Genomic DNA, 535053 nt, shown 5'->3' on the forward strand with positions numbered 1-535053 from the left:
GGGATCATTTGAAGGTCTTTGAAAAGCATTTGAAACCTGTTTTTTAGACAAGTTTTATTTTGTCAACATCACAAATTTGCTCTTCGCGGAGGGGTCAGGGCCCTTGCTTTATCAGTCCGTAACGCCTTAATGCTATATTGTTTTTTTCTCCTATGAATTGGAACCATTGAGGTAAGGCTTGCAAGGTGCAGTACATCGAAAGATGAACAGCGACAAAGTCCCTCAGTTTTATTGTTATCCCCACTTAATCATTGAAACAGATAATGAAAGTGAACAAGTAAGCTCGTCACGCGCGATGCCCTTAAGCCAACCGTAAAGCCAAGTCCGAACGCAAAGCCCTAAACACGCACCCTGAAGTGAAACCCAAGCCTACGACGCTTTCCACTTACCATGCCCAGCCTAGCGCAGCCCAGCTCAGGACACGAGTACGTTACGTAATTTTGGTTTACTGTATCACGTTTAAGACCGGCCAAGTACATGTCAGTTCCCATTCACAAATTCATTTCGAGTCATAAAGTTCGAACGAATATGTTCTAAAATTGAAAATTTCCAAGATTGTTCTCAAGAGCTTTCTTCACTTTGTTTTCAAAAATACCCCTCCACCCTTGTTATGGTATATTCCTCTTGCAAGCTGTCATAAACGATGACCTTGTATGGGGATTGGCGCGCATGTGGCACATAATAAGTGAGGTGGCACATTTGCAAAGTGAATCGGTGTTTATCAACCCATAGATTCATACATTATCATTAATATGAGGACCCACCACATGTATTAGAGTCAGCTAGCTACCACGCACCTGCAACTTAAAATATCCCATAGTGGAGGTTGTTGCAGTACCAAGAAGAAGAAAAAGAAGAGAAGACGACCAGTGGACATTTCCGGATATCACCGCAGTGCACTTTTTAAAGGAGTTCAACCTTTAGGGGTTTTTAGAGTAAGTCTCTGCGGTCATTTTAGCACCAATTTTGCGAAGGTTAAACTTACTGTTCTTGCGCAGTATGCATTTTTCTGAGATGGTTTAGCCCAAAATGAATTATTGTTCCAATGTGGACGGTTGCTCAATGCAAGCACACTGGTACGCATGTAGTTTTGAACTTTACAACAAAACGTTACAACAAAATCATATTCAAACTAAATATTTAGGAATCTACATTTATGCCAAGCTTTAAGAAATCCAGTGAGGCACAGGCAAGTTCTTGGGAGGGGTGCAATCTGTGAGATGGGCCAAAATAACACGGCTTTTTAAAGTTTAGAAATAGCCTTGTTTTCTTAAGCGACATTTTATGCCCAGTTTTCAAAAGGTGCATTAAGTTCGAATGATCCAAACTGAACTCTCTCGATAATGATTCAAGAGGGCGATCCTTCCTGTGGAAAGGACGTTTAAATTACCCTTAATAAGGGTTAGCACACCACAACGGTTATCCCTTTTTATAGTCTGATTAAGGAAGGATGAACATGCATGTGTTCACGTATTCCGCTCTCATTATACCTGTATAGAAGAAAAATGCCAGAACAAACAATCGTCCGCACGGACAGCGACCATTTCGTGGCATGAAAACTTAGTGTCCTTTTTGCATCGAAAGATGGCGGTGAAAACAAGCCCATATGTGTAAGCCCCAAAATCCTGGTAATGCATACCCATGTATTAGACAGAACTCGGATCGGAGCACGTTGTGCTAGTACATGGGCCAAGAAAAAAAAAAGACCTAGCAAAACCAGATCAAACCAAATACATGTAGTGGTATACTTCCTTATTATGGTTGCTGACGAGTCATTATATCATGGAATAAATTCAGACTTAATTAAAACTTCTTTTGTTACTGAGCCGAATTTGTGGTGTTGGAATCGTCCCGGATTGCACGAATTAAAACGTCAAATTTCAATCAGGAGAAGTTTTGCCTCTAAATGACATGTAAGACCACTACTCAACGTATTCTGCATCGTTAAATTAATTGCAAGAAGTTCCATCTCCAATGTTGTTGGAAATTATTTTGTACACACAAGGCTTCTGAAGTCCTAGAGATTTAAGAAAAGGGGAGGTCACTTAACACAAATTTCCACTTTTGCTCCAGGCTTGTTGTTTATTATTATTATAGCTATTACTATTATTATTAATTTCTGGCCATATCAAGGGTCGTGAACAAGACCTCAAGGTTCTTCTAAAATCACTCACAGTATAAAATAATACAAGATTAAAGATAAAATAAGAAACGCTGTCCATATACTAAAATCTTTAAAAAATATGAAAACCAAATGAACTATGAAAAAAAAAAAATGTCGCACCCCGGGCAAAAGAGATAGCACAGTCAAATTTAAAACAAAAAAGGGAACTAAAATATAGAACAATGACATAAACAAAAACGTTAAAAACGGTAAATAACAACGAAAAAGGAATCAATTCACTGAAAAGGTTAGCAGAACAAATAAATAACAGATGTTAAAACATCTGAATGTGAGCATCAAACCAAGACAGTAAGAAAGCACATGAAATGCAAGCACTACAAAATTACAACAAATGAAATAAAAAGTTACACGATGAAAAGAGACTGGAGCGACTATTGACAAAAAATACTCAGAAACGGACTTTCAATGACGGTACGGGGCAGGTCATTCCATTCCCTAGCTGTCTGGACAAAATAAGAATATTTGAGACAGTCAATTTTGGACAAACGAATAGTTAATTTCAAGTTATGATCATTTCGGTTGATTGGTGAAGCCTGGAACAAACTTATTAATAGCATCATTAGTGATGTTATTTATAATTTTATGGCAAAGGACAAGGCGACAGAATTTTCTCCTTGTTTGAAGACTTGTTCAGCCAAGTCGAGAGATCAATTAAGCTTGAGTCCCCATCTCTGCACATCATATCTCACGTATTGATTTCTGATACGCTTGATGTCCTCCTAATGATCACGCCTATAAACAGGTCCCAAGTCGTGCAACACTAGTCTGCCCGGCTCCTTATCAAGGAAATTATACAATATATTAAAAATATTGCTAGAGCAGTTTGGCAGGGTTCTCTTGATAAGCCCCTTGATTTTGGTGCACTTCGTGTAAATTTCTCGACAGAGACCTTGCCAGTTTAGTTTATCGTTAATAATGACATCCATGTATTTTTTACTGCTTGCGTTCGGCAATTTATGCCGTGCCTATCCGTGCGTATGTTTGTGTTTTAGGAAATCTTCAAGAGTTAAGGTTTACCAGCTTTAAATATCTGACACTCGGATCAATCGCAAAGCGAATTTAAATCGGTCTGTCATATGTCACAATTGTTTTGTGTGGCAGCAAAGAATGCAGTTGTCCGCATAGAACTGTGTTGACTTAATGTTTAAAGAAATAACATTGATAAAACAAAGGAAAGTATTGGACCAAGAATGGTTCCTTGGGGTACGCTAGATGTTAAACTGCACCACGATGAACATTTTCTGCTGACAGTCAGTCTCTGCGTGCGGCCTGTTAGGAAACTCATTATCCAATTAACATTAGGCGTGCCAAGGCCATTATTTACAAGTTTTGATCGATCGAGCATGCCGGACTGGTTCAAACGCTTTGGAAAAAATTTAAATATATGATATCGACAGTGAGGCCTGCATCTAAATAACTGTTCCAATCATGGATAACATTAACTTACTGTGTTTCACAAGACTGCTTGGGCCGGAAACCATGCTGATTATCATCAAAATTGATCACTTGTAATCGAGATGAGCCATTACTGTCACAAACAATTTTCTCCATGATCCTACTTACAATAGACGTATAGTGAAATTGGCCTGTAATCGCTGGCTTCGTCAAATAACAGGACTACATTTGCACGCCTCCAATTATCAGGCACAACCTCCGTTCTAAGAAGCATTGGATAATTTAGCTTCCTCCTTCAGAATTCTCACAGGGATTTCATCAGGGCCTTGCGATTTACTGAGGTCGATGTCTTTAAGTAATCGGAACACCTCAGTTGAAGTACATTCGATTACGGGCATAGTTTCAATGTCAAGTTTAGAATCTAGCTGAGGCGTATCAGTACTGGACTAGTTCTTAAAAACAATCTTTTCTGGATCAGTCGTGCTTTCCCCGAGAGACTTAAAATTCACTGACATAATTCCAAAATTCCTCAGGGTTATTAATCAATGCTACTTGCAACGTTTCTAATGTAATCATTGTGGCTTTTCTTGATTTCTCGTTTAACTTCTTGTCTGAATTCTTTGTATTTTTCCCAGTGATGAGCCTGATTCGAACGCTTGCCAATTTTAAAGGATTTATCGCGTTTTCCGATCAAGAATTTAATCTCATATGTAATCTGAGGAGAGGGTTTATGGGTGTCACCTAACATCTTGTGTGGAATGCTAGAATAAGCAATATCGGGTAATAAGTGTTTACAAGATAACCAGGAGTTTTGTATACCATCCTCCCAGACTGCATCAATTATGTCAGCACCCGCATTTTCTAAGTCACTTGTAAATTTACTGAAATCAGGTTTGGAAAAAAAAACACAAACCGTTCTCTTTTCCCCGGGGAACTGTATTAACTGAACAGTTACATTTAAAAATAATGGCGTCGTGATCACTTTTGCCTGGAATAACATCAACATTAGAGACAATAGAAGGTTCGGTGGAAAATAGAAGATCTAAAGCATCGCTAGATGTGTAGCACCTTCTAGTAGGCTCATTATCCTGAAAAGTTGCGTTCGAAGAGTGAAACAGTGTTGAGCAGCAATCTGAGTTGTCCATGGGGTCTGGGTAACCGTCACCCCTATGCAAATTAGGTAAATTGAAATCGCCAGTGAGGATAATTTTCTTATGTTTAGTCCCGTTCTTATTTGGTGACCCAAAAGACTTGCTAAGCTCATCGATGCATGACCTCAACCCCACTGCTGCAGGCGGTCTGTAAAACTCCTGACAAATCGAACCTTTATTCTCACAGCTTACCTCACACCACAAAATCTGACAATCGGAGTCAAGATCTGGCCGATGTATATCAGGGAGACCATGTTTGAATGCAACAAGGATGCCTCCTCCTTGTCTGTTTCTGTCTTTCCTCAAAACAGTATAATTGTCTTGGAAATTTTATTCAATTTCAAACTGTATTCAATTCATCTATCTTATTACAGACACTACGAGCAGGGATACATTTCAAGGTTCTAACCCCATCTACTGTTGTCTTGCGTCCCTTGACGTCGTGACTTCGTAACTGAGGTAATGGAGCCAGTCTTGGTGCTGATGGCGATTCTTGGGATGTTGTCTGTGAGTCCAATTCCGTACAGGTCGAGGGAGGCCTCCACGAAAATCCCGCAGAGGGTTAGAGTGTGATGTATTTTGTAGATTTGAGGGCATCTGCATAGCTGATATAGGGAACATTTTCACTGGTGTGGTCTTTCTTAGGAGGTGGCTGGGGGGCGTGGATGATGGTGCCTCTAATATGACATAAAAGGTTCCTTGCAAGTGCCACTGTTCCTCGGTTTAATGAACACCATGACTGGTAATGTGTCCCTCCCTACTACATGTAATTGCATTGTTGATGTATCCTCCGCCATGACGATCTGCCAACTCATGTCATTTTCTGTCCGTGGAGTGTACTTCGTTTCTCTGCTTGGCTGTTTCCTTCCGATCGTGCATGATGGAGGATAAAGCAATGGATGTTGAAGATTTCTCAGTAATTGCTTGAGCTGCCTTTGTCAATTTAACAGTTAAACGTGTGTCAGCGCTGTTCTGTGTATTGTTTGTACCGACGTGGAGGATTATAATGGATGGGTGATGTTCTTGGACAACTCTACATTTTTGCATGATGTCGTCTGCTTCAATTCCGGGCTACGAAAAGTATGCTTGCAGTAAAATGTTAACCAAAAGGCACAACTCTTTCAAAGTATTAGCCCGTGAAGTACCAATAAGGCTGCTAAATGAAGCAGAATGACGAATAACCCCGAAAGACTTCAACAAATGGGACAAGTGGGCATAAAGCTCTACTTAAGGAAAGCCAGATCTTCACAAAATTGACCCTTACTGATGTAAACAATTGATTGACAGTTAAGTCAATTTATTCTTTCACCAGAAGACAAAACCCTACACAGTGTCTAAGAAATAAAAATATGATTAGTGTAACATTCGGTAAGTAAATCTTTACCACACAGAATAAATAATTAATATTGCAAGCCTATGACACTATAATATGATGTTCAAACTATGAAGGTGTGGAGGTAAACCCACTTCTTCCAGAACAGTAACTGTCGACAACAGCTCGCCAGTTGGCAGAGGTAACTTGCTAGTTGAATTTTAGAATCTCAAATCTGGGAGTAAGTAACGAGCATAATTACAATGCCATGATATAGGCCCCATGTAATTTCAAGTGTGATCTATGACCAACATGACAGTACGCCATGGAGTATGAAGCATAACTATTAACAACAAACGCTGGCCGGATTTTAACATGTACGATGCAGGGAATCGAACGGGGCTCGCTGAGCATGCATGGCACAGGCTGCTTGGCAAGAGTTAACGCGTTCGCTTACATGCATTCTTGTACATGTACAATACGTGGCCACACAACGCTAACAAACTCCACACATGTCAGACATGACCTTACCCCCCCCCACCACACAGAAATTGTGATATTTTTCTCAACCCGTGCTGGTTGGTAGGCACCCTTTTTATATTCTATGGTTCTCAAGTTTCTTTTTTAACCGAGGATCGGTCGGTTTACGGAAGCTTAAAGTGACCAGACACGATTCTGCGTTTCGGAGATACTTTATCTCAGAAAGACTGAATACTGATATAAAAAGTCGTCTTTCTGTGATAACGCTTCCGTGTAAGATGTTCTTCCCCGATATCGTATGTCAGAAAGACGTCTTTTCCAGATACGATATCAGGGAAAAACAAATTACACGGAAACGTTATCAAAGAAAGAAAACTTTTTATCTTTTTATTCTGTCCTTCCTAGATCACGTATCTCAGAAGGAGGGAGTCGCGGATGGTCACTTTAAGCTTCCGTACTGCCCTCTTCTGTAGCACGTGTTCACGTTTTTGCAGGTGGTACTTCGTGGCTAAAATCATCCTCCAAATGCCTTGGACACTTCAGAAGAACAGAAGAAAACACTTTTCCTCCAGGATAATGAAACCGGTTTATTGTGCAAAATTTCGTGTTTTCTTGTTATGGACGCCATTGAGCTGACCGTATGGTGCTTATTCAGCAGTCCATAATTTGGCAATTAAGATTTATTTTCTTAAATTTTGAATATAATGGTATGGAAATGAAGCACGAGCTAAAAGTAATAAACACAATACAACCTGTTTTTGTAATAGCTAATCTTTTTAATTGATGTCAGAATTGCTTCATATACATACAATGAGTTCTACCTCTGATGCAGTGTAGGCCTATTGACCGTGTTTCCCAAGTGGCCCACTCATAGAATAGTTACTAAACAGAATTTCTAGTTTTACCACAGGCCCGTGGTCACAGCGGGGCTGTTTAAATAGATATGCAGCTCAGGTCAAAGCAAATCGTATAAACAAATGCATGTTATGCATCAATCTAAGTACGGGGTTACTGTAATTGACCATCTCTCATGGGCGTCAGGAAGAAAGGGGATCTTTTCTCCTCGGAGAGAAACAAGAAATATGGGGACAGGGGTAGAAGGCACCAACTTGTACAACAATTCCTTGGAATTGAGCCGTGACCGGTAACGGTTTGTCACTTCGCTACTGATGTGAGTCCCCCCCCCGAAAAAATTCCTCGCAACAAGTGTGGGGGATGAATCGCCCGGCGGGGATACTATATGGCGATGACGATGGTCATGATACAGGTGTACATAATCTGTATTATATTCATGCAGAATCTTACGTCCAAACGTCAGATTAATGGTTTTTTAAAGTTGCTCTCCCTTTTGAGTGAAATTGATGACATTTGTGTCAATGGAAGTCCCAAAAGTCTTCACAATCCACTTCAAATTTTTCTTACCATGTAAAAGTGGGTGAATGATCCAATAGACCACCCCGGTTAAAAAGTGTGGGGGGCATATATAACCACACACCCACCCACGATAATTGGGGTAGTTAGGCGTGCATAAAAAACGTAAACGGCCACAAGTGGTTTCAATTCTACCATAAAGAAACGAGGAAGAATTATGGTATATCGTATACATTACGTCATCGTCACTTTAGGAGGTGAGCACACCGGGCAAGCTCATGAGTGACAAATAGCGCCGCTTCTTTGATATGCCCACTTCGTCAGGCTTTTTGTCCCGTCTAGTTCCTTTCGCACGTGACTTCTTAACCAGTGTACAAATTTGTCTGCAATGTGCACTCATTAAGCAATCGCGCAAATACTTGGTCAAGATTTTAAAAATTCAAGTTAAGTTATTCGAGTAGAGAAAACTATTAAATTCAGCACTTTCTCGTTATGTTAATGGGAGATATTACACTGCGGGTTGAAGCTACCCGCTTCTGGAAATTAATTTATTTTTACAACAATGGGAGATGTATGAGGGCCGCGTGGTGTTTAGAACAAAGCTATTTAATTGTTTTTTTTAATATTGATATCGAATGTTCAAGATAATTATAGTCTACTGCTTCTTTTATAGTTTCCCTAATGCATTATTAGGAGGTAGGCAACTGCTTTGCTGTAGTGTGAGGGCGATTGTTTTCTTGTAGGGGAGTCTGTTCTTTCTTGTGTATGAAATTTACTGAAACCTATTCATTTGTGCATAACTACAGAAAAAATGGTCTGGAAGACAGTGAAATGGGTTTGTGGACAATGAAATTTTGCTAAAAAGCCCGTGAAGTTCGCTTTCCTGGTTTCCTATATGAAACTGAAATTGACCGATTACTAAAAGCGAAGTGACTAAGCACCGGCTCTCGCACTAGACTTTCCGAGTCTGTATTTTGGAGGGACAGCGAAAACAGAAGGAAAGTAATCTTTTGTTTGGGTAAATTCTCCCATTGAAAAAAATGCACTGGAATCGAAGCCTGTCCGATTTCTTGAACCGGGCGTAAGGGAAAAACAGAAAAAAGAAACCTGGGAGAGTTTTGTTTTCTAATGTGATAGCAGGTGAATCGCTTAACTGTTCAGCAAAAAAGATCAAAACTCTCAGTGAAAAAGTGGTTGTGCAAATAACATTTTCTACGAAATAAGACATAATGAGACTTGTTCATATTTTAGGAGAGAATCAACGCAGTTGGCAATCTGTTTGCCCAACAGTTAGGCTGTCCATCTGGTACCAGTGTTGCGCAAAAAGTGCCATCGTTTTACAGTGTTGCGCACATTGCCCAAGACAGCTTTATAATCATGGACGTACACCCTGTTGGATGGGGTATTCCCCCCACTTTATAAGGTGCGGGATCGGCTTTCGAATCACCCCCCTGGACCTTTTTGTGGTGAGCCAAAATTAAAGCTGATTGTGACTAAAATGCATTCAATATCACTAAAAAAGGGAAAACTAATTTTTCGTTTGTTTTTATTTGACAAAACCCATACAGATTATAAATGATACACAAACAAATGAAGAAACTGGAACAAAACGAAAAGAACCCCATATAAATCGTAACTTTACTCATTAACGGCATGACTTTAGGTCTATAGCCTATGTAATATTTCTGTCTGTCCCTGCACGATATCCCACAGAACGGAATGTAAATAATAGATTATTTACAATGTTTGATTCCTTAATAGTTTTTAATAAGAGACGAACTGATTCAACATTACTTTGAGGGCGGGTATACCTATGATGAAATCTGCTGTATACTCCAAATTAGACATGACTTGAGGTAGGCTCACAGAAGTCTTTTAAACAGTAACGTTACTTTTTAGTCCCACAAATAATGCTGATGTGCTGGACAACCTGCTCTCATTGGTCTATCCACCATGGCATACACACCCACAAAAACCAACACGTCACATTTTCTGAACTTAAACCAAGTGGTAATTGCCCTGTAACAATACATTTAATAAACAGTTTGTTATCCACAGCACTGTCTAGTATTTCTGTATTTCAAGGTGAGATTGAGAAGACAAAATGGAATATCTGTATCGGTTGGCAGATTTCTTTTTAGAATTTGTTGAAAACAAGTCGGCACATTTTTACAGTACGCACATTAGAATTAGACTGTGGATAAGTTGGCCCAAATATTTTTGCTGAAAATGTTTTTCAAAAAAAAAACAAAAAAAAAAAAAAACAACACTTGGTTGAATTCTCAGAAAGGCGACATTTTCTTGTCAAGGGGCAGGGGTAGTCTAGCATTATTGGCATTAATTATGGAACTAGTATTACAGGTGGGATTTGTACTTGCCTTATTGGGAAAAGATCCTTAGAAGTGAACGGTATCATCATATTGCCATTTTCATCCCGGCTTTTGCAGGTCCTATGCAACCCATTTGATGGGCGATGCACGAGGGCGACGCACGACGGGCGACGGAAAATGGCATGTTTGGAACTGGTAAATGGCAGAATTGGGACACAACAAAAAGCAAAGGCGACGGACAACAGGCGACGGGCGACGGCAGATATGGAATTCCATACTTTTCAGACTTGGCGATTGGACATGTTGGGGGGTACCCCTTGGTCTCATTTCTTGCTGGACATGCATTCCAGGGATGATTTTCGCTAGCCAAAGTTTGTCCCGAATCACGAGGTATTGAAACAGTGTCTTTAGCCTTGGATTTCAGATTGTCATGTTTATTTGCAATCAGCAGAACTCGGTGTACCAGATTTTATTCAAATTAAACTTGCAAAGGTTTAGTAATAGTCATAGGACAACTGAATTCTAACGGCTGGGGTGAGAGCTACCTCGGCTTTGAGATGGCCCCCAGATTCTTTTAGGGTTTAACGTTCTCAGCCGAGTAAAAAGCGTCCGAAGGAAGTACGAATGAATTGATCCAGTATTCGTTTTTTTTGTTTTTCAATCGACGGATGACAGTCAGTCCACCTGTGAAGTATTTTGACAGGAAATCACACTGCAGTTTAACTAAGTTATAATCTGTATCATTTGAGGGCAAATGAATAATTGTAAATACATGTATTGTTTTATTTTTCTTTATTGAAATGTCGAAGTTCAACAAATGCATCATTTTCCCCAGTGATATACCTGAGGACTTCTCACAGCTATTTTAACGAGACAAGTTGACCTCGAACCTCAGGGGATCACAATTTCTTCTAATCCTCTGCCGTTGCACACACCCAGTGCAAGAAAGGAAAATGGCATATTCCCTGAAAGAACGTTTCTCCCATTTTTATTATGGAAACGAATATGTCTTTAGTCGCTTTAAGACCAGCTATGCCTCTTATGCTGACAATGATCTGAAACGAAGCATGTTTTGGTAGAATCAACCACATATCCAATGGTTTCCTACTCAATCCTGAGAGAGACGGGGTATGCAGAATCCGCCTTCCCACCTCATAGTTTGTTTAATATCGTCGCCGTGCATATTTCAGGAGATGAACTCAAGCTGGCCATGTTGACACCTATTTTGGAAAATCGAACTTACTGTTCTTGTGCAGTGTCCATTTTTCCGAGACAGGTTTAGTTAGTTATTTGCTAGGTTCAATGCCTGCCGGCGTGCATGCTTGTTGCTGTCGCTTTGAACTTCAAAAGACGGTAAAATTAAAACTACATGGGTGACTTAACACCAACTTCGCATTAGAATTTTCATGATAAGGAATGTATGTAGATGCATTCTAAGCCTTAAAAGAGCATGGCCCGTCTGAGTTCGGGGGAGACAAAATCCATCCCAACTGTAAGACGGGCCAAATATAACCCGGCTCTTTGAGCGTTGGACTGTGCAGTTTTCCCATTTTATGTATTTCTCCCAATCTATGATCAAAGTTGACAGTTGAAAACGACTAATTTCAACATTTGGAATGGAGCTAAGTCAGCCTTATGTGATATGAACAATGTTATTGACTCTTGCGCGTACTCACGCTTGACACCAACTTGTTCAGCTTGGTCAAAAAGTCAACATTTATTGCCATTTTAATTTGCCGTTCTTTTACTGCAATTCGTTTAAAATAGCTTTCAACAAATAATGCCCTCAGTCCAATTTTCTGGGTTCTGCAGAGCCCTCACACTTTCAGGTGAACATGAAGTTTCGCCTCTCTGATTAGACTAAACTCATTGCAACATTTGAGACATCACCCCAAGTGCCCAATTCAATCTAGCATGGAAGCCATGGATGTGTTCATGGATACTGTTGTTCAGGGGCTACTTGTTGTAAGTGGCTGTTGCTTTATCGACCGTTTAGAAGATTTGGAACCTGACGGGCTCTAAACCTATGGCGACAAGTAAACTGTCTTGTGTGTTGATAAATACAAATACACATAACATACGTAAAACGAACCGATCCCCCTCTAACTCTCTATTTTGCCAAGATTTTGCAATTTAAGTGTTTTTCTTTAACAAGATAATACCAGATTTTCCTTTTTTGTGTTTTCCTTCGCTCCTTTGTGCTCGTTGAAAACATTCAATGGGAAGTCACAGTGGCAGCCTGTGACAAGTGGAATTTAACTTATAATTATGATGTGGAATTTTTCGGATGATTATGTAATGCAAAAACACAATTGCTGTGCTCAAGAAAACAAAGGACTGGCGTTTATAGTTTTGATGATGGTAGGTCAACCTTTGTTTTTGGGGAGTGAAATTCGTTTAACATAATATTATTATTAAATATTAGATGAAAGAGGAAGAACCCGAGGGTCCCTATAACAGATATGTGTCTCCAAATCACCATGCTAACCAAAACCACATTAACATTAAACGGAAGATAACATTTACTGTTTTTACAACTATCCGAATCTCACCGTAAAACGCCCAGGTGCAGATATCCGAAAGGGAAGTGCTTGTAAACACATACACGTGTAGTTTCAAAATAGACGATACTCTTTTCAAACAATTCAACATTTATTGGCAAACGAGTCTTGAAAGTTATTTTGTTGCGTTTTAAATCCCTCATATCTGACCACGGACTTAATGTGCGACTGCTGTTTCATGTCTAAGGAAGACGGAAACCACTGAATGAGCTGTCAAAATATTCGCTACTGTGAGCCCTACCGCTCATTGTTAAATACAGCAAGTTTTTATTCTCTAGAGTTATGACAGCCATACCGGCCACTTGCTGATTGGCGTCTTTCTTCTGGGCAAGGCCAGAGACAATGGTTGCTTCTTCCAAGTTTTTCTTAAGATAAACCTTGAGTTTCTCGGTTGAACTAGCTTTGCTCACGGAAAAGGTGAACACGTACGTGCCTTGCAAATTACATGCAAACATGTGATAATCTAAGACGTAGGCGGTATCTTTCAGAAGCACCATGGGCACGTTGAAGGGCACAACGTCCTGCCCATAGTTCCTGACAGTGTTAGTGGGATTTTCCCTGGTGACAGTAAATGCTCTTCTTGAACTAGCCGCCACGCCTTTGAGTTGAGTGTCATCCAGATGAATGGCGATAAGGAGGATAGTCAGAGTGGAGATTTTCATCTATGTACAAGACGACAGAGACAGGCAAAGAAAAAGGATGGACAGATCAAAACAATAAGTACACCAAGTGCAGACACCACATGAATTCTGATATAAAAGTCAGTTTACCAGACCATATCCATGTGTTGAAACTATTCAAATCGGCCTCAGGGCGTCATCAAAGGAGGGGGTACTTTCCCCGAACAATTTCGATCATTATTCTTCGCATTGTTCCACAGGTATTACTCCAGTGTCAGGTTTTCCACAGGAGGCGAAGCGGCCTGTAGTTAGTGGACTAACAGGCCTCGTTCGTTAGTTGGCAACTTTAAATTGAAAGCCAGGTTGAACTTGTAAGTTTTACAGCTTGGAGCAAACAAAAATGATATTAAGTGAAATTTCGTGAACAATTGGCATATATCTGATATGGTAAATAATATTTGATAAAACTTGAACCTAATTTTGAAAAAAAAGAAAATTCAGTCTTCAAAAGCCATAGCATTTCCAGAAAGTCCGGTATCTGTATCAGAAGTTTATAACATTTTTAGCAGATTCAAGCCACGTGAATAAGGCCTAGAGCTATTTTGAAGCCCTTCTCTTCTCTTGCAGCTACTGTGGAAATAACATTTATTTCATTTCTCTGGTAAGGGCTTCCCTTGCGTTTTGAACAATTGCATGCGACAGCTTTACAACCAGACATACTTTACTAAAACAAATGCAGTTCCCACCAACCCAAGTTGCATTCACATCACCCGATCGCTGGTCACATTTACATGTCCATCAATTCAGAGCCCAATTACACGACACGTTGTACAGGCGCGGATCCGGTTAGGATTAGGGGGTAGAACCCCTTCCCTCCATAAAAAGGTAAATAAAAGAGGAAAAAAATAAAATAAGTGCACCAATACCATTGTAAGCAATGTACGTCATGTCACGCTTCACCATCATTCTGCTTGTCTGTAAAATATTAGACATTATCCCAAAAAATTCCAGCCAGACCTCCCCCTGGTCGATTCCTGGATACGCCCCTGACTATGCCCTACCGCCAATATGCATTGAGCAGAAACACCCCCGATTGGTTGAAAGAGCCATGGAGTGTTCGTTTAACTGGTAGCAACGCGTACGCAGCGCATGCATATTCATAGTCGTTTGTAAACCAACGAAGTTCAGTTTCCGGTAAAGGAGCCTCCGGGCGCATTGATATCAATGTCCTAGTTTTAGGTCTGGACTAATCGATGTTACACGTAGATAAACAGATACGCATGCGCTAAACGTGAATCATAACCAAACTTACCTTGACCTATCGCTCTTTGCGTTCACAAGTAGGAAAGAAACTTCGATGTCAAGAAATCAATGCAATCTGTGAAAAGCATCCATGCGAATGTCTCGATCAATTAATGGCATCTATAAGTTATTACATACAGCAATGGCATTCAAATTACGAAAGATTGGTTAAATCAAACGCATTGATCCGATGAGTTTTTCTGCCACACACAGCGTTTCCACTCTGCAATTGCACTCGGTGTTTCGATTTTGTTCCAACAATGATCCACAGAATCTGCAAATGGAAGAGTGACACGAACCGCTCTCTGAAGTTAGTGTAAACTATTCTATAAAGGGGTCGCACTGAGAGCACTAATGATAAGGAAAACTAAGCCGTAGCCTTGTAAACATGGTCATAAAGAACATTGACTTTGATTTACCGATTTTTATAACGTCATATGAATATTTTGGGATTTAATTCATCTTAAACTTGTTAATATCCAATCTTACCATTCAAGCTACCACCATCTTGAATTTTCGCTTAGCTGCAACCCAAGCAACCCGAGAACACTGATTACGAGTCTCTCGAGAACGCAATCCCGAATAAACCCTTAAAATAATAGCCTCTTTCGTTGCAACCTCTTGGTTTGCGCACTATATTTTTTAATCTTCCCTATTTCAAGAGCGTCTATGCAAAGGTTTTATTGAATCACAACTTACCGTACGGATCCAGCCTTCCAGTCAGTTCACTCGGGTTTCCGACGGGAGCAGGGGATGGTCGCTGTGAGAAATGATGCACCTGCCTGTGCTTTTTATCTTGCCGTCGATTTGCTGGGTAGTGAGTGGGCGGCTGATTTATGTTGGACTTCTGATTGGCCGCTTGAGGTTTGTAATCAAAACACATCACCGCAGGTGGGCGGGAGTTATATGTCAATACGCACAAAGTAACCCGTATACAATTACTTCCGCCTAACATTTATCCTTACATGTTGCGACTCCACATTAAGTGAAGCACGCTGCTTTCAACATACACTAATGGAAAGATGCCTTTCAGTATCACATTTCAGACGGAAACGCATTAACGCCACATACACAAACAATGCTTTCCGTACTTTTAAGTAACTGAGGACTCTTACAAAACATTTCTTCACAGAGATGATCTCACTTGCCAGGAGTGCCCCATCCCCATTTAGAAAATTGATGCAAACACTCATTGCAATATATTGAACGATTTGGAAGGACCCGTTTTGTCCAATACTTACAGAAATACAAGCTGGCAGTCCTGCTGGTCACTTCCATTCTTCTTGCTTACAAATCATCGAGTCCACGTGTCACGATATGCTGTATACAATAACAGGTAATTTAACTGTACTCAAAACATTATTTGGTCTGCAGAGGCAATTTTAGCTTGGCTACTTGCCTGTAAACTGGCCTTGTCCAAGACGGTTACAGCGCTTTTCCGTCGAGGGGAGATTTTTGGGCACGCGACCCACAGCAAACGAGCCACCCTTAAGGTGCGGTACAAATGCGGCAAAATCACATATCAAGTTACGCGGACAAACACAACGTATGGTAAATTTACAGAATAGTGTGGGTGTACTTGTTGAAGGTGCAGAGGGAGCTCGTCTATGTTTTAACGCAGCCACGAATCGAGGTCCGATTGTAAATCGAGGACGCCCTCAGTTCGCAATACATAGACATCTGAGGCAACAGTGAGCATTTCTGACGGTCAGCGAAATCTCAAGACGTTGGGAAGCCGTCCTCGATATCACACTGGGTGTTTAAAAACACCTGCTCTAAATTAACATTTTTACGCCATAGGTTGGTATGTTTACTGGAATATGCACTACGAAGTACTTGTATTGGGCATAAACAGTCTCAAATCCAAGCTAAATTACCTGCACACACAAGTGTTTTTCATGCGATATGCGCATATGTACAGTATATGATTACTTTATGAACTTGAAGGCTAAATTCTGTCTTACGTGATTCAACTTGAATGTTAAACATCAGAATCAGAAAAATGCATGCAAGACTATGTATAAACATATGGTGGGTGTTCATGTACATGTGCATGCACAAACGCACCTGTATGCATATTACAAACATGCATGCCACATGCTCCTCTGAGATCCTTGGTTTCAAAGAAGCGTACGCAACCATTGTGCTGTCATTGGCCGATGTTGTAGGTGAATGTAGATTCAAACTACTACTACTAATGCAATCACACATTTCCACTGATTTTAAGATGCGCGAAGTCAGATCAGAGATTTCGTCGAGGAACGACGTAACCCCGGAACGGTGCTATGACTGCAGCTATAGTTCCAGTGCATGGTGTGAGCAACTTGCACAATTACGGATGCAGTACGAATGGCACGAAAAAATTTACTGAAAAGTAAACTCACCTGTCATGGAAACCTCTTGATGCATTCATATGCGCCATTTAGAGCGGTTGGATAAAGTCCTTAACTTGCAATCCGTCAAGGAACCTCGATGTGAAAAATGATTTTCACATCAAAATTTGAGGAAATTTACGATTACTTTTTGGGAGAAACTTTGGAAATAGGGGTGTCTCAAATTCTGTTTTCTTATGACCTTCAGAAGAAATGAAAATATGAAGCTCTGTTCATAGAGAAGATGTGTGCATGGTATTAGTAAATATTCTATCTTCAGAATTCACAAAATGTGCTTAGGAAAAGTTCGTTAACAATTTTTAAATAAACCGCGCAAAACTTCGTTGCTATGTGTAACTAGGCGAATTCGGGCGCATGCGCACTAACGAAATGACCACCGTGAACATAGGCCTACTTGAAGTTTCATCGGAGCCGCCTGGCATGCCTGCAGTGAGACTGATAGTGGTATTACTTATGTACATGAGTTTGTGTATATTGTGGACCTATAACAAATAGGGGACAATAGGGTCAACGGTTGCCGAAGAGTCCACTGTTTGAAAACGTGTACAAAACATATGGGAGGTCCTCCGAAAAAGTTCTAGTATGAACAAAAGAGGAACAGTCCACGATTGAAGGCGTTAACACTTGTGTGTGTTGCCGACATGGCTGCATTTTACTGCTGTATTGCTAGTCGCTACATCCGCCGAAAACCAGGGATAGAATAAGTCATGGATGCTAGCGTGCAGCGTGAACCAGGATACCAAGCAAGTAATTCCAAAGGCACTGTGCCGATGATGACACGGTGTTGGCGATCGGCGGGGTCTGTTGACGCAAACTGCTGAGCCCCGCTGAAAACGAAGTCAACGTACCGCTGCTGGTTGCCCCGGAGTCGACAAAGTTGGCCGAATGAGGGCGCTCTCCAACGTGCCCGTGGTCGAACGGTAACGGCGAGGCAAGAAGGTTCTGGATTGCTCGAGACTCGGATCGTGTTCGACCACGTACCGACCGATCCTGCGTCTTCTGCTTCCTTCCTCTGTTTCCCATGATCAGGGGGATATGCCTGCGTCCCGAAACGGGCTGCGCGGATGTCGATTGTGGCTAAATCTTGAGAGATTTTTTTTAAGAAGGACGCAACCCCAGCAGAGGCAAGTGACCAAAAGAGGATGAGCCTAAGGCCCGATTGTACGCTCGACCTAATTGGTTGTTAGCCAGCCTTCTGGCCAGTCAGTGACATGATTAGTCAGCCTTGCGTTGTTAGATTAAACGCCCTCCCTCCCCGGGCCCCAAAGGGGGTTTTGGGTCGACCAGCATCCAAAAACGGTATTATAACTGAGCGGTTAATTCGATGTTATACCATTTTGACTTTTGGGTAGAGTCAGGTATGTATACGTAATTTTACTCGCGACTTAACTTCCGTAGGTTATCACTGTCAGGTACATAATTGTAGTGTAATAAAGCAACAGAAAGTACAGAAGAATTTGTGGACTTGATTTTACTTGCCTTACTGATTGAACACTATTAGAGGTAGGTGACTAGTTCTGACAGTTGTCAAGAGAGGCAGAACTGTTCCTGTGGTTTCTAAGCAGTGAGGCAGTAGCGTGGTTGAATGCTCTGGTCACCAAGAGACATGAAGCTGGAGTAGCCCAGGACAACAACTTCTTGTTCGCACAGCGTTGTTATGGCGGGAGAGGCCACATACGAGGGAGTGACTGTTTAGGGCATATGCAGATAAGGCTGGCCTTGACGATGCATCTAGTATCCGGTCCACCAAACTCTGTAAACATGCAGCAACTGCATCTCAAATTCTTGCATTAAAGGAACATCAGCTTGAAACTCTATCCAACTTCATGGGCTACGATCTGCTGGTACATCGCGAATACTACCAGCTGCCAGATACTGTACAGTGGGTCACCAAACTGTCCAGACTTTTCCTGATTTCAAAGAGGGTCACCCAGCAGGGGAAATCCTTGAAAGACATGCATGTAACTGGAGATAAGGACACCCTATACTCAAACCATGCGTCCCATGTCCATTCTACCCAACGCTTTACTTCAAACTACCTCAACAAAACCCAGACTCACACTTACAGGGCATCAGACCCTACCTGAAACATTATCTTTCTTCCAAATCTTCGCCGCAAAGGAAGAACAGATCAATACAAAGAAAAAGGTCACCCCAACTCACCCAATAAAAATATCGTGCCCAATAACTCCAAAAATCATGTTCCCCAACGCCAAGCGGAGACTACCAGATACCTGTACATGTAGGCCTATGTGTACTTTAACTGGTTGATTTCAATAGTTTTTGTTTACTTGCAGAAGGCTTCACCAGTGAAGAGGACAGCAGCGACAGTGGGGACAGCAGAGACAGCAATGAAGACTCCTGCGAGATGAATCCGTCGTAAACGGTAAGATTTATCAACTCTGCCTGTCGGTCTGTCTGTCTATCTCTGTCTGTCATACGGGCGGGCTGTCTGTTGAGCTGTCACCTACATTTCTAATGACCTTTTCTTGCCTTTACATTAATAGGACAGCTGCCTGGTCATGCTGCCTGGTCAGAAGACAGACGTCCAAGAAGGCCTGCGCAGATTCTTCCAGTTGAGGAAAGTTCCTTGCAACAACGACATCGAAGCAGCTCGCACTGTGGCACTGCAGACCGAAACTTGAAAGACCATCAAAGAGTTTTGTCGTAACACAATGAAGCTGTAGCCAAGTTAAGCTATGATATGCCACAAGCCGTTTTCTTAGACTCTCTGTCCTCAGTGTCTACATGTACAGTGTACGTGTCTGAGTAAACAATGTTTATATTCTGAGGTTTTTCAACTCTACAATTACACATTAACGTTATGGAAAAATGCAGTAAAACGGGAAACCGTCATGATGGGGAACATTATAATTAGTTGGGCCTTTTTATGATCATCGTGAGGTCCCAATGTGCAGTATGCATCACTGGCGTACAGGACATGTACATAGGCTCGTTGGGCTCAGCCACAACTTAGTTAGAAGACAAGAAAGAAGACACGGGAACAGTTATGACAAATTTTCTACATATTTTTCACGAAGTAATTGGTGTTGGTAAAAACAGGGGTTTCACTATAATTCGCCTCCAAGAGTTTGATGAGCGTTGACCAATTACAGTGCGCGAGATCTGTCGACCAAGTGTGCGTTTGGAAAGGGTCGAAAGATTTCTTGCCCTGTGATTGGTCAACGCGTGACAAATTTGGAGGCGCACCATTGTGAATCGCAGGTGAAATTGTACTTGAGACATTATTTTATTTTTTAAAAATTTAATTTGATTTCCCTTATATTTGGGTTAATCCTTAAGTATTTTGTAGTTTTACTCTATCACATTTGTGTCTTTATATATTTTTAATTTTGAGTCTTACTTTGTTTTCGTGTGCTTTCCACACTTATGATTTCTTTTGTAATTATGAGTGGAATTAGTAATTAGTATTTTGTTTTACGATCGTCTTACTTGTTTTACTTGTTCTTACTTTTACTGTATGTAGATGTACTTTCGTTTTAGTTGTGTTTCTTATACGTTGTAGCAGGGCCTGTAGAAGACCACTACAAGGCTTTATAACGCCCTATTATCGCGTTATAAAGCTCTATTACGACGCATTAACACAAGTGGCTCCACTTATGAGCATAGTATTTGCAGTTACTGTGGCCCTTATGCCCTAGCAGGGCATTATTACGCCATAAATTAGGGAGTTATAACGCTGTATTATGGCGACATAAAGTGTATTCCTGGCGGAGATCAGCCACCGTACCATACAGTGAGCCCCACCAACTACGCACGTCAGCTTAGCACGTCGTCTTCTCCAGTATGCCCTCCGCAGGTTTCATCCGAGCGCATCAAACGCGCGTACAAGAACGTCAATCGCGAGTGCAGGCATGTTGGACATAAATCACGGCTGTGATTGGTCAGAAAACAGTGGGTGGAGCTTACTGAATCTGTTAGGTCTTTCTCCATGACCTGACCTTTACTTTTGATGGTCTTTATCTCAAACACAAGGTGTTTTATATCCAACCAAATCTATGCTATACAGGTTTCCAGTGCCGTCCTGGCGTCGAGCTGTCGTGTGGCGACGTTTCTTAAGGCCGTCGCGGCTTGCTGTCAAGCTGTTGCATTGCCTTTCATTACATGATTTTATACAATATGGATTAGGCCGTCACGTTCTGCCGATGTGGTGTCGCGTTCTGATGTCGTGTCGTTGCGCTGTGTCATTGCATCGTCGTGTCACGCTGTCGCGTCGTGTCATCGCCGTCGTATCGTGTCATCATGCCTTAGTTTTTCTAAAAACAGCTGGTGATTATCACGACCAGTAGAGGACTTAGTAACAAGTCCTGGAAAAATACTGTGCCTGTATAGGGCCTACAAGATGTGACCACGTGAATTGTATCTCTTGGCATGGAACTTAGCTCCGTCTCTGGGGGCGCACTCTATTTCCACCAGTAACGAGGCGACGGCGAGAGCATGATCCAACGGGACGACAGGTCGGCATGACACTGTGGGTCGATGACACGACACGACACAATGGCACACCGAGACAGCTGAAGGGCATGACGCGACGGGTCGCTAGCGTTGCGTCGTTGCGTTTGGGCGACGGCACGAGGCGACACAATTTTGTCGTTGATAGAACCCCGTAGCATAATGGCTGCATCTTAGGGCAGATGAACCGTGCACTTAATACTGTTCCCGAGTGACCTCAGACGTACGTCAATTGACCAATTTTGTTTCTAAAACTTGTCCTTGTGGGGCTACAGTACAGTGTAAGACAAGCCTGTTTGTTGCATGAGGTTTGCTATGTGATAATTTCTCGTTGTCCCATACAAATAAAGTTTCTTGTTGAAGACAAAACTGTGCAGGATCTTTTGGGAAGTCAGTTACATGTATCCTCGGAAGTTAGTGTTAATATGATTGAACCCTGAATTGTTCTTCAGCAAATGCACACTGTAGATTGCATCTCACAATGTTTTAAAACATGTTCTTCGAAAACCGAGTCCACCTTTACAAAATGTCTACAATTTTGCAAATTTCCGGGACAAGTCACTGACAAAAGCTGCAAAGACTAGTTTGGATATATGCAAACAGTTTGAAAATATATTTACATTCTACTGAAATTTCGTGGATGAACTTGGATCTCCCAATCTAGCCTATAAAAATTCCTTAAGGGCTTAACACCAACAAGTCATTCACGGTATCTCATGGAAGATCCACACAACAAAAATTCGTTGCAATCTTCGGGTTCCCGGTCGTTAAACTTGTCTAGCTGCAGCAAACTTTCCTAGGTGACAGATGATGGAGATGAAAACGTGGATCCCAGTCTCCCCAAGTCTGGTTCCCGCGTTGTCGCGGTTACATCTCTCAGGGAAGCCCAGAGAAATCACACATTTACGCGAAACTGCCAAAAACCATGGGGACATCCTTGGCCAGCAGCACCTGGCTGAAATACCTTAGAGGGATTTCACATTAGCGCCGTCAGCGCATATCAGCATCGAAACCGAGACCCTATGTGTTGAACTGCACCCTGCGCCCGCGGGTCGACACAGTACATGGAGTCTCCGGTTCGTAAGTGTGACGCCACTTCAGTTTAAACCACGCCCACTGCACATGCAGATACACGACCATCGCAGGTATGTTAGTTCGCGGTAAATTGCCGTTATTTTTTCGTTAGGTGTGACAGGTGTAGTCACCCTGAAAGACTCTTCCACAAAAAATTGCCGCCTGAAAAGTCTGAATTTAACATATATACCTTTATGTATTTTGCATCTTGACCACTCACTTTCAATCGTCTGATCGTATTAAGAATTGAAGCTGACACATACAGCCTCTTTTTCAAACGCGGAAATGCGCAGAACGACGCTAAAGGCGTCGTATTGGGATCCCTCTATAGATGGGAGACTCAATTCCAACAATTTCACTGTGAGACCTCAGTCGGTAAGGCAATCAAATAAACTAATTTTTTTTGTTTTTTTACAATTTATTCCGAAATGTCCCAAGTTTAACACTTTCACATGCAATTAAATATGTCGTGTTAAATATATACTGGCAATTGATAAAAGTGCGAAAAGTAAAAAAAATCTGTTGATTCTCACCTAGAATATTTGATTAATTAGCTGTACAAATCCTATATTAAAATAATGCTCCGCTTCCGAAAGATAACCCTACTACGTATATTTGAATTGTTTCCCAAACAGGGATCGCACTTTCACAATTCTGGTCTCAAACCAGCTGCAAATATTCCACAACAATAATTCCTGAATTAACAACCTTGATTCCAGGTACTGCAAAGTACTCAGTTATTAACACACATATATATCTCAGACACGGCAACATTAATGTAATTAAGTATGGACAACCACACTAGTCTCAAATGAAATGATTCCTAAACCACATCAGCATCTTATATGGGTTATTACCAGTATCAGCACAACTCGCCCTAAGGTGACATATTAACAATCGCAGCTTGCCACCAAGGCAAAATATCCAACATGGTAAGTACAATAATCTATACATGTAATACAATAGCAGGGAACAAAATTTACAATCGATTCAGCAATATGTGGCACACAAATTTATGAAGTAAGCCACTAATTATTTTGGCAACTCTTTGCCTGAATCGTCTATCCTGAACGAACGGTGTCCACTATCCCTCATCAGGCTTGTGCACGCTCCCTGTCGTTCCCAAGTCTCGCTTCGTGGTCTCTCAGACCCGCCTCACGTGGTTCCTCCTTATTACACCAACCCCGTCAAGATTTGGCTTTCCCGGAGGAGGGTTCACTGCACCCCTTAGACAAACAAATCCAGGAAATTCCTGCCTTGGATTTCGGGCTTTCTGAAAGCAATACAATGAATCCAATTCAAAATTATGGTGCGATAAATAATACAGGAAAAAAATGCCCCCCAAAGAAAACAAAAAATCGATTACTCTCAATTCAATTACAAGATTCCCATCGAAACCATAGGTCTCGAATTAATGGTAACAATCGATTGAGAAATCATAGACCTACTTTTACAGAAGTTAAAACGAAGAAAAATTACAATTATATCACTCAATGTCTCATATTGGTCATTTTACAAAAGTTAAATAAAAAATACAGAAAATACTTACTGGTTTTGGCCCTTGTTGCTTGTAGTCACTGTCGCCGGCCCAAAGTTCAGCACTGTAGTTGGAAACTACTACATATACAAGATGGCCTCTCTCTATGAAGGCTTTACAATTTTGAATCTTGACTTCAAAACAACCACTGGAGCCAAACTGCTCCAAATGGCATGGAATTAGCCAAATGCAAGAGAGCTCTTGAACCCATGGCGACGCTACCATCACAAGAATAGCATAACAAGTGGCCCTGGATAAAAGATGGTGCACTCCTTTTATACACCACTGCATCCACCACTTGCACACACACCCAGCACAAGCATTCATTCAAACAAAAGACCTCCATGGCTTAAGAAATAACTTACCTTTGTTCCCCCTGGTACAACTCAAAGCCACGAAACCCAAAGCCCCAAATGCTAATTACTTGTAAAGGAAGTTAAGCAGAATGAAAAGAAATAGCCCTCTAACTTCAATTGGTATTCAAAACTGAGGATAAAAACATTTGCACATGAATACAAGACCTGAGTTGGCTGAGCTCTGACATTCACAATGAAGCTGGACCACAGTGTTCTTAGCCTGCTCCCAGAGGAAATATGGCGGCATTCACAGCACATCTATAAATAAAGGGCTTGGCCTCTTCCACAGTCGGTACCTGTATGTATCAGCAGTTGTATTCTGTCACAAGGTAAATGGCTGGCCAACTCCTTTCCAGAATTTCATGGTCCTCGAGCTCAGAGGAGGTTGTCGTAGACATATACACAACTCTGACTGCAGTCGTGCTGTCACCTTAGAAGTATTGGGAAAACTGCCACATAGCAGGCCCCATTGCTTTGACTGAGCTAGAGGCTTTCTTTTCTTGTTCGGCCTTTGTCTTGACTTTCTTTGGATTTTTTCCTCGGGTGTAGGAATTGCCAGTAGAAAACAAAAAGAGCTTATGGTTGGCATAAATAAGGGATAAACGAACGGGTTCAAAGGAAGCGACCAATCTATAATGAATGTAAGAATCAGATCTTAAGAAAGTGACCAGCAGGGCAATCCGGTGACATTGCATTTGTATAGAAACGTCGTTTCCAAACAATGTCAAGTTCGTTCCTTATCTGACTATTTGAAAATGCGGCTGCCCAGTGGGTACATTCTGCTTGTGTATACTGGCGGTTTCCCCCTTAAACCACACATCAGTTCCAATACATGCTTAAAAAGGTGCTGATGGCTTTAGGAGTGTCTTAGCGGCCATAAATTCCATGTTCAGTACTTTTAATGGCATTTTCCTCTCCGGTATAGTCATTAGATGGTTGGACACCGTCAGCAGCAAACTTGTATATTCGGCCTAATAAAGTTTAAACTTCCTCCATATTATGTATAAAATAATACACGCATATAAATTTGGTTTGTCCGTGAACCCATCTACTGGCACCCCGTATGTTACTGCCAAGGCCGTAGTTCCTGTCTTTTTCTATTCACTTGAGGTACAGGTGGTACGTGGGATATCAGAGGTCATACAGAACGCATAAAAAATGCTACAACATTTCTTTTGAAATTTTTTGGAAAATTGTGCATGTTTTACACCAAAATCATAACAGCACCTTAATTCTAAAGCTACAGGTTCCATACTTCCAATGTATTTTATTTATTCACACACGGCCATGGACGGGTGAACAATCATTCCTTTTGGACAATAACACAAAAAGGGCTTGGAGCCACGTTTCACATGAAAATGCCAGCATCAATCCTATTCAGTTCTCCTCTCCCTCTTTCCTATGAAATTTATTTGGCTAAAATCTGGTGTGGGCAAAAATGGTGTGTTCGTTCTGAACAAGTTTGATCATAAAATTTGTGGGAAACTTGGTAACGCACGTGCCGTTATCCATTCTCACAATGTGACTCAAACCCAACACTCATTGCATTGGTTATACGGTCTGTGCTTATCCACGTCTCGCAATGAATTTTCTTCGAAAATCTGCGCAATGGGCTTGCCAAAGTATTGAATCCAGATGCCCTCCTCTATCCTCCCACAAACTCTAAGCAGGTTGCCTTCATTACTTGCATCCCTTAACGGATCGTTCAGCTGTAGAAAATAGGGGGCAGGAGCAAGTTCATGCATAAGGAACTTATTTCAGTAGTCCCCCCAAAATAACGCCTCTCTCCGTGCCTTTTGACCTGTTTCAAGGGTCTACTTTAAATACATGTACTTGCATAGGTGGAGGTGGGGTAGGGCACATTCTTGTGAAATGCCCTCCGTTACTCCTTTCCAAATTCCACAGGTAGGGCCAGGGTTTGTGTCTCCTGCCAACCAGGAAATCTCCCAGGAGATCTAGTTAGGTTATCTTTGTATGAGTGTGATGGGTTGTGATTGCACACAGAGTGCCTTGTGTAATTTATCTTGTTAGCTGCTTGTATTGTTTGGACATAGCGGCTCGAATCACTATTCGCTAGACCTGTGGAGGTTTTTTTTTTTACATGTAATATGTTTCAGGGCTTAGTTCTTTGACCTTTGTTTTCCTCACGCGCATGCACTGCCAGGACTTAAAATATAAAAAAATTGCAGTCGGGTCAAGTTTTGAAAAAAAAATTGTTTTATGCATGGCATCATACGTATTATGACACTGTCTTGTAATTTAACCGTATATGGGTAGGATAAAGTACTTAGGAATTGGAAATAAAAGATTGTTGGTTTGGCCAACTGAGGGAACTGCTAATATGTCTCATGTGTATACTTCCTCCTGTAGAGCAAAAATTTCCATGTGGGGTCATTATTATGCGAGTAAAAACGGAAAACAATTGGGGCCCACATATAAAACCGGATTTTTAAAGACCCGGACTCAAGAGACTGATTGACCTCTTCAAGGATCCAGAGAACGTGATAGAAGCCGTGAAGGACACGCACCACTGATTTACACAGTGCTTAAAAACAAAAGAAGACATTCGTAAGGGCACGCACCACTGATTTACGCAGTGCTTGAAAACGAAAGACATTCGTGCGGAGATTGACGTTCCTCTCGTGGATAAAATTCGGTGTAATAAATGAGTCTTCCATGTGTTGTGTTTCTCATTCCGTTTTATTGAAAATGTTCTTGGTGAAATTTTTTCAATTATGTTGTCATAAATGCATGGACAACCAAACTCTATAACTTATTTTTTTTTTAAGGTAGTGATTCCCTGCGACGTGATACACGACCTCTTGAATGAAACAACGTTAATTGAGATCACGTACCTTCTATTTTATGTAATGTCAATCTTTGTGCTGGTACTTCGGCCATATTAATCCTTTCTTGAAGAACTGAATTTTATAAACGATGAATGGACTTGCAGTGAATTATTAGTCCGTATAGACCTTTCGAACTTGTCATATTAATTACTGGCAGATGTGTTAAGCGTCTCCGTTTGTTTGTTTGTTTGTGTTGATCAATCTACAGCTACAACTACGCCTGACAACTACGCCTGACTTTAAGTTGTTACCTGCCACAATCCTGACTTCAATATATTTGAGTCACCCGTGCTTTACATGTACCTTTGTCACCGCACTACCAGCAGCAGGCACTCAGTAGACCAGTTTACTAATCAATTCTAATTTGTGTGCGCATGCACATGAATGACAAGTGAGACAACGAGCTTGAGTGGCCCTTTGAAAATGCAAAATTTCAACGTTATTTCAGCGGCTGCAATATATATTGTTCACTTTGGTTTTCGCAAAACCCTCCAAAATTATTACAGCTATTATTTTCTGGTCTGAAAGGATTTTACATTGCATGAAGTTAAACAAACACTCGTCCGGAGCACAAGAGGTCCAAAGGAATTAGCCGGACTCCTTTCTGACAATGTCCAATTCAGTAGTTTTGCGCTTGTACATGGTACCTTGTGGGGTACCAGAACAATGGAAGGTACTCCACAAGGCCGGTTTTGATCATTGTGGGGTACTAAAGTGGTACCCCGCAAGAATTTCACTTAAAAAGATTCCTCCATTTTACTCAAATGGAGGAATTTTCAAGTGCCATTCATGTGTCGAAAATTGAAGTGTTTGATTTAAGGGAAATACGGTCGAAATTTCAACCCAGGAAACTGAATTTGGTTGAAATGGCAGTGATTTGAATTTTTTCCCGTCTTGTGTGGGAGTTTTGTACACGATAACAAAGGAAATACCCTACAAGTATACATAAGCCAGGGTGCGTGAGCTTCAGGAGGCCATGCACCATTGGTACCCTACTGAATCATGGGCTGAACGCAGGTGTATTGCGGACTTCTTTCAGACTGGTTTAGGCTTGTTTTGCCAGTCGCGTCGTCGACCGAGAAGGGTGGATGCTATCTTATCGTATCGCTCAATTTATTTTATAGCTCACAGAAAGAAGGGAATCTTTCGTCCTCATGCGCTTCGATCGAACGAAGTTTTTCATTTTGCTCTCCAAAATTTCTCTCACACCAAAAAGCAATAGCAATAATGTTTAAAGGGTTTTCCGAAGACAGAAATTTAAAAAGTGCATAAGCTAAGAGAAAATTGAAAGTAAAACACCTTGAAATTTGTGCCCCTGTACATTGTCAATAGGCCATAAATGTCAACCTCGTTGCCTCACTTGCAATTTATGTGCATATGCACGTAAATCAGAATTTAGGAGTGAACTAGTGATTGCCCAACCACTGAATTTCAAAGCACGGGGATGCTTTCTTGGAAGTGAATTATGTGGAAACAGAATGACGCACACTTGCGCAGTATCTGAATGGGACCAGCATTATTACATCCCCTACCCGAAGGGAATCGAAACAGGCTTGGCAATCAATCTGTTGACCTGACATTAATTATGATTTTACATGACGATTCATGTGCTCCTTAAATGATGATTCATGTTTGCTCCTTAGGTGAAGGTTACAGTGTCGAGCTTCAATTCTTGTTTTTTTAATTTTCTGTGGGTAGGAATTTTATTACCAGCTTCCCTACCAGCATAATTTACAAAACAAGAAGATAAATAGTGTAAGCCCATGCTTGACCTTATTTATTGAAATCTAGCAGTCTCCACGTTTATCAAATCTCTGTCAAAGTTTAGGCGTGCGCTGAAATTTAAGAGAAGTGGACGTGATATCAACCTCAGAATTTGACTCGGAAATCTCAGCCTGTGCACCTGCCGTTGAGGTGTGTCTCCAAAACGCAAGTATGATAGTAGATTTATAGTGAATCCAGTGTTCTTCTTTTGTCATTACAATGATCACCAGTAGACTGTGATACTTATGCGACCTCCTGTTGTACTATCATGTACGATATTCGAATTCCAAACAGGTAGCTAATGAATACGCACACCTGTAATACTTAAACACGCCCCCTCTAAAAAAAATTTAACAAAGGAATAAGTGTTTTTAATATCGAAGACGATTTTAAAGAAAAGCTCATTCTAACCGCCCTTAAAAACTGCAGTTGAACTGCAAAGTCTTTTCCCTCATTTTATTGGGGTAAACGATTGTTTGATTAAACTCTCCTCAAAAGTCACGTTTACATAAAGTGCTGCTGCAATCGTTTCCTTCATTTTGTACTCAAAATTTTAACGATAGTTTTTGCTTACACGTAATTTGTTATGTCGACGTTTTGTATGTTAATCTTTTATATGCGTTGTTATTTGTAAATTAGACTATAAGTTAGTTACTTTGAGTTTTGCACAAAAAGAAATGAGACCGAGTGGCACCCCCTACACGTCTAACCCCTTCCCATACTCAACATTATTGTCAACTAATACCACCCCCAGATGTCTAAACTGAATTCCTGAGACTCCAGTTAAACAATAACCAACAAAAAGCGGGGGGGGGGGTTCTCTCCGTCTCATATCTTGCTTCCAATGACTTCGAGAGTCTCTGAACAAACCACAGTTAAAATTACTGTAAAGTTTCTTGAATATCTGAAGGTGTTTTTTGTTACGAAAATTATCCGTTGCTTTTTTTCAGAAATGGTTGTGGTGACTGCTGTGCTCCATGTCTTTGCCTGTTTCGCCTTGTTCTTTTCTATTAGCAAGGGATTTATCGGTATGAAGTTGATTGGGCTGACTTTATTAACATTGGTTTGAGTCATGAAATTGTCATTCAAGGGCAGAGCGTTATAAACAAAACCTTTACCTGACGCTTTACCCTTGAGTAATTAATTCATAACTGAGACCAACTGTTTCACCTTTGCAAATGCGCCAATACACTTGACAACCAGCTTTTGTGTAGTGTTATGTCTGTAGCATGCGTTGTATATTACATAATTGTCTTATTGTATAGTTTACGGAGTAATGTTAAAAAGAATGGCCCTCTCCCGGTTCAGTTCTAATTATAACGTCAGAATATTCCCATCAAAAGACTATTTTTGGGTGGTACTTTCCAACTGCGGTTTACTGAAAGTCATTCTTTTATCAACATTATGTCGACAAAATGGCGTCCACAAGATGGCATCGTAGGCCTAATTAGAATATATTTCATACTTAGCTTGAAGAAACGGGTATGATTCTACTGCCCGTTTTCCATCAGTGGTGGGAAGATGAAAGTCAAAGCTTTCTTTTTTATCCAAGCATTGTGCATAAAAGTAACTCATTTTGCTTCAATTAATTCATTGCAGTTCCTTGTACAGAACCTGGGGCATTTGCTTGCGGGGACGGCTGGTGTCTCCATCCGGAAATGATCTGCGATGGTGTACCCGACTGTTCGAATGAAATTGATGAAAGGTTGTGCTGTAAGTGTGGTATGAAGGCGCAGTAGAGGCTTCAAACAATGCTGCACCATCATGACAGCTGTTGAATTTCTGCATTCATGTCTTGTTTCACAGGAATTATTGATTTAATTGAAATGAATCCGTAGATCCCCTTTCAGCCATTCCCATCTGCAGGACAATGCTTCTCAAGCAAAGTCAGCCACTGTGTTTATTTACTCCCTTTGACGAAAGTCTCCCAACTGTATCTCCTATTCCCTCATACTGCACGCGGATTAACACATAATCCTGAATTAATCATCTTGTTGGATTCTGTTTCCTTTTAGCCTCACCAAACTTCATCCCAGGCTCATTCAAATGCAGATATTCCTTGAACGAGCTTCGTATATCTTATGAAGCCAGGTGCTCTGATACTGTGGAATGCCCGGGGGCCTCTGACGAGCTTGGATGCGGTAATTGGTCTCGATGTAACTTCTGAAAATGGTTTTCAAGAATCCGTTGATATTTATATGTCAGGATTTTCCAACATCGATTGTAACATGCCTACAAAATATGAACTATTTCAATCGATATTTCCATTATTATTCTTACTCTTCAGATCATTGTATCCGTTTTTTTACCTGGAAATAACATCAGAAAGGAATGTAACAACATTAACAGTTTGATTACTTTATTTCACCCGTCACTTTTGACGTGTAGTTGACAATTGCCAACTATTTATATTTTACATGTATTTTATTTCAGGACCAGATTACGTCTGCAGAGCAGACGAGTTTTATTGCCGATGGGACAACTCATGCAGAGACTACACGGAGTTATGTGATGGTATACACAACTGCCCTGGATTTGATGAGTCTTTCTGTAGTAAGCCCTTGCCTCATTCTTGATAGCTTTCACTTTATTGGTTTTAGCCAGCTATTTCTTTCTTATCAGGTTCAACACAAGGGAACATCTCTTGGTGCGAAACAGTTAATTGGAACGTTCAGTGTAAAACGCCCCGTAATTGCAGAACGAGCGGCCGTTTTACTAACACGGTATTCCCATAAAGCTTGAACGTTGACACCTGATGGCGTGCTTTGCTGAACTCTTGAACGGAGTTACATTTTAAAAATACATATCGGGGAATTATCAGCAATAACAAAAAAGAAAACACTTTTGAAATCTTCAAGGTCTTCAAGATCTTCTTCATGAAGCGGCCATTCAGAACGGTAACGCTGTCACTCTATTGAAGTGCATGCAGTGGTATAACGCTAGGGTGTGTGGCACACCAACAGATGGATGGTTGAGGAAAACGAAAACACCCTATAGGTTAAAATTAGAAAACAAGGTAAATAAAAACCAAAAAGAATCCTTATAATAGAGGTAACACAACCAATAAAATATAGGAATTTATCAGTTTATGACATAAACAAGGAAAACGACGACGAATAGGTCAAAAATCAAAGGGAAATAGACAGTAAGAAAATAAAATATTTGACCGACAAACGTTTTCCATTTCAGGTTATTCATAGCTCTTAGGTTTGTTTTTGACATTTCTTAATCTTACTTCAATTTGAATCTGCATGTTTACGAAATGGATTGGCTTTCTGCGGAATCAAAAATAAGGAAATCAGCTAAATCTTTAACCGAACCAGCTTTTAAGGAGTGCAAACATTTATTCCCAAAATAGAGATATCTCTATTGCAAAAGTTTGCAAAGTTAACATGTATTCGTGAAAAAGATATTTACCGTATAATCCTGAAATATCTTACTTGAAAGAAAGTTGATGACATTCTCAACCAGTCTCTTAAACATTTTCACCCAGAATGATGTAGTTTTAAGAAAACAAAAAGTTTGTTCTCTGTTTTTACGATGGTCGGCCGACCGTCGTAATAGAGTTAATTTCACTTCGCATGTCACATTCTTTAACAGGGGTCAGTTTTCTTATGTTGTGTTTGAAGATGTTGTGGGAATTTTCCATTAATGAATTAATAAACCTAAAAGCAGCTAAAAATATACCGACATTCTTTCACCAAAAGCACTGTGAACTGAATAATAGAAACCCAAGTGTTAAACGTAAAGTTGAAAATAAATTAGATCAATGTCAAGTTGGATTTCATTCAATGAAAGCTTTTGCGAATTCAAGATCACTCCTAGATAATAATGGTATGATCGAATATGGTGGCTGTTTCCGAGCATGATGATTTTCGTCAACAAAAAGTACGATTCCACAAGTTAATCCTCCGTTGTTTTAAGACATATACTTACTTTTTAATTAATAACTAATTTTTAATAACCCAACTATGGAGTTTTACACATTCATTGACGCGTCTGAACTGACATGACAGTGCCATTATGCGCACGATCGGGCGCGCATGTGTATTATCATTATAGGCCTACTCGTTTCGATGTCACGGACGCGTTTCGACTGCCGTGTTCGCGTTTTAATTCCTGGGGGAAATTTCTCCACGAATCCACAATGCTACATTGTCAAGGAGTCGCATATTACTCTAAGTTAATTCACTGATTACTCCTAGCTGTTGAAAACTGCTCCTTTCTAAAGGGAACGAGAACCTGTCATGCTTGTTCCCCACCCTGACATAGCCCCACTAGTGTGGCACGGACTCTCACTCCCGATCCATCCTTAGCCACATACCCGTCTACGCAATTTTGTGTCGGCGTACTGAACATTTTCAGCGCACCCATTTATCATTATCTTTTGCACACAGACATGATCCCTAACCTTTCCGCTTTCTAAAAACCTTTTATTGAATGATTTCACTCAAGTTATTTAGGTATTTTCCAGTCTTGTTGCCTTTATCCATTCAATCTAACGGGCTCGCTCTCACAGTCGCCATCTTTAAAATAAGGTCGTTGAACATAACGTCACTTGACCCCTAATCTTCTCAATGGCTGTTCCATGTCAAGACATCTAATCTGCTGCCAAAGTTTTAGAAGCGCCCATTAGTACATGTAGTATCTTATCGCTCAGTCCGTGTATTACATATGTCTCGATCTTATTTTAAGGATGGCAACTGTGAGAGCAAGCCCGTTAGATTGAATGGATAAAGGCAAAAAGACTGGAAAATAGGTGAATAACTTGAGTGAAATCACGGGGGAAATAAATGGGTGCGCCGAATATGTTCAGTACGCCGACACGAAATTGCGTATTCGGATGTGTGGCTAAGGATGGATCGGGAGTGAGAGTCCGTGCCACTCTAGTGGGGCTAACCCTGACCCCGCGGACGATGTTCACTTGTACTGCGAACGCCCAATAAGCCATAGATTTTACGCAATATAAACTGCAAGACCTTCCAATTAAGCGTTGAAAATGCTGCGCTATTTTTCTCGATATTTCACAAAGCAGTTGACTCAAACATGAAACAAGTGAGTGTAATGTAAGTTGCAGTGAATATTTTACACTGTAATTAGCCAACCTTGTGAAATTACAACAAAAAACCAATAGTGTACACCACCTTTAATAGAGATACAAGTACCCCTCTCTTAGAGATACAAGTATCTCTATTGGTTATTCGAAAGAGACAAAAAAATCTAATAGAAATAGAGATATCTTTGTAGATATAAAGATATCTTTATTAACCATATAGATTAAATGTCGATTTTGCACGCCCTTGTCGTCGCTAAATTAAATGAATATTGTGTTCCACCAAAACAAATCCTAAATTTAACACACTGCTAAAGGAAACCGAATGGCTCAAAACTAAGTGGAAGCCTGACTTCGGAAGTTAAAACGCAGTAAAACTGGAGTGGAAAAATGGCTGTAGTTCGAATGCACAACAATTAAATTGGCTGCTCTTTTGCCGAAATTGATCGGGGAATACCTATACGAAATAAAGTTCGACCAAACATGCTTCACGTGTATCGTGTGTTACGTGCGCTGGGTTTATACAGGCATTACATATTACACGCGCCGTGAACGCTCGCTGAGTAGTGCAAAACCTGTCGACTGTTAGACAGACATGAATGCATCACGTACACTCTAAAACTTCCGGTTCAGATTGACCCAGAATTGGGTCCCATTCGGCGTGACCCTTTATGGGTCAAAATATGACCTGCTTTCGGGTCATAGGCCTATTTGACCCTCCTGTGTTATAATTTGACCTGGAAAACAGTCATGCCGAATGGGACCCAATTCTGGGTCAATCTGACCCGGACGTTTTTAGAGTGTACGTTAATTCTTTCAAAATGAAATATTCGAAAACATGTTTTGCGATTCTCACCGACGAAAAGTCAATTAGGTTGCCAAGGCCCAACTCCTCAACCAGTTAAAGACATGAAGATCCGCCGCCATTGCCCTGACATATAGGCAAGAGCTATAGCTTGTTTTATGGTATCTAGGTGCGCGTGCAGTAAACTATATCGCAACAAATGCTTATTTGCATGCTTATTATTCCTTTTAATTATTCTGTATTCTTTACCCTTAGTGCTGTATATATAAACTGAGATAAAATACTTCAACCTTACCAAATACTCCTTGGAATTGAATGGATGGAGCGAAAATATCGACCAAATTAATCGGGCAAAATTTACTCAATATCCTGTCAGAAACCATGGCCAACACTGGCCGTTTTATGGATTTACTCCGAATAAGAAAAATACACTATGGTTAAACCCACAGCGTAATCCATTCTCAAGCCCAGGTCTATCGCAGGTTCAGGATGTTGGCCACATGAGGCAAGATTTAGGACTTTACCCTATTATAAGTACACGGAGACGCTCAGAAAACAGATCTAGCCGAAACTCCGAAAGCTCGTTGCGGATAAATACATTAGAACGGTCTATGCACGAAGCAGGCATTTTCTATGGATGCGTGAACGTTCGCGTCAAAAGGTAGCGTTTTTAAATTTTTGTTTTCTTTTGAATTTGTAGATTCTGTATGCGGTGGGAACGAATATGTAATACGGCCTCAAGAGGAAACATTCTTTGAATTCACCTCCGCACATTTTCTACACCCCAGTGGATTTTACGTGTGTTCGTGGTCAATTGTGAGCGAGGTGAACGCCTACGTGTTTTTTGAAATCCTCACGTTGGATTTACAACCAAATTGGAAGTTTCGTGTGTCGGCTGGACTGGGCCGGGACCCAACAGTGGTCCAGAGTACGATTTTCATCACTGACTCTCCCTCTTATAATGAAAAAGTCTTCATTGGAAATCAAACATCGACTGCTTGGATAACAGTGAGCTCTAGCCAGTTCCTACCCTTCACATACGGCTCATTTGGTGCATATGGACCCTCTGAGCCTTATGTTGCAATGGATATCTACCAGCGGGATGAAAGTATGTAACTCCTACCCTAATTTCAAAGTAGGGTATAAATGCTAAGAGAATATCTGAGATTTTCTGAGAATTTTACTTCTGAAGCTATTGTGGTACAGTCTTGCAATTATTGATACCTTTTGTACATACATGTAGTTCATAAATCTTTTGTCCAATTTTCTAAACGTCAATTACATTCTATCATGGAAAGTTTAAATTCTATTGCTCATTACATATAGCTGCATTCCATTTTTACAAAACCATAGACCCGGAATCCACATAAAATTAATTGTTAGTAAGTTCGGGGATGTAATTTTGTAAATTTGATGTGCACAGTCCTCAAACTTTCGTATAGCCCCCTCCCCAAAACTAAGGAATCGCAATTTTGTATTCATTTTTTAAAGTTAATTTTAAATGACTAGTCTGTAATCATTTTGCATTATGCGCGATAGACACTAGCTTTTTTTAATTTCAAATTGAAAGAGCAATAGCAAAAGTTAAAAGGGGACGTCACGTGCAAAGGGTCTTGCCCTCAAAATAATGGACTCTAGAACCCCACCTGTGGTGGAATGGAATAGCTGAAAGTTCGGGTAATGAATGCCCACAATAATCAATATGTTCGTACTTTATCCCCCCTTTGCAGGAATTTGTCCCGATGAATTTATCACTTGTGGAAATAAGTTGGAGGTAACTGTTTGCATTACCAGTTATGCGTTGTGTGATGGCAAGTTTGACTGTCCAGACTACTGGGATGAAAGCCAGTGTAACTATATGGGTAAGGCTGATGCAAGAAACCCCGTGAAGACAATCTGTGTTAGAAAAGATGGCCCAGTAAAATTCATCTTAAATTACGCAAGTATTCTTCGTAAGATTAAATTTTCTTGCGTATCCTTCGTTACTGGAAGGCAGCATTTCGTTAAAACATATACAAAATCTATGTACAAATGACATACTTCATTAGCGTATACTTTTTACTTATATATCGCTTTTAGAAACTAAATATCGTTTTTTCAATTCAACATCGTCACAGATATATGCAGCTATCAGCAACATCAATCTTTGAATTCTGAGGAAAGGAGGGACTTTGAAGTCAGTGCTTCGCCGTTTGGTAAGAGCTGCTTGTTCTTTGTAGCTACACCACCTCAGTCTCGAGTTGAAATCAAGACGACAGGACGTCCTGCTGATGGCACAACCTTGATGTTTGGGACTGTGAGCGAAAATGACACTGTTGATCTGTCAGCGACGTTTCTGACGCTTACCAGTTCGAAATGGAATGTGCCTTCATCGTATTCACCAACTGCTGGAGTGTCACTATGGATCGTAGTGAGCATGGCTCCAGTTCCGTTCACAATACCAAGCATAATGTCCTTCACGCTGAGAACATTCATCGAGACAGGTAAGTTTCCCGCTCAGTTTTATTAGCATCATTTAGTTTAATCCAACTCCTATTCAAATTCGGTTTCAGTTAAATGCGTCTTTGTATTTGCATTCGACCATCAATTGAGAGTGCCATTCTAATTTGTTGTTTGAGCAGTCATTCGAATACTCCTTTCGTTTATACAAATTTGTCAGAGCTTTGGGAAGAGGTTGCTCAAGAAGTCCATTTAAAACAACCATAATTTCATCATACTTCCGTTAAAATTCGTTTCTTTGGAATATTATTCATGATTTTCTATTGTCCATGAAATTTCTTGAAAACAGAAGAAAATATGCATAACAATTAAGGGAGGAAGAACACACTTTATTTCCATGTTTCCAAACAGGGAAAGCCGTTGGTTATCTTTGGCATAATGTTTCCTGATTCGTATTTGTATGTCAAAGTGCATTTTCTATTTTTTGCCATCGTCACAGTCAAATAATTTAAAAAAACTCTTTTTATACACGATGGAACCTCCAAATTCGCTTGTCATGTTTTCGATTTAGAACTAAATTCATTCAATTAAAAAGTGCATAACCGTCAATAAATTTCGCACTGGGTGACTAGAAGGGGAAGTTTGGGCAGTCATGATCATTGTACTTTGAGCTTTAATACAGGAGATACATCGAGCCGGAGAGTACAGTTTACGCGTAAATTTGGCAAATTAAAAAAAAAAGAAAAGTTCATAAAGATAAGATGCACATGGGACTGAAATGGAAAATACCTAGAAAAATAATTAGATTGTACTGTTTCCTATACTCCAAATTTACAAATTACCGATCAAAAATACACAAAGGCAAATAGTGATTTACAATTTGGGGGCAATATCGCTAACCTTCAGATGGTAAAACAAATATCACTTGAGCGAACTTTGATTATACAGTAAATGTTAATACTGATTAAAAATATTGCAGCAGTGTATTTCCTTAAATCACATTTTGAAATTTTATGATAATGATCTTTTCTCTTATTGCTTTGTTTAATTTCTTATCTTGACTGTGGACGTTTCCATACTGTAGTATTTATGGGAAAGACATACTCAAACAATCTGTATATTTCATCTGAAGTTAAGTTAACCACCATTTGTTGAAATGTCTGTTGACTGTAAATGAAAACGACAGAACCACAAAGATTGACTATCTGAATGTAACCGATGTGTGTGAACCTGAATGCACCAGTTCGTAAAAGCCGTTACAAGTTTGACTTACGACTGGCGAATATGGACAACTTATTGCCTCTTAACGACTCAGAAATACACGGCATAATCAAAACTTTGCATTTACATACAGAATGTGGGCCAGATGAGTTTGCTTGCTATGGTTCTGAAGTGTGTCTCCCGCCGAATCAGCGATGTGACGGCATCCCACAATGCCCCTCTTTGAGTGACGAGAGAGGATGCAGTAAGTAATTACAGTCACGAGACTCCGTTTGGTCAATGGTTCTGGGGTGATTTTTCAGTGACGGGTTGTTTTGACAGATTATGATATGACGGCTGTAGCGTTAATGCACCGTACCACAGAGACCGCAGGGCCTACCACTTAAAATGACTGGTAATCAAATCTCATTAAGGAATTATTACCGTAAATTAGCTTTGTTAGCAGAGATGCCAGGTAACGTATAATGTTACTGTAGGTGTAATAATCAATTTTGAGGCAAGTTTGATGTAATCTGTATTAGTTCATCAAGTAGGCTTCTCTGATACCTATATTATTGCTGTTTTATAACAGGCATTTGGAAAAGAGGACGTTTCTTTCTGTTTTGAATCGAAATCTCGATGTCCTGAGGAGTTTTGTTGCTTCCTTTGTAAAACAGATGGGTGTGAAGACAGTGTCTTTACCTGTGATGGCAACAGATGCCTGGACGAAAGTCTGCTTTGCGATGGACTTGCGCAGTGCCAAGATATGATGGACGAATACCTTTGTGGTAGGAACACATTGATTTGGATGAGTGGGCGAAAAGCGCCGTATGGTTGAAGTGTAGATTGGTTGAACTCTTTAAATTAATATTAATGACATTAACTATCAATGGGGTTCCTTTCGACAAGTTGGCATATTACATTTAAAGAAAAGCTTACTTTATATTACCCAAAACTCAACAGGAAAACTACAAAAAGCAAAACTTCAGTACAAATAAATGTCATTTATGCTAGTTAATAATTTCAAATTGATGATTATATAATATAAATTATGTTTTAAAACCGATTTTCAAAACCAATGATGTGAACAAAGTCAATCAGTTTGATTACGTGCATTACTGCGTGTCAGGTGCCTTGAAAATTCTTGTTTTCTTAAGCAAAAACATTTTTGCTCAAGCAGAACTTAATGTAAAGCAAATATATCAAATATATATAAAATATCGATTATTCTACTAGGCCATTGTGTGGACACTCCAGGGATAGATCTCTCGGATGGAGAGCGACATGTTATATCTTACCAACTTTACAGCATCTTTCCTGAGTACAGCGGCCACGCGGGGGACTGTCTATTTCTCATCACTGCATTAGCAGATCACCGGGTAACCGTTTTACTGCGCCGTATCCCACAGAGCCATCTCGTGTATCCGAATTTGTACCTCGCTATGGGTGAAGGTCATGACATCTCGAACGAGTCTACGACGGTCATAAACGTCGACTTTTCCCGTTCAGACTTCATATCTTATAGAGAAGCTGTGACGTCAGTTGGAAGCTTGATGTGGATCAAGTATAAATTCGGAGCTCCTCCAAATGATCAGTTACAAGCCTTGGATTCCGAGATAATTCATTTGGAAATTGTACAGATAAGGAAAACAGGTATTTTAACTTTTGGAAAGATTTTATGATTATAGTTATTAAAGATTCATAACATCAGACAGCTTAAACGCGTATTAACATCTTTTCATAAATACCCCAGACAGTTTCCCTATTCAACACCGTGTAACTTGACCGCGTATTAACATTTGATGATGCATCCCGAGAAGTGATAATGCTTGCTGCGTAAAAAACCCGTTGCACCCAGATACGAGACTGTTTCGTCCATTCCTATTGGTCAAGAGGGATCGTACGACGTAGCCCGGAGAACACCCCGCGCTCGCCAAGTCAATGTATACATATTCTTCTATACAATTTGCAGAAGGAATATACCATAAAACGAACGAGGGTGCTCGGGAAAATGAAAGTCAATACATAGAACAAAATCGTTGGAAATGTATCATTAGAAAGACTTCTTTGGACTCTAACTAAAAGGATATCTACGAATGGGAATAAATATGTACTTGACCGGTCTTAAACTAACGTTTCAGAGCAGCTCAGGTGAACGAACGTGGAAAATGCCACCGCCTGCGGCTCGGGGCATTAGCCGCTTCCATTCTTGCGAGCTGGTCTTAAACGCATTTATTATCCTCTTCATATAGTGGGATGAACTCAAGTTTCTTCTATCTGATATACCTTGAAAAGCACCCACACATGGATTCAGAATTTGCTTTCCCGGTGGCCTGGTCTTTTGGGGGGTAATGGTCCATTTCTAGGTAATTTTGGCTAATAAAGACCATCTTTTAAACCTGGAAAGGGTAATTTCTGACCCTCAAAAGGTCTTAGATATAAATCAGTAGTGTGATTAGAAAAAAACCACTAATCTGCCCCTTCCATCAAAAACTCTTAAACTGAAAATTTTACTGTATGATTCCAGAATGTGAAGACACTGGACACGCATGCGCGTCAGGGGAATGTATAAGCCGATCTCACGTTTGTGATGGTTACATCGATTGTCCCGACTACAGCGACGAAATAGGATGCAGTAAGTATTTAACGTAAGGGTCCAGAATTGAACTGAGAAAGTACAAATTTTGAGCAAACAGGCCGTTAAAGGGCAAGACTGACATATCATCCGTGCGTATTTCTATTTGTCGCGTAGGTATTTGCTCCGGCGACGAATTCCTTTGTCTTTCTGAAAGTAGATGCGTTCATGAGACAAGCCTATGTGACACAGTGTCGGACTGCGCAGACGGATCAGACGAAGAAGTGTGCGGTAGGTATCCTTTTTTCTTTTACTGAATACTAATATGGTGAGCTATGGAATGATAGACGGAACCTTGCAAAATAGTATTCTAAGTAAAACTACTCCATTTCATGTCGTGGTTTGAATTTCACCTGCACAGTTGTTGGTGTGGGACAATCTGCTCTGTACAAGCAGAAAACAGGGCAGTTTTTTTCTTAATTTTTTAACTGTTATTTGGAGTCAGAGTTTCCGTAGGGGAATACTGTTTGGTACCTAAAAAGCTTGGGACCAACTTATGTTTGTACGGTCCTGGCGTATACGTCTGCCACATGCATACACCCGTTTTATAAACTCCCGCCCGATAGTCTGGTTCCCAGGTCTGAATATGAATTATTTTTTTTCCATTCAGGGTCTCATATGACCCAACGTCACGTGTGAACAGTAGAAATAGATGTGGCAAGGCCAATTAATCTTACTACATTTAAATTTATGCTCAATTCAAGCTACTGACTTTTTATCAAATTTAAACAGCCCGGTAAATGTATCCCAACGATAAATGTATCCCAGGAAAGATAAACTAATAGAGGATGGATCCAGAATCATTTTTTTTGGGGGGGGGTGGTCATGGTTATGTTTGGCAAGCAAATTTATGTAACCGTTCTGGCATTCTGGAGTGTTTTGCTACATTTTGGGGCAGTTTCCACACTGTCTGAAAGAAGAGAAATGGAAAAGATTAAAGCCCCTTTTTTCTTTCGATTTAAAAGGCTCTTAAGTTTTTTCGAGTGGCCGTACCCCGGCGCAGGTCCATCCTCGTATTAAATTAATAATTAATATATGTTTGTGCATAATAGTAAAGCAAGTGTATAATTGCTTTACTGTGACAAAGGAACTAACTCAATATACACATTCACCCTTTGTTCCCGTGTTTTGTCATCAGGTCCTTGTGGACGATACCTGATTGACCTTTCAAAGCAAACAGCTGAATCGGAACAGTTCTACAACCTGACTTCTCCATCCTACCCACTGCCGCCCTCTAGGAACGTCGAGTGCTCTTGGACGGTAATAGCACCAGAAGGAACGCAGGCCTTGGCGACAATAGAGACGTTGCAGCTTGGGTCGGCTGAACTGAATTTTGGCTGGGGTACTGACGCGACCAACATGGATTCCACAATCGGGCCTGATCTGAAGGACCAAGGCCTGCCCTTAGCTTTGGTGGCCTCAAGAGACAGACATCTGTGGATAAAATTTCGTTCAGGTGGTTTATCAACTGACAAAGGATTCTCCATTCGAATTGCATACACAGATTCAGGTACTTGATAGTTTTTGTTTTTTATATCATGCGCGATATGTGCGGTCAACAGTGAGGAAAGTAATGTCTTACACGTACGTCCACTGAGTGAGACGTGCCTTTAAATTTCATTTTCCAACCAGTGACTGCAATTAACAAAAAGTATAACTTTATAAAAACTGATGACAAAATTATGATCCTGCTGGTTAGCTCTCCTCCCTAGGTCCATACTTCATGTATTTTGGAAATTGTATGACCAGAGTTATTTGTTATGTGTTCTTTGATTTCAGCGATGTGCCAGGATGGTCAGACAAGGTGCGGGGCACCTGATACGATGTGTGTCATGGAAACTGCTAGTAGCTATGAGATATCGTACCTATGTGGACTTGGTAAGGGGGTAAAATTTTCATACTTACTCGGGTACCTGTTTCAGAATGCTATTTTCATTGATACAGAAGAGAAATCAATCGTATGAAGAATAGAAATAATCAATGCTGTCCTTCTTTATGTTGAAAAAATCGTACAATTGGCTGTATTTTTCGATGTTTTTACACTGAAAACCGTCGGTATCAGATGTCTGTGGTGAGAGGAATATCTACCTGGAGGAGGACCTTCCCTACACTCTCACATCTCCAAATTATCCTCAAGAATATCCCGACGATCTGTTGTGCCACTGGGAGTTTCAAACGTCTAGTCAATTCATTATCATCAGCATCTTGGATTTCGAGACTGAAAATTCGTATGACTACGTAATGATAGCAGGGCCAGGCTTGGAGCTCGGAGATATTGCACACGAATCGGGTATCAAATTGCGTCTTACCGGAACAACGAGTATTACAACGGTATTGTCAGTGCTTCCTGCAATCAATGTCACATTAAAAACGGATGCGTCCATTACGAAGAAGGGATTCCAAATGGAGGTCGTGGCATTTGAAAAGTGTAAGTACCTCGGGCATGTCAATATATTCTGTGTTCCGTCAAATTCATATCTTGGAGGCTTTAGAGCAAAATCCTCAAACCAAACCCCAAAATCTGATTTCAAATTTCCTGGTTGATTAAAGGATACGAATAGTCGAAACTTTATCATTGTGTCTTTTCATTTCCTCATTCTCCAACAACGATTTCTAAAATCTGAGAAGCATCCTTGGAATCCTTGGAATTTGTATGAATCTTGCAATAATGTTGAGAATGTACAATGGTCGATCTGGTGGGGGAGGGGCTAACGGGCGCCATGCCCCCGAAAGAAAGAGCAATAAAAACTAATAAATAACAAGGCCATAAAAGGTGAAACACTCTCAAATCCCCCAAATGGTTCTGGATCCGTTCCTCGCATGTTGCCCTTTCATTTCCTGGTCTTTACGACTAACCGAAACCACTTGATTATAAATGAAACAAAAATCAACATTTCAGACATATGTTTGGTTTATTCAGTATCGCTGAGTGAGTGTTCAGGTGAGCTCGACCTCCAGTGTGAGAATTCAACCTTATGTATTGCACCCGATGCCGTATGTAATGGTTTCAAGGACTGTCCCTACGGATTCGATGAACAACAATGTTGTAAGTATATCCAGGATGGATACAGTCAATGTTGCCGTGCAACCGCAGTGTGAGGTGAAAGACATTAGATATCCCTAATTTTGAATGTTTGAGCATTTCATAAAATGATATGGAATTTTGAACAATTCCATGCATTGAGAAAAGGTAAGCTAACACTGAAAACAAAGTATTCATTCTGTGATAAAAATGACTACTATAGGTATATCGGGTATAGACGACTTATTATACCAAGATAGGACTAATAATAGTCAACTGTGACTGAACTTGGTCAAATTTGACTAATATTTGACTTGTCTTTGACGAATAAAGGTTAGTCACTGGCCTGTCTGACTAATTTAAATTGGTCAGTTAAGACACAGATTTGGAATAACTTTTATTAGTCAAAATGACTAATTTTTGTTTACAGCCAACAGAGTTAATTTATATACTATATGAATCAAACGTCTCAAAGATGTTCAAACCAAATTTGCTGTTTCATGGTTTCCGAAAATAGCCAATCATTTCGTTTCTGTCAAATTATTTTACAAGACACAGTTAGCTGTCCTGAGTTTTTCCAGTGCAGTAGAAGCAGAGAGTGTATTTTGTGGGAGGAGGTTTGCGATGGCACTGCCCACTGCTTGCTAGGCGATGACGAGATCAACTGTGGTAAGTTTCATAACAGAGCCAGCTGCCCGTCATGTACTGTTAAAGTTTCGTTCAGTGTAAACAATATCCCAATCACAGAGGCGACTTAAATCTATAGACCTCGAATGAATTAGCACAAATGTTTGTTCCAAATGAACCCTGAAAATACCGCGAGTCTTGGGTGAAGCTGGAAATGGAGTCATGTTTCAGTTATCTGTTGCAGATTTGAACCGATGCCCAAGTGAGTGTAGATGCTATTACAAGGGTGACGCCCTCTATGTCAGTTGTCAGTCGGGATGGACAAGAGACACTCTTGATAATATGGCAGCTACTACCGATGTGTTGTAAGTACTATATAAAGTATGTCCAATTTCCTCCAGAAACAAGGCTCTGGGAAAAAATTCTACATCACAGGAAACAGGTGCATTAGACTTTGGTAAAAATAAATACACTTTCTCACTATCAAATAACAATATAAATAATATCCAGGAGAACATAACTTGAACCCACAAGTGTATCCTATTTCTAAAAGGAGGTTAAATTGCTGCCCACTCTTTATTGAATTAAGCTAAATCTAAAGTAAATTGAAATTTCTCAAACTAAAAGAAAATCACGAAATACCCGCAAATCATCAAACAGGAAGGGAATCAACTATTTTATGGGGCAGACTGAACTTTTTTGGCAAAGGGTAGAGAAAGTATTCATTGCTGAATCCACTGATAAGTGGCCTCTTTGTTCCCGGGCAAGGACTCTGTAGGATCCTTATTATTCTTCCACAAAATGGATATTTTCAAGATGTTGTTTTTCTTTGCGTTGGGGAGATGCTAACCCGTTATATAAAAGGATATTAGTTGGATGAAAGTGGAGCTCTATCAACGCTATTTTTAATGTCGAATACTTGGGTGAACCGCAAGATTTACACCAATATATGTTTTTCATATTTATCCAAGGGAGCTAACTAGAGGATCCGTCAGCATCCTGGAACCAGGCCATTTTAAACGGTTCTTTAAGCTTCAAGCATTGTAAGTTTGGAATTTTTTTTCTATTTCGTGATTGAAGGCACCTTAAAGAAACCTCAAAGAAGCAACGAAGAAATGAGTAATAAAATACACATATTTCCATCTTTGAGCCATAGAATATCATAATAAATTTTAATGGTGTAATGTAGTGAAATATGAAAAGTAACATTGTTTACACAAAAAGCACGTTATCATTGGTGTTATTTCACTGGTCTCATTCGTCAAGGTAACAACGGATGAAGAAATATGATGTAATGTGTTGTGACGATTAAGTCTTTTCATATTCCATTGTTAAGCTCATGTCATCGGATATTAATGTATTTTACATAAGACCCAGCAAATATCTGAGAGCACTACTTTTTGGTTTTCTTTGCTGTGCAAAATGAATAAGGATTGATTCTGTAACTTGTAACCGTGAAACAAAGTAAACAAAAAGCAACAAAATTATTCAATGACAATGGACGTCGTTACTGCTACTGCAACATGAGCAATGAAACAATGACAACAAAGCATCTAACAATACCCATGAGATCCACATACATAAAGCTGCTGCTTAAGTCGTATCAATTTTCGACAATTAATATTTCTTGTCATCACAGGTACCTCACGAACAATCAGATACAAAACATCCCACCGCTGTCATTTGATGGTTTAGAGAAACTTCTTTGGCTGTAAGTTTCAAGTGCAAAATGTTGATCACTTTTGTATCCCTGGTTAGATATTCTGCAAAATACACAATTATTATGTTTATCTGATGTTTAGAAAATCTTATCATTCAATGATAGAAACCAAATTACCTGTATCAAACTAGGCATCCGTAGAGTATTTATTGGATAACATTATTTAACAGGGAGCCTGTGAACATGTTTACGAATTTATTTGAAGCACGATTAAGTTAAATTACCGAATACAGTTTGTGATATATGTCAAAGCATTTCAATTTGTGTATTATTAGTTTCAGAGACATACTCAATTTGAAGCCTTTAATACGGTCTGACACTAGTTAATAACATACTGCGATATGTATGTGTGCATCAGTAGGATGTCATTTGCTGCCTGCTCGCCGTTTTTGACTGGACTTTGTTCTTCTAATTGTCAGGAATATTTCACAGAACAACTTCACTACATTACAAAAGGATGCCTTCAAAGAGCTGGAAATGTTGCAAGGACTGTAAGTGCTTGAGCATATCAATGACCACGTTTTCTTTCAACCTAGAGAAATTACAGATGTGTCCTTTGAAAACAGACGCTGTGTAACTGAACAATGGATAGGCAACGCCCCCAGAATGTTAATAAATCAAAGCAGAAAAAATTAACGTCCCAGATTTGTCCTTCGATTTTATTTAACTTTTGCCCCACTGCACTTTAAAGGTCACCTACATTTTGCATGTGATACATCGCATGAAATGAAATAAAATTGGGCTTTCCTTACTATTGCAGTGTCATATCCAATGTTCCGGTGACAAATATTGAAGAATCAGCATTCAGTGGACTAAAGGAGCTCCGTACATTGTGAGTACAACCTATTGTGAGTGTTCATACGACCGCCATTGTTTCTTTTGGTCTTTTACTGGATACAAATAGTACACTTGCTCCAACATCTCCTCCCATGCTTGTAATCCTTGGCAGGCATTTTATACTCTCATTTTAACTTATAGCACGTGTTAGTCGTGCATTTTGAGACACTGTGGCTACGTCCGTAATTAGCTTTATGGATATGTCAATCGAATTTTAAAATGATTTCCACATTTTCTTCGAAACATAAGAATGCGTTAAGCTCATTGTCATAGTATTGCAGTAAATAAGTGAGTTCGTCCCTGTTGCATCAGTTGCCGTTTGCATGTTTTCTTCTTAAATGAGATCTTCAATCAGTGCTCAAACCTACAGTGGTTGCAATGTCCGCATGAATACCTTCCTTTTTTCTAGGGTGTTGATTCGCGGAAGTTACTTAGATGAGCAGGATTTGCCGATTGACATTCACCCTCAAGCTGTCCAGGATCTTACTAAGCTTCACACATTGTAAGACTTGTGATACTTTTTGCATTGAATACTATGGAAATTCGATACTACTTACCACTTGTAACTTACTACTTTATACCACTTGTTTTTATTAATGGATCGTTTGTGTTCAATTTGTGCGTCTATACAGATATCTCGATGACTATCACATATGCTGCGAATTCAACAAACTGGAGTCGTTCGACCCAGCTAACTGTTTTACCACTGAACAGCAATCGCCTCTCTTTAACTGTGGAAGTCTAATGCAGAACACATTCCTTCGTGTCTCCATGTGGTTTCTTGGCCTGAGCGCCCTGGTCGGTAATTTGGGAGTAGTTGTTTGGCGGTGTTCGACATCGGTGAAGACAAACATCGGCCAGGGTACCAAGTATGTGCACAATTTTCTCATCCTGAACTTGGCCGTGTCTGACTTTCTCATGGGGGTCTACATGGTAATAATTGCCTCAGCAGATGTAACCTTCGGGGAATGGTATTATACAATTGCTTCAAATTGGAGGCCAAGTGTAGCGTGTAAGATTGCAGGCATCATTTCAGTCTTATCCAGCGAAGCAAGTGTGTTCTTCATAACACTCATCAGTGTAGATCGGTTCTTATGTATCGTTTTCCCTCATGGGGGCATTCGACTTGCCAAGCCAACTGCTCGAGTAGCTGCTGTAATAATTTGGCTTGGGGCGTTCATTCTCAGTAGCCTTCCTACCATCTTAGTTGGCTCAGACGTAAAGTCAGACGTTTATGGTCTGTCGGATGTCTGTATTGGTCTTCCTCTTATCACTAAACCTGCTAGCTACAAGCTGGAGGAAGGTGACGTCGGCAACCCTTTAGGTAGTCAAAGTTTCAGGATTCCTGTCGCGCAGGACCACAGGCCGGCTTGGGTCTACTCCATCGTTCTCTTTCTGGGAGTTAATTTGCTGTGTTTCCTCATCGTTGCCCTGTGCTATCTTGTCATCTTCATAAAGGTCAGGCAATCCTATCAACGAGTGAAGGGCATACGGATCCGAGGCTCGAATCTTCATCAATCCAATAGAGAAGAGATGAACATGGCGCTCCGAATGGCTGTCATCGTGGGGACTGATTTCTGTTGTTGGATGCCTGTTATCATCATGGGTCTTCTTTCACAGACTGGTGCCGTTACTATTCAGCCTCACATGTACGCCTGGACTGTTGTCTTCATCCTCCCCATCAACTCATCGATCAATCCATACCTGTATACACTCTTCAGCGTGATCTCGGCCCGTCACTCAACTAAAAGCAGCCAAAGTTCCGTAAACACTACTCGGCTCAGCGAACTAAGCTCGAGACCCAAGGATGACATGAGGACTTGCGCCTGCGCAAATCCCTGTCCCGAGAGTAACACACGTTTATGATTTCGTACCGATATGAAGATAATGGAAGAATCCTTTTCAACACTATCGCTGCGAGATTAAAATTATATATTGCTTAACGTCAGTACTTCCTCTAACAATAAAGGCCGACATCCCTGGTATGGTTCCCTGTTTTTATGACGGGATCCTGTTTTGCAGTAGTTCTGTACGCATCCCCCAACGCCTCATTAACAGAGACAAGTTTTTTTTTGTAGAGGCAGTGGACTGGTACCTTGTCACGATGTGGGTTTAAATTCAGTTAGATTGCAATGGTGTCAATACTTCGCAATACAACAGTCTAAGCGGATCAAATATAACGAATTTTGTTTGCTTCTCACAGCACTGTGACAAAGGGGATTTCCCCAAAGCTACCTGTAAAATTTTAATATTTCCAGCAGTAACGAAATTAATAAACGCAAGAGTTTTGCAAGTCTTTGGTATTGTTATACAATGTACCTTTTGATATACAACAGTTGAAAATGCAATCTTCCTCCACACAGGTTTATCCTGTGTTAGATTAACTAGGCCGTTTGGCCCAAGCACCGTACATATTTCTATTGTCCCTACTGAACGCCGAATGTATTGGAAGCATTTTGACCTTGGGCGTCTCAGACGTCGTTTACCATGCACCGGTGGGAAAATATAGTGCATGCCTTTGCTGGCTCTTCATCACGCAACTGGAGGCGAGGATGTGGCCAGCTGTCAGGATCTGACTCTTTGCATATGCACCCTGACGATTCTCTCCTTTGTTGAATTTAAAACACTCACCGGTGCAGTCGGGTAGTCTCAACTGATTCAGGTTTCATCTCATCTTGGTCTCGTTTGTTTGACACACGGTCCATTTTATGTCCTGGTTTACACGTGGAAGCTACTCGAACGCACCCAACAGTGGGTTGGTAGAGGAATTCTTTACTTTGGTGTGGGATAGGTTTACATCAGGACATAGGACTGAATGACTGGCAGGTGTGACATTCTTTTTTTTTTCTCCAGTCATACCGCTACAGGTCAGCAATTAGTGAAGCTTGATTGACGTTCTATCATTTTGTAACCAATGTTTATTGGGTATTTCAGTTTTACTGTATGTAATGTTACGCTGTGCTTAGTTTCTTGGAATTTTGGCAGCCGTTCCAGGCTGATACAGTTGAGTCAAACTTTAAATTTTCATATTGGGGCTTGGCCCTTGTTTTGGTTGCTACCACAATACTGTATTATTTGACAAAACTACTCAACGTTTAAAATTAATGCTAGTTGCTTTGATGTATCGATCTACTATACTGGTAATAGAACGAATGTAATGACCAGCAGATACAGGGTATTTAAAACATGTCATAAAATTGCGCCAATGTGTAGATTCATGTTACCAACACAAGGCAAAAAGTGTTGGAAAATTTTAACACTCTTAATGATGCTGAATACAACAGTGGTCAGTATCGTGAGAAAGAGGAGCAAACCTAAAAAAAAAAAAAAAAAAAAAAAAGAGAGATGTACACCCATTCCCCGGGGTTTAATATGCTCATGGTTAAGGCAGTGCTGTTTGAGAGTTTGGAGCTTGCTTGCGAATAATTCAAGTTAGGCTTCACTTTCTCTAGACACAAAGGGGGAGGGTGGTCTCCGTCCCATATCTTGCTTGATATGATGGGTAAGAAGGGCACAGAAGGAATAGTCCATTCCAGAGATGGTGGTCGCTATACAAAAGCTTGTCCCGAATCATGCATATGATGCGAGATATGGGGCGGAGAGATCCCCCGGCCCCGCATTTGTGTTGGTCATTATTTGATCGGAATCTCAGGAATTCTTTAAAGACTTGGGGGGGATGTGTTAGGTAACAATAATCTAGAGTGTGTATAGGAATTAGACGTGGGGGGTACCTATCGACCCCACATCGTGCACGGTATCGAATCACGAGAAACACATGATGCAAGATATGTGGGAAAGGAGGACCCCTACATTGTGTCTTCTTTTGTGTTGATGGAATCTTTGGAATTCCTTTCAGATTTCTGAGGGGGGTACAGTAAGTACAATAGCCTCAGGGTATACAGCTTGTGCATCACCTAAGGGGGTCCCTCTTTCCCCATATCATGCCAGGTATCAAGAGAAATAGCAATGACGTCGTTAGTTTGGGGAATTCAAAGTGTTACGTTTATGTGCAATCAGGTATCTCGGTGTACCAGATTTTACTCGAATTTAACTCGCAAATGGCTTATTATGGACGTAAAACGTAGGCGCTCTGTATTTTTGACAACGTGAACTACAACCTTTTTGATACATTTTAGTGCGTTTTGGAGCCTCTCAGGAAATACAAGTATGTAGGCTTTCTGTGATATCCCGCAGAATGATGAGACTCTGACCATCATACCTCATGCTCTGAGTCTGGCATGTCTAGGTGTGCTTGACCACTTCATTTTTGGCATTAACTGAAGTTGGCACTGGGTGAGTTAAGTGATGAAGAAAATGCAAAATCGTGATTATTTGTAGCGCTTTCTAAGCTGCACATGATACTTTTTTCATAAATATGCAAGAGTTGGTTGTTATGTAAATATGCAAGAGTTGGTTTGATTGCCTCTCTGTTGCATATCCAGGTTTCCTGTTTCCTCTTTTAATATATCAATGACACACGGTTGAGATATATAAATTAAAGTAGCATAAGTGGAGTGATAATGTCATATCATTGTTAAAGGAGTTCCCTGCAGAGGTACACCACCTCACACACCTTTGAGGACCTGCCGAGTACGACCTGTGATTCTGACGATACCCCGTCAATCAACCTCCATCTTTACACAAACATTCCCGAACTGAATATCGAAAGTTTCCTGTGTTGGTTTACAATACAACTGCGATATTTCTCATTACTACCTTTAAATGTTTTGCATTTAAAAAGGATTATTGTACGGTACAGTTGTTGTCGCTGAGTGTTCCTTTGGTTACTTTAAATCTGAACCAGCAGGTGCTGGTTGTCACACAACTCCAAATTGTCTAAATATAACTTATATCACCTGTTCTAGTTCGAATGTTGGTTATCGAGTACTATTTTTGTTGAAGTATCCTCTTTTGCCACTTCTATAAGGATTAATCCTTGTCATAAAGCTAAACTAGAAAACAATTATTGTAACTAGCGTTTATCAAGGTTTTTACAAAGAGGCAACCGTGTTTTAATTAAGCCTGTCCAGACAATATATTCATATTACATGAAAAAATTGATATTCCTGAGAAATTCAATTAATTTTGGAGTACACTGAACACTACAGAGGATAATTCGACTCAAGTTAATTATATACCAAGCGTTGGCAAAGCGACAGGGGCGCGCGTAGTATCTGGGGGATTCCGGTGCTGAGGTGTGGTGATCCACTAGCAGTTTACCAGTTGCTTTTCTGTCGGATGGACAGTTGCATGTTGGTGTGGATCGCTGGTTGCTTTAGCCAAGTGCTGATGTACTTCACCAGCGTGAAACCCTACAGCAACCGGTAGGTGAAATTATATAATTGCGGGACTGAAAATAATATAGTAGGAACTAATGGTGTTGCGATAGGGGAGTCCTGGGAATTGACCCCTTCCACACTTAATCGTTTTTCGGTTTCCCGCTCAGTGCTTTGACCCCCCAAATAATAAAAAAACTCTTTTGCTGAGGAGTTTGTGGTAATTTGATGAATTAGAGGATTACTTGCCACCTCAGAGCAGAGGCTGGGTTGCCATCTTCTAGCATGATCAGACTTGCCTTAACTGTTTTTTTTGCACTTGAAAGTTATCCCCCAGTCCAACTAACCCAAACTTGGGAGCCAGATGGCTACAATTGATCATTGAAAGTTATCTCCCCAGTCCAACTAACCCTAACTTAGGGTTAGTTTGTTGGTTAGATTGCTACAATTGATCAGTATCAATAGGTGTACGCTATAAAACGAAAGAAAACAAAACCTGGGCAAATAACACTGCAATTTTGGCTTTTTGTCCAATCGTGTAAATTTCGTGGTTGGTAAATCCACAAAATAACTAACATTGGCCACATTTTCGGACAGGTCGGTTTGGTAAACACTTCCCAATTAATTGTTTAGTTATTCTGCTTAATCCATCCACGAATTATAGGGTAAAAAGTGAAGTGACTTGTGGAACGAGCGTTAACGGCATGCAGGGTTTGATAATATAATGTAATTTAGGAATGATCAGCCCGTATCCACAGAGCAGTGGCAGTGGATCATCAAGTCCTATGGCTGTTGGAGCAGTGGGCCTTGGTGACCTAATCCATGATTTCACTGCTGGGAATAGTACATGTTTTGACTTTTACAATTTATGTTGAAAAGGCCACCATGACGCCCACACACGTCTGTCCACAAGACGGAAAAGGTTTTACTTTGTTTAATGAGCATTGGATTGGGTTAGTGAGCGTTGAATTTGGCTACAGCCTATGCCTGTTCACGGTGAAATTTTCTACGTAGGCCTTTTGGCTCACCCTGAGTGAACGCACGATACTGCAGCATGCTCCGTCTTGCGTTGTCCATGGCATAACCCAATATTGTGAGTGCCCAATTCCCTCGAGTCAAAGTATGGAATTTTGTAACTGGTTTAATAAAGAGGGTATTTGCTTTATGTGGAAGAGCCCATATTTTCATTGTTCTTCGTAACGAAGCGGGAAAGCAAACGTTTGCGGCCGTTAACTAGGTCATTATTGATTCGTGCCACTTGTTTGTGAATACAGTCTTTAAAATTTACATTTCACAAAAGATGTTTACCCAATCATTTAAAAGAAAACTATAGGAGTTCGCTAGGAGTGGTCATACATCTACCTCGATACAGAGTTGCCTATTTGTTGTAGAGAGAGGTACCGAGTAACAAGAAGCCGTTCCAGAATAATGCCAAACAAAACACTAAATCGTGTAAGTTTTACTGCCCTAACGTTGGGAAATTTTGATTTCTACGCAAACCAAATGGATGGGCAGTAGTGAATAGCCAACCTTTTAATAGCTCGTTTACCTTACCTTTGAGCAAAGACATTGTCTAAGGCCTATTGGGCAAAAAATACCCAGGAGCTGATGATGTTGGATATGTACTAACGTTAGGCAAAAATTGGGGTACAAGTTTTACCCAAGGTTCTCACAGCGTAACTGGATATCAGTCCTTGCTGGTCTTGGGACTTCAAATCAAAGGAATTAAAACATTTATGAAATTTTCGTCACGGCAATTTCAAATAGTGCGAAAATAGTGGTAGCAAACCGGTGAGCAAGAAATAAAATAGACTGGAGAACCATCTGTTGCCACGCCATGCTATCATTCGTTTATTCTTTGTGCCCATCCTATCTGGGGATATGGGATCACCCATCCCGACGCAAACCGCATACGGTTTGCTACCCAACGGTTAATGGCCCACCGGGCCCGCTTGACCTTGTTCTGCTGGAATGCGCGGGAATATTTTCTGACCCTTAGTAATATCACAGAGTAGCTCTATGGTAATATGGACGACCAGAACATTATAGTATGAGGTAGTAATGATCTAGTGACTGACAGGATAGATTTAATGGCTTCCAATATGGCCTTTTTCGGGAGGCGCCCAAGATCATTCGAACCAACATGCAAAATGCATGATAATGTCGGGGCTCGTGTGTTGTCATTCCCAGCAACGATGAAGAAAAATTGTTGAAATCGGTCAGGTGTAAGGTCCTCAGCGCTCGCCGGCGAATAGTCACTAATCGGTCAGCGTTGCCCCATCTTCAGACGTTACTGCCACTTGGGATGTTCAATTCATGAAGGAATCGCCAACTACCCAAACCAGAGGCTTCGCGGCCGGATGGGCCGAAGCTCATGATAGCGAAAACAAAGTAAAAAAAAACAGTGCAAGAGTATAAAAACGAAACAAACCATTCAGAAACAAAAACAATGGGCTGAATTGAAAGGCAACAATGAATTAGCAATGGGTGGGGAAATGCGAAAAGAACTTGATTGCCATGTCCCCATCATTTGTATTTCCTGCTCTTGGACGCCAGCCATAGCCACTGTGGGATAGGAAATGGATGTGATGCTGGGGGCTGAAAGCCGAAAGTGAAACTGCCGATCAGGATTTGTACGTCTTTCCTTGCTGGGTATGTGTTTAGAAAGGGGAGCATGCTAGATAATTTTTTTTTTTTACTGCGGTTGATAGTTGATGCGTTGGCTGCTCCTAGAGCGCTGCCAGTGCGTAGCCTGTGGAGTTACCACGGCAATGATTGGCTGAGTGGCCAGTGGACACGCACACAGAATTGCACCAGAAGAAACCCGTGCGACGGAAGGCCGCAGATCGGACAGTATCGGCATATTTCAGTAATTGTCGGGTGCAGTCATAATGGCGAGTCAAATAAATGGACGCAAAAAGCAAGAAAGCCGAAGTCCATTGCTCACTGGACTTTATGCGAACGAGCTAAGCTGGGAAGGCGAATTTGCAAGGTTGGTGATTCTGGCCAACCGATCATAAATATACAGTCGTGAGATTATTACCTATTCGACAAACTCCCCGTTCCAATTTTTTTCTTGAATGTTTTTACGGTACCCCCAGCCCCAGCTCGTCACAAACGCTGGTTAGTGCAGTGCAGTTTTGTACATCAGCCATTGAAGACGCGGCACTTACAGCCGGAAGCGAAATGGGGATGGAAGTCAAAGGCAATGCAGATGAACAAAAACTACTAGGAGTTTGATCACTAGTAGACATTAAATGAGGAATGGATTAATGATTCACAACAGGTAAGGGAAAAATATCGCAGTGAACATCTGACTCACCAAGCCCCGAGGTCACAGGTGGTGCAGCAGCAGCATTTTACGGGCCTCTGGGTGGGAAAGATCTATCTACAGCACCGGTAGGGATTGTAGGTGATGGTATGGCTACTTTTCTCCAGCCTAACCGAATGTGATGTTGCCTCAGCAGCATCTCCCTGCTTTGCGTAGGTCGAGCAGAGCGAGGCCTTCCGCTCGGTCTCCTACCCTCTGAAGGCAGCGCAGTTCCCGCCACTCGCTTCCCAGACTTCGGCATCTTGCAATGACCAGAGATCGTGTTTAACGAAAGACTGAAAACAGCATTGGCAGAGAAATACTAAAAAAAAACACTCAAAAACTTGTAAATGTGGAAAAATAGACAGATTGGCTTTATAAAATGATAAGACATGAATCTATTACAACAGTCAGACTAAACTGCTCGGACAAAAGTGACCAACCCAGCTCTGCGGATTTGCCTTTATAGGCAATAGGGCCTTTTATCAATTAACGCGAGACCACACAGGAATAACTAGGAAGACTTATTAAATTTATTAATATAATAGACATTGATCAAACTTTGCAACGCTCATTTCTTTCGGGTGACAAATGTAATCATTTGGGGGTATTTATCCCCGCATGCACACGACCAGAGAACTGAACTCAGGGACAGGTGGACACTTGCATTCTAACTTCTTGTCGATTGGCCTGAGCAGCCGTTTATAGAACTTGATACAGTTCAGGTTGTTCCTGCCCGAAGCTGGTGACGCGGAACTGTACAAAAAAATTACATTGCGCACAATCAAAGTATAGCTACTCAGCAATATATGGAAATAGTTCCCGCCTGAAGCCGGTGACGCGGAACTGCAAGTATATCTTACGTTGCGTTTCAGGCAAAGTGTAGCTATTCAGCAAAAATTACAGAGATTGTTCCCGCCCGAGCCTGGTGACGCGGAACAGCAACACATATTGATCAGCAAAAGTACCGGTACTCTGGCAATCAGCAATTGTCAGCGATTGTTCCCGTCCGAAGCTGGTGATCGGGAACAGCAACGCATATCAGCGAAAGTACCGGTACTATGGCAATCAGCAATTGTCAGCGATTGTCCCCGCCCGAGCCTGGCGACGCGGAAGAGCAACTCATATCAGCAAATACATAGAGCTATCCGCAAAAACGTATGAAAAGCAATTATCATATCAGCATTTGTTTCCGCCAAAAGCACATGGAGCGGTAAATTAATTTTGTAATGTACCTGCGCGGTACAAAGCCTTCGATATGCAAATTCAAACAGCAATTACATCTGGCAAAATGCAAAATTACCCAACTTTCATGAACAAATTAACAAGGATTTACTCCAGCAAAATAACTTTGGGCCAACCATCAAACGCTGGGATCGGACAGCAATTTCCACGAGGTGCGGCCCGACTTGGGCTTACACTACGTTGCTGGAATAACGGGCAACTAATGAACATTTTCAACAACCACTTACAGCTATTTATGTCAAACGACAGAAATTAGTGAGAACGAAATGGCTTTTCTTAATTTGGCCCTTAATAATCTAGTGCCTCCCCTGACAAAGGAAGGGGTCAGGCTTTTTTCCTTTTGGCACATTCCCATAAGTGTCGTAAATAAAAATACAGTGCCTTAAAACCGAGGTCAATTTGCGGTCCCTAAATGAAATTCACGCCAAACAACAACTTAAGTCAGTGACTTTGCCAATTCTAAGAAGGGCGAAACCCCCTAAAACCATTAAGGAACAAAAAGGGGAGGGGGGATTCCCTTCTGGCTCCGTAAAACTGGCAACCGAGTACAGGATTTACCGGATCGCTGTCAATTACTCTAGAATCGGCAAAGTGGACTACCGACGGAATGCCATCAACATTTGTTTTGCAAGGCAACAAAACAGGTATAAAAGTAAGCTACAGCTGACAGGTGGTGGCACTGAAAGGGGTGGAGGAGGGTTGCTTTTGCAAAACAGACAGATTTTCTCTTTTCCAACCAAACGCCACGGCTGCTCAAGCAAAAGTGACCGGGAGTAACTCTCTCCAGAGTTACTAACATTTTAACGTCACACCAGTAACTAGTTCGAGGCATTAAATCACCGTGCCAGCAACCGCAGTGAACACTTCTGACCCACTTAGTGACAAGGGCCTCCAATGTCCCGCGGTGATAAATTATTTGAAGCTGCAATTTACTTTGCCTCAAATTGACTAAAACCACATTTTTCATTACTTTTTGAGGCAGGGCACAGAATCAATGCTACGGAAAAATTAAACGACTAATGTAATTTGGATTCATCATGAAAAAATCATTATTTATATATGCTCCGTTTTCTGTGAAAGATGCAACTAAAGCACGCAAATCGGCCATAGGAGTTGCTTATCCTACGTACGAGTACTTTTGTAATGAGCGTGATGAACATACATGTTTGGGTGGGTTTTTATTCAACCGCATTATCACGCATGCCTGGAAAATGCACGACGCTGTCGTGTTCCATAAAGCAACGCTGTCTTCAGCATTATTCTGTTCAGTAGAGACTATCAGCCCGACCCTCCGTACCAGTGATGGAAATACAATCTGTACATATGTTTTTCTCAAATATGCTGAGCAACCATGCCCATCATTTGTCATTTCTGAGCATGCATGATTACATCAGGGTAAAGTGTAGGCCTACCCATTGTATTACATGAGACGAATATTCCTATAATGTCCTCATTTGCCCTGGTATTTTATTGCATCATTTAAACCTTTTTAACGCTTTGATATGAGAGTATAAAGATAAAAATATAACCTCCCTGTGCAACCTTTTTAAAAGGTGCACGACTAGCTTTTAGCTGCGGGCGCACTTGGCTCGATAAAGCACCAACAAATCGTGGTCCAAAATAGCAGTCAAGAGCATGTTATAACAGCGAGAAAGCTCATATAAACGTGTCATACGAGAGGATTGCTACCGCGTAATCATGGCAACGAGTATTTTTTCCCGTATGGTGGCATGACGACCCGTAAGAAGTAAAGGAATCAACAAGCAGGGTAGACCTACTAAAGTAACTGAGGCATACAGAATGAACATTATTCACTACTCGATGAAGCTGTAATATGTGTACGTATGTGTGATAATCAGCTTAAAACAGATCGTCAAAAAACGGCAATAGGCTGTATCTTTATTAAAGACGCAGGGAGGGTTTTCTGCACTGATCATCTGTACTGACGTATGGGGGTGGTGAAGACATATTTCCCTTTTCCGTTCAGAAACTATGGACGACCTTTCGGGGGGCAGGGTAACAAATGTGTTTTTTTTTAACTAATTAACAATTTCCGAGTTGGATAATTACTATTGGAAAACATTAAATTTTGGACAGGGCCTACATCAGTGCGTGTAAGGCTTGTTAAGAGATCAAGGTTTGGTATCCCTCCCCCTTAGCTCAATTTTATTAGTCAACAAATAGATTCCGCTATAGTTCCCAAATTTATTTTCAGATTGTAGGATAGGGTAGAACATTGTGTTTTTGAAACATAATGAGCAGGCCATTCATAAGAACGCCATTCAAAAAAGGTCAAGGGTCACTCACTTTCTAGGAAGCTGATATTTGCATTTCTGGCATTCATGTGCCATCTATAATAAATGATTAAAGAAGTTTTCTCCAGAAACTAAATAACACCCCATTTTACAACAGATAATCCAGATAACTGGCGCCTGGGGGGATTCTAAACACAAAACATCTCTCCTCAGTGGTACTAATTTTACACATGCTAAATGTCACGTTGCAATTCCAGTATAGTTCTCCAAGGAGAATTTACAGCATCCCGTTCACTTGTGGTATTCAGAATAGGGGCACAGTTGTTTTATTTGCTTTAGCTGAGAACAAAAAAGTCAAATATTTGTTAATTTTATTTATAAACAATACATTTATTTTCAACAAAAACAACCCAAGGGATTAGTTAATGAAAACAGGCCTCTAAGCATTTAAAATGGAGTGTTGTGTTTTCAGCTCTCTGAATACTGAGTGGGAAAGTGTGCATAAAATACATCCCCGTTTATAATGCCTTGAAAATCAGGGGCAACTGCATGATGGAACTATCAGTTAACAAAGGGCCATTCTGCCTTACAAATTATGGACCATGGTTAACTGTCTTTCCGAGTTAATTCAGTTGAGCATTTTATTAATATACATAAAATCTAGGAGCGGATCAGGATCGTGGGGTTTGCGAATGCTCTCTTGCTAAAGTCACTAAACGTGATCACAGAAGACATACATAACTGTTTACTTAGAAACTGGAGTGGGTTCAAATCCTTTCCACGTACATAGAAAAGTTTTATACACACTGGTTACAAACTTATGGTTATACAACTGTGGTTGAGTTTAAGGTACTATGTTTCCTCCTTGCAATACTACTCAAAAAAGACAAATGACGGTGCCTCACCTACAATAAAGTGTGTACACATTTTGATGTTCAATATTTCTTGCAGTTGAGTTGCATGTGTCTTTCCAAATACATGTACATGTTAAACAGTATGTGTAACAATGTGTGTCTTTATGAATGGAACAAAACACTGCACACACAGCTGGCCACACCTCCATCAGCAGTAGGCCTATACCTTTTCTTTGGCAGAAATCCAGTTGAGAGGAGAGCCCATCAAAGTTTTGCTTATGGAAGAGTCAGCTGAAAGAAAGCCAAACCAGGTTATCAGTAAATTGTATCGTTTTCTAGTACGGATGAATACAAAGTTGTTTTCTGGTTCGGGTAATTATAATGTTCCTGGCACTCTGAAAAATATCTGTGATAAAATACACTGATGTCAGTTTTTTCCAATTAATCAAACAAGTTTGGAAACACTTGGCAAAAAGCAAAGGGAACGGCCATATGTTGGTATGCTTAACACTGCATGAATTGGAATATGCGATACGTGTGTGTACTTTAAAGTGAATAAACACGGTCAAATTCAAAACACTAGCCTGCATAATAAAGTGTTTACATGTAATAAGTATATATTTGAATACCAGACGCGAAGACTACTTTCTGTCTTTCGTGATCCAAAGCAACTTGGCGGATTGCAAGAACGTACAAACACGTGAATGTACGTGCATAAATACACCAAACACGCGTGTCACATGCTGCCCCAGGTCTACGGTTTTATAGAAGTGTACGTGACCCTTGTACTGCCATTGGTCGATCGTGTAGGTGACAAAAATGTAGATCCCAGCAACTACTACTAATGCAATCACGAATTTCCGCAGAAATTGAAGGTTGTTTCGAAATTGAGATACCCAAAGTCAGATCAGAGATTTCGTCTAGGAACGGAACTGCACACACTGCTGAAACTAGGGTGTTACATTAAAAAACCCTGTGTTACCAGAAGACTTTACCAACACTTTTCATCATTTAAAAATGTTGGTGTTATTTTGTGTTACTTTTGGCAGACTTTTATTTAATGTTATTCATATCATGGTTGAATATAGAAGATGAATTAAATTTTACAATAGTTTGCTTTAGAATGTACAATGTCAAGCAAAAAGGTAAAACACACGTTAAAGAACAACATTTACTAGGTAAAGGGTGAAGCATAAATTTGCTTTTGTACCCTGACCTAGTGACAGACACACAATATGATAACATAGGACAATACAAAACATGAACATGTTTTTGGCAATTCTGCACACACGGACAAACACTGACAGGCAGGAGATAATACAATGCATCAAATTCCAATACTAGTCGGTACAGGTGATGTATTCAGAAAGAATTCTTCAACTTTAGAGCAAAGGGAGCGCCGCTTTTATATTTTCATTTAGGCTATTTCATTATTGGACACCGCATTGTACAAAACTGTTTTTATTTAATAAAGTTCTATTGGTATAAACATACAATTTTTTTGAGAGATACTTCTGGTATGACATGAGTGAACATTTGAGGTAAGTTTAAAGTATGATTTAAAGCACAGTGGCAGCTTATCATTCATACATTTATTCATAAATTTACCTCATTGATATTTATTCAGGTTAAATGCCTTTAGCACTTCATGTTTTGAGAACAATGGGACCATGTGCTCATAACATCCAGCATGAGAAATTTTTTCGGAGAGCACATTTTTGTAGGATGTACAATTCGTCATAATTAGATAATTGACCTCCTTATATCGAAATATAATAATTCAAATACGGTAGCACAAAAGACATATACAGAATTAACAGAATATTACATGGGAGAAAAGACTTCAAACGATTCATTATACCAATAAATTCTGATACTTTACTCGAGACTACACTTAAATGACTCTTCCAAGATAAGTGCTCATTTATATTTATACCCTAAAATGTTGTACTTGTTACTTTATTCAATGTTTTGCCATTTGATACCAAAGGGAAAGTTTGAATGTATTTTTGTTGTTTAGTACAAAATATAATATATATATATATATAATTAGATTAGGCTAGATTGATACACAGTTTGTTGGCTAATAGCCAAACGTTTATTTTTGTGAGTTCATTATTTTAAATTTTAACAGCTGTATTAACATTATCATGAATATAAATAAGGCTCGTGTCATCCGCAAATAGACAAAATGAGACGTTACTAGAGGTATTACTTATATCATTAATGTAAATATAAAATGAACACTAGAGGGCTTAACGCAGAGCACTGTGGTACACAAAAGGAAATCGTTTGACTGCTGGAATTAACGGAATTAAATTATACAATTTTTTTCTATTTGATATACAGCTTTTGAACCATTCCACTGCAATTCCACGTACACCGTAGTGCTCCAATTTATGAATCAAGATGTTATGATTAACTGTATCGAACGCCTTGAAAAGGTCCAAAAACACCCCAATAGGAAATTTCTTTTTTTCCTATTGCAGTTGCTAATTCGTTAACAACATAGGCAGTTGCCATATCTGTGGAGCGATTTTCTCTGAATCCAAATTGTGAATCAGAGAAAATGTCACATTTACTGACAAAAGATATTAGTCGCTTATAAACTAACTTTTCAAATACTTTGGAAAATGTAGGTAAAACTGTTATTGGTCTAAAATTGCCAGCATCGTGCTTACGGCAACCAACGTCGGTGAGTTTTGTTTCCATTGCATTCAGAGACTGTAGGATTTTGTCCAGCTCAGTGCTGAGTTGCGTAATCGTATTGTGTCAAGCTGCATCAGTGGCCGCCATCTTAGTAATCTTCACCAGTCGGCTGTGATGATATTGTTGTATCTCTGTTAGTTGTTCCTTTTCTGTTAGAACTGGTCGATTTCTTTTTCTCTGCCTATTGGCCCATTCAGCCATGTCCAAACTATTACTGGAAGTGAGTTAGGATATTGTTAAGACAACTGACAGCTGCTGAACAAAATTTTTGTCTGATTTTTGGCGCAGAGGTCTGACACACGTCCGAGTAAAACAAGTTCATCAACACCATCAGTGCACTGTAATACTTATAAGTTTTCAAATTAACACCATCGGTGTTAAGGTAACAACCTACGGTGTGGTCATCTGATAACATCACAGAGTATTGATTTTAGCACCACAATTTTTGTAGAAAATACACTATTCAAAGGAAAACTCACTTGTCATGGAAACCTCCATGCATTCGTATGCAGCATTTACAGCGGCAGTAGAAAGTCCTTAACTTTCAATTTGTCAAGGAATCTTGATTTTAAAAAACGATTTTTACATAAAATTTTGGAAATTTAGGATAACATTATTTGAGAAACTTAACAAACTCGTAAAAATAAGAATGTCTCAAATTCCCTTTTTTCAAGTCTTCTTCAGAAGAAATTCGACAGCAAAGCAAGGTTCTTCTTATAAAGAAGATGCCTGCACTAAATTGGTAACTATTCTATCTCCATATGTCATAAAATGTGCTGAGGAAAGGTTAGTAAACACTCTTGCAATAAATCAGGCAAAACTTCAGCCTTCTCGTTGCTGTAACTAGGTGTTCACAATCCGAGGAAGCTGTAAAAAGAACGGTATCTTGAAACATACAATGTTCACTACCCAAGGAAGCTGTATAATGCGCGGTATCTTGAAACATACAATGTTCACTACCCAAGGAAGCTGTATAATGCGCGGTATCTTGAAACATACAATGTTCACTACCCAAGGAAGCTGTAAAATGCGCGGTATCTTGAAACATACAATGTTCACTACCCAAGGAAGCTGTAAAATGCGCGGTATCTTGAAACATACAAAGTTCGCTACCCAAAGAAGCTGCAAAATGCGCGGTATCATACACAACGTTCACTACCCAAGGATCTGAAGAAATGTGCGGTATCTTGTCAGTTGCAATGTTCACTCTCCAAGGAAGCTGAAAATGCTCGGTACGATGTATCTTGATGTATGCAATGCTCACAACCAAAGGAAGCTGTAAAATGCACGGTATCTTGAAGTATACAATGTTAAAAGAGGAAGCTCACCCTTACTCTTCAACCCATCTTCAACAATGAGTGGATGTATAATTTCTTTATCGTGGAGATCGTAACAACAGGACTATGCTCTTTTACATTTAACTAATAAGAATTGTTGTTTATATTGAACAATTACTAAGGTGTTTATATGTGTGTGTCCTTTATGGGGTGTTCAGCTAAGCTATTTTCATCTCAATGTGGTAGTCACAAATTTCTAGCTTATTTCTTCAACTAACGATGCCGTTGTATTTTGACAGTGGATAAGCTTACAAACGACGCTTTGTTAAGAATTTATACCGATGTTCTTTCCAATGGTGAACTGTGCGTTAATAGTGTTTTCCCTAAGTAGTATCTAATACTCATTTACATGTACGATTATCATGCTGTAGACATCATATAAGAGACACTTCGTGCAAGTATATTACCGTCAAATTTGTAGCTGGTTTGGCACAATGTAAAACATTCATCGGAAAACTGAGCTTGTTGATGGCAAACCTCTTATTAGTTGTCATGCCAACACGTATTAATAAATACCCATGGGCATAGTCGGACACAACGTGAATCCTTTGATATGACACGTAATTATGATTGGCATCTGTACTCGTTTTCGTCAGGTTTTCGTCGTCGTATGGCAGTGAATTGCTATTGTGAACCACGAAATTTTGGGGTGCTTTGGGAAATCGATACGAGGTGCGATTGTAAAATATGCACATTGCATATGCTTCACTGAAATAGGCCCATTCTTCAAAATGTTATTCCTAACAAAAAAAACTTGTCTGACTTTATAAAGAAAAGGAATAAATAAAAAAACATGCTCACCACTGAAAGCAAATTGGATTACATTTCCCGTATAATTACGATGCCCTAAAATAAACGCGCAAACGTTATCATTCAGCTTTTTAAACGTTGTGTTCGATTTTTTGAAACGTCATAGTTTAAATTTCATTTTTTTTTCAAACTTTGTTCTTTAATATTTCTTAAGTCGTGATTAAACTTTGACAAGTGTTTCACATTCTCATGTGTACTCGTTGTCGTGTTAGGGACGGTCCAAATCAAATGGATGCATCTTAAAATTACACACGATTCTGTGGAAACATGCCGTGGTCTTTGCCATGGACCCATGCATACTATTATTCCGTTGCCAATAAATTTGGAAATGACCTTGCAGCAAGAGACGAGCATGTTTTGACCAGTTAACCACTGGACGTTGATGAATTTTGGTAAAAGATCAAAGGTGGAGTATGCTGTAACGTGTTCTCTTGCCACGCAAAATACAAAGTGTAAGTGAAACCATGACGTTTGGAAGTTGAAGTTCAGCGTTTGAATATTTGAAACGCTACGTTTCCAAAATTGAACCATGACAGTTCAAAGCTGAACCACGACATTTGAATGTTGTTCTAAGAACTGACATTCAAAGTCAAAAAGTCGGAAAGTTTGAAAATTGAACCACGACGTTTCAGATCACTATACCCTTAGATAAGATTAGAATCTTTATTCATCCCGGAAGGGAAAGTCTTTTTCTCGCACATAAAATTACATAAAATAGTTACATAATATACGATTCATGTATATCCAGCTCATTAAAATACCGAAATACAAATACATTAAAATACAATTCAAATTCGTCCAACTCATATACACTCCACAACAATACAGACAAAATACCCTCCAATCACATACATATTAAAACCATATCTAAAAATCCCCTCACAAAACTATAATCAATGTTTAAATTAGCATTATAACATTTAATTGCACGTGGAACAAATGAATCCCGATATTTACTAGTTCTCAGGATTGGAAGTCGTAGTCTGCCAGTTATACGTCTCCTAAACCGACCACAAAGCTGATCATAAAGGGGGTGACTCTGATCATTCTCAATAAACTCCATTTTGCTTTGCAGAATACCCTGGTTGACAATATCAACCGACATCTGAGATTCTCCAATCACCCGTTCAGCTCGCATTATCACCTTGTCAATTCTATCTCTTTCCATTTTACTTATATTTCTTCCCCCAACAAATCAAACAGTACCGCCAAACGTTACATAAAATTGCACCACAAAACATTATATTTTCTTTTCGAACATTTAAATTTGCCATTTTCCGTAAGCAATAACTCCGAGTATTGAGCTTCTTAATGAAAGTATCTACATGATTCTCCCACGTTAAATTATCATTCAGTGTTACTTCCAAATATTTATAGGTTCTCAGTTGTTCAACCTCAGAGCCCTTAATTGTTACGGACCTTATCACCTTCTGAGTCTTTCTGAAATCAATCACCATAATTTTTGTTTGTTATTTATAACCTGTTTGACCCTTCTATTAATCCATGACTTATTATCAGAGAAATTCCTTTCCATGGAATTAAAGTGTCCACACAAAAATTTTTGTAATCTGATACTGTTTCCAATTCATACAGACTATCACACACTGACACAAACATGTCCCAATCTGTGCAATCCAGTGAAGCCTGAAGTTGTTTCACAATATCCTCATTCCACCGTTGAAGCGTAACACATCTGGATTTTTCCCTTTGAACGAGAAGTCGATATTTAGGTAGTAGATGTATTGAGATATGATCAGCTCTTCCCAACTCAGGCAGTTGGAAAGCTGTATACGCGTCTTCTACATTAGAGTAACACAACTCCAATGTTGTCTGGCCACGGGTTGGGCACGTAACATGTCGGTAAGGATGCACGCTGCTTTTTTCCAACAAACATTGATTAAAGTCACCATTGATCAACATAAAGGCGTCTGGTGCAGCTTGCTGGAGGTCATGAATAACTTCAGATAATTCCCTTGCAGCCTCCTTTGCCACATTTCTATGAGGCACATATACAGTGCTCAAAACAACGTGTGAGAACTCCCGTGGTAGACTGTAGGGTTGGAGACTAACTGTTAATATTTCCATGTGTTCAGAACATAAATAACGCGACGCTTTATCGCCACATTATTAGTATGACACCGACTCTTGTTGACATAATCAATTTGAGGCAAAATAAATTGCAGCTTCAAATAATTTATCACCGCGGAACATTGGAGGCTCTTGTCACTAAGTGGGTCAGTAGTGTTTACTTGCGGTTGCTGGCAAGGTGATTTAATGCCTCGAACTAGTTACTGGCGTGACCTTAAAATGGTAGTAGCACTGGAGAGAGTTACTCCCGGTCACTTTTGCTTGAGCAGCCGTGGCGCTTGGTTGGAAAAGAGAAAATCTGTCTGTTTTGCAAAAGCCAATTTTGTTAGTTATGCCCCGCGCCAATTCCAAGCGGCGGGCTCCTTCTGGGCCGACGAGTGGAGCGAAGCGTGCTCGGGGGCGGCCTCGCAAGTCTTCCCGTCAAGATGCGTCGGTGGTTGCGGCCCTTGCAGGGTCTAGTGCACCGCAGCTTGCATCGTCCGGTCCGGATACCACTATTACACCGTTGGCTACGGTCGGAATGATTCCAGACAGTGTGAGTGTTGAGGCTACCCATGCAACGCCAGCGCCCGCTACCATCAGTCGGCCTGGAGGGAGCTCGGCGCAAACTTTGGAGCCGGGTAAGTCCCCTGTTGCTACTCCTTTTGAATTAGCCCCGCAACCTTCCATTTTCACGCCCGTGGTGTCGGGAACTTCGGCTCCAAGCACATTGTCAATTACCTCCTTTTCCGATTCGAATATGCCATTAACTAGCGTCTGTGACGATCTCGGGGCCGCGATTCCTCAACATCTAAAAGACAAAATTTGGAGGGGGGAGTACGTAGAATTTGGAACCTTGTTGAAGTCGTCGCGCGGCACCAGCTTGGATAATTCCTTTGACGAGACACTTTTTACAATCGGGTCCAATGAGTCCCCACTTTGGCAGATTCGTCCCCATAAGCAGGCTCCGCGTATAACGTCTATCGAGCAGTGGACGTCAGCGTTTCTAGTTTTTGCATCCGTGTATTTGTTGCGCCATCCTACCCACGCGCGTTCGTTACTGAAGTACGCAGACACTATTCGCTCGGCAGCATTTCGACATGTGGGGTATGGTTGGCGCGAGTACGACATCCAGTTCCGATTGCGCCAGGCGCGTGTGCCGTCGCGCTCTTGGGCAACTATTGATGCCGAACTTTGGCTGGTGCTGCTTGGTGCGCCCGTTTCGCACCAGCATAATTTTCGTCCGTACCAGCAACGCGAGCGTGCCCCCTCCACTGCCACCAACCCCTGGTCCGATTTCGGGCCTGGTCGGCGCCCAGTCGCCGGGTTTGGTCAACCTACATGTAACGACTTCAACCGCGGTCAGTGCAATCGCCCGTTGTGTCGCTTCGCGCATCGCTGCTCCACCTGCAGGGCATTTGGCCACCCCGCAACCCGTTGTCGGGGAAACTCACAGTCTCGCGTCTCAGCACGGGTGCCGGCAGCTGGCATCAACCCCAGTAAAACTAAGTAGTATGCTCCCTTTTTTACGGGCTTACCCTAATACTCAGGACTCCCACTTTTTGCAAGAAGGTTTTTTGCGCGGTTTCCGGGTAGGCTATTCGGGTCCCAGGGTTAGTACCTCTGCTCGTAATTCTGCATTTGCTCGCAAACATCCCAACATTCTGCAGTCAAAAATTGATCGTGAAGTTGCTTTGGGTCGCGTTGCTGGCCCGTTTTTGTCCCGGCCTCTTCCTCATTTCCGTTGTTCACCTATGGGCCTGGTGCCCAAACAGACTCCTGGTGAATTTCGGTTAATCCATAATTTGTCGTCCCCTATCGGCAAATTGGTGAATGATTTCATTGATCCCGCAGACACCACCGTTTCATACACGAGTTTTGATGAGGGTATAACTATGATCGCAGGTTTACCACGCAGTGCCCTGATGGCTAAGTCGGACATTAAATCGGCCTTTCGTTTACTTCCCGTCCATCCAAGTGATTTTGATTTGCTTGGTTTTTCCCATAACGGCCAATTTTATTTTGATAAATGCATGCCTATGGGCTGTGCTATATCCTGTGTTACGTTCGAGCGGTTCAGTACTTTCCTTGAGTACTGTACTCGTAAGGTGGCCGAATCTCCTCACATTGTGCATTATCTGGATGATTTCCTGTTCGTTGGGGCTAGTTATGCCGAGTGCGCACGTTCCCTCCAATCTTTCAGAGTAGTTTGTCAGCGATTTGGGGTTCCCATCGCGGAAGAAAAAACCGAAGGTCCAGCTACGAACCTCACTTTCCTGGGTTTAGCGATCGATACGGTTGCACGACAGATCCAAATCCCGACTGATAAGCAAGTTGCTTTACAAAATACGATTGTGAGTGTGCTCGATCAGAAGAAAATCACGCTGCGCAATCTTCAGTCCCTGCTAGGTCGTCTCAATTTTGTTTGTAAGGCGGTAAGACCTGGCAGGGCCTTTCTCCGTCGTTTGCATGATCTAGCTAGGGGTATCTCCAAACCTCATCACAAAATTCGCATCACTTCAGGTGCACGAGCAGACTTGCTGGCGTGGCAACAGTTTTTGTCACATTTCAGCGGAACGATAATGTTTCCGGATTCGGTATGGTACAATCGTGACCAATTGCACATGTACACTGATGCTTCTGCTGAAATTGGTTTTGGGGCTTACTTTGCTGCGCACTGGTGTCAAGGGAAGTGGCCCGAACATGTAAAAAGTCAGTCCCTTTCTATTGCCTGCTTGGAGTTATTCCCTATTGTGCTAGCGGTCCAGCAGTGGGCTGTCCCATTGCATAATAAACGTGTGATATTTTGGTGTGACAATCAGGCTGTAGTTAGTGTCATCAACAGACAAACGTCTAAATGTCACTTAATGATGCGTTTGGTACGCCGCCTCGTTGTGACATGTCTCACATACAATATCCAGTTTCGATCGCAGCACGTTCCAGGCCTGGATAATGGCATTGCTGATGCTCTTTCACGTTTTCAGATGACCAGATTTCGTCATCTCGCACCCGCTGCAGACTGCGATATGACCCCCTTGCCCGACAACCTGTGGAGTGTCTTCAGTTAGAGGTCCAGAGTCTTTTGCATGACGCGGTGGCCCCCCGCACGAACTTGTCTTATCAGAGGGCTTGGCATCTTTTTCAATGGTTTAGTCAAACCCATGGTTTCGACGCCGCGCACTCCCCCTCCCTGCTTCAGATAGTTCGATTTATTGCATTTTTGTCGGTATCTGGGTATGCCCCCACAACGATTACCTCTTACGTCTCGGGGGTTTCCTCCAATTTGCAGTTAATGAGTTATCCTGATTTAACTAAGCATTTTCTGGTCAAACGTTTACTGGAGGGCTGTCGTAGGCGTAGTAGTCGTCACGACCGACGGCGCCCTATCACTTATGATATTTTATGTCGTATGGTCCCAGCCTTGCAGGCTGTTTGCTCGAGTAATTTCGAGGCTCGGCTTTTCCGAGTGGCTTTCTTACTTGCGTTTTTTGGGTTCCTTCGCATTGGGGAATTTACTGCCCAATCCCACCAATCTTCTAGCCCGTTGTGTCGGTCTGATGTTACCGTCAAAGACTCCCCTTTAAGGGTCGAACTTATCCTACGTCACTCGAAAACAGATCAATATGGCCATGGTTATGTAGTTTCCATCCCAGCAGCGCATAGCCGGCAAAACATTATGTGCCCCGTCCGGGCGACTTTGTCCTATCTTGACTGCTCCACATCCCCCCGTGGCCCGTTTTTGTCACATTTCGATGGGCGTCCTGTCACGCGTTACCAGTTTGTCGCGGTACTCCGTCGTGCCCTTGAGTTTATAGGGCTTTATGACGCCAGATTTACCTCTCATTCTTTTCGCATAGGGGCAGCTACGTCTGCAGCTATGGCAGGTGTGTCTGAGGATGATGTTAAAATTTTAGGGCGTTGGAAGTCTGGGGCTTACCGACGTTACATTCGGATTCCCCCAGCTATTTTCCATTGAACGCTACACGTTGTATTAGCTTACGTACTTTGCTCGTGTTTTGTTCCGATTTTCTTTTCATTTTTCTTGCGAGAATTGGCCCCTGCCAAGCCAACTGTGTGGGTCATTGGGGACAGCTCTGTGTGCTGGTGTGCTCGGGTGGCGGGGTCATCGCCCTGGGGAGAGCGTCTTAATCGGCTGGCCTATATCCACTGGATGGGACGGCGAAGACTCCAGATGTTCCAGTTCTCTGATTTCCTGTTGGAAGCGTGGTCCGCAGTTCCGATCTTACCTGACGTCATCATCCTGCAGTTTGGCGCCAACGACCTGGGGCTTGTACACAAACATTTACTGAGTATTCTAGCACGGCAGTGCATCAATTTGACCGGAGAAGCACTGCCGCATACTGTCATTTTTTTATTCCGAGTTACTGCCCCGCCAAACTTACCCTCACGCCCTAAAGCAGAGTTCCCTCGAGCGTACGCGACGTTCGCTCAACGCGTACGTTCATTCATTATTTCGAAACTCTCATGGGGGTGTTATTTGGCACCCCCAGATCCAGTGGTCGTCCGCGGCGTTATTTCATGCGGACGAATTTCATTTGACTGATGATAGTTGTTCGCTCATTCTCCACAACTTCTACCAAGCCCTGGCGCCATATTTTGTTTCCTGTTGCATCTCCCCTTAATACCACCACCTGAGGTCTATTTGGCGGCGGTCATGTTGCCGACTTCATTCAGCAACAAGCCCGTTTGGCGTGAATTTCATTCAGGGACCGCAAATTGACCTCGGTTTAAAGGCACTGTATTCTTATTTACGACACTTATGGGAATGTGCCGAAAGGAAAGGCCTGATCCCTTCCTTTGTCGGGGGAGTCACTAGATTATTAAGGGCCAAATTAAGAAAAGCCATTTCGTACTCACTAATTTCTGCTGTTTGACATAAATAGCTGTAAGTGGTTGTTGAAAATGCTCATTAGTTGCCCATTATTCCAGCAACCCAGTGTAAGCCCAAGTCGGGCCGCACCTCGTGGAAATTGCTGTCCGATCCCAGCGTTTGATGGCTGGCCCAAAGTTATTGTATGCTGGAGTAAATCCTTGCTAATTTGTTCATGAAAGTTGGGTATTTTTGCATTCTGCCAGTTGTAATTGCTGTTTGAATTTGCATATCGAAGGCTTTGTACCGAGCTGGTACATCCCAGTATTAATTTACCGCTCCATGTGCTTTGGGCGGAAACAAATGCTGATATGATAATTGCTTTCATACATTTTTGCTGATGGCTCTATGTATTTGCTGATATGAGTTGCTGTTCCGCGTCACCAGGCTCGGGCGGGAACAATTGCTGACATTTGCTGATTGTCATAGTACCGGTACTTTTGCTGATATGTGCTGCTGTTCCGCGTCACCAGGCTCGGGCGGGAACAATCTCTGTAATTTTTGCTGAATAGCTACACTTTGCTTGAAACGCATTGTAAGATATACTTGCAGTTCCGCGTCACCAGGCTCGGGCGGGAACAATCTCTGTAATTTTTGCTGAATAGCTACACTTTGCTCGAAACGCAATGTAAGATATGCTTGCAGTTCCGCGTCACCAGCTCCGGGCGGGAACAACCTGAACTGTGTCAAGTTCAATAAACGGCTGCTCAGGCCAATCGACACAAAAGTTGGAATGCGAGTGTCCACCTGTCCCTGAGTTCAGTTCTCTGGTCCTGTGCATGCGGGGATAAACACATACACCTCCACCGGGAAATGTAATCAATTTTGCTTTCAGTGGTGAGCATGTTTTTTTTTATTTATTCCGTTTCTTTATAAAATCAGAAAAGTAATTTTTTTCTAGGAATAACATTTTGCAGAATGAGAAAATTTCAGTGAAGCATATGCATTGTGCATAATTTACAATTGCATCTCGAATCGATTTCCCAAAAAAGCACCCCAAAAGTTCGTGGTTCACAATAGCAATTCACTGCCATACGACGACGAAAACCTGACGAAAACGAGTACAGATGCCAATCATAATTACGTGTCATATCAAAGGATTCACGTTGTGTCCGACTATGCCCATGGGTATTTATTAATACGTGTTGGCATGACAACTAATAAGAGGTTTGCCATCAACAAGCTCAGTTTTCAGATGAAGGTTTTACATTGTGCCAAACCAGATACAAATTTGAAGGTAATATACTTGCATTAAGTGTCTCTTATATGATGTCTACAGCATGGTAATCGTACATGTAAATGAGTATTAGATACTACTTAGGGAAAACACTATTGACGCACAGTTCACCATTGGAAAGAACATCGGTATAAATTCTTAACAAAGCGTTGTTTGCAAAATTTGGTTAAGATTGGATAGGGAATAATGAATTATGGGACGGTAAAGTTTGAAAACTTTTGTGCACGTTCCTATGGGAATGTCTCCCAAGTGACCCATTTTCGGTAATTAGAATAATAATAAAATTAATAATAAAATTACCGATAATGGGTCATTAATGATAATAATAATTGAAATTTATAAAGGGCCCAATCCATTGAGCTACTCCCAGGCGCTGTACATCAAAATATAAATAAATAAATATAACTTAAATCTACCATAATTAATATCAGTACTAAGAAACTCAAAATGATTGTTTAAAAAGGTGCGTCTTCAGCCCGGTCTTAAAACTCTCCACATGACTAGACTCTCTAAGATGAACTTCAAGCTGGTTCCAGAGACGGGGTGTGGTGAGTAACCTTGCTGCAGCATTCTGAACTCTCTGCAAAGGAGCAAGGGCTGACGCCGATAGACCAATTAAAACAGAATTGAAATAGTCTATGCGAGACGTAAGTGCACGATTAACCTGCTCCGTGGCTAATTGACCCAAATAGCGTTTAATTTTGCTTATATGGTACAAGTAATACATTGCAGTGCGAGAGACATTCTTGATGTGGGATTGCACGCTCATTTTGTCGTCAAAAATCACACCCAGACCCTTGACTTGAGAGACTGCGGTAATTTTGTGACTACCAATATTCACAACAGTTCTAGGAATTCTGCGCATCAACACATGCGATCCAACGATAAGCCGATCTCTCTCGTCATCATTTCAAGAAATCAGCTGCCATCCAACATCTGATGTCATCACAGCATTTTTTTCTAAAACTGACACTTGTTGTTGTATGTTACTGACAGTGGGCAACAGCCTTCCCAAATTCCCTTTGTTACCAGCCTGCCACCCAATATAAAAAATGTTATCCTCCAACCAACAAGAAACACAACGAACGAACAAGTGAGCGAGCAAACGAACGGAAGGGCTAGCGACCTGGCAGTATCCTTTTGTAACTTCATGCATGGAGTTTTTGGTGCCTATTCGACCAACTTGACTTCGGGGTGCTCTCCATTTCCCTGAAAATTATAAGTTAAGTTGCTCTGTTTATGGTACTCCTTTGTGTATGATCTGATAAAGATAAAGCCCTAAAATACGGGGGGGGGTAGAATCGATACAATTTTAACAGTTCAAGGAAAGAAAATTTGATTGTACGTGTGCAATGATGTTCTTTAGCTGGGTATGCGCCCTCTCCAGCTAAAAAAAGAATAGGTCTACGGATTGCAAATGCGACAGAACGACGGAACGACGATGCGATGCGTAAAATGGCAGTAGTAGGATTCCATACATTTCCCTGGCTGTGATGGACCTCTTCAAATTATCTGTGACGGAGCTTCCGATACAAAGTTAAAGTTCCAATTTGGCCAAACGTGTAACCTTTGTATCGTTGTGAACTCATTAGGTCAAGGAGATGACGGTCAGCTTAGAAATAATGGATATGATTTGCTGTGATCATATCCGTGATAATATATGCCGTGAAAGATATCAGCTTATTAAGCAAAATTGAAAGATGTTGTGAATGATTTTACTGTCTAATCAATCTGATGCAGTTTAAGTGACAAGAGTTTTGTTAGCTGGTGGTTCGTGGTTAGGATACTGGGTTGCAGAGTTTATTCTGGGCCATTCCATCACAAATTTTTCCTGCCTTATGAAGTCGCAAGAATCTCTTTATAAATTGTAATATTGATTCCTATTACTTGTATGAAGTAAGTTGTTTTCCTTCACTGCTGTGTATCGAGGCTTTGGAGTATTTTTTAAAGGGGAAATGTGAAATTTAAATATACACAAAATTAAAATGAAAAACTTTTGTTCTCACAACATGAAAAGGCAGAAAAGCCCTATGTTCTCATACATGTAGGCATAAAGAACAGGCATACATGTAGAACCTCTAGTTTCTTACTCATGTCTGACTGAGACGCAAAAGTATTTGTTTTTTTGAGAGAACAATCAACAGAAACCATCATTAAACATTTTGAATCGAATAGTCTGTGGTTGGGGGCAGTATGGTACAGTTGACCTTTGATCTAGAAAAAGGAAAAGATTGTGAATATGCTAAGCATAATGATATGATAGTGATATAATAGGAATGAGCTGTAGCGTCAAAGTTATGGTAAAAGATAACCTTCTGTACGGGATGGGCAAAGCACAGGGTCAGAAAGTCTAGTGTGACCTTTGGTATGGGATGAACACTCATACGGAAGAAGGGTGGAGTTAAAATTCGGTACACATTGACCTTTTCTATGAAATTTTGGCACGGCAAAATAAAACAGGATGATCGAAAACAGACAATGAGTCATGTTGTATGATGTCATGAAGTAGACCCTGAGGTCCCGAAGTAGTCAAGGGGCAGGAAGCGATCATCTCTAGACAAAGAGCCATATACGCTGCCGGGTGATTTAAACGATTACTGCAAGAGTGCTTACCAGTGTGAAAACTATACATCAAAAGCACTACATGCACTTATTTCGTTTTCACTGTTATTGCTCATTTGCTCATCTTTTATTTCACTCATTTCATTATTGACATTTGCATTGCTCTTTGACTCATTTCGTTCCTTTTTGCTCTTTTCATTGTTCTTTTTATCGTTCATTTACAGTTAAACTCTATGTGATCGCGTTGTTTTAAAAGATTGAACGTGAGTTGACTGAACTGTAACTCTTATACTTCTGTAGTCAAATGAATTGCAAAAAAGATGATGATTTGGTCACAGAGTTGCAGCTCAGTAGTCCACCGACGCTGCCCATTTCCACCGCACAGAGCCCTTTGTCCTAAAGATAATCCCCCATTACCCCGTGCTGTGTACTGTCAAATTTTACTTGTATGTTTCCTTTTAGTAAATAGTTTGCTCATATTTTCTTCCCCTTGCAGTGAAAAAGTCTCTTGAACCCCCCCCCAATCAATAGTTCAGTCCTGATTTCTTAGTGTGTTTTTCGCAGTCCTGTGAAATCAACCATTTTAGGAAAGACAGGCGGAGTATGTGAGTTTGTTTCTGCATTCAATTGGGGACCTTGAACAATAGAGGACAATAAGGTCCCCGATTGACAGAGGGTCCCCGATTGACAACTGTGTACAAAACATATGGGTGGTCTTCTAAAAAAGTTAAAGTACAAACAAAAGAGGAACAATAGGGGGTCCCCAGTTGCAGGTAAATACACACTTGCGCGTGTGTGTGTGTGCAAATTGGATGCATCTTTTATTGAATGCCATGGTTAGTCTGGTTAGTCAAGTGTGAACATTCTTGCCAGTTTTTCTTGGGGTGCAGTTTATCCCACACAAACAGTTGTCCGAGGAAGTCACAAAAAGTGACTATGTGACACGTACTGTCCATTATTTGCCCTTTATTACCTAAGAACCTCAGGGCCAGTCACTATTTTCCATCACTTCACGCAACATGACTCATCGTCTATTTTTATCATCCTGTTTTATCCTGTCGTGCCATAATTTCATAGAAAAGGTCAACGTGTACCGAATTTTTACCCTACCATTCTTCCATATGAATGTTCATCCCATACCAAAGGTCACACTAGACGTCTGACCATACATTTTACGCTCCAGCTCATTTATATTTATATCAGTATCATATTATTATGCTTAGCACATTCACGACCTTTTCCTTTTTCTAGGTCAAAGGTCAAATCGTACCGGGCTGCCCCACTACTATTGTCTATTTCCATCATTTTACTCCAATGAAACTTGGCTTCAAAGTCTGCTGACAGAAGGACGAAAAATAGTGTTTCGGCCAGTGAGATATCTAGGGGTTTTGGGTTTACTTTGAAATCAAGATGATTTTGACCAGTTAGAAAACTTTCTACCAACAGATTTGTAAAAATTGTGTTTCGTCCTCGCTATAGGATAACAACTTTGACACTGTGTAGCAGGCAGGTGACAAACAGACTGTGGGAGGGCTGCTTTACATGGAGCAAGTTGTAAAGTTTGCTCTTGCAATGGGAGTCATACATGTACCAGTACAAAAGTCACGAGGTGATAACAACCCAAAAACTCTGTAGGGCAAACAATGGACCAGGGTTTGGTGGGATACTAGATTTTATTATGTTTCATTTAGCAACGACATAAATACAGGTCCAGAATCAGAAAAGTGTACCTTTCTTTCTGTATTATTGACTCAAAGTAGGGGATAAAACACTAAAGCAATTTTCCGTTTTGTGAAAAATGGCGACATTTAATGCAACACTGTCACAGCAGGATACAATTGCTCACGATTTTTCCACTAGATATGAGAAGACAAATGTTGGCTCTAATCACAACCAAAAAGACAATATTCTGAAACCCCTGACAAGTTGACGTTTTGAGAGGCAAAAGTAGGGTAAAAATGTCATATTTCAAGTTCTAAACATATTTCAGTGCAAGCTGTTCAAAGACCAAAAGAGTGACACTTAACCCCTCCTCAAGCGGAATTTATACATTGTTGATAAACATTTTTCTAATTACGTAATCAAAAAAAATCAGCCAAATGCAAAAACCTCCTCTTAATTTGTGCCTCTGTAGATGCTGAAAGGCCTAGTTTAGTCACCTTTTCGTGGGTACTTCCCCTTGGCTGAGAAATTCTCTACCAAAGCCAGCCTCCAGCCAAGTCCCATAGGGATTGTTATGTATTTATTTCAGCTACGTGCTGTTATGGGATTATTGACACAGATGGTGCCTGGGCAAGCGTGGGCCTGTGTTATATCAATGGTCGGTCTCTCTGATGTGTCTCTGAGCTGTCTGGACAGCTGTCTGAGTGCTTGCATTGTGTTGGGGTGTCGAATTTTTGTTGACTGTGGTGGGACCCCTTTGACTGGAAAAGGGGTACCGTGACTATATTCTTTTTGTGTTTTTTTTATTTGTAGGCACTTGGGAACACCCCCTGATATGTTTAAATTCCATTAGAAGGGATTGTGGATTGTAGAGGAGGGGTGATCTCGAAGTGATCATCTTGGTGCAACGAGCAGAAAAGTAGGCCCTTTGAGAGGAACACTGAACTCAATAACTTTTGTCTTAAGCAGAGGCGAGGATCATACCTTAAAGTAATACTTGTAGATCTGTGTTTTTTTTTCATTTTGGTTTAGTGGACTGAAATAAGCTAAAAGAGTCTTTCAGAGCCCTAATTTGGTTTTAAAAAGGCCAGAAACACAAAATGAGCTGTTTCCGTGGCAATGGGCTACATAATGGTTTAAACAGTCTAGTTTGTTCACTAGCAGCCAAAGTCCTTTCATCCTACAAAGTATGGAAATAATCGATATTTAGCCCACGTACGTATATTTCTGGTATGTATATGAAATGGCTCTTAAGTGGTTCAGTCATTGTTAAGTGTAAGATGTGGGTATCCTCTAGATTTTGTAGTTTTTTCGCTAATATCTATTTTAAATTTCTGAGATGAAAATCAAATATAATTTTTTTTATTTTGACCCAACATTTGTATCATCAGTTGTCCAAAAATGTTTCAGTGGACTTTAATTGTACTTAAAAGAGGCACAGCAAGTTCTCAATGCCAAAGAAACATGCCTTCTTCTTCGCTGACAATCATTTCTCTCAAAAAGAACTGATCATCACAATATGGTTTCTCCAAAAGGTTATGAACTCTGTAATCAGAAAATATTTTTTCTGTTTAAATTTTTTGTATTCACTTTCAACGGCCTGTCGGCTGTTATTTTCTGAAGGGCCAAATGAGTGTTCAGGTGTGCCTGCTTTCCAGTGTGAGAATTCGACGCTCTGTATTTCCAATACAGCCGTTTGTAATGGTTTCAAGAACTGTCCCTACGGATTTGATGAAAAACATTGCTGTGAGTAAACGTTGCAAAAGTGACCACAAAACGATGAAAGCAGGCTTTGAGCTGTTTCCAAAATTTGCCAAGCATGTTTTCCAAATCACAAAATCCAATTCCTGTTCCTGTTAGTGCACTGCTTCAACCATTTTCTATGACCCACCTTACCCAGTTTTAAGTTAAATTTACCATCATATTTGTAGTTTAAAGAGATCTGCTCTTTAAAATGAAGTTATTTCCGAAATTAAGAAGGAGTTAACACACACACAAAACTGCAAACCAACCCCTCACCCACACAGACAAGCCTCTCCCACCATCCCCAACACCTGGCGGCATCTGTTTAAGTCTTAATAGATACGAACCATAAGCCTATATCGTTGATTTCGGTGTCCCTTGATGCCCTTTATAAAAAAAAAATCTTTCGCCTAGATCAGCTAGGACTTCTGGTAGGAGGAAGACAACAACTGTTCTTTTCAAAAAGAGCGACTGAACAATGGGTTGCAGCCTGTAGATAGCAGCCGATAGCATGGCCCATCAAATCATTTAGGTATTTGTGAACTACGCCATTCGCTTGTTCAGCCAAACATTGTGGGAGTTCAAATCACAGTCCGCTCATCGCTTGTAAAACATTATTCTATAGGATGCTTCCTTTCAATCCTCACTAATGTCTGTAGATTTGGAAATGTATTACGTCACACACATAAAAAAATCTCTTTTGTGTAAGTACTTGAAAACTGTCACGTACGTACTCGATCCGTTTACGCACATACATGATGGTTTTAAAACAGTGTCACATTTTTACGCGAAAATTATTACGTAGGATTGACAAACTATTGCGTTCGAACCTGAGAGCACGTACAGACCTGATAGTTTTACGCATGTGTTATTCTTCACGTACTTGTTAGCTACACGTACGTATGTGAAACTGTGTCACGGACAATACCTGATTAAAATTAAAGCTTCTTATACATAATTTTAAAACCATTAAAAGAGGATATATTCTGAAGTTTTAGTTGTTAAGTTGGTCCATATAATAGCCCCAGAATAGTTGACAGATTGCTTAATACATACCAAGTTAGGCCTAAGGACTACAACATTAAGAGAAATAGCGTTTTTATTATTAAGTCTATGCCTATCAAAATACGTCTCAATATTATTACAAAGTCTGTCAGGGGTTAAACCATGAACACCGTACATTTATACTTATTACAACCTAAATAAAAGTACCTCCTTTGCTCAGAAGTCTGTCAAGAAAGGGCTCTTATGACATCACCACCGTGAGAATTAATGTAATCAAAGTTATCAGCAACATTTCTGGCTGCTCTTTTTGTAGCCTAAAAGAGTCCCTCTGTTTTTCATTGTGCAGTTACGCTGCACAAAACTGGCGTAGTACAGACATGGCTGAATGGGTGTTTTGTGTAAGGTATATTATCCCTAAATACTTTATCTGTCAACCTGTTCGTGTTGGGTATTCTTGAGTAAAATATTCAAGTTGCCAACGTTATTAACACGGCTGGATGTTAAAAGCATAATTTTTGTTTTGCCAGGATTAATAAAAAGACGATTACAATCGTACCAATGACTATGGTTATCAATTCAATTTTAGATTGGAAAACACGATTAAATTATTGATATCACTCCCATCGACAGATACATTACATGTGCACTTAAAATCAACACTTTGTTTGATGTCATTAATGTAGATTAAAAAGAGGTTTGGTCCCAGAACACTTCCCAGGGTACGCCAATAGAAATATAATTAGGACTAGAAGTTTCACCATTGCATCTGACCACTTGTTTTCAGAAGTTTTAAAACCATTTGGGTGTAGTGCTGGATACACCATACTGCTGTAACTTAGGACGTAACAATTCATGATTAATAGTATCAAAGCAATTAGACATGTTAAGAAAACAAGAGCCAATAACTTCACGTTTATTAAAAGCTTAATAAAAATCATCAATAACACGATGCAAACATGACAGAGTGGCGTGGAAAGCACCCGATCAACTGCATACATATTATGGGTGTTCGGGTCATCAAGAAGATGACCCTCAACGTCTTTTTCAATACCAACATGACAAGCAACAGAGATTTGTCCTTTTTACAACCCCTTCCCCTGTAAATAGGGATGGTACGGACAAATGTCCAATCAATTGGAATATATCCACTCTTAAGAACCTGACAGCAGGTACAGACCTAATAGGTTACGTATGCGTTATTTCTCACGTTCTTGTTAGCTACACATGCGCACGTGAAAGCTGTGTAACATACGTGCGCTACGATTTTTGCGTGCGTTCATGAAGCTAAAGGCGCCTTTCCATTTAACTCGAGGAAGCTTGTCAAACACACCAAGCATTTTTTCAGCAGCGTGCATTGTTACTGTTGCAACAAAGTTAACTAATGGCTATTGACCCGAGCAACCTCAGGCAATTAACTATACTCAGGCAGGCTAAAACTAATCGAGCGTTCAATGTCTAAGCCTAAGGAGGCCCGGGGTATTAGGTGTCGGGGACTTGGACGTCACCTGAAACATGGCAGATGTATTGTAAATGCTTTGCACACATACAACTCCCTAATCACAACGTATTCTTCCAGGCGGCTTCCAAGCAAATGCAGTTTATTTGAAAAGTACCGGTCATGCTGAGTTTTAAAACAAATTTTAGCACTCCAGGCACAAACCCCTCCCAACGGTTACACAATGCAATGTGATATAAAATACGTCTGTTAAACAGTATTATTAAATAGGCCTATTATTATTATATTCAACATAATTAGCTTGAAAGCTAATGTAGCCTGAGATTAAGACCCATTAAAGGCAAAATTTCAAACGAATTAGATTTTAAAGACACACCCCTTCTTAGACTTACGTCATACATGTGGTTATTATGTACATTCAAATAAGTTTTTTCCCCCACATCTGTGTTCATTAGATGAAAGCGACGGAAAAACAATCAACGTGCAGGAGAACATTCCCTACACCTTTACGTCTCCTAACTACCCCGACCGATATCCTAACTCCCTGAACTGCCAGTGGGAGTTTCGAGCCTCAAGAGGATTTATTGTCATCACCATCTTGGATTTTATGACTGAACGTCGGTATGACATCGTCACAGTAGAGGGACCTGGTTTGGAGCTCGGGGATTTAGCAACAGGCTCAGGAAACAAAATACGCTTGACTGGGACCACAGCTGTTACGAGGGTAACGTCAAGGTTTCCCGTCATCAATGTTTCAATGACAACCAACTGGTCTAGGCGGCGTAAAGGATTCGGAGTGCAAATTGAAGTGTTTAAAACTTGTAAGTTCACGTATTGTTTTCTATGGGAAACTCAAACCAGCGGCATAAATATGTGTTTGATATGGGGGAATGAGGAATGGGGGATGGGAAAGGGTGAGGGATGACTTGCCCGGCCATGGAAAGTGGAAAAAAAAGGGGGGAACATATACACTAGGGTGTAGTGATTTTCAAAACATTTGAATTTTAAGTTATGAATAGGTTAGAATGATCTTCTGGCAATAGTTAAAGCCTCTTGCTTAGAAAAATAAATTACCAAACCAAAAGGTGGATTGGAATGTGTCTGAAACAGTGCTGAGTCGTGGTGGATTGCACTTTATTGCATTTCGGTCGCATTGTACACTTGCCTCAATTTTTGGTGTATATTATAAGCAATCTTGTCTGTCATTTACTAACTGAGGTATACAATTTGCATAGATCTAGATCTTCAGGCCTGATTTCCAAAGAGCTGGGTCTATATTCATTTACATGTCTTTTTTGGATAGTTTTGTACATGATGATTCAGATGTGTTCCCTTGGAAGCACACATGGACGTGTACTGTCCCTACTTTGAATAAAAAACCCCAAAGAACCCTGCTAAGGTTGATTCAGATGTGTTGTCGTTAGTAGCCTGGGCATATGGCCTTTGGAATAATATTCCAGGCTACACAAGAGCATATCGGTACTTGCAATGGTTACATGTGCTCTTTAGAAACTAAATAGATTGCAAAGTAATTACTACTGGTTGTACTCCTCGTGACGGTTCTATTTGCGGAGAGAACCAGATCTACTACAAACTGTTATATTTTTGTAAACTAGAGTATTGAGTTCAAAGTAGACAAAACCTGAGCTTTGGTGAAGTTAAATATTCCCGCCAGATAAACTTTCGATGAGTAAGATTTGTTTTCAACTGGCAAATGAAAAGATTGCAGTTGGGCGGTGTGCTTCTTAAAAAAAATCCAATGCTGATGCAGTTGCAAAGAACATTAGGAATTGGTACAAACAGGGAGTAAAATTAAGCCGTATGTCTGATGCTGTCATGACCAACATTAAGAAATGCGAGGAGTATTCAAGGAGCCAGGAGTAAAAAAATCTAGATATCTGCACATGCACAAGTAAAGCTTTCCATCTCCCAGACTGCATAGACAACTGTATAACAATCCACCGTAGATAGCTGCAAAACAGACTGTCCATTTAAATAGGATTGTCGCAAAAGTAAGGTTCCGGAAAAAGACGTTCATTGTTTTATCGGAAAGAAACAAAGAGGAAAGAAAAGAGAGGAAGAGCATGTCTTTTACACATACTTCATATCAAACACGCTTTTCATCCTTACCTAGGAGTGAGATAATTGAGACAGAGAGCGGTAAGTATGCCGGTAATGTTTAATTTGAGTCCCACCATTGTGCAAAAATACAGTAGACAAACACAAAACTAGCTCGAGTTTGTGGTGGGTATGGAATCAGTAACAGAGCCTAAGCAGCTGCTGCAACTGCAACACTCACTGATTTCAACATTGTATCCAAATGTTCCATTGTATCCAAAAGATGGCAAAATGGGAATTAATCACCACAAGCTGGCAAGGGAAAGGAAACGTCTTTGATGGCGAATGTCTTATTTGAATGAGGAAATCATGAACTTTTACTTTGAAAGAAAAAGAGCGACTCTTTCTCAAAATAAGGTTGGTATCCAGGTCTACCAGATCAAGGTCAGTCATAAAACCACTGTGATTGCTGCATAGCATGGTGGACATCACTTGCAGCATGTTACCTTGAAGTAGGAAATGGAGTAAATATTAGCAAGGTAATGTACAAGTTTCTACTTTCAAATACATGCAACTTGATACAGTGTAAAATTATGGTTGGGGATGGCCTGAAAATTAATGTCAATTTGGATGGCGGGCAGGTGCTATCTATCACCTTGAAATATTCCTATAGAGACCACTGCAAAGTGAGTTATGCATGTTACACAGCAAAGAACTACCTATACAACTGATTGTCAAACAACAGGATCACAGTCATTCAGTGGAAAATTATCAGTGGGAAAACATTAAAGGAACAGCTTTGAGACTTCTCCGCAGACAGTGGGAGGTTTTAGAGCTGTATTTTAAAAACCAAAGAAAACTCCACAGAAAAAAAGAAACCAAAGCTTAAAACATATTGAAAAACACTAAGCTGGTTCATCATGACTCAAGACTTTATGGGAGAAATTTCAATCCATTTTTTAGGTTTGGCAATTTTTTTGGGAATTTTTCTTTCAATATGGTAAGTCTTAAATATTGCCAAAACACCATTTAAGCTGTTCAGAACTTAAAATTAAACTTTTAACTTCACTAAATTAAACATAAAATTCACTACACTCTAATATACACTATGCAGGGGGCGATGTTCATGTAACAAACTCGTGTAGAATCTTACATCAAAATGTGTTGTGTGTTTATGGCTTTTTAAAATTGCCTTAGACGCGACTTGCGATAAAGTTTTGGCAATGTACGCGTGTGATGGGAATTATCAGAGTAGAAGACTCAGTGTAAGCTCTATTGGCACAACAATGTGCGTTTCTGCCAGCTTTCAAGAATTTCTTTCAAGAACTCACAATAGCGATAGTTATTTTATCTTTGAAAGGTTGCAAAGCATTTATCTGCCCCAGAATGTTTTTTCTTCATTTTCACCCGTCCTTAATGGCTGTTCTTTTCTGCAGCGCCGAGTAAGTGTTCAGGTGTGCCTGACTTCCAGTGTGGGAATTCAACGCTCTGTATTTCATCTTGCGCTGTTTGCAATGGTTTGCAGGACTGTCCCTACGGATTCGATGAACAGCAATGTTGTGAGTCTATGTTGCGAAAGCGACCACCAAGTGATAAAAGCAGGCTATTGAATTGGTCTGTATGACGTAGAAACCCCTGTAGGTGGCATTACACGCCCAAACAAGTTTCTTTCAAAATATTATACTTAGACATTCTGGTCGTTATACTTCTTAATACACCCTTACGAAATGTTTTGGCAGTTGTGGACATTTCACTGTGCTAAACTGCTCCAGCGTCACCGTGCAGGTTGTTACCATCATGCCTTAGAGACACACTTCGAGAGAATTCATAATTTAAGAGAAATAACAAAATGCTCCGAGTTATTTGCAGCATTTTGAGAAGTTCTCCAAAGTGAGCGTGTTAATTTTCTTGAGGTGTTGTAAATATCACAAACCCATCCACAGCCATCTTGTGGCTGATGTGGTGCGGGGAGGTGCAGTATGCTTGAACTATGGTTAAGCCTTGGGCTCTGACCTTATTTTTGTTTTGTCGAGTGCTTATTGGATGGAGATCATTTTAAGATTTAGATCTTCGGCCAACACTTCCTCGTGCGCATTGCTCGTGTGTACTGAACGTATGGGGGGATTAGGGCACTAAGTAATTCAAAATGCTTGAGTGCTTCCAAAACTGTAAGGTATGCGTTGCACTTAAAAAAGTACTTAGTTTGTTCTCCGTTTTAAGTAGGCCTACTTTAAATTAGAAAGTAGGTTTGCGGTAGCACCATGGACATATCTCTTTTGTGAGTATTTGCGGTTCTGAAAAGAACCAGTGGTACTCGACGTTTCCAGCAGTATGCTCTGCTTGTCATCAGGAGAATGCCGGATACTACTGAGTGGAGCTTAAGTAGTCTGGTGGAGGATTCTGGAGACAGGGATTAGTCCGATGATGCGTGAAGGCGGAAAGTCTGGAGAAGGGATTAGGCTGGCTCGGTGATGCGTGGTGGAATTTTACTCAGGTGTGGCAGTACTGATGTGGGTGTGGATGGGTAAACATGGGAAGAACTGGGGCAGGGTGCCAAGGGTATAGATGACCCATGAGGCGGACTAAGATGGGTTAAGGATGGGGCGCCAGATGTCACTGATGGTGAAGCCTGTGTCTTGCGGAACTGTTCTGTTCTTGTGAATCTCAATTGCCTCACGAACACGGCGTGGATGCCATTGCTCTATGTTGGCGACTTGGTTGTCTTTAGTGCTGGAGTGTGCGATGATGGCAGATTTCTCGAGATCCCCCCGTCGTCCGTGGACTCGGTGTTCATTGAGTCTGGTAGTGAGATCTCTGCCAGTTTCGCCAATGTACACCTTGCCGCATTCGCAGGGGATCCTGTAGACCCCTGGCTTGGTCTTGGGGTCTTGTTTGTCCTTGTGAGACTGGAGAGTTGCTTGGATCTTGTTGGGGGCGGTATGGAAGACTTTGATGCCATGGTGTAGAAGGATGCGCTGGATCCGGTGGGAGGTATTGCCTATGTAGGGGAGGGGGACAGAACTAATGTGCCTAATGGGTTGACCTTGGGTATAGGAGACCCGCTGGTCTGGGGGGGGGTCTAGGGTCTTGATCTGTCTTGACTTGAACCCGTTCTGCTGTAGTGCTGTGGGTCTTCCTTCTATAAAACAACGACCATTTTTCATTATTCGTTTCTTCCGAAAATGCTGTTGCCAATCATCGTATTTTTCTTTTTTATCTCAGATAGAATTAGATGCCCTGGGTTTTTCCAATGCTTGAAAACCGGAGAGCGTATTTTTTGGGATCAAGTTTGTGATGGAACTAAGCACTGCTTAATCGGCGATGACGAAACGAATTGTGGTAGGTACAAAGTTTAAGTTTGAGAAAAACACAAATTGTTGGCTCTTCCTAAAACGTAGTCAATAGCGCCAGAATGGTGAAAATGTACACAATCTTTAAAGGGTTCATGAAGACCTCCATGGACAAACTGTTAATTAATCGCTTAAATATCTAAATACGATGGAGGTGTAAATATGGAAAAGAAAATCCTTTCTTGTGGTTAATTTTGCTTTTAATCCTAACAATTGATGGCGTTATGGACGCGATCAATGGAATATGGACATTAGACCATAACAATTTACGTGGCCGCAAAATGTTCTAACATAAAATGCACTATACACTCTCCACGTGTAAGACACCCCTGCGTACCGGAAAAGAAAAACATTTGCACGTGGTAGGCCAGCGTGTTGGCAATTGCATAACATGTTGGTGTCATGGCGTACATAAATGGGGCACCTGGACCCATACACACGACCATACAAAACGTTGTGGCTGGGAATGCGCACGGAATAGTTTAAAGCTCGCTGTAGTACTGACCATTCGGCTGTGGTGAGCCTTACGTTTGATGTCCAAGTTCGTCTAAAGGTTGTCTCGATTAGAGTGATGCAGGCTTACCCAGTCTGTATAGGTGGCAACAATTTGGTTGGCATGATATCTGAGGCACCCACAAATTAGACTGAGTATTCCGAACTCGACCCAAGGCATTCACATTCACAAATTCACAAATTTTCTATGTTACTGCGTTGAGTGTCCTCAGTCTTTTTGCCTTCTTGCTACTTATTTGATTGAAAAAAAAAACCGAACCTTTAGCAACCTCTCGTAATATCCTACCTCTGTTCGCGCTGAACGTCCTCATTTAATTACTGTAAACATAGGGGCTTCCCCTTAGGCAGAAAAAATATACTTTTGCAATTTTTGGTTAATTTTCCCTCCCAATTATTAATCAAAACTACAACTTCACATTCTGTATATCCTCTTTTACAGCCGCTTTAACTCTAAAGATCCAGGACGAAATCCGCACCCTTCTCGACTTTTTTTCGACATCGTCGCAGTGCAGATTTTCAGGAGCTGAGCAATGCAAGAGCCGTTGAAATAACTCTTTGTGATCAATTTGTTAAAATCGAGCACACCGTTCTTGCGCAGGACTCATTTTCCCGAAACAGTTCCGCCAAAAAAACTTCTTCACTGCGGTGCTCAATGCGCGCAAGCAGGCACACGTGTAGCCTCAGACGTAAAATGACCCAAACAATAAACCCATGTTTCATCGATTTCGAACCGTTGGGGGTCAAAATATCCGCCAGGCTACTGGGTAGCACACACGTGTTTTCAAGAGTGCACACATAAGCAAATGCTGGCCAAAGACATTTCTGATTCATTTCAGGGGCAGTAGCATCCGCGGAAACCCCTTCCCCTAAATTATGTTAGTGGGTAGGTTCTTTTTTTATATTCATCATCGCTAGATCTCTGTGGAGAGAATGAAATCCATCTGGAGGAGGATCTTCCCTACAATCTGACCTCTCCGAACTACCCCGACCGGTATCCCAACTACCTGAGCTGCCACTGGGAGTTTAGCGCTTCAAATGGATTCATTGTCATCAGCATCTTGGATTTCAAAACTGTGACATCGTCTGACTTCGTCACGGTAGTGGGGCCTGGCTTGGAGCTCGGGGATATTGCCGAAAGGCCACCAAACAGTTTGCGCTTGTTCGGAACAACAAGTGTTACGAGAGTAACTTCAATGCGTCCAAACATTCGTGTTATGTTTCAAACTGATGGGTCATTCAGGAGAAGGGGTTTCCGAATGAAGGTCGAGGTATTTGAAATTTGTGAGTACCACATTTCCCCCATTGCAAAGCACACACATTCAAAACTTGAGGACAACAAATTCATTAAATATCGCAGTATGTTTTATAGCCTATGATTTGGTGTGTGTCACGGATAGATGGATCCTCATGATTCTTTTCACTGTAAAGGTTTCCCTTGTTGCTTACCACTGTGAGATTTAGCATTTGTATCTTTATGTTTTCAAACAAAATGTTTTGTTGGCCTTCACATGTACTACAAGGAGTCACTGCTATTTCTCAATGTCACCCACGGCTGATTCCGAGTTTCACTGAAGATTGTGTTATTTTGTGCAACAGTTCAAACAGTTCATTTTCAGTGTGTTGGTTTTTAGGGCCGAATGAGTGTTCAGGTGAGCCTGATTTTCAATGTGAGAATTCAACTCTCTGTATCTCGTCCCAAGCTGTTTGTAATGGCTTTACGGACTGTCCCTACGGATTCGATGAACAGCAGTGCTGTGAGTATTTTTCGCACATTGTACGAGGTCTGTAATATGGTGTGGCCTGAACTGTTTTCTTCATAACTTTTCTTAAATTTGTTTGATTGTTTCTTTCCAAAAATGTATGAAACGTTCCGGAAAATTACAACCCGATTACTGCTACCAGCTGGAAGGAAGGGTTTCCCCCAGAACAGACATGAACAAATGTTTCATAATTTAATAATATTTATTATCTTTGTTTTCGTTAAATGTTTTCTTTCCAGACAATATTAGCTGTCCTGGGTTTTTCCAGTGCCGAGGAAGCAAACAATGTATTCTGCGGATGGAAGTCTGTGATGGCACCAAGCACTGCCTGCTCGGCGAAGATGAAAGGAATTGTGGTATGAAATTAAAGCTTGGAAATGTTCCGTGCTAGCTCTCCAGGTTTTGTTAATAAAAATGTCTATCACGCTCAGTTAGCATGTGCACACAGAAAAATAGAAGAGCCCGATCAATTACCTTAATAAAAAAATGTCTATCCCGCTCAGTTAGCACACAGAAAAATAGAAGCGCCCTATCAATTACTTTGAGATGTTGCACCGCAACCCTGTAGTTCTTCATTTTCAAATCATTTAATCCATGCAATGCTTAGACCCTATGTGTTGTGAAGGCTCTAACCAGAAATGTTGCAACATGTCAAGTTTCCTTTTTAATATATGACCAACCTTTTTGAGCAATGTCGAACACCTTTCCTGCTATCAGTCAAGAGCCTACATCGATTTGTATAATAATGCTGGAAAAAAACAAAATTCGTAAGTGCACCGAACACTCAAGCTAACTGAAGCTAATTAGCGCCTTGTCCATTTTAGATGTGAACCGTTGTCCAAGAGAGTGCATGTGCTACTATAAAAAGGACGCCCTCTATGTCAGATGTCAATCGGGATGGACAGCGGATACAATTGATAACATGGCAGCTATTACGAATGTGCTGTAAGTGCATCTGTGACATGATCGCAATACTACTGTTAGAATAGGCCAAAATTTGTTGCATGTGTAATGTAATCAATGTGACAAACAGCTCCCATTTGTCCTTCTAACCGGGAATATCATAATTAGTTGGCGCTCTCTTATCAGTGAGTATCGTGTCTTGTATTGTACGACGACATACCTTCGAGTTTAAAATTATACCTCTGACTGCAAGTTTTATTATTCGTTTCAGAGAACTTACTGGAGGCTCTGTCAAGAAGTTGGACCAAGGTCATATGAAACGACTCCTAAGGCTTCAGTCGCTGTACGTCGGAAGAGTTATTTGAACGTACACGGCTTGTTTGAGAGGCACAACTTCACTAAGCAGAAAGAACCAATGCTTGTTATGCTTGTGTGTTGCAAATATTGTTCCACATGTTGTAAGGGCTTATGCAAACAGAAGCAGATAAACTTTGGAAGGGACCAGGTTCTTGAAAACTCAAGACACGGTCTCACGGGTACGGTCTAGAACTGGCTCCCTAACTCTTGAAGTACGGTCTAGAACAGGATTTTGAACAGGCAGCACCAAATTCAGCGCAGCCGAGACATCCCCTCCACCCTTTTATCGATTCTTCTGTTCTGTGGATTGAGAGATACTTCTTAATTACTTTTCAAAAATTTCTTCTTTGGCCTTCTACTGATTATTCAATTACATTGAAGATTGTTTTAATACGCCAGACGCAGCCCATTCCCCTTGAAAACCGCAAAATGACCCCACCCCCCTTCGTAAACGCTGGATCTGCCAATGGTGTGTCACAATTTTATAAAAATGCAAAATTACCCCAGATCTGTATATGATTATTGGCATTCTCAGTAGCCTCCCCACCATCTTGGTTGGCTCAGACGTAGATTCAGACGTCTATGGTCTGTCAGATGTCTGTATTGGCCTACCACTCATCACACAACCTGCCAGCTACAAACTTGAAGAGGAGGGCATCAGCAGCCCATTTGGTCATGAGAATTTCAAGATTCCTGTAGCGCAGGACCACAGACCGGCTTGGGTCTATTCCATTGTTCTTTTTCTGTGTGTCAATTTGCTCTGTTTCGTCATTGTTGCCCTTTGTTATCTTGTCATCTTCATAACGGTCAGGCAATCTTATCAAAGGGTGAAGGGTTCACGGATCCGGGGATCTACTCTCCATTAGTCGAACATAGAAGAAATGAGCTTGGCGCTCCGGATGGCTGTCATCGTGGGGACTGATTTCTGTTGTTGGATGCCTGTTATCGTCATGGGTCTTCTCTCTCAGACCGGTGCCGTCATCATTCAGCCGCATATGTACGCTTGGACCGTGGTGTTTATTCTGCCCATCAACTCATCCCTTAATCCATACCTGTATACAATCTTCAGCGTGATCTCAGCCCGTTGTCCGGCTAGTCGTGGTTCTGCAAACGCGGCACAGCAAGGCGCACCAAAGTTGAGAGCAAATGATATTGCAGTATGCACTAGCCCTTACGCAAGTTCCTGTCCTACGAATGAAACACGTTTGTAATCTCACATGAAATAGTCGGGAATACTGCAAATTAGCTTTACTTTTGAAGGTGAACATCCCTTTAGTCAACAGTGCTTTAAGTAATTACGAAGACTCGCTTAGAATATTAGCATTGCGCGGGAAAAGACAAAAACATTGGCATAGTTCTCTTGAACCTGAATACAGACTACAAAAGACAAGAAAAATAAGAGGGAAAGATCTCTCTTGTTCAACTTACAATTATCTCAAATCAATAAATGTTGATCGCTTCAAACTGACAATTAAATAAGTTATACATATATAGCTATGTACACAAGAGGATGTTTTTAGTACGACATCGCAATACATGCATTTGATACACACTTATCTGCATAATTATTCATGTAATTTCATGAAATGTAACTTCGTGTAATTGAAGTTCAAGATGGTGTTGGACGCCTGTCTATGATTTATTTTTGCATTTCATTTTTAATGAAGAAATGTGCTTGCACAGTCTGTTAGCAGGAGAGTAGTACTGTGGCGAAATAGGGTAGCTGCGCAGATTTGTGTTTAGTCTGGGTCAGTAATAATTCAGACACGTCTAATTAATGCATTAAACTTGCGTGCGGCAACCAATCAGAGGCGTGCATTACCTTAGGTCTGGGCGCTGGCTGCGTGGGTTGCCGGGACTTCTCAAGATGACAGCGTGCTAACCAGAGCTCTGTGGAGTTGTGTTGTGTTCTGGGTTTCGAGTGTAAATGTGACTTACGACCGCTGGTGGTTGGGGATTTACCTCAAGTGTTCCTGGTGCGATCGGTTAGTGCGGTGCTTATTCTCAGTTGCCGGAGCTGCCGATTATATCAGATCTCTTTGAAGATTGGGGGATTGTTAGACAGTCTCGCTTATTTAAGAAGTGGTAGATTATAGGGTTAGGGAACCCTTATGAACCAGTTAACTGGGGAATTAGCGAAGCTTAGACTAGAAGGATTGTGTGCCGTTGTTCCATGCTTGCTGGCATAGCGACGGTTGATTGCCGTCCTGGTCTGGGACTTGCTTTCCTCGTTGAGGTTTACTGGGTGCAGGTTTCCGTTAGAATCTGGTGAGGACTATTATAATCGCCTTCTAAATCAACTTACCTGTGTTATTTCATAATAGCTTGAAGTGGGTGAGGGTTATTTAAGTTACCTTAAACCTTGTTGCAGTTTGGGAATTGGGTTGCTTTGTAAGGCAGTATAGATTATTGTTGTACTAGTCTACACCGTTGTGTTGTGTTGTACAGTTACGAAGATTGTATTTGCTTGTGTGGTTAAAGACTTATCAATTATAAGCCATCGGTAAATTATTTTTTCAGACTTGAGGGTTACCCTGATCACTGTGAGGGTTACCTGGCTATTGCGATGTTTACCCTGATCACCGTGAGGGTTATTCTGGTGTTGATTAATCACGTTGGTGGTGCAGTTGACCACGTAGGACTACTTCCCCGTGAGGATAATTTTGTATATAGTTAATTGCTGTTGTATACAAAGGATAACTGAGCACTGACATTGAATAAACCAATCATATAATCGCCTTGGAAATCACTGGTCACCGTGAGATTTAGTTCAGTCCTTTATCACTTATTGACATTTATTGTAATCTTTATTGGCATTGGGATCAATTACCTAATCACAGAGCGGTGGTAAACATCCACCAAACAAACCACCTAAGGCATAGTCCACCGTTCGTTAACTGATATCCCCCTTGCGTTTGGATGGCCGCTCATTCTTGCGTAAGGTTAAATAAATATATTTGTGGGGTTAGGCCAGGTCGATTCTATCTCCAATCAGGCCAGTCTGCTGGTCCGCCACAAAAAGGTGACAGTTGTCCCGCCACAGTACTATTACCTTAAGGAATTTTTACATATTGTAAATAATAAATAATTAGTCCTAGTATATGTGTTTTCTATGTTGTCATGTGAAACGTTAAATTAACCGTTAGAGAGGTCAATAAAAATATGTAGCTTTTGTTAAAGATCCATTAATCTCTCAAAATTCTCTCAAAACAATGAAGACTTAAAATTTCTCCAGAAAGTGCATTTCATTTCGCCTCCAGTAGAGCGTACAGATATTAAATCTTTCAACTTATATGTAAATATCTGCAATCCTTTGAGTGATTTACAAGTTTATGATTACCCACATATAGCAAATATTTAACCGTGTCAGGCTATGTAACACCGGAGTATACTACGTGCACAATAAGTATGTACTTGCCTGTAACATAAACATACATGGTGGCTTTATAAAGGGACCTGGGATTAATAAATCTGCTTTTTGAATATGCTTAATTATCTTTGTGAATGGTAAATACAATCTGTACCAGTATGCCGTCTTCTTTTGTATGACACAAAGAAATCCACAGTTCCGTCACACTGTGAATGAGAAAAAAGTGGTTAAATTGACCTATTCAGAAGTGCCTTACATGGGATGCACAGCGGGAAGCGATTATACTACCAAAATATTTGATTAAAAGACAACCACGATTAGAGGCTTATTTGTGAAACAGTCCAGCCTCAATTTTCTTCAATATGTCGCCCATTTCTTTCAACGCAAACTTCTGCCATTGCTCTCATCAATTTATGGAAAATATGAATTCAACACCAAAACAGCTGTTTGGCGTTTGGCGCAAAGCTATTTCCTACTGTGTCCATTAAACAACTTCGTGCTCCTTTCTCTGTGACAGAAATTTGGCTTTCTCGACGTCATGCGAAAGACATCGTGGTTACCATGGTTACCATTCACCAAAATAATATGCCACATTAAAGAACCATCGGTTTCCTATTCTTAAAAAACACTCCGTTGACAGTCATTGCTTATGACAAACCGTTTCAGCCTATTTGAAGTTTATGTATTTAAGTCTGTGTATAAGATATTATCATAAATGAAACGATGGATTTGTTATTGATAATTAATACTACGTAGATTCGGTAGGAAAGAGTGAAGATATCAAATCTGTAGCTTTTTTTGTTTTTGATGTAGTTTTGAATAATTAATGACTTTTATTTTATGAATAAGCTAATACTCAGTCAAAAAATTTTAATATTATACAAAATTATAATCATTTTTAACTAACGATAGATTAATTCGAGTTTTAGTGTATATAATATTCATTCAAACGCCTTTTTAAATGGAATTTACGGAATATTACATTTCTGTAAAAGTAAACCCTTTACATGAGTGCAGCAGGGACGTTAATAAGGATGAAATATGCACATTTCTGTATAATTTCTTTGAGATTTTCTTTAAAATGCCATGGAAAATGAAGATTAAATGGGACATTTAATCTAGTTTTATGAGACGCCCTGTCTGACAATTGCATGAGCGTCCCTTACACTGCTGCCACATGCCGGAACAATATAAACAGCCCATGGCACACTTTCATTGACTGTCAGAAATGTATCACGCGCGTCAGTGAAACCGATTGACCTAAAGTTCCATCCGTAACAATGAGTATATAACTTCGATCGAGTTACTCTTTGTAACTCGTGTGCCAGAATAGAAGTCCGGCAAACCTTTGTAGTCTTTGTGAAAACAACAGACGCTGATTTTCTAACTACTGCCCCTGCATCCGCTAGGCATTTGCTCCGGCTTGCTTGTTTTCTTGTGCTTCAGGATTTTCCTTACACTGGTGAGGGATAGCAGCCCTAAAAAACACGAGTTATAGTTGACCAATTGAATTTAGGCAATTATTAATCGGTTAACACGTTCAAGTAATTGAGGGTGTATAAAGATTAAGTCTTGATAGTGGAATTGCTGTAAACAAACAATATTGTCATGGAAACTATACAACTTCAAATGTCCATAAAACCGCCCTCGTTTATGCTGTAAGAAAATGAATAGATAAGAAATCTTCCAATATCCATGTAACAGCCGCAAGTTAAAGTTAGATGCCAACATAATTAAATAATGAATTTCTTCTAATGAATGAATGCGCTCGTAGTTATAGTGAATAGTTCATTTTACGGGAATTTTATTATTATATTAAATTACAACAATATTAAATCGTCATTAAGTATTCATTTCAGTTTATGTGTTTTAGCGTTATCAATTGATAAAGTCATTACAACAATAAATTCCCTCATGGAATTAATTTTGAAGAACTTAAAGCTCCAGAAGAGTTTGGCTTTTTTAAACATGCTATCGGAAGTGTACAATATTGAAATCTATAACATATTTGTTATAATTGTTCTGGACCTTCTCTTTAAAATTTGTTACTTTCAGCACGTAACCCACTAATTTTCTTCTAAATCCCGCTGTCTTTTGCGATTTCCAAAAAGTTTATCCTGCTTGACTAGTTTGATTCTGGACAGTGAGGCTGATTTCTAAAGACAAACGACCTGAAAGAAGTTACTTGCAGAGATCGTGGTTTACCCCAAGAGCTACGTGTGGTTCCTCTGCATCAGCCTATTCGTCTTAAATGAAGGATATTGTGTGCAGGTTCAAGAAGCATAGCAGATAGTGGAATTTTGCATTCAGCAAAAGCAAAATTCAGCAAGACTTGGACAGCAAGACTTGGACATCATTTAGGCTGTTTGTTTCGGGAAGATTGGATGCTTTTGTTTAATGCTGACGGTCATGCTGCACATTTTCTACTTCAGCTGTGATGACTTTCATTTTCTTCAAGGTCTTTATGGTATGTCCATTCGTAAGACAACATATATAAAACTCAAAAGTACAATTTTTTCATTGAAATCATGCTGTACTTATTTCCTCCTTCACAACAGGTTTGAGGAAGACAGCGTGTGGTGCCAAGTCTTCCAGCACTAATATGAAATTAATACCTGTAAACCGTAGGACGCATTTCTCATTCAGATAATTAAAAACAGAGTAGTGTTTAAAAACAGTCACTATCACATTGAAGTTAATGACGTGACACAACAAATGAAATAAAATCTTGTTACTTTGAGAAAACAAGTATTAAACAATGCACTTTTTAACTGAGACCTCATGCTCCACCAACATATCCACAATGGTAAAATTGCCTTTGCACAATTTTAGTGCTGAATACTCTTATCATGCCAAAATAACAATTATGACCATACAACTATGTATTTGCATGTCACGCACTGCATATAAATGTGCACGATCGATCAAGACAAATCGGTCATTAGTTTATTTTAAGGAATTCTTCTAAAGGGTATGGCATAACCAACAGGCAGGGGGGCAGTGAGAGTCACCCCCTCCTAAAAGAAGCAAAAACGTTTTGAGACAAAGCATGAGGGATATTCAGTGCTTTTGTTCCATTCTTATTTCCCTTCCTTCAACAAGCATGCAAAGACCTATCATGTTGCCTTACCCTTATAGGCCACACAAGGTTGAATCTCAAAAGTATGAACCCTTAAAATGACCTCCTGGAAATACTCAGTTCTGGATCTGTCCAAAGACATAGCACTACTATACTGTGGTGTTGTGTGCACATCTGTTTTGGGAAGAGCATTGGCGAGTCATTTCCTCAATCACTTCCTGTAGAGCTCACCAGTTAGATCATGGCACTGTATAGAATGGAATACAAACGGTTTATGGAGATGGGGGTCAATGTCATTGTATGTTACGTGGGCATACATAGATATGTCGCATCTTTGTAATCAAATCAGCACACCACGATTCCTTGAAACAATGACAAATAATGTAAGCACGTTGTTTAACCTCAAAGTAGGTGTCACATTAATCTGTCAAATCGTTCTGCGGGTCCATTTCTCCTTCCAAAATACATGTTGTAGCCGTGATATTACTTGGCTACAAGGACAAATAAAACAAGCTTAGGGCCTGTGGAAGCAGCTAGCAATTGGTTTAGTGCATTTCCCTTTGATGCATGTATTATGCACTGTCATAGCCTATAAAGAAAATAAGTCGATAGAAAATTTTTAGTCGTTAAAATTTATAAAAGATGACAAGTAAATGTTTTATTTTTCACAACGGTCACTGAATCACGCACGGATGGTCTTCCCCAAGATTTATTCACCAATCAGATGTCAACACCAAACAAGTCGGTAATCAAATGGTGTGGTCTGTGACTGATAGGTTTGCCTTGTGTCCATCAAGAAGAACCTGTTCTGTTGATGAATCACCGACATCTACCTTATACTCACCAATGAGACCAGGTCATTTCATAGTGTCCGTGATCAAAGTTTCAATTGTGCCTGTACCCCCGAAGTGTGTGCCAACATTGCATGCTAATAATCCATCAGTATGAGATGACACGGCGGTGTGTGTGAGTGACAGCGTGCAGGGGCCAATCACAGACGAGGCCGAGCTCACCACTCACTGCTAAGGAAATGGCTGGCCGGTTGAAAAGCACGAGCGGCCGCGTTGCTCCTCAGAACTGCAGCCGTTTATATTCAGTTCTGGATGGTTTACCGAGAAAGCAGATTTAATTAACCGAGGGAGTAGACCACTATCAATATTGCTAGGTAAGTGACCACTTAGAGCTACGCACGGACAGGTTGTTCGAATATACCCAATCTAGAAATAAGAAACTGAAATCATTCTACTATGTTCTGTTACTCTTACAAAAGAAACTAATCCTGGAGATGATTTGAGTCAAGAGTTTGAATCAGCGTGCAATGGAAAGTCTGTTGATTATTGTCGAAAAAAAAAATCGAAACAGTATTGTACGTTTGTCCTTTTGTAGTTCAGAAACATTCAGCTCGGTAACAACACTAGTATTTAAAAAAAATACTGTTGGAGTATATTACATTCTGAAGTGTAACGTCTAAGATGGTAATCTATAATTAGAACTGCGGTTGGCAAAATTCCTATTCTGAACTCAATGCGCCCAAAACATTCGTTTGCACTGTTTCTTTTTCTTTTTTTAATGTCTCCTACATTGTTTGTAGTTTGATTCACGTTGAGACAATTGGGTTGACAGTTGGTGTTATAATAAAAATAGTCTTGTTATCGTACTTTCTCGCTCCATTCCTATCATGAACATTCTCCAGGCTAATGTTCTAGCAAATCTGCTCATGCGCAGTCAAGCGCTCATGCACGCCAAATGGTAAGTATGGATCAAATATTCTATAGTGCTGCGAGTTTTACTGCAAAGGTTTTTTGACGACCAATTTACTTCGTTTTTGTGTTTGGCTGAAGTACAACCCAGTCTATAAGGACTGGCGGGTCATATTTATTTGGAAGGGGAGGCTACATTTCCAATCTGCTAAGACAAAACGTAATGGAACCACTGAGCAATTGGAAGATTTCTAGTCAATGATATGGTCTCATAACTGTGGGAAGTTTGATTTTTTCGGCGTCCATCTAATCCCTGAATTTTTAGTTTAACTTTTGTGAGAAACATGTTGTAGTAAAAATAGAACAGAAATCTGAAAAAAGTGAAAATTTCCCTTGTCAGACTGACTGGAGGTAGCTGGATCATTTAAAGACCGAAACCATACCTAACTTCTTTACAATCTTATTTTAATTTTAAAGATAATGTAGATATCGAAAGGATAATGGGAAAATTACGCCCTGACATTCTGTCACCGTTTTCACGAAGAGTCTATCCACAGAATAAAATCTAGTGTTACACCCGGGGCGAACCCGCTGAAAGTTACCCAGGGGTGTACATTAATCTATCTCCAGTATTCTGTAAAGAATGAAAGCAATTAGACACTGGTTGAGCTTGGTGTAGGGTCAATGTCCTTCACTCCTTGAAGTCTGGGGATAGAATCGTTATTTACATTTACAATCCTTTTGACACAATTACTGTTAGGAAACATCACATCTTAAACACTTAAGTAGACTTTAGAAAATTCCCTATGGGTTGTGCAAACAGTCTCCTAAAATCTTAACGAGCTGATTTGAGTCTTAAAGCCAAAGTTGAATACACCTCATCTGCATGGCTAAGCATCGTGAAATCAGGGAAGTCATTTTCAAAAAAGAGCAGTCGAGGCCTGACCACTATCAGAGGGAAAAAGGTACACACACCCCTGAATCTGCTCTCCTAGTGCACCTTACCAGTCTAATCCAAGTTTCTGTGCGATTCACTCTAATTTGTTATGCATGAGTGGTCCTGGTCATGCTTTCCCAAAATGGAGTGTCACTGCCCAGGCAGCATCTGCCCTCATGGCTCTAGACACATCTTTATACTATTTTACTTCTTTATCGTTACTTGCCAACTTACCAAAACAGATACTTCAATGAAGTTCAAACCAAAAGATTTGTGATCAACAGTAATATGCTAATTACATTATAGAACACAAGAAAATAATCTCCCCAAAGTGGTGACCATGTCGAAGATTTATACATCAGAAATATCAAAACCACTTTAAAGGGACTTAATCTTAATCGATCAGTTGTATGGAAAGATCGTCAAATATCACATCATCCAATGCAGAGAGGTAATTGCTAGGCTAATGATTCAAGAGTCACAGATTTCCTTCCAGGATGGCCTGACCCTGTTCCAGTCAGGAACAAAGAAACTTCAACTTTCTTTCAAGATTAAAACATTAGTACAGAGAGAAGTCAATTCTCAATCAAAACTAATCAATCAGGACTGAGATTCCTTACGTTTACATGTACCTTTCAATCTAGCAAGTATGGGTAACAGGAAAATTTGATGGAACATACCTGTAAAGAATGAAAGCAATCAGACACTGGTTGAGCTTGGTGTAGAGTCAATGTTCTGCACTCCTTGAAGTCTGGGGATAGAATGGCCCCAGAACAAAGGCTCCCACACCAACCTCCCGGTGTCTGACAGGAAGTTGCAACATCCTTTACTTGAAAGTCTGTGACTGTTTCCTGCTTAGAAAAAGCTTATACATACAACAGTGGTTAGTATGTGGCACCAAATAAGCAGTTGTGAGGGTACAAAAAATAAGGGGTGCCTGTAGAGCCTTGGGCCACAACAAAAAAAAGGAAAGGACCCTATATCTGTATCTTACATGGGTCCTCTTCACTAGATTACAAGAAAATTGCCTTTAAAGGTGGTCTGTTTTTCCAATGATCATTTCCCAAAAACATTACTTTCCTTTAACTAAGTAAAAAAAAAATCTTGAATGATCAGACCATAAATGGCACAAATCCATAAAAAAGTAATCATAGGAATCAATTAAAAGTGTTTATTTTGTAAACAAAGGCACTTACCTGTTTGTAAAAAAGCTGAATTTTGTGTGCCTTAGTCTCTTCGTCAAACAGACCGTATTGTCGAGTGCCAGGTGAAAATTGTTATTTTTTTTCAGTTCTTGAGTCACTTTTGCCTCTTCTTGAAAAAGATAGAATGGATTTTGTCCACAGTTTTGGCCTTTCATGGTAACGTTTTATCTACGGTGGAGTAATTTGTTTCTCTTTGAAAACGGTAAACACATTTTGCCCAAAAGAGGTCGTCGTGTTTTTGCTGATTTGAATAGATTTTGTAAAAATGACTACACCATGTTTTAGGCAGCAGGAAGCCTTGCTGATTTTGTAAAAAGAGAAAGAAAAAATGAAAAAATAAATACGATTGTATGCACTTTTGCCTCTTCATGAACAGTGACGACTCGCTTGGTCGTTCAAATTTTCCTTGCGGTTTTGATTTTTTTGAAGAGTCATTTTTGTTATATTACCTGCAGTTCCTCAGACGTGGTATTCCTGTTAATCAGTTCAGACCCCTTGATTTAATAATGCATTTGCCTCTCACTTATACTTTGATTTTCCAATCGATTTATTTATAGAATTAAAAAAATGCATATTAAATGGACAGCAGCTGGCAAATTGTCTTCCTTATAGTGCATTCGTTTGTATTTCATTCCAATACTCAGATACCTTTACGACCTCAAGACCATTTGTTTTATCTTTGTTTACATACAAGCTTTTATGTACACTTTTCTCATATCTGACTTCAAGACTGGTTTAAATATATAATTCATATATCAATTTCAGTGTATACAGTCTTCCACTTCGTTTTGACTTCAAGAGGTAACAAAGGCATCAAGGTAAGTTTCTTTCTGACTTCCCTGTTGCCTCCTATTCAGTTAAATACAACAAACTGTTCATGAGCCAAGTGCAATCGTGTTTACGTGTGGAATATAACAATCACCTGAATAAAAATATACTTCTTAAATAAAGTCCCTTAAAACCATGGTGTCATCCGCATATCACAAAATGTGGTCATAATTTCTTTTTCCTATTGGCCGATTTGGCATAGATTCCGTGTAATCCTCACTCCAGGCGTACACCCCAAACCTGTAAACTCTCATTGGCCAGACCCCAACCACTACAGCGTAAGGATTTTTCTGCATGGAGACAAGGTCCCCCTTTTGCCGTTGTGGCTCCGATCAGACCAAGAGGTTGCCATGGGAAGGACTTTTTGCAGTTCATTTTGGGACCGGTATTATTCGATAACCGCGCTTTGTTGATATAACCTCAATTTGTCTGGCATTTTTGTTTATCTTGGATGAAATTTCGGAATTGCTTATTAAAAATGGGTGTTAGGCATTGAAAATAATTGTTTTTTGCGGTGTTGTATTCACTTTTTACGTCACGCCCTTTATTCTCGACCCAGAGACGCAGTGAAAGAGAGAGGTAGTCATAGCACAGCCGAGCCTTATCTTATGAAACTGGGATATTGACTCGGAACACAATACCACCAACCTAACCAAATACCTTGCGCCTACACATTTGCCTGATTCCAATAAACCAAAAAAGTCTGATTTTCTATACATTCAAAATTTGACATGAGGTGACCGATATCATAAACACACTACAGATATCAAAACTGGTTTGCGCTTCGTTGAGTTTAATTTCATTGCCTCTGGTCTAATTCGTAAACGCCTTTGTGTATTTAAATTATAACCATTGACAGTGGAGAGTTCAGCTGAAAGGCCTTAAATTAAATACCTATGAAAAATGAAATACCAGTGAAATGGGTTATCCGCACGTTTCAACAGAAACGTAAATGACTAATTGTGGAACTGAAAGTTGTGGAAAAACAAACTGTACTATTGAAAAAAAATTATTAACTGAAAATATTGAAGGAGGCACACAAATTTGAATTCGTGCCGATGGAAATGAAGTCCTTTGTCTTAAACTAAAGGAAAGCAATTATGCTTGCTCTGACATTGACTATCTCTATCTCTGTTTAAGTTTTTCAATTCCATTACATTTGTACAGATGCAACTCTGTTTTACGATCACCCTGTCGATTGCCATCCTCCTGGGTAACTCTATCAAGCTCCAAGCTACCATTACTGAGCCGGCTCCTGCTGACGATGATAGTCCTGGGTCTCAGGTGTGTCCAATGTGCTGCCAGGGACCTGCTGGAACACCCGGAATCCCAGGCCTACCAGGTAATCAGGGTCAGTATGGACCTGCAGGGGCAAAAGGCGATGCTGGGGTCAAGGGTCAGAAGGGTGAGATTGGCCCTCTTGGCGCAATTGGAAACCCTGGTCCAAAAGGGGACGTCGGAATGGGACTGTCTGGTAAGGTAGGTCCCAGAGGTCCACCTGGTCAAGTCGGAGCCACCGGGGACGCTGGAGTAAAAGGTCAAAAGGGCGATGCAGGGGAGACTCCAGCTAACTCTGCCAATCAGGTGGCATTCACCGTGAAGCGGACAAGCAACTCGGATTCCTCTACGAGTCATGGCACCCATTTGCCCTTCGAGCAGGCCGAGACGATATTGCCGGGTACAACCTTCGATCTTTCAAATGGTGTATTCGTATGTAATGTGCCGGGCACCTACGTGTTCACATTTTCCGTGGGAAAACAATCCTCTAGCCGCCTCTGGGTTCATCTTCGGAAAAACAATGCCTGGATTGTTTCCAGCGGTAGCAATGATTCAAGTGAATATGAACAAGTGTCTGGGAGCGCGGTCCTGGTTCTGCAGCGAGGAGACGCAGTGTATTTGACCATGCTCGGTAGGGCGTTGAGCAGTTCAAATCATCCCTACACCTCATTCAGTGGCTTTCTCCTTTACGCCAAATAAATGAATAGCAAGCATCAATGAAATAGACACCATTGCAAACACTTTAATACTTTTTGCTTGATTTTCTATTGGTTCCAGTAGCCAGGTGTTTACAGTGGCTGCTATATTGTGTGCATTGAGCACTGCTGCCCTCTTTTTATCGAGTTTTGGCCTTTTCTTATCGACAAACCCTGCTGACATTCTGCTCAGTGTACTTGCAGCCTACTGTTTTGAGTCTTATTGTGTGAACTGGACGTGCAGCACCGTTTAGTAGCACAGTTCTAAACAACACAATCATCAAGTTCCAAATAAAATGATTTCTTCTCACAACATTTCAACATTACACAAGGAGGATGAATATTTGGCAGTTTCATGAACAAAACGTATATATTGCTTGTGAACTTCGCTCGGAAATTCTGTTTATGCGAGTCTATCCTTATGGAAATGACAAATGTGACCGAAATCAGAGACGATAATTTAAATAGGTTTTTGCTTATCTATGGGCATCCCTTTCAAAATTAAAATGTTTGAAAGACATATCATACGGCTACATTTATCTCTTGTGACTGAGGTGGTTGCTATCAAGACGATTGCCATTGTTTGACCTTTTGTCCTCTTTTCCTTTTAGCTCAGTCTTCACAAGTTGGATTTAATTTTAACGACCGGAAGTTATATGCATACAAAAGTACACGCAATGTCAAGTCTCTACATCAATATGTGCTGTTAGTATGTCTGCACAAATTAGAGTAGACCGATGCCTCATTGCAATAATATTTAGTGTCTGCTTGACAGTTGATTCAAATTTGCGTTGTAAATCAATTTGAGTTGCTTGGACCATGGCTCTAAGTCCAGTCCTTGCTCCTTGAACCAGAATTTTGTCTTTGGAAGCATGACGGCAAGACTTGACCCAAGCTATTACTAGGGTGGTCAATAAAGAAGATGAAAACACCTGGCGGTTGAAACTCCAATAATTACGTACACCTTAAATGCAGATGCATTATCACTTTTGTATAATTTTAATATGAGGCAGCAACATTTCAGTCCAAAGTTAAATAAGGCTACAAATACATGTGCGCGTTAACATATAAATGGAAATGTTCATTGATATGAAGTACATAAGTAAAAAAAAATCAATTGTTTGGAGGTTCAAGAGGGTGAAAATCGGTGCCTCTCAGTATTTAATTGTATAATTGGTGTATACTAGAAAGTTGAAAAAGAAAATATATAATGTTCGTTGACAGCATAATACATTTTTCTCAAATGTAATAAATCCATATTTGACGTCAGAACTGCATCAATAAAATAACAAGCAAGAGTTTTGTTTCAATCAAAAAGGCAAATTTCACGATATCAGAGACGGATATCTTGCACGCTATGTTTAGATAGGGAATTATCTATATGCCAAGTTTGAACGCATCGCACTTTGCAAGGAATTACAAACGCCACAGATACCAGTTCCACAATTGGTGTTTACTTCATAATTATGCAGTTGCCTATTTGAACATTTTCCCGTTTGGTTACCATAAGTATGTTTATTTGAATCAACTACCACCCGTGTATGTACATGGGAAAGTGCTCCACGTTTATAAAATAATTGTCTGATGGTAGTCGCGTTTTTGCCTCCTCAAAATTACCCTAATCCCCAATCCATGACTTCCAATCAGCCTGGCTTAGTCTATTCCTTACCCGCATGGGACCCAATTCATGAACATCCCACTCACAATTTCTGGGCTTGTTATTACATTGATTATCAGAGCATTAACTTAACTTTTAGTTAGAGGGGACCTCAGGGATGCATTAGCTACCCTAAAACAGTCGTACAGGTTGTACAGGTTCGTGCATGACCGGTAACTGACCTTGAAACAAAAATTGCCTCATTGAGTAACGGTGTGATTTTTAGGGCGTGCCTTTGTTTACAGATATGTGCTGACTAATCGACTGTTTGGGTTGTAACCAGGTATTACTTACACTTCCACAGCTGAATAATTGAATGTAGTCAGAGGGGACCTTAGGGAAGCATTAGCTACCATGAAACAGTCGTTTAGGCATGACCGGGACTGACCTAGAGACCACAATCACCACACGGAGAAAGGGTGTGTTTAAGGGGCGGAGTCTGCTGGGAGGCTTAAACTGGCGTGAAATGTCCAGTGTACGTAACGTAAAACCTGAAATTGGGCAATTAATTAGAAAAAAAACCAACAAGTGTTCAAGGCTGGTGGATCAAAAGACAAAGTCAAATACCACCAAGCAGTGATTTCGGTAAATCATATTATGTAAGGCAAGACCAGTTGCGTATGCTCAGTTGGAAGAAATAAGTAAGGAGTTGGACAGACTTGAGTCAACCGGTGTAATAAAAAAGTAAAACATAGTAAATAGGCAGCTCCAATTGTTGTTCCTAAGGCTGATGTAACTATAAGAATTTGTGGAGACTATAAGCAGACTGTTAACAAGGTAGTGGAGACAAACACATACCCATTACCCACAGCTGAGGATTTGTTTGCAACACTGTCAGGGGGCAAGGTGTTCAGTAGACAGATCTATCCAATGCATATAAGCAAGTTGAGCTCACAGAAAAGGGCAAGGAATTGTTCACCATCAATACGTACAGGGGATTATATCACTTCCAAAGATTGCCTTTTGGAGTATCAACAGACCCAGCAATATGAGTATGGACCAAATCCTGGGTGGAATGAAAGGCATAGTTTGTTACCTAGATGACATCCTGATCAGAAGTGAAACAGAACAAGTGCACGTTCAGAGGTTAGGTTAGAGAAAGTTATCTCTCGATTAGAAGAGTACGGAGTCAGAGCTAAGAAAAGCAAATGCCCATTTATGGTTTAGAGTGTTACATACCTGGGACACGTCATAGATGGTGATGGAATTCACCCCACTAAGGAAAAGATTGGGGCAATTGCACAAGCCAAAGTACCTCAAAATGTGGAAGAGTTGCGGACTTTCATTGGGATAATTGTGCATTATTGTAAGTTCATCCCAGATATGTCAGATCTGTGTGTCCCATTTTATTACTTAATTAATACGGCAAGGGGTTGAGTGGAATTTGGCAAACGAATACTAAACAGCATTGGAGGAAGTTAAGAGAATACTGTAACACTCCAACGGTCTAACAGGTTTCAGACAGAGGTAAGAAAACATACTAGGCTCAGGACTTCTGTTTTCGAGAGCAAAACTCGTTTATTTCGGCAACACAATCAACTTGTCTGTCCGAAGACTCACAACAAAACCCAAACTCCCGAGGCCACCAAAAGAAGCCTCTAGCTCTGGCGCGGCGGGGTCTTCCGGTTGATCCAGCAAGGGCACCAGCCGCACAACCGTGGAGTCAGACTGGCGCCCCCACCAGACCGGCCGGCTCCCGGCGCCACAATACTCACAAGTGAGCAAGTGTTGGTTCACTGTGATGTCAAAAAGCCACATATTTTAGCATGAGATGCCTCACCACAAGAAGCAGGGGTAGTTTTGTCCCATATCATGGAAAATGGTGATGAAAGACCCATTGATTATGCACCTCGCACTTTGACCGAAACAGAGCTAACTATTCTCAGATTGAGAAAGAGGCATTGGCAATTGTTTGTGTCACAGAGTTTAATAAATACCTGTTTGGAAGGAGGTTAACGCTGTACACAGACCATGAGGCGCTAACAATTATTTTCGGATAAAAAGAAAGGGGTTCCAACCCTAGCTGCAGCTAGATTGCAAAGATGGGCTTTAATCCTCATGGCACATCAATATGATATTAGATATCGTAGGTCTGCGGATCATGCAAATGTTGGTGTTCTACCGAGATTTCCGGTGCCATATGAAATCCACTTGGCAAGTGATTTATCCACGAACTACTTTACATACATGGAAGACTTACCTGTATCGGCTAAAGAAATCAGAGATGAAACACTGAAAGATCTGATACTAGGTAGGGTACTCCACAATACGATGAGTGTATGGCCGAAGCATAATGAAAACAAGAAACTGCAGGATTATTTTGTCGGAAGGAATGAGTTAAGTGTAGATCAAGGTTGCCTGCAGTGGGGGTTGAGGGTGATAATTCCTCCTGATCTTAGAGCAAGAATGGTCAGTGAGTTACATCACGAACACACTGGAACTGTGCAAATGAAAGCCATCGCACAAAGTTATTTGCGGTACCCCAAGTTAGATCAAGGCACAGTAAACAATTGTGAGGTATACACCCCCACCAGGGCACCTTTTGTACCTTAGACAAATTCTAGAAAACCTTGGGAGAGAGTTAATGTTAATTTTTTCGAGCTTCAGGGGAAACATCTAATGATCGATTGCTACAGTAAGTGGATCAATGTGGAATATATGGCGCGCACAACTAGTCCTAAGACCATTGAAGTACTGAGGGGGTGGTTTGCGATGCATGGCCTACCAGAGGAGTTAGTGTCAGATAATGGACCTCAATTCGCATTAGAAGCTTTTGAGTTGTTTTTGAGCAAAACTAGAATCAAACATAATCAAGTGCCACCCTATCATCAAGCATCGAATGCCGCAGCAGAAAGAAGTGTTCAAATAGCAAAAAGGGCACTGACCAAGTATCTGATGAAACACAAATTTAGGAAGAATTCTAAAGTTTCTTTTCGTCATCGACTTGACAACTTTTTGTTGTCTTATGGCATTACGATAAACCTCAGTCTTCGACAGGCTGTTCACCTTGTGAGCTTTTGTTAAAGCATGCTGCCGGTTCAGATAGTTGAAACCAGATGTAAACACTAGAGTTCGTGAACAAGACAAGTCAAATGTCAATCTTGACACCCCAAATATGAAAATCAGAGAATTTTCCGGGGGAGAGAAAGACATATTCGGAATTTTAGGGGGGGGGGGTAGGGAAAAGTATGTTGTTGGGTAGTGGCAAAGAGGTTAGGTCTTCTGGCTTACTTGATGAAGGTTGGACAGAAACTGTGTCTTGCCACGTGGATCATTTGTTGGAAACTGGAAAAGTAAGTTTCCCCTCTGAACATGGGGACACAGCATTTCCGAAGCAAGAAGAAACTGTTTCTAGGCCAGTACCAGTCACTGAGACCGGTGGTGAACAAATTACGCCACAGATCCCAAGTGCCCCTGCAGAATCAAGTCAGGGTGACATAGGCACTCAAGCTGAGCCAAATGGTCTACCTCTCACAGTAACCTCAGAACCAACATCTTCACCGATACCGGAAACACCCCAGAAAGGAGATATCAAAAAAGAATGATAGAATACTTATTGAATCCATGTAATTATGTTAAAGGGATTCAATGTCACCATGTAAAAACAGTTAAGTAACAGAAATAATATTCTTGGTAACCCTTTAAAACAAATTTCTGCATAATTTATTTTCACCAAAAATACAACGGAATATACAGACATGTTACCGGAATAGTGTGATACAATACATATAATTTGTTACACTATTTAGAATGGGCTTTTTCAGGGGTTGTAACAAAAACACATATATTACTGTTAAAATTTCACGTGTTACTGCTATAAAATTTCACACATATAGGGTCTAAGTACAAGTATTCCGACAAATATAACGGATTGTTGTATTGTCTTAGTATGTACACCGGTATGATAGTTTTGTCATGTGTTAAGAAAACCTCATAATGACTGGTTTACACATAAAGGTGTTAATTTCATTACAATTTGTTTGTAGAGGAGGAGTGTAGTATATTTCACTGGAAACTCTAGTAACTGGTAAAACACCCACTGTTGATATTATAAAACACTCTGCTTAAAGAAACCTGATGATTCGTATGTGTGTAATGTTTCCCCTGAGTATACAGCACACTCGACGTTCGGAATAGTATGCCCAGTTCGTCTTCAGGATGGTTCCCTGAACCATGTTATTGTCCAGATTTAAACAAAAACACATTTTTTCAGTTTCCAAAACATCAGTAAGAGCGTAACTAAACGCGTAATTCAAATTGTTCAACAAAAGACCTTTCAAACTGTAAGTTTATCTTGGAAAACAAATGTATGTTTTGTACGTTTGATGTTAAGTTACCGCTTGTATCCTTTCAAATCAACTTGTAAATGGTATTTTTATGTCTAGGCTCAGGGAATATGGAAAGCTTTTTCCCAAAATAAATGTCCAGTTGTCTATATCAGTAAAAAAATCTTCACTCCACTGAGAGCAGGTGCTATTACTGTTTCTAAAAATCTAGTATCTTCATTTCAAAATTTGGTAGCGTGTCACATCTCAGGGCCCCTCTACCTTTCCCTTTATGATGTGCCACTGAAAATCAATCTCGCTGTTAACGGACCACACGTCGTTCACCTATCGGACTGAAAGAGCCCCTGGCGTACAAACGCACGTTCAACGACCACGATAAAGTCGTCAAGTCGACAGACACCGCCATACAATACTCCGTGTCTGATCTGACGCTCAAATACGAGGTCGTGACCAGCAGCGACCAGGCCCAGACGTTGAGAAGCAAGCAAAGGGGTACGGTATACTACCCGTTTGACCAGATTCACTCGTGGAAAAAGCAAGCGGTAATGTGGTGTTTGCTAATTATTAAGTGCTGTAGTCACATGAGGGCTCTATTCATGTTGTCCATGAATCGCTTGGTACGTTGCCGTGTAGTAAAACTTGGTGTTTTGGACATGTCATGCGAGCACAAGAGATAGTGCCAGGTTTAATAATGCATTAATTTATAAAATGTTAATGTCTTGGTTCTGTGAGTTATAGATAAATGCAAATAGGTAGATATTTAGTCCAGATCGATTAATAGAGGGATTAAGTTGCAATCAGTTAAGCCCAGGTGCCCATGAATATACGTGTAAATTGGTCGTTTGCGCCACAACCTTGGATCTTTTCCAAAACTTCTAGACAACTTTGTAATCGTCAGGTTCAAGGCCTTGAATGGTCCAGTGGATTTGCTAAATTGTACTAGCTGGGTTGGGGGCCCTAGCCTAGGGGCAGATTGGCTACATCGACTGGTGAGTTACATGTATATAGCCAGTTTTATATAATAGCTAATCTAAGGTCATAAAAGTGGCCGTATGTAGCAGGGTGCAAGTTGAATGTCAAATTTGCAATGTGGTGTGCACGTACGTGTACCTCCACCTTTGTTATTGTACATGTACATGTGCAACATATTATACATGACCTGAAAATCCGCAGCATGTACATGTTACATCGTAAGTTACATGTGGCACCAGCAATTCTCTTCATTGATCATAGAAATTGGAATCCAATCCAATCCAATCCAATCCAATCCAATCCAATCCAATCCAATCCAATCCAATCCAATCCAATCCAATCCAATCCAATCCAATCCAATCCAATCCAATCCAATCCAATCCAATCCAATCCAATCCAATCCAATCCAATCCAATACAATCCAATCCAATCCAATCCAATCCAATCCAATCCAATCCAATCCAATCCAATCCAATCCAATCCAATCCAATCCAATCCAATCCAATCCAATCCAATCCAATCCAATCCAATCCAATCCAATCCAATCCAATCCAATCCAATCCAATCCAATCCAATCCAATCCAATCCAATCCAATCCAATCCAATCCAATCCAATCCAATCCAATCCAATCCAATCCAATCCAATCCAATCCAATCTAATCTAATCTAATCTAATCTAATCTAATCTAATCTAATCTAATCTAATCTAATCTAATCTAATCTAATCTAATCTAATCTAATCTAATCTAATCTAATCTAATCTAATCTAATCTAATCTAATCTAATCTAAGATTTATGTTTGTTTAAATTAATAATTTTGTACTGGCAGGTTTTTTCATGTTCAAAGTGGAGATCTCCAATAAACCCAAATTTGAGAGTGACACAGGAACCCCAAAATTTGGCCTCACCGCCTCACTTTCTCGCGTCACCGTGAATTACACTACAAATGGTAACACGGATGGGGTGTGTCTATGCTGAATTGTTCGCTACTAGTGTTGGTGTGAAGGCTACCATGAGTTATGGCTGCTACCATTAGGCCTGCTTGTCGATCAAACTAGTGAGCTGTGCTCCAGGTGCATGAGCTACATGAACTGTGGGCAGAATGCAGTGCTGTGTACAAATGGTGTGAGCAGTTCCTGGATACTACATTTGGCCGTAGATTGTTGGGACTGAGACAGGGCTCAAGAGCTGCTACAGTGACGGTAGGGGTTAAGTGGCTGGCGTAGCTTGAGCTACCTGTGTACCAGAAAAGTAGCCATTTAATTGTTTGTAGAGGGAATTTCCAATTTTCCAGGTTTGATACTGTAGTTGGGTTTATAGTAGTTTATGTTGTGTACATTTAGGAATGAGATATACGTACATGTACGTGTAGGCAATTTTTGAATATACTAGCTGAAAGACCAGTCGATGTGGTTGTTCACTAGGCGAATACCAAACAACTTTTTGGTTCAATTAGTTGGTTGACCAAACTGCATTTGTTGATGGTTAAATTGTAGGCTGCACTGTGTGGTTTCCCTCCTTGTTCACGCACTTAGGGTTTTGATGTGGCAACCTCAGAGGCTGGGCTCGTTGAGCAATTGGTTAAGGGCTTGACTGAGGCATTGAAGCAGAGTAAACCCTCGTCCCAGCGGCCCAATAAACTCTCGTGGTTTTCTGGTCACCCAGTCAAGCCAGGAATGGTTGGAAGAGGTTGACATTTATTGTCGCCAATGTCGGGTTCCAGAATCTGAGAAGGCTCAGGTGGTTATTAATCACTTGAAAGGAACTGCACGAGATGAAGTTAAATGCCATGGGGAGCCAGGGCTCAGTTTTGATGAGTTAGGCCGGTTTTTCCATAAACACTTTGGGGGTGGAGAAACCTTTCAGTCGTTGCATAAGGCTATATATGATCGGTATCAGGGAGAACATGAAACGTTGATGGATTTTTCTAGGGAACTCATCTGTCTCTATGATAGAATACTAGAAATTGCTCCTGTTGCTCAGAAAGATTCCTTAAAGAGTTTAAAGGACGAAGCATTAGTAAGCCAGTTTGTTGCAGGAGCCCACTGCCAGAGCACCCGCTTGGAGTTGAGACGCCTTGAGTTGGAGAATCCTGGCAAGACTTTTATGGAGATTCGGTATTTGGCCCTCGAAACATTCAGGGATGTTGAGCGTATCCCTAAGGCTAGATCGAACCCAGGTTCGCCATATGTTAGGTCGGATCATGGAGAATGGTTGGATCAAGTACAGGGCTATATGCGGGACTTTGAATCAACGGAGGGAATTGACGAAATTTTTGTTGATCGAATTAGCACAAAGCCTGAACATGGGCAGCAAACCCAGGACAAGATACTTAGATCCATTCAGGATATGCAGGGACAGATTGCTAAGCAACAAGAGCAAAGTAATTCATTGTCGATAAGATGTCACAGTTGCGCCTACCTGAACGGGGTGGAAATATGACTACTGGACAGCTGCCCAGTAGTGTGCAATATGTGCCAGTCAGGTGTTTTAGGTGCAAGAAACTTGGGCACATTAAAGCCCATTGCCATGTAAAACTGCCTGTCAGTCGCAGCATTGATGAAGGGAATTCCCCTCGGGAATCTGTGCAGCACAATCCCCTAGCAAAAGCCAAATGAGGAGGGGTCAAACTAGTTTCCCACATCTCTTTAGGCCGGGTGGTGGGGGATGTTTTAGGAAGGGCCTGTCCACTGGGAAGTCAGTTGTAAGGGAAGTGGTGCCGCCTGATTTGTCTGTGGATGATTTGCCTACCAAGCTAGTAAAAAAGTAGTCCAAGGGCTGAGGTCACACTAGCTGGGATACCAGTTGAGTGTGTTTTAGACACAGGTGCTGATGCATCCCTCACAAGTGCTTTATTTTACCGTGAACATCTGAAGGGGGTAATGAGTGGTGTTAAGCCACTTGGTACTTACCTACGAGTTTATGGGGTAGGGCAGATGGAATTACCCGTAGAGGGGTCTGTTGAAGCTCCCTTGGTGGTTCACGATCAAACAATGATTGCTCATTTCTTGGTGGTTAAGGGCCATGGTTGTGAATGTTTGCAGGCCCTTGTGCCCGGTCTCAAGGTCGATCCAGATGTAAAAGATGCTGAGGCATGGAATGTTGCTCTTCAGTGGTACCGGGTTGTTAAAGAGCTGATACCAATAAAAGTGGTAGAGACTGATCGCAATGTAGGGAGACAAGTAGCTGTGCGTACAGGCAGGAAGCCCACAATTGTGCTTCCAAGGTAGGTGCAGGTTATCATTTGTCAGATGAGGGCCCCCGTGTAAGTTTAACAGAACAAAGTAGTCATCGTAAAAGGATTACCATCAGGCCTTGTGACTGCAGTAGACAAGCATTCAGTTGGAGTAAGCAGTTTGAGTAAGGCAGGACAAGCCTATGCTGATTGTGATCAATGCGATGGAAAAACTGTTCGTGTACTGGTGGCTAATCTGGGTGCAAGGGCATTAGTAATATCCTCATACACTAAGTTGGGCTGTGCCCAGGAGGCAGTTTTAGACGCATCAGTTAGGTTGAAATCTGGTCAGGATAGCATAGCAGTATCTGTCAATCATGTTTTGATAGAACAGATAGGTCAGTCTGAGGTGATACCTCCCGAATCAGACTGCTAAGTTGGGTGCTTGTGAATCACGCTGGGTGGCACAGCTTTTGGCCTTTAACTTTGATGTAAAGTTTCGTTCTAGGGCTTGCAACCAGTCCGCTGACGCGCTCAGTCGTTATCCTGGGCACTATTCGGCAGAGGAGTTAGTGCAGCACAATACAGCAGCAACAAGGGTCCCTTTGCAGGTGGACGTAGGCTTAAGGATTTGTAAAAGGCGGACCCAATACTGAAGGTAATTTGGGACCGTTGGGAGCGGCATTGGCGTCCTGGTGATGCTGCACACGGACATGAGGATGACCCTCTTGCATTGAAGTTTGGTTGGCAGTGGTCGCGGTTTGTTGAGCGGGACATGGTTCTTTGTCGACGAGTGGAAGACCCGTTACTTGGGTAATTGTTTCAGGTTCTTTTGCCCACAGTCCCCCAGCAAAGGGTTATTGAAGGCTGTCATGAGGGGTGGGGGTCTCAGGGTGTTGTCCGAACCTGCTCGCTTCTTAGAAGGCGTGTTTACTGGCCGAAAATGGCTGCTGCGGTTCGTAAGCACATTGGGAAGTGCCAGCAATGTATCCTTGCAAAGGCGTCACAGCCTGTTCTTAGGGTTCTCATGCGCCATTTGCTAGGGTTCTGACCTCTGGAAATTCTAGCCATAGATTTTGTAAAGATTGACAGGGGGCGGGGTGAGTATGAGGACGTGTTAGTCATGACTGACATTTACACCAAATTTGTCCAGGCGGTACCGTGCAAGGACCAGTCTGCAGGAAAGGTTGCCAAAGCACTGAGAGACCACTGGTTCTCAAGGTTTGGTACTCCATATCGGCTTCATAGTGATCAAGGGCGTAACTTTGAGGGGGTGTAGTTCGTGAGTTATGTGCATCATATGGCATTAAGAAGTCACGAACAACACCCTACCATCCTAACGCCCACGCCGAAAGGTGCAATCGATCATTATTTGGATTAACCAAATCAGTGACTGAACAGGACAGGTGCAAATGGCCAGATCTGCTAACGCATATGACATTGTTTAAATTCTACTCCCGATTGCAGTAAAGGTGTAGCCCCATACATGTTGATGTTTGGGTGTGAGCCCACAATCACATTAGACCAAATCCTTGGGCGCTGTGATAGTGATTGGGAACAAGATTTTACAAAAGAGCAGCAGCAGTTACTTAATCGCGCAAAGGACTTGGTGACGGAGAATGTAAAGAAAAGGTCTCAACAGAATGAGGCTACATACCATGCCAAGGCCAAGGCAGGCCCAATACGAGTTGGTGCACAGGTCCTTTTGAGGAAATGTGCGTTTAAAGGCCATCATAAGATTCAAGATAAATATGAGAGGGCACCAAATAGCGTATTGTGGGTTAATCAGCAAAGGGATGTTTACCGGATCCGCCCAGTAAATGGAGGTCCCGAAAAGACAGTAAATCGAAAGTACCTAATGTTGGATCCTCTGGCAAAGTCAGATTTGGAGAGTACTGGCAATTCTGGCGATGAATCGGAAGATGGTTGTTTATTCATGATAAATGGACGTTTTTCCAAGGTGTCAAATCGGGAATTAAGCAGTGAAAAAGTAGGCAAGCCTCCCGGAGGGATGGATGTTGATGGGGCAGCACCTCTCAGGAGGTCTAACAGAAGTACTAGAGGTATACATAAAAACCCATTCCACCTTCATCGTTCAGCCTTGATCTGATGCACCTAGCTAAAGACCTGGGATGTCTGGTGAATGCTAAAGGTTATGTATTGATGGAAAGTCTTGGTGTATCCAGTTTCCTCATGGCATGCCTAACTGGCCAGTTTCATCAGATGCCTCAGTGGCAGCGGGGCGGCATTACAGTTGGTGGATTGAGCATATGTTTCTTAAAAAGAGGGGGGTGAAGGTTTACAGATTTCATATGAGTAATGGGATATTTCATAAATGAGAATAGAATGTGTGTATCGATTAAAAACTTTGATGATGTAAAACGGGACTTACAAATCACATTTTCCCAATTCTTTCTGAATAAATCCGATGGAAACTCTCTCAGGCAGGGCTGTAATTGCATTTTATTTGGAAAAAAGTCCTTTTGGGGGCGTGGATCGTATGCACGTGGGTTGAGGGGGCACTTAGCACCTTGGACCCATAGGCCTAAATGACATTTTCTCGGTTCTTTCTGAAGACAACACCAGCCAACGGATGGCAAAAGGCACCACGCGATTCATGTTTGGTCATTCTGTTCTTTCCCCCACCCAGCTTGCGTCAGACCGCTCTCACATGTTTCAACAGGTGATCTCAGCTAAGCGCTGCCAGGCTAGGCCAGCCCTATAATAACAAGGTCAGACAGAGGGCAACAAACTATCTGTTGTGGCGTCAGCAATACAGCTCCAGACGCGCTGATAATCCAAACAGCATCTCATTGGTCTAAATTCACTGGCCTGATTCACTTGTACAACAGGGGAGGGGGTATTTTCTTCCCAACTATGTGCAGTGAGGATTGTGTATGCAAACACATGCTAATGTATTGGACAGGCGATGTTTCAGACTGGCTTCAGTGACTGCCTGGGGTGATCCCAAGATTGAACCCCGCTCCAAAAGTAGCAGCACAAGGGTTTAGGAGAAGTCAGGTACGGGGTCGGTTGGGTCATGTGCAGCACTTTGAAAAACAATCCGATATCGTGATTTGTGACCCAAGGCTGTCCTGCCTCACATACGGGAGAGCCTTTGTCGAAGAAAAAAATATTATATATTAGTAATAAATACAGCTTAACAAAAACTACGGATGTGTAATACATTATAACTTACCCACTACTATTATTCTTATGTTATTATTCTAAAAATAAAACGATTCATGATATGTCGATTTGTCATGAAATGGATAATTACTTATTCCCAGTTTCCTTGGAATCTTTTCAATAGACTGGTTGCCGCCCTGTACGTAGTCTCCAGACGTCTTACGGACGTCTTCCGAACGTAGGACAGGTAGTGGGTAATGACTGCGGCAGGATCCTGCCGGGTGTATGTACTTGAGGAAACAGTGCCCACTCAATGCACAAATCAAGCAGGAGCTGATAACGTATTTTGCGTATTTTAAACAGCAGCTAGCTACCGGTTCCTATGCAATGGGGAAGGGGACCAGTCCATCAACAAAGACGACGCCTCACTTTGCGATCAGAACGGGCGAAATGAGACATACATGTAGCCTATTACTATGCTGTTGTTAAGCGCATGTCCAGCGCACGCGCAGGCCATTCACAAAAGGTGTTTCTTCAAAACTGAATTAGTATGGCCAGAATGTCAGCAAAACGTGAAATCCATGGGATTGATGTAGACTCACCAATGATAAATATACAGCTGTGTCTTAAATTCCCCAGTGTAAAGTGCTTAGTCTCGAGTCCCCGTGTCTCTTCGATCCCCAACGCTATTTAAGGAGTCCCTTCATACCCGTTTAGGTACATGCCAGCATATATTTAAGCCATCAGTTAGTTGGTTTTATAAATAATACCATACCATAAACCAAACATTGTAGCGAAAATTATTACGTGCAACGTTCATGAAATTGCTTCAGAAATGCATATTGTTTTGTGGTTACTGTGGCAAACTTTATTTCAACAATTACAGCGTGGGTATACCCAATTACACCATTCCTACCCACAAGTATAAACTCTGTGGTAGTTTTCCAGACTTCAAGCTTTAGAAACAAAATAATGTGCCGAGAATGTAACCCTGCGACGCTGTATGATTTTTTTTACACGGTCTCTGGAGCGGCCTTGCCGGGTGAGTCCGTATCATTTCTCAGGGTTGCAGAGCCCCGAGTCCGTCCTAAAGGTATATAAATACATCAGTGGTTGTCTCCTAGCCTCTACAGCTCTTAAAAACCACCAAAAGTACATCACAGTACCGTGGGGGCCGTTTGCCCAGGCTATCCCGATTAGGCGGGAGGGCCTCGCCACGCGCCAGCCAGGCCACACCACCACCACAACACCCCCAACCAAAATAACACTTCAAAGACCACCAAAAGAGGCCTCTGACAAGTTCCAGACAGCTGTCAATGATAAAAAAACATTCCACTGTCTGCCCCAGGCATCGTTTTATTAACAATCCATTAGATTGTACACAAGGGGCCACTTAGCACAATTCTATGGGAGTTGGCTGGAGGCTTGCTGGAGGCCGGCTGGATTTTGTCTGGCTAGGGGAGGCCCTGGCTGTAAAGTGACTAAACCAGGTTTTTCAGCATGTACAGGGGTAGGATATGATAAATAGTTGTTGTATTTGGGCGAACAAAAATTTTAAACGTTAATTAACTCAATGGACTCGCCAAAAGAGGCTGGTCCCTCTACCCAGGCTAAGGAGGTTCATTGCGCAGTTCAACGTGGTATGTGGGCGCTGTATGAGTGCCAGTGGTTAGAGATAAGTACAGGGCTGATGCCGTTTTCATTACAATTTTGACTTTTCCAAAACTATTAGCATGAGCTGTGTTACAATTAATGAAAATTGTTCTATGGGCTCAATAAACTATTAACCATGAAAGTGTTTTGATAAAATACGAACCGGCATGTAGTTTGTATATACAGGACGCTTATCCGATTCGGCGATCATCGGTCACATTTTTATATTACATGTAGAGCGTATGGTTTACTCTTGTTTACATATTTAACATTGTTTGGCCTTCTTCACATGTTCAGTCATAACGATTTGCATAAGCATGTTACAGAAAGCAGCAAGAATTTACAAGTATATAAATTTCGTTTTACACACTTTCTCGCAACATCCAAATAAAGGGTAAGTTCTGTGGAAACATTCAGTCGTAGAAGTACCACAAGACAAAATATTAAAAGTGAAATAAATGTGACGGCCGGTTTTAAAAGGTGCCTTTAAGACAGGGTCAGGGTAATGGACGCGACTAAAGCCCGAGCCGCAGGCGAGGGAATTATCAGCGTTCATTTTCCGGACCATACACATACTTTAATACATTTATAAATACCGTTAGTCTTATCAACTAACGTTTAAGACCAGCTCTGCTTGGAGAACAAACGGTGATAATGCGGCTCGGGCAAGAGTTTTGTCCATTCACCTGAGCCAATCTTAAATGCACGTTTAAGTTTGGTCGAGAAATATTTAATCGCTTATGAAAATGCACTAAACGACTTTGTATGTACACACTTTCCACAGGCATTTATGAATAGGTTAATACTAGGAATATTTTATGTTCTATGAATTCAACAAAGGCATTAATTTATTAATAATTGATTGTATAATGAAACAATTGCAAATATACAATGAAATCGTGATTTATCATTAACTATTTCTACTGATGACACTATCTGTGTAATATTAAAGTTTGTAAACAGGCAAAAAGCTCATTCATTCATTCGTTCATAAAATGGACTTTACTTATGATCCATAACTTATGTAATTTCACTCTTCACTTGCTGCCTAAATTTCGAGGTAGAATGTACTTATCAATCATAACTACACGATTCAACTCTCTCTTTTTTTTGCTGCTTAATCTTTAAAATCTAGACTTTATATCTGCACACTTTCTGACAGCGTCTATGTACAGGGCAATTCCTTTGAAAGTTTAAGTTCTATACACTCCATAAAAGTATAAATTATCACAGTCCATTCATATTATAACTGTATTTTCACGTAATATTAAACATTCCTGAAAGTGATAAATTAATTTCAATAGTAAATGACTATATGAAGTAATTAATGCAATATAAAACAGAACGTAATCATTATAGCTGTATGCCTACCCAACTCTATCTCAACCTTGCTGCATCTGTTACGTGAGATCTACTTGTTTGGTATGCGAATACTCGGAAACAAGTATTTAAGGACAGCAATCAAATACGGGCATTGTGGTATCACACCATACACCAAATACATGTCCATAAGTGTAACTTTGAGTTTGAAGCGACCAATGTTTTCGGACGCATAGAGATAAATTGAAATATCTTGCCTTCTTATCCCAGTTTCTTTATCTCACCCTTGGTTTGATGAAGTTTAGGAATTTTTTAAACGAAAGGAATTTCAAAGAACCGTAGCCGTCGGTGGTTCTTGCATGTCTTTTGGCATGAATGCGATTCTCTTAAGCGGGTCCTCGTACTTTAGTAATTTTGTGATTCTGTTAGATCCACAACAATCCTTCCTTTAGGAGGTAAAATTTTGAATATTATGGATTAATGTAGGCCTAACACAGTGTAAGGAAACACTTTTTAGAAGTATATCGTTGGAAATCACAAACGAGTGTCATCCTCAGGGCAGGTATTGGCCCTACGGCAAACTGCGATATCACTACTTGTGCCTAACTTTGGTGCACCCTGCTGAGCAGCGTTTGAGGAATCTCGACTACCACTAGCCGAGCAACGTGCTGAAATCATGCTGAAGATTGTGTACAGGTATGGATTAAGGGATGAGTTGATGGGCAGAATAAACACCACGGTCCAGGCGTACATATGCGGCTGAATGATGACGGCACCAGTCTGAGAGAGAAGACCCATGACGATAACAGGCATCCAACAACAGAAATCGGTCCCCACGATGACAGCCATCCGGAGCGCCAAGCTCATTTCTTCTCTGTTCGACTGATGGAGAGTAGATCCCCGGATCCGTGAACCCTTCACCCTTTGATAAGATTGCCTGACCGTTATGAAGATGACAAGATAACATAGGGCAACAATGAAGAAACAGAGCAAATTGACACCCAGAAAAAGAACAATGGAATAGACCCAAGCCGGTCTGTGGTCCTGCGCTACAGGAATTTTGAAATTCTCATGACCAAATGGGCTGCTGACGCCCTCCTCTTCAAGTTTGTAGCTGGCAGGTTTTGTGATGAGTGGCAGGCCAATACAGACATCTGACAGACCATAGACGTCTGAATCTACGTCTGAGCCAACCAAGATGGTGGGAAGGCTACTGAGAATGAACGCCCCAAACCAAGTTATTACAGCAGCTACTCGAGCAGTTGGCTTGGCCAATCGAACGCTCCCAGGAGGCAAAACAACACACAAGAACCGATCTACACTGATGAGTGTGATGAAAAACACGCTTGCCTCGCTGGATAAAACTGAAATAATGCCAGCAATTTTACATAAGGTACTCAGCCTCCACTGTGAAGCGAATGTGTAATACGTTTCACCCATAGCTAAATCTGCCGATGCAATTATTACCATGTAGACCCCCATGAGAAAGTCGGAAACAGCCAAGTTCAGAATGAGAAAATTGTGCACATATTTGGTACCCTGGCCGACGTTTGTCTTCACCGATGTCAAACACCGCCAAACAACTACACCAAAATTACCAACCAGGGCGCTCAGGCCAAGAAACCACATGGAGACACGAAGGAATGTGTTCTGCATGAGACTTCCACAGTTGAAGAGAGGCGATTGCTGTTCGGTGGTAAAACAGTTAGCTGGGTCGAATGACTGCAACTTCTTGAATTCGCAACACAAACGGTAGTCATCAAGATACCTATTTAGACGCACAAAGTGAACACGAGTAATTTTATTACACCAATCACAACACTGACCTCTTTTTTTCCATTCTACAAGCTGTAGATAATGGTCATGGCAGCCCTACAGCTTTGGAGAAAGCACTGCATTACTCACAATGTTTGAAGTTTGGTGAGCTCCAGGACAGCTGACGGATGGATATCAATGGACTCATCCCTTGCTTTTGCGTCTTGTCCGCGAATCAACACCCTGGAAGAATAGGTAAATAATTTAATACTACCCAACAACAATGCCCAGCTCTGAAAGAAAAATGAAAAGCGTGCATATCGTTAGTAACCAGGAACAGATCAAAAAAAAAAAAAGAACCGAGATGGTGTCAAAACTAACATCCCTATCATTGATAGAGACAAATAACAAGGGTGTTAACTTTAGACCACGGGCAATCCACAAGAAACATACAGTGGATCATATTTACAAAATTTGGAGTTCCTGCAGTCCTCTGAATGCAAATTCCGCGATACTTGTCAAGGGAACGTCTTTCATGACACTGTAACAATCAGAAGAAGACCAAGCAAAGTGTAATCTCGGTGATCTTTCTACCTGTTGTCTGGTAAATTCAATTGTGGTTCCTCCTATACAGTAGTAATGAGAGACGCCTGTACTCAGTGCGTAGTAATAAAGTATGTAATAAGAATCCAACGAATTAGTGGAATTATGGGTAGAGGTTAAAACGTTGGCCTTCATTGGCTTTTAAGTATGAAGGAAAAAAGACCTTAAAAGTCAAAGGATGAACCCTGACGAGCCTTGAAATTTTTATACTCATTTGCAAAAAAAAGCTGTTGTATCTGTTCATATTTGGTGTTCCTGTCATTCATCTTTTTATTTTTTTGGACACAAACACAAAGTCACAATAACATTTTAGGGGAACTCAGATCGCTTACAAAAGGCTTGTATTGTGCCGATAACCGTTTGAAAAAAGAAACCCACAGCAGGCCAGCCACTTAGGCAGCCACCATTTAGCAAACCACAACCATCTGCTACTTTCCATCGTATCCTTGGCCAAAAAAAACAGCCCAGTGTACTCTCATGCAATCGAAAGAAATAACAAAATTGACAGCACTTACATTCCTTGAAGCATGTCGAGTCCTTTGAAGGCGTCATTTGTTAAAGTGGTTAAATTATCCTGCGAGATATTCCTGTTCAAAGATATTACACAAAATCGGCACCATTGTATATCCCAACTCGAACCGACTAACCAAACCACTGTTGATATTAAAGCTTTCATAGCAAAAAGCCGACGCGTGAAGCAATTATTGTGTATTGCTGCAACAGCATTATGTTTGGATCGTGGGAACAAAATTTGGAAAGCAAGGCCGATTGAGCTTGGTGCGTGGAGTACACGTAATGCATTAATGACAGGTTTTCTCAGTTTGTTTGCATATGAAAACAAGATTACTTATAAAGGTTATTCTGGCAATTTTTTTAACACTGAAGTTGTTTTCCTCTCTGAGAAAAACGGTCAGTTCAGCGTCTTTTTGATTTGTATGCCTTACTAAATTTGGCTTAGCACCTATACCACATAATACAATAATAAACTGGTATTTTGCGGTACAAGCCTTGTTTATCAACCGTGAAGGGGTATGGTCAAATCGGGTGACCACTTATTGTTGTTAAATATGTTGCAGTAAAATATCCTAGTATCATAGAATAAAAGAGAATAACTATGTCTTTGGTCGTTTTTTAACAAACATCCAGTCAGGAGAATGGACGCCAATAATGGTCCAAGTCGGTAGCTAAAGACACCATTAGAGCGTCCGTTCTCTGTATCAGACGGTCAATTTAAAAAAAAAAAGGCCGGCCCTCTCGCCAGTTGTCATAAACAATTCCCTTTTATGGAGATTTGACACGTACTATGTAATTCATTAACACCCGATCCGACTATCCCAACACTACCGTGATGCTGATATATTATCGTATGACGCAATACAGTAGGCAAACTTATAAGTGATGCTTTTTCGTGACGCTGACTGGTCTCACTTACCAGTTTGCCTAATATATTGCATCATACGATAATACATTAGAATCACAGTTCTTGTGGGCTATTTTGCTGCGCAGGCCTCACTTATAAGTAGCAGTGGGTAGTCAGATCGGGTGCCATTAAATCATTATCCGTTCTCCTGCGGTGGTCTTAATTAACGTTTAACACCAGCGAGGCACATAAACACATATTTGTTCCATATATAAGTAACTAATGTGAGTCAGACAGCCAAACAAGTTTTAAAAAACATAACTTCCACAGTCTTCCCCAATTTTGCTTTTCTTACCCCTTTACGGTATACGTTAGAGGTACGTGCCTCCGCGAGCCCATGCTTTATGAATCGTTAAGTACAAGCCACGGGATGGCTCTTGATCAATATTAATCGCTCTTCTATTTTTTCAAAACCACAGGTCATTCATTTAGGACTCTGCCAAACCAAAAGGATGCAGGTTTTTTATTTACATTGAAGCCCTGAGAGCGGTTTTAAGCGCAGTAAGACGTTTCGTGTTTGCTTAAGACGTGTACAGAAGCTACCATCAGGTTTGTAGCCATTGAACTCCACTGCCCAGTTACTACACAGCGTCCGCCAAGTATTATTCATTGCAAACGTGTTTTGCTGTGTGTATCGCATTTGTTAACGGTAGTACGCAATCGGATAAAGTTCAAACACATTAAGGTCAGTTAATGGCACTGAAGTAACTAGATTGTCATGTTGCATGCCAAACCTACAGCCAAAGGAGTTCGCTCAACCCATCGAATGACAGCGTTTGGATGTCTCGTATGCCATTGTTGGTGAGGAACCTGCAAAACGAAAACAAAAATAATAAATAGGTTTAAAGAAACGAACTCCTTGAGAAAGCTGTGGATATTAGAGACAGTTGTTTTTTAACCAGGCAGGCCAGAATGTGCACTCAATAAGTGCATTTATTGCATAATGTTTGTTTTACTGTCCTTTTTCTCCTTTCATGATGGATGCTAGAAATCATATACAGATCCGGCTTACTTATGCATTCTTTAAAAATTGTAGGACGCCATTAGCAGATCTAGCGTTTATAAAATGGGGGGGGGGGCATTTTGCGGTTTGGAAAGGGAAATGGGGTGCGCCAGATATATTTTTTTAAGAAAACAAATCTTCAAAGTAATTGAATAATCAATATAGAGGGCCAAAGAAAGAAATGGAAAAAAAGTAAAATGAAGAAGTATCTCCCAATCTTCAAAATGGAACAATCGACAAATGGGTGGAGGAGATGACTTGGCTGCGCTGAATCTGATACTGCCTGTTCAAAATCCTGTTCTAGATCGTGCCTCAAGAGTTGAAGAGCCAGTTCTAGACCGTGCCCAAAGAGTCGAGATCCTGTTCTGGAACTGTCTCAAGAATTCAAGAGCCTGTTCTAGACCGTGTCCCATAAGTTTAAATACCTGTTCTGGACCGTGCTTCAACACTTCTAATGCCTACTATAGACCATACCTCAAAAATCAAGAGCCTTTTCTAGACCATGCCTCAAAAGATCAAAGGCCTGTTCTAGACCGTGCCTTAAGAGTTTAAGAATTCGTTCTTGACCGTACCTCAAGAGTTCTGGAGACTTTTCTAGACCGTGCCCAAAGAGATCGAAAGTCTGTTCTGGACCGTGCCTCAAGAGATCCAGAGCCTATTCTGGGCCGTGCCTCAAAACTTCAAATGCCAAATGTAGACCAGCCTCAAAAGTTCAAAAACCTTTTCTAGACTATGCCTCAAAAGATCAAAGGCCTGTTCTAGACCGTGCCTCAAAAGTTTAAGAATCCGTTCTTGACTGGGCTGTAAGAGTTCAAGAGACCGTTATAGACTGTGCCTCGTGAGTTTAAGACCATGTTTTATACCGTGTCCCCAGAGTTCAAGAACCTGTTCTAGACCGTGCCTAAAGCGATCAAAAGCCTATTCTAGACAATGCCTCAAAAGTTCAAGAGCTTGTTCCAGACCATGCCTAAAGAGTTCTGGAGCCTGTTCTAGACCGTGCCTTGAAAGTTTACGAACCTTTTCTAGACCGTACCTCGTGCCTTTAGGACAATGTTTTAAACCGTGTCCTTAAAGTTCAAGGGCCTGTTCGAGACAGTACCTCAAGAGTTTACGAGCCTGTTCTAGACCGTTCGTCGAGAGTTAAATAACAAGTTCTAGACCGTGCTTCAAAAGTTCAGAAGCTTGTTCTATAACATGTTTAAAGAGTTTAAGATTCTGTTCTTGACCGTTTTTCAAGGGTTCAAGAGACTGTTCTAGACCATGCCCAAAGAGATCAAAAGCCTGTTCTGGACCGTGTCTCAAGAGATCAAGAGCTTTGTCCAGAAATTGTCATGAAAGTTCAAAGGCCTGTTCTAGACCGTGCCCAAAGATTTTAAGAATCCGCTCTTGACCGTACCAGAAGAGTTGAAGAGCCTGTTCTAGACTGTGCTTCAAAGGTTTAAGAGCCTGATCTTGAACGTGCGGAGAGAGTTTTAAAAAAGTTCTAACCGGATTTCAATAGTTCAAGAACCTGTTCTAGACCACGTGGCACTAATTAAAGAAATTGTTCTGACCGTGACCAAGTAGCTCAAGAGCCTGCCTCAACACCATGCGTAAAGAGTTTAAATGCCTGTTTGAGACCATGTCTTGAGGTTTCAAGAGTCGGGTCCCTCCGAAGGTTTATCTGTTTCCGTTTGCACAAGCGCTTACAACACGCAGAACGATACTTGCGACACTCCAGCATCACAAGCATTGGCTTTTTCCACTTAGTGAAGTTGTTTGTACATTTACGTGATTTTCCCTTCAGGCCTCTCAAACAAGCCGTTTACAGACAAATAACTCTCTGACTTACAGGGATTGAAGCTTCAGGAATCGTTTCAAAAGGCCTTGGTCCAATTTTTTGACAGAGCCACCAGTAAGTTCTCTGAAACGATTAATAAAACTTGCAGTCAGAGATATGTAAGCGCTATGACACCAACACGTAAAGATATCCCTAGTTACAGGTTGAAATGGGAGCTGTTTGTCACATTGATTATATTACACATGCAACCAATTTTGGCCTCTTCTAGCAGTTGTTCTGCTATCATGTCACAGATGCACTTACAGCACATTCGTAATAGCTGCCATGTTATCAATTGTATCCGCTGTCCATCCCGATTGACATCTAACATAGAGGGCGTCATTATTATAGTAGCACGTACACTCACTTGGACAACGGTTCACATCTGAAATGGACAGTTTGAGGTAAGACGCTAATTAGCTTGAGTGTTCATAAGCATTCATTAGTAACGATTTTTGATGTTTCGCCAGCAAAAAAATTCAAATCAATAATGCTATTGACTGGTCAAAGGAAAGGTGTTCGACATTGTTCGAAAAAATTAGTCATATAGTTAAAAAAACATTGAAACATTATTCCGAAATTTTTGGTTAGAGCCTTCACACCAGAGAGGGTCCAAGCATGGCACGGATAAATTGATTTGAAAATGAAGAACTACAGAGTTGCAGAGCAAAGTCTCAAACGTAACCGATAGAGAACCTCTGTTTTTCTCTGGGTTAACTGAGGAAGTATGTCTGGCTCTGCAAAAACTGGCCCTTCAGCCTATGTGTAACAAATTGCTTTTAATAAGAAGTAAATTTGTGTATTTTTAACCTCTGTTGCGAATTCTGTTTCCGAGATACGGTAAAATTTAGAATTTATCTCTGACAGATGTAGGCAATGGTCTGTTACATACAAAGGCGTAGCATAACTAAGGGCCCTTTTTGTAGAGTGGGTCACAAATAGATATTTTTTTAGAACAAAAACTGAAAAGCTAGCACGGAACTTTTCAGAGCTTTAATTCCATACCACAATTCCTTTCGTCTTCGCCGAGCAAGCAGTGCTTGGTGCCATCACAGACTTCCATCCACAGAATACATTGTTTGCTTCCTCGGCACTGGAAAAACCCAGGACAGCTAATATTGTCTGGACAGGAACGCGACAAAAATATATGATTGACGAAAGTGTTTTTCAAAAACAAAGATATAAAAATATTTTTTCATATGTGTTCTGTTTTCGGAAAGAAACAATCAAACAAACTTAAGAAAAAGTCATAAAGAAAACAGTTCAGGCCACACCATATTACGGACCTCGTACAATGTGCAAAAAATACTCACAGCACTGCTGTTCATCGAATCCATAGGGACAGTCCGTAAAGCCATTACAAACAGCTTGGGATGAAACACAGAGCGTTGAATTCTCACATTGGAAATCAGGCTCACCTGAACACTCATTCGGCCCTAAAAATCAACACACTGAAAATTAACTTTTTGAACTGTTGCAAAGAAATTACATATTCTGCAGTGGAAAGTAAAAACAGCCGTTAAGAGTAACATTGAGAAATAGCAGTGACTCCCTGTAGCAAAATGTGAGGGCCGATAAAACATCTTACCTGAAAACATAAACATACGAAAGCTACATCTCACAGTGGTAAGCAACAAGGGAAACCTTTACAGTGAAAAGAATCATGAGGATCCAACTATCCGTGACACCCACCAAATCATAGGCTATAAAACATACTGCGATATTTAATGAATTTGTTGTCCTCAAGTTTTGAATGTGTGTGCTTTGCAATGGGGGAAATGTGGTACTCACAAATCTCAAATACCTCGACCTTCATTCGGAAACCCCTTCTCCTGAATGACCCATCAGTTTGAAACATAACACGAATGTTTGGACGCATTGAAGTTACTCTCGTAACACTTGTTGTTCCGAACAAGCGCAAACAGTTTGGTGGCCTTTCGGCAATATCCCCGAGCTCCAAGCCAGGCCCCACTACCGTGACGAGGTCAGACGATGTCACAGTTTTGAAATCCAAGATGCTGATGACAATGAATCCATTTGAAGCGCTAAACTCCCAGTGGCAGCTCAGGTAGTTGGGATACCGGTCGGGGTAGTTAGGAGAGGTCAGATTGTAGGGAAGATCCTCCTCCAGATGGATTTCATTCTCTCCACAGAGATCTAGCGATGATAAAATGAACAAACAAACAAACAAACAAACAAAACATACGCACTGACATAATTTAGCAGAAGGGGGTTTCCGCGGATGCTTCTGCCCGGAAATGAATCAGATAGGTCTTTGGCCAGCATTCGCTTAAGTGTCACCACTCTTGTAAACACTTGTGTGCCACCCAGTAGCCTGGCGGATATTTTGTCCCCTCAACGGTTTGAACTCAAACATGGGTTTGTTGTTACGGTCATTTTAAGTCCGAGGCTACACGTGCCCCGAAACAAATTTTAGACGAACTTGGACATCAAAAATATAAAGGCTGACCACAAATGGTCAGGAAGTTAGCTTCAAACTGTGCAGTGCGCATTTCCAGCAAAAACGTTTTGTATGGTCGTGTGTATGGGTCCAGGTGTCCCATTTATGTACGCCATGACACCAACATGTTATGCAATTGCCCACACGATGGCCTTGTACGTGCACATGCTTTTCCCGTGCGCAGAGGCGTCTTACACGTGGACATGTACAGTGTACTTTATGTTCGAACATTCTGCGGCCAAGTAAATTGTTCAAGTCCAATGTCCATGCTCCTCTTCGTTCAAGGTGTGTCAAGAAGATGCCTGGATATAATTGGGGGTTCTCAAACGTACGTCAGAAAATAACGCCATCAATTGTTAGGAATAAAAGTAAAATTTACCACAAGAAAGGAATTTTTTCCATATTTACATCCCCATCGTGTTATTTCCATACTAGTGAATATTTAAACAATTCATTAGCAGTTTGTCCAGGGAGGTTTTCATGAACCCTTTAAAGCTTTTGTACCTTTTAACCATTTTGGTTCTAATGGCTACGTTTTAGGAAAAGAAGCAACAATTTGCGTTTTTCCCGAACTTTAACTCTGTACCTACCACAATTCGTTTCGTCATCGCCGATTAAGCAGTGTTTAGTTCCATCACAAACTTGATCCCAAAAAATACACTCTCTGGTTTCCCTGCATTGGAAAAACTCGGGGCAACTTATGCTATCTGAGATAAAAAATGAAAAATACGATGATTGGCAACAGCATTTCAGAAGAAACGACTAATGACAAGCGGGCGTGGGGTTTTTAGGGGGAAGACCCTCCTTTCAATCTGCTTTCAAAAAGAAACACTTTCACTAAGCTTTTAACCCGTTTGATTCCCAGGGCAATTGTTGACGCTTGCACTAGTGTAAGAATTTTTGATACATTTCATTTTGAGGTAATATATGAAATAGACTAATTGGGCGTGGTACACGTAAATACAGGCACGGACCGGGGGAGGTTTAGGGGGTCGAACACCAACCCCCCGTAAGAAAAAAATGGTGAAAAAATCATAACAAAAAACTAAAATAAGTGCACCAATGTCATTAAAGACATTAAAAATTCCAGCCTAACCCCTTCCCTTGGAAAAATCCTGGATCCACCCCTAAAATAGCGCGTGAATAAAATTTATGAATTCAAGCTTTTCTACATTAAAAAGTGACTTGATTCATAGCTTGAGAAATTGAAGAAATATTGCACTGGACCTCAGAACTGGACTAAGGGCTTTCAATAACGAAAAAGTTACACAGTTGGGTCCAAAAATGACGCTGTTTTCAACCACAAGAGCATCATTTATTCTTTGGTTTTTTTATACGAATCCCAAATTGAATAAAGGCTAAAATCATGGCTCTTGAGGTTTTTTAAGGAAAGGAGAGTCCAACATTTCAACAAGGGAAGCTTTCTCGAGGCACCAGCGGAACGAAGACAAGTCTCCTTTCAAAAACATTTTTCCATAGGAAAGCACAGGGGTACATACGGAAGCGTATAAAAGCCACTTGCACATCATTTTTTTTCAAGCAACTCGCCAAGCTGAGGATCTTGCTGCGGCGTCAAACTTGATATCCCGCCCTGGCAGATATTTTAATAGTTTCATAAGTCCTATTTATTGTGCCATTTTGTACCTGAAATAGGATGCTTTGAGGTTGGTTTTAGATTGCTTTGAATAAAACGAGATGTTATATTTCAAAAAAGCTTGGTTACCAGCACAAATTAAATGAACAAAATCTCATTTTGAGACGTGGCTTTCCATATTTAGGTGGGGGCTGGACTTTTTAAAGGTCTGTCTTTCATTTCCAAGATGCCGAACAAAAGTTATCGGAAGTTGAAGTTTCAACAATCGAAATGTATTAATTTAAAGTACTTAACACGGAGAACAAAATAAGTACTTTTATAAGTTCAACGCAAACATGACGGCTTTGGAAGCAATAAAGCATTTTGAATTACTGAATGCCTTACCCCCCCCCCCCCATTCACGTTCAGTGCACACGAGCGATGCGCTCGTGGAAGTGTTGGCCCAAGATATAAATGCTCAAATGACCTCCATCCAATAAACATTCGTCAACAGAATAAGGTCAGAGCCCTTAACAATAGTCCAAGCATACTGTACCTCCCCACACCAGATTAGCTGCAAGATGATTGTGCATGGGTCTGTGATATTTACAACACCTCAAGAAAATTTAAATGCTTACTTTAGAGAGCCTCTCAAAAAGCTAAGGATGACTCGGAACATTTTTGCCAATTTTCTTAAATTATGAATTAACCCAAAGTGTGCCTTTAAGGCATGATGGTAACAGCCTGCAAGGTTTAGCACAGTGAAATGTCCTCAATTTCCAGAATATTTCGCAAGGGTTTAAGAAGAATAACCATCAGAATATCTAAGTACAACATTTTGAAAGGAATTGGTTTGGCCATCTAACGCCACCTACAGGGGTTTCTCCGTAATACAGACCAATTCAATAGCCTGCTTTTATCATTTCGTTGTCGCTTTCGTAACACTGACTTACAGCATTGCTGTTCATCGAATCCGTAGGGACAGTCCTGAAAACCATTGCAAACAGCGCGAGATGAAATACAGAGCGTTGAATTCTCACACTGGAAGTCAGGCACACCTGAACACTTACTCGGCCCTGCAGAAAAGAACAGCCATTAAGGACGGGTGAAAATGAAGAAAAAACATTCTGGGGCAGATGAATGCTTTGCAACCTTTAAAAGATAAAAATAGACGAATGTAATCGTGAGTTCTTGAAAGAAATTCTTGAAAGCTGGCAGAAACTCACATTGTTTTGTCATTAGAACTTGCATTGAGTCTTCTACTCAGGTAATTCTGTCATACGTGTTCATTGCCAAACATTTTGGCAAGTTGCATCTCAGAGTATTGGAAGCGATGTTTGCAGATAGAGAAAACTACAAAGTGAAAGGAATCCTGAGGATTCGATTCTCCATAACATTTACTTATGAGTGATGGACAACAAACATTTTACATGTTTTATCGAAGTTTTGTCCTCGTGTCTCCCAGTTATGAGCATGGACGTAAAGCCTGGGGATGGGGGTATCACCTCCCCACTTTTCAAGGTGGGGATGGGCTATTGAATAATCCCCTCATACACTTTTTTGTGATGAGCTGAAAATGAAGGTGATTTTGAAGACTTTTCAGGACTTCCCACAGCTTAGAATTTCTTAAAAAATTGAAAGCAATTCAAAAATGCCGTAAATATACCATTCTCATATGAGATTCTACGTGGATTTGATCACATTAATCACGCACATTGAACCCCTGCATAGGTAGTGTGTATAGCCCGCCCCCCTCCGCTTTCCAAATTTCCATGACCAGGAAGTCATTCCCCCACCTTTCCGCATCTCCCATTCTCCACCCCGCAATATTTAACACAGATCTACGCCACTGGTTATCGAGATTAATACAGCAAACAATACGTGAACTTACAAGTTTTGAACGCCTCAATCTTCATTCGGAATCCTCTTGTCCGCCTAAACTCGTTGGTTGTCATTGAGATATTGATGGTAGGTAGCCTTGAGGTTACCCTCGTAACAGCTGTGTTCCCAGTCAAGCTCATTTTGTTTCCTGAGCCTGTTGTTAAATCCCCGAGCTCCAAACCAGGTCCCTCTATTGTAACGAAGTCATACCGACGTTCAGTCATAAAATCCAAGATGGTGATGACAATTAATCCACTTGAGGCTCGAAACTCCCACTGGCAGTTCAGGGAGTTAGGATATCGGTCGGGGTAGTTAGGAGAGGTAAAGGTGTAGGGAATGTTCTCCTGCAGGTTGATTGTTCTTCCGTCACATTCATCTAATGAACACAGATGTGGGAAAAAATCCTACATGAATATACATAATAACAACATGTATGACGTAAGTCTAAGGAGGGGTGTGTCTTAAAATCTAATCTGTTTGAAATTTTGGATTTAACAAGACTTGATCTGAGGCTGCAATAGCTTTCAAGCTAATTATGTTGAATATAATTGTCAGATTTAATAATACTATTCAACATACATACATATTTTATATCAAATGCATTGAGTAACCGTAGGGAGGGGTTTGTGCCTGGAGTGCTAAAATTTGCTTTAAATATTGGAATAACAGCACATTTCAAATAAACTGCATTTGCTCGGAAGCCGCCTGGAAGAATACATTGCCATCCGGGTGTTTTATGTGTGCAATGATTTTACAATACATCTGCCATGTTTCAGGTGACGTCCAAGTCCCCGACAAGTAATACGCGGGGAGTCCTTAGACATTAAACGCTGAATTACTTTTAGCTTGCCTGAGTATAGTAAATTGCCTGAGATTACCTGGGTCAATTGCTATTAGCTAACTTTGTTGCAACAGTAACGCTGCAAGTTGCTGAAAAAAAATGCTTGATGTGTTTGACAAGCTTCCGTGAGTTAAACGGTTTTGAACTCCTCCTCACTATCTCCGTTGGATGACACTCGTGACACAATACACACGACCATTTAGCAGGTTAAGAATGCCCCGTGCAATCAAATCGAACTGTCTAAAACTATGGAAATGTAGGGATGTGAACTTTTGTTCCGCACGCGACTTGATATCCCACCCTGGCAAATATTTCAATAGTTTCATAAGTCCTATTTATCGTGCCATTTTGTAACTGGAATGGCATGCTTTGAGATTGGGTTTTATTGCTTTGAATAAAACGAGCTGTTATATTTCAACAATGCTTGGTTTCTAGCACAAAATTGAATGATTAAAGTCGCATTTGGGAAGTGACTTTCCATATATGGAGGGGGTTAGACTTTTTTAAGTTCTGTCTTTCATTTCCCAGATGCCAAACAGAAGTTATTGGAAGTTGAAAGCCACATTTAAACTTTCAACAATCGAAATGTATTAATTTATAGTACTTAAAATGGAGAACAAAATAAGTACTTTTATAAGTGCAACGCATACCTGACGGCTTTGGAGGCACTAACGCATTTTGAATTACATAGTGCCGTAGTCCCCCCCCCATTTACGTTCAGTGCACTCGAGCGATGCGCACGTGCAAGTGTTGGCCCAAGATCTTAATATTAAAATGATCTCCATCCAATAAGCATTTGTCAGCAAAAATAAGGTCAAAGCCCTTAACCATCGTTCAAGCATACTGTACCTCCCCGCACAGGATGGCTGTAGACATGGTGGTTGGGTCTGTGATATTCACAACACCTCAAGAAAATTAAAACGCTTACTTTGGAGAGCCTTTCAAAAAGCTTGTGGATGACTCGGATCATTTTTGCCAATTTTCTTAAATTATGAATCAACCTAAGGTGTACCTCTAAGGCATGATGGTTACAACCTGCATGGTGACGCTGCAGCAGTTTAGCACAGTGAAATGTGCTCAATTTCAAAAACATTCGCAAGAGTTAAGGAAGAATAACCGCCAGAATATCTAAGTACAATATTTTGAAAGGAATTGGCTTGGCCATCTAACTCCACCCACAGGGGTTTCTCCGTAATACAGACCAATTCAATAGCCTGCTTTTTTTCATTTCGTGGTCGCTTTCGCAACATAGACTCACAGCATTGCTGTTCATCAAATCCGTAGGGACAGTTCTTCAAACCATTGCAAACAGCACGGGATGAAATACAGAACGTTGAATTCTCACACTGGAAGTCAGGCACACCTGAACACTTACTCGGCCCTGCAGAAAAGAACAGCCATTAAGGACGGGTGAAAATGAAGAAAAAACCTTTCTGGGGCAGATCAATGCTTTGCAACCTTTAAAAGATAAACATAATGGTGAGTTTTTGAAAGAAATTCTTGAAAGCTGGCAGAAACGCAGATTGTTTGGTCATTAGAACTTGAATTGAGTCTTCTACTCAGTAATTCCGTCATACGTGTACATTGCCAAACATTATGGCAAGTTGCATCTAAGAAAAATGAAATCAATGTTTGCAAATAGAGAAAACTCCAGAGTGAATAGAATCACGGGGATTCGATTCTCCATAACATTTACTTATGAGTGACGGACAACAAACATGTTGTATCGAAGGTTATGTCCTCGTGCCTTCTGGTATAGAGGATGGACGTAAGGCCTGGGGGATGGGGATATATACCCCCTCCCCACTTTTTAAGGTGGGGGCGATATATTGAATCATCCACCCAGACTTTTGGTGATGAGCAAAAACATTAAATCTGATTTTGAGGAATAATCAGCCTTCCCAATGAATAAAAATCACTAAAAATGGAAAGCAATTTCAAAAATTCATAAAGATACCATTCTGATGTTTCTGATGTAAGATTCTGCATGAGTTTGATCACATTTATCACGACCATCGACCCTGTATAGTGTATATGATCCACCCTGCGCTTTCCAAATTTCCATGACCAGGAAGTCATTCCCCCACCTTTCCGCATCTCCCATTCTCCACCCCGCAATATTTAACACAGATCTACGCCACTGGTTATCGAGATTAATACAGCAAACAATACGTGAACTTACAAGTTTTGAACGCCTCAATCTTCATTCGGAATCCTCTTGTCCGCCTAAACTCGTTGGTTGTCATTGAGATATTGATGATAGGAAGCCTTGAAGTTACCCTCGTAATAGCTGTGGTCCCAGTCAAGCTCATTTTGTTTCCTGAGCCTGTTGCTAAATCCCCGAGCTCCAAACCAGGTCCCTCTATTGTAACGAAGTCATACCGACGTTCAGTCATAAAATTCAAGATGGTGATGACAATAAATCCACTTGAGGCTCGAAACTCCCATTCGCAGTGCAGGGAGTTAGGATATCGGTCGGGGTAGTTAGGAGACGTAAAGGTGTAGGGAATGTTCTCCTGCAGGTTGATTGTTCTTCCGTCACATTCATCTAATGAACACAGATATGGGAAAAACCGATATGGATGTACACGCATGTTAAATAACCACATATAGACGTAGGTATAAGGAGGGGTGTGTCTTTGGGATCTAACCCATTTGAAATTTTTCGTTTAATGAGATTAATGAGAAATGATCTCAGGCTACATTTGCTTTCAAGATAATTATGTTGAGCAGAATAATAATTTTTTAATAATAATATTTAATGTCGCATGTATAGTGTAACCGTAGGAAGGGGTGTGTCCCTGGAGTGCCAAAATCCGTTTCAAATATTAGGATTCACAATACGTGTTAATTAAACTGCATTTACTTGGAAACCGCCAGGAAGAATACAGAATAACCAGGGAGTTGCACGTGTGCAAAGCACTTTCGGTACATCTGCCATGTTTTCAAGCGACGTCCACGTCCCCCGACAACTAATACATAGGCCGTCCTTACATATTTGAAGTTTTAAATGATTAGTTTATTGCCTGAGATTTCCGGGGTCAGTTTCAATAGCTAGCCTTGTTGCATCAGTAACTGTGCAACCTGCTGAAAAAAATGCTAGATGCGTTTGACAAACAAACGTTTGAAACTCTTCCTCGCTGTCTCCGTCGGATGACACTTGTGACACAACACACACGACCATTCCCAAGTTGGGAAGGTCCTATGCAAGCAAATCGAACGAATTTATGTGGAAATATCTGACCTGTTTGGTCAATTCGTAGCCTCTTGCATGCACATACGATTTACCGCCACACGTATGAAAATAGTGTGATGGCGCCTTTCCATATAGGCGTCAACACTTGCGCCAAGCGTTGCGTATCTGTCAAAATCGCTAACGGGATGATTTTGACTGCCGAACGAAACGCACACGCGTGTTATATTAATGGAGTTGATTTTTGTGTCAGAGAAACGCATCGTGTACGCAAAGCACCCCAAAACATATATGTACATAGGAAAAGGCGCCTTTTCACGTACGTACGTTGTAGTGCACTTAGGCCCACGTGACACGGTTTTCACGTCCGTATTTGTAGCTAACAGGTACGTACGGGAAAAATAACTCGTAAGTAAAACCATCAAGTCTTTAAGCACTGTCACGTTCGTAAGTAATAGTTTTACGTTCCTAGTAATAGTTTGGATGTAAGTTCGTGACACTACTCTAAAACTATTGTGGCGACACAACTTTGTGGCGGACCAGCAGACTGGCCTGATCGGAGATAGAATTGACCTTGCCTAACCCCACAAATATATTCATTTAACCTTACGCAAGAATGAGCGGCTATCCAAACGCAAGGGGGGATATCAGTTAACGAACGGTGGACTATGCCTTAGGGGCTGTTCGTTTGGTGGAAGTTTACCACCGCTCTGTGATTAAGTAATTGATTCGAGTGTCCATAAAGGTTACAATAAATGTCAATACAAGTGATACAGGACTGGACTAAATCTCACGGTGACCAGTGATTTCTAAGGCAATTACATGATTGGTTTATTCAATGTCAGTGCTTCAGTTATCCTTTACGTACAACAACAATTAATTATTTACAAAAGGATCCGCACGGTAGGTGGTCTTACAAGGTCAACTGCACCACGAACGTGATTAGTTAAACTTATCCTCAACCTACACCAGGGTAGCCCTCACAGTGATCAGGGTATTAACCCTCAAGTCTAAATAAATAATCAACCGATGGCTTATCACTAACTTGACCACACAAGCAAAGACAATTCTTGCAATCATACCGTACTAACAGTGTAGACTTATACAATAATCTCTACTGCCTTACTAAGCAAAACAATTCCCAAACTAAAATAAGGTTCAAGATGACTTAACTAACCCTCACCCACTTCAAGTTATTGTGAAATAACACAGGTAAGTTAAAAAAGCGATTATAATAGTCCCCACCAGACTCTAACGGTAACCTGTACCGAGTAAACCTCAACGAGGAAAGCAAGCTCCCAGACCAGGACCGCAACCAACCGTCGCTATGCCAACAAGCATGGAACAACGGCACACAATCCTTCTAGTCTAAGCTTCGCTAATTCCCCAATTAACTGGTTCACATGGTGTTGCGGACAAAACATCTCCAAACAAGTCCTTTCATGGGCACAGTAGTTGTGTGTTATCAATAGAGGGCGCTCTGCCCGCACCGCGCAGTGCCGAACAATCCATTTTAGTTTATACATGGTTCACGAGCATTTTGACAAGTTATACGTCACCAAATTCCCATTTTGCTTCCATTCCGTCAGCTCAGCAAAGTGAGTCGTTTTCTTTATTTATCCTTTAGTTATTGCCTTAGGATAAAGGCAATAAGATAAGCTATTATTAAGCCATTATTAAGTTATTTTTCCAGGGCAAACAAATTGCAAGATTTTTCCGAATACATGTATGATGTCCGAGTTTTGGGCAACCACGTTTCACATGTATGTAAGACATGTTATGTTACACATGTATATGTATAATACAATGTCGCACATGTGTTACTTTTAGACAATGGATATAAGGGTGTATTTAACTAGAGGTCTGTGCACCCTGGAAAGGTCTGAGAGTTGCTGACAGACTGAACTTTGTCTTGGGCAAGCAGTTGTGTGTGAATTGCCTTCAGCCAGGTCATCGCGCCCGTGAATGTAGAAGACAGGCAGTTTGCACTGTGCCAGGATGTGGACTTAAGCATACCAAGTTCCTACACCTGCCCCGTACGAGGAGCGATGACTCACCTCCGAGTCAAGCCTACGGCAATCCCACTCCAGTTGTTTCGCAGCTGCCAAGCCACCCAACTCCAACCGAATCTAGTCAGTCGACATCAAGCGCTTCATCCCATGTGACATGTAGTGCCACTGGGGCCGGCGTCAGTAAAGTGGCCCTACCCATTGTTCCAGTCAGGGTGCGACAACATGGAAGTTCCACAGAAGGTGTAATCACCTATGCATTGTTGGACTCTGGTTCAACACAGAGCTTTTGCTCTGAAGCTTTGAAGGAGAAACTTGGAGTACCAGGAAGGCATGAAAGGATGAAGTTGACAACCCTTGAAAACCACGACACACCCATTGATACCTTTGCCGTCACCCTTCAAGTCACCGACATGAATGATGACAACATTCTTGTCATGAAACACGTGCTAACCAGGCCCAAGTTCCACGTCAGTTCCAACTGCCTTGTGACCCAGAAATAGTTGACTAGATGGCCACACTTGCGTGATATCCCCTTGCCTGACATCGATGCAAGAGAGTTCACTTACTCATTGGGCAAGACAATCCACTAGCTTTGACACCAAAGGAAGTTCGCGAAGGTGGCCCAGGGACACCCTATGCCGTGAGGACTATCCTTGGCTGGACCTTGAATGGACCGATTGGAAATGGGCAGACGAAACACGTGGCTTCACACTTCACAGAGACCGACAACGACCTCCAGCGCCTTGTTGAAAGGTTCTGGAAAATAGATGACATTGGAAGTAATGAGCCCGCCATGTCCATCAATGACCAGAAGGTAGTTTCCATGTGGGAACAGTCTCTGTGTCTAGACGAAGGTCACTATAGTCTAGACATTCCATTTAAGATCAGGCCACCCCGTCTTCCAGACAACAAAGTCATTGCTGAACACCGATTGAGTCTGCTTGGTAGGCGTCTGTCACAAAACTCTGACATGAGAGAAAAGTATGTTGCCAACATGTCTGACCTACTTGCTAAAGGCTATGCAGAGGAAGTACCAGAAGAGGAGTTGGACAGGTCTGACGGAGCTGTATGGTATTTGCCACACCACCCGGTGGTGCATCCAAGAAAACCTGGCAAAGTCCGAATTGTATTCGATTGCTCGGCGAAGTACTGTGGCACATCCCTGAATGACAACGTATACCAAGGCCCAGACTTGACCAATCAGCTCCTGGGAGTTCTCCTTCACTTTCGTCAAGAAACCATTGCCTTGATGGCTGATATTGAAGGAATGTTTAACCAGGTGAAAGTGAATAAACCAGATCGTGACGTCTTGCGATTCTTGTGGTGGAACAACGGTTTCAACGAAGATCCGAAGACATGCCGCATGACGACCCATCTCTTTGGTGGAGTCTGGTCACCGAGCACTGCCAACTTTGCCTTGAAATGCACAGGAAGAGACAACGTCAGTCGATTCGATCCCGAGACAATCTCCACCATTGACAAGAACTTTTATGTGGACGATTGCCTCACATCGGTGACCACGGTTCAGGCCGCTTCAAGTCTCATCAGTCAGCTTTGTCAAGCTTTGTCACTCGGGGGCTTTCATCTGACCAAATGGCTCAGTAATTCACGAGATGCTCTGCGAACAGTTCCAGAAGCCGACCGAGCTAAGGGGGTTCCCACTGTTGACATGGATCGTGAGATGTTGCCAACCGAACGTGCCCTTGGGGTGTTGTGGGATACTCAAGCTGACATGTTCACATTTGATGTGTGTTTGAAGGACAAGCCGCTAACTCGCAGAGGGCTGTTAAGCACGATCAGTTCACTCTACGACCCGCTTGGCTTTGCCTGCCCCTTTGTGTTGACAGCCAAAATTCTGTTCCAGCAGCTGTGCAGGCTAAAGGTTGAATGGGACAGTCTCATGCCTGATGACATCGCCCATCAGTGGAATGGCTGGAAGACAGATTTGCCAAACCTGAAGAACATGACGGTACCTCGCTGCTTAAAGCCACTTGGTTTTGGAGAAGTCACATCTGCACAACTCCACCATTTTTCTGACGCTTCAGAGAAAGGGTATGGTGCAGCAACATATCTGCGGATTCAGGACACCAGTGGCAAGATGCACTGCCAGCTAGTCATGGCCAAGGCGAGGCTCGCACCAATCAAGACAACAACCATTCCACGTCTAGAACTCATGGCAGCCGTCATATCAGTCAAGCTAAACGAGCTAGTTTGTCAGCATTTGTCGATGCCCCTGGAAGAGTCGACGTACTGGACTGACAGTACAATTGTACTACACTATCTTCAGAATCAGGAGAAGCGCTACCAAGTATTTGTAGCCAACCAGGTGTCAAGGATTCTGGGGCACACTAGTCCAGCCCAGTGGAGATATGTCGAAACCCAAACAAATCCAGGCGATGATGTTTCTCGCGGCATGACAGCTGAAGAGCTTGTCCTGAATGATCGATGGATCTCTGGACCACGATTTCTGTGGGAAGACAAAAGTGAGTGGCCTCCACAACCAGACTTGAGCCACAAGACACTACCTGATGAAGCCGAGGTGAAAAGGGACACTGGGGTGTACAGTACCATGTCAAGGAAAAACGGAACCGACATACTGGCAGCCCTTCTGAAGAAGTTTTCATCTTGGTACCGGTTGAAAAGGGCAGTTGCCTGGCTTCTCAGGGTCAAAGCTGTACTACTCGCAAGAGTCCAAAAGAGAGAGAGAGAGATATGAAATTGATGGGACGTCTGACTGTTAGGGAAATCCTGGTGGCAGAAGATGCCATTGTGATGGCCATTCAGAAAGACAACTTTGATGACGCCACTCTGAAGTCGAGCAGTTATTGCAAACTCTCTCCATCAAGGTTCAGCGATGGCATAATTCGCGTTGGAGGACGTCTTGCCAACTCACCCCTGATGAGTGATGAAGCCAAACATCCCCGATTATTACCAGCGAAACATCCAGTCATCCCCTTGATTGTGAGGCACTACCATGTGGCATCAGGACACGCTGGAGCTGAGCGCACACTCGCAGAAGTTAGACAGCGCTTTTGGATCATCAAGGGCCGTGCAGCAGTCAAGTCTATTGTCTTCAATTGTATCCCATGTCGTAGAAGGAAGGCACCCACAGCGACACAAGTTATGGCTGATTTGCCTCAAGACCGCGTCACACCAGGCCATCCACCCTTCACCATGGTCGGCGTAGACTATTTTGGGCCGTTTGTGTTCAAAAGAGCCAGGAGTGAGATGAAGAGGTGGGGTTGCCTTTTCACTTGTCTAGCCACAAGAGCTATCCATCTAGAGGTCAGCTACACAATGGAGACAGATTCGTTTATAAATGCTCTTCAACGTTTCATCAGTCGTAGAGGTGCACCAGTAGAATTCAGGTCGGACAACGGCACCAACTTTGTCGGTGGGCAGCGAGAATTGCAACAAGCTGTCAAGAGCTGGAATCAAGACAAGCTTTGCCTTCTTGAGGGAGTGGATATGGGACAGTAGAGCAGACCGCTTCCAGGAGTACAACTGTGAATACTTTCACGTATTTCAGCCTTTTTGAAAGCCTTTGGGACATTTTCATTTAACTGTTAGAATATTTTGTCGCATTTTTGGTTTACTTTTGTAATTCCCCTATCAGGTCATTAGGGGCCGGGATGTTGCGGACAAAACATCTCCAAACAAGTCCTTTCATGGGCACAGTAGTTGTGTATTATCAATAGAGGGCGCTCTGCCCGCACCGCGCAGTGCCGAACAATCCATTTTAGTTTACACATGGTTCACGAGCATTTTGACAAGTTATACGTCACCAAATTCCCATTTTGCTTCCATTCCGTCAGCTCAGCAAAGTGAGTCGTTTTCTTTATTTATCCTTTAGTTATTGCCTTAGGATAAAGGCAATAAGATAAGCTATTATTAAGCCATTATTAAGTTATTTTTCCAGGGCAAACAAATTGCAAGATTTTTCCGAATACATGTATGATGTCCGAGTTTTGGGCAACCACGTTTCACATGTATGTAAGACATGTTATGTTACACATGTATATGTATAATACAATGTCGCACATGTGTTACTTTTAGACAATGGATATAAGGGTGTATTTAACTAGAGGTCTAAAGTTTGTGACCAGAATTTATGACGGTGGCATATAGGTTTGTCTATATAATTTATTCCTTTTGTGTATTATTTTCAGTCGAACCATCACAACCGTCATCATCATCGACACCATTGTCATTGTCAGCGTCGTTATACATTATCTATTGACAACTGTATGTTAGACATCAGCCATATCTACTGTCATCAGATATTGTCATCACTGGGATCCATCACACCTTTGATAACTGTCACATGAGCCGAATTGCATCATCCCAGTATTTTTTGCCATCATTTGGAGACACCCTTGTCCACTAGCCAAACAGTTGAGACACATGAGACATTGTTCATGATACAGCAACACCATTGGTTTATTTCTTGCCAGTCAAGACATTAAAGGAGAGTTGAGGACAAGTAGACACTATAATTGAATTTTAGATGTGTGTTGATTGCTGAGTTTACAGCGACAGATTAACGTCAAGTAGCGTGGGCGCTACACATGGGTTCCCTAACTCTATAATCCAACACTTCGTAAATAAACGAGAATGTCTAACGATCCCCCAATCTTCAATGAGTTCTGATATAATCGGAAGCTCGAATTATGAATTACCCAGATTAAACACAAGTCTGCACAGCTACCCTGTTTCGCCACACTATTATGTACGTGCGTGAAAGTATCCAGTACGTACGTGACAGTTTTCAAGTACATGAGTCAAAGAAATTGTAGGTGTGTAACGTAATACATTTCCGTACGTGCACACATCATTGAGGATTAAAAGGAGACATCCTATTAATAATATTTGCAGTTTTGACAGGCAAATGATATTACTGAGTTGAACTCCCACGGGGTTTGGCAGAACAAGCGATTGTCAAGGCTCACAAATATCTAAATGATTTGATGAGTCATGCCATCGACTGCTATCTGCGGGCTGCTACCCATTGACCAGTCACTACCTCTGAAAGAAAAATCGCTGTTTTCATCCTACAGGAAGTGCTAGCTAATCCTAGTGAAAATGCATTTTTAATCTAAAGCGCACCGAGGAACATTTTTCTTTTAGGGGCACTGAAATCAAGGATACACGGCTTATGGTTCTTGTCTACTTCAAGACTTCAAACAGGTGCCACCAGTTCCAGGGAACGGTGTGGGTGGTCATTTGTGGGTCAGGGGATTGGCTTGTGTGCGCTAACGTTACATACCTAGCGTGGACTTGTGAACAAAAGATGACTAACGATACAGGAAAGGAAGACGTTCTGTAGACTTACACATGTCCTAGGACGTTTCCCCTTCGATCTCTGAAAAATTAGAGACAATCAGTGTACACTCGTCTTGAAAGGAAGTGCCTAAGAGTACGGCCAAAAACACAAAGCGGAACGTGCGGAAGAGTTTCTGCAGTTGTGTGAATTGAACTAGCGATACCTTGTGTCCACACATGCACATAGAACGCTTTACCAAGGAAAACGCAGCGAAGTAGCCATTCTCCCGAAAAAATTATGTAGTCCAAATGTCATCGTTCTTTCTGGGAAGTTGAACTCCTCCAAGGTGCTCGGGGCAGACAAATCAGACCAGCTTGGCAGAAAGTGAATAAAGTCACTCTGTGCCACCTCATCATGTTCAACCAAAGAAGGCAGGGGCAGGTTTCAGATATGAAACTTGAAGATTTCCACAAGCACAGCACAGCCAAACTGGAGGGGAATGCCTGTTGAGTGATTCAGAGCGCCAGCTGTGCAAGATGTTCCGTATTGTCGAAATGGATGGCAAGAGAGGCAAAACTGTTCCTGTATTTCTCAGCAATGAGGCAGTAGCGTGGTTGAATGCCCTTGTCGCCAGGAGACATGAAGCTGGAGTAGCCCAAGACAACAACTTCTTGTTCGCACGGTGTTGTTATGGCGGGAGAGGCCACATACGAGGGAGTGACTGTTTAGGGCATATGCAGATAAGGCTGGCCCTGACAATGCATCCATCCAGCATCCGGTCCACCAAACTCTGTAAACATGTAGCAACTGCATCTCAAATTCTTGCATTAAAGGAACATCAGCTTGAAACTCTAGCCAACTTCATGGGCCACGATCTGCGGGTACATCGCGAATACTACCAGTTACCAGATACTGTACAGCGGGTCACCAAACTGTCTTGACTTTTCCTGAGTTTGGAAAGGGGCAACCTGCCTTCCCAGCAGGGCAAATCCTCGGACGACATGCATGTAACTAGAGGTAAAGGCACCCTTTACTCAAACCATGTTCCGTCTACCCAACGCTTGACTCCAAACCAAGTGAACAAACCCCAGACTCACATTTTGTAGGGCATCATACCCTGCCAGAAACATTATCTTTCTTCCGAATCAATTAGATTTGGCAACTCTGTCTGTCGGTCGGTCTGTCTGTCTCTGTCTGTCACACGGGTGGGCTGACTTTTGAGTTGTCACCTACATTTCTAATGCCCTTTTCCTGCCTCTCTATATAAGGACAGCTTCCTGGTGATGCTCCATGACGCAGCAGGGAGCCCTCTTCGCCATCGAGACGAGTGAACCGCTGTCTCTTGACTACAGCGGAGAAGACAGACGTCCAAGAAGGCCTGCGCAAATTCTTCCAGTTGTGGAAATTTCCTAGTAAGCTGGACATCGAAGCAGCTTGCACTGTGGCACTGCAGACCCGTACTTGGAGAAACTTTTGTTGTAACACAATGAAGTTGTAGCCAAGTAAAGCTATGATATGCCGCACTACCCATTCTCTGGAGAATATTAATGATGAACCTTACGGTAGTATGCCAATAACGTAACCTAATTTTACTGGCCTAAACAACCAAAAACTTGCAATGTGTGTGATGTGTTCGGTGTTATAAGCTGCCCTCACACGGACAAAAAGCCCTCCGTCTGATAGTTTTGGAAGTATATGCCCTCCATCTGCAGTGTCTACATGTATGGGTATATGTGCAGGCGTGGCATACACAGTGTCGACCTCTGCACAAAAGAAGTCCACATAATGCAGGGTGCGATAGCGTTATGTGGACTCCCACACGTCCACACAATGTTTTCCCCTCTCTGAAAAACAGTTTCAGAGGCATTTTGGGGTCAAGGTTATCCGTAGCAAAATGAAGAGGAACAGTCCAAGAACTCATCATCAAAAATCTAGCTCGAAGGAATTATCCTAAATGTGGAAAAGGAGCATTTTCCTCAAGTTTCCTTGACCACAGGAGAACAAAGGAATGTCCACACTTTGTATGTAAAACTGGTATGGGTGTGTTAACTAACTTCTCAGAAATAATTTCATTTACATAGCGGGTATCTTTTAAAAAATGCTTCGGTGTGTATAGCAATCGCAAATTGAATGTTCATTTGTGATTGAGGTAAACAAGAACAGGAATTGGTTTTTGTGATTTGAAAAACAATGAAAAACAATGAAAACAACTTAAAGCCTGCTTTCATCGTTTTGTGGCCACTTTTGCGACGTATACTTACAGCACTGCTGTTCATCAAATCCGTAGGGACAGTTCTTCAAACCATTGCAAACAGCTTGAGATGAAATACAGAGCGTTGAATTCTCACATTGAAAACTGAGTTCACCTGAACACTCACCCGGCCCTGCAGAATATGACAGCCGAAACAGCTGTTTAATGTGAATCAAATACAGAAAAAATATCACAAAGTAAAAGCCTCATTCCTGTGTGTTTAAAATTGTCGTTTCATGAGCAAGCAAACTTGAAAGGTACAATTTTATGCTGAAATTATTAATAACTGACTGAAGTGATTTGAATTGAATTGAATTAAGGTTTATAACCCTTCAAAGAAAACATACGTGACTATGATGACTAGTTCTCCTTGAAAGAAATGCCTAACAGCGAGCAGTAAGACAAAACTCCTTGCCATTGGAACTGGCCGTGCGTCTTTTAATTGAAATTGGCCTAATGAAGCTTTTGTCATTACTTATTCCTATCGCAGTATTTTGAAACAGATGTGTGTGGAAAGCGAAAACTGGAATACTTGGAGAATAAACCATGTGCAACATTCACTTATTAATGAGTAAAACCACTAAAGTTACTCATCACATTACAAGTTTTGTCTTTGGGCCTCCAAATATAAATGATATAAATTTCCCAGAACAAACAGTACAATGTACATGCATATGCTTACAGATTTCAAATGCCTCAATCATCATTTTGAATCCTCCCCTCTGCTTTAACGCGTTGGTTTTCATTGTCACATTGATGATAGGAAGCCTTGAAGTTACCCTCTTAACGGGTGTGGTCCCGCTCAAGAGCAATTCGTTTCCTGAGCCTGTCGCTAAGTCACCGAGCTCTAAACCAGGTCCCTCCATTGTAACGACGTCGTACTGGCGTTCAGTATTAAAATCCAAGATGCGGATGACGATGAATCCACTAGAAGCTCGAAACTCCCACTGGCAGCTCAGGTCGTTGGGATACAGATCGGGGTAATTAGGAGAGGTGAGAGCGTAAGGGACGTTCTCCTCCAGGTTGATTGTCCTCTGACAATTATCTGATGCACACGGCCATTGTGGAGCAAACCAAAATTAGTACCATGTAAAAGCGTTGGGAATGATCTGTCTTTACATGAAAAACAACAGGCTCTGGGCTTGCCAAGTTGCAATGAACAGGAGTTCGAAGAAGAAAAGGTTTATTTCTTTGAAAACAACTACCCGGTTTTCGCCGGATTCTTTAAAAAAAATACTTCTTAGGTGAGTGGGAAAGACAGTAATCGGAATATTTATTTATCAAAGTACGAGCACAAAAACCCTAAGAGAACAACACCAGCAAAAAAACAAGGATGTCGGGACCATGAGTGAGGTTGTTGACCCCCCCATCGTGTCCAATGAGCCAGAAGCCGCATTTACTTTTGAATTGCCCCCGACATCAAAAGCTGGATACGCCGTTTGGTTGAAAACTAACTTGGAGCATGTCGGTGATGTAAACAATAGCCTTTTTCCAATGAACTTTATCCATCATGAAAATAGAGACATTGTACTTGATCCTATGTGCAGTTTGATGTTCAGGTAATTTGCTATGTTCAGGAGAGGTAGATTAGAACTTCATTTTTGGAAAACACCCTAGCGTTAGATCGCTGAACATTTTAAAGCTTCTGTTCAGCTTCTGACTGATACCCAGCAAGAGGCTAAAACCGTACCGTCCTAAAAGTCCGCGGTCAGATTGGGACCTAGATTCCGGGCCCCAGGGGGCCTGACCCATTACGGGTCAGCATGCACCGGCATAAATTGACACAGTTGGTGGATCTGAGATTCTTGCAATTGGTGCAGTTGTAGGTACCCAGAAACGAGTAGGCCTAAACTGAATCCTGACTCCAAAGTTAATCCGGAAGTCTCATGCCAAAACTGACCTAAACCAGCCGAAAGTCTGGGTTAATTTTGCCCAAAAAGTAGGGTTCCAAGTCATCCATATTCAGGACGTTTGCCAAACCGGCATGTCTGGGTTAAGGTGACCTGGAAAGGGGTTAAACGCAGTTTGACCCAGAGCTGGGTCAGAAGTGATGACCCTTTTCTGAATCAAGCTGGCCCAGAAAGGGTCACAAAGAAATTGACCCGGAGGCCGAAACAAAATCTGACCCGGGACTTTTTAGAGTAGTATGGGCAAACTCGGTGGGCTTGACGGTCAGCCTATAACGGGGCCCTGATAATGTTGATGGAATGGGAGTTTGCAGATAATTATCATGATATTGGACACTTAAACAGACATAGTTATTCCGGAGTAAAACATCACTCCGAGATTCCTGGATTACCATGGAAAGGGGGGAAGTCCTTTCCTGCAAAAAGTTGATTCTTGAAACCAATCACTGCCTTTTTCTTGTTGACGTAAAGTTTGAGGACATTATAGATAAAATCCACTGTCCCATGTGCATCCATGATACAGTCCTCTATACTCTTGACATGGCTTTTAAAACCGCAAAAGGCGCAGTAGGACAAATTGAAATTTATATCTCTGTCGTCAGCACATATATGGAATCCTATGAAATTACTGCGAATGAGCATCAGGTGGTAGGGTATCAATCAGAAACAAAAGTGGACCACGCTACGATCCCTGGCGAACTCTGAATTCAAAAGTGAGGATGCTGAGAAGTCTTAATTGATGTGGACATGCTATGTTCTTGTCAACTGATGCAACGTGAACCACGCACTTGAGAGAAGCATCAGACACTCCGGGAATCCTTCCCGTCCGATCAAATTGGACTTAATTGTTACTTAGGTGAAGCAGGGCAGTTAAGGATAATAACGTGTCACTTTCCATGGTCCACGTGACACCATCACCATGATCCCAAAGGAGAGCCATTTCAGTTCTGTGAAAATGCTTATACGTTGACTGTATATCATGGTCATCAGGAACCCAAGGTTGAAGATTGAGATCAACAATCACAAGAATTTCTTAAGCAACCGTGAAATCTTACAACACTTTAGAAATGTTCCAAGAAGCTCTTGGGCTTTTGTTGATTTTGTGTAGAAGGAAGGAGTCTTTAAATGACAAAAAGCATCAAAATTTAAGTTCCCGTAGAGAAGACACTTTCCATAATTTCCATTACCAACAAGCTATGTTTCAGAGAGGGCAAATATGTCAATTCATAAGTGGTGACGTATATGTAATAATGCGATAGGGCGATTAACTCAACAGTGAAAGGAGTTAAAGGCAATTTATATTTTAGTTTATCGCCCGTCTTACTTCTGTTTCTCCTCTTGTACGTTATTACATTCAGTAGATGCACAGAACAAACCGTTTTTGAACGAATCAGCAGCCAGATAATGAAGTTCTTGTGTTTGTTTTGCTGAGTACTCATGTGTGTAAGTGATTCATTGGAGTAAGCGAGCATGCTTGGTCAGTCCACGAAGCAGAGATCAAGAAACAGTGGCAGTTTGCCCAGAGAAGGTGCCACTGACAACTACGTGCAAATTGACCTTGTGAGATCTTCTTGTAAAAATGAGACGTTGCTAGTGATGAGCTTCAGGCGAAGAGAAATTGATTGTAAGATACAGTTTGTAAATTTCATGTGGATCGCTCCATAACACGCCAAATGAGTCACTGTTGATAATCGAGATGACAGCAGATACGTTCAAGCATGGCTTCTATTCCCATATGATTTATGCAGCGCACATATGAGAGTGTAGCCCACACCTAACATTCAGCAAGTTATTCTTAATATGTTAACATGGGTGTAAATGTTTGCAGTGGCTTAACGTGAGTGGATGAGTGTGTTCCTGGAAGCCAAACCCGTTTCAAAGCCGCATTCTACTGTTGTGCTGCCGTAGAAATATTACCACCGAGCTTATAGTGTGGATTTTAGAGCACACGCTACCTCGCAGAGTATGACCCACGTCATTTCCTTCCAAACACTGACACCAGGATGTCATTAAGAAAACAAAAACTGTGAACTCTTAATGGCGTGCAAAGTTAACATTTAGTCCGCGTACACAGATATCTTTATACCTAGACGTAACAACTTAACATTTATTCCCGGAATAGAGATATTTCTATGGTAATAGAGATATCTTTATTCTTAATAGAGATATCTCTATAAATAATATATATATATCTTTATTACTTAGAGATGTCTCTTTTAATAATGGAGATATCTACATTAATATATCCCGCTTCCAAGGGCAGCAGTGGAACAGCCAGGAAGTCTTATACCGTCTGGCTAAACATAGGAAAGGTCTAGGCGTTGGTGTTCTATCGTAGAAAAGCCTCTTCTTCAATTGCCTTTGTCCCCTAATCCTTATCGATGTTTGACTGAAAGCATGCCCCACATTTAATTCCAAGTATTTATTACAATATGTGAAAAAATACCGCATTTCCAGAATATTTCACAAAAAGAACAGGAATTAACAGCCTGGATACTTAATCACTGTAAACAAGCGCTTGTGCAATAAACAAAAGAGAGGTGATTGGGCTAAAAATGCAGTTGGGATAGGTACATCGTTGGGATTGTCCGTGAGTAAGCAATGGACAGTTGTAATTGTTTTGGATCATCGGCAGGTTACAAGTGTAAATAATTAATAATACAAGCCCAAAGCCTTGGACAATGAACGCTATTATTTGTTCTTTCATTCGACAGGCAATTTAAGCTTATGTTCTTCAGGATTTGTTTGTTTGTGATTTGTTTTGAAAATTAAAAGCTCTTTTCATTGCTTCCAGTCAGATGAGATCGTCAGCCTGACGGTTTGCAGACCCAATACAAAATCCACTTACAACAGTGTTGTTCATCGAAGGCGAAGGGACAGTCCTTTAAACCATCACAAACGGTACGGGATGAAATGCAGAGCGTTGACCCCTCACACTGGAAATCAGGCTCGCCGGAACACTCACTCGGCGCTGCGAAAAAATCTGATTTCAACTGTTTGCACAGAAATGACAATATTGCACGGCAACAAAACCGAAACATTGTTAACCTAAACTTCATTAAGTTTAATGAAAAACACAAACGATATTTTGAGCAGTGACTTAGCCCGGGGGGGGCTTGGAGCACGTGTACCCCCAACAAGCATATATGTGTGCAAACGCCTTCAATTGTGGACTCCCTATTGTTCCTCTTTTGTTCGTACTTCATGAACTTTTTCGGAAGACCTCCCATATGTTTTGTACACGTTTTCGAACCGTGGACTCTTCGGCAACCGTGGACCATATTGTCTCCTATTGTTATAGGTCCACGATTGAAGGCGTTTACACACTCACACACACAAATTCCCGGTGCCCCACCCCCCAGGTACTTCCCACCGTAAAAAAACAAAACAAAAGAAAACAAAACAAAAACCCCCCAAAAACAAACAAACAAAAAAAAACAGATGAATGGATACTGAACAAAGCCAACAAAAACTTGCCCCCAAAACCACACCACAGAAAGCTGGTGTCCCGCAACGATGCTCCTGCTCCCTCCCCCCCCTCTGCAAAATCCTAGCTATGCCACTGATTGTGAGGATCAGTTGTTGAAAAATACATAGCAGCTATAGAGAAAAGGTAACGATGGCCGAAAACAATCTCTCTGATATACTAACATTTAGTTTTTTGGTTAATTTTGGATTAATTTCGGGTCGTGTTTCAGAAAATTTACAACGGTCATTGGGAATGTGGTCTTGTGATCACTTAGTGTTTAGGACCGTCGGACATCAGAGAAGAGAAGATTTTTTTATTTCGTTTAATAGGTGAGCGGGAGGGTCGAATTTTAGACATCAGCTATGTCGGTATGAAGAACCTGCGCGGTGATATAGGGGGGGGGGAGAAATGTCTTATTTTTTGAACAGCGGCAAGAGAAGATTTCTTTTCTTCTTTTATTTCAGAGCAGGAAAGGGGGCGCCCAAGATGCCAAGGACATGGGCCTCAGCTGAGGGCGTGCCCCCACTGCCTTAGTTACGCCACTGATCAGAGAGTAATCTGAAAGGCTTGCATGACCACCGTCAAGAATCTTGTGAGTAGTCATAACCCAAAACTCATATCACCCAATCTCTCATTAAAGATTTTTCCTGATTTGACGGTACACACGTTAGTAGAGACAGGCAAATTCTGGAATCTAATACATCTAATCAATTATTTTTGCCGTAAGAACTTATTGATTGTGGAACTTTTATTGAACAGAATCATGAGGATTCGATTCTCCGGGATGCAATTATAGATGACGTAACGTGAAACATCTACAAATCACACTGCAGATATTTTTCGGAATTGTTTTTGACCCCAGGCTTCCAAAGTATGAGTTTTCCATACTAAATGATACATGTACTTACTAGTTTCAAACGCCTCAATCTTCATTTTGAATCCTGTTCCCCGCATGAACGCGTTGGTTGTCATCGTAATATTTATCATAGGAAGCCTGGAAATTACCCTTGTAACGGGTGTGGTTCCGCTTAAGGCTACTTTGTTTCCCGGGCTTGTCGCCAAATCCCCAAGCTCCAAGCCTGGCCCTTCCACTGTAACGATGTCTCCAGATCTAAGGTGGAAATCCACGATGCTGATGACAATGAATCCACTAGAAGCTCCGAGCTTCCACTCGCAGCTCATGGAGTTAGGATACAGGTCAGGGTAATTTGGAGAGGTCAGATTGTAGACGGGGCTCTCTTGCAGGTTGATAGTCGTCTCTCCACATTCATCTGATGAACGTAGTCAAAAGGAAGAACAAAACAATAAACAAAACGGAAAGGAACTTGTTCACTGCCCATTATTTTCTTCCCAGCGCAAGGTACCAGGTGAATTGCTTAATCGTTGAGAGAAATTGAGATTAATACAATGTACCTGCATTCAAACAAGATTTTCTGCAGCGTTTGGGTTAAATGAAAAAAGGTTTCCTGCACATGCTTAAACAGATAATTATTGCCGCGGATGTAATTTTCTGGGAAACAATAGTTACGAATACGCCAGAAGGGCTGACGAGGATGGCTTTTGATGTTTATGGTCTAATAATCAACTTTGCTGCCATTGCATAATTGTGAAATTTATTTACTGGGGAAGCTGCAGGTGTGAGTATTTCGGGGAAGTCTCACTTTTTGGCGACACAGGATTTAGGACCCATGTAGCGTACATAATGTCTTGCATGCCTAATGCAAGCAAAACACTCATTCTGATCAAGTGTTCCTGTTTATTTCAACATGTGAATATGTTATTAGGGCATATAAAGTTCACGGTCTCGCACTTATAGGGGCCACTTGCATTGAGAATGCGTCAGTGGGAAAAATATAAGCTTGGAAAAAAATGGGTGTTTCTTGAGAGCAGCATGTCTGTTTTCAAACAAAGGGTGTCGTGATGACTGAAAGCCATTACTGGGAAAATCCTCAAGGATCGGTCCGGGCAAAATGCACTACAACGATCGTATCGGTGTGGGAGGGGGATTCCGCCACCGGCTTGGTGTCAAAAATGGAGAATAAAGAAATGTATGATTCAACTGAATAAACTTCCTACCAACAGGATGTGCTCCGGTTCCGGGTAAGGACACGCCGAAACAGGCCAAAACAAGAGTCAAAGCAGTCATCAAAACCATCTCTGAAAAAAACAACGGAAAAATATCCATAGCAGCGTTATCTGGAATCACCCTCAAATTAGAAATACTAAGGTCAATCGGAGGAGTGGGGGAGAAGTCATTGACCACTGGATAACTGGATTATCTAGCCCCCTTTTTGTCTTTGATGCTTAAGGTAAATGAATATTTTATAAGAAAAATTGATAAAGTATCAAGGTAAAAGGAAAACAATCAACACAACAGAACCTCTTGTATAAAGATAAAGACGCCAGATCCAGCTGAATCTGGAGGAGTTTCATGCGGCAATACTGACGACTTCTTCTTTGAGGACGGAATATTGAATTCGGTTTTATACAGATCGACTTTGAAGAATCAGCGGCTTTGTAATACAGCGCGGGGGCTACTGCAAATGACTATATGATGCGTTACCATGTCACCGGATTCATCCATTCATCACACGCTATTAATTAACCCTGAGCAGCGCATCCTAGCCTAATGCGGTTTTCCGTACTGTTTTTTTGGGAACCATAAGCGATATACGTACGAGTTACATGAATCACATTTCCATATCCGTATCATTTGCCACAATTCATCACATTTTCGGTGAACACTCATCGCAATTTACGTACATGCACAGACCCAAGGAACACCTGAAAACGTGCGTATGGAAAAGCGCGCATTTTGTTCATATGAAGGGTTAATGGATCCATCGATCTCTATTGTACAGACTTCATCATGGAGATCAATGAATAGATCATACAATATAGGGGCTGTGCATTAAGTACGACTTCTTGGACCCCCCTTCCTCCTGTATGCATGGCTTACGCAATGGCTCCAACCTCCCTTCCCGTACACAAACGCATTCCAGATATCTTTGTGTCATGAGTAATGTTGCGGTTTACTAATAATGGGTGTTGGCACGGGAGGATAATTGATGAGGTGGACTGTGTTTGAATGGGTTTTTTTTCGGCACAGAAAAGCTGATTCTGGTATTTATTTGTATATGAGAAAGTGTATTGATATGGGGAAGATTCATTGATGGCAGATTTCAGTTTGCGCATAATACGCACTGGCTTGAAAGCCCCTTTACGAATGGTGTACGCAACGGCACCAACTCCACTCGTGCATACGTACTTTATGGACGGCCACATATTACTTTACGAGCAAGATATGTCATACTTATGTCTGAATTATTATGGTAATAACAAATCATAAGATGGTAGTCTTTGTTAAAGGTTGTGTAGAACAGTAATTATTCTAATTTCATTCAGTGTGATCAATATTGATACTAATTCGACTGTTGTTTTAGTATCAAGCAAGTGTTGCAGCGCAGTCAAACTTCTGATTCGACGAGTAAACATAACGTTAACCGGATAACAGAACACGGAACGGTATTTTTGTATTAACACATAAGGTGGATACGGTCAGTATGCCACAGTGCGGTTTGATTTGGACACGTTTTCCATGTTAAATTGTTTACCGTATTGTTTACCAAATGATCAGCAATTATCGTTTGGTTTACCAGCCTACACGATTGCTGAGAAATTCTTCTGTTGGCAAAGAAAAAAACAGTTATTATTAAACTATTGACAATAACCATTTAAAACAATAACAAAAGTTATACAATATACTCAGTAATATTTACAAAAATATTCACCTAAATACCAGCGGCCGTTATGTGGTACCAGCGGTCGTATTTTTGGTACTCGGAATGTATTTCGAGCATAGGTTACAAGCAAAATGGACCACTGTTGACAAATAAACGCTGAACGAACTTTGCCATGGCTGCAACTGGTGCATGTACATTAACCCTAACACTACAGTCCTGAAATTCTCCAAATATACTGTGTACATACACAGATTCGCTTTAAAATGTCTAAACGTGATGCCTTCCCAATGTTTTGATTCGAAATTACCATACAGACCACCAGTTAACCTTTGACCAAAATATTTTACAGTAAACATGAGATAGGCCCATGACTGGCAACGTTTGGTGGCTATCTCCGGCACATGTGAGGAAACAAAGACATTTTTTCCATTTCCAGGAAAACGAGTGCCCCTCGCCCACATCAGCCAATCAGACAAAACAAGCTTCCCAGAAGTCTATGACTGACAAAGTTTGGCAGAAATTGATGGGACAATTTAAAGGAACAAATACATTTTGTTCGTTTTCCAAATAATGACCACTACTGACCACTAAGTGAACTTGGACCCGAATCCGCTTATATCTTTCTTTAGATATGAAAGCATTGCCTGAAATCGACAGACAAATGCGGCTGAAATTTCCCTTTTTCACCAAATGACCCTGATCCCTCGGTGACATTTAGCCAATTTTTGTCTACTCTCTTTATAGGTCTCAGTCTTTAGTGAGAAATAAATGACCCAGTTAAGCCTTCATCCGACAAAGAATGTTACCTACTGTTTTGTCTAAGGGTATGGTGATCTGAAACGTCGTGGTTTAATTTTTGAACTTCATTCTCCAACCTTCTGACTTTGTGTGTCAGTTCTCAGCACATCCCACTTTAACTTTCTCTGCCGTGATTCAACTTGAACTGTCTTAGTTCGATTTTGTAAACGTCGCATTTCAAATATCCAAACCCTGAACTTGAGCTTTTCAAACGTCATGGTTTTACTTTCCGTGAAGATGCATTATCTTTTATCACCTTTCATCAACGTCCAGTGGTTAACTGTGCAAAACGTGCTCGTCTCTAGCGTCAAGGTCATTTCCGAATTTCTTGTCAACGGACTAATATTAGGCGTTAGTCCATGGCATAGACCACAGCAGTTTCCACAGAATCGTGTGTAATTTCGAAATCCATCCAATTGATTTGGACAATCCCACATACGAATGTACACAGACTGTGGTATGTGTAGCGTCACTAGCGCGTTATACTTGACGTACAAGAAACACTGGTCAAAGTTTAACGATGACTTTACAAATGTTAATTTGAAAAATTAAACCACTAAGCTGTTAAACCATAACGTGTGAAAAATTGAACCACAACGTTTAGAGTTGAATAACAACATTTGCGTGTCCATTTTAGGACATTGTAATTATAAGGGATAAGTTATAAATTTTGTTTTCAGTGGTGAACACGCTATTTTTTTAAATTAATTCTGTTTCTTTATAAAGTCAGCAAATTTTTGCATGAACTATGATCGCGCTTCGAATTACTTTTCCGTAGTACCATAAAGGTTGTGGTTCCAAATAGCAATTTAATACAAAAACAACGACGTAAAAACTGACGAAAACCAGTACAGATGTGAATCATAATTACCTGTCATATAAAAAGGCTTCACGCTGTGTCCAATTATGTCCTTGGGCATTTATTAATAGACGTTGGCATGGCAACTAATAAGAAGTCTGCAATCAGCAAGCCCAGTTTTCAGATAAATAGTTTACATTGTGCCTAGCCAACCAGAAATTTGGAGGTCATATACATGCAGAAATCGTCTCTAATTTGATGCCTACTGCATGATAATCTTATTTGTAAATAGATATTAAATACCACTTTAGGAAAACACTTTTAACATACATTTTAGCATTGGAAACAATATCGATACACATTCTTCAAGCGTCATTTTAAAGCTTATCCACTGTTAAAATACAACGGTATCAATTGTTGAAAAAAATAAGTTTCAGATTGTGTGCTTACCAAATTGACATGAAAATAGCTGAGTTGAACATCCCAGAAAGGACACACACATACAAATACTCCTATCAGGCCTGGTAAATAATTGTTCGTTGATAACAACAATTCTTATTAGGTAATGCAAAAGAGTATATACATGTAGTCTCCCTATCTAGCTTTCCATGATAAAGAATATTTTCAGTCATTGTTCAAGATGAGTTAGGTTGAACATCATAAAAAAATACATAATACCCTCGTAGTAAAGATGAGCTTCATCTTATAACATTGTATATTGCGCATTTTACAGCTTCCCTCGGTAGTGAACACTGTATGTTTCAAGATACCGCGCATTTTACAGCTTCTTTGGGTAGTGAACATTGTATGTTTCAAGATACTGCGCATTTTACAGCTTCCTTGGGTAGTGGACATTGTATGTTTCAAGATACTGCGCATTTTACAGCTTCCTCGTCATATATAATCTTTATTTTATTAGACTCGATTACCTGAGTAGGCCTACCCTGCTTGTTGATTCCTGTACTGTCATGCCGGCATACGGAAAAAAATACTCGTTGCCATGATTACGGCAGTAGCCATCCTCTTGTATGACATTTGATCATTGATTAGATGATTAGTCATTTGCATGAGCTTTTGCGCTGTTGTAACATGTGCTTGACTGCTGATTTGGACCACAATTTGTGGGTGCTTTGGTATATCAAGTCGAACGTGCCTGCAACTAAAGCTAGGTGTGTGCACCTTTTAGAAAGGTCTGACATGCAGGTGATTTTTTATCTCTAACATTGCAACTCCCACATCAAAATATAAGGTTTAAATGACGAAATAAAAAAGGCAAAGGGAGACATAAGGGCAATATTCGTCCCAGTACAACGGGTAGGCCTTCACTTTTCCCTGAGATAATCACACAAATCACAGAAATGACGAATGATGGACCCGGTTGCTCAGAATATTTTCGAAGTTTATATGTGTACAGTTTGTATTTCCACCACTGGTATGGACGGTCAGGCTGTAAGTCTCTCCTGAACAGAAAGAATAATGCTCAAGACAGCGTCACTTCATTCCCTGCATGCGTGATAATGCGGTTGGAACCGTACAAAGTCTGAAACAAAACATGTATTTAGTTGTTTCTTACCCACGCTGCTTATTAAAGCCACTATAGATCATCTTCAACTCCAACTCTCATAAATCTCATCATATTCATCCTCACCCTCAACAACTTCTAATTTAATGCACTCTACCTCTGGATGCAAGGCAAAGCTATTGGCACAGCCCAAGTACGCCACGATATTTATAGGCGTATTAGAGTCGAGAATCCTGTCGTAAACCCCACAACCCCCTCAACAACTGTGCTTAACGGTCGACTTGTCGGCCAATTTGACAAGAAGACGGTCTAGTTGTCCTATCAGTCGATTTGTCTCAACAGTCAAGTTGTCCTAGCCCCTCAAGATCTACTGACTTCATGCCTGAAGGCTTTTCAAAATGATCGGCCAAACGATGTAGGCCATATAAACCTATCAGCATGCAAAACGTGGTACCTGCATCAACAGCGACCCGACTGGCCCAACCTTTCCCATTAATGTCCACTACAGTTCGGGCAAAAGGTTTACATGTGCATGGTAAAACAAAAACAGTTTCCCTCAAATGTCACAACTTCACTCGTTCTTACCAACTTTTCTTTTCATGGGAACAGACAAGATGGGTCTCTATACTAAACTTATACGTATACTTAACTTATTATACATGCCTTACCCATAACTTATTCAACATATGCCAGCGTATTCGCCAATTTTTTTCATACGTCGGCATACGCTGGCTAAATCGTCAAGGTGTGACGATTAAGGCTACATTTACCAGTCAAATTCAACTTTAATACTGTGCTTTAATAAAGTACGGAAGTGCAACAACTACACACAATCATGCACATACAAGCGAGCTTCTACGAGAGTTCATGAACAAATGACCGAGGATTTGAACTCATAATGAAAATGTTGTATTTTAATGGCTCAATCCCATTACATTGGCAAAATTTTCCTGTTGCATGAGCTGAAGAAAACATAAAAAAGACGTAAATGATAATAGACCTTCGAAATAATGGCATTTCAAAACACGATCCACAAAGAACACGCTCTTTTTAATTTCAGTCTATAGCCAATGATACAGATTTCCACTGTTGCAAAGAAGAGCAAATGAAAATTTTGAAGTTAGACAACAAAAAGAGGTCCAATGTTTTTCCAGTTTGGTGCGCAGAGTTGCTCCTTCACGTGCTAGAGAAAGTGGATCTGTCGCATATTGGACTAATGCACGTTACCTTAAAATTTCCCCTGTCATGATGCTTTTCCTATCATCAAACCTGAACTCAATTTTATTTTTTATTTTATATTATAGACTTGTTGATATATCCTCTAAATGGAGAAATCGTTTCATGGCAAACAGTCTTGAAATCTAAAACGTGTTAACAACAGAAACTCCACGTAACGTAAGTTACATATAGGAAAAATGGGTCAATTTAATAACGTGCAAGCCAACATCGAGTCTGCGGGTTTTTTGTACGAAGCGTATATAGGACATGACTAAAAAAATATTCTGCTTTCTATTTCGCCAGGGCAGATTATCATTTCGCCCGGAGCTGATTAATACCCAGGAGACTGGGTGTGTATATAATGTATATATACACGTTTTTGTATAAAGAAAAAGAAGAAGAAGATGTTTAAGTCCTTTTTCATTCAAAATCAATTCAATTGCAAAGTTTCTCATGAAGTGTACCTAGAGTTTGCTTTTCGGGGGAGGAGCCAAAGATTGGGGTTGGGGGAAAGGGCAAAATGATATTTTTCTACAAATTGCAGTCCATTTTTTCTTTGGTCTGTCCCCCGCCCAAAAAATAAGGCCGGGCGGTTTTTGCCCTGTTTCTATGCACATCGGCACTCCAGTATCATTACATGGAGACTTAGCAGCTTAGAAACAACAATGGCGTCTATCAGTACAGGTTATGTGAGATTTCTGTTTGAATATTTATGAAGTGAAGCAAAACAAATACAGCATGGTTTATTTCGGGAGAATAGACGGAAATACTGGTCCCTCGGCGTAGGTCAGTTTGATTACCTCCCAACGCGAATAGTTAAGCTGACCTACACCTCGGGACCAGTTTTTCCCACTTATTCCCCCCAATCCATGCTGTATTTGTATGATACCAAATAGAATGGCTCCGTGCCCTTCCGATTATATCAAGGGTGGTTAACCATCAAATGTAAAAAAGGAGTGTGTTTTCCCGATTCTTATTAACTACTGGCTTTTGTAAAGTGCGGGAGTGAATCGATGAGATACGGAAAAGGGGGTAGTGTGTACGTTTTCCTGAAAAGGCAAAACTTCTCTTTGCATTATAAAAATTTACTTAAAAAGAAATGGTGTTAGAGGCTTTTTGGAATTAAGAAATTCAGACATTGACTGCAAAAGTTGATTAATTAAACGCCCTGCACAAACAGGTTATTCTTAAACTGCCATAATTTGCTACACATTGCACTGTCCACTCCCTACTCTGACTGTTATTAAGGATTATTTGTTCACGTTAGGCCCTACCTTCATGCCTTCGTGAAAACTTAAAAAAAAAGAAAAAGTAGTGAAACGCTGTCGGCAAGATGCGTGGTTCCCGTTTTGCCACTTAGACTAAGACTACCACTAAAACGTAGTCCTACCGTGTATTAGATACACCAATTTCGGAAATTTTGTAAATGAATTAGTAATAGCAACAGTCGTTTTTGAGCGGAATAGAACGAACATTCAAATCCCCATTTCTATTTAACAATTACGAATTCTATTTCAAGGAGCTCGGGTGCATTCAGTCGTATAGAATCAGCGTTCAATTTCCTGGTATTGCATTAGTTTAGTACATTGACGTTCATTTTTGCGCGAAATTGAATGTACCTCTGCAATCTTGCATTCATCTGAGTTTGAACTCAGTAGAGCTATTTCGCAAAATGTGAAGTCGATTTCGCACGAAGTGTTATACATTCATGAGTAACATGACATTTATTATCAAAGTGGTGTCATGATTTGTGTAACCTTTTACATCCTGATCGAATTGAACGTATATTGTGCGAGTTTAAATTACAGCAAATGAAAATGAATACTCACTTCCGAAGGGTCACGGTAAAAGACATAAAATTATTTTCAGCGAATAAGTCTTAGTGCACATTTGTTGGAATTGGCAGAGAATACGTCGATCCGAAATCCTAGTCACGTATTGTAACCTCTTTAATGAAACGTAATGCACATTTGTTTTTATTTCAAGGGTGCAAAACGAAGTCGAATGCTTGTTATTACGAAATTACGAAAATGAAACTAGGTTTTAGGTCGTTTGAAAAATATACGCTGAAATGTAAGTTTATTTTACACATTAGATTGCGCATTTTCCGAAATTGGCCGGGAAAACCTATAGTTCACTTTTTACTGGTTTATATTTTTCGTATAAGCCAACCTCTGATGAAATTTAGAGAAATGGTAGGGCCTACTGTGAAATGCATTTACCCTTATCAGACTTGACCTCGAAACAGGGTTTTGAAGGAGAACTTCATCTCATAATAGTTTCACTGGGGTGATTAATGGAACAGGTATATTAAAATATTGGTAAGTGTGATATTTTATAGTTGCAACAAGCTGCACTTAATACACCTGTTGAACATCTCAATCAGACCAGGCAATACAGCTATTCCGCAGGATACTGATCGCGACTTGTTAAACAGCCGTATTCGTTGTATTTATGGTGGAGTATTCAAGTGCCGTTAGGCTAGGGTCAGATCGACCAGGATGATAACCCTGTCAGGCATTCGGACTGCTAAAACAAGCTAAAGTTAGCTCAGTGACAAGCTGGTGGCCACCGAGTCTCCAACACCCGTATTCAACACTGCAAAAGTCAATCCATACCACCTTATCAGAGTCCAACTAGCTGTCAACCAGAGTTGAATTCCCGTATTATTATTAGTATTATTCGGTTATAACAGCAAACTAAAAAGCCATTAACGGTGAAAGCGGGTGAGGTTCGAAATATTGTCAGCAAACCGATGATGCTCATCCCGCTTGCTCCTTTTCATATTCTCTTTGTTTTTTTTTATTTTCACAGGGAGGGGACAAGCTCCACCTCTCGCACAACGCCAATGGTCCCCACAGTACCCAATTATTTCTTGGTCCCGCCAATACATAAATACACCTACCGGTTGCTGCAGAGCTTCCAAAAGGTGAAATACATCAGCACTTCTCAAAAGCGATCTTCGTTAGCGAGCGACTGCCTGTCTAACAGAAAAGCAACTCGTGATCCCCCAGCGCGTTTCCAACACCACCGGGGCGGAATCGGGCAGATTGCACCTGCACGCTTTTGATTGGTAAATGCTTTTCTGCATTATCTTTTTTCCTTGACTTGCTCAAAGTCAACCACTGTTGTATTCAGTGAAAAGCATTCCAACTCCTCTTTACATCATCACGTTTTGTGACTGATAACATGACTGTGTAGTTTAGCTCGACATGGTTGCCCCTCTTTTAAACAACCTAAAAAATGCTACAATCCAGTTCTTACTATTTCTTTTTGAACAGTGGCTCTGTATACAAAGAGCTATTTTCATAGTTTCTCATCGCACAGGTGGGTTTTTGATCAAGAAGACAATATTACGAACTTAGGAAGGGGCTTTATTGAATTCGCTGACACTTCTGAATTTTTAACTAAAGAACATTCACCACAAAGGTAACAATAACATCAGTGATGAGGGCTCATGTGAATCAGAAAATGTTCAGAGGTATCCAGAGAGCCATGTTGAATTGATATGGCAGTTGCTCAAGCAAGTTTGGTAGCTTTTGGACATCATAATTATAACCCACAAAATAAGAAATAAATAAAATAAAAAAATAAACCTTTTTTTTTTTTTAAATATTGCCGACGTGCAGTCCTAGGACTACAGCAATGCGCCCGCTGACCAGAAACAGGAGACTTTTTGGGCCTAATAACGGATTTTGAAAAAAAATACTTTTTGAAAAATATACTCCAGGCCTTTTGTACATCCTGTTCCGTGCACTCCAAAAAAAATTAATAAAACAAGTCCATGTGTATACTTGAGTCGGACTTCCGTTCTCTTCCCTATAGATGGACTTCACATTAGCTCCGTCAGCGCATATCCGCATATCCAAAGCAGATAGGGTGCATTTCACAAATGGTTGTATTTCTGCACGCGAGTTCATCAGGCCCTAATATTTTTTTTTATCCCATGCAGTTTCTACAAAAAGACATGCCATAATCAGGAGGGATCATAGATACATTTCTGTGAATCCCGAATTTGAGACTGATAGTTTCCAGTTCGGATTATTTCTTTCACAAAAAGCAGCAGCTAATTGCGGGCCTATGTTAGGTAGAGGCGGGCGGCTACATTCAGAGCTGAACAGATAGTTTTACTATTGCTTTGGGGGTATCTTTGGGGAATGGCGAATATTTTTTTTTTGGCAACCGGTAAACAAAAAGTGATCTTCTGGCCATAATCTTCAATTTCCATTGAAAAAACGGAGGCCAACCTCTTCCAGAGAGTTACCAGGCGGCGATTTCGGTCGGATTTTGCACTGTTTTCTATGGGTACGTGTATGGTGAAGTGCAACCTGTAAAGACAAGATGGCAACAGACTAAAAGGGGGTGCTCTGTCCTTCTTCTTGGTTTTTTTATTTAAGGGCGGAGAAAATTAGCAGTTTTGTCTTTGGAAGTTTTCAAAACAGTACAGATTGCAGCCAATATCAGAGGAATGTACACCGTGTCTCTTTGGAGGGGTCTATTGACCATTTTGTCCTATCAAACTGCACAAGGGCCTGAAATTCCCACATATTTTTTCTTCCAAAAAAGCTCCCACGGGACGCCAGGGAAATGGAGATTAGAAAGTTCAAATTAAAAATTCCGGTTGTTCATCCTCTTTATTATAGTTTTTCCTCTCTTTTTTTCCACAAGATGTTTTATTTTTCCATTTGTTTCCTTAAATAAAATTGTCATCTCGCGCACAAAAAACTGCCACATTCAGTGGCAATGGACCTGTATTATCCTTCAATTTCCGGAAAACATGAAAGTGTATTAAATTTTTGGGATTCGTTTCTTTATTTTGTGTATTTTTTTTTTCGTTTTGAGTCATTTTTACTGCGTAACCGGCCCTGGAGGTGATATTAAATTGTGCATTCCTCCAAATGGCGGTATTTCTGCTCGTAAGGTCATTAATATTTTGTGATCACACGGGGTTTTTACAATACGACATGCCATAATCAGGAAGATCATGGAAATATTTCTGTAAATCCTGAAATTGGGACTGATAGTTTCCAATTAGAGTATTTTCTTCACAAAAAGCAGCGAATTGCGGGCCTATTTTGGGTAGAGGCCGGCAGCTTCGTTCAGAGCTGAACAGATTTTACTATTGTTTTAGGGTATCTTTGGGGAAAGGCAAATAAAAAAATCGTGGCTAACCGCCATAGATTGAAACGAAAAATGATCTTCTGGCCATAATCTTGAATTTCAAGTGAAAAACAAAACAAACAAAAACAAAAACGGAAGCAAACCTCTTTAAGAGAATCACCAGCCGGTGCTATTTCGGTCTGATTTCGTACTGTTTTCTATGGGCGGGTATTAGACGTACAGTCCACCAATTCAAGCCCAATGAAAACAGTGTAAAATCAGCATAGTTCAGATCTCAATAACACGCATATACACATACCAACATCCCTGAGATTCAGAAATACTAACGAAATAATTGTCTGGTCCCTAATGTCTAATTTCTTTTCAATTTTTTGTCGGTTAAATAATTACATTTTTAATTATTCCCACCAAACGAAATCACCCCCCGAAAAGTGATTTTCGGAAGTCCGACTGCAGTCATTTTTCAAGTGTTACCCCTCAACGTTCTCGGGCATCATTATGTAGGCCTACTAGGACCATATTTCAACCGTAGTTTTTAGCCATTCTGCTCTCAAAGCTCAAAGACCCAGGGAGTTGATCCTGGCAACAATTTACACAATCTCACCATTTTTGGGGGGTCAAACAATCTCCTTTTTCAAAAGATACTGCGGGGCCACTTTTAATGCTGATGAGCTGTTCAGAAATTCTCACTTGAATTAGTGGACTGCACCCTTAGGTGCAGTGCTACCAGAAACGAAGACGTCAGAGAGATCCCGACTTGATTCAAGTCTAGCCCACGTGTGAAATGTTCAACGAATCATGCGTTTTGCCGAAGCCAGACTATCTGCCTCGGGAGTAGTGCTACAAAGAGTCCAGGTACTACACTGGGGATATGGCGTGATTTTTGGATTTTAATTGCTGACGAAAGGCCCGCTACAGACAGTCAGTCAATGGCTCCCCGTCTTTTAGGGAACAGGTAGGTATTTCGTTTTTAATTTGGAGCTAATCATTCGGCTATACTTATTCAAGTAAAAAGAAATTCCAAAGGTGTGGGGTAATGGTGATGGGTGTGGAGTTGCTTTTAATTTATTGGCATGAGTCCCCAAGCCCTTTTTGCACAAGAGTCATGTTGTTCAGTTGACTTGCATGACTTGCGGGCCTTGAGGTTCTTCTTTATAATTTGCACTTTTGTGCCACAAAGTCTGTCAGTACGTGACTGGTTAGCCCAAATTCATGCACTTTGATATAGTCTGCACTGGCCAACCCCTTAAGTAAGAGTTTTCGATGGAGCTCGAAGTAGTTTATTGTGCAAATTATGCAAATTTGGATATGCTCCACTGATTCAGATGGGGAGTGCAGTGTGTATGTATGTATGTATGTATTAGAGGGCAGACACACCCAAGCTTTCTGTGTGAATACACATGCATGCACATACTGTGTGTGACAGCTAATGCTTATAAAATACAGTGCATTTCAAATGTATATCTTCCAAGAATGATACATGTAGTTGCCAGTTGGAAAACTGGCTACCCGATAGGGCCAGCATAGTGGTAGCCACTTGGCCCCGCCCACAGGGAATAATGCCTGTTGGGCCATCGAAATGTATGCCAAGACTTTTGGGGGACAATCTGGTATGGAGCTTGTCTGCTCTGGGTGGATGCCCCGTTCTGTACGTGTGAACGCCATGCTTGGGTAAGATACCCCGTTCTGTGTGAACGCCATGCTTGGGTAGGACGCCTCGTTCTGTGTGAACGCTCCGCTCTTTGTGGACCCTCATTCTTCTGTCTGAACTCCAGACTCTGGTTGGATTCTCGTTCTGTGTGAATGCCCCGCACTGTGTGGACCCCCCCCCCCGTTCTGTGGAATGTCCAGGTATGTGTGGACCCTCATTCTCTATGATCAGCCTGAGATTGTGAACAAGCCCTTGGAGGACTTTGGGCCTGATTGAATGTTCACTGCCCCGGGGGCAACCTTTCTAGAAGGCCAGCAAAATTTATCACCTGGAGAGAGGTATCGGCTGGACCATTGTAATAGCTGATACCTGTTGAGTGACGTTTATGTAAGTTTAAGATTGGAAGTAATTGTAAATATATTCATGTATCATCTTTTAAATTGAATTAAATCATTATTATATTTTGTTATTGTAGTTGCCAACTTTAGGTATTGTTTTGTGGATTGACTTGTCCTTGTCTTGTGGCACCCCAGTCTCTACTAATCGCTGTGACCATACCCACGGGAAGCACAGACTCGTGATGTGATGGCCGTTTTCATTACATTTTGACATTTCCAAGACTATTGGCATGAGCTGTGAGACACTTATTGAAAATTGTTCTTGTGCTCAATAAACTATTAAATATGAAAGTGTGTTGATAAAATACGAACAGGTATGTAGTTTGTATACACAGAACGCTTATCCAATTCGGCGATCATTTGCCACATTTTTATATTACATGTAAAGCGTATGGTTTACTCTGGTTTACATGTTTAACGTTGTTTAGCCTTCTCCAAATGTTCAGTCATAACGATTTGTATAAGCATGTTGAAGAAAGCAGCAGGAATTTACAACTTATACAAGAATATAAATTTCGTTTTTACACACTTTTTCGCAACATCCAAATAAAAAGGGTAAGCTCTGTGGAAACATTCAGTTGTAGAAGTACCACAACACTAAATATTAAAAGTGGAATACATTTGACCGCCGGTTTTAAAGTGTGCTTTTGAGACGGGCTCAGGGGATTGGACGCGACTAAAGCCCGAGCCGCAGGCGAGGGGATTATCAGCGTTCATTTTCCGGTTCATGCACATATTTATTTACATTTATAAACACCGTTAGTCTTATCAACTAACGTTTAAGACCGGCTCTGCAAGGAGAGCAAACGGTGATAATGCGGGTCGGACATGAGTTTTGTCCATTCTCCTGAGCCAGTCTTAAATGCAAGTTTAAGTTTGGTCAAGAAATATTTAATCGCTTATGAAAATGCATAAAACGACTTCGTATGTACACACTTTCCACAGTCATTTAAGAATAGGTTAATACTAGGAATACTTTATGTTCTATGAATTGTTCTATGAAGACATTAATTTATTAATAATTGATTGTATAATGAAACAATTGCAAATATACAATGAAATCGTGTTTTAACATTAACTATATCTACTGATGACACTCTTTGTGTAATATTAAAGTTTGTAAACAGGCAAAAAGCTCATTCATTCATTCATAAAATGGACTTTACTTATGATCCGTAACTTATGTAATTTCACTCTTCACTTGCTGCCTAAATTTCGAAGTGGAATGTACTTATCAATCATAACTACACGATCCAACTCTCTTTTTTTGCTGCTTAATCTTTAAAATTTAGACTTTATATCTGCACACTTTCTGACGGCGTCCATGTACAGGGCAATTCGTTTGAAATTTTAAGTTCTATATACACTCCATAAAAGTATGAATTATCACAATCCATTCATAGTATAACTGTATTTTTACGTATTAAGAATTCCTGAAAGTGATAAATTAATTCTAATAGTAAATGACTATATGATGTAATTAATGCAATGAAAAACAGAACTTAATCATTATAGCTGTATGCGCACCCAACTCTGTCTCAACCTTGCAGCATCTGTTACGTGAGATCTACTTGTTTGGTATGCGAATATTCGGAAACAAGTATTTAAGGACAGCAATCAAATACGGGCATTGTGGTATCACACCATACACCAAATACATGCCCATAAGTATAACTTTAGGTTTGAAGCGACCAATGTTTTTCGGACGTATAGAGATAAATTGAAATATCTTGCCTTCTTATCCCAGTTTCTTTATCTCACCCTTGGTTTGATCAAGTTTAGCAATTTTTGAAACGAAAGGAATTTCAGAGAACCGTAGTCGTCGGTGGTTCTTGTATGTCTTTTGGCATGAATGCGATTCTCATAAGTGAGTCCTCGTACTTTAGGCATTTGTGATTCTGTTAGATCCACAACAATCCTTCCTTTAGGAGGTGAAGCTTTGAATATTATGGATTAATATAGGCCTAACATGGTGTAGGGAAACACATTTGAGAAATATATCGTTGGAAATCACAAACGAGTTTCATCCTCCGGGCAGGTATTGGCCCTACGGCAAACTGCGATATCACTACTTGTGCTTAACTTTGGTGCACCCTGCTGAGCAGCGTTTGAGGAATCTCGACTACCACTAGCCGAGCAACGTGCTGAAATCATGCTGAAGATTGTATACAGGTATGGATTAAGGGATGAGTTGATGGGCAGAATGAACACCACGGTCCAGGCGTACATATGCGGCTGAATGATGACGGCACCGGTCTGAGAGAGAAGACCCATGACGATAACAGGCATCCAACAACAGAAATCGGTCCCCACGATGACAGCCATCCGGAGCGCCACGCTCATTTCTTCTCTGTTCGACTGATGGAGAGTAGAGCCCCGGATCCGTGAACCCTTCACCCTTTGATAAGATTGCCTGACCGTTATGAAGATGACAAGATAACATAGGGCAACAATGATGAAACAGAGCAAATTGACACCCAGAAAAAGAACAATGGAATAGACCCAAGCCGGTCTGTGGTCCTGCGCTACAGGAATCTTGAAACTGTCATGACCAAATGGGCTGCCGACGTCCCCCTCTTCAAGTCTGTAGCTGGCAGGTTTTGTGATGAGTGGTAGGCCAATACAGACATCTGACAGACCATAGACGTCTGAATCTACGTCTGAGCCAACCAAGATGGTGGGGAGGCTACTGAGAATGAACGCCCCAAACCAAATTATGACAGCAGCTACTTGAGCAGTTGGCTTGGCCAATCGAACGCTCCCAGGAGGCAAAACAACACACAAGAACCGATCTACACTGATGAGTGTGATGAAAAACACGCTTGCCTCGCTGGATAAAACTGAAATAATGCCAGCAATTTTACATAAGGTACTCAGTCTCCATTGTGAAGCGAATGTGTAATACGTTTCACCCATAGCTAAATCTGCCGATGCAATAATTACCATGTAGACCCCCATGAGAAAGTCGGAAACAGCCAAATTCAGAATGAGAAAATTGTGCACGTATTTGGTACCCTGGCCGACGTTTGCCTTCACCGATGTCAAACACCGCCAAACAACTACACCCAAATTACCAACCAGGGCGCTCAGGCCAAGAAACCACATGGAGACACGAAGGAATGTGTTCTGCATGAGACTTCCACAGTTAAAGAGAGGCGATTGCTCTTCGGTGGTAAAGCAGTTAGCTGGGTCAAATGACTGCAACTTCTTGAATTCGCAGCACAAACGGTAGTCATCCAGATACCTATTTAGATGCACAAGGTGAACACGAGTAACTTTATTACACCAATCACAAGACTGACCTCTTTTTTTCCATTCTACAAGCTGTAGATAATGGTAATGGCAGCCCTACAGCTTTGGAGAAAGCACTGCATTACTCACAATGTTTGAAGTTTGGTGAGCTCCAGGACAGCTGACGGATGGATATTAATGGACTCATCCCTTGCTTTTGCGTCTTGTCCGCGAATCAACACCCTGGAAGAATAGGTAAACAATTTAACACTACCCAACAACAATGGCCAACTTTGAAAGAAAAAGGAAAAGCGTGCATATCATTAGTAACCAGGAACAGATCCAAAAAAGAACCGAGTTGGTGTCAAAACTAACATCCCTATCATTGATAGAGACAAATAACAAGGGTGTTAACTTTAGACCACGGGCAATCCACAAGAAACATACAATAGATCATACTTACAAAATTTGGAGTTCCTTCAGTCCTCTGAATGCAAATTCCGCGATACTTGTCAAGGGAACGTCTTTTATGACACTGTTACAATCAGAAGAAGACCATGCAAAATGTAATTTCGATGATCTTTCTACCTGTTTTCTGGTAATTTCATTTGTGGTTCCTCCTATACGGTAGTAATGAGAGACACCTGTAGTCAGTGTGTAGTAATAAAGTATGTAATAAGGAGCCAACGAATTAGTGGAATTATGGGTAGAGGTTAAAACGTTGGCCTTCATTGGCTTCAAAGACCTTAAAGTCAAAGGATGACCTCTGTCGAGCCTTGAAATTTTTATACTCATTTGCACAAAAAAGCTGTTGTATCTGTTCATATTTAGTGTTCCAATCATTCATCGTTTTATTTTTTGCACACAAACACAAAGTTACAATAAAATTTTAGGGGAACTCAGATCACTTCCAAAAGGCTTGTATTGTGCCGATAACCGTTCGAAAAAAGAAACCCACAGCACTGCAAGCCAGCCAATAGGCAGCCGCCATTTAGAAAACCACAAGCATCCGCTACTTTCCATCGCATCCTTGGCCAAAAAAACAGCCCAGTGTACTCTCATGCGATCGAAAAAAAATAACAAAATTGACAGCACTTACATTCCTTGAAGCATGTCGAGTCCTTTGAAGGCGTCATTTGCTAAAGTGGTGAAATTATCCTGCGAGATATTCCTGTTCAAAGATATTACACAAAACCGGCACCATTGTATATCCTAACTCGAACCGACTAACCAAACCACTGTTGATAACAAAGTTTTCGTGGCAAAATGCCGACGTGTGAAGCAATTAATGTGTATTGCTGCAACGGCATTACGTTTGGATCGTTGGCACAAAATTTGGAAAGCAAGGCCGATTGAGCTTGGTGCGTGGAGTGCACGTAATGCAATAATGACAGGTTTTCTCAGTTTGTTTGCATATGCAAAAAAGATTACCTTTAAAGGTTATTCCTGCAATTTTTTTTTGCACTAAAGTTTTTTTATTCTCTGAGAAAAACGCTCAGTTCAGCGTCTTTTTGATTTTTATGTCTTACTAAATTTGGCTTAGCAACTATACGCATTATACAATAATAAACTACTTCTACGTTTCCAATGATGGTATTTTGCGATACAAGCCTTGTTTATCAACCGTGACGGGGTATAGTCAAATCGGGTGACCACTTATTGTTTTTAAATATGTTGCAGTAAAATATCCTAGTATCATAGAATAAAAGAGAATAACTATGTCTTTGGTCGTTCTTTAACAAACATCCACTCAGGAGAATGGACGCCAATAATGGCCCAAGTCGGTAGCTAAGGACACCATTAGAGCGTCCGTTCTCTGTATCAGACGGTCAATTAAAAAACAAAGGCCGGCCCTCTCGCCAGTTGTCATAAACAATTCCCTTTTATGGAGATTTGGCACGTACTACATAATACATTAATACCCGATCCGACTATCCCAACACTACTGTGATGCTAATATATCACCGTATGACGCAATACAGTAGGCAAATTTATAAGTGAGGCTTTTTCGTGACGCTGACTGGTCTCACTTATCAGTTTGCCTAATGCATTGCATAATACGATAATACATTAGAATCACAGTTCTTACAGGCCTTACTTATAAGTAGTGGTGGGTAGTCGGATCGGGTGCCATTATAAATCATTGTCCATTTTACCGTGGTGGTCTTAATCAACGTTTAAGCACATAAACACATATTTTTTCTATATATAAGTAACTAATGTGAGTCAGACAGCCAAACAAGTTTAAAAAACCATAACTTCCACAGAGTCTTCCCCAATTTTGCTTTTCGTACCCCTTTACGGTATACGTTAGAGGTACGTGCCTCCGCGAGCCTATGCTTTATGAATCGTTAAGTACAAGCCACGGGACGGCTCTTGATCAATATTAATCGCTCTTCTATTTAATCAAAAGTGTGAAAAACACAGGTCATTCATTTAGGACTCTGGCAAACCAAAAAGATGCATGAATTTTGTTGATATTGGAGCCCTAAGAGCGGTGTTAAGCGTAGTAAGACGTTTCGTGTTTGCTTAAAACGTTCACAGAAGCTACCATCAGGTTTGTAGCCATTGAACTCCACTGCCCAGTTACTACACAGCGTCCGTCACACTCTTCAATTAACGTGTTATTCATTGCAAATGTGTTTTGCTGTGTGTATTGCATCTGCTAATGGTACGAAACACTCGGATAAAGTTCAACTATTAAGGTCAGTTAATGAACTAAACTGAAGTAACTAGATTGTCATGTTGCATGCCAAACTTACAGCCAAAGGAGTTTGCTCAACCCATCGAATGACAGCGTTTGGATGTCTCGTATGCCATTGTTGGTGAGGAACCTGCAAAACAAAAACAACAAAATAAATAGGTTTGAAGAAACGAACTCCTTGGGAAAGCTCTGGATATTACAGACAGTTGTTTTTTACCAGGCAGGCCAGAATGTGCACTCAATAAGCGCATTTATTGCATAATGTTTGTTTTACTGTCCTTTTTCTCCTTTCATGATGGATGCTAGAAATCATAAAACAGATGTGGCTTACTTATGCATTCTTTAAAAATTGTAGCACGCCATTGGCAGATCTATAAAATGGGGGGGGGGCATTTGCGGTTTTGAAAGGGGAATAGGGTGCGTCTGATATATTTTTTTAAGAAAACAAATCTTCGAAGTAATTGAATAATCAATATAGAGGGCCAAAGAAAGAAATGGAAAAAAGTAAAATGAGGAAGTATCTCCCAATCTTCAAAATGGAAAAATCGACAAATGGGTGGAGGGGATGACTTGGCTGCGCTGAATCTGATAATGCCTGTTCAAAATCCTCTTCTAGGATCAAGAGCCAGTTCTAGACCGTGCCCAAAGAGTCGAGATCCTGTTCTGGAACTGTGTCAAGAATTCAAGAGCCTGTTCTGGACCGTGTCTCATGAGTTTAAATACCTGTTCTGGACCCTGCTTCAACAATTTTAATGTCTACTATAGACCATGCCTCAAAAAATCAAGAGCCTTTTCTAGACCATGCCTCAAAAGATCAAAGGCCTGTTCTAGACCGTGCGTTAAGAGTTTAAGAATTCGTTCTTGACCGTACCTCAAGAGTTCTGGAGACTTTTCTAGACCGTGCCCAAAGAGATCGAAAGTCTGTTCTGGACCGTGCCTCAAGAGATCAAGAGCTTTGTTCAGAAAATGTCATGAATGTTCAAAGGCCTGTTCTAGTCCATGCCCAAAGATTTTAAGAATTCGTTCTTGACCGTACCAGAAGAGTTGAAGAGCCTGTTCTAGACTGTGCTTCAAAGGTTCAAGAGCCTGATCTTGAACGTGCGGAGGGAGTTTAAAAAAACGTTCTAACTGGATTTCAATAGTTCAAGAACCTGTTCTACTCCACATGGCACTAATTAAAGAAATTGTTTTGACCGTGACCGAGTAGCTCAAGAGCCTGCTGTAGACCATGCCTAAAGGGTTTAAACGCCTGTTTGAGGCCGTGTCTTGAGGTTTTAAGAGTCGGGTCCCTCCGAAGGTTTATCTGTTTCCGTTTGCACAAGCGCTTACAACACGCGGAACGATACTTGCGACACTCCAGCATCGCAAGCATTGGCTTTTTCCACTTAGTGAAGTTGTTTGTACATTTACATGATTTTCCCTTCAAGCCTCTCAAACAAGCCGTTTACAGTCAAATAACTCTCTGACTTACAGGGATTGAAGCTTCAGGAATCGTTTCAAAAGGCCTTGGTCCAATTTTTTGACAGAGCCACCAGTAAGTTCTCTGAAACGATTAATAAAACTTGCAGTTAGAGATATAATTTTTATACTCGAAGGTATGTCGTCGTAGAACACAAGTGACCTGGTGTACTTACCGATAAGAAAGCGCTATGACACCAACACGTAAAGATATCCCAAGTTACAGGTTGAAATGGGAGCTGTTTGTCACATTGATTATATTACACATGCAACAAACTTTGGCCTATTCTAGCAGTTGTATTGCGATCATGTCACAGATGCACTTACAGCACATTCGTAATAGCTGCCATGTTATCAATTGTATCCGCTGTCCATCCCGATTGACATCTAACATAGAGGGCGTCATTATTATAGTAGCACGTACACTCACTTGGACAACGGTTCACATCTGAAATGGACAGTTTGAGGTAGACGCTAATTAGCTTGAGTGTTCATTAGCATTCATTAGTAACGATTTTTGATGTTTCGCTAGCAAAAAAAATTCAAATCAATAATGGCTATTGACTGGTCATAGGAAAGGTGTTCAACATTGTTCGAAAGAGTTAGTCATATAGTAAAAAAAAAAGGAAACATTATTCCGAAATTTTTGGTTAGAGCCTTCACACCAGAGAGGGTCCAAGCATGGCACGGATAAATTGATTTGAAAATGAAGAACTAAAGAGTTGCAGAGCAAAGTCTCAAAAGTAACTGATAGAGAACCTCTGTTTTTCTCTGGGTTAACTGAGAAAGTATGTCTGGCTCGGCAAAAATGGCCCTTAAGCCTATGTGTAACAAATTGATTTTAATGTGGAGTAAAATTTGTGTATTTTTGACCTCTGTTGCAAATTCCGTTTCCGAGATACGGTAAAATTTAGAATTTATCTCTGACAGATGTAGGCAACGGTCTGTTATATACAGAGGCGTAGCATAATTAAGGGCCCTTTTTTAGAGTGGGTCACAAATAAACATTTTTTAGAACAAAAACTGAAGAGCTAGCACGGAACATTTCAGAGCTTTAATTTCATACCACAATTCCTTTCGTCTTCGCCGAGCAAGCAGTGCTTGGTGCCATCACAGACTTCCATCCAAAGAATACATTGTTTGCTTCCTCGGCACTGGAAAAACCCAGGACAGCTAATATTGTCTGGACAGAAAACATTTTTCGAAAACAAAGATAATAAATATTAACTAAATTATAAAACATTTGTTCATGTCTGTTCTGGGGGAAACCCTTCCTTCCAGCTGGTAGCAGTAATCGGGTTGTAATTTTCCGGAACGTTTCATACATTTTCGGAAAGAAACAATCAAACAAACTTAAGAAAAGATATGAAGAAACAGTTCACGCCACACCATATTACGGACCTTGTACAACGTGCGAAAAATACTCACAGCACTGCTGTTCATCGAATCCGTAGGGACAGTCCGTAAAGCCATTACAAACAGCTTGGGGCGAAATACACAGCGTTGAATTCTCACATTGAAAATCAGGCTCACCTGAACACTCATTCGGCCCTAAAAACCAACACACTGAAAATTAACTGTTTGAACTGTTGCACAAAATAACACAATCTTCATTGAAACTCGGAATCAGCCGTGGGTGACATTGAGAAATAGCAGTGACTCCTTGTAGCACATGTGAAGGCCAACAAAACATTTTGTTTGAAAACATAAACATACGAAAGCTAAATCTCACAGTGGTAAGCAACAAGGGAAAACTTTACAGTGAAAAGAATCATGAGGATCCAACTATCCGTGACACCCACCAAATCATAGGCTATAAAACATACTGCGATATTTAATGAGTTTGTTGTCCTCAAGTTTTGAATGTGTGTGCTTTGCAATGGGGGAAATGTGGTACTCACAAATTTCAAATACCTCGACCTTCATTCGGAAACCCCTTCTCCTGAATGACCCATCAGTTTGAAACATAACACGAATGTTTGGACGCATTGAAGTTACTCTCGTAACACTTGTTGTTCCGAACAAGCGCAAACTGTTTGGTGGCCTTTCGGCAATATCCCCAAGCTCCAAACCCGGCCCCACTACCGTGACGAAGTCAGACGATGTCACAGTTTTGAAATCCAAGATGCTGATGACAATGAATCCATTTGAAGCGCTAAACTCCCAGTGGCAGCTCAGGTAGTTGGGATACCGGTCGGGGTAGTTCGGAGAGGTCAGATTGTAGGGAAGATCCTCCTCCAGATGGATTTCACTCTCTCCACAGAGATCTAACGATGATAAAATAAAACAAACAAACAAACAAAACATACGCACTGACATAATTTAGCAGAAGAGGGTTTCTGCGGATGCTTCTGCCCGGAAATGAATCAGATAGGTCTTTGGCCAGCATTTGCTTAAGTGTCACCACTCTTGTAAACACTTGTATTTTGTCCCTTCAACGGTTTGAACTCAAACATGGGTTTGTTGTTACGGTCATTTTAAGTCCGAGGCTACATATGCCCCTGTTCGCGCGCATTAAGCACTGCAGTGAATACGTTTTTTTTGCTCAACTGTTTGGGGAAAATGGGTCCTGCGCCAGAACGCTACGATCAATTTTCACAAATTGACCACAAAGAGTTATTTGAAAGGCTCTTGCACTTCTCAGCACCTAAAAACTGCGCTTCAATTTTTTGTCAATTAAATAATTAGCGAAAAGGCCGCCCAAAGAGGACACTCTAAATAGTAACATAGAAAATCTGCATATTCGTGACGTATATTTGAGAATGCTTTTAGATATCATGCAAACCAAATTGTTGCCACCTATACAGATAGGGTAAGCCTGCATCACTTTCCAACCGAAACAAACTTTAGACGAACTTGGACATCAAAAGTATAAAGGCTGACCACAGCCAAATGGTCAGGACCTACAGTGAGCTTCAAACTGTGCAGTGCGCATTTCCAGCAAAAACGTTTTGTATGGTCGTGTGTATGGGTCCAGGTGTCCCATTTATGTACGCCATGACACCAACATGTTATGCAATTGCCCACACGATGGCCTACCACGTGCATATGCTTTTCCCGTGCGCAGGGACGTCTTACACGTGGACATGTGTAGTGTACTACACGTTCGAACATTCTGCGGCCAAGTAAATTCTTTAAGTCCAATGTCTATGCTCCTCTTCGTTCGAGGCGTCTCAAGAGGATGCCTGGATATAATTGGGGGTTCTCAAACGTACGTCACAAATAACGCCATCAATTGTTAGGAATAAAAGTAAAATTAACCACAAGAAAGGAATTTTTTTCCATATTTACATCCCCATCGTGTTGTTTCCATACTAGTGAATATTTAAACAATTCATTAGCAGTTTGTCCACGGAGGTCTTCATGAACCCTTTAAAGCTTTTGTATCTTTTAACCATTTTGGTGCTAATGACTACGTTTTCGGTAAAATCCAACAATTTGCGTTTTTCCCGAACTTTAACTCTGTACCTACCACAATTCGTTTCGTCATCGCCGATTAAGCAGTGCTTAGTTCCATCACAAACTTGATCCCAAAAAATACACTCTCTGGTTTCCCTGCATTGGAAAAACTCGGGGCAACTTATACTATCTGAGATAAAAAATGAAAAATACGATGATTGGTAACAGCATTTCAGAAGAAACGACTAATGACAAGCGGGCGTGGGTTTTTTAGGGGGAAGACCCTCCTTTCAATCTGCTTTCAAAAAGAAACACTTTCACTAAGCTTTTAACCCGTTTGATTCTCAGGGCAATTGTTGACGCTTGCACGAGTGTAAGAATTTCAATTTTAGGTGATATATAAAATAGACTAATTGGGCGTGGTACACGTAAATACAGGCACAGACCGGGGGTGGGTTAGGGGGTCAAACACCAACCCCCACTAAGAAAAAAATTGTGAAAAAAATATTTAAAAAAAACTAAAATAAGTGCACTAATGCCATTAAAGACATTAAAAATTCCAGCTTAACCCCCTCCCTTGGAAAAATCCTGGATCCACCCCTGAAATAGTGCGTGAATAACATTTATGAATTCAAGCTTTTCTACATTAAAGAGTGGCTTGATTCATGGCTTGAGAAATTGAAGAAATATTGCATTGGACATCTTTTATTCTTTGTTTTTCTTTTCTTTTTACGAATCTCGAATTGAATAAAGGCTAAAACCGTGGCTCTTGAGGCCTTTTTTAAGGAAAGGAGAATCCAACATTTCAACAAGGGAAGCTTTCTCGAGGCACCAGCGGGACAAAGACAAGTCTCCTTTCAAAAACATTTTTCCATAGGAAAGTACATCATTTTTTTCAAGTTAACAACTCGCCAAGCTGAGGATCTTGCTGCGGCGTCAAACTTGATATCCCGCCCTGGCAAATATTTCAATAGTTTCATAAGTCCTATTCATCGTGTCATTTTGTAACTCGAATGGAATGCTTTGAGATTGGCTTTAGATTGCTTTGAATAAAACGAGATGTTATATTTCAAAAAAGCTTGGTTTCCAGCTAAAAGTTAAATGAACAAAATCTCATTTTGAGACGTGGCTTTCCATATTTAGGGGGGTAGACTTGTTAAAGTTCTGTCTTCAAGTTCATTTCCCAGATGCCGAGCAGAAGTTATCGGAAGTTGAAAGCCACATTTGAACTTTCAACAATCGAAATGTATTAATTTATAGTACTTAAAACAGAGAACAAAATAAGTAATTTTATAAGTGCAACGCAACCCTTACAGCTTTGGAAGCAATAAAGCATTTTGAATTACTAAATACCCTAACCCCCCCATTTACGTTCAGTGCACACGAGCGATGCGCTCGTGGAAGTGTTGGCCCAAGATATAAATGTTCAAATATCTCCATCCAATAAACATTTGTCAACAAAATAAGGTCAGAGCCCTTAACCATCGTCCAAGCATACTGTACCTCCCCGCACCAGATGGGCCGCAAGATGGCTGTGCATGGGTCTGTGATATTTATAACACCTCAAGAAATTTTAAACGCTTACTTTAGAGAGCCTCTCAAAAAGCGACGGATGACTCGAAGCATTTTTGCCAATTTTCTTCATTAAATTATGAATTAACATAAAGTCTGCCTCTAAGGCATGGTGGTAACAACCTGCAATGTTTAGCACAGTGAAATGTCCTCAATTTCCAGAATATTTCGCAAGGGTTTAAGAAGAATAACCACCAGAATATTGTAACGAAACATTGGCCTAGTGCCAGTCTAGGGCTGGTACCCGGCGAGATGGCTCCGCGCCGCTGCAGCCAGTGCGTGTGTTGCTAGTGGTATATAATGCAGCGCTCGCAGCACGTCGCGCTTTTTCTGCACGTCGCGCTCTGCATGTTGCACGTTAGCTCTCGCAAGTCTTGGTACACACGCAAGCTAGCTCTCACAAACTCGCTCTCCTGCACTCCTGGGTCACTTTAGTGTAATCAGCCGGACCGAGGACCCCGCGGCAGCCGGAGCTACCAGATAGGTACGTAGCCGAGTTGGTGAGTGGAATAACGAGTGTTGAGTTGGTTCCATTGCATTCAAGTCTCCGCCACCTGTATAGGAGACGCCTAGATAGGATGCACCTGAGTAGGAGTGAATAAATCAGAGTGCACACATAGAAAACCCTGGTGGTGTGGATTATTAGCGCCTCTACTGATTAGCCAGAGTGGGTGAGAAAGTGTGGGTGACTGCAAACTTCATGCGGTGCCTGGGGGTATATTTCTCCCAAACGGAGGTACGTCCCGGGTTTTCCTGATAACCGCTCGTCGGGAGGGCCTAATCCTGAGCGTCTGTCTGACGGCACACCACTGGCGAGTGTGAGGGTCGGCGGCATGCTACAATATCTAAGTACAACATTTTGAAAGGAATTGGTTTGGGTGTCTAACGCCACCTACAGGGGTTTCTCCGTAATACAGACCAACTCAATAGCCTGCTTATATCATTTCGTGGTCGCTTTCGCAACATAGACTCACAGCATTGCTGTTCATCAAATCCGTAGGGACAGTTCTTCAAACCATTGCAAACAGCACGGGATGAAATACAGAACGTTGAATTCTCACACTGGAAGTCAGGCACACCTGGACACTTACTCGGCCCTGCAGAAAACAACAGCCGTTTGATAAAGACGGGTGAAAATGAAGAAAAAAACTTTCTGGGGCAGATCAATGCTTTGCAACCTTTCAAAGATAAACATAGACGAATGTAATCGTGAGTTCTTGAAAGAAATTCTTGAAAGCTGGCAGAAACGCACATTGTTTTGTCATTAGAACTTGCATTGAGTCTTCTACTCTGATAATTCCTATCACACGCGTAAATTGCCCAAACTTTCTGGCAAGTCGCGTCTAAGAATGTTGAAATCGATGTTTTCAGACGGAGAAAACTACAGAGCTGAAGGAATCCTGAGGATTTCATTTTCCATAACATTTACCTTTGAGTGACGGACAACAAACATTTTACAGGTTTTATCGAAGTTTTGTCTTCGTGCCTCCCAGTTATGAGCATGGACGTAAAGCCTGAGGATGGGGTATATCCCCCTCCCCACTTTTTAAGGTTGGGTATGGGCTAATAAATCAAAGCCCCACACATTTTCTGTCGTGAGCAAAAAATGAAAGCTGATTCTGAAGAATTCTGAGGATTTCCCAACGACTAAAATCACTAAAAATGGAAAGCAATTTAAAAATGCCGTAAATATACCATTCTCATATAAGATTCTACGTGGATTTGATCACATTTATCATGCACATCGAACCCTGCATAGGTAGTGAATATAGTCCCCCCCTCCGCTTTCCAAATTTCCATGACCAGGAAGTCATTCCCCCACCTTTCCCCATCTCCCATTCTCCACCCCGCAATATTTAACACAGATCTACGCCACTGGTTATCGAGATTAATACAGCAAACAATACGTGAACTTACAAGTTTTGAACGCCTCAATCTTCATTCGGAATCCTCTTGTCCGCCTAAACTTGTTTGTTGTCATTGAGATATTGATGATAGGAAGCCTTGAGGTTACCCTCGTAACAGCTGTTCTCCCAGTCAAGCTCATTTTGTTTCCTGAGCCTGATGTTAAATCCCCGAGCTCCAAACCAGGTCCCTCTATTGTAACGAAGTCATACCGACGTTCAGTCACAAAATCCAAGATAGTGGTGACAATAAATCCACTTGAGGCTCGAAACTCCCACTGGCAGTTCAGGGAGTTAGGATATCGGTCGGGGTAGTTAGGAGACGTAAAGGTGTAGGGTATGTTCTCCTGCAGGTTGATTGTTCTTCCATCACATTCATCTAATGAACACAGATGTGGGAAAAAATCCTACATGAATATTCATAATAACCACATGTATAACGTAAGTTGTTTAAGGAGGGGTGTGTCTTTAAAATCTAATCTGTTTGAAATTTTGGATTTAACGAGACTTGATCTGAGGCTGCAATAGCTTTCAAGCTAATTATATTGAATATAATTGTCAGATTTAATAATGCTATTTAACATACATACGTATTTTATATCACATGCATTGTGTAACCGTAGGCAGGGGTTTGTGCCTGGAGTGCTAAACTTTGTTTTAAATATTGGAATTGACTGCACATTTGAAATAAACTTCATTTGCTCGGAAGCCGCCTGGAAGAATACATTGGAAGAATAACATCTGCCATGTTTCAGGTGACGTCCAAGTCCCCGACAAGTAATACACCGGGAGTCCTCAGACATTAAACGTTTAGTTACATTTAGCTTGCCTGAGTATAGTTAATTGCCTGAGATTGCCTGGGTCAAATGCTATTAGCTAACTTTTATTGCTTTGAATAAAACGAGATGTTATATTTCAATACAGCTTGGTTTCTAGCATAAAATTAAATGATCAAAGTCTCATTTTGGGAAGTGACTTTCCATGTTTGGAGGGGGGTTAGACTTTTTAAGTTCTTTTTATAATTTCCCAGATGCCGAGCAGAAGTTATTGGAAGTTGAAAGCCACCTTTAAACTTTCAACAATCGAAATTTATTAATTTATGGTAATTGGAATGGATAACAAAATAAGTACTTTTATAAGTGCAACGCATACCTGACGGCTTTGGAAGCACTGAAGCATTTTGAATTACTTAGTGCCGTATCCCCCCCCCATTGACGTTCAGTACACAAGAGCGATGCGCATGTGCAAGTTTTGGCCCAAGATCTAATATTAAAATGATCTCCATCCAATAAGCATTCGTCATAAAAAAAAATAATAAGATCAGAGCCCTTAACCATCGTTCAAGCATACTGTACCTCCCCGCACAGGATGGCTGTTGACATGGTGGATGGGTCTGTGATATTCACAACACCTCAAGAAAATTAAAATGCTTACTTTGGAGAGCCTTTCAAAAAGCTTGTGGATGACTAAGATCATTTTTGCCAATTTTCTTAAATTATGAATTAACCTAAGGTGTGCCTCTCGGGCATGATGGCAACAACCTGCAAGGTGACGTTGCAGCACTTTAGGACAATGAAATGTCCTCAATTTCCAGAACATTCGCGAGGGTTAAGGAAAAATAACCGCCAGAACATCTAAGTACAATATTCTGAAAGGAATTGGCTTGGCCATCTAACGCCACGTACAAGGGTTTGTCCGAAATACAGACCAGTTCAATAGCCTGCTTTTATCACTTGGTGGTCGCTTTCGCAACATAGACTCACAGCATTGCTGTTCATCAAATCCGTAGGGACAGTCCTGAAAACCATTGCAAACAGCGCGAGATGAAATACAGAGCGTTGAATTCTCACACTGGAAGTCAGGCACACCTGAACACTTACTCGGCCCTGCAGAAAAGAACAGCCATTAAGGACCGGTGAAAATGAAGAAAAAACCTCTCTGGGGCAGATCAATGCTTTGCAACCTTTCAAAGATAAACATAATGGTGAGCTCTTGAAAGAAATTCTTGAAAGCTGGCAGAAACGCACATTGTTTGTCATTAGAACTTGCATTGAGTCTTCTACTCAAGTAATTCCGTCATACGTGTACATTGCCAAAGATTTTGGCAAGTTGCATCTAAGAGTATTGAAATCGGTATTTGCAGATAGAGAAAACTACAGAGTGAATAGAATACTGAGGATTCGATTCTGCCTAACATTTACTTATGAGTGACGGACAACAAACATGTTGTATCGAATGTTATGTCCTCGTGCCTTCTAGTATAGAGGATGGACGTAAGGCCTGGGGGTGGGGGTATATCCCCCTCCCCACTTTTTAAAGTGGGGGATGGGCTATTGAATCATCCAACCAGACGTTTTGTGATGAGAAAAAAAAACATTAAAGCTGATTTTGAGGAATAATCAGCCTTCCCAATGACAGAAAATCACTAAAAATGGAAAGCACTTTTATAAATTCGTAAAGATACCATTCTGATGTTTCTGATGTAAGATTCTGCATGAGTTTGATCACATTTATCACAACCATCGACCCTGTATAGTGTATATGATCCACCTGCTTTCCAAATTTCCATGACCAGGAAGTCATTCCCCCACCTTTCCCCATCTCCCATTCTCCACCCCGCAATATTTAACACAGATCTACGCCACTGGTTATCGAGATTAATACAGCAAACAATACGTGAACTTACAAGTTTTGAACGCCTCAATCTTCATTCGGAATCCTCTTGTCCGCCTAAACTTGTTTGTTGTCATTGAGATATTGATGATAGGAAGCCTTGAGGTTACCCTCGTAACAGCTGTTCTCCCAGTCAAGCTCATTTTGTTTCCTGAGCCTGATGTTAAATCCCCGAGCTCCAAACCAGGTCCCTCTATTGTAACGAAGTCATACCGACGTTCAGTCACAAAATCCAAGATAGTGATGACAATAAATCCACTTGAGGCTCGAAACTCCCACTGGCAGTTCAGGGAGTTAGGATATCGGTCGGGGTAGTTAGGAGACGTAAAGGTGTAGGGTATGTTCTCCTGCAGGTTGATTGTTCTTCCATCACATTCATCTAATGAACACAGATGTGGGAAAAAATCCTACATGAATATTCATAATAACCACATGTATAACGTAAGTTTAAGGAAGGGTGTGTCTTTAAAATCTAATCTGTTTGAAATTTTGGATTTAACGAGACTTGATCTGAGGCTGCAATAGCTTTCAAGCTAATTATATTGAATATAATTGTCAGATTTAATAATGCTATTTAACATACATACATATTTTATATCACATGCATTGTGTAACCGTAGGCAGGGGTTTGTGCCTGGAGTGCTAAAATTTGTTTTAAATATTGGAATTGACTGCACATTTCAAATAAACTTCATTTGCTCGGAAGCTGCCTGGAAGAATACATTGGAAGAATAACATCTGCCATGTTTCAGGTGACGTCCAAGTCCCCGACAAGTAATACACCGGGAGTCCTCAGACATTAAACGTTTAGTTACATTTAGCTTGCCTGAGTATAGTTAATTGCCTGAGATTGCCTGGGTCAAATGCTATTAGCTAACTTTTATTGCTTTGAATAAAACGAGATGTTATATTTCAACACAGCTTGGTTTTTAGCATAAAATTAAATGATCAAAGTCTCATTTTGGGAAGTGACTTTCCATATTTGGAGGGGGGTTAGACTTTTTAAGTTCTTTTTATAATTTCCCAGATGCTGAGCAGAAGTTATTGGAAGTTGAAAGCCACCTTTAAACTTTCAACAATCGAAATTTATTAATTTATGGTAATTGGAATGGATAACAAAATAAGTACTTTTATAAGTGCAACGCATACCTTACGGCTTTGGAAGCACTGAAGCATTTTGAATTACATAGTGCCGTACCCCCCCCCCCCATTGACGTTCAGTACACAAGAGCCATGCGCACGTGCAAGTTTTGGCCCAAGATCTAATATTAAAATGATCTCCATCTAATAAGCATTCGTCATAAAAAAAATAATAAGATCAGAGCCCTTAACCATCGTTCAAGCATACTGTACCTCCCCGCACAAGATGGCTGTTGACATGGTGGATGGGTCTGTGATATTCACAACACCTCAAGAAAATTAAAACGCTTACTTTGGAGAGCCTTTCAAAAAGCTTGTGGATGACTAGGATCATTTTTGCCAATTTTCTTAAATTATGAATTAACCTAAGGTGTGCCTCTAGGGCATGATGGCAACAACCTGCAAGGTGACGTTGCAGCACTTTAGGACAATGAAATGTCCTCAATTTCCAGAACATTCGCGAGGGTTAAGGAAGAATAACCGCCAGAACATCTAAGTACAATATTCTGAAAGGAATTGGCTTGGCCATCTAACGCCACCTACAAGGGTTTGTCCGAAATACAGACCAGTTCAATAGCCTGCTTTTATCACTTGGTGGTCGCTTTCGCAACATACACTCACAGCATTGCTGTTCATCAAATCCGTGGGGACAGTTCTTCAAACCATTGCAAACAGCGCGAGATGAAATACAGAGCGTTGAATTCTCACACTGGAAGTCAGGCACACCTGAACACTTACTCGGCCCTGCAGAGAATAACAGCCATTAAGGACCGGTGAAAATGCAGAAAAAAAAAACTTTCTGGGACTGATCAACGCTTTGCAACCTTTCAAAGATAAACATAATGGTGAGCTCTTGAAAGAAATTCTTGAAAGCTGGCAGAAACGCACATTGTTTGTCATTAGAACTTGCATTGAGTCTTCTACTCAAGTAATTCCGTCATACGTGTACATTGCCAAAGATTTTGGCAAGTTGCATCTAAGAGTATTGAGATCGGTATTGGCAGATAGAGAAAACTACAGAGTGAATAGAATAGGCCTACTGAGGATTCGATTCTGCATAACATTTACTTATGAGTGACGGACAACAAACATGTTGTATCCAATGTTATGTCCTCGTGCCTTCTAGTATAGAGGATGGACGTAAGGCCTGGGGGTGGGGGTATATCCCCCTCCCCACTTTTTTAAAGTGGGGGATGGGCTATTGAATCATCCAACCAGACGTTTTGTGATGAGAAAAAAAAACATTAAAGCTGATTTTGAGGAATAATCAGCCTTCCCAATGACAGAAAATCACTAAAAATGGAAAGCACTTTTATAAATTCATAAAGATACCATTCTGATGTTTCTGATGTAAGATTCTGCATGAGTTTGATCACATTTATCACAACCATCGACCCTGTATAGTGTATATGATCCACCTGCTTTCCAAATTTCCATGACCAGGAAGTCATTCCCCCACCTTTCCCCATCTCCCATTCTCCACCCCGCAATATTTAACACAGATCTACGCCACTGGTTATCGAGATTAATACAGCAAACAATACGTGAACTTACAAGTTTTGAACGCCTCAATCTTCATTCGGAATCCTTTTGTCCGCCTAAACTTGTTTGTTGTCATTGAGATATTGATGATAGGAAGCCTTGAGGTTACCCTCGTAACAGCTGTTCTCCCAGTCAAGCTCATTTTGTTTCCTGAGCCTGATGTTAAATCCCCGAGCTCCAAACCAGGTCCCTCTATTGTAACGAAGTCATACCGACGTTCAGTCACAAAATCCAAGATAGTGGTGACAATAAATCCACTTGAGGCTCGAAACTCCCACTGGCAGTTCAGGGAGTTAGGATATCGGTCGGGGTAGTTAGGAGACGTAAAGGTGTAGGGTATGTTCTCCTGCAGGTTGATTGTTCTTCCATCACATTCATCTAATGAACACAGATGTGGGAAAAAATCCTACATGAATATTCATAATAACCACATGTATAACGTAAGTTTAAGGAAGGGTGTGTCTTTAAAATCTAATCTGTTTGAAATTTTGGATTTAACGAGACTTGATCTGAGGCTGCAATAGCTTTCAAGCTAATTATATTGAATATAATTGTCAGATTTAATAATGCTATTTAACATACATACATATTTTATATCACATGCATTGTGTAACCGTAGGCAGGGGTTTGTGCCTGGAGTGCTAAAATTTGTTTTAAAGATTGGAATTGACTGCACATTTCAAATAAACTTCATTTGCTCGGAAGCTGCCTGGAAGAATACATTGGAAGAATAACATCTGCCATGTTTCAGGTGACGTCCAAGTCCCCGACAAGTAATACACCGGGAGTCCTCAGACATTAAACGTTTAGTTACATTTAGCTTGCCTGAGTATAGTTAATTGCCTGAGATTGCCTGGGTCAAATGCTATTAGCTAACTTTTATTGCTTTGAATAAAACGAGATGTTATATTTCAACACAGCTTGGTTTTTAGCATAAAATTAAATGATCAAAGTCTCATTTTGGGAAGTGACTTTCCATGTTTGGAGGGGGGTTAGACTTTTTAAGTTCTTTTTATAATTTCCCAGATGCCGAGCAGAAGTTATTGGAAGTTGAAAGCCACCTTTAAACTTTCAACAATCGAAATTTATTAATTTATGGTAATTGGAATGGATAACAAAATAAGTACTTTTATAAGTGCAACGCATACTTGACGGCTTTGGAAGTACTGAAGCATTTTGAATTACATAGTGCCGGACCCCCCCCCCCATTTACGTTCAGTGCACTCGAGCGATGCGCATGTGCAAGTTTTGGCCCAAGATCTAATATTAAAATGATCTCCATCCAATAAGCATTCGTCATAAAAAAAAATAATAAGATCAGAGCCCTTAACCATCGTTCAAGCATACTGTACCTCCCCGCACAAGATGGCTGTTGACATGGTGGATGGGTCTGTGATATTCACAACACCTCAAGAAAATTAAAACGCTTACTTTGGAGAGCCTTTCAAAAAGCTTGTGGATGACTAGGATCATTTTTGCCAATTTTCTTAAATTATGAATTAACCTAAGGTGTGCCTCTAGGGCATGATGGCAACAACCTGCAAGGTGACGTTGCAGCACTTTAGGACAATGAAATGTCCTCAATTTCCAGAACATTCGCAAGGGTTAAGGAAGAATAACCGCCAGAACATCTAAGTACAATATTCTGAAAGGAATTGGCTTGGCCATCTAACGCCACCTACAAGGGTCTGTCCGTAATACAGACCAGTTCAATAGCCTGCTTTTATCAGTTTGTGGCCGCTTTCGCAACATAGACTCACAGCATTGCTGTTCATCAAATCCGTAGGGACAGTTCTTCAAACCATTGCAAACAGCGCGAGATGAAATACAGAGCGTTGAATTCTCACACTGGAAGTCAGGCACACCTGGACACTTACTCGGCCCTGCAGAAAAGAACAGCCATTAAGGACCGGTGAAAATGCAGAAAAAAAAACTTTCTGGGACTGATCAACGCTTTGCAACCTTTCAAAGATAAACATAATGGTGAGTTCTTGAAAGAAATTCTTGAAAGCTGGCAGAAACGCACATTGTTTTGTCAGAACTTGCATTGAGTCTTCTACTCAAGTAATTCCGTCGTACGTGTACATTGCCAAAGATTTTGGCAAGTTGCATCTAAGAGTATTGAAATCGATGTTTGCAGATAGAGAAAACTGCAGAGTGAATAGAATACTGAGGATTGGATTCTGCCTAACATTTACTTATGAGTGACGGACAACAAACATGTTGTATCCAATGTTATGTCCTCAAGCCTTCTAGTATAGAGGATGGACGTAAGGCCTGGGGGTGGGGGTATATCCCCCTCCCCACTTTTTAAAGTCGGGGATGGGCTATTGAATCATCCAACCAGACGTTTGGTGATGAGAAAAAAAACATTAAAGCTGATTTTGAGGAATAATCAGCCTTCCCAATGACAGAAAATCACTAAAAATGGAAAGCACTTTTATAAATTCATAAAGATACCATTCTGATGTTTCTGATGTAAGATTCTGCATGAGTTTGATCACATTTATCACGACCATCGACCCTGTATAGTGTATATGATCCACCCTGCGCTTTCCAAATTTCCATGACCAGGAAGTCATTCCCCCACCTTTCCCCATCTCCCATTCTCCACCCCGCAATATTTAAGACAGATCTACGCCACTGGTTATCGAGATTAATACAGCAAACAATACGTGAACTTACAAGTTTTGAACGCCTCAATCTTCATTCGGAATCCTCTTGTCCGCCTAAACTCGTTGGTTGTCATTGAGATATTGATGACAGGAAGCCTTGAGGATACCCTCGTAACAGCTGTGTTCCCAGTCAAGCTCAATTTGTTTCCTGAGCCTGTTGTTAAATCCCCGAGCTCCAAACCAGGTCCCTCTATTGTAACGAAGTCATACCGACGTTCAGTCACAAAATCCAAGATGGTGATGACAATAAATCCACTTGAGGCTCGAAACTCCCACTGGCAGTTCAGGGAGTTAGGATATCGGTCGGGGTAGTTAGGAGACGTAAAGTTGTAGGGAATGTTCTCCTGCAGGTTGATTGTTCTTCCATCACATTCATCTAATGAACACAGATGTGGGAAAAAATCCTACATGAATATTCATAATAACCACATGTATAACGTAAGTCTAAGGAGGGGTGTGTCTTTAAAATCTAATCTGTTTGAAATTTTGGATTTAACAAGACTTGATCTGAGGCTGCAATAGCTTTCAAGCTAATTATATTGAATGTAATTGTCAGATTTAATAATGCTATTTAGCATACATACATATTTTATATCACATGCATTGTGTAACCGTAGGCAGGGGTTTGTGCCTGGAGTGCTAAACTTTGTTTTAAATATTGGAATTGACGGCACATTTCAAATAAACTTCATTTGCTCGGAAGCCGCCTGGAAGAATACATTGGAAGAATAACATCTGCCATGTTTCAGGTGACGTTGAAGTCCCCGACAAGTAATACACCGGGAGTCCTCAGACATTAAACGTTTAGTTACATTTAGCTTGCCTGAGTATAGTAAATTGCCTGAGATTGCCTGGGTCAAATGCTATTAGCTAACTTTTATTGCTTTGAATAAAACGAGATGTTATATTTCAACACAGCTTGGTTTCTAGCATAAAATTAAATGATCAAAGTCTCATTTTGGGAAGTGACTTTCCATGTTTGGAGGGGGGTTAGACTTTTTAAGTTCTTTTTTTAATTTCCCAGATGCCGAGCAGAAGTTATTGGAAGTTGAAAGCCACCTTTAAACTTTCAACAATCGAAATTTATTAATTTATGGTAATTGGAATGGATAACAAAATAAGTACTTTTATAAGTGCAACGCATACCTTACGGCTTTGGAAGCACTGAAGCATTTTGAATTACATAGTGCCGTATCCCCCCCCCATTGACGTTCAGTACACAAGAGCCATGCGCACGTGCAAGTTTTGGCCCAAGATCTAATATTCAAATGATCTCCATCCAATAAGCATTCGTCATAAAAAAAAAAAAAATAAGATCAGAGCCCTTAACAATCGTTCAAGCATACTGTACCTCCCCGCACAAGATGGCTGTTGACATGGTGGATGGGTCAGTGATATTCACAACACCTCAAGAAAATTAAAACGCTTACTTTGGAGAGCCTTTCAAAAAGCTTGTGGATGACTAGGATCATTTTTGCCAATTTTCTTAAATTATGAATTAACCTAAGGTGTGCCTCTAGGGCATGATGGCAACAACCTGCAAGGTGACGTTGCAGCACTTTAGGACGATGAAATGTCCTCAATTTCCAGAACATTCGCAAGGGTTAAGGAAGAATAACCGCCAGAACATCTAAGTACAATATTCTGAAAGGAATTGGCTTGGCCATCTAACGCCACCTACAAGGGTTTCTCCGTAATACAGACCAGTTCAATAGCCTGCTTTTATCAGTTTGTGGCCGCTTTCGCAACATAGACTCACAGCATTGCTGTTCATCAAATCCGTAGGGACAGTTCTTCAAACCATTGCAAACAGCACGGGATGAAATACAGAACGTTGAATTCTCACACTGGAAGTCAGGCACACCTGAACACTTACTCGGCCCTGCAGAGAATAACAGCCATTAAGGACCGGTGAAAATGCAGAAAAAAAAACTTTCTGGGGCAGATCAACGCTTTGCAACCTTTCAAAGATAAACATAATGGTGAGTTATTGAAAGAAATTCTTGAAAGCTGGCAGAAACGCACATTGTTTTGTCAGAACTTGCATTGAGTCTTCTACTCAAGTAATTCTGTCATACGTGTACATTGCCAAAGATTTTGGCAAGTTGCATCTAAGAGTATTGAAATCGATGTTTGCAGATAGAGAAAACTACAGAGTGAATAGAATAGGCCTACTGAGGATTCGGTTCTGCATAACATTTACTTATGAGTGACGGACAACAAACATGTTGTATCGAATGTTATGTCCTCGTGCCTTCTAGTATAGAGGATGGACGTAAGGCCTGGGGGTGGGGGTATATCCCCCTCCCCACTTTTTAAAGTCGGGGATGGGCTATTGAATCATCCAACCAGACGTTTGGTGATGAGAAAAAAAACATTAAAGCTGATTTTGAGGAATAATCAGCCTTCCCAATGACAGAAAATCACTAAAAATGGAAAGCACTTTTATAAATTCATAAAGATACCATTCTGATGTTTCTGATGTAAGATTCTGCATGAGTTTGATCACATTTATCACTACCATCGACCCTGTATAGTGTATATGATCCACCCTGCGCTTTCCAAATTTCCATGACCAGGAAGTCATTCCCCCACCTTTCCCCATCTCCCATTCTCCACCCCGCAATATTTAACACAGATCTACGCCACTGGTTATCGAGATTAATACAGCAAACAATACGTGAACTTACAAGTTTTGAACGCCTCAATCTTCATTCGGAATCCTCTTGTCCGCCTAAACTCGTTGGTTGTCATTGAGATATTGATGATAGGAAGCCTTGAGGTTACCCTCGTAACAGCTGTGTTCCCAGTCAAGCTCATTTTGTTTCCTGAGCCTGTTGTTAAATCCCCGAGCTCCAAACCAGGTCCCTCTATTGTAACGAAGTCATACCGACGTTCAGTCACAAAATCCAAGATGGTGATGACAATAAATCCACTTGAGGCTCGAAACTCCCACTGGCAGTTCAGGGAGTTAGGATATCGGTCGGGGTAGTTAGGAGACGTAAAGTTGTAGGGAATGTTCTCCTGCAGGTTGATTGTTCTTCCATCACATTCATCTAATGAACACAGATGTGGGAAAAAATCCTACATGAATATTCATAATAACCACATGTATAACGTAAGTCTAAGGAGGGGTGTGTCTTTAAAATCTAATCTGTTTGAAATTTTGGATTTAACAAGACTTGATCTGAGGCTGCAATAGCTTTCAAGCTAATTATATTGAATGTAATTGTCAGATTTAATAATGCTATTTAGCATACATACATATTTTATATCACATGCATTGTGTAACCGTAGGCAGGGGTTTGTGCCTGGAGTGCTAAACTTTGTTTTAAATATTGGAATTGACGGCACATTTCAAATAAACTTCATTTGCTCGGAAGCCGCCTGGAAGAATACATTGGAAGAATAACATCTGCCATGTTTCAGGTGACGTCCAAGTCCCCGACAAGTAATACACCGGGAGTCCTCAGACATTAAACGTTTAGTTACATTTAGCTTGCCTGAGTATAGTAAATTGCCTGAGATTGCCTGGGTCAAATGCTATTAGCTAACTTTTATTGCTTTGAATAAAACGAAATGTTATATTTCAACACAGCTTGGTTTCTGGCATAAAATTAAATGATCAAAGTCTCATTTTGGGAAGTGACTTTCCATGTTTGGAGGGGGGTTAGACTTTTTAAGTTCTTTTTTTAATTTCCCAGATGCCGAGCAGAAAATATTGGAAGTTGAAAGCCACCTTTAAACTTTCAACAATCGAAATTTATTAAATTATGGTAATTGCAATGGATAACAAAATAAGTACTTTTATAAGTGCAACGCATACCTTACGGCTTTGGAAGTACTGGAGCATTTTGAATTACATAGTGCCGTACCCCCCCCCCATTTACGTTCAGTGCACTCGAGCGATGCGCATGTGCAAGTTTTGGCCCAAGATCTAATATTAAAATGATCTCCATCCAATAAGCATTCGTCATAAAAAAAAAATAATAAGATCAGAGCCCTTAACCATCGTTCAAGCATACTGTACCTCCCCGCACAAGATGGCTGTTGACATGGTGGATGGGTCTGTGATATTCACAACACCTCAAGAAAATTAAAACGCTTACTTTGGAGAGCCTTTCAAAAAGCTTGTGGATGACTAGGATCATTTTTGCCAATTTTCTTAAATTATGAATTAACCTAAGGTGTGCCTCTAGGGCATGATGGCAACAACCTGCAAGGTGACGTTGCAGCACTTTAGGACAATGAAATGTCCTCAATTTCCAGAACATTCGCAAGGGTTAAGGAAGAATAACCGCCAGAACATCTAAGTACAATATTCTGAAAGGAATTGGCTTGGCCATCTAACGCCACCTACAAGGGTTTCTCCGTAATACAGACCAGTTCAATAGCCTGCTTTTATCAGTTTGTGGCCGCTTTCGCAACATAGACTCACAGCATTGCTGTTCATCAAATCCGTAGGGACAGTTCTTCAAACCATTGCAAACAGCACGGGATGAAATACAGAACGTTGAATTCTCACACTGGAAGTCAGGCACACCTGAACACTTACTCGGCCCTGCAGAGAATAACAGCCATTAAGGACCGGTGAAAATGCAGAAGAAATAAAACTTTCTGGGGCAGATCAACGCTTTGCAACCTTTCAAAGATAAACATAATGGTGAGCTCTTGAAAGAAATTCTTGAAAGCTGGCAGAAACGCACATTGTTTTGTCAGAACTTGCATTGAGTCTTCTACTCAAGTAATTCCGTCATACGTGTACATTGCCAAAGATTTTGGCAAGTTGCATCTAAGAGTATTGAAATCGATGTTTGCAGATAGAGAAAAGTACAGAGTGAATAGAATACTGAGGATTGGATTCTGCCTAACATTTACTTATGAGTGACGGACAACAAACATGTATCGAATGTTATGTCCTCGTGCCTTCTACTATAGAAGGTCTGGGGGTGGGGGTATATCCCCCTCCCCACTTTTTAAAGTGGGGGATGGGCTATTGAATCATCCAACCAGACGTTTTGTGATGCGAAAAAAACATTAAAGCTGATTTTGAGGAATAATCAGCCTTCCCAATGACAGAAAATCACTAAAAATGGAAAGCACTTTTATAAATTCATAAAGATACCATTCTGATGTTTCTGATGTAAGATTCTGCATGAGTTTGATCACATTTATCACGACCATCGACCCTGTATAGTGTATATGATCCACCCTGCGCTTTCCAAATTTCCATGACCAGGAAGTCATTCCCCCACCTTTCCGCATCTCCCATTCTCCACCCCGCAATATTTAACATAGATCTACGCCACTGGTTATCGAGATTAATACAGCAAACAATACGTGAACTTACAAGTTTTGAACGCCTCAATCTTCATTCGGAATCCTCTTGTCCGCCTAAACTCGTTGGTTGTCATTGAGATATTGATGACAGGAAGCCTTGAGGATACCCTCGTAACAGCTGTGTTCCCAGTCAAGCTCAATTTGTTTCCTGAGCCTGTTGTTAAATCCCCGAGCTCCAAACCAGGTCCCTCTATTGTAACGAAGTCATACCGACGTTCAGTCACAAAATCCAAGATGGTGATGACAATAAATCCACTTGAGGCTCGAAACTCCCACTGGCAGTTCAGGGAGTTAGGATATCGGTCAGGGTAGTTAGGAGACGTAAAGGTGTAGGGAATGTTCTCCTGCAGGTTGATTGTTATTCCATCACATTCATCTAATGAACACAGATGTGGAAAAAAATCTAACATGACTATACATAATAACCACATGTACAACGTACGTCTAAGGAGGGGTGTGTCTTTAAAATCTAATCTGTTTGAAATTTTGGATTTAACGAGACTTGATCTGAGGCTGCAATAGCTTTGAAGCTAGTTATGTTGAATATAATTAATAGATTTAATAATACTATTTAACATACATACATGTTTTATATCACATGCATTGTGTAACCGTAGGGAGGGGTTTGTGCCTGGAGTGCTAAAATTTGTTTTAAATATTGGAATTGACGGCACATTTCAAATAAACTTCATTTGCTCTTAAGCCGCCTGGAAGAATACATTGCGATCAGGGAGTTTTATGTGTGCGATGATTTTACAATACATCTGCCATGTTTCAGGTGACGTTCAAGTCCCTGACAAGTAATACACCGGGAGTCCTTAGACATTAAACGCTTAATTACTGTTAGCATGCCTGAGTATAGTAAATTGCCTGAGATTGCCTGGGTCAATTGCTATTAGCTAACTTGGTTGCAACAGTTATTGCAAGTTGCTGAAAAAAAAAAGCTTGATGTGTTTGAAACACTGCCGTGAGTTAAACGGTTTTTAACTCCTCCTCAATATCTCCGTTGGATGACACTTGTGACACAATTCACACGACCATTTGGCAAGCTAGGAATGCCCCCGTGAAATCACATGGAACTGTCTTCAACTATGGAACTGTCTTCAACTATGGAAATGTGGGCATGTGAATATTTTCGTTCCACGCGCGAAGTTAGTTATTTATTATGTGTCCTGTGCATAATTTAGCGACTCTGCATTTTAGGCCTCTACTATCTCTGCTGTCATATCCCTTTCTGAAACAAAGCTGGAACATTATGGTAACATTTTGAGATCTTAATAGTGTCATTGATAGAACTTTTATTTTATTCTGTCCTTAGGTCCTTGTTGTTCAAATAATAAAAATTAATATAGATTATTATAATTATTTGTCACATTTTTGGGGGGTAGGGTTGTAGTAAACTTGAAAGAGCAAGCAAACGGTTTGTCCCTTTTTCGTTCTCAATGCGTCTTGTCAGAGAATGGCTAGTGAACCGCTGAATTTTCACTTAATTTCTGCCTTTCAGGGGTAACTTAATTTTAATTAAACCAAGTCGTAAGCTGTTACGTTAAGAGACTTTGAACATGTTGGTTGGTGTGAAAACTGAGTACTGAATGTATAATTATTCTTCTTTACGCGACACTTTTGTGTGATGTCGAAGCCTTTGCAAAGTAGTGTTGTGTGAGCTTGCCTTGTGCACTAGTCTACAGTACAGTAAGTGCGATGTGTAGCGACATTGTGCATGTACACTACATGTATTACAATATTGTTTGTACTTACGCCAAGTGCAAATCTGCATCTCGCACTAATGGTTGATGCACTGTCTCAAAGAGTTATGCCTGACTTGTAAGGGTACTTTTGCTTGCGTTTATTTTTAGCCTACTCCTGCTTTTGCTGTAGTTTTCAGTGTATAACCCGAGGATCGGCATAGCTGAAGTTATTCTGCACCATGGTAAAATTAGGGTTCCTTTAATGTTGTAGTCATGACTGATCATTCATTTATAACAACATATAAAACAGCAAATGTCATTACAATTTTATAATAGCAACACGTATTGTGTTTAATATTATTTAAGTAAATGAATCTGCAGGGTGTATAAAAAAGTATAGAGTCAGAAAATTAAATACAAAGTAAAAATGTGACATTTTTTGAAAATATCTTCTCCTACATGGGTTGATTAGAGTATCATGCTGTTACTAAAGTTGTGATCATGAACAGATTTTCATGCCTGAGTGACCAGGAGCTAGTTTCCTAAATAGCTCAAAAATAGGCTTGCGCAAACAATTGCTTTGTTCAGAATTGGATTAAAAGTCCAGAAAAGCAAATATTGAATGTGCTAGAGTAAATATCATTTATTTCACCCATTTAGTCCTCCACGTGACGATCACTTCGCTCCACACAAATTTGTGCCCTTCTCAGCATGTCGTAGATAGCACGCCTCATCATTGCTCTGTTTTGCCTGAGAGCATTGATCTCGGCAGTGATCCTTCCTGCAAGGCCATCTAGGTCCACTGGCAGAGAAACAAAAACCTTGGACTTCAAACGTCCCCACAGGAAAAATTCCAATGGCGTTAGGTCGGGTGATCTCGGTGGCCATTCCACAGGCCGAAGCAATGCAATCACACGGTAATCAAAGAGTTCTGTCAGGTGCTCTGTAACCGTTCTCATCCTGTGTGGTGGAGCACCATCCTGTGCCTACCAAGCCATTTGAAACAATCCATTTCCTTGGCGAAGATAACGAGGCATTTGATCAATGACTGGAACGATGTTGGCATTGATCATTTATAAGTACATGTCACCGTACATGTTGTGAAAAAAGAATTGACCAATAATGCTCCTGTTCCCAATCAAAACTACCCAGTCAGTTTATGTCTGTCATCACTGCGTTGATAGTCAAAATGAAGTGGTCGATGGCCACGGGGAAGATATTATCTTATGTTGTGGGTACTCACAGAAGCATTTAAGGCAAATCCTAACCCAACTCCAATAATCAAATCTTCGTGGAAGCGTGCATGTTGGCCAAGGAGCCAGTGGCAAAACAGAAACCGTCGCTGTTGATCACGTGGAAGAAGCTGTTGTCGTTGAACCATTCGGGAAGAATAGAAGCGTAAATCCAAGCGACTAATTCTGTTGAATGTGACATAGGGTAACCCAAGTCCATTACGATGACAGCTCAACCTCTGAGCCCTTTCATCTCCTGCCTGCTGATTCGCTAAAGCATTTTGAACAGTTTGGATGTTGGCAGCACATCTTCCAGATCTTAGGCGCCCAGATCTTTCTTTGTTTAGGTTGTGACTTGATCCTGTTACCTTGTACTTCTGTACATTTTTGTAAACTGTTGCTCGTGATGGACATCGTACATTCGGATATTCTTGACAAAACCTTCGCAAGACCTTTGCAACACTCTGACTTCGATGGAACTCTCTTACCAAAAATTACCTTTGCTCGTTTCATTGATTTCACCGCTAAAGAATGAGACAGTGGCCCTCCAATTTATGCCATTGCAAACATTCTGCAAATGTGTTTCGTCCAGTGATGTGCACTGAAATCAAACAAATGAACACCATGTTACCATTCTCATTACTTGTGCAAGCAACATTTTTGCGGGGATTTGTAGGTGGGAAGAGACGAGGCTGAAAGAAACCTTCCAAGGTACTCCACAGAACAAAGCACATGCCATACTTGACTTTTGGTCCAATTCTGAACAAAGCAAGTGTTTGGGCAAGCCAATTTTTGAGAATTTAGGAAAAAAGTTCCTGGTCACTCAGGCATTATAATCTGCTAATGATCACAAGTTTAATAACAACAAGATACTCTAATCATTCCATGTAGGAGAAGAGATTTTCAAAAAATGTTCACATTTTTATTTTCACTTAATTTTCTGACTGTATACTTTTTTGATACACCCTGTATATGTACAAGCCAGGATTATTTGGAATGAAATATATTTCATTGACAGGGCTTTTCTTCAGACAGTGTACCAGGCCATTCCTCTCCGTTATCGGTCGTTTTTGGTGGGATTATGGTCGTTGTTTGATGTAATCCATATGAACTGGAGAATTTGGAAATAAAGTGGAAATTTGGAATCAACAACTACTTGTTTGTTTTTACACCCTCCTTCTCTTGACGAGAGTGGAACCAACAAGCCACGGCCTCCTCACGGAAACGTATGACATGGTTGGTCAATTCGTAGCCTCTTGCAAGCAGAAACGATTTACCGCCACACACATGAAAATAGTTTTCAGGCATCTACGTGTAATGGCGCCTTTCGATATGAGCCTCAACACTTGTGTCAAGCGTTGCGAATGAAAATCGCTCCCAGAACGATTTTCACGGCTGAACAAAACGCACAGGTGTGTTATTTCAATGGATTCGAGCTTTGTGCTAGTGGACGTGAAACACATGAACGCACCGTGTACGCAACGCACCCAAAAACGTACATATGGAAAGGCGCATTTAACTTCACGTACGTACATAAAACTGTAGCACATGTACGTGACACAGTTTTCACGTACGTATTGCAATACCTATTAGTTTACTTAAATGCTTTAACAATCAAGCACTATTGTTTATTACTTCCACTTCAGCAAACCATACATGCAGTTCACGCACATAGTGTTATACTGTGTAATTAAGCAGCACTAACTACACGTGTAGAATTGATTTGATCTAACGGGACATCTGCATCAAAACAGTAGCAATCTTGTCCGTGTCCTATTGCATTAAAAGTCAGATTATAGCAAAGCATAGGACACTACATTGGCGACGAGCTGAGCAACCTAGTCGCCTCTGATACCCGGGTAAGCAATCCAGTACCCTATTTGCAGTTGATGACTCAGAAAAAGGGCTGGAAACCGTGCAGAAATTCAAACGGCCATTGTTAGCTTGTGCAGAGTCGTAGTATCACAGTGTAGACGGTACATATACCAGTAACATGGCCACGAGATCAAAAGAACAACCTGCAGCTATGCCATTGCAAATAACTGTAGAAACTGAGACCAGAAACTTGGGGAGCCATTCTTGCAATCACCCCAATGAACAGATATCGACAGGAAAGGCTTGGGAAGAGTAGCTAGAGGGCATAGAAAGAGAATTTCGCTACTTCAAAATTTGCAACCCCATTGACAAGAAAGATGCCCTGATAATTTATGGTGGCAAAGACATCACCAGATTAGAGAACAGTTTACCTGATCCAGTGGATGTTGATAATGTTTATGAGAGGCTGGGGACAAAAACTCAACAACTACTACACCCCAAGAAAAATAAACATCATGCCAGATAGCTTTTCCTAAAGATGCGGCCTACTCCCAATGAAACAACCACAGCTTATGCAGCCCAGCGTAGAGAAAAAGCCAATGATTGTGAGTTTGGAGACACCTGGGACGACCGAATTCCAGAGCACCTCATCGAAACCATCACTAGCGAAACCCTCATCCAGGAAGCTATCAACAAGAGGTGGTCACTGACACAGATGTTGACAGAGGCGGCGCAGAGAGAAGATACTTCCTTGCAGATCAGCAGCATGAGGGCCCCCGACAAAGCAAGCAATGCCTTTAGATGACCCATTGGTCTGGGATGGTAATATGGAGTCCCAGATGTTGCTGATGTGGAAGCCAACGTCTTCGGGGACTGTGTCGTGTTTGAAGATCCCGATTGCTTCCCTGACGCGTCTTGGGTACCATCTGTTGACCGGCGCGATGAGTTGAGCTGCTTGCAAGTTGATGACGTGATCTTTGATGTGTGAGTGCTTGACAATCGCTGATTTATCTTAGTCACCTCTGCGTCCATGGGCGATGTGTTCTTTAGTCTGTGGGCAAGTCCCGACAAGTCTTGCCGATATACGCCTTCTCACATTCGCAGGGGATCCTGTAGACACCAGCCTTCGTCTGACTTGCTTGTCCATGTTGGTCTTCAGGGTGGCTTGAAGTTTTTTTGGCTGCAGCGTTGAATACTTGGATGTTGGCTTGGTGAAGGATGCGTTGGATCTTGTGGGATGCATTTCATATGTATGGTAGTGTCACTGCTGCCTTTTCGAAGGTGGTTTACTTTGGGTATAGGAGACCCGACAGTCAGTGATCTTGTGTTCTCGATCTCGGCGGTAACCGTTGCGTTTGAGGGCTCATGAGATGTGCTCGAGTTTTTTTTGGATGTGTTCTTGGTCGCAGATCTTGTAGGCTCGCTGCACGGTTGACTGATGACTTGATATTGGGATGATGGAACGATGCACTGTGCAGGTACCAGTCTGTGTGGGTCGGCTTGGGGTAGACGGCGTGCTCCTTGGAACCATCTGGGTGGCGGGAGACATTGACATCCAGGTTAAATCCCCGAGCTCCAAACCAGGTCCCTCTATTGTAACGAAGTCATACCGACGTTCAGTCAAAAAATCCAAGATGGCGATGACAATAGATCCACCAGAGGCTCGAACCTCCCACTGGCAGTTCAGGGAGTTAGGATATCGGTCGGGATAGTTAGGAGACGTAAAGGTGTAGGGAATATCTCCTGCAGGTTGATTGCTCTTCCGTCGCATTCATCTGATGAACACAGATGTGGGGAAAACCGATGTGGACGTACACGCATGTTAAATAACCACATATAGACGTAAGTCTAAGGAGGGGGGTGTGTCTTTGGTATCTAACCCGTTTGAAATTTTGCGTTTAATGAGAAATGATCTGAGGCAGCATTCGTTTTCAAGATAATTATGTTGAGCACAATAATAACATTTTAATAATAATATTTAATGTCGCATGTATAGTGTAACTGTAGGAAGGGGTGTGCCCCTGGAGTGTCAAAATCCGTTTCCAATATTAGAATTCACAATAAATGTTAATTAAACCGCATTTACTTGGAAACCGCCTGGAAGAATACAGAATAACCAGGGAGTTGCATGTGTGCAAAGCACTTTCGGTACGTCTGCCATGTTTTCAAGCGACGTCTACGTTTCCATTTGTGTGGAAATATCTGACCTGTTTGGTCCATTCGTAGCCTCTTGCATGCACATACGATTTACCGCCACACGTATAAAAATAGTGTGATGGCGCCTTTCTATATAGGCGTCAACACTTGCGCCAAGCGTTGCGTATCTGTCAAAATCGCTAACGGGATAATTTTGACTGCCAAACGAAACGCACACACGTGTTATATTAATGGAGTTGATTTTTGTGTCAGAGAAACGCATTGCGTACGCAAAACGTATATGTACATAGGAAAAGGCGCCTTTTCACGTACATACGTTGTAGTGCACTTAGGCCTACGTGACACAGTTTTCACATCCGTATTTGTAGCTAACAGGTACGTACGTGGAAAATAACTCGTAAGTAAAACTATCAGGTCTTTACGCACTGTCACGTTCGTAAATGATAGTTTTACGCTCCGAGTAATAGTTTGGATGTAAGTTCGTGACACTACTCTAAAACTATTGTGGTGACACAACTGACACCTTTTGTGGCGGACCAATAGACTGGCCGGATCGGAGATGGAATTGACCTTGCCTAACCCGACAAGTTTCTTTATTTAACCTTACTCGAGAATGAGCGGCTATCCAAACGCAAGGGGGGATATCAGTTAACGAACGGTGGACTATGCCTTAGGGGCTGTTCGTTTGGTGGAAGTTTATCACCGCTCTGTGATTAGGTAATCGATCTCAATGCCAATAAAGATTACATTAAATGTCAATAAGTGATACAGGACTGGACTAAATCTCACGGTGACCAGCAATTTCTAAGGCAATTATATAATTGGTTTATTCAATGTCAGTGCTTCAATTATCCTTTACGTACAACAACAATTAATTATTTACAAAAGGATCCTCACGGTAGGTGGTCTTACGTGGTCAACTGCACCACGAACGTGATTAGTTAAACTTATCCTCAACCTACACCAGGGTAGCCCTCATAGTGATCAGGGTATTAACCCTCAAGTTATATAACAATAATCTCTACTGCCTTACTAAGCAACACAGTTCCCAAACTGCAACAAGATTCAAGATGACTTAAATAACCCTCACCCACTTCAAGGTATTATGAAATAACACACGTAAGTTGATTAAGAAGGCGATTATAATAGTCCTCACCAGACTCTAACGGTAACCTGTACCCAGTAAACCTCAACGAGGAAAGCAAGCTCCCAGACCAGGACCGCAACCAACCATCGCTATGGCAACAAGCATGGAACAACGGCACACAATCCTTCTAGTCTAAGCTCCGCTAATTCCCCGAATAACTGGTTCACACGGGTTCCCTAACCCTATTATCCAACACTTCTTAAATAAATGAGACTGTCTAACAATCCCCCGATCCTCAATGAGATCTTATATAATCGGCAGCTCGAATTATGAATCACCCAGATTAAACACAAGTCTGCACAGCTACCCTGTTTCGCCACACTATTATGTACGTGCATGAAAGTATCAAGTACGTACATGACAGTTTTCAAGTACATAAGTAAAAGAAATTGTAGGTGTGTGACGTAATACATTTCCGTACGTGCACACATCATTGAGGATTAAAAGGAGACATCCTATTAACAATATTTGCAGTTTTGACAGGCAAATGATATTACTGAGTTGAACTCCCACGGGGTTTGGCAGAACAAGCGATTGTCAAGGTTCACAAATATCTGAATGATTTGATGAGTCATGCCATCGACTGCTATCTGCGGGCTGCTACCCACTGACTAGTCGCTACCTCTAAAAGAGAAATCGCTGTTTTCATCCAACAGGAAGTGCTAGCCAACCCTAGTGAAAATGCATTTTTGTTCTAAAGCGCATCAAGGGACATTTTTCCTTTAGGGGCACTGAAATCAAGGATACACGGCTTATGGTTCTTGTCTACTTCAAGACATCAAACAGGTGCTGCCAGTTCCAGGGAACGGCGTTGGTGGTCATATGTGGGTCAGGGGATTGGCTTGTGTCCGCTAACCTTGCATATGTAGTGTGAACAAAAGATGACCACACGATAAAGGAAAGGAAGACGTTCTGTGGACTTACACATGCCCTTGGACGCTTCCTCTTCGATCTCTGAAAAAGAAATTTAGAGGCATTTTGGGGTAGGGGTCATCGTCGTAAAAGGAAGAGGAATAGTCAAGGAAACCTTGTATAAAAAGCCAGCTGAAAATCGTGTTCCCAGTTTAAGAAAAAGGAGTATTTTCACTGAGTTTTCTTAACTGCGATGCACGAACAGAAAGGAATGTCCTCGCTACCGGTAGCATATGCAAGGTAACTGTTCTTGTGAAAGGTGCTGACTGAGCTCTTTTACGTATTAACACAGCCGCGAATCGAGGTCTGATTGTAAATCGAGGACGCCCTAAGTTCGCAAAAAGGTAAAATTTGAGGCATTTGGAAGGTGTCCTCGGTGTACGTATTTAACAGGCCGAGTGTTTAAAAACACCTGCTCTAAATGGACAGTGTCGACGCATACCTGGATGGAATAGCGCCCTCTCTAGCTCTCTTGCTACGCTAGCCCCGCTGTCCGGCCGGCTTGGCCAGTCCGGATTGCTGAGCACAATAAGCGTCGCCAAGTGGGACGTGTAACCCCAACCAATATAACCCCAACTAAAACTGACCAAAAGCATCAGAGCGTCACCTTGTCATCACGCCTGTGGATTTGTGCAACCGTTCTGAGATGCAGTTTTCTTCTAGTGGAAAACACGGTGAGTAAACACGATTTAATTTGAAGCAAAATGTTGAGCATGACCAGACCCTATCTCGGTACGGTTTACTACATCATTACATACATGTGCATGGCCCTAGTCCTGGCTAGTATTAATTACTACTTCTAGTTAAAACATAGTTAAAGTATGGCTACTACTAGCCCCCCCATGTTGTCGATAGGCTAACATGGATCTTATACCGCTGTTTATAGAGTGAATGTGCCAGTGGAATAGGTACACGTATGCAGAAGACTTTTCTTTTGTCAATATCTGGTGGCACTAATTGTGTTTAAAATGGCTTTTTTAGCAGATTGCTCTTTGGAGCCAGATACCTGTTCCTCCCACCAGTCCACACTAACTTAAAAGAAGACAGGCGGTGTGATGAAATTAATGTTCGGTTCGATTTCTTCTCAGCTGATCGGTCCACCGTAAGTGGAGAAGTTTGAACAGTATGGCTGAGCTGTCCACTGGGTCCAGCAGTAGGCCTACTACATCTGTGGTGATGTCACGTCTGACGTCCATGAGAACTGTGGTGTGATCGTAATGCAGACCAGTAACGAGGTTGGCTGCAGGAAATTGGACAAGAAACACTTCTGCTTTTACTGCGATGTGCCCCAGGCCAAGCTCCCCTGTCATCTCCAGTCATGTCACAAGGAAAAATGAGGGGTGTTCGAGATCAAATGTGACCCCAACGCTAATGTGCGTAAGAAACTTCTGTTGAAAGTCCGCAACATAGGTGATCACAGGCACGATTGCTAGGTTCTGCATGAAGGTCGTGGTGTGCACGTTGTCGGGTACAGGCCAAATCGCAAGATATCTCCCCAACCAAATGCACCACTTGAATCATCTGTCCATCTGCATCACCGTTCTGACATTATCAAGGCCGTGCACGATATTGCTGGCTTCAGGGAAGACAAACGGTTCTACGATGTTCTGTCACTAGCACTGAAGATTGGTTATTCCGTCAATCAGTGTACACTCGTCTTGGAAGGAAGTGCCCAAGAGTACGGCCAAAACACAAAGCGGAACGTGCGGAAGAGTTTCTGCAGTTGTGTGAATTGAACTGGCGAGACCTTGTGTCCACACATGCACACAGAACGCTTTACCAAGGAAAACGCCAGAAACATTATCTTTTTTCCTAATCAATCAGATTTGGCAACTCTATCTATCTGTCGGTCTGTCTGTCTCTGTCTGTCACAAGAGCGGGCTGACTTTTGAGCTGCCACCTACATTTTTAATGCCCTTTTCCTGCCTCCATATATAAGGACAACTTCCTGGTGATGCTGCATGATGCAGCAGGGAGCCCTCTTCGCTATTGAAACGAGTGAACCGCCGTCTCTGGACTACCGCAGAGAAGACAGACGTCCAAGAAGGCCTGCGCAAATTCTTCCAGTTGAGGAAAGTTCCTGGCAAGCTGGACATCGAAGCAGCTTGCACTGTAGTACTGCAGACCTGTACTTGGAGAAACTTTTGTTGTAACACAATGAAGTTGTAGCCAAGTAAAGCTATGATATTCCACACCAGCCATTCTCTGGAGAATATTGATGATGAACCCTACGGTAGTATGCCAATAACACAACCTAATTTTACTGGCCTAAACAACCAAAAACTTGCAATGTGTGTGATGTCCTCAGTGTTATAAGCTGCCCTCACACGGACGAAAAACCCTCCGTCTGATAGTTTGGGAAGTATATGCCCTCCATCTGCAGTGTCTACATGTATGGGTATATGTGCAGGCGTGGCATACACAGTGTCGACCTCTGCACAAAAGAAGTCCACATAATGCAGGGTGCGATAGCGTAGTTTGGACTCCCACACGTCCACACAATGTTTTCTCCTCTCTGAAAAACAGTTTTTCAGAGGCATTTTGGGGTCAAGGTTATCCGTAGCAAAATGAAGAGGAACAGTCCAGGAACTCATCATCAAAAATCTTGCTCGAAGGAAATATCCTAACTGGGGAAAAGGAGCATTTTCCTCAAGTTTCCTTAACCACAGGAGAACAAAGGAATGTCCACACTTTGTATGTAAAACTGGTATGGGTGTGTTAACTAACTTCTCAGAAATAATTTCATTTACATAGCGGGTATCTTTTAAAAAAAGGCTTCGGTGTGTATAGCAATCGCAAATTGAATGTTCATTTGTGATTGAGGTAAACAAGAACAGGAATTGGTTTTTGTGATTTGAAAAACAATGAAAACAACTTAAAGCCTGCTTTCATCGTTTTATGGTCACTTTTGCGACGTATACTCACAGCACTGCAGTTCATCAAATCCGTAGGGACAGTTCTTCAAACCATTGCAAACAGCTCGGGATTAAATGCAGAGCGTTGAATTCTCACATTGAAAAATGAGTTCACCTGAACACCCACCCGGCCCTGCAGAATATGACAGCCGAAACAGTCGTTTAATGTGGATCAAAGACAGAAAAAAAATAGCACAAAGTAAAAGCCTCATGTGTGTGTGTTTAAAATTGTCGTTTCTTGAGCAAGCAAACTTGAAAGGTACAATTTGTATGCTGAAATTATTAATAACTGCCTGAATTGATTTACATTGAATTGAAATAAGGTTTATAACCCTTTAAAGAAAACATACGTAACTATGATGACTAGTTCTCCTTGAAAAAAATGCCTGACAGCGAGCAGTTAGACAAAACTCCTGACATTGGAACTGGCTGTGCGTCTTTTAATTGAAATTGGCCTAATAAAGCTTTTGTCATTACTTATTCCTGTCGCAGTATTTTGAAACAGATGTTTGTGGAAAGCGAAAACTTGAATACTTGAAGAATAAACCATGCGCAACATTCACTTATTAGTGCGTAAAACCACGAAAGTTATTCACCCCATTAAAGGTTTTGTCTTTGGGCCTCCAAATATAAATGATATAAATTTCCCAGAACAAACAGTACAATGTACATGCATATGCTTACAGATTTCAAATGCCTCAATCGTCATTTTGAATCCTCCCCTCTGCTTAAACGCGTTGGTTTTCATTGTCACATTGATGATAGGAAGCCTTGAAGTTACCCTCTTAACGGGTGTGGTCCCGCTCAAGAGCAATCCGTTTCCTGAGCCTGTTGCTAAGTCACCGAGCTCTAAACCAGGTCCCTCCATTGTAACGACGTCGTACTGGCGTTCAGTATTAAAATCCAAGATGCGGATGACGATGAATCCACTAGACGCTCGAAACTCCCACTGGCAGCTCAGGTCGTTGGGATACAGGTCGGGGTAATTAGGAGAGGTGAGAGTGTAAGGGACGTTGTCCTCCAGGTTTATTGTCCTCTGACAATTATCTGATGCACACGGTCATTGTGGAACAATTCCAAATTAATACCATGTAAAAACGTTAAGAATGACCTGTCTGTACATGAAACACAACAGGCTCTGCGCTTGCCAAGTTGCAACGAACAGGAGGTCGATGAAGAAAAGGTTTATTTCTTTGAAAACGAGTACCCGGTTTTCGCCAGATTCTTTTTTTTTTTTTACAAAAAACACTTCTTAGGCGAGTAGGAAAGAAAATAATCGAAATATTTATTTATCAAAGTACTAGCACCAAAACCCTAAGAGAACAATACCAGCAAAAAAACAAGGATGTCGGGACCATGAATGAGGTTGTTGATTCCCCCCCCCCCAGTGTTGAATGAGCCAGAAGCCGCATTCACTTTTGAATCGCCCCCGACATCAAACGCTGGATACACCGTTGGTTGGAAACTAATTTGGAGCATGTTGGTGATGTAAACAATAGTCTTTTTCCAATGAGCTTTATCCATCATGAGAATGGAGACATTGTACTTGATCCTCTGTGTAGTTTGATGCTCAGGTAATTTGTTATGTTCAGGAGAGGTAGATTTGAACTATATTTTTGAAAACATCCTAGCGTTAGATCGCTGAACATTTTAAAGCTTCTATTCAGCATCTCACTGATACCCAGCAAGAGGCTGTAACCGTATCGTCCTAAAAGTCCGGGGTCAGATTGGGACCCAGATTCCGGGCCCCAGGGGGCCTGACCGTTTACGGATCAGCATGAACCAGCATAAATTGATGCAGTTGGTGGATCTGAGACTCTTGCAATTGGTGCAGTTTTAGGTAACCATAAACGAGTAGGCCTAAACTGAATCCTGACTCCAAATGTTAACCTAGAAGTTTCATGACAAAACTGACCTAAACCCGCCGAAAGTCCGGGTTAATTTTGCCAAGAAAGTAGGGTTCCAAGTCATCCATATTCAGGAAATTTGCCAACCCGGCATGTCTGGGTTAAGGTGACCTGGAAAGGGGTTAAACGCAGTTTGACCCAGAGCTGGGTCAGAAGTGATGACCCTTTTCTGAATCAAGCTGGCCCAGAAAGGGTTACAAAGAAATTGACCCGGAGGCCGAAACAAAATCTGACCCGGGACTTTTTAGAATGTAGTATGAGCAAGATGTTACCAAATTGTTTATTGCAAACTCGGTGGGCTTGACGGTCAGCCTATAACGGGGCCCTGATATTGTTGATTAAATGGGAGTTTGCAGATATCATGATACTGGACACTTAAACAGACATAGTTATTCCGGAGTAAAACATCACCCCAAGATTCCTGGATTACCATGGAAAGGGGGGACGTCCATTTCTGCAAAAAGTTGATTCTTGAAACCAATCACTACCTTTGTCTTGTTGACGTTAAGTTTAAGGAAATTATAGATAAAATCCACTGTCCCATGCGCATCCATGATAAAGTCCTCTATACTCTTGGCATGGCTTTAAAAACCGCAAAAGGCGCAGTAGGACAAATCGAAATTTATATCTCTGTTGTCAGCATATATGTGGAATCCCATAAAATTACTGCAAATGACTTGAGCATCAGGTGGTAGGGTATCATTCAGAAACAAATGTGGACCACGCTACGACCGCTGGCGAACTCTGAATTCAAAAGTGAGGATGCTGAGAAGTTGTAATTGATGTGGACATGCTATGTTCTTGTCAACTGATGCAACGTGATCCATGCACTTGAGTGAAGCATCAGACACTCCGAGAAGCCTTCCCATCCGATCAAATTGGACTTAATCAATCTTGTTACTTAGGTGAAGCAGGACAGTTAAGGATAATAACGTGCCACTTTCCATGGTCCACGTGACACCATTGCCATGATCCCAAAGGAGAGCCATTTCAGTTTTGTGAAAATGCTTATACGTTGACTGTATATCATGGTCATCAAGAACCCAAGGTTGAAGATTGAGTTCAACAATCACAAGAATTTCTTTAGCAACTGTGAAATCTTACAACACTTTAGAAATGTTCCAAGAAGCTCTTGGGCTTTTGTTGATTTTGTGTAGAAGGAAGTAGTCTTTAAATGACAAAAGCATCAAAATTTAAGTCCCCGTAGAGAAGACACTTTCCATAATTTCCATTACCAACGAACTATGTTTCAGAGAGGGCAAATATGTCAATTCATAAGTGGTGACGTATATGTAATAATGCGATAGGGCGATTAACTCAACAGTGAAAGGAGTTAAAGGCAATTTATATTTTACTTTACCGCCCGTCTTACTTTTGTTTCTCCTCTTGTACGTTATTACATTCAGTAGATGCACAGAACAAACCGTTTTCGAACGAATCAGCAGCCAGATAATGAAGTTCTTGTGTTGGTTTTGCTGAGTACTCATTTGTGTAAGTGATTCATTGGAGTAAGTGAGCATGCTTGGTCAGTCCACGAAGCAGAGATCAAGAAAAAGTGGCAGTTTGCCCAGAGAAGGTGCCACTGACAACTACGTGCAAATTGGCCTTGTGAGCTCTTCTTGTAAAAATTAGACGTTGTTAGTGATGAGCTCCAGGCGAAGAGAAATTGATTGTAAGATACAGTTTGTAAATTTCATGTGGATCGCTCCAAAACACGCCAAATGAGTCACTGTTGATAATCAATCGAGATGACAGCAGATACGTTCAAGCATGGCTTCTATTTCCATATGATTTATGCAGCGCAAATATGAGGGTGTAGCCCCACACCTAACATTCTGCAAGTTATTCTTAATAAGTAAACATGGGTGTAAATGTTTGCAGCGGCTTAACGTGAGTGGATGAGTGTGCTCCTAGAAGCCAAACCCGTTTCAAAGCCGCATTTTACTATTGTGCTGCCGTAGAAATATTACCACCGAGTTCATAGGTGTGGATTTTATAGCACATGCCACCTCTCAGAGTATGACCCACGTCATTTCCTTCCAAAAACTAACACCAGGGTGTCATTAAGAAAACAAAAACTGTGAACTCTTAATGGCGTGCAAAGTTAACATTTAGTCCGCGTATGCAGATATCTTTATACCTAGACGCAGCAACTTAATATTTATTCCCGGAATAGAGATATCTCTATAGTAATAGAGATATCTTTATCCCGAATAGAGATATCTCTATAAATAATACATATATCTTTATTCTCTTATAGAGATATCTCTTTTATTCTCTTATAGAGATATCTCTTATAATAATGGAGATATCTCTATTAATATATCCCGCTTCCGAGGTCAGCAATGGAACAGCCAGGAAGTCTTGTACCGTCTGGATAAACATAGGAAAGGTCTAGGCGTTGGTGTTCTATCGTGGAAAATCCCCTTCTTCAATTGCCTTTGTACCCTAATCCTTATCGATGTTTGACTGAAAGCCTGTCCCATATTTAATTCCAAGCATTTATTACAATATGTGAAAAAATACCGAATTTCCAGAATATTTCACAAAAAGAACAGGAATTAACAACCTGGATACTTAATCACTATAAACAAGCGTTTGTGCAATGAACAAACGAGAGGTGATTGGGCTAAAAATGCAGTTGGAATAGGTACATCGTTGGGATTGTCCGTGAGTAAGCAATGGACAATTGTAATTGTTTTTTATCATCGGCAGGTTACAAGTATAATTAATTAATAATACAAGCCAAAAGCCTTGGACAATGAACACTATTATTTGTTCTTTCATTGAACTGGTAATTTAAGATTATGTTCTTCAGGATTTATTTGTTTGTGATTTGTTTGGAAAATTAAAAGCTCTTTTCATTGCTTCCGGTCAGATGAGATCGTCAGCCTGACGGTTTGCAGACCCAATACAAAATCCACTTACAACAGTGTTGTTCATCGAAGGCGAAGGGACAGTCCTTTAAACCATCACAAACGGCACGGGATGAAATACAGATCGTTGACCCCCGACACTGGAAATCAGGCTCGCCGGAACACTCACTCGGCGCTGCGAAAAAAAATCTGATTTCAACTGTTTGCACAGAAATGACAACATTGCACGGCAAAAAACCGAAACATTGTTAACCTAAACTTCATTAGGTTTAATGAAAAACACAAACGATATTTTGAGCAGTGACTTAGCCCGGGGGGGGCTTGGAGCACGTGTACCCCCCACAAGCATATATGTGTGCAAACGCCTTCAATTGTGGACTCCCTATTGTTCCTCTTTTGTTCGTACTTGAACTTTTTAGGAAGACCTCCCATATCTTTTGTACACGTTTTTGAACCGTGGACTATTCGGCAACAGTGGACCATATTGTCTCCTATTGTTATAGGTCCACGATTGAAGGCGTTTACACACTCACACACACAAATTCCCGGTGCCCCACCCCCAGGTGCCCCCCCACCGTAAAAAAACAACAAAAAACAAAACCAAAAAAAGACAAAAACCCCAACAACAACAGATGAATGGATATTGAACAAGTCCAACAAAAACCTGCCCCCAAAACCACACCACTGATAGCTGGTGTCCTCCATAAGATGCTCCTGCCCCCCTGTAAAATCCTAGCTTTGCCACTGATTGTTAGGATCAGTTGTTGAAAAATTCATGGCAGCTATAGAGAAAAGGTAACAGTGACCGATAACAATCTCTCTGATATACTGACATTTCGTTTTTGGTTAATTTTGGATTAATTTCGGGTCCTGTTTTAGAAAATTTACAACAGTCATTGGGACTGTGGTATGGTGATCACTTAGTGTTTAGGATCGTCGGACATCAGGGAAGAGAAGATTTTTTGTATTTCATTTAATAGGTGAGCGGGAGGGTCGAATTTTAGACATCAGCTATGTCGGTATGAAGAACCTGCGCGGTGATATAGGGGGGGGGAGAAATGTCTTATTTTTTGAACAGCGGCAAGAGAAGATTTCTTTTCTTCTTTTATTTCAGAGCAGGAAAGGGGGCGCCCAAGATGCCAAGGACATGGGCCTCAGCTGAGGGCGTGCCCCCACTGCCTTAGTTACGCCACTGATCAGAGGGTAATCTGAAAGGCTTGCATGACCACCGTCAAGAATCTTGTGAGTAGTCATAACCCACAACTCATATCACCCAATCTCTCATTAAAGATTTTTCCTGATTTGACGGTGCACACGTTAGTAGAGACAGGCAAATTCTGGAATCTAATAAATCTAATCAATTATTTTTGCCGTAGCAACTTATTGATTGTGGAACTTTTATTGAACAGAATCATGAGGATTCGATTCTCCGGGATGCAATTATAGATGACGTAACGTGAAACATCTACAAATCATACTGCAGATATTTTTCGGAATTTTTTTGTCCCCAGGCTTCCAAAGTACGAGTTTTCCATATTAAATGATACATGTACTTACTAGTTTCAAATGCCTCAATCTTCATTTTGAATCCTGTTCCCTGCATGAATGCGTTGGTTGTCATCGTAACATTTATCATAGGAAGCATGGAAATTACCCTTGTAACGGGTGTGGTTCCGCTTAAGGTTACTTTGTTTCCTGGGCTTGTCGCCAAATCACCAAGCTCCAAACCTGGCCCTTCCACTGTAACAATGTCTCCATTTCTAAGGTGGAAATCCACGATGCTGATGACAAAGAATCCATTAGAAGCTCTGAGCTTCCACTCGCAGCTCATGGAGTTAGGATACTGGTCAGGGTAATTCGGAGAGGTCAGATTGTAGAGGGGGCTCTCTTGCAGGTTGATAGTCGTCTCTCCACATTCATCTGATGAACGTAATCAAAGGGAAGAACAAAACAAAAACAAAACAATAAATGGAAAGGAACTTGTTCACTGCCCATTGTTTTCCTCCCACTGCAAGGTACCAAGTGAATTGCTTAATCGTTTAGAGAAATTGAGAATTGATAAAAAATGTACATGCATTCAAACAAGATTTTCTGCAGCGTTTGGGTTGAATGAAAAAAGGGTTCCTGCACATACTTAAACAGATAATTATTGCCGCGGATGTAATTTTCTGGGAAACAATAGTTACGAATACGCCAGAAGGGCTGACGAGGATGGCTTTTGATGTTTATGGTCTAATAATCAACTTTGCTGCCATCGCATAATGGTGAAATTTATTTACTGGGGAAGCTGCGAGCGTGAGTATTTCGGTGAAGTCTCACTTGTTGGCGACATAACACAGGATTTACGACCCATGTAGCGAACATATTGTCTTGCATGCCTAATACGAGCAAAACACTCATTCTGATCAAGTGTTCCTGTATATTTCAACATGTGATTATGTTATTAGGGCATATAAAGTTCTTGGTCTCGCAGTTATGGGGGGCCACTTGCATTGAGAATGCGTCAGTGGGAAAAATATACGCTTGGAAAAAATGGGTGTTTCTTGAGAGCAGCATGTCTGTTTTCAAACAAAAGGTGTCGTGATGACCGCAAGCCATTAGTGGGAAAACACTCAAGGGTTGCTCCAGGAAAATGCACTACAACGGTGTGTGGGGGGGGATTCCGCCTCCAGGCTTGGTGTCAAGAATGGAGAATAAAGAAATTCATGAGTCAACTGAATAAACTTCATACCAACAGGATATGCTCTGGTTCCGGGTATGGACACGCCGAAAAAGGCCAAAACAAGAATCAAAGCAGTCATCAAAACCATCTCTGAAAAAACAACGGAAAATATCCATAGCAGCGTTATCTGAAATCACCCTCAAATTAGAAATACTAAGGTAAATCGGAAGAGTGGGGGAGCAGTCATTGACCACTGGATTATCTCGCCCCCTCTTGGTATTTGGTGCTCAAGGTAAACGAATGTTTCATAAGAAAAATTGATAAAGTATCAATGTCAAAGGAAAACAGGAACCTCTTGTATATAACATTAAGACGCCATATCCAGCTGAATCTGGACGAGTTTCATGCGATAATCCTGACGACTTCTTCTTTGAGGACGGAAGGTATTGCATTCGGTTTTATACAGATCGACTTTGAAGAATCAGCGGCTCTGTAACTTAAACACAGTGTGGGGGCTACTGCAAATGACTATATGGTGCGTAGTAGTTGAAAACTGACAGTTATGGAGCACAACCCCTTTTTCACCGTTTTAGCAAAAAGCCCTGGGTTGTACATCGACTCAAAAAATCGGGGGAATCCCCTAAAAATCTGGAATTCCAGATTTTAACAATTTTTCCCTGGGTACCTCATCGACCCAAAATAAGACCCAAAAATACCGGGTAAAATAGACACCTTCAGGGCCAAAAACCCCCTTTCACCCACCACTCGCGCCGGGGATTCCCACTCACCTTTTGACCTTGGCGCACTTTTCCTGTAAACAACTCGTGACTTGACGCCGATCGCACCAACAATCACTCTCAAAAACATGGACTTCCCATCACTTGCCCGTTATAAAAAACGGAAAAAATAATAAACACTACATAAAAATAAATGGTAGATAAAACTACAAATGTAAATTGTTATTTTCGCAAAGACACCAGAAATTCGATCGATTTGATAGATTCGTACGATTGTTTTCATTGTTTAAATTCCAAAAGTTTATGCAAATGCACCGATTGTAAAGAATGCCACAATTGTCACCAATGTAACGACTGCACCAGACGGAACGACTGCTCCACCTGCGACGATTGCGGTAGATGTATAAATTGCGTGGCTTGTTTTAATTTATACGACTGCCCAAATTCAAATGCCTTGGACAGTTGCGAGGACTGTCATGAGTGTGCCCATTGTATCGAGTGTTTTGGTTGTACGTATTGCACCTGCTGCGTAAATTGTGTCGAGTTGGAAGGAATGGATCACGTGGTGCTCGTAGATGGTAAGCATAAAAAGCTGAGGCACGCGCTAGAGAACGAGCCACTGCCCGATTCAGCGACTAAACTCGACGCGGATTTATACAAAATTGGACTAATTATTGAACACGACGTTGACGTCTAACATTTAATTAAAGTAGAAATCCCACCCGAGTTATAACTGAGGTTATTTTTTTCCTTAAATAAATGAACTATTAATAAAAGATGACTGATGCGGAACTTTGTCACTTGCTGAATCTAAAGGAAGTACACATAGCGGGCAGCGGGAACCAACGTACACCCGAAAACACGTGCAACCACCAAATATTTTGAATAGACGAAAGATATGCTTGTAAACATTGCGGTCTAATTTTTGTGTGGGTTTCCTCGTACATCCCCGTAGACATGGGAGATCGATATTACAAGCATCACGTTTGGAAAAAACCGCCGCCACCAAAATCGAGAAAAACCCTACAAAAATATGACATTTGCTTTAAAAACGGCGAAGCGGGTGAAATAGAATATAAGTTAAACCGAGTTTTAAACGGTAAAATCTCTAGAGGTAAACCGTTGAAGGCTTTGATCGCGGTATGTTATCAAGAGACAACCGGGGAAACCGAATCTAAAGTGAAAGATCTATTTCAAGTTTCAGATAAGCACTGGGAAATCGCTCTCGATAAATTAAATCTCGCCAAACAAGACCTATAGATTGACCAAACAAGAAATGTATATAATAAAATAGAGACTCACACGTTTTACTTAACCGAGAACGAGCAGACGTTTAAATTGAGAGATGTCATTAAAAACACCAAAGGCGACAAGGTCGCCCGAGTAAATAATATTCACTTTGAAGCTGGATATTTTAACGTAACAAACGCGACTGAAATTGAGTGGGACACAAACTTGGACGGTAGGCCCGCGGGGGTACTTGGCAAACGACCACCCGCAATACCTTCAGAGGAAAGAGCGGAAGTATCTCCCAATTCAGAATTAGTACAAACAGCTAAAAACAGATTGATCCAAGCAAATAAAACAGGCAATTTAGCGGGAGAAATTAGAATCATCGCTGATGAAATTGAGCAGCTAAACCAAGAAATTGCAACTTTAGAAGATCAGTTAAACCAAAGACAACCATTAGAAACGCGAGCTCGTTTAGCTTATGATATCAACGATAAAAAAGTAAAATCAGCTTCACTGCTCGAGGGGCAAAGACAGGCTTTAGATGAAATTTACGAAGGGAATCCTCCGCCTCGACCTACCACCAACTCCCCCGTAACACCCACGAGACCAAGAAGAGAATTAACTAAAAGACTGTTTTTGACGGGACTAACTGAACCTATGTACAACAGACTTCATTCGCGAAGCTCATCTCAACCATTACCCGAGGGTCAAAGAGGAAGCATCGTGGTATCCCCCGCTTATTATAACATGGACTGGTTTCCCTTTTTGTTAAACTCGATTCCGGGCGTTTCTTTTAAGGTTCACTCAGAATCTAAACGGGTGACTTTAGCCATTACGGACCCGAATCTCAAGTTGCGACTGAATAAAGAAGTGTCCAAGCTACTGAACTTACCCAAAATAAAACTTTTCCCAACGTTATTTACGAAAGCAAGCACGATTATTCATTGCAAACAATTAAATACATTTTACAATTTTTATAACAAGCAGTCTTTAGACTTGCTGTACGTGATAGCCACCGAGCCTTGCACCTCAACCCCCGCAACGTGTAAAACGCCTAAAAAGTTAGAACGCAGAAACATCAGCGAATTGACTTTTTCTGTTAAAAACGATCGAGGTGAGCTCTTGAATGACATCGGCAATATTTTAATCGAGCTAGACATTTTTAAAACGCGTAATTATAAAAGTAATATTATAATAAAAGATGACTAACATATACCCAAATTTACCCAAAAAAGGGGAACCCAAAATTAACAGACTCAGAGAGATCGAAGGAATTAAATCCCAAAATTCAGAGAACGCGATTCGCGCAAAGCTAGCTACAATAAGATCAAACGACTTTTAACCGCACTTGGATAAGTGTAGTACGGCGTGGAAGTCCTGGGCGCGACCTCGGCAGCCGTCGGCATTCCCGCCATTTTGGGAGTCGTTACCGGACCGTCGGACTTGTGATGGAAGACATCGCTATCGGTCCGTTTGGTGCTTATGCAATATTGAAATACGCCTCCCGTAGACTCACCCACAAAACCAAAAAACACGACCAGACTCGAATGTTGGCAGACGCTAAATTAAACACCATCGAGGAATACGTATCTCACGCGATTGAAGACGGTGATATATCCAAGGAAGAAGTTGTATTTATTTTACCTGAGCTGAAAAAGTTTAACGAAATGAAAGAAAAGATCAGATCGAGTACAAAATTGCAAGCGAGCGAAGCGAGCTCAACCACCAAAGAAGAATTTGAACGCCAAGTCAACGAGAGAGCAGAAGCGCTAGCCAACGAACGGGCGGCGGTTTTAAAAAAGATCTTATGAAAAAACTTTGCGAATAAGTCTTACAAAGTCGGCCCGATATCAAGACCTACCACCCGCTTATCAACCGACCCAACCAACGGCAACTAAGTTCTAAATAAAAATCTAAATAAAAGTCTTTTAAAATAAATGGGAGCCAACTTTCGTAGCCTAACAATTTTAGTCAACGAAGAAAATTCGTTTACTGCCGAGTATAACGCACGCGTATAAATTACCGAAACTCACCACGGCGAAGCCGTCAATCGCTGGTCTACCGAGCCGATATCGTTTTATCAAAATCAATTTAATTTTGCGCGACGACGGCCTGCGGTGTGAGTTTTGATCTACTGTCCGACCCCAATCCGTACGTGTCGACGTTATTTAATTTTCACGTATATTACACCGTACGAAAGATATTTCACGACTGCGTGATGCCCATCCCGAGGGACGACGTATTTGACGCGTTACTCAATAATTACGACCATCGGAAGTTTACGGACACGTGCCTTTTGTACGGAGTAGACCCAAACGGATCGTATAAACAGACTGGCGACACTTTGTCGAACGGATTAGGTACCGCTTATTATTACCACAACGGTTACGTTCCTTGTCCCGGGTAAAAACTACGACGCGCACGACTTACACGTGACCAACGGTAAATATGCGGGAACATGGGCTTTGGCTGGGCTAAAGCGCCTAAAGGTTCTGGTCGCGCAAGTACCTACACGGTTACCTGGATTTCAAAGTTTCGGTTGACGGAAGTGGGAATCACCAAGGTAAATGAGTCGATTCGAGCGTTACTCGGAGCACAGGCACAGACCAATACCAGCGTTTTAGCCACCAGCACCGGATTAGACGCGCAACGGAAATTTATTACGATCGTGGAGTCTTTAATTAATTCGGACCCCGATCTCAAACAGTCGATCGACCAATTCCAAGATTCGCTACAATACGCAAAAACGCCTCTGGACTCTGTAGTCGCCCCGGGCTTGTACCTGGTGCCCTCGGGCATGGACTTAAGCATCGGTACTTTTGAGGGTTATAACAATAATTTACAAATCGCGACCGCGGATATGAAGACTGGATACGTACCGAGTTTGAATTTGGGAGAATTCCCAGAAGTGACCAAAGCGAGCGAACCAAGTCAACCAGAACTGCTACCCACTCGACCAAAGCAACTTCAACAACCAGCGAGCAAACCTTTAGAGGCGCACAACGAGGAAAAACTGTCCTTAACCGTCGGAGCCGTTGCCGAAGGTGTCATCGGTTTTACGTTGTTTAAAGTTTTAACTTAAACGGTTTGATTTAAGGCGTAAAAAACCTCACCTTAAATTTAACGTGAGGTTTATTTTTTTACCTATTTACATCTTTTGCACGTACGTCAAAATCAAAATACCAACGCCTACAAACGAGGTCCACATGTAATCTGCCACCCATCCGACGGCTTTACTCGCCACGTTAAAATCCAACTCAAAACGCTACCGATGATTCCGGGCAAAGCGTCCAAAGCTTTTAACCCGAGTTTCTTTAATACATTGGCCAAATTTCACAGTTGCCGTTTGATCCAATCGGTAATTCCGCCTTTGGAGGGAGGAGCTGGCGTTGGTTTTGGTGCAGGTGCAGGTTCGGGCGCAGGCGTTCCCGCTGCTCTGACGCTAGCTACGATACTACTAACGATGGTACTCACCGCTAGTGAAAAAACCGTTAAAATGATTACGATCGTCACGCCTTGCTCTCGAAATAAAATTCTAATTCACTCGCGTAGTGTCAAATCCGAATTCACGATTTTTCGATCGTTTCCTTGATGCAATTGGTTTGGCTCCTCAATTGATTGGTATTTCTATTGATGACTTCTAATCTCCCGGTTCTCTCGACTCGTAAGTCGTCCAATTGCCGTTGAAGTTCTGTACGTTCTCCTTCCGATGTCGCTTCTTTCAACTTGGCTTTGACCTGTTGAATTTTTGCGTCTAACTGATCTAATTCACTTTGATTTAAAATTAATTCTCCTTTTATCGTTTGTAACGATTTATCTAAAGCGACGAGTTCTCTGTAATTTAACCTTCGGGTTGAACGTCTACGTCACGGGTGATGTCTTCTACGATGTCGCTCGCTAGATCTGCTTCTTGGGGTAGTTCTACTAATTCCATGCTCTCGGGGTGAAGTTTGGCTAGTTTACTAGCCACTTCCTGTGCCTGTTGCTTTGTTTTGCCAGAAAGTAATCTCGCAAGCCTAAGACGCGTCTTATGAAATCTGTGTTTGTTCTTTCTCTAGTAGTATTTAGGCTAAGAAATTCACTATTATTATTTATATAGGATAAAAGAACTTTTTTGCCTTCGAACCTTACGCACAGGCGATCTTTACTATCTAAATTAAAAATATTTGGGTCTTTAATTTCTGTTTTGTAACCAGTTTCTTCTTTAATAGCTGAGTAAAAATCATTCACTTTAGATTCGCGTAACAATTGCCTAAGCTCTATTAATTTGACTTGTCTCGTTAGTTCTGTTTCGTGTAAAGGATCGACGTCTTTAATTAACTCATGGTATCGTTTTTTGATCTCTAAGCCACCATATATTTAATCTTCGTCGTCTGGCCAAGCGTGAATAGGATGTGTAAAGTCAGGGACTTCTAACGACGTTTCATTAATGTCAGTAAAGGACGTTTCTGTTTGCGTCAGATTAAGTATTAAGACTTCCCACGCCGATTGAAAGTCTTGATCGGTCTCTTATTTGTTTTCTAGTGGTATTTTTTCAAAATCAACGCCTCCTTCAGCCATTTCACTTTAACTTTAAAATAATGAAACTTATCATGAAACAGGCTCGCGGGCAATATGCCTTGCGCCACCAACCAACCCTGGGTTGCCAATGCACCGCTTGACAGCGCGGTCAATTTCAACACGTCTTAGACAGATAATTTATTTAACTCTGGCGGTTTAATTTTAAAAACTTATTCGATAGCATGGTGTAACCCATTGAGATTGCCTAAAACGACGGCACCGTGGTTAACAGTATTGGCGATTCCGTTTACGTCGATTGATTTAGCGTTACTCATAATTATATATAAGGAGTTTTTAAATTTATTCCAAATTTATTCCATATCCAAAATCTCGGGTCGGTTAACAGTCGGCTTTGATTGAGTCGGTTCAACTTTCATAACCATCGACTTGTTTTTCCAGATTAAATAGACCGCGAGCGCTCCAATAGCCAATCCACCAAATATCAAATTTCTGTTCTCGATGGCCGTTTGATAGATAATACTTTCATTTTTACTTTCTGAGCTGAAGTTCTGGTTGCTCTCTTCTCTCCCTAATTTCATCTTGGCGAGCTGCTGCTTTATCTTTTTGTTATGCCCGGCTAATTTTTTACCCTGTTCCACTCGCCTCGGATTTTAGCTTTAGTTACCGTCTGTACCTGCGTCTTACCGGGGTGGTTCTTGCTTCGCTGTTTGCTGGGGTGCTCACTTCGTTCGGGTTCGCTTCGCTCGTTGACATTTTCTTTCATAGTAATAGAACTTTTGTTGAACTCCAGGTGTTTAGTGGTAATCAACGCAGCTGTCAATGGTGACAAGTAAACCCGTACTTGTAACAAACTTCGGTAAGTAAGTGACCCATGGTCTGGCTGATAATCGAGTCGTCGTTTAAGTCTTTAGTCAGCGCTTCTTCGGATTTTAAGTTGACGTTGAATCCAAAGAGATCGACCGGGGTGGATTTCCAAGTAAGCGAGAGTACAAACTTAGGATCGCATGACCGAGGGTTTTTACGATCTCTTTACCAAATTTGACTTCGTATAAATTGAATAATTTGTCTTGGTCTTTGGGTGACAGGGCTTCGATGTCTATGATCGAATATTCTTTACCTAGGTACTTCTTACTTTCACCTGAAGCATCTATCGAACAGAGCTGGTCTTTTACGTTGGGTTGGGAATCACTTTTTGAATCGGCAAGTATGCTTTTGATGTCGTCCATTTAAATATGTATGATTTTATTTTGTTGACACTTTGTTTGAAGCATAGGTATTCAATGGTATAGTACGTTAAATTCCTTGCGATAACTAGCTGAATAAGTAGTTGAACTAACTCTAACATTGTTGCTTATTTATTGTAACTAAAATAAAAAAGTTTGTAACCAGGCTGACGTAGCCCAGCTATAACAAAAGGTAAGTAAATGGTAAGTAGTTCATAGGTAAGTCAAGTTAGCTGCTATAACTAGTTTTCAAGTCTTTAGACGACGTGACAATTAGTCCATCAGACTTTTTAGCATTGTTACACTTTAAACTACATAGCACAACGTTAGACTTGACATGCCCAGTTTTGTTATCTAACCGCTCAATAGTACAGAGGTCGTCTCTATATTCGATAAACTGCATTGAGACCTCACAATCTGGGTTAAAGCAAAGTGGATAATCTTCGATCAAACCACGGCAAAAATCAGTGTCAATAAAACGATTGGGGTCGAATCGATTGTATTTTTTATCTTTTTGTCGGGCACTGCGATTTCAATTTTTAATCGTTACTTCAATTGAGTCAGAACATATTTTGCAATGTTCTCTCCGTTTTTTGTGAGGGCATATGAAGCCCCGTTACATTCAACGCATTGATATCTTTGTCTTCCGTGAATGCACACTGTGATTTCTGTCTCCCGAGCTGGCACTTGTTTAGTTTTTGATTCCGTTTTACCTTAATTAAACAGTCGTTACAAGTTGCGTTAATTTTACCCGTTTACGAATTTTAAAGTTGGATAAGTCCACGAGCCATCTACATTTGGCGCATATCTTTTGATTATTCTTTTCCACCATATCTATACTTTTTATTAATAGTAATTTTTTTATTTCTCATTTTTTCTTACTTAAAAATGCTTAATCAAATTAGTTAATCAAATAAGTAGCTCACCGGCTCCGTGTTTAACACCAATTTACTGAATTTCACGTCGCGCAGGTGCCTTTTAATTTCCTCTCGTTTTTCGTCCGGTACTATGTCGTTTTCGTCAAGACACTGGCCAAATGAATTACGATCTTTGCAATGAAAAATAGCGGTCCACGCTGTATTTTCTCTGAAATCTTTTAAAAACAGAATTATACTTTTGCGTTAATAGCCAACAACTGTGCCTATAGTGTCTACCGCTAAACACCATCCTGTTAGGTGTTACGCCAGGTGTTACTCGCCTTAGACCTCTTTCGATATTTGATGAATTGATTGGCCGTGCAATCGTCAATAATGAATAATGTATTTACCCCATCAAAAATGTTTTGATAAAGTTCGATCGCCTCGTTTAGTTCTAGTCTCTCTCGATCTAAATCACACAAGCAAACATTTTCACCCGTATATATCAACAGACGTTCTAAATACGTTTTATTCTTAAAAAGCGTCGGACAGATGACCACGATAGCTTCAAACGTGAACCGATCCTCGGTTTCTAAAAGATTTAAAATCCAGTTGGTCTTTCCGCTACCCGTCTTACCCACAATTAAGGCGCAGTGTGGATTCTTGTACATCTGAATCATTTAATTTAAACTCATTTTAATAAACTAAACTTTTAAAATTCCCGTCTTCCAACGTCAATTGCGCGTCCATCACCAAAAACACGTACATCGTCAGAGGCCCCGCGGTTTCGCTCGCTCTTTCCATTTGAATCGATATATCTCCACCGCCGCCTAGAGGTCTACCCGACCCGTGAGCCAAGTTGTCGGAACTTCTGAAATCGAGCCAGAGACCATACTTATCTCTTAAATATTCGGCTATATCTACTCCGAAACCAGGTTTCTCGCCACGTTGTTATAAACAGCTCTGTTATCGTCCAAGACGCCGTCTAGATCGAGTTTAAAAGCCAGTTTGGCGGTACCGGGTACAATGACGTCGTCCGTGCCTAGGGCCAGGAAATTTACGTTTAATGTGTGACCCGCGGCTATGGTACTCAGATTATGGGTAATGGTTACTTCGCGTCTTTCGCCTTTGATCGAGTGAGGAACTTTAAGCCTCCAACTCGGGTTGAGTTTTTTTGTGTATTGATTCGACATATTACTTTTAATATGTAGTAGTTTTATTATACTATTCTTATTTTACTGAAATATTTTAAAAAGAAAAGAAAACGCGATTAACGTTAAACCCGCTACAAAAAAATAGGTCTTCGTATTTTTCACTTTGGGTCTCTAAAACCATATTACCGATGAGATTGATATCGGCGCGCATGTCACCCAGCATCTGCTCGGTGTTGCTTAGGTCGGCTTGAATCTCCGAAAGTTGATCTTTAACTTGACTAATATTTTCGCTATTCATTTATTTTAATTAATTTAATCTCATTTTAAAAATGGCTAGTGCTTTAATGATGGTTGGAGGAGCGATAGTAAACGCCTTGGCATTCACGGGCTCAAATTTTTTATTTAGCAGTTTATCAAAAAGTAAAGACGACGAAGAACAAAAGCGACACGACCCCGCGTTGGAGCAATTGGCACAAGCGAAGGAATCCTGGGAAAAAACCGCGTACACATGCTCGACTTTTTAAACGAACAAATGTGACAAGAATACGCGAGTCAGCAGATATTTGACATTTTCCATCGTCTTGCCAAAGACCAAGTTGTTCATCAATTTAAAAAAGTCTTTCTCAAAATCGGATTTGGCCAATTTGAGCAACTCGGTATTTTTGTCGATGTAGCTTTTCATCCACGTCCACTGTTTAAACGACATGACGCGGTGTACCTCTTTTAACCGAAGGCCTAGTTCTAAATATTTTTGTAATGTTTGGTAGTGAACCACGTATTTTGTTTGGTGTACAAAGTGGCCACGAGTTTGTCTACCGAGGTCACTTGCTCTCCGTTGCTGATTAAATTTTGTTGGTAACTCGAAAACCATTCATTAGGCACTACTAAATTTTCAGGGGCGAGCGGGAAATCGTTGTGAGAAGAATGTATGTGTTGCGGATAGTCTAAGGTCACTTCAAACATGTAACCGCGAGTGTCTTTAGGTCGTAACTTGGAAATAAACTCGGGAGTAAATTTGTTCAAGTTTTTTAGCCACTGAAACTCACCCACGGGTAGATACTGACTCATCGCCCAGCCGTATAAATTATTGGCGTCCAGATACAAAATGTGAGATTCCGGTTGATTCGGGTCGTAGTCAGGTAGGTCCGGGTTATTTGCCTTTGCATATCGCTTTGCACCCACGCTAGAGATACCACCTCTTTTTGCCCTTTCAAAGAACAAGTGCTTATCAATGCCTGTCAGTAGTTCCAGTTGTATACTTGAATGCTTTAACAATGCATCCCACGACAGACCCCGTGATATGTAATAGTTGACCGGGTCAAGGCCGTAGTGTTTTTTACAGACTTTACGGAAGTTTTCAAATACGCCCGCAAGCAACAAGACATCGGTTTGTACATATAAGTCATGGTAGTCGCCCAGGTTTTTACAGCCAAATGTTTTCCAGACTGTTTCCGCGCGGGTATGTTCTTGTTCAGTTATGGCAGATTGTCTCAAAGAGCTATAGAAAGCGTCTATAGGCGGCAGTTTTGTTTCTTTAAATCGATCAAATGAGTCTATATACTCATAGGGGTAAATTCCTTTTTCCAACAATAAATTTGTGTTATTTGGAAACCTTTCATATAGTAAGTTAAAATCATGGGGTGAACAATTTTTAACCAACCGATCTAGCGAAGCCGCCATGAAATGAAATGATTCTAAAAACCTGAGTTGGCCAAAAGGAAACGAAATGTAATTTTCGGTATTTTTAACAATCAACTTGATTGATTTTCCGTAGAATTTGTGGGCGCCTTGCATGATGAAATGTGCGTCATATTGTTTTAAATTATGTAAAATCACCGGAATGGGGGTTTGATTGGCCACGACTCTTAACTTCGAATTACAACTGGCGTGCGCCGGACCTCGGTACTTCCCCGTCACGTGACAATGATCTCTGACCTTTCTAAAATTATGGATGGGCTTTTTGCAATCTAAACATATCCATTCTCTGAACCCAGCTTCATTTTTATGACAGAAATCAACTTTGTCAGCTTTTGTTTTTGGTTCATTTGGAATGTCACACTGGCATTGAGATTCTTCTATTCTCTTGTCTATCAACTTTTCGCAGATCCAACAGCGATTACAATTTTCGTAAATTTTTTGTAACTCGGGCGACCAGATCAACTCTGCTTTGTTTTTAAACGTTTCGTTGATCTTGGATGCTTCCTTAGAAAGTGACCGTACAAAATTAACTGCGGCATCTTGACCTCTGTACGTCTTTTGGCCAGTGCAAACTCCATCGCATCTGACGACCACGTATGAGTATCCACAAGGCTTGTGAATCTGTGTTTTGACCGTGCTCGCTTCGCTCGCTGTCGGCGGTAATTTTTCTAAAACAGACTCAAAATCGGCGTAAATGACAAAAGGGGCGTCTTGTTTATTTTCGTACTTTTTAAATTTGAGTATATTTTCGCCTTTGGCCGGCAACTCGACCGTACATATGGGAACGTTTAATCCTTGACAATCTTCTTTGTGTCTGGTTAACTTTTCTTCCGTTTGGAAATGCGACATGCAATGGAAACACCCGTGTTTTTGGCCGTCGTGTTTATTGATATCGCCCGTCAACCTAAAACAATTTTTGATCCAACAGTAATGATTTTCTTCACCTTTGTTCAAGTAAAGTAAATTGATCGGTTCTTCTGGGTGCGTGCTTTTGTAAAGAATGTAAAGACCGTCTTTTTTGGTGTAACCAAGCACATTGATTGCCAAATTATTTTGTAGTTCGATACGCAGGATTTGTGAAATCGGTGTTGGAAAGCTTATGTTTGTAAAATTTAAACCATCTGATTCTGACCTGTAAGTTGAAGGTCGCTCTTTATTTATTTTGTATTTTGGATTTGTTTCTAGCTGGCTTTTGACGTTGTCAAAATATAATTTTAAAGCTGCCCGCAACGCCCATCGGGTACATTCTTGATATTTATTTTCGACATTTATGATTGCTTTTTTGTCTCCCAATTCTTTAGGCAACAGAAATAAGACGAACCCACTGGGTTATATTTAACCACGTTAATGTAAAAAGCTTTTACTTTGTCAAAGATCCAACCCGAGCCTTTTTGTGAGTGCGTTTTTAACGTCGGGTTCATTTGCGACTGCATCGTTGTCGCTCGGAAAGGGAAATACGCCAAATTCAGTTTTTCTCGAGTTTTTCCAATCTAAACTGAACTTTGATATTTGTTTGTAATTTGTAAGAGCCGACTTCTTTTAGTTCTTCCAACGCTTTTTTCTCGATGAAAATTTTGTAAAAATCAAAAAAGTGTATCAAATCGTATTCAAAGAAACGGGGTATCAATTCCCAATTGCGGTAGTTGCCCTGAAAGCGCCTGACGTTTCTAATGTCGGCTTCCGTAATTTCCTTGGGCTGAGTGCAAGCTTTAATCGCTTCAATAAAGTCCTGTTTGACGTATCTGTCTTTGTTTGCAAAAGGAATATTATATTTTTGAACCGTTTTCAACAGCTGTCGATATGACTGACGCTGGAGGTACCTAAATTGTTTTTGATCTGCCCGTATGGCTTCAATGAGCTCGGGTTTAGTGTGAGATTTACGCTTGGGTGCCGGTAATGGAATATTGTACCGCTTGACAAAATCTTCTTTGAACAGAAAAAAGGTCGATAGTAGAGGTCGGTGTTGTGGGTTGCTCATGTCTCTATTTATAAGTAGGTTTTGAAAATTTTTCTCACTTTTTCTAACGACTTGACTTGACATTTTTTTTTTCATATATTGTTATTTTTTATATATAGGCCATTTATTTAAGGCGGTTGTAAACATAGCGTGTTTTGCTTTGAAAAGGGCCACGCTTTAAGTAGACGTCACGAGCTCAGGTCGGGCAAGTCTCGACTTGTAGCAAGGGGAATTCCCCTTTTTATTTGAGAGTGATCGTTGGTGCGATCGGCGTCGAGTAACGAGTCGTTCACAGGAAAAGTGCGCCGGGGTCAAAAGGTGAGTGGTGGGTGAAAGGGGGTTTTTGGCCCTGAACGTGTCTATTTTACCCGGTATTTCTGGGTCTTATTTTGGGTCGATGAGGTACCCAGGGAAAATTGTTAAAATCTGGAATTCCAGATTTTTAGGGGATTCCCCCGATTTTTTGAGTCGATGTACTACCCAGAGGTTTTTGCTAAAAACGGTGAAAAGGGGGTGTGCTCCATAACTGTCAGTTTTCAACTATTTGCGTTACCATATCACCAGATTTATCCATTCCAGATTTTTAGGGGATTCCCCCGATTTTTTGAGTCGATGTACTACCCAGGGGTTTTTGCTAAAAACGGTGAAAAAGGGGGTGTGCTCTATAACTGTCAGTTTTCAACTACTTGCGTTACCATATCACCAGATTTATCCATTCATCACACGCTGTTAACCCTGAGCAGCGCATCCTAGCAGTTTTCCGTACTGTTCTTTGGGAACCATAACCGATATACGTACGAGTTACATGAATCACATTTCCATATCCGCTCATTTGCCACAATTCACATTTTCGGTGAACACTCATCACAACTTACGTACACAGACCCAAGGAACACCTGAAAACGTGCGTATGGAAAAGCGCGCATTTTGTTCATATGAAGGGTTAATGGATCCATCGATCTCCATTATACAGACTTCATCATGGAGATCAATGAATAGATCATACAATATAGGGGCTGTGCATTAAGTACGACTTGTTAGACCCCCTTCCCCCCGGTACGCATGGCTTACGCAATGGCTCCAACCTCCCTTCCCGTACACAAACGCATTCCAGATATCTTTGTGTCATGAGTAATGTTGCGGTTTACTAATAATGGGTGTTGGCACGGGAGGATAATTGATGGGGTGGACGATGGAGGATACTGTGGTAATACCAGACCATAGAGGGCGCTAGTCAGTCACTCCTCTCGGATAGTTCTCAGAGCTCAGGTTTGAAATGAAAGAGTAGCTGAAGTTGTCACCTAAATGCAGGTCGTCCTGGCTCCATAATAACCCTCCACACATAACATGGTGGCAGCGCGGTCCTACCTCGCCATTTGCACTACCGATATTCACATTATCGCCTAAAACACGGTGAGATTTGACTCGGAAATGTGCCGTCGTTTCTGTGACAATGACTGAGTGACAATCCATGTACGCATGTATGCATAGACTGTGTGTGTACAGTAGCCTCGCGACGCCTGTGTGTATAGCTTAGGATCGTCACGGTGCAGCATGTACTGATACTCGCATTGTCTATTGAGGTCAGAGGTCATCTCAACTTAAAAGTAGGAACAATGACAAACTTAGTCACACCTCGCATGACCTGGGATGACCCAGATTTGCCCAGTGCCATACAGATTTTTCGGCAACAACGTGAGCTATATTTCTCTGTCAAGAATGTCAAACCAGAGAAACAAGTCGACCACATACTTCTCTTCATGGGGCCTACTGGACTTCGCTTGTATAACTCATGGAGCTTACCTGAAGCTGATGCAAAAAAGCCTGACATTGTTTGGGATCACTTCTCTGCACAGATCACTCCGAGAACAAATTTCCATGTTGCTCGCCTGTATTTACAGAAATTTCAGCAGAAGGATCGTGAATCTGTTGACGACTACATGTCACAGCTAAAGCTACAAGCCCAAACATGTCAATTTCGTGACGACAAGGAATTCGCAGACAAAATCGTCGAACAGTTCATTGCGGGAACGCGTCACCCAGATCTGCAAAAGCAACTTTTGGCTCGCGATGACACCTTGACCATTGATCAGTGTTTGGATATTGCTCGTACCCACGAGGCATCCTTGTCACACATGGAACAGCTAACAATGTTCATCATGGTCAGTTTTCCATTAATGCATTACAGCGCAGACGCATATGTAGGAACTGTGGTAGGCAACACCCCTTCAGACCTCGTGAGTTATGCCCCGCCTACAACACAACATGTGATAACTGTGGAAAACACAATCACTGGAGAAACATGTGCAAGTCCAAACATCAACCCAGTGATTCTACGCGTGGCCGACAAAACCAGCGAACTCCCCGAGATACTTGTCGTCGCTCACAATCGCAGTCACGGTCCAAGTCGAGACAACGCCGTTCTCAACGCGACATGCACATGTTTGCAGACAGCGCCTCTCCGGTTTCGGGTGGTGACATTGAGGTTCCATTCGAACAACTCACATTTGATATTGTCGTATCCGCTATTCGTCCAAATGCACGTGATCGCGACGAAGCCTACACATACGTACAACTGCGACAGGATACAGAACGTCGTATCATAAATCTACACGCGAAAGTCGACACGGGTGCCCAGACGAACACCATCCCTGTTCGCGTTTACCGTCAAATGTACCCAACTCACTTGGACTCTGATGGATTTCCGCGCAAGGGACATCTTGCTAACTCTGGTGCTGTTCTCAAAGCATACAATGGCACAGAGATTAAGCAATACGGCACACTGACTCTCCCATGCAAACATGCCCAGTCCGAATGGTACAATGCTGAGTTTCACATCTGTGAGACCGATGGCCCAGCTACCATTGGTCTTCGCACGGCTCTGCAGTTGAACATTGTAGCCTTAAACTGTTCTGCTGAATCGCACGCTCAGTCTGACACAGACATCAGACCACAAAACCAGCCGATTCGCTCAGTTGAGGATCTTGTCTCCGCATACCCAGAACAGTTCGACGCACTTGGAGATTTTCCTGGTGCATATCACATTGTGCTTCGCGATTGTGCACAACCCGTTGTACACGCCCCACGTAAGTGCTCCATTCACATCCGCGATGAACTCCAGTCGGAATTAGACAAAATGGAGGCACAGGGTGTCATCCGACGTGTTACCAAGCCCACAGATTGGGTTAGTAGCATCGCCATTTCGTGCAAGGCTAATGGTCAGTTACGCGTTTGTTTGGACCCTAAAGACCTTAACAAGGCACTCATGCGATCTCATCATAAGATACCGACACTGGAGGAGATTACGCACAAACTTGCTAGCGCAGCAGTTTTCAGCAAGATGGACGCGAAACACGGTTACTGGTCCATCCACCTCGACGAGGAGAGTTCACTGTTGACGACATTCAATAGCCCCTTCGGTCGCTGTTGTTACAAGCGCATGCCGTTTGGCCTGGCAGTCAGTCAGGATATTTTCAAACATCGGACGGACCAGATACTCGAACAGTGTGAAGGCGTGATCGGAATCGCGGACGACATCATCGTCTTTGGAGACTCCGACCAGTCTCACGACAAGAACCTTCGTAAGCTCATGACTGTAGCTGCTGCAAACGGGCTGAAGTTCAAGAGTAGCATTTGCGCAATCAAAGACAAGCAGATCACATTCTCCGGCATGGTATATGATGCACGGGGTGTCCATCCAGATCCAGCTAAAGTGGATGCCATAAAGGCCATGGCACCCCCCTCCGATAAGACACAGTTCCGCGAGTTTCTTGGAATGGTGACATACTTAAGCCCATTCATCCAGCACTTGTCGAGCCACACCACTGACTTGCGCGAGCTACTACACAATGACTGTGAGTATGCATGGTCTCCAAGTCACCAATGTTGTTTTGAGAAAGTGCGCGATCTGATCTGCAACTCTGCTACTATTGACCCCAATAAACCCACGACAATTCAAGTGGATGCATCGTCACGTGGTTTGGGTGCAACCTTGATGCAGGAAGGTGAGCCGATCGCCTATGCTTCCAAGGCACTCAGTAGTGCTGAGACAAGATACGGAAACATCGAGCGAGAAATGTTGGCGGTTGTCTTCGGTTGTGAGCGCTACCATACTTATGTCTATGGTAAACATTTCACGATAGAGTCTGACCACAAACCACTTCATATGATTCATCAGAAACCGCTCACATCTGCACCCCCTCGTCTACAGCGTATGCTTATGCGTCTCCAGCCATATGACTTCACTCTGCAGTATCGCCCCGGCAAGGAAGTTCCAGTCCCCGACAAACGACGGTACGCATATTCCGTTGGACATTCAGATAAATCTCGTGCATTTCACTGCCGATCGCCTCACAGACGTCAAACGCGAGACTGCGCGAGATCCAATTCTGCAGGAACTCCAACAGGTCATCGTATCCGGTTGGCCCGATCGGATGAGAGATCTGGCAGCTCCCCTACGACCGTATTGGTCATTCCGTGATGAGCTTGTAATAGCAGATGGCATTCTTATGAAAGGATGTCGCGTTGTCATACCCTCATCCATGCATGCATATACGCTGAACAAGTTGCACGAAGGTCATCAGGGTGCAACCAAGACAATGCTCAGAGCGAAAGACACTGTATATTGGCTTCACATGAACCAAGACATTGACCAAGTTGTGAGCCAATGTTCTACATGTCAGGAACATCAGCGGTCTCAACCCAAGAAGACCCTACTTCCACACGAGTTGCCAACGCGACCATGGCAAATTCTTGGCACTGACCTGTTCCACTTCGAAGGTAATGAGTACCTTCTGATAGCTGACTATTACTCCAAATTTCCTGTCGTGCGTAGAATGCCTGCACACTGCACAAGTCGTGCAGTGATTGATGCCACTCAGCAAATCTTCTCAGAGCAAGGTGTGCCGGAGAAGGTTATTAGTGACAATGGCCCACATTATGCCTCTACAGCATACAACACATTCGCTGAGGAATGGGGTTTCACACATGTTACGTCGTCGCCCCATTTCCCACAGTCGAATGGTTTCGCTGAGAGAATGATCCAAACCGTTAAGCGTACCATGACTAAAGCAAGGGCCAGTGGACAAAACATCAGCATGGCTCTTCTCTGTCTAAGGACGACTCCAGTGGACAGCAAACATCCAAGTCCAGCAGAACTGCTTTGTGGAAGGAAGTTTCAGAGCAACCTACCGGTAGTCATCAAGCACACATCAGAGCACAAAGACCAAACATACCAGCGCCTACAGGATAGACAAGCACAGCAGAAAGTCTACCACGACAGATCTGCCCGTGATCTCAAGCCACTCCAACCTGGCCAATTAGTGCGTGTCCAGGATCTGAACACTGGTTTATGGACACCAGCACAGGTTAAACAGTGCTGCGAGGAGCCACCTTCATATGTCATAGTGACTCCCAACGGTCGTGAACTCAGACGCAATCGTCGTCATCTTTGTGACATTGAACTTGTCAAGAAACGCGTCACATTCGAAGATGGCGCACCACCGTCTCGTGATAGCCCAACACGAGAAAATCAGAACACTCCCACTATCACGTGATCTGGTCGACAAGTCAGACCACCAAAAAGACTCGATCTGTGAACAGTTTTATGAACACTATCACCATCATTTTCTTTGATGTTGTTGTTACTTTTTTTAACATGGCAAAGTGTTGGATTAGTGTTTTGCAGATGACTACTTTAGACAAGTATAACACTACGTTATTTATTTATTTATTTTGGTTAGATGCATAGGTCATGCACAGACTTTTATATACTTATATCATTTTTTTAAGAAACACCATTTCTTTTTGTCTGTTGTTACGAACAAAACAAAAGGACTTCAGCATAAGAAAAGATCACCAAGAACTAGACAGTAAAACTTTTTAATTTTTTTTTCCATTTTCCAAACCAGTTGCAAATTGTTCATATCTTTCTTTTAAAAAGGGGGGATGTAATATACCAGACCATACAGGGCGCTAGTCAGTCACTCCTCTCGGATAGTTCTCAGAGCTCACGTTGGAAATAAAAGAATAGCTGAAGTTGTCACCTAAATGCAGGTTGTCCTGGCTCCATAATAACCCTCTACACATAACACTGTGTTTGATTTTTTTTCGGCACAGAAAAGCTGATTCTGGTATTTATTTGTATATGAGAAAGTGTATTGATATGGGGAAGATTCATGAAAGCCCCTTTACGAATGGTGTACGCAACGGCACCAACCCCCCTTGTGCATACGTACTTTATGGACAGCCACATATTACTTTACGAGCAAGATATGTCATAATTATGTTTGAATTATTATGGTAATAACAAATCATGTGATTGGAGTCTTTATTAAAGGTTGTGTAGTAGAGTAATTATTCTAATTTCATTCAGTGTGATCAATATTGATACTAAATCGACTGTTGTTTTAGTATCAAGCAAGTGTTGCAGCGCAGTCAAACTTTTGATTCGACGAGTAAATATAAGTTAACGTTAACCGGATACCAGAACACGGAACGATATTTTTGTATTAACACATAAGGTGGATACCGCTCAGTATTTCAATCACTGACTCCAAAATAACAACAGGAAGAAACTGGATTCCTGGTCTCTACGAAACACAACCAGTAGCTGACGGTCAGTATGTCACAGTGCAGTCTGATAAGGACACGTTTTCCATATTAATTTGTTTACTGTATTGTTTACCAAATGATCAGCAATTATCGTTTGGTTTACCAGCCAAATCTCGAAATACATCCAATTGATTTGGACAATCCAACATAAGAATGTACACAGACTGTGGTATGTGTAGCGTCACTGGCGCGTTATACTTGACGCACAAGAAACACTGGTCAAAGTTTAACCATGACTTTTAATGTTAATTTGAAAAATTAAACCACTAAGCTGTTAAACCATAACGTGTTAAGTTAAACCATAACGTGTGAAAAATTGAACCACAACATTTAGAGTTGAATAGCAACATTTGCGTGTCCATTTTAGGACATCGTAATTATGAGGGATAAGTTATAAATTTTGTTTTCAGTGGTGAGTATACTATTTTTTTTATTTATTCTGTTTCTTTATAAAGTCAGCACATTTTGGATAAACTATGATCGCGCTTCAAATTAATTTTCCATAGTACCCCAAAGGTTGTGGTTCCAAATAGCAATTTAATACAGATACGACGACGTAAAAACTGACGAAAACCTGTAGAGATGTGAATCATAATTACGTGTCATATAAAAAGGCTTCACGCTGTGTCCAATTATGTCCATGCGCATTTATCAATAGACGTTGGCATGGCAACTAATAATAAGTCGGCAATCAGCAAGCTCAGTTTCCAGATAAATAATTTACATTGTGCCTAGCCAACCAGAAATTTGGAGGTCATATACATGCAGAAATTGTCTCTGATATGATGCCTACTGCATAATAATCTTATTTGTGAATAGGTATTAAATACTACTTCGGGAAAATACTTTTAACATACATTTTAGCATTGGAAACAATATCGATACACATTCTTAAAGTGTCACTTTAAAACTATTAAAATACAACGGTATCATTCGTTGAAAAAAATAAGTTTCAGATTGTGTGCCTACCAAATTGACATGAAAATAGCTTAGTTGAACATCCCAGAAAGGAGACACACATACAAATACTCCTATCAGGCCTAGTAAATAATTTTTCATTAATAACAGCATTCTTATAAGTTGATGCAAAAAAGTATATAGTCTTCTTGTCTAGATTTCCATGAGAAAGAATTTTTTCAGTCATTGTTAAAGATGGGCTAGGTTGAACCAAAAAAACAAAAAAAAACAAACAAACAAACAAACAAACACATAATACCCTCGGAGTAAGGATGAGCTTAATCTTATAACATTGTATATTTCAAGATACTGCGCATTTTACAGCTTCCCTTGGTAGTGAACATTGTATATTTCAAGATAACGCGCATTTTACAGCTTCCTTGGGTAGTGAACATTGTATATTTCAAGATACTGCGCATTTTACAGCTTCCCTTGGTAGTGAACATTGTATGTTTCAAGATACCGCGCATTTTACAGCTTCTTTGGGTAGTGAACATTGTATATTTCAAGATACTGCGCATTTTACAGCTTCCTTGGGTAGTGAACATATATTTCAAGATACTGCGCATTTTACAGCTTCCTTGGGCAGTGAACATTGTATATTTCAAGATACCGCGCATTTTACGGCTTTCTTGGGTAGTGAACATTGTATGTGTCAAGATACTGCGCATTTTACAGCTTCCTTGGGTAGTGAACATTGTATAATTCAATATACCGCGCATTTTACTTCTTCCTCGTCGTAAACAATGTTTATTTTATAAGCCTCGATTACCTGAGTAGGCCTACCCTGCTTGTTGATTCCTTTACTGTCATGCCACTGTCATGCCGGCATACGGAAAAAATACTCGTTGCCATGATTACGGCGGTAGCCATCCTCTCGTATGACATGTGATCATTGATTAGAAGATTAGTCATTTCCATGAGCTTTTGCGCTGTTGTAACATGTTCTTGAGTGCTGATTTGGACCACAATTTGTGGGTGCTTTGGTATATCAAGTCGAACGCGCCTGCAACTAAGGCTAGGTGTGTACACCTTTTAAAAAGGTCTTACATGGAGGTGATTTTTTATCTCTAACATTGCAGCTCTCACATCAAAATATAAGGTTTAAATGACGAAATAAAAAAAAAGCAAAGGGAGACATAAGGGCAATATTCGTCCCAGTACAACGGGTAGGCCTTCACTTTTCCCTGAGATAATCACACAAATCACGGAAATGACGAATGATGGACCCGGTTGCTCAGAATATTTGAGAAGTTTATATGCGTACAGTTTGTATTTCCACCACTGGTATGGACGGTCAGGCTGTAAGTCTCTCCTGAACAGAAAGAATAATGCTCAAGACAGCGTTACTTCATTCCCTGCATGCGTGATAATGCGGGGGGACCGTCGCGTACAAAGTCTGAAACAAAACACGTGTTTAGTTGTTTCTTACCCACGCTGCTTATTAAAGCCACTAACGATTGCCCAATATACATCATCTTCAACTCTAACTCTCATAAATCTCATCATATTCATCCTCACCCTCAACAACTTCTAATTTAATGGCACTCTACCTCTGGATGCAAGGCAAAGCTGTTGGCACAGCCCAAGTACGCCACGATATTTATAGGCGTATTAGAGTCGAGAATCCTGTCGTAAACCCCACAACCCCTAAACAACTGTGCTTAACGGTCGACTTGTCGGCCAATTTGACAAGAAGACGGTATAGTTGTCCTATTGGTCGATTTGTCTCAACAGTCAAGTTGTCCCAGCCCCTCAAGATCTACTGACTTCATGCCTGAAGGCTTTTCAAAATGATCGGCCAAACGATGAAGGCCCTATAAACCTATCAGCATGCAAAAAGGTGGTACCCACATCAAGAGCGACCCGACTGGCCCAACCTTTCCCATTTATGTCCACTACAGTTCGGGCAAAAGGTTTACATACGCATGGTAAAACAAAAACGGTTTTCCTCGAATGTCACAACTTAACTCGTTCCTACCAACTTTTCTTTTCATGGGAACAGACAAGATGGGTCTCTATACTAAACGTATACATATACTTTACTTATACATACCTCACCCATAACTTATTCAACGTATGCCAGCGTAATCCCCAATTTTTTTCAAAATAATGGCATTTCAAAACACGATCCACAAAGATAAAAGATACTTTACAATTCCTTGGCATGAACACGCTCTTTTTAATTTAAATCTAGCCAATGATACAGATTTCCACTCTTGCAAAGAAAAGTAAATGAAAATTTTGATGTTAGACAGCAAAAACAAGTCCAACGTTTTTCCAGTTTGGTGCGCAGAGTTTCTCCTTCACGTGCTAGAGAAAGTGGATCTGTCGCATATTGGACTAATGCACGTTACCTTAAAATTTCCCCTGTCATGATGCTTTTCCTATCATCAAACCTGAACTCAATTTTATTTTTTATTTCATATTATAGTCTTGTTTATATATCCTCTAAATGGAGAAATCGTTTCATGGCAAACAGTCTCGAAATCTAAAACGTGTTAACAACAGAAACTCCACGTAACGTAAGCTACATATAGGGAAAATGGGTCAATTTAATAACGTACAAGCCCAAATCGAGTCTGCGGGTATTTTGTACGAAGCGTATACAGGACATGACTAAAAAAAAATTCTATTTCGCCCGAGAGGATTACTTATTTCGCCCGGAGCTGATTAATACCCAGGAGACTGGGTGTATATATAATGTATATATACACGTTTTCGTATAAAGAAAAAAAGAAGAAGATTTTAAAGTCCTTTTTCATTCAAAATCAATTCAATTGCAAAGTTTCTCATGAAGTGTACCTAGAGTTTGCTTTTGGCGGGAGGAGCCAAAGATTGGGGTTGGGGGAAAGGGCAAAATTATATTTTTCTACAAATTGCAGTCCATGTTTTTCTTTGGTCTGTCCCCCGCCCAAAAAATAAGGCCGGGCGGTTTTTGCCCTGTTTCTATGCACATCGGCACTCCAGTATCATTACATGGAGACTTAGCAGCTTAGAAACAACAATGGCGTCTGTGAGTACAGGTTATGTGAGATTTCTGTTTGAATATTTATGAAGTGAAGCAAAACAAATACAGCATGGTTTATTTCGGGAGAATAGACGGAAATTTTGGTCCCTCGGCGTAGGTCAGTTTGATTACCTCCCAACGCGAAAAGCCAAGTTGACCTACACCTCGGGACCAGTAACTCCCACTACTTCCCCTCAAACCATGTGTATTTGTATGATACCAAGCAGAATGGCTTCGTGCCCTTCTGATTATATTAAGGGTGGTTAACCACCAAATGTAAAAAAAGAGTGTGTTTTCCCGATTCTTATTAACTACTGGCTTTTGTAAAGTGCAGGAGTGAATCGATGAGATACGGAAAAGGGGGTAGTGTGTACCTTTTCCTGAAAAGGCAAAACTTCTCTTTGCATTATAAAAATTAACTTAAAAAGAAATGGTGTTAGAGGCTTTTTGAAATTAAGAAATTCAGACATTGACTGCAAAAGTTGATTAATTAAACGCCCTGCACAAACAGGTTATTCTTAAACTGCCATAATCTGCTAGACATTGCACTGTCCACTCCCTACTCTGACTGTTATTAAGGATTATTTGTTCACGTTAGGCCCTACCTTCATGCCTTCGTGAAAACTTTAAAAAAAGAAAAAGTAGCGAAACGCTGTCCGCAAGATGCGTGGTTCCAGCTTTGCCACTTAGACTAAGACTACCACTAAAACATAGTCCTACCGTGTATTACATACACCAATTTCGGAAATTGTGTAAATGAATTAGTAATAGCAGCAGTCGTTTTCGAGCAAAATAGAACAAACATTCAAATTCCCATTTCTTTTAACAATTACAAATTCTATTTCAAGGAGCTCGGGTGTATTCAGTCAATTTCCTGGTATTGCATTAGTTTAGTACGTTAACGTTCGTTTTTGCGCGAAATTGAATGTACCTCTGCAATCCTGCATTCATCTGAGTTTGGACTCAGTCGAGCTATTTCGCAAAATGTGAAGTCGATTTCGCACGAAGTGTTATACATTCATGAGTAACATGACATTTATTATCAAAGTGGTGTCATGATTTGTTTAACCTTTTACATCCTGATCGAATCGAACATATATTGTGCGATTTTAAATTACAACAAATGAAAATGAATACTCACTTCCGAAGGGTCACGGTAAAAGACATTTCAGCGAATAAGTCTTAATGCACATTTGTTGGAATTGACAGAGAATACGTCAATCCAAAATCCCAGTCACGTATTGTAACCTCTTTAATGAAACGTAATGCACATTTGTTTTTTATTTCAAGGATGCAAAACGAAGTCGAATGCTTGTTATTACGAAAATGAAACTACGTTTTAGGTCGTTTGAAAAATATACGCTGAAATGTAAGTTTATTTTACACATTAGATTGCGCATTTTCCGAAATTGGCCGGGAAAACCTATAGTAGTTCACTTTTTACTGGTTTATATTTTTCGTATAAGCCAACCTCTGATGAAATTTAGAGAAATGGTAGGGCCTACTGTGAAATACATTTACCCTCATCAGACTTAACCTCGAAACAGGGTTTTGAAGGAGAACTTCATCTAATAATAGTTTCACTGGGGTTATTCACAGAACAGTAGTGTTCCAACTATGGCAAAGCGGTTATTGTAGCAAACTAAAAAGCCATTATCGGTGAAAGCGGGTGACGTTTGAGATATTGTCAGCAAACTGATGATGTTCACCCCGCTTGCTCCTTGCCCTTACGCTTGCTCCTTTTCATATTCTCTTTGTTTTTTTTATTTTCACAGGGAGGGGACAAGCTCCACCTCTCGCACGACGCCAATGGTCCCCACAGTACCCAATTATTTCTTGGTCCCGCCAATACATAAATACACCTACCGGTTGCTGCAGAGCTTCCAAAAGGTGAAATATGTCAGCACTTCTCAAAAGCGATCTTCGTTAGCGAGCGACTGCCTGTCTAACAGAAAAGCAACTCGTGATCCGCCAGTGCGTTTCCAACACCACCGGGGCGGAATCAGGCAGATTGCACCTGCACGCTTTTGATTGGTAAATGCTTGTCTGCATTATCTTTTTTCATTGACTTGCTCTAAGTCAACCACTGTTGTATTCAGTGAAAAGCATTCCAACTCCTCTTTAGGCCTACATCATCACGTTTCGTGACTGATAACATGACTGTGTAGTTTAGCTCTACATGGTTGCCTCTCTTTTAAACAACCTAAAAAATGCTACAATCCTGGACAAATCACGTTGGAACATGCCTCCCCTTGCCCCCTGTCAATGTTGCCTCTCACTTGGTACGTTGGGCCCAGTCTCGGTCCAATAAATGACCGCAACATAGAACGGGGGAGAGGGGGGATCTTTTCACCGCACTTCCAACGAGGTGTTCTAATTATTTTGCCCAGGATTGTAGTCACAGTCGTGTACTATTGGCTGTATACTACTCGGGCACACCACATCCTAATATAATCCTTACAGAACTCGCAAAAGTTGATATGAGCAAAAATAATACTCAACTATTAACATTCAAACTGAACAGGGTTATATAACTTTAAGTTGAATACCTCCAGAAGTGTGAGATAAAAATGAGTGCCCTTAGGGATTTAAATAAATTAAAAGAAAACATTACTATACAACTGAATGGCAAAATACATTTTTTTTAACTCCACGAGACAAACTGCATTGATCTATTTTCTTTGGTATTTATTTGGCTGTGACCAAAATGACGCTGAAGAGTGTATACAGGTATGGACTAATCAATGAGTTGATGAAGAGAATGAACGCAATAGTCCAGAGGTACGTTTGAGGCTGAATAGGAACAGCTCTGGTCAGCGAGAGAAGACCCTTGATGACGGGAGGCATGCGGGAATCGACACACAGAGGGCGCGCTTACCCCAAGAACTAAGGGCGCCTCTCCCAGGCTGCGTATTTGATGGTTCTAACTACTAAGATACGATAGATGGGATTTTGACCTTGGAAATTGTAGATCAATTTTCATGACTTTGAGAAGGATCCCTTGGAGTAGGACATCGTTATATTTTGTTTTGTAGTGATAGGCGCTAACAGCTGTCAGAAAAGAACGTAATTGTTGTCAAATGGGTGAGGAAACGGTAAAACACAAAAGAGACGGCTTCAATCAAGTGGCAAATACACACTAGCAAAAGCCAAGTTGCAGAAAGCTACATGAAAAGAAAGAAAAATAATGTCGCCTCAATCACTCTTAGCCCAGCAAAATTTACTGAGAAGAAGTAATGATACTCCAGAGGCGAAAAGATCGAAATTTGTCGATCCCTAAGTCCTTCTCTTTTTACATCTTTAAAATCACTACAACATGTAGACTTTACTTTGTATGTGCATTTTCTCCTACAGCAAGGAACAAAGAAACCTGGACAACTTTTTGAATGGATTTGAACAAATAAATTCGTGAAAATATGTATGTTCTTACTATTTCTTTTTGAACAGTGGCTCTGTATACAAAGAGCTATTTTCACAGTTTCTCATCGCACAGGTGGGTTTTTGATCAAGAAGGCAATATTACGGACTTAGTGCTTAAAGGAAGGGGCTTTATTGAACTCGCTGAAACCTTTGAATTTACAACTAAAGAACATTCACGACAAAGGTAACAATAACATCAGTGACGAGGGTTCATGTGAATCAGAAAATGCCCAGAGGTATCCAAAGAGCCATGTTGAATAGATATCGCAGAATACCTCTATAATATGTCAAGAAACTGGAAACGAGCAGCGTTCTTTTTTTTACGTGATACACTGAGAGAAGAAGGCGTCTTTGGGAAGTTTAGACCTTTGTTATTCATACTATAAATGGAGTGTTGTTGCTGACAGTTTAGGGGTGCTTAATATGGAAAAGCAAATCCTTGTAGTCATTATCAGTGTACCTGAAACCGGTCAGTTGATCGCGATGATTTGATAGCCCCCCCCCTCACACACACACAAAGTGGGGATATATAACCCCATACTCCAGGGGTTGACGCCCATGTTAGTAACCAACTTATGTCAAATGAAACCAAATGAAAAAGGACAAAATCCAAATTTTTAACAAATATACACTTTAATTAATGGCATTGCAAACATAACCCCAAATGGAAACAAACAAAAAACCCACGTATTTCGTACAGTCAAGAAAACAGACTATATTGAAACTTATAAAAGTGTGATAAATGTGGACCTCAAATAATCTTTTGATGTACCCCCAGATATCTCATCTCCATTGCAGTGGCATAGCCACGCCCCCCATTCGCAATGCACCCAGGTGCCCCTCCCCCCCCAAAGAAAAGATGAATGGATACTGAACAAGCTTGGAAACTTGGAGGAATGATGCAAAAGAAGAATAGGGACTTTACTCTATGGGTGTCGGCAACAATATGATGGTCAGTCCAGAAAGGAACTGTGGCCAAAGCACAGTCAGGGTCCTTGCAGGGGGGGAGATTTATAGCCTAAGGGTACATGTGGTCTGGAGAGGGAGAGAGTTACTATGGGAACAGCCACCCAGGCCTGGCAGAAAGGTATGCAGAATTCAGGGATCGAGAGATAAGGACAAGGGACGGTCAAGAAAAGTTGGGTAACCAGGTCTAGACTGGGTCTCTACAGTGGAATAAAATAAACATACATGGATTTCTTAAAAAATAAAAGGAAAACTGGTACACGTATATTTAACACATGTAATCAAAATTAATGGCTGAACTTATGTCAAACACAACGTCCGCTACACCAGTCAATAGCATCTACCTACGTACGCTCAAGCCACAGCCGCTAGCCCTCAAGCACAGTAAATTGTGCCGCACTCAGTCGCCATAAATGCTGTGCTCAGGAACCCAATCCCCTAATCCAATCGCCGTGTTTTATCATCGCATAACGAGCACTCAAGACAAAGCAAGGTGTCTGTCTATACGTTGCACGAAAGTTGAAATCAGGGTCTGGGTGATAGACTTGTGACGTTGCACAGGGGACTCGGACATAATCTCAGGGGGACAAATTTACCGTTTGGCAGGGGGAAAAAATTACCTGGAGGGGATACATTAAACCTTAAAACTTGCAGATACCTTTACTGGGGTGTGATCCGGTAAAAGTGTCCGGGGGAACAGTTTTACCCTTTACAGCGGAGCAATCTGGCAGTTGCATTCCACATAGTGAGTATATTTTTATGCGCGAGCTTATTAATATTGTGTAATACTGAGCTTTTTTTTGGGGGGGGGTTACAATTACAACAGGTGCCATTATTGGGCGCGATCATAGAGATACTCTCATAAATTACGAGTTGGCGTCCAACTCGGCGTATTTTTAAGTGTTCACAATTCCTCCAACCCGTGGATCTATTTTGCACATAGAGGCGGTGGGCCGCCACGTTAAGAGCTGAGCGCATACTACTCCTATTTTGGGGGCGTTTTCAGCACAGGCCAATAAATAAAATCGCGTGGCTAACCCCTATACTGAAAAGAAGGTGAATTTATAGCCATAATCTTTAATTTCCAAAGAAAAGCGGGAGGCCAAACTCTCCCTGAGAGTCACCAGGTGGCGCTGTTTCTGTCTGATAAGTTGTCTGTGGGCGGGTATTTAGTGCAGTGCGGGCTTCGAAACAGCGTACGGTGAGTAGTTCATAAATCGCCCTACGCTCCAATGCTACTCTATGACGGTGCCCCATCTAAAACACTTTAAAATTATGCAGTATAGTAGCAGGATTCCAGTTGCTCAAGCATGTTTGGTAGCTTTTGGACATCATAGTTATAACCCCCCCAAAATAATAAATAAATAAATAAATAAAATAAAAAAAATAAAACCTTTTTTTTTTAAATATTGCCGACGTGCAGTTCTAGGTCTACAGCGATGCGCCCGCTGACCAGAAACCGGAGACTTTTGGGGCCTAATAATGCATTTTGAAAAAAAACAAACTTTTTGAAAAATATACTTGATGCCACTCCAGGGCTTTTGAACATCCTGTTCCGTGCACTCCGAAAAAAACAAAATTAATAAAAAAAGTCAATGTGTATACTTGAATCAAATCGGACTTACGTTCTCTTCCCTATAGATGGATTTCACATTAGCTCCGTCTGCGCATATCCGCATAGGCCTATCCAAAGCAGATAGGGTGCATTTCACAAATGGTTGTATTTCTGCGCGCGAGCTCATTAATATTTTTTTATCCCACGCAGTTTCTACAATAAGACATGCCATAATCAGGAGGGATCATAGATATATTTCTGTAAATCCCGAATTTGAGACTGATAGTTTCCAGTTCGGATTATTTCTTTCACAAAAAGCAGCTAATTGCGGGCCTATGTTACGTAGAGGCAGGCGGCTACATTCAGAGCTGAGCAGATAGTTTTACTTTTTTTGTTTGGGGGTATCTTTGGGGAAAGGCGAATTTTTATTTATTTATTTTTTTGTGGCCAACCGTAAAACAAAAAGTGATCTTCTGGCCATAATCTTCAATTTCCAGTGAAAAAAAAACGGAGGCCAACCTCTTCCAGAGAGTTACCAGGCGGCGATTTCAGTCGGATTTGCACTGTTTTCTATGGGTACGTATATGGTGTAGTGCAACCTGTAAAGACAAGATGGCAACAGACTAAAAGGGGGTGCCCTGTCCTTCTTCTTGGGTTTCTTATTTACGGGCGGAGAAAATGAGCAGTTTTGTCTTTGGAAGTTTTCAAAGCAGTACAGATTACAGTCAAATAACAGAGGAATGTACACCGTATCTCTTTGGAGGGGTCTATTGACCATTTTGTCCTGTCATACTGAACAAGGGCCTGAAATTCCCACCTTTTTTTTCTTCCAAAAAAGCTCCCATGGGACGCCGGGGAAATGGAGATTAGAAAGTTCAAATTAACAATTCCGTCTGTTCATCCTCTTTATTATAGTTTTTCTTCTCTTTTTTGCAGAAGATGTTTGATTTTTCCGTTTGTTTCCTTAAATAAAATTGTCATCGCGCGCACAAAAAACGGACACACTGTATTATCCTTCAATCTCCAGAAAACGTGAAAGCGTATTCAATTTTTGGAATTTGTTTCTTTATATTGTTTAATTTTTTTTCGTTTTGAGCCATTTTTACTGCGTAACCGGCCCTGGAGGTGATATTTAAGGGTACGGGTGCATTCCACCAAATGGCAATATTTCTGCTCGCGAGCTCATTAATATTTTGTGATCCCACAGGTTTTTTTCAATAAGACAAGCCATAATTAGGAGGATCATAGAAATATTTCTGTAAATCCTGAAGTTGGGACTGATGGTTTCCAATTCGAGCATTTGTTTTCACAAAAAGCAGCAAAAAATTGCGGGCCTATTTTGGGTAGAGGCCGGCAGCTTCATTCAGAACAGAACAAAGCTCAAAGACCCAGGGAGTTGACCCTGGCAACGATTTACACAATCTCACCATTTTGGGGGGTCAAACAATCTCCTTTTTCAAAAGATACTGCGGGGCCACTTTTAATGCTGATGAGCTGTTCAGAAATTCTCACTTGAATTAGTGGACTGCACCCTTAGGTGCAGTGCTACCAGAAACGAAGACGTCAGAGAGATCCCGACTTGATTCAAGTCTAGTACAGTCCACGTGTGAAATGTTCAAGGAATCACGCGTTTTGCCGAAGCCAGACTATCTGCCTGGGGAGTAGTGCTACGAAGAGTCAAGGTACTACACTGGGGATATGGCGTGATTTTTGGATTTTAATTGCAGACGAAAGGCATGCTACAGAAAGTCAGTCAATGGCTCCCCGTCTTTTAGGGAACAGGTAGGCATATCATTTTTACTTTGTAGCTAATCAATCGGCTATACTTATTCAAGTAAAAAGAAATTGGAAAGGTGTGGGGTAATGGTGATGGGTGTGGAGTTGCTTTTAATTTATTGGCATGAGTCCCCAAGCCCTTTTTGCACCATAGTCATGTTCGGTTGACTTGCATGACTTGCAGGCCTTGAGGTTCTTCTTTATAATTTGCACTTTTGTGCCACAGGGTCTGTCCGTACGTGATTGGTTAGCCCAAATTCATTGCACTTTGATATAGTCTGCACTGGCCAACCCCTTTCAAAGTTTTACTGCTGTACCTGTAATTACAATACAACGGCAATTGTCTTCTGTCACTAGACATGCTAGAGTAGAGGCACAATTTTGAATTCCCATCGACTTCGACTGCTGGTATTCAGATCGGAACTTGCTATCCAATCTCAAAGAAAAACTTTGTACAAATGTTTGAGGAGAACCACTGCCTATTCTTGGAACCCATTGGAGAAGTACACACAGAAGCTGTTAATCACTGTTTAGAAAGGGGAATTTTTCTTTGCAGATTGGATAATTTTTTACTTTTATTCTGATTGAAAAGGGCCCTTTTGTAAAAGCATTGCATTGCCAGCAATGCGTGGTTCTGACAGTGTCGGACGTACAGGGTGTCCGACGTACACATCTGATTCCACAATTTTTGAGTATTCGAAAAAATAATTGGGGGAGTTAAGCCTACATGTATGTCATGTACATGTATGTCTAGAAAGAAGGAACTCATTGTGCTTTGTATTGTCAATTTGGCAGTCTTTTGCTAAAGGGTGCACTGAGGGGATAAACTATGTCATTTTGGTGTCGGACGTACATAAGAAAAGTAAGTGTTATAAAATGAGACATTACATAGAATTTCAAAACGAAAATGAAAATTCATTTCTGTCATTGTTTACTTATTGGGGCACTCTTCAAACTGTAACAAAACTGGAACAAAAAATTATCAGGCTAAAAAACAGAAAATCTTTCAGAGGGGAAATATTTTCCCCAAGTTCCTGAAGTTCTTGGTATTTAAAACCAATTTTTCAGTGTCATATAAAACCAAATTCTTGAATGTTGTTAGAAATGAAGTATGTTTCATGAAAGTATACACCATAAGCTTCAAAATGATATATAATTTGTCACATTTGGACCAGTTTGAAATTTTGGCCCCGAGATTGATGTTTCTGTGGAACTGCCCAGTTCCAACCTACATTAGTAATGCAAAATTTTAGTGTTGCTCACTTTAGGTAAAATGAACCCCCGAAGTTGAACAATGTATGTTGAGGAACCTGCCACCTCTAAGGAAAACATGCTTTTTCTGATTTTATCAGTTCAAATATATATACATGTACATGTACCGTACATGTACATGTATGGAAGCATCCAAATGGAACGCAGTGTCATTTGTCTTCAAGTTCAAAGCTCAACATTAAGAAGCTAAAAAGGTTTGGTTTTTTTGTTCATGGCAAGATGCGAATTCTGAATGTAGATAGCGTCACTGAGGAGAAAAACAGATAAAACGAGGGGAACCCTTGCCCTGTATTCGTAGTGGATAAACCCTTGTGCATGCCAAGTAATGGCTACATGTACCGGTACATGCATTTTACATGTACTGTACATGTATAACTTGTCAGAGTACTCCTGTTTTCACGGTTTGCAAGTTCTCTTTTTCTACATGTACATGTACCTACATGTATGTATATACAGAAATTGAAATCAAAATCATGATACAAACCACCCCCAATACTGCTGCGGCACCCCCCTCTCGTACATATTTTAAATTAGTTTTGTTCTTGTGATTTTATATCGTAAAGTTTTAATACATGTACTTTTAATGTCTTTTTATGGTGCTTTTGTTTTTAACTGAAACACGCAGGGCCCGAATGGAAACCAGAATGTTTACTGATGTGGCTCGCCCTGGATAAATAAAAGAAAGAAAGAAATGAACTGAGTTCCACCGTGTCCACCCTTTTACACCTACATGTTCTGTATCTCCAAAAACTCCAGGGTACCCGGGACAGCTTTTTTTGGCATGTTTGGGGGGGGATTTGGTTTTCCTGATCAGAGTTTCAGAGCAGAACCCACTCTTTTGTGAGTGTGTTTTCCATAGATGAACTGACAAATTTGACCTGCCTTTCCCACGTACGGTACATGTAAATGAAATGCTAGCCAGTGTTCTCCATGGACACATTTTTGGCAGGGTGGCATGACGTCATTGAGATTGTGATGATGTCATTTTGGGCACTACGACATAACGATAATCAGAGGCGTGAAGATTGCAAGGTGAACTTTCCTCGGGGGAAAAATAATAAATTCGGTTTCCTCAGATGAGATCACAATGATGTTTTTAAGGTACATGTACATGTAATCTTTTCCATTAGATATTCATAAGGGATATTCTTGCGTGACCTTGCACAATCACGATCATGCCGAAGTCCAACATCTGACTTGGCTTGTCATGTGTTGCTGCAGTGCCGCACGTGTATCGGTATACGTGTGTACGTAGCATTGAATGACTTTATGTACACCACTGCACAGTAACCCTGAAGTGCCTCCAAAAAGTGATACTACAAAACATGCCCTACAAAGAGAATGCAAATTCATAAGGTTCTAGGCCTGTTTACTGCTATCTGGCTCTTATGATTATTGGCCCATTGGTACATGGAGTTCCTGTGTATTCGTACCTTATTCATGTTATTAATCCAGAGATGAATGATGAGGTGATCCAGAGATGAATAAGCTGCTCTTTGGACATTTTCAAAAGTCTTTTCGAAGGCTGTGTTTTCAGTCGCCATAATTACATTGTATGCATGCATGCTCCAGGGTTATGAGTACGGTAGTGCTGCACACAATATTGTAGGTGCCAATGTTCAGTTCAAGTTCGTTTTGGACATGGTCCGAAAATTGTTTGCACATTGAGACTTTGAAATGGACATTGAGACATCGAAGAACACGCTATGAACCACTGTTCTATCGGAGACCTTGATGTCGAAGACCAAGACCGAGACCAAGGCATACAAGACCGAGACTAAGACCAGGACTTCGAGACCGAGACTTTTGCAGGTCGACACCGAAACCACGACATCTGAGACCAACCATAAACCAATGTTTAGTTTTTACCAAAAGGTAAAAAGGGACAAACATACATGTATGGCAGTACAATTAAGTACAAAAGAAATAAAATGATAACATTAGCATAAAGATGCACGTGTACATAAATACATGTAGGTCATATATTTGTTAAAGAATGTCTCCGTTCTTTTATCAGTGATACTGCTCTACTTTTACCCTGGTCTGGTCATTTTCAACCTGAGTGTCCCAAATGATACATCTACATGTATGATGTGAACATTAAGCTGTTAAAACAAATATCCTTAGACATGTTAGACTTTTTTAGCAAAATACCGAAAAACAAATATCCAAAAAAGATGTACCTTAACCCTAACCCCCTAGGCTCCTGCACTAGAAAGCATACTGAACCTCACAAAATCCAACAGGTTCATGTACTTGTCTATGTACTTGTACATGCAGGGTAGTGTACCAAACCTGATAAACTCCAACAGAATGAGCCCGTTGGAGTTTGAGTGATATGGTATGGATGGGTCTATGCAGTATAGGATGACTTGCACTGAACAGTACCAAACCTGACAAAATCAAGCATAGTCCAACAATTGGTACAGCAAGCCAGACACTGCACACAATGAACCCTGTGTGTCCCAACTCACACAGAATCCAACACCATCTCCCTGGGCCTTTCATCCCAAGTCTCACAAAATTCAACAACAAGTTCCTCAGGTACGGTACCAAACCTGCCAAAACCTCACAAAACCTGCTGTTGGAGTATGGCAGGTTTTGGGTAGTTAGGGTTGAAACTTCTAAAACAACACGCACCACATACAAGATGGAATGACAGCACTTTCACACGTGCACACAATTCATAGCGTGCGCACACACAGACTAGTTCCTGTCCCGGCCCTATGTTCAGCAGGAGACTACTTAGGGAACGGGAACCAGTCTAGTGTGCGAATTCCGCTACTCAAAACCTCATCCCATTGTGTCAAGCAGCATGGCTACTCTGGATTGGAAATAAAGTAACAACTTGGGATAATGTTGCATCATGCTGCATTTACTAGTCTTCATTCCAGCGTCAATTTCATTGTTTATTGCAAAAAATCTGAACGTTGCTGTGTTGTATTATGTACATGTATCAGTGGTTGAAGATTTGACTTGAGCGGAGGTAATTTTGCCTTTTGCAACCGCGTGCATGCGTGGTACTGTAGCTACCGGTAGATGCGCATTTTGTTATGGTCTCGACTGGTCTCGAGGGAGAGACCCTGGACTATGGCATCCAAGACTGGGACCAAGACCCAGACCGGCACTTTCGAGACCAAGACCGACCCGACCAAGACTTTGACAAGGTGAGACCGAGACAGCAAAAAAAAAGCCCCAGGACAATCTCAAGACCGAGACCAGGTCTCGAGACCTACGTGTACAACACTGCTGTGAACGAATGTACCGTATAGTACTTCCATGTGTAAAGTACAATGTACATTTATACAAGCAATGAATCTCCTCTTCATCCCCATCCACAAGCAACTTCGATGTGAACATAATTTTTTTCTTAACTGTTTCCTCAAAGTTTTTTAATGAGTTAAAATTCCATAGGAAGTGACTGTTGGAGGTGTGACAGTTTCTGACCGTGTTTTGCCGACCAAAAGTGGTCATGTTTGGACCAGCGATTGTAGGATATGTGAAAACAGAAAAAAAAAACCAGCATGCTCAAATGGGAGTTTTCTCCTTTACAGGACACAAGATCAAATTGCATGTAGATTTCGAGCGAATTGTGTTTTGGTTATTTTCACAAAACAGATTCAACTGCCAAACCATGGATTTTGATGTACCGGTACATGTATTTGAAGAAGAACCTTGGTATCACGTCAGCATTCCATCCCAGGACGGCACCCACGTGGCCAAAGGGGCGATTTTCCATCAGTCTTTTTGAACGGATAACAGCATTTTGTTATTCGAGATTTATGAACAACTTAGAGATCTGGCAAAATTCCATCACAAGATACTCACTTTACGACTCCGATCAAACATGTCAAACATGATCAACGAAAGGCAAGTTGGGCCACAGCGCGAACCAAATCTTGTCGAGCGCTGCACTGGTGGGCCTGCCTGGCAAAATCAGTTTTCCTGCTGGAGTTGCCTTCGATCGAGCACGAGTCTGACTGTGATCAGCATCCAATCAAAATTTGTTTTGTTCTGCACAGTTGTATGTAGTGAGAATTTAGAATGGTTGTGCAACAGAAATGCTGTATGTTGCATGTTCTAGGTTGATTACTTGAATGCTCACCATGTGCTTTTTTTACAACCATCGAGGGCCATCGTAAATTTACTGTATACATGTACCCTGTGTACACAGCAGCACAACTCGTTATTCATTTTTCGTTGTGTTTGCTTTTTATCACTTTTTTGCATGCATTCCTTGTGCTATCAGTGTCATGCCATATTAAAGCCGAACATCCAAACCGATCAGTTTGGTTCAGTTTGATTCAAAAGTGCCATGTTCGACGATTTTTGGTTCAGTTCAGCAGTTTGGCTGCAGCACTGGTCATGAGAGATTTGTATATTGATCACATCTGTAAATTGACGTTTATCCCCATTTCATTAATTATACATGTACATGTGTGTATTTAATAGCCTTGGTCGGCAGCTGGGAATTGGTTATTATAATGCAGACTTATTAGAATTGTTGCTTGACAAAGTGATCATTCTGCTCTCTCCCTTCCACAGACTGACTTCAGAGATCAGAAGCAGTCAAAACTGTCTTCTTTTGATCGATTGGCCATTAAACCTTGACCTTAAAGAAAGAAAACAGGGAAACTCAGCAGCCAAGACTTCACTTGGGCGAACAAGGCATGGCAGCGTTCATGGTAGACAGCCCCTCGGTAAAGTACACAGATAACTTCATTGAATCCGACTACAGCTATGAGACCACCCGTGTCTGGAGAGGCAATGGCAGAATCCGGGTAATTGAACTAAAAAATCATATAAATGAAATTAATGTACTGTATGCATGCATAAATTATCAGACTATTTGGTCTTTTGTACGATGGCATTCAGAAGCAAAACTTCAGTTTTGCCCATTGCGGTATATCAGATTTGACTGGTTGAACTAGCCAGTTGAACCTGACAAGCTCATTGGTCAAGTTGGTAAGATGTCTATTATTAGCAAGTTTAAGCTTGTGGGTTTGGGTCGCATCCAAGCAGGCGTTGTGACTCCTTCCTCACAACTTCTTGACATGTACAGTACTAACCATACAGTATGTAAACAGTCAGTACAATTACACATACATGTACTTTGCACAGGTACTGATTTCATTCAATTTTTCATCAGTGATTGCCATGTACATGTACTTCACATGTTCAGGTAGGAAAGATATTATGTGCATGTCAAACTTTGCGATCAGCAGTTAAACCCTGGGCTCATGGGGATGTCTTCAAATTTCAAAACATGAATCATTTTCAGTTAGTATACGTACTTAACATGTACATTTATTTGGTCCTAGCTGGAGATAAATGTGTTGAGAAAAGTGCTTTAATCAAAATAGAGTGAGCCCTTGAAACATTTATTTTTCCTTATTTCCTACAACAAGAGGTATATACGTGTACTGTACAGCCGTTTTAGTCTGCTGGAAATGTCAGCATACGTGTACTGAAGGATAGCACCTTATGGAAGAGATGAAAGCTGAAAAAAGGCTCAAGCTTAGTTACGTCTACTTTGCCAGATGCCCGGAAGAAAGTTACTCCTGCAGTGCCCTTGGGGAACACGTGCACTGTGATTCCTCAAGGCGACCATTATATTCCGTCTCTTTTTTTTTTTCAGGTGATGCCCATCAGCACACAGGTAAAGTTTCGCACCGATTGCCGTAAGCCGCGACTGGGCTGCATGCTGGTGGGATGGGGAGGCAATAACGGGACGACTGTCACGGCCGCTGTGATCGCCAACCAAAAGAAGATGAGCTGGCACACCAAAGAAGGGATCCAGGTATTCATGCTATGTATCAATGTATATTCATGAGTAATTGAAAGTGTGTTGAACCTGGGTGACCATGTGTGCCGGAATATGGTGCCTTGTGGAGACCCAGAAGAATGGGTTGAATAGGTCTCCACAAGGAATTTCTAAAGGTGTATAGGTCTCCACAAGGATTTCACAAAACTGATATTTGGAAATTGCTCAAAAAGGAGAAATGTTTAATGTGTAAGAATCCGTCGCAAATTGAAGTGTTTCACCTAAGGGACATTCAGTCGAAATTTCAATCCAGGCATGCCAGGAGAGTGATTCATGTTGAAAAGGGAGGATTTTGAAAACATCCTTTCACACGCGACTGAATCGGTACTGGAGAACAAAGCCATGTCTCTACAAGGATACAAATTTTGGAATGGGTGAACTTACAGTGTACACATGTACATGTAAAGAGCAATTTCTCTACCATCTGCTTCTACTCTGTTTTCCTGGAAGCCCTCTGGCTTTCATGCTCAGCACTCCTGACCTTCAGACATTGACTCGACACGTTGCATTTTCTACTTTTTGTGTCAAGACCTTGTCAGTGGTGGAAATCAACTTTCAATCTCTTGGTGGCCTGTAGGGCCAATGGGAAGTGCACTTCAGTGGCCCACATGAAAATGTGGTGGCCCGGCTTAATGAGTTTATGTTCAGTGTTCATGTAAATGAAATGTATCAAAACAGCTCATTTACCAACCACGCTGAATTAACAACCAGTCAGAGGGAATATCGCAAGTTGATCGGGGAGCAATTTCCTGTAGGTTTCATTTGTTTCTGTGGGATTTAGCGTTAGAATGACACAGTGTCAAGTCTCTGTAAGAACCTGTAAGTTCATCACAAGTCATTTAGTCATACATGTAAGTCACAAGCTATTCAAATGACCTGTGACAAAAGCATTCTTTTGTCTTTATTCACCCTGTTTCATATGACTGGTCTTGTGAAGGGACTTGTGACTGGACCTGTGTCTGGACTTGTGATGGACTTGAATACAAGACTGGACTGAAAATGATACCAGCCAAGGTATCAATACAGTAAAATCACGATAAGTCGAAGCTCAGGGGATGGACAAAAAGTTCGAGTTATCCGACGTTCGAGTTATCGAAAGTTACTCGCTTCAGTGCACATGCAACCTTACTGGCTTAGGGCAGTTGGCCTGCAGGCTGAGTCGAACACGAAGTGGATTTCAGACTATCCCTACTGTGCAAGTTTTCCTCAAACATCATCATTAAACATGTTTTTATGTGGTACATTAATAAACAATAAACAAATGAAGTTAGGTACCGGTACCTGTGTCTACGTCTTGAGAAGTCATTCATTTGCTTTGCTTGATCGGGCTGTTACCGCATAATGCGCAGGCCAGTCGGTCAGGGTTTCCGTGCAGGTTCACGTGATACATGTACAAAGTGCTTGAGGGCGCATCATTCGTGCCTGATTTAGGCTGCAGCCAAATCTCTTGTCTAGAGCTAGGTCTTGGTATTCACTCCATTGGAAATGCATGGAGACGCACAGACAGTAGACCTAGCCACAGCCCCGGAAGCCTGGTTTGGACACGGCCTTATTATTTTACGGTCACATTATGGAACCAGACTCACTACTGATGTAGGTCAGAATACTGTCATCACTATAGGTATAGCAAATGCAGATCTGTGAATGGTCGAGTATTGGTTGTAGCATTGATTGCATATGCAGAGACGACTACATGTACGAAGGCACACGCTTCAGACTTTAACAACGCTTTTCATGTGGTGTTGAAAGTGTTTATCATGTGGATGTATTTACATTAAACGTGTCAAATCTGACCAGAAAAGCCAGTAATAAGTGAGCACGGAGCTGATTACAAGAGAAATTGTAACCCCATCCCAAAAGATGTCTTGGGTTACATGTACAGTAGAATTTCAAATTTTATTTTTTTGTGACTATTTCCCTTTTGCATACTTAAATTGTTCTTTCCAGAGCTTTTGACCTTTCTACTGGTAAGCAGTGTTCCAGTGTTGAACCTTTGATCTATTGCCTATTCCTTTTGTCAATTAGCCTGCTCTTTCTTCAGTTTATCTTTAATGTTCCTGCTTTCCTAGAAGATCACAGGATGCTTTTTGTACCCACTGCCTTTAATCTCCGACTCCCAGTAAATTTTACAGGAGATCTGCATGATGTCAGAACACTTAATCCTTAGTTGTTATTCACACCTTTAGCTGTGAAAGCCATAAACTTCTGTTGAGTGCTCATCTGCCTAGAAACTAAATGACCAATCAGCATTTGAGTCATGTGTGACATTTTTTAAGTTGTCCAATGAGAGCCTGAGCTAGCCATCATGTGGCAAGGGCATGTCCGGGGGGGGCAGTTTGCTCCAAAGGTTTGGCAACCTTGGCATTCCAAACTCTGCCATCGTGCTGACTACATGCCTGCCAAATTTTGTCCGTGCTCTGCACTATTTTTCTTTGGACCGGAGGACCTCAAAAGCCAAGTCATCCCTTTATGTTCACGAGTGTTGGCTCTCTATTTTACACATTGGTAAGTTTGAGTTCCTACGTGTACATCATTTTATACTAATGTATTGTGTGTCTTTTCCAGGGTTTAGTCATTACATTTTTCACCCTGACTCTTGTTGTAAATTGTGAAAAGGAGTGTACCAATTGATTCTCATGAAGTCTGGACTTAAGAATATTTTGAGAAGTCCCAGTAAATTTATGATTTTGAAGTTTTGGGGTATCTCGTAATTTTCACTTGCCAGTAATGTTCTGAGACTACATGTAGATCCAAAAGAGATGTTTCCTTGGAAAGCTTTGCTTTTACATTTACATGTAGCTTAAGAAGTGTTTAGTAAAATATTTTGAGATGGTTTGAGATCGTGTATTTTCCAATCACTTTGACTTACATGTACACATGGTACATGTACAACTTAGTGGAGGCTGAGAATAAGTTGTGCCCTTCACTGCGTTGAGAAATACATGTACATGTATGTGCAGATTTAGTATGTTTAAGTCAGGACCATCGCCCATCATATCCATGATGTACATGTACATGTACATGTACGTGATAGACTGACTGTAGTCGTACAGTCTGGACTAATGTTTTTGTAATGCTTTTTCGATGACTGTGGTTTATTTGAACAGGATTTCGTAAATATTTTATAGATTGTGATGTGTGTTGATTTATGAGAAGTCAGAGATATGAGTTGTCTCTTGGTCAAGCTTTGGACTTTGTTTTACATATGTACATATACATGTAGTAGGGATGTTACAAAACCGCATAGTCAGTGGTGGTCAAAATCTGCCAGTGTGCGTGTGCGCGCGGTGTTCAGGGGATCCCTGAGAAAAACGCATTTTTTCATTGACTGCTGGGGGGTATCCTATTGCGTCATAGCTTATGACATAGTGAAAATGCTAATGTCCAACCTCGTCTTAGAAATTTTTCGATACGACATTGCGTTCTACACCTGCGATGGACTTGAAACTTTGACTATTTTCAACGCTCTCCAAATCGTGATAGGGACTTCAGGAATACACAAAAGGTGTTTAGGATGCTTTATTATTATTTCATCTACCTACTGATTAAATTTTTTTGAAATCTTATGATTAGAAGGTTATTTTTTATGGCCCGACTTCGACCCTGTTGTCAGATGCCCAAATCAAGATGGTGACCTGTGTGGCATTGCACATTTCGTTTGAGTGATTTTCGCCAATCTTCGCTCCATATTTTGATACGTAAATATTGACCATGGGTATGCAAAATCACAATTTATAGGCAACTAAGATATTATTTTGAATTGATATTGAAAAAAACGTTGATTTTGTTCATTGTGAGAATGGATGGAAAGTGATATTTGAACGCATACGATATCGCCAAATTGCAGCAGTCCAGTGCAGGCCTCAGGATAGACACGCACATGTACATGTAGGTCTACATGTGTAGTACATGCATTGACCATGTTCATGCAGATGTGCATGGACTTTGTACATGTATGATGAAGCCTAAATCTTGAAACCTCACTATTAATAATTTTTGGATTAACGCATCTCGTTAATTATAATTTTAAATTTTTTTTTTAATCTTCGTATTGCTTGCGTCCATAAAATGGTTTACAATGTAGGCCAAGGCCCTTTTTATTTGTAGGCCTGGTTTCTGTGTAAACTTAATTTTCATTTGTATTTTGGGGTTAAACTTTAATTTATTTATTTCCTTTTAAATAGCCACATAAAAACCCATACTTTTGCTTTTATTTTTTTTTTCAGATGCTACCGAAACGTAGAAACGTAGAATTGCCAATCTAAATGCCCAGCCTGGTGTCGCCAGAGCTCATCTGGAATCAAATTATTCTGCGATGCCTGAATCTTGGAAGGATCTAAGGAATGGACACGTTTTGTATATGTACACTTCATTCGAAAAAAGTCGAACTGAAACTGAGAAACAATTGAGTGCACATTTTTCTTTGTCGCAAGCGGACGGGTACTCGTCTGCTTTGGTTAACTCGGCTGTGAAAGTTCTTGTTCACCAGACCTTGCTTAAGTTCAAGAAACGTAGCAATCCCAAGGAACTAGAAACCTTTGCCAAAATTTGTGAAGAACATTAAACTACATGTTAGTTCTCCATCTTCTGTTCCTGAGACATTGATGAAAACTAGTGACGCTGAAGTTATTGAAGATAACGCACCAATCACAGATGTTGATTGTGAACCAACAACATCTACATTTGCTGTATCTCCTGAATCGATGCCATCAATGTCTGCTGCCTCCACTGAATCAGTGCCAGCGACATCTGCTCCTTCCACTGAATTAGTGCCATCGACATCTGCTGCCTCCACTGAATCAATGCCATCGACATCTGCTGCCTCCACTGAATCAATGCCATCGACATCTGCTGCCTCCACTGAATCAATGCCATCGACATCTGGTGCGTCCACTGAATCAATGCCATCGACATCTGCTGCCTCCACTGAATCAGTGCCATCGACATCTGCTGTTTCTCCTGCTTCTAGTATTTTGACAAGATCCAGGACTGAAATAGTTACACCGAGAAAGCATAAACTCAGGAAGAGACTTAAGCTTGTGTCTGCCTCCAAAGCTAATCTCAAAGAGAAGTACCAGACACAGATCAGTTTGGTCGAAACTTACAAGTATTTCAATGAAAATGCTAAATTTCAAGACATCAGACTAAAGATGGTTGATAACATCAGTAATACTCTCACTGATCGGTGTGCTGCTAACCATGCAGCTATAAGGATTGTCAACAATGAGTGGGACAAATCGCTAAATGAGCTGAATTGTCATTTGCACCCTCTGGACTCAATCACAACATCTGTTAGTTCAACCCTCAAGAACCTTGAAGAGTCCAAAGGCAAAGTCTTTGGTAAGGACTGCATAGCTGGTAACATTGTGTTACAGATGAACAAGCTTCGCTACAAAAAGGGTAAGGGAGACCCAAGAGGATTTGTTGCCTTCTTGGATGACAGAAACATCCCCCATGGAGTCCTTCCCCGTTTCCGTGGCAACAGGCTTCATGTCCTGTTCCATATAAGTGGAAAGCTAATTGAACATTATGATGACTTTTTAACTCTGCTGAGCACCGGAACAGCCTGTGGTGGATTGAGAAGTGCCATACTAAAAGATTTTACGCAGGCTGCGCCAAAAGTGGAACTGCAGGTATTGGGTAAAAACATGTACCTGACAGGCTCTTGGATGAAGATATTTTATACTGCAGCTCAAAACCAAATTAATCATGCAGATGGCATCGAACTGGATCGAAAAGTAATCATTGCTTTAAAGGAAGGGACAAGAACACCTGAAAAGCTGATGATGGCGAGTGAGGATTTCTTTGGCAATCCAGTTGATCCGGATGATGGGACATTGCAAGCACTCCGTGACCAAGCAGCACATCCCCAATTTAGCTCAATGATGAGGGGTTGCATCAGTGCAGTAGTCACTGTATTGGAAAGGCAATATAGCAGGTACTTCAAGCTGGACATAATAAGTCCACCTGAAGAGCTGTCCCCAGGCATCCCAGCTACCAAGCTATTGTTGCATTCCCTAAATATCAAGTCGATGGTAGCATGGACTTTATTAGTGTCTACAGGATGTGATATGTGGGGTCAACAATTTATTGAAAGGTGGACGTGAAACAAGGGGTTTGGGTGACAGTCAAACTGTATGGTTGGTTTATTGCTCTCACTTCTCTTCATCAAAGTTCAATGTGGGTTTGAAGAAGGTGTAGCTTAACATAATACAACACACAAAAGGCAAAGGTACAGAAAGGCGAAGTTGTATACGAATGTAACTACCGTTTGGCAGTACCATTGGAAATGCAAGTCAGACGGAGTGGGTACGGTACGTGTGTGTAGCATCGCACAGCTAGGCTACACTCATCAGGCCGGGCCATGGTGGGAGCTGTACCGGACCACCATGGTGACTAGCAAGGGCTGGACAGGGCCAACGCCGGTATATACATGTACATGTACCAACCACACTGCCGCTCAGACCGCAATGTGTTGAGCGCAATGATAAGATCGCTGCACTGTGTACCATTGGCTCAGCATAGAGACGGGGAGGACTGGGCTAGCTAGCAGGACAAGGGTGGCGAGGGACGCGGGGGTGTCTCTCCCGGCAATCGGTTCGGACGTAGTGGTAACGGGCCGCTATGACTCTCACTAGCACCCTGGGCTAATTCATACCGCTCTCGCATCGGTCCAAGCTAAGCTAGCTGGCCATTCATATGGTTACATTTCTTCGCCATAAGAATGGTTACTATCGCACTTCTCTCGGAAAGGTTCCAACCGCTGTACTACGTTAGGTTCCGCTCTCGCAATAAGGGTTTGGTCCGCCGCACCTGACCTACGAGCTAAGGAAAATCTGCTCTATTTATAGGATTCTAGAGGCTCAGGAATTAATAAAATATGAGCATCGTTGAACAGCTCAACCAATGAAAATCTTCCATCTCAAAGGGTCACATGACTTCGTGCTAGAGTCGTGTGCAAGAATCTAAGTGTCACGTGTAAAAAGGTAAAATACAGAATAAGAAGTCACATGTATAAAGTGTAGAGTCGGGTGTGTGAAAGTGCTTACCCGGTCATCTGTGGCAAATGATTGACAGTTACAAAGTTTGAGGTTTCTGAACATTAGCATTTCAGGGAACCTTACCACGCCCAGCCACGCAGCCACATGGAGGGGAATTTCGACATGCCAAAACTGAGCAGAGAAAACACAAAGATAAAGGAGTGAAGGAACACGCGATCACGCCAGAGTACAGCATGAATAACTTAATACAAAATTAGCGTCTCTGCTACATGTCCATAAGGCATAGCTGAGCTAAATAAGAGACCCTTAGAAATGCAAGGACCGAGAACGAGTAAAACTAGGGGGCGCTAGAATTCCAAGATTTGCGGGTGCGCAACACTATTATGACTTGCAGGCACATTACAAGTACACCAAGGCATCTGTGGCATTAATCATCGGCATCGATCTTGCAAAATCCGCAAGTATTCCTTTGCGTTACATTTCTTCTGCTGAACTTTTGCGCTTCACTTTTGTCAACCGGCTACACAACAAGACAGACTCCTGTTCTCTTGCCTTGGAAGGACTCGTCACAACTCATCTCTACATCTAGAACTTTGGTGCCATTTTTTTCCTTGAGCTCAAAGTGTATGCTAACTTAACAGGATCCTGCATTTTCTGTAAATTTTAATTTATGGCCATCTGAATTGGTGTTCTCTGGATTCACTTCATATTTCTCATATTGATTGACTAGTTTATTCCCTCCAATAGAGCAAAATCTCTTTTGTATGTAAATCCTGAATTGTATGAGGTCAAGAGTTTTTTCAAAGGGAATTAAATTAATACGAAATTTGGTTCCTGCTATTTTGAAATGTGAATCACTGGTTACAAAATGAAATACAGCTCATCTACAGACAACAGTGGGAGGATTTTCCTGTCTCATTTATGACAGGAAGTTGAAGTTTTGCAATGTGTGCAGGAATGTCAAGATGACCAGTAGACCTGAAAGAAACAGAATCTTTTCTTCCATGACACAGAAATGTTCGGCTGGATTCTATCAATCTCTGCAATTAAAGAGTCAGAAATTGTTGTACCAGGTACATTGTAAATTCATTGAGGATCTGTTAATTCAGTGAGTGGTGCCAACTGTCTGTAAACCAGTGTTTAATTCATCTTTTAAATTTAATAAGGGGTAGTAAAAAACTAAATTTACTGGGCTGGTAGAAAATTAAATTTACGATGCTAGTAAAAAAAAAACTTAATTGCAATGCCTTTACACGTACGTACATGTAGGGCATGATCCGTGTTTCCCAGGTTGTTTGGTAAATCAGATATTGCAGGCAGAGTTGTACCGGTACATTGTAGTTACATTGTAGTTACATGTACATGTATGTAAGTGTCAGTACCTGTAGGGTACTTTCAGATTACCAAGTTCAATCTGAAAACACTGCTTGCTACACGTAGTTTTTTTATTTTAATATCTTTTTTTTTTATAAATTCAGTTATTTGCAAATTGAGGATTGTGCCTTTTTTGTGGGGGGGTAGGGGTTCTTCTTTATGTTAATAATTCATGTACATCAATAACAAGGTTTAGTGCACTAACATGTACATGTAAGAATGGAATTTATTTATTTATTTTTTGCATATTTTAATGAAATTTTTATAGAAAGTACATTCAAATACGTGCATATTTTGTAAGACTTTGAGCCACATATTTATAAATGTAGATTAAAAAAATTCTCATTCCATTAAAGGGCTTTAGTATTTTCTTTCTTTCTGTGTATCATTAGCATCAAAGTGATCCCAAGTTGGTGAAAAACTTCCCAAGGCTTGTCATGCGGGAAAAAAAGAAGAAACAATACTTAAGCAGATACACACGTTCAAGGTTTAACCACAGCTTACATGTGCATGTATCTGTTCATTTGCCAACAGAACAGAGGGCTTTTTTGCACTCTTTTGCACATTGAGCCTCATGTCATGTGATCCCGATATGAAATCAGTAAGATTGACCAGAGTCCTGAAGTCTGGCTGTTGAAAAACGTGTACAAAACCTGGGAAAATTGGGAGATTTATTGGAAAAATTTAATGGAGAACTGGAATGATCTTGTGGCTCAGTCAGAGGAGCTCTACATGGTCTGTTGAGGCTGCTATTATGGAAAGGGCATGATTTTACGTCCATCATAAAACTTTGTTTTAAAAGTTTACTTGAAGTGAGTGGGTGTGATCTGAGACTGTTGCACTATCAGGCCTTGCCCTTTATTTTTTCTGACAACCACAATTCTGTGTCGCTTGAGAGAAGTCCCAATAGCAGTTGCAGAATTTGGTTTTATTTCAAAGGCAGTAGGGAAGTAGTACACATACATGTGCAGGTATTCCTTGTTGGAGAATATTCCAGGAACATCAACTATTCATCTAGTGTCTTCAAAGTCCCCTCACTCCAAAAATATATCCAATCTGCTAAATAAAACGGCCAGAAATGGTCCTGAAGCAAGAAGGAAAGTTGCAGCAAACTGGGATGTGTTTTCCTCTTTGTCATGCTTGTGGCCAATACAGTGTTTCTTGGTGTTGAAATTCATTTGCAACATTTGCAAATCTTGGTTCCTTTCCATGAATATTGTATAAATACATTTACATGTACGGTATGGTACACAAAACAGCATACCGGTACATGCACCATGTAGAGGCCGTCCATAAAGTACATGTACATGTACGTACACCAAACAGCATACCGGTACATGCACCATGTAGAGGCCGTCCATAAGGTACGTACACCAAACAGCATACCGGTACATGTACCATGTAGAGGCCGTCCATAAGGTACGTACACCAAACAGCATACCGGTACATGCACCATGTAGAGGCCGTCCATAAGGTACGTACACCAAACAGCATACCGGTACATGTACCATGTAGAGGCCGTCCATAAAGTATGTACACCAAACAGCATACCGGTACATGTACCATGTAGAGGCCGTCCATAAAGTACGTACGCACGAAATGCCGACTTTTCAGACCATCCCTTCCCCCGTGCACATGGCGTATGCAGTGGTTCTAACCACTTCCCCCTGTATACATACATGTACGTATTCCATACAGTGGAACGCCGCTATACCGAACACTTGGCTGTACCGAACATCATCCTTGGCTCCCAATAATTTGTGCACAGAACCTATCGAACACTATTCAGTTGCCGTTTGTAATTCCCGAACGTCAACATGATAAAACAGTCGGTGTTTGTTTACGTTTAAAATGACAAGTGGTCATTATTTCCCCAAGGATTAGAAAGGAAAGCCATTTGTTGTCAACAGTATTGAATAGACAGTGGTTTTGTGACTCCACATGATCGGGTGCGGAAGAAAACGGCACATACGCGCACGGTGGCATTGCACTAACAATAGTCTAAAGAGGGCGCCGCTGATACACAAATCAACCGAGATCAGCCACAGCATGCATCAGAGATCGATCCTGAGCCGTAGTTTCACGACTTCTAGGATAAACTTGATATCAATTTTTTGACTCAAGTTTAAATAAAAAAACAAAAATATTTAACACATACATTTCTAGAAACCTTAAACTTGAATGCAAGGGCAAAACATCACGAAAACAGCGACCCAAGGTATCACAAAAGGGTGCACTTCGGTTAGACAAGAGAGGACGCTATTCAACATGGCAACGAAATGTTCGGCAGTTAAATTCGTTATACTGAACCACCGCTGTGCCGAACATTTAGTGTGGACCCCGTCTTGTTCGTTACAGCGGCGTTCCACTGTAGCGGCGTTCCACTGTAGCAGCGTTCCACTCGGACTTCTCGGGGTACCTTGCTTCATTGCGTCATTAAATGTCACAGTACATTGTACATCAACTGTAGTACTGTCATTCAGACATCGCTTCCAAATTATAAATGACTAAAGTAATAAACAGGTTTTTATATCGGTTTTTCTTTATTAAGGGCCCTGGAAAATATTCACATGTACTAGGCAGCTTTATAAAAAAAGAGGATTTTGAGTATTTAAACAGGAAATAATCCCAATGTTCAATGGCATGAACAGAGAAAAGCCCTTTTTAGATTATTGTAGTTGAGCTCTGAAGATAGGGGACTCTGCATTTGATATGGATGCTTCCCTATTGGCCACATGCCCCCAGAGAACATGTAAGTCGGAGGTTAAAGTGGCTTGTCAAGGGACTATGAAATAGTTTCTTTGTTTTGTTTTGTTTTTTTACTTGCTGAAAAACAAAGATACAAAAAACATTTACATTTGTACTACATGTGGCTCTGATATTAAGTAGAACTCCCCTGTGGGGTTATGGGGTAGGAGTGGAGGGGCTTGGACATCGTGAGCTGTTTGGGGGTAAATCCTGGTTCGAGTACTTCTCCACCCATGACATATCCTGGCATCTTGCCATCAAGTGGATTTGAACCCACAACTGCTTCCCTCCCCCCCATCAAGAGTCCAGGGGTGAGATTTCTCAATTTTCAGCTGATTTCAGCTTTTTTGGTTTTGGATTTCAGCTTTTTTTTTCCTCACTGGCTGTGTATACAAAAGTGGAGATTTTCACAGTTCAGCTTCTTTATGTCTTTTTCAGCTGTTTTCAGCTATTTTTATCATTGGTCAATCTCATCCCTGAGAGTCACAATTTCAACCCTGTCGGTAACACACAGGCAGTTTTCTTTGGATGCTGTTGAGAATTAAAGCTGTTGAAGAAGTTGTAACATGCAATGTACCTGAAACACATATCGATGCATGTTGCAAACTATGCAAGCAATCTCTCTCACAGTGCATTTAAAAATGTATTCGCAATCCAAATGCTTTTTAAATGTAAACTAATCTTGCATTCTTGCCAAAGAAGTTTTTGATTACATATGAACATGTACAGTACATACTGTACATATGTTGATGCTCCACACTGTCTCATTTCATACATGTACATTTATGCACGTTGGGTAAAAACTTGGCTGTGTTCACTTACATGTACATGTACATGTACATGTGTTACATGTACCTGCACCCTATGCACTTACAGTGTACATGTATTTTTTAGTATTTGCACAACCGTCCCCCCCCATAGAACGTAGTAATACAATTTGCCTTGCTCTCTGCACACAGTACTGATTTTTCATTTTTCCTTCATATAAAAAAAAAAAGAAATCTATTCCTGGATCTTCATACATTCATGCATTCATTTATTGCTGGTTTTTTATTAAAATCTCTATAGCAGCCAAAGGCTGAATTGCTAAGATTTTTGCAAATAGACATTCGAAAAATACAAGAATTACAATATTAATACAGGATTAAACAAAAAACCAGAGAAAAAGTATTTTAAAACATAAACTTAAAACTATGTACATGTATGTATGCTAAAAATGAATAAATATGATAGAGATAGACGGATCAAATGTTAAGTATGTTACAAGATATTCATTACCTGAATTACATGTACATGAAGTAAGGAAAAAGTAGCACACATAACATTGTAATTAAAAATCATTCTGATTAACAGATTTTTATGTAGGCACATGCACAGTTGATCTTGAATTCATTTTGAAAATGAGTCAGCAAACAGTAAAAACCCATGAAAACATTGCAAAGTGGGTTTAAATGAAGGCAAGAGCATTAACTGGGATTAATTACAGTTATTTAAAAATTGAGTTAAATAAGGTACATGTACATGTACATGTATGGGACTTTCCTTAAAATGTTCTGTTCTACAATGATGAGTATTGTTCTGATTTTCGTATCAGTGGGACATCAAAATTGAAATTGCTTTAATAGAGAAGATTTAGCAACTCACATATGAATCAAATGTACAATCTTTTTTTCAGAAAAAGCGGCAAAGAGAAAATACAAGAGTTTGTCTACTGCCAGTAATTCAAGTATATTTCACCCATGCTGTGGGTTGGATGCAAGTCCATCTGCTAATACATGTTTGATATTTATTAGAAGTGATGCTCAGCAAATGCTCAGCAATTAGTGCAGACTAATCTACATGTACATAACATACGGATGCAATGGAAATAAACAAAGAATGGAATTCTGACAGACGGTCTAGCATTTATAAACACCCTTCATTTCTCAACTCCAGTGAACCTTGAACAAATTTCCAAAACATACATGTATGTCAAATGCTCACTGTAGATTTCTTGAGATTTGTTCAAGTGTGCCACTCTTGTGAACATTGAGCTGATTTTGTGCCCAATTTTGGGCACAATGTCATGTCATAACAGGCTATATGTACATGTACACTGTAGCTACATGTACATGTGCATGTAGGGTAGGTGCAGGCTGACACACATGTATATGTAGATATACAAAAACCAGCCAGTAAATTTATAAGCAAACTGACAACAGGAGTTGCGTAATTACATATTCACACAGAAAAAGGGTATATGTATGGATCAACATCTATTAACCTAATTACTTCACAGTCAAACCCAGACATCAGTAGATATCAGGACAGTGAAGGGTCGGAATACCTAAAACCTATATCAAGCGTGTTTGAACATAACTGATTCCAAATACAGAAAACTGGGTTGAAAAGATCTAAACTGTAGAATTCTCTGAAAGGGTCAAAAACATGAGCAAAATCTAAAAGATGGTGCTACTTTTGTCTTTTGGTCATGTTTGCATAAATGTTTGCACTGTTCGTTCTGCGGTATTGCCGCAGTCTCAGCACACTCTTTGTTAATTAAATTAAGGTTTCAGTGATTTGTAAAAGTGAGTTTTAAGGGTGCTTATTTTATGATTTAATGTACATTTATTTCTGTTTCATATCCCAATTTAAAAGCCAGTCAAATAAACAGTTTTCTTTAATTCTTCAAAAGATGAATTAAATACTTGCTGAAAATATTTTTGCTGTTTTGCCCATTTAACATCGAAAGAAGTAATTCAACAGCTCATCTGTAAATAGCCTCAGTACTGACATCAACTTTTTGTCACTTTATAAAAAAGTCTTTATAAAACCGAGTGAGTTTGAGATACTCCATTTTCCACGGCCTCTACTGGCAACTGATCTAATACTGTTTAATGCTGTTTGCCTGGTCCCACTTTACCTAGGGGATAGATAAACTCTCAGGCGAGTGCAAACATACAAGTACATGTAAGCTTCAGCCTTTTTGGACAAGCTTCCGCAACAGAAATTGATGATGTGTCATTTGTTTTGGAGATGGCTCTTTCTCAAAAATTAGAAGTGATTCATGAAAGAAAATTTCTTGAATGCTATTGGGGCAGTGATTTGTTCTTTGATGTATTTCTACCTCAATGCTTTTAGTTGCTGGGAAATGTACAGTTCCGTAAACTTTGCCTTCAGCCTGTAGTCTGCTATACTTTCTCCAGCTACAGTTATAGTCTGGCCTCTTGTAGTGCCCGATCCATTCTGTCTTTAGGTATTTATTCCAGATGTCATCATTAGAGAGTTCCATCTTCCTGGCCATTGAAGACAGAAAAATATACAATGTAAAGGATGTACATGTACTTGTAGCTTTGCACATTGAGGGGATCTTATAAGGAGGGGGATAGCTACATGTATATTTGTGGTTTGGTTTCAGGTGGGAAAAATTCTGGGAGATCAATATCTACATGTACGTGTAGACTGGGTTAGGATAAAGCCATTGATTAATTAATGTCTGCTCTACACTGTACATCACAGTGACAGCTCAATGACAGGTTTTTTGACTGGACAAAAATCAGTCAAAGTTGAAAGTACAGTACATGTACATGTATCTGGCTTCCCCCACTTCTAGTTGGAAAACAGCTAGAAAACACTTCTAGTTGGCTAAAATGGTGCTTACCTACATGTACATGTATTCCCTCTCTGCTCTGAGTACTGTACTCCATATTAGGTTACTAAAAAAGAAAACTTTGTTTACAAGTATTTTTTCTCAAGACTTTTCCTTAGCAATGCTTTAAACATTCCATACAGTCAGTGGTATATTATCCTTATTTTATAAGGACAGATGTACATGTATACATGAATAAAGCACAACTAAAGATATTTCGCTTTGTCAAAAATGTAACTAGCTTTAGCACTTTGATTCTCCATGCGATGAGGTTGTACAAACCATGCAGGATTGAAGAGAAAAATTTACCGGCACATGTGGCTGGATTGTGTGAGAGTGCGAGCGTTTGCACGCGATCAGCAATATTTCTAGTGAAAACATACATGTAGATGGAAATTTTGTCTTGTATGGGCATCAAAGACATTGCCGCGAATGTACAGCAATTTTACCTTGGCAAGGGATATTTACCACCATAGTTATGACATTTTACCATACATGTACATGTAAGTACTAGAAGGTACTATTCAAAATGTGTTACCATAAATACTTAAAACAAATCTATTTTATGCTTTTTTTCAATGTTATGTTACTGTATCATCCAAGAATCGACCCATGTCATATTCTACACCATTTTGATGGGATACATCTAGGCAATATTAAAAAAGCGATACCAGTCATGCCAGTATTTCATTTTTAAACGAAGTTTTTACTTGTCTTGGCAGATATTTTATATTGACACAAAATGTGAATCTTTTTCATTTTCTACTCGTGTTAGCTTATACATGTACTCGTGCAATAAAACTGTTATATCTCAGAAACAGAACATGAAATTTCAAAATAAAGTTTTTACTCTTAAAACTTGATTTTCAGACTCCAATGAAGAGGTTTTGTTACAAATTCAAAAACATAATGTAAATCAGACCAAATGTCTGGGTCCTAAACCACTGTGCAGTGTAGACTCCTCAACTTTTGGGCTTTTAGGAGGTTCAGTTTGTAAGGCAAACTGGCTCTCACTGCATTCGCACGGGTATGGTCATGACTGGACAGCTGTTCGCTGGATTTTTCGGTACAGTTTCACGCATTAAAACATTAAAACCACAGTTTCGTCGAAAATGTGTTCTTTTTCCCACTGATCCATTGTACCACCTGGAATTTCCCTTGAATATTGACATGAACTGTTCGGTTCTGCAGTGCAAACATGAGGTAATTTTTTTGCCTGGTTCACTGCGTCCATTTTTACAGGTATGTCAGTTTTATTTACAAGGGTAATGATGCCCCGGTCCATCTCATGTTTCATAATCTGGTGTCATTTCAATTTTCCCAGATTTGATCACTGAAGTGGGACAATAGGCATTACTTGCCATTATTTGCTGTCACTGGAGACACATTCTCCCTGTCTTGTGTGTGCAGAAAACATTTTATAAATCTTGGTCATATACATGTACTGGTATGTATAGACTCATGGTTACATGTACCCACACACATGGTACAGTATTGCCCACATAATCGTGGGGACGAACACCAAACATGAAATATTCATTCATGAAGTTGGAAGGATTGTTAAAGACTAAGAAACAATCCCACTGAGTTGAGAACACAATGAAAAGTCAACAGGGAATCTGTCCATTCCAAGTCTGCCCACAATAGAGATATTGCCCGCATAACGATTTGACGAAAAGGTTGAACTGACATTTTGCTGCCCCTTTCGAGAAACTTTTCCATGCATGCAAGTATGCACTGTCATGAAATGAGCCACACACGAGATATCGAAGTTACATGTACATGTACATGTACGTGTAGTACCCTCCAAAAACTAGTGAAAGGATTTTGGTCTCATAATTCTAATTTCAATGGTCCTCACCAAGATGGAACAGGGCTGAAGTGACGTCGCCCTCATAGTGTTTTCTTCTGGCTGCGCCAGGCGTGGTTTCCTCTGCTGATCAGATTCCTGGTTTTCCCTACCGCTAATTCTCCTGAGACGACTAGACATTCTTTTTCAACCTTCATGGGAAAGTAGAGGATCTACATGTACACTGTACACTTGACCTGGTGGCCACAGCGGCAACCATCGTTTGAAGCCATAGGCCTTTCTAGCAATGCTCCAGCCATTTGGTAACCCACAAGATGTACATGTACAACAGTCGACTGCAGCTTTCACCTCAAATAATTTTAATCTCCAACCATAACTGCCAGTGCGGCCCCTCTCCTTTATCTTTATACATGTACGGGGTACATATAATTCAGGCCTTGAAGTTGCAACAACATGTGCATGTATCTGCAGTTACCACTCGGTCATCATACCGGGGATAGCAATTCACTATTGACAATGGCTCCACAGTTCTAGACAACTCGACCCTCAGACATCTTCTAAGAGACATGTTCATCAAACATCTGCCCGATCGCTGCTTACAGTACTTCCATTTTGGGACCTACATGTACACATGTAGGGTTGGTTCTTCAGCTCCTCACAAGACCAGCATTTGAATCAACATGCCAACCGGCCGGGCCTCCTTCAAGTATACATGTATTTGTACATGCATGTAAAACTGGCCTTGTTGCTAGCAGTGGTGACATATTCTCACAGGAGCAAACTTCAAGTGTTGTTTGTTGCTGAGCGCCACATACGTTTTTGGTCAGGAATCCCGGCGCTGGGATTCCTGATGAAAAACCCAGACACCTACATGTACATGTACATGTAGCTTTGACCCTCTGGGTGTTTTGTTTCACACAGGCTTACATGTACTAGTGCTTGGACTCTCAAATGGTACCTGTCTAGAACTAAATACCTCAGGGGTATGTCCAACTAGTTATAACTTTGACTCAACCCCATCACCGAGCAGCATGTGACACAATTACATGCTGGACAGTCTCTACCATTAAATTTGCTAATCTGCCAATGCAGACTGTCCTCAACCTACATGTACCAACACGCAGAGTTTTCATCATGTCAGACCTCATAACATTTGGGAAGTGTCTTCGTTCTGCTTCTTCCTTCCTTCTTACATTGTACATGTAACTTGCAAAAGGCCTACTGCACATGTACGTGTGCACATGCTCAGTTAAATTTGATTTACATGTATGTGCTATGTGTACGTGCATGACATGAATTGGTTTGTGACTGGAACGCAGTATTTGGAGTGATTGCTTCTCTTCTGTTTTTCTCTGTGAACGTAGCAAGCCAACTTCTATGGCTCCCTGACCCAGGCATCGACCTTGTCGCTGGGCAGCGATGGAGACGGGGAGGTCTACATCCCCTTCAAAGACATCTTGCCAATGGTGGACCCGACTGACATTCTCTTTGATGGTGAGTGGAATGACTATGGTTGTATGGTAGCCCAGAATTGACATTAACCCTAACAGTCCTCAGTCCTCCAACAGGTGAAGGATTGAGGAGTGTTAGGGTTAAAGATTCAATTCCTGAGTGGGCAGCTTTCAAAACATGGCATATTTTCAATTGGTTCACTAAATTCTCTTCCCACATTTTGATGCCTGTAGATGTACAGTACTTATTCTTTATTCCATCAGGTCAATTGTGTTCTGCTGTTTGTTCTTAATTATGGGCTTTTTGCCCAAGTTCCCCGGACATAAATTTACATGTACACGCATGTACAATATATTAATATACTCACATGTCTGTGCTGAGTGTTGTCTGAGAGCTGAAATTGCAGAAATTGCAAGCTTACTTGTTTGCGACTCAAATCCTCAACCACTTAGCCAGTTGACCACCAAACTTGTGAGAGTCAGCCCAGCCAGTCAATCGCAGCAAACTCGGTGGTCAAGTGGGTAAGATATCTGCACTAGTAAGCAGAAGATTGTGGTTTTGAGCCCCTCCTGAGTAATATTGTAAACAGTTGGTAAACAGTTTTGCGAGCTCTCGGGCAATACTGAGCATACAAATAGGTGTCATATACATGTACGTGAACATCAGCAGAAGGGAAAGAACACCCATAATCAAAAATTAACATCACAACGTAAGTACACCTGTGGAAGCTATTTGCTCTTTTTCAGGTTGGGATATCTCATCCATGAATCTCGCTGATGCCATGGAGCGTGCCCAGGTCCTGGACTATGAACTCCAGCAGAGGCTCCGCCCTTACATGAAGCACCTGAAGCCCCGCCCTTCCATCTACATTCCGTCCTTCATTGCAGCAAATCAGAAGGACCGAGCGGACAATTTGCTGTCAGGTGAATTTCGATTTCCTTTCATTAAGCTGTTGCCTGAGGCCAAAATGTCATGAAAAGTCATATGCCTGTAGCTGTGGACAGGTTTGTTGCACCTTAGAATTAAAAAAAAAACTTACCTTTACGTCATTGATAAGTCAGCTCCATACATAATGGTATATTTATTTGGTTCTAAGGAAAATGCTGTGTCAGCACCTCCCCTGTTCTCATTAAGACACACCCCCTCATCCCCACCCCCTTTTGGGACATACTGGTTATATCCTATGTGTGTGGTCAAGGGGGCACATACAGCAAAACACAGTGCAGCTGCAAGTTAGAATTAAATTGTCTTCTTAATACTAGGAACCAAAGAAGAAATGGTTGCAAAACTCCGGCAGGATATCCGAGACTTCAAGACGTCCAAGAAACTTGACAAGGTACGAACCACACAGCACACGTATTGTGACACCAAATTCTGGTATCTTTCCTCACTTCAAAGAGCCGTGTCAGAGAAGGGTAGTGAACACTTGGTAGAGTAATACCATCATTACCAGTCATCTGTTTTGGTATTAAAACAACTATTGTTGCAGGTGATTGTCCTGTGGACAGCCAACACAGAGCGTTTCTGCGCCGTGGAGCCTGGACTCAACTCCACTGCCAAGGAGCTCCTGGACTCCATCAGCAAGAACGCCAGCGAGATCTCTCCATCCACTCTCTTTGCCGTGGCCAGCATACTGGAAGGGGTCAGTACGATCAAATTGACGCCACTGTTGTGGGGAGTGTGACTTTATTTGGCAAAGGGGGAGGGGACAAGAAGTGTGACCAGCATACTAGAAAGACATAAGAGTCGTGATTTCAATGAATGTTTTAGGCAGTAGCTGTTCGCGGATGCGGATCACAATCAGTGATCTAACGTTGGTTCACTGACACCAGAACCCTGCCAGATGGATGGAGCTAACCAGCCTTGGGATCACTGATCCAGATCCACGTGAAACAGGCCCAAAGTTTCAGCTTTGTAGTGTACAATGTATGTACATTTTAAGAAAAATGCCTGGCACTTTTTGATCTCTTAAATGTACATACCAGTAGACTCGACTCCCGTTATTACGAGCTCAGTCATAACGATAACCCGGATGCAATGAGCATATTCTCCCAGTCTCGAATAATTTGTGTTCATTGCTATGGAGAAATATTTGGTTATTATGTGCACGGATATCGCGAGACTCCGCCTACAACGACCGTTTGTGCCGACCCCATGCGAGCAAAAGTATTGTTCTCAACCCATTTTCAGCAACTTTTTTCCAAACCGTATTATCTGCAGCTGTCAACGACAAACCTTTTGTCCCGATTCGGGCATCATCAATGCATTATCAATGCACCTTTGTAAGAACTTCAACGTAATGTTGTTTCATCTCGCCGATCTTTAAATGCAAATCTAATGTGAAAACGCATTCCCCTTAAAACAGGTGCAGGAAAATATGCCCTACAAAAAGCATCAACATAATCTGAAGCTATTATTTGCATGTATAAAAGAAAAATTCCACTAGAAAAATAATCTCATCTACATCTCAACAAAAACCTCGGACATACTGGTAATAGTGGTGCCCTCTTTTGACTGGTTTTAGCCAATTCATGACGAAAGCAAAACGTACACTCGACTTGGGACATGTGACGTACGTGTACATGTACTTACCGGCACCGACTTGAATGTTTCTTCTCACTCGGCTATTCTTCTCAGCTTCTTCTGATCCAGGTTGTCAAATATTTGACTTTTAAATGTACTTTTTTATGTTGTTTTATTCGTCAACATTAAGATAAAATCATCAATCATCAATAAAAGCATCAATAAGAGACACATAACATCATCTTTTCATGTGTTCGGCGTGTAATATCAGTGTACCTGTAGATGATTACAACAGACATGTACGTGGCTATAAACTTGTGCAAAATGAGTGTGAAAAATTGCGCACCGGTTTTAACGACGTTCCGGTTATAACGACAGCATTGTGAAAGTCCGCTGGCCCTCGTAATAACGGGAGTCGACTGTATAAGACTTCAGACATGCCAAAAATTGCCAACTCATTCAGTTGACTGCATCTACATGAGTACATGTAAGTCTCATTAGTCTCAATATTGCTGTGTACAAATTCTGCAAACAAACTTTGTGTTCACATGAACCCATTCGTTTGTTAAATTGGCCTTTTACAAGTTGGAATTCATAGTTGCAGTATTTACTGAAATTTCCCAAGATGCCATGAATATGTCACTTGACACATCTTTGGAAATGATCATCTGCTTTTATTGTTGTCTTCAAAACATGACTATGTGCATCTTGAAACCTAATTTTTTTTTTCACAGATCATGTTTAACTGGTCAGTTGCTTTGTGAGTTAATGTATATGCTGATTCCCATCAACCTGTTCCTTTAACAATTCCAGCACAAATCATGTGTTTTGTTTCCTACAGTGTGCCTACATCAATGGTTCGCCCCAGAACACGTTTGTTCCTGGCCTCATCGAGCTTGCCACTCAGAAGGGAGTCATGATAGCCGGCGATGACTTCAAGTCGGGCCAGACTAAATTCAAGTCTGTGCTCGTAGATTTTCTTGTCAGTGCTGGTATCAAGGTACATGTTTTGTCTTTCAGAAATCCATCTGGACATTATGTAAGAATTTTAAGATTAATCTATGTTTCCCATTATTTTCACAAGTCTATAAAGCATGCTTTTTCCAGGAACCCTTCCTCTAAGAAGTCGGAATAAATGACAGAAAATTTTAATACTGAGTTTACCAAGTTCTCACACAGGCAAAAAATAAGATTTGCCTGAATGTGTGATGGTCTGCCACATTTCAATTCAAGAGAGTAGTCCAGCCCCTAGTGTAGAAAAGAGACTAGGAGTCCAACTACTTCCCTATTCCTCTGGAGATCACACAGAAATAAAAGTAAAAAAAAAATCGAAATGAAAATTCAGATTTGTTTGTATTGTTGGACACCTTGAAATGTTCCTTTAGAACACAATTCTGTGACTGAGTGATTTAGTTTTTCCTTTTTATTTTCCTTGATTCTCTCCGCTGGATATTCGGTTCAAAAATTACGAATGTGGTGGTAGAGCCTTGTGATTTTTAAGCATACAGGTACATGTAGTTTGTACTTTGAAGCAAGGTTTTTGATGGTGCAGGCTCACATTAGAAAGCAAATGCATAGAGTGCAGCTCAATGAACATTGTTCAAATGGGATTTTGCTTGTACTGGTGGATTGCTCTTTGGTGTTCAGTGAAACAGAAACACATTAGAAAGCAAATGCATAGAGTGCAGCTCAATGAACATTGTTCAAATGGGATTTTGCTTGTACTGGTGGATTGCTCTTTGGTGTTCAGTGAAACAGATTTGAATGCCAACAATTCAAACAAATTTAATGTACATAGTAAGGCGAGCCCTGACCTTCAAGGCCAGGGCTAAGGCCTAGGTTTTTGTCCAGAAGCCTTAAGGCCAAGGCCCGAAATGCAGCTCTCAGTTTGAGGCCAGGGTTGATTATTAAGGTACATGTACATGTGGCACGTGTACGTCACTGATTTTGTTTACATCTCTTTCATATTTTGTTACCTCAGCCTGTCTCTATTGTCAGCTACAATCACCTTGGCAACAACGATGGGAAGAACTTGTCGGCTCCCCAGCAGTTTCGATCCAAGGAGGTAAGAGGAGGTTATTCCTCTCTAGCTCTGGCCCCAAGATGCAAATTCCTTTCTCATCTTACCTGAAAAATTGCCTAGCAATTTTTGGGCTAATGCGAATCAGTCGACACTCACACTCATGCATGTACATGTACAGTTAGGTTTCCATGATATCTCAGCTGGCAGCCTCATTGCTTTTAGTAAGTGAAAATCACCTGCTCTGCACATGAGTGAATCTTGGTGCCATTTAGCCATGTTGTACATACTGTAGCTGTATGCCTATTTAATCAGAACACTATAATGCCTTGTGGAAAGTTGAGCCTACCAGGCATATCTGCGTTGTGCCAAAAGTAATGGTTACATGCATTGTCTGGCATGCAGAGGGGTTTATCCACTGCGAATACAGGGTGAGGGTTCCCTTCATTTTCTCTGTATGACACAATATACATTCAGAATTCGCATCTTGGCATGAACAGAAAAAAATCCCTTTTAAGCTTGTTATAGTTGAGCTCTGAGGACAAATGACACTGCGTTCGATTTGGATGCTTCCATGATTATTTGAACAGATAAAATCAGAGAAAAAAATGTTTTCCTCAGAGGTGCTCTATTAATAAAAAGTGGGGGAGATTCCCCTCTAATGGTTAGCACAGTGTGCTGCTTCCCACATGTATGAAAAAAGAGCCCAGTTTCGGGCACATGGTATGCTGGGATTGTGCACAATGCCGTTTGTTAAGTGTTCTTTGTATTTTAAGGGTACCCGGGTACAGTGTACTGACATAAAAGGGGTACCCGGTTCTAAATATACCTGTAAATGCACACCCCTAATTGAAAACTCAAAATGAAGGGCAGGTTTTTGTATGGCTATTTGCCTACAGTTTGTATGTGTCTGTATTCTAAAAAGATGTGTCACCAAAAATGAGAAGCCAAAAACCTAAAATGTACAGTCGGTAAATAAGTGTTTCATTTTTACCCTGCGTAATGCAAACATGCACATATTGTGCAGCAGATAAAGTTTGTTGCGCGCTATCGTTGCATCGTGCAATGAATGTTAACAAGAAACTGTATGTTGCACATCCGCATGGCAGTTTAGAATACTTGTACCATGCATCATTTGGAATTTGTTCCATCTTCCATGTATTTCATTGTGTTCTACAAACATGCGCGCATGAATTCAAAATGCCTGTGCTGAGAAGACGTCAGAATCTCCTCGGGGCAAGGAATGACTCGTTGGCACTCAAGTACATGTACATGTAATTCAGTGTCATACATGTGGCTCTGTGGCGGTAGCTAAGACAGGATCCTACAACTGACTCGCAAGGTTACAATTTTGGCTAACTTTAGTTTGCACAAGAGAGAGGGGCCAAAATGTGATCTTTGCTTTGATGTGTCATCGTGTTGAAAAAGAACAATAAATGGGTGAACAGATCGAGGGTTCTTATTGATTTACAGGTTGCAAGATTTCACTTCAAATTTGCTTTGGCGACTTGTGACTCATTTTGTGAGGTAGGGTCACAGTTGGCTCGCGCCTTTGTGACTGATGTTGAACAGTGGCTTTTCAGATAGTTGTGGGAAAAGCTGTTGATTCAAATGATATGGAATTCCTTTTGCTCGTTCAGCCGCCACTACGTTCTACCACTAAATAGTCATTTTTTTTTTGAGGAATTTGTTTTTAATGTCTCCTTTCCCCCCAATTGTAAAAGCCGATGGTGAAGCTGTGTATGGGAAGTTACAGTGGAACAGATTTCAATTATTAGTTAAATGTCAAAAACAAATTGTAAAATAGCACAAAGTACATGTGTATAAAAGTCCTCCACCTGCCTCTATGTGAGGTCAAGGTGCATGTATGCATATATATTCACTATATTCAGTTATTAGCTAAATGTGAAAATCAAACTATAAATCAGCACACACTGTATACGTGTATTAACGTCCTTCTGCCTCTGTGTGAAACTCATATAGTGCCTGTAGTTTGATCTGGAACTCACATTGGTTGATGGTGTAATGCTGAATATCACCGCCATTGTTGCAGATTTCCAAGAGCAGTGTGGTGGATGACATGGTTGAGTCCAATCCCATCCTGTACCAGGATAATGAGAAACCTGACCACTGTGTGAGTATTCACCTTGAGCAGAAGCACGCCCTCATTGGTTGAAAAGAGCCATGTTGGTGGGAGGTGTCATTTTAATGGCAGCTACGGGACCGTAAAGCACGTATTTCATAGTCCATTGTGATCCAGAGAAGTGCAGTTTCCACCAAAGGAGCCTCCATTGCTAAAAGAATTGTGCCCCCTGTTGGTCCAGCTCAAGGGTCAAGGGATAATGCACTCATAGGTCGAGTTCAGCGGCCTGTTCTTGACACAGGTTTCTTGTTCTCGCGCTTGAATGGCGCGAACACGACTGAAGAAAACTGTTCTCGACACAGGATCACCACCTCCTCATGAGGGTTTCATAGAAACACACGGAAAAACTTGTGAGATTTGGATTTTGATCAGCTGCAAAAAGTAGAGAGATGGCTTCTAAAGCCACAGACAATGGGAAGTTTTGCAAAATTAACATAAATTATTTTCCATAACACAGAAATAAATATTGCTTTTTAAATAGAAAAGAATTCAGCCCATCCAAACATTAATTCTCGAATAACGCACATGGACGCCGCCATGCTGCATGTTGCTTGCCACTAACTACCAGCCCCGGCATTCGACAGGCCAACCCATGTACAACAAGTTGATTTGTTCGTGAACATACGAGAACAAGCCGCGCGAACTCAGCCATTGAAACTGGGAAGAGATACCTGCATTTAACAGTGGAATGTGTGATGAGCAACAAGAAAGCCCACCTCCACATCACATTGACCAATCTCAGAGACTAGACCCGTCATTGTACATGTCCTTATTATATTTCACACAAAGGATTTGGTCCGTGTTACAGGTGTTACCACAAGGTTTTTCCATGAACATGCCTGCCAATTGTTTTGATTTAACTGGAAGTGTTCCAGTTTTAGAGTTTTCAAATGGCTCGGAAAAAAACAGACTAATCAGATTGTGCATAGAAATTGAAAATCAGAGAATTCATCTCACACATATCAAGATTCCCAGTGCGTGGAGACATTTGAATAACAAACAGAAGTGAACCTCAGTAAGTATGAGTGCTCCCTTTGGATGGAGTGTGAAATCAATGCCGCAGAAGCACACAAGGATGTGTGTTAAACACCCAACAGCTGTTTCATTTAAGTACATTCACTGTATATGCGGCGAGGGCTTAATCACATTTATCCAGTTGCCTGACTCAAAATCACTGAAATAAAAACCACAGCTGTTTGGATCTACGTGTTACATCTGTCTGGTTCATAAAGATCCCAGCTGTGTGGGACCATGCATTCAGTGATCAAGAGTTAATGATACAGCAAAAGACCAACAGCAATAAGATGACGGGGCGTTTGTATTGCACGTTCTTTGTGTGGCTTTCTCTGGCTTTTCAATGTTGACAGGTTTAGGTTATGACCAAAATCCTGGAAATCTTGTAAAACGTTCAGGTATACCTCAAATTGCTGCATTTTATATTTTGCATTCTTCCTATAAGCCCTAGGCCTCACCTCTGTCTTTTCTCTTGAGCATCTAACCACTTTATACGTGGGGGAAAATGATAACTTTGAGTACATTAGGTTTTTTGCAAAACTTACAAAAAAATATTTGGGTAGCATGGAGTCTTCAGTGCCATCGGGCAGATGGATTAAGTCATTATTTATTCAAACCTAATCTTACCTATATTTTTACAATTGACAGAATTCTCTTGTTTTGTGGGGAACAGGTTGTGATCAAGTACGTCCCCTACGTCGGAGACAGCAAGCGTGCCTTGGACGAGTACACCTCGGAGATCATGATGGGTGGTAAGAACACAATCGTGCTCCACAACACCTGCGAGGACTCCTTGCTGGCTAGTCCCATCATCCTGGACTTGATCATTCTGGCTGAGATGTGCCAGAGGATCACTTTCAAAACAGGTGGGTGCCTGCCCCTCCCCCGTCTTTTGTCCTCTGAAAGTTGTGGGCAGAGCTAAGAATAATTTATGCATCTGTGGAGGCCACTGGTTAGCCAGATGCCGCAATCTCTTCCCATGAGCCGTTTTCCTGCTCCAACCAGTTGATCAGCCAGGGATTTGCTTGCTTCTCAGTAGATGTCTCTTGCATACACTGGTCATTGTCAGTATTCTACCAGACTTGGTGCCGTTTGGTCTCCCTAAACCACACGCTCTGCCTCATTCTTTACTTGCAGAAAATGAGCCTGAATACCAGAGTTTTCATCCGGTGTTGTCTATCCTGAGCTACCTGTGCAAAGCTCCCTTGGTTCCCCCAGGAGCCCCAGTGGTGAACGCCTTGTTCAAGCAGCGAGCATGCATCGAGAATATTTTCAGGTAACATATTTAATGGGTTCCCTATCCTCCAGAAAACTCTGGAAAATCATGAAATTTGACATGTATTTTCACCCTGGTCCCCTGCCTTAACCCCTTGACGACGGAAATTTTTTTCTGAAAGCCGACTCCAAGAATTCCAGCCTCGCTTGGCCACGAACGCCACCTGCCAAACCGCAAATTCTCGGTTTGTGGCCCTGCGCGCTCTGCACGCTTTGAATTACACAGTGAAAAGGCTCATTTTTCGGTGGCATGTGGCTCTACTCACGCTTCCACATTCCCGTTGCCTCTTTTCAAAGTGGGACTTTTGTGAAGCTGGTGATTATGATGCAAATTCGGTCTTTTCATTTCTGGGCTACACACAAAGGCCAATCACCATATACACAAGAGCCATGGTCTGCCTTCCTTCACAATGTTTGCTTGAGCGTGGGCCGAGAATAATAGTTCAAAAGCGGGCTGAGGATCTCAATTTTTACGGTGGCTCTTACCGTCTCCCTGCGCAAAGGGGTTAAAAAAGCCACAAAGATTAAACAAATGACAGAAGTCGTGGAGTATCTGGGGAACATTTTCATGAGCAGAAATATTAGATTAAATTGATATTTATAATTTAGCATCAGAAATCGCTGTGTCAGGGGGGCCACACCTTGCAATTACATTAGAACTACCCTATCTTTGCCTTCTCAACAAATTTGGTTGCTAATCCTAAAAGAATGGCCAACTGAACCATGTGCTTTCCTGTAAATGTATGTGTTTGTAATGGCTTACCTACCGTATGTGCAGAGAGAAGCAGAAAATACTCCACAATTTCTACACGTGACTTTTTTTCCCCACAATGTACACTAATATACATTAAACTGAACAAAGCAGGGTATGTCTGCTCTAAACAGCAGTGTTTCAGAATATGAATCTATCTGTTTCTGTGACTCACCTGGCCCGTGAAGTTATATTTTTCAAGACTGTTCTCATCCAGAGAGAGAATTAAAGTGGCCATACTAATACATGTGCGGCATAGCTGTACAGTGCATTCAAACACCTGGCGGACTTTCAGTGCAAACTATCCCAGCTCACTGGGCCCAGAAATATTCCTATGAACCATCTCAGCTCCCTGGAAAGTATACAGCCATCCGTGCAACCACATCTGGTGCTGCAAAGTTTAATCAAACAGAATTAACCCTCTCTTCTCTTACACTCCTGGGTGGAGAGAGGCAAACGAGACACAGAAGACGTACCCAAGATCACAAGTACAGGATTCAAACTCGGACCCTGTGATTGCAAACACCAATCAATAGGCCACATACATGTATGTTGCTTCTGAAAGGTATTTTCATTGTTACTAGGTAACAGGGTTTCTCTGTTTGTCTTTTGGAAAGTCCTTTAAGGGACCTAGAAGATTTGATGCAGATAGAAGCAGGTTGACCCACCCATTTGGCCATCCTGTGCTGCTTTTTAGTAGACAATTATGTCAACATCTGTCTCTTTTTTTGTCTGCTGTGGCGGCCAAGTACTGTGTAGTGAATGCTACATAAAATTACAGTGATGTCTTCATTCTTACAGAGCGTGCGTCGGATTGCCTCCACAAAGTCACATGACCCTGGAGGACAAGTGTAGCAGCCTCACACTGGACCGGAATGGATTTCTTGAGAAAACCTCAGAGCTGATTGATGGGCACAAGAAAGAATTAACCAATGGGAGCTCACCTTTGGTGACCGATGGCAGTGGACATCTTACAAACGGCACAGCCGTCAATGGCCATATAGGGAATGGATATGCCTTGCAATATTAGACATATCGGGAAATCCTTTTTTAAACTTTCTGTTGCCTTGAATTTTTAGGCTCTTATTTATGTTCATTTCTATTCCACTTGTAGAATTCATATATTGAAACTGATATTTATGAAAATGCCAATTACAGACCATTTATGAACTGAAATGGCTTGCAATATGAAAAAGTTAAACATTTGCATTGGTGCAGGTGCCATGAATTTTTATTCCTGCCAAAAGTTTCTTTCTCTATAAGATTCTTATTTAACTCGGTAATCCACAACTTTTAACACTGATTTCCACTTATTTTCAAAAGTCAAATGATGAAGAGATTAAATCTTCACAGAAGCAGGTTTAACTAGTATTTGAGGTACTTTGCTTTACTAATTGAAAGCATTTGTCAACTGAAGACGACATAATACAACCTTTGAGTGTTCATGGGTGTAGTGGTCAGAACATACAACTAATTTTGTAAGGTGACAGATTTGGTGACCGAGTAGAAGGGGCATTTAGTCTGTCACTTAATTCATTTGTTCTGTTCTATGGAATTGTTAGAGTATGAAGTACATATGTGTTTTGTACAATGTCTGAAACCCTGTAAGTCCGGATACAAGTTGCTTTACTTTCTCAGGTTATTGCCGATTTTTTTTAAACGGAGAGTGAAATGTGGTGCCTGTTTAAATGTAGGGTCAAAGTTCATAAGTTGTTATGTTAAATGTATCATATGCACATACCAATTTACTGATGATCCAACAGTTTTGATATGGTGGTCAGTGGACAGTGGGTCCCAGCAGGGTCCATAGGAAAGTGTCACATGCAAATAGTGTGTATGTTGTCATCAGTACACGTATACACGTAGGCCTTGTGTTACGTCTTCCTAATACCAGCCATGCTGGCTCGTAGTTTCTACGGTTGGCTGGTTACTTTAGGATTATTTAGTCTGCACATCCATGTATTTACAGTATTTGTTTCAGGTCAGTTAAAAGCACAGATTATGAAAGAAGATTTGAGACTAGTCGAGGTCCAGAGAAGACAAGAGCACCTAGCAACATCAAATAGACTGAGCCAGGAGTGACAGTGTTTATATTGGGTGGGTATGCAGGAGTTTACAGTGTTTATATTGGATGGGTATGCAGGAGTTTACAGTGTTTATATTGGGTGGGTATGCACCTTTAGTACATGTACTTTTTTTTCATAGGTGAGTGAAAATTAATGTGCTTGTGGGCCCTGTGCAAACAAATCCTGACAAGATCAGTGAATGCATGCGTGTACATTTTAGTGCTCAGCATTTCTGCACATAATGTGAACTGGGATACCCTGATGAAGTAAAACGTGTACCCCAATATGTTTAAAAGGGCCTGTTTGTTTCACATGGATCTGGATCGGTGATCCCTACGCTGGTTCACTGTATCCATTGGGGGGTTTTAGTGTCAGTGAACCAACGGTGGATCACTGATTGAGATATAGATTCGTGTGATACAAACAGGCCCACATATCTAAATACAAAATCGTAACGGAAAAAAAAGTAATCTTGAAATTTAGTTTCATGTTCAGTGTAATCCGGTTTTTATGTTTCCCACCAAAAAACCTTTTGAAAGCTGTCTTTTTTCTACCTGTTTCGGAAAAGTCTTTTTGGAGCAGTAATTTGTTCTTTGGATATAGATATACGTGTATACATTTATGTGGTACCTGACTTTGGAACAGGTTCCTGACATCAATAGCCAGCTGCTCAGATACCTGGGTTTCCATGCATAGCCTCAGGACACTGGACATGTTGGACCAATTTCGTTTCCTTTTCTGGCATTATTTTGAGACTGGAAATCATTGTCAAATCCATCCTAAAAATGTCAAATGTAAAAGTCAGAATAAATAAAAGAAAACTTTGCCTTGCACTAAATTTACCAGTGGGTTCAAAATGAAGTCTTATCATAATTGCGCCTTGGACTATAGTTCAAGCAGAGCAGAAATCACATGTTGATGCATTTCAGCTTGACATGAATGTGTCTGTAAGGGGTTCTAACGTGACCATGAAATGCCACATTTGGTGTCGTCAAGAATAGTGTTTGGCAGGTGCATTTTTGTTGTAATATATCTAGCAACGTAATTTTAGTTTTGTATTATTTTATTTTGTACAACAGCGCCAGAGACAGAGAAATTGATTAATTGCAGTTAAAACCCAAATATTGCATACAATGTAAGACAGCAAACATTTTGATTGAAACATAAATTCATATTAGGCCCATTCGGCTTCAAATAATTTGTCACTGGACAGCAGGTGGGGTCTTGGGCCCGGGAACAGAATTCCACTCGGGCCTTCCCGGAGTAAGACCAAAGACCCAGATAATTTGGGCTAGGCAGTTGGAACTTTGTGGCCAGGGGATTTGGTCTGGTGAAATCACTCTCGTCTTAGCAGTCCAGTCGGTCGAACAGGTTAAATTTTGTCTTCAACCGCAGTCGCTGCATCAAGAGTTGAATGTCGCTTTGCCCACAAGTGCGTGGGCTTGCATGTCTGCAACCCATTCAGCCAGTGACTGCCGTATCTCCAACCGCATCGCAGTGCAAAAGTCAGTCCCCCCACAATCACCTGCCAACACCGGTCCAAATGAATAGGATGCTTCTGTTTCCTCGTTCTTATCCCAACAGACAGGATGCCAATTTTCTAGTAAACTGCTTTTCATGTGGGTTTTTGGATTGGTTATGGGTGTCCAAGAGTTAGTTTTACTGCCCAAAATTTGGTCTCGGCGCGCGAACCGCCCACTATTTTGCAGCCCCCCCAAATATACGGACTGCAGTTGGGCCAGATTGCTGGTCCCTTTTCTAGCCCCCACTTTACGTTGCTCACCTATTGGTTTGGTACCCAAGCAATTAAGTACCCAGCGAATTTTGCTTAATTCATAAACTATCATCCCAGTGGGGTAACTGCCAATGATCACATTGACCAAGTCAATACAGCGGTTTCCAACACGAGTTGTCGCGCGGGTTTTTAAGTTGGGTATGGGGGTCTTTATAAGCCAAATCTGATGTTAAATCAGCATTCCGTTTACTCCCTGTTAACCTTAGTGACTTTGATCTGCTTGGTTTTTCACCCGAATAACTTCAATCTGCTTGGTTTTTCTGTTTGCGGGGATCTGTTGCAAAAGTGTGTGCCCATGGGGTGATCATTATCTGTATGTCGTAGGAACGTTTTCACACATTGCTCGAGTCGCCTAGGGCCTACTGTGCCTGAAAGGTAGCTGGCACACCCAACCATGTTACATCGAGGGGGCTCTTCATGCAATTTTGCGAGTGGGGCCGTTGCAGCATGCTGCCGGAGGAGACTTGTCATTTCCTACTGCTCAGCAGGGAGTGCTATGCAGGGAGTTTTCGTTCATATGCACATGAGGCGTCACGCTTGAGAAGTACAGGTGATACGCAAGGTATGTAGAAGTGGCCATTGACGGCTTTCGAGTTGGCCTATATAGACGAGCCTGGGCACTGCATGGGTGTGTCCCGTCCTGACAATGAGCTCGGCGTTAGATTTTGCTTTGCCACGACGGACTCCGACAGCAATCTTCCTACCTCCCAAAACCAATACCAGTTTCTTAGCTGACGCCGAAGGATATATCCCCCATTGTTAATAAAGCCGTGGGCGGCGTGGAGCTATATATTGACTTAAAATTGGATGCGCAAAAAGCCAAAAGCGATAGAGCACTTGTGTCGGCTTCTGAGTAGTTGGTATGGGTTAAACAGGAGGCTGAAGCGCAATTCAAATTTAAAGGAAACAAAATACAACATGAGATCAATTCGGAGATTTTGCATAAGCTCAAGGACGCTCTAGTCGCTGAGAAAGAGTCAAGACGAGGCAGCTATACAGTTTCTTGAAACGACCACACAAAAAGAAATAAATAATTCTTGCTTTTTGGCCGCTCCTCTTCTCCCGTAACAGCCCCTGGATAAGATTACAAGTAGTGGGTGAAGTAATGAGGTTTAATGATCCCCGTAATATTTTCATTGTGGGCGCAATCTCAATGCGCTGTTCAAACAAGATGAAAAAAGATGTACTCTGTGTACGACTCAATGGAGCCTTGTAGGGGATGTGAAGTTTACGGTACAGCCGAGAAGCCACTTGGCCAAGTCTGTACAGTACAGGAAGTAAACACAGAGGGCTTTTGCAACTTGAAGTGCTTGGTGTGTCAAAAATGCAGAGCCTATACCCCCACAAACGTCATCAAAGGTCGTCATGCAGGTTCTGGTTTTCTGTGGTCTACAGGGTAGAAATCTAATCTGTCAAAACATATTATATATCCTCCAAAACAAGGTTCAGGTAAAAAGTGGCATTTGACTGCCAGACTATGATTTTTACGTATGACTTAAAACACTGAGAACGCAGCGTCGACTTGGATCAAGTCTACGACGCCGGCTGGAAAACATTGTGTACGTGTTCAATCATGTTTCTTTGCTAGGTAGCTACGGAGCTCTATGGTCCGGTTCAGTACTAAATGTACATGTACATGTATGCCAGGCCTTGTGTGTGCTGAAGTTTCCCCCTTTGGTAGTTTCTCAAAATTTCTAATTTTTATCAGTCTCAGTCCGATGTGATTTTCGCAACTAGTCAACAGGAAGTTATTAGAGATGGACCTGGACCAGAGCGGCAATAGCAGTGTGCTTTCTGTTCAACACGAATTGACAAATTGTGTCGATTTTCCCCAACTGCAATCGCTGGCTACAGAATTGGACTCACTTCGTCATGAGGGGGCGCTGTGTGATGTAACTGTGACAGTGGACGAAAGACAGTTTCGGGCTCACAAGGTTGATTCAGTTTGATTACTGATTATGCAAGGTTTTATTTGGAGTCAACAATTTGCATGGAATTCCACAGAAAGGAAGCCACAAATTCTGTTTTGCACTTCCGTTACCCATTATTTTAGGCAAGAGTTCCATAAGCCTTATCACAAATACTGCATGGGTAATTTTGCACAAATTGATACGGTACTACCATAGAAAGGCATTGTGCAAAATCATCCTTGCAGTATTGGCAATAAGGCTTATATGCGGACAACACTTGAGACCCTGTGCACAACGATAACCAGATACACGCCATGACATGTATTGTTAAAATTTTCTCTAAATTCCATAAATGAAACTCTTTCCTTTCTTTATCCGCGACTCACCATACATGTAATTTGCCCACTTTAAAATGTTTAAGAGGACTTTGACCAAACTTTGTTCGTAAGTAAACTAAATTTTTAAGGCCTTATTCTCACTAGTTGAAAGTTTGACTAAACTACTACACCCGTACATGTACATGGAATAATATTTTGAAGAACATCAGATGTCACAGAAGCAACAGGAGCGTCATAGATGCAAACAAGTTGGATCGGCTGTAGTAAAACTTACGAGTTTCATCACCATAATTTTGGGCACATACGTTGTAAAGTACATTCTGAAAAATCTGCCAGTTAATCTCTTGAACGAGAATTTAAATTTTGCATTAATTACTTTTGTTTGGCGATGGAGTTTGAGGAAAAAAAACACTTATTTGCCATAGCTTGACTTCCCACCACTTTCTCCTTTTCATTCTTGTTTTTAATTTGATTTCAAGTTTCAGTAATAATAATAATAAAATTGTTTTTATAAAGCGCGATTCCCGCACGGTGGCTCAAAGGGCTGTACAATTAAAAATTACATGAAAAGTATCAACGTACATTAAATTACTTAATCTGATCAAGATCACATGAAAATGTTAAAACAGTGAGCATGCAATGTCCATAAATATCAACAAGCACATTAAAACATAAAACACTACAGGACACACATAAAACTAAATTATGTGGACTGTACATGTACATACGTAAAACCTATCAAACAACCCACCAAGCTAGTGATGAGTGCACACATCATGGATTGATCAGGCATTCATAAAAGCCTTTTGAAAATAGTATGTTTTCAAACAAGACTTAAAGATTTAACATCAGGCATGATCTTTGTATTCTTTCAAATAAGTTTTAATTAGCATTAATATGAGTAATATAGATAAAATAACAATACTTCTCTTTCTAGGTGTATTTCTGAAAAAAGTCACAAAATACAGCACTTGCTGCCGAATCTGCGCCAGTTGTTGCCAACGGAAATCTAAAAATATAAGGTTCACGCAGTGCATTTTCAGGCTCCGTATTTTTGACAAAGTCCTCAGTAGTTGGCAAAAGTTGACTGAAGTTGTCATCAGTGCTTGTATTGGACGTCCAACACCGATCGTAAGCAAACAGCGATCATTTATCCATTTTCTAGACAATTCTAACCAGTTAATTTTTGTATGCGCAGTCTGTAAAGTAAAACACTATGCTCTGCAGATATTTTTCTCAAATTCTCACTGGAAAAGCTTTTAATTCGCACATATCATGTGTGCAGTACACATGGTACACTGTACATGTAGCTGCTCTCAGGACCCTCTAATATAGAATATTTTGAGGGTATAACTTTAATTAATGATCTTGGCAGACATACTTCTGGCCTAAATACAAGGGTGCACCCCTAGTGCAAACTGTACATGTACAGCACATGTATAATTATACATGTAGTTTTGGGGATCATTTCAAAATCATTATTTTCCCAATTTGTTGATTTTTTTTCTGGGGTCGTACGTGTACTTGTACTTGTATTGAAGATTTTTTTTTAATCAATGGCTCTAAGGATTCATTTAGGGGAAGTTATTGTACATGTACATGTAAGTGCAAATTCAATGTCAGCAGGGGAATCTATACATGTAATACATGTACATGTAGCTCTCACAAGGCAACATTCATCAGAAAGCTCAAAACTAACAGGTGAAATTTTGTCCGACATGTCGCAGCCGGCATGTACAGTGGCCGTACACACCTGCTGTACCTGCAGCACAAAAATCATGCACGAAAATGGACCCGGCAATTGACGCAAGCTCGATTCCATGGGCTGTGTGCACGCTCCTTCACTAACCCCTGGTCGTGTAGAATATGAAAATGGCGCTGACTGGCAACATGTGCATGTACAGTACATGTATTCAGGATATGTACATGTACAGTACATGTACATGTATTCAGGATATATGTACTGGTACATACATGTAAACGTAAAGTGAATCACACGTCAAAACCTACGTTCTCCTGCAAGTAATACACGTGTACGTAAATCTGCGTCACGAGTAAGTACATGTACGTCGACTGCAGTCCTAATATAAGTCTCCCAAATAGTGCTTACAAGTACTGTACATGTACATGTACATGTACTCTGCAATCTTTTCATTCAGGTTGTGTTGGCTGCTGTGAGTGATGTATTTCGGGCAATGTTCACAGGGGGTCTGAAGGAAGCTAGCCAATCAGAGGTGGTGTTACAAGACGAGGTGGACCTGTCAGCCGAGGGTTTTGAAGTGAGACTGAAATATATTCCTTTTTTTGTCTCTTTTGTTGGAATTACATGTAACCCTTCATTTCCATATTTTTGAAATAAGTGTGTTTAGAGATACATGTACTTTTACTTCATCGTTCCAAATGTTGACTTGTTTTGCCCAGTACCTTAACTTTTTTGGTTGTCAGCAGAATCTAGGTTCCCATTTTGCAAAAAGCAAACTACATGTAAAGCAGATTGCGAATCACTGAGTCTGATCTTCAAAGGGTTCCTGCGGCCTGGAAAAGTCATGGAATTTTGTCATGGAAGTCATAAAACACTGTGTTTTCTACATGTATTTTCAGGCAATGTCAGGAATAAGTGCATACTATCTCTGATTGTATTTTCAACCTACATGTACATGTACATGTACATGTAAAAGGCTGAAAAGTCCAAGAAATTGCATTACTTGGTCATGGATTTTCATAATTCAGTCGTGGAAAAGCCATGGAATTTAATTGTCCTGTAGGTGCAGGAACCCTGTCTTTATCATTTGCAGCTAGAAATAGCGATTGAGTCTTTGCCACGGAACTGTGTTGTTCCTGGCGACAACCTTTCAATATGATCAGGGCTTTAAATCATTTGAAATCTGAGGGGAAGCATTATCTCAACGCCATGTACATCAATTTTGCAATTGGGGCTAGTCAACTGACCGTGGTGTCATGAAGTGCTCTCCTCCCCGCTCCCCCCCCCAAGAAAATAATAAAAATAAAGGAAAACGGGGGGATGAAAAAATTACATGTACAACAAAAAGAGATGAACGGGGATGAAAATCACTGATTTACTTGGAAAAACCTCACTGAAATTAGGTCTATACATATGATGACTAAAAACTTAGTTTACATGTGTACATGTTCCTTCCTACATTACTAATAACATGAATAAAGTTAGCGCTCAAAAATGTGAAATTGGCCTCAGTGTTTTGTTTTAAAATCTCACTGTTTTTCTGTTCATGTGTCCTGTCAGATTCTACTGGACTTTGCCTACTCGGCGAAGCTGAACCTCACCGTGGATAACGTCTTTGAGGTGCTGGCTTCGGCCTGCCATCTCCACGTGGCACTGGCCTCGGAGGGCTGCATCGACTTCATTGGTCGGTGCTTTGACGAAGGCCAGCTGGCCTTTGATGACTACCTGAAGATCTCCTCCATGGCTGGCAACTACGGACTGGACCGGCTGAAGCAGACAGCAGACCACCACATTGCTGGGAACTTTGGCGAAGTGTCCCGGACTGAGGACTTTCTGGAGCACATGACCGCCCACAGTCTAGGCCAGTTTCTGATCAGAGAGGACCTGGCTGTAGCCAGTGAAGTAGAGGTGGGTACGGGTCAGTGAGCCACCAGCACGTCTCCAGACATGATCTCATTCTCCAGACCATCTGCTAGCCTTGTTCTCCATCTTGCTCTTGAACCTCAGTCATACACAGAGTGTCTTTATTTCGCTGCCATAAAGAGGGGAAAAAATTGATGTGAAGTCTCAGCAAAAGAGGGCACTATTGAAAAAAAGGGTGCTATTTGCATGTCAAAATGGCTATTGTTCCACATACCAGTACACTGTACATGCATACATGTACTGTACTACATACGGACACATGAAGCCTCTCTCGCGCATTGGCTTGCTTCGCTATGGTCTCGTAAAATGGATGTACCGACTTCTGACTTTTCAATGTTGGCAGGAATGCCTACATTGTACCTGTCAATTCACATTGTAGCACTCTTCAGTTAACTTACGAAGCAATTTACAGGACAATAACCCTTGAGTCTGTGAAAATCAACAAAGTTGAAGGTACCTGTACCAATATTCAGTGATGAAACACAATATATGTACATGTACATTTCAGAATCAAATGAAATCAAATAATATGAACGAACGTACACAGAGATGCACAGGCTAAATTGAAAATGTTTTGTGAGAGAAAGAAACGTCTTGGGACTGAGACTAGGCACCTGTCAGTTGTTGGCACCTGCCAGCTTGCTCTGCATACATGTAGTCCATGTTTTATGTTTGCAGTTGGCAGCAGATCTTACATGCATTCATCACAAGTTGAAGGATAACTTTTTGTCGTATAAAGGAGACGTGTACACAATAATGACTTATGACTTGAATTCATGTGGGAAACCTTGCTTATGGGCCTGTGTACAATGTAAATGTTAAATGAATTTGTACGTGTATTTCCTTTGTACATGTAGCAGCAATAGGAAGGGCTTTCAACATTTTGGTTTTTAATGCCAATAAAAATTTCCACAATCATTTGTCATCCAAGGCAGAAAAAAGTGTTTTCATATACATAGCCTTTGTATACAACACTTTTCTATATTTTTTTGAGTAAGTTCGATCGTTCCACCTGTTTATTGTGAGCAGCTTGTTTTTTCAAAAAGTTTGGGCAACATGTAAATGTAGGTGATTTTCAAGGAAGATCTTTTTCACTTTTTCTAAATGCTCTTTTCATAAGGAGTGCCCCCTCTGACAAAAGCAACATAGCGCCCTCTAAAAAGTATTGATAAAAAGATTTTCTAATATCGGTAAACCTGTTGCCTTTGTCATGTTCATGTCACTTGTAACGCGTACATGTGTAGTGTGTAGAAAAACAAGTTGAAATGAAATGCACTCTGCACGTTTCCCTGAAGGTCTTGAGCGCGGTGGTGAGCTGGCTCCACCACGACCTAGCCACCCGCATCCACCACTCGGCCTCCCTGCTCAAGAAGGTTCGGTTGGGCCTGGTGTCCTCCCACCACCTAGTGGACCTGATAGACACCAGTCTCTTGGCTGTCTCCCAGGTCAAGTCGCTGTTTGACCAGCTCATGCAGCACATTGCCCTGCATAGCCCCGTCAGCGGACAGCTCGCCAACCGACACCCGGAGCTGTTTACCCCCCGTGTTTCCACTAAGGTAAGCTGCTTGAAGATTGGTTTGTAGGACTATATTGAATTATATCCGCTCAGCATCTCCCCAACCCAGACATTTTCAATTCTTTTGTGTACACATGTTTCATGTATTTGTAGAACAAATAGATGGAACAAATTCAAAATTGCACACTCCCATTCCTACATGTACGTGTAAGTACAACATTTATAAATTACGCTTAATTACACTTTTAATTAGTACATTTTCTGTCATTTGCATGTAATTTAGTATCTGCAGCGCATGTGTACACACCTGCTTGCATTCCTTTTTCATGCTGAGCAAAACTAAATGTTCATTACTAATTGAGCATTTAGAGTTTTTTGCATGTTGGTTTTGTTGACACGACATTTTGGAATACGGACGCAGATATCCAAAAACCCGAACAAATTTTATGTTTTTCATAGGTTTGTGCATAAACATGGATGCATCCTGGCATCACTTTGGACAAGAGTCCGCTCGCTAGCATCTACAGTACGTTTAGCTCTATGGTGATGTGTACATGTATTTTTATGATTTATGGTTAAGCATGGGCCGTGTCTGAAGCAGGGTTTCAGACTTACTGCTGATTGGCCGTGTCTATCGTCAGCATGTCTCCATGGAATGGAGACCTTAAGACCTACAAGTACATGTAGAGTGTAGCCCTAGACGACAGATTCGGATACAGCCAAGCATATTTAATGTCTGGGCTTTTCCAAATCCTTGTTTTTGGTGTTCGCCCCCATCTTCACATTCAGTTTGAAATACATGCTCATGCATGCTCTGGGCAAATTCTTCAAACTCTAGTCTGATATTGGACAAATACACATACATGTACATTTAGGCCTCTATGTTTATGAAACAGTACATGTATGTACATGCTGTAGATGTGCTACGTTGAGCTGAAGGCTTGACTGGAAAGTCTTTCCACTTGAAAATGGTAGATACATGTATCTGGGTGTTGTTCTCGGTTACCTTGGTAGATTAGAATTTAATGGTTCGTGAATGGTTTTATTGGAATCAGTGTGAGTAATTATTGATACATGTAAATACATGTACAGGTACATGTAGTTTGGTTTCCCGTATTAACTTCTGGAGAAAGCAGGTATAGAGGTTGTTCATGGCAGCCATCTTATGGTACATGTACATGTAACTACTTTTATTAATTTAAAGAGGGATAGTACAAAAGTTCTATTCGTGTATCTCTGTGGAACAATTTTAATGTCTTCTGTCCACGACCTCTGTACATGTACATGTGACCGGCTCTAGAAAAATGGGTAATAAGTCGCCAGATTCAGGTTATGACTTTTTTATATTGCTGGATTCTGTACATCAAAAGCTAAAATTTGATGTATGAGTGACCCCTGTAGTGCACTGCATTCGGGAGATATTTAGACATTTGTACATGTATGCACATGTACATGTACACTGTATGTGTTTGTTTTCAACAGTCTCTGTTGGCCATTGGTGGTCAGACCAGCCTCGGCTTTGCGCGCTACTTTTGCAGTCACCGTCAGGAGTGGATCCCACTCAAGAAATTTGCCCAACTGCCATTTGATGGTGTCTCTCATCATTCGGTCATCGCTGTCGCTGGGAAGATTTTCCTTGTCGGTGAGTCAGTCACCCTTTAAGGGCCATGAATTGTTTGCTGAGCGTGTAACTTCACTGAGTAAGATTTCTAAGGCTACTCATCAGCAAAGTAAGGTTTCTTATCTGACATGTCTGAATTGCCTGCTGATCCACACAAAGTTGGATCTCCAGCACCAGCCAAGCAGAGAGTTTTTCAGCAATATTTTCTGCCTTTGTGTTGCTCATCAGCTGGCAAAAATGAAATTTCCCATGCAGAGCTTCATGGATTCATAAATCTCTGTTGAGATTGGTGCATGTTGGCCAATGTCACCTGCACACTTGTGTTGTACAGGTACATGTAGATTGAAGTCCTTTAAATGTCTCTGCAAACCAATTACAAATCAGGCAATTGTAGGGCAAGTCACAACAGCATTATTCCTTTGACCTTTTCCACCTACTTATGCAAGGCTGGCCTTGTGACTGGACTTGTGACGGACATGACTACAGCACTGCAGTTTACATGTACACTGTATCTAATGTGGTACCATAGAAACTGTCCAGTGGTAAGAAGTATTCCAGGGTCAAATGCCAATATTGGACTGAGCCATGGGCCTTACATCTTACAGGTACATATGCCATTAATTTTGAATGAATGGCAGTGTTAGTCCACTTTCTGGGTTGAATCCAGACAGACTGACATCTAAATTCGTGAATACATGTATGTGGCTTTTTCTGTGTGTAAACAGGAGGTGTGTCTACTGAGTACCGAAAGTCACAAACGCAGAACTTTTTCTACGCGTATGATGTGGTTGCCAATAAATGGTCTCGTCTACCATCGATGCGCGTTGAGCGAAGCCATGTGGCCCTTGCACACATGGATGGATACATTTATGCTGTTGGTGGGAAAGATGAAAAGGGACAGTGGCTGGAGACGGTTGAGCGCTACGATCTATCCAAAGGAAAGTGGCAGACTGTGGCTGCCATGGTGACGGACGTCTCTGGAATGCACCCGTCAGCTGTGGCTCATGAGAACCGAATCTTTGTTAGTGCAGCTGACCTCACAGAAGGAGTCCAGTACCTGTCGTGTTTTGATCCGGCCACCAACACCTGGAGGGCGTGCAGCCGGGTTAAGACCAGCTCCCCGGGGTGTCTGGTCCGACTGGAGGGAGGCTGCCTGCTCGTCACCTACCAGGCAGTCACCAGTAAGCTCGGGAAGAAGGAGAAATGGAACCATTGCCCCGTCGTCCACGAGGTCACGACCTACGACCATGGCCAGGGGCAGTCCCATACTATCGACCGCGTGAACACGCACGACCAGTCATTGGTCCCCGAAAGTGACCTGCGGCCATTTCGCGTCGGGTGCCGCATTTACCTTCTGGTCAACGGGGCATGCCTGGACAGCAGAACCAATGTGGAAGAGGGACAGGTGTATGACGTCGGCTTAGATGCCTGGACTAAGCTCAGTCAGAACATAGAAGGCACTGGTGTCACTGAGTATACCTTTAATGCAGAAAGTTTCTTGTAGCAGACTGCTTGCAATACTTTTAAAGTTTATAATTGTATTAGGGTAGTCATGGATTCACCTTTTCTAGGTGCCCGCTGCCTTGGGGACAGAGCTACAACTTGAAATAAGTTGTAGTGATGAAAAATGTGAAATATGAATTTTTGGGTTTTTGCCCCAATTTCCAGAGTCATCAGTATTTGTGATGTTTACATGGGGTAATTCCAGAAATTAAGGGCCCATTTTTTTCGTGTCCTCATCACATCTGACATGATTTTGTAAACACATTTTCTACAGTATGTAATTTCCAAGAGTGATGAATCAATGCAAAATACCTTCCAAACAGGTACATGTAATAGTTTGAAATTTGTTCTGATGATATTTCCATGTCAAAAAAACAAAGGTCAAATGTAACAGGGACACAAAAATGTCACACTTTTAAACCCATAATTTCTGAAATTACGAATGTCTTATGCACTAATTTCGGGGGAAACACACGTAGTATGGAAATCGGGATCACCTTGGAATTGCTGAAGCAGTAAGAAATAAAAAAGTGCTATGAAATTCCTGGAACCAGTATTTGTGCATTTCATGTTCAGAATTTCTTCTGCGACTTTGCTGGACTGGAGTGGGTAAGTTCTGGGTTCACAATGTGAACAGAAACACCTACATTTACATGTTTAATTTGCACTGCACTCTTTCTTCTCTGGGTAACATCATAACAACAGCGCCCTCAGTCGTCCAGGAAAGCATGAATAATTTTCAATAAGCCCAATATGTTTTTTTAAAAAGGGGATTTTGCAATGCGTTTAACCAAATAGGGATGAAAATAGCTTTTATACATCTACATTGAAGAAGAGAATGTAGTGCAAAAAATTTGTGTCTAAGAAACCCAAAAAACGATCCACGTTTCCATATCAATACAGAGATTAGGGGGCGGAGATTGCCACTGTACGGCCAGACATAATTTCTTCGTCCTGCTTGTGACTGACTTCGTTATACATGCACACATTACAGATCGGAAGCACCCAATGAGTGAACGTTCAACATCAACATAGTTTCCATGGTTCTTTGTAACTGTCAAAACATCTGTGGTAACTTTGTGTGTAGTGGACATGTATTGTTTAAACGGAGGTGACGTCACACGAACCAGATAGAAAGCAACAAAGTATTGATAGGTTCCATGTCATTGCTTTCGTACGAGACGGTGCTCTCAATTTGGCCCACGAAATACATTGCTTGAACGATTCTTTTGCAAGATGGTTCATTTACGTGTAGCACTTAATTAAATCAATATTTTAGAAGCCTTGAAGACTGACTTGAAGATGTTTCTGTGTTCATGTAATTCACTGGCAATGAAAAAGTTTATCTGATCAATAAAGAGAATAGACAAACAGTTTAATGTGCATTTATTTATTTTGTGAGTTGCAGAGGATTTTGTCTGTTGAATGCAAGATTTTAGGGAGTTATTTATGGTAATGTTTTTATATTGTTTTCTAGTCGTCTTGTTGTTGGAGCCTATCGCACTCTCTACTCAAAAATGTTAACAAAGTTGAGGGCCCAAATGGCTTGACCCCAACCGGGCCAGCGGTCGTGCATTGAGCACGGCATTGGAAATTTTAATGTGTACATTTCAGGCTGACCTGTCTCGGAAAAATAGGCGGTGCGCGACGGTATGTTGATTTTCACAAAAATGGTGTCAAAATTACCGAAAAGGGTTACTGAAAAAACACTGCAGAGGTTAAGCTCGTGGAAAAGATTTACCGTGGTGATATCGAAAAAAAAAATGTCGAAGGTGGTGAATTCTGCCCGGCTTGTTTAAGGCTAAATACAGTGAAAAGAGGTCATAAAGCAAAAAAAAAAAAACAAACAAAACAAAACAAGAACAAAAAAACAAAACAAAAAACAACAACAAAACACACACACACAAAACAAACCCCGAAAACTAAAACTCAAGTGACGCTCGCATCATATTTTTAAATGAAAATAAGTTTTACACGAACCATCAGTACGGGACTGCTATATCAGTGCATTATGATATTTATCTTAAAAAAAGCTGACACCAAATTGAAATCCCTCACCACACTGGTATTTTTTCGAGTTCTTCGCGAGAGTGATAGATAGGATTGTCAATCATCCCTTCATTCTCACTGAGTTCCTCTGAGTCTCCATTTTGACCCTTTACGTCTAAGGACTGGATTGTTAAGTCAAGATTGGGCATGGATGAGACGGCTCTCAAACCAACGGCACTTTTATCATCTTCAGCTCGCCTGATATCTTCATAAAGATCCTCCTCCGCTGAGCTTTGATTCCTACTCCCGTTCTGGTTGACCACTTCGTAACTGACGCTGGAGCAACGGTTTATAACGCACCCTTCAGCCTCTTCTGGTATTTCTGTGTAAACTGGGCAAATGCTCACCTCGTAAGGGGACGCTAGCGTCTTCGCGTCGCTCGTTGAAGCTGCCTCGTGAGCCGAGCGGTAGTATCTTTTGGTCGTTTCACTGTCGGGCGTTGGTAGAGTTGTCACTGCATACGGGATAACGACTACATCATGCAGCTCCAAGTCGTTGGAACCTGCGTTTGTGGCAGTTCTTCCGGACGCGCCGTCATTGGGTACCCAGTTCTTTCGGGGCCACTTGTGCCTTATGATAAGTATCAGAAAAGACAGTCCGAAGAGTGCAGGAATGATTACGCCAGCTGCTATGGCCCCAGAATTATTATATCCTTTCGTCGGGTCGGGCGGCGTTGGGACTGTCTGGAGCTGCGAGTCCACAGAATTATTCATAAACACAGCCGTTTGGAGGGATCTGGGTAGTGTGGTGGGTCTGTCTTTGTGACCATGTAAAGTTATAGGCCCGTAGGAGTTCTGTGTCTCGGCGGTTGATGTCGGTCTGTCGAAAGGACCGATGGAGCATTTCCGGTTCAAACCGGGAAATGCGCTGCTGGTGACGGTACAAACAAGAACCTGATTCCACAGTCGCTGCTCGAGGTGGAACGAAGCGCCAACCCGTTGCTGCTGCTCCGTTCGGGAATGGTAACCTCTTGCTGTTATTTTCTCACCTGTTTCTTTAATCGTCCAGGATATGTTGACTCCGGGAACGTCTTGCACCGTCTCACACCAGACGGTAATATTCGTGGGTGACTCGAGCGTCTTGGAGCACGTTGGATTTTCTCGCGGGAAGCTTTCTGTCTGTTCATCTACATGTACGTGCGCATAGCCACACACGTCGTACCACCAAATCCGCCACCACCACGCACAACACTTGTAAAATCCAAGATCGAACCTTGTAATGTTCATAATTTGAATAGAGTAAGCACGGTAACTGTTGTTATACCGGAAAACTGAAATACTGAGTCTAGCATAATCTTGAAGTACAGTTGAATTTGCTGTCAACCAGCTTAACTCAGAATTGTGGTATTTGGCCCACCTCACCGGTTCCCATAGGTGATTCGAAACGTAGCAAGTCAAGTTTAGGGTGCCGCCCATGAAAACGTTGTAAAATTCGTCCGGTGTTGCTGGTCCACCTCTTGTCAGCGTCAAGGCACCAACGCCTTTTCTGACTCCAATCATGCAAACCACGCCTGCTGCCAGCAAGTATTGCAAAAGCACTAATGCCTGAGGTAGAGGCCTAATAAATCCTTGTTTTGCCATCATAGTTGGTGAGTGGGCGCGGTTGCAAGGTTCGTGGACAGTATTATACACGTTCGTTTATGGAATTCCTCACGCAGGCTTGGTTTATTTTGTGGCTATAACGCTCGACAAAGGCGACCTTTCTCAAACCTACGCCTCATCGGCGACTTTTAAATATATAGGCTTACAACACGATCATTTCCATAAATCGTTTCCTCGTTTGGCAGTTTGGCAAGTGCACTTGCAAATGACTCGATTTTAAGGGCGGAAATAATATGTTATAAAAATACTCCCTGCCAACTCAACGTCCAGATTCCGCTTTAATATTTTGTACTGAATCGTGTTTTTGTCTCTGTATTTCCTCCTTCCCTATACGTACGTTTGGTTCGTGCTGATATCACTGTTTGAGAATAATATATGTTTAAATGATATCACCGCGGATGACAACACTCACTTCCTGGTTTAATCCCCTTGCATTCTTCCTTTTACCCTTTCGTTTGTAGACTTGAATCAAGCCGGGATTTCTGTGACGAATAGACCACCAGTCTTGCGCGTATAACCGTGATTTTAAAAAGCGTGGGCAAGCATTGGGCAAAACAACGAATGGCAGCGTGCGTGACGCACTTAGATTGTGTGTATTTGTTTTCATGTGCTCTCAAAATATCTCCCCTGTTTTACTCTTTGGCACTCCTATGTCTCTCCTTTTCAAATGCTGCAACCTTAACCGCATTGTTTCGAATCAGCGTGGTCCAGATTAATTAGAAAGGGATTTTTTTTCACAATCGAACAATGGCTTCATAGAATTTTATGGCTGAAATTCTTTTACTGTGTGTAAATTCCCTATATCGAGGAGTGAATTTTCCCCACGCTTTTGGATTTAGTCGGGTACCGCCTCGACTACGGCACCCCACTGTTGTTTTGAATAGGAGCTGCCCGTGTATGGGTTTATAATCTGTGGCGCGCCGTTACTTGCTTCGCGCCCTCGTGTCCTCTTATTACTATGAGTTCAGTTCAGAAATCCACACACATTACCGTATACACACGTACACGTTGATGTTGGCACCCAAGATCGTATAGCGCCGTTAAACGTTGTAATCGCATGGGCGCCATTTGAGTAGGCTTGGAACTCTAACAACTCTTTGCTATGTACAACACGTGGTCTAGACGCCAGGTTCGCTTTCTGGGAACTGGATTACCTTAGACCTTCCCAAGCAGTTCCTGACGACTTGTCACGGCTGGATGCGCAACTCTCACAAGGCCAAACCCTGTAACTAAACAGCAATACACATAAAAATTTACATATGACGCTCACAGGCAACTGCTTTTACTTGGTTACTTTAAAACAGACCTTGGCAGGTGAGGAGGGTTTGAGTGTACGCCCCGGGTACCCGGTTGGACCGCCTATGGGCCGGGGCCCCCTCTCATACTGCTTGGGTGCCCCCCCCACAAGTTCCCTGAATGAGCTCCTCATCGGAACTTGATTTTTCGCTACTTCCCCTGTCTAAATCCTCCGGTGGGTGGAGCCTGATAAGCTTTCTATTGACTGTACGATCGTTAACCCCCCCCCTGGAGGTTGCATGCAATAGACACCCCCTCTGAGTTTACCCTAGTCACGATATGTGTTTCATTGTAGTAGGCCTTTTTTTAAATCTTGTGTTGTCCTTCGAATGCGCAGCTCTTCAACAACACCTGAGCACATAATTTAATTGGCTTGAAGGTTCTAATCTTGGCATCATGGTTAGCCTTGTTGCGCCTTGCCATTTGTTCGGTTTTCTCTGGCACCAGTTTACCAGCTCGACCAAGTAAATCTGCCTGAGTTCTAACAAAATCCTGGTCCCAGTCACAGTCCGTTCAACCGAACATGAGTGTAAAAGGGCATACCCTTGTGATCGCACGGGGCGTGACGGTATACATACGTACACTTGATGCGCCAACAGATCTGCCCACGAACGTCAGTCTAACTCATCCATAGATTTGATTAGACCAAAGAGGGTGCGGTTGAATCTCTCAGCCTGGGCATTCCCCTCAGGATGATATAGGGGTAGTATGTGTTTTCTTGATGCCGTTTAACGCGCACAGCTCTCAGGTGACCACCCCCTCGAAATTCCGCCCCTGGTTGATGTGTAACCTGTTTGGGATGCCATATTTCGTGAACCAGTGATCTCGAGGTTTTTACGCAACCGTCACACCTAGTTGGTGTCTTCATGGTACGGCTTGTGAGTATTTTGCGTAGACATCGGTTATTATCAGAACGTCCTCGAATCCATCACATCCCCAATCAACTTTGACAAAGTCAATCACCATCAGTTCAAGGGGTCAAAAGGCCATAAGGTGCCTCATACGTACCCTGGGTTTTGGCTTCGCCTCCTTGGCCAGCGCACATTTCTTGCAATGCTTGATATGCCAACGCACAGCAGCTGCTATCTGCGGCCAGTATACACATCTCTGCAATAGTGAGCATCTCTGTGCTACCGATGGCCCACTTATCATGGCTGCCTTCAAGAGCTCGATCTTGTAGGCTCCTCGGCAAAAGTATCCGAAAGATATCACCGTGCAACGGGTCAGGGACCCTCCAGTGGAGAACACCTTCGCGCAAGGCAATTCGAGGCCATTGCCATAATCATAGTTTAACCTCCCAAGAGTGTTTGAGACCTGTCTCCCTGGGGACTTGTTTGTTTTCCAAGTACTGTCAAACAACACCCGATTCGGGATCCTTGCGCTGCAGGGATGCAATTTGTTCTGTAGACCAAGAAGGAAACACCCCTGGAGGCCCTCCACCCGACGATGGTTTCTCATCAAGTGAATCGGTCCCTACTGTGTGAGATGTTACACGTAGAGGGATAGCGCTTGTCGGTATATTTTCCTGCAGCAGCCCCTCCACCTCAGAATGTGAATGCCCAGGATAGCGGCTCAGTGCATTGGCACACCGATTACTCTGTCCAGATCTGAACTGAATGTCAAAGCTGAACGTGGACAACTCCGCCACCCATAGCATCTCTGAGGCCCCAAGCTTCGCAGTTTGTAAGTGAGTCATTGGGTTATTGTCCGTGAGACCGGTGAACGGCACATCGAGCAGATAGTCGGGGAATTTGTCCACTATAGCCCACTGTAGTGCCAGTAGCTCCAGCTTATAGGAGCTGCATGTAATCTTTGCAATTTACTTCCGTGCCTCACAAACCCCGGCTCGCATAAGCTATGGGGTGTCGGCCACCATCTTCCCCAACCTGTGATAAACACGCCACAAGCCTCTTTAGCGACCCGTCTGTTTCCAATGGTTTCTTGAAATCTGGATATGCCAGGACGGGTGCTTGCGTGAGAATCTGCTTCAGGCTTTTTGTGCCTCCGAATCCCAGGTAAATGGGTGCGCCTGCTTCGTATTCCTAGCTGTACCATGATTGAGGGGTGGTAGAATGACATGTAGAGGTGCTGCAATTTCGCGAAACCCGGCACGAACCGCTCATAATAGCTGGCGAGCCAGAGAAATGAACGCAACTGCTCAGCCGTCTTACGTTCAGGCCATCCCATAACTGCACCTTTTCATCATCAACAGTCACCCCTTTAGCGCTGACCACATGCCCAAGATAATGAACCCGAGTCTGGCAGAGTTGGCACTTTTTGCTCTTAATCTTTAGCTCGTAACCAGATAGCCGTTAAAGAACCCAGTCTAATCTGAACAAGTGTTCATCAAACGTTGGCGCAAAGATTAGGATATCGTCTAGGTAAACAAATACCTCAGTCAAATTCAAATCCCCCAGACATTGTCCCATCGTTCTCTGGAATGTGCTAGGTGCATTTGCTAAGCCAAATGGCATCATCAAGCCCAAAGGGGACCCTGAAGGCCGTTTTCTCCATTGAGCCTAGATCCACTTTCACCCGATGGTAGCCGTGCGCTAAATCCAAGGAAGAGAAATATTGCGCCTCCAGTGATTCCATAATCCTTGGAAATGGAAAGGAATCCCAAACCGTATGCACGTTGAGCTTTTTACAATCTACGGACATGCGCTGGCTGCTGTCTTTCTTGCGTACCAAGACGACTGGGCTAGCATACGGACTAGTGCTTGTACGCACAATTCCCTGGTCAAGATACTTCTGAATCAGTTCTCTGACGTACCTTACACCATAGCTGGGGTGGAATCCTTCTACATGGCTGAATGATGGGGATCTCACTTTTGAAGAGTATTTTGTGTGCTACCTTATCACAGTGTCCCAAATCAAACGATACCCGCGAAAAGGCCGCGTCACGTTCCTTTATGAGCATAATGACCTTATCTTTCTTATACTTGCTAAGCGCTGGCAAATCTACGTCCAGATCGGATGGCAACGTGTATTGCGACCCGTCACTGAGACGGTAATTCGGTGTTTTGCTTGCTTCAGCGATAAACCCCTCTACTGGTGCACTACCGTCAGGAGCCAAGACCTGAATCACAGAAACATGTGTCCCATCGCACTGCCCTCGATATCGAGGTCCACTGTTGGCACTACTTCCACAATGTTATCGCACGCGCCCCACCATTGGTAACCAGGACATGAACCTTTGTCCCACCGTAAGCTAGCAAGTGTCGAAAGTATGCAAGCTGTACTTAGCCCATCCTCGTCAAGGCCTTGTACAACGACTGTTTTACCACCGACCTTGCCGACGGGTGCCCGTGTAAAGCAGGTTATCCTACAAACTTCATTAGGCTTGACATTGACGGAAAAAAATAAATAAAAAAATAAAATAAAATAAAATAGTCGGTCTCTGATCAGCGTGCGCATCGATTTTGAACATGGTTAAGACACTTAGTAGTAGCCAAAATTCAAGCACCCACTTTTAATGCGCACGTGTCACGCACGCGCTGAGGTACTGACTTGGAATTAACTCCTATGATCAAATGAGTGTTACGAAAAAATCATACGCCCTGAAATAGTTGTTCTTCCAGCTCCCGCTCAGAGCGACGAGAACGAGCGAGGGTGTGGGAGTTGCTTGCTTTTCATCACTGCCTCGACCTTGGCAGAAAAGCCACTGTGACGTAATTTATTCAATATTCAACATCCAAGATACTCTCAACAAACCGGCAATCATCTCTGCAACACTACTTGGCTTTATTTTCAACTGAGCAACAAAGTACAATACTATACAATGTCATATTCATGAACATAAATTTACATACCAAAAGCACTATTGACCAATTAATTTCAAATGCAGCCAAATGAGGAATGCCCAATGATTGAAATTTTGGGAGCATTTTGTCGCATATTTAACAGGTTTCTATTGGTTACGAGGATGCAGTTTCGGTTACCAAGATAAGTATCTCAAAGAAAGATGCATTGAGAAATACCGAATTTTCGCTTGTAGATTTGTTTTAATATTAAAAAACTGTTCTAGCACACCAAAAAACTCATACGTTGATGTATGTATGAACGGACATTTAACGACCTTCTATAGTTAATGAGTTATTGAATTTAACCTAATTTGTTTATTTGTATTTAAGTACATATACCCATATGCCGCATGACCGAATTTCAAAATATAGAAATTCAAATTGATTTCCCATTGAACAACCTACAGACAAAACTAATGGTAGAAGATTATAAATTCTGTATTCTTTACGCTTTTTACACGCGGTAACAAATTTCCAAAATCATTTGAATAGAAACTATAGAGGTTAAAATTCGTGAATAGGTATTTTCCATAACTTTCTCTTACTTTTTCCTCGTTATGTTGGCGTGTATTGAAATAGTTCTGTAAATGTCGACTTGAAAGGCTGTTTACTGTACATCTTATATTTTAACTCTATTTAGCATGACAAACATATCCATCAATAAATATTAAACGATATTTAAAAGAGCATTACTTGATTCTGTCGATGTTCTCCCGCAACTATGATGCGATTAATTCTATACAGACTGCTATTTTTCCACATCGAGTGATGAATATCCCAAATTGACTGAGCCCGTCGGCGTGACTGTTGTCCAGCTTGTCGAATCTTCCTTCCTTCCTGTCGACATTTCAGGAATACTGTATACTCTCGGCTTCTGTGACGTGCTCTTCGCGGAGGCCAGGTGGGCCTGTCGCCTTTGGCTGACGGCCGTGACGATGGTGTACAGGTAGGGGTTCAGTGAGGAGTTGATGGGCAGAACGAACACCACCAGCCAAGCGTAGGCCTCAGGCTTGATTTGAATAACGCTGGTCTGGGACAGGATCCCAAGAACGATGACTGGCATCCAGCAGAGACAGTCTGAACCTACAATGACTGCCATCTTGGACGCCATTTTGATCTCTTCCGCCTTGTGTGAGCGCAGCTTGACTCGTCGGACTGACCTTTTGACCTTGGCAAAGATGGCAATGTAGGAGACAGTGATCGCCACGAAACACATGAAATTAACACCAAGAAATAGTACGATTGAATAGGCCCAAGTAGGTCTACTACCAACGGGTTTTGGGATGAGGTAGGTATCATTACCCAACGATCCTCCAACATCATCCTTAGTGAAAGTGTAATCGACGGGGCGAGTGAGCAACGGCAGCCCAATGCAGACATCTGATAGCCCGTAGATATCCGAATCACCGGTTGCCAAGATGGTTGGAACCAGGCCTGCTACCAGGGACGCGAGCCAAATGGAGGCTACTGACACCCAGACAGACGTCTCCTGAAGCCGGACTCGGCTAAACGGATGCACGATGCACAGGTAGCGATCTACACTGATCAAAGTGATGAAGAAAACCGATGCTTCTGAGGAAAGGACAGAGATGACCCCTGCTGCCTTACAAAGGGCGCTGTTCCTCCACTGCGTGGCTGTCAGGTAGTACTTTTCTTTCTCGATGGCGTCGACAGTAGCAATGATCACCATGTACACTCCCATCAGGAAATCAGACATGGCCAGGTTCAACACCAGAAACGAGTGCACATATTTGCTGCCCTTACCACTGTCCTCTCGCATCCGCCAGACAATGACCAACATGTTTCCAAAGAGGGCACTGCAGCCTAGGATCCACATGAAAACCTGAAGCACGGGGTTTGGCATCAGCCGGCCGCAGTTGAATAGCGGTGACTGGAGCTGAATGTTGATGCACTGGTCGTCACTTGGCAGTACGGACCTGAAGTCGCAGCAGAGGCGGTGGTCGTCAACATACCTGTTCACAAAGTGAAATGCTGAATTCTTAGGATCTCATTCTTAGTCAGTGACGCAAAATGGGTAACATAAGTTGGGAATTGTTTTGGTTCATTTTCTTAATTCCATCAAGGGGCCCTCAGTGGGTAATTTATGAGCAAAAATGCACGAGGAACGCTTAGATGTTGAGCAGGGATACGGTCAGTGGGGCAACAGGGGGGCGGGGTAGGCCCCCAGCTTTGTACGTCTTCAACCAGATCTGATATAGCTGGAAGCCCCTTGCGGCAAAGCCAGGGTGGGGGGAATCGCAAGTTATGTGGATGGTAAATTCAAGTCCGAGCCTTCCCCCCAGCCCGCGACAATTAAGTCCTGGGTTCACCACTGGGTTCAGTTGCACAACCATATCATACTACTTATTGCCACGCCGCTTGTCAGAGCTAAAACATGGCTATTTGGACAGTCTATTTGGAATTTTCATTGGATCAGGCACAATCGTCCGCTGGTTGGTTGCGAAGCGCCCGTGGGTGTTTTCACGCAGAGTACCTACACATGCGATGATGAACTAGAACACGGTTACCAAATAAAAACAAGATCTAAGGGCCTGTTTGTTTCAAACGGATCTCGATCAGAGATCCAATCGTTGGTTTGTGCTATCGATTTGCGCGGGTTCTGTGTCAGTGAAACAACGGCGGATTACTGATCACGATCTGGATTCGAGTGAAACAAACATGAAAGTTGACCCCTGATGGCGCGCATTCGGAACCCTTAGATAGGAAAAATAACTCGCAAAGATTTTAGAATTTGTAATTTTTTTTCGTTCAGTTACTTCTTTAAAAATCCTACTCGGAAAAGGGGCTGTGGAAAACGTCTGCGTGTGTATCAATTTGTAGAAACTGAACAATCCCCTCACCTAAAAGAGAAATATCCTGTCAAAAATTGATCCATCACTTCCGAAAATCTACAATACATGAAAAACAGTGCAATGAGGCAGTCTCGTAGGCAGATGAACATTTACAGTTTGAAATTGTATGGTAGTCCGTCGGTAAAAGCCGAAAAAAACGATCAAATTTTTTTATACAGCCTTATAATTTATAAGAAATTAACTTAAAGCAATATTCTACTTCAACGAAAAAGTCTTATATTATATTTAATCTTTCCTGACAACAATTGCGTGATGTCAGCTCAACGGAATCTGTAACCCATCAACTGCAAGTAGGTACATCTGTGAAACATTGTACAACCTCGTTTTGACAAAAGCAAGTGGAGTGAAAACAAACGTGCGCGAACAAGGAGACCTAGGTACGATATCGCCGGACGTGAAATTGTTTTTACCGACATTCATTTTTTACGCATCTCCAGGTGACTTTTCCTAAAAATTATTTGTGGTTTGAGTAAGGAATTAATCTTCCAAGAATTATCGAACGTGATAGGACGGTCCAATGTAAATCCCCAAAGGCAGACCGCGGACCTATAGGAACTGGTGTAATGTGCACTCGTGGTGGCGCGAACCTAGCAACGGTATGCAGCTTAGCTGAGCGATGCTGAATTGAAATATATTGTGGACAAAGGATGCCTCCCTCACTAAGAAGGTTGTCAAATTCCACCTCGCGTCAGGGAAGTAGAAATGATACGCGACTAGGTGACGTCAAAGCGGTGAGTATCCACCTCACTGCCGTGCGGTAGTTTTTCTAGTACCATCAAAAATCCCTCTGGAACCTGCCGCACAAATATCTAGTCTGTGTCGTGTAATATCTTTACGGAACCAGTCTGGAGTTGTATTCTAATAACTATTACAGTAAAGACCCAAAACGTATGTCAGCACCAGACTATTGAACATCTGCAGTCCACTATCATGACATGGAATTTTATCAGCTGAGAAACAACAGTGGCGTCTGTGAATACAAGTAACGTGAGATTTCTGTTTGAATATTTATGAAGTGTAGTAAAACAAATACAGCATGGTTTATTTCGGAAAAATAGTGGGAATTACTAGTCCCTCGGTGTAGGTCAGTTTGACTACCTCCCAACGCGAACAGTTAAGCTGACCCACACCTTGGGACCAGTAATTCTCTCTAATTCCCCTCAAACCATGCAGTATTTGTATAATACCACGCTCTAGTAGGAAGAGCGATATTTTCGCGCGCGCGTACGCTTGTGTACCACACCCATGCGACGGCTCCTCGCCTCGTAAAGTGCATGCTCGGATAAACTAGCTCACAGGTACCCGTGTGAAAGTTCACCTGTTAGCGCTGACCTCGGGCCAATTTCGCCAAATGTTAATCAAGAGTGTCTCTTAGGAAGGGTAACGCGTCTTAACTCTCAACTCGTCCTAGGTTCGTGCTGAAGCACTACCAAATGAAGGTAATTAAAACTTGAATATGTCCTTAATCCCCCAGCAGTGCTGCTGAATTTGTCTTAACATAGCCTGAGGTTCGTCTACTGAGGACGAAAAGTTGTCATCTGATTTTCTGTTGTTAGAATAGAAGAAATTGAAGCAGATTTTACATTTTGTAACATTCATGTTTCGACTTTCCTACTTTTCTGTGATATCAAAATCAGACTGAATGTTTTGTGAAAATGTATTGTTCTACTTTTCTACCTCCAGAAAAGCAGATTTTACTTCATTTCCATTTGCTAAAGTGCTTCAGACACGAATCTGGTTTGCAAATTAGGGGGCACAATACGTGAGGACCGTGAAGTTTTTTTTCCAAACAGGAGAGTGTTTGTGCAGGTATTCGTGCACTGGAAAGAATAATTTCGTGAGGTAACAGACGAAATATTCTATTCCATGGGAGAGGTCACCTCATGAAACTGTTCACACCATTGCACTCATAAATATTCCGTTGGCCGTGTCCGAAACGGGCTTCCTGAGCTACGGCTATAGGTATAGTGTCTGCTCGTCTCCAAGTATCTCCAGTGGCGTGAAGACCTCGGTCATGCTCCAGACAACGGATTCGATGCAGCCCTCATTTATTTCCTTTGCATTCAACGCCACGCCACGCCACGCTCAGATGTGCGCCATGGGATCTTCACGTCCGAAGTGATTAATACTGATGATGAAATGATGTCATTTGTGCGAGACCTATTTATTTTTCAGGGGTGTTTAGTGACCCCTGGTGGCAATACCAGTTTGGGGAAGGGAAGAAAAGGATATAGGGTGAAGATAGGTGTGCTTACACTTTCTGAAGTGAGGCGAGATCAGTTAGAGCACCGTCTTCGATCTTCCAATCTGACGAGTACTTCTGGTTTAAATCGTCGACGTCCACTGAACCATCACCCAACATAAGTATTCTGTTTGTAGATCAATGTATATGAATTGAAATACCCGTATACCACGCAAATCTTAACAGCTTTAACGCTGGGCACTTTCGACAAAAAGGGTGACCATAATACTTTCCCCCTGCCAGTTAATGACGGTTTTGTCTTAAGTCTAAGGAGCCCCATCCTCTCTTTTGCGTTTTCAGTTATACAAACAGAAAAGAGAAAATGTTAATTTTTGTCTTTGGAACTTGACAAAAGGGGGATTGGAAACCTTCATGTTTAGGACTTACAATGTGTGGAGATTTTTTAGCCCTTCAAACGCTTGTGCTTTGATTAGATGAACGGGAACATGCCGCATTCCCCTGGGAAAAATTGAGAAAGAAAATGGATGAAAAAAGAGAATGATACACCAACTCGCCAAATACAGGCTTCAATGATCTTATTAGCGGTTTTGTAACTAGAATCAGAATGACCACATAAAACTGTATCCCTCCGTGCATGTTTGACGAAATAAATGGGCGGTTCGTGTTGCGGTTATTTGAGAACAAAGCACCTGACGTCATGCCAGTTCGAGCATATTCAGTGAGCCCGAGTTGGCGTTTACTCTCCCTGATATTAAGGCCAAGTTCGCATAAGCGAGTCAATGTTCTTGAAGAACCGGTATGATGTGCTACATTTTGAACATGCGCTCTCTGAATATAGCATTTTCGTTTAATGGTACAATGCACGCGTGGAAACATTAAAATGTTTTCTGCGCACCCTCACAGTTTCAGCATTATGTTGATACAAAGACCCTTGTTTCCAAGGAGCCAATCGCGCTGGCAAATTTGTCAGGGTGTAACATGTATGCCTTTACTGTGAGGGTGTGTCTCTGGTGTGAATCCTTTTTAGTTTTGTATATGTCACAGCTGAACACGCGAAGAAAAGAGCGCAAAATATACTTACAGAACTTGGAGTAGTCTCAGATCGCTGAAGATACCGCCATTGATTTGCCTAATGCTGTTTTCGGAAATATCTCTGATTGTGAAAAATATTAGCCCTTTTTTATTTCGGTGGAAGTTTTAAATCAATGAATTTCTTTTCTTGTTATGCCTTAAAAATGAATTCGAATGAAACTTATTGGTTGAGACATTCACTCCCATACATTCAATTATCGTAAAACTGAAATAAACAATATGAATGTATTGTCCTTGTTTATTACTTTTCTTTTAAATAATAAGGAATAAACTATACGATATCATTTGAGTCATCATTATATGCAGTCTTACTTACAATATAGTAAGGTTTCTGAGTCCGGCAAAAGCACGTAACTTGATTTCCGATATGTCGTTCTTCCTTAAAGATCTGGGGAAAATTAGACCAATCAGAAGTTTGTTCAAGGTAAAGCTTCTAAAGTGTTAGCACTTCAGATTCGTAAAAAAATGTAAATTTTCCCCCAACACAAATTTCCCTCGGAAGCCGACTCCATTTCGACCAATAATAGTCTTTCAAATGAAGAAAAGTGACGAAAAATGGTCTCTTCTTACAGAGTTCGAAGCATGCCAAATCTCTTAAACATGCCTTCATCGAGGGTCGTCTTGTTTCCTCCAGTGAGCTCTCTGAAGTGTTTAAAAATAGAAGTCAAAAGTCACAACTTTACTGGCGTGATTTCTAAATGTGCGATTGAAGGTTTTGTTCTTAATATACATTTTGATACCTCACAAGCAAGTTACAGAGAATTATTGAGTTTCTCCAATGGCCCATAAATGCGTAGGGCAAAATCAAGGAGGGAATTGCATATCAAAGTGCAGTGAACTTTGGCCAACAATATGAACCATCTATTGATAACTGTGACCGTCGACTATGTCACTGATTTCAGCTGGCCGCCTCATAATGCAAGATTAATTATTGTAGAATAGGAAGTATGTGAAAAATATACGCAAGATTGTCTTTAAATATTCTAAACGCTGGAAGTTTAAAAAGGCTGTAGCAACTGGAGAAAAGCCAAACAAATGGCAAGCTATTATAAAATTAGCACGTTCGATTTCCACACGAAACCACGTTGAGACTAATCGCAGATACGACACTTACAACACAGCCGTGATTGCAGTGAGTTGACTTAGAGTGGTCGAGTTCCAGCCCCGTTCGCATATGACCTCCAGCTTTGCATCGACCAGGGCACACTCACAGCCGTCCGGACAACCTCGAATTTCTGGACGAATTAAATGAGATGCGGATTAGCCATTCAACTGCCAGGTGGCTACATTAGGTTTCTTATATGGGAGAAACAAAATTATATGAGTTTGTCACCGATGTTCCAAAATTGGACATAATTTTGTATGGGCAGCCGAAGTTTGCAGATCGTTTCAGATTAGTAAGGGCTTCACATCAAAATTAATGCGCGGTTTATTTCACGTGTTAAAATGAGAACATTTTTCATTCTGTATACAGTGGAGCCAGCTAAATTTCCAACTTTTAAACACTTTATCAACTTTTTTGTTTGTATTTGTGCCAGCAATAACTCGCCAGCTACTGGTTGGAACAGTTTACACCTGTGACGTAGCAAAAGAAAGGTTTAAAGGCAAATCCAGCAACGTTTCGTTCCACTTTACCGATGGCCCCCTGTAATGATGAAAAAATATTGCGCTATGCTTTACTGAGCGACTGTCACAGAGCAGTGACCATAATTTTTATCAGCATGGGTGGTAGCCAGTGCAGTAATTATAAGATTCATCACCATGGTCACCACATTCGAGCGCGTCTTAATCTGGACAATTAAACCTTAATTGTTAAGCATGAAACTGGTCATGAGAGTAAATGTCAACGGGCAGTGCATGTTTGGAGCATTACGAAGGAACCTACCACACTCTTCCTCATCGTCTTGGAACTCGCAGTCGAACTTCCCGTCACAGATCGACTCCTGGAGTACACACTGCCGTTTGCCCGCACACAAGTACTGATCCGAGCTACAGCTGACGTTTACTAGAGGGAAAATACAGTGAAGAGTGACCCACATGCCCTCTTTGATGATTAACTTAATGCCAATATGTGTGAGTATTTACAACGGGAAAAAATAACATTTCAGCCACAAGGGCCAGGTGACATTCACTTTGAAAGGAGACATGGTTGGAGCCTGTTAAATATCGCGAACATTATAGTGCTGCACTGTTTTTACCCATTCCTAGACTTTGTGAAAGTAGACGGCAATAAAATCTTCATACCACATCCTTGTTCGTCTCCGCCATCAGGGCAGTCAGCAAAGCCGTTACAAAACGCATCGCGTTGGAGGCAGATCACGGTGTTGTCCAAGTCCGGTAGCACACATCTCTCCACGCATTGTGAAAAATTGCGCTTGTCTGTGGTCACCATCAGTGTCCCCCCAAAAGATGAAAATAAATATGTAAATAAATGAAAAATTACCCGCATTAAATGAACACATAAATCAGAAACCCGAAGTAAAAAAAGAAAAGATATCCATAATTGATGACAAATGCCTCCGTTCAGTTTTGTTGTGGCTCTATGATCATTAAGAGGCCTTTCTAGTTTTTACTAAAATAGACACATCTATCTTTTGCTTTACATGACACGTTTTAGTTCTCTCAACAACTAAACTATAAGGCGCACTGTATTATATAAATACATCATGGTTTTAGGGGAAGTGCATGTAGTGTGAAGTACTGGTTCTGAGTGAGGGGTAGGTCAGCCTGTCAACCTCCCTACGCGAAGAAGAGATAGGCATTGTCTAGCTGACCTAAAGGCTGTATATTTGTTTTACCGTACGTCTCACAAAATAAGTCACCGTTAAAGTGACAAAATAACAAATCCAAGGCCAACATACATGCCGAGTTCCGCGTGTCTGACAAGAACTGCTAGAGACTGGTTTCGTCATGCCGCAGGCTGCATGTCAACGAGGCGGCTTCTAAAGGGAATTTTTTGGTGCTACAAGAAAAAAATACTACACGCCAGCGAGCTAGGAGACTGACCGGGATGATGTAAGCTCAGCATGTAATAATTCAACGTCCTGGGCACGAGGAAAAATCGGCCAATGACGCACTACAATAACTAACATTACCTGCCATTCAATGGTGCTAATATAATTATTATTGTAGCTATATCACTGGTAATCGGGTTCACAGCATTCTTGGTACTGTTTCAGCTTCCTCGGGAGTATACATCAGCTCGATGAATCAATTCGGACGCCTATTGTGGTAACACCATGATAACCATGATAACTCGTTCCACCTGTTGATTGGATTACAGTCCCTACCTGATTCCGTAGATTTACCCAGAAATTTCGTCTTCGGGATGTTCCCCACCTCTAAAACTGTAACTGCTTCGTCCACCTACATCTATTGAGATGAGACAATCCTCTCAATAGGTGTAGGTGGATGTGGGTCGTTTGGCCGCTGTCCGAGGCGCCCTTGTGCGTCATTCCCTCGACCACGTTTAGTGTCCTCATTGTACAGCGCATTTGAAGATATGTGAACACATTATAATTCTTGCCAGACACGCAGAACTCTGCAGCTCGAAACAGATTGTGTGCCGGCCTTGAATTTGTCATTTTGTCAATTTGCTTATGAATAATTTCATGAGATGTAGTAAAACAAATACAGCATTGTATCGGAAGGCAGTCTGGATGATCTATACCTCGGGACCAACGACTCCCAAATACTTCATCTCAAACCACACTGTATCTATATACTCCCACTTAGCTAAAAGACAACCAGTTATTCATGGATGGAGAGAAGCACACAAAGGTGATGTGATTCGAAAAAAGTTCCATCTTGTTACCACCAGTTGCCGGAGCGGAGTCCCCCGGCCAACCTTGCGTGAGCTACAATTTTGGGTCATATACTCCGCACGTTGCAGAACATCTCAATCTTACATTGATTCGGAATCTTCAAATTTAACCCAAAAAAGGAACCCCACGGAGATAAAGCAGAGATAAACTGAGGTTTGAGGAAGGCGTACCGATCGCCGTCAATGCTATGCGGAACCCTTCGGCCGATACCAACTGATCTGTGTCCATCCGGAGCCACACCTCGTCACTCTCGAAACTGATCCCAACAATCTTGGTCTGGCCGGTTAGACTTGCCGCCAGTCCCCGGCTACTGTCGTTGCCCACCCCGATGCGCAGGAAGTCGAAGTTCTGCTCAAGATGGAAGTCGAGGACGTCCAGTTTGATCTTGTCGTCCCTGCTGCCGGCTGTCCGGAAAAGCCAAAGACAGGTGGTGTCGCCTGGGTATTGCCGGAGATGGTAGAGCGGGGAGGTCAGTTCATAGGGTTGACTGCGCGGTACGTCAATCAGAGTCTCACCACAAATGTCTACAAAGATCGAGAAAATACTAGTAATTTTTTATCATCCCTTGAAACTTTTGAACTAATGACATAATCCTTCCCTTTACACTGACGACAACAACTCTTTGTTTTATACAATGCATGAAGAAGTGTTTTGTAAACTTTACGTACAAATTTGCCAATTCTGTCTGAGGTAAAAATATGGCCTGAAGATTTCATTTTCCGACTTAGTCCATGTTTCAACAGAGGTTCATAAGTGTCTTGCAATTTGCAATAATTGTTTGAAAGCCTATTTAACTCTATTAGAAGCATAACCAATACTTAGAGGTCAGAATTTCCCCATCTGACAGAGACGTGATGGTACCAACGTTTCGAGTTTGTATGTGCCCACAATTGTTTGTACTTTTGTGAAAAGCCGTCCATATGTCTAAATTATTCCCCTAGATCGTGCAAGCAAAAGTGGGACATTCTTTATGTGAAAAGCTCCGACCCCGCATACCGCTCGTGCATTTCAAGTCAACGGAGTATAATCGAGTTTTCATCGTCGATTATATTGAATAATTACTGGCATTTTGTCAAGAATCCAACAATCAGACAGTTGGGATTTATTCAGTTAATGTATACATAGTATACCATATATTAGTTTTAATAGCCCCACTTACTTTACCAAAGAAAGACCAACTATAAAAAGAGAATTTCATGTATACCACCGCAATACTGTTCGTCTGTAGCCTGCGGACAGTCGCCTTTGGCGTCACAAACTCGCTCCTCCAGAATGCAAAACAGCAAATCAGTGTGGTTGCAGGCCACTTCGCCCTCGTTGCACGACGCTGTGAGGCACAGTTATTACATTAAAAAGTCTCCGTGAAAATTACTTGGGGAGAGAAATAAGATGGGCTGTCCTTCGCACCTAGATCCAGGCCGCACGTTGGTTACAATCGGTATACAGCTATGAGATAGACGTAGTTTGGGTTTTACAATTTCAAAGGGCTTCCTACTTGAATTCGGAAAATCAATTTAATTGAATACTATGAAGTCAATCTGGCTGAAAAGACACATTTCTTTCACATTTTTTGTGAACTATAATGACACTCCATTGAAAAGTTTCAATGTGATAGAGAAAAGCTCACGCAGTATTTAAAAATTGGGACATTGGTAAGTAGGGTAATGGGTTATTTGCTGAAATAAAGCTTCAATAATTTTTTGAGCTTCATCTCTACTCATCATTTTTTCAAACTCAAAATGAAATTTCTGATGTTTATTTATGATAAGTGTTATTATTTTAGTTGGGTTTTGCATGTTAATACTACAAACACTAAGAGCAAACTACCAAATTACGTTGACACACAGAGCCACCCCTTCCTTTAGCTCTTCTTGTGAAAACAGTTTGAGCAAAATGATGTCATGACTTGTCTCACACATAGCTAACTATTTACGTCATCGTTTATTGGGCTTTAACCAATTCCCACAAGATCCATCCTACACTAAAAATAAACCTGATGTTTTTCACTCACCTGACACTACCTGTTCAACGCTTATTTCAAATCCTTTATATTCATAGATGAAATCTGTAACAAAAGAAAGCCACACGTTGGAATGATTAAGAGCAGCTCTCTGAGGATGTCGATTTCCAGTAACATTAGCCAGCCACTTCGTTTCGTTGCCCAAGAATAGCAGGTCCTGAAATTCCTCCGTCTGGAAGTCATGGAACACGACCAGCACGCCATGGTTTGGCTCAGCCCGAAAGTTCCAGTAGCACATCGTGTTAGGGGGGTAGGAGCCAGGGTAACCGATTGACTTTAGAGAGTGAGGGCCGGATGACAGGTCAATGGTGCCTTCACCGCAGGGTTCTGGATTGAAAACGGACGATTTTGATGTTACAAATCGATCACTTGTTTTAGTCTGTTGCTTTGAAAACAGTGATATCACACGCAAGACTCAGTTCCAAATCAATGTTTTTCTCCCATGATGTACATCAATTCCATTAATTTACCGAGAGCATCTATGTGCGGTATACATCTTTATTATAAACGATCTTAAACACTTCATATAATTCGTGGTCGATATTTAATAAATTGTAAAGAGCTCAGAAGAAGCTATACCAATAGAAGCTTTCAATCAACACCGACAAAGACTGGATTGGAATTTCAAGCACAACTGTCATTTTTTTTAAAAATCACAGAGATACAGGACATCCTGGCCCCACAGGCAGTACGCTTTTATTCTTGAGTTTATCAACTTCCAACATTATTTCGCATTTTACTGCACACGACAATGAAGGTCGAGAAGTACAAGTTAGGTCAAATTTTTCCTGAAACATAAGTTTTCAACCAAAATTAGAAAATAAAGCCTTTACATGAAATGTCTGATGGATTCGATAAAGGGTCAGGCTTTCCACTAATTAAATATTTAAATCTGCTTGACTGAAGGGTTAGCTTCACAGGATTTACAAACAGAGAAACACGAGGTTTTATCTGCTTGTGCATGACTAGGGGGAGAATCGGAGTGGTTGTCAGTCAAGTGGTCCAGAATGTGTAAAGCTAAAGTTAACAATCCACCTATGCTGATGCTTGCCCGGTATTTCTGTTAAGAAAAAAAAGAGATTATTTTCAACAAAAGCCCGAAGCCAAACACGCCGCTGGACTCTGCCCAAGGTCAACCCTGATTATCTTACCGCAGTATTTCTCGTCCGAAGAGTCATAGCATGAATGGTAATGATCACATACGTGGTATTTCTCGAGGCAGAAGCTTCCATCACTGCATCTGAATTTGTCAGCACCGCAGACACCTGGTGGCACAGTTTCAAAGCAAAATGTTGGTTGCAAAATTTTAATCGTAAACAAACATTTGACAGAAACTCGCCATCCCACTGCATTTCTGTTTTCACGAAGTGACAAAGTTACCTCGGTAGCCGGGCAAAATAGGGACAATACAATGTTATGTTACGAATAAGGATGCGAGTGTGTGGATGCACCAGAAAGACGTGGTAAAATATCATGAGCGCACATGTTGAACTGTGACAAAAGGTATATTTTCAGGAAGTGACGAAAGGTGTGTACAATGAATAGCAAATAATGAAGACATCGAAGTATTGCTGTCTTCACGTAGTAAACCAAGTTTAATTACTGGAATACTGTCTCGTAAGAATGCCATTTCTGAAAGTAAGCGTGATTGACATTTTAAAACTCTCACTTTTCATTACAGTGCTCAGACTCCTTGATCCCGCACATGTACTCGAGAATGTGATTTGAAATATGGAGCATTTTTAAACGCATTTATCTTGGAATGTGTGTTTTGGAAGAAATGCGTTTTTCACTTCTTGAGATCACCAGACGAAATTATGCACCTTATTTTTAGTCTGTGTCGACAACTAAACAGCGTGACATTCAACACAGACCCGTTTTACTATAATTTCAGGTACCATTTCATCAAAATGATGAAACTGGTAATGTCAGTTGGTAACTTTGCCAATGATTTCATCATTGTACACGACTGACCAATGCACGCTCAAAATGGGATGCATGGGGCTTTTTTGAGTTAGTAGATCCTTGAATATTAGTGAAATCAAAATTGTGTTTTCTTGTTTGGATTTACAGCTCTTTGGTTTATTCCTGAGGTTCCCGTTCATTTCAGCAACTCTGTGATGGCAGATTATCCAACTCCTGAAATCGATACACTGTGTAAAACGTGTATATTAATAGCAACAAATATCTTTCATGTGGAAGAACAGTTGGGATATCTGTTATATCGCACAATCATCACACACAACGGACCAAATGCCTGCCGATACTGCCTTCAGTGAACAAAAATAATGTCAGCTTTGAGTTTTTTTATCTTTTTTTTTGCATCTGTAAATGGACCAGTGTATATCATTTTCCTCTGTCCCTTTACGTAAGGACAGGTCTAATCATGCCCAAAATCTGCGCAACGTCTATACTCGGTATTTTATAAACTGCTTTTATTGATGTATTTCGTGGAATTTTATGTAAATTAATGTGATGTAGTTTGATGTTATTTGGGTTTTTTATAATCGTAATTGTAATTTGATATTACTCTATCTGTGTGTAAATCAAACGCTTTTAATCCTGGAATAGTTGTTTGATTCTTTAAAGAAATAAACCACCCATCTATCTAACATTTTGTGCATAAAGTAGGTGGTGTTCGTAATGCAGATATAAGCTAACCTACCACAGTCATACTCGTCATCGTATTCCGGACAGTCCACCCGACTGTTGCATACTTGGCTGGCGTTGATGCAAAGGGTGCCAGACAAGCAGGAGTATTGATCGACAGCGCAATCTGAGTGTCGAAAAACAAGAAAACACACAGTAACCACAGATCCATTAAGATGTTTAAAGAACACCTCTCCTTATATGCTGTCCTGTGGTGTAAGCCAAGGCTGGGCAAACCATCCCCTCACTTCCCCATCCCACATCCCCCCGAAATTCCCCCGATACAAATTGATGCCACCGCGTACCGCCAATCAATAAGGCACAATTTGTGTCCTTCCCCTCCAAAAGAACAAGTTTGCCTGCTTCCAAGAAAATTTGCTTCTGTATCTGCCTTTGAAAGCGGGAGATGAAAAGCTGTCTCTCTGAAAGAAAGCGATCAGATTTTCATATAAGTTCATTTGCGCCGAAGTGGACGAACTGCCAACTAGAAATTTTAAAATGGCTGGGCAGATTCCGCTTCGACGAACTCAATTGTAACATGCTTATTTTTTTATGTTTTTTTTTTGTTTTTTGTTTTTTTTAAACTTGGCATGCATATAAAGCAGTGACGTAACTACCGGGGGGCACGTGCCTACCAAGCAAATGCCCGTGCCCCCAGGGTCCCCCATTAATTTTGAAATCCATAAGCAACCTCTGTTGCAGCTCATTGTCTTTTGGTGCCCTATTGAGAGAAAAAAAGTTTTCACCCCTGGGTGCCCCCGGATATGATAGCCCTAGTTATGCGCCACTGATATAAAGACAATCGTTATCATTATAGATGTGTTTCAACTCAATCAAACGTATGTTTTTGTTTTGTTTTTGTTACGGTCGTTTGAAGTTTAAGGCTGCGCACGTGCTGTGAGCATTGAGCACGGCAGAGGAAAGAGTATACATTTTTGGCTGACCCGTCTCGGGAAAATGCGCACTGAGCGAAAAAGGCATAATTGATTTTCACAAACATTGGTTTCAAAATGACCGCAAAGAGGTCATTTTGAGAGCTGCTATATCTGAAAGCTGCTAAAGAGGCTTGGCTTCTGAAAAAATGCAATACAGTGGCGACTGGAAGCAATGTTAAGGGGCCCCAGCTCTTTTAGGGTTAAAGTTTACATTTAAATCTACCTGCAAGAAGGGATAGCCGATACCGACAACTATACTCACAGGTTTGGTTTCTGTTTACCTTTTTCGGAGTACTCTGTGATGTTAAGTGTCATATAGTGACGCCCTGGAGTGGCACGACCATGTTTGAGTTTAGCGAACAAAATCCAAATGCGGGGACCTTCAAAGCTGACGGTCCCTTGGTACTGCACATTGACGAAGGAACGGACAAAGGTATTCAAGGATGGTCTATTCCCGTTGCCGAAGTAAAGTCCAGCAAACATATTGGGATTCCAGTCTATGTAAAATTCATAAATGGGCAAGTCGAGGACCTCCACCCTGATCCTGGAGTGGTTACTTGACGCAGATACCAGCCACAGGCCGTCCTCTGTGGTATCAGACGAGTGAGTGACGCTGACTGTTTCGCCTGGGCTGAGGTCGATGTAAGGACTCTCATACCGACCTGGACGGCGACAGCAAACATAGGAACGTGGATTATTGCTGGCAGACATCAACGATGAATTGTTATTTTGCCCTGGTATGAATAGGATTTTTAAAAATCTGTTTTGGACCTACCGCAGTCGAACTCGTCCCATGAATATGGGCAGTTTCTAAACCCATCGCAGACACGGTCCACATTCACGCAGCTTCCATCCTCTGGGCACATGAAGGAACAGTTAATTCCTGCTCATTAAAAAAAAAAAAGTTGACATAATATCTATATGTGTTGGCGTGGGGGTGACGCATTTTCATTTATGCATTCCCACTTAGCCTAACGTTTGATTAAAAGGGTGACCCAAATTCAAATGCAGACCAATGTCATCAGGTTACCACATCCGTATTCATCCTCCTTCATCGAGCAATCAGCTTCGCCGTCACATCGTCGGGTCACCGCCACGCACTCCTGGTTCTGACACTGAAATTCGTCTGGTCCACATTCTAATAAGAGAAAAGGAGAAACCTAAAGGATATGATCGATATTGTTCCTTTTTACAGACTTGGAATTTTATAATTGCATCTCAAGGGGAAACGGACACAAAAGGTATTGACAAATTTTACTTCGCATCAAAGTTTGAAAGGCTCTGATCTGTCAGTTATGTACATGTATGCACCTTGTCTTGTAAACGCAGTTATTTTGATCTCACACACAGCTGTTCTATAATATTCAATCGGTGATATGTCCCCCACCATCCAAAGACTCGTTATGTTTGTGTAAAGGATCTGGAGTAAGCCAGGTGGTACTTCGAACAATTTCTCCGCTGCCTCGTTGACGCCCTTCTCGCTTGCTACTCCTAGTGAAATGGCGGGTCCAACACCGTTGCTGGAAATGACGTTGATCTCAATGATGCTGTCATTTGGGGCCTGGATATACCAGAAACAGTCAGTATGGGGTGGATTTAACCGGCCAGCCGGCTTGGGTGTCCACGACGATGCGTAAACTAACACCTGAGGGACGCCTGGTGTCAGCAGTGGGATAGAGGTGTTTCCACACATCTCTGTTCAGGTGAATAATAAAATCATCTTTAAAACGACTGTTTTGTAAATCAACGTGACGCAATACACACTGGCAATGAGGCAAAATGAACATCACACAACATGAAAAATTTAAACATTAAAGATTTCTTGACCAGAAGAATATGGACAGGCGGATAGAATGCTTGGTGAAATAAAAGTATCAATAGGCCTAAAGATGCACAACTGTGCAAGATGCAAAACCCATCTGCATACTTTCTCATTAAAACTGAACTAGCACAGCACCCGTGAATTTGTTACTGCATTCGGTTGGGGACCCTGAACAATAGAGGGCAATGCAGCCCCCGATTGACAACTGTGAACAAAACATATGGGTGGTCTTCTAAAAAAGTTTAAACAAAAGAGGAACAACGGGGGGTCCCCAGTTGCAGGCAAGTACACACTTGTGTTTGCGTTTGTTGCCGGCACGTGGCGTACCTTGCCAAGCAACAGCATTTTCGACGAGTCTTTCAGCAATGGGGGAAACCAGCTTTAAAAACTTTGTTTGGATTTGAACTGCACTCACTACAGTCTATCTGGTCGGAGAAGTCGCCGCAGTCTACGAAGGAATCGCAGTAGGCCGAGGCCGGCAGACAAACCGAGGAGTACAAGCAAAGGACTGTATTGCCGTCGCAAATACCTGAACAATAAATACAAGATTAAAGGTTTCTGGATGATACACAACCATAGTCATTTCGTTAATCGATGTAATAAAGCTGAGGAAAGGTATTTCAAAAGTTGCTTCCGCGTTGGCAGATCCCCCAAAAGAGCCGAACACGTCCCGGAGCTCACTTTACCTCCGACTCTCTTCAATAGGGATAAATGACTTAGAGAATAGAAAGGATACCAACTATACTACTTTGAGCAGAAAAAACGTTTCTTCGATAAACTACCAACGACAAGGCCCGCACATACCTGGTTTTTCACGCTGAGTAAAAATCATCTCGAATTTCACACACGAGGGAGGCCCACGTGCGTGTGCCGTGACCTCAACCCACGCCAGGCTGCTGTTGACAAAGTAGACCCTACCGTCATCTAGGTGTGGAACCTGAGTCAGATCGATCCTAGCGACTGTGGTGTTGTAAGCGGATGGGTCATGACCTATCCCGATGGACACCTCGTTCTCTCTGTCGAGGTCGAACCCCACGAAAGATGGCTTCGGGTTCTCCTTAAGAATACGGATAAAGATAGAGGAACCAGGCTCACTGGTAACCAGCCAGGTGCAGGCCAAGCTGAGGAGGCATGCACTGCTCTCGCTGGTAAGTGACGGGGCTAGTACAGTGACACCTGGTGATAAGGTGTTGAGATGAACACTGGCTTCACCGCAAACCGGGGGATCTTTGAAAGGAATTTAAAAAGCAAATTTTCTTGGGTGAGAATTTCTCTTCCAGAAGACTTTGTGAAGAAGACAATGAAAGTACTTTCAACCAGAGCTTTTTCATTATCCCTCGCTTCATTGTAAAAACAAGTTAATATTTTAAAGTCTGTAAACGCCTTCTTGGTAACACTTCATGAACGTGTTGTGGTGTTAATAACTGAAAGTTAAACACGTTGCGGCTTTTCAAACATATACTTGATGACAAGTAAACAAATGTAGACACAATGATGCATTTGGGTGTTAATAAAAATGCTATCGAATGGTAACACTTTCTGAACAGTGAAACCCTTTTATATCCAAAATGGTGTTTAGTTTTAACGGTAACATGTTCACAATTAACTCAAAGATGCGTTTATAATATGCGTTGGCTTTTACAACGTTTGGGATGTTCTGTTGATTGACAGCGGACTTCGTGCCAAAAGGGGAAATGTTCCATGTACTCAGTGCAACTTTCCCCAAATACTCAGTGGACATTTGTCATACTAGGAGTAAGAAGGAATCCTTGTAGCATCCTTCAAGCGTGTCAGAGCAAATGATCTTCAAGTGAAACACTACCGACGACAAGCGGCCTATCCAGTTTTGGTGTGTGTGGTGTGTGTACAGGCGTGGCATACACAATGTGGACCTCTGCACAAAAGAAGTCCACATAATGTTGGGTGCGATGGCGTAGTGTGTGTGTGGGAGTTTGCATACACATTCAAATCGTGGACCTATAACAATAGGGGACAATAAGGTCCACGGTTGCCGAAGAGTCCACGGTTGGAAAACGTGTACAAAACATATGGGAGGTCTTCCGAAAAAGTTAAAGTATGAACAACAGAGGAACAGTCCACGATTGAAGGCGTTTACACATCTGTGCATGTGTACATGTGGGGGGGGGGTGAATTCAGAAGCGAATGCGGCTTCGGGCTTGTTGTTGGAGAAAAAAAAAAGCCTTATTCACATCTTCGACATCCTCGGTTTTCTTTGGGTTCTGGTGCTAAGATTTGAAATATAAATATACCGATTAAGCCTACTTCCTTTCCTACTCACCTAGGAAGCTTTCTTCGTAAAATAAAAAGAAAATACGTCAGGGGGCGGTGCAAGGTCCCCCCACTGGATACTCCATTGCCAATGGTTATAGCTCGCTTGGCGGTAAATTAGGCTTGTCCCTCCGTGACATCGCCACTCACCTGAGTTTCCGTACTTCTGTGGGTTGACGGTCCACACGGATGCCTGAAAAACAACAAACACACTCAAGACAATCCCAGTCATTGTGTGTTTGTCTCGCACCATCTGAAAAAAAAGTGGAGAGCAGACTTCTTGAGTCTAGTTATCGACAATTCAAACTAATCCCAGCTAGGGTAGCTAGAGGAATTTAGGGTTACATGGTACACAAAATCGTGTAGTAGAACGTTTCTGCAAAAAAAAAAATGCAAGCGCATATCCCGTATTCGTATCTTTTTCCTCAATGATGCCATCGTCTTAAGTTGTCTTGTTATACGCAATGCTTAGCAGCCTCACGTATGGAAGCAACTTGGTAAGGATCCAATTCGTATGACGTTTCGGGTTTGCATACCACATTAGTGCCAAATTGTATTCCTAAAACTACGATGTATCGTTTTTTCGGGTCGCAATGCCTTTGAGTTATGGACGTGCGAGTCATGCCAAAACTACATTTTTGCCACCTAAAGGTGCCTCTCCACATGCGCGTGAGCACTTGTGCCAAGTGTTGCGTACTCGTCAAAATCACTCCCGGGGCGATTTTCCCAGCCAAACGCAACGCACACGTGAGTTATGTTAATCAAGTCGATTTCAGTGTCCGTGAAAGTGCAAGACATAAACACATCATATACGCAACGCTCCCCAAAAACATAAATAAAATTATGGCAGGCCCTCTTATACATATTCGTGTACGTGCTTTGTCATGCAGATATGCGTACGGACACGAACAAAATCAACTTCGATGCCGGACTGTCGAGTATCGTCGCATGTAGACTCCTATAAACGCATGGTTTCGCTTATCCCTGCCAGACAATTGCCAAAGTTTAAAATTGTTCAACTTTGCCGACTTTCTGCGTGCTCATTTGCTTGCGTTAGTATCCGATTTCGAGAAAATGTTTCCTTGTGATCGCGTTTCGTGATGCTCTCTGCGTCTCTTTCCGTGGATATGGAGGAATTATTGGCTTTGATACTCTTACGCTCGTTGCGCACGTTTGAACTCCACGGAAGTGATCGCCTTGTTATCCAATGAGAGAATGTTGGTGGCTTTGTTACAGTGTGTGTATGTGTGCAGGCGTGCCATACATAGTGTGGACCCCTGCACAAACGAAGTCCTCACAACGTAGGGTGCGATGGCGTAGTGTGGACTCACACACGTCCTCACAATGTTTCCCCTCTCTGAAAAACAGTTTCAGAGGCATTTTGGGGTCAAGGTTATCTGTGACAAAATGAAGATGTACGGTTCAGGAAATCACCATCAAAAGTCCTACTCGAAGGAGTTATCCTAGTTAGAGAAAAAGGAGCATTTTCCTCAAGTTTCCTTAAGCACAGGAGAACAAAGGAAAGTCCACACTTTGTATGTAAAACAGGTATGGGTGTGCGTGAGTTTGTTTCTGCATTCAATTGGTTACCCTGAACAATAGAGGACAATAAGGTCTCCGATTGACAGAGGGTCCCCGATTGACAACTGTGTACAAAACATATAGGTGGTCTTCAAAAAAGTTAAAGTACAAACAAAAGAGGAACAAAAGGGGGTCCCCAGTTGCACGCAAATACACACTGCAATGTGTGTGTGAGTGTATGCGTCTATACATTGCAGTAGTGCAGTTGTAGTTAGCACTGCACTCCCTACAGTCAACTGCTGCCGCTGGCTAGCCCGTCTCAGGGCAGAAAGGGAGCCAAAAGCGCAAGTCTCCCCTGCCACGACATAGCCTCTCCAAGACAAAAGGAGCATGGATCCGCTTACACGTTTTTTTCTCAGTGGTCGTCCGTAAAATGAAGCTCGACAGGCAGGCGCTGGATTGCCATAAAGTCTTGCTATCTCACCCCTCTTGACTCCTTGCCGCATAGTGGCAATGAACGTATCGTGGTGCTTCCAACAGAAGGTCAAATTCAAAACCACCTGGATGCACACCTTGACAGCGCCTATGTCACTAATAGCGCATATGCGCCAACCATGACCCATACAGACGACATGAAGGAACAGTTCTATGAATAACCCGATCACCTCATCCAAGCTACACCGTACCCCAAATTTGTGGTCCTTGGCGAGTTCAGTGCCCGAATCGGCGAAAGTCACCTAGGACAGACTCCTTGGCCTGCATGGCGTTGGCAATGACAACTAATGACAACTAACCATCACCAACACGTCCTTCCCAACACGTTCTTCCAACAGAAGGGCAATTTCAAAACCAATCGGATGCACCCGCAATTGGGCCACTGGCATCAGATTGACTTGATAATCCTTCGGCAGCGAGATGCCAAGGACATATACATCACTCGCACTATAAGGGAACGACCTATCTCTCTTATCACAACCTGCTAAGATCTCTAGTTGCACTCTTCTTCAAGCCCCCAAGTCGGAGAATTAGAAAGATTCTGGTAAGGAAGCTCGGCATTACCAAACTGTCTGCTTCCGAGGTCAGAGACTGTTTACGTTAGAAAATTACAACCGATCTCCTCGACTTCTCCGTCAACCAGACAGAGACTGTTGACAAGGTGAGATCCTCAGAGTGGGTTAGATCCTTGGACATGTGACCACCAACTGTCGTACGAGGCGCGTTGCTGACAACATCCTCCCTGAGAGCCAGTGTGGGTTTCGTATTTTGCACGGCAACACGGCACGATGTTTCCCCCAGGCAAGTTCAAGACAAGTACAGGGAACAAAACATGGACCTTTTCGCTGTGTTTGTAGATCTCACCAAAGCCTTTAATTCTATCGGGAGGGAAGGGCTATGGAAGATCCTTGCCAACGTTGGCTGCAAGACAAGATCTATCTGCTCGTTTCATGACGGTATGGTCGGTCGGGTAGTGGAAGACGGCGCCATGTCCGAACAGTTCCCAGTCATTAATGGCACTAAACAGGGCTTGCTGCGTTCTGGCCCCTCTGCTTTTTAGCATTGTGTTCTCCGCCACGCTCCATGACGCTTTCAAGGACTGTAACAGAGGAGTGCAGATCAGGTTTTGTGCGGATGACAGTGTGTTCAGCCTCCTGATGTTGAAGGCCAAGACCAAGATGTTGTGGATAATGTTGCAGGATCTAGTCTTTGCAGATGATTGCTCACATCCTTGAAGACGCGTAATTCATCGTGGATCAGTTTGCCACGCCTTTCGTTCGATACGGGTTAACTAACAAGAAGACGGAATTGCTTTATCAGCCACGGCCGGGCACATTGCCTGCAACCGTGTCATCACCATATGCAACAAACAACTCAAAGCTGTAGATAAATTCTGCTATTTTGGTGGGATTGTCTGGCAGAATGCCAAGGTTGACGATGAGATCACGGCTCGCATCAGGAAAGCTAGTGCTTCCTACGGAGAACTTGAACACCACCTCTAGTCCAAGTGCGGTATCAGACTCAGCACCAAAATCAAAGTCTCTATCGCACTGTTGCCCTAGTCACGCTGCTTTACGGCTGCGAGTTGTGGACAACGAATCGATCCCACCTGCGGAAGATCGAACAATTTTACGTGCGCTACCTACAAAAACTGTGTTGTCACCTGGCAAGACAGGTTTCAAACACCGAGATCGAATTTCAAACACCGAGATCCTCAGGGGTTGCAACAACACCAGTGTCGAGTTTTTCATCAAACGCGCGCCGGGCCAGCCATGTCGTGCGCAGGGGAGATGAACGCATTCCCAAGGCGCTCTTCTTCGGTGAGCTATGCGAGGGACCACGATCCCAAGGTGGACAGCACAAACAATATACCCTGAAGTCCACCCTCATGTCGTTCTGATTTAATTCGGAAAAGTGGGAGTCAGAGTCCAAGAACCAGTCTTATTGGCGTAAGATCTGCCATGAAGGCCTCACACACTTCGAGAACAACAGGACAGCCCACCTGTAGGCGCGACGTGAAGCGCGACATGCTGTTGCCTATCGTCGGCCCCCTTCATCACCAGGGTCGCAAAATCAACATGTCTGCCCGGACTCTGCCAAGATCTACGCTTTGGGCATAGGACTGGTTAGTTATCGTAGACACAAACCCCCACCTACGTAGCAGCATTAGGGAGAGAAGAGATTAGTTGATGAGGACGACTACGCAGTCCAAAATCCGATGAGAGCTCGTGAAACACGTCGTGTATTCTGAAAAGTAGCCCATCCTCACACACCATAAGTGCGATATGGCCATATTTATGCAAATGTCACATTTACTCCAAATTCAGTTTGAAATGATGAAAATTAAATATATAACATTTATAAAATGAAAAGTAGGAAATAACTGAAACTATCAGATGCTTTAAGTTTGGGCTCCGAAGCGAGAGTTTAGATTAGTTAGTTAGTTTCTTAACACACCTGCATACTTAATTCTTCTGTTTCCCCAGCTTGTTGGAGGCATTGAGATGCTGACTCAAATTCCTTAATCTTTTGAAATGAAGTGAGACGTCAATATAAAATTTAGATGAGATTTTTCGACCATTTTATATCATATATGAGGGTACAGCGGCATTATTTGTTAATTTATTGCAGGTTTTCTTTACCATTGTCGAAGCAGCAGTGTATTCAGCTGTTGGCTTTGGGGCGGGATTCAAAAAATAATGCGGCTTTGGGGCTCATTCAACATGATGTTGGGGAGAAAAAATGTACTAAAAGCTTGCCAGTCCCAGCATCCTGGCTTTTATTTGCTGGTGTTGTTTTCTTGGGGTTTGGGTTCTAACACTGTTAAAGAAAATATTATTATTTTTCTTTGTTGAAAAAAAAATTGGTCAGGGGGCAAGTTGCCTCCCATACCCCTCCCCTTTATGTATACGCTACTGTGACTAAGGGTAGAAAAAACTCCCATACTCGTTGGGCCAATACACAACTGTAGCAGCCTTGTTAAAATCAGTATTTGTCTTCCACAAAAACCCTAACCGGGCATCCTACACATTTAAAATCCTTACATCATTTCATTCAACCTTCACCCCAACCCTCATTGTATGTAAAACGAGACAACGGGGTCCATTGAGGTGTAAAAAGAATTGTTGTTGGAAATAGATCTGACCATAACCGACAGAAACGAATACTAATTCTCTCTGGCCTGGGGCAGTAACACTTAAAATAGCACACACCATTGCATTTCACAAATAATATATGGAGAAAGCTACCGGATATCAGTGTGACAGTGACGATAAAACAAAATCAACGTATATGCTGCTTGGCACATTTACAAAATTATGAATACACTACATTATTATGAAGGAAGTCCCTTGCATATGGGCCTCACCAAAGGGGTAATGGGCTCTGGTGGGCTGCTGGAAAACCAACAACCACAAAGCATTTAAAAAGAAATGGAGAAACAAAAATAATATGGAAAGGGATGAAAGTCCTTCATTTGCTCTATGAAACTGACCTTGTTTCACTGCGCGTGCTAATGGTAATAGTGCTGCCCTTGGAAATTCCCCCTTGGGAAAAAAAGAACATGGTCTTCACTCCTGGTAGCGCCTATATCCTTGCTGGTTTGATAAAATTTTAATCCACCAAGTGCCCACGTTATCATTTCATAATGGAGCCAAATATGCGTGTATCTCTCAACAACCGGCTATCGGTTGATGAGGAGACGAGACTCAACGCCGGCAATTATTGCCGTAGGCTCATCGCACAACTGCTGCCACTGCATAATGAATGATGATCAAACAACACATGCTACAAGGTAACCATTCTTTTCTACTGAAAGCAAATTAACATTTGGTAGGACAACTGGCGAAGTATATCCAGGGAGCTTGCATGCATTTTCTCTTCTGTAATTCTGTGTGATGGATGTTCACAGAATATTGCGGGTCTGCCTGTCAGACAGAATAGCGTATATGAAAGGTCGAATTTGTTGAAAATGTTATCTACATTCATTGATTAGCTGTCCTGGTAGATCATGGAGGAAAGACACAGAAGTAGTTTGAACTGCCTGGGATATAACATCCAGCCAATTACCGCTTTCTGGCGTGCCTGGTACATATCTGTTAATAGCCAGAGCGCAGTTAAGGCTTGCTACGCACCACCTGTTTCACGACCATAAGCCCCCTTTGTATCCCATGATCATCGCCGCAATTTTTCGCTAGGAATCTGTATTCTGCGGTATAGGAAGTTGAATATTCATGCCGTTGTTGGTGCCTGTTGATTTTTATCAACAAAAATGAATTTAATGCTTTAATTAGGCTTTGTACCCAAAGCGTTCATTTGCCGTTATTGCCCTTATCGAACGTTTTCTTCTGGACTTCTTTTGGTAATAAACAGCCAAGATGTTTATAAGATATTGTGTTTTAATTTGAACATTTTTATTACGATATTTAAATAAAAAATGTATTTTATAGGATCACATGAACACTCCCTGTGATGAAACAGTGCACTTCGTTTTACGTGAACCTAACTCTCCTGTGGTGGTCAACATGTTGTTGGCCAGTCTTAGCCAAATGCGTACAGAGACTTTGAACTCTGATGTTTTAAAGTGACAAGTTGAAATTAGAAACGTTGGATGGATAATGGAAAAGTGCATCAAAATCTTAAAAAAACTACTGACGACGGCAAAAGTAAATCTATTGTGAGATATTAATTCTTTCCATTTCCTGGTTTCTGCGATAAGTTTTATTTAATTTGCGAAGAAAGCACTGCAAATATTCCTACGATGTTACTGGCCCCACTTATCTGGCTAAGCTGCAGGCAGTAATCAGGGATTTGGGGAATTTCACTATTGCTCCTTTGAGAGAGCGGCGATGATCATCGAGCAATTTGATGTGCCAGAGTTGTAACTCCTCCCGTGTCATTCCTCCATGCACAGACCAAGTGTTAAGCCAACCAACGTTACGAAACACATACTATGTCTTCTCGTGTCCTGTCAAACCCCGTGTAGCAATTCACTTTTGTAATACATTGACAAAAAATGCCAAAGTTACAATTTAATAAGGGGGGGTTGACACTGCAACTAGGCGGAATTGAGTTATGTCAGCTGAAGTTTCGTGTAAATTTAAATAATCCCCCTCCCCAGAAAATGGATTAATATCAATCTATGCTGGTAAATATAACACCTAGAACCGTAACTGCGGTTTGGAGGAGATAAAGCCGGTGTGGTCAATAGTGTCGCACACCGCTTAACTTGCAGCAGTGGATAGCAAGCTCGCCGCGCCGAGATGCTGCGCCGTTGGACCTCATTTCCATCTCGCCTGCAGGATTTCGCCCAGCCCAATAAACGAGCCTACCGGGATACGCAGGAAAAGAAGCAGGAACAGCAGCAGTGTAGTGACACTAACGAGTAATAGAGGTTGTTACGAGGACGCAAGTCATCAGAAGCATTTCGATTAGATACACTGGCTGTCTGAGACGACGTGGTCAACCCGCTGTGCCCCATGACGGGAGATCTTCCCCCTGCCCGCCTAAATGGATCGCAAAGCCAGCATTCCACTCCATAGGAGTGGGTGATTTGGTCGCTCTACCACTACCGTTAGTAGGCAGGGTGAGAAAAGGTGGTGCATTCTGGGGGAGTGCATGGCTTCCTAGGCGATCTACCTTTATTTGCTCGACTCGTTGGATGCTGATACCTTTCTCCTGGCCTTTAACCGCTTGAAGGTCCTTTGTGATAACGGAACCAATTTTAGGGGAAGGCGCAACCAAAATGGCGAAGGCGTTCAGTGAGATGGCACCTGAACTGCGCGAGAGGTTTGCAAAAAACCAAGGTCCTTTTCCAGCTCAGTGGGACCCCTCTGCACCCCACTTTGGCGGGACTTGGAAGAGGGGGATCCGGTCGGCGGTCATCCCATCTCCCCTGCAGCCAGAAGCACCAAGGAAGCAGATGCACTGAAACCAGTTGGCGAGTTGGGTAACTACATGGCCTGATTACACCTGTTGGAGCTTGTATCATTTGCTGGTAGCTTTGCACTGTAAAAACTAAAACCCATTATAAACACGTCTTTACATTAATTGTAAACGTAGCAGTTTAAAAGTAACACTTTTTTATAAATAAATGTGTTTCTGTGTTCAGAAAGTGATTTTACCCAATGAATGTGTTTTTGTGTCTCGTTACTAACACCAAAGACGTGTCGTGTGTAAATTTATTGACAGATCAACACGTATTTGTTTTTAAATGAATACCCCAACGTGTTGAGCTTTAAATCATGAACACCTCAACACGTTCATAAAGTGTCACCAGGAAGGTGACACTTTATGATCACTTATGTTTACATTGTATGGTGACTTCTGGATCACGGAAGAAAACATGATTATCAACTTCCATCTACCATCAAGTCGAGGAACTAAAAGGCCATCTGTTTTCCTGTCACAGCTAAATCCTTTATCGGGTCACAAAATCGTACACCCATGCGTTGGCACCCAATCTAATTAAGAAGAAAAAGTCAAATAACACTGAGTTATGGAATTATTATGCCTGATTTCTTACACCTATCCTTTCTCTGTAAATGTTGCGTAACAACAAAAATGACGTCCAAATAACCGCTAATTCGAACCCTCTTATTACCCTATGCGGCAGGAAAGCAAAGAATCCAGGCAAAGACAACATTTATTTAGTTCATGTTCAGCCAGAGCCGTTTATTGTCGGAAAATTCCTGCATCCATAATTGTTTTTCGATCGTAGCGACTCCGCGAAAAGTTACTTGCTTTTTTTGCAGCCGATAATTAAAATCACATATCTTCGAACTCATTATTTTGGTTTAGACTACCGTTCCGGTCGCTGCGACCCGCGAAAGGTTTTAGACAGAATATTCACGGTTTCCAGTCGCTGCGATCCGCGAAACCTTCCCACGTAGCTACAATTTCGCAATTCATTTCCGGTCGCTGCGATCCGTGAAATGAACAGCGTTCGACAACAACTCAAGATTCATAATTATTTCCGGTCGTGGCGATCCGCGAAACATAAATGTGGCGCTTCCATTCTTAACTCACCTTCCGGTCGCTGCGATCCGCAAAGGCTAAAATCAACGTGTGTGTTTCCAAATCATGCTTCACAAAATTTTTGCGATCTGCAAAACATGGTAGGCTACGGCTTTATTTTATATATGTGTAACTTGGCTTCCGGTTGCTGCTAGCTGCGAAGGCTTACGTCAACGATTTATTGCAAATCAGACGTCAAAGCAGGGCTTAGTCTGTTCCCAGTCGATGCGATCTGCGATACATCAGAACAAAGCCGATTATATGTTATTTTGTTATGACGTCCTCAAACTACCTATTAAACAAGCCTTTCATGTAAAGGATTGAATCCTGACATGAATTTCTTTCTTTATAAATGAATCATTTGTCGGGATAACTATTGCCAAGAGCCAAAAAACTGCAACACCGAGAACCGCTTTGAAAATTAGTTCAGAAAAAGATTTGTCTTAACTGTCGGCCTACACTGCTCGGACAAAAGTGGTCAACCGTGCTCTGCCTGTATCAATTAGCCAAGGACCACACAGGGCCGTGGGAAAGGACTGTTTCTTCCGGACCCCAATTCTTATACCGTCTTGCGGGCACTAAATTCTTTTAAGCCTCATGGGCCTCAAAGGAATTAAGGATATATTCTATGACGAATCAAATGATTACATCTGTAAAAAGAATGACAAGAAACGAATTTGCTTCTCCGATTCAACGTTATTCCCGCAGTGAGAGAAAAATGACGACAAATAGGACGGATAAGAATAGTTCTTTTCGTGAATTACAGTGCTCTGAAAGTGAAATCTACAGGCGTTATTTCGAAGTTGGAATCAACATTTAGTTAGAGTGACCCCTAATTAAACTTTCATTTAAGCACTTTTAAATGAAAGAAGTGCTAAAATTATCTGGGAAAACCTATACCATTCCATGTTATTTGTAGTTAATTACACATTGGGTAATTTTGATAGACCTTCCTCTTTCCTTTAGAATTTCAGCTTCAATCGCAATATCTCGCAGTAACTCCAGGTGTATTTACTTGCATAACCAATGTGCTCAAATTGGACACTTAGTTCCTACACATATCATATGCAAACCATTATTCCTATTCCCGCTTACCTTGTCTATAAACGATTTTGTCTCACATTGGTTGAGTTCATTGCTGCACAGGCAGGACCCATCCAGTCTCGGTCAGCGTTTCACCCTTCCTTGCAGTGGAATTAAAGTTATCAACGTCTTATGCCACAACACGAAATCCACAACAGCCTGCTGTGCTAGCCTCTTTCGCCACAGTGGAAATACAGGCTTCTTTCATTCGTGTAAATCAGTGATCTAGTTCCTATGGTGTACAATTTACGACACTCATTTCTGCCTCTCTCTAGCCTCCTTCCAGGCGACGCAACCAAACGACGTGACGGCACGACGGCTCCCTTGCGTCGGCCGTTGCGTCGCGACGTCGTATTACTGCCATTATACGTTTGTACACACGCGACGCGTCCCGTGTCACGTCGTGCCGTCGTCCGTCGCGTCATGCTGTCTTATACGTCCTTCCTTGTTGCATTTTACCCAGCGTAAACGTCGTTCGTCGCTCCTTCCGTCGCCCGTTGCATCGTCATACGTCCCGTCCTATGTCGTGTCGTGCGTCGCGTATTACGTCTTCTGAAGCACAACACGACGTACGACGCGCGTGGGCTATCGCCCTTTGCTTCATTGTGTTTATAGAGGGCGCCTTCACGGTTTCTTTCAATTCTGTCCCCCGTGGTGGCGTAGTGCATGTCATGAGTAGCAGGCCTTTTTTCTGTTCTTTTTCATGCACTTTGTGTTTTCATTAATAGTGAGTTATTGAAGACTTTTTTTTTTCAAAATGTAAAGAGTGTCGCGTTGACCAATTATCTGCATTGTCTCCAGGAAATAAATAACATTAATTAACGTCAGCCACAACAATATTTTAGCATTTCCTTCTATGATATTGATCTTTCCAATAATTATTTGAAAAACTATGGTAAGACACAATTCATCAATCATTATTATGCGCTTGCTAATGTAGCATGCGGATCTGATAAGAAATTATGTGCACTGAAAAACATAGTTGCAGAAAAGACACCGTCACAATAGTAATAGGGCCCACGGTGTTTTTTTTTTCAGAAGCACGAACTAATATCTTGAATATGCGGTGCTGATGAAGTTAACGAGGAAAACTGAACTGGACAAAGATTGAAGACGGAATATTCTGGGGGTAGTAATGTAGTGCAGGCTAGGTAGTAATTTCCTAAACCTGTGGTCAAACTTGCGGTCGTACAGTTGTAGACAAATTGCTTGGAGGCGCAGAAGTATTAGTTGGAAATCGCTGCGATTGACCACAGAGAAGTATCTACAGGGTTACAAATCTATCACAAATGGGATATTCATCAACTGTCTTAAAAGAAAATCATCGACCGGGTAAGTAAAGAGTGACGAATTCTGGGCTTATTATGTGAGAGCAGTTCCTGCATACGCAGATTTTTTATTTGCCCTTTTAATTTTTTTTTTAAATAAAGTATGACAGAAGCTATTCAAAGCTAAGCGTGGATGAAACATAAAACAAGACAAAAACCTATGCCTGCCACTCAGGGCATGTATTTTGCAAGAGCGGGAGACGAAACTGAAAGAAAACAGTAAAGGTGTCCTCTATAAAAAAAAATGTAATTAAAAAATGGAGCATAGGGCGACAGCTGACGACGCGTCGTGTCGTGCGTTGTGCCGTGCTTCAGGCAACTTACTACACAACGCGACACACGACGCGACGCACAAAGGTGCGACGTGACGAATGACGTTTAGGCAGAAAAACATTCAACAAGGAAGACTTAGACAGCACGACGCGATGGGTGACGGTACGACGCGACCCAATTTTGCCGGCTATACAACACCATAAGAAGTCGGTAGTGCATTGTGTAGTTGTGTCACCTCGGAAGAGCTTAAGGAGAGGTAGCAACGCGTGTCGTGAATAGTACACCATAAGTTCCCGCTTCAAATGCATGGGCGGAGCTATAGTCCCGTTTTATGCTCGCACGCACAAATATTTAACCCCAGGTTTAATCTAGAACGACTAGACAAATTGATAACCAACAAACAAACCCCAACCTCTAGTCGATTGTATTCTTGATGTAAGAACTCGACGCGGAAATGGCGCGGCAAATCTGGTCTTTGTACTTTCGACCCGCCGATAATGAAAGCATCATCCATCATCTAAGTGTTTCATTAGCCAATATACTTATTGAAAGCAGTACCCTTATATTGAACAATCTTTAGTTTTAGACAACACAAAATAGCAAGAAGGGTGAAATATCAGCTATGAATTTTATTCTATTTACTGAATTACAACATGTGTAATTTTGTGTGGAAGCGTGCATAAGCAGCCCCCGTTGAGTTTCGTGAAATCCATGGCGGGAAAATAAAACATTAATTTTGTGCAAAAGATAAAAATACCACCAAAATGAACTTCTGCAGCATCTGAAAAAGATTTCCAAGCCCAGCGAGCTTCCAAATCGCAAGGACGCAGCCGCATCGTGCTGTTGTTGCCAAAGCATTGTCATGGAGAAAGACACAATTACTTCCCATAAAAACCTCGAACACCGTTGACAGAGAATTCTTGCACTGTTTAATCTGGGGCTGATGGAATTGATTTGGCAATAAGCGATCACGTAAAATGTGTGCGCTCTGCAACTTTAATATACTCAATTGGGGCACCCGTGCACAAAACAAACCCACCGTAATCGAATTTATCATTATTCTTCGTATTTTAAACGAAGCAGGGCAAGTTTCTTAAATTCACCAATATTTTGATCTGACTAAATTGTAACGTTTTGGGGCAGGGTTTACTGTTTGGTTTGTTTGTAGTAGAAAGCTTAGGATTGAATTTCTAAAGAAGCTAATGAAAGTTACTGCCCTCGTTATTATACAATGAGCGGGCAAACCGGGACACGAGAAACGTTTGTGAACTTTAAGCCAAAAAGGCATCTCCCTTAGAACATGTGTGTGCATGACTGGTTAACAGAATTAAAATTGGAAAAGAGACGTATCTCTCATGTCCCCTCTAAACTGGCCTGCTATTTCTATCACCAGCAAAGAAGTCTACTCATATTTCTGCCAGTGCTCAAAAATGCCATTCTCCATAGGCGTTACATTCAGTCAATAACTGCATGACTGGGAGTATATATTACTTCAGTGAGGTTTACACATTTGGGGATCCAAGGGGCAACTTGGGCCATGCTCCCACCCCCTATCATCTGATTAGATGTTTTGAAAGTAATACTAAATGAAATGGAGCTTTTGGACTCGTTCATTTCCCTTCCCTTCTATAAAAGAGTGCAAAACCCCGAAAAGAAGCTTCAATTTCGGAAAAGTTATAAAAGGTTTCATACAAATTCAATAATGTTTGCTCCCCTCCCCCCCAAAGCTTTTATGGCATCCCCCCGAAAGGTTCTGGATCTGCCCTCAGTTAAAAACATATTACTGTGTGTGCTGAATCAAGCAAAGTGGAGATGAAATGTTGACTTAATTTGTGGAACAATTGCCAAAGAGAACGAGAAGGTAATGGGGTGGAAACAAGTGATACGTCAGGTTCAGTGCAGCGTTTCAACAATCCAAGCAGAATATAATTATCTAAAAGAATAGTGATACTGTTCCCTCTGTGTAAAGCCACAAGGTGGATCTCTCCGTGTATCAATTCATGCACAGTCACGGATTCGCGTTTTTCATCTCTGCGTGAGAGATGATGCTACAATTTGACACTTGTAGCCCAGCCGTAACGAAATGAGGCTAAAGTCCCCATACCCAGTCGTAGGCTGCAGGCCCATACTGGTCTTTCAACATGGAATCTTGAAGGAACCACCTACATTTCCACCACGTGTTATGCCCAGGTTCAAAAAGATTTTTAAACCGGGAATAGCATTAATAGGTAGTTTCCTTTGCCCTTCCTCGTGCACATAAACATTCTGACAGAAATTAAAAGTCTAATATTAAGGCTCAGTTTGCTATCTCGTTTTACAAAATGTAGGCCTACTTGTTGGAACGTGTCGTGCACTGCTCTAAGGAGAGGATTACTCAAATCCCACTTGGAAACAACCGGCCATTATTAATTGTGTCCATAGCCACATTGGAATGTGTTTATGCAGATCGCTTGGTCACTTGTTCTTTACTAGCGAAATGACTACCGGACTAATGATGACTAATGAATGCCGCCACACAGTCTGGTACCCAAGGATCTGCACTTTCTGAATTGTTTAAAATGATCTTGTAAATAAGCAAATGGTTTCGTTTTAAGTACCCACGCCATGAATTTGGCCACCTGATCAAACAGCACCTGATGGGTGTACACAATGGCGTTGATTCATATATACAGTTCAAATCCAAACTTTGATCCTGATTGCAATACAGTTATCTATCATGCAGGTAATTGTGTTCGCTATTAATTGACATTATGTAATCAGCCGATTCGGTATCCAAACAGCTCATAGACGAGGGCTTGCAAACTCAATCCAAAACTGATTGTCGATTTCAGTAGGGTGGGTTCTGGTTTTTCACGAGGAGCTTGTTAGGGTTACTTTGCCATCACTTCCGTCAGGCTATCTTGTAAACAGCCAAAGAGCCAAAGGAAAACAAACTGAGGAGAAAAAGAAACTGGTTGTATTTAAATAGGAGAGATCATTACTTCTGAGTCACTGTGACTAAATTACGTGGTACCCCTTTCCCGTTTTTATTTCAACGTAACAACGTGTCAACGTGTGAAGAAAGTTCTTCATTTCTGCTGCGCAAAAGCTCTTGACCATTGTCAATAGGAATCAAACGAGTTAGGTGCGTCAAAATTGCCCAATCGGCTTACTTCAGTGTTCAGCACTGGATTTTTCAGGGAAAAGCACCGTTGTCCTTTTGTAACGTTATTAAAGCAGTCAGCTGACGGCTTTGCAAACAGTTTTCCCCAGTTGTTGAGTTCAGTGAAATTTATTCCTGCACGCGTGAATTACGTGACGTTGCCAGATGTATGATATAGAGATGGGCTCCCTGGAAAAATATATGCAACCCGGATTAAAAGGTCCATTATAAATGGGCGATTTGACCGACCTGGATATTCAGAGTGGGGTGCGGCAATGCTTACCTAAATTTTTTCAGGTCGGGTTGCATCGATTAAGGGAGTTCACGTCAATTTTGGTTGGATTCAGTTTATATAAACAATGTTCTAGGTCGGTTTAGTCTGTTTAACTTGGATCGATACACAACATAATTACACGAATTTAAGTGGGGGCAAAATATCACTTGTGATCACTCATGTTCATCATTTTCCTTTTTCTCCTCTCAACTGTGCTGATATTTGTTGTCTTTTTTACTTTTAACTGCTTGCTGCATGCCATTTACGTCCTTTCCGACTTAATAAAAGAAAAATTAACGGTTCTAAAAGGCTTAATAAAAGAAAAATTAACGGTTCTAAAAGGTCAATTTTAAACTCGCTAAAAACACTTCAAACAATGACGCCAGTACTTACACCTACCAATCTTTGGCTGGATCTTTTTGAAAGAGCCATTGCTTCTCATTAAAAACAAATGTATGCGCCCCTTTCTATTCGTGACACTGCGCCAAATCCTTGCCTTTTATGCTATTTTATTTTCAAGTTTGTTTGAAATACTACTTTTTTTAAAGCGGGTATTTTATAATACGTAATTGTGTACCTGGTTAATTTGTTCTTAATGTTTAATGTTATGAATTTTCCTAATTTGTCCATTTAGTTGTGATTGTATAATTAAAGACATTTTATTTCATAATTGTATACCATTGTACATTTTAATTTGATTTTTGGTTTAAATTTAATGTAATGAGTTTTAATGCCAAGTAGAGCATTTTAATAGATGTTATTATATTGTTATTAAATAAAAAAATAAACAAATTTGCAGATGTCTTCACTGAATCTTTAATCATAATATGCCAATTTGTATACCCGGAAAAGAATTTAATTCTAGCCATGCTGCCACACAAGACACTTCTATGTAACTTTTATATGGTAATTGATATACATTCTGATTTAATAAATATAATATTTTGTGCTTACGGGAAAATATGCCCCCCACCAACCCACAGTTTGTTATGTTGCCTCAGTGCAGAGCGCTGGAACTACGAGACATCCAGGATAACGAATGGCTATAGGAACTGCGTTTTATCTCCCATTTTTTGTAAACTACCGCCTATTTGCTCCATTTGTCACCTGAGATCATGAGTGGTTTTCCCGGCACCATTGACAGGTCATCTGTCACAGTCCTTAGGTAACAGTATACGAACAAAATGTTCGAAGGTGGATAGTTGACGTTCGCTCCGAGTCCATGTGATGTGAACTGACCAGTAAATTGTAATTACAAAAATGTTTGTAACCTGCCCGTTTAATCCAAACGTCAGCCAACAAAACCTGAATTTTAAGGAGATAATTAACAAAATTATGATGAAATAAAATGTCTTGGAAAGTTTCTTCCCGTCTTTTGCAAATAAATGCTTTGGAAGGGATGGAATTAGCACCAGTGGTGAGTGGCGTTTTCGTGGTAGCCGGGTTACATTCAATTAATTTTCATATCAGATAAACGTTCTTCGTGGCTTTGTTTGTCTGAGTTTCTGGCATATGCAATGTTTGCAAGCAGGGAAGTTGTTAGTCATCCGGCCACGGCCATTGAAACAGGTGTTCGGCTATGCCCACAAAAACGGTGAGACTTAGGGAGACGAATGATTGCTTGCAGTGTAATGTGCCCAAAAACAGACTTTGTTGCCCGCTCATTTTGTTTGAAAGCGTTCAGAGGACGACACTGTCTGGTACTGTTCGTTATCTGCATTGTGTCTCAGAAATGGTCGCTGTACTACAAAAATCTTCTTAAAACATTTTCAGGGAAGGTTACACAATTTTTTTATATTTTATTTTTTTTTCCATTTTTGTTTTGCCGTGATGATACAAGACTTCCTACGTTAGGGGTATAAAATGTACTGTAGGTTTCATTCCATTGATTTGTATTTAGTTTCTTTCGGTTGAATAAACAGTGAATGAATGAAAGCTTCCCTGGAATTTGGGTGAGTTTCCCATGCTGCATTCGTGTGTCCTATCCCCATTCAATAAAGTCATTGCTGGTATCTCCATAGAAAGAGCTTTCTGAGTAACGGAAAACAGTCCAGGGTCTTCACTTGCGCCGAGTGCTTCTGCTTGTACATCGCTCTGGGCTCTGGCATTTCTGTTGTATAAAGTTATTCCGAAAGATCTTACATTACTTCATCATATCCAGTTCCTGCCCACACTCCATTCTTTCAAAACCCAAATAGCATCTCTAAATCATCTTTGTCTTGCTATGCCGTCAACGTTCAGTAGAGATTTATTATCTTTCGTATGACTTTCACCTCTTAATGGGTGTCTTGTTTAGTCTGTATCCACAGTTTAAATGTTCTGTTCGTTTTTTGTTCGTCTCTTTTGTTTTGTTTTTTTTCCCCTTTACAATGTAATAATGCATTGAGAGCCTGCACATGGATCCTACATCTTTCACAATAAGTCTGCCGAACCATCGCTTAAAGCTAACCCTCGTATCTCATTGTGGCCGGCAGGCATCTTTGCTGCATTCTGTTCTACATTGTAAGCTGTCATATACCTCATCCACTCTGAGAAGACACCACTATATGGAGTCAACTCAACTATTTGCTCATTCTTCAGGCATAACAGCAGCAAGTTAAATGAAACTCGTGACATATAGGCAGGTAAACAGGAGATAAGATCTTATACGTGTATGAACTTCTTGGCAGAGATCAGATTTTTATAAAGAACTATGGTGTGTACCTAACATGGTAGAGCACATCAACGGAATCCATTCGACCAACTGCATGGTAGTGGGTTTTTAGGTATAGTTAGAAATGGAATTTTGCCATACGAGCATACAAGTTCGAATTGTAAGTTGTCACCTGGACATCTTAGAGAGTGCATGTAATCGAGATCTCATAATTTTTTTTTTATAATAGCATAAATATCTTAAAGGTTTCTATCTTTCAGAAGACAATACTTACGTGTACACGTTAGGAATATTTCTGTACATTTACACAGAATCTTATGTCAATTGTTATTACAAATGTCATGTTAATGTACAGAGGCTCATTTTGTAAATAAACGCTGTTTTCTGACTAATACAGTTGTATTTGAGGAAGCAACGTAGACGAGAATGAAGGAGGCCGCTAACAAGACTGAGGGAGGCTACCAGCGCTTTTCGTCGGTGATGACATTGACACGTTTGGTTTTTATTTAATGTGTTAAGAGATAGTTCCTCACCTGAGAGCTGCAGTGTGATCACGGTTGCTTCCAGAGTAATCTAGGAGCGTGCAGCTCGCTTATTCGAGCATCGCTTTTTCTTTCAAATTTAGTCACAGTTGGCAGGATGGCAGGTTAAAAGCATACTTGTTTTAGTAGTTCTTATTTTTTAGCAGGCAAGATGACTTAGAATAAAATTCTCTCTCCACAAAAACATTGCATGTTACTCGCAATAACGGGAAACACGAGAAAAATGGCGAAACCGCCTTATGAAAGTGGTTTTGTTCACTAAAGTCAATACGCAAATTTATGGTAATGCATTTTACAGAGGAAAATTGTAAATTTACAAAGTTTTTACGGGGCTCTGTTGTAACACACAAAACTCACTGTACAGTCACAAAGTCTGTCCGTTACAAAGATTCTTTGTTAATTTCTGACACACTTTACAGAAAACGCACTGTAGAACAACACAATTTTAAATTATTTGTCATTAATATAGGTTTTTTTTGAAAATCGTTTTTTTTTAATTGCTTTTTATTTTTTTTACTAATGAAGAGTTACAGGAAAACATTTGGTATCTATGCACCAGAGCTTTGTTTCATTTTTCATGGTTGAAGGGTTCCGAGAAGACACCCCGAAGGGCCAGAGTGGACGTGAAGGAAAAGATGTTTGCTTCGATTGCTTTAGCAATGAACCAGAGTTAACAATGCACCAGAGTTTCATGCTTTTCTCATGAATGTATGCAGAAAGACACCCTGAAGGGCTATGATGGAAGACAATTTTGTTTCGCCTGCTTTATTTATGCACCAGAGTTAATAATGCACAAAAGTTTAATTTTATTTGTCATGAATGAAGGATAGGTAGAAGACACTCCGAAGAGCCTGAAGGATCATAATGGAAGACTTGAATGCTTTTCTTGGTAATCTTTACATATTATGTGCATACTACTAATTTCTCTAATATTCTGTTACTGAAATGCTTGCATTCGTTTCCTTCTGCTGTGTATCAATCTGTTAACTACCCAATGGGTATGAATACAGAAGCGTTTGCTCTTCCCTAATACCAGTGTTTGCTGTACTTTAAACCCACGTGAACAGACTTTAATCTTTCTTTCTTTTGATACCTTTATATTCCCTTCTTTGGTTTTGTATGCTAAATTATTTAAATTATCACCCTCAGAACGTACAATAATTGGAGGTAGAACAAAGTGGCTTTGCAAGCAGCAAAATATACAACTTTCGATTCCAACAACCCCGATTGCAGACCACTGTAATGGCTTTGTCTATGGCCAAACTGAATTATTGGTCAAAGTAGTTTATGAATAGTTTTTAATTTGTGGGTTATAGTTGCATTACATTTAAAACAATTAGTTAATTGGACATCACTTACAGGTCACAGGCAATAAAGGTTTAAATATAAAATTTAAGAAAATACCATCGCTACCGCTAGCCTGAAAGCGTTGACTACAGAGTTCAGCTACATTTATACGTTTCCTCTTTTATATTAATTACATAAAGCTGGTGCATGTCTCTCCCTTAATCCTGTAAACACCAACTTCTTTACTTTGGAGATTGAAAAGAAAGGAATTTTGAGGAGTTTTGTCTGAGTTTCTGCTATACGCAATGTTGCAAGTAGGGAGGTTGTTAGTCATCCGCCCACGGTCAGTGAAACAGGCGTTTGGCTATGCCCACAAAAACGGTGAGATTTTGGGGGCGCAGTGTACAAACTGAGACAGCAAAATCCACAGTAGGCCTAGGCGCCAGAGTTTTGGCGCCACAACTGCGTCGACAGGGCCTGCAGAGTGCTTGGTTTTCAAATAAAAGGCTGGCTTTTTAAGAGCCAATTCTTCTACCATGAAAACAAATTAATGTTTAAACGTTTACAATCTTTGCTTCTGCAAAGCCAAAACATTTATTTTAAAATGGTCATTACCTCGGGAGACAGACTTCCATAAAGGCAAACGATTGATGGGCAATGCAGTCTGACTAAGGGGACGTGTGCTTCTCCATGGATACCTTACAACGACTGTGGAATCAAGGGAAATAAAATCGTGCGCTCTCTTAGCCTTTTTGCTTGACTATTTTGAACATTGTTGGTTAATCGATATCGGTCGCTCGTAAAAGGAAACACAGTGCTTCTATCATTCATCATATGCATTTACATAGGACTTTAAAATGTGAAAAAGACAGACTCTTCATTTGCTAATGTGTCTTCGGATGGTAAATGTTTCTCATAGCTGAATGAATATAAATGTTTTCGTTACTACAACAACGATCGTACCTCGAGATTTTCAGTACAGGTTTGTGGGGCGATTTCCACAGGTTTGGAGAATAAGTTGCCAAATACCATTTTTAATCTTTTCTCGAGAAGACTAAAAAAAGAGACAATATGAATTAACCTTTTTTCAGAAAAAATTACCCCACAGACAGAGTAAGAGAGTAAAAGACAGCCAAAAACTAGACCAAAGGGAACTCGTTGTAAACCAATATTTAAGCCCAAAATGTAAGCCTAATGCCATGGCTGAACAAAGTAGTTCTATGGAACAAAAGCTGTCAAAATATGTTAAAGATGGTGGCCTTTTAAATAAGACAACCATTGAGAAAAGGGCTGCCCTTTTCCGTAACATCTGTCAATATAAATCACTAAAACAAGTGAAACGAACATTTTTAATGAAGGCCTTGTGGTGTATACGCTAGTTTAAAGACTACGCTAACGAAGTGGTAGAATATTAGCTTTGAATACTGTGAAAATGTGTTTTTGAAAATCCAAAAGTTCAAGTTGAGTCATTAATTGTAAAACGAATACAGTAACTTGTCCAAATCAATGAGTAACATTGATGGTATTTAATAAAATGACTCGAGAAATGCTTTATTTATCATTCACATTCACAGGAAGGAGTAGACTAATGCTCTAGTTGAGTGTCGATATTAGGAACATCATAAAAAGACTTTAATAAATGGACCACAAAATGTTTTAACTAGGCCACATAAATTTATATTCAGTTAAAGCGATAGCATTTCAATCATATCACAGACGGCACTTGCTTTACACTTCAATAAAACCTAAAGAGGACAGATAAATCAGTTGTTACATAAGACGTAATGAGAGGAAGGCCTAATTATACACTCTATACACCGGTTACATATTGGATATCGTAAGGCAGAGGTAGCAGATCACCACTGGTTTCATTTTTTCTTTTTTAAATTCAAATTTCTCTACGGAAGCGTATAAGGGCCACTTATATTTTTTTGAGACACTATCTTGCCGCGGCGAATTATTTATCTCGCTGCGGCGAGTTATTAATCGCGCTGCGGCGAGTTATTTATCTCGCTGCGGCGAGTTATTAATCGCGCTGCGGCGAGTTATTTATCTCGCTGCGGCGAGTTGTTACTTAACTCGGTACAGACAAGGCTGGAAATGCTCAAATATTACTGTTACCATCCGAATGGTCTTTTCTTCTCCCTTTACTCATTTGGATACCAATTTCATTCGTTTTAATCTTTGTAACAATTTTTTTCCAATTTTGAGGAGCATTAAAGAAAGATGTTGACGTTAAACTGAATGGACAGGATAAGCGCAGAATAGTTCGATGTTCCTGGTGATCTGAAGGAGTGGTGGTTACGTGGATGTTGGTTGATACAGGACCCTTGATTAGAAGAGTAGTCGGAATCATTGGGTCTGGTATGTAAACTGAGTCTAAATATACAGCGAGTTGAGCTAGTTTTAGCTAGCTCGCGCAGCGAGTTATTTTCTCGCCGCTGTGAGATAGTAACTCAAAATTTCTTTCTGCTGCCGTATTTTTGTGATAAGGAGTCCAAAAATCAAATTCTTGAAATAAGAGCTTGACCTGTAGTTTGCTGAATTTAAGGCATGAATTTTCTCCGATTGACCAAAATATCTATTCTGCGTGGACAATCAATATTTTTTTAATGGATTTAATGCTATTTGGCAGAAATGACAATACTATTTTTTAATGTCAAATGGTCATAGCTTTTCTTAGATGAATGAATTAATTGTAAAGAGAGTGGTATTTATAAAGCGCACAGACGGCTGAGAAGTGTCGCTGATGGACTCAACATCGTTATCAGGGAAGACTCTTCCTCTTATACAGTTTTCTAAGCGATGACTTTTTCTGCATGGTCGATGACCAACTCATTCCTGGAAAGCTACCATTTATATATTATATCCAGTGGCATGTTCTTCAACCCTAATTGTATGCTTTCAATGGTACAGGCATTTTATTGTTTAATAAACTTCTTTATTTGACAAGTACCTTGACCCTCTTCGGATTTCAAGGTCCTCGACTTGCACGTGTGTTTGCCATGATCTCTAAACAATGCTGGCATCACCCAAACCGCATCAGCTCTATCAGTCAATATCTTCCTGTGAAATGTATTTTTGGCGGCGGAGATATGTTTATATATCCTTTTGCCCTTCACCGAAGCATTTATAAACTCCGAGTATATATACATGTACATTGGCGAGGGGAAAAAAGATATGAAACTAAACTCTTACCCAACTAGCCAATTTTAAAATGTGACATTAACTAATTCCACTGACTGACTACTGTGTTTAACGTGTTGTGAGATTGAACAAGGATTCATCGGGTGGCATTTTATTTGAATCGTTGAAATACATTTTTCTCGTTGAATTGGACCAGGAGGTGCTGTTGATGTCAATGGAACACACAGCGTTCCTCCTTTGTAAAGTAAAAATTGATGAATGGTCTGCATTGAATAATGTAGTGTATTGCTGTTTTTTTTGCATGCTGTAGATGCTTCCAAGATCAATCCTAACCACAGCAGATTGACCACGCGAGGCTGTTACACATATGTGACTGCAAAGGCTTTGCAATCTTGGCAGTATGGTCGACCATGGTTGGACTGTACAGTCCAGTGAATAGCAAGTTACACATAAGCTCAATGATTCTCAGTGGGGCTTGTGAGGTTCACGTCTCTAGCTCTCTGTCATTTTGACTGGTGAACAGCAAAGTGAGTTTGGCTGAAATGATTGTAGGAGTAGTCTACCTACCGTCGGCTGTGTTTTTGGTATTAAATGACACTTATGACACACTTTGCTATGGGAGGACGCTATGTTTGCTGATGTTTAGACCAACTATAGGTCACGTGACTTAGCAGACGCAATCGGTCTGTTTCCTTTTCACTTTTAGGAACACTTGTATACGTTTGACCCAACTTTTGATCTAACTTGTGGTCGACTAGATTGTAAGTGGTTGTGTGCTAACATGCTTGCAAGCACGCATCCAAATCGTGTCATCGATGTTGGACTTTCCTCAATCATTTGTCTTGCGAGAGGCAAAAAAAACCTCTTTCCCAGGAAACGAACCTCGATCTTCCTTACGCTTGCTCACTTCCAAGAAAGTCTCAGATAAGATACTCCAAAACAACGCCACCTGTGATCTTCCATGAATAGATGATAACAAATCAGCGAGGATGGGAGCACGATCACAGATCCTCCATCCCGCCCCTGCAGCATTGCCTGCAGGCGCTACGTCAATGCACCAGACCACCAGGTCACAAAATCCAAATATTAAACTAAAACCATAAAGAGTGTAAATTTACCACTCTCTTCTCATTTCTCTTACGTCTGAATGATCTTAAAAGGCTACCAGGGCTGCCACTTGCCCTTGAAAGGAAACACTGTGTCACTGTCCACGCTCTGAATGGAGTGGATAGGCCAGAAGACTTTATCATCTAGGCTACAGAGATCTTGGACGGTACATTTAAAAATCAAACTTCTTTTGTGTGTCGGGGAATGGCATATCAGTCTGACTGCCCTCCTCATCGTTGACGTCTCGTTTTGAAATACTCTCAGAGAAAGCTGCTGTATTATATAATTGGAAATAAAGGTCATTACCAGTGATTGGCACGGCAGGTCGGGAGACACCCTTGATCTTTTTACAGGGAGGAAAGGTTGGCGTTTCTAAACACCTCGAGCAGATCTTGACAAGACGCATGCCATTATTTGCAGTATCATGGAGCAGCACATCCCCAGCATAAGGACTAATCAAAAGGCGTTGAAGAATCACGTGATTCACGGTTTCCCCAAGAGGAGCATCATTAATCGCCAAGCAGGCAATGTTTTGCCAGCAGCTGTACCTTGTACGTTGTAAAGTTGAGAGTTGCGTTCATTGTCACATAAAATAACTAATAGTACCTTATCAGATAATTTATAATGGCCAGAAAGTGCTTTGCCATATGCGGCTGTCATCAGTTTGGTCGATACCGGATGATGGCCTCGTGTTTTCTCAAACTTGTGCGATTCATAAAACGTCAAAGGCTTGCTTCTATTTTTGCACTCAAACTCATTTCTGCTAAATAATAAGCATTTTATACAGTCCCAGAAACTTTGAGATATAAAACAAATTTGTGCAATCTTTGTACACGTCCTGACTCTTCAGTTCTATGTCATGATTCACCCCCCCCGGTAATACACTGTTCACAAATTTAGGCTCCGTCGAGTTAAACTTTCAGTTGTGTGGTTCTCAGTTAGCTCGCTTCAGAATGTATAGGAATATGATATAGGCGCGGTGAGAAATCGGAGATTTGGAAGTGAAGAAACACACTTCAGGACACTTGGGAACTCATTACACTGGTTTTAATATTGCAACTATACGAATAATTATTTGGTGTTCTTTATTCTGACCTAGAGAAAACAACTTTCTTAATTTCGATGCGAAGATTCAACTATAATCATGAAAGACTAAGTTCTTCACTGGTAAAAGACTGATGGCAATGGTAAACCGCAGTATTTTGATGTGCAGAAATATATATATATTTTTGTTTACTACCATGTTAATACGATTTAATAATATTAATACTACTATTTTGCAATTATGTTCCCTGGACCCAGCTTCTAGGGTATCTTCGGTTTCGGAGAGACAGATTCCTTAGGAGAAAGCCGAGCCAGTCTCGAGTTTTGTTAGAGGGATGGGTGAATACCTATGTCATTCCGACCGTATCCTCATCTCAGTCACAACTGCGACCGGCAATGTATCATCTGCCGGCCTCTTGCTTTGATTTCCTACCTACGCAATAAAGGAAATTGTTTGACCACAATTGCAATTATTCTTTTTTACACATCGATAGGTCTGTCGATAACGAGTGGCACAACCATGACGCACGTCGAGGCCTATTAATTTTTAAAAAAAGGAAATAAGCAATTTGACATGAAACGACTTGATATGGAATACAATTTTCCACAGCGAATTATATCACTGGCTCTGACAATATCTCTTGATCATTTTTCAGTCCATTATAACCAAAATTACCATTTCATTAACCAGAAAAGAATAGGGGGGAAAATTTCCCGGAGCCTTCTCCCGCTTCCTCTCTCTTTTGAAAATTATAATTGTCTTTCAATCATTTTGACTCTGTCAAGCCGTTCTTGCGCAAAGTTCAGTTTACTGATACAGGGCAGCCAAAAACACTTTATGCCCTGCTCAATGCATACCGCCTGCCACTGGTTTACATTATCTTCTTTTTTTTTAAACTACTTAGCCCTGCGGTCGCCAGGTAGACTGCAGTGGTATGAACAGCCCTTTTGTGTGTTTAATTAATAAAATGTTATACAGCCAGTATATCTGAGACTACATGTAATCTTCATTCAACGGACCAATTTTGAGACTGTGCAAACACATTTAATGTGGGAGTCACCCAGAGAAACACTAATCCTGAGAAACCTGGCATTCCAGGGAAGCCTCATTCAGGCGTGTACAAACCCGTTTTTGTTTAACCATTCTTGCCTGGATCTAATATATGAAGCAAGATACGGGACGGAGAGCAGCCCCATCCCTGTGGCGGTCATTGTTTGATCAAAATCTCAGGAATTTTTAACAGACATCCAAGGTGGATGTGTTTTTTCCCCTTTTCTTCCCCGCTACAATGCAGTCATGACGACCCAGGCAGTTCACTGACAATACACGTGCTGCTATATATTGTTTGCATATGTGCGTTTAACATTTATCGGCTATTAGCAGACAAAGCAAACTGAGTTGCTCCAGTACTCGGCACCAAAGTGAACGCCAAAGCATTGCTGTGACGTCACGTAGGTATTTGCTAGGCGAACTTGGAAAAAAAACCTCACCAAGTGTACATGTATTTTTTCTCCAATAGAACGGATTAGAGCTCTGCAAAACGGCATCTAGTTAAACAGACGCTCTTAATCACACTTGCTGATGCTGATGGAAGATAGGTGTTGAATATTGAGGCCAATATTCGTTGGTTGCAGTGTTCAAGTAGGCCTAAACTTTATTTTGTGGTCATGGTGTTGCTTGCTGTACATAACATGTCAGCTCGGTCGGTGAATAAACTTATAGAAGATTACATATTACATGTAGTTTCATCCCTCTAACCAGTCTAAATCGAGGGAAAAAGAAAAGCAATAGGACAAGATATTAGTTACCGGAATCCGCTGATAACTATACGTGTACACGGATAGCGTTAGGGGAAAAACGAAATGGAACTCCGTCTATTTCCGACACTCCGCCGATTGCAACCCCATTTAAAAAGTGTTGAATGGAAAAATGCTTACATTTGGTGTCATTGATAAGTAAGTGATTTTAAGGTACGTTTACAATTGTAAAATGTCATCATTACAGACAAACAAAAAACCGCATGAGACTCACCAGCCAATCCACCTCCTAACATGTTGGGAAAAAGGTGGCGCGGGCGCTGCTAGCAATCTGGCCAGAGAGGGCGCGCTTCACCAAAGCAGTTTGCAACAATGGGCCTAAGTAAGAGTATAAAATCTACCCTTCATTTCGCTAAATACTCTACCGTTGTGCCACAGCAGGCTTGTTGCTAAGGGATGGGGGCCCAGAGGGTCGCCTGCACGGCAAGCAGCCGGCCCCCTACATCAGAAAATCCTGAGTATCCAAATTATCTACAGTTCTTGTGATATCCCCCTTTGCCGTTATACTGTGGCTACCCAATATGTCTTACGACGAAGCTGGTGACGTGGGTATGCAGTAGATTCTCGTGTTTTATTTTTTTCACAAGAAGAACAGTACACAAGCAACATTTTCCCAACATCAAACATGCAAACAATTGAATGCTATTGCCGTCACCAATACCAGAAACAAGTTGTATGGCAGTGATTACATTCATCAAATTTTAACAATGAACGGAAAATTAGTGAAACATTAGGGTAACATTTCTTATGTTTTTAACATTTACAAAATATCTATTGTAAGAAAACCCAAGTACTTTTGCAAGAAAACGTTTTTAGTAAAACTTACAGTTCTTCTGGCAAGATTGTGCGCTGCCAACTGGAATACAGATAAACACACTTTTACTTTTTTTGACAGTTATTGATTATTTTCTTTTTACAATGTATACTATTATTTTTTTAAAGTCACGTTTTCCACGGTGTAAACATTCTCTACAAATAGAGTGTCCACAAATTTGAATCACCTTAAGGAATCGACGAAATATGACTCCACGCTAAATTCACATTGAGAAGATTTGCGATTTTAAATATTTTGAGGTTGAAGACAATACTTGATTTTGTGCTTTCGTCTATCCTCTGTAGATCTTTTTGTATGTTTTTCTTCACAATATTTACGTAAAAGCGGCCAATTCAAACAAAATTCTGAAACTTTTACCCTCTTGAACTCACTTTACATTACAATTAAAAAAGTCTCCAACAATGTATTCAACGGCTCGAGGATTTGTTCACACCATTCCATTTAGACCTGACAGATATTCGTCAAGTGGTAACACAAAAACAAAGTAAACAAACTGACATTAAAAAAAAACTTGCCTCACAAAGAACCTCTCCAAAGGTCAGCATTGGCTTTGTATGTGGTGCTTCGATGTGACTCATCTCCAGCTTCCAATAATGCATTCTCTTAAAGCAAAACTGCCACTCAAACTGATTTGGAGTCTCCAACGTCCGGAGACAGTAAGGCAGGAGAGGGGAAGACGGAATAAAACGGGAAATTAAGAAAGATCATCAGTTTTAGGGGCTGAGATATTATAACACCCCCTGCCTTGTTCATGTGTAAGCCAAAAAAGCGACTTTATCTGATTTGAATCCGGCCTCGCTCGAAATGATAGTAACACCTTGTCCCCTTACGGGCTCGTACTCCTTCAAGCCGACCGATTCAACTCCCAAGTGTTGCTGCATGTTGGGTTACAATTGTAACTGGTGCAGTCTACGTCCCGGGCCTCAGCAGGCGTCTTCCTCTCAAAGTACCAGTCGGCAAAGGCCTTCCTTACTGTTCTTCCAGCCACTGCGTACGTCATCCAAGGCAAGTCAGAAACGGCCTGGCAGTGGGCGTAGCAGGAGGTGAGGAACATGCCGTCCTTGAGGTATCGATTCACCTGGTCGGTCCGCTGTAGAAATAGCTGCCTGTGCTGCTGAAGCACCCCAAGGGCCTCGTCGCATTCTTCTGGGTGGCAATAAAGACCTAGGATGTCCCTCTGCACCCACCTGTCGTAGACGGCGTTGATGACGAATATGGGCGTGGTGACGTATGGGTAGGCATACTGTGGGAAGAAACACTCCCATTTGTTGCTAGACCCCTTAGCCAAAAGGCAGTCTTCATCAAGACCCCCTATAGAAAAAAAACAAACAAACAAACAAAAACAAAAAAACAATAGAAAGAATTCAGGCTTATTAATGTAAACCTATATCAAATCAAGTTTGCTTACACTCAAACGAAAGTTCTCAAAAAACGTCACATTGCGCGAAACTCAGTTAGAATGTGCACTTGCCCTTTCAAGAGACATTTGCAGACCGTTATTGTGCTGAAGCTATATATTAACATTTATTGTAATTATCAATTACAGTCCCCTTAGGTATGTAATAAACTTAGGGTGTTGTTTGTATTTTAATTGCTGATATGACGCCGTATTCGATGACTTCATGTATAAACGTCAATTAATGTTCAAAACGGGTAATTCCTTCAGTATGCTAACCAAATCTGATCTCACCTTGAACATGCTGCATTTGGTACATGTCTTTCATGGCGGTCTCCCATTGCCTGTCACCACTAATGTCCATTTCATCAACGAAGAATCCCCCGTCTGCGAGAGCCTTGAATGAGGCTTCGTCTGGAACCATGCTGCTGATGTGATCAGCATGGAGATACACGGCAAGTGCTCCAGCTAGGCAGAAGGTTAAGAAGATTGGATCAATGAGTTTGTCGTCAAAATAACCACTCATGGCTAAAAAGTACCCTACATACACAAACACACAAGAGTGGTGCAAGTAAATTACGAACTGGAGATTTCAAGTCGTCGAATACCAAACATTTCTGCCGACTACCTGTAAAGTGAGCTGCAATAAAATATACATGTAACTGTTCACAGTGTCCACCAAGAAGTAAGAGATCTTTCATAGGCACGGCATTTTTTAGAATTTTGCGAGGAGATATGGCCGAATGAGGTCTTGTATTACTCCGGTATACTTTTACCCATGCTGTTGATGTTCATTATGGAGCAGTAAACCAGTAGAGTTTTGAAAAGAGTTTGCTCTTTTCAAAGAAACGTTTGGAACTCCTTATAGTTGTTAATCATTAATATATTTTCTTCATGACGATATTATCTATTTTCCACCCTGTTCTCCCCACTCACCAGATTCACCACTCAACAGAATTCTCTTCGCTTGCTCCAACCCTGCTGACTGGAGTAAATAGTTGACAACTGCATCTAACACCCTGGCGCCTCGATAGTATATTTTCGTATTGTTGTAACTAACTGGATCACCACGGGTACCTTTGGGTAGCAATAAAATACATGTGCTTCGCTACTTAAGAAATGCTAAACAGAACTGTAGAAAGCAAAACAGAGCAGAGTGTATGCTTCCTCCGTAGGAACATGTACCCCAATTAGCACATTAACTGATTATCTAAACTGAAAAATATGCTGGGGTTCAAACGCGTCGCCGTGCTAAATAAAAATACCTTGCAACGTGATACAAATAAATGTAATTAAGAAAATTAATCGATAAACTCTTCATGGGGTATTTCTTGTAATTAACTTTTTTGTGTGTGAAACAGGGTTTAATTGATTAGTAAGCACTTAGTCAGTTTCCCTACATAGCTTGTTTCATGGTTTGTGTTTAAAAAAGCCTCATCCTCCTCGAGTGATCCCTTTTCGCCACTTCCCAGGTTGCACCGTGTATTTTGGGGGTGATCCCTGGCCAAATGATGTTTAAAGTTTTACGGCTTCTGAGCAGTGCCCTAAACAAAGATACTGACAAATGGGAAGGGCTGCCAACGTAGGGCTGGAAAGCTCAGTTGGCAGAGCACCGGTCAGGTGTTCTTGAAGTCGTACGTCAATTTCTTAGTTCATCTTTTTAATTATTTTTGATAGGGCAAATGCCTCCTTTGCCCCCCTATGCCCATACTTGTGTTTCGTGCATTGTTTCCGAAGAAACTTAAACGTTGTGTACTTCCAAACGTAAACCTCGATTTTTTTCTGCCATTATCACAGGGTTTTGAAATTCCTTCATTAGAGCTATCCAATTGACTTCTATTTTGGGTTAGAGTATTCTTAATATATTTTTTTAAAGGGTATTTTTTTCCTGAGATACGGTAAATGATTAAATACCAGAAAATGATGCTCCATCACAATAGTTCACGACTACCAAGTTCCAGTCGAAGAAGTCTGGATTGACTGTAAAGTTTGCAGAGAGGATGCCGCCGAATGTTTTTGTTGGTTTAAGCAAGCGCGATGACCCCAGGTCAGTAGTGCTTCGGTGAGCGCATGCCGTGTTGTTGTAGCACCAAGAACCACCAAGTAGATGGATGATCCAGGAGTAGTGGTGCTCTTGTGAGGACGCTGTTGAGTCAAATAGATAATCAAACACTGACATTGCTATACATTATCAAAAATAACTAGGCGGGAAGTTTATCTTTAAGTGGAAAAAGACAGTAATACTTGTGACCAACGCATTTACCAGAAATTTATAAAATGCCCCGTTGTGTACGTGGTCACGCGCAGGCGCAGTATGTAATACTGTGCAGCTAGGCGTGAACTATAGGCGGCCGTCTAGCATATCGGCGTAGTGTGTTAGTAAGATCCTACCTCAGTCCACTGTAGAAGCAATTGGCTAACGTTAAGTCAAGCAGTTCAAGTGAATTTAGAAGGCTCTCACACATGTACCTCTACTTACAAATAGCATGTCAACACAGTCAAAATTATAAATTGCAAATCCCAATGCAAAAAAAATGACCCATGGACGTATACTGTAAATTTAGTCACCATCTGAAAATTTTTACGCTCTAAACTTCGAAGCACGGCCCCAAATCGACTTTATTTGCAAAATTACAACTCAAAGGTTTACTTCAACGAAAACTGGCTTTGGAACTCAGTGAGTTGTTCAGCCTCAGTGTCTTGAGATGAGCATACCACATGACCCCTTTAGTGCGATTTTTGGAGGCAGTATGTACAATTGGTGTTTGTAAATATTTATGACAAACTTTGGTAAAAATACTTCATGAGTTAGTCTTTCATTTCAGCCATTTGCTATTTACGTTTGATTAACGTACACTAGAATAGGACCTTATGAATTTAAAATTCTTTACAAACTATACGGGACCATGCTATTGTGAGTTAGCGACTGCATAGACGGGCAGTTTACTGATTTCTGCTAATGATTCATTTGAATGTTCAGATGTAGGGGCCTATTATGTAAAATCACCGTCTTTTCAATATATTTTGTGCAGCTGAAACAATGCCCCGGAAAATATCAAACAATAAGATCAAGTTGTTGTTAAACGGAGGAAAATTTATTAAAAATCCTTATTGATAGGCAAGACACATTAATTATGCAGTTGAAAAAATGTCAATTTCCACACACCACTATCAGATGGCTGCCATGTTGCAACACACATTAATTATCTGGGGCTGCTAACAGAGGGCGCTCTAACAGAAGAACTTGCTCAGTTTGAAACGTCAAGACGCACTATTTTTGATAGTTTTGAAGGAATGAGTTTCTGGGTATTACAAAAATGAAAATCAATAGAATGTCTCAAAACAGGAAATCTGCTTTCTGATTTAAAGAACAGCAAAAAAACCACAGCGGACATGTTTCAAGGGCATGGTAAGTTTACAACGTTCAGAGTTAATGTATTGTACCATTCACAGAAACATAAAACTCATCAAAAGTTGTCACTTCTCTTGATTTGATACAATTCGGATTGACTGCAAACAATGCAAAAGCCAGTAGAGTATCTACGCTGTACTGTACTACGTCTGGTAACATTATTTCACACACGTTAGACATTCGCAGGGGGCGATGCTAATTAAGGCTTCTCCTCGTGTTTACCTAATGAGAGCAAACGGTTACATATTAAAAAGGCATTTTCTTTTCGCACACTTACCATTGCGGAAATAGTAGGACGGTGGGCTTCCATCTAAGCAGTAAGCCCCCGTCTTGTCGGCCAGCGACTGCGGCAACACGATTAGACTCGCATTCACGTTGTGGCCGACGGTCTTGACCACTGCACCCCCGCCGTCTCTGAAGTAGTTCCAGTAGAGCCAGAGGCCGAAGAAAGCTAGCCAGAGAGCCGCGAGGAAAGCCGCTATAGCCCAGCACCTGCAGGAGCTGACCCTCAGTCGTCCTCTTGAGGCTTTCTGGAGGTTCTTTTTCACGACGACCTGATCCTCATTGAGGAGGCTATGGTCCTCCAGTCCGGTACCTCGGAGGTGGAAATTGGACATCCTGGAATCCAATGAGGAATCTTTGGACTAAATAGATCAAAGATAGTAAAAGATTGCCGCATCCATAAGAACAATCTTGGAAATTCCCTTTTCACAGGTGCTATAGAAACTACTGCACCGGCATGATATTTCTGTAATATTCTGCACCTCATTGTAGAAACCAGATGGTATTTTCTTTGTGTTTGTACAGTTCAGTCCTGCAAACAGTTACTTTTTGGGTTTGTAAACACTCTTTTAAGGAGATTCCATTTGAAGGATGACCAAGAACGTAGGACAACAAATGACAATGAATGTAAGAAATACTAATTCCTTCATGCAACTTGTAAGTTCACTTCATTACTCAATTTCAAAAGTTATCTATTGCAAAAATTTTAATCCAGTTTTAAATAGAATAATTATCTTATTACAGAACGATAAAATTAGCAACTTCTTTGCCCAGCGCGCATAGTACGTGCATTTGAAGTTATTTTATAACTTAATATGATTTGCTCATGTTAAAAATGTGAGGATATAGACTGCGCTCTTGAGAATTTAAAACTGGCCACATATTGCCAAACAGAACACAGGATTGTCTCAGCAAATTCATTTATTTCAATTATTCTTTAATTGGAATCAATACATTTCATTCAAGAAGAATATAAAGAGAATCTAAGGTACATTTTGTTGACATTAGTACGGAGTCTTGTTCCAGCTTAACACAGCTGAGCAAAAATATAGATATCATGGTCAACATTTTCTTTATTCCTCTCATCGCTTCTCAGTTTTTCTCCTGTCTTAGTGTCCCGTGTCCTATTTGAAACTTTTCCACTAAACCTTCTTTTAGGTCATGTTGAATTTGATGTGCCAAAATTTTGTTCCCATTGAAGAAATATGATAAAACAGCCCGCGCATGTCCACGTATGAATGGTTCTACGAACGAACCCTGTCCCACTGAATACGTTAAATTGTCTTTCTAGTTTCTTCTCACTAATGTTTCTTTTCAATCCCAAAAGAGAAGAAAATGGTGCCTTTCTGGACAAGTGCCTTAATTTCGTCAAATGTCTAATTCAGTTATTTTCTCCCGTTGTTGACATTATGCCGATCAAGTAGATCTGTCTTTGTTGAATCTCTTTGATAATCACAGTGTTTTCACACAACCGGACTAATTCTTCACACGATACGTATATTTGCAGCAGAAATTGCCACTCGAGCGTAGGAAGTCGCCTTTGTAATACGTTTTCATACCTAGCATTACCTTTAAGCACGACTGAATGACCACTGTAAAATGAAGGAATTGATTTATTTGAGGTGTCAGCGACACTTGGGCCTGTTCTCCTTGTTTTGGCCTTTTTTCTTTTCTTTTCTTTATTCTGTTTTACTTTTCTTTTCTAGGAGGGGGCACCCCCTGGCTCGCATTGCAACGCTTTTGCAAATGGTTATAACCCAGGAGTTTATGATGACTCGATCACCCAAAGCTCAACAAAATGTATATTAATTCGAATGAATAGAAATAAAAGATTAAACAGTGGTCATATGTGATAAGATATGTGATAAAGATGGATCGTGCCACTAGGCTGTAGGTACACTTTGTTCTTATACAATCTCTATTATGTACAACTGGAAGATTCTCTGTGGAAATGTGCTATTATATTTGTAAATGATAAATTTCGTTTATCGAGAATTTTCGGGACCAATGGTGAGTATCTTCAGGAAAACAATTAGACATGGGTTGGTTTACACCTATATACAATCTTCGTTCGTTTTTGTTATAAAAGATAATAATAGATAATATAATAATAAAAGATAATATGCTTGTATTAGTAACTAATGAGAAACGGCACCAATTTTTAAAATCAGCACTGAGGAAATAATAAGGTTTGTGAACCAGCTTCCTTTATGCATGGATAACGAGCACACTGCTGTAGCCCTTAGACACACCTTACATGCAGTATGGAAGCAAACTCATTTTAAATCAGTTAGCTATCCATTCAAATCTACCATTGAATGATACGTACCTTTTGTCACAGCTGGAGACAACACATCAATTGAAGCACTATCCTTCGACATTAAATATTAGAATCACGGAGTTTCCAAGGATGCAACATGAAACACTTTCCAAAAATATGTGAGTGGAATAAAATCAAAGACACGACCGGAGTACGGCTTACAAAGATGGACCGGTAGTATATGCCTGGAGCGTCCAGGAAAAATTATGGCTATAAAATCACTTGCGACACGAATTCAATTCAGCGCCGTGCAGCCTCACACTAGTCGAGAGAAGTACCGTACTGCCTAGCAGAAAACACCACCAGCATCGTGTACAATTCGCTAATGTCAACACGAATTCAATTCAGCGCCGTGCAGCCTCACACTAGTCGAGAGAAGTACCGTACTGCCTAACAGAAAACACCACCAGCATCGTGTACAATTCGCTAATGCCAACAACGCACAATTGTGTTAAGTCATTCAATGGTTTCTAATCATGATGGTACCATCTGGGATAGACTTGCTTTAGCCTCACACTATAAAGGAGCAAATTTTACGCGACCGTGCAGAACAACAAAAGGTTATTTGGATATTTGCGCACTATAGCCCGGCAGATTCTACACCAACGTTGCACAGGTGCTGTATACATGACAGAAACTATATTTTCAGTGACCAAAATACATTGGACATACATAAACGCCGTGAATACACCCAATTTAGTGATTTATTTCCGTGATGTGGACCGGTAATTCTGAATTCATGCAACATATTCTTCAAAATTAAGAAACGGAAGCCGCTTTGTACAGAGCGAGCTATTTTTTTATTCTCTGTTAACCTGACGTGGTTACAAAGAGTGACTTGTTGTCAATAATTGTTTGCAAAATAATTACTGGTATCCTCATTGTGATGGGGCATTTATAACTTTGCATTTCTGTTAAATATTTTTGCCGTTCATAAAAAAAAAACTGTTTTTGTTTCATTTCTTAAAGTTTTCGACCTTGACATTTTTTAGATTTTCTCCCAGCTTGGAATTTCTAAACTGATAAAATTAGACTGACACACGCGATTATCCCTCCTGAAACGATATTGTCCACGGGGAAAAGAATTATAATAATTTATACCGGTTTGTACGGTCGAATTTACTTAGCACAGATATGATTCATTAGTGGTACAGACAATAAAAACGCTGGCGTAATAAATTATAATCACACAGACAACATCTGTTGCCACCTCGTCGCCGTATCGCGAGCACCTGTTGCTGGATATAATAATGAGAGCTCTTCTATTCGGTAGGGGGGTGATATCCCAGAGGGACGATTTATTTACATTATATTAATTGAATCAGCTCTAGTCACGTGTTCTTTAACATCCATGCCAGGGAATTAATACTGTCTGGGTGTTTCACTTTATCGAGACAGAAAAGGTTGTGGGAATGGAACGGATATGGTCCTGCGTTATACGGATGGCATTCTGCCAGCCCGCTTAAGATGAATGTATGACTGTGTGCTGTCCCAATGATTCGATGAATACAAATGGAATGCTCTCGGTATTTGGAGCTCTATTTTGTTTGGAATCGTAAGTTTCATGAGATGTAATGTAAAACAGCTTGATTACTAATAAGCTTTGCTATTATTCATGGCGATAGATTTTGACATAAATTTGATAAGGTTTGATAACTGCACAACTTCTCAGTTAAGATGTCAAATTTGCCACTTATGCTTGTCAGAATAGTCTGAATTTGTTGCAATTTAAAAAAAAAAATGGAAATTCGTCTGCAGTTGCGTACATGAGTTTTGGGTTGAGGGGAAAATCTACATTTAGTTTCAAAGCACTTTTCCACACCCCAATATGACGATATCCTTTAAGTATTGCCAGAAATTTGTCTCTACTGCCCACCTCATACACTGTGCCGTCTATGCCATTTGAAGAAGGCTTGGCTTAAGGTTTTTTATGTTGCATTAATTTACAACCTAAAAGCTTAAACATTCCATTGTTGTGTGGGGCGGTCTGTATTTTGGACAAGATCGAACATCCACATTGCCAACATTGATTTGCCAAAGATCAACAATAAAACATACACAGTTCGCCATTTATTTTGCAAGTGCGACGTAAAAACGACGCAAAAGCTACCAACACATCAATAATCATTGATGCTGTCCAACAACCAACGCTGTTACACGTATGTACGAAAGAAGGCTCGAAATTTGATTTTTATCAAATGTAAAACTGCTATCACTGCATGAATATTTGAGACGGGGCTTGTCGTCTGGGATTAATCTGGATTCTGGACACGATCAAACACCCACACGGCCGATATTAACTTGGCAAAAATTAACCAATCACTTCCATCCATCGTTTGCCATGACATACCGTACGTAAATTTAGTGAACGTTTAAGTTTAGTGCAGTCCACTTTCCAGATACTTGATTTTTTTTCTATAACGATTTGAGTACCATGCCCATGACCAACAGCACCTGGATCTTATCTTGCTTGAAGTGCGTATGGATGGGACTTCTATAATGGTGTTGGAATGGGCTCAAAGCTGTTTTTCTATAAAACAGCATGAACAGATAGGGCAATTTCGCACGAACTGGAAAAATCACGATTGTAAAGTCTTTTTACAAAGCTCTGAAAATTCCCCTTAGATTATTGATAGCAAAAACGATTTAATGGGATCTCCTGAATTTAAAGGACTGAACAAAAGCAGAAAAGCCAGAGAGAAAATTATCAAAATAGTCCCCTGTATGTTTTCAATGGCCCGTTCACAATTTTTGCCGCCAAGGCCTTCTGTGCGCATGCGTTCGTAATGAGTTAATAAGCGAAAAGGTTTAATGAGGTACGCTGCTGGATGATGTAGATAACTTTAGCACAAGACACCTCTAATGTCTAGTTAATGTAGAATTAACACACAGCAAACGTGGCACATCGATTACAGTTCAGACGTGTGTTCTATCTCGGTATAAATATTCAGCTGGAGATATATAAAGAAAACACTACGGTGTGTATTAATTAAATGTAAAGGGCGATATTTCTTCGAGTAGATTCATACGGATTATCAGTTACCAAGTATCATTAGATTTACTTGTCCAGAGGCAAATAAATCAGAGAAAACTTGTTTTCCGTAGAAGTGCTCTTTAAATTCCATTTTCGTAAAGACTTGATCGAGAGAGGAACTCGTGCTTTATTCGAAAATTCAAAGACCGTGTTTGACTTGTCTGAGAAGCATCGTTCATCGTTGATGTCAAGAGTGGTGCAAGTTGGATATTGTAAAGATTCAGGGCTGAAATATCTCAGCTTGACGATGCAGCATCCACATACGTTCACGTCGCGATATCAAGTCCCGAGCACCGTTCACATGGCATAGGTTGGTTGATATGGCGAAGGTCAAACGTTCATATGGCCTAGTGTGATATCAAAATGTCGTCACCAGCCTCCCATAGTTAGATTTCCAACAAACAGACCGCTGGGTCACGTGACATGAGGAGTCGAGTTGACTTAGAGTTTCTTTCCTCGCCTTCCACCTCTGCGGTCCGGGTTCGATTCTTTGCTCGTCTATACTATTTTTGATAAATCGTACTGCTCTGAGCTGGACTTTCTCAACTTCTTCTGTGAGTGTCTGCATATGTGGATTCCATATACTGCTGCAATGATTTAATTTTGATCGAACCATCCTATAGGCAGTGGCTTTGGTCGTTTCATTGCAAAGTCTCAAATTTCTTCTCAGGAGGCCAAGGATCTTATTTGCTCCAGACGTTACATGGTGGATGCTTGTGGACACTGAAAAGTCCACGTTAAGATATGTATGTTGATTCACTTCTTTTAGAGTAGTATCTCTCATTCATAATTGGTGAGTGATTGGATTCTGTTGTATGAGTCATGTGCATCCTAAAATATTTTGAAGCATTGAATCTCATTTACCAAGATTTCTCCCTCTAACATAGTGAGTATATGTCTTGTTGCGAGGCGACACTGTCATTTTCTGAAGATGCTTCCCTATACAGAATGTAGTTATCTGCAAACGGGAGAGGTCATTTATATGCATGAGGAATAGTATCGGACCTAAAACTGTTTGAAGTTTGAAGATTGTCAGCATTAAAATCGACGGTTTGGTGAGGCATAGTGAGAAAATAACCAATCCAATCTTTTATGTTGTTTCTGATATTAAGATGATGTAACCTGGTTAGTAGGCGTTGATGGGGGTACCCTATCCAAGGCTCTATTAAAATCCATTAAAATGTGGTCGACGTGGCTTCTCTTATTAAGAATCCTGACGAGATCTTCAGTTAAGGCTGCTAGTTTTTTTTTTAGAAAAACCGTATTGACAGTCATCAAATATGTGTTGTTGGTCAATATGAGCCATAATATGGCAGTGTATTTTATGCTCAAGTAACTTGCTGGATATACAAGTTAGGGAAACGGGACGATAGTTGGCCTAGCTATCGCCCAGTGACAACTTCCCACTATCTATTGACTTAAAATATGTTGTGAGGTATGGGAGCAATCACGTCTGCACACTCCTTTAAAACTTTAGCAAGCATGCTGTCTGGCACAGGTGCCTTGTTGGCGTTCAGGTTTTGGAGTAATTCCATGACTTCATATGTTGTCCCAGTCAGGGAAGGTAAGTCTGGAACTGAGCTTTGGCCAATTCCAGGAAAGCTGAGCAGGTCTTCCTTAGTGAAAATAAAAAAACCCTGCTCATTTAGAGAATCAGTGTTTTCATGTCAACAAGAGATAGTGTGTCCAGCAACATTCAAGGCAGAAATTCCAAACACCTCTTGTCTCTACACCTTGATGAGATTCTAGAAGGGCTGGGTAGTGTGGCGGGCATTCCCGGGCCTACCCTAAGTTGTTAGTGGCAGAGTATATCTTCCCAACTTAAGGTTCTTCCCTAGACGAGAGACCACACAGAGCGACCTAGGTTAAGCGTGCTGGTCCGTTTTGAAGGAAATATACCGCAGATTGTGACTTGAGGGTCAATTAGTCCCTGTTAAACGTACACAATGAACCTGTCAAGAAAGTATCCTTGGCAAGAGAATCGTTGGTGCAGGAGATACAATTTATTCAACAATAATCAACAAAAGCAATGTACAGTAAAGTGATTGAAAGGGTTGTTTTGTTACGTGGGTTCTCTACTTCAATTGGAGTAAGCGCTAACTAACCCAGGGCCGCAGCAGCAACACTCAAATGCATCATTTATGCACGGTACGCTATGCGTCAAAAGTGGACAACACAATTTTCTGCTTGTAGATTTTTGGGATTTTGGACTTTGCCTAAAGCATTTTCAAAAACGCAATTTTCCGCTAGGAAAAAATTGGATTTTACTTTAACAACTCTCGTGGTGCGTCAAAAGTGGACAACTAAGAACTTCAAACTCTCACCGGCAAAATATTTGTCATGCTCTAAAAGTGGACAGCACCATTTTCTCATTTTCTGCTAGTAGATTTTCGGGTTTTGGGAATATGCATAAAGCAATTTCAAAAACTCACTTTTCTGCCAGCAAAAATTGGGAATTTACTTAAAGAAGTCTTCGTAGCACGTCAACAGTGGAAACTAAAAAAATAACTTCAAATTTCCACCAGCAAATTTTATTCGATGCTCCCAAAGAAGACAACCCTATTTTCTCCTTTTCTGCAAGTAGATTTTAAGTTTTTTGAAGTATCGTGGAACCAGCGCACACCACCTGGACCAATCAGGCAGGAATTTCGCAGCCAGTACTCTGCGACTTCCGGCATAACCACGGAAGCAGGGGGGAGATCCGCACCGGAACCAGCATACACACGCCCACTGACAAAGAGTGTACGTAACGGAGGGCCGGCCAATGGGCTGGCGTTACACTTTGCGCGGTTCGGGAGGCCTATTCTGGCAAGATTCAAGTTGGGTTCTGTACGTAAATTATACAATAGAAGTGTCTTTTACCATTTCAAACCTAAAGTAGACATTCGGTTAAGTAATCATTCTACTGATGAGCCGAGATGCCGTTTTTGGTAAACGGCACTTAAATCACATTTTGCTATCATGGGATTGATACTCACTATAGGTCACGGCATTGTTGTCGATTTTGAAAAAACGTTTGGTTTTAAAGTAAGCAGATGTAAGTTCAGCTGAGCTGGTGAGCTAAGGTTACTTAGCCTAAAATGAACTGAAACTTGAAAAAAAGAAAGAAAGAAAAGTCTTCCTATCACAAAAAATGGAAATTGTACGTATCAAAATCTGGATTGGCGTTTTGGAGCCGTGTGCATATTATTTGCGCTAACACGTCAGACTTACGCATAAAGAGTATAGTATAGAAACACAGGAAGTGGTAGGATGCAATAAATAAGGGTCTGGGTATCTGAAAAAAAAAAGAAAACTTGAATCGAAACAAATATTTCTATAACAAAATTATAATAATAAATAATTCGGAAAAGGAGACCCCCCAACGAAATTTGCATCAGTTTATCAACCAGATGCTTTCGCCCATGCCTCACATTTTAGGCATTTTTAATATGCTCTTTCCCAATAGCCATTGATTTGTGATCATTAAAGCAGAACGAAATAATGCTGTTGTGTTAATTGATATTTAATTAAGTTCAATAAAAAGTGCGTTGGGCACGTCATGAAGCCTTGCATTAAAGGCAAGGCGAATGTGAGTATTTGAACACCAGTTGAGTTGCTAATAGTTGTACCTGACACGTGGGCAATATAAAAACAACATGACCTTTTTACCTCAGCTTCGAAGAGCCATACCTCAGTATAGGCCTACATTTCCCTTGTTTTGGGAATTTTGCCACATGCAACGTTTAAAGACAAGAAACGCCTATAAACAGGTGCTGCCTATGAAATATGGGTTAATTGTATGATTTTAAAAAGTCCTATAACGAGCACTGTGTTGTTTATGCAGTTTTAAGGCTTGGAGTTTCCATGTTGAATTAATTTAAAGCCTACCCACTGAAAAGCCTAAACATTTATTTGTCTTGTGAGGGCGCTCTGTGTTTTTCACAACATTGAACATCCACATGGCCTACATTGATGACATTAATTTGGCCAACAGTAACCATTCACTTTGTACCAGCCATCGTTCTTCATGACATCACCAAAGTAATCGAGTATAGTAAACCTTGAAGTTAAATACAGTCTACGTTCAAGAGGCTGAGAGTTTCCATAATATTTTAAGCATTTTAATATTTTAAGTACTGTGTCTATGTAGGGTCCAACATTACACTAAACAACCTGAGTAAAAGGGATCATTATCTTCCTTTCTGATGTCGTGTGTATATTCAGTCAATGCAAGAGCTATTTGCATAATGCCATGCCATCGAGATTGCAAGCTTTAATGCCAGATCTCTTACTTGGAAGACTTCACAACTGAGAGTTTCCATAATATTTTAAGCATTTTGATATTTTAAGTACTGTGTCTATGTAGGGTCCAACATTACCCTAAACAACCTGAGTAAAAGGGATCATTATCTTCCTTTCTGATGTCTTGTGTATATTCAGTCAATGCAAGAGCTATTTGCATAATACCATACCATCGAGATTGCAAGCTTTAATGCCAGATCTCTTACTTGGATGACTTCACAACTGAGAGTTTCCATAATATTTTAAGCATTTTGACATTTTAAGTACTGTGTCTATGTAGGGTCCAACATTACACTAAACAACCTGAGTAAAAGGGATCATTATCTTCCTTTCTGATGTCGTGTGTATATTCAGTCAATGCAAGAGCGATTTGCATAATACCATGCCATCCAGGTTGCAAGCATAACGCCAGATCTCTTACTTGGGTGACTTCACAACTGAGTAACACTAATAATTTGATGGCACTCCGTTGCACTTACTATCCATACTTCGTTTTCGGTAGTTTTCCAAATAGAATTCTCAAAGCAGATGTATGAAGGAGACACTACAGCGTGTATTTATTAATGTAAAGGGCAATGTTCCTTTCACTGGAGGCGTACGGAATATCAATTCCCAAACATTGATAGATTAACATGTTCAGAGGCAGCTCAACTAGTACATCTTTCCTTGAACAGGTTGGTAAGCACAGTACCAAACGAATAGATGAGTCCCTATAAAAACAGTATTTCAATTAAGTTCCATATTCCACATTTCAATTAAGTTCCATATTCTTACAAACGTGATCGAGCGAGGACACAGTTTATTCAAAAAGCGAAAACCGTCGATGGCATGTCGAAGAAACAGCATTCATCGTTGATATCAAGGATCGTACAAGTTGGACGATAAATATTTTGAAGATTCAATGCTGAAATATCTCAGCTTGACTGTGCAGCACCCATATCGAGCACTGTTCATTTTTTGTATATGGCCAAGTTTGGATGTTTTTATCTGCCTTTTGACGCGTTAACCTAATATATTTGGTAACTAATATTCTGTACGAATCTAGTGATTCCTAATGAGGAATATCGCCATTTACATTAAATAAATACACTTTGTAGTGTTTTCTTTATACATCTTCTGCTGAATATTTCAGGAAGTCTACTCAAAAAACTATCGGAAAGAAGTGTATTTATTTATTTTTTTGAACAGCGGAATGGCTGCACTTACAATTAAGTCATTATTTTTACCCGTGTTTCTTGATTGTGAAGTCAACTAAGTAAGGTAACCATTATTCACATTGCCAAAGACTAAAGTTTAAGTTGCGATATCAAGCACCGTGCACAGTTTACGCGCCACAGGTTGGTTGAATATGGTTGAACGTTCATATGGCAAAGGTTAACATCAAAATGTCGTCCGCTGCTAACACAGATGTTCAATAAATAGACCTTTAGGTCACGTGACCTGAAGTAGGTATCAAATGACAACCAAAAAATGGCGACCCCTATAGCAAACTGTGTTATAAGTGTCACCAAAATTATGCAAACATCCGGATCTGTGCTCAAACAATACTGATATGCCGAGGAAATCAGCTGTGCTGTACAAAAATAGGTTTTATTTTTGGTAAACAGCGCGTATTTAAATCACACTTTGCATTTATGGGAACGATACCAACTTTAGGTCAAGTGACGCAACCGGCACGATCGGTCTATTGTAAAATCGCAGTTCTCGAAAGACGGCGTCAAAAACAGGAAACCCAAACCCCTGAAGTGTTTTGTCCAGCTTGACGTTTTGTATTTGCTCATCTATATATTTATTGTCTTTTAAGGTTGTAAGGCGGTGATTGCATATTTGTCAGAAATTTTGGCCTTTTGGTCGTTTATGTATGCATCCACATAAAAATTCAAGCTTTAAAGATACCTCACAGTCGGCATTTCTGTTTAAAGTACTTCCGAACTTATTTTTCTGGGTAATATTGGGATTAGATATTATTCCTCGTCACATTATTCCCACGTATATTGGCATTGTTGTGGATTTAGAATAAATGTTAGTTCGAAGTAAGCTGAGCTAGTAAGCTTAGTTTACTGGGCCTATACTGAACTCAAACTTGAACAGAAAAAAAGTCTTCCCATCACAAAACCCGGACATTTCAAGTAAAAAAAATGACGTATTGGAGCTTACACATGTGCATATTATTTGCACTGACACGTCAGAGGTATAGGAAGTATGGGGACCTCGAGAAGTAGTAGGATGCAATAAATAAGGGTCTGTGTATCTAAAAAAAATGAAAACTAAAGTCAAGACAAATGCTTCTGCAGCTAAATTCAGCCATAATATTATTATCATGAATCGTTGACCTCTAGGCTCAATATTACGGGAAAATACAACCTCTAGCAAATTCTGCATCAGCTTATCAACCCGATGCTTTCGCCCATGCCTCATGTTTTATGCACATTTAATATTTTCTTTCCCATTAACCATTGTTTTCACTGAAACAGAAGGAAATAATGCCATTGTGTCAACAAAAGCAATATGAAGCCTTCCATCAAAGGCAAGGCCAATGTGAATAAATATTTAAACACCAGTTGAGCTGCTCATAGTTGTGGTTCCTGAAGCAATGTAACAGAGAAGTATTATGACCCTTTTACCTCGGTGTCCTTTTAGGAGCAATACCTCAGTGTGTATATTCCCCCTTTCTGGAAAATTCGTCAGATGGAACTTAAAAAAGACAAGAATTACAACATGGAGAGGCAGACAGAGTAATTTTTTTTATTTGAATAATATTCATTATCCATTTAGTGTTTTATTAGCAGGAAATAGGGCTGTTTAGGAGAATATTTTTTTGCAGCCAAGGGAAAAGTGATTTAACTACAGTAGTTAATTTTTTCCATATTACTCAGTTGCCCTTCTCCATTCGGGATCAGGCAGGGCCCACGATACACGAAGGGTAAATCTCTCACAAGAGAATATACCAGCATCGATGAATAACGAATCTGTCTCCCGTGCCACAAAACTGGCCTTATTGTCCGTTGCACTCATCCACCTCCTGTATAATACGTCTAAGCCTGATTTCGCGGCCATGCATAATAATGATAAAGACAGTGCCGATGCAATTCTAGTTGGTGCGTTCTGTATAATCAATGACAACGTCAAACTGTCAATATGGTGTGCAAAGTTAACATTTATTCCGCGTATACAGATATGCCCATTCTCATTAGATATTTCTATTAGGAAAAGATATATCTCTATTCCTAAAAGAGATATCTCTATTCCTAAAAGAGATATCTCTATCCCTAAAAGAGGTATCTCTATTGTACGTCCTGTTTTAATAGAGATATTTCTATTATATTTCCGGTCCCACACACAGGCTCAACGAGAAGGTCATTGTCAAGTAACGCACAAAGTTTCACTGAGGCAGGGGGCATGTCACGTTTCCTAAGGTAAACAACTACGGGAGTACAAGTACTAAGACATGATTCAAAGCCTTTCAAGATAGTAGATTTTTCAACACAAAACGTCGAAGGCGACCTGCCGACCTCGGAAGCAGAAACTTAACAGAGATATCTCTATTCCGGGAATAAATGTCAACTTTGCACGCCAAAGTCTAACGAATTCAATGTTACTTCTACTCTTCACACAAAAATTGGACGGGATAGCATTTCATCCATGATTATTTCAAGTCGTCCTAACCAATGCAGTGCCTCATCATCATAAGGCTGAAACTCTTGCATCTCAGCTGATAAGATACGAACTTATCGCTTGTGTTCTTCATTGCTTACCTCAGTGAACCTAGACGGAACAGAACGAAATGTATGCAGTCCTGGGCTTTGAATACACGCTGGAGTCCATTGCGGCTTTTAATTAATTTCAGTTAATTAATTAATCAATTTAATTAATTAAATTATGGAACACTCCTCATTTTGTCAGATACAGATGATGGAAACACCTGGCCATATACCTTGAAATTGGGACTGACCGCCCATTATTTTTAACATTACAAAACACCATTGGCAATTATACTACACACATATACTAGACATAGCTTTAGTTACAGAGGAAATTATCATTCTTTACAGTTTAGTTGATGCACCCATATCCAACATATCCAACTCTGCCATTTAGCCAATGTACCTTTAAACGTGTGAGCGGCACAAAACCATTATTAACCACAATCATTTGAAATACTGGTATTTATCTCGATCACGTGTCTCAGAGCATAGAGGAAGGACACGGAAGGAGTTGCAACTCTAGCACTTGAAAGTGTTCACTGATTGTCGCCGCCGAGTCAGACGAATAAGAGAAAAAATTAAAAATGAAAGGCCCGAGTTCTGCCTGCATCTTAGCCGGACAAGGGCCATCATGAATAAAGTTCTTTATGTTAAAAATCTGTTCCATTATCCATGCATCACTTTTCAAAGACTTGGTGCGAATCTGGCAACAATTGGCCGACAAAATGTTGACTACAACTGGAAGCTAAGTTCCTAAGGAGCAAATGCGGTATCTGATTCAAACAAAAAAAAAAATTTGTAAAGAACGGGGCTACTTATTCCCAAATAACTCCAGAAGAAAGCAGTAATTCATTACGGGCAATGACTGCACTTGTACATTTAGGCTACATGTCGTAATACAAGCAGCTGCCCAAGCACGTTATAAGATCATGTCAATCACCAACAAACGCATGAATATTCAATTTCTTATATCTCAATACACAAAGATTTAAGGATTAAGATTATTAGCGAATAATTACAGCGGCAATTATTTAGTACAAAGGGATTTCGTGGTTGTGAAACAGATGGTGAGTAGCAAGCACTAATTGCGCTCAAGCATGCCAGAAAGCAAGAAGTTAAAAACTCCTGTGTCCTTCCTCTATGCCCATAGCAATTCGAGGATCGGAAATGCCTCAGAGAACAATCCTGTTGGATCGTTGTAAGACATGATCAATTGATCTGAGCAAAAGGTGGAATGTGAGTGAACTTCTAAGATCTAAAATTCAAACAATTCTGCCGTTTTCTGGCCTGACAAAAGTGAGGGTGTAACTCAGCACAAGCCGAACGAAACTGCATGCATAAAACATATTGAAGAAAAAATACCATCAGTAGTAGGTCATTTGTACTTATCAAATTGACAGTTTGCCCCTTGGAGTACTTAGATAATTACGACAGAGAGGCCCCTAAATGCAAGGCTAAGAGTAAGTGGGTGAGCCGGGTAAGTCAGGAGCTTTTTACTGATTGCTGACCTACCAAACCATGTCAGGGCTGCACATTGTTTTTTCAAAGTGGTGCCTCGCCTACTGTCCTGCAGTTGTCATGACAAGATTGGAAATACTAAAAGCTGCAAGGGGGCGCGTCAAACGTCGACGCACAGTGGACCTTAGTGCGAGGGCAAGCTCTATTATTATGCATATAGTATAGGCATTTTTGCGTGTAGACTTGCATTAATGGGACAATGCAAGTTTTAGTAGGAGATATTTTCTTAAACTGTCTAGACAAGTTGGAAGTGGGGGAAAACTGGAACATCTCTGTTTATCTAAATAAAAGAAATGTACTTTTTGAACCGTCATTGAAGACAGTTTTGAAGAAAAATGTTCTTTCTCTGTTGGTATCTGCAGATGTCGTTTTGATTAAATCCAAATTAAGGGGAATCTAACATCGAGGTTCTCCGATATATCATCAAACTTTTGCTGATTTGTATTGGTGAAGGAGGGAAAATAAAATATATGAAAAATATCGCCTGTCTCTAATTATATCCAATACAATGCGGGGGGCATGACGGGGGGTGCGGGTACGAGCCCCTCCCACTCGAGACCTGTGCCCCACAATTTCTCACCGGAGTGTAAATCTTACCCAATGCTACTGAATGGAAGGGGGGATCTTAAATTACACACGAAACTGCAAAACAATATTTATAGAAGTGATTCAAATCATTTAATTTCTGTACAAACACGTTCGTCAGTTCTCGAACACGGTAAAATTCGTATGACTTTTGTCTATTCCTGAAAACGCGTGTTATTTTGCTATAACGTATGCCAGGTTCAATATTGTTTCCTTTGTTTACATTTTCCGTGTGAAATTCGCCTCTTCATGAAAAATGCAAACGAGTTTGCTTATGAATATGCCCTTTATTGATACATCTACGGAAGACAAATTAACCTCTTTTTAATAATGCAAAATGTGGTATAGTTGAAATTTGCCCCAGGTAGATCATCGTCATTTGGCTGATAACATTAGATTTGGCAAATAATGATTACAACAAGCTGTTGGCATCGCATAGTCTAGTTGATTTTGCCCCCAAACAGATATTTGAAAAAAAAAAAGAAAGAAAAATCATGATTTTGGGCCGAAGTGTCTCTTTGTAAAAACATTGACGATTTATTACAAAAGTTAATTACTAAATGTGGAAAGAGAGACACTAAATACACACGGGCAACTACCAAATACACCTCAAAGTAGTTTTAACTTCGCTTGTTAAATGATGTTTTTGGATATTGAGATTAAACATACAGGTAAACCCTCAAGTTCACATTACACAGTACTGTAACACAATGATACACCATGATAATAGCCAGGTGATCAAAAGGATGCTAATATCAAACATCAGGAACTGATTGCAGTATGGCAAGCGCATGTAATTCGATACCGTAGTCTGCCTTTTGAGAACTAGCACTGTAGAATATGAAATGTTTTCACAATGCAACCAAATATAATGAAACGCCTTATTTGCCGCTGTTCTCAGAGGAAATTGATATTTCCAATAGCTATGACATACTGCTTTGTCGAATTGACGGTGACGTCATTGCTGCAGCGGTGTCTTGGAGAGGCGATTCATTAGACTGATTGTGTGCGCAATTATTATTGGTATCAGACAGAACCTCGTTACTTGGTAACGGACCACAACACGATGCTCCACTCAGCCTGGCGAGATGAAGTGTTTTTGTCTCCTACTCTCAGGTAATTTCAGTTTTGTTGCTGTTTTATTTTTGTTTGTATCTTGGTGTTCTTGCTTGTTTTTGGTTTTGTTTTGTGTTTGTCTTCATCAAATCTTATAATTGTTGGTATGGCGGGGGTAATGCTTTTCCTATGAACAAAACATTTTAACTTTGCACAATTCTCAATTAAATGGACAATTTTTTTTTTGCCCTCGATCGTAGGTTAACAGGTTTTCTCTTGGGCATTTTACCTAGTATAAATATCTGCTCAAATCGAAATAAAAATTAAAGGAAAAAAATGATCCATCGATGTTGTCATTTAAAAAAATATCACATCAAGGAACATTGGCGAAAGCAGCAAAACATTTTCAGAATTCAAAAAGAACTACAGATTACAGCAGTTGTAGGCAACTCAGAAATATCAAGCTAAGAATTGTCTAATTAGAAGACCCTTGGCTGCTCAACAGATGGTGTCAACATTCAAATAATTCGTCATCATTTTCCCGGGGAGACAAATTTGTTTTCAGATATGTAATATAGATGAAAATATTTTGCACCTAGCAAGCGCCCTGGCAAAACATATACACTGTTACAAATTGCGTTGTCAAATGCGATTTTCTCGAATCCAAGCTTTACTCCCAAGCGAGATTTTTGTCTCTTCATGGGTTAAATCGGTGAAATCTAGTTCAAGAGCAGAATAAGACAATGTGGTAAGGGACAAGTGCTCCTAAAGGTGTTTTATACGAGCACAACACGGGCTCTCTTAACTGAGTTCAACCACATGACATTTGTATATCGTCATAAATTCATTTCAAGACCTGTGAAAACCGCTGAAATTTGCAGTATTTCCATGAATTTCTATTCAAACAGGTTCTTACGGGATGGGCCATGTAGAGTTAAATGTTAATTTTCAACCGTCTTTTAAACAGTAAATTGGATTAAACCCTCTTTTATGCCATTAGATCAACAAAACTTGGCGTTTTCTGTGTAATTTTTCAGTTTTTGCCTTGGCTCTTGCAAAAGTTAATCGAACTTGGTCAATGAGGAGAGCAGTCAAATCTTGGCAAAAATGTGACGTCATAGGACCGACTCGACTTTCCCGACCGGAATGCATAGTTCCGGCAAGAAAGCTGATCGGTCCAAGCAAGCGATTCGCAGTGCACGGTGAAAAAAATTGTCGGAATGGAACACTAACTTTGACAAAGTATACAGGCTAGCCTATACCCATGGACAATAAACTACCCCCAAAATCACTGAAACACACAACAAAACAACCAAACTGGCGAAACAGATAAAATACAAGGAAGGCAATCTAGCTTTTCCGGTAGGCAGAGAGCTCTAAAGACAAATCCTAACCCGACATCAACCTGTGTCGCGTCACCTGGTTTCGAGCATGTTTCACTTTAAAACATGATTTATCAAACATCAGCGAATACAGCTATTGAATAGGCAATAGTAGGTAGGACAATTACCTCTTTTCAGAAAGACACGTTTTTATAATGATGCAGGCAAACTCACTACCAGTCAGTGTTTTTCCAAGGATGGATTTGAGCCGGGGGCGACCGAGCTTGCCATCCTTGGAAATAGTCGTTCGCGGTTCCCGCTGCTACATCTGACTCGAACTAGCCAGCTAACACCGGCAAAGCTCAGTGGTCGAGTGGTTATGCGGTCTGCACTAGTAAGCAGGAGGTCGTTGGTTCGAGTCCCACCCGAGAGCGCTTTTCGGTTTTCTCACAAGCCTTCGGGTCAATCACTGAGTATACAGTGTTGTAATACACGTTGGGCAGGGAAAAATCCTAATTAGTCAGTGTGTTGTCAATCCTCCGGGTCGCCGCCATGCCCGTGGCCAACAGCCCCGAGTTGCAAAATCTCTTTCTGAGTGTATTCTGGTCTCGAACTCATAAGGCAATATTTCTTGTGCCTCATCTGCTCCTTAAATGAGTAAGACGAACATGACGAATGATCGCTTTCATCACCGGAAAAAGCATCAACGCGGGAATTATCGTAGCTTGATTCTAACATGATGACACACACACTTACGGTACGGCATTACGTACATGTAGATGTCGACTCATCGTTGCGTAACAGTAAACAGTCGCCGGATGAAGCACTCTGACCTATGACGTCAAGATTCTTGGGAATTTCTTCAGAAAACTTTCGGTACGGCTGTTGTTTAGCTTTTGCTCCGAGAAGGGAGTGAAATAGGGTCATGAAAACTATAATTTTTGACATTTTTCCGCGCATTTTGAAATTATGCAGATGTGTTTTCTTGATTTACGTATGTTTGTTTTATGTGTTGATGCGTGTTTTACAAGAAATCTTCCCAGCACGGCCCATCACTTTTAAGCTTGGCCATGAGCCGGGCTGAGTGTTCAGTCCAAACCACAAGGATTCCTGGGTGGCCCCATTCAAGCCTGCAAACAAACCCTGATATCCCTGAATACAGACCTTCCGCCTGCCGTAGCTGTTACTTATCAATTAAAACTGTCTTGACGACAAAACCATAGCTGTTTAAGAACGTGGGATACAAAATCAGGGGTGCTAGGCTGGCTGAGGGGTGAGTGGGAGTGCAGAATAAAACTTACAGTGCAAAAGTGTCGATCAGATTCTTTGTGTGATCTTATTACATCCCCTGATAAAGTTAAACGACGTCGCTTTCCTATTCCAAGATCTAGCCTTTCCCTCCGTAACATAACTACTGTTCCACACAATGTCATACAGGTGTTTTGATGGCCACAGCGTCGTGCAACATCTGTTACACGACCAGTGAGCCTGATGCAAACGGTCACATGCGCTGGGCGTTGCCGTATCCTAACCCTTGCCAGTGCCACGAGATACGCCCCGGCCATGTCATCGTACGAGAGCCCCAGCTACCGTTCCAGCCCAGGCATCTCAGCTCTCTCGTGATTAGTGGTGACAGGGATGAGATTCGCCGTTCTCTCAATCTTGAAGCACGTGAGTATACCTGCTTCATTTCTTAGGTGTCCAATATTTGTGTTCAGTGTTTGCCTATCATGCACACTTCATCCGTTTGGATTTTCATTTTCATTGGTAACACTACAGGCTTTTTAATTCTTTTTTCTGGATAGAAATAATGCTTTACTCATGTACCCAGCTAACACACAACATGCAAATGTCTATGAACCAAAGCATAAATAATATCGTTATTTTCCCGACCTACACATCTTATATAAATAGTTACGATTACGTGAATAAATCCAATTCCATGCAATTTGGTAACGAATATCTCTTTTTCGCCTTCCAAGGGCTGACCAAGATCCAAACCTTTGGGTACCAAATGTCGTTGACTATAAAGGCCACGTTACGTAGTAGTGCGGTCCATTTAATCGCGCGGTATAAGTTGTTTCGCTGCGCGATAAGAGTTCTCACTGCTCAGGGAAGCCTGATTTCCATGTAAAAGTTGTTTGTAATGCAGATGGTCCGCAAGACGTGAAAACGCAGAAACGAACGGAAGAGATGTATATGGCGTCATACACCCAAAACTTAAACAAAAAAGCGTCGAAAATCCGTGATTTGTTACGGAAAGCACTCTTTTAGATTGATTGTGCCGCCTCAAGATGCCAAACCTGTACTTCAGTTTCATGCATTTCATTGATGGTCAGCTAATACTTGATCATAAGGGTAAAATATTTAAGCATTAAGAAGAAAATTGGCAAACTTCGTGGAACTAAGAGAGAGAGACATCATTGCCCGCCAGTCATGCCAGCATGCGTGTTTGTATGGGGATATCACCGCTATTCAACGCAGGAAGACGGCAAACTAAGCTAAACCTGGCTGAACTTTGCCGATTGTTTGCCGGCTGGTTTGTGCTTGTGTTGTCGGCGACACCTCTGTCTGACATGTTTCTCCTAAGTCCGCGTTGCAGTTTGTGGCTTGTTGCGTATTTTGTGTGTTTCTTACGTCGATGTGAAGTAACTACGCAATATGAGTTGTTTCACTGCTGACTAAGAGTTGTTTCAATGCGCTATAAGAGTTCTTTTACCGATCAATAATAGTTGTTTCACTGTGCGATAAGAGGTGCATGACCGCTCAGTAAGAATCATTTCATTGTGCACTATCGACCTGGCTGGGGTCTTTACAAAGAGCTTTAATTTATCTCTCAAACAACGTAGGGTGCCTTCTTGTTTTAAGGAATCCAAGTAGAAATCTATTCTTTACTTGAAAGATCACAGGCCAGTTGTACTCTCATCGATTTCAGTGACATTTTTGAGAGATTTGTACTGAAGTTTTGAAATCAATTCTTCCGTCTGACTTGGACCATTGTCAGTTCGCTTACAGAAGTAATTGCAGTGTATAAAAGATATTATTTGTCTTTGTTTAGACGAAACCTAAGCAAGAAGCAAGTATGGCCGGCCCATTGTGTAAAAAAAATCGAACGCTTCTGACCAGTTCAAGGTCAAACTGCGCCAAAATAGGTGAAATATGATTGTGGGCTTTTTTTAGTTCCCAATAGTCCAGGGGTACTTTACATGCACAAATTAACGACCGAAAAATCTTTATCACGGGCAATATTCCGATTGATTTACTAAAAATTATAACATTTCTAATGTGAGTAATAAAACTTGACGCCTAATTTAACTTACTGACATGGTCACTATGCAAAAGATAACGACATGGAAATTGGCTTGGATGTTGTTTACAAACTATATTTTATGAAAATAAGATTCATAACCCCTCCACTATAGAATTAAAGTCTGAAAAAGCTCTAAATGCCAAGTAAAATTTGTTTAAATATGCATTATTTTTTTCACACGCAATATATATATATATTCTCGCTTTAGCTCTTATATTTTCCAAAAGCCTTAACCTTCAGGAACAATTTAAAGAAAGACTGGTTGCGACTTTTGAAGATATACTATTTTAAAGTGCTACGCAAGATGCTCCGACGCGCCTGTTTGGACTCAACCGCATGTAATAACGTATGCGTGTGACAGGTTGCATTTCCCTCGAGGCTTCTACCACTACAGCAAAAAACCAACACGCTCTGTAGACACGGTCATCTTTCATTTGTTTGTAGTCGTTATTAGGTAGACAGAAAACTATATACATGTTAACAACAACGATTAGACAAAGCGTTTTGTATACATTTCTAGCTCATCAATACCTGTTTAAACTCGAGCACTCATTTAAGTTCCAAACTGCCCATGATCATTAACGTATTGTTGACCCCAAAACACTTGTAACGGCTGCGTAGTGGGGCATGGTAAAAACATGGGGTGTCTGTTTAAATCAAATATATTTGAAGTCCCCAACTGTCAGTGATTCTTGATGTGTGTGATCCAGGGACAAGGTTGCAGGTCCTTGAATTAACCGATTCGAAGCCAAACCCCCTGAAAGCCCGGTAGTTAATTGCACGTTGTCACTAGTTGAGTATAAAGGCAATATCGGGACCAAGTTAATTTCATTTCATTATTTCATGAGTTCAGCATGGCATCCATACCTAGAAAGCTGTTAACTGAAGCTATCAGGTCTTCAGGGGATCTGTCCAACACCGAAGTCTCATTTGGGAGATGCATGCTTTTTTCCTTTGAATATCACGGTATCTAGCAATTGGACATTCAGATCAAATCAACCATCTACAGTTTTCTGTATAGATTGAAGGGAAAATTGATAGCTTGTAGCCGCAACATATCTCAGTTCGAGAGGAAAATGGAGAGTGGTTACAAGCAGAGGTGTTGTTCCCACTGGAAGTTGATCATTGGCTCTCTAAAGTGAAAGAAGTCTCTAGGTCTGATGAGGGAGCATTGGGTTCAGGAGCAGGTCGACCCAGCAAGGATTGGACTTCACTTTCCAAGCGATCAAAACAACGGAGGGCCCAAACACTGCTGCAGGAAAGTGAGCACCGGGAGCTTCTTTTTGCAGCTTCTCAAGGAGCTTATGGGAGGAACCCAAACTTGAGATATGATCTTCAATTTACCATTCAGAGTCCGTCAAAACCTGCAAAGATAAGAAACATAATTTCCTCACCCCCACCTGCACCTGAGAAGTTTACTCCTGACGAGACACTTGCCCTTTTAATTGAAACCGGTTTGACAAAGTCTGCGTATCAAACCTTGAGAACAGCTGGCAAAGAGAAAAAGGCAGATGTCTATCCGCCTTACAATGCTGTTCGGGTAGCAAAACAGAAGTGTTACCAAAAAAATATAAATGTGAGCGAAGAGTAGGCCAAAGTGTCTCTACAAAGTCTTCTAGACCATACAGCCCGTCGTAGATTGGAACAACGACAGAACAATGTTCACGAACTAAATGAGAAGGTACCAAAAGATTAACGTCCCCTCTTTCTTGACGTAATTTGCAAATGGGGTTTTGATGGCTCATCGGGTCAAAGTGAGTACAAACAAAGATTCACAACCACAGAACAGTTTGATGATTCGAGTTGGTTTTGCACCACACTTATACCATTGCAACTGAAATACAGGGAACAAGTGATATAGGAAAACCCTGTTCCTTCATCTACGCGCTTTTGTCGGCCAATCCATTTACAATACAAAAAAAAAAGAAACATGGGAGCTATCCCAGGAATAACATCAGAACAAAGAGACGGAAATCTAGCAACTTCAACCTATTGCAGTTGATCTTAACATCCAAGTAGAAGGCGAATTAGCTAGAAAGGAGACCGTCTACGTTAAGTACAATCTTCACTTCACCGTGGTTGACCAAAGAGTCATCAATGCAATTACTAAAACTTCTTCAACCACACCTAAGGACTTCAATAATATTCACCATCTTCCACAACCCGTCTTAGACAGATACAAATTTGGACTCTGCCCACGACACAAACGGATTCGTTGCTTTGAAATGATGCTTCACATCGCATATAGACTTTCCTTCCAAAAGTGGAGGATACAGTCAGATGAGGACAGATCAGTCATGGCAGAGAGAAAGAAAAAGATTCAGGAACTTTTTAGATCAGCACATGGGTTGAAAGTTGACTAACCGAAGCCAGGATATGGAACTTCAAATGACGGAAATACTGCACGCAGAGCTTTCAACACTGAAACAAAATTCTCTAACATCTGCGGTCTTGACGAGAATCAAGTTCGTAGATTTCACGTAATTCTGACCGCTTTATCCTCAGGACTTCCCAGAGACCCCGACAAATTTGGACCCTACTGTTTGGATACTGCCAAAAAAAAAAAAAAAATGAAAAAAAAAATGAAGTTGTGCATTGAAATGTATCCTTGGTTTAAAATGCCAGTCAGTTTCCATGTCTTACTGATCCACTGAGCATAAATAATTTCATCTTCAATTCTACCGATTGGCATGATGAGCGAAGAAGCCCAAGAAACTCGGAACAAAGATAACAAGCTCTTTCGGTTGAGGTACGCAAGAAAAACGTCAAGGACACACACAATGAGTGACTTTTTCACAGACTTATGATAACCGGTGACATTGTAATCAGCAGCAAGTCTGTGTGCAACAGGAAAAAGAGAACACCCGTTCCCCCAGAAGTCCGAGAGATGACAAAGGAGCCCGAACTTGTCATTCTTGTAGAAGGAGAATCCTCACCTACTCCAACCCACAACCCAAGTGATTCTTCAGAGAGTGATTCGTCATAACGTAAGTTATTACAAACTATAGCAGCCTTCTGTGCAGGTAAGTTTTCTCATCCTTTAAATCACCTGTACCATAAATAACAATACAAGAAATGCTTCGTTTCCACTGATGACATAAAGTGAACATGCATAATTCTGCTTTCTAATGATATTGCCAAAACTATATTTTGTTTTGATGCCCTTAGAATATAAGTGTTAATTTGAACTACTAAATAACAAACACAAACAGGCAGAAATGAGTTACACCGCAAAATGAATGATTGCTGGTTAATTCTTATGTTTACGTAGAATTAATTTTCTTTATTTTTTATGGTTTCATACCTTGACAAAACAAATCTTTTGTAGATTTGGTCATAGTTGAATAACGTTTGTTAATTTGTTCAGTTCTGACTGTTTTCATTTTGAAAACAACGATCGGGTAGTAATAAAAAATCAAAATAAAAATCATAATGGTTAAAAAATATTATGATCAATTGCTTCAAATAAGATAATAAACCATTGACATACATTTGTATAACAATTGAAATACCTAAAAACGTAATCAAAGAAGTCATTTCCAAATTCTCGTCAAAAACACAATACAAGACGCACGCATATTTTAACCAATAAAAATTCAGCATCTAAATGACGTCACAGCGTTTTGGAATTATGTCTATTGTCTTTCTCGGGTCATAAAACCCCCAGTACCTTCATATTAGCACAGATAAATACGCCAAACAAGTTTGGCGCAGTTTGACCTTGAGCTGGCCCACTGTGCAGCGATGCGACAAGAACGACTCACGGACGGTGATGGATATTTGGCCGTCAGCACTAATCACTTATGTATTCAAACGTCTTAGCGCTTCCCACGTCCACTGTCTGATCAGGTTATTTGTACATCAAACATACCCTCAGGTTCAACAACTTCGAACCCTCCGTCCCATTAATATTTTGGTATATGACTGACGTCCGCAGAAGGGACGCAGCTGGGCAGATGGCCTATACACACGATAATACTGAAAATATTTTTACCCCAAATTCCACAAACAGTAAACATCCACCACTAAAGCTTTAAACAGTTTAACTTTGATAATTCTCAACTTGAGTGCCCGCTGCAAACCCCAGAACCTATTTTTAACAGGCAGCAATCACCGACCCCATCTCCGACTGATGGTATGTGTGTGTGTTTTTTTTTTAATTAAATCGTGAATGGGCCGGCCATACGAGCTTGGCAAACTTAAGGGGGGGGGCGAGTTGGCCAAGGGGACTTGTCGGTCAGGGGACGAGGGGGTCAGGGGGCGAGTTGGTAAGGGGCAGCTGGTTAGGGGCAAGTCGGCCAGGGGGCGAGTTGACCTACAATCTATAATGAGTATTAGTGCATTTATTTTTTTTTTTTTTATATCTATTTTGTGATTGGAGAGATAGTGTACTCCTTTTTATCTTTTGGTTTTTTTTACCTTTAAGAGCTCAGGGAACAAGCAAACTACCGATGTAAACTTTTTATTTTTTTTTCACTGTGCCATGGGGTTGTTTCACTTTTCGATAAGAGTTGTTTCATTGCTGGGTAAAAAATGTTTTACGGGTCAATAAGAGTTGTTTCACTGCGCGATAAGATTTGCTTCACTACGCGATAAGAGTTGTTTTCAGGGGCAAAAAGAGGTGTTTCATCAATCAATAATAGTTTTACAACTCGATACAGGTTACCTCACAGCACATTAAGTATTGTTACGCAGCGCAGTGTGTGTTATTACGCAGCAAGGTCAAGCGTTCCGGATGAAAGGCTCTTCGGGTGTTCCCTCACAGCTGGTGGCAATTTCAATGTTGCGTGCTTTTAAAGTTGACACAAAAAAGGGCTTTTGCAGCATATTTACTAGCATATTAGTTGGTGGAAATCGAAAAATCCCCTTACTTAAAAGAGACATATCGTGTCAAAATTGACTTGTACTTCCGAAAATATGAAATACGTGACAATCAGTGTTACTCAGCGTACTTCTGCGGTAGTCTTTAACTTAAGTTTAAGCACCAACCAACCAACTAGCCAACCAACCAACCAACCGCCCAGCCAGCCAGATGGGCAGCCTGACAGACAGACAGACAGACAGACAGACAGACAGACAGACAGACAGACAGACAGACAGACAGACAGACAGACAGACAGACAGACAAACAGGCAATTAAAAGAACGAAAAGTGGCCATGTGCCTTTTACCTGTCAAACAAGTAGGAAAATGGATAGAATGCTTTGACGACAATCGTGAATTCAACTTTTCTGCTTTTGTGATACAAGAAAAGCAGATTTTACATAGGTGGCCGAAAAGTGGCCATCTGCTTTTCTGTCCTCAATGGGCTGTGAATGGGGCCATGAAACCGTAGGCTACGACCATTTCTGTTCTTTGGGAGTGAAGATCGACGTACAGAAACCAATGCTTAACATTGTTTTCTGCGGAAAATCCCCATACGGCAGTATCAGTGACACGTGAGGCAGAGAAAGGAAATACTGTTTTACAGCTATCATCCAATAGACACATGCTTGGGCAATGAATTAAAGGAAAACATGTGAATCTTTCATTATAAAAGATAGGCTGGACTGTAATTATTGGTTTATACGTCTTCAATCCCCAGGAAAGGAAATGGTCGTAACCGGAGGTTTAAGACCCTGTTCACGGCTCTTGGAAATCAGAAAAGCAGACGGCCACATTTCGCCCGCTATAGGAGTAACCACTATTTTTTTAGTTTCCTTTTCACGCAACCATTGGTGTCTCTCTGAAACTAAGGCTGCATTTTGGGACACGTTTGTTGGAAGGAAGAAAAGCAAAGTGCAGCCACATGTAACATTTCTCTCACATTGTTTTATTTCAATGATATATTCATTTCATTTATTTATGTTTTGGGGGCTGCATCCTTCCTTTGCCACTTTTGAACATATTTAACAAGCATTCCTCTGAATATGCATTTATTCTGGCAATTTTGGTAAACGTTAACTGTTTTTATTTCTCCTGTCGCCACCATTCTTCTTTTTGTTGTGGCTATCATTGCCGTTTTTTTCATTGCCATTGTTATCAATTTACCTGACATCACCATTCTTCCCTGAGCACTCATTTCAACCTTTTGTTCTTATTATTTCAACGCAGCGTTGCTGAAGACACTGGTATGCGAAAACAATAAGTTCTCTATTAAGTGTGGCAAAGAGGAAACCATTGACGTGAAGTGGGCCCTCTACGGTCGCGAAACTGGCACCAGTGACTGTCATATCAACAAACCAAACCCTGGCGGAAACGCAACTGCTTCACTGTTAACAGTAAAGGACAAATGCCAAGCAAGAAACAAGTGTGAATTAATAGCCAACAATGCCCTCTTCGGAGATCCCCTCCCTAATGTTGGCAAATACCTGGTTGTTCACCACACGTGCATCTGCGCAACAGTTTGCGTTCAGTGATACGTGTTCAGAAGTACAAGTGACGCGATAAGTATGATCACTAATTATTATATCTGCGAAAGTTTGTTCGCATACAGATCTAGAATGCATGTGACCGTGAAGAAGCAATGGATATTGGATCCAGAACATAGAGATTTTGCGTCTTGAAGCTCATGACGGAAGCAAACTGGCGCCATTTTGAAACATTGAAGTATATTTTCTCTAAAAGTCCGTTTTGACGAGATATCTTGTCGATGATTTCACGAAGTGACAAGACAAGAAACTCCCTATCGTGGAAACAGACATCCAAGAAAAAGGAGTTTTAAATATGATACTTTTCACCTTACATTTTCGACCTCTTTTGTCTTACACACCGGGTAATTTTTTTTGCAAAGTCATGCAAAGTATAGTTTTAAAAATGCTTGTCAGCACGAATTTCTACATTTGTTGTTTTAATTAAATAGTAGTTCATCAATAAATGTTCTTTACACTTCCTAAGATTGTAAAATTTGGAGGTCTTACCTTTTCCCCTGTTGCAACAACTTTTTGTCCCTTTGTTTGATTATACGCGTACAAAAAAGTTACATTCAGTATTGTTCTCACGCAGCACACACTCGCATCTTGACTGCTCCAGAGCTGTGTATTTATTTTTGCCCTGGGACCAAGGAGGGTTTTGTCACTTCGTGGGACTCAAATTCCAAGACACCAAGTTTTTTATGTTTGTTTATGATAATTAAGAAAGTAAACAACATTCGGCTCTAATACTGTGTCAAAGTGTTCCTTGAATCGAACCATGAAACTCCAAATCGGAAAAGATAGATTTTTCCAGGTTTTTGTCACATAGTAAAATAATCGACGATATGTTTAGAGATTTGTTCGTTTAAATAGATACATGTTTTCTAAAGTGTATGTTTCAACAAGCGTTTTCATTTTTGAGAAAGGAAAATATATAATTTTATCAGTGTTTTACAAATTTCACAGAGGTGTTGTGGAAATTGAGGGCGGTTCGTGTGAGTGTTGGTTGGTAGGCAGGTCTATAAGGCTTGCAGTGCATACGGTTTGAGTCTATACACTGTATCAAGAACTCCTGAGGTGATGCACTTTGCACTTGGAAAAAATAGTGAAAAAGGAACTTTGGATAAATGTAATTTGGACTAGATGCATCTGTTAACGATTTTTCTGGAACAAAAACGTACCTCTCACTTTGAAAAACAGGGAACTTTGGAAATTGTACTTCCTAGACCAAGTAGTCTTTTGTAATCGTGTAATCGTAATTGCTATATACAAGTTTTCAAATTGGACTTAGGTCCTAGATTTTAAGTGTTTTAAGACTATAGGTCCGCATCAAAGCCTTCACCATGTTTGTAGTTGTCTGGTGTTATGACATGGATAGATTTTCCTCCAAAAAGTAGCAAGGGGAACAAGATAAAATTCACTGAAAAGACTCTTAGCGAAATGCGATTACAATATCTATTTCCCGATTAACCGAGAATACACCCTCCCACCAATTTTTAATATTTGTTTTCGGGGTGGGATGGGCTGGGGTGTGGGGCTGATGTGCACTTTGTAAGCATACAAAATTTGTTGACTAAATTGATTGGAATTAATTTCTGTCATTGTAATATGATTTATGTTTGGAACCAGCTTATTGAAGGGATTTTCTTCGCACAAAAACTTTGCAAATTCAAATACACCCCAAGAGAGAGAAGATTTTACAAAATATGACAAAAGGGTTCGCTGTTGTACAAAATAAATGTCACTGTAACCGTTAGAAAGAACACAACTTGCCTTTGTTATTCATTTTAATTGATATCCCAATTATTTTGCTCCGTTCCAACCATACCTTTTCTAACTTAGTCATTATTAGTACTCTAGCCTAACAAAGCCCAAATTTGTCCCATTTTAACAAATGACTTTAAAATTCTGTCGGCTTGTTGAATTGGTACAGCTTTACTTGAGCAGTTTACGATTTGGCCCTGAATTAAGCAACACCGTCTCCGTCTTTCACCTTGGTCACTTCTTTGTACATGGACGTATTTTCTTTAATGGGGTCTTCTGAAGAAGCACCACTAATAACGAGAGACTCAGTCAAGAATGCTATCTGTCTTCATATTTTTGTTCTTCTCGGTCCAAGCGACCGAAAAGAACAAACTCTCTGCACAGAACCTTGCAGAACTTGTTGCAGAACCTTTCTCCACATCTGTGGTCTTTGCCTCCATGATGTCTACGGCTAACAAACTGACCGCAATCTCGGCGTGATTGTCGTAGCACAAACCCGTTATGATTGCACCCAGGGCAATACATCAAGTCTCCTTCTTCACAGTTGGGTTGGAAGCAAAGTTTGCAAGAGCCTTGACGTGGTCTTCTGGGTGGTCGTGACCTTTCCTGACAAAGACACCTGACGAAGAAATAACCTCTGTTAAGGAACGCTTGCATTCTGGTGATGGCGTCATAGTTTCCATCATGGTGATAGACGTAAATTTGCTGATTGGCAGAGGAGCCTTTTAAGATAACCGCTTTCGTGTAATCCTTGTATGCCACAATGATCTGATAACTGCTGGCACTGCGTTGAGACTGTTTAATCTTCTCAATCCCAGATTTCGTCAGCGTTTAGTCCAGCTGGAGGTCTTCCGCTAGTTTTCGTTGTATGGTGCATTCATTCCGTATGGCTTCCCACTTGTCGTGTTTTTCTAATTAAGTTTTGGCAGTGACGATAGCTCTGACCTAACATAATTAATCTTTTTTGACGATTTGAATGATGCACTGTTTTTCTTTTAAAAACCGTTCCAAGTTTTGTGTACATTTTGCCACGACGTTTACCACATTAAGGCATGGCAACGTGCGTCACGTTAATTTCAAGGGTTCCATCGATAGTGAATTTTTCATGATACTGTTAAATCGTCTTCATCCTGGACAGGAACCGTTCGACCGTTAATCTAGTCCTGGGCATAAAGGGTATGTGATTTTTCGCCGTGTTAAGTATCTGTTTCACAAAGAGCCTTGTGATTGGCTGACAATTTTATCGCGTAATTTGATTGGCTGAGAGCTTTGACTTGTTGTTGGCATAGGACGTCATACTTTTGAGGTTGGACCCCAAACGTTAACGTGTCTGTACATGATTTTTTTTTCATTTTTTATTTCAATTTTACCGCTTTCACCTGATTGGACAACGAAAGTCTTGATCGCATATGCAGGTATGACGTCACAATCTTGTGCCATGAACAAGAAAAGTTGTGCCATGAAGAAGAAAAGTTGGGCCCTCATGTTCAAAGTCACGGGACATAGTGGGAGTATTGCAGGTGGATTCATTCAATTTAATGAATTGTTTGGTTCGACAAACTACTTGTATTTCTAATTAATGTGACCAAATTGCATGTGTTGTAGGGTATGCTGTTGATGAATGAGGCCATGGCGGTCTCCTCTTTATCTTTTATCTCTTATCTGCATTTAACAGTCTAACCTCAAAGTACTGTTGGGGTGGGGAATTTGCAAATATGCAAATGGGGGTATTTCAAGGGAAATGATTTCTTTATACCTACCCATGAACACGATTTGTTCTCTTTGAAAATTTGTCAGATTAATTGAAACAGTGCAATCCCACCCATCTTGTTTTTATTTGAAATCGGTTACCACGTTGGATGGGAAAAACCTGTCCCACCGACCAATTCCCTTTTTCAGATGCATTGTAATGGAAAGCGGATCCGACATGCTATTAATTACTTTTACAGGGTGTCCCAGAAAAAAACAAACCCTTATGAAAGGGGTAATATGCCCCAACCATGATATATGATTATAATGCATAAGGATCTCTAAAAGGTAGAAGCAGTATTGTTTCTAATGATACTGTAGCGTAGGCCTGGGTGCTATTGTCCCTCAAAACCCGGTAACGCAAAAGAGGGGGACGGATACAGGACTTCCAAAAAGAATTTAGTTGTTTTGTTCACCAAACTCGGTGCATGACCTTCCGCACGGTCGTCAGAACAACAACTGCTGCCTACGTGACACTCGAGCTCTACAAAACTCAGCATGTATCACAATGTATAACAATTTCTAAGGCCGTCCGGGCACTTTTCCAATTTCCCTCCTGCGCCCGCCAAACCACAACGCCCAAATAGAGACCAATTTCCGGTGCGCACCCACCACAAGAGAAACAGGTCAGGGCACTCCGCCGGAGGCCCTCTGCCGGCGGCCCTTAGCGCCGCCGGCGGCGTACGAAAGATTAACATGGCAATAAAACATGAAAAAGGCTATACAAATGTCCGTTACAATACCTTGATGGTATCCCTCCTGTCATGCATGACTGAACATATTGTCAGTTGTAACACTTTGGATAAACCAGTGAATGGGGTTTTCCTCTGTCATACTTGTCCTGGTTGAAAGTGGCAGCTAAAGGTCATATTAACGAGGGAAGATTGCCTTTTGTCACTTTCAAGTTATGCAGTAACCTGGTTTAAATGTTTTGACTTGCCCGAGGTAGGCCAGTGCAGTGTTGAAAATTGCTCAAAACCGGACAGCAAGTCTGCAACATGGTGCAACTTACCAAAGAGCAAGAGTATTTGTCGTGACGAAATTTCTTGAAAACAAGAGCTCTGAAGCCACCCAAGCTGCATTTAGGGAAGCCTTCCCTGATAGGGATTCACCGGCAAAGTCGACCATCTGGGAAAATTTGCGCAAATACCGAGAACATGCATGGCACAAGCCTTATTTTGAATAAGGGTCATTCTGATAGGATGCGCAGAGTTCAAACTCCTGAAAACATTGCTGCAGCTCGACAGCAACTTGTCGAACAGCCAAAGGGAACCAGTTGCAGGAGGAATGGACTTGGACGGTCCCATTCTTCGTTTAACCGTATAACGCAGTTAGACCTGCAGTTCCATCCATACCGAATGCACATCCGTCACCAACTTTTGCGTTGAGACCTCAGGAGGAGACGGGAGTTTGCTCAGTGGCTCCTGGAAAGCTGTCAGGCTAATGAAAGGTTTCTTGAATACTTGACAATCAGTGATGAGGCGGCATTTTAAGTGAACGGAGAAGTAAACACCCACAACAACGTCGAATACGCACCTAAGGGGCACCCGCAAAATTTTAATTTTGAAACCAACATGAGTCCTGAGAAGGTCACCGTTTGGGTAGGACTGGATTGGAATGGTGTCATTATCGGACCATTCTTTTTCGAACATGATCATGAACATGATCAATGAAGACGTGGTACCCCAACTTCAGATGCATTTTCAACGGCATGAAAATTATGTTTCCCGACATCTACGGTTGGCCCAAGACGGAGCACCCGCACACAGCCTCATTGCTGTGAGAAATCTTCTGCGGGAACTGTTCCAAGATCGAGTAATTGCTCTTAACCATTCAATTGAATGGCCGCCCCGTTCTCCGGATCTCACCCCGTGTGATTATTTTTTATGGGGGTATCTGAAGGACAAAGTTTTCACAAAGTTTTCAAAGTGTATAAAAGGTAAGGACAAAGAACTGTGCAAAGGATCTAAGTGAATGTTGGAATAATACACTTTGACTTTGGAATAATAATAATATTTGTAGTTGTAGTTTTAAATTTACCGAAAAGGAAGTGAATACAGCTATATAGAAACATTGACCTGTAGAGAATTGGTGCATTTGTTTCATCCCTCGAGTCTTGGGCATGTTACATTTCTAGTACATTGGCCTGGCGTAAGCCATCTACGGTGACTGGGTGACACAGACCTTCAAAAGTTTCAGGATATAAAGTTCATCGAAATATCAGTGCTGTAAAAATGTACAATTTTCTAAATAGGGTCCATTTTGATAGAGTCTTTAACAAGACAGATTCTTAATATATTACAAATTAGAGGAAATAAACGTGGATGGAATCATAGCCCGTATAAGGGCTGGCAACACATCCCGCACGAACACGGCTGAACTAAAAACTAGAGTAGATGTCGAGTTTAGGTCTGGCACGGATCGTTGAATCGGTTTTTCCATGTAGTTGCAAAAAAGGTACGTACCAAGTGCGTGGGCGCACCAAGTGCATGTACCCCAGTAGTCTTGGGCTAAGACAGCAGAACTCGATCGAGCATAATATATGACTCGCGTGCCAATTTCTCGCCCTCTCGTGACATCATTTCACCAATCGACGGCTCTTTCTGCCGTCTTTGGAATTTCCTACAACTGAGGCATGGCCTTCGTATGCAAAATAGTTGCTTAGTATGAATATTCAGAATCGACACAGGATAGGAAATTGGATACAAAACCGACCGTGGGAGCGTTGAAGTAGATTCGCATCAATAGCGTCAGCTTCTTATTTTTTAAGTTTTGTTATAGGAAGACTTTTGCAGGCTCACTTCTACGCTCCTTGTACCAATGCGTCGACCCCAAAGGTGACAGTACTGGTACTTTACTACTTTAATAGTACAATTAGCGTCACGTCGTAGCGCTTATACATGCCGCGTAGTAGGTCTTGTGATGCAGGTAATTGATCCATTTTCATCACATACAGTTTCAACTGGAATTTCCCGGGCGCTGATCGGTCCTCCGGAATTCCAGAGGAAAACTCAGTCGAGTCCGCAATCAAGTTCTGCCGTCTTGGCCCAAGACTGGGACGTATTCAGCTTACAAAAACGTTGGCGTGGTTATGTGTGTGTGGGTGTGAGTTTGTTTATGCATGCAATTGGGGACCCTGAACAATAGAGGACAATAACTTTTCCGATTGACAGAGGGTCCCCGATTGACAACTGTGTACAAAACATACGGGTGTTCTTCTTAAAAAAGTTAGCTTACAAACAAAAGAGGAACAATGGGGGTCGCCAGTTGCACGCACCCACACTTGTGTGTATACCTGTGCAAGGTCCAGACGGAGCTCTTCTACGAATCAACACAGCCGCGAATTGAGGTCCGGTTTAAATCGAGGACGTCCTCAGTTCGCAATAAGGTGAAATTTGAGGCAGCAGTCAGCATTTATGAGGGTCGGCGAAATTTCAAGGCATTTGGAAGCCGTCCCCGGTGTACACATTTAACACGCCGGGTGTTTAAAAACACCCGCTCTAAATGACAGGTTTGGCACATCCATGGATGATATAGCGCCCTCTCTAGCTCTCTGTCCGATCCGGATTGCTGAGCATAATAAACGTAGCCAAGTGCAGGGGACGCATAGCCTAACCCCAACAAGTATAAAAGCCTCCAAACTGTCCAAAAGCATCAAAGCGTTGACTTGCCATCACGCCTGTGGACTTCTGTAGCCGTTCTGAGATGAAGGTTTCTTCTAGTGGAAAATATGGTGAGTGAAAACGAGTGAAAGCGTGGCTAAAGTATGGCTGCTATCACCACCCCCCATGTTGTCATAGGCTAATGTAGATCTTAAACCACTGTTAGAGTGAATGTGCAAGTGGAATAGGTATACGTATGCAGTCCAAAAAGCTCAATTACATAATCCAGTTGAACAGGTTCATGCAGCACATTTTTCCAGCCGCAAGACTTTTCTGTTGTCAGTATGTGGTGGTTCTAGGCCTAATTGTGTTTAAAATGTTTTCTTTGGGGGCAGACGTTAGGTGGATGTGGCTGTTTGGAGCCCAGATACCTGCCCCCCTTACACCACCTTCACCACCAGTCCATACCAAATTAAAAGAAGACAGGCAGTTTAATGAAAATAATGTTCAATTTGTTTTCTTGCCAGCTGGCCTGTTCACCGTAAGTGGAGGCGTTTGGACAGTATGGCTGATTCGTCCACCGGTTCCAGCAGCAGGTGTACTTCATCTGTTGCTCCAAGTGATGACACGTCTGACGTCCAGGAGAACTGTGGTGTGACCGTAATGCAACCCAGCAATGGGGTTGGCTGCAGGAAATGGGACAAGAAACACTTCTGCTTTTACTGCGATGTACCCCAGGCCAAGCTCCCCCGTCATCACCAGTCATGTCACAAGGAAGAAAGAGAAGTCGTCGAGATCGCCTGCGAGCTCAACGCTAGTGTGCGTAAGAAACTTCTGTTGAAAATTCGCAATAAAGGTAATCACAGGCACAATTGTCAGGTTCTTTGTGAAGGTCGTGGTGTACTCATTGTCGGGTACAGGCCAAATCGTAAGGTATCTCCGCATGCGTATGGACCATGCGTATATTGTCACGGCTATTGTGTGCGTACCGATTTGTGGCGACACGTGTGCCCTTTGAAGCCAGCACCCCCTCTGCAGACTGGTAGCACCGGTAAGAGGGCTCGTGTGGGTGGATGGGTCTCCCACAAGAGCGATTTGTTGAAACCTCCTCCTGTTGGCGTGTCGTTCCAGTTGCAACAGGTTCTTAGTCCAATGAATAGAGATGATATGGCTTTGGTAGTCAAGAATGACACGTTGATTGTTGAATTAGCCAAGCGTGAATACATGAAACTAGGGCACGATGTAGATCAGCATGGCTACATCCGTAACAGGGTACGTGAATTGGGTCGACTCGTCATACAACTCCGAAAGAACACTCAGCAACCAAGTGCATCACTCAAATCATTTGTCCATCCGCACCACCTTTCTGATATTGTGAAGGCCGTGCACGATATTTCCGGCTTTAGGGAAGACAAGCAGTTGTACGATGTTCTGTCACTAGTGCTGAAGATTGGTCATTCCATCAAGAAGTGTGCACTCCTGAAAGGAAGTGCCCTAGAGTACGGTCAAAAACACAAAGCGGAGCGTGTGGAAGAGTTTCTGCAGGTGTGTGAATTGAACTGGCGAGGCCTTGTGTCCACACATGCACACACAGAACGCTGTACCAAGGAAAACGATAAATGCCAATGTAGTTCACCTGTCGTCGTTCAACTCCTCCAGGGTGCTCGGGGCAGACGAATCAGGCCAGTTTGGCAGAAAATTGAATGAGGTGAGTCTGTGCCACCTCATCATGTTCAACCGAAGAAGGCAGGGGGAGGTTTCAAAGATGAAACTTGAAGATTTCCACGAGCACAGCACCGCCGAGGGGGAATGCCTGTTGCGAGTGATGTACCTGCCAAAACTTTTCTGCAAATTCAACGCGGTTCTAGCATGCAGGTAGCAGTGGGTCGTCCAACTTCAAAGTTGATTTGTTCTGCGCACCACCGGTACGATGTACTTTCTATCACGGCAAGTCACCACCTTGTGCAGTGCAGTGTTGCATCGAAACAACGCAGCGTGTTTCCATAATGCAACGTCAATGGCAATTCACCACGCTCATTTTAAATACGGATACCCCGATTGCAAACTGGCTCTGTCGGCTGGCAGAGTTTCACCGCATGAGGGCAGCATCCCCACGGCACCTCAAAAGTTGTTTCTTCCGAATTTTTCGACATACTTTTATCGATTTCCATTCAACAGGGACAATTCAGACAAAATAATTTCACAAGGTGGTTACTACTATTACCATCTTTTACCAGTTATGCTTTCGGAGAAAAATCCCACTTTTCTCCGGGGGAATAACCAAAGTATGACCCTACCTTTAAAAACTTTCATGTTTAAATTTGACGAATAACGTTTTATGTTATTTCTCATTTTTATGTTGAGTCACATAGCACAATTTGATTTTGTGTGTCAACTGCGAGTAATTTGTTATGCGTGCCAAATTTACTACTTGTATGGTTTATTGCATAAAATTAGAATAACTTGTAATTTTAGGTTTTGAATTTATTTCCGAAGTCAAAGAAAAAAAAACATAGTCCATTATTAGTAAGGGTGAAGGGCTGGCATATTTGTCCAGATCTGTGCCTGAATCGTTTCTTTGACCATTGTACAGCCTTTACCTTAACAATCGACTTTGGACGCAAAGGTTAACGACCGCTGATCCACTGTCTCGAAATTCCTTGCACACGTACGCGAATACATGTTCCCAAAATGTTATGTTTTGCTTTTATACCTAAACCTACTACGCAATGTCGTTTATAGACAACGAACTCGTGCATAGTAAGACCTAGAAACGGTCATGCAATAACAAAAGTCCCTTTTTGTATCTCCGGGTAGATCGGAAGACTGCCACAGCGTTTGGATGTGTGTGAGTTTGTTTCTGCATTCAATTGGGAACCCTAAACAATAGTGGACAATAAGGTTCCCGATTTACATAGGGTCCCCGATTGACAACTGTGTACACAACATGGATGGTCTTCTACAAAAATTAAAGTAAAAATAAATAAGGAACAATGGGGTATCCTGTTGCAGGTAAATACACACTTGTGCGTGTGTGGGCCATGAACTATTCACGCCTTAGCTTGTTCTATTTTACGAATCACGCACGACCACTGCTCGCAATTATTGATTGCTCACAAAATGGAGTGAGAAAATATCTGAGTTTTTTTTTCAGGCTGTATGTTATCCAAGTTTTCATTCTTCTATGGAAAACTAGATGAGAGTAATGAAAAATGATCCAGGACATCTTCAATAAACGGCGGCGTGTCTTCCTTCTGTACGTGGCTCTATAAACGCGGTTGAATAAATAACCAATGAGCTAAAATATTTAAACATGCATTGAATTTATAGAGAAAACTGAAGAATCGCCTATTAACCATGTAAATTTGCACAATGGTCATATAAGCTTTTCATGTCATCAATATTTCCAGGGCATAGCCTCTAGTGATACAGGTATACAGTTCAAAGACCGACTTTTGGGTACTATTAGGTTTGCAGCCAAGCTTGGGGCAAAAAACGAGTATTTGTAAATTGTATCTAGTACGACATCATTCTTTAATTACGTGAGAGGCAAGGTAACAGAAACTCCGCATACGGTGCGTGTAGAGCGGTTTGGGTACAGTGCAATTGTCTCGTTTGCAGACCCCCAATCCAATCAATATACCAAACACAACTTTTACTATCGAGTATTCCGTTTAATAAGGGGATTATTCCTTCCACGTGTCGTGGGACAGCATGCCTTTGCAGCCCTTAACCATGGTTTTTTCTCAATATTCTGTGCACAGTAGTTCTATAGACATTTTTCACCGTTTGGCCGTGGGATGATAAGCACCAACGGTGTTCAACACGAACAGGGATCCAGTCTGACATTTAATGAACACTTAACCAGCTCCAAGCCTAAACATTACAGAGACTGGGCATGTGATGATGATGTCCGTGCCATTCATTTAGCATGTTTCATCGCCATCTGAATTTATCTGCATATCTTTATGTGGGTAAAGTGGAAAGTAGCACCAAGAGGATACATTTAACACATTGCTAAATGGCTAATTGAAAAAGCTATGAGGGCAATCGGTGATTTTAGCAAAGGTGAACCTTTAAGGTCGTAGCATGAAAAGAAATTGATGAACGAAGCCTTTATACATGTTCAGATTTAGGGAATGTAAATGTCTCTCCAGAATATTCCAAAATGTCTAAACAAAACCAATCTTTCATTATTTCGGGAAAACAAAAATCCCAACTTTTTCAATGAACGTGTCTGGGTTTTATATATAAAGGTTAGGCACAGCATTCTGATAATCAGTTCATTAGGAAGTTTAAAAAAAATTCACGCAACAACACGTCTGTTGTTTCTAGCGTTATATCCTAGACAACAGAAAGAGAAATACACAAAGTCCCTATTTACCTCTTGAACTCAGATCTATATTTCTCGTTGTTCATCCTAATATATTCGCGACTCTTCTGACCCTTGAACACCCGTTGACAGTGTGTGGTCTTGCACATCGAACGGTTCTCCAAACACTATTGTACCCCAGTTGCACACACACCCCATCGGTTACCCATTCTGTTCCCGTCACCTAGCTGGACAGCGTCTGGTTGATTGTCTTCTATCGATGATATCATTTTTCTTATCCCTGCTGGAGTACACGTGCAAACACTAATTGATTGCATGCAAGGGTTAACAGTTCAAGAGGGTGTCAATCCATGTAGGGGAAGATCGCGCCACCTACATTTAATTAAATGGCCATATTGAGGTACGATGGTTTTGAAATCACTTTTGCAGTAGACGTGTTGGAAGCAAAATTATGGCAGATTTTGTCTAATGATACAGCAAAAGTTCGTCTTCGTGTACGGGTTGGCCAGGTTTTGAGAAAATGGTGGCCATGTACATGTACTGCTATCAAACGCCGTATGAAAGACGCAGTTACAGTAGGGGGCCGTCCATACATACGCGCAAGGGGAGACGCCGTTGCGTCCACCATGCTTATAGAGGGGATGGGAGGGGATTAAGCCAGTGCGTACCACACGCAAACCGAATCACTGCGTACGGGGAAGGGGCCTGAAACGTCGACATTTCGTTCGTACGTACTTTATGGACGGCCCTTACCGTATAAGCGTCGTTTATAGGTGCCGTTTGATGGTTAGATTGTGTGCACATGAAGAAGTAGGTCATTTGTGATCCCATGTTCCTTTGTGGTTTGTTGCCGTGGGCGACAAAGCCAATAAAGCAAATAAACGTGTCCCGAACTCTTATCAACAGATCGTTTTAGAAATAGGCCTATTGATAACGGCTACAAAGGTCCAGTTTATTTCAGCGCCTATCGCTCAGGAATAACAAAGGTTTAAATTTTCCAAAGACGCGATTCTTTTCCATTCTCAAAACGCAGCTCGTTGGACACAAAAGAACTTTTCCTCCACATTTTTTCAGCATGACCCTGTGGATACTCGAGGACACTTTCGTCATCACATGGACCCTCGCCATTGGTGTAATTGTGATCTTTTTGCTGCAAGTTCCTTGGATTTTTTAACTTTAACAGTCTCGATGCCATCAATTACGATCTTAGTTTCCTTTTCAGCACGACGTTAGGCAATATTGTACTGTACTTCCAAATGGTTCAAACTAATTATAAGTAGTGTAAAGAACCGTATGGCGATCTAACGACTTTATACAGTAGGCACTGGAAAACAGACCGAACAATGATAGTTATATTCAGACAAACTTGGATTCTTAGGTCTGGTCGGTCGATTCATGGCAACAAACAGTGTGATATCTAACAATTGTTGCCTGCAGTGTACAAAACGCATTGACCCCGTTATTTCGACCCATCTCACAGCTGGGGGCGGATTCCCCCCCCCAAAAAAAACCTGCTGTGTCATTACATCCTAATCATTACTAAGACGATGTTTATACCCAGGCACACATACATGTTTTTACGGTCAGTTGAAGTCCATAGCTAGATGCGCGCCAGTAGGTGTGTTTTGAGCACCGCTGTGGAAAAGTACGCATTTGTTGCTGACATGTCTCGGAAAAATGCGCACTACGCAAGAAGTGTCATGTCCCATTCGTGAAACAATGGTGTCCAAATGACAGCAAACAAAGAGTTACACTTAAAATTCTTAAAACCTCAATTCCCAACAAACAGTCCCCTGCTGGCTCTTTAAAGGTTAAAACACCTTTAAAGAATTGAACAGCAAATCAATATTCAGCTGCAAGGAAAAACATAATAATCCTGGTGTCCTTTAGTGAAGTTTTTTTTTTCGTTTTGTTTTGGCCCTATTTTGTGTTTTTCTGTGGGCAGGGAGAAATCTAGGATTTATAAGAACATATATATTCTAATGACAATGAAAGTCTAGTTACGTCATTAATTCCCCAAAACGTCTCTCTTAACAATAAATAACATTACTAATACAAATTCTCCAAAAATACGTAAAAGAAAACCGAAAAATTGTAGTTGGTCCAGAGGAAAGTTAAAAAAAAACAAAAAAAAGAAAAACATGGGAAGATTCGTTGTCCTTTCTGTCATTGTCCACAGCTGTCTCGGCATGAAACCTCACCACGTTGTCAAATGCGTTCCTGCAGCATGTTTCCGCCTTCTTTTAACCGTAGGAACCACTAGGATTGGAACTTATGATATACTTTAATATAATTTAATGATTTTGGGTATTCGTTCTCTACAGCCGGAAAAACAAAATGTCATAACTGACTTAAAAAAATCTGACTTTTTGCCAAATAACCACCACCAATTCGTAATTTTCGAGCACATCTGTGGGGATCACACGCTGACTCCTGAGGACTGAGTATGCCGCGGCGAAACACAGCGAGCATGTGGGTTACCAGCTACCTGGCGGTGGCGATCACTGTGTACAAAGAATGTATGGGGTCTACAACACTTTGACAGGTAACCTTGCTTTATCTATGGAGCCCACCTGAGCAGTTAATCAGATTACGGTCTGCAGGGACTTCGTTCTAACTCCTTATGTTTAATAGCTCCATGGTATACACCACAGCCGTGTTCCGTTTGTAGAGCCGCACGCTTTTCCTGAGCAAGGCTCGTTATATACCACTGCCGTGTTCTGCTCGAACCACCCATGGTTCTTTGCCAGGGTTAGGTACACTCCTAGCCTTTCGTCAAGGCCTTTGTAGCTTTGTGCGTGTAACTGCAAAGCGCGACCGTTGAATGCCGCGAAGCGACTGGGCGTAAAAATGCCCCGTTACAACGCTCCCTTATTTTATGTTCTTGATAAAAAAAACTTCTTTTCCTCTTCCGAGACTTTTTTTATAGGCTCGTTAAATTTTTAGGCTGTATTTCTCTATTATTACGACCCAGATGAGAAAATATACCAACATATTCACGTGATCTTACGCAGCGGTGCTTGGGCTGAAGACTTAGTGTGCCGGCCATCGCTCCGTTCAAGAACCCAGCGATGGCCAAAAGAGAAAATTAGGTTTCACTGAACCGCTAAAATACGTGCCCTGAGACCTCGACAGAGATATATGAAATTGAGGAAGACCAATGTGTACAGTTCAATCTTATTTTACTTGCAAATTTATTTCTGTGTTTTTATTCTTTTGTCTTTTTGCTTTACTGAAAAACAGAACCTGTCATGCTGTCGCGGGGGAAGACTGCCTCACGTTTATTTAGTGTCGCTCTTGCTATTTCTAGTAATAGGAGCCAGTGTTTCTGTGCATGCGTCTCATGTGCTTCCACACAACGTGCGTGATGCAAGTGGCTTTACGTTGTGAAGGCATCCAATCACAAAGTACCACTTCTTACAGTCGTTAGTTAACTCCATACACCCTCACCTACATACACATTAATGGAAAATTTATTTTAGACATGTGTGTGTGTTTGTGGTCATCAGTTTTTGTGTGCTTTTTTTGTCTGTCTTTCTTTCAGGAGCTGATGCCCGCACAAAATCTCAACATACAAAATGTCCAAGTACTTTTAAAAATGAAAAAGAGAAGGGCTTAAGTGTAACAGTTTTCGGCACTGAGGTGTCTATTATTTTGGAATGACCCCTGGCAACAGAGCTCCAAGTAAGTGGATATTGTTGTATACCGGCCAAACAGTGATAAACAACCAGATGGGTTCATGGTATTTTAGGTGCAATTGATCTAAATCATCTAAATAATAGCCATATTTCTTCTTCAGTATTGGTGCTACCGTAACAAGCGAGATATAAAAATATTTTCTTTTGGAATTCGACAATTTTAAAACAGGTGCCAAGAAAACGGTGAATAATTTCTGTCGGTTATGTTTAGGCCTATTTCCTAGATTTTTTTGTTTTGTTTCGTTTGTTTGGTTGTTTGTGGGGGGTGTTGGGGTCTTTGTTTGCTTGTTTGTTGGGGTGTTGGGGTCTTTGTTTGTTTGTTTGTTTGTTTTGCTGGTGCACTCAGTATACAGTGTAAACCCCCGGGCCACCAAAAGTGAGCAAGAAAATGCTGTGTATCTTCTACATAAAATGTCAAATCTCGGTATTTATAATTTTACACAGTTCAAAGAAGACTCGTGGCTTAATGAGCCTCGAGCCAGGCCAATAGAGAGCGTGATTTTCCTAGCAAGAGCGGCTATTTTGGTTTGGAACGGCACTTCGTTTGTTTACAAACGACTACGAAGTGCACGTGTTAAGGACCACGCCGCTTCCATCAAAATGAACACTCCCAACCAAAACGGCTCATTTCAACCTATGACTGGAGACTTCTGCTCAAGGCGGATAGAGCCTTAAAGTACATGGTTACGCAAAGAGCTGCCGGATCCTCTCTCGGCAGCTACGGGGATTATACATGGGCCACCCTCTCTAACTGAAACAGTGGGAAATTGAGGGTCATGGCGGAATTTTATCTTTGCGTTTTTCTTAAGTAAAAACGCGGAAAAAGTAACTTAAGGGTGGGTCATAAGTAATTTCATTAACAACCTTTCACTTCTGGCATTAATCTTTCTATTGGTCTCCTCACTTATGCACTTTTTTCGATTCATGTACTTACATGAACGATGAGAATGCATAAGTCCTTGACAATTTTACTTCCTTACATTTGATTGGTTGTAGATTCAGGTCGGACTGGCATGATAGAGTTCGTGTCAGCAAACTTTGGTTAACTTAGACTTCGTGCATGCAGATAATTCTTTAATTAAAGTTTGTCCGTAAAGTGTAAATTGCTAAATATATTTCTGATTTTCGTCTTCATTATTGTAATTAAAAACCACGAACATAATTTTATGTGCATAAAAGTTTAACAAGTCTTACAGGTCATTACGTATTTTAGATTTTTTGAAGTGACAGGTGAAGTTTTAGCTCGTTATTTCTCTATCATGTCAGGCAGGTTTCTTTTAGCTTCTATTAAAATGCCAGTGAAACATTTTACAAAGGTGGATATTTTAGGTGATTTTTGGAGCAGTACATGACTGAAAACAATTAATTCCCACTGCCGTTCGATATGGCCAGTCGTCGTTGGAGGCTGGTCTAGGCGAGGGGCAAGTCCTGCAACCCCACAAGTGTACATGGTACAAACAGGTAGGTGCTATGAGAAAATTACCGTGGCATTTGCACTCACGTTCCGTATAATTGTTTTTTGTTATACCAGGCTGCATTCTGTAGACGATGGACCATTTACTATTTTCTTCTGAAAGGAGTGAAGTCCTCGTAGATACAGCAAACGAACATTTTATCAATTTTAAATTGTCAGAGTTGCATTCCTCACACCACCACACGAAGTGAAAAAGATAGTCTTTCCTGGAATCATTTCTCAATTTGTATTAATACTGAAAAAGCAAATTGGCCAGAAGAGGCTCTATTGTGCCTCTTACGAATGGTTTGCTAGGGCTGGTGGGAGATGATGACATGGCACCTCGGTAAACTTCCACCAGCCTGGGCTGTGCTTGCCATTCCAAGCTTGCGGAAAGAGGCAAAATCGGGACCGACTATTTCTGGACAATGAGACAAAGCAGTCTGAAAATACTGTCTCACACCTATAGGCCAGCATACTTAGTCAACCAAGTCGCCCCACTCTTAACAAAGCGTTCTTTTTTCCAAACAGATCCCTCCGATGATGAAGAAGATGACTATGCTTGAACCTCAAGATGTCTACGTACGTGTGGTGCCAAAAGAAGACCGTTAACCTCTCACACTCCAACAGTGACTACTATTCGTATTGAAAAGAATGGAGCTCGTTTCACAGACCCAATCAACTCAAAATTGCTCAGCTTATAAATACCGCACGCCCTGCCTGCCAATATTTTATGTGATGCATATTGCTAGTGTTTAGGTTGTAGATTTTCGCCAAGTGAATATAAGTTTATATTATCTCTTGATTCATTGCTTATAGTTGGCATGATTTTTGTCAAGCTGTAATCCATTCAAATAAATTAACAGAAGAGATAAAGCTTATCCAAGTTACCCTTACATACAACCACACTTAAAACAATTGTCACGGTTTCAATTTTTTATTTTTTCAGCTTCGACTACAAATCATTTAATGGAACCTCAACGATTACCTTTTAAAAGTCACACCAGACAAACCTTAGCTCCCTATATACGTTATTAAATTCTGGAAACGCAGGAAGGTTTAAAATGGAATAATATTGGTGCACCACTTGACTTTAGTTTTGGCCCCTGCTCGTCCCCTTTACAAACTACATTTAAGCACTTGCTGCACTTTTACAGAAACACACTAGCATGCGTTTGTACTAGTTTATAAAACTAGACTTGTACAGTACTAGATAACAAAAGCAGACTTACGTACCGTTGCTCTCGGGAGTTAAAAACACCACCAATGCTTACAGATCTTCAAAATACTCTCTCTCAGTGTGGCTCACTAAATGATTCATTTGTTCATTCATTTGTTATAAACTTAGAAATTGCCGGTTTCCGCTTTCTGGCCTAATTGTCCTTCACAAATACGCTTCAAAATTATCAAAAAGGAGCTTAGGTGTTTGAAAAAAACTTACAACTGACCAAAAATGTTCTCAGCCACAAACTTAAACGAGTCTATCAAACGCAAATATCCCAGTGAAAAATTAAAACCGTTTTAGGAATGCATTTCAATTTGCTGGAGATTTGCAAAATTGCTTTCAGAAATAAATGAGTGTCGTAATTTTCCAAGTTTTGATAAACAATGGGCTTGGGTGTTTTGAGGGGACGTTTAAGGTAGCAAGAACCATTGGCACCTGCTCTAAATTTTCCATTCACGTGACAATGGTCTGTAATTTTCTACCCCTGTTTATTTTATTTCTGCAACGTATACACTTGTGGCCTGGAAAATCTTTGTCGTTTGATTTGTTTTCTATTGTCTTGGATTCTTGAGGTTTTCTACACTGACAGTTAATGGGATTGTTTGGCACATATTATCGTTGTTGTATTGTTCTCGCTTTTTTTTGAGACCAGCGGGGCAGAGGTAGAGGATTTGCAAATACTGGGTTGATGTAAGTTTGTTCTTCGACTAAATTCCCAAAACTGCTCCCTGCATCTTTTCCTCTATAGCTCTCAAGGCTCGTACACTGAACCTCACATCTATAAGAATTACATAGCAACCACAGGGTTTGTTTTCTTGCAATACAGATTTAAAATTGACTCAGAAAACAAAAAGTTTGTTTGGAATTTCTAAATTTCACATTTTTTCTTTCTCTACCCCAAGTGATACAATTTTTTATATGGGAGAATCTATACCTTGACAATCTCGCTCGTAAAGATCGAGTTCTTCTGGACGATAAAAATGCGAAAGACAAGAACAAATATTTTTTGTTGTTGTTTAACTTGACTATCAATCTATAGAAGTTTTTGATGCAACAATAATGTTGCTCGCTTTGCTTGCTCGACAAAAGTAAATTTATGGCGTCACTGTTAAAGCTATTTGTTGATACCTGAAGTGGAACAGTTTTGTCCTTTTACGTATAACCCGAAACGTTGCTGCTAAGATCATTTTGCTTTTCTATTTTAGCGATTTTATATATGGGAATAGGAAAGTGGATGTTTTTGAAATTTAATTCATCATCCATGTTGTACGTTGTTGTTCCTTCTGTATGAACTTGGTACTTTGCTTTGGCTTCAATAAAGCGCTTGATCTTGGGGTGTAAACTCTCAAAGGGGTTTGCAGACACCACTTGATCCATTCATTGTCCTCATTTTTAGCGTTAACAATGGCTTTTTTAATCTTAATCTGTTAATGGTCCATAACCGGTGGTGTTAATAAAAAGGCAATAATTAATTTTAATTAAAAACATAAGACCTTTTCATTTTAATTAAAATCCTGGTATCAACCCCGCTGGGATTAATGGCTCCACATATATCAACAAATATTATGGTCATTATTTTTCAAATAAAATTTGACAAAGATTTCAAATAATCTTCTCCCCAGGCATACACCACAGGCCTGTAGACTCCCATTGGCCAGACTCCAACTACTGCAGAGTAAGGAGTGTTGTAAGATCAGTAACCCCAAGATGCCCATATGACCGGGAAATGGCAAGTAGTAAAAAAATCCACCATGCTGCTCAGAGTTATTTGAGGGGCGTGGCTACAAATGTACTTCCACGGCAGCATGATGAAATGGAGCAAGAGAGGGGACCTGAGGGATGTATTGGCTACCATAAAACAGTCGTGCAGGTTCACTCATGACCAGGAACTCCGGGAATCTATGTGGTGATGATTTCTCTGCGTCCCCAGTTTTTGACGTTACGGCTCGGAGGGATTTAAATTTAACTTTGATCACGGCTTCCAAATAAAAACTTCCGAGCTCTTTACACACAGAAATGAATTTGTCGTATATTTTTTGCTTGCAGTATCTAAAAAAATTTTGCACGTCTTTGTAAGTTTCTAAGTAAGCATTTTTTTCTCAATTATAACGCGACCTTGGCCTCAAACTGAAACTGGCTTTGAGTTGTTTATTCAAATCGCCCCTGCACCCGGCACGACCATCTTAGGCTGCATGAGGGCGATTAATAAAAATCGTCGCTCGTCCCACCATCGTCCCCAGTGGTTTCCGCCGCTTTGCCTCCATTATTAGCCTCGAAAAAGGAAACATTCCCCCTATCCCCGATGATGTATCCTGATTTGATGCAAAAACAGCGAGGAAACGATTTATCTTATGTATTTGGTGCTTTTAATTCCAACGTGTCTCACGTCTCCTGTGAATCGTTACATCCACTTTGCTTTTAAGACGGACTCCCGTAAAACAATGGATTCCAGATAGGTGGCAAAATCACCCAAGTAATGGTTAACTGTATAAGGGTGATTTACAGAGTAAGGGGGTTGGTAGATAATAATCAATCGTAATATGATGAAATATTCTTTTTGTTCATTAACAAGGTTAAAGTGTGCCCGACTTTAACCCTGATCTCATTCTGATTTATATTCGTACATCATCCACGACCTTTCCATATATTTTTAGAAAAGGCCAAAGTGTATTAGACAGACTTCCTACTCCACTACACATAACACGTTCACCTACATTTAAATGGCTATTTGGAGGTGCGCAGATTCTGATTTTTTTCCCTGGGAGTCGTGTTTTATGCAAAATAAAAGCAGATTTAGTTCTTGGTTCCGATACAGCAAGGGTTTTTCTTGGTGGACGGGCTGGTTAAGAGGACAGACAATGATGGTCTTTTACTGCTACTCAATGCCTTACGAAGAACATAAATCGGTTACAGTATACTACCTCCATAGTCTTTCTGTGCAAGCCTCGTTTATTAGTTGGTTACTGCGGGGGGGCAAAGGTAATACCATAAATAGCCGTTTCACGAACTCTTATCAACTGGCCGCTTATAGTTATATTGATAACTGCTACAAAGGTCCAGTAAACTATCGGCAAAGACACTTTAAATATATCAAAGGTCTAAATTTACCAAACGCAATTCTATCTCAGTGTTTCATATTTTGGGAACGCTGTTCGTTTCAGTTTCATGACAAAGGAGAATCGGTCTGCCACATTGACTCCTCATGGCGCTGTGGATACTTGAGAACACTTTCTCCATTACGTGGACCCTCGCTATTGGTGCAATTGTGATCTTTTTGCTGTAAGTTCCTTATTTTTGTTAATTTCAACCGTCTCAGTGCAACCAATTATGACCTTTCGTTGTAGCACCAAGTTGGGCAATATTTTGTTCTTGATCAAAATTGTACCTCTATACTGGGTGAACTTTACTTCCGTATCGTTTGAAGTAATTGTAAGTACTATAACAAGCTGAATCGCGGTCTGAGGACTTTTTAACAGGTAGTGAACTAGGTGGAAAATAAGGTGGACATTGACAGAAGAAGGACGATATATACGCACACTAAATGAACACATCATGGACACCGGTTTACGGTTTGTAGATTCTTCAACTCTTGATTTTCTCCTTTACATGCGATCTTGTAAATCAGTAACAATAACACAGGTTGGAGGCAGTGAAGTACACAACGCTGCATTTTTTTTAAGAGACCTCGGATATTTTCTTCTTTGGAGCCCAGAGTGAAAGTGCATCAAGCAGCATTTCCGCGCCAAATCTCGCGCACGTTGCACAGCAACTAAGGCAGATAACGCGCTGAGCACATGGTCCATCCGTGCTTGCTGCAATATGTTTATCTAAACAAATCTATTTATTGTTTAAAATCCATTCTTCAAAAGCCCATGGATCACATTTAATTTTCTTTCCGTTGAAAGTGGTTTGGCGGGGAAAAAACAGAATGACCAAACATACATCCTGTGGTGCCTTTTGCCATCCGTTGGCTTGTGTTGTCTTCAGAAAGAAGCGTGAAAATGTCCTTTTATCGGTTCAAAAAAGGTGCAAAATGCCCCCCATCACCTGAACACGAGCCACGCCCCCCAAAAGGACTTTTCCCCTCAAAAATGCAATTACAGCCTGACGGAGAGGGTTACCATCAGATTTATTCAGAAGGAACTAAGAAATCATAATTTATGAGTCCCATTTTATTGCAAAATATGTGTTACCAAGGAATGTTCCGGGTGCCGCATTTTTTTCTTCGTGAGTAAGGTCTAACACGTAAATGTAGATATTTCTGTTTGCAATGCGTTTATTTTTAAATTAAGAAGTTTTTGCTAGTTCACTCAGTATACAGTGTAAACCTCCAACCAACAATGAGCAAGGGAATACTTGTCATCTTCGACATTAAATGTCAAATTAAATGGCGGTATTTAGAACTTTACATGGTTTAAAAGAGGATCTAAAGCTCAATGATCCCCGAGTTGGACCAAAACAGGGCACAATTTTCATAGCAACGACGGCTTTTGTCGAAACTACACTTCCCTGGTTCACATAGGACAATGAAACGCACGCGTTGTAGGCTCGTCGCTACCAACAAAATACTTCCAATCTACATGGTTCTTTCAACCGAGAGGGGTGTTTCTGCTCAGGGCAGAAAGAGCGCTATTGAACAAGGTCACGCAGAGAGCTGCGGATCCCTGCTTGGCCGCCAAAGCAATTTTACAGAGGCCACCTTTTCTCACTGAAAATGTCGAAATGACTGTCATGACGGCATGAGTGCTCATGAGTGAAATTGCGGAAAAGACATCCAAAGATGGGTTAAAAGGAATTCCATGAAAAATCACCTCTGGCATTATCGTTTCCATAGGTCTCCTCATTCGTGTACCTTTCTTTTCCATGCACATAGTTACCTAAATGAGAAGAATGTATAACTTGGTGAAAATGTACCTCACTGCATCTGATGGGTTGTAGATTTAGGCCGGCTGGCATGATATATTTTGTGTCAGCAAAGGTTTAAGTAGACTTCAGAATCATCGTATATGCAGACTATTTTAAAGTCTATTCCAGTAAAAATGTAAACTGCTAAACGTTTTATTTTTTCTCTTTTTATTTTATTATTACACTATATGAATAAAAATAATTTTGTCTACGTAAAATTATAGCTTGTTATAATAGTCATTATGAGTTCTAGAGTTTCTGAAGCGGCAGGTCATGTTTTGCACAGTATTTCTCATTCGTCCCAGGTGATTTTTCAGTTTCAGTAAATATGCCAGTAAATATTTTACAAAGACAGAGTTTGCGGGTGATTTTTTTTGGAAGTAAATGACTGAAAAAAATTAAGAATTTGTAAGCTTCTGCAAGTCATTTTTCCTGTACCAAAAGGTCCCAGAAGTGCGTCATTGGTAGTCAACTTTCAGGCTGTGAAGGAGATTATTTGAAATGTATTTGCTCTTAGTAGTTCTAAGATAATCAATTTAAGCAAGTAATCAAACTTAACTTTGTGTAATATCAATAGACCTAATTGAAAAACAAACCAGGACTTTCAACTTAACTACTTACTTACCGATGAGGGGGAAACATTGTAAATTTCTTCGACTGTGCATGATGGTATATGGATGGATTCAGCCGTCCCCAGAAAAGTAACAATACAGAGTTTAAAACTTCGGCTTGTTTCAGGGAAATGTTATACCCCTAGCCCAAAAGACCAACTTCATTTTATTTTCACAGGTATGACTGGTGGTGCCATCAATATTTCCAGAGGTTGGGGATTCCCGTTGCCCCATACTACCCAGTAATCGGCAATGTCCATGAATGGCTATCAGTAAGTGAAACGAACACCCTAATTATGAACTGTGATTATAATTTCTTAAAATAACCTATCGGGTAATATTCGTTAATAGGGAGTTTTTGCACGCTCACGGTTACGTTTAGCAAACCGGATACGTCACCAGTTGTGTGGTTTCATGACGTCATACGCAGGTCACGAATTCGCTAAACGTACACACAGCACAGATATCTCGCTCGTTACACGTAAGTACAAAGCGCGTCAGAAAATTTCAAGTTTCCAGTTAATTGGAGTTACATTTTTCATGTATTTTTTCATCATGTACAGAGTGAAATTAAATGAATCGCTAACATATACGGGTCGGTTTGGTGGGCTCAAAATCTTTCGAATATAAAAAATATTTGTGTACAAAAAGTCGGTTTCAAGGTGATTTTCCGTTGTCGGAAATAGACTTTGCTTAGATAACAGCCTGTGCTAGCCTTCGCTTTCGTAGCTGTCACTCCTACAGATTTGTTTTACAGAGCCCATAATTAAAAGCTGCCAGGCACTCTTTGAAGGACAGGCTAGAGAAAAGTCACAAGAAGTGCACATGATACATTTTATTCATTACTCAGGCCAATCTTAATGAGTTGGTGCCTGGTGAATTCGTTCATGAATAGGTTTCCCTTACATGTACATAGGTCAGCACTGGTGAGGCCAGGTCTAGACTAGGCCTAGGCAAATACCTGCTAGGTCAATGGCCTGTGTGTGTAGGCTATCAGTGCTATATGGATTAACCACATTTTGGTTAAAATGTATCCCTGATCAGAGGTATGGACTCGGGGAACATCATGGTTCTCTGCCTAATTGTAGGCCTACAGGCATGACAGCAATGCTTGCATACAGAAACCATCAACAATTTATCCTATCAATTGTATGTCAGGATGGTCTCAACGTCAGGCAAAAAAAAACCCATCAACAAGGTTTTACCCAGCCCTTGACATTACGTTCCTCAAGCAAGTGCTTGCTTTTTGGCCCCTCGTAGACATCAACATATTGGAAGTATTGACCAAAAAAATAAATGAAAGCCTTAAACATGGTCCAACCAGATGGCGTTCATAGTGACTACAAGGGGGTGTAAGCTTCGCAAGCTCCTTTCTGCATTCAAAGCAAATGAATTTGCATCACTGAGAGTGTAAGTACCAGTTTAAATTTCCTATGAATGTATAATGCACCTGCCTGAAGCATATCTCTTAAATTTTCAATTTCTTTTGATTTTTTTAGTCTATACATGTACAAAGATGTAAACGCTGTCCCACTTGCCCCCTGAAGCACTCACCCCAGACCAGTTTCCCCAAGTCAAGGACCCATCTTCCCCTAAAAAAAGTAACAATAAACCGTGACCTCAGTTAATAAAAAGTGTAATTTCTCCTCTAATTGCAAGGTGTGTTTAATACGTTTATATACTGTCAGTATGTTGTAGTGGTACTAGTGCCCTTAAAAAAGAAAGTGTTTCGATATGAATTAATTAATGTATCCAGCTCCAAAATTTATTAGTATGTTTGGCATCATCAAGTTCCATTTTTCTGATGAACCAAACCAAAATTAATGTGTTCAATTGCCATTTCGCATAAAAGAGGTCCATCCATTCTTTTTTCAGATGAAGCTAGGGTGCAGACCCCTCCACCCAAAAAGCGCAAGAAGGTTGAAACCACCGAATACATCCAGTACCTGAAGGACAAGTCAGAGAAGGAGTACGCTCTCAAATAGCAGCAGCTTGAGTTTGACCGAGAACGTTTTGAACTGAAGAAGAAAGAACGGCAAGCTAAGCTGAAACATGATTCACAGATAATGTACCTGATGCTGAAACATAACAAAAAAGGAGCTTTATACCAAATGACTTTTCATTTTTGTTGATCGTTTAGTTTTCAAGGCCCCGTTTAGAGTCAAGAGTTCATAGTTTTTAAAGCATTGTATTATTCGTAGTGTCAGAGGAACAACGTCATATTATCGACTTCACATTTTTGCAATAACATGCTTTTGTCAGTACAAGTTCAGTAAATAAAGATTGCTTGTTCAATATACATGTGAACAGACGTTTGCAATTTTTATTGCCAAGTCAACTGCACAGAAACCTAGTTTTTTTACTTGAATAAAGTGCATGTAATTGACAAATAATTGCAGTACTGCATATATTCCTACAGCCACTTTTTGAGCATGGCAAAACAAAAAATATTAAACGGAAACACAATCGTGATATGTCGCTCAGAAATGCAAGTGGAAGGGACGGGCTAGATACTTGAGGACTCAGTCCCATCCCAAGCAACCCTTTAAAGCCAATCTTGTGTTATGCATGAACAATAACCTTAAGATCTACCCTGCAATCCAGGCAGTCACTGACTGTAATTCAATCTTGGTTGTACAGGAGTTCCTCTTCAAGACAAGCATTTCATTCATGAAACAAATTTCACTTCTGCAATATGTAGAGAGTGATTTTAGATCAAATACTCTTCCAATCGGGGGTGAGATGCTATCCAAAAAAAATAGATGTCTCGCTGCCCTACAGACATGTGTGGCAGTTGGTGAACAATCCTCCTATCACGTAGTATTTTGCGATTGGCTGCAAAAGTAATTTCAAGTTCTTCTTGAAGTCAAGAATGGCCCAAAGAGTCAGGATCTTCCGGCATCCCCACTCCACACACTTTCTAACAGTGGACATTCGCTGATTGAACAGCTACTGCATGGGAGTAATGTGTGCTCCTTTGAATGGACCCTAAAGATTGTGATGTGTTGTGTATGCTGCATCTCCATCCAGACAAAATGGATGTCCATTGCTGTCATACAGGGGCATGACACCAAGCTGATCCAGAAGGCTACTCATTCGTAGGAGGGCGCAGTCATGCCTACAGCCTTCCACTGGCCAATATAGGTTTGCAATGATACCATTGGGTAGCATGAAGGATTGGTATTTAAGATCATGTACTCTTTTGTGTTTATTGAAGCAGATGCGTTAATTCTGGGTTGGTTGGCACATTAGTCTTATTGTCTCATCAATGAATCCTATGCAATGTCTGAGAGGAGCTCCTTGCTCCTGAATGGCATCTGTGTATCTCTGTAGCATTTCACCTTGCAACCAAGGAAGTGTCGAAAGCGAGCATGAAAGAAGTTGACTGTTTCCTTCATAACGAGCGATAGGGTTGACTTGGGACGTCCAAAAATCCTTTCAGGGTCTGATAATCTGTTGGGGTAGGCAATCGTCGGAGCGTGATACATAAAGCATCCACATACCTGATGTCACAGTCGGGTTCTGGCATACTATAGACTACAGAATTCCCAATGCTGCATGGAGCCGATGAAGTTTCTCACGGTCAAAACGAAACATATCCAGACACTGATCATCTGTCAGTGCTTCTAGAGAAAATTTGCTTAAGATAAGTTCATATGTCACTCTTCCTGCACTAGTCCCAGCACCAGATTCGAATAAAAAAAGCATTGTTTCTTCGTCATTTTCTTCCAAAGCCATAAACATAAGCTCGTCGATGGAGGCGGCCGCTCCAATGTTGAATATCTTTTGTCACAGCGTCACAATACGTTGGGATTGCGAAACAGCGTGTTGATCGTTAAGGATAAGGATAGCTAAACGTATGCGTACGCGTGTCCCTTTGCGTGCGAAGCCTTGCTAATTGAAAAAAAAAAAGAAAATTCATCCAATAATGATTATCATGGAAAGTCATACTACAGTGGTTTCAGCAAGGTAAAGCAATTTTTGATATACTGATGTTGGTCATTAGTAATTGTAATGCAATTTTCAAATCCAATGCAGAAAGGAAATAACAACTTTGGTGAAGAATGCGTCAGGAAATACGGGAAAGTCGTTGGGTAAGAATCAAGTAATTTTCAAAGCATTCATGACAGTTAATGAAATTCCCGATCTCCACCCTATAACTGCACCAAATTGGTGCTCTTTAATGCATCTGCTTCCTTTGGGATGCATGTATTTTTGTTCATACGTTTCTAGATTTTGATACTTGTACATTTACTGTGACTAATCCTGCTACAGTAATGCCGCCTTGTGGGCGATAAATAATTTTTGGAAAGGATGGGTTTGAGAGGGGAATGTTAATTTATTTGTTGAGTTTTTACCTTGCCTGACGTCCATTGTAACACTGTATGCTCAGTGTTTCCCCCGAGAGCGCGTGAAAAAACCACAAGTTTTGCTCAGGTGGGACTCCAACCCACGACTTCCTGCTTCCTGGAAATATAAATAGTTGTATGCGGTACCCACTGCTACATCTGACTCGAACCAGCCTGTATACACCAGCAACCTTGGTGGTCGAGTGGTTAAGATTTTTGCACTAATAAACAGGAAGTCGTGGGTTCGAGTCCCAGTCAAGCACTCTTGTGTTTTTGTTTATTTGGTTTTTTCCCACAAGCTTTCGGGCAAACACAAAGTATACATGTACAATGTTAAAATATACGTTGGGCAGGGCAAAAAGCCCAAAATTACATTAACTTTTTGGGGGGTTACAGAATAATATAATAATAAAGACTTGTAATATGCGCATATCCACCCGCGAGTTTTGTTTTTTTTTTTTGTTTTGTTCGGGTATCATTGCAGTCTCACTAAAACGTAAAGTGACGCTTAGACAGCATATTAATGAAAATGTTGAATACAGTTTCTCATTTCCTTTTCAGAATATACAAATTGCGCTCCCCGCTTCTCTACGTGTCGGATATAGGCATCGTGAAAAAGGTTCTGGTTACCGACTTCAGTAAATTTCCAAATCATTGGGTAAGAAAGAACAACCAACCCAACCCAACAAAACCTAAAAACCAAATCTGACACAATACACAAACGTGGGGGCCTGCGCATGCAAGCATTCAAGGACTTTCAGTTGATGTCAAACAATTAAGTTTCTACATTGTGACATGCCTATTCTTTCCTTATTGTATGCTATTGTGAATCTCATGCTCTGAATATGGCTATTTATTATTCATTGAGTTTACATGGGGGTTACCCGTTGGCCTTGGGAGTTGTGCAGACACTGGCAAAACTTCCCGAGGAGGACTCCATATGGATGATGTTAAGTAAAGAAACCAAAACCAAAGAAATTGCAGGTCGCATACAATTTGTGTTCATTCCCAGATGTCAAGGAAAGGGTGGTCACTGAGGAGCACGGTAATTCAAAGCGGGACAGGCACGAGCTCTTGTGCATCCCGCTTCCTTGTTCTGCCACAGTCTGCACAATTGTTGTATTGACCTTTTTCTTTTTTTCCCCCTAAATCAACTATGTTTGGTAACAGGACATCCCAGCATTAGGTTTCCCGCTGGACAAGGCTTTAACGTACATGAAAGGTCAGCGATGGAAAGACGCTCGTGCAATCGTAACTGCGTCTTTCACGGCAAACAAGCTGAAGCAGGTAAATCGCACCAACCACCTGTTCCGTTCCTGAGACGAAAGACCTATGTGTAAATGTATGTTATATGCTGGCGATCTACCCCCTATTCTACTTGTGGTGATCAGTCACACTTATTTACAGTAATCGTGCACTCAACAAAATATCTGACAGCGCAGCCTAGAAAAGTTAATTATGTGCGTACAAAGGCGACAAGCCTTGTTGCCTGAAACTGAGGTATATTGCCGTTGTTCTCCACAAATATAGATGGTGGATATATTCAACGACATCTGTGACCCTCTACTTGAAAACATCGAAAACGCCCACCTCCAAAACAAACCAATCGACGCAAAGAAGTAAGTATGCTTACGTCAACACTGGTTGCTGTTTGTACTATCGCCACCAAGTGTATCGTGGCAATGGGGATGCTCTACCTGATTGAAATCGAACAACCGACCGACCGGTCAACCGACTAACTGACCATACCACAGACTGACTGTCAGAATAACCTTTTGACTGATCAAAAATAAACGAATAAAAATAAACAATAAAGGTTGATTTAGGGTTTAATATTGTTGCATATTTAGTTTTATTGCCAACATCGCCTTTTCATCAGTAGGATTTTTTATGAAAACATTATGCAAAACCGGGGTTTTTTGTAATTGTGTCCTTTGCTCCCGCAAAATAATAGGAAAACGTTGCTTGAGAACATTGATCTTGTTGATGATAATCTAAATGAACTGGATGCATATACATACTAATATTCTCGCTGGTCAGCTTAGATTGTTAGTCAAACGGTTAACCAGGCAACCTCCATTTTGAAACGCAACCAACATTTCATCAGTTAAGTCAATATTTTGTTGTACAGTCCAAAATCCATGGAGTATTGAACAATGGAAAGATATCCAAATATAGAGATACATCCGTAGATTTATTTGCAGCTTTACCCGTCTGTAATGACATTTGACCATTGTCCCACTTATCTGTTTCAAAAAAAGGAATGATATCTCGAAATATATATCGCCTGCAAGGAAAATTGTATCATTACTTTGGGATTGAAAGTTAACATTGTAGGCTATTCAGCCAGGTGTGTTGTGTTCAAATTTTTGGTTTTCCTCATGCTGTGGAACGATACAGTTTTGGAAACATTTTTCATGCAACATTAGAAAGCCAATGTTTCCATTAACTCAGAAACATGCATGGTGGAAATCTTGAACTTCTATTTTCCAAAATGGCCCCCATCAAAACTGTCCATCGCATACCTTGCCTTCTAGATGACCTAAGACCTTGACTTCTGCGTGCACTGTTATTCATGAAACTGAGCTACCCATGGCAAATAACGCTTTATGAACAGCAGTCATCTTGAAGTGCCACAAAATGGAGGCAGTTTTGAACAGGGTTATTCAACAAAGCATCCCCCTAGACAGCCTAGTTCCTCCATTCTCTGGGTATTCCGACATTTTTTGGTCCAAAGCTCAGATTGAGCAATCAGAAATTCAACAGCGATCGCTACAACTATAGAGGAAGGACACAGAAGGGGCTGCAACTCAGGCACTTCAAAGTGTTCAATGACGGTCGCTGCCGAGTCAGACAAATAATAGAAAACATTCCAAAATGCCTGATTACTGCCTGCATCATAGCAGGACAAGTTGGGCCAGTAATATCCTAGCAATAGTTGTAGTTTTTGCTTGCAACTAAATACAAATTATTGCTGTGACCAGGAAATACAGAGAGAAAACCCTGGTATTAGACCTACTTTTGCCATCGTAAATAAACTTTTCCAATTTTTATACACTATACCATTATCAAGGCAAAGTTTGTAATTTTATTCTCCTCCGTCCAGTACATCGATCAGTGTTCAAAGACTTGGTACGAATTTGGCTAAGAAATATTGACTTTTATTGGAAAGCTAAGTTCATAGGTAACAAAATGCGCTATTTTCATCACAGGGAGTGATCGTGAAATCTAATAAAATACCCTCTTTTGTACAAATGCCATAATAAAAATGATTCATACCAAAAATCTTGTAGCTACTTATTCCCAAAATAACTCCAAAATAAAGAGCTCATTAAGGGCAATGACTGCACATAGACTTAGGGCACACAGTGTAATGCAAGCAACTGCACAAACATATAATTTGATATTGTCATGAGATCTTTCTAAGCACCAACAAGTGCGTGAATATTGAATTTCCTAGAGATTAATCTGGTAAGACGCCCTAACTGCGGTGGCACCGCACTCACACGCACATTCTTCAGCTTGACGCGCGTGCATGTGGCAAACCACTACACCCTATTGGTCGAAGAGGCATGTAACGTGCCCGTACCACCTGTCCACGAGCGTTGCACCACCGCAGTAATGGCTTCTACTTCCATTTGAAGCAAGATATGGGACGGAGCGAACCCCCCCCCGCCTTTGTGTTGGTCATTGTTTGATCGGAATCTCAGGAATTCTTTACAGATTTCTAGGGAGGATGTGTTAGGTAACAATAGTATAGAGTAAGGGGGAGGGATACCCCTCCGTCCCATATCTTGCCTGGGATATCTAATTCAGGTGGTCGGACTACACTGTACCTAAGTACACAAAGTTTTAAGGTTGTAGATTACAAGTGACAAATCGCAGCGGCGATCAAAGGGTACAACAGAGTTTCGCGGTCGTGGAACAGATGGTAGGTAACAAGCTTTTGGCGGCGCTCTGGCTATGACATGCCAGGCATGCAAGAAAGCGGGAATTGGCCAGATGTTCCAGCCCGTGCAGTTCAAACTCCTTCTGTGTCCTTCCTCTATGCTACAACAGATGCCACTACATTTTTTCTTTTTATGTGACTTTCAAGCAGCCTTCAATTCAGTGCTAGAATATCAAAGTTGTGCGGCATCAAACAGAGTGAGTTTCAATAAAATGAAACCCTTTTCGCGGAAATAATTTTTTTTCAAATCATTGATCCGTGAATTTTCTAAAACAGACAAAAGCTACTGTGGCGAGGCATCCAGTTGTACCCGTGATAACAGTAATGTCGCCTCCTTGTCAGAAGGAAATAACGTAGTTAGGCAATATTATCAGTATCCAAATGCAACATTCCAGTTTATTTAGACCTGCGTGTAGCCGGGCTAGCACACAAATCACATGGTTCTGCGTCCTTCCTCTTTGCTCCTATCGACTGTTTTGAATAGTCCACTGAATAAACCTGTACATTATCGCGTTTGGTGGACACACTAGTAGGAGGCTGTCCTTTGATATATCATTTCAATTTGGGTGCGGATCAAGGGGGGGGGCGTCTAACCCCACCCCACTCTAACAACAAAAAACAAGGGTAAAAATTCAGAAAACAATAACAATAAAGGAATTAAGTGTCCAAAGAAAAAGTATTCGACATACTGCGTAAGTACCGATGCATACTCCTCACCGTTTTTCAGCTGAAGTTGCAGTAAACACCGAACTTTTAGGCTGAGTTCGGGCGGCTTGTTCTCATATGTTCACGAACAGCTCAATTTTTTTGTTTATGGATTGACCGCTCGAACGCTGGGAACGTACAACCAGTTATCGTTACTAGTTGTTTGTAACAAGCAACATACAACATGGCGGCGTCCTTGTGTATTCTTCGAGAGTTAATGTTTGGCTAACTTTTTTTCTATTAAAACATAATTTCTGTTATGGAAAACGTTGATTTTGCAAAACTTTCTATTGTCTCCAGCTTTGTAAAGCCATCTCGATAGTTTTATGGCTTTTCATAAATCAAATCTCACGATTTTCCTGTGCGTTCGTGTAAAACCCTGACGAGAAGGCAGTGTGAACCTGTTCAAAGAACAGTGTTCTTGTGTCGTGTTCCCGCCGTTCGAGCTCGAGAACACGAAACCCAGGTCAAGAACAAACCGCGCGAACTCGACCAAAGTGTAAAGCTGCAATGTGTTTTTCTTAGACATGAATTTTTCTTCAACTTTGCATTCCGCTTAAATGTATTAAATTCCTTTTACTTTCGTATTTGGTTAAATCAACTGAAAAGTGCACTTTTTAATAAACAGTTTTCATTATCAATACTTTGGGTACAAAAACTGAGGGCGCTGTTGCTATGAAGTCATCTGGGGAGACCTAGGCTTTTCTGTCTAAGCTGTGAACCCAGAATTTGCTTGCTGAAAACATTTCTGAGAGAGGGAGTCAGGTTGACGTAGTGTTTCTTTCCTCCTCTTCCACCGTCTCCGTCCACATATGGATTTTGTTTTCAGTCCCTACCTGAGTCTCTGAGTTTTCCCCAAATTCATCCAGGGTTTTCCATCCCATGTTTAAAACCGAACATTTCGTCATTGTCTTCTTCATGCATTATCATACGGCAGTTGGCGCTGAGTGCGCTGTTGGACGAACAGAAAAAAAATGTATCTGCAAAGAAGATGAGTTGAGTCCAGCAAAATCTACAAGGAAGGTCTTGGAACCAAGATTACAAGTCTCGACTACTAAACCTTTGCATGTCTTGCGCAATGTCATAATATTCAGCTGATCTTTTTCATATTATATCTAATCAAGAGTCTTTTCATATATCTAATCAAGAGTCTTTTTGAGTTTCGTCCTGCAAAACATCGTGGCGATCACTCTGGGTTTGGACGTCTCGTGTCAAAAAAACCTTGACCATCCGTTCGTGAGACGGATCCAGAGAGCATTCAACCCAACTTTGTTCACACTGATCCCGAGTAAGTTTTTAATTATTTCTAATAACTTTTGAACCCTTTTGTATTTTGTGACAAAAACGTGGGACAAAGTGACAAAATGCAAAACCGAAACACAAAACCAATATTCTAATATAACCAATATTCTGGGCGGTAAGATTCCCATGTACTTACTTTACAGTAAGATATTTCAAGATAATTCGACAGTCCTGTTTTTGAGATCTTACAAATCCTATAGGCCTACCCTGCCATTCAAATTAAAGCTGACGGGCGTTAAAGTACTCGGACGACTGATGTGCTGAGCACTAGGGCCCATACAAAAACCGGCATTATTTTTGGTAAAAGAAAGAAGACCTCAAACCTGTGGCCCTGTTTTGCATAGGGGCGGGTGGCTACATTGAGAGCTGAGCGCATAGTTTTGGGGATGTTTTCGGCGAAGAGCGAATACAAAAAATGTTTTGCTGACCCCTATAAAAAGGAAACAAAAGTGAACTTCTGGCCCTAATCCTGAATTAAAAAAAAAGCTGAAGGCCTACCTCTCCCTGAGAGTCACCAGGCGGCACTATTTATGCCTGCAATATTTTCTACGGGCGTGTATGCTGTGTTGTGCAACCTTATGACACACTTTTCTATGGACGGACGTCATATTTGATGATGTTTGATACCCATTATTAGTATCGGTCTATTAGCATGGATTCTGGCGAATGTGCTCGGACTAATATTGAGTTTCGCACTAATGATTCTTGGTATCGACGGTCGATACACGGACCATATCGAGATAGTACCTGTATTTCTTCAGTGTATCTAGACGCCTTCGCTTTTAGTTCATTTGCCACATAATTCAAGAAAAGGCATACGTTTTATTAATGTGTGAGGCTGCTCTAAATGCACGATGGGAGCGGCACATCGACAGTGGTTACAAGTCAAAGAGTTGATAGTATAAAAAAAAACAATTCTGAGTGGGTGTGTGTGTGTGCACTTGAATCACAGTAGTAATATTGTCCTTTGATAAAGCAATCGCTGCCTTATTCATGTTTACATTTTATTTCCATGATTTGAAATAAGTAACAATCAGCATAGCAACAATCAGTAGGACGAGTTGGGCAAAGTTAATGTCTGCATTTACAGCCATCAATTAATGTTTACCGTCCAAAGCTACATCAACTTCGGAATTGTTTTAACTAGTCCATGCATCATCCATTGCTTTATCAGCCTATAGCATAGTGAACTTGATCCACTTTCGTCCAGTTTACAGCAGATGGTACCCTGCACACATATTTAACCACAGATATGGCTTATCCAACGGGGGGGGGGGCAATGAATGTTTTCTTTTGGATTTTTGTTTGTTTGTTTGTTTGTTTGTTTGTTTGTTTGTTTTTTACAAAGAATACTTCATAGGTGACTAGGAAGAAAATAATTCCGTATATATATTGTGAAATGAAAGAGCCAAAACCCTCAGATAACAACACCAGCATATAAAAACAAGGATGTCGAGACCCTGGGTACTTCAATTTCAGTGATTTTTTTCTCCCTTACATCATGTTGCACGAGCGAGAAGCTGCATTGGTTTTTGAAATTGCCTCCACCCACCACCAAAAGCTAGATACGCCGTGTCTTTAAGTGTAACTTCAAATACAGTCACTTGTTGGAAATATTTTAGGCTTCGAGATATTAAGTAACATTATGGACCATAATTGTCTGTAATTGATCCAGCGTCTACTGCTTTGTAGGTACACGTTCACATGTGCGTTTTGCGGAAATGTGAGAATGTTTAAATGGTACATACATATTGGTTGTTATTTGCCACCTGTTTTCACAAAAATGGGATAAGAAGTTTCTTCTATTTTTTTCTCCGTTAGAAGCGGCGAAAAGGGGCTGCGGCACGGTGCTCTGTCCTCGTTCGGGAACTGAATATGTGTTCAATGGGAAATCGGAACCATTGCGTAAAATAAAAGAAATAACAATAAATAAAAAGGACACCACCAGAACGAAGTTTAAGTACAGGTGGAGTCAGCCAAATATATAAAAATCATTATTCATCACAAATGACCATTCACTCTTTCTTGGTCCAAGTCAACATAAGCCATAGACCCCAGATATGTATACTAAAATGACGCGAGTATGACAACATTGAGTTCTAAATTACAATTGTTTTTACGTCTAAAGTAACATATCTTTCAGCTGTGTCTCATAAACTCAAACGTAGTTTTAGTGTTTGTACTGTGGGACAGACATATTCTGGGGAAGCGTTCGTTGCCCGATCTTTATACTGCCATGGTTACCTGGAGGTCAAAGTTGGGCGAGTCGTAAATGTCCCGTATTTACATATTAAACCGTTATCCTCTATCTTCTGAACGGTTCATGGTATTAACCTGCAATCTGGTGCAATGCATTAATGTTGATACTTAAATGTGAGTTTTGCACACTTCAGTTTAAGGTGGAGACACTTCAGTGTTGGTGTATAAAATATCAAATTAGAAAAGAACTGAATAAGACGCAGACTTGTATCAAATCACGAGATTTTGAGTCCGAGTCCATACAAGTCTAATAAGAAGCCGTGTTCATATTTTAGTTGACCTAATATACTGTCTGGTTGACCTAATCGGGTTGAACATTTTGAATTGGAAACACAAAATTGGACGTGCAATAACTTAATATGCATTTAACTCAAGAACAAGCATTTTTGATATCAAACCAAATTACCTACATATGTTGGGGGTTGGAAGTGTGTCAAAAATAATACCATTAGCAACGATGAAAGGGTGCCTTTTGCAAACTATCAAAGGAAAATTTACTTTTTTATTCACTGGCGACATCATTCTCTTTGTGGATGAAGCCGGTGTTCCTCAAAATTGCATAGACAGAGTGGCCAGAGGAAACTTACAGACATTTGACGAAAAAGTCAGTTTAATGGTTGGACGAAAAAAAAAACCAAAACGCAAACGGGATCAGATCTCAACGTAAAACCCAATCTACGGACCGACGGAGTCATAAGAGATGATCAGCTGTTTCCCATTTACTTAGGTCTAACCTCATGGGCTTAAATCCGGGGGCATAGGGGTATCCATTTATTGGCAACCAGGGCAAACAATAACACCTTCGCCATCTCAGCGTAGCCTCTAAAAGCTGTCTCAATGTATTCTTTTTCTTGTATGTCCTTCCCTTGAAATCTTCTTTTTAACCTGTAGTACTTTTCCCGCCGCTTGGCCCACTTTTTGAACTGATGGGAGCCAACATAATCCCAAATGAGTCGGTTGAGTTCTTCAAGAAAGTCATCCACCAGTCTCTTGAAGGAGGAGACATGATACAACAGTGTGGGGGCAAGGGTCACAACAAGGTTAGCAGTATAAAAAGTGCATGTAAATATGAAATAAATCAATTAATAACAGGACGTTATTCCAGCCGCGTCAGCACCCTTGACAATACGATCATTTCTTTTAAGAATTGGACAACTGGCCTCTGCATAGACATATTGCACCGTGCCTTTGAGGCAACGGAAGACTCGTTTCCAATGCTACATTAGCACATTTGTCAGTGAGTTGCCTATAACTTGTTGCAACAGAGTCCCCAGTCTAAATTCCTCAATGACCATTAACACAGTGGTGTATTTTGCAGACAAATTTAAAGAACAAGTTACTCGACCTGTTGCCGATTTGTTTGTTTTTATAGGAATTGGAAGCGCCCTAATGTTGTTCACAGTATTACCACCTGAGGGGGTAACACATTTGGACAAAATTGATCTTTTTGCAGCTTAAAATCAGCAACCCAAGAAAGTTGTTCGCACTTTTTAAAAAGGAAATGTGTCCAGAGTAAGGCGAAATGTTCCCCTGGGTGCATCGGTGCCCTTGGTTTATTTTAAAAAGGCTCTCGAAGTGGAAGTTTAAGTATAAATGTGGAGTGTAAAATTTATATTTGCAAAGCAAATTATAACATTGGTTTTGTTTAACATGCAGTACACCGCCATGATTGAAGAAATCTACAAATACACCGACCTTCCGGACACTCTTCCACCTCCTGAGCAGACTGGTAAGCCGAAGAGACTCACCTACAAGGAGTTTCTGGGCGGGGTAAGCCATCATTTAGAGGCTAGCTTTTTAGGTCCTTTAGCAAGTAATGGTTCCAAAGAACCATTCAGAAAAGAAACAAAAACATATCTGAGCACTGAACGGGAGGAGGATCGAATGTTATGATTGTGAATTATGATTTCACCAGTTGATATATCTCTAATCGAGGTTGGTGAGGCTCCAAAGCGACTCATGATTAAGTCAAAAGGAATCTAGTGTACCTTGAAATCTCAACTCTAGTATTTCCAAAAATTGAAACGAGGGAGTATAGCCTCTAAACTGAGTTAGCCACTCCATATGAAGGCTCAAGGGAAAACTCAATATTGTTGTGTATATTCTTATGAACCTTTCACTCAAACTCCTCTTGCCCCAAGTTCTAACTATTGTTATCTTGACCATTCAAAATTCAAAGAGAAAATAACACTCTTTGGTCTTTTAAAATATCATACAAAATGTGCATAATTGTAGGTTACTTGGTAAAATCACAAGCGACTGCCGAATAACCCTTGAGCATCTTGCTTGACAGAACATACTTAACAGACTTATTCAATCTATACAATATTTCCACATAGAGGGCGGCTCTTTTGAGAAAACAGAAATTTCGTTCACTTTTTTGACAATGGTGGACCGAATGTCGCTTAATACCATATCTGTTATTAGGTGCCACTTTTTGTGGTTTGTACTAATGCTTCAGGAGTCTGAATAAACGAGTAATACTGAGCAGGTATGAGGTATAAATAAAAAAGAGAATGAATTCGTTCGAAATTACATTTTCTTAATGACGAGGGGCGTTCTTAATGCAAACATAAATGTTGTGATCTCCCTTCAACCCGGAGCACAATGGTACGGTCCAAACTATTTCCTTTTCCGAGCTGCACAACGAGATGATTTTCATAAACAAAAACGAAGATTTCCAGAAGTTAACCCTTCCGTGTTTCAGAGATAATTTCTTCTGTGTCCATAATTAGAGTCAACTGAGAATGGATTTTAGACCTCCACGGACGTGTGAACTGACGCAAAAGTGTGGCCCTGAAGCATAATCGCACATGCACGTGCATGTACTCATTGAGCGTAATCGAAACCTTGCTCTCCTGGGACTCACGAGCAGTATTCTGGGGTTGTTGACTACGAACGCCGATGTGCAAATGGAGTGCAGCACCTAAGCTAACATTCAAGATAGCACTCACCATTTTTAATAAATGCAAAGATGACATGATATTCACTATCAAACCCCAAAATAATCTAATCAAAATCGTCAATGTGAATTATTTCCTTTAGCTATAAATATGTAGGCTTTATATATAGGTTATATTTTCCTTATTGTGAGTGCTTTCTGTTTTATGCAGCAAAATTAGTATTTAAATTGCGGTATGTGCGTACGTCCCTCATCTTTATCGTTGACTTTCTCCATCCATTCCGAAGTAAACGGAGCCCTCCATTTGGAAACCCGTTCCCACGTTCATCCAACACGAGAACTGGGTTTCGAATACGTCCATATTGTCACGGACGCGAAGCGTCTGCAGTAGCTTCACTGGTCGTTGATTTTTTAAAAATATTTTTCTTTGGATGAATTCAAATTTGAACATATTCGAAGAGGCATATTTCTTGAAGGTAAATGTACTGCTTGCTCTTGGCCGTTGAAGACTGCTCTTTTGACACCTGTCATGCTTGTTCATCTTGTATGTTGCTCACTCATTCAGAAAACCCTGATTTTATAAGATTGGCCTATTCAGTTAGACCGTATAAAATGCCGCTGTCTTTTTCTCGCTTTTTCTCAAAGCATTTAACTCAAGTTTCAAACAAGGCAGTGGATTGAAAGCTGCAGTATTTTCATACACTTAATCAGCCAATATTGTTAAAAAGAGCTACGAAAACCAAAGCTCTACCCTACCCTTTAAGAGAAAAGAATGGGGTATAGCCCAAGGACGTCTGCCTGTTTTCCAACAGAGTGTTCTTGCGTTTGCTGCAAATAACGAAGCAACTTCCACGATCCTGACATGCACCGCCTATCAGCTTGCTCTGAGCCCCGAAGTCCAGGACAAACTGATTGAAGAGATCGACAGGATTGCGCCTACCCCCGACGACATTAAGTACGACACGATGAACAAAATGAAGTATATGGAGACGGTGATATACGAGTGTTTTCGTCTGTATCCCCCAGTGGTGTCGTAAGTTCCATTCTAATCATCACAATGAATGTTGATACGGTATTTATAGTGTAATGACGCTAGATTGACTTACAGGCCATTCTTAAATTGCCTGTTAATGCTTCCAGATATACCCCCCTCAGATTCTACTTCAGAATAGACGTTTCCTTACCTTCTTTACAAAAGAGTCGTATTTTCATTTAATATTTGGTTTAAATGTTTAATATTTGGTATTTTCATGTTGTATGAGATTTGAGTTCTTCGTTTGTCTTCATACCGACAGCTATCCATGGTTCAAGAGCCACTTACAGCAAAAAAAAAACATTACGCCTTTGACGTACAAAGAGCAGACACTGCTGCATGACATTAATATTATATACTACAAATGTCACTAGTTTCTAACAGCAACTTGACCGTAGACAGTACACCACTCTCCCTGATTCCGTGACCGACGCCAGACGTGTCTGTAACGCGGTCACAATAGTTTGTATCTGTGACCTAATCTCACAGAACTGACCGCGAATGCTTGGAGACCGTGACGTATGGCAAGTACACTCTGCCGAAGGGACTGGTGATCCACATCCCGGCTTATTCAGTGCAACATGACGAAGACGTTTGGCCAGATCCAGAGAAATTTCATCCAGAGAGGTAAAACTCGGGTATTCGAGACGAGCAACGAAGAAGGAGTAACCGTATTATTTATAGATGAATGATACAATCCCATAACGTGATGAACCTTTTATACTCACATTGCCAAGTCATGCTCAGACAGGTTTCCTGACACCATAACTATCTGTCAAATCTGCTGACGGTGTATGGCAAATGTTCACCACGAGCATGGAAAGGGTTGAGATGGACGCATGTGTAACCGGAAAAATGTTTGAAATCAATGTCATATCCCAGGTTCAGCCCCGAAAACAAAGCTTCCATCGAACCGGTGGCATGGCTTCCCTTTGGCGGTGGTCCGCGGACCTGTGTCGCCGTCAAATTCATCACACTCCTGATAAAGGTCTTCTTGACCCGAGTCCTGCAGAAGTACCGTTTCGAAACCTGCCCCGAAACACCGGTGAGTTAAATTATTTGCCTGAATGCAATTATTAGCCTGGCGTGCGATACGAGCAGTTGTTGGTGGTGGCTAGTCCTCCAACTCCACAGGTGTTCAAGTTGCAAACAGGCACCACTGAGTAAAATTATCGTGACATTTGCACTCCTTCCGTATTTTCGTCCTCGATACACAGGTTGCATTCTCTTAAAGACGATGAACCATTTACTTTTTTTCTGAAAGGAGTTAAGTCCTCAAAGATACAGTAACGAACAGTTGTCACAATTTTCAGTGTTGCACTTCTCCAACCACCACATGAAGTGGAACAGAGCCTCTCCCAGAGTATGGAATTGTTTCTCTCTTTCTCAATCTATATTACTGCTGAAAGAGGAAATGGGCCGGGAGAGGCTCCCATTGCCTGATACGTATAGGTGGCGAGGGTTGGTGGGAGACGGTGACATGGCATCTCAGTACACTCCAACCTGGGCTGTGCTTAGCATTCCAAGCTTTAAAGAGCCGATTATTTCTGGACAAAGAGACGAAACAAGGCCACGTTCTAAAGGGCCCACTCCAAAAATACAGTTCCGGTCCTAGGCCAACATTCCAACTAAACCAAGTCGCCCCACCCGTAACAAACAAACCTCTTTTTTTCAAACAGATCCCTCTGAAGATGAAGAAGATGACTATGCTGGAACCGCAAGACGTCTACGTACGTGTGGTGCCAAAAGAACACCGTTAAACTCTGCCATCAAACAGTGACTACTTTTCGTATTGAAAAATCTGGAGCAAATTTCGTGGATCTGATCAGCTCAAATTTGTTCAGCTTATAAATACCAGATGCCCCACCTGCCAAAATTTAATTCGATGCATATTGCTTCTGTTTATTTTCTAGCTTTCCCCATAGTGAATGTAAGTATAATCTTTTGTTTCATTTACTCAAATTAACACAAGGTAAACGTTATCCAAGTTACCCTGATATACGATAAGGTTATTAAAAGAGTTTAAAATTCTTACGACCGTAGACAAGATAATAAAAGAATAGTTTCGGCCTCAACTTTAAATCAAATGATTAAACCTCAACAATTACCTTTTAAAAGTTACATTGAAAAAATCCAACAACCTATACAAGACGTTGTTAAATTCTGGAAACGCAGAAAAACACAGACGAATATCGGTGCACCATTTGGCATTATAGAATTAGACTCCTGTTCGCCTCATTTTCAAAATACATTGAGTACCTGCAGCAATTTTACAGAGACACACTAGTATGCACTTGTACTATTTAATAAAATAAGGCTACCACTGAGTACAACTTTTCAAAATACACTTTCCAAAGTGGCTTTCTAAATAATCACATTTTATCTGAAGACATTGCTGGTTTTCTCTTTCTGGCCAAGTTTTCATTCGAAAATACGTTTCAGAATTATTTTAAAGGAGCTTAGGTTTTTCAATAAACCTTAACCACTGATTTTATCTTCTCAGATTCAATCTTATCTCTAAAACGATTGTTCTTATATTCCGAAATTTAAGATAAATCTTATTTCTGTTTCATCAAAAAGGTTAAGATCAGTATCACTCCGACCTTTTCTCTGAATCATTCTTAACTTAATTATTGATCCAAATCAAATGTAGAAAAACATAAATGATCTCAAAGTTTGGCGTGAAACAGTATCTTTCAAGTGTGCATGTACGACCAATTTTGTGCTTTAGATTTATGCCTACACTAGAATATCTCAAACTGCATTATTTTTCATAATTACAAAAAATGAGATATTACAGTGAAATACAAGTTCCTACCTTTTTACTCGTGCACATTTCAATCCTTTTTGTTTGGTTTAATATGTATCCTCTTACTCTTGAGGTTATTGCATCGTTCATGTGAAGTCTGATCTCCAAGTTAGTCATCTCTCTCTCTCTCTCTCTCTCTCTCTCTCTCTCTCTCTCCATCTCTCTCTCTCTCTCCTCTCTCTCTCTCTCTCTCTCTCTCTCTCTCTCTCTCTCTCTCTCTCTCTCTCCTCTCTCTCTCTCTCTCTCTCTCTCTCATATTTGTATAACAGGAAACCGTAGTTATTCAATAACTCATTCAAAGCAGATGGCTATAGGATAACGAACAGGGTGTCTCCTTCAACATTTGAGAAAACAATTGAATAAATGGGAAAACAATTTCACCTATCTGGTTTCACGATCGTTGATGGTGTTCCTCTAAGGGGATGTTGCTGAAGGTAGCACAGACGCTGCAGTGCCAGTGCTGTCGAGAATTAATATCGTATATTACAGTTGATTTATTAGTATTTGAAATAAAAGTGAGAAATAAAAATTTAGGACTGATCCAATATTGAGATGAAAAAAAATTACACAATTGTGGATACCATTAAAGGATTTAACAATAATATGCATTGCTAGGCCAGATTGAAGCTTATGCTGTGATAATTGCATACACACAAGTTATAGGATATAGCAGAGTCGGTGGGAAATATAAAAGGATAATTACAGGGATAGGCAACCTACTCTCTCTACAGATCTCAGCTGTGTAAAGACCACACAGTGAAACAATTCAAAAATGCGTAATAATCACTGTGTCCACAAAAAAATCCAAAGATGAAACAGTCATTACACTTCGTGCATGTGTGCAAGTCAAATGGCCAAACTTTCCAGAAAGCTTTCATGTAGACTATTTCCCAAGTTTAGTTGGCAATCTGGTTTATTGCAAGAAGAAATTCAAGAAAAAACCCTCCCGGTATGTAGTTGCCGTCCCTCCCTTGAATATATGTGAGCCAACTGAATACTCCTGAACCCCTTAGGATGTATGATGATTGCTGATTTGAAACCCTGTTCTGAATTCTGTTAACTTGTATACACCGAGGCGCCAGCGCTAAGCGTGGCCTTTTTATGAAGCGCGCCCTCACGAGACGGCCGTGAAATCGCGGCACTGCTGCAACATGGCCGCCCCCAAATTTCACCAAGAAATTTGCTAACTGTTAAGGCAATGGCAAAAACGTAACACTTCAGTTGAAACAATAAAACGTTGAAGAACGCATTTGCGATGAGAACACAGTTATTTTTTTATTCTTACTCAAGCAAGCAGTTCCTCGTGCCACAGAGTCTAAAGGGAATGAGAGTTTGGGTTAGTAACAGATTGGCCAAACCAGGAGTATCACCCTCATCATACTTTGCCAGTCGCACAAGCCGGGCCACTGGGCGTTTGTACTCTCGGTCGTTGACTCGAACACTGACTACCCTCACTCTCTGGTCATCACCAGGAAACACTTGTGTAATCGTCCCCACTGGCCACTGAGACCTTGGGAGCTGGGGATCTGCTATCATCACAACATCTCCCTCCGACAGATTTTCCTCTTCCCTTTGCCATTTCTGGCGGGTTTGCACGTTAGGAAGATAGGACCTAACAAAGTGACGCCGAAACTGATCGGCTAGTACTTGACTGTGCCGCCAATTCCTGCGACCCTTCAGCTCTCTCTCGTCATAGACCACCATCGGAAGTACTGGATCCCGTCGCCCCATAAGGAGCATGTTTGGAGTTACTGGATCCACGTCAGCAATCACAGAGGAGGCGTATCCCAGAGGTTTTGAATTGAGGATACCCTCAACCTCCACTAGCACTGTGCGAAGAACTGCGTCAGTTACGGTCCTATATCCAAGTACTGCCTTTAAAGCTCCTTTGGCTGATCTGACTTCCCACTCCCAAGTACCCCCAAAATGGGGCGCATCGGGAGGGGGGGTTAAATTTGAATTTGACCTTGTACTTGGCAAGACGCTGCACAATATCCAGCTCAATTGCCTTTAAAGTCTGCGCGATTTCTGTATTGGCCCCCTTGAAATTTGTTCCACAGTCACTAAGAAGTTCAAAGGGAACTCCTTTGCGAGAGGCAAAGTGCCTGTAGGCCATCAAGAAGTTATCGGCATCCAGACTTTCTAGAATATCGAGGTGCACTGCTCGGGTGGTCATGCATTTGAAGAGTAGCCCCCATCGTTTTTCCTGTCGCCGCCCAATTTTAACTGTCAGGGGCCCAAAACAGTCTACTCCTGTAGAGTAGAAGGGTGGCTTTTCCAGCCGCAGCTTGCATTCTGGAAGATCTCCCATGCGGGGCACCCTGGGCGTCCCTCGCCAGCGACGGCATTCTGGGCAAGCATGCAAGATTCCCTTTACCATCCTGCGCCCCCGGAAGATCCAAAACCGGCGCCAAAAATGGGCGAACACTTGATCAGTACCAGCCTTATGATTAAAATAGGCATCAGCATCCTTTATCAGGAGTTTTGTGACAGGATGGTGTGGGTCAAGTCTGTCTGTTGGCGAAGCCTTCCTTAGGCGACCTCCAACTCTAATCAGCTTGTTAACCGGGTCAAGCTCCGGTGCCAACTCAAGAAGACGACTATTTCGAGACAGCTCCCTGTTGGACGAAAGAGCACCGACTTCCTCCTTGAAGGTCTCGCTCTGTGCCTTTCGAAGCAACAAAATCTCCACCTCATGGGTTTGTTCTGGAGTTAGAATACCATCCAGCAACTGATCATCTGGGTACAGCTGCCTTCCAACTGCACTGATCAATTCTGTCCAACTTGAAAAGGCTGTAAAGTCAACATCAACCCCTGAGGTAGGCACTGTGAGACCACAGAAGACACTCTTGATTTCATTTTGTTCAACTATAGAGTTGACACGAGTTTGTGCCAAGATACATGCGCTGTCCTTCTGCCACTCCTCTTGAGGGTCATGAAGCCACCCTGGGCCATCAGTCCATCTGGAGCCTTTCCCTAATTTGGAAACTGGTAAGCCGCGGGTGACATCGTCAGCAGGGTTATCCTCACTTCGAACATAGCGCCATTCCATACCCTCAGACAATGTTTGTATCTCGGTTACACGAGTTCCAACGAAAACCTTGAACCTGCATGACTCTGACTGAACCCAACTTAGTACAGTGGTGGAGTCGCTCCACATCAGAGTATACTCAACATCAATTGTAAAAGCCTCTAGGACGACTTGCACGAGTTGGGCACCAAGGAGAGCCGCCATTAGCTCAAGACGTGGCATAGATAGCAGACGCTTTGGCGCTACCCGAGTTTTGGCTAACACAAAGCTTGTGTGGATCTCCCCAAGGCTGTCAGCGGTACGTAAGTGGGCAACTGCCCCATACAACTTCTCTGCAGCATCACAAAAGACACGTACGGACCTCTTCGCCGTGGCTGTCTCAACAGACGGTGGTGTATAACACCGTGATAACCGTATCTGTGGGATATACTCCAACTCCGTGCACCACTCTTCCCATCTCTGAGTTAAACCAGGATCAGTTACCCTCTGGTCCCAATCCAGCTTTTTTAACCACAAATCACGAACAAGCAACTTGGCTCTAGCTGTGAAGGGTGCAATGTCCCCCAACGGTTCAAATTGACTTGCAAGGGCCCTGAGGACTATGCGCTTAGTCAGCACATTGTGTTCTGGAACTTTGGCTGGGTAATACAGCTCATCACTCTTCCAGTCCCAGCATAGCACAAGAGCTGGCTCTGGATCGCCCCCCTGTGGGTCCAGTGACAACGATTGTACCTGACGAGTTGAACAAGCCTCATTGGGAAGACTCTCAAGTACTGTGGGGTGACTACTCGCATACTTCACCATCTGGAATCCTACTTCTTGTAAGCATTTGCGTGTGCTCTGGACAAGTTGGATAGCCTCTTCTTCAGTGTCTCGACTGGCCAGCTGGTTGTCTACGTAGGTCTCTTTCTCTATTGTAGGCTGGACTCGTAGATACTGGCCTACCCGGTCCACAGCAGCTTTCTGAAGGGCAAATGTTGCACAGCATGGACTACATGCAGCCCCGAATGGAAGTACCAACCACTCTATGACAACCAATTTGTCAAGATGCTCATCTTTCCAAAGGAACCGAAACATTCGTCGCTCTTCCAGTCGGAGTCTATCTTGATGAAACATGGCGGTTATTTCACCTGAAACTGCCACTCGACCCTGACAAAATCGTAAGAGAACATCCAACAGAGATGGACCCAAGGTGGGGCCGGCAACCAGTTCATGATTGAGGCTCTGGCCTCCAAACTCAAATGAGCAATTGAAAACAAGACAGTTTTTCCCACTGCTTTGTACAACATGACATGGAATATACCAACCTCGTAGTTGGTCTGCCGACAAGTCATCCACCGGTCCAAGAACCCTGACCTGTTTCTGGTCTTGGAGTTTCCGGATGTACGTGCGACGATAATCTGCCAACTCTGAGTTTCCCTCAATCTTCCTCTGGTTTGAGCAGGCCAATGCCAATACTGCTTGTGGGAGACTTGAAGGTTTCTTGTGGTTAGGCTTCCACAAGAGTGGAGTTTCAAGCCGCTTCACCCCATCAACTTCAACTTCCCTGGTGCTCTCTTCCAGCATGTTGATGGCAAGCTTGTCAATCCTCGAGCGGGTCACCTGCTTTTCATTTACCTGTGGTAATTTATCAACTGTCATAAATTGCTCCATCAATTGGTGCAGCTGCTGGTCCGGTTGCTGTGTAGCACGTGATGTGAACAGAATGCCTCGGTCCTCGAAAGTTTTACCAGGGATTTGGAGACCTTGGTGACCAAGGACAGTCCAGCCAAACAAGGTGTTTACTGCCACGGGGCAACTACACTTTGGACCACAGCGGACTTCAGATAAAAGCGTGAGTTCGACATGGTCCGCACCGATGAGCACAGACGGTTGAACCCTGTGGGCCGAAAACAATGCTAGCCCTCGTAACTGAGGCCACTTGTTTTGTAGATCCTCTGCAGACACACTGTAATCAACTAGCTGAACATCTGGGGCGCTGAAAGCACACTGTATGCCGTACCTTTCACTGTCTCCACGAGCAGAGACTTTGAAGTGAACACATTTTCCCTTCCAGCTGGTGTCACCCATCACAGTGCTTATGCAAAGTTGTTCTTCATGGCCAGGAATATTCAATTTGTCAACAACAGACTGCAGGACCATTGTCCTCTCCGCACATTCATCCAACACGCCAAAGGTGTCAATGCGACCTGAAGGCCCATGCACAGTAAGTGGCACAACTTTGATCAAAACATCACGCTTGTAGTCCACTCTAGGGCTAGGCCCTACCCCTGAACACATTACTGCTTCCTTAGCTATGGGTTCAGAAAGTTCGTGGAGGCTGGTGCGGTGGTCACCTTCGCATTCTTTACACTTTTTAGGATACACACATTCCTTCTCATGTTTCTTTGCACATTTTTTACATCGTTGGTTTGTCTTCAACCACTGCAACTTCTGTTCTCTTGTCAGGCCCTGAAATTTTTGACAAGTTTCGAGGTAGTAGCACGATTCTCTGACTTTGCAATACAAACAGGTAATCCTCTCTGGAGTCATTGCAGATGCATTGCTTTCACTTGGGGCCTTGGTCTCAGTAGCAATCTTCTTTCTGACTGCTGATGCAGTCGCTGCTGACTGAGGACTGGCTTTGGCCATGTAAGATCTGGATGGATACGGTTGGTTGGATGGAGACTTCTTTTGCCCCTGACTCCGCCATTGTGAAGACTCCCTGGGGGACTTTGACTTGCTTGCCTTTTCTAGGAGGATCAAACTAGCTGGGCCTTTCCTCTTCTTTAACCATCGAGTACGATCATGTACTGTGTATCTCATACCATGGCCTTGATTCCACATTTTGGACAGGAATTCTGAGTGAAGCCTCTCAGGCAATTTTTTGACAAGCTCAGTGGCATAGCGGTGGTGCTTAAGCTCATCACTAAAGTCCAATTTTTCAGCTGTTTCTACTGCTGTGGCCAGCTCATCTGAGAAGTCACGGAGTCCAGACCAATCATTGTGCGCAAGGACAGGACGGGCCTCTAGCTGATTGAGTAGGCCTTGGACTATTCGTGCTGGATCCCCATATGCCTTATGCAATTGCTTCATTGTCGCCGCATATGCTCCATCTCCCAAGATGAGATTACGGTCAGCAATGGCTAGAGGACGACCTCCGAGATGACTTCGTAGGTAGGTGAATTTGGTGGCATCTGGCAGTTGATGCATGGGGCCTTTCATGATGCTGTCCCATAGAGATCTAAAGGTTACATACTAACATCATGCTCACTGTCGAACTTAGGGATGTCCAACTAGGGGAGGCTATCCCAAATTCCAAAGCCATAGCCAAACGGGCCTGCGAAAGTCGTCACAGGGCCTTTACCGGCATTGGCAGCAGGAGTTGGGGATTTGCCCTTAGCCTTGGAAGATCCCTTAGGACAGTGTGAATGTTTGCTACCTTTATCACTCTCTGATGGGTCGTCACCATTGGAGGAACTTGATTCGCACTGTTCTTCACCACTGGAAGTGTCTGTGTCCTCTCTTGAGGTCGATGGCTCTGGAACCTTGCCATTCTTGGTGGACTGCTGCCTTGGGGCACCATGCTGAGTTGGGGATTGACTGCCCACTCCTTCCATGGCGGATGCACCACTGGTTGGTAAGAATTTGGAAACTGGCATGTCACTGAAAAAACGAACTGTGGGCAAAGACTGAACTAACAAGGTGTTAGGAAGAAATACGGAGGCATTTGGGTTAAAGACCTGTGGCAAGGAATTGGCCACTTGTACGCCTGCTGCCTGGTGAGAAACATACGAGTCTACCATAACACACGAAACCGGCGCATTTATTATCCCAGGAGGATGAGTGCTTGCCGCCCCATGTGAAATGTATGCGCCTGACATGACATGCGAAATGTGCGCGCTTGCTGCCCCAGGAAGGTAGGTTCTTGCCGCTCCGTGCGAAACGTATGCGCTTGACATGACATGTGAAGTGTGTTGACTTGCTGCCTCGAGAGGGTTAACACTTGTCACGGGGATGGCCATGCTGTGCTGCATTAACGGTACAGGCTCGGGCATGCGCACGTTAAGATTGACAGGGGTATTCATACCAATATCAGCGGTGGATAAGGGGAAAACGCTTGGAGAGACACACACACACACAAAAGACACTCGATGTCCCTGCCTCCAAATATGGGTTTTTTTTGGGGGGGGCTGATTTTTTTTTGTATTGCTTTTGCAATTCACCCCCAAAAAGAAACCCTGTCCATAAAGACAAAATAATCAATACATTTATTTATTTATTGGGCGCTGAATACAAACTTAGTCACAATAAGGTTTTTTTTTTTAATTAATAAATGTATTTCCTGATATTCCGATCAAACAATGACAAACACAAAGGTAGTGGGGTACTCCCCTTCCCATATCTTGCTTCAAATGACAATTTGCCTACTTCAAGGCACTTGGCCCCCCAAGTGAGTAACTGACCCAAAATATGATCATCATGATATAAGTATGGCACACTCCTTTAAAATCGTCTGAAATAAATTCTTCAGCACTATTGCACTCCTCACAGTCATGCTGATGGTCAGTACACCAAAATTATACATAAATATGTACAAAATTATACATTGCATAAGGTCTGCAACGGTTACACATGTATCCTCAACTTGATCTATCTACAACATTACAAAATATTACTCATCTAATTACATGGGTACAAGGTCAGCACCAAATTCACATGTCAATAAGTGTTTAACACAATAAATAATATCATGATGAAGCACCAGCGAGACGCGGCCTAAAATGGAATCAACTTGGGAGAGAAAGTGTCACCTGTCAACGGCCAAGAGCACATACTGCCAAAGAGGCCGTTAGGACGTAACTAATCCGCCACTCGCATTACTTTTGCACAACGACCAACGATCGTTGCCCTCAAATTACAGACTAAAAACATAAATGTGCTTTTAAAGTACTGGCCAATCTTCTCGATAGTGCTTATCAAAAAGATTATACTGTCAGAGTGTCCTAAACCAATCCTTGGTACTAATTAGTGGCTCGTGAGCATAAGACCCTAGTACGCACAAATTGGTGTTTTGAGTAATCATGTCATCCCCAATTTTATGTTTCAGACGGTGAGTGTGCCTCATACTCTGCACGTAAAGTGCCATGTCCCCATACAAACAACACATAACGCATCCACTAGTGGCTGGCAGCAAACTTATTACCTGCGGAAAAAAGTGCTCGGTGTAGCGTTAATCAAGACAACTGTTTCGCATCGGCCGTTTAATCTTGTTTTAATTTCCCAGTTCCGGATGGATTTTTTTCAGTCTGATTAAAATTAATCATTAATTATGTTCTAATAAAAAGATAGCTTGCAGTCCACCTTGTGTACAGGAGATACTACAAAGTACTTTTAAACTTGGACTTTTATGATCGACGAAAGTGACAACGACATTGCCCCTGGTACTGGATCGGTTTCACCAGTTACACCCCACTTTCAATACTTCTTTCGGCATAAAGAGTAATCAAACAATTTCTTTTCAGCAGTAATCTTACAAGTTTATATTCTTCTGAAGAATTTATCATTTTCTCAAAGTTAATTCATATTTCACAATTCCAGTGAATGAAAAAAATAGAAAACATTCCACTCGACTTTTTTGTCTGCACAGCGAGCTACCGGTCTTATCCTCCGCATGTTGCACAAGTAAATTTAAATTTATAACGCCACATACAAATCTATACAGCACCTGTGGTTGAGTTTCAAACAACGCGTGTTTGTACTTACCTGTGTGCGATCCAAAACTTGAAAAACCAACCGGCAGAGTTGAAGTGCACCGGGTGCAACCCCAAGTGGCACAAGAAAGACAGATAATAGCCGTTTTCCAAGCAGGTCCTTGCACGCTTTCTGCGTGTACACAAAGACCATACATTAAGGAATAAATTTGTTACGCGTACTCAGCGCGCTCAACGCCAAACGCGACATTGATATCCATCATAAACGCTCCAAACGCGTCCAAAACACGCCCTCTTTTGATCGGCTCAAAGCGGGTTATTTATACTTTCCAGTTTCCAGCAAATTTTAGAAACAAGAAAAGAAAAAATGGAGACTTAAAACTTCATTTCAATACGACATTCATCAGTGGAAGCGTTGGCTGGTGAAAATGAAAAAGTTCATGTAAACCGACTTGGCATTACATTCACAAGTAGTTAGTGCGGTTCCGCCGCCGACTGTTTGGCTCCTGTTATTTTGTTAAACCACATGTCAAAGTTTGAGTCGGTAATCTAGCCAGAATTCCTTCGCTAGAAATCTCAGGAAAATGAAATTTGCACAACAAGGTACTTAGGCCTAAATTCTACCTTTGAAAACAGAACTTGTCAGAAAAGGTGAAATTGGAAAACACAAAAAGGTAGCGTTTGCTTTCGAGGGATTCTGATAATTAGGCAAACAACTGCAAGTGAGTGGTCTTCTGCGTGCAAAATACCCATTTTTTTCTGTGAGAGGTGTCAAAAGTCGATGGATACGATCCCTGTGGCAGAGACGATGACTAACCCACCGCTACTGAGCCACCGTGTCCGATAATTGGTTTGGAGCCATCTGAGAAAGCACATGCTACCCGCTGCACGCATCATGCGATCGGTCGGTTTCGGCATATAAGCGCGGCGGACGGCTAACCCCACAGTTCTCGGGGAAATCTACGGGGCGGTCCAAGTGCATTCCCCACATCAATCTCCCCAGGTTACCTTGTTTCTGAAGAAAATGGATTCGTTAAGTACAAACGTCCCATGGCATATCACTTATCGGCAACCACAGGAAATTTTAAGACTCTGCCCAGGCACGAATCATTGTGAATGTAAATGTTATTTACAATCTGCAGTGGGACAGTTCAGTTCATTAGCCCTCTAGTCCTGTGTACAGATCCTGCTAAAAAGGAAAACCCTGCAGTGTGTGTAAACAAGTAGTGATGATAAAAAGGGGGAAAAAGTGAAACATTCAATTTAACAACTGTGACAATATCAGCAGGTCTGTGTCGCACCCGGCTTATACCAGGCAAAAAATGAGACTGTTACCCACCCTTTATGTCCAACCCTATTTCTTTTTAGCCTTTTTTCGAAAAGGCATCCCTGTTGTCATTGTATTTCCCCCTTTTTCCTTTACAATAAAGTCAGTCACATTGTCCACGTTTCTTCCACCATCGACTTTAGTCCATTTCCAGCTTTGTATCCTCATTAAACTTACACAAATGCTACATACAGTTGACAAGTCACATGGCACTGAAGGTGCACACACCAAGCGCTATCTTTACGATGTACTTGTTTGATTAAGTTGAATCCCTGCAGGCAGGCTGCCATGGAAAACCGTCTTTGTGCAAGTCTTTAAATCAATGTGTTTTACACAAATTTTTAATATGAAAACACGAATCACCTTTCCGAAACCTCAGAAATGCAAAAACGTGTCTCCAACGAGCCACTATATGTTGTGTACCAATAAAATAATACTTTTCTGTACTGAGCTAGAAACGAAGAAACTAGAAACGAAGTACTCAAAGTGCAATTCGCCTGGATTACTCAGTCGTCTACATGTATGTAGCAGGTGCATGAGTTTCATTTCTTTTTTTTCCAGGAATGGATTTTAATTCGACTGACTGACCCGCCCTCAACTGAACAAACGATATGGGAATACCAAAGGTGCCCTTAGTGAAAAGACGCTTCATGTATGTCACGTGATTAGCAAACTTGAAGGTCGATATGTGCTAAAAGAAATCGTCCTTTTTCGGTGTATAATGTAAACTGTCAGAACGCTGCTCGTTCCAGTTTCATGACAGATACAGGTGAGGTGTTCTGAGGCATCGACTCAATATGACTCAGTAGACTTGGGAACACTTTTTCTATCATGTGGACCATCGCCATTGGAGTTATTGTCATCTTTTTAGTGTAAGTTCCTTAATTTCATCAGTTTCGATGGGATCGATGAAGACCCTTCCCTTTCATTACGCAAGCTCGCAATGGGTAAACTACAGATTCATTTTGGGCGACACATTTTCCCACTTACGTAAAATTACTATCTCGTAGCGGCGAAATAATGTCTTGCCAAGGCGTATTAGTATCTCAGCGCAGCGACTCACTGTCTTGCCGCAGCGAGTTCAATCATTAAATGCCTATCTCACCACGGGGAGTTGTACGATCTTGCTGCAGGGAATATTTCAATAGTTCCATGAATCCTATTCAGTGTACCATCGTTTTCAACTATATATTTAGGGTAGAATGCAATAAAATTTGGTCTCAAATTGGTTACGGCGAAAAAGGGATGTTACATTTAAGCAAAGCTTGTTTTCCAACTCAGGAAAACAAAAGAAATCGGATTTTGTGGCGTGAACTTGCAGATTCACATGAGGGGCAGACTGTATTCAATTTCTTCCTACGTTGCCCAAGTGCCAAACAAAAGCAAGTGGACTGGAAAGTTACATTTGAACTGGCATCAGTCAACATTTGTAAATTTATAGTACTTAAAATGGAGCACAAAAACAGCACTTTTACAAACGCAACGCATGAAATTCTTCACAGCTTTCGACGCTCAAAGCATTTTAGGCTAATATAGTACGAGTGCACAAGTGTCAAGCAGACCGCGCTCAAAATGTGTTTAAATTTTAAAATAAAATTCGTCGATTAGAGTTCTCGAAAAATAAAAACAAAACAAAACGCCATTCGGCCTTTCTACCGCCTTCTAATATATTTGCCTGTTTTCCTTTCCCCCATTTTTTCTGGATTGCTTACAAAAGCAGTAGCCTTGACAACCATTTCCATCCACACTGTTGGCTAAGGGCGCTCTGATTGAGCTGCCATTTTATTCTCTTGAGGCGGGAAAATTTTACTGTATATCCAGTTTTATCACCATAGTCAGAACTACCCTTTGTTCCTTTTTAGCGGTGTTTGTGGGGGGGGTTTGTTTGTATGAACTTTAACAGACTCTTCATAAAGCCACTGATTTATTCTTCCCAACGAAATCCGTACCCAAATGAATGACAAGCCCTGGATAACCCTGGAACTAAAATCGCTCATTGGAAAACGCCAACTTGCCTTTTCCGATAACAAGCTCCACCTTTGCCGTCTCCTGCGGAACAAGATATCAAGAAGAATTAAACAACCTAAAACAATTTCTACACTCTTCCTGTGCGCAGGTTGAAGAAAAATAACCCCAGGAGTTGGCATCAATACGTAAAGAAACTCTCGGGCATTAAGTTCCATTCTGACGTGTGTCTTCCCGGGGTCATCACCTGTTGACATTGCTAACAAGATCAACCATAGATTTATATCAGTGGCCTATGAAATTCCATGTCTAGATTACAATACACCTACCTGCATATCTGCCTGCAGAATTACCTTACCCTATCAGTTTCCGCACAGGAGGTATACAAAAAAACTAAAGAGCGTTCAGGCATGCAAGAGTGGAGGCCCTGTTTGCATATGAACTCTGTTTTCTGTTGACAGGTATTTTCAATTGCTCACTTCAATATGGCATTGTTCCGGCTATGTGGAAAACTGCACATGTGGTACCTATTCTCAAGACGCACACTCCAACCATGGACAAACTACGACCCATCTCTCTCCGTGCTTTTTGCAAAGATTTGAGAGGATTTTGTCACTACTTGGATCAACAGCGACTTGTGTAATATGATAATGACCGTAATCAATTTGGGTCATTAAAAAGATCATCTACATCACATTATTTGGTTTGTTTGCTTGATGGAGTCTATAGCGGAACATATAAACCTCATACCTCTGCTTTATAACCGATATAGACTTTAGTAAAGCCTTTGATAGAGTTGATCATCAAATTTTAATCCAAAACTTTAAGAAGTGTGGAGTTCGATCTTCTATAATCCCTTGGATATGTACTTTTTAACCATCCGATCCCAAGATGTTTGTTATAATGGCACTTTATCAGAATGGTCGACTACCCATGCAGGTGTGCCAATTTCCTTTTTAACGATGATCAATGATGCAAGTTCATCCAGCAATATGGATGGTATGTCTTTTGTCAGGTTACAACAGAACCTGCTCAGCCTCAACTTATGCAGCTGGATTAGACTGTTTTAATCAGTGGGCCTTGTCAAATTACATGAAACCTAATCCTTGTCAGTGTAATTTTATGTACATTAATTTGAACGATCCTCACCGGATCCTCTCACCCTGCAAATGGGGAACTTGTCCATCCATAGAACTAACTGTTTAAAAATTCTTGGTGTTCTCGTTCAATATAATTTAAAATTGGACAACCAAATAGATTGTAGGTGCAAAGCATTTAATACCAGACTGTTTTACCAGCGTCAATTGAAACGTAGTGGGTTCCACTTTCTGATTTAATCACCGTGTATGTTCAGTATGTCAGACCAACTTTGGAATACGTGACACCTGTCTGGCATCCTGGTTTGTTAAAAAAACAAAGAGAATGCCTTGAACAATTACAACATAATACTCTCCGCACACTTTTGCCTTATGACTATCGCGCTAACCACTTTTACAGTGAAATCTGCTTAAGACTAAATTACCTTTCTCTGTTTCAGCGTAGAGAGCAGCTGTGTTCCAGTTTTGGTAAATCCTTACTTGACTCCCAAAAAATCAGACACTGGGTTCCTCCCACTAGGAACAATGGCTTAAGAAATAACAATCAATTAAGCACTTTTAGATGCAGGACAAAGCGGTATAAAGGGAGCACAGTCCGTCATATAACATACTTGATAAACAAGGACATGCTAAAGTCTCTCAAAATACATCCTGAGTCCTCTGGATTTTCATGTTTCCATTTTGGTCATGTGATAAACTGTCTGCATTTTTGGCATCCTATTCCTGTAGTTAGATCCTGGGGATTGCAAAGTCTTCACAAGCCAAATGCTGTTAGCTGTATTACATGGTTCTCCTGAAGAAGATCCTTGTGAGATGAATTTAAGGCTATTCATGGTGAAGGACAGCAACAGGTGGAAAGGCATGCGGTAGCACTATGTTCTTTTCAGAACCACACATACTCATAAGAGAGATATATTCCTTCGCATGGCGCTACCGCAATGATGGTGAGGGTTGGTTTTGGGAGGTGTGGGGTTGGTTTGCATTGCGGGTGGGGTGTGTGTACACTTTGCATGTGTGTATGTCGGTACGTTGGTTTGTACGCATGTATCTAGTGTTCATTTTGGTTTTGTATGCCATTTTGATCCCTTGTTTGATACAATTTTGGTGTTTTTATCAGTCAATTTTATATAAACCTTTTATTTGATGTTAATGTCTGTATTTTTACAATTCTGTTTTTGATATAGTTCATTGTTACTTTTAAAGTTTTAATGTAATGTGGGGAGATAAGGTTTGGGTCGACTGAAAGCAAGTTTAGTTTTGGGACGTGACTGCAAGTACGCGTTTCTTAGGAAAAGGTTTTACAGTGTCATTCCAGTCTGAAAGCCCGTTGGCGACTCCCTTTTTGGTCACGCTACCCTACTTGTGGTGCCAGGGACCCGTAAAAATCAATGCATTCGAAACCTTGGATGATATTTGTTTGATTTGTTATCTCATGACTTACTGAATATTAATTGTATCGGGAAAGTACTCGGCAAAGGCAAACTTGAAATTATACGAATGGGGTATAAACAGAATCCTGGAACAGCCCATGTGACTAAACTGACGCTATGGCCTGGTACATTTAGTATGTGAGATATAAGGCTGTGTGGCCGTAATTCTGATTGATAAACTGCTGTACATCGGAGCTGGACGGACTTCTCGTCCCTGGAAAAACCGTTAGTGTGGGCGATTGTCCTACTTTTATAATGCTTTCAGGGTCAGGAGGGGCTCTCTGGATATTCTTGTCGTCACAGGTTTAGTTCAAATATACTGGTGTGCAACAGTTGGGTTGCATCTGATGATGTAATTTCTGTGCAAGAGTTTGTAAGAAGTCAATAAACTTACGAACTCGCATATGACCCTACAGCATTGAGTGTGTAAGCCCCATGCCAAAACCGTTCCAGTGATCGTGAACACCGCGTAGGCCTATTTCATCTGGGTGCATAATCATGTGCTTTTGATATGAAGGCCCGAGTGAATGGACGCCACTTAATAGTGTCCTTGGCCATGGGATGCGGTCCGCGGTAAGCTAGAGTCTTCCTGATTTAGAGTTTATTGTTTTAGCATAATTTCTTAAGATAAATACGTCTTACTTTCCTTTTGTTTACATAACTAAACAATAGATTATGTGCAATGTACAACTTATTAGATTGAGTCCTGATGTGTGTAAATCTTATTTATGCTCTGTTTATGTGCAGGGTTTTGTTTTGATTTACGTCCACGTGTCTGGCATACAATAAATCGGCGACCAGAGCTAATAACCTATGCTCTTCGTGGTTCCTTATCCTCAAACACTTGGGGTCCTTACCTCAGCCCTGGACCTAACGGCAGGGAGGATACCAAACCAAACCGAATTTCAGCCTTTGGCCGCGAAAGTTTGGTTAATAAACCATGACTAATAATAAAATAATAATAGTAAGTAGTAGTATTAAGTATAAATGTATGACATAGGCAACACACAGTAATCCTTTCAGTAGGTAGTCTACCAGGAAGTCAAAGCAGTTTTTGTTACCGAACAGAATTTGGGCCAACAGATTGGAGCGTGCTTTTGCAAAATGGACCTTTTTTTCTAAACGAAGCGTGTTTTTAAAATAGAATGTGTTTATAAACGAATGTCATGTTTAAAGAGAACGTTGTTTTTTTTTTACTTTTGGAATGCATTTTTAAAATGAAGTACTTTTTTTAGATTCTGAAGAATTTTTAAAGAGCGGATTAACTGTATTAAGGGAACATATTTTTTAGATTGGAATAAATTTGTAAAGAGTGAAGATTTTTTTCAAAATTCAAATAAGATTTACAAATCCAATATGTTCTCAAGATTGGAACGAAAGTCCAAACTTGTTTAATATTGGAATAAAAGTATTGACTCAAAATATGTAAAGATTGGAAATTAAACCTTTCCAAACGTAAAGCTGTCATTTGGAACACACATTTTACTTTAAATCTCATTTCATCCGAATTTGAAAAGCATCCGAATTGAGAAAGCATCCACTCTTTTTGACGGTGTTCAGCCCGAAGTTCAGAACCTTTTTGGACAATTCGTCTATTTTCAGCAAGCGCATGCGCAGATAAAATCCTACAGTAATTCCCGCTAACTTTTACGGTCGTTTCCTTTAGGGCCTGCAGTTACCATGTTGAGTGCAGTACACACGTATGTGTGTGCGTACGTCGAGCAGTCTAGTCTGTGCATTTCGTAAGTCAGGTCCTCAACGATAAAGGCGCATGCGTCGGATTTCCGCAGCATGCAACGTGGCAGCTTCCGACAAATAGCTTTTTCGACTTTATATCTAACGTTAGCACCACAAGACAGAGATCCGTGTGCACAGTAATAGACATCTTCGGGGCAAAGGGAAAACTCCGCGTCGCAACGTTTATCAATATATATAACGAGATTTTCTTCCGATATTTCTTTTTTTTATGGTGGTCAAACAGCGTGGTCTTCGTATGTAACTTGACATACATGCGTCTTTTTTATTTGTGTAGGGCGGTTTAAGAACAAAGTCTATCTGTTCAAAGTCGTTTAATTCACGGCTGGCTTTGTAAGCGGTGATCGTATTCGGTGGAAAGGTAGACATTTTAGTCGTTTGCGTACCGATGTATTTGTAAGCCGCAAAGTTTATATGTCGAGTATATCCACTGTAGGCTCTTGGAGTTGATAGCGGATTTGATGTCAAACGATATTTTCCGGAATTTTGTCTCTGGTGCCAAATTTGTAGTCCGGATTTAGACCGTAATGCTTGGGATTTCAGATTTTTGTCATTTTTGGAGAGCGCGCGGTAGAAAGGGATTGATAGATTTTTTTGAGTTTTTTAATTTAGATTGTCACAGAAATCTCCATTCTCTACCACTCCCATGGGATTATTTTTCAGCTGGAGCCAAGGCTAACCAGGGCTAGCTAAGCCCTGTCATACATCATGTCTAGCAGGCCTGCCGCCCTCTCTTATGTCTTTAGAGTCATTGAGTGGTAGTTGGGCGGGGGGAATGCCTGTGGCTTGGCAGTGGGTGAGTGACTGAGGCTTGGACCCTTAGATCCCCCTTCAAATTCAGCGGGACTAGAAATAAAAGTACCGTAACACGTTTTTGATGGTTGTAGGGGCTAGAAGACACCTACTGAGCAATTTAAATGCCATTAAAATGATGAAATAAATTACATCAGAGTCTTGCATTCCTCCATTGCTTCATCAATAATGGTGCTACCGTCCAGCGAGATATCAAAATATGCGGTAGGAAAAGGTGTTCCTTTTAATTTTTTCATTTAATTTGTAATTAAGGGTCCCATGAAAAAAAGTGGATAATTTCTGCTTGTGATGCGCATCTTTTAAATTAAAAAAAATGCCGAGGCCCTCAGTATACTGTATGAAACCATTCAAGAAAAAAAGATGAGCAAGCAAATAGTGTGCTTGTTAGAGAGCAGCGGGATTGGCCGCCTACAGAGAGTTTAGAACTGAAACAGTTTTTAACTGAAAAAAAAGTAAATCTTCGTCACTGATTTTATCTATATGTTCTCTTATGTAATACTGTGAAAAGGTCACCAACAGATGGGTAAAAAGTAATTTCACTAAGAATCTTTCACTACTGGCATTATCCTTTCTATATGTCTCCTCATTCGTGCACATTCTTTTCAATCCATGTACATGTACTTACATTAACGAGGAGAATTTATAACTTTGTGAAGAAATACCTGGTCACATTTGAAGGGTTGTGGACTTCAAAATTTATCGTATATGCGGATTATTTAGTCAAGTTCATAGCCTTATAATTGTAATCTACTTACCGTTTTTTGTTCTTAATTTAATATTATACTTAGAGACTCACAAAATGCATTAACTTATCATCCACCTAAGAGTGTACCAAGTCGTACGGGTTGTCATGTATTTAAGATTTCGGAAGTGAACGGTCAGTTAGAACAGTATTTCTCTTTCATGTTAGGCAGTATTTCGGTTTCTATTAATATGCCAGCCAACATTTTACAGAGGCATATTTTGAAGGTAATTTTCAAAGAAATGAAAAAAGTAATTTAGAATTCTGAAAGTTTTGCAAGTTATTTTTCTTGTACCCAAGGGTTTGAGGTCATTTCGCCTGATTTTCTTAAGGCAACCCCAAGATAAATCTCAGTGAAAGTCAGTGATCAAATGTAATCTATGTCCCTTTATAACATATAAACACCTTTGGGGGAACACCTTTCTTCTTTTTTACTTAGAAATGTATGGTAGAATACAAAAGTGTATACCCGTTGTACCAGTTACCTGATAGATTACCCTTGAACAGCATCATTTATTCCCCACAGGTATGACTGGTGGTGCCATCAATATTTCAAGAGGTTGGGGATTCCTGTGGCCCCATACTACCCGGTAATCGGCAATGCCCACCAATGGCTATCGGTAAGTGAAACCATTACTCGAATTATATAAACTATTATTGCAATTTATGAATATAATTCTTTCAGGTTATATTTTGTTATACCAAAAAAGACATTCATCAAACTACATGTGTGTCTATCATGGAAAATCGAGCAAGATTTTAAGCAAGATCAAGAAGGTAGTCCAGATACTAAGATTGGTTGAAAATAATTTTGATTCAATTTTTCAAACCAATGCAGAAAGGTAATAACAACTTTGGCGAAGAATGCGTCAGGAAATACGGGAAAGTCGTTGGGTAAGAATCAAGACCTATTTTAAAGCATTAATGGCAGTTAATGAAATTCTCGATTTCTGCCCTATATATTCACAGAATAAGTGCTCCTCCCCGCAACTTCTCCCTTCAGGAATGTACATTTATTTTTTTTCATAAACGTGTTCAATTTTAATACATGAACATTTTCTGTGACTTAACCGCTACAGCAATGCCGCCTGGTGGGTACAATGTCTGATGTCAGCAAGTTGAGAGAAAAAAGAATAACAAACTTAACTTCCATATTTATTCGAGAAAACTCCTCATATTTAAAACATCTGCTTTTTTATGGTAACGAAATATGATGAAAACGAGGAATTATTTTGGATACCGTGGCAATCTAACAAAATGCCTAGAAAACATTTATTTAAATGTCCAGTGTCCCATTTCCTTTTCAGAATATACAAATTCCGCTCACCGCTTCTCTATGTGTCGGATAAAAACATCGTGAAAAGGGTTCTGGTTACCGACTTTAATAAATTTCCAAGTCACTGGGTAAGAACATTCCAAATTAAACAACAAAAGTAAAACAGGCAATCGCAAGAACGTTTAGTTTGTTATATCAAAGAAGTGACGATATTGTTGATTCATTTTTATTTTTGCCGAAATGTCTATTCTATGCTGTTGCAAACCTCAATCGTGCACTGGATATGGGCGTGTTTGAGTCAGTTTACACGGGCAGGGTAACCTGTATAGAAAGAGGCGAAATATTTAAGGGGCATTCGATCGGGTAAGTAAACGAAACTACGGCTCCTATACAATTTTGTGTTCACCCCCAAATTTCAACTGGGAGGGGGTCAATAGAGGAGCACGGATTTTCGGGAGGCGCACGTGCTCTTGTACATACTATCCTCTAGTTATGCCACCGTCCACACAATGGTTATATTGATTTTTTTTCGCTGCAACCAATTCGGTTTTGTTACAGGACATCCCAGCTCTGGGTTTCCCACTTGACAAGTCTTTAACGTACATGAAAGGTCAGCAATGGAAAGACGTTCGTACAATCATGACTGCGTCTTTCACGGCAAGCAAGCTGAAGCAGGTAAATCGCACCAACCACTTGTTCTTGAGACGAAAGGCCAATGTATTACATGCTTAGGAACTACCTGGCATTAGCAGGTTCCTTTATTTTAAGGTTAAATGTGTGCGTAAGGCGACAAGCATTGTTGCATGATAATAATGTACGTTGCGGTTGTTCTCCACATAAATAGATGGTGGGTATATTCAACGGCATCTGTGACCCTCTGCTTGAAAACATCGCAAACGCGCACGTCCATAACAAACCAATCGATGCAAAAAAGTAAGTATGCCTGCTTTGGCACTAATTGCTGTTCGTATTATCTTCACCAAGTGCATCAGGGCAGCGGGAATACTCTACCTGATTGAAATAAAAAAAACTGACCGACCGATCAACCAATTAACCGACTATAGCATAAACCGTCGAAGCGACCCACTAACCGACCAACTGACCAACGGACGAATCATGAACAACCAAAACAGTAAACAAAATTTATGTTTGTTTATAGGGTTTATATATTATGTTCGTTTAAAAATCAGCATAACCTTTGAATTCGAGATTTTGGTTGTCTTTGAAGGAAAGTTTGTCATAAAACATTTGTCCAATACAGTTTGGGAAATTGCTGTATCCTCTGTCCTAGCGAAACATTATGAAACGGTTGCATAAGAGCGTCAGTCTTGCCGACGATGATCTAAATGAAGTGGGGAAGAATTGCAATTGCAATTGATCATGGTTATTTCTTACCATTCAGTTGTGAATGGTGAGAAATAAATTTTACAGCAAAATCTACTTTGTGTAGATGTCACAAAAGGTTGCAAATAATGTCATGTCTTGCCGTTTGCCGGTGCTCTTTCTGGTTAGTTTTTCAACTTTCTGTGTGTGTTGGGGTGTTTTTCGAATTTGTTTCGTGCACTCTTAACAATGCATAATGTACGTATTAAGAGAGCAGCCCGTGTAATTAGCTATAAAAAGATACATAAAATGCTAACATCAGCTTAGATGGCTTCAAGTCATGGCTGTAAGTCAAACAGTTCACCGGGTGACTCCCATATGAACTTGGGAATGCAAACAACCTAAGTACAAGCCACAAACTTTTCGCCTGAAAAAAAACAAACAAATTAAGGGACAGGTTTATAGGAGCAGCAACATTTTATCGTTAGGTAAATATTTTGTCGTACAACCCCTAATCGATCGAACATTGAACAGTGGAGAGGTATCCAAATATCTAGATTTCTCTACAGCTTTACCTGTCTTAATTGACACTTGACCATTGTCCCTTCCAGGTGTATGTACCCAAAGACCAAATGAAAAGATTCCTCTAGAGACATATTGCCAGGCATTAAAGATATATCATTGCTATGAGATTAAAGATTAACATTGTACGGCAGGCAGTCAGGTGTGTTGCGTACAAAGTTTTGGTTTTGCTTATGCTTTTGGAGTTTATATAGCGTTAGCATCCCACATCAAAAACGTATGTTTCCTTATGCTCCGAAACATACATGGTGTATTTTTTGCAATTGAAAATGTCCCTGTGAAAACTGTCTATCCGTATATCTTGCCTTCAAGGTCCCTTAGGACCTTGACTTCTGTGTCAAAGGCACTGTCATTAATAAACCCAACCCTCTGCATTATAATCCAATTTTAACAGCTGCCATCCTGAATTGTCACAAAATAGGGGCCGTTTGACGGCGTTATTTTCCAAAGCATACCCACGGAGCTCTGGAAATGCCATCCAACTTGTTGAGATGTTGATTTTTTTTTCTAAGAATGACGACATCATACAGGCAGTTTATCATGGGATGGCGACATCGTAAAAGTTAGATGACGACATCCTATCCTGAGATAATCATTACCTCAGGATGTCGTCAACCAGGGGCGTCCAGCAAACACGATGTCTACATCACTAGTTGTACACAACAGGCGGTGAGACATCATGGTGTTTTATCAATCTGATTAATATCATGTATCACAATAGGACAATGCTTTGAAAAACAGTAGCACATAACGCTACCTGTGCGTTTATGAAGATGTTTTTGTCAATGCACATATTGACAAATAATGTCATTATTTCAAGTTACAATGTCATCCCGTGAAAAGTTACTTCAGGATGTCGTCTTTCAACATTTACGGTGATAAATTATTGCAGGATGTCATCATCCCGCTATAATTATCTCAGGATGTTGACACCTTGCCTTTATAATGCAGTCACTTCGAAAAAAATGCATGGATCTCAACAAGTCGAATGACACTTGCAGAGCTCCACACACCCGTAGACAACCAAGGATCTTCATTTCCGTGAATATTCCGATGTTTTCTGGAGCAAGGGTAAGAAGGAGCCATCAGATATAACATTCAACAGAGAGTGCTAGAACAGATGCCACACAGTGCACCTGCTATATAGAGATAGTAGGGACCAACGGTCGACTGAGCACCATCAGAAACAACACATAAGCAAAGCTTTAACAGAGCTTAGCATCATGGATATAACACTGTGGTGAAGTTCAGAAGTTCTCAATAGGCTACAATGATTTTCTGGCTGTCCACATAGGCAAAAAAGTAAAACGAAAAAAAGGCATTTTTCTCATTTTTCACATATAAGCAATCATATCTGTCATTTTCTGATTGAAATTAAAAATATGCATATAATTGGGGTCCAGGCTTGACTTCCAAAGGGCCGGGTCACTGGTGAATGTGGTAGTTTGGTTAGCTTTGTGAAGTCTGTGTTTCCCCTTGAAATTAAAGGATCGTATGTCCTTTGAGTAAACAAGCCCAAGCAGTCATGCTGAAAGGTTGATTTTTATATTGGAGATGTTTTGCGGTCAGTAGCCTTGGTATGTATGGCTATTAGCAGTACATCCACGGCTTCACAAGAGCATGCTGGTGCATCGATCAACAAAATACTTTGTATAGACTACATAGATTGTGCACTTATTATTGTTGGTTGCACTGCTTATGATGGCCTGACCTGCAACGAGTACTTCGCGCTAAAAGGCGTGTTATTTTTGGATACCCCCCAGTATTTTCTAGGGCATGTTCTGTCCAGGAGATGGGACTGTTGTCAAAAAGTACTGAGTTCAAGAGAAAAAAACTGAGCTCTGGTGAAGTGTAACATTTCTGCCAAATCAACTTCGTGATGAGTGAGATTTATACTCAAGTGGCAACTGATGAGGAGATCGCAATTTGGCAGTACGCTTCTCTGAAAACATCCAATGCAGATGCAGTTTTACAGAACATTAGGAATTGGTACAGATAGGGAGTAAAATTCATCCATATGTCTGATGTTGTAATATTCAAAATAAGAGATTTATGAGTAAGAACCCACACTTCAAAATCTGCAAATGTAAATGTAAAGCTTTACCATCTCTCAGACTGCAGAGACAACTGAGCCTTAATCCATCACAGCTGCTGAATAGACAGCGATTTTCCTCTATTTAAACCGTGATTGACACAAAAAAGGTTCTAGAAAGAGAATTTTCATTTTTGTTGTCGAGGGGAGAAATGTGATTATCAAGACTTGGTTGAGATATCTCGAACAGTTGACAAAAAGCATCGAAAGAAACACAATAAAGAAGAGAAAAGGACTGAAAATGGCTCACAAAAAAATCCCAAAAGGAACCCGAAAGCATGCCATCTACTATAAGACATGATTTTCTTCCTCGTTAAGGAGTGATACGATTGAAACAAAAAGCAGTGGTGTCGAATTTCAGCTCTACCATTGTGTGAAATTAGCAAATAAAAATAACACTGACCCAAGTTTGTGACCGGTATGAACTCAAAATAGAACTGCTGCAGCTGTTGCAACCGCAACACTCATTGGGTGCGTTCGATTAGCTTCCCTGAATACACCAGTATTACACGCAAGGGAAGCCTAGAAATGAGGCAAATCGAACGCTGCAGTGTATTCGCCAAGGCATCCTGAGAAAAAGGACAAGTCCCCGTCACGTTCCATCATGTCCGTGCACGAACAGTCCATCCGTGACGTCATTACACTTGGGCAGCCTCCACAGGCCTGCTCGCCAGCTGGGGCAGTGGTGGCACACCAGAGCAGGCACGAAGATCACGTGATGGCTAAACGAACGCTCTCGAGTAACTTTGACTTACACGAGTAAGCTAATCGAACGATTGATCTCCATATTGCATCCAAAGATGGCAAGACAGCAATAACTGATCTCCACAAAAGGATTGGAAACGCCCTCGACGGCAAATACAACATGAGGAAAAATCTGATTTGAAGTGGAAATCGGTATGCTTTGACAGAAAAAGAGTTGCAACTTTTTCTGAAAATACCTGTAGGGTTGCAAGCCCATAACTAGGACTTTCAGGTAAGGGGGTGCGAATCATCAACAAAGGGGACCATGCATAGATTGTGGTTTTTTTTAATTTTTGAAAAACAACAGGATTCTTGAGGCCGCACTAATTATTTTTAGGGGTGTTACAAGTAAACTCACAAAGAGGGGATTGACGAAGGCGAAACATACCGAAGTGCGCTTCATTTTTTTGCCCAAAATGTTTCACTATAGCTTAAAATATTTTTCTTGCCTCAAAAACAAAATTGATAAGTCGCGTGGGGGTGCAGACGCACCCCTGCAACCGCCCACCCCCGTTACGGGCCTGGGTTGGTAACAAAGTCAACCAAAGTTGTGTCATTGAATACCATTATGTGATTATTGCATCCCTGAGGGACGTTACTTGCATCATGTTACTTGCATCATGTTACCCCATATTCAAGACATTGAGTAAATAGTACCAAGGCACAACAAGTATCCACTTTCAAATACCTTAAATTCCAAAGTTTTGGTTGTTGGAGGAGATGGCTATAATGTCAATACTGGGGGGCTGGTCGGTGCCATCCATCACCTTGAAATGTTCCTAGGTAGACAACTAGATATTAGATATGCATGTTACATGGCAATGAAATACCAATACTCTTTATCCTCTCTGATTGTCACACTAAATGCCACCAGACGATTATGAAAAATTTAAGGAGCAGGCATGCACACAGGAAGTAGTAGATTTTAGAACATTGGTTTTAGTTACTTTATCAAAAAGACAAACCAGAGTAAACTCCACGGGAAAAGGAAACCAGAGCCAAAAGTTCCTTTAAAACTCTGATTAAAAATTAGGATGATTCACAATGACTCATCACTTTTTAAGAGAAATTTCGATCCATTTTTAGGTTGGGCAAAATGCTCTTTTGATCTATTTATAGTAGGTCTTAAATTTAGTATACCATAATGAGTACAGGCCAGTGAGGTGTCCTTAAAGAAATTATACGATTGATTGGCAGCAAGTGTGTATCGTAGGTCTTAGATTTAGTATATCATAACGGGTACACGTCAGTGAAGTGTTCTTAAAGAAATTATACGATTGATTGGCAGCAAGTGTTGGGAACAGAAAAAGCGTCACCACACGTCGTAGTTTGAACGAAGGTGATTTTTATTTTGCATAGGTCTTCAAATAAACAAAATTCAGTTATGATCAGCGAGGTTGAGCAAAAGTGGGCGCACTTTTCCTTTCCATAGCAACGGAGGTTCCCTTGTTGGGTTCTGCTCCTAGCTTCTTCACAAATGACTACAACACGCACGCGTCGCTACCAACAAACTAGACACTCCTCACATGAACATGGTTCTTTTCAACTTATGAAGAGTTTTTCTTTTCAGGATGGCCAGCCAGAAAACGTGTCTTTTGTTAAGCTTCCAACCATAAAAAAGAGAAAAATTTCAAGGCAAATCAATATTTTTGTATTTAAAAAATTTCTGGCCATTTATTACATTTCGAAACAGTTTCGAAACGAGGCAAAGTGTTGTTTTTATTTTACTTAATCGTATGGCAGAAACTGTACACTGTAATGAAAAAAATACAAGCTTACACGTTTAAGTGTTCTCACAAAGTGTAATTACTATTGCTTCCATGAGACAGTCACGTGGGTCACAAATAAATTCTTGTCAGATCCACGTCACATTAGCAGGCACATAAAAATTATTGGTGTATTGCATCTTAGAATGGATTTATAAATAATTATTGGAAGGATAGGAATTAGAGCAGGAAAAGCTAAAACATTGTCGTGGCTGATGTTAATGTTATTTATTCCTGGAGAAAATGTTGATAGTTCGACCCGACGCACTTTCTAATTATTTTTATTTTGATTTTAAAAAGGAAGCAATAACAAAACCTTTTTTCAACAACTCACTCTTAATGAAAACTCAAAGTTAGAAAGCATGCATGGAAAATAATTGCAAAAGAATCCAGGCTTGCTACCCAGAGCATGTGTTATGCAAGCATGGGGGACGGAAATGAATGGAATAAAGTTGCCCTCTATGAAGACGACGAAGCTAGGGTCGACAGAATACGCGGGTGACGGAAGGTGGACATTTAAGAAGGAAAATGTGAAAGATGGAAGAAGCGGAAGGCCGCAAGACAAGACGGTCGACGGCACATTGCGACGCACGATGCGACACGTCGTGTGTGTACAAACGTAATGGCAAGGAGCCGGCCCGATGTGACTGCACGATGTGAGCCGTCGTGTAATTGCATGGTGTAGTTGCGTCGCCTACAGAGACAGAAGTTTGTGTCGTAAATAGTACACCATAATAACAACTTAATATGACTGTTTGTTTCTGTTTGCATCATTCAGATGCTTTCTTTAATGCTTCAGTGCATATCTGCCCCCCGTCGTTGGCATTGACAACGTTCACGTCGTATCTCCCCACCTCTGCGACAGCAATGCTGCATTTTCCTAACAAGGCAACAATCATGCGCATGCTTTTTCAAAGCGTTACACTGATAGTATGGAATTCCATACCTGCCGTCGCCCGTCGTCCGTCGCATTTTGCTTTTTGTTGTGTCCCAATTCTGCCATTTACTAGTTCCAAACATGCCATTTTCCGTCGTCCGTCGCCCGTCGTGCGTCGCCCGTCACCGGTCGTGCGTCGCCCATCAAATGTGTTGCATAGGACCTGAAAAAGCCGTTGCTTAAAAAATGACAATGTGATGATTCCATTCACTTCTAAAGATCTTTTCCGAGTAAGGCAAGTACAAATCCCACCTGCAAAGCATATACTAGTCACATAATTAATGCCAATAATGCAAGACTACCCCTGCCCCTTGACAAGAAAATGTCGCCTCTGAGAATTCAACCAAGTGTTTTTGGGGGAAAAACATTTTCAGCAAAAATGTTCCGGCCAACTTATCCACAGTGTTATTCTAATTTGCATACAGTAAAAATGTGCCGACTTGTTTTCATCAAATTCCAGGAAGAAATCTGCCAACCGATACAGATATTCTATCTTGTCCTCTCAATTTCACCTTGAAATCCAGAAATACCAGACGTGCTGTGGATAGCAAACTGTTTATTAAATGTATTGTTAAGGGGCAATTACCACTTGGTTTAAGTTTCAGAAAATATGACGTGTTGGTTTTTGTGGGTGTGTATGCCATGGTGGATAGACAGGTTGTCCAGCACATCAGCATTATTTATGGGGCTAACAAGTAACGTATACTGTTTAAAAGACTTCTGTGAGCCAACCTGCAAATAAAGTCATGTCTAATTTGGAGTGTACAGCAGATTTCATCATAGGTATACCCGCCCTCAAAATAATGTTGAATCAGTTCGTCTCTTATGAAAACTATTGGGAATCAAACATTGTAAATAATCTATTATTTACATTCTGTTCTGTGGGATATCGCGCAGGGACAGACAGAAATGTCACATAGGCTATAGCCCTAAAAGCTGGCTGTTAACGAGTAAAGTTACGTCTAGAGTAATTAAGTTATCGAGAAAAACAATCTACCGTAACAAAAGTCTATTTTGTTGATTTATTTATGTGACTAAAATGGTGTTATTTCATAAACACGTTACTTAGCCGATGTCAGGATATTATTTCTTCTTTCAATTGGAGTTTGGCGCAACTGCCAAAAACGAATAGGCCTACATGTATATCTTCTAGTTCTATTGCTAAAATGAGAGTCAGGCATGGTGGATCGATCGAACAAGGACATCTACGTGTGAAACGATCAAGGGTCAAAGTTAAAAATACCACTGCGCAATCGTGACACAAAAACACCATAGGTGACGCACGATGGGTGACGGGCAAAGCACGACGGACGACGCACGACGGACGGCGCACGACGGCAGATATGGAATTCCTTACTGTTAGGGCATGTTGCCAGGTAAACGCGTGGTACTAATGTTACATGCGCATGCATGGAATCCATAATGACAAATGACACCATTATGTGTACGTGCTATAGGTTGCCCATCGACAGTCTTGACTGCTAATCCTTTGCATGTCTAGCGTAATACTAAAATATTCAACTGGTCTTTTTATTATGTTTAATAAAGGGTCTTTCTTGGTTACGCCCTACAAAACATTTCGGCGATTTTTCTTGGTTTGGACATTTCGTGTCAGACAAACCTTGACCATCCGTTTGTGAGACGGATCCAGGGAGCATTCAGCCCTTCTTTGTTCACACTGATCCCGAGTAAGTTCGTAGTTTTTTAAAATTTTGTTTTATTTTAGTTGTATTATTATTATTATTATTATTTTATACACATATGTGTATATTAAACCCAGTATACTTTATGGGAGAACTGTGGAACACATAACAAAATACAAACCAAAACACAAAACTAATGTCCAGAAGGTAAATAATGAAGTGTGCCACGAGTAAAAATGAAAAAGAAAGAAAAAAATTACAACAACAAAGATATTGAAAATGAGAGTTGGTGAGTGTACTACCAGTTACAGCTACATTTAAGGTCAATGTCATTAAACCAGGTTCTGTTATAGGAATTACTTCACCATCACTTAAATGTGGCATTATCTTGATTTCTTTGAATCAGTCGATTTTCCAAGCGAAACAAAAACATATTACATGGGCGTCGATCGGTGGGGAACACTGGATACGCCCGCCGCCCACAAGTTTAAAGTGAGGGGATATCTTTTGTTCCCTCCACTGTATTCCGGAGCCGTCGAACTTACTTTTACAAATGCTCAGTTCTGCACTAAAGATTCCTGGTATGGGTGACTGGTAGATACACTGACCATATCGAGTTAACGCCTGTCTGTTTTCAGTGTATCTAGACGCCTTCGTTTGATTCCAGCTCATTTGCCTCATAATTGAAGAGCAGCGTGTTGCGTGTGTAGCTGCTCCAAAATGAGGGCGGCACGTCAGTGGTGGCTACATGTCAAAGAGTTAACAATGAGTATAAAGAAAACCATTAGGGTGTACAGGGTGTGCAAAAGAAGTCCACATAATTCAGGGTACGATGGCCTGGGCCTCAGATGTGCGTAATACACGACCCGATGATGACAACATCGGGCAATAAATTACGATTGGTTTTATTGCAAAATTAACTAATATCTTTCAGCTATGTCTTATAAACCCAAATTATAGTTTTGGTATTTCTATGCAGAAATATTCTGAGCGGGGCAACGTTTCCCTTTTGCTGTGATTACCGAGAGGTCAAAGTTGGGCGAGTAGTAAATGTCCTTAGCACCCGTATTTACATATTTAACCGTACTTCTCTGTCTTCCAGACTGTTCGTGGTACAAACGTGACACCCAGTACAACCCTTAAACGTTGATGCTAAAATGAGGCATATTTTTGGACACTTCAATTTGACGTCAACCAAATATCAAATTAGAAGAGAACTGAATAAGAAGCCCAGTTAATATTTTGTTGTCTAGTTGACCAAAACGAGTTTAACATTTTCAACTGGAGATATAAAATTGGACGTGCAATAAGTGGATATGCCTATAACCTAAAATAAAAGCATTTCAGATATCCAACGAAAATACATGCATGTGTTGAGAGTTGAAAGAATGTCAAAAATAATACCATTAGGAATGATGAAAGGGTGCCTTTTTTGCCAATCAACCAAGCAAAGTTCCCTTTTTTAATTCGCTGGTCAAACTTTATTTGAATGTTTTTATATGAATAACACCCAGGGTTCCTTCAACGTGCACAGGCAGAGTGGTCCGAGGAAACGTACAGAGACAAGACAACGAAGTCAGTTTTAATGTTGGGCGATGATACCACCATGAAATACAAGGGAAACGTGTGGGATCAGATCTGGACTGAAAACCCAATCTACATACCGACTAAGTAGATAATCAGCTCTCTCCCATTTACTTGATATCGTGGACTTAAATCCCGGGGAATGGGGTATCAATTAATTGGCAACCAGATAAAACAAAATCCCCCTCTCCATCTTGGTGTGGCCAGTTGATGTTGCCTCAATGTTTCCTGTTTGTTTTTGGTATTTTTCTTCTTCTATATCTTTCCCTCTAAATCTTCTGTTCAACCTTTAGTACTCTTTCCGTGGCTGGGCCCACTTTTTGAACTGATGGGAGCCAACATCATCCCCAAGGAGTCTGTTGCATTCTTCAAAAAAGTTATCCATCAGTCTCTTGAAGGAGGAGACATGATTCGACAGTGTGGGGGAGGCAACGGTCTCAACAAGGTTAGCACAACCAAAATATAATGGGAAGTTACTCCAGCGTCAGAACCCAACACGATATTTTCATTATTGGACCCTGGCCTCCGCATAGACATATTATGCTTTGTATTTGAGGTAACGGCAGACTCGTGTCCAGTGCTACATATCTGTCAGTGAGCTGCCTAAAACGTGATGCCACTAGCTCCCCAATCTGAATTCCTTAATTACCATTTTAACAGTGGTGTATTTTTTAGAGATTGAGCAAGTGGCTGCCTCATAGTCCTGTTGAATTTCTATTTTGAAGACTGGAAAGCGACATAATTTTACAAGCAGTATTACCACCTTCCTTGAAGGGGATGAAACTTTTTGACAGGAGCGAACTTTTTGCTCTAAACAAAATTGACAGCACAAGAGAGTTGTTGGGCACTTTTAATGAAGAAAACTGGCAACTTTAAGGGCTACCTTTTCCAGTTAAATACGTCAGAGCCTTCTCAGCGGGGTCTCAGTTTGAAAGTTTTAGTATTTTTCTGGTACTTCAGAAAGTACCATTCATATTTGCAAAACAGGCTATCGCACCAGTTTTATTTAACGTACAGTACACCGCCATTGTTGAAGAACTTTACCGACACACAGACCTTCCAGCCAACCTTCCAATTCCCGAGGAGACTGGTAAACCGAAGAGACTCACCTATGAGGAGTTTTTTGCCGCGGTAAGTCATCACGTTCACTATAAAAGGGTAAAATATTACTGATAGGAACTATATCTCTTAATCTAAAGGGAGAGGCTAGCTGTACAAGTCCTGTAGCAAGTAATTGTTCCAAATGAACCATTCTGCAAACAAACCTCATACCTGAGCATTGAACGGGAGAAGAATTGAATGTTTTTCCAAGGAGGCAGTGTGTGGAAAACTTGTGATATTATCAGTTATATATTTCTCTCATGGAGGTTGGTGAGGTTCCAAAATGACTCATTAAAAAGTCCAAAGGAATCTAGTATACCTAGAAATTGCAACTCTTGTATTTCCAACAAAATAAAACTAAGGGGTAGCTTAGCTCTAAATTTAGTTTGATGTTTGACAGAGATCCAATCCAAAGGAAAATTCGAGTGAAAACTCGATATTGTTGTGTACATTCATATGCAAATGTAACTCAATCTTGTTTTATCCCTAGTTTGAAGGATTGTAATCTTTGCACCTCAAAATTGAGAGAGTGAGTTGTATGGTTTGGTCGTTTTTTAAATAAAAAATGTACATAATTTAAATGTAGGTTACTTCAAGTGTAAAACCACCTGGGACTGCTGAATAACCCTTGAATAAATCACTTGAAAGAAAGGTAATCACAACCTCTATAAAAAAAAACATTCCACCCCGAGGACTGTTATCTTCGAGAAAACTGAATTTCTGTTCTTTTCTTAACATTTGTCAGCGAACCATCGTTTAGTAATTCGTTTCGTTTTAAAAGACCGTATCTGTTAACGGGGGCCGATTTTTGTTGATGTGTACTGATATTCTATAGGAGTCGGATTAAACAAGTAATACTGAAACCAACAAAACACACTCGCGGAAATTTACATAACGCATTTTCAACTGAAACAAAAGTAATATAAGTTTGAGATATAAATAAGAGAGCGAGTGGATCAGTTCATTGCCTTTATGAAAAGGGGCGTGTTAATGTAAATGTTCTGATCTCATGTTTAATCTCGAAGCATAATGGTATGGTCTAAACTCGTTCCGCGTCCGAGCTGAACATCGAGTGGATTTCCATCAACAAAAAATAAGATTTCCAGAAGTTCACCCTTCTGGGTTTCCAGAGATGACTTGATCTAGTCCATAATTATAGTCAACTGAGAATAATTAGACATGCATATACTTATTTTGTCATGGACACGGGCCCATCCTCTGCAGTAACTTCACTGCTTGATAATGAAGTGCCACACAGTCAGAGGCATATTACTCCAAGGTTAATTTAGTGCTTGCTTTTGGCCGTAGAAGACTGCTCTTTTTGGAGGGCAAAACACCTGTCATGCTTGCTCGTTTAGATTACCCTGTCGTTCATGTATTTTGTACCAAATAAAGAGCAAGATCTCCAATTAAAAAAAAAACCGCCTTGATTTACTCGCTTTTTTCTCAAAGCAGTTAACCAAAAACCAGTTAACCAGGCATTGGAATAAAATTTCAGTACATGTCCTACAGCTACTGATGTAGCTTCCCTCTTAAAGAGAAAGGGTTGGGATAGCACACCAGTGAGCGCCTGCCTCTCTTTCCACCAGTGTGTTCTTCAGCTTACTGCAAATAACGAAGCAACATCCACGATCCTGACATGCACCGCCTATCAGCTTGCTCTGAGCCCAGAAGTCCAGGACAAACTGATTGAAGAGATCGATAGGAATGCTCCTAACCCCGAAGACATTAACTACGACACAATGAGCAAAATGAAATATACGGAGATGGTGATATACGAGTGTTTTCGTCTGTACCCCCCCGTCGTGTCGTAAGTTCTCTTCCCTTCATTAGAAGCTTGGAGCGGTACTTACAGTCTGTTAATGGTGGATTGACTGAAAGACCATTCTCATATTGCCTACGTGTATATGTGTAGGCAACTAGTGCTTCGAGAAATGTTTCCCTTGGTGTCGGATTTTACTTCAAAGTAGACATTTACTCCATTTCTTGAAAAAATGAATAGTCTTATTTTCATTGAACATGTTTTGATGTATAATGTTTTTATTTCGTATATTGACGTTACATAAGAAAATTAGTCATTCGTTTGCCTTTGTGGTGACAGCCAGCCATAGGGAGGAACAATGCACCGGACGTTTTTGCATCACGTTAAAACTAATACTATATTCATTTCACTGGTCCCAAACAGTCATATGTCTTGAAGCCCACAACAACATATTTTCCTTCAAGTGAACACTTTACGACAAAACAGCTTATATAAATACAGCATTTAAATACAGCATATGCATAAATGCACCAAAGGCTCAGTAGTTCACATTTTCCAGCAATAAGCCATGCTGTATTTGTTTTACTACATCTCATACAAATATTCATAAGCAAATTTTAAAAAATAAAAAATCTGAGGCCAACATACAATTTGATTTTCAGCAGCAGAACTCTGCGAGTCAGGGCAAGGACTGCAGCAGACTGGTTCAGTTAAGCTTTCATACCGCACATTACATGTCAGTGAAGCGGGCTCAAGCACGGTATAGAAAACTATACCGTGCGGTGGCGAGCTGGATACCCACCGAGATGACGTCGCTTGGGTGTCATATTTACTTCCCAGATGAAATCGACCAATGATGCGTTCCAATCTGCTCATTAACTGGTGTTTATTGGCTGTGGTAATGTTAAAACGAAACCTTGTGAAGCAAATTGCCAAATTGCCTAAAGGCCGTAACAGGGTTCAATGTGAGGTATGTTCATGAAAAGACACGACCATGGAGTGGTTCGTTACTCCTCCCAAGTGTCTTGGCCGACGCTTGACATCCGTCTTTTAAGCAGTCACAATATTGACCTGTGCTTTGATCTGACAGAACCGACCGCGAATGCTTGGAGACTGTGACGTATGGCAAGTACACTCTGCCGAAGGGACTGGTGGTCCATATCCCGGCTTATTCAGTGCAACATGACGAAGACGTTTGGCCAGATCCAGAGAAATTCCATCCAGAGAGGTAACACTCGAGTACTATAAGTCCATGTAATAATTAAGATAGATAGTTTATACACACGGTGCCACGTCAGGCTCAGACAGGTTTCCAGACGCCATAACTATCTGCCCAACCTTTAGGTGACGGTTTCGTGTTCACCACAAGCACGGGAAGGGTTGAGATGGATGCACGCGTTTAAAAGAAATTTATTGAAATAGGCCCAAATTTCAAATCCCAGGTTTAGCCCTGAAAATAAGGCTTCCATCGAACCGGTGGCATGGCTTCCCTTTGGCGGTGGTCCTCGGATCTGTGTCGCCGTCAAATTCATCACAATCCTGATAAAGGTCGTCTTGACTCGAATCCTGCAGAAGTACCGCTTCGAAACCTGCTCCGAGACACCGGTGAGTTGAATTATTTGCCTTTATGCATGCTGCTGGCATTAATTTCTGACTGTCGTTCGATACGGGCAGTCGTCCGTGGAGACCGCCGGTCGCAAAGGGGAACAAGCCCTTCAGCCCCACAGGTGTACAAGGGTACACGCAGGTAAGTACATCTGGGTAAACTGTTTGTGGTTTTTGCACTCATCTTCCGTATGACTCGTCTTAATACATCGTCACCGTCGTCACGAAGAGCCAAACAGGTAGATTTTGAAGAAAAACTGTTTTCGAGAAATCATCCAAGGAACCTTTCCTCTTTAAAACCTGCAAAAATACAAATATGTAATAATGATTTTATGCATTTAAAAAAACTCAAATGCCTCTTTGAAAGATAAACTTTTGCCTACACCAGTTAATAAAATGAACACAGTGTTTAATGAGCCAAAATCAATTAGTGAAGATGCACGCCCGTTCGTAAAGTCGAAAATCCGCGTTTTCCTACTTTCTCCCCTTCTGCGCAATGGATTTTCTCATAGGGAAGGGGCACACGTGCTCACGTAGCAAAGACGTGTGGCTCTTCTTGAAAACGAAAATCTTACTTGACCTACTTTTCGGCCTTTCTAGTCCATAAATTTAGTACCTGTGCGAAGGGTAGTAAGATTTTTGTCTCTCCTTAAAACGCAAAATGCACTTATCGAGATATTTTCCCAAAACAACATGAATGTAATCAAAATCGAAACAAATGCTACTTTCAACAAGTGTAGCTCTTTCTAAAAGCGGTGACGATATGACAATACGTTCTCTAGATGATTTACAAGTTTCCGCTTTTCCGAAAGAAGGGAAGCCCTCATAGATACAGCAACTGAAGAGTGAATGTGAAACACATTTACAATTTTCAGTGTCACTCCTCGAACCTCCACAAGAAATGGAACAGAGGGTCTCTCTCGGAACAAGGAATCGTTTCTCAGTCCATTTCATGGACCCTACGTCCCTATGTAGGCCTGTAGTTTGCTAGGGTTGGTGAGAGATGATGACGTGGGATCCCAGCACAACGCCACTGGGGCTGTGCCTGGTATTCCAAGCTTTGAGAAAAAGGCAAACTTTGAAGCCGAATATTTCTTGGTAAAGAGACCAAACAAGCCACACTCTAAAGGGGCCACTATGAAAATACGACCCCACCCCACCTTGGCCTGCATGCCAACTGGACCAAGTCGCCTTAATTAAAACAAGCTTTCTGTTTCCACACAGATCCCTCTGACGATGAAGAAGATGACTATGCTGGAACCTCAAGATGTCTACGTACGTGTGGTGCCAAAAGAAGGCTAATTATGTCTTGCACCCAACATTGATTTCTTTAAAAGACCAACTGTTTGTATTGAAAAACCTGGAGCTAAGGTTGCCAAAATTCCATGTGATACACATTGCTCCTGAATAGTTCGTAGATTAAATTCCACGAAAGGGATGTAGGTTGGCATGTATCTTGGTTCATTACAGATATTTTGGCATTATTTCGAATCATAAAGCCAAATGTAACGGGTCTTCCAGATACAAGCATCGATTTTAGTGCGGCTGAGACTACTACTACTACTATTATTGCTATTGATCTTTGTTATCCTTTTAACTACATGTGTTACCATTTTTTATGGGGGAGGTTCTTTTCTGTTCTGTGAGGCATATCAATAGGTTTTTGTTGCTTTTTTAATGCAATTTTGTAGTTAATTTCTTCTAGTCTTGGTCTTGTGATTTTTATCGGTGAGCTTTTACTTTTTCTGCTGTTCTGTGATGCATGGCCACATTTACATTTGATATTTTCATTTTTTTTAGTTATTCTTTTTGTGATTGCAACGCTGGCTGATTGTAAAGCGCCTACGAGCATTGATTTTAAATGGATTAGGCGCTATATAAATCAACATTACTATTGTTTTCATTACAACTTCTACCGGTATTATTAACAACAACAATAATAATATTAAAATAAGAGCATTTGTAAAGCGCCAGTATCCACGACAAAGGCGCTCATGGCTCTGGTATTAACATTATCCCTGCAAATTGGGCTCACACATCATCTGAACAGTCATCAAACTATCTCAGCTCCCTGGGGAGTATACTGGCCCGGTGCTGCCATTTCGGCGCAAACGGCTAAACATTACTGTGTCTGCCCTTACAGATAACCATTTGCTCCTGGGTGGAGAGAGGCACATAGGAGTCAGGTGACTTGCAAAATTAAATAATTCCTATTAGATAGAGGAAAATGCGAAGATTTTTCTTTGATACAATTTCCACACATACATATTCTTCGATTTGAAGAGGTGCACAGATTACTGCACACACATGTAGCCCCCCCCCAACCACCACCATTGGTCACGTTGGAAATTTACCCTCTGCTTATCTGCAAGGTTAAGCGTGGCATAAGGTCACTAACAGTTCAAAATGATCGTGTAAGCAGATTATGCACCAAGACATAGTGGACGCTATCTGACCGCTTTTATGAAGAGCCACACGTGTCAAAAGTGATTTTTTCCGATTTCAATATCATATACACGGTGTCCACATAAAAGGTATACCGAGATAAAAAATACTGTAGGGCGAAACTACTTCATGTAATTATGGGGAAGAGAAATATATCTCCCGAAAGGGCAAAACGCCCTCCTCGCAATGGTAAACAGCTCGTGATGCTATGGACATAGATGATTGAACAAACTAGACTGATGTTGAAGATGCTGAAATCGGCACTGTGATATGTTTGCATATTTGAAGGCGCAACCATGGCCGCCACCTCCGGTGGATTTGACAGCATGCAATTTTTTTTATGGGGTGCAGAAGAGCAGGACAAAATTTTCAGTGCACCCCTAGCCAATGTTCAGGAGTTACGTGCAAGAGTGATGGAAGAAGTCAATATTCCCCATCAAGACCCTGAAATGATCATTCAAGCAGTAAGGGACATTGTTGGGTATTTCCCAAACTGTTTGTCTCTTCTGTCTACAATAAATATATTTACCACCCAACAACAAAAGGAAACACCAGAGAATTTCTACTTAGTTCTCAAAAGTCTACGTGTATTTACATAAATTTACACGTATTTACTCTATCTCGTCAGTGGGTAATTTTCATCCGATTAAAGAAAATAATTAGTCTTCACTTTCTCATTTGTCATGTCACCTGCAGGCAATTATTAAGGATTAAAGACCTCATTCAGGATTAGTATTAAGCTGTCTTTATTACAATTTTAGGTTATGTAATTCTCTGTAGTAAGGCATCTGGATGCAATAAGGATATAGGGACCGCGTTAGAATCTGGCACGATCCTTGGAAACACTACAGCCTCCGGGTGTCCTATGGCCTCTTTGGTGAACTCTGGGTTGGGTCCTCTTTGGTATGTGTACCTTGAGCCCCACAAAATCTCTGTATCTTGGGTTTGGTCCCTCAACTTCAAACCATCTGGTAGTTAAAAGCATTTAAATTAACCATACTCCACATGACAAATTTTGTTCAAATGTTTGGTAATTATCAAAAGAACACTTTATGTTCAATACTTCCTTTTTATAGCTCCTCTTATTAACTCAGTAAATTCAAATGTCGGTGTACAGTTATAGTCCAATAATCGACAGTCCACAGTTTAACCTTCTGCATCATTAAAACTGACAATTTCTTAAATCAATCCACTTTTGTTAAGCCCATAAATTCAGTGTTTCAAACTCTTATAACATCAGATAAATTCAAAATTAACACTTACGGTTGTTGGGATGACAGAACTGCTGAATTTCTTTCTTTGGTGTGTTTTACAGAGTCAAAATGCTCACAAGATATCTTGATAAATCAAGCACTTATTTTGAAGTGCAGTCTTTTGACAGATCACTGAAAACATAGCCCGCTGTAGTTTGCTACGCCTGGTGGCTGAGACTTAAGCGATCATTAAGTAAACACGTACGTCTGTCTTCTATCGAGATCTGATATGGTCTAAACCCCGATTCATCCAACGCCCTCACACATCCAAATCACATTTTTTTTCCCTTCCAGTTGGCAAAACAACTCCTTAGCAACTTTTGTACAGCACCTGGATTTGTAATTTTATTTTGTGTTACCACCCTTAATTTTCCCATCCAGGACTTTTATCAATACTGCTGCGAGAGACAAAACAAACCACAAGACTACCAGATAACTAAAGACTACCCAAAACGCTGCTGGCTACATGGACTATTACATGTACATGACGCAAATCTGGAGTAACAAACGCTAGTTCCGAAATGATGCTTTACCATTTCCCCCAAAGGAGATATACAACATACTTTTACAGACATGTTACGAAGATGTCATAGGTACATTGACGGGAATGGCGGCCATGTGGAGAGCACAGCACGTTAAACTTTTGAGGTATGTAGCAAAAAAACAAAGCAGATTATATCCATCGAGGTACATTCCTTGATTTTTAAGACTGTATTCTTAAATAAAACAAATGCATTTGGTATTCTGCACGCTTGAAAACGGTGACGACTAAATGGCATTATATTCTTATAGCAACAGTTTGGGAATACACCATGTTCTCTCCAATGGGAAATGGTTCTGTTGCCAGTCTTGAATGGAGTCTAGTCTACACTCCTCGTGGGGGTTTCCTTTGTTGCCATGTTAAACTTTACTTCCCTTTCAAAATGAAATAAACCTCCGACGCCATGATTTTAGCCTTTCTAAAAGGCCAGCAACCCCCACGGTATTGTGTAAAAAATGCAACCAGGCACGGCTTGTTATTATAAGGTTCTGGTGTTACAGTGTTCTATTTGTACAAAGGCAACAACTGAGGGTGCGCAGAATACTACATTGGGGATATCTGATGCATCACTTGAACAACTCGAAACAATTAGCGTTTGTTTTTTTCTCCTCGGGGAGCGTGGGGGGCAGACAGTGGTCTGTATATCTTTTACACTCGTATAAAACAGTCGTGAAAAGTGTGACGAAGAGAACACCCTGTTTAAAATCGCAATCTCACAGTTTTGGAAAACTACAGGGATAATGTAAGATTCTGTTCTTTCTCAAATGGTTACAAGAGCAAGTCGTCTGCATATGATTTTAGAAAACAGTTTATTGAATACGCACACCCTTACGGTTGGCTCCTCAGGGAAGTTAAGTCCCACATTTAGACCCTCCTCCCATGGCTGGCAATAAAACGATTTTCCCATAGGAAAGTGCAGGGTGTATCCCCAGGTAGTCTTATAATTAAGAAAATTAATAAAAAAACAGCCATACTGTCGTACGTGCACAGATGGTGCTGGTACCGGATCGCGAAAAGTGCTCAAGCGCAAACTGATAACGGCCAGATATTGAATCACGTGACAACTTGGGCACAGAATAAAGGGCATCAGACGTTCAAGACTCATATTCTGCCAACAGACCCGGGAATTTTACATAGTTCAGTGCAGGTTTCCAGCGAGCGACTCTACTTGGGCTGTCGATTCTGCGTCATGTCTCTGTGGATACTCGGGGACGCATTTTTCCCCACATGGTCACTTTTTGTGGGTGCCATTTTGATCTTTTTGGTGTAAGTCTTTTAGTTCAAGAGCAAGAATTCTTAAACTACTCTTATTTGATGTGTTGCTGTTTTTGTTTCGTTTTTTGTGTGTGTTTTTTCTCACTTGAAACTAAACGGCTCCACATAATAAGTTATCCAGTGACGATTTATTGACAGTAGTGCATAAGAAGTCTTTTTCGAAGGCATCGATGCATTATGAGGTGTCCTCGTGTTTATTTAATTCATGACCGCTTAATTATTTCGCTGATTAAGGTGGAAATCGTCATGGCCGGCAAAAATGATTGTCCTACTGTCTTATTCACCTTGAAAACGTTGCTCAACTCAGGAAATCTGTTTAGAGGAGCAGGTAATTGTTTGTAGGAAGAAAACCCAACGAGCAGCCACTTCCCCGCTCTCGATTCCATGCAAAAGATCTGGCAAAACGGAACCATATTCTGGCACACTAACATTTTAAGCACAAATCGGGAAAATTTGGGCCGTGGGATTTTGGAGAGTTGGATTTTGCTGACTTTGTAGATGTATGTCCAGGAGTTTGCTTGCTCTGTGACCATTCCATTTTAGGATTCCGTGTCGGCTGGAGCCTAGCCGACCACACTCGAATATGTAATAAAAATATCAACCTGGTACTTATATAAGGTGATATTGGAATCAGTTTTCTCATGTAGGCCCCTACATGAGGCCACCTCCTTGAGAGGTGCAAATTCATGCCTGTGAGTGGGTGGACAAAAGTGAGGGTGTATGTGGACAGCTATAGCTAATCCTGGAGCCTGGGAGGTATCACCAAAAAAACCTTTTCGCGACTTTTTTCGTGTGTAGCACTCGAAGACATTATGTATAAAATATATCGGTACACATTACTCTCATCTATGTGTATTATGTATTTGACAACAGGAAGAAATGGTAAACCCCGTCAAAATAAGTTAAAACGACTTCTACACGCATGCAGAGTCGGTGACATTTGAGACGGATCATCAAGTTGAGGGATTTTGTCTCGATTTTACTCGCTTCAGGGAAATGTTTTATTGAGGGTCCTGCAAGAAGCAGCCTAGAAATATTGACCCTCAGGATACAGACATCAGGGTCACCATGCCCAAGCCACTGAAGAAGCTTAATCACTTTTATCCACAGATATGACTGGTGGTGCCATCAGTATTTCCAGAGGTTGGGGATTCCTGTGGCCCCATATTACCCAATAATCGGTAATGTCCATGAATGGCTCACGGTAAGTGGAATAGATTATTCGACTAATAAACAGTTGAAATAATGCATTCAAGTTGTCTAGCAGGTCTGACTTGTATTAGTCTATCACAAAAGATCAGTGGTCAGTCTGATTGAAGCAAGCGCCGCTTGTACTTTGAGGTTGGTTTGAAGATAAATCAAAACTAAAACTTTGTGGTAATAAGGCCGCGGAATTTGATATGCAGACCCAGCAGTCAGAACTTATGTGACAAATTGCAACCGCGTGTCCTATTTTTAGCACGGGGCTTGACCTGCAAACAGTTCGGCAAACAATTCCAACTGGGTAAAAGATTCCCGAACAATAGCTGCTCATGTTTTTTTGTTTTTTTTGTCTGTCTGTTTAGAAGTCAATAAAACATTTTTACGGTTCAAGATCAAAGTTTGGATTCCAATTTTGTGGACGTGATCTGCAATTGCACTAGGCGTGATAATGAATAGCATGGAACCCATTTATTCTGTTTTTATTATTTTTTTCCATGAAAACAAATTATAAAAGCTTTTTGTTTCCCCTCTTCAACATTGAAATCCATACATTTGTTGGAGCTAAATGGTACTGTATTAGCCTCAAGTAAGAATGCAATTTTCAACCGTGGGACTTACAGGCTAAACGATTGCAAAGTTTAGACGGAATAGGAAAATAAAGGGTGCAGGGCTCAGATTTTCGAATTTTCTTTGCTGGTTTTAAGGTGCTATTTTTGTAATTGGTGAGTATATCAGTTACGGATTTTAAGTTGGTGTTTACGTTCATTTTTCAAGCTTAAAATTTGTTGAGAATTTCTTCTGTCTGTTTGGCCGACCATATTTTTGTTTAACATTTTTTCAAGTGTCCAGTCCACGTCTTGGTTCCTGACAGGTTGAGTCTGACAAAATTTTCCAATTGTTTAATGCAATATTGTGACTCTCTATTTTACGATGGCAATGGCTTGCATACCACAACGTTCGTCCCCTGGCGACAAACGATAATACATAACACAAAACACAGTCTTTCAAACAAAAGGCAAATCAATCAATTTGTATCACCACAGAATCAGTTCTCGCTTACTGTGAAACTTGTAGACTAGCGCTGTGGTAGACTCCACCCCTTTAAAGAGGGGGATTCAATGTGTTACCAATATAGTTTGCCTTGTTACAATAGCAAGCAATTTGTTCCTGAATTTAATTTTAAAAGAATTGGATATAAAAAATAAAAACTTTGACTAATAGCCGTGCTTCATTTGACTTACGCGCGTTAACGGTTCGAGACGAATTAGTCCTGAGTTGAACCCCCCCCTTTTTTGCCCACTGACATAAGAACTCATTTAATACCGACCATTTACCTTTTCAGGAGACAGGCCATTGTCAAGGTAGGAACTCCTCTTGCTGGGAGGTATTGTTTCGCAGTGTTAAAAAATTTTATAGACACGATATTTGGGGTCCAGGGTTTTCCAAAAGGGGGCCTGAGCTAAACTTTTAGGGTTGCGGCCATGGAGGCAGGGATACAGGAAACAAAACTATTGTTTTTTTACGCCGTCGTCACATTCATGTGGCTGGATTCCTCCCTCCCCTTCCCTCTTTTTTCCCTCTTGTTATTTAGGGCCTATTTATTTTTGGTGGGGGGACTGTGCCCCCACCCACCCACCCCCCCGGACCCGTCTCTACTGCTTGCAGCTGTCAAGTCCCATCCACCTCCATCCAAAAGGCGTCAATGACTCCCCACCCAATGTTTATTGTTCATGTGGGTCTAGTACCGGGTAGGCTCTAGCTGAATACCAATTGGTTTCTACACGACGGGAATGGGAGGCTCTCCAAACCACTTGATGCACTGTATGTAGCATGTGCAGCAAGGTATGAGACGGAGAGAACCCCCCCTGCTTTGTGTTGGTCATTGTCTGGCAGGAATCTGGGGAATTCCTTTCAGACATCTTTGGGGGGGGGATGTGTTAAGTAACAATAGTCTGGAATGTGTATAGGGATTGGACATGTTGGGGGTACCCCTCGGTTTCATTTCTTGCTGGGTATAGTATGGAGGGAATGTGGCTTAATCGTGTGTTCTTGTTTATTGCAGGAGGGTTGGAAATTCCTCAGGCTGTCAGATTTTCGGGGAGGGGTGCGGTATTGGCCGGTGCAATAGAGGTTACCAGTTACATTGGGGGTCCCCCTTTGTCAAATATCGTATCTGGAATACTGCGTCTAATTGGCTGTGGTCCTCACGCCAGAACCTATAGCCTTTCTGGTGTATGCTACGCTTTTAGGGTCCAGTCCACTAATTCAAGCCCCATTGAAAACAGTGTAAAATCAGCACCGTTCAGGGCCCAATAGCATGCACGCCAACATCCCTGAGATTTCTAAAACACAAATGAAATTCTTGTCAGGTCACTTATCTTTCAATTTCTTTTCAATTTTTTGTGGGTTAACGAATTACATTTTTAATTATTCCCACAAAACAAAATCACCCCCCAAAAAGTGATTTTTCCGAAGTCTGATTGCAGCCATTTTTCAAGTGGCAACCCTCAACTTTCTCGGGCACTTAGGACCATTTTTCAACCGTAGTTTTCAGCCCTTCTGCCCTCATATGAAAGCTCAAAGACCCAGGGAGTTGATCCTAGCAATGATTTACACAATCTCACCATTTTGGGGGCCAAACAATCTCCTTTTTCAAAGATACTGTGGAGGCACTTTTAATGCTAATGAGCTGGTTAGAAATTCTCACTTGAATTAGTGGTCTGCACCCTTTATCACGAAGTGCACAATTATTGCTCCTAAAGAATATCGGCAGCTCTGTTATTGCAGTTAATACGAATCTTGAAATTCAATATTTGCAGAAAGGAAACAACAACTTCGGTGAAGAATGCATAAAGAAATACGGAAAAGTCGTGGGGTAAGGAACGAAGTGAAGTTTGAAGCAAATTTAGCCTATGTAAGTTTCTCAATTTCAGGACATTGTGCCTTATATTTCAAATTAAACAGGCTATAGAAGTCTCTCAGAACGTCTTTTATTGACTGTTTCAATTTCCTTGCGTTCCAAGCCTCCTTTTCAATAATTTTCAAAATCTGCCAAGGTACAAGTCTGTGTCTTCAATCATGAATTTGAAACTATTCATCAGAGTATACAGATTCGAATTTGTCATGAAATTTCATTATATCAGCCATGCAAAGATGGAGCAATGACGATGTTTAAGCTTGACATTTGCCAGTAGTCACCTGTGTGCACCTTCAACATTTCCAGACTTTAAAGCTGTTCACGTCTGATATATCCGCGCTTCATGAAGCACATTAGCTCTAGTCTCATTGCTTTCAACAATAAAAAAAATCAAGAGTAAACCCCGCTTTCAAATTCAATGAGGCCAGCCCGTGAATAAGGTCTATACTGTCCGATTCCTGAAAAGTCTCTAATATGTTCGACCTATTCATGGGGTTTTCTATTGTTCGTCCTTTTTGCTTGCTATTGAATACATTCTGGCTGTTTGGCAAGCCCAACACGTTTTTCACAATTGATTGCAATCCCCCTTGATTTCTTTCTTACCATGATAAAATGGGGAGGGGGTGCTTCAACAGCCTACTGATCCCCATGTTCAAAAACTGAAGGCGATATAACTCCTATCCTCCCGGGATATGCACTCATGAATACAAAAGTTTGATTTTCATTTCTGTGCAGAATATACAAATTCCGCGACCCGCTTCTCTATGTGTCGGATATAGACATCGTGAAAAAGGTTCTGGTTACCGACTTTAGTAAATTTCCGAATCACTGGGTAAGCACATGTAAATAAAAAAAAACAAGAAGAAAAAACATGCTAACTATTTTTATCAGAAAATGATATCGCTTGAACAGCATGCGCTGCTGCTGCTAGTTCTGTTGTTATTGTTTAAGATTTGACATTGTTTTGTTGCTATAGCCGTTGTCTATATTACTTTAAGCTTTGCGTTGTTATCGATGTAGATTTCACCAGTGCTACTCTTGTTGCTGCGGATGTTGTTTTTGTTTAAACTAATTTTATTTTCTTAAGTTCTTAGAGGATTTTATTTGATCACGGTGTAGGATATTCCTGCCCTTGGTTTCCCATTGAATATGGCTCCAACTTACATGAAAGGCCAGCGATGGAAAGACATCCGCGCCATTAACACATCGACATTCACAACAAGCAAACTAAGACAGGTACAAGAACATTTTTTTTTCCATTATCAAAACACCTGAATAATTTTACTTTCTTTGGAATGAAACGAACACCCTGTGTGTGTGGTCTCAACGGAGTGATATTGGAAGCACTAATGATTGAATAAACTTGCCAACATCTACTCTTCTTTAATAACATTTCATTTTTTGGTTTTGAATTAGATGGTCGGGATATTCAGCGACTGCTGTGACCCTCTTATTAAAAACTTAGAGAAGGCTCACACTCATAACAAACCACTGGAAGCAAAGAAGTAAGTGAACTTATTTTTTTTTTATTATTATTACAGGATAGTAGCATTTACACAAATGTTGCTGTCCTGAATTTTCTTCACCAAGTGTACCCCTCAACGTTGGGTAAACACCACTTGGAGCTGCATGATTCAAAATTGAAGGTTTGTGTACTTTCCTAGATATCTGCAAACAAAGGGGGTATTTTAAAGAAAACAAATATGGGGAACTACACCTCCAAAACGTACCAAACAGCTAGCCAGACCACTGACAATGTTTGATGCTGAGGAATGCACTTGTTAATGTCACGATAATTATGTGCTTGTGTGAGTGTGTGAGTGGTCCATTCAATTGTGGAGGATTTTAAGTTGAACAAACTCTTAATGCGATCAGATGGTGGGACTAGAAATAGCGAATTGCAGAAGTTCGAGATGTACGTCAACAGCGGACAAAGACAGTGAACGTTCCGAAACGGACGTTTAACACCAGTATTTACCCCCCAAAATAGAGCCATCTTCTTTGTAGTCATGTAAGTTATTATGAAGCAGTGCTATTTATAGTGCTCCATTTTCATATATTTAAAGGTATGAGGTTGTAAAAGAAATCTGATATCATTTTTGGGACAAAGGTCACCTTTTCTCACCACGCACAATTCCACAGGCTCAGCAGATTTATTAAAAAGCCATGGCATGCAAACAGTAACGAAAGAGAACAAGCCGCCCTTTTCCAAACCCACTTTGTTGATTTGGGGGAACTGTCGTCAATATTCATGAAAACATGTTTTCTCTGATAGGGGGCCTATTCCAATTTGCATAACCATTGAATGGACTTCCCCATTGTACATAGCCAGTACATGTAAATATAAATATACATTTTTTGTGCGCAGGGAGGGGGCGGGGACTACAAACTGATTGCCACTTTGCAAAGGGTTGACATGCGGACTGTTTAACTTTTTGCTCTGTATCTAGCAATACGAGGAGGATCCTAGGCATGGTGTCTAACTTTTTCGTTAGCAACCGCTTATAATAGGTGTAAATACATACGCAGAGACGATGTGAATTGTCTTTCTTATTACCGAATAGATTTTTGCCTACAGACGTTTGCAAATTAAGGCTGACCGTCATGAACAAAGTTATGATTTACACTATTTTGTTTTTCAAATGTCGTGCAACTTTAAAAATTTAAAGCTTTTTAAAGTCTTTATAATATAAAATGAAATTTAGCAACAATAAGCGTGCATTTTAATTAAGTGCAAATGATTCCAATGGATGGGGTTTGACACAGGTTAAAAGCAAAAATGTTGCAACCATTTAAACGTTGGTAAACAAGAAAGAGGTTTATTGACAGTCACAAAACTGAACTCCTTTACATGTCTCGCATACTAAACATTGCACTGACTCTATATTTTTTTATATTTGAATCGAGGATCTTTCTGGGCTTCTTCATGCAAACCAGCGCGGCGGTTATACTGGGTCTAGACGTCAAGTGTCAGACCAATCTCGACCATCCGTTTGTTACTAGGATCGAGAGAGCTTTTAACCCAACGTTGTTCACGCTGATTCCAAGTGAGCTCTTTGTGTTTCAAAAGAAAGCAAGTAGTAGACCTACCCACTGACTGACAGACCCTCGACCCACCAACTTATCCGCTGGTAGACCGACAGACCGATGGATCCATCGACCCATTGAACCACACACGAACCAACCCATACCCCTGATCCACTGACCGATCAGATTACAATTATGAAACGCCAAAGGGCATTAAATGTGATCAACGAATTAGTGATGCACTCTAACTATCAGTAATGCATATTCACGTTATATAGTGCTTTCTGGTGTTGCATGTTGATAATCGGTAGTGTACTTTTCCACCGTGATGCCCTTTTTTGAATAATCAGAAATATGAATGTCACAAACAAACACGAGGTAGTACCTGTCTGCCCACTTTGCCTGGAGAAGTTACACTTCCCGTTATTTTCGTTTTCACGAACAAACAACCAAGTCTCCAACGTATATCCAGGGTATTTTTTGTATTCAAGAAATTAAACCTTTCCCAAGTAAGAATGGTTTTAGATCAAGTACTACTACATTCAACTAATACACAAATGAACAATTCGTGTCAAACATGTGGAAGAATTTTTCACTGAATTGCATATCTGAAATATGTTGACGTCTTTGTGAAACAACATTTTGAAAGTACACGTCAGTGTACCAATTGCGCACCATACCTTACGTTTGCGCAACATCCAGAAAGCATTTATGTTTACTGCAAAGTTTTGACTAATATACTAGAACCTGTGTGTCTGTGACAAAGTCTAAAAAAGTAACCAAGACATCGGGCCCTCTGTTTTTGTTTCCCGAAAAACTATTTCCAGAATTTAACGCACGGCTTTACGATATACACGATTAAAAATATCCAACTTTACAATCTATTTTCACTGTTACAGTTTCTTGCTTTATCTGCAGTACTCTTTCCACCATTGGGCCCACTTTTTGAAATGATGGGAGCCAACATTGTCTCTAAGGAGTCATCTGAGTTCTTCAAGAAAGTGATTCATCAGTCTCTGGAAGGAGGAGACAGGATACGACAGCGTGAGGGCAAAGGTGCCAATAAGGTTGGTAAGCAGTGTCAACCTAGGGACAGTGTAGGCATGCCATCCACGAATGGACGATAATCCACCTCGGGTTGAAGTGCGCCCTCACCGGTAAAAACATGCTTGTGAGAGGTCTTCACTTAATCGAGTTCCCTAACCTGAGCAATCCTGACTTTTATAAGTATTTGGATCAAATTTATTGTCTGATACATTTAAAAATTATTTAGATAAAAGAAATTTGTAAAAAAAAATGTACTACCACTTTATCCTCTTTACAAAGTGTTGGAATCCAGGTCTACAGTGCTAGCATTTTGTGATGTGCGCAATTCGCATTTCAGTATGCATTCCCACACAATACTAGTGGTCATCCGTAATCTTTGGTCGATAGGGGTATACATCCCTTTCAAAGGACGCCGTCTTCATAGGAAATCCTAATATCCGAGTACGGCCGATAAACAATGAGAACGTTACACCAGTCAAGTGAAATTCGGCTCGACAGGTTCCGCAGAATAGAACGAACAATTCAGTGACAAGTGATCAACAATCCACTGATAATAATTAGTGATAATAGGAAGTTATGCAGATATTGTACAGCATTTGCTGTCTTTTGCTATTTTGTACTAATACCGTTCGAACTGTACCCCTTGGCAACCAAAGAACTATGACCACCGACACTGTGTGCAATTAAACCAACGGGTGCGTTGTTCTCTGCGCGTTACTCATCATGAAGAGGTAGTTCCGAAAAAGCTAGTAGATTTCAATATCAAATTAATCAGATATTAGCAGAGTAAGGGGAACGTGTTGGAAAATTGTTGTAAGATAAAACTAACTCCTTTATCTTGCTGTGCAATGAAACCACAGTATATCTCAGTGATCATTGAACATTTTAGTTTCCCTTGGCTTCGCCGCGGGAAAGCAGAATGTCCTATGGATCAGCTCGAGAGGCTAGTCTTACTAAGGCGCGAGTCTGGTCTGGGCAAAAAGGGGCAAATGGGAAAATAATTTTTAAAAATAACTTCATTAAATATAGTGCAACAATACCATTGTAAACAGTGTATGTCATGTACGTTTCTAATGCTTCATCATGTTACTTGTCTGCTTTTCCGCAAATGAGACATTAAAAATATTTCCAGCCTAACCCCCCCGGGGGAAATTGCTGCATCCGCCCCTGTCAGTACGCCACTCGCTGAGCTATTTATGGGAAGATTTGCGACATAATTGTTTAAATTTATGGAACTAAAATGGTAGCTTCTTGCAGTACTGCACACATAACGATTAACTATTTTAGTTCAAGAGTCTGAAGTTGGCACAAAAGTCTCTCCATATAGCTCTGACCACTCGAAACAGTCAATGTTTGTGTAATGACAGTTGCTGTGCACAAGGCCGTCGTTATAAAAGTCCTCGTCGTTGGTACTTAAACACACTGAGTGGAATACGGTATAATTACTGACTTTGAAGATATCCACTCTAAAAACACCTGGGTCGGACTGACACGGAATTTAGGTCCCATGGGTCCTGACCCTTTTCCGGTTCAAATTATGATCTGTTTTGGGTCATACATGACCCAAAAAAGGGTAAGGCCCCATGAGACCCATATTCCGGGTTAGTCTGACCCTGGTGTTTAGAGTGAAGGGACACAAAGTCCATCATAAGGGTTACATCGTCATGACAAGCGACATTGGTAAATGCCGCCATTTGAGCGTGTTCGTCTATAGAAAACAATCACAATTTCATATATGAAAAAATATATCCGGGGAATTCAAGTATCGACAAGAATATAATATCAAATCAGTGCTCTGAAATACGTGATTGCCGAGCTTTCGGTAACAAAGTACCTTCTTCGGGGCAAGAACTGAATATGCTTGCCCTGAATAATCGTGCCCTTAATAACCGTGATTGCCGAGGTTTCGCTGAGTACCTTATTCAAGGCAAGCATATTCAGTTCTTGCCCTGAAGAAGTTACTCAGTTACCGAAAGCTCGGCAATCACGTATTTCAGAGCACTGATTTGATATTTTATTCTTGTCGATACTTGAATTCTCCGGATTAAAAGACACTGTTGCCATACCTCCCGATTCAGGGCAAGCTTTTGCTTAGTGACCACCATATCTGGGATGGTCTGGTTCCTTTGTACCCTTCTTATCCATTGAGATACTGTTGCAGGGCGTCTCGTATGTCACTAAGCAAAAGCTTGCCCCGAATCCCGATGTCTGTATAGCAACGGTGCTTATGTACGGAGAATTCAAAGTGTATTCACGTGAATTTAAAAGACTCAGTGTGTCATTTTTTTTTTCAAATTTAACTCACGAAAGGCTGCAGCAACCTGGCTAGGAGTATTCTATATTTTGTAAATTGTGTATTAAACCATTGCTTTTAAAACTAATCTTCTTGTTAACTTTCAGTATATAACTTTGGTGGAGCAGCTCTACGAAAACACAAATGTTCCTGGAAGCGAAAAGTCTCCAGAAGAGGCTGGTAAACCCAAGAAACTTACCTACAACGAGTTTATAGGAATGGTAAATGATACTTTGACCGCACGTGCTGTAGTATCGTTTGTTTGTTGTGGTAGTTCAAATAGTAAATGTATTTGGTGTCTTTATTAACCTTGTTAATGCTCAGTTCAAAGGACATTTTTTTTGTTTCTTGGGCTTTATGTTTCAGTAAATTCGACTAGTAATACGGCCCGGCCTACTCGGCCAGTTACAGTCGATCCAAAAAGAAATCTCAATTCATGTCACAGAAACCTACCCCAAAGTTACTTTGTTTAATGACGGTTCTCAGCAAGCGTATACACGACCAGTAGATACTTTGAGATGCATTGACGTAACTAAGGCTAAACGTCTGTGGTGGAGCCACCTGGGGGTGCAAACATTTTTTTCAAGGGGGTACCTTAAGAAAAATGCTGCAGCTGCATTTCAACAGAGCTTATTCACAGATTTTAAATGGGGGTGGGGGGCACGGGCATTCGCTACTGGGTAACCCCCCCCCCTGTTACGCCTCTACTGAGATGCTTGGTGTGGAAAACATACAGAAACCACTTGGCCGGTCCATTTTGATTGCGATATGCTGGAGCTAATAATATGAAAGAAATCAATTAATAATATTAATTAATATGAAAGAAAGTGGACCGATATGATACTCTAAACAATGATAGGCCTACAATAAACTCAACGTGTAAGGACAGCATACACAAATAACGGTTGTGGTACATGGTGCTTTCACACAGAGCTATATTAAAGCTACGCGCGTGCAGGTTTGGTTGTTTTGGTTTTATCAAATTTCGTCTTTGGATGACAAAAGCTCTTTGTCCAACGTGATCAAGCTTTCAAAGAATCGTTATACAAATATCCTTTTAAACAGAAAGTGCCTCACTGGCTGTTCTCTTATTCTTACGAAGATATTAATATTATACAAATACTAGGAAATTCTAGGAGAATTCAGATTTTCTGTTCGTTTTGCCAACAGAATGTGCTTCAGCTGTCCGTAGGTAACGAAGCAACGACCACGATCCTGACATGCACCGCCTATCAGCTTGCTCTGAGCCCTGAAGTTCAGGACAAAATCATCGAAGAGATCGACAGGAATGCGCCTAACCCCGAAGACATTAACTACGACACAATGAGCAAAATGAAATATATGGAGATGGTGATATACGAGTGTTTTCGCCTTTATCCCCCGGTCGTGTCGTAAGTTCTTTTGCATTTTTCGGAAAGTTAAGCAAAGTTTTGTATTGTTTCAGACATTATTAGTACAGACCAGCCACCTGTCACCGTGTAAACTTAGTAGCACAGTCACTTGACATACCTGAGGCAAATATAACGTGGAGGGTTGTTTTCTGGCTGGCTGGCTGGTAACACACCAAATAGTATATGCGATGGCTCAGAACTGCGGCACCTCAGCGATCTTGATACGGAATCTTCCAATTTTGGGAATGCGATATGAACAAGGTTTGTTATTTGGTGTTACCACTGGTTGCACCTCAAGGAGGCACGTTGGACACTAGTTGCTCCCCCACCCCACCCCGTCTATTCTGGCATTTCAGAAACGGCACATTACCTACCCTGGGGTAGGGTGGGTGCCTTGAGGAGTCTTTTACTGAGGAAGCGGATTGGACAGTCGTTCTTGGAAGACAAGACTCCGTTTTACCCCTGTCCCTTGGATTCACAGGTACCACTCTGATAACCACCAAACTTCAAGCTTCACCTCGCGTTCATGCATGGCATTACTTTCCTGGCAAAGCTGTTTCCGCTAAGATCATTGTGTTGGACGACAAAGAATACCATTGGTTTCTTTCCCTCCCTTTGTTTTGTATGCAGAACCGACCGGGAATGCGCAGAGACCGTAACATACGGCAAGTACACTCTGCCGAAGGGATTGGTGGTCCACATCCCGGCTTATTCAGTGCAACATGATGAGGATCTTTGGCCAAATCCAGAGGAATTTCGACCCGAGAGGTAAAAAATGTCATACAAAATATTTTGAAAGTCATTACACAAAATCAGAATAGAACTGTAAAGCTTCTTCAGTGGGTTTTCCTCAGAAATCGACTTTCAAATGTATACTGACTTAGATTTTCAAACCTGCGAACCATAAACACAAACACTCATTTCAGGCTAGGAGCTTTTAATTTCGTTCCTCCTTTGCCGAACCCTGGTCAGTGCATACAAAAGTAGATTAGTCTTTAGCCAGACAATTTACGTGATGTCGTGCTACTGTATTCGTCCATATACATTGTGTATCTTTAAGTCGTTGAAATCACTCGCCATCTCCTTCAATCGACTGAGCTCTTCCGTTTGAACGACTCAGCTATTTCGTCCAAATAATAAAACGAGTCATTTCCTGGATGTTACCACATCGTTTAAGTCGGTTTGCTCTCATTACTTGTCATGACAGACGATGGAAAGCTTACCGTATACGGGTGTGTAGAATTCTGGTTTCCATGGAGAGGAATTTATTAACCCATGTGGTACAGTGAACACATGTGACCAGGTGCTAAAACATCAGTTGATAATGATACTTAATTGTTTAAACAAGGAAAGTACGTTGCTTGAAACGATATAGTCATCTAAACGAGATTGATAACTCGTTTGAACGAGAAAAAAAATGTTTTCAAACTCTAAGCACATTTTCTTTAGAGTGCAAACGACTCACGCTTCCTTTTACGGAAGCACTACGCTTTGGAAAATGTAAGCTGCGAATTTTAATTGTGATGAAGGTCTCAAGAAAATAAACGTATACAACTTCCGAACAACTATATTTGTTGGCAATAGCGTTGACATTGTTTATCGGTTATAGCAAACATTCACGATGTAGGCATGTGGTGGCAATCATATGAAACGCATTTTGGACGAATATCAAATACATTGTACTTGTATATGTGAATTTGTAGTAGAAACATCAACAAAAGTCCGATGAAACATATACTTAATGTCTCCTGACCCTGTCCTTCAAATAAAACTGCTAAACGTCATGCCTGGGTTTCCAAGTAATAAGTTCATGCATTTTTAGGACGGAGGGTGGAAAAATTTAAGACAGAACGGTGTTTTTAAGGGAAAATGTCGATGCCGCGTACCTGATGTTCTTCACCCCAAATTGAAATCTTAGGTTTAGCCCTGAGAACAAGGATTCCGTCGAACCGGTGGCATGGCTTCCCTTTGGTGGTGGTCCACGGGCCTGTGTCGCCGTGAAACTCATCCTGCTCCTAATGAAAGTCTTTCTGACTCGAGTTCTCCAAGAGTATCGCTTCGAAGCTTGCGCTGAAACACCGGTGAGTTGGCAGGGGTTGGGCTGGGATGATATTTATACGTGTGTTCCCAAGACCGGTGTAATCGGTTCAAGGGTGAGTCCAGGAGAGGAAGGTGAACTGGGGCCATGTCTCCTCCCCCGAAGGGACAAAACTACTTTTGGAAGAAACAAAGGGCAGTTTTGCCAAAAAGTCTTAAAATGTGCCTCACTGAAACTACTAATTTACTGAAACTGTACATCACTCATCGTACAACGCCAGCATTTTTGAAGGTGGATTAGAAACGCACTGCAATGCGGTTATAACGCCAAAAATGAAATACATCAATATTATTATTGTCAGACGCAGGATTTCCAGGGTTTTGAAAAAAACGGACTGCATTTTAAATAATTCCAGACGAGATGATCTGAGTCGGCGGAAAAACAAATCGAAGTTATCTTACTTCCTCATACCACAAGCACTTACAGATTAATGTATTCCATGTTAGTTGTATGTAAGTTTTATTCTAATTTCTTTCCTCCTCTGACTTTACTGGGTTCATACTCCGGTAATCCGGTAAACAAATGTAGCTGGCATAATATGAAAATTATGACACCTGCTTACATTATTTATTTGTTTACTAGTTTACGCCATTTTATTGCCAGCCAACTAGTGGAAATTAGTGCGTTTCCGGCCAAGATAGCGGAAAGTTTTCACACGCTGTGCGAAAATACAAATATCCTAAATCTAAAGGATACATACATGTATATTTCAAAATAACAAGAAAAACCCAGGGATTCTGTTCCCGGAAGATAATTAATAATTAACAACAAAAATAAATAAGGGGCCTAGCTTGAAGATGCGTTGAAGTTGGCGATGACTTGTCTGGCTTCACTTGGCAATAAGCCGGAGAGCTTGCAGTTAAAGGACTTGCAGTTCAAGGGGGCTTGAATGAATTCCGAGGACGTTGGCTACGTGTAGATGGTGTGCAGAGCTCGATTGCACAACCTCTCCTTAATTCCCCGGCTTGAGTAAATCAGGTGTGGGGAACACAATGCACGCGACTCCGCTCCAAGTCACTCACTGTCCAGCAGTACATGCAGCTCAATAGGCTCACTGATGTTACCCCAGTGCCTCATTACTAGTGGCGTCTTTGCCTAGAGCAGGACAGGGACGAATATGTAATTGTGGCAGGTTCAATGCAAGGAGAAATCACAGAGACAACAGAACAGTCTCTGTTGAGTCCGGTAGCTAAGTGGAGTGGAGGGTCACTGGCCACTGAATTTATCTGCTCCTCCTCAAGGACGCTCGTGGTTGGTTGCAAGTTGTGCTACCAACCTGCCAACACGCGCTGCCAAGCAACCCACACATTTCTGAGAAACTGCATGGCCTAACTCTGGGGGAGTTAGCATTTCAAAAAAATGGGGGGCACAAAATTCATCCAATTACATAAAGAAAAGGTGGCCTAATGTAGCTTTTAAAAGACTAAACTAACAGCACCCAACAAATGAAAGTACCGTTTTAAGGTTAGAACCAAAAGAACAATTGGTGTTTCCCAGAAACATTGCAATCAAATTCTTTTAATTTCAAGTGAGGGCACTTTTATTAAATGAGACCCTCCTGGCTTGGTGACTTTTTATGCCATCTTATTTGTTTTTAACAAACCAGATATTCCCACATAAACACAATCATCCGAAATGAATTTGTGCCACTTGTAATTTGATCACTACATCTATATATTTGTGATCACCTTTTCGACCGAATCTAAAGACTTGCAGCAATGGACTTTTCTGAGTCCCAGTATTTCTGCAATTTTATACTGTTCTCTAATCAATGAAAATTACTTGACATCCCTTTTCGGTTAAGTGTAATTGTTAATTCACTTTGCATGTGTATCTAAAACAATTTTCCAAGAAATGGAGCTCTGAAGTTTCAAGGCAAGGAGAATGCATGAATAAAAAGTATTATCTTCAGGTAAACTTAATTTCTCAGTTTTTATTGGTGGATGCATGACAAGAATTATATTACATATATTTAACCAAATTGCGTGGTTCATATCAAACCGCAGTAATGCGCTGTTTTAACTCAACGCATCACGCTATTTTTACACTAAAAGCAAATTCACAGCTGCGTGACTTTACATTCAAAAGTTGCGTGTTTGCTCGTACTGATCGCCACGTGTGTAAATGCACACACAATTCTAACAATTTCCTTTTTTACCTGTAGTATAAAACCCTCTGTTATTGTTTATGAAATAAGTCGAAACACAAATAATTCCCATGCTCTCTAGATAAAATTGAAAAAATATGGTAGATCGGAGTTACTCTTTTTTCCGTCCGCTGTATTTATCTTTTGTCTTCTTTTTGATGTAAAGCACGTAAAAGGCCGCTATTCCATCTTTACTGTGCTTATGGAACAAGGAATAATGTAGTGCGTTTGTGTCGGGAAACAGACGCACTACATTATTCCGTGATCCACTCGTGACTGTGCGATAACTAATGTACGATGTATTGGTAAGAAGGAATGCTTGAAAATCAGATTTTCTTATTTAACAAATGTGCAGATATATGTACCAAATGTCTCAGAAAATGTATGCAAATTTATAACTGAATCAACACACACTACATTAACACCTCCACAAAAAAATCAATATTGAAAACACAGCCTTCCTGCCATGCAAAAAACTGGAAAAGCGAAAAGATCTTAGACTGTAAGATACGCCCATGTGAACTTAAGAACAAGAAACTTGATCATGTAAATTCAAGTTTAACATTACAAATAAGTCAACATCACAACTCACAAGTGGCTTTAATTTGTGCGTATTAAATAAATTCTTCACTGTATGCAAGTATGTGCATGGATGTACATTTACAGCATCAGGGAAGAGTCCAGATACGGACGCCGGTAATTATTACCTATAGTGACCTAGCCATCAGAAAGCAAATACATGTCCAGAAAAATTCAATTTAGGAGGGGAAAAAGAAGTCGTTTACTCAGAAAACACTTGACCAGTTTTCCAGACCACTCCGGTTTGTGCACAGGGTGTGAAGTGGCGTCTGTGTATGGAACTCTTTCACAGAATCATGCTGAATAAATTACTCACAATGTCTTAGTTCATCATAATCCAATGCATATTTTATTGTGCTTATTAAGTTTTGTGACAAAAGGCTAAATGTAAACTGGGCCTATATATACACGCAGTATAATTACAAGTGAAGTTTAGCCTGGCTAGCAAGCATCATCTAAATGTGACAAGGTTGTAGCCGATGCAGATTTTATGGAAATTTTGCTCTGCACTCTGTTGGCTTGTTGTATTTACAGCCATCAAATGAACGAATCTGAGCTGAATTGAAATACTGGCAATGGTTACCCTCCTACTTGAAACCGTGATCATTAAATGAGTGTGTCTTTAATGAAAATCATGATATTTGAATACAAACTGACAAAACAGTTAAGGCCTAAGCATGGAGGTGCGTTAACTGAAACTTACATTCCTTGTCAATGACGTGGCCTGCAACTTGCTAATGCTTGCTACAGAGAGCAAGGACGGCGGAACATCATGAACGCTAGCGCGGTAGCAGCACAACACCGTGAATAGATTCTTGTACACTAGTTGATTTTTCAACAATCCACAACGATACCCGTCGACAAAACTCCTTCTTCAGTCACAGGTCAACCAGTCCATTGTCACGCGCAAAAATGAAAGTTTTATTCCGGAGTCTTGCCCAAACCATGCCCCAAAACTACACAAACATGTACTGTACGTTAATCGAACGTAAGTGCATACAATGTTTCTACCATGGTTTATGGAAATCAAACGGTAAATTTAAACGTGCTGCGCGCTAGCGCTTTGTGCTCGAACACATCATGCACAGAACGTGCAGCCATGAAAGGTCATAGGTCAACGCTGATGCGTGTAAAAAACACGCAACGAACGTGGTACAGGGTCCAGTCCACTAATTCAAGCCCCATTGAAAACAGTGTAAAATCAGCACCGTTCAGGGCCCAATAGCATGCACGCCAACATCCCTGAGATTTCTGAAACACAAATGAAATTCTTGTCTGGTCACTTATCTTTCAATTTCTTTTCAATTTTTTGTGGGTTAACGAATTACATTTTTAATTATTCCCACAAACAAAATCACCCCCCCAAAAGTGATTTTTCCGAAGTCTGATTGCAGTCATTTTTCAAGTGGCAACCCTCAACTTTCTCGGGCACTTAGGACCATTTTTCAACCGTAGTTTTCAGCCCTTCTTCCCTCATATGAAAGCTCAAAGACCCAGGGAGTTGATCCTGGCAACGATTTACACCATTTTGGGGGCCAAAAAATCTCCTTTTTCAAAAGATACTGTGGGGGCACTTTTAATGCTAATGAGCTGGTCAGAAATTCTCACTTAAATTAGTGGTCTGCACCCTACAGTGCCTTGGCTCCTGTCAACGCTCGATGAACCTACTTTTCATCAACAATTTCCCCCGTTGGGTTTGGAGTCTGTGAGGGTTTTCTTCGAGATGGTAAAACAAACTTCAGAAACGGAGCCATGTACAATTGCAGCCTTTTGATTAAAAGTCATGCATATCAGAGGATTGGTGGACGCGTTCTTCATGTAGGCCTACATATTGTTTTGTATTCGTGCCGACATGCTTTGCCAGCTGCCGCACACGATCCAGCATTATGATCATGAAACCACGTGATACTATTAAAGAAAGGATGGCGTAGTGCTGTAATGAGAGAAATTCACATTGCGGGTTTTGTTGTTGTTTGTTGTTGCTGTTGTTGTTGTTGTTGTTGTTGTTGTTGTTGTTGTTGTTTTCAGCTACTGCCAGAGAACATGATAGCACTTTCTATGTTCCTGTTCTAAGCCTTGCTCAGGTTTGTCCCATATGATACTCATATTGGCTAGCATTATGTGGGGCATGTGCCCAGTTTTCTCCTATTAGGACACCCATATGGGTCGGCTCACGGTAGTTCCCACGTGGTCGTGCCCATGTTTTTCCTATCATCATACCCATGTGGATCGGCCCGGGTAGTTCCCATGTAGTCGGAGCCTGCCCATGTTTTCCTCCACATGATAACCATGTGGGTAGGCCCAGGTAATTCCCATACCAGTGTGCCCAGGTTTGTCCCACCTGAAACCCATATGGGTCAGCCAAGGTAGTTCCCATGTAGAAGTGCCCTTGTTTTTCCCCTGTGACTCCCATGTGGATTGGCCCTGGTAGTTCCCGTGTGGGCGTGCCCGCCTAGTCCCATTATGATAACCATGTAGATAGAGTGGCAGGTAATTCCCATGTAAGTGTGCTCAGGTTTGTCCTATCTGATGTGGATCAGCCCGTGTTGTCCCCAAGTGGTAGTGCCCAGGTTTGTTCTAATACGATACCCATATGGGCTAGCCCAAGTAGCTCCCATAGGTGTGCCCGTATTTTTCCCATATGTTACCCATGTTGATCGGCCCAGGTAGTTCCCATGTGAGTGTTCCCAGGTTTGTTCCATATGATTCCCACGTGAGACACGCCACGTAGTTCCCATATGGGTGTGTCCATATTGTTTTCATTTACTACCAGTGTGCATCGATTGGCCCAGGTATTTCCCATGTGGGTGTGTCCACGTTTCTACCATATGATACCCAAATGGGCTGGCCCCAGTAGTTCCTATGTGCAGGTATGCGCATGTTTTTCCTATATGACACCCCTATGGGTCGGCCCATGTGGAATCTCATACGGGGTTTCCCAGAATTGACCCATATGAGACCCAAATGGGTCATCCCATGTAGATCTCGACTGGGAAATCCCATATGGGCCCTATATGGGATAAGCATAGGTTATCCCACTTTTCCAGATAACCCACGTCGCCCAGGTCTTTCCCATATGGGCCTCATATGGGCTTGCACCTGGGTTAAAGGAGAAACTGACAGCGATTTTTGCACTGAAACACTCTGAGGATTATTACAACCTTCCTTTCCAAAAGTAGCAGAAACGCAATTTTAAACGTTTATGTTGGGCCATTCCTCAGCATCACACACACACAATTTGTTGAAAAGAAAAAAATCATCAAGCCAGAAGGGCTTTTGGTAACATTTTTTCCGAGGGGAGGGGGCTTACAGCATATCTTTATTGTAAGCAGTACCTTCAGTGAAATGCTGTATCCAGCCCCAACCCCCTACTGTCATCCTCTACTTTTGAAGTCCCACGGCAAGGCAATCGTTGGGGGAGGTCCCTTTATTCCAACCCACAAACTTGGACAGTGGACTGTATCATTGGCACACACAGTTTTAGGACCAAGTGACTGAACACACTCAGCGTTTCCTTAAGATGGTGCATGTAACGTCCCGCTGGTACCTTCCTGTACACGCGACCCAGCCCTAGTGCCATAGTATAATAGTGGTCCGTCGTTCCCATGCAGATCCCTCTGGTAATGAAGAAGATGACCATGCTTGAACCACAGGATGTCTATGTGCGTGCAGTGCCAAGAAAGGACCAGTGAACACCCCTCAACTAGAATGTCAACTTCCGTTCTAGACTAGAACTCATGTTTGGTACTTGTAAGAGATTTCAAAAAGATTTCCAACGTGGAAGTTGTCTCTCCAATGGTGCCCCTTTTTACTTGTATTGTTGTAATTTTTTCTGTGCAAAAAAAAAGACAGTTGCTCTTGCAAATATTGCTTAATGAATTGATGGAAGTGTGTCATATTTCAAAAGCCGTCTTTGGAAAGCTGTCGTAGGTTTGGTTAGTATGAATAAAATATGGCCTTTTCCAAATTACTTTAACATGCCTTAAATCACTGCACGCGTGTTTTGGGCTGCTAGCCCAGCAACTTCACACATTCCCCCAAAACGCACACAGCAATGTAATTTGGGTTTTCTTCACAGCACCGTAAAGCAAACTATCCACCACCTGACCTGCAATATGCGATGGAATTTCCTTACTGCCACTTACAAGGGCGCATCGTCGCTTTAACGTTTTTAAGAGCTTTTTTTCGGCAGTATATTCTCACTTTTTTTAGTTCTCACATTTTCTCACTCTTTTAAAAAAGACGTTAGCTCACTAAGTTTTTCTTCCCTTTCCCAAGTCCTAAAGATGGACACAAATTCAAATTATACACGGTTGACACCTTCCTCTCAATGTTAACTTGACAGTATCCTTGAAAGTACATGAATGCATGCCTCCCTTATTCCCTAATACTGTACATTAGTTTTGATTTGTCCATGGTACTCAACTATTATAGTGTATGATGTCACTCCACGAAAGTCCAAAAGGGAAAAAGAGTTCTAGTGCCCCTGTTACTTGAGTCATGGTCTGTGCTTCGACTGCGTATCGCCAAGAGTCCAATAAATCATTGGAAATAGTCATTTCAAAATAGTCGTCTCTTCTTTTCCGGGAGAAAGATTAAAATCCCCTCTTCCAAACTAAACAACTGTTCAAAAGAGCGCCTTCTTCGAATTGTACGCCCTCTAACTGGCGCATCACGGGGTAGGCTTAGTGCAAAAATGTAACTGTGATAATGTGACGGCACAACGCGACAATGCAACAGCCCTTTAGAGAAAGTACAAAAAATATACGACGCAATGGCGCGATGGACAAGTTAAAATCCTCGTAGCTGCTGGCAGCATATTATGCTGGTTTCTATGGACACTATGTCCTGCGTAAATTCTGGTAACGTTTCCATGGTTGGCCATCCAGCCTCACGGAAACCATACTGCAGTAGCTTCGGTTATCCTCTTTCAATGAGAGTAGAATGGGGAACTGTCTTACATCGAGTCAGAAGACTGAAATATGGTAATGATACGGCACATCACACCATAGAATTGAGAGGGGACTCCAAGAGGACCTGAACACTTTTTTTCTCCCGTTGAACTGCACTACACAGGACATCCTCAATTTACAGTCAAATGAGACATAACTATAGTTTTAATAAATGCTGTAATTATTACTTTTTTCGTTTGCAATAAAGTTTCAAAATACATAAAATTTGATGATGTAGTTCAGCATTGCCTAACACAAGTTACAATGTATAGGGCCCATCATTTTGCAGTCTGGTATTGGAGAGAAGACGAATTTTTTATTACTGTTTTCAAGAAAGTTTGTCTAAACATCATAAATAAAAACAGCCGAATAAAAAACCGTAGGTTTGATTGCTGGGAAAAACCATAACATACATTATATTGCTTGAAATATTGTGTACACATTAAAAAACCTCTTTCGGGTTCACGATGCCGTCTTTTTTCCATTTCATTTTCAAGATAAGAAGACCAAACAGTATTTTGAGTTCTGCAAAGAGTATCGAAAATACTAGGTGTTTTCCTAATTATCTTCAGAATTATTCCTCCACAATTAAGTCCATAAATACATCTTATATTACAATAGCTACAACGTAACGTGGTTATTTCCGTGCCAATATCTCTTTACTAAGATAACTTGGGAATATCGTATTTTTGTTGCATTATATGCAACCCTGTAAGCAGGTTCAAATGAGTAGATAGTGGAGCATATATTTGGAACTGTTGACCTCGAAGTTTTCAAAATTGCTTGAAAAAATGCGGTCAATCGGTTGCATTACGTTTGAAAGGAGTCATTGTCATGCTCTTTAATCGTTTTTAGTCATTATATGTACAGTATGTGATTATGATATACTCTCCTTAACATGCGCACTGGAATGGGTAAATTATATGGTACCCTATAGCCAGCTTGCACACAGTATTCGTGGTTCAATGAATCCTTCATTTCCATTAATTGCTGGTAAGCACTTAAAAATAAGTATGCTTTTCCGGGTATCTAAATTCAGCTAGAAACAAAGTAATAATAGATTACAAGAATTCAGTGTACTACAATTAAACACTTATAACTTATAACCCAAAATATTATTTAGGCCAACAGTAAGTTTTTCCTGTGTAGTTGAGAATCACAAGGCTAGAATAACGAATGGTGTGTGGAAACGAAGTGAAGAAGAAAATATTTCTCTAGTTGTTATAGGGGAAAATGATGAAGGTGGAACGTCGTAATTTTAATTTGCTGTCAGTTTTATAAGCAGTTCCACTTGTTTGGAAGACATTTTAGGGGTAATTGCAGTGATCGAGACACTGTCGATAAATCCAAACAGCAGGCCATAGAGTGATTGACTCTGTCCCATGTCTGTTGAGGTGTTCTGAAGGCTTTGTGTACCAGTGTTTCATTTGTGGCTTGTACAACCCTTTTGGATGCTTTCTGGAAATTGAATGCCTTAATAAAGATGCTGAAACTTAATTAAAAGAAATGATTTGCAAACTGATGCACTTTTCGTAGGTCAGTGTTGTAGTCGAGTACTTTACGAGTACCAACGTTCTCTGCAAAATACTGAACTGGGTAAGAGGGAATAAAGCCAGAGTGCTCAGGCATTTGATGTTAAATGTGCAGAGGTAAGATTACAAAATAAATGTTAGACTTCAGACACTCCCAGTTGTGTAAAATTTAAGTTTTGAGGAGAAAAGTACTTAGAAAGTACTCGGCCGAGTACTTTCCGAGTACTTTTGTCCTAAAAAGTTAATTTTAATCAATCAGTGATGGTCTGAAGTCATTACGTTGCTTTGTAATCTTACCTTTCTGTATGTACCATCAAATGCCGATGTACTTCAGCTTTGTTCCCTTCTAACTAGTTAAATATTTGGTAGAGAACTTGGTTCTCAAAAATTACTCGACTGCATCACTGTCGTAGGTTTTCAGACTCTTTGTTGGGTCTTTCTACCGCATCGTGTAAGAGTTCTGCTAGGGGAAGCTAAACAAATTCCTGACGTGATCTCAGTGTGTATGAAGTGAAACAATCGCCAAGCAGAGACTGCATTTAGGAGCACAATAAGGTCGATTCACAAAAGTGCGCCTCCAAGAGTTTGCAACGCGTTGACCAATCACAGGGCCAGCAATCTGTCGACCCTTTTCAAACGCGCATTGGGTCGACAGATCTCGCGCACTGTAATTGGTCAACGCGCTGCAAACTCTTGGAGGCCCACTGTATAAAACGACCGTATTACGAAGAGCAACTTTGTGTGATCATTGCTCTGCTTTTGAATGGGTTGTTTCATTTCAAATGTTAAACAGGGCCCAGATTCCTTTCAGCAAGTATAATGAGTCAAAGGCATATTGTGCAGCCCGACATCGCTCAATATGTTACTGATACATTGCATAATTAAATTCAAACGGAAGCACAATAATTGCTTTGTCATTGTTTTAAAGTTCCGTTTTAATACATGTAATTTACTAATTAAACAACTTGCCAAATTTGTTCTATGTACATTCTGATCTGTAACAATTATTTCATGGTCTCTAGCCGTATAATGTCTGTTATATTTCAAGTATTTACAAGAACAAAGAGCCTATGAATTGAACGGAGAATAAATTCCTACAATTGCAAATACAGTACAGTCTATCTTTCCAAACACAGTCTGCAGTTTGTGTTCTGCAAAGCCATGTGCACAGTGGCGTATCCAGCTTTTGGTGTCAAAGGGGCATATTCAAAAGCGAATGTGGCTTCAAGCTCATTCAACATGATGTTGGGGGAATATCAAAAGCCTTACAGCCCGACAGCCCTGCTTTTAGTTCTTGGTCTTTTGTTTGGTGCTCATGTTTGAAAAGTTAAGCATTTTGTATTACCAGTGATTTAAAATCGTGTGGGGGAGTTGCCCCCCCCCACGGTGGACACCCTACTGCATGCCCCACATGATCACTAAGTCCTAATTGGGCTTGTTTCATGGATTTCGAATCAAATTTCGTACAACAGAGATTTGCACTGAACAAAATAGCGAACACGAATTCGTGGGGCCACAAAAGTGTCCGACCTGCAAATTAAAAAAATAAAATTTCAAACTCATTTCAAGTTGAGCAAAATTTGGCTACGAATTTGATGTGATTCAAGCCAAGGAACTTTACGTTTCTGACTTCTCATTAATATGAGTGATTTTTGCCTGACGTACTCGAAGTAGCCGAAGTATCGAAAGGTTGATAGAAGGGATTATTCACCATACCTTCATCAGACTCACAATTCACTAACGAAGATCCTTGCGATTCGGTATCGTCTGTCACAACTGTTTGGGACATAATAGGGCATGCATGCTTGACTATTGCAAGACTGTCCTTTGAAGCTCGACTTTCACGCTCAACTAACGAAGATAATGTTTTTTGCCCCGTCAACATTGTCAAAAGGATGAGATCCTTTCTCAAATTCAGGCTGGCTGTCACTCGAACATGGCTGGACAGTGTCGTACTGGACATCTGATTGACGATGCTCCTTAGCACTACCTCTCCGGACTGGCAATACGTCGTAAGAGGCAGATCCAATTGTTGAGTACCGATGCGCCTCGGATGGTTCCCTTGGGGCTTGCACTGAACGCACATTGACTGGCTCGTACTCAGAAAAGTCAGAATACCTTGCGGCTGCCACTGGCACCCGCAGCTGGCAGTGGGTAACCGAGTACGGAACGACGACGGCGGCGTTCTGGAGATGTTCAACCGGTGCGCACGAGTTTGTCTTTGACTTCCTTTTGACAGCAGTTCTACCTCTCCTGTGCCTCTTCCGAAGGAGAATAACTACCGCCAACACAGAGAAAGTTGACACAAGGATTACCGGGATCACAACGGCTGTGAGGTTTTCAGGCGCAGTGCTCTGATTCACCACTGATATGGAGCAGATCCGCCTAACTCCCGAGAAGACCCCTGTACCAGAGACGGTGCAAACCAGGACCTGGTTCCGCAGATTCACTTTCTGAGTATGGATTTCGCTCCGCAGATGACTCCTTCCTTTGCCGTCCGCGTAATGAATAGGAGTGGAGCCCTCCAGGACTTGTCCAGTGCCATGGGTTGTCCAGTTCATTGTCACCGGCGGGTTGCCTTGAGCCGTGTCACACGTAGGATAGTCATCCTCTATTGAACAGACAGGGTTGTCTTGTGGGAAAAACTTGACCGATACCGTCACGTTACCGAAGCTCACGCTAGTGCTATTCTTCCACGTAGCAACGCAAACGTACTTCCCGTCGTCCAAAGTGGACGTGTTTAGTATTGTTAATCTATACGTGAAATTGCTAGCATCTTCATACATTTCCATCGACACACGGGAGCCCTTTATTTTCACTTTTTTGTTTTTTGTCAGGATTATGTCGGACTCACCAAGCCTCTGCCAAACAACCTTATCTCGCTGATCTGCTTTCGATACGGAGCAGTTCATCGACAAAGTCTCTCCTTCTATCACGTCAATGTATTCAACCGGTGGATCAGCATTGGATTTGTTAAGTGTCAGAGCGCCGGTTTCCCGTAGGGCGTTAATAAGGTAAAAGAGATGCAGGAGGAAGGAGACCCACTGAGCCGCCCTAAGCAGTGGTAATGACCCAGTCGAGACCGCCATCATTATCACCATCATCAAGGCAGATGGATCAATTCCTTACTGTAACTCGGATCATGAAGTCACGCTTTTCTGTGGAATGTATTTTGCCTTTTTAAGTTGGCTTACGACGATCCCCACAAGGCTCTTTCGCATCAAATCTTGCCAGGCCAACTTGGGTGATTTATAACAGCTTTTGTGAAGGACGAGGTTGTTCAGACTGACTGGTGCAAAATCAAGCTAAAAAGCTGATTGGTTGGCAGCCATGTATCCCTGCCAAATCACATGGTGATTTCGCCACTTCATTTTATGGGATGGATTTCCTGGAGGTTAACGGTTACTAAAATACCACACTCTCCCCTTTCCTGCTAGTGCCATACGATTTACAAATGATGTTTGCCGTGGTTTGGCTTTATATCCTGCAATACCAATGAGATATGTAGGCCTACTCAGTCATACGCTCAATGAACTCCACACCGGTTGAAGGCCTCAAATCTGAGCTTTACTCAGCGTAAATCATCTCGATGTTGTTTAGCTGTGAAACATTTCCTCTTTTCCAACATATTTTTCGTGCAATGGAGGTTCCACACTGCATTCTCAAGATCTCTGAGCTTGCAAAAAGAATTTAATTGAAACATCGATTTATTTGGACGGCCAGTTTGGGGGGTGAGGATATTTAAATTTCATCAAATTGTACCCAATTTCGATGGCTAAACAGATATATTAGTAAAGACTTGACACAATGAATTAAACAAACATACGAAGTTCAATTTTCGTTTCAGCGACAGAATTGTTTTCTTCTTTCTGGTTTCGTTTTGAAAACGATACAATAATTATACGACTGTAACAAACACAATGACATCCTGGTTTCGTTTTGAAAAGTGAAACACTTATCCCTTGATTTTGTAACAAACACAAGAAAGCAAAATGATATATATATTTTTTAATAGTCCGACGCATCAACAGCAAAATTGCATGGCTACCACTATGCAGGCGAGTGATTTTGTGCCACGCGCATAAAGGCGGATGCCCTGTGGACCAAAAAAAGGGAACTGCCCTTGGAATGTAAGGCAGCATAGGACCGACTCTGGCGTAGCAGACGGGAGTTCCAACAAATATATTGTTGCGCACCCGCAAATCTTGGAATTCTAGCGCCCACTAGTTTTACTCGTTCTCGGTGCTTGCATTATCTCCGGGTCTCTTATTTAGCTCACATTTGCAAGCACGACTTTTGTCATTGTAAAGTGTATAATTCAGTGGCTTTAACGAAGTCATTAAATGATATCGGGATTGAATGTGAAAGGTACGACAAAGCATTCCTGCATAAAATCGAAAGCCATGGGGGGTCAAACAATCTTTTAATAGCGGCGCTATTCAGAGTAGAAAGTGTGGCACACACAATTCCTGAATTTGAATTTAACAATGGTCAATGTGTTAAGAGTAAGCCTGTCAAAAAGAGCTTCTGATCAGGGAAATTGACACAAGAAAAAAATTCCAGGGAACACACAGGCTAAAAATATTGGATAAAAAAAGGAAAAGACAAACACATTCAATTGAACAAAAGGGACACTTTTACAGAAATGTACTGCCACATCCCGTTGTACGCCACATTTCATTTCTTTTTTCACTCTGTTCATAGGACATGGTACCTTTCATGCTGAACAAATCTTTTTCTTTTTTTGTGATACCCCAGCCTGTGACTCATTATATATGCCGGGGCATGTTCTGCCATGAATTCAAAGAATCTAGCCCAACGGAAGAGTAAACCCACATTTGCCAAGCCCAGGCCCGAACCATTCGACCTCCAAATTTCCAGGGACTTTACTTTTTCCCCAAACGGTTACTGGTTGTGGTTCCTATCTCGTGTACGATAGATAGCATGCATATAAATGTTTTCACAATTCGTTTTGACCATAAAATCCAGCATAGGCGTCCGGTATATTGTGTGAGGATCCTCTTTCCTGCTTATGTTAACTATAAAGAAGACAAGAGAACAGAAACCGATGAAGGAGATAGAACTTACGACTGCGTAATTACCATCCAGGATTGTTTACCACCCGTCTATAAAGCCACTGCCCAAAGCCACTCACTTGGACATCCTTATTCCTTATTACACATAGATGACTAATGATTCTTTCAAGCCTTCGACAAAATAATGAATAATGCATACCACCGAGGCCGCACTCTGTCGAGACTGTTGGGTCCTGTTTAGGGGGAAATCATACGTACACTCCCAATTCTAAATATGAAGAGAGGATCCTTTTCTCCTGGAAGTCATTCGGTTTTATTTGCATGTTTGACCACCAAGTTACTGTTGCAATCATTCCCTAGTGTACAAGTCGATGGTTATTGGTTGCTTGGAAGTTTCACCTACGACCGTGAAATCGGCCACTGCCCATATAACAGCTTGAGAGACGCCTTCAGCGATTGAATCCCATCTGTTATCTGCATTAGTCGATTGAGAATTTCACAGTCATTGTTTTTTTAAGTAAACTTCCTTGTTGCGGTTAGCAGTTGATTTGAATTGTACACAATCATTACTGAGGAATATATTTGTGATGAATCTGCACTCTCCTGGTTGATATTTTGCCCTGCATACACTTTCTCTTTCATATTTGTTCTGTAGCCCCCTCAATAGTTTTTTTAAACCAGGCTCAATCTGTCCGTTTGTTTCGATTGCCTGTTAGTTTGACTGAAACAATTCAAGTAAAATTTGATGCTGCTATTTTTGTATGTATAGGTGATAACAGACACGGAACCCCACTTTCAAGGTATTTTACCAGAGACTTCAGAAACGAGAGGCAACAGATGACACCATTTGTTACAGTGACCTGCAATATAGAGTCATGTGCAATATTATTTCAGAGGTGCAGTGAACTGATATTAAGTGAAATTTCCACTCATTGGTATAAACAGTGCACTACACCCACGGTTTCTTTTCAAAAAGAGTGTCTGGCCGCCTGGAGGGATTGTGGAAATATAGGCCCGGATCACCTGGGTTTGGGGGCTTCCATCCAAGGGTACGGTAGAGCTGATTGAACAATGGACAACGGTCCCCACAGCCCGAGAACGGTAGAGGAAAGTCCGCCAGCAGACTTGGGGATTATCACTTTTCAAGGGGTGAGGTTTTTGATTGTTTTTTTTTCTTTGTGCGAATGATAAAAATTGTAATTGGCCAACACACCAAAATTTGAAAAGAAATGAAAAGAATTCGGTCATGACTATTTTTTTAAATTGTTTTCTTTTGCTTTTGTTAGTTTGAGAAACTCGAGTAGTGTCAGGTTGTATGTTATGGAGCCTTGAACTTTGTTGATTATACACTGTTTCAATGGGCCTTGAAGGTGAGTTGCGATAGTTTGAGATTAAAAATAGAACATGACTCCGGCCCAGCTGCCAAGAGTTAGCGCTTCGATCGGAATACAAGCTTGTATATATGGGCTTTCAATATTATGATGAACCATTTCCTTGTTACTGAATGATCTGGAGGAAATATTTTTTTTCTGGCAGTTCATGTTGCACTTTTTAAGCTATTATGAGTCCTCTTGTTCCCTGACAAACGAAACTGTACACAAAGCACGGGAACTATCAACGGGTGGCGGGCAATGGGTGAAAACTAACAGGATGGTTCTTTGATGGACGAACAACCTGCCTAGTCACGGGACGAAAGAAATAGGGGAGGGAAGAGGAAAGGTCAATTTTGTTCCAACCTTCAAAAGTGACCCTTCCACCGTAAAAGGTTTATTGTCAGGTAATGGTAACAAGTACTTTGACTGTTACATTACCTTGACTGGAAACTCCAACTGGAAAGTTTTGCTACTCAGACCAGACTATCACAATACAACACATCTTTTTAAAGGCGTAGTGTCCGCCTTAAATACCCGATCCGCCAACATGCCACTGTTCACAAACCACAGGAATGATTTTGTCAGAACGGCACCCAAATACATTATTACCCAAATCTTCACAGCGACAATTAGGACAGGAAAGAAATACCCTCTCAGATTATAGATCGGTTGCTTGTGCATCAAACTTATACAAGTTATGATGATGCGCCTTATCACACTGATTATCGCGTGAACTATTAAGGCACTACAGGTTTCTGGATGAATCTCCCAGATTCGATGTCATTCAAATGCACTAATAACTTATTAAAAGCTACATCTACAAAGAAAAAAGGGACGTTCTTATCCTTTTATGATTTTACTACTTATACATTTGCTCTACACATCCAAACACACCCTTGACTGCATCAGCAAAATTTCACATTTGCAAAGTACACTAAATTTGCCATTTTTGCAAGTCATATTACTAAAACTTTGAGTCAAATGAGTAGGCACTATAAAATCTCAATGCACTGTAGGCCTATTGTTTCGTTTTTTGGTATAGGCTACACGATATATTACACTAAAATACTTTTATAAGACCTTTTTCAACTTGATGTGTACAAGGATTGGAAAATATCAGGCCCATATTTTTTGGTCCCTTGAACGTGTCCATCACAGATATTACTTTTCACATGATTCATGAACTTGGAGCCTCTAATGTTATGCAACTCCGTTTTTATCCTGTGGTTGTTAGTTCTCGGTGCCAGAGAAACAACCTTACTGTATGCATAATTCAGAAATATATGGAGCTAAAGCTATAAACAGCCATTGAAGCATTTAATACGATACTTGACCTTAAATGGTCGACATTATTATGTATTCTGAAGCCTTCTGTTTTTTAAAAAAGGTTTGATGTTACCGGATAAGAATTACAGAACGGTTAAACGCAAAATAAAACAAAACCACAGTAGGTTATAGAGAAGTCATTACTTTTCTGATAGCAATGCACAAAAAACTAAATAACAGAATTTTAAGGGTTGTAATACGGACAAAACGCACGCAAGTGAACATTTAACGAGAAAAACGAGAACATAAGCATTTTTTTCGATTACATCCTGATTAATTCCGTCGTAGTTAGAATAATTATTTGTAATGAAATTAGAAATTAAAATCGTGCAATTTCATGACTTACATGACGCAAGGTGAGAAATTGCTCGTGGAAATACATAGTGCAACACCGAAACTGCATTATAAAAATTCAGGACTGGAAAAACATGAACAGATTTATAAGTAAGTCAACACCTTGAAAAAGTGTGCCAAAGTCGGTCTAGCATCAGGCCCATTGCACACACAATTGCAAGCTTTTAGAAATTTCCAATAAACGCTGAAGTAAACCAATATAATATAAAGGTTAGGGCTCAGGGAAGGAACTATTTTTGTCTAAATTTAAATGTTCTACGCGGATACTAGTACTACAAAGACATTGGCGACCATAAATTAACTCATTCCTCAAACGTTTACAATTCACACGCAAGACGAGATCATGCAGGGTCCATACGCGGTCCTCGAGCGAACTTTGAGGGTCGGTCGCTAGCCCTTCGCACGTGACTTTTAACTTTCGCCACTTGGAATCTAGTAGAGGACTTTTTTTTTAGTTTTTTGTGGGGGGGTTATAGCATGGGGGGGGGTAATGGCTGTCTATCCCACCTCCCTACGGTAGAACCACACCTGGTGGGTCACCAGTTTTTAGACTGGAATGAAGTAATTGTGTCTGACTCTACTCAATCACAAAGCTCAGACCATGATGATGCTCGTTGTATTCTACAGTGTCTACACGTGTAGCTGTTTTGCAGAACGTACAATTGAATGTATATTCTCTCCATATTAAATTATACTTGCTGCAATGACGGCTACTCGTGCAGGATACAACGAACATCATCGTGGTCTGAGCTGGTAATTATGCCAAACGGATTAGAAAGAGCTCCTTGAATTAATTTTACACAGGCTATTTTATGCTGTATGACTAATGGGTCCGAACTGCTCATTTCAAGAAGACTCAGTCCCTTCGCCAGTGATGTCTAGGTTACCCACTGCAAAGTTCTGAGTGACCTATCTTTTTAAAGCTTTGAGTCATTGTTCTTGCGTTTGCTAGGCTTTTTGTCTTGAGGTTGATATTTTGGATTGTCCACGGTCCCAGCGGCAGTCTGGCATTCATCATACGAGGACCCAAACATTTTATCCCCGGGAAAGACCTTTGTTTCACATGCAGAACCTGCTCTGTCACCGATGCTGAGCATTTGTGTGGTCGTGTGCGAGATACCTACCCGGTCGTTCCTGTCTCCTGTTGTCCGCGTTGCCCTGCTCTGATTCCCTGTCCCCCTCCTGTCCCTTTGCCATGTTTTCTTTTTCAAAATGCAGAACAGACACGTAAAATAGATAAAACATGAGAACCCCACAACGGTTGCCCAATGGGTCCAAACAATGACGAACTCCGTATGATGCACTTCGGGGGCCGCAGAGATTCGCGATGTAGACGTAACTGTGTTACCTCTTGGGAGAATGGGTTCCGTGAGTTCGGCATTTGCGGCGTCAAGACCTTGTGTGGCTGAGACAGTCCCTGCACTTGCAATGACAGAACAGGTCTGGTTCCTGCCCGGAAAGGCAGGACTCGTGATCGTACAAATCAGGACCTGATTCTGCATCTCCTGACTGACAGATAGTGATCCCTGGACCCACTGTCGTCCACTGGGATCCGTGCGGTTCGTGGCACTCTGGACGGAGAGTACTCGGCCAGTATCTTCTATAGTCCAGGTGATCTTCACTCCGGAGTGAGCTTGCTCGGTCTCACAAGACACCGAAATTCCATTGGCAGAATCCAGTGTTAACATACACTGAGGAGTGCCGTTTGAAAAGTTTATAACTGATACTACAATAGGATCAGTAGCATTCTTGATTACCGCAGGATTACTGACACTTAATCGCCATCTTGCAAAACAGAAGTAAAATCCATCATCGGAAGTGTCTACTCGATTTATCCGAAGAGAATAGCTGCAGTAATTCATTTCATCTTCGGTGAAGTCGGCACTCCTCGATACAGCGACACGACAATCGTTTGTTGTCAGATTTAGGTTGTACTGTAAGTTTTCTGTGAAATAAATATCTTGGTTTTCAACCTTTTTCCCCCACCACACTCCTTGTAATAAATCCGTCGAGACTGAGCATTGCAGCATTAGTGTTCCACCTTCCACAACATTGACAAATTCTGTTGTTGGCATACCCGCGCCATTTGTCAACATCACTGCGCCGTCTCCCAAACCTGCGCTCCATGCGACCATCGTTGACAAAAAACACACCGAGACAGCTTCAACAAAAGGCAGAACAATAACCGGTTGGTATTTAGGTGTCATATTGATAGTTTTGTTACCAAATGGTTGCAAAGAAGAAACGGTGTCAAATCGATCTTGGCGTCGTTTTTATCGAGAAAAGAATAGTTGACATTGGCGAAAACGTTATCAGGTATTTTAAACTGTCCTTATAAATCTTTCCGGAAGGGTCTATAACAGAGAAATAACGTGTTTGCCCAGCTTAAAAGACAAATATAATTTAGCCTTCAACTTGTATGGGCGGCCAAAGTTTGCAGAAATATCACCTTCGTGTGGGTTTTCAATTTTAGGTTCAATTCGTTCAAAATACGTGTAGATGCTTGTCTCATTGACTTTAAATAGGGTTGTATTTTCTTTCAGTATTTATTAGAATGTATATTATTATCTAGTGTTCTGATAACTTCGTGGAATTTTTACTGAACACTTGCTGAAATGTTCTTTACTTTTGTACCTACGGCCAACCATAGTCGATTTCAAAAGGACAGAAGTCATACGACCTCGGTCAAAATAAAAGTATAGTCAGGCCCATTACGCGTATTGCTAACCACCTGCCACCGAAGTGCATCACTGTTTATTTCTCAGTTTCATTTCCTGGTTATTGTTTCTTAATATAGAACATGCTGGGTTTTTTCTGTTACATGTATTATGTGGTCGTATGACTCCGCTGTACTTTGGTTGCACGAGGGAATAAAAATATGTAGGCCTACTTTGCTTAAAGTCATCATTTCCAGCTCCCCCCCCCAAGAAAATAACAACTGACGAATAATAGTTGAAAATAATACTAGGTTTAAATATATGCATAGAACTAGACTTCCTATGACTTTGTTCTTCCTTGCAAGGGGTCAATCTTGATACAGTGAAAATATTACAGTTCCAACGATGTGCCATAAGACGGATTTTTTAAGATTGCAGTTGGTAGTTTGTTCTTAACTCAGCTAACCGCAGACCAGCGTTGACACAACGCCTGACGCGAGAGGTTAAATTTGTTGGTTGTAATGTGCGACATTGCGGGCTGCTGTGTAACTAATGGGAACGTTTCCGAAATGCTGAATTCAGGCCGAATTGATGTGTAATTGAGATCCTAGGATATCTTTTGTTTCCGTTCCTTTCTGTTCCGTTTCGTTGTTTTGTTTTGCCTCGGATAAATACAACAATCATTGCGTTTAAACTTCATCAGGTTAGTTGTTTGGTACCCTTCTTTAGATTTTGAGTATTTTTGTTGCCTCAAAGAAACATGAGGCACAAATGACAAAACGATGGACCAGTGTAGTCTGGCCACCAGGACACCAATAAACTGGATTATGAACCATGTAGGCCTATTCACCCTCAGTCATATTCTTAGTCCTGTGACTGGTTATCGCTATTTCCATACACATCAGTGTTATGTTTCCTCTTCTCAGGGCCATGCTGGTAATGCTATGGAATATTCGTATATGATTCCGCCTCCTCCCTCAACTTGTCGTGAATTATGTCGTGAATCTCAACTTCGCAACTGGTGCTTCTGAATGGTCTCCAATGCGCCCAGTTCAGAATTGGGCCACCCACCACTCTGTGCGTTTTTTGTCAAATGTCTTTCTTAGTTGCTACAAAGTCTTGCTACCAGCCTCATAAATTGGGATTATCAACTATTTCCTGATCAAAGTCATCATCCACCGGAATCTTTTCAAGTCTTAAGCTCATATTGTCACTCCCAACACGTCGGTGCTGTTTGTACAGCACAGCTGTTGCTGCTTTCGACACGTTTAAAAATGTTGTTTTCTTCCTTTGTCTCCTGGATGACAGGATCATAAAATTATCTCCATCTGAGCTGTCCAACTGGTATTTCTGAATGGTCTCCAATGCGCCGATTTCATGATCGTGCCACCCCTCCCACTTCACACGATTTCTTTGATTTCTCGTTTCGTCTTAGGTCGGAATTTGTTTTGGGATTTTAAGTTTCTTTCTAGCACCTTTCTTACGTTTGGAGGATGCAAATAACCAAATTATCAGTGGAACTGAAATCATGACAAGGCTGGAATGTGTAATATTTTGCGTCCCTGTCGTTACATTTGTTGTGAGGCCACGCGGCTTACAGTGACTGGAAAGGAGGGGTGGATAAAGCATCAGGCGGACAGGTGTCACTCCACACCCGTATAAGGGACCTGCATCCAAGGGTTGGAAAATTGCTTAAAAATATCAATCCCATAGGGATCCTATTTTGCGTGCAGTGCACGGTTGACACTGCAAAGAGATTGAACAGCATCACCAACGACGACAACTGCATGCAGTAACCCCCCCCCGCGAACAAAAATTTTCCCACCCCTCCCAGCAGGAATACTAGATCTGTCCCCTTGCGTTTCCAGTAAATGAAGAACTGCTCACTGTATAAACCAAGGCTGGAGCTAGTTTTCACTCTTTCAGTTTGGCTTTTAGCAAGCTACATTAGTTATAAGTAACACTAATTGTACCGGTACTTTCTAGTAGAAGCATACAAATCAACAAGTAGGGCACACCTACTGGGTCCTTTTTACAGACGTCCCTTGTGGCTTGGGCGATGTTTAAAATGTTTTAATTCACGGTAATGTTGCAAGAATTTTAGCTTATTTAACCCAGTTTGGAGGACTCAATTTATCAGGAAGATGGAACATGAAAAGAATTTATGTGTTGTCTACTAGGTTCGATTAATATTAGAAGCCTCGAAAAATAGTAGCACCCTCACGAAAAATAATGTCCTTAGTTCCGAGGTTTCGGTGGGCAACCCATTTGGTGATTTGACGCAATTGTTGTGGCACCATTCGTTTGGAAAAAGCAAATTCTACACAAAACCTGACATAATCTGTGGCACTGGCTCATATTGACTATCAGATTATTAAATAATTGATAACTGGCAGAACAGTTTGTTAGTCTCCCAGCGCCCACATAAGGCACTGGGAGGGGAAAGGTACGAGGTAATTCTTATACCCAGCAAGAAATGAGACCGAGGGGTACCCCCCCATATGTCCAATCCCTATACACATTCCAGACTATTGTTGCTTAACACATCCCCCCAAGATGTCTGAAAGGAATCCCCAGATTCCTGCGAGACATTCATCGTACTGATTCCATTTGAACAATAAAAAGGGTCAATCTTTCCATGAGCGAGAAACACGTGCGCACTGCAAATACCCTCGACGACTACGGGTTGCAGTCATTGATCTCCATCACAAAGACTGGATAGGACACGGCGCCCTCTTTCTTGTGTCTGCACGAGTTTCATCGGTGAGGGATTGAAAGTTTGAATTGGGGTCGTCACACCAGACCGGCGCGCGTCCGACACATATGTTGCGCACGGGAAATAAGTCCGGCTGAAGAACTCGTTGCTCCAATTTTGCTTTCTTTGAAAAGGGGAAATTGCCGAAAAAAATTGTTTGGAATTGCACGGCCGTTAGATGTCTTCATTTCGGACTTTTGATAACTGTGCAGGTGGACCTGGCTTTCAGTCCTAAATTTCAGTTTTCTACACAAATATAATACCGATCGCAATAGGCAAAACCAATGTGAAATCGATTTTGAATACATGTGCTCTGCTTATATGCAGGAGTTTTATTTATGACCCTACATTATTTTCACAGATCGGTTTCCAGTCAAATTTCTGAACCCTACGTCTTTTTATTAGTGGGATTTTTTTATTGGAAACTATTCAATTTATATGCCATTCAATTCTTTCATTGACATTATTTGTTTTATTTATTCATCTTTATGTGTAGAATTCCAAGAAATAAACACTCGGGGACTGAGGCGTACTCTGCAAAGACAATAATTTGTGGAAGCCGTGGTGTCGTATTTGTCAGGAACACTACCTACAAGAGTGCGTCCATGATGAGGTTATGCCAGGAGCAGTTCAAACAGTTTTTTTTTAAATCTCGGTTAATCTGTTATTATTCATTTTTTCATATAATGGGTATTGTTGCTATTTTTTAAACAAACCTTGAATAAAATAGCTTGATTTGGATTTCATGAGCAAGTTTCCAAGTGTGAAGGATATCACGATCAACTACAATCAAAGTGATCTTGCTTGTGCGTAATGTCCTCACTCTTGCCCACGTGTGTGGTCAGTTTAGTCGGTCTATTATGCCTGTGGTTAATGTCCGTGCTCATTTAGTTTAGAATACAACTCTTGATAACTTGGCCCTGTTACAAGTGCTAATTCAATGTGTCTGTTAATTTCGGTTGCATGCGTTTTATATTTGACACGATCGTTTTTGTATAAAAGTGATGATGACAGGACAAAGGGAAACCCACTTTCAAATTATTTTATCCGGGACACCCAAAAGAGGGCCAACATGTTCCATGGTTTGTGATTCAGTGGATAGTATTTTGCTAGTACAGTGTTATTCAATAGAGTGCAGTGAACTACTTTGAACACGTGAAGCTCCAGAAATGTCGGTTTGGGGCTGGAATTAGTTCACTGCACCCCAGAGAGTTGCGATGGTTGCAGAATAGAAATAGAATATGACTGCAGCCCTGCCCAGATGGAGCACTTGGATCAGAATCAGAGCGCGTAAGGAGTGTTCAATATCATGCTGAACCATTTTGGTCAGTATTTCCTGGTAACCGGGTCGTTTGGAGAAATTGTTTTGTGTTACACATTTTTTGGCCATGTATCCTCGCTTCCTGACACATGAAACTTCATACAGAGCAATATCAACGGGTAGCAGTTTTCAGAGCCTAAATAAAGCCTGAGAGTAAAGGGTCATTCAGTGAGCTTCTGTACCCCTCGCGTGGCCTGCCTATGGGGATTTTACATGGGGACGTCCTATCACGGTCGATAATTTTTGAAAGAATGATTCCTAACTGAAACCACCAAACACGCTCATGTCGGGATTTTCCCTTTGTCCTCGCAGAGTAACATTGAGGAAACGTCACCCGAAAATGGTGTCACAGTAGTTCCATTTTTTTTTTTTTTTTTGCTTGTTATCTTGTTCTTTACTTACCTTCAGCAGAATAGTTGATTCCAAAAGTTCATTGTTCAGACTCTTGTATTACAGTTCCCCCTTTTCTTTCACTGTCTTTTGGCCATGAGTTGCCTTCATGTATATTTATTGTTCCCTTAGTTCAGTGATAGTACGCACCATGATCTCTTTTAGTGTAGGGTCACCAGTCCAGCTGCACATTTTCATTTAGTTCGATATTGTTAGGCTAATTAATGATATAAGAGTTTTTGTGTATAGGTGTAAGAAAAGGCTCATCCTCCTTTGTGCGTAGCTGTAGGGAAAAAACCTTTTTTTGGGTAGATTCAGAGGGAAGTAGTGTAATGCAAGTAGATCAGGTTGCTTGCAGATAGAGAGGATGTATGTTGGATTGCCACTTGCTAAGAAGTAGGTTGTAGTCTGTGCATCAGCCAACACAGTTATCTGGTGTTGGAGCCGTAAACAGTTTAACTTTTAAAAGTTTGATAAAAGTGGTTGACACTTGCCAACGTTTTACCGTTTGGCAAAACTACATTAATTTAAGAACTCGTTGGGAGTTTGGTAGCAGGGAAGACTCAACCTGAAAGAAACACCTGAAAAAAACTCGTAAGTTTTAACTTTTCGAAAAGATTTAATTTGTTTACAAGCTTAAGTTCATTACCTGATATAAAATTTCTAAGGAGAAGAAAACCTTATATTGGTTGAATTGTACCAACGTATCAATCTATGCATTTCTCTTACTGTAGTAGATTTCCCGAAGTATGTGATTTGCTGTACGGTTTATGTTGCTCTAAGATAGATATTTTCGAGAGGTTCGATTTCTCTTTATATTAATTAGATGTCCACAAGATGGAAAAACTCGTTGGCTGTGGTCACTGACAACCACCTCACACAGATGACGGCCTATGAATAACTGGAGGAAAACCTTGCAGAGGAAGCATCTAACAAGAACACATCTGTGAATCTGCAGTGTGACTCAGGACCAAAGATTTGAATGATCATTTTGTGTATGTTGTAATTTAAAGAACAGAGATTAAAGGTAATGTTTTAAGTAAAGAGAGAAATAATTGTACTCTGGAAATGTACGACAAGAAAAGAACAAAAGAAAAGGCCTTGTAATCTTAGGTTTTATTACGTGAATTTATTCACTATTCCATCTTTGTAAGACGAGGATTTCTGTCTGTGAAAAAGTAATCGGAGCCAAAGTCTTTCAACCAGACAAAACACATTTTGATTTTGTAAATAAATTGTAAATTTTGCAAAAGTTCCAAAGTGGAGTTCAGTTTTTACATTCCTTTGAATTACTTGTCCCGGCATTGACAGCTGGGTAACGACCTCTCAGTTCTGGGAGTATAAATGAGATTGTACAACGTTGCAAAGCTTGAACTACCTGCAGTCGATGGACTCTAGATTCAGTAGAGTTGACCTGATGCAGTTCTTGTCAGCAAAGGTTAGATTATACATTAGAATCTTTTGTCAAAGCAGGTTAATGTTTAAGTTTATTTCCTAATAAATTACCAAAAAAAAAAGATATTTTAATCTGTTACTATTTTGGCTTTTATCGAAAGACTACCATTAAGTATAATCCCGTACCTGTTCATTTGCATATAAGTCCACCAAAATGCACTGTTCTTCATGTGTTTTAAATTTTCGGAAGTGATAGGTCAAATTTGGCAGGATATTTCTCTTTAAGGTCAGGTAATTTTTCAGTCTCCATAATTTGATCTGCTGGCAAATATTTTACAAAAGGCCTTTTACGAGTGGATTTTTTTAATTATTCCAAATTCGAAAAAATAAATTACAAATGTCAACATTTTTAATGTTTCAAATCCAAAGGCTCCTGAACTGCGCCTTCAGGGGCCAACTTTTAGGCTCTATATGACACTGATTTATGTGTTACGTGCACAGTTCATTTCTTGGGCAATTACTTTCCGGCAAAATCGTTGATACAAACATTCTTGAGTCTCTTGGGACACTTAGTCATTGTCACAGTCCCCACTGTCCCCATCGTATCTTACACAAGAATTCATACTTGATGCATTGGCGTCAGGTACGGGAAGGTGATTTGGCGTGCTCTGGCTGTATTCCTTTATAGAGAGATGACCCACACACGCCTTCCCTGGGTATGGATCTTGTTTCACAGGCTGGATTTGCTCCAGTAGCCTCCCCACTCCAGCCGCTGGTCATTTGCGTGAAAGAGGGCGAGATACCAACTCCCACGCTCCTGCCTGCTTCCGAGTTGTTCCTGAGTCCCACTGCCGGGGTCCCGGTTCCTGCATTGTTTATCCCCCCTCTGTCTCCATCTGTTCGCCGCCTCTTCTGCTTCCAAATCCAGAACATATAAGAAAGACAACAATGCAGGATTAAATCCCTGAAATGATGGCCAAAATAGTCCAAACAGCGGACGATGGACTCCCGCGGTCGCAGACATTGGCGATGTGGAGAAGCACGCGTTTTCACTTGAGAGAGTTTGTTTTAGGGATCCTGAATATACAGATCAGGACCTGATCCCGCAACGCCTGGCTGACTTGGAGCCATGGGCATAGCCAGGGGGGACCGGGGGGTTCATATAAAATAAAATCGCTCTTTTGCTTTGAGATGTCTTAAAGTTTCTTAGTTGCTATCTATCGTCTTCCTACCACCGGAATGATAAATTGGATTATCAACCATATCAAAATTATCATCCACTGAAATCCTTTCAAGTCTTGAGCTGTTACTTGTTACCTCCCATCACGTCGCCGCTATCTTGTCCTGTTCGCACGGGGTTGCCGGTAGGCCTACTGCTATTGACACGCTCGTCTACGATGTCTCCTTCCTCTATCTCCTGGAAAACAGGGTCGCGAATTATGTCCACATCAACTTTGCACGCGGTATTTCTTAATGGTCTCCAATCCGCCGATTTCGTGATTGTGCCACTCCCACCACTGTGCTTGATTTCCATGACTTCGAGAGCAGTGTTGGTTGTTTCTCCGGTCGGTATTGTTAGATTTTGGGGGTTCTTGCACGCTTCTTTTCCGCTTTATGATGCAAATAACCAGAACAATGACGGCGCAGCGGTGAAGCAGGTAAGAACTATCAATACAGTCGAAATGATATCAAGATTTGGAATGTGTCACATGTGGGATATTCGTTGTGAAATTTGTTGTGAGGTGACTTACAGTTGCAGGAACGAAGGGAACAATGAAGCATTCCCTTTCCCGGCCTGGAAATGCAGAACTGGTCACTCTTCAAACTAAGGTCTGATTCCATAGCTCCCTACCAAATCTAACAACACTCCTCACGCGTTTGTTCTGCAATAGTTCGTAACCTGAGATGTTACCTGTGATGCTTTTATCACCCATGGGAACAACTGTCCAGGTGATGGTAACCTTAGGATTGCCGATAGCTGTATCACATCACACAGCGATGGTTTCTCTTGAAACGATGTCGCTTGTCGTTGTGCAAGAGGGTTCTCTTTAGGAAAGTACCGTACCGATACCATGATGTAACCAAACGACTGACTACCACCCCACACTGCATGACAAATATACTTACCATCGTTAGATGCATGGAATAAATACTGTACTTCTGGTCAAACTGGCGGGGTGAAACCGAGAATCGAGAATCGCTGGAGTGCATGATGCATTCTTCCGTCAGCCAGACTTTTTCGGATCCGATTAATCGACCCCACCATACCTGTTGCAAGAATTTGTCAGAAACAGAACAGTTCACGGATAATACTTCGCCCTCCCTGACGTTTATGAACTCATCGACTGGTTGGTGTGATTCTCTTGTCAGTAGCAAAGGGCTCCCTTCCTTTAAAATACAGGTTAAGAAAGCTAAGCTGAGGAGAACAAAATCCATCGAAGATGCTTGCCAAGAGATCGTCTGCTGCTGCGTTAGAAGCACAGTGTTCCAGATGAAAATCTATGTAATCTCGCTTTTTCCTTCTTTGTGATTCAGCTCAAGAGCTCGAATATTCTCTAAAGCGTCCTACTCGGTTATTCCCTTTAATATTGAAAACTCGCACATGTTTCTTTTTTCATTCTGTCCAACGATTTATTTTGATAACGAAAAGGGAATACTTGATTGAATAAGGCAATTTCGATAAATATTTTCTGGTCCGTTGTTTCCTCGTTCATGCATTCATTAAAGAACCATTAAACCAGTTTTAGAATATTGCGCATTCGAATTCTGAGCATTTCCAAATCTCCGGAGCTAGATTTAGCCCTTCCAGTTTGGTTTTGAGCAAGCTGCTTAGTCTAAAGTGAAACATATTGTCACTGAAATTCCTAAAGAAAACATCATACGTGCTCGGAAAAAAATTTCAGAGAAACAAATAGAGGGGTCTACATCTAAAGGTTGGAAAACCGCTTAAAATATAAATCACATACGGGTTTTATTTTGAGTGCAGTGTACGGTTAAGGACACAATGTAGACGTTGAATAGCTTCACCGACGGCACCAACTGCAACAACTACGTACATGTACAGTGACACCCAAGAACAAATTTCCCCCATCCCAGCAAAAATTACCGATCCGCCCCTAAGCAAGCCCTTTCCTGTGACTGGTTACCAGTCGGACAATAATCTTCAAAACATCAATGATCATGCACGACTTACGCGCTAGAATCTCTCAAACTCAACCCACCTGGCCGAAGTGGTCTCTGCTCCAGCAACAATCTCCAGTTCCACGCATATTCAAAAAGGCAGGGACAAGGCCTTGTCGATCTCTGATCCCCTGTACTGGAACTTTCTTCGTCAAAGCATCCATAGCACTTATCCACTCAACACTTTTAAAGCTTAGCCAAAATCCATTAGTTTATTCCACGGTCATAATGACAACTAACGCGTTTCACCACGGGCTTTCTTCACTGTATCAATTGTATCCATAGTCAAACGTGCTAAATAAATCTGTTATCATTATTTCGTATTATTAATTGAAGAACTGGCCACTGAAAAAGCAGGACTGGAGCTAGATTTCACCGGTTACTGTGCAAACCAAGCCAGGGGTTAGATTTCACTGGTCACTGTACAAACCAAGGCATGAGCTAGATTTCCCTGGTCACTATACATACCAATGGTGGAACTAAACAAAATCTGTTCACATTCAACACAAACCCATACATCGTTCAAAAGTATTTCATATGGATTTGTAAAATAACTCTTAATGGGGGGATCTTGTTTCTTCCTTGCAGAATGTCGTCATGGTTTGATTCAGTTCAATAACTTAAAAATAAAAAGTACTTACTTGTTCATTTCAACAGACTTCCGTTGTGGCTAGGCGCTGTTTTATATATATAACCTACTTAAACATATGTAACTGCTTTCGGTTTTATTTTGTTTGCTAAAATGTTTTGCAGTTAGAAGCGAGTTTGTTTGACTAAGTGTGTTTGGCTGACTGTTTTCCGTTTCTTTCGGACATCAAGGCCAGTATTATACACGGTTGTTTTATCGAACTTATCTGTACCTCAGCTCTGATTTACAATTTTGCTTCTTTCCGGGATCATTTATACTGTAACACATTGTTATTTATTTAAACCTAAGTGCAATTGCATATGTTTCCTCTGCCCTGTGTGTAAAAGGAATATGGTGTATTGTTCATTCCTGGCTCCATGACTGTTTTTTAAAGCTCTGTGATCATATCTTACCTCCCATGGATTTGACTGTGCAGTTCAGTTTGAATGTGATCGCTGGAGTCCTTGTTGGTAGAAGCCATTTGAGAACAAGTGCAACCTTTTATTTATTTATTTTTTCTTTCTTTCTTGGGGTACCAGTATCAATCCGTTTGTAAGTGCGCTTTTGTTTGTAATGGAAATAATGAAATAGAAAGAAGTGTAGATCCAATATCTTGGCCAGGCCTTAATCTGTAAAGATATACTATAGATTAAAATGGTCCATCGCGCCTCTAAGCAGGATAAAACAAGACTAAAATTGGTTTATGTTGGTTACTGGTGTTCAACAGTTAAATGAAATGAAATTCCACAGGCTTTTACATACTGGTGATGTGGATAATTAGTATCGAACACGGCAGGAACAGAAATGCAATAGGCTTAAGTAACAATGTCAAGCAGCGAGTCGACGGTTGCTCGTAATTTCGCCATGTTCTCTGCACCACACACATCGTCTAGTCCCTGGAAAATGGGGGGGGGGTTGTCTAAATAAGTCTGGAATTAGTGTCAAGGGAGTATCAAATGCATTGCGACAATATAGGTTTCCGAATCATCAAAGATTGATCATATAGTTTCAGTAATGAAACTATGTTATTTAGAGAGAGGTTCATAAAAAGTTCGGGAGCGATTTTTTTATACGGTTTAATCCTCAACACAAGCCGCCTGAGGCAAATGAAGGTTTGAATACTTTGTAAGAGCTTTTAGTCTATCTACTTTTAACTTCGAGGACGGCCTTTCCTCAATACATGTGACTTTGTATAATGCTGGGGGTATCGTAAGTAAAGTGGTCGTAAATAAAATATCGATATTTTAATTAAAGGGGTTTACTCACACATTTTTTATACTGAGCTAGTATGAATGTGCCAATTTCCTTGCAAGTGAAATTTACATTAACGGTTAAGAGTTCAATGGTACAAGGACGTGTACGTGTACATGGCTGCGTGTGTGAATGTGTGTTGTAACTCAGTGAAATGCCTCTCCTGTATTTACATTTCTTGTTAATTAAAGGCTAGATTTAGATTGAAAATCCAGTAATTTGACCGTCAAACTATAATGGTTTTTTGTTGGTTTTTTTTTTGTTTTTTACTTTTGTTGTTAGTCGAAGTGTAAGAACCCGCTCTGCAGCCTGATTTAAGTGTAAATACATGTTAACTGCTTCATTGAGGCTTTAGGAAACCATAGAATGAGCCATGCACAACTGAATCATTTTAAATGCTTCCTGCATAGGTAAAATCTGGTTGTTGTTATTATTGTGTATCTATGACTTTTGAATGTTTGCTCTCAGGTTTTGGTTTCCTGTGGACTGGATCTCCTGTCCGTTGATTGGTCACTAGCGTATTATTGGTTGCGAGTCTGTTGATTAGATTTAATCAAGCCGTTACGGGTGCACCCTCGTATTTAGGCCAGAAATAAGTCTGCCGAGCTCATTGATAAAAGTTATACACTCAAAATATTCTATATTAGAGGGTCCTGAGAGCCATGGAACTGAGGAATTGAAGAAATATGAGACTATACCTCTGGGCCTGACTCGGGGCTTCCAATTCTGAGCAATTTGGATGCAATCGGGTTTGAAAGTGGCACCATTTGAGCCATTTTGCCGAAGGGAAGGTTTTCAAAATGGCTACTTTTCTGGGCAGGGACATTTTCTGCATTTTAAGGTTGGTCTACTTCTGGTGAAAATTTCTCAAAAATTCATTGGTCAACCACCCGAAAAATTGAAAGGAAAATGAAAGAGGACATGTGGAACATCCTTTTTCAGTGCAGCCTGAACACCTTTGCAGTCCGGGTACTCCGTCCTCCAAGGTTAAGGTCTACATGGTCTCTAATGACGCTCTAGTTAGCTGGGGAGGGCATACTGACTGGACATGATTATGGGTCACCAGGAACAGCATCCTCTGTCATAACCTAGGCCTAAGCTAGTCTGAGTATCACCTGTTCTACTCCGTGCTAACTCTGTACGAACGTCTGTGTTGTCGTGTCTGTGTTGACGGGACTCATGGTGCATGTGACCTTACCATGGTGTATTATTGAGGTCATCGAAATTTATTATGCATACAATTTAGCTTGTGCTGATTGGTTCCCTTGGAAAGCTGAGGAAAAAATAAAGTACAAGTTAAAACGCTGCTGCAGGATTCCCAAGACGTTAATTCGAGCTGGCGCACGGTCTAATTATGAGTCGTTAGGGGGCGCACAATGCACGGTGTCTGCTCTCAAGCACTAACGTCTTGAAACCAAGACTATATACTCTTAGGCTATTGTACCTACTGTACCCCCCTCGGAAATCTGAAAGGAATTCCAAAGATTTCACCAACAAAAAAGAAGAAACAATACAGGGATCCCCCTTTTCCGCATATCGCGCATCATATGACAGTTTTCACCCGTATTACGGTTACTGGACTGGAAATGGTGACCCAGGAACCCTTTCGCGGAACTCTTGTCCCTAGCCACTAGTCGGACAGAAATTTAGACCAAAACCAGGATCCTGGTAGAGTTGCATACGAGTATTGTTTTTCCTGTTATTGACCCCTCAGCTGTCCACTGTTTGTTATTACTGGAGTTTTGAGGAATTAGGAGTTTTCCAAATGGCATGGTTGCTTAACTCCAACTTTGTGGACTGAAAGGGAAGCAATACTTGTCTTTTTGCAGTGTTTATATGCGGGCTATATTATTTTTTGGTCGTGGTTAATTTTTGGGGTTGCCGGTATTTTTCATGCCACTGGGATTTGTAATCCAGCTTATTACACCTCACATACGAGTCGATTTGTACGACGGACACGAGTTTGTTCACCAGTCCAGTAACAGGTGATGCACGGCATTAAACAAATCAGTCTCCACTGTCACATTGCATGCATTGGGGACAAATAACTCGGTTCCCTTAAATGGTTTGAACAGGTGTATAGGGTGATTCTGTATGTTTATAAGTCTTCCTTAATAGACGACATTAGACCGAGCAATCAAACAAAGTGCATAAACCAAATTTCGGGTGACCACTCTTGATTTTTCATCCATGCCACGGCCTTCACTCTAGATACAATTTTACTCTTCTATATCAACGACATATGTAATACCTCAGATTGTATGACATTCCGTTTATTTGCTGATGGTACGAGTTGGTTGTATTCTCACACTAATGTAAACGAAGCTACTCAAAACCTAAACCTGGAGATTACAAAAATCAGTTCATGGCTCTTAGGTAACAAATTATGTATCAATCCCCTTAAATCACATTATATTATTTTTTGTGTACAAGTCAATACAAGTACCCGCTAACTGCTCCATCTTTATTAAATAATACGATATTAAGGCAGGTTAAAGATACTAATTTGTTTGGTATAATCATTGATGGAAACCTTACATGGAAATGTCATATTGATCAACAAGAGAAAAAATATCCAAGAGTATTGGTATCATGAACCGTCTAAGATATGCCTTTGTTGTTCAACCATGCCTTTCATGCAGTCCCCTTTATCCTTTGCCCCTTTATCCAGCCTGCAGCTTTCTTGACCTTTCCTTTTATCCTCTTGCATTCATCCATGCTTGGTTGATTGTCCATTTGCTTGTTTGTCCTGTCCACTTAATTGTCATTTTGCCTTTGAGAAAGATTCTGCTAGGATCGAAACGTTAGGCCCTCCATATTTTGAGATATTATCTTCCGAGTAAGATTTAATTAACATTGTATAATTTTTTTCATATAACCATATTTAAATTATGCCATTTTAACTTGGGGCTGCATGACATCCAAATATAACAAATTGCTCACTTTACAGAAACGAGCGGTCCGCATCATTTTGAATGCTGCCTATCGTGATCATTCTGCTCCTTTGTTTGCTGAATTAAACCTATTGTAACCAATGTAACCATTTGTACGAACTTAATCTGAGAAAATTCATGTACAAACTTATGCACAATCTACTCCTTTTCAAGTTTAATTCTAGTTTTACTTTAGCATCTAGCATTCATAATTATAATACTCGAAGCAGTGTGAGGGGAAATTGGTATGTCTAATTTAATAGAACGTCATTGGCTAAGAACGATGTTATTCATTAAGATATCTTGTACTGAAATGGTGTAGTTGATTCTCTCAAATTATTAACTTCTTTATCTGTGTTTGTTAGAAAACTAAAAACCCAGTTGCACGGCTTATATTCCTAAATCATATTTATTTATGTGTTCTATTAATGCGACGTCGTTTCACACTTGTTTGTTCTATCTTGTTCGTCATTTTGTCTGTCCTATGTTAGATTGTATGGTTGTTTTGTCTAACTTCAACCTAAATGTTGTCATCTAATTTGTCAAATGTATAATCCTATTTTATGTCATGTTACTCAATTTAATGACTAGGTATATTCAGTACTTAAGTAATGTAACGTGTTTGGTTACATTGTAAAGAATGACAGCATTGAATTAAATGTTCCATCGTCATCATTTACAAACGAACTGTTGAACAGAAATGCTTTTCGTCAGAACTAGTCTGTGTCCCATATCTTGCCCGGTATATGCTTGTTGATATATAATACCCACTTTAAGTTACGTGACCTTGCGGGCGCAATTGGTCTATTGGAGCTTGCTATATACACGATGGTACAAGGCGTCTACCACATCCTAATGATAGAAGGCCTATTGCAGCTACTCTACACAACCTAGCACGATGTCGTTATAAAGCATCGGCGGAATTTCACATATGCTAACTGAACTAAACTTGTTATGCTAGTCCTATGATCAAAAATTTGAGTCGAGTGAGTACACACTATAAAATCCCACAGCGGGGTGCATTCCTGTTTTTAGTCTAGACAAAACCATATAATACACAAAAACATTTTACAAACATTTACAACACTCTTTTCGACTTGATGTATACCAGGATTGCGAAACATTTTTGTCCGCGTTGTTATCCGATGGTTGGTACTTCTTGGCGTCAGAGAAACACCCTTTATATTTGTAAAACACATGGATATTAAGCTACAAACAGTCATTGAAGAGTTCAGACGATATTTTCCTTAAAATGGTCAACAATATTGTGTATGTCAACACCTTGTTTCGTTTGATTCTACCTGCTATGAATTACAAAACGATCAAATAATCAACTAAAACCACAACAATATTCAACTGGAGTTAATCTGTTATGTCATCTTGCGTATTTTGGGAGGGAAGATTTTTCTTAATAGAAAAGTCATGACTTGGCGATAGCAACAGGCAAACAATTCAATAAGAGAGTTTTCGGGTTGTTTTACAGAGAAAACTCACAAGCGAACATTTACTGAGTAACAACACGCCCACGTTTCCTCTGAAGCGTGATCAATTCCGTAGTAGTTGAAATATTCTAGAGAAAAATAGACATTTGATCATGCCATCCTGACTACAATGACGGAAGGTGACAGATGACTTGGAGTGAAAAAAATAGTAAAAACACTAAAACTACATTATAAACAACTGCAGTTAAAAAAAACAGATTTATAAAGACTGAAAACAATTTAGTATATGTACCAGAGTTGATTTAGGCATTGCGCAATTATGCATTTTACCGATTGCAAGCTTAATACAGAAACTCCCAAATGAAGGCTGAAGTGAACTGGCATGAAGTTCGCGTTCAGAAAAGGAACCATATTTGGCAAAATTTAAGTGTTTTACGCTGTATTCTAGTTTTAGACGTTGGTGACCTTCACCTCATTCCATTAAAATTTCCACCTCACAAACAAGACAAGATCACGCAGGACACCTGTGTGTGATACTGGGTTGACTTGACTCCGAAGTATTATTACAAACATCAGACGAACTAAAAATTACTTTATTAGAGACAGGCTTTGTGGTATTCAACCATTCTCGTTGCAAATAAGCAACAGGAGTAAAGATTACAAGGAACATCATCGAGATCTGAACTAGAAACAATACTAAACAGATGGGAAAGAACTACTGAAGTCAATTGTACAAGGGTTAGTTAACACTGTGCTACTAATCGGTCCAGGCTGCTCATTTCATCGGTAGTCGAACCCTTCTACAGTAATGTCTAGGCTACCCACGACCAAATTCCTACCTAATTTTTTTTTAAGCTTTGGACCATTATTTTAGTATTTGCTAGATTTCTCGACGTACGGTCCGTATACTGGATTATCCACCATCCCTTTGCCAGATTCATCACTCGGCAAACTATTTACCTTGTCTTCAGGATTGCCACTGTCGCTAATTGCGGCCCAGTCGACAAGACGACCTGTTTCTAAGACACCAGTGTCGATATTGTCAGGCTCTTGATACTGATGATTGTTTTTATGAGTGACAGAGTCACAGTCGCTGTCCCCTGGGTTGAGTGTCTTGTACACGACGCAACTACCATGACTTGCACAGCTCGCTTCTTGGGCTTCCGCTTTCCCGCCTTATCGACCAGTGGGGGCAGGCAGTGTTTTTTGATACAACGTGTCATATTCTTGTTTCTCCCGGGTCACAGAGTCAGTGTCGCTGTCCTCAAGGGGGACTGTCTCGTATGTCACACAAGAATTCCCAACGGCAGCACTATGGCATTTTTCATACGAGGGCTCACACGTTTCTTCCCCAAGCAAGAAGCTTGTTCCCCGCGCCGAAACTGCTCTGCCCCCGATGCTGAGCATTTGTATGGTGGTGTGCGAGACATCTGCCCCGTTGCTTCTGTTTGTTTTGCCGTCGCTCCTGTCTCCTGCTGTCCGCGTTGCCCCGAGCTGTTTCCTTTCCACCCTTCTGTCCCTTTGCTGTCTCTTCTGTTTCAAAATGCAGAACAGACAAATGAAAAAACTGAAACATGAGAAACCCACAATGATTGCCCAAGGGGTCCAAACAATAAAGTACCCCGAAGGCACTTCGTGGGCCACAGATATTTGATGTGTAGACGTAACTGTGCTACCTCTTGAGAGAGTGGGTTCCGTGAGTTCGGCATTTGCGGCGTCAAGACTCTGTGTGGGTGAGACAGTCCCTACACTTGGAATGACAGAGCAGGTCTGGTTCCTGCCCGGAAAGGCAGGACTCGTGATCGTACAAATCAGGACCTGATTCTGCATCTTCTGACTGACAGATAGTGAGCTCTCGACCCACTGTCGTCCACTGGGATCAGTGCGGTTCGTGGCACTCTGGACAGAGAGTACTTGGCCCGTATCCTCAACCGTCCAGGTGATCTTCACTCCGGAGTGAGCGTGCTCGGTCTCGCACTTCACCCAAATTCCACTGGCAGAATCCCGAGTTAACTCACACTCAGGAGTGCCGTTTGAAAAGTTTATAACTGATACTTCAATAGGTCCAGATGCATCTTTGGTTACGGTTGGACTACTGGCACTTAATCGCCATCTTGCAAAACAGAAGTAAAATCCATCATCGGAAGCGTCTACTCGATTTATCCGAAGAGGATAGCTGCAGTAATTCATTTCATCTTCGGTGAAGTTGGCACTCCTCGATACAGCAACACCACAATCGTTTGTTGTCAGATTTAGGTTGTACTGTAAGTTTCCTGTTAAATAAATGCGTCTGTTTTCAACCTCTTTCCCCCACCACACTCCGTGTAATAAAGCCGTCGAGACAGAGCAATGCAGAACTAGTGTTCCACCCTCCACAACTTGAACGTATTCTGTTGCAGGGTCATGAGCGTCCTTTGTCAGGATCACAGTGCCGTCTCCCAAGCCTGCACTCCATGCGATCATCGTTGACAAAAAACATACCAAGACAGCCTCGACGGAAGGCAAAACCATCATGTGCGGGTATTTAGGTGCCATGTCGATGGCAATTGTTACCAAACTGGTGTCAGTTCTTTCTTCACGTCGTTTTTATTGAGACAAAATGGTTGAGAGTCTTGGGGAAAATGCTATCAGGTATTTTCAACTGTCTTTATCAGTCTTCCAAAATGGTAGTTAACAGACAAGTAACGCGTTTGCCAGGTTTGTAAATGAATGTCCCTGCATACTGCCTCAGATCAAAATGGAAAGTGTAGTCAGACCCATGCATTACGCGAACCGCTAACCATTCTCCACCAAAGTGCATTTTGTGTTTATTTCCTGGTTAGGAATTCTTTACTATGGAATATGCGTATTCATTTTTCCTGTTGGTGGTCGTATGGCTCAACGGTACTATGGCTGCTCGATGTGTTTGTTGCAACTTGTAACTTGGTGCAGTCCATCAATACTAGCTATCGAAAAAGGAACTGACGAAATTATTGACAAAAGTCATACTTGCTTAATTAAAAAAAATATGTACAGGACTAGACTTCCAGTGACTTTTTCTTTCTGGTAAGCTGGCATTTTGAAGTGGAAAATGACTGCATTTGACATCCAACGGTGCCTCACTAGACGCATTTTTTAATACTGCAATTTCTCGTTCTTTGAGTGGCATATTTAATCAAATAGCAAAGGCTAGTAGTAGCAAGTCACACGTCATCCCGCCATTGTTGATCAGCTGGCTGCAACTTTGTAACCTACCCATGATCGACTGTTTATGTTCGACATCAACATTAGGCAGTCGTAACGGATCTATCACGGGTACGAGCTGCCCACGGATTAGTCTGGTTCCTTGGACAAATTGCCTTTCCGACTTATTGACTTGTGGACGGGAATCAGTCTACTCGCGGATATTCAGGCGGTCGAAATAGAGGGCGCTGTTTTGAAAATTTTGAGAAAAAAATGGAAAAAAAAACTTTGACGCGCAGGTTCAATATCGACGCGCGCGCTGACTAAAGACCGACTTTTTTGTTTTTGTCTTGTTTTTGTTTATTTTTGGGGGGTTGGCCTTTGAGGTTCTTGCTAGCGTTCATTTTACGTTTTAGGATGCAAATAACCAACACAGAGATCGCAATGAAGCAAGTAGAATTCATCAGTGTAGTTGAAATCATGCCAAGGTTGCAATGCCTGATATTTTTAGTCTGTTGTGACGCTTCTTGTAAGGTCACGTGGCAACCGTGGCAGGAAGGAAGAGATTGATATAAAGCATCTGGCGTAGATCCAGGGGGGTAGGTGTTAACCCACCCCCATACAATTTTAAGGACCTGCATCAAAAGGTTGGAAAACCGCTTATTTTGCGCGCAATGCACGGTTAAGGACACACCAGAGTTTGGACGGCTTTACCAGCAGTGACAACTACATGTAGTAACCCCCAACGCACAATTACCCCCTCCCACTCTCAGCTAAACAATCCTAGATCTGCCTCTGAGCAAGTCCTTTAGTGTCTTGGAAATGAAGACCTGGTCGATGGTCACTATACAAACCAGGGCTGGAGCTGGAGTTTACTCTTTCAAATTGGTTTGTAGCGAGACATATAGTAAAATAAATTGTCGTTGAAATTTTCAAACGAAAATATCATTTGCGTTCGAGAAAAGTATATTTGGCTTTAAACGGATAAATGAATAAAATTTGGTTGATTATAATTCATCATAAAGCTTTAAAGAGTAAGTTTATGTCAATCATATCCAAGGAATTCTATTCATCAACAAATCTGTTCACATTCAACATAATACGTAATTCACAAATCTTTCACATGGATTAATTTATGTGAATCATCGCAGGATTTAAAGCGATATTTTAACAGTAGGTTTATTTCTAAAAACAGCCAGGGATGCCACACATCAATAGAAATAAATCTGTTCGCATACAAAACAATAAATTCACATATCACGCACAAATATTTCAAGAGATTGGTGAATTGACTCAAGTTTTCTCCTCGCGTCGATCCATCATAGCACGATTCAGCTGGAAACAGGTACTTGTAGTTCATTTGAACAGACTACAATTGGGGATGGGATAGGATTACGATTGTGTTTTATTGACAGAAAAACTTTACTTAATGGGGAACTGTTTTCAGTGTTATTTTTGTTTCCAAGGGTGCTTTAGCAAGAAGCCTGTTGGTTTGTTAGGCTTTATAGTTGCCCTCTTTTGTTTTGTTTTGTTTTATTTTGCTTTTTTTGGACATTAAGGACATTATTTTGCACAGTTATGTGTGGAAGTCATGTCTCAACCTCAGCTTTGATTTAAAATTTTGCTTCTTTGGGGGATCACTGATATGTAAGACATATTTATTTATTTATCTAAACTTAAGTGTATTTACATATGTTTCCCCTGCATGCCCCGTGTGTGAAAGGAAACTGGCGTATTGTTCATTCCTTCTTTGAAATTAGGGACAATTGAGGAAATGGCCTTGGATATTGTATAAAGTACGGCTTCTAGCACGTCCCATTCACTGACTGATACATTCCTAATCATACTTACATTGTGCGTTGGCATTAATAATTGAAATTTCAACCGTTGACTGCTGTTACAAGGGGTTTTGCAGAGAGAGTCATTTGAATGAGTACCCCTGTGCATGCCACGTATCCAAACCAAATCATTGACGTTTTGTTGTACTACCCAAATATTATTCTACCATATCCGCCCACCCCATCTGACCTTCAGTGGCGTAACAGGGGTCCATTAAACGATTTGAAGGGGTCACTTTGGCTTCATTGTCTAGAGGGGGCCCTCGTAACAAGGGGTTCGGTCACATAGGAACAATGATCAAGGCTGACAGCAGATTTGTTTCCTTCTCTAATTTCTGAGCAGGAGGGAGGCCGGCAAAAGCCTGACAAAGGGGGAGGGGTGCCCCATGTCCGCCATAGCTACTTCGCTATTCACTTATTACGCCACATCGTGTTCAGCTTTGGGTTAGTAACAACACCACAACATCTACAACATCCAGTGTTACCAGGAGAACGTTTAAAAAGCGTTGAAACAATAAGACTAGTTTTAACGCTGGAATCGGGGCAGATTGCGTGAGTTTATCCATCGTAAGATTCATATATGACATTATCCACCATTCCTTCAGACTCGTAAATAGACACCTCAGATTTAATCTTGTCACTGTCATCTAACGCTCCGTCCTCGGTGTCACAACATCTGGTGTTTGACACACTGGTACCACTGATGTTGGCGTGTTCGTAGAGATTGCCACTTTCTTGGATCACAGAGTCAGTGTCGCTGTTGTCCCTTTGAACGGTCTCGTATGTAACGCAGAACCCCTTGGATACATCATTTCGTTCTGACGCTTCTGTGTACGAGGCAGATGGGCCAGCAGGATGGAGCTCCATTTCATACGGCAAGTTGCAGGACTCTCCCCCGGGCGGGGAGATTTCGTTACACGCTGAATCTCCTCTCCTGGGGATCTCAATGAGGGTGTTGAGCGTTTGCGGGGCCGAGTTCCGGATGACGACCCCAGCGTTCCGTCCAGGTTCCCGATTGCTCTGTTTCTGTCTTCGCTTTAACCGTTTCCTCTGTTTCAAAATGCCCACTAACAAAATGAGAAAAAGGACAAAAGATGGCACTGCCACGGCTACTGACACAGTTCCAATATCGGCCGAAGAAATGACAGTATTAGGAGGTTCAAGATCCCTTGGAATCATCGTTACTCCTGTAACTTTGGCATCCTTGCAAGGGAATGTCTGGCAATCTATACTCTGTCCCGTGAGTTCGGTGGGGGGAATCGTGGTTTCAGCTGTTCTGCTCTTCGTTGTCACTGTATGAGACCTGTCTGTTTCTACAGTTGTCTCATCAAATATTTCCGTTGTGATTGGACCTTCCGTAGAGGACAACTCCGGCATGGGACCGATGGAGCACGTGCGGTTCTGGCTTGGAAAGGCAGAACTGGTCACCGTGCAAACCAAAATTTGATGATGCACCCGCTGTCGAAAGTTTAAGACACCTTGGCGGCGGTCTTGGTCATCGATCCGGTAATCCCAAATACTACCTGTCACTTCTTCACCCGTTTCTTGGATCATCCAAGTAATATTCACTCCTGGGTTCCCAAGCGCTGTGTCACAGCGCACTGTGGTGTCGCGTACCGTTGATGTGTCCACTTCACTTGCGGAGCATACTGGATCATCTTCCGGAAAAGAATTCACAGATACTAAGACGTTTCCATATGAAGTCCCACTGGACCACCGTACATAGCATATGTATCTCCCTTGATCTGAAGCGGCTACGCGAGTAATGTGTATGGAGTAAACGTCGTAAACCTGCCAGTTGTAATAAATACTCGACGATTCAACAAACACTCGGGTATCACTCGTGTGAACATTGGTACCCTCCGTCAGCCAGTCAGTGTTGGTGGATGTAAGTAGCTTCCCCCACCAAACGCTTTGCAAATAATTCCTCGATGCAGCACAGTGCATCGCAAGCGTTTCGCCTTCGTTGACAGTAACATATTCATCGGCTGGATAATATGCGTCACCCCTTGTCATCACCATAGCACTCACTCCAGTGCAGTAACTCCAGGTACCCGCAGTGAGGAGAAGAGCGCAACACAGCACAACTCTCCTGATACTCCCCCATTGCTGTCGATCTAGCGTGTCTAGTGAACGGAGTTCCATCTTCCTCAGATCTTTACACCAGGGCCTATTTTGTTTTGCAGCGCGACAGCCAACAACTATCTTTAACCGGGAGCGGGATCGTGTGCCTGAGCCAAGTTACCCCCGCTCTCCTTCACGTGGTCAAAACTCTGCGCACATCAACTTTGCAGTTTGCCGGGGAGATCAAAAAGAGAGAAAGAAGCACATTTTCAGTGCTGCTTTCGAGGTGAAGACTGCCGTGGCTGACTAAGACTACTATGAAATGATTAAGAGTTATATACCTAACGCATCTGATCCGTACAGAGTGAGAAACAAGTTGGGCTTGGTGTGAAATTTCATCTCCCTGTTTTTTTTTCCAACTTCATTTCCTCTTTCCACCACCACGTTGGGTGACTGTTGTTTTGTAAGATCGTATCCTGCCTTCCATTGACGTGAGCAATTCAGTTGGAATGTGATCTCTGGACTCCCTGTTGGTAGAATCCACATAAAAACAAGCGCAACTTTTTTCCTATTCTTTCTTTCTTTAGGTACCCGTGTCAATCCATTCAAAACCAGTGCTTTGTTTTGAAAGAAAATAATAAGATTAATGGAACCTTAGTGTTAATCCAATATCTTCGTCACGTCTTAATCCAGTTGAAAGATACTAATTAATGTTCCTAATCGTGCCTTAATTTCCATTTGTAAAACCTGCAAACAGCTTTAAAAACCTTCAAACTCTCTCGCGGTATTATTTGCCCACATTGCGCTTTATTGCTCTGCACGCCTTTAAGCGGGACCAAACCAGACTTAATATTGGTTACTGGTGTTCAATAATACAAGTAAAAAAATATTCTACAGGCTTAGGAATATTGGTGATGTGGATGCTTAGCATCGAACACGGCAGGAACAGCAATGCAACAGCCGTAACACTGTCAAGCAGCGTGTCACCCATGTCATTGCTTATAATGCTGTCATTTATTCTGCATCACACACATCGTACAGATCCAGGAAAAAAATAGCCAAAGGCCTATTCAAACAATGACTCATTGAACCCGACATAAGTTGACAAGACCCAACTTAATCCAGCGGTGACCAGCCCATCCTAATCCAGCGCCAGCCACTTCACCAAACTTCAAGCTCACCCAAACCGCAAATCCTAACAAAAACCCAAAGCCTGCTACCTAACACAGCCCAAATTGACCATCTTATCCTGACGGCGGCGCTCAAACCATTCCCAACCCAAATCCAAACTCGCTGCACGCAAACCAAAAAGACGCTAAACTATAGATGGATTTCACATTAATTAGCGCCGTCTGCGCATATCCGCATCGAAACCGAAGCTCTCTGTGTTGAACCTCTTCGCGCACACCCGCGGAGTCGACACAGTACATGCAGCATCCGGTTCGTATGTGTGATGTCACTTCAGTTTAAACCACGCCCACTGCACATGCAGATACACGTCCATCGCAGATACGTTAGTTCACTGTAAATTGCCATTATTTTTTTATTTTACGTGTCGAGTCATCCTGGAAGACTCTTCCACAAAAATGTGCAGTCTGAGAAGTCTGAATTTAACATACCTTTATGTATTTTGTGTCTTGACTCCTTACTTTCAATCATCTGATCGTAGTAAGAATTGAAGCTGACACATACAGCCTCGTTTTTAAACGCGGAAGTGTGCAGATCGACGCTAAAAGCGTCGTATTGGGATCCATCTATAGGGCTCTTACAGTAACGAAGGTCAAAAGAAATACACATCACCATGCACTTTTACTTAATGACTTACTTGGGTAGGATCATGCTTACATTTTGACTGGCAAAATAATGTCGCAGGAACGATTAGTAGTTGAAAGCAATGCACCTGAGCTTTTAATCATTGTTAGCAAAGATGTAGGCACAATATCTGTTGACGTCAGGGCAAAATTACAAGGAAAATAACAACAAAATTATGTTTTTAACAAAATGAAATAAAGAAATTGAAAATAAAAGAAAAATACAAATAGATGAAAACAATAATTAAAAATGAAACATTTACAAAATTGAATTAAAACATCAGTAAATAAAATTTAAAAAAAGAAAAAATAACTAAAATAAAACTAAAATGGTAAGACAACAGTGGTTTCATGGATGAAATGATATGACTAGCATGATTAAGCAGTCTACGACAAGCCATAGGAACCTGCTGTTGTGTGGGGTTGAAAGCACACCGATTTTAAAATGTAAACAACCCTAGAACAACTCTATGTGACCCTGTCACTGGCGGCGGAAGCAGGGGAGACAGGGGGGCAGTGCCCCCCCCCCCTTTTCGACTGGGGGCATGCCCCCACACTTTTTGCAGGGCTTATAATGTGGTGGGGCTTAATGGATCGGCCTATTAATCAGTCTAACAACTGCCCCCCCCCTTTGAAAATCGTTCCGCCGCCGCTGGGTCCTGTTACATCTTGTAGATTACTGAGCTGGTCAAGCTCACTCCATTTAATTGAGTCAGAATTAGGCAACCCAACTGCCTTGAAATTATTCAGAAGATTCCACCACCTGGATGATAAACAATGGATGAAGGAGCACATTCACAGCAGTGCCAGGAGCAGCAGAGTTCTAAGTGTACAGGGCTGCAAACTTGTGTGTTTTTCTGAAACTTAACCCGCTGATGGTCTTGATGTGTGCTTTCCATCACAAGTACATGGTTAAGGTTAAAGAGATTAAGGACTGACACTGGATAATTTTTACTAGCCCCCAAGCCCGACAAGCATCATGATTAATTGTAACTTTCAAAAAATCATATTTATTTGCAATGTTGTCAACAACTATATGGGGTTTCTAAACATGTCAATTTATAGATTAAAAATGGTTGTATCCCAAGGCATACACACGATGTCTTTATATGGAGATATCATTCCATCCTCACTAATGTTTCATGCTCCCATTGAAATTGTGACAACTATGATACAGCAGTAAAGGAGTTATTAAACCTTACCCAAGTGGATATCATCACCTAGGTACAGCACCCTCAAAGAGTTAAGCGTGCGTTGTGTCTTGGTAGGGTTTGAGTGTTGTGTGTCAATGAACATGATGCTTATTATTAACGATGGCAGGTGGAATACATTCTGCACATTATAAATAAGCTTGTGGAGGGAAGTAAAGCAGGCCAGTCCAACGCCAGCTCTTTTTGGGGGGTGTCAACGTCCCACCCGTGCTCTGAAACACTTTTTTTAACTTTCAACAATGGCAAACCGGAATGCTGATGTACGAAAGATGGAAAAGCTGAGGTTACATGTAAATGGTGCCAACATCAAAAGGGAGATGCCATCCTCATCTCCCAAATATGGGGGTTAAACTTTCAGGCAAAGTTGTGAAAAAGTCCTCTCACACACACACGCACGTATACCGGGGGCACGCAACATAGTCACCATTGAACGAAGGCAACTCGCCACCCCCTTATAATTATATAGACCTAGAGGGCTTGATGTCAAATTGTTGCGGTGGTCGGGGGATGGGCGGTGTCGGCAACGGTAGACCGGGGAGGGCATCATGATTTACCCCTGACAAATTAACCCCAGCCCATTCCTCACCTAACGAATATCACCCGTGAAAGTCATTTTACGCCATCATTAATGTTCATAATACCATTACTTATCGGTTTGGTCCCACGTACTGAGAATTACCATTGTTCTCATCGACGATTAACCATATAATTAAAGTAGAAAGATAGAATCATCTACTCTCTATTTTACTTAAAGGGTTGACCGTTAGCGTTTAGGGAAACTGGGAAAGTTTTGGAGGGGCGTACAGTTCCGATTTCTCAATGCCATTTTGGGAGACACCAGCCTCCCAATCGGAGCACTGCTCCGGAAAAAAAACCTCAGTGTGACACATTTATTATATTTCTTTCGAACTGTTGACCGTTCGTGGTAAAGACACTCGATGTACCCCAGTTATGTAACATGAAATTTGGCATGGCGCCAAGTAGGTCGGCCGCACAGGTGGACCGTCAACAGGAGGGACATGCCTGTGTCGCTGTTCGACTTTAGCGTATAAAAGGCACTGGTGAATTCAACCCTCGGGGGCATTTGCAGAATAGGCGTCATGTCGGACAGACCTGGCACGGCGACACTGGGCACTCGTCAAGTGCGTCAAGTGTACTTGATAACTTATAGTCGAGCGCAGGAGGAACTCGTGCCAAATCGTGAGGCTTTTGCGGAGCTCGTCCTTGCCGCTTTCCAGACTTTAAACCACCCTTCACCGATGTGTTGGTGTTGCTCCAAAGAGCGTCACTTGGACGGGGGATTTCACTATCACATGGCGATTAAGCTTCAAGTTGCCAGGCGCTGGTTACAAGTACGCAACATACTGGAGTACAGACACGGTATAAAAGTGAACTTTTCCGGTAACCACGACAACTACTTCACGGCGTGGCACTACGTCATGAAAGAAGACCAACATGCAATCCAGTCGCTGGCCCAGCCGTTGCTTCAGCTGTCCGCCACACAGCGGTCCAGCCCGACAGCAGCGCCGAACGACCCGCAAAGAGAAGCAAGCGCTCCCGCCTCTCGGCCTACGAAGTGGGCGAACTCGCCGTGTCTAAGGGTCTCAAGACGCGTATGGAGTTCTTGGCCTTCGCCCACCAACAAAAAGTGTTGGGCAAAACCGACTTAGCGGAATTCATCATCAACCGAGGTGAAAAAGTCGTCAACCAAGTGCTCAAGGTAGGCCAAATGAACAATGATTTCCCGTTATAGGTCGACTTCTAAATTTTCTAGTAAGCCTGAAATGTGTAATGGGTTTCAAACTCCCCCCCCAAAAAAATGTAACCTAATCCCCCCCCCAAAAAACCCAAATAAGCTTAAGGGGCCCTAAACATCTGCATTCCCCCCCCGTCAAGGACAGTCTATATCTCAAGCCCTTACACCCCCCCCCCGAATAATTCCGGCTAAAGGCCGTCTATATTTCCACCCCCCCCCCCAAGGTTAAGGACTTTCTAAATCTCCAGCCCCTCGCCCATAAAATAATTCTAACATTGCTCACCATCTATCTGGTTAGAATTTTTCCTAATCAGTTGGGCATTACATGTATTTGTGTTTTCATGTATTTTCAGGATGCCTGGGAACTGGCACATTCGGAAGAGCTACTGCAGAGATCTAGACTGAACCGTCTTCAAATTCTACAAAGGGCATACGCCAATGACGAATGTGTTTGTAACGTACGGGGAGTGGCTAGCATGTGCTGAAGATATTTTTCTTAACAACGGTGTTTCTAAAAGAAACTTTGGTGATCCGGTTAAAACACTTCTAGACCAGGGTAGGGGAAAATATCGCAACACCATGATTACTGGTCCTGCAAACTGTGGGAAACCTTCTTACTCGATCCACTTAATAAAATCTATGAGACATTTACCAACCCGGCAACTACCACTTTTGCATGGGTCGGTGCAGATAAGGCTGAAGTCATATTTCTGAACGACTTTCGTTGGACTTCCAAAATCATACCATGGCACGATTTGCTTCTGTTACTGGAAGGTCAGCTTGTTCACCTCCCAGCTCCCAAGTCACACTTTGCACAAGATTTAATTCTCGAAAAAGATACCCCCATTTTTTGCACCGGGAAGCATCCATTAGTGTTTGTTCAGGGTGGAAGTGTGGATGAGAGGGAAACTGAGATGATGTCAGTGCGTTGGAATGTTTTCGCATTCTACCATCAAATTCTTGAAGATGAACAAAAAGGTGTTCCACCATGTGCACGCTGCTTCGCATCACTTATTCTAACTGAAAATGAAGTCACGCAGCATTAATAACTGTATGGACTATAGTTATTCGATCCAATTCTGCAGCTGTACAAGCATTTATTGTTGATAACCAAGACTTATGTACACTGATTTCACTACTTAAAGATAAAGATGCATGCAGAGATTACAGTGTGACACCCCCCCTAATTATATCTGTAAAGGATTTAATGTGAAAATGTAGCTTCCTTCGGCCATTTGCATTAAACTTTAGCTATAGGTAAATTTATTGGTAATTTCATAGCACTTGCTATACAAACTGTTAACGTTTGGAAATAATGTTTGAAGTCAGTCTCAGTGAAATTTAACCCAATGTACTACAAAATGGCCAATTTGAGGGCAACCTTTTGTCGAGTATTTCCCCCAGAACAGAGTGGCTATGGAGGGGAAAAAGAAAACAAAACACCCCCCCCCGAACCACCACTACCACCTCATTTTTGTGCATATCCACTTGCACGTACATTACTGTTAAATGTTGCACTCGCCAATAATGATGCCTATTCTGCAAACCCCCCCCATTGGTCTAAATGAAGTAGGGATAAAATCCACTTATAAATGGGAAAAAAAAACAACAAAAAAACAAAAACCCAAAAACAAAGCAAAGGAAATGAATAAAATGCAGACCAATTGGAACTGAGTTACCCAAAAAGTGGCCTCCGGTATTGGATGTTTACTACTGTAACTAGAGTGTATGGACCTGCATCCCCGCACCCCCCCCCTTTCAATGTTAATTGTTCGTCCCGAGGTGGTCCCAATGTGGGTGCCGCACGGAACGGCGTGCATACGGCCTTTCACAACATTGAAAGGGGGGGGGCGGGGGGAAGAGGAGGTTTAGCTCTACTTTTTCCTGACACAGTCCTTAAGAAAGGTCTCCCCCAAATGGGGAAAACAAATAAATACACTTGTTACAACAATTTAACACCGGGGGGGGTAGGTTTCAGTCTCGGTAGAAAAATCAAACATGCACAAGTTCACACAAAACTGCTGAGGCATTTATCAGAAAAAATATATATATATTTGCCCCCATGTATTTACTTGTTTGAACAATTTGCTGCCATTGTTTTTTATTAACTGTAATTTTCCTGTTGATGTATATTTTCGTATATTTATATGTTTATATTCAATGTTTATGTGGATTTAATTATGATTCTCACGCTAAGTATTGTCGTTTTGGCCTTAAACCGCAAAAGTAAACAAGCAATAACATAAGCAAAATATCTCTAAAGTTCATTACTTGTGTCTAAACAAGTTTCAAAAGGCCACATGCGTTATATTTTGTTTTTGTATTTCAATGAAATTGGGTCGAACATAAGTGGGTTCCCTTTTTGTGACATGGTGATTGATCTTCTGGACCATGTGTATGTGTACGCATAGATCATAATTGAGATGATAGATTTCTTACACGAATCATTACTTGATTTAACCACTACAAATTGAGCAGAAACTAGAAGAAAATGGTTGGACTGTGGCAAGGATTAATGAATGATTGATTTTTTTCAAATCAGTTATTCAGATATAAAGTCTACAAAAATCAATTTGGCTCAATTTCCAAAGCGTACAATGTGTTACAAATGTCAGACATCCAGACTTTCCAGTCATGCATCAACTAACTGATTTTGAACAGCACAAAGCGTAATTCAAGGCCCTGCTACCTACCTGTGGTGGGCTCGGTCGGAGAGACAGTTTACAAGGCCCCTTGAGGCAACAAAACACCGGAAGGGCCTGACAAAAAACACAATCGAGGTACCTGGTATTGTACTTGTTGAATCAATCAGAAATATCCCTAGGGTCTATCTACAGCGTATACATACGCTGGCAACGTAACTGAACAGTCGTTTTTATTCCAAACATCATAGCCGTACATCAAGCTTGGCTATCTTGACCACAAGCGCGTGCAACCTCGCAAGGTTCTGTCGAAAATGAAATTGGTGTATTTTGTGGCTAATGCTGATTTGCATATCTGTAAGCAAAAGAGTTGTTTGTTATCCAAGGCAGAAAGATGAGTGTTACAGCTGTTTCTATTTCAGAAGTATTTTTCTCCTGGTTATTTTGGACCACGTTACTCAAATCTGGGGCAGATCCCCTCACAAAAACTCACCTGCCCTATGCGTGATTTTTTTTTTTTGGCATGCATGTAAAGACACTCATCAGTAGAAATGTTTGGACTCACTTTTACATAAAAACAGAAATACACAAAGGCCTTTTCATACCACAGAGGACGCAATGTTGGTTTCTTTTCAGATTCCGAATAAGGGTCTTATTCATTTTGTTCGGCTGTTTACTTATTGTAGGCCTATGTTATTCATAGCTGTTCCTCTTACTTTTGGGAAACCAATCAAAGGCTTCGTTTGAGCCTCACACTGAAAATGTTCCGTTTAGAATTATGTGTTTGTGTGGTTTTAAAGTGCCAGTATAAGATTCGCTGATGGGTCTTTTCTTATAACGACTAACCATTTTCAGCTCCGCGATGAGCATTCATGCTAACAATTCCGAATCAGGGAGAGAGAGGGGTGAAATTTGCTATGCTAAAGCGAACGGAGACCTCACTCGTTGTGACTGTGCTGCGCACTACACGCAGTTCGAGACACGGCAATTTCTTCCCTGTTTCCCCCAATCAAAAATATTTTGTGAGTGCTTCACTCTGAGCAGTTTGAGGTTTCAGTAACGAAATGCGCCGTGCGTGACCTTGAAGCACGTTGGGGTCATTTGCATGAATTCAGCGGTCATCACCGACATGATGTGAAATTCAATCCATTATTACTATAGTTTTAGGCCGCCTTATATCACCCTCTAACGGTGAAATTTCAGAATGAACTACAGGAAAGTCTTGGAACCAAGGCTAACGTATGCATATAATTTAACACAACAGATCACTGATCTTAACAAACAGATCCCCCAGTGCATGGATACATAATCTATGTTTAGACCAGCTAGCTTTCATATAGCAACTGCCTGCGCGGGTACACTTCTTTACAAGGTCAAACATTTCCGTATAGCTGGTAAAGGAAATGCCAAATGTATGAAAATGTGCTTTCATCCGAGGTTTCTGACAAAAGGGGTGAAAATATTTGGCCTTTCTATGGAGGGGGAGCTGTTGCTTAGACTCAATGTGTGTGAGATACAATGACATCGATTTCATAACGTTCATGTGCATCGACTTGTCGCCCTTCTGTATGTGTTTTTTATTATTGTCACTGGTTTACCAAGTAAGTGTTAACATTTGATTGTGTTGATTTCTCGAGTGTACACCTTTTTCCACGAAAGCATAACTAGATACCACAATGCCATAAAACGGTTGGGTTTTTTTTTCAGGACAAATGGCAAACTTCCTGTCTAAAAGTGAGTTCAGCCCTTCAGGGGTTAAAACTCAATCGGTATTCTCGTTGTCGGAAAAGGACGTGCACGCGTACGCATGTTCAACTTTTAAAATGCTTTCCTTTTGGTTATCCTGCCGAACGTTTTTGACACAGAAATTTTTCATCAAATAAGTTGGCAGTAGCTTTAAACGTACAGCCCATCATTTGTCATCTGTTCCGTTGAGGCAAAAACGTGCTTAAAAAATCTAACCAGGAGTGCCAGAAACTGAAATGATGAAGTTTTATTTCTGCGAATGCTGTACATTACGAATCGCACCAAAATCCATCGTCGAGCACGTTCTCACCCAGCGGAATCCAATTTAATACAGTGAACTGACGGGAATATCCAAAAGGGGTCCTTAAATGAACAGTTAGAAAAGAGTTCAGGCCCCTAACCATCTTTAAACCAAATGTTATTTTCAACAATGATTTTGTCAGTTGCTGTTTGGAAAACTACAAATGATGAACTGAATCATTAAGTACAAGAAACAGCCACCAATTTAAAGCAAACAATCAAGTAAACCTAATATTTGAAGTATATATTTCCTAGTGTCTTTTTCTTATCCTTAGACAGCCTAGTTACTTATGCAAAATAAGCAAATAAGGTTAATAATTTCCCAGTTGACAGTTCGAAAAACTTTGTCCAGCTGTCATTCACCGAAGCTAATGTCGTGAGGTAAACATTCACCGAGCTACGCTCGAAAAAGTATAAAAGCTTGCTGTTCTTGAGTAAACAATAATACAGTGTAGTTTACAGAAAGAGCAAATGACGTCCTCTGCTTAATACTTTACCTTATTTCGTATGCAAAATTTCGCAGGGATAATTATAAAGTGACGAAAATAAATGTGCAGGAAAACCTGTGATATATGATGAAGAAGTAAACGCTCTAAAATACATTTCGGAGAAAAAAAACTGTACATGTAGTACGTGTACATCAAAAGCTCTATCCAGATTATTAATATATTTCTAGGTACGCATGATTATTGGGCGACTGAGGGTCCGATTTCCCAACACTGTCTACAACCGATTCTTTCTTAATCATCGGAGATTTTCCGTCGTACGGTTGATAAAACGGGTTATCGATCATCCCCTCGCTGGATCTTTCATTTGACACACAATTCTGTTTCGTGTGCTTAAATTCAGTGGCATCGAGTTGTCCTGTCCTTGCAGTTGGATTGTTTCGTGCGTTACTTGCCACGTTCGTAACACTAACACCGCTAGAGGCGATGTCCGTGATAACATGTTCGTAGTAATTATGAGTGTTACTCTGGTGTGGTTCTTGGCATACAGAGTGATGCTCGTCGTCGTCTCCTGCAACAGTCGTGTAGTACGGCGCTTCGAGGTCTCCACCGGCACAGTTAGCCTTGTGGTTCAAGGCGGATCCTCCAGGAACTTCTACCTGCACTTCATAAGGCGCTTCACGAGTTGGCGCGTCATTCGTCACGTTCATAGCAGGGACGTCTTTAGCAGTGCCTACGTTAACGTGCTCATAATGCATATGGAAGCTACCGTTAACCGTTCCGTGGTAGGTAGGGTCAAGGAAGTCATTGTCACCCACAGAAACCGTGTAGTATGGAACATCTGGAAATTTCGGATGTTGTCCCGGTATTTCCGTACCAGTGGCAGACCCCCCGTCGACATCCAACCGGGCTTTGCACATTTTCTTCCCGCCGAGGTGCGTGGTTTCGTGGAATGGCTGACTCGATTTCGCGATTCCTCTTCTGGCGTCAAGTTGCAACGTGGTGACCGAGTAGGGGACGATAACACTTCCGCTCCTTCCATCCTTCGTTGCATCCATGGCGATATTGCTTTCAGGACTGTCCCTCCAGTCCCTTAATTCTCTGTCTTGCCTCTTCTGTTTGATGACACAAAGGCAGATCACCGAGACAAGACATGTAACTAGCACAGGTATAGCCAAGGCAGTCACCAGTCTTGCTGTATTACCTGAAGAATCCTTCGCCTCTGTTCTGATTTGGCGTGAAGCACTGGTAGAGTCGCTCATGGTCGCAGCCGCGGGGGCAAAGACGCTAATGTTGCAGGTCTTGCTTAGGCTCGGGAACGTTGGGCTAGTCACGTTGCAGACGAGATTAAGGTATGGTTGCGATAGCTGGGAGAGCTGAAGCTCGCTCTTTACTCGTCCATCTTCCGTTTCCTCCCGATAGTCGAGTACTGTAGCATTTATCTCCTCGGTCGATGATTCCACAGTCCAAGTGATGGTCACTCTGGGATATCCCTCTTCCGAGTCACACCTTACCATCTGGTTCAAGGGGGATGTGTCTGACACAGACGCTGAGCATGTTGGGCCCTCCAGCGGGAAATATTTCACCGAAACAATGACAGAACCCCAGACGTATGCACGATTATCCCACCTGACACCGCATGCATATTTCCCAGCATCTGCCGTTGTCACATTTGCTATGTGTAGAGAGTACACACGATACTCATTCCCAGATGAGGACTCGTCCACTGTAACTCGACGGTCGTTTGTTTTCAATTCCGTGTTTCTTGTCATCTCATGGACACTGTCTCTTAACCAGCTAACCGTTTTTAGGCTTCGGGGGTGTGAAACGGAACAATTAATAGTCAATACTCGGCTGGCGAATACTTCAGAGTATTCGTCTGGTGGATTACTTCCCCCGCGGGTTAGAGTTATGGACTGTGCCACACCGTTTTGAGACAGGCGGACGAAACTCACCAGAAAGAGGCACCTTAAAGATGTCCACACTGGCGCCCCTAACATCCGAAGAGAAAAGGTCCTAGAGCTGAGTTCGATCATCTCGATTCAGCGTGCTGAGCGTGAGGACAGTGCTCCGGCGGGCGCTGTGTTATAACTCTCCGACAAGTTCCCCCAGATATGAAGTCGAAGAGATTATCTCCTTTTTTCTAACTTTCCCCTATGAATCCACTTTTTCCACATGCACTTTTTGTGTGTGATTGCTTTCTGTATTACCACAGTAACGTGGACACCAACTGTCTTGGGCGCACGTGCAATACACTACAAGCATGCAACGCTCTTCAAAGCTAGCCAGTCATTCTCGTTCCGTTCCCACGGTCTTGTGAAAGGATTTTCCCTTATTCTGAGCAATAGTATTCATTTGTATATCCTACCATTGTGGTATCATTGACCTCTAATTTTCTACGTAGGTTTGTGTGACGGTTATTCATCTGACAGTGTTTATGCCCATGTAGTACTGCAGTGTGAAGACAAAGGTACAAGTGAGTCAGCCTCAACGGTTGGTTAACTTCACTGACGCAAAGAATTTAAAGCTTTTCATGTGGGTTGAGTAAGGGATAGTGTGGATCTTGTTTATTCAAAGAACTGCTGCCCCTGAACCGTTGTGTTTGTATTCTCACGACTCTTGGTTTTTTGCGTGGGTTGCTTGACTTGGGTGTTGGGTTTTTGCTCAAACGTAATTCATGTCACACCCTTTCAATATGGCTGGATTGCATTCTGTTTGAAACTTTCACGGTTGCATGAAGTAATTTGAATTTAATTAGCATGAAATGCATTCGTAAGCCTTCAGCTTCCCTTAGGTTTAACTCTCTTCTCTTTAATTAAACTATGACACCCACGGCACTTGCACTAGAACCAAGTCATAATATGCCACAGAGATTGCAATAGTCATCGGGCTTTCTGAATACCTTCTAAGACCAGCTCAAGAGAAAGGACGCGATCCGCAGATATTGCGCGAGCCATGGGGCGAGGGAAAGACTGAGCAAGCACATAATTATTCCCAATAATAAATTCCGTTTCAGTCAAAATTCAGTCAGAATCAAAAGAAATCACTGAACGGTAAGGAATTTGTTCAAGAATCTTACTTTCATTTTCCTGAACACCCGTGTCCATTTTCTTGTATT

At 41.1% G+C, this 535053-nt stretch overlaps 17 protein-coding genes, 6 long non-coding RNA genes and 3 pseudogenes across 33 annotated transcripts; 16 read left to right on the plus strand and 10 right to left on the minus strand.

Annotated features, from left to right (window-relative positions):
• Window positions 1-11001: 11001 nt before the first annotated feature.
• Window positions 11002-16257, minus strand: LOC147795720 (uncharacterized). 2 transcript variants are annotated; one of them, XR_015423682.1, is made up of 4 exons: window positions 15949-16000; window positions 15407-15565; window positions 14718-14783; window positions 11002-13447 (listed from the first exon to the last, which is right to left on the minus strand). It is a non-coding gene; the product is annotated as an uncharacterized LOC147795720 (long non-coding RNA). The 2 variants fall into 2 exon arrangements; XR_015423681.1 differs by lacking the exons at window positions 11002-13447; window positions 14718-14783 and adding an exon at window positions 14790-14981 and having other exon boundaries at window positions 15949-16257.
• Window positions 16258-24753: 8496 nt separating this feature from the next.
• LOC110989414 (uncharacterized) lies at window positions 24754-52577 on the plus strand. Of its 2 annotated transcripts, XM_087131332.1 has the most exons (26): window positions 24754-24869; window positions 29218-29322; window positions 30104-30181; window positions 30753-30866; window positions 31169-31294; window positions 31587-31706; window positions 35712-36119; window positions 36742-36873; window positions 37129-37494; window positions 38805-38915; window positions 39328-39438; window positions 39887-40303; window positions 41178-41285; window positions 41403-41516; window positions 42424-42795; window positions 43065-43163; window positions 43348-43713; window positions 44206-44331; window positions 44860-44976; window positions 45179-45299; window positions 45906-45977; window positions 46574-46645; window positions 47074-47145; window positions 47415-47486; window positions 47901-47993; window positions 48124-52577. In XM_087131332.1, the coding sequence occupies exons 3-26, from the start codon at window positions 30106-30108 to the stop codon at window positions 49355-49357; spliced, it is 5019 nt and encodes a 1672-aa protein (XP_086987458.1). In that variant the 5' UTR covers window positions 24754-24869; window positions 29218-29322; window positions 30104-30105; the 3' UTR covers window positions 49358-52577. The 2 variants fall into 2 exon arrangements, with proteins under 2 accessions (XP_086987458.1, XP_022109477.2); XM_022253785.2 differs by lacking the exon at window positions 24754-24869 and having other exon boundaries at window positions 29186-29322.
• A 33830-nt stretch (window positions 52578-86407) lies between these two features.
• LOC147795721 (uncharacterized) lies at window positions 86408-89198 on the plus strand. The gene is made up of 3 exons (XR_015423668.1): window positions 86408-86959; window positions 87191-87307; window positions 88747-89198. It is a non-coding gene; the product is annotated as an uncharacterized LOC147795721 (long non-coding RNA).
• Window positions 89199-89836: 638 nt separating this feature from the next.
• LOC110989406 (uncharacterized) lies at window positions 89837-90857 on the plus strand. The gene is made up of 3 exons (XR_015423619.1): window positions 89837-89947; window positions 90416-90536; window positions 90766-90857. It is a non-coding gene; the product is annotated as an uncharacterized LOC110989406 (long non-coding RNA).
• Window positions 90858-98342: 7485 nt separating this feature from the next.
• On the plus strand, window positions 98343-109673 carry LOC147795722 (uncharacterized). Of its 2 annotated transcripts, none has more exons than XM_087131313.1 (3): window positions 98343-98465; window positions 101908-101960; window positions 103138-109673. In XM_087131313.1, exon 3 carries the CDS (start codon window positions 103138-103140, stop codon window positions 103945-103947), a length of 810 nt encoding a protein of 269 aa, XP_086987439.1. In that variant the 5' UTR covers window positions 98343-98465; window positions 101908-101960; the 3' UTR covers window positions 103948-109673. The 2 variants fall into 2 exon arrangements, with proteins under 2 accessions (XP_086987439.1, XP_086987440.1); XM_087131314.1 differs by lacking the exon at window positions 98343-98465 and adding an exon at window positions 98526-99049.
• A 9647-nt stretch (window positions 109674-119320) lies between these two features.
• On the minus strand, window positions 119321-127851 carry LOC110989413 (G protein-coupled receptor GRL101-like). The gene is made up of 6 exons (XM_087131456.1): window positions 127741-127851; window positions 127000-127120; window positions 126748-126819; window positions 124652-124723; window positions 123009-123080; window positions 119321-121903 (listed from the first exon to the last, which is right to left on the minus strand). Exons 1-6 carry the CDS (start codon window positions 127796-127798, stop codon window positions 120670-120672), a joined length of 1629 nt encoding a protein of 542 aa, XP_086987582.1. The 5' UTR covers window positions 127799-127851; the 3' UTR covers window positions 119321-120669.
• Window positions 127852-139489: 11638 nt separating this feature from the next.
• LOC110989603 (uncharacterized) lies at window positions 139490-141412 on the plus strand. Its single transcript, XM_087131457.1, has one exon. It carries the CDS (start codon window positions 139490-139492, stop codon window positions 141410-141412), a length of 1923 nt encoding a protein of 640 aa, XP_086987583.1.
• LOC147795723 (uncharacterized) lies at window positions 141409-142176 on the plus strand. Its single transcript, XM_087131458.1, has one exon. It carries the CDS (start codon window positions 141409-141411, stop codon window positions 142174-142176), a length of 768 nt encoding a protein of 255 aa, XP_086987584.1.
• A 2197-nt stretch (window positions 142177-144373) lies between these two features.
• Window positions 144374-146770, plus strand: LOC147795724 (uncharacterized; annotated as a pseudogene).
• LOC147795725 (membrane frizzled-related protein-like) lies at window positions 146334-162643 on the minus strand. Its single transcript, XM_087131459.1, has 6 exons — window positions 162572-162643; window positions 153663-153743; window positions 152495-152857; window positions 150966-151088; window positions 146893-147255; window positions 146334-146368 (listed from the first exon to the last, which is right to left on the minus strand). Exons 2-6 carry the CDS (start codon window positions 153739-153741, stop codon window positions 146334-146336), a joined length of 963 nt encoding a protein of 320 aa, XP_086987585.1. The 5' UTR covers window positions 153742-153743; window positions 162572-162643.
• A 3539-nt stretch (window positions 162644-166182) lies between these two features.
• On the minus strand, window positions 166183-239829 carry LOC110989412 (CUB and sushi domain-containing protein 3-like). Its single transcript, XM_087131434.1, has 27 exons — window positions 239611-239829; window positions 213855-213935; window positions 212681-213043; window positions 211176-211298; window positions 194485-194850; window positions 193573-193695; window positions 191825-192190; window positions 190894-191016; window positions 189145-189510; window positions 188220-188342; window positions 186472-186837; window positions 185539-185661; window positions 183791-184156; window positions 182868-182990; window positions 181118-181483; window positions 180175-180297; window positions 177702-177818; window positions 176131-176496; window positions 175658-175780; window positions 175296-175412; window positions 174557-174677; window positions 174243-174314; window positions 172830-172901; window positions 171167-171238; window positions 170531-170602; window positions 170218-170310; window positions 166183-170080 (listed from the first exon to the last, which is right to left on the minus strand). The coding sequence occupies exons 2-27, from the start codon at window positions 213931-213933 to the stop codon at window positions 168847-168849; spliced, it is 5958 nt and encodes a 1985-aa protein (XP_086987560.1). The 5' UTR covers window positions 213934-213935; window positions 239611-239829; the 3' UTR covers window positions 166183-168846.
• Window positions 239830-245384: 5555 nt separating this feature from the next.
• Window positions 245385-283204, plus strand: isyna1 (inositol-3-phosphate synthase 1). The gene is made up of 13 exons (XM_022254745.2): window positions 245385-245467; window positions 251279-251514; window positions 252372-252533; window positions 270483-270612; window positions 271317-271493; window positions 271833-271906; window positions 272060-272212; window positions 273935-274093; window positions 275075-275158; window positions 277167-277247; window positions 278944-279136; window positions 279408-279546; window positions 281098-283204. The coding sequence occupies exons 2-13, from the start codon at window positions 251404-251406 to the stop codon at window positions 281324-281326; spliced, it is 1692 nt and encodes a 563-aa protein (XP_022110437.1). The 5' UTR covers window positions 245385-245467; window positions 251279-251403; the 3' UTR covers window positions 281327-283204.
• Window positions 283205-285756: 2552 nt separating this feature from the next.
• LOC110990000 (kelch-like protein 26) lies at window positions 285757-296043 on the plus strand. Of its 2 annotated transcripts, XM_022254750.2 has the most exons (6): window positions 285757-286091; window positions 288565-288684; window positions 289668-290015; window positions 291326-291586; window positions 293029-293188; window positions 293893-296043. In XM_022254750.2, the coding sequence occupies exons 1-6, from the start codon at window positions 285915-285917 to the stop codon at window positions 294669-294671; spliced, it is 1845 nt and encodes a 614-aa protein (XP_022110442.1). In that variant the 5' UTR covers window positions 285757-285914; the 3' UTR covers window positions 294672-296043. The 2 variants fall into 2 exon arrangements, with proteins under 2 accessions (XP_022110442.1, XP_086987564.1); XM_087131438.1 differs by lacking the exon at window positions 288565-288684.
• Window positions 296044-303335: 7292 nt separating this feature from the next.
• Window positions 303336-333780, minus strand: LOC110990004 (uncharacterized). Of its 3 annotated transcripts, none has more exons than XM_087131437.1 (22): window positions 333252-333780; window positions 323277-323379; window positions 321642-322064; window positions 321253-321366; window positions 320327-320710; window positions 320046-320153; window positions 319791-319871; window positions 319297-319677; window positions 318097-318207; window positions 316583-316696; window positions 315423-315758; window positions 314616-314738; window positions 313582-313935; window positions 311832-311966; window positions 311473-311592; window positions 310702-310822; window positions 310158-310229; window positions 309904-309975; window positions 309577-309648; window positions 308922-308993; window positions 308548-308661; window positions 303336-305392 (listed from the first exon to the last, which is right to left on the minus strand). In XM_087131437.1, the coding sequence occupies exons 2-22, from the start codon at window positions 323377-323379 to the stop codon at window positions 304168-304170; spliced, it is 4635 nt and encodes a 1544-aa protein (XP_086987563.1). In that variant the 5' UTR covers window positions 333252-333780; the 3' UTR covers window positions 303336-304167. The 3 variants fall into 3 exon arrangements, with proteins under 3 accessions (XP_086987563.1, XP_086987561.1, XP_086987562.1); XM_087131435.1 differs by having other exon boundaries at window positions 319791-319898; XM_087131436.1 differs by lacking the exon at window positions 333252-333780 and adding an exon at window positions 328636-328949 and having other exon boundaries at window positions 319791-319898.
• A 16626-nt stretch (window positions 333781-350406) lies between these two features.
• On the minus strand, window positions 350407-358591 carry LOC110990003 (uncharacterized). 2 transcript variants are annotated; one of them, XM_022254754.2, is made up of 6 exons: window positions 358109-358591; window positions 355775-356115; window positions 354000-354230; window positions 353022-353162; window positions 352380-352553; window positions 350407-352000 (listed from the first exon to the last, which is right to left on the minus strand). In XM_022254754.2, exons 2-6 carry the CDS (start codon window positions 356112-356114, stop codon window positions 351534-351536), a joined length of 1353 nt encoding a protein of 450 aa, XP_022110446.2. In that variant the 5' UTR covers window position 356115; window positions 358109-358591; the 3' UTR covers window positions 350407-351533. The 2 variants fall into 2 exon arrangements, with proteins under 2 accessions (XP_022110446.2, XP_022110445.2); XM_022254753.2 differs by having other exon boundaries at window positions 355775-356141.
• Window positions 358592-361536: 2945 nt separating this feature from the next.
• On the plus strand, window positions 361537-385279 carry LOC110989999 (latrophilin Cirl-like). Its single transcript, XM_022254748.2, has 4 exons — window positions 361537-361879; window positions 372255-372340; window positions 375040-375273; window positions 383005-385279. Exons 2-4 carry the CDS (start codon window positions 372313-372315, stop codon window positions 383307-383309), a joined length of 567 nt encoding a protein of 188 aa, XP_022110440.2. The 5' UTR covers window positions 361537-361879; window positions 372255-372312; the 3' UTR covers window positions 383310-385279.
• Window positions 385280-404243: 18964 nt separating this feature from the next.
• Window positions 404244-425967, plus strand: LOC110990002 (cytochrome P450 3A2-like). The gene is made up of 13 exons (XM_087131360.1): window positions 404244-404406; window positions 406822-406915; window positions 410682-410737; window positions 411554-411650; window positions 412163-412279; window positions 412523-412611; window positions 416795-416934; window positions 420099-420247; window positions 420864-420977; window positions 422922-423142; window positions 423632-423769; window positions 424025-424187; window positions 424822-425967. The coding sequence occupies exons 1-13, from the start codon at window positions 404330-404332 to the stop codon at window positions 424900-424902; spliced, it is 1536 nt and encodes a 511-aa protein (XP_086987486.1). The 5' UTR covers window positions 404244-404329; the 3' UTR covers window positions 424903-425967.
• On the plus strand, window positions 407795-408846 carry LOC147795726 (uncharacterized; annotated as a pseudogene).
• Window positions 409354-410646, minus strand: LOC147795727 (uncharacterized; annotated as a pseudogene).
• Window positions 425968-427809: 1842 nt separating the features above from the next.
• Window positions 427810-432186, minus strand: LOC147795728 (uncharacterized). The gene has a single exon (XM_087131461.1). The coding sequence runs from the start codon at window positions 432184-432186 to the stop codon at window positions 427810-427812; it is 4377 nt and encodes a 1458-aa protein (XP_086987587.1).
• A 4545-nt stretch (window positions 432187-436731) lies between these two features.
• Window positions 436732-463852, plus strand: LOC110989772 (cytochrome P450 3A29-like). 4 transcript variants are annotated; one of them, XM_087131277.1, is made up of 13 exons: window positions 436732-436874; window positions 444331-444424; window positions 444643-444698; window positions 445112-445208; window positions 445639-445755; window positions 445925-446013; window positions 454073-454212; window positions 456045-456196; window positions 456769-456882; window positions 458442-458662; window positions 459705-459842; window positions 460057-460219; window positions 461444-463852. In XM_087131277.1, the coding sequence occupies exons 1-13, from the start codon at window positions 436834-436836 to the stop codon at window positions 461519-461521; spliced, it is 1500 nt and encodes a 499-aa protein (XP_086987403.1). In that variant the 5' UTR covers window positions 436732-436833; the 3' UTR covers window positions 461522-463852. The 4 variants fall into 4 exon arrangements, with proteins under 4 accessions (XP_086987403.1, XP_086987404.1, XP_086987407.1 ...); XM_087131278.1 differs by having other exon boundaries at window positions 444331-444394; XM_087131281.1 differs by lacking the exon at window positions 445112-445208 and having other exon boundaries at window positions 436812-436874; window positions 444331-444394.
• Window positions 463853-465567: 1715 nt separating this feature from the next.
• On the plus strand, window positions 465568-490029 carry LOC110989770 (cytochrome P450 3A9-like). The gene is made up of 13 exons (XM_087131169.1): window positions 465568-465724; window positions 466844-466937; window positions 469756-469811; window positions 470589-470685; window positions 470973-471089; window positions 471270-471358; window positions 472761-472900; window positions 473799-473947; window positions 476328-476441; window positions 477391-477611; window positions 478242-478379; window positions 479530-479692; window positions 486046-490029. The coding sequence occupies exons 1-13, from the start codon at window positions 465648-465650 to the stop codon at window positions 486124-486126; spliced, it is 1536 nt and encodes a 511-aa protein (XP_086987295.1). The 5' UTR covers window positions 465568-465647; the 3' UTR covers window positions 486127-490029.
• On the minus strand, window positions 478849-483519 carry LOC147795729 (uncharacterized). The gene is made up of 2 exons (XR_015423644.1): window positions 483138-483519; window positions 478849-480804 (listed from the first exon to the last, which is right to left on the minus strand). It is a non-coding gene; the product is annotated as an uncharacterized LOC147795729 (long non-coding RNA).
• A 4926-nt stretch (window positions 490030-494955) lies between the features above and the next one.
• Window positions 494956-503168, plus strand: LOC147795730 (uncharacterized). Its single transcript, XR_015423645.1, has 2 exons — window positions 494956-495103; window positions 502916-503168. It is a non-coding gene; the product is annotated as an uncharacterized LOC147795730 (long non-coding RNA).
• Window positions 503169-516157: 12989 nt separating this feature from the next.
• LOC110989769 (uncharacterized) lies at window positions 516158-518361 on the minus strand. The gene is made up of 2 exons (XM_022254388.2): window positions 516636-518361; window positions 516158-516492 (listed from the first exon to the last, which is right to left on the minus strand). Exons 1-2 carry the CDS (start codon window positions 517492-517494, stop codon window positions 516296-516298), a joined length of 1056 nt encoding a protein of 351 aa, XP_022110080.2. The 5' UTR covers window positions 517495-518361; the 3' UTR covers window positions 516158-516295.
• Window positions 518362-525490: 7129 nt separating this feature from the next.
• On the plus strand, window positions 525491-528166 carry LOC110989778 (uncharacterized). The gene is made up of 2 exons (XR_015423658.1): window positions 525491-526765; window positions 527155-528166. It is a non-coding gene; the product is annotated as an uncharacterized LOC110989778 (long non-coding RNA).
• Window positions 528167-535053: the final 6887 nt, after the last annotated feature.

This window comes from Acanthaster planci, linkage group LG21 (assembly GCF_054643075.1).
Source record: "Acanthaster planci isolate LZ-2023a linkage group LG21, COTS_SCS, whole genome shotgun sequence".
NCBI classification, from domain to species: Eukaryota; Metazoa; Echinodermata; class Asteroidea; order Valvatida; family Acanthasteridae; genus Acanthaster; species Acanthaster planci.

Coding starts and splice junctions, on each gene's coding strand:
- LOC110990004 (XM_087131435.1), bottom strand. CDS start 323,379: ATGGTGCGAGACAAACACACAATGACTGGGATTGTCTTGAGTGTGTTT. Junction 320,711..321,252: donor CTCCGACCAGATAGACTGTA/GTGAGTGCAGTT, acceptor TCACCTGAACAG/AGATGTGTGGAAACACCTCT. Junction 309,649..309,903: donor CTCAGAAACCTTACTATATT/GTAAGTAAGACT, acceptor TTTCACAATCAG/AGATATTTCCGAAAACAGCA.
- LOC110989413 (XM_087131456.1), bottom strand. CDS start 127,798: ATGGAAGTCTGTGATGGCACCAAGCACTGCTTGCTCGGCGAAGACGAA. Junction 127,121..127,740: donor CGAAGACGAAAGGAATTGTG/GTATGGAATTAA, acceptor TGTCCATTTCAG/ATGTGAACCGTTGTCCAAGT. Junction 121,904..123,008: donor CTCGACATGCTTCAAGGAAT/GTAAGTGCTGTC, acceptor GCGTCTAAATAG/GTATCTTGATGACTACCGTT.
- LOC147795722 (XM_087131313.1), top strand. CDS start 103,138: ATGCAACTCTGTTTTACGATCACCCTGTCGATTGCCATCCTCCTGGGT.
- LOC110989772 (XM_087131277.1), top strand. CDS start 436,834: ATGTGGACCATCGCCATTGGAGTTATTGTCATCTTTTTAGT. Junction 446,014..454,072: donor AAACCAATCGATGCAAAAAA/GTAAGTATGCCT, acceptor TGTTTAATAAAG/GGTCTTTCTTGGTTACGCCC. Junction 460,220..461,443: donor AAACCTGCTCCGAGACACCG/GTGAGTTGAATT, acceptor GTTTCCACACAG/ATCCCTCTGACGATGAAGAA.
- LOC110989412 (XM_087131434.1), bottom strand. CDS start 213,933: ATGGTTTTGATGACTGCTTTGATTCTTGTTTTGGCCTTTTTCGGCGTG. Junction 186,838..188,219: donor ATTTGATGAACAGCAATGCT/GTGAGTCTATGT, acceptor TGTGTTCATTAG/ATGAATGTGATGGAAGAACA. Junction 182,991..183,790: donor GATTGAGGCGTTCAAAACTT/GTAAGTTCACGT, acceptor TCTTTTCTGCAG/GGCCGAGTAAGTGTTCAGGT.
- LOC110990003 (XM_022254754.2), bottom strand. CDS start 356,114: ATGTCCAATTTCCACCTCCGAGGTACCGGACTGGAGGACCATAGCCTC. Junction 354,231..355,774: donor GTCCTACTATTTCCGCAATG/GTAAGTGTGCGA, acceptor TTGACTCAACAG/CGTCCTCACAAGAGCACCAC. Junction 352,001..352,379: donor CCAAATGCAGCATGTTCAAG/GTGAGATCAGAT, acceptor TTTTTTCTATAG/GGGGTCTTGATGAAGACTGC.
- LOC110989769 (XM_022254388.2), bottom strand. CDS start 517,494: ATGGCACCTAAATACCCGCACATGATGGTTTTGCCTTCCGTCGAGGCT. Junction 516,493..516,635: donor GGAACCCACTCTCTCAAGAG/GTAGCACAGTTA, acceptor ATTTTGAAACAG/AAGAGACAGCAAAGGGACAG.
- LOC110989770 (XM_087131169.1), top strand. CDS start 465,648: ATGTCTCTGTGGATACTCGGGGACGCATTTTTCCCCACATGGTCACTT. Junction 469,812..470,588: donor AAATACGGAAAAGTCGTGGG/GTAAGGAACGAA, acceptor ATTTCTGTGCAG/AATATACAAATTCCGCGACC. Junction 477,612..478,241: donor CTTTATCCCCCGGTCGTGTC/GTAAGTTCTTTT, acceptor TTTTGTATGCAG/AACCGACCGGGAATGCGCAG.
- isyna1 (XM_022254745.2), top strand. CDS start 251,404: ATGGCAGCGTTCATGGTAGACAGCCCCTCGGTAAAGTACACAGATAAC. Junction 270,613..271,316: donor GACTGACATTCTCTTTGATG/GTGAGTGGAATG, acceptor GCTCTTTTTCAG/GTTGGGATATCTCATCCATG. Junction 279,547..281,097: donor TGCATCGAGAATATTTTCAG/GTAACATATTTA, acceptor TCATTCTTACAG/AGCGTGCGTCGGATTGCCTC.
- LOC110989414 (XM_087131332.1), top strand. CDS start 30,106: ATGGTTGTGGTGACTGCTGTGCTCCATGTCTTTGCCTGTTTCGCCTTG. Junction 30,182..30,752: donor TATTAGCAAGGGATTTATCG/GTATGAAGTTGA, acceptor AATTCATTGCAG/TTCCTTGTACAGAACCTGGG. Junction 41,517..42,423: donor ATCAGACGAAGAAGTGTGCG/GTAGGTATCCTT, acceptor TTTTGTCATCAG/GTCCTTGTGGACGATACCTG.
- LOC147795725 (XM_087131459.1), bottom strand. CDS start 153,741: ATGGTTTTGATGACTGCTTTGACTCTTGTTTTGGCCTGTTTCGGCGTG. Junction 152,858..153,662: donor AACCGGAGCACATCCTGTTG/GTAGGAAGTTTA, acceptor TACGTTCATCAG/ATGAATGTGGAGAGACGACT. Junction 147,256..150,965: donor CTTCGATGAACAACACTGTT/GTAAGTGGATTT, acceptor CGTGTGCATCAG/ATAATTGTCAGAGGACAATC.
- LOC110990002 (XM_087131360.1), top strand. CDS start 404,330: ATGGCGCTGTGGATACTTGAGAACACTTTCTCCATTACGTGGACCCTC. Junction 410,738..411,553: donor AAATACGGGAAAGTCGTTGG/GTAAGAATCAAG, acceptor TTTCCTTTTCAG/AATATACAAATTGCGCTCCC. Junction 420,978..422,921: donor ACAAGGAGTTTCTGGGCGGG/GTAAGCCATCAT, acceptor GTTTTCCAACAG/AGTGTTCTTGCGTTTGCTGC.
- LOC110989999 (XM_022254748.2), top strand. CDS start 372,313: ATGAAGTGTTTTTGTCTCCTACTCTCAG. Junction 372,341..375,039: donor TTTTTGTCTCCTACTCTCAG/GTAATTTCAGTT, acceptor AATGTCATACAG/GTGTTTTGATGGCCACAGCG. Junction 375,274..383,004: donor TTCTCTCAATCTTGAAGCAC/GTGAGTATACCT, acceptor ATTTCAACGCAG/CGTTGCTGAAGACACTGGTA.
- LOC147795728 (XM_087131461.1), bottom strand. CDS start 432,186: ATGAAAGGCCCCATGCATCAACTGCCAGATGCCACCAAATTCACCTAC.
- LOC110989603 (XM_087131457.1), top strand. CDS start 139,490: ATGTCCATCAATGACCAGAAGGTAGTTTCCATGTGGGAACAGTCTCTG.
- LOC147795723 (XM_087131458.1), top strand. CDS start 141,409: ATGAAATTGATGGGACGTCTGACTGTTAGGGAAATCCTGGTGGCAGAA.
- LOC110990000 (XM_022254750.2), top strand. CDS start 285,915: ATGGACCTGGACCAGAGCGGCAATAGCAGTGTGCTTTCTGTTCAACAC. Junction 286,092..288,564: donor GACAGTTTCGGGCTCACAAG/GTTGATTCAGTT, acceptor CTTTTCATTCAG/GTTGTGTTGGCTGCTGTGAG. Junction 290,016..291,325: donor CTGTAGCCAGTGAAGTAGAG/GTGGGTACGGGT, acceptor GTTTCCCTGAAG/GTCTTGAGCGCGGTGGTGAG.